General features: G+C 38.3%; 11 protein-coding genes and 1 long non-coding RNA gene across 22 annotated transcripts in view; 2 read left to right on the top strand and 10 right to left on the bottom strand.

Annotated features, from left to right (window-relative positions):
- Positions 1-3,623: 3,623 nt before the first annotated feature.
- On the bottom strand, positions 3,624-14,003 carry LOC116662769. The gene is made up of 3 exons (XR_004318814.1): positions 13,917-14,003; positions 12,366-12,381; positions 3,624-3,634 (listed from the first exon to the last, which is right to left on the bottom strand). It is a non-coding gene; the product is annotated as an uncharacterized LOC116662769 (long non-coding RNA).
- A 22,789-nt stretch (positions 14,004-36,792) lies between these two features.
- FBXO38 (F-box protein 38) lies at positions 36,793-87,570 on the bottom strand. Of its 5 annotated transcripts, none has more exons than XM_014560756.2 (22): positions 87,464-87,570; positions 79,041-79,231; positions 75,138-75,271; positions 72,243-72,406; positions 71,870-72,035; positions 68,976-69,113; positions 67,628-67,765; positions 65,929-66,022; positions 64,775-64,905; positions 61,149-61,319; positions 59,375-59,517; positions 58,267-58,477; positions 53,209-53,325; positions 51,634-51,813; positions 49,437-50,171; positions 44,225-44,325; positions 43,914-44,016; positions 40,863-41,029; positions 39,371-39,516; positions 38,784-38,887; positions 38,177-38,290; positions 36,793-37,380 (listed from the first exon to the last, which is right to left on the bottom strand). In XM_014560756.2, the coding sequence occupies exons 2-22, from the start codon at positions 79,166-79,168 to the stop codon at positions 37,202-37,204; spliced, it is 3,564 nt and encodes a 1,187-aa protein (XP_014416242.1). In that variant the 5' UTR covers positions 79,169-79,231; positions 87,464-87,570; the 3' UTR covers positions 36,793-37,201. The 5 variants fall into 5 exon arrangements, with proteins under 5 accessions (XP_014416242.1, XP_032332950.1, XP_006186595.1 ...); XM_032477059.1 differs by lacking the exon at positions 87,464-87,570 and adding an exon at positions 82,845-82,865; XM_006186533.2 differs by having other exon boundaries at positions 37,202-37,380; positions 49,662-50,171.
- A 155-nt stretch (positions 87,571-87,725) lies between these two features.
- Positions 87,726-357,167, top strand: LOC102512215 (sperm-associated acrosin inhibitor). Of its 4 annotated transcripts, XR_004318792.1 has the most exons (14): positions 87,726-88,219; positions 93,520-93,617; positions 162,506-162,618; positions 164,442-164,485; positions 165,740-165,866; positions 166,292-166,368; positions 167,318-167,355; positions 168,303-168,418; positions 169,300-169,466; positions 172,227-172,337; positions 198,014-198,129; positions 208,264-208,320; positions 267,270-267,376; positions 355,601-357,167. XR_004318792.1 is itself a non-coding variant. In XM_014560755.2 (9 exons), exons 3-9 carry the CDS (start codon positions 162,602-162,604, stop codon positions 169,343-169,345), a joined length of 465 nt encoding a protein of 154 aa, XP_014416241.2. In that variant the 5' UTR covers positions 87,726-88,219; positions 93,520-93,617; positions 162,506-162,601; the 3' UTR covers positions 169,346-169,644. The 4 variants fall into 4 exon arrangements, 1 of the variants encoding a protein (XP_014416241.2); XR_004318793.1 differs by lacking the exons at positions 208,264-208,320; positions 267,270-267,376; positions 355,601-357,167 and adding an exon at positions 199,542-200,010; XR_004318794.1 differs by lacking the exons at positions 198,014-198,129; positions 208,264-208,320; positions 267,270-267,376; positions 355,601-357,167 and having other exon boundaries at positions 172,227-172,520.
- On the bottom strand, positions 138,129-141,472 carry SPINK7 (serine peptidase inhibitor Kazal type 7). Its single transcript, XM_006186538.3, has 4 exons — positions 141,340-141,472; positions 140,490-140,515; positions 139,635-139,759; positions 138,129-138,419 (listed from the first exon to the last, which is right to left on the bottom strand). The coding sequence occupies exons 1-4, from the start codon at positions 141,398-141,400 to the stop codon at positions 138,374-138,376; spliced, it is 258 nt and encodes an 85-aa protein (XP_006186600.1). The 5' UTR covers positions 141,401-141,472; the 3' UTR covers positions 138,129-138,373.
- Positions 151,415-159,191, bottom strand: LOC102512455 (serine peptidase inhibitor Kazal type 13). The gene is made up of 6 exons (XM_006186537.2): positions 158,444-159,191; positions 158,096-158,240; positions 156,844-156,946; positions 154,289-154,326; positions 153,501-153,628; positions 151,415-152,457 (listed from the first exon to the last, which is right to left on the bottom strand). The coding sequence occupies exons 1-6, from the start codon at positions 158,491-158,493 to the stop codon at positions 152,409-152,411; spliced, it is 513 nt and encodes a 170-aa protein (XP_006186599.2). The 5' UTR covers positions 158,494-159,191; the 3' UTR covers positions 151,415-152,408.
- On the bottom strand, positions 204,174-208,331 carry LOC116662767 (acrosin inhibitor 1-like). Its single transcript, XM_032477080.1, has 5 exons — positions 208,279-208,331; positions 208,041-208,114; positions 206,975-207,012; positions 205,802-205,908; positions 204,174-204,468 (listed from the first exon to the last, which is right to left on the bottom strand). The coding sequence occupies exons 2-5, from the start codon at positions 208,102-208,104 to the stop codon at positions 204,423-204,425; spliced, it is 255 nt and encodes an 84-aa protein (XP_032332971.1). The 5' UTR covers positions 208,105-208,114; positions 208,279-208,331; the 3' UTR covers positions 204,174-204,422.
- Positions 208,447-231,145, bottom strand: MARCOL (MARCO like). Its single transcript, XM_032468709.1, has 4 exons — positions 231,011-231,145; positions 225,506-226,551; positions 223,462-223,583; positions 208,447-208,657 (listed from the first exon to the last, which is right to left on the bottom strand). Exons 1-4 carry the CDS (start codon positions 231,057-231,059, stop codon positions 208,447-208,449), a joined length of 1,428 nt encoding a protein of 475 aa, XP_032324600.1. The 5' UTR covers positions 231,060-231,145.
- Positions 253,267-267,188, bottom strand: SPINK6 (serine peptidase inhibitor Kazal type 6). 2 transcript variants are annotated; one of them, XM_014559912.2, is made up of 6 exons: positions 267,000-267,188; positions 266,794-266,925; positions 264,455-264,477; positions 258,727-258,801; positions 254,963-255,078; positions 253,267-253,493 (listed from the first exon to the last, which is right to left on the bottom strand). In XM_014559912.2, exons 2-6 carry the CDS (start codon positions 266,849-266,851, stop codon positions 253,448-253,450), a joined length of 318 nt encoding a protein of 105 aa, XP_014415398.1. In that variant the 5' UTR covers positions 266,852-266,925; positions 267,000-267,188; the 3' UTR covers positions 253,267-253,447. The 2 variants fall into 2 exon arrangements, with proteins under 2 accessions (XP_014415398.1, XP_032332968.1); XM_032477077.1 differs by having other exon boundaries at positions 267,116-267,171.
- Positions 289,485-296,205, bottom strand: SPINK14 (serine peptidase inhibitor Kazal type 14 (putative)). 2 transcript variants are annotated; one of them, XM_032477078.1, is made up of 5 exons: positions 295,801-296,205; positions 294,616-294,745; positions 293,646-293,683; positions 290,715-290,851; positions 289,485-289,749 (listed from the first exon to the last, which is right to left on the bottom strand). In XM_032477078.1, the coding sequence occupies exons 2-5, from the start codon at positions 294,698-294,700 to the stop codon at positions 289,704-289,706; spliced, it is 306 nt and encodes a 101-aa protein (XP_032332969.1). In that variant the 5' UTR covers positions 294,701-294,745; positions 295,801-296,205; the 3' UTR covers positions 289,485-289,703. The 2 variants fall into 2 exon arrangements, with proteins under 2 accessions (XP_032332969.1, XP_032332970.1); XM_032477079.1 differs by having other exon boundaries at positions 294,616-294,742.
- Positions 301,048-303,256, bottom strand: LOC106729712 (double-headed protease inhibitor, submandibular gland-like). Its single transcript, XM_014559913.2, has 4 exons — positions 303,110-303,256; positions 302,535-302,548; positions 301,678-301,796; positions 301,048-301,220 (listed from the first exon to the last, which is right to left on the bottom strand). Exons 1-4 carry the CDS (start codon positions 303,174-303,176, stop codon positions 301,124-301,126), a joined length of 297 nt encoding a protein of 98 aa, XP_014415399.1. The 5' UTR covers positions 303,177-303,256; the 3' UTR covers positions 301,048-301,123.
- SPINK5 (serine peptidase inhibitor Kazal type 5) lies at positions 313,021-434,165 on the bottom strand. Of its 2 annotated transcripts, XM_014559911.2 has the most exons (34): positions 434,020-434,164; positions 375,746-375,930; positions 374,440-374,465; positions 370,503-370,630; positions 368,830-368,902; positions 361,081-361,208; positions 359,271-359,334; positions 358,192-358,319; positions 356,643-356,739; positions 352,736-352,863; positions 351,276-351,363; positions 349,469-349,596; positions 348,166-348,247; positions 346,931-347,058; positions 346,424-346,505; positions 345,950-346,077; positions 343,443-343,491; positions 342,270-342,397; positions 340,489-340,576; positions 338,037-338,164; positions 337,324-337,387; positions 334,855-334,982; positions 333,227-333,326; positions 331,676-331,803; positions 331,180-331,252; positions 330,206-330,333; positions 329,961-330,039; positions 327,711-327,841; positions 326,856-326,928; positions 325,829-325,956; positions 324,874-324,973; positions 322,772-322,902; positions 320,286-320,376; positions 313,021-313,401 (listed from the first exon to the last, which is right to left on the bottom strand). In XM_014559911.2, exons 2-34 carry the CDS (start codon positions 375,798-375,800, stop codon positions 313,393-313,395), a joined length of 3,219 nt encoding a protein of 1,072 aa, XP_014415397.2. In that variant the 5' UTR covers positions 375,801-375,930; positions 434,020-434,164; the 3' UTR covers positions 313,021-313,392. The 2 variants fall into 2 exon arrangements, with proteins under 2 accessions (XP_014415397.2, XP_032332953.1); XM_032477062.1 differs by lacking the exons at positions 345,950-346,077; positions 346,424-346,505 and having other exon boundaries at positions 434,020-434,165.
- Positions 434,166-487,541: 53,376 nt separating this feature from the next.
- C3H5orf46 (chromosome 3 C5orf46 homolog) overlaps positions 487,542-487,648 on the top strand; it is an 8,367-nt gene continuing 8,260 nt past the window's right edge. The window contains exon 1 of the mRNA XM_032477052.1: positions 487,542-487,648. This exon is cut by the window's right edge and continues 124 nt beyond it. The gene's annotated coding sequence lies outside the window, so the exon portion shown is untranslated.

Raw genomic sequence — 487,648 nt, 5'->3', positions numbered from 1 at the left:
CTCTTCCTGGCATCTTGCCCTTGCTGCACGCTCTCTGTTCCCTCTGATAAGTCCCCTTACTGTGCCTGCTTTGTCTCGCTCGTGTTCCAAACATGATCAGTCACCGTGTCCTATCTCAGTCATAGATGTCTCCTGAATATTCCTTCTTTGCTGTGCCTGCTCACAGACACTGTCAGAACACATCCTCCCTGTGCCTGTCTTGGTCAAAAAGCACACATCTCTTGCTTGTTCACGTCTGTCACAGCCATGTTCAAACGACTCTCTGGCTCATCTCTGTCCTGCTCTGTGCCAGATACTAATGCACTTTCCTCCAGGAGTCTGGGTCCAAATGTGCGTCCTCCTGGTCAGCCCCTGTGTCAGTCACAGAGTTCCACTTGCTCTTGCTTGTGTCCATGTCAGTGCTTTCAGGACATGCTCCATTTATTCACCATGGAAGAAACCGGGCAAAGATCCTTCAGGAGAAAACAGCTTCTGCGGCAACCCTGGAGGGAAGCCAAAGACAGACAGCTCCCCTGCTAGTCCTGGGGCCTCAGGACCTTCTGCTCTGAGACACTCGTCTTCCTAGAACAGACCTTGTCCTAAAGAGCCTTGGGCAGGGCCAGTGGCATCATAGCATTTACTAAAAGACTTTGGAATCTTTCCCATGAGTTTGTGGCAAAGCCCATGGTACCAATTTATAACCTTGAATCTGGCCATGTTGGTCCCAGAGGAGAGGCCTGTTGGAGGCTCACACCACCAAGACTTGTCTCTCACTGCAGTTTCCCCAGTGGAGGAGGCAGGACCAAGCAGTGCTGTGGATCAGAAGACATTGCTTCACTTGAAGTCAGAGGACATGAATTCCAGCCCTGGCTCCGCTCCTAACACGCTATGAGATCGGGACCCATGCCCTTCCATTCCTTGACCTCACTTTCTGCATCTGTCAACTGCAGTTTGGACCAGGAGATCACTCAGATTCTCTCCGTTTCTATGACAACAGGATGCTGCTACAGCCGTCAGCTACCTCAAAAAGGCATGGCCTGCCTGCCTTTTGACTTTGTTCCAAAGGAACTAGCTGTCTCATTTGGGCCTTGTAGACCCTTGACCTTGCCAGCTTTGCCCTTCAGGTTTACCTGAAGGTCCTTCATTCAAAGCTGAGTTCATGGCTCTTGCCACCTGCCCCAGAGTGAAGGTCCTAGGGCGGTAAATGCTGCCACATCCCAGAGCTGTATGAGGTTTCAGCTTTGGTCTTGGTTGTGATTTGATAGAATCTCAGGACTTTATCATACTGTCCTTGTTCCTGCTGCTGAAGAAGTCTGTTTTCATTTCCACTGATGTTACCTTTAGTTCTGGAATTGCACCAGACTGGAAAGAGACTTTGGAATGAGGAAGAGAAGATTGCCTCAAAACCATCCAAATGCAATCAATCAATCAATCAATCAATAAAATAAAAATTCTGTGTTCTGCAAAGGCTTACAATTTTTCTGGGAAGAAAGTCCATGCCTTAGGGAAGGGAAAAAGCCTCTAACAAGAAAAGTGACTTGAAATTCCTGAATGCCATTTAGAAATACTGTGCCACGTTGAAATGCTCCTGGTGTAGGCTGGGGATCTCACCGATCAGTGGAGCAGATTCATCTGGGGACCTATTCTCATCATATGTGAAGAAAGTTTATTTAAGTCCTGACTTTCACAGTGACTCTGGCTGGACCAATCGTCTTTGCTTTTCCAAGTAATTATTCCTCTGCCAATTCTAGATTGGGACTTAGGAGGCAACCGCCTTTATGAGGATGGTTCTTCTCTAATACAAAAGAAAGAGCAGCAAGGTTTTGAGTCCCAAGGCCCTGAACCTGGCAGTGAGACCCACACTGTCTGTCTGGTTGCTACACACCGTCTACCGCCTCCATGAACACGTAGTAAGGACGGGTGCAGCAGAGAAGCAGCACAGGCACTGAATCAGCTGCTGACTTACTGTGTGATGCTGGACCTCTCTGGTCTCGGAAACAATCTCTCCTGACTTCTTTGGAATCTGTCGACAAAGTTATTACGGAGATAAATAAGATAATTTTTGTGACCCATTACGTAAATCATAAAATGCTATTCTATTTGTTTATTATGACTTTGAATGACTTTGGATGCTCCTGGGCTCTCAAGGACTAAAAATTTCTTAATGAAGGAGTGAACCGATTTAGTGAGTGAGCTTTCTATGTTAAAAAACCAGTACCAAGACAGCATCTTTTGGGGGTCAGTTCTTCCAAATTCACTCCCTCGACGTTTGGTCACTCTAGGTTACCCAATACACACCATCACTGCAATTTATACATCACAGAAACTCTCATTTGAAGAGATTTTGTTGTTCTCAAAGTAAAGGAATGGGTGGAGAGAGATGGGAACTAAAAACAAATTTTTCATGTAACTTCAGTGTCACATAGAATAAATTCAAATGCCTTTTTGCCATGAAAACATTTATTGGAGAAAAAAGACAGGTCGTTGAAATTATCCCCACTCCATAAATTCTCTCTCTCTTTCTTCATATTTATATATATGTAAATACTGTGAAAAGAACCCTCAAACATGGACCAGACTATAAATTACCAGCTGATAAGTACTGTTATATAGTCTACTAAGATGCTGAATGAGATAATTTTAAGATTGTTTTCTAATCAGTCTGTGTAAATGATTATTAATTATGGTTTAATGTTATTTAGCTAGCACCTTAATTTTGTTTACGTTTTTAGTAAAGCAGAATTACAAATGGGGCCACTCATACAGTTTCTAGGGCAAAGTTCCCTTAGGAAATCAATGTATAAAATACATGTGTGCCTGTTATAGAGAACGTGGAGCTTAATTATATAACTTCAATGGACTATAAATTTTAATGATGTAGTATTTTTGCTTTTATGAAATTGTTAGTTATGCCTATGATTTGTCTGGAGCTAAAGCTTTGAAGTACTAGGAACCCTGATTCTAACTCGTTTCTGTGGAGAACACCTTTGGCTTTATAATGATCCACTTTTTGATGCCATTCCCAAGAATGTGTTCTGGGAAAAACAGGAGCCTACATGGATTTGGTTTTTTTCATTGATAAATTCTCTCTATTTATTGATAAACGTTGATAAGTTACACATGTTTATATTTGTACAGTCTGTACATGTTTATATAAAACATATATGGAGGGAAATCTTAAGTCTTAAAACTATTGACAGAATTTTGAATACACAATAAAATGCCAAAGTCAATTACGTACCTCAGTTCTGAAGAGCTTCTTGGTAACCTCTGTAGCCCAACCCATTCATCCCGTGGAAGCGTTGGGCATTTGAAGCTGGAGAATTTTCTGTCTCTGTATCAAGTTCTCTCCTCAAGGTTAAGACAGAAGTCCAGGGCCCCTTGATAATGTGATTCTCCCTGTCTGTCTGTCTGTCTGTCTGCCTGCCTGCCATATTGCTCGGCCTCAAGTGCTAGGACTGACCTCTTTTACACGGTCATCCCACAAGCAGAGGATGGAGAAGGATCCAGCCCAGTCACACTCAGGGCACATACCATAGGAGCAATTCAAGGCAGCGTGACAGCTGTACTGTATGACCAGAGGTCTTGGATTGAGGTGATGAAGAATGAGCCTCCTTTTTTGATGTCATGAACCACTCAGGATTCTGGAGTACAGCTCTCTTCCCCTGGAGCTCCTGGGTTATTAGGCCTAGAGTATGTGTCAATGAAATCCAGGCCCCAGCTCTTCTGAGTATGGGGCAATGGAAAGACCCCCATCAGCAGTCAGGGGCACAGTACTCACCCCAAGTCTTCTGTTTAATCCTTGGAGCCACCATCATCTCACATATAAAATACAGGGGGTAGACAAGAATTAGGTTTTTAAATTAGAATCCTTTCTTCGTATACAAATTTACCTGGAACTCCATGGCAATAGGTCAGAGTAGGTCGGAGAACAGGTAGATCTGGGTCTTTCTGCTCATTATAATCCATCTCTGGAAAGAGCCTTCTTGAGAGTCAAAAACCCTAAGCAGCTGGACCAGGAACTCTCCACTAAAAGTCTGTGTTGGTGCTTGGTTTTCCCTCCTCCTCAATTTTTCTAAAGCATTCATAAGACCCCTGTGAGCTAGTTCTCGTGATGACTTTCCTCAGAATCACAGCTGTCCGCTTATTTACAAAACCTCTTCCTGCACACAGAAAACACCCCATCTCCTGAAGCTCCCACCTAGAATGACAACCTAAGCCTTCACACCCTATGACGTACCTGCTGTGTCAAGGCGGAGAGCTAGACGTCAGAAGTTAACTTAGGCAACTAACCTAGACTTGGACAACTGTCTCCTTTCTTGTTTCCTTCCAAATTGTGTTTATTCACTTTGGAGCAGCCATTCTCTGGACCAGTGCAAGGGGGAAGAGCTAACATAGATTCAGTACTCACTATGTACTAGGTGATTTCTATGTGTTACATAGTTTAATGCTGTCAGTAGCACTACCGTGTTTACAGAAACAGATTTTTTTAAACACCTACTATGTGCCAGGGTCTGTTGCCAGAGGTCCATTCATAAACAATACTGATAAAGTCCCTGCTCCTTTATTGGGAACCAGAAAACAAACAAGGAGACCTGCACACATGAATTAGACAAGTTTAGATACACACAAGTGCTATAAAGAACAACAACAACAACAAAAATAAGGGTGAGGCAGGGGTGTGTACATTACCTGGGGTAGTCAAACAAAGCTTCAAGGAGGTCAGTCCCCTGTGACCTGGGGCAAGATTGCTGAAGAGGAGTCAGTCATGTGTTGATCTAGGGGAAATATGATGTCAGACAAAGGGCACAGCAAATGCAAAGAATCTAAGGCAAAGGAGCTTGGCATGTGTGCCTGGTGTTCAGCAAAGTGGGAGGTGATGTGATGAGAGAAGTAAGTGAGGACCAACAATAATGCAGCAGCTTTAGAGACCATTCATCAGCCACTTACCTATGGGTCAGTCTTGGTGGAGAGCATTTTACACGAAACCTTACAAGGTAAGTCTCGTTCTCCCATCACATAGATGAAGAAACTGAGCAGCATATCAGAGAAGTTAACCTAGAATTTCCCCAAGAATAAAGAGATTACCTGGAGCTGGAAATGGGGAAATGGAACCCAGACCCTACCAAGTCAAGCCTTTCTCCCCTACATCACTTGCTGGGGTGACTGATCCATCTGAGGGCCTGTTCTCTTCAGCAGCAAGAACCATCCTTGATACAGATGAATTCTCTCCTTGTATGTCTCTTTCCTTTTGCTTCCCTTCTTTCTCCATGGAGTATTGGCCATCTGTAAACAAATGAAGATGCATTATACAGTGGTTCTTCATTGATTTTGCATAAGCTAATTCCAGATATCTAATTGGAAGTAAAAACCAATTTTTGACCAGCCAGAAAGTGGTTTCCTATAAAGCTATTCATTTCATGAGAAGTAAGAGGAAATTCAATCTGGTTATATAATTGGTAGATTTTTCTCATGCATTTCCTTATCTCCATCCTTCCTGACATCATCCCTCTACAAGTGATGCTATCTTTATCTGGACCAGGGTGTTAGGCTCTAGAACACAGCTTGGAGCATACCATTTCCCTGATCACAACCTCCAAAGGACTCCTATTGCCAACCAGATTCTGGGCTGTTCATAGTTTTTCTAAGTCTGCTATTTGCAGTTTGGCCTCCAATTATTCCTCTTTAACCCTGCAGAGCAAACGATCTGCTCTGTGTTCCCCTTGCTTTCTCTCTGCATTTTTACCCTCAGTTTATTGATCCTTCTATTCTTTCCATTGAGCACACATCTTCCAGCATCTCTTAAATGGTCTGTCTCAAATGCCACCTTCTACTTGAAGCCTTTTCCAGCTTCCAAGACAGCATGCAGTTTTTGATCTGTTCCAATCCCGAAGGCACTTTATTTGTTCTTCTCCTGTGGCATTTTCTTGTGCTTTTCAGTGTGGTTCATTAATGCCTATTCTGAACTTCCCTTCTGGATTTTGAGCTCCTTGAGGACAGGAGCCAATTCTTACTGAGCATCTTCCCCCCCCCCCCCTTGTGCCCAACACAGGTTTTCATGCACTGAAGCTGTCCGATAAATTCACTGAATTTATGTGGAATAATGTGGAGTTCTTCATTGCTTACATCTGCATCTGCTCTGCACCATCCTGCTTAGCTCTTTCAGCCCTCAAATCTCACTGCCGCTCTGCCATTTAACACTCCACCCACTGCAAAAGCTGCAGCCTTCTGATAAGAGGAAAATCCTTCTGTGACGGTTTTGAATAAAATCAAAATGTTTATCATATTTCTTGAAAGTAGCAAAGGATTAGAGTTTTAAAATACCATTATTTCCCTGATTTATGGCAAACCTCCCCCCCCCTTTTTTTTTTTTTTGGTTCATGACTGTCTGTTGAAAAAGAATTTAAGCTTAAAGTTTTATTTGTATAGAATGTGGTGATAAATCAGACTGAAGTGTGAGTTACTTGACATTGTCTAACCCTGGAAAACACTGGCTACCATTTCACCAGTAGTGGCATTTGTTGAGACGGCACAGAGCACGGAGTGAATGACGGATGGTCTGGGGCATGGATGTGGACTGGATACAGTGGGAGCTGCTCAGGCTAGAGTGTGATGAAACATGCTCACGAGATGTCAGGAAGTGTTGTTTCCCTCAGCATCCTAACTGACTTGCAGTAAGACCGCTCACGTCCCTGCCCATCTCTCGCTTAAGTTTTGCATCTATAAATCAAGAAACTTCCTGTCATTAAGAGCTTGGGCTTTGTCATTAGACAGACATGGGTTTAGAATCAGGTTTTTCCAGTTACTAATTGTGTGTGACTTTGGCCAAGTTCATGACTCTCTGAGCCTCAGTTTCTTCTTAGCACGGGGATGATGATTGCACATCCCCAAGAGTGTTGTGAGCCTTCAGCGGGTTAGAGCTCAAAAACGGTGGAGCATAGTTCCTGGTGTACAGTTAGCGCTCCCTGAAGTGTAGCTGTTACTATTATTACTCTGGATTCCATGACAATGAAAGTTTCGAAGCCGCATGTAGAGACACTTGGGAAGGTTGTTGAGAAACCAAGGGTGGGGAAGTGGTGTAGGTGGCAGGCCCTGGTTATTTCTACGTCAGTCGTCTGATCCATAGAAGGGCTGGCTATGAGCACTATTCCGGAGATGCTGGAGATGATGAGGGATTTGGTTACAGAGTCAGAGAAGATTTACATGCTGCATGAGGGTGGGAAATGGAGTTCAGTTGTCACTCGGGGTCTTGTTATGGAATGCATAAAATGTCTCTTTATTTTCTCCGGTTTGTGAGTTTACTAAGCAATAGTCTCACTTCTTCTGAAATGGTAAAGGGACACAAATTTTTTGAGCACCTAAGATATGTCAATACCCCTTTGACACTTTACATATCTTATAACATTTAATTCTCAAAATAAGCAGTGGCTGTGTTGAATCCTAGCCTCCCAACTTGCCAACTGTGTTTCCTTGGGCAAGTTAATTAACTTCACTGAGCCTCAGTTTCTTCATGAGTAAAACCGAGATGTTAATGCTACCTAACTTATGAGTTTGTATGATTTAAATACAATTGTGTATATGATAGCAGTTAGAACACCACCAGACAGAGCATTCATATTTTGTTATTATTTTATTGTTGTATTATATATAATAACCCCCATTTTATGGATAAGTAAAATGAGGCTTAAAGTTTCTAAGTTTCTGAACTAAGGTTATACAAATAATAATGAGCAAAGCCAGAACACAAGCCTAGATTTGCCTATCTGAGAGTTCATATTCAGTTTTTCTGCCCGTGCAGAAGGTAAGAGAATTAATACCATCAAATTTTGAAAAGACACTCCCTCCAGTGTTAGAAGACACTTTATATTATGTGTGAGTACCCTGGGAGCCTGGATGGACAGTCATTTAAATCAGTCTGGAGCCTTGGATGAAATGTCAGACATTATGTGTGTTCTTAAAAAACTTGGTTGAGATCAGATAATTTAATTTCAATTGAGTCTTTCTCAGTATTGAATGCCATTAAGGGGTTATGTCACTTCATTCCAGCCTTGGTCCCCCTAAATAAGCCTGGTAATCATTAGTGTATGGTCTTCTTGTCAACAGGGTCCAAATGGGGGCCCATATGCCACTGCTTAATGATGAAATTCTTGGCTAGAACATGGACCACCCCACCACCACCCCACATTCTTTCTCTAAAGCCTTATAGCAATCTCTCTATCATCCTCAGGAACTGGCCATGGAGGAGACTGTGAGTCATCCGTTACTAAGGCTTTGTGAAAGAGAAGTTGAGCCAGGGTTTCATAATTTCAAGTGAAAAGCCCCTGGCTGGCTGAGCCAAGGCACCATTGCTGGTGGACCTCTTGTCCCAGCCCACCAGAGAGTGGGCAGTTGGTCAAGGGGATGTGAGTCAATGGGAGGAACCAGGAAAGAGTGTTCTTATCAGGGTCACCCTTATTACTGCTGTCTCCTCTCCTCCACACAGAGCCTTCCGGAAACATTGAGCTTATAAAAGCAAAAGGCCAAAGTCATTTCAGAATTCTGTCTCATCTAATAGTAGCCTTCTCGGTGGAGAGCAGTCTCTCTTTATTTTCTAATTTCCTGGCATTTATTTGCTATTTAAACCTTCCTTTGCAACTGATGGTTTCATATGGATAGCCTGTATAATGGGGGGAAAAAAAAAAAAACATGGATTCTGATTCCACCTTCAGTCCTGGTCTCACCAGCTGGGGGACTTCTGGCGAGCCGCTTGCTCTCTGGGTCTTAAATTTCTCATAAAAGAAATGCCCTAGCTCACCTCACAGATACCACCTCTTATTTTATTCCCTTGACAAAGACTTTTGTGCTGAGAGAGGAGAGATAAATCAATTTTTTCATTGACCTTTTTTTTTAAACATTTTTTATTGATTTATAATCATTTTACAATGTTGTGTCAAATTCCAGTGTTCAGCACAATTTTTCAGTCATTCATGGACATATACACACTCATTGTCACATTTTTTTCTCTGTGAGTTATCATAACATTTTGTGTATATTTCCCTGTGCTATACAGTGTAATCTTGTTTTTCTATTCTACAGTTTTGAAATCCCAGGCTATCCCTTGATGGCTTCCACATGAATAGGTCAGGAAAAGACAGAGTCACAAAAACTAGAAAGTCAGGCAAGGAGTGGTAAGCCCTTGAGGTCAGTTAAGACACACTATTCTAAAATGTATAGGGGTGGGCAACATATGCACAGTATTATTATTATTATTATTATTATTATTATTATTATTATTATTATTATTATTATTATTATTATTATTATTCCAGTATTCCAGGTGGGAAGTCATCTCTGATTTTTTTTACCTTGTATGCCTGTTACATTTAGTCTCCAAATTCTCTTAACTTTGAAAAGACTTAAATCTACTCTTTTCTCTCCAGTTTCACTGCCACCTCTTAGAGCTTGTTCTCCGTCACCTTATGCTAGTTAACTACCTTTATCTTCCGATTCTTTTCCCTTGACATCTGTATCGCTTAATCTATTTTTAAAATCACACATACACACGAAACAACTAACAAAAAGAAGAACTAAGTAACAACCCCCAACATGTTCTATATGCTGAAAATTTTCCACGTTCAACAGCCCTACTCGAAAACAAAGTGGGTCCCAGTTGCTCATCGATGTGTTGTTCGTGCCCATGACACAACACCCAACTCAGAGAGAAACGGGTTAAAATGAGCCAAGTCCCGCTTCCTTTTCCAGCTGTCAGGTTCGTGTGTGATTTCTCCCTGCTCTGTATGCAGCAACCCCTCAGCTTTTTTCTACCACTTGCCAGTTAAAGCTTAGCCATAGTTCATGAACTGACTTGTCTGTGGAGCCTAAACCAGCCCACCCTGGTCTAGGCCCGCAGGACCTAATTCCCTGGGGTAACAACCATGCTCTCCAAGGAAGGATGCTCTCAGGCTCACACACAAAAGAGAAGCATCCAAACTTTTCCAGTGTAAAGCCATCACCAACAGCAAACAGTACAAGGTAAAAACACCCCCTAACTGACAAAGGCCATGGGCCTATATGGACAGTATACTTGAGATAGTATCTCAAGAGATAACAGAATGAGGCAATCTTATTAATCATCCCAGGAATGTAAGGGATAATTTTTATCAACGTCATCATTATCCTGATCTTCATTCAGACAGACTTTTATTAGACCCTCTAAGTGTACCAGGAGTTGTGCCAAGCGCTATTAAGGAGGGGGGAAAAAAACAGCCTCTGGCTTATTATAGCAGTCTCTCTGGGCCTGATCCTGGGCTGAAGATAAAAATGGAAGAGACTCTATTGCTGCATTTTGTGGCTGCTTTTACCCTGTTGGTTTCCCTGTGTGCGGGTCACTGCAGCCAGCCTAGAATAGTGATTAACCTTCTGGGTGGATTGCAGACCCAGACACCTGAGCTGCTCTAGGACCCTAAGTAGGTATCCTGAGAGTATAAGAAAGCATTATACTGACAGGGGCATCTGGAAAACCTAATACTGATCACGACACACCAGCAAGTTTTCCCTTTCCCTCATCAGGTGTAAACCATACTGCAGCAATTTTACTGTAGTTCTAACATTTAGGGTACAATAAAACTCTTTGTCTGATAAAATAGATAGCCTTTCCCCTAGAAATCTGGACAGAATTTTGAATACATTTCTAAGAAGTGTATTTATTCCTTGAAGTAAAAACCCAAGGTTAAAATAAAAATCCACGCATTATTGCAAGACTGTATTGGTGGATGTGACAGTATTAACTTGATGAAGTCGCAGAGCTGTCCGTATTGTCCTGCCTCTGGTTAGTGATGTATTTATTTCAAAGTCATAAATAGAGTCTCCAAGTGCCATTGCTATCAACAGAGCAATTCATTGTAAAGATCATATTTTTTTTTTCACATAACATCTTTCCTCCAAATAGCTCTGTGGAAATTATCTCACAAATTGTTACAGACTCCCTAAGCAGAGGTACCTGGAGTAGGAAAATGTGAGGTGAGGAGCCAGGAATTTTTTGACAGCAGGATTATTCATTTACAGACTCAAACACAACGTCTAGAGAGTTTGAGCAAGTGGCTGAGATCTTAGTGAATCATTGAATCTAATCAGAAATCAGAATTATTTCACTGAAGAGTGATCTATAGCATACCTACTATGTGTCAGGCACTGTACTAGGCATTAAGTCTGCTAAATATCAGACTATTATTTTGTCCCCAAGTCTGTTCCAATGGGAAAAATGCCTATTCTGTTTAGAAATTAACTAGGATGAGTACAGCGTACCTTCCTTGGCAGTAATATTTTACATTTTAACAGCATATGTGAAAGCAATAGAGTAAGGGTTGACACAGTTTCTGGAAGCAGAAAAAAAACAAAACTGGATTCAGATCTTGATTTCCATTACTAAAGTGCTTGAGCATTAACTTCCTTACATGTAAAACATGAAATCATCTCTAGAGCAAGGGTCATCAAACTACAGTGGGCCAAGACCAGCTGTCAGCCTATTTCTGTGTAACCTTTGAGCTAAGAATGATTTTTACATTTGTAAAGGGGTATAAAAGTAAGCAAAATCTACAACAACAAAAAACTAAACAGAGCCCCCCCCCAAGAAAAGAAGTAGAAGCAATAGAAATGGTATGTGCCCCTGCCAACCTGAAATCCTTACATCTAGCCTTTTATAGAAAAAGTTTATCAACTCCCATTGTAGAATCAGAATGCCTGTGTTTGAATCGTTGTGGCCTCTTATCACCAGCATGATCTTGAGCAAATTACTCAAGTGCTGTATCCAGTTTTTCTTGTATGTCGAGTATAGATGATAATAGTATCTATTTCAAATGATGCAAGGATTACTTATGTTAATATGCGTAAAATTCTGACACTGGAGGCTGGTATATGGTAAACACTTAAGAAACATTAGTATTGTTATTAATATCATTTTTACCATCATCACCAATTTTTCAAAAGATGTTTGTGAGTATTAAGTGAGCTGGTGTCTATTTAACACCTACTATGGTGCCCTTCTCACGGTAGGCACTCAATAAATGTCAGCTAACCTTGTTATCATCATCACCATCACTATCATCATTACAGTTTTCAAATCTCTTTCACATGCATTATCTCCTTAAAAAGCTCCCAACAGCCCAGTGTTTGGTGTTAACACTCTCCCTCTAATAAATGAGAAACAGAAGCTCAAAGAAGGGAAGGGCTAGACATTGAGTCAGGACGAGGCAGAATATGGACTAGCATTAGATTTTCCGTTCTGGACCAGTGCATCCTCTTTCCACACCATGTTGCCCTCTGCATCGAAACATCTGAGGACCTGTTGTTTGTTACTTTTCTCCAAACGATACACTTTGAGTCCTGGGAGCCTGACAGGGCAGGCAAACACGACTGTGTTCTTCCCTGGCAGGGCTCTGCAGACAGGAAGCTGGGATAATTGGATTCCAGCCATTAGATCTTTGGACTGAATTTGTAACCAGCCAACTCCTGATGACCAAGCCTAATGGAAAAAGCCCTGACCACACAAACACCACCCCCCGGTAGGATGTCATCATTAATAGTGCGGAGAGTGCGATTTATCAACAGCGGTCAGCAGCAGCCTTCTAATAGTTCCTCTCCCTGGCAGAGATGGCTTCAGAAATGTGCCAGACCTTACTTAACCTGCCGCCAAGGACAAGCTGAGGCACCTGGAGTAAGAAAGTGTGAGGCGAGGAGCCAGGACTTTTTTGACAGCAGAGCTGGTGTGGTCAGATTAGAAATGTGTTTTATTTGATTTTGGCCAAAGGCTAAATTTAGCACACTTGAACAAAGTGTGCATTCAGAGTGATGTTTAAAGCAAGTTGTTAAGATTGTAGTGGTACAGTATTAGATTGAGTTGATGACTATAAAAGTAGGTAACATTTGAAAGTTAGCTCACAAAAAGAGTCCTTATAGTTTCAGCCAGGTTTAGCTTAGTTCAACTTTAGCTCAGATTTTTTTTTTTTTTTGAAGGCAGTAGACTCAGATAAACGCTGTTGTTGGGCAGTATGTAAAGTTGTGTATCCTGATATTGTTGCAGCAAAGATAATGAAAATTACCCTTAAGAAGCTTCAGCATTGCCTCTGATGTATAGGGCAGAATTAACGGAAGTATACTTGGTAGGTAAGGATTTGCCGTGCTCGGGGAAGCTAATGATTTGCCTTTGGTTACGACATTAAGCTTTGCTTAGAAACAGCTCTGAGACTGGGCCAGCAACTGTTGTCCATTAGACATAGAGCCATCAGTCTGAGGAAGAGGATGATGTGACCTCCCTGCCCAGAAAGGACACCCCTGTGGGCCCCTGCACTGGGCCAGATATAGGCCTCTCTTCTGAGCCTATGGCAAATGATTTTAAGGTATTAATTCAATACTTGTAGATAAGACCCTTTTAGGTGGGAGTAATGAGGTAGAGTTAATGGGAAAGCCAGGGTTCTTATCCAAAGCAGGTTGCAGGAGCTGTCCAGGTATTGGAAACACTCCGAGCCATTATCTAGGATCCCAGCCCTCTGCCTGGCCTCTTTTCTCTATCTGCCACCAAGCCTTGTCTTCTTGGCTTTGAGTTTTCCTAACACCTGCTGCCAGGCAGTTGGCTAAACCAACCCCTGCTTGTCACATCCCCTTCCAAACAACAGCCAAGGCAGCCTGCACTGTGCTGTTTCCTGGGCTTGTGACATACCTCAGCTCTGTTCCAAGCTGCCAGGCCAAGGCTCTGCCTGGACTGAACATGTTTGAATTTAAGAAGGGTGCAACTAATCAATTAGCAGCCCTCTACATTATCTGGGCAGGGGAAGTGAAGTGTGCCTTCTTTTCCATTCAGACTTGCACAGTACTAACCTCATGGGTTTGTGGAGAGTAAAAAGTAAAATAATAGATATCAAAGGCTTTGTAAGATCATGGTCTGCAGTACAAATGTACGGAACAATCTCTGTACAAAAACATACATTCAGCTGGGTGAGGTTTTGCATGATCACTCCAGCCAGCAAAAATGCAAACAGCCAGAGGTCACAGGAAAACTATTCAGCAGGGTCGACATGGACAGGGGACAGGCAATAGGTCTTTAAAACAAATTACAAACATTCTGAAAATCTAAATTTTAATTTTATATTAATATTTAAAATTTTATCTTTACATTTCTTCAACGTGTAGCTTTAATCACTTCGCCCATTTTAAAGTGTAGTGCAGTGCAAAAAAAATGTTTGTAAGAATTATGTCCTCTTCTGAGATTTTCACAAGGAAAGGTTTTTTTTCCTTTTTGCCAGAATCGCTCCCTCCTTTCAGACATGTCTATGACTTACCTACACGTTGTACTCTCAAAAGTTCTCTCATTAAACTCGTTAAGGGTTATATCCAAAAAAAACAATATTGTTACTTGCATTTAAAAAAAAGCTATAAATATGTAAGGGTAGTTCCATTTTTAAATAATTACTAAGGTCTAATAAAACAATATATATACATATAGCAAGTGTTAGTTATTTGTAATAATGTATATTACCCTATGTGTAATCCCAGCCCCACACAAATACTGGAAACTACTGAACCGTGGAAAACCCGGAGGCAAGGAGTGTTCTCACCTGGTGCACTAGAATGCACCATGGTTCCTAGTGTTTAAGTGGCCTGGTCCTAATTGTCTGATTTCCAGGAAAGCATGCCATGAGAACAGATATCCAGATATTTAAATCTTCAACTGATTATTTATAGCCAACTAAAGATTTCTGAGTTTCTTGCTGAAAATTTCATGCCAGCAGATGAGTTATTGAAACTGGAACTTTCCATAAGAGTAGACACAGTGTTTGAGTGGTGCCCCTTACAGAGCCTTGTTTGTGAAGGGTTCTAAGACATATCATCAGGCTAATGAAGGACTAGAGAGAACCAGTTGAAAGAAGAAAGAATCGAGGGTCCAATCATTGTTTCATCACGTAATTAACTTAATGTTTGACTAGCATAGAACTGGCTGAGACTTCATGAGCACCATGCCAGGCAGGATGAGCACCCTGAACATGCCTCACCATAACTCGCGGAGGGAGGTACTGTCACAGATGAGGAAAACGAGGCACAGGGAGGTGCAAGGTTGTGAGACTAGTAAGTCACAGAGCTGAGATAAGAATTCTGGACGCTTGACTCTCAACCGCCATTGCTTAGCTAATAGTCAATAAAATAATAGCTGTTAGATGACTAGGTCATGGTTCCTCCCCTACAGGATGCTTGTAATTTGGCCTGGAAACATGCTATTTAAATGTACGTACAGTTGCATTTAACAAGCCACAGCAAGGGCTGTCATGAGGCAGTTTATAATGTCAAATAAATTATAGAAGCAGAAAGTGCTATGTTTGTTTAAAAAAGGGAAAAGGGATACATAGAGATGGCCAAAGATGATTGTTAAGAAGGAAGTGGCCATACCCAACTGCATTCTTAAAGATTCCTCAGCGTAGACGTATCATAGGAGATTAGCTGAAGAAGATGGAAGAAGCACAAAGAGGGTATGCTCTGTGCTTTTTAATATTTACGTTGAATGAGTTTAACCAAATTGCCCTTAAAAATTCCAGGATCCTGGCTAATTCCAGGATCCTGGCTTTCTGCCTGGCCTTTTGTCACCTGAAGTGGAACTTGATGTCTTGATACAGAAAGAAGTGGTCAGAGTTGCAAGAGCCTTTAAGAACCTGGGGCCCTGAAGGTGTGGAGGGGATATTTGAATAGGGTTTCCTAATACAGGGGGCGGGGTATCTCTGGGAAACACGAGGGAGACATGCCTGGCTCTTCCTTCTTGAAAGGGGACCCAGAGCTCAAGAAGAAAAGAGCTTCTTTGCTTTCCTGGTCCAGAGTCTAAGGGAAGGGTGGGGAATACGATGCTCCAGATTTTAGAAGCGAGCTCGGAGAACCACAATGCTCAGAGTTTAGAGGTGTGTGCTTCTGAGCCAGAGGGCTCTGGGGTTGAGTCAGTTTTCCCTCCTATTAACTAGATTATCTTGGTCACGTTGCATCTAAGCTTCAGGTTCCACATTAGAAAATGAGGGTTAATAGTACCTACCTCAAGGTTGACATGAGTATTATATGGAATATGATACAGGGGGACATTTTAGGTGGGATGACTCATGCCAGGGATACAGGATGGGGCCTGGCTAATGATGACGAAGAGGAAAGGGAAGGAAGGAGGGTGGCTTTCTGCACACATCTTGGTCACAATACCGCAGAAGGCAACTCAGGACACTTGGCTTCTGTTCTGTCTTAGCTGCTAATGACCAGGTGCCCTTGGACAGATAACTTTCCTCTCTGTGCCTATTTTCTTACTTAGTAAGTAAAGGTAGTAAACGGCACTGTGAACCTCCCAGGTGTTTGTGAAACTCAAATGAGATTCTAGCTGTGAGAGTGCTTTTTAGACATACAGTGTGGCATAACTGTTGTACAGTGATTATGCTTCCCTCCTGACCCTCCCCTAAAGGCACTTTGAGCCTGCTACAATGCTCACTTTGGCCGAGATCACCTGTCCACTAACCTCTGCGTTTTCTTTCTTTTTTTCTTTCCCAACTTCTGCTTGGCTCTCCCTCATCTGTGGCTGTTTTCTGTTTCAACTAAAAGTGGCTGTTCCTCTGTCTCCAGCTTCTTCCTGCTCTTCTGCAATAGACCAGTTCCTGTCTAACTCTGAGCGTGCTCTGTAAGTCTGTCACTGTTGGTGTTACGCGTCTGCCTGTGTCTGTCCACTCCCTTCTTCCTACAAAGTGCCCTTGGTTTCTGCTTATTCTTCCATCCTCACTGGACCAGGTTGAGTCCACTGGACACATCACATATCAGTTGTTGGCAGAGGCCTGCCACACCCAGAGTTTCTTCTGAACCTTGATTGCTATTGACCTGAAGGCCAAAGATTCATATGGTTTGAGAACTTTATTTTCTATTCCTTAACTTAAAATTTTGATTTGGGCTTCTTCCGTGTTCTGGGAGCACAGACTTCCCATGTCCTCTGGGAGATGAGCACTTGTTGGAGCTGAATTCAGCCAGTGTAACTGTGGTCCCCAGAGTTCCCTCATCTGGGTTATCCCAGGACTCAGTTCATCCTGTGTGTCTTTGGCTAGAAGTGATGAACTCCATCTTTCTCAAACAAATAATTGTGACTAAACTGATTTTTTTCAGTCTTTATTTTTTTAAAACCCCTTTTATTTGGAAAGACTTTCATATCTATAGAAGAATAGTGCAGGGATGGTACAGAATGTTCCTATATACGTTTCACACAGCTTCCCCTAATGCTGACATTTTATGTAACTGTGGAACATTTATCAAAAGACAGGAAATTAGCATTTAGCCAATATTATTAAGTGAACTATAGACTCGATTTGGATTATACCCTAGTAACAAATCAGATTTTGAGTAACTTTGTTCAAAGTCGTTATTTTGAATTTCTATTATTAAGTTATTTTACACTACAGTAATGGCCTTGGGGATGTTTGAAATATTTTCCTCTGCCTTACATGGCCCCAGCTGGTTTTGCTGTGTTGATTTTTGTTGCCTTTTTTACATTTCTATTCTCTTTGCACATGTCAGCTGTCATCAGTTTATCTAGCATTAGCGTTACCTATCTCCCTTCTCATCCTATTTTCTAGTCTCTGCTCTGCTGTATGTGGAAGAACCAAGCACTCTAGAGTTGTATGCAAACTACGTTTAAATATTCTCTGAGTGAAAAACCAGGGAAGACTGCAAGGAAAGTTTGTACCTTTGGAGCAACTACTCTGATTACTCAGAGGCCTTTAAAAAAAAAAAAAAGCAAAAAACACCTCTCTGCAGGTTTGTGGATAGTTAAGGTCACTGGATCTGGATACCTGACCTTTGGATAACTGAAGTGTTGCTAGTAAAAGAGTCACAGAGACATATACATACACATGCTCTCTGGTAGCTCATTTTCTCTTGATGCCTTAGGTTTCCTGAATTAATGGCCGAAGGCAGAAAGTCCTATGTCCACAGCCTGTACTGTTGTCTCCTTCTCTCTCCTTTCTTTGACTTTCTTTGACTCCTTGAGACCTCTTGTTCTAGTCGGCTCAGACTGCTGTAACACAATACCATAGACTGGGTGGCTTACACAAAGAGATTTATTTCTCACAGGTTTATAGGCTGGGAAATCCAAGATTGAGGTGGCAGCAAATTTGGTTCCCCGTGAGAACCTGCCTCCCATTTGCATACAGATGCCTTGTCACTGTCCTTACATGGCAGAGAAGAAGAGGGTGTGTGTGTTGGAGGACGAGGGGACTCAGTTCTTTCTTTCTCTTCTTATAAGGGCACTTACCCGTCATGGATGCTTCACCCTCATGACCGCATCTAAACCTAACTACCTCCCAAAGGCCCCATCTGCAAATACCATCATATTGGGGCTTTAGCATATGAATTTGGGGGAGGGATAAAAACATTCAGTTTATAACAACTTGCTATCCTATACCAGCTGAAGAATATTCCTTTTTCATCGTCAGACTTCCAGCTTCTTTGCCAGGGAGTTTCTGTGGGAGTGACCCCAGCCCATGATGTGACTTTTGTGCCATGATGGCTTTCTCAGTCTCCTTCCCATGAAGAGACTGAAAACCAGAAATACCTATAGCAGGGCTTTTTCCAAAAGAGGGAAGTGTAGGTGGGGGATGCACCTCTTCCCACCCCATCCCCCAGAAGATATGGCATTGAACATAAAGAATGGAAAGCGGCATCACAAATGCAGAAATAATCTGAGTAGTGCAACACTCGGGGCCACCGTGAAGATCAATGCCAACCTTCTTTGTAATCAACATAAATGCTAGGCAATGTGGGAGAGGATTGTCTCATTCTGTAATCCATTCAGTAAATATTTCTATAGATACTGTGACATTCTGCACTCTATGTGTGGTGTTGTGAGCTATATAGCAAGTACTAAAAAGAAAAAGTACTAACAGTAAAAAGGGCCTGGGATTCTAGCATGCCTGGGTTTGAATCCTGGCTTTGCCCTTGTTAGCTGAGTGACCTCTGGCAAATCTTAACCTCTCTGAGTTTCAGTTTCCTCACCTGTGAAATGGAGATATATAAAATAACAGCTCAGACATCACAGACTCATTGTTAGCATTAAATGCAATCATATTTTTAAAGTACTTAGTGCAGGGTCTGGTACAGAGGGCTAAAAAATGTTTACTTCTTATAATAATAAGATATAGACTCTGCCTTCCAGGGGTGTCAGGAGGCCAGACATATGTTCAGACATCTAACATTTGTGATAATTTGTGTTCCTATAGACAGTAAATGCTGATGGATGGTATTGAAGGCTTCTGGAAGGAGGTGGCATTGAACTGGGTCTTAAAGGGTGCATGGGATTTGGATGTGGCAGAATGCAGGAAGTCATTGTGAACATGGAAGTCAGGGATTGTGGGCATTATGTCATCTTTGAACACTTTGATCTATAAGCACTAGAATGCTAACTAAAATTAACTTTAAAAATAAGGTCATTTGTCCATTACAAGACAGGAAGCCCAGAGTTTAGTAGTTTGAGGATTGGTTAATTCAGTGATTCCACAACATTGTGAAGGACCCAGATGCTTTCCATCTGCTCTTTTCAGCCTGCTAGTTTTCATCCTGGATAATGCTCTTGTGGTCACAAACTAGCTGCAATAGCTCCAAGCTTTGCATCTCACTCACATAACCATAACCAAAGGCTGGAAGATAAGGCAGACTCTTCTCATACTTGTCTTTTGTTGAGGAGAAAAACATTTTCCAGCAGATGCCCCTAGCAGACCTTCAAGCTCTGTCAGTCAGAAGATCACAGGCCAAACCCTTAGTTGTAATACTTCTGGTGTTTCTGCCTCTACTAAGAGTCAGGCCCTGCTGCAAAGAAAGAAGAGAGTGCAGGCACATGCTTTGAAGTATATAATTCACAGTGTCTAACCATAGGCTATAAGTCCATTCATGCTTCCTAAAGAAAGGCAAAAGGAGATTTATTGGAAAGATACAAAAATAGCGCATGGATCCCCAGAGGAGGAAGTTACCAGCCTTCAAGGTGACAAATAAGGAAGAGGGGTGCTCCCAGGGATTAGCTTTCTCTTCTCTTGTCTGTTATTCATTGTGTGTCAACTTTATTTTTTCTCTTTCTGGACCATTGTCTCTGCTTCTATGAACACATGGGTCAAACCTGGCTCCCCCAGTCATGCATTAAGACCTTGGTAGTACCTCCAGCTCCCCAGACACATATTTCCTGGAGATAGAAGCAGAGTGCTCTGCCTTTGGACTTTGCCATGGCCAGGAGATAGAGCCCCCTGCAGGGGTGGGGACCATCCCTTAGATTATGGGAGACAGAGCTGGAGAGCGCTGCCACGGATATGTCCCACAGTGAAGAGGCACATTTAGGAGATTGTTGAGCCCATGATGGCATGGGGTGGGGTGACCAAGAAAGGAACACACTTAAAGGAAACATTCCCTATTTTGGAATAGTTATAAATACCTGTGTAAAAACAAATATCTAGGTCATAGGGGTGGATTTTGATCCTGTCTCAGCTGATAAAGAGAGGACCTGAGGCCAGGATCCCTTCACCCTTAACAGGGATCTGTTTTCCAGTGACAAAAATAAGCTAGCCCAGAGTGGAACAACCAAAGAACCGAGGGAGACTAGGAACCCTGCTCTATGAGGAATACTGAAGGACTGGAGGTGTTTTTCCTGGAGAAGAAAAGTCTCAGGAGGGCTGGGGACTCCCTCATTCATGGCATCAGCATCCACTTAGGTCTCCAGGCTAAACTCGGACTCACTTGGATGCCCTTCTCAGTTGGTCCCCACACGGAATCAGTGATGGTGTCCTGCCCATCACTGTCTGCAAGGTCCTTCTCTCTCCTCGTACCCACTGCTACCACTTTTACTTATGGGCTTTTCCTTCCAGAGGAACGAGCCTCCACGCTGGTCTCAGTGTCCCAGTCATCCCACTTATTCCCCACAGGACAGCCAATGTTCACTTCTCTCTCCACTACCTAAAGATTCAGCCCATCCTCTTTAGCCTGGCTTTTAAGACCTTCAGTAATGCTGCCTCTACCTCCTTGAAGCCTCATCTCCCAGCACCCTCAGCCCCACCATGTAGGATGTACCCACAGAGTATTCATCATTCCTTGAACAAAGTGTGTCACTCCGTGCTCTTTCCTGCCTCTGCACCTTTCCTCGCCCATGCTGTGCCTTGAATGCACTCGTTGCCCCCGTGCCCAGTGCATCAGCAGGTCCTGTCGGCTCTGCCTTCAAGGTATATCCTGAATCTGACTAGTTCTCAACACCTCCACTGCTACCACCCCTACATCTGAGTCACCAGCATCTCTGGACACCTTGAAAATTACCCGTGACAGGAAAAATAATGGCCAAAGAGGCCTACATCCTACTCCCCCAAATCTACAAATGTTTTACCTTAGACAGCAAAAGGGACTTTGTAGATGTGATTAAGCTACACATATTGACATGAGGAGATTATCCTGGATTATCTGGGTGGGCCCACTGCAATCACAGACACCCTTGTAATAAAGAGGTGGGAGGGTCAGAGTCAGAGAAGACCATGTGATGATGGAAGCAGAGGTCAGAGCCATGAGGACAGGAACCAGAGAATGTGGGTGGTCTCTAGAAGCTGGAAAAGGCAAGGAATGGACTCTCCCCTTGAGCCTCCAGAAAGAATGCAGCTCTGCCCAGCACCTTAGTTTTAGGCCATTAAGGCCCATTTTGGACTTCTGCCTTCCAGAACTGTGAGATAATAAATTTGCATTCTTTTAAGCTAAAAGTTTGTGGTAGTTTGTTACAGAAGCATTAGGAAGCTAAGATAGCTCCTGATCTGCCTCTGGGCTCCCACTGCATCCTCACCTCTGCCCATTTCTACACACCACGGAGAGAAGGTGATTCCAAAACGTGAAGTCCTCTGCTCACAACCTTGGCCAGCTTCCCGCTGCCCTTAGGATGAGCATTCGGCCCTTAGCGCGGTGAGCCTCTGCATCTTCACTGTCGTCTGAGGCTGTTGCTCGCCTGTTCTACCCTCGCAGGGCCCACCTGCCCCCAGGACAGTGGTCCTTCATGTTTGCTGGCCTTTTTGGCAACATCTTCCTCCTCTTTGCCTGTTTAACCCCTACCCATCTTTCAGTTCTCATCTCTGTCACTTCCTCCATCACACTACTCTGACACACTGACCTTGTCCACATCTCCTGTGGCACATTCTTATAGCACCACCAAATACCTCTCATTCCTGACACTTCTCTTGGCTGTGATTTTTGCATCTAACTGGGTCTCCTGCACTCCATTGTGAACTCCACAAGGAGAGGGACTGTAGATTCTCCTCACCACCCTGTTATCTCCAGGGCATGACACAGTGGTAGAAACTCAAAGTATGTTTTAAAATAAGTAAGTGTCTGAATGAATAAATGCCTAGGATCTGAAAATCTCATTTCTCCCTGAATATCAAAGAAACACCCCATGTGAGATCTTTGTTTCCTGGTGATGGGGCTCTGGCTTTCATAAAACTCTGCCTTAGGGGCTGAATCTCTAAACCTATGCACCTTGCATTTTAGTAATTAAAACATCTTCTTTCAAACACCCCCATGTGAGCACTGCCGTGCGGGGGAGGGCCAGGGTGATGTGTAATAAAGTCTAATCATTTCCTTATAATCCTAAACTGGGCAGGCAAAGGGGGCTATTATAACGCAACTAATTACCGCATCTAGGCTGCTCTAAGTGCGATGCTAATTGCTCAGTGAATGAATTGTTGACTCAGGTAATTACCAGACCAAATGGGGCTTCCATCATGTTTGAGTAACTTAATGCAAAGCAGAAAAGCAACCAATCTTGAAGGGGGTTGCCTCCTGCCTTGCTGTTGCTTGAAAAACAGCGGTTGGGTTTTTTCGACTGGACTTGGAACTGCCCAGGTACACCCACACATCCGGAGTCTGCTCTCCACCAGCGAAGCTGTAAGATTGCAAGTGAGATCTTACACCAAACAGAGCCAGGAGGGTTTTGCCACTCTGACCACCTCCCCCTCTTCCCCCCCGTCTCTGGGGCTGTTTCTTTATCTGTAAAGCCATCTTGAAGGTTTCTTTCAATCCTATGGTCAATGGCTAAGTGAACAAACATTTGATCAATTATTAAAGAACGGATTTGTGCACTGAGTCAGCAATCAAGTGCTGGGTTCACGTCTTACCTCTATTGTCAAATGGCAACAGTTCTAATAAACATTTATGGAGTGCTTACTAGCCGGCTGGCAGGATTCTAATAAGCATTTTATGTATGTTATCTCACTGAATGCCCACAACCACCCAGAACGTTTGGAATAATTCACAGAGCTAGTCAGTGCCAGAGGCAGGATTTAACCCAGGCATTCTGGCTCAAAAGCCGATGTTCTTAACCATTCCATACACAGCTACTTCTCTGACCCTGGGAAAGTCACATTTTTTGCACCTTGGTTTTCTTCTGGGTGAAAATTCCTGCACCCACTACATGTCTAGCCCTTTGCTAAGCTCTTTATAGATGTTAATTTTATCATCACATCACGACAAAGCTGTGAGGTAGGTGGCACTAATCTACTTGGTTAGGTCACGCAACTAGTAAATGGTGGCGTCAGGATCTGAATGCTGTTCTGTTTGCCTGCAGTATTGAGTGCTTTCATGCACCCTTGTTAGAGAAACCCTGCAAAAAGTCAGCCACTTTAACTGCAACATCAGGTAGGCCTGAATGCAATTCGAGCCCTGAATTCACAAGGCAGTTTGAGTTCATAAGGGGGCTGCTAAATCATCCCAAATCTGCTCAGATTGTTTACTATCAAAGTGAAATTACCAAATTAAAAGTGTATCTCATGAGATTTGGGGAAAACCTCTGTAGGCCAGACTCAATGTGAGACACGCTGTCCTCTACCAGAGCCCTGCCAAGGAAATCTCAGACTAGTTCCTACTTTCGGGTTGCACCACCTACCAAGGTGAGAGGGCCACCAAAGTTGTAGCTGAAAACATGCCCGTCTGCTTACCCCCATCTCTAATGAGAGCTGCTGCCTTTCCACTGCACTCTGGATAAAGGGAGCCTCCACTTTTTATTCCCAAACAGCTCACCCATTGGCACATGAGGAGTACTCAGGAGAGACGTGTTAAAGGCTGCTGGAGAGGTGTGCCTGACTTCATAGTAGTGTATCTTCTTATGTGATCAGAAATGTAAAAAATGTCCATCAGCCAGGACACCCTCTTCATGTGGACTTGGTATGAGAGAAGGTGCCACTGATTGCCCGTGAAAGTGGCCATGAGCAGGGCAAAGGTACAGGAGTCTGTCTGGAGGTTCAAAGTGTGGGCATCCTGGACACTGTGACCTTACATAAGTTGCTTGACTTCTCTGAGCTTCAGTTTTCTTGTCTGTAAGGTAATTCTCAGCATAGTAGCTCCCACTTTGGGTTGTGAAAGTAAATGATGTAAGTGAAATCATGTATGTCATTACTAAAAGGCGTGCCTGGCAAATATCCTCATTCCTCAATAAAATAAGCTGTGTATGATTTCTTACTATTAGTAGTAATAAAGTTTCTCCTGCACAAGCATCCACTTCAGAGATATCCCTGCACTTGAGATACTGGAGTACATCCCTATTTCACAGTTCTGAGTTCTGTTTTGAAGACTTGTATTTAAGTCATTAAGCAGTGTGGCTCCTCCCGTGGGTGGGAGTCGGGCTGTGGTCCTGCCAGGCTCTGCCACTCACTCACCGTGATGCTCAGTGCTCAGGCAGCTGCTCTGAGCCTCACTTTCCTCCTCCATTTGATATTGGTCTTATCACTTGCTTTTCCTGGCCTGCAGAGCTACTTATAAGTAACGTCAAGGATTGAGAAATCAATTAGTGCTGCTTTAGTATGCAAGCTTGCCGAAAGAGGGCTTGTGATTCTGATAAGGGAGAAGGCAAGCTCTGGGATCCCTCTCATCTTGGGTTCTTTCAGGTTTTACCTAGAAAGGAAATAAAGGAGGAAAATATTTTTAAACAGTAAACTACTGTGCATATATTATTACCGTCATTATCATGTACTCATAACTAAATGAGGTATTGAGGAAAAGAAGAAAACAGAATAATTTTAGTTGCAGTGTTTGGAGATTCTGGTCTGTGCAGACCCTGTGCTAGTGTTTTCCGTACGTGATGTTACTTGGTCCACACACCAATACTGTGAGGTCACTCTCAGTTACGCTGGAGGAAAGTGAGGCATAGAGAGATTAAATTACTTGTGAAATACCACAGAGCTGGTGAATGGTTTGGGGACTAGGTCTGTCTCACTCAGGTCGTGGTTTAGGTCACTGTTGTTGCATCACACAGCCTCAAGTTGGTGAGACAAAGGCAGGGGAAATGCAGAGAACAGCTGTGAAGTCTAAACCTGGTGGGACGAAGTGAAACAGCAAACTGCTCTTTCACCTGGATTGTGGCTGCAGCTTCCTAACCGTTCTCCCTGTGCACACCCCCACCTCCATTCCACCTGCTCTCAGTAGGGCAACCAGAGAGAGCCTGCTAAGAGGTCACTCAGATCACGGCAGGGCACTGCTCAGGTCCCTCCGTGGTCCCCTCACGTGTAGTCAAAGTCAGAGCCTTACAGGGATCTGCACACCTTGCCCCCTTCAACCCTCCACTCTGGCCCTGGCTACCTCACTCGACTCAGCTCTCAACTCCTTCCACCCCTCGCTCACTCTTTCTGCCTTGGCCCCCAGCATCCGTGCTTTCCTTCAGACATTCCAGACAGGATCTATCCTCAGGACCTTTGCACTTCTTCTCTCTACCTAGAACATTCTTCTCCCAGATACGCACATGGCTCCCTTCTTCGTTACATCTCATAGGACTCAGTCAGGAGGCAGAAACTACACCAGCTATTTCAATAATATTTTAATCTGAAAGATTTTTAAATAGGCACATCATTGTTAACTACTGAAAAGGAATAGAAGAACACTCTAAGGTATCATGGAGGTAGCAACCGCAGGGAGCACCTGCTGCCTCTAGGGCCGAGTGAAAACAGCTGGGACGCTGACCTCCCTGAAGCCTTTACTCACATGTCTCAGCAGGACCTTCCCCGGCCCCCTCATGAAGGCTGTGTGATCCGACCCTTCCTATACCACTTCCCACTTTCTTCTCCTCAGCACTCACCAGCAGGTGCTCGTGGTTCTTCAAGTCCTATCCCCTCTGCTCAGCTCCATCTCAGCAGCACGTTCGGTGGACAGTTCTGTGAGAAGGCAGACTCATGCCCTTTGCTTGGTCTGTGTTCCTCAGCTGACACCTGCTTCTAGCCAGCCAGGAGGACTTTTTGTCCTAGATCAGGGTTTCTCAGTCTTGGCACCGTAGACATTTTGGGCCAGATAATTCTTTGATGTGGGAGTCTGTGCTGTGCATTAAACGATGTTTAGCAGCATCCCTCATGTCTACCCACTAGATGCCAGCAGCATAGCCCTACTATGACAACCAAAATACCTCCGAATTGTCTGTTGAGACCCACTGTTCTAAATTTATATGTGGTCCAGAGGCTGTGTGCAAACCCCTTAAGCACATGGGTGTTGGCATCAGATAGATTGGGTTTGACTTACTGTATCTTCATGTATTACCTGTTCTCCTTTGAGCAAGTCACTGAAGCTATGTGTCATTTTACACAAATGAAAAATGAACATAAGACTACCTCATGGGGCTGTTGTGCAGACTAAATAAGGTAATGCGTGGAGAGGGTTTAGTCCAGTACCTGGTATACACCAACCAGTCAACATAGGTAAGCAATAAATTATTATGATTTGAAGAAAGCATTCTCATAATTCTTGAAAAACCACCAAGTTGGTTGTCAACATATGATACCAAGTAACTGGTATGTGTTTGTTTATTTGTTTTACTGAATGGGCTTGATGCTGGCCTCGGGATGAGAGGTAATAGTGCTCCTAAACTCTGCAGAAATGTCATGAGAATAACTGCCAGATGCTGGAAACTGAGATACTGCCAAGAGCCACTTGCAAGTGATATTGATTTAAATGCAATTAACGTATTGAGCGCAACTGTGGGATACTACAGAAAAATAATAAACACTTGTCAAGTAGTAAATTTCACTCTGATGCTTAAGGGTCGACTTGCTTTAGATTCATCTAATTGATTTACTGTTCCAAATGTCATCAAAGGGAATCCAACTAACAAATGTAGCTACGCTGTCTTTCAGGCTCTGAGTGGTTTACTGATCTCAGTTAGCACACTGATATTGCTGAACCCAGAACCATCCCTGGCAGGGAGCTTAGCATATTCAGATACAGCTTGAGGTGGTACATAGGGTCCGTTTTGATGAGTAGCACAAGAGCCCCAGGCTTTGTTGCAGGGAAAGAAGTGTGTGTTCCAGTCCTAGGTCTGCCCCTTACTATTTCTTTACCCCTGGTCCTGTCCTTTCCTTCAGGCTTTCAGTTCCTCACCTTTAAAATGAGCAGTTCAGGTGCCATTCTTTGGGCTGTCCTGTTAATGAAGTACCACCGCCACCTTGCCGTGCTCCCAGAAGCTTGCAGCCCAAAAGAAGTCGGGAGTGGTGGGAGTGGTCTCTTTGGTGCATTTGAAGGATGCCTGTCAAATTCTCAAGCTTTCTTTCTTTCCTCCCTAGATACACAGTTCTGCACAGTGGACATCACCAGGAACTCGAGAAACTGCCCATACAGAATGACCCAGAATCCCTGGAATCATGCTTCTGATTGAGGACGTGGCTGACAACTAAGCCATTCATTCCCATTCATGTCTGCATGAACAGGACACCCCGGCATGTCTCCTGACCCTCATCACCGCCAGAGAGGCACGAGGCAGTGGGGCCGAGAACCCAGGGAAGGTACCTGGACGACAGGGTTGGACAGGACCCAAGGCCAGAGCATGCAGAATCTCAGAGTTGAGAAGGGACTTCAGACACCATCAGATCCAGGCTACCACTCAATGCAGGAGCAGCTTCCTCCATCGCATCCCTGGAAGCTAGTCAGTCTCTGCGTGTACACCTCCAGAGACAGGGTGCACCATCTCCCAGTGCAGTTCCTTCTGATGTGGAGAAGCTTTAGTTGTAAGGAAGCTCTTTCCTTTGTTGGAACACAAACTTCTCTCTGCTCCATTTTCTATCTGGGGCCAAGCAGTTGGCCCATTCTTCCACTGAGAATTCTTAAATATTGGAAGACAGTGATCTGCCACTCACCTACCTACCCTTCTAAGTCTTCTCTCTGAGCTCAACAGCTCCAGTTTCCTCTCCATTCTGGCCATCTTTTCTGGACATGCATTGGTGGGTGAATTAATCAAGGCTCTTTCAATGAAGTTAGGTTGCTATCAGTGCCAAGATATCTGTCCAGAAACACTGAATTATAAGTGAAGCATCAACAGTTTTTGATTCATAGACATGAACATTTTTCTTTTCTTTTTCTCCTGGGGATGACCTTTAGAAAGTCTGGGTCTGCTTAGGTCTTGATTTTGGATCCATTGCCAAAAGGCATCTTTATAGCCGGTCTGGGGGGTGTGTGTCTGTGTGTGTGTGTGTGTGTGTGTGTGTGTGTGTGTGTGTGTGTGTGTCTGTGTCTGTGTCTCTGTGTGTGTCTGTGTGTGTGTGTGTGTGTGTGTGTGTGTGTTTAAAGATGGCATTTTCTCATTGGCATCCTGGCTGTGAGGTCATTTGAAATAAGTCTTGATTAACTCCCCTTCCATGACAGTGGGACAAGGACCTACACCTTTACTGAGAATGGTCCTACCACTCAGATTTTGGGAGGTAAACTCAGTTGCTCCTATAAGACACTTTTTAGAGGCTTTAAAGGCCCCGTGCTGAAGCAGTGCCTGGTCTTAAGCAGGGAAGTTTGCTCCTTTGGGCAAACACATACCCACAGACCAACTTACTTTACTGGGAAACTTCATTGGCCTCCTTCCTGTGAAGCTCCTGGGCTACCATTTTCCTATATTTTTTCCAATATCTCACTTCCTCCAAGCTCCTAAGGAGATGCTCCCCAGATGTCAAAGCTACCACCAAATGACTTTATGTTGGGGTGAGTTATCTCCTCCGGTTGAGACTCTGAGGCTTTTCAGTTGCCTTTCTTTTTGCTGCTGATAAAAACCCTAACTGAGAGAGCTGGTTGCTGGTCATTATAGGGAAGCTTAGAGAACAGGCACCCTGGGGAGTGGTTGGTGCGTATGTAACATGCACTACAAGATAAAGATGCCCCATGAGTGTCTAACCTCATGAGTTTTCCTTGTCCTTCTACTTGGTCTCTTGGCCCTGTCTTCACTCCTGTATGATCTCAGAAGCCACAGTTGCCTCCAAATCACCCGTTTCATCCATGAGGGCAGAACCCAATATCCTTCCCTCTTCTCTCTGTTCCCAAATGTGGTGAGAGGGATAGTCAGACTCCACATAGGACTAGGGGGCCAACACCCTGGTTTTAGCACCAAAAATCACACATCCCAGGAGACCCCTCAGTCCTAAGACAAACTAGGCTAGTGGGTCACCTCATTGAAGTGATCTGGGTACACAGTTCTGCACAGTGGACATCACCAGGAACTCGAGAAACTGCCCATACAGAATGACCCAGAATCCCTGGAATCAAGCTTCTGATTGAGGACGTGGCTGACATCTAAGCCATTCATTCCCATTCATGTCTGCGTGAACAGGACACCCTGGCATCTCTCCTGAACCTCATCATGATGAGAGAGGCGCGAGGCAGTGGGGCCTCGTGTTGAGGGTTAATACACCTCCTCAGAGTTGTATTTCCTTTTTTCCACTTTTTTACAGAAAAGGCAGAGTTGAATGAATTCGAGGGTACAGAGTTCTCCACCTGCTGTCTGAATGTGGTCTCTGTTCTCCTCAAAGCACAGAGAACTTCTTTGGGAAGGTCTAAGAGATCATAGAATGACCTCACAGTAAGAAGGGTATGTTCATTGCTTTGCAGCAACTAGTAAACTTTGTTAAATGCCCCCCCAAACCCAATAAGACCTACTGTTTAATACATATGTGCATCCACACATACATAAATACAGTAAGATTCTTCCCTGTCAAATGTTTCTCTTCCCAGGAGCTCACAAGCATATCTGCTTATACAAAATTTTATTTCTCAGTGGCAGTCTTCCTTATTAAATGACTATTTGAACTCAACAGGGATCCAGAGATTACAACATAGATGGGAAAATGAGATCTTACCATGTCACAGATCTATATCTTCTGGACTCTCTGGTCATGCTTCTGTGGGCCAGCCCGGGATCGGTATCTGTAGCAGTCACACACACCCTGGATTCAGGGAAAGCAGTTGCAGGAATAGGAGCCCTTTCCATTGTCAAGAAGGAGGTCCCCTTTGCAGAGAGGGCCTCACAAGCAAACTTTGCTGTCTCTTTGGACCAGGGCAGAGATAATGTGGGTGATGCCCACATTGGAGGTTCACAAGACAGAACCAGACTTGTTCTATCTGAACAGCTGATAGCCTGGTATTGCTTAAATCTCTGGCTTCCAGGAATCCAGGTAACGTAACCTATGCGTGGAAGACTCGCAAGGAGGAGACTTAGAGCTCGTCAGGGAAGGACAACCTGTATCTTGTCGTCTTCTCTGGGAAGGCCATCCTCTTCTGGGAAACCTGCAGTGTCAAGAAGGGATGCTTCTGGGGAGGAGGAGCACGTGGCCCCAGCCATGTCTGCCAGATTGGCCTTGACAATCTCTGGGGTGATGGATGCTGCAATAAGACTGCCCCATGCCTGGGATAATGGGGGTTCACCTGAGCTGCTTCACAACTTGACGCTCCAGCCCACAGGGCTGTCCAGGTAGAAGCCCTGAAACTTCCCGACCAGCTCACCATGAGCAGGTAGAAAGCAAAAGAGATAAAAACCAACTTCAGCTGACGCCCAAGTATGTGTTTGTAGAAAAACTCGTTCTTTCTGAGATTTCATCGTCTCGTCTGACCAACATTTCCACGTCATGCTGCTAATTTGCTCTGTCCCGAAGCAAATTGCTGTCTAGCTGGGTAATGCGGGGTGGGCATGGGAGTGGGGATGAGGGAGGGGACAGGGAGGGGCTATAACTAAATTGCCTTTGATATTGTCTTCAAGTAAGAACAAAAGTAACGTCTTCTTGGTGCTGTGCTGTCTCCCCGTTTTTCTCTTTGATGTTATATCTCTCTTTGGTGGGAGATCAATATTGCTTTTCTCTTTTTCTCTATTACTCTGTTTTGCTCTGGTCAAAGTCCTTACTGTAATAGCTAGCCTGGAGGGGGAAGAAAGACTAATGCATTTACCTCTTCTAGCCATAATTTGCAATCTCTTTTCCATCCAACCTAGAAAACTGAGGCTGAATATTTGGTTTGAATTTAAACAAATCAGGGACGGATTTGAAGGCCTGAGTTTGGGACAACGTGTCGCTTTGGGGCTTAACCAGGACTTGACTCCCTTTTCTCATCTACAAAATGAAGAAAATCTCTGAGCTGGTAGGATCGTTGAGTGTTCCAACATGCGTCACCCAAGGATTTATAACAAATATGTGTCCTGCCTGTACTGTAATTTACTTTTTTAATTTAAGTCAATTTAAGTTTTCATTTACATAAATTTATTTTAGAAAGAAATATTATGTCAGTACACCAAATGGAAAATCAGTATTACTCACCATAAGTAGGAAGCAGCCATAGAGAGAAATTAATGAAAACAGAACAAGGTTATTAAATTCTAACTGGGAGCCAGTGCACAGAGCCTGCCCTCTGCTTCTGCATTTAAAAGGTAGACGTGAGTGTTGGAGAGCTGTTAGGGCACCTGCCTCCCACGAGGGGCTCTTTAAGCTAGGGCGGGTTGAAAGAGAATTTACCAGAGATGAACTTCCAACCTTGACGAGTTGATGGGATTTAATGAAAAGCTGCATTCCACACATTTTGGCAACAGAGAGAGAAGAAAAGTGAAACTGCTTATATTTCTAACTACTATATTTATATTATATTCAGTTTAGACTAGGTCTCTCCTTTCTCTTTCCTTTTTTTTTCAGCTCACCCCAGAACATGTCTTAGTAATAAAATAATAATAATAATAATAATAATAATAATAATAATAATAATAATAATAATAAGTAGCAATAATAAGAAAAGCTAATATTTAATGAGCTCCTTTCTGCTAGGCACTGTGGTAAATACTTTACATGGATTATCTTGTTTAATCCGCATAAAGTCCTTAGGAGATAAGTACTAGAATTTCCCCTGCTTCCCAGATGAGCTGTCTCCGCTGAGGTATCTGGAGACTAGCCCAAGGAAACAGACCCGGCAAGTGTGGATTTGGAAGGGAAATGCTAGCAGTCTGACTCTAAAGCCCAAGGTCTTCAGTGCGTGCAACTCTCTTCCTTATTGGGATTAATTTACTCCACATTCCCGTGTTTGACCCAGTTCGAGAAGAGAGTAGTGAACAAGCCAAGGCTGGCCCCTGTCCTCATGCTGCCTGAGATATTCCCTTCCAGTCAGCCTGGGACCCGGGGAGGAACTTGGGACATGCCTACTCCAGACTGAAACTCTGCCACTCACGTGCTCTGCCTTCTTCTGCTCCCTTCCACTCTCTGAGCTTCAATTTCCATCTTTACACAATGCGGGGGTTCAGGTAGATGATTGATCAGGAAGAAAGGCCCTTCCACACTGATCTTTCATTGACTGCCCAAAATTCAGTGCCCTGAATAATCAGCAAAAGACCCTGAGAATCAGGTGTGTGAGCCAAAGAAAGGATTAGTCCTTTATGTCCCGTACTGTCCCTGGGGCTGCCCACACCAGGAGTGGCCTCAGTGGAAGGCAATTTGATTTCTCCACATTGTTAGTTGAAACTTGGAACAGTATGGGGATGTACGTACATCCCATCAGCTCAGCACTGCAGGCACTGCATAGTTTCTCTGCACTTGCACAGCAAGATCTCTGAGCCTCTCACAGCAGCTTGTAGGGAGAGCTTATTGACTTCATTTTATAGAAAAAGAAACAGACTTTGACAGGGAAGATGATTTGCCCAAGAACACAGAGCTTATATGGGGTGGGGCAGAAGTCAGGACTGAAAACACTTCAAGTCACTCCATCCTAACGGAGTGCTTTCTTCTTCTTGTTAACATATTTCTATTTTATTTTTTGAGTTTAATCTTTTTTTTTTATTGAGTTATAGTCAGTTTACAATGTTGTGTCAATTTCCAGTATAGGGCACAATTTTTCAGTTATACTTGAACATACATATATTCATTGTCACATTCTTTTTCACTGTGAGCTACCGCAAGATCTTGTATATATTTCCCTCAGCTATACAGTATAATCTTGTTTATCTATTCTACATATGCCTGTCAGTATCTACAAATTTCGAACTCCCAGTCTGCCCCTTCCCACCCCTCTCCCCTCTGGCAACCACAAGTTTGTATTCTATGTCTATGAGTCTGTTTCTGTTTTGTATTTATGTCCTTTTTTTTTTTTTTTTTGATTCTACATATGAGCGATTTCATATGGTATTTGTCTTTCTCTTTCTGGCTTACTTCACTTAGAATGATATTCTCCAGGGACATTCATGGTGCTGCAAATGGCGTTATGTTGTCATTTTTTATGGCTGAATAGTATTTCTAAACGTGCAGATTGTATTTTTAGATATAAATGATGGGTTACAGAAACAATATATTTATGCATGCCATCCCCATTATAAAAATTTCTAATAATACAGATAACAGTAAAATATCCCTTGACACCACCTTAACCCCACTCCCCTCCCAAAAAGTTACTTCCTTTTACCAGCTGGCTTATATAATTCAAGAATATGTTCTGTGTATTTACATGTGTCCAAATGTACATGTAAAAATACATGGTTTTGGTTTGTTCTTATATATAAATAAGATGATGCAGTATATAGTAACTGCAGCTTGCCTTTTCTGCGGTACGGCTTCAACATTTCACATCAACATGTGATTCCTCTGCATTCTTATTAGTTGCTGTGTGTGTATTTCATACCATAGACATTGTATAGTTAACAATGTTGGGTTTTTGTGTGTGTGTGTGTGTGTTGTAACTGCGTCCCACGTCTGAGTGGGACACTTGAGGCCTGCATCAGAAATCAACAGCCTCCGATTTTCTGGGATTGTACTAACATATGAAGATCAGCTGGAGTTGTTTCATGTTTCAGCGGCAGCAGCAACTCTGACAGGGCAGCTTCCTGAGGGGAAGGCCCACTCTTGAGATGGGCCTCACCTGGCTTCCACCCTACTTCTGAGGGACTGAGCCACTTTGCTCAGTTGCATGGGCTTTAGAGTCAGGCTGGTGGCACCCTGCTTCCACCACTCTCTGGATATGTGTTTGTAAGCCAGGTGTTTAACCTATTAAATTCTTATTTCCCTAACAGTAAAGTAGGGGGCATAATGATCACACATACTTTAAAAGTGTAGGTATGAGGATGTATACGGAAAGACTTGGTAAACGCTTTTAAAAATGCTGTCACGGTATCCTTATTTCCTCTTAATGGCCTCACCCATTCTCTCTCTGCTTCTCACCACCCTGGGATCTGGTCTAAGGAACTGAAGAAAGATTAGTTAAGAAAGAAAGAAAGGAAGAAAAGAAGGAAAGAAGGAAGGAAGAGAGAAAGAAAGGAAGGAAGGAAGAAAAGGAAGGAAGGAAGGAAAAAGAAAAGGAAGGAAAAAGAAAAGGAAAGAAAAGAAGGAAAGAGAAAGCAAGCCAGCCAGCCAGCCAGCCCTTTCATAATAAAGGGAATTACCGTGGAAGCAATCTACCTCCATTTGCATCAGTGTCCAGTTTACTGAGGGCTCTCACTGGATCTTCACAACTGCCCTGAGGGGTGGGTATGTTAGTCATTGTTGCCATTTACAAATGAGGAAACTGAGGCTCCAGAGTAGGTGTTATGACCGTCTCCTGGTCACCCAGCAGTCATCTGAGGGAGTCAGAATGAGAGTCCGGGACTTCCGATTCCAAATAGTAAGTTCCTGGAAGCACTGTGGTGCCAGCTATTACTCACACACCCAGCAGTGTTACAAGAGAGACAAGATTTTCTAAAATTGACATTAATTCAGTAAATCATCCATGAAAACATTTAAGGCCTTTTAATATGCCAGACACTGCACCACAAGCTGGTTACACAGAATTGAATGGACCAATAGGACAACTCAGTTCTCTCTGGCAAGTGTGGGCAAACAACAACCTAGGGCCAAATCCTCCAGTCTGTAAACTAAGAGTGGTTTTTACTTTTTTAAGTGGTTGGAAAACAAATCAAGATATTTTGTGATATGTGAAAACTATGTGAAATTCAAATTTGTGTCCAAAAATAAAAGCTTTATTGTAACACAGCCATGCCCCTTCCTTAATGTTTCCTCCGTGGCTGCTTTCACACTACAACAGCAGAACTGAGTGGCTGTCACAGCTGAGCCTAAATGTTTGCTATTTGGCCCTGTACAGAAAAAGTGTGCTGACAGCTGCTGTTGTGCGACTCAGCCATTCATTACACACACATTTACTATATGCCTACTCTAGGCATCTCCCAAGTTTTGTTTTTTTTTAAAGTTGTTCCAGTCTAGGTATCTTTAGAATGATCTTCGTGCTTCCCGCTGTACTTGTTCTAAGAGTGGGTTTTGAGACAGTGAGACAGATAAACCAACAAGTTAGAGAGCAGCAACCTCTAGTGGCCTTAAATCTAAGCATTATTTAGATAATTTGATTATGGTTACAGTGAACAACCAGGTTTAGATGACGTCTTAGCTGAGGGTTGGGGGTTCTGTATTACTTTGAAATATCTAGAATGTCCTATAATTTGTTTCCCACCTTTTATTGATCACAGTCCTAACCTGGAGAGCGGAACACACTCTTAGTTAAAAGAGAAGTGAGCTGAGTTAAAAACAATAGAGATGACTGAATGCAGCATGGAACATTCTTCCTAATGTAAATAGAATTTTTAAAGTCTTAGAAAAGAAAACTTCGAAGAAAAGGCATTATTATTCACACTGTTAGCGATGGGGAAACTTGCTGGCACCTTGCATCTCTGTGGACATTAATGATGGAGGTAAGAGGCAGCTGGTGGGAATCAGGCACCGGGATTCTTGTCCCTCCCAGCCTTAACAGTGTCGGTGAGTGAGCTGTTTCCCTCTGGGTTTCAATTAAGCCTCTGAAAATGAAGGGGTTGGACCCTTACACCTCAAACAGACCATAACTACATATTCTATTTGGAGAGAGTTTCTATAGACCTTCAGTTGTTTGTGCAGTTTGTTGAGGTCACTCAGCTAAGCAAGCGGCAAAGCAAGTCCTCAAACGCAGGTGGGCTGCTCTAAAGCTTTTTCAGCCTTGGCTCCTGACACTGTGATACTGCACATAAACTGCCATGTATCAGGTGAATTTCTCCCCTTGAGAAAGAAGAGAGGTCATCTCCCGATGACCAGATATTTGGGGAAATTCTGCTGTCCCAGTGTTCTGTTGTATAAAGTTCTGAGTTGAACATCTTGCAGCCACATAACTTTCACAAAGAGATCAGAAATGGGATTACACTGAAATCTTACCTAGACACACCCACACATTCCTTGTCTGTGTAGCATTTGGTACTCTTCTTTACAATGAGGGATCAGGTCCAAGGCAAGAAAACAGGTTTTAATAAACTTTTATTTTTAGACTCAAGATAAAGCATTATACACAATTGAATATGGAAATAAATAACTAAAAATGCTTTGGAAACTTTTCCATTTCCCCCTCAAACTCAAATTTTTTTTTAAACTCATGAGTCTGTTTTGCTTGATTTTAAGAAATGTGGCAACTATAATACCAAAAGAAAAGAAACCCCACAATTCTGTACAGAAACATATAGCTGCCTCTGACTACAGGGTTAGTTGGTGTTTTAATAGTAACACAAAAAAAAGCACAAGACACAAAGACTCTTCAACAGGTTTACTCAAAACAGCTTTGCTTGAGAAAAAGGCACAGATTTAAGGGGATGACAGTGATTATTAAGAATATAGTAAATATGGGCTCAGCCAAAAAGTGACACTGTATGAACTAAGTCTGGAAAAATGAACTCTTTCCAATTATCTGCCTTCATTAAAATGAGTTTTTAAATTAAATTGTATAAACATATGATATAAAGTTGGTACTTAGGAAGTGTCTTTGTATATTTCCTCTATGTACAAATCTTTGTATACAACTTTAACATTCCTTATACATTTCCTATATACCAAACTGAGCCCGGGTCTCCCAACTGCATGCCCCAAGTCTCTGTGGAGCTCTCTGCCAGCTGGTCAGCCCTGCAGCTTCTGCCAGAATAGCTGGAAAGGGAAGGGACCAGTTAAATGTAGTCATCTTCAACAGGCTCTCCATTGACATCACAATAGTGGATAAAAATTGCCACTACTCGCTGAAACACACCCTTCTTCATCTGACGCATCTCTGAAATTTCCTCTCCTATTGTTTCCATACAGATGTCTGCAGACAGCTGCCCTTTCCTTCGAGGAGCGTAGATGGTGCCTTGGAAAATAGAAAGAAAAGGGGAAACGTATGATTATCAGGATCATTTGGAAGGTCACTCTGATAAAGCTAGTCCATAGGACATGCCTGTATGGTCTAATGCAGTATAGTATGTACAGCTCATGGAATTGGTCCCCATCAGTCTGGTTAAGCACTATGTTTGATGCCTAAGAGAGCACATAGGATTAAAGGCCCAAGGTGAAAAATGCACCAGAGAGGTAAGTCATATACATGTACATGGAATTTATGAAATCCACTTCCTCCTAAAATATTTTTTTAATTTCCTACAAATGGATATTCAAGTGTGCTAATTTAAAAGAATTATATTTAAAAGTTCCTTCAAGTTTCCAGTTATCTGTCCCCCACCCCAAGTATCTATAGTTAAATCATAAATTCCTGTTTGCTACCCAATAAGAAGCAACTCATAAGTAGCAGAATTAATTAGTGTAACTGGAACAATTTTGAAACAACAGAGTTGACCAATTCTTCAATAGGGAGTAACAAAATTGCAAACATTTAGGTAATAAAAAATCTAGGTAGGAAAATTTGTCTGAAAGAATCCTTCCCACCAACCTTTATACGTCCCTAGTAAGTCAACTGATTACCTAGTGTATAAATTTAAAGCTGTTTTTTTGAAAGGGGAGAACCAAACAATAACAAAAAGCAAATAAAAACATTTACATGGGAAGTGATTTAAAAGCTGCACTGCTCCTAACTCTCAAGAAAAACACTAAGCATCTAACACAGCAGAGGATATACACAAACTAGAGAATAAAAATCATCAGGCCATAATTACTTTCTTCATCATCTTCAAAATCGTATCTGGCAAAGCTGTTGGGTTCTGCTGCCCGTAGAGATCTCAACCAGGGGAAGTCAGAAATCATGGAATACGGAGCTCCATCAACAACACCTAAAAGGAAAAGATTAGCAGTGCTATTGGTGTGGGAGGAGTAATGAAAGGGCGAGATGCAGTAGCATTTTGTAAACTGGACCAGAGATGCAGATTCCAACCCTAGCTTTGCTGCCATTTGGTCATGTGATCTTTGTCATCCTTTGCTTTCATTAAGTGTTAGTTTCTCTCTCAATATATGCATATATACACACATACAAAATACAGAGGTTGAGACAGATGCCCTCGTGTCACTGCCAACTCTAAAACTGCAGCAAGTTTCAATTTTCTTCTACTTTCTGTGTTTCAATACTGCTTCTGATTATTTTAGGGATGGTAAAGACCTCATACAGGGGAGCAATATTTATCTGGTCCCTGCTACCTGCAGATATTCAATATTCCCATTATTTTGAGAAATTGTAAGGCTCCCATTCCTATCTTCCCTAAGACATGTCTCTCCATCTAATTAGTTAATGGCTATTTAGCTTTCCACCATTTGTAAATAAATGCTCACCTTCTAAAGTATAAATTTCTCTACCCCAGGGGTATTTGGGGTATTTCTTTAAGTCATCTTCACTTCGTGTGGCTTCAGGGAAGAATTCATACTTGATGAGCTCTCTGGAGGCAACAAGAAAAATTAAATAAAAATTATAAAACTGAAAATAATGTTGGGATGTGAGGTAGAAAGGAACTATCAAAACTCTGTCAAGCCTAGATTCTAATGAAGATCTCAAACAAAATACTATAATAAAAAATGCATAAAAGTCCAATTTTCTGATGATGTAAAACATCAGTTTTAAGATCTTTAATTTGATCTCTTTTCCATGCCCCAAGGCTGAAGGAATGAAACCAAACATACATGTACAGTCTGTTCTTGCAGTTTTCTCTAAGTTTGAAAACAGTTTAGTTATGAATATACATGTACACTTTTTAGTTTTAAAATCCTCATTTCCCTCTGGTTTTCACATTATATTTCATATGTTTCAGAGCCTGAAAAGCCCAGATGGAGCCATTTAAGATAAAGATTAAACAGGTCTTTTTTCTGGTACCCTCGCTCTGGGAACTGACCAGAAAGGCAGGCAGGGGCTGCGTATCACTTACTGGTTGATGTTTGCTATCGTGTCCATCCAGCTGCGAATGCGCACCTTGTTCCGGACGTTGGGAGGGTTACTGAATTCGTGGATAATACAGATGTGATAGGGATAGGGACCACTGAACAGCTTCTGCTCCAGCGTTAGTGTGTCCACCTGTGGGAGACACCAGAGAGAGGGTTTTGGACCAGGGAAGAGAATGCCTCAGAAACCCATCACCTAGGGCTTGAACAATCTTTCCTTAAGACTATGGTTTTAAAATCTTGGGCTGATTCAAAAATCAAATAGTCACATTCCGCCCTGAATACTGCTTGCCAAATTAGGGATAAGACTTCGCAAATTCTTCTGTCTAGCAAGCAATTTACATCTCCCTGTTATATAAATGCCTACTGAACCAGAGAATCTGGATTCAATAACTGATCCCAGGAATCCACTTCTCAGTTTAAGTTTGGACTGCATTATAGAATTGTGAATGTGTAGTACTGTATACCTATTCAAACTGGACTACTGCCAGTTCCTAAAGATGGAACACATTTCCTTCCCCCTTGTAACCTTTGTTCATATAGCTTTCTTCTTATGGAAAGACTTCATTCCTATCTTTGCTTATAAAATCCTGCTTTGCCATCTTAAAGACATACATGTCTGCCTCCTTCGTAGAAAGGCAAACTTCTCAAGGGAAGGATAATGTCCTGTACATTTTTCAGCCCCAGCAAATTATAAACACAAGCAGCATTTGTGTGTTGAAATAACTCCTCTGGGGCCAGGCTCAAACACTGACTGCAAAGGTCATTTATTATTTCCTTTAAACCTTCTCCTGACATCAAGCACAGAGTCTTACAAACAGTGTTTACTCTCCCCACCCCACCCCGGTTTTATTGATAAATAACTGACATACATCACTGTATAAGTTTATGGTATACAGCATGATGGTTTGATTTACATATATTTATGAAGTGATTACCACAATAGGTCCAGCTGACAACCATCATCTCGTACAGATACAAAAAAAGAAAATGTTTACTCTTAATAAAAACAACAGCAACTATCACATGACTGCTCACTACATGCCAGCAACTGCTCTAGTGCTTCACAGGTACTAATTTAACCATCACGGTAACTGCAGATTTTTGTTCTTCTAATTTTAGAGACAAAGAAACTAAGGCACAGAAATTGAATAACCTGCTACAGGTCAGTGAACCAGAACTGGAGTCAGGCAGTCTGAAACCAGCATCTGTGCTCTTAACCACAGGCAACTTTGATAAGTATAGAAACTTGTTGAACAACAACTCCTTTCATCATATAACTTGCTAAAAACCCACATAAATCTATCAGAGGAGCACTGATGAAGAAGACTGGTAAGGTAGTCTAGCTTGGTTAAAAGAACCCTATAGATAATCTGCAGAATCATTTTATTACAGAATAAAAGCCACCTCCAAAAAGGTTGAAGACTAAAAAAAATCACTGCAACATATGTATCTCCCCAGAGAAGCAGAGCTCCTTACCTGCTGCATGGGGCGCAGGTATATGATGCGGTTTCTCTCAGGAGGCATCCTTAGTATCTGGTCTAGTACCTGATCCATGTTGAGTTTCTTGCATTGTGCATAGTCAAATCGGTTTACAATCGGTGCATTTTCTACTTTCAAATGTTTCAGTACCCTGCACCTGGTAGCTACAAAATGAAAACAATGGTAAGCTCTACAAATAACTTATACAAAATTACAGAGCAATGTATAACCTATCTGGATTCCTCTTTGGAGGACTGGCTCACCTTTTATTAGCATAAAATACTGCAGATATAAATATCTTTAACACAGGTCAAGCACTATCATAACGGACAACTGATAAGTTATCAAAATGACTTGAAAAATGTGATTCTGTCCTGTTGAAAAGACAGTCACCTTCATGCTAGGAGGGGTATTAAGGTACCTTTTCCTATCTAAGATGTTACTGGCAAGAAACTCAAGTCCCAGAGAGTGACTTGCCCTAATGTAGGAAATGTGTAGGAAATATTCATTAAAGAGAATGATGGCAACTATTGAATTATACAATTTTATTGGTAATGGTACCTGAAATAATTCACCTATATTATCTTACATTCATCAATAGGAAATGAGCAGTGTTGATTTTAATTTTTATCACAAGCATAAAACCAGAACCTTAAAAAAAAAACCCCAGAAATATTTGGATATTTGGTCTAAAGTTGTACAGTCCTGTGTGGTAGCCACTAGTCATCTGTAAGCTACTTAAATTTAACTAAAATGTAATAAAATTAACAGTTTAGTTCTTAAGACATTAGCCACAGTTCAAATGTTCAACATTCGCATGTGGTTAGTGGTTACCATATCAAAACAGTGCAGATACAGAACATTTCCATCACTGCAGAAAAGTTCTATTGAAGATGCTAGTCTGAAACATGATTAAATACTCTTCTTGTTTAATGTAAAAAAATACATGGTTACAGAGAAAAATAGCTGTGACATAACAAACACATTTAACTACAACTGCGTACCAATGTTAGAAAAGTATTCCCTTCCTTTTTTTTAAATCTCAATTTTCATTCTGATCCCATTTTTATCATAGATTTCAATCTGGTCCAACTCCAGCGAGAAGATCAGATGAAAGGTATTGTAAATACATAAGGCCAATATGCCTGATCTTTTTAACATTACATAAAAACATGTTCTGTGACATCCTTGACCCAAATGTCATCATCTTACTGAGCAATCTAGCTCTGTAACTTTGATGTCTGAACACTGAGCAAGTCTGCTGCCTTTCAGATTCATTTTTCACCTGTGACATGGCAGGAACATGGCAGGAGGAAGAGGAAGCAATGTTGGGAACAGGAAAAGAGAAAAGAGAGGACTAGATGGCGAAAAGGGTTCAATGGTTCTCTGCCATAAAACCAGCCATGGCTAAGGTCACTTCTAGTCTCATTTGGTCATCTCATCCACCATGAACAGTCCACCCATCCATCAGTGGGTGGCACTGAGCTTCTTATCTAAGATCCTGTCACATAATAAGCTGAACTAAACAACCAGATTTAAGGTGAAAAGGCTGGGCCCCAGGCCATGTGATCTATCACTAGGTTAGGGAAGATATGGGGAGAATGATCAGTCAAGTGGAGGGGTGAAAACCAGTCAGATTCTCAGAGAGCTCAGAAGAGAGATACGAATGAGAAGTTAACCAGCAGAGTCCAAATGCTGAGGATTAAAGTCTCAGACCTCAGAGGGTAGAGTGCTGACAGATTGAAAGCTCTTAGGCGGGGGCTCTCCTGCTGGTACCCTCTCTGAACTTTTGAAGGACCCCTGTTCTGTTATAGGGGGACACGCCAATAGAAGACAGTTATTTATTAGATGTTTGAAGACCTCACTGGTTGGAATGGAGTAAAGTACCACCTTGTGAGGGTGTATCTGGGGTCCACAAGTCTGGAGTTTTTGAGAATTTAAGAGAGATGTGCTTAAATCTCAATTTTATCTCTCCTTTCTGGGATTCTCCTAGTTTATGAAAAAATGTTTGGTAAGGATTTCCTTGTTTTATTCACTACCAGTATTAGAGAAGTGCAAAGAAAGCCTCTAATTTTTTTTTTTTTTTTGCCATACTAATATAATACAAGTTAGCATTTACTAGGTTTTTACTAGAGGTCAGACCCTCTACTATGTGTCTGTGGAGGTACACACATTCATACACACATGGATGCCTGTGTGTGTATCAATCACTATTTAACCTTCATAAGTGTACACTTTATAGAATTAAAAAAATGAACACAGAATGTATAACTTGCCTAAGGCAAGAAATCAGATCTTCATAATTGTACATGGATAGGCATCAAAAATATAATTACAAGTAATAATGGAAAAATAAACAGATCATGCATAGGACATACTATTTATATATCTAAAATTTTAAAAATTCACACAAAATAATACCTTATATTTGTTCAGAGTTAAATATGTATATAAATAAAGACATGGGAGATGGACTGGAAGGACATTCAATACATGACTATAGGTATTGGGAACGGATGGGACTGCAATGAGGGACAAATGGGACTAAAAAGAAAAGTGCGGTGTAGACGAAGGATAATGCGCCCTCAGTTGAGGTTATGATTGATTATATCAATCAAATTCAGAGCAATTAAGCACTGAGGGCGCAGTCACCACCTCCTCCAAAAGACACAGACAAAACATGTCCAGCATCACACAGCAAGGAAATGGTAAAGACAGGAACCAAGGTGAGCTCTATTTGACTCCAAAGTCCATACATGGATTAGTCTGGTTAATCTAATCTTTGTCAGATCAAGTAGCAGTGGTCATTTGGAGGGAACTGGAGGAGAGGCTACATTAAAAGATGAATCAAATCTCTGCACATGGTCCCTCACAAATACGACAGGGTAATTAGTTGAGAACTATAGATTGAGGACAGAATTAAAAATAAACTAACATAATGATTCTTTTGAAAAAGGAATATAGTAATGTTATTGTAGTATTTATGAATCCTTAATTTTTTAAACTAAATCATGATGCTCTTGTTATGACAGGGGCCTAAATACATACCATGGATGAACATCATCTTGGGACAGTCTTTAAGCACTAGATCTGTGATTCCACAGTTGGTCATAGTGACTCCAACAAGATTTTTGGATTTTAATACAAGGACCTAGGAGGAGAAAAATTTAAAAGATGCATCTTCCTGTACTTTTTTCTTTAAAGCTTAAATATTTTCACTGGCACAAGTGAGAAGCAGCTGCTCCCAATCTCTTCTCTTAAGGGCAAAGAAACTATATAAAGATGATGGGAACTTTAGTTCTTTTACATTATTCAAGAACACAGCTGGACTGAAAGGTAGACGAGGGTTTTTCCTTCACCTGCACATGGTCATCCTCAATCACAGGATCACTGGTACTGGTGGACTTATCTGCCGTCCGCTTCCGCTTCATGGCATGACGTGGCTTTGCTTTGGCAACCTCTAAAAGAAGCAAGAGGAAAATCCAGATTTTAGCCTTGCTGTCTTTCCTTCAAAGAGAGCACATTCCAACTCCAGCTAGGCAACTCGCAATTCTACAACTTGGTTCCCAAAGGAATAACAGTCAGACTACTATTTCCAACTGACTGTTTCAAAACAAGATCCCCCTCTACTGTCTGAAATGTAATACTGCTTTTCATACGTGGGCTATTCCAACAGCCTAATTAACATTCTCGTCACTAGTCACTCAACCCATCCTAAATACTACTGGTAGATTAAATTCACCACTTTCCTCCCGAAAACTTTAAAACACTGACTACTGCTTAGTAAATATGGTTCAACGCCTGACATTTGGAGCTGTGCTTTAGCCCGAGCTGTTCTGTTTTATTCCATATCATGTCCTAGTCATCTCCCATTGCCAATGCCTCTGAAGCTACTAATCATTCTAGTTTTTTCTGCCCAGGAAACCTTTCCTGACTTCACTTTTTGAAATACTACCCATCCCTGAAAGGTTCAGCTCAAATTCCACCTCCCCTAACAAATCACCTGGACCCCCAAACATCATATATAGTTCTGTAATTCCCTGAATACTTGTATTGTCTCTCCATTTAAACTAAAAGCTCCTTAAAGACAACACTGTCTTATTTCGTCTTTGTATCAATGTCAGCCACTAGCAGTGAGCTGTTTATTGAATAAATTGGCAGTATCACTCACTGACTGAATGAATACATCACAGAAATGTAAATGGAATAATAGCAAATATTTACTGAGCGCTTACTGTGTGTCAGGCACTTTTCTCAGGGTTTTACTTCTAGTAACTAATTTAATCCTAATAACAACCCTCTGAGAAAGATTATTGTCCTTACTTTAAAAATTTGGAAACAGAGGCATGGGAAGGGGAAATAGTTTGCCAAAGTGTAAGTGGTGGAACCAGGAGTCAGACTCAGGCTATCTGGTGCCAGTCACTAGGCCAGAAAACCTGCAATCTTTTATCTGCCAAACCCTGGCTAGTAATGCTCTAACTCATGTAGCCAGTATTGTTCCAAAACATTATAGTTTAATTATAAAAACAAATACTATGTTGATTTTATTTAAATACAAGTTCTCAATTCATCTCGAAAACTTAACAAGCACATATATATTCCAAAACAAGATACTAAAAGTCACGGTCCTCTTTTTTTTTTTTCTTTTAATACCACTTTAATTATCTGAGGGTCGTGGTGGTAGTAATTAGGTTTATTTATTTTATTTTATTATTTTTAATGGAGGTACTGGGGCTTGAACCCAGGACCTCACACACGCTAAGCATGCACCCTACCAATGAGCTACACCCTCCCTGATAACTGTTCTCATTTTTGATAATCATTCTGTAGCAGAGCACATGTAGAGTGAAATAAGACTGACCTTTATGACTTAAATCCCACCATACTGCACAATACTACTACTAGATTACAAACATTCCACTTGGTAATTCTTTAACTTTGAACATGAAAGATTACAAAGAAAGATAGGGAAACAAGGTGCAAATATTGCAAATTCCTAAATGCTTGGGGTTAGACAGTAACTCTATAGAGAGTAGGCCAAGTGTTTGCTTTTTTAAAAAATACAATAGAACTCTTTCTTCCACTCTTGGAAATCTTTGTGAAATCTTATTATGCAAAACAATTGAAAGCAGAGACTTTGGTGGAAGCCTAAAAGTGAGCCCAAGAGTTTTATCCATCAAACTTCCTTCAAGGGGCCCTGAACCCAAGCAAAATCCTGGGGTCTGGAAAAACATGCAAACTATTGATCTAGGTGATGCACTGAAGGCCACCTTCCACAGTATTTCTGAAGGACCTTCAGACAAAATCTAATTAGCTTCACTGACAAGCAATGTTCTAACAGCAGCACATTTGCTATGACAGTCAAAATTCACACATCTGTTACAACCAATAACAGGTCCTGGTTCCCTCTCTCAGTACTGCAAAAATGAAAACCAACAAAAACAGGTCTGTTTCCATTCCTTCATAACAATGTTCAAATAAGAAATTTTCTGTTAGCATTTTCCTTTTGTGCTCCGATTTTCAAACTTCTCATCTTCCTGGACTCCTTCCCTCCCATCACTTTTAACTGATAAGAATATGGGATTCAGTTAAATTTCCTGCTCTTCAGAGTACCCAAATTGGCAGTTTGTTTTCTAAGGAAAGTTATAAAGCTAAGTCACACTTTATACAGAGATAATCTTGATAAACAAATGCTTCCCAATGTAAAAGGAAAAGAGTTCATCCTATTATTTTCTTATGCCTCCCTCTTTGTTTAGGACAGTAAATTTTGTTTAGCGGTAACTCTTCGTGATTTCATATATCCACCAGCATCAACATACCTCATGTGATGGTTCCTACCACTTATTAAGTTCACAATTATTCACTGAGCCCCATACCACCATGCAAGACATTGTGCTAAAAGCTGGGAATATAATGGTTAACAAGCAGACTGGCCCTGCCCTCATGGAGCTCATAGTCTATTGGAAAGAGACAGTAAAACATGAAAATACAACACATTATAGTTAACATTAGCAGAGAAGATGCTACAGAAACACAGAAAACATCTAGTCATGGGGTGTCACGGAAAGGTTAGTATTTATGAGAACCATATCATACTCATCTTAAGTGCTATTCTTTGAAAATCAAATTAGTTAATTTTGTGATATTTATAAAGTATTATATAATGAGGAGAAAAAGAAAAAAGGTACAGGCATTTATTCCCAAAATAGGAATTCACAACATAAATAACTACTTCTACACACTACATAAGGCCATAAATTGAAAACCAAATAAAAAACTAAAATATTTTCTTTGAAGTGATTAAAAATATCCATAACACTAAATCGTTTTTTTCCTTTATTAACTTGGATTTTTCTCCCTAAAACATTTAAAACAGAATGGCCAATAGATATCAGAAACATACTAGATTAAAAATAACAAGTTGAAAGCTACCCAAATAACTTGTTTTTCTTTCCAAAGGAGATATGGATAATTTTAAAATCAGTAGTTTGATATTTCCCCAGAAAAGCTGTTACTGAAATGGGTACTTATATTGTGTTTAAAAACGTTAGGATATAATTTACCTACCATACACATATTAGGTACATACATTAGAAGTCTTCTCAAATTGGAAAAAAAAAATCACAAGACAACAGAGGTAATTTACCTAAAAAAGCAAAAAGAGCTACATAAAGAAAGTTTTTTTTTTAATTCTAGGAGATTATTTAACCTAAGAAAAAGTTCTAATCATGAAACAAGTCAGAAGAAAATGGCAAAGGGGAAGCAGAATACAAGGCAAAGAAAAAGTCAAAACCTCCTATGGCTAATGTGAAGGATCCATATTAAAAATGAAAACAAAACAAAAACCCCCTAAATAGTTAATAACTATAAAACTTTACCAAGACATATAAGACAAAATAGTCTCCAAATAGGAAGACTCAATGCTATAAAAATGACAGTTATCTTTTCAGTCAATCAATGTCATGAAATTCTAAACAAAACAACAAAATCTGATTTTTGAATGTGACAAAAATTAGAAAAACTATAAAAATAAGTGATAAATGTATGACTAGGAAATTTTGCAAAAGAGTAATGAAAGAGGACAGGACACTGGAACAGAATAGTGAATAGCACGCCCAGAGATAAACAGCAGTACAGACAAGGTACAGGCTAAAAGAGCATTTTCAAATAATGACTTAAGAATGGAGGTCAATACATAGTATTGAGACAACTTGGTGACAAGTTAGAATTAAAAAAATAAAGTTCCCACAACTTAAAGAACTACACTAAATAAATAAATGAATAAAAGAATGAAAAGATGTGAACAATTATCTGAGTGAGGTGTAGGGAACACCTTCCACAGCATAAAAATAAAGAAACCGTAAAGGCAAACATGACTATGACTATACAAATATGAAAAACTGTGTAACAAAAGGTGTCATAATGAGGAGTTGATGTTTAATAGGTAGAGTTTCAGTTTGGGATGATGAAAAAGTTGAAATGGATGATGATGATGGTTGCACAACAATGTAAATGTACTTAATGCCACTAAACCGTATACTTCAAAATGGTTAAAATGGCAAATGCTATATTATGTATAAAAAAAGATATAAAACATTTAATATTCAAGCTGTGAAAAGTATTTTCATCACAGCAGAACTAATGTTTGCAAAGCATAATGAAATCTTCAAATAAAACTCATATACTTCAATATGAGTTTATACTACTATGATAATTAGCACATAATTAAAGTCTCATACTTTTCTTATGAAAGCTCATTTTTGTTAGTTTACACCCACATGATTCAATCAGCTCTGTTTAGTATATAAAAAGGTACTCAATGTGCTGGGGCTGATTTTTAAGATTTTAAAATTAAGTGAGACTTAAGAGAAAACTGAAATATATTATTCACGAATTAATAAAGGCAGGAGAGATTACTTAACAATAAGATCAGAAACATTAACAGAATTATGATTAAGAAATGTGCTTATCCTCACCGAACCCAATGTCTTGGTGTACACATAAATATTATAAATGAAATTAGATACATCTATATGTTTTGAGTTTATCTTTGCCAAAATAATTCTCAGCTAAACTGCTTACTTACCTGCTTATCTCCTGACAAACCTAAATGGAAGCAAAACTAGACTTTGGAAAAAATCATTAAGCACTGCCGAGGCAGACGCAGGGTTATATACCCATATGATATGCTCCCCCAGCCCCAGCAACTTCCAGTTCTTACCTCTTGGCTAAGATTTTAAAACTTCACTAGGAGTTAAGACTTTTAAGTGTGGGTTGGGAGCAGAGTTTATATACTGAGACATCAGGATAAGCAATGGACTTAGTGTCAACATACACAGGTCTATTTTTCTAGAAGTGGAACTACTTGAGTTTTTCTTGGTTGGATGTTTTACATGCCAACCTCCCCACCCCGACCCCACTGCTGAAAATTAGTTCAAAGTCTGTATGATCACAAAACCCCAACACAGAATTCAATTTGCCAAACTGGCTTTATGTAAGAAAAACACAGAATGAACAATGCCCTTTTCAAGTCCTAACCTGCAGTGGCTAATCCTGGCAGCATTGTCATACCTGACTCAGATACCAGCGGTACATGGGAGAGTCTGCTCCTGGCCCTCGTTAGGGGCCTCCGAGGGTAGTCTTCATTAGACTGCACGTCACAGCTCTCAGGCTGGGAGCTCCCCCTCCTGTCCTCACCTGTAGCCCCAGAGCCACTCCCATTAGTCCTCTCATCATGTGCTGGGCCTGAAGACCCCCCTTGTGGCAGAGTCCTAAAGGAAAAGGCGGATCTCGTACCATCCGGGCCATTCACAACACAGGCTCGGCTGGTTGAAGGACGTTCCTCATCAGAACACCTGCTAGTTCTCCTTTGGGATTCCTGGGGCCTGTGACAGCAGCATCTGGGGCAGACAGAACTCTCTGCATCTCCCTCCTCCATGGCCTCAGAGTCCTCTGACCCACCGGGGGAGCAGACACACTGCCTGGACACATCCACTTCTGTAGGGCTAGGCTCGGAAGAGCCGCTGCTGTTCACCGTCCTTACAAAGTCGGGGCTTTGAGAAGCAGTGCTGTGTGAGCTGGAGTTTCCCACTGTGCTGGCGGTGGTGCTGCTGCAGCTGGGATAAACATCCTTGTTTTTTTTCTTTTCAGGAATATCCCTAGCTGCTTTCATATCGGCTTTGATCTGCTCACTGGTGACCTGACAGCCTTTCTCACAGCTGCTTTCCTCGAGGGGAAACTGCTTCGACTGGCCCATCTGATGGGAGTTGTACCTCTTTCGAAGTGGAGTCTTGCCTTTTCCACTTACTGCTTACAGAAAAAGAAGAATGGCCCGAGGAAAAGAAAAGATTTCAGTACAAATTCTGGACAAAAGGCAAGAGTAAATCTGGAACAGGAAACAATGTACACTAATTTTTCTAAAGTATAATGGTGACCACATCACTCAGCTGCTCAAAGTTCTCTGTGGCTCCCTAGTGCCTACCTGGTTTATATTCCTCAGCTCAGCCTTCAAGGCTTGCCATGACCTAACTGCAAACTAACTGTTCATTCTTGTCCCCGCTATATACATTCTACACCCCAACCCAAACTTTTCTTTGAACATACCCCTGCCTTATTACCTTGGAGCCTTTATTCTCACCAATCTTCAGCCTTGGACCTCTGTTCAATCTCTTCTGCACCCCCACCCCAAAGCCACTGTAGTGTATGTCCTGTAATATTATGATCTATGTTTCTGACCCAACTATTCAACCAAACTAGAGGTTCCCTAGAGAGAGAGATCATGACATTTATCTCCATATCCTTTACAGCACCTAACAGTACCTGGGGCACAGTAAGGCTCAATGAATATATACAGGAATACTTAAACAAATAAGGTTTTGTCTGGCTGACAGATCTGGTTTCTAAATTCAGAAACTAAACTTTTCAGGAAACATTAGGCTAGTCAGCTGGTCACATTACTTTTCCTAAATTACAGTGTCCATAAAAGCTCTTTTCAACCACAATATAAAGATACTTGAATTTCTTAAAAGGAATAAAGTAAGAATTGAGTCATCAATCAGTAGTTAGTTATTCCAAGTCTAAAGAACTGAACTTACCATACCCAGAGGTGTATAAATATTACAGGTTCAGTGTTAAATGTATACTAAACATTCAGATACATTAAGGAGTAGGGTCCCCAAGGAAAATGAGTGGACAATTTTTAAAAACCTCATTCTTTGCAGAACGTGGTTAGCATATGGATCTGAGAAACAGAAGGGAAGACAAGGAGGAAGCATAAACCTAAAAGTTAAGAGAATTATGTTTCTTGGTAAGGTAACTGGCAGAAGGCTGTTAACTAGATTTAAAGGGAGACAGGGGATTATAAGGACATACTTCAGGAAGTCCTCAAGCACCAAACTGGCCACCCACATTTGCTAAGCACAACTGGACAGATTACCAGTGGGGAATGGTTGTTTTTTCCTGCTCTGGATGACTCAGTTGTCACCTTTTACGTGAGGCACAGTAGAGTCTCCACTGTGGGACTGACAGTCCTCACATCTTCTCCTCCCTGAGCCCTGCCTCCACAATATTCTTGTGCTACACCTGCCCTTGAGCGCTCCACCCAGATTCTCCTCTCTCACTTGGACTGCTGCCTTTCTTGCCTCTTGTCATGTTTTGTAAAGATCTGTTACCTGCACCACAAGTTGTGGCAGGGACACATTACATAAAGGTCAGTGTGTCTGTTCTCATGGCGACTTTCACTAATAGGTCAGATAAGACAGTCTCTCACCTGACCACTCCCGGGGCTGCACAGACTCTCCAGTCTTCTCTTCGCGCTCAGAGTAACGACGGGCACCATTCTTAGGAATCCAGACTTCTTGGAGTTCTAGACTGTCTTCCTCATCATCACTCTCTGAGTCGTGAACAGTAATCGGGGTTGGTTTTACTACACGTTGAAGACCACTGGGTCCTGAAACAAAAACATAGGCGTAACAGTCACTTTTTGACCAAGAAAGGCTCTCTCAGCCGTAGTACCGTTTCCAGGGATCTGAGCTCACAGAGATGCTCTGGCTCTATGTAGCCTCCCTGATCACTCATTTTAATAAACATATACTTGGATGAGACACTGTGAAAGCACTTTAACTCTAAAGCATTATGTAAACATTAAGTATGATTAATATTACCATCCAACGTTACAAATTTCTAAAGAGAAATTAACGTGGAAGAGCATGTGGCAGCGCCCTTCAGGATCTTCACTATTTAGAATCACATGAATCATCACACATTAATAACAGTCATACTGAGCATTTAAAAATAGGCTAGATATTTTCCTAATTATGCAAATGTACGAATGAAAGTAGAGCAGATCAAGATGACCCTCTGACACCCATGGGACTGCTGAGAACTTTGCATTCTTTAACTAAGTATAGGTCTATCACATTGGGTGTTGCAGATACATTCTTGAAAGGCTAGATGCATGTTAGTTTGCTTATTTGAGTATTTATATTTATGAAAAAAAAAGTGTTATCTGCTTGGCATTACACATTGTAAACCTTCAGCTCTTAGACCCACTTTTCTCTGACAAGTGACTGATAGCTGCTCCATCAATAAAATGTAAGCTCCAAGGAACCTTCCCTCTTTCCTGTTACACTGTACAATGCTTGGCACAGAGCAGGCAGGCACTCAGTAAGTACTTGTTGAATAAGTGACTGCAGCTGTAAGACACTGAAAATAAGGGTAGTTAAACAAGACAAAGTAGCGTTTGAACAGACCAGGAGTGAGAAAACTCGAGTTCTAACCTTAATTCAGTCCCTTGATCATAGATTGAATGGTCTTGAGTAAACCTTCAAACTTTTGAAAGATTATGAGTTTCCCCATCTGTAAATTGAAGGGTTTTAATTGGTAATCTTTACAGGCAATATGACTCTATAGTCTGCCATAAGTGACCCAAGGGCAAACAGATACTAGATCTTAGTCTGTTTATCACACCAAGTCAACCTCTCCACTTCTCCTCCTCCCTACCAAAATGAAGGGAGAAAACAAGCAGAATATTTAATCAGGTCATTTATTTTCCCAACAATAATCTGAGTGCTTTCTTTCTCTACACACATACACACAAATATGCACATCAGTACAGAAAGAGGAGCTGCTGCCAGTTATCAAAAAATCAAAAACAAAATCTAATAAGACACACATACACGCACCAAGAACATCACAATGTAACACAGACTTTGTCAATAATAAACAGCATATAACACATAATTAGCTGCAGTGTCAAGAAAATAATCATTCTCAGGGTTTCACTTTTTTTCATCGTTCAGCCTCTCGTTCTCAGAACCATGACTGTGGGAAGTCACATGATTACCTGCTTGTTCCTCATCAACGTCCACAGGAATAACTGCCTGACTGTGAGCTGAAGTCTCATGTCCACTCTCAGCCACCTCTCCATCTTCTTGCACCATGTCTTCCATCTCATTCAGTGCTTAAACAAAAACAATCACAGACAAAGTAAAACCAGGAGAGGTCTAAGAAATCCAGAATGGCAGGCAAAACCATGGCACCCCTGAGAAGAGAACAGCCTCGTGATTATTTGGCCCATTCTAAAAGAATAGCACATAGTAGTGCTTCATTATATCGACACCAACGAGAAGTGTACAGTTCTATACAAGAGAAGATCACAGATGGGAAAGGATCACCTGGTGAGACAGTCTGCCACTGTAAGATGGAAGCAGGGAGAAGGCACACGGCTGAGAGAAGAAAGCACGTGCTCATTCCGGACGATGCTACCATGGACGGCTGTGTGAGGCAACTGTTTGTCTCCCTCTAAGCTATCTGTTTGAAGGCAGTGAAAGCCAGCTATGAGAGGACCTGATGATCATCTTACAGGTAATTAGTCCTGTGGTATCTGCTAGCTAAACCAGGAGCCCTGGGCAGGGGAGCTCAGACTATGTATTTCTTTTCCTGTTCTCTAGAGACTATGGATCATTTTTGGTTAATGTGTGGCAAGGATTATTAAACACACTAAGTACATTTTTAACATTTCAATATTGCTTAAATGCTTTATTTGCAACTAAGTCTTCACTAGGGTTATCAATGCCTATCAGTGGGTGGGAATGTGGTTTCATTTACATTTTTCCAAATGATAAGCACAGTAAACAATTTTAGACCAATAAGCTTCAATCAGTTTACTGTATCTTTTTAAGATAAAATAGTCAACTTTCTAAGAGGATCATAAACATAGTAATTCCTGGCTTTGTCAGCTTTTTACAATATTAAATCCAAATCCCTCAAGTCAGTATTCAAGGCAGTCAACCCACTACCCTTTTGCTACCTACAGCTAAGCCTGGGTGCCTGGTCTCAGTTTGAGTCAGAAGAATAATGATACTGCCGTTTACATTTATAGCTTGGCCACCACCCAGAGGGCAGCAGACTGTCTCTATCCTATGCACCACTGTATCCTCAACACCCAGGGGTGCTCAACATTACTGCTATGAAATCAACCAAACCACCGTTTGAATGAAATGAATAAATCAACCCAAGAGAAAAGAAGATCCTGTTCCTGAAAGAACTAAAGCATCTACTCAAGGCGACAAGACAAATTCATAGAGTCAACAAAGAAACAAGGTAAAATATGAGTAAGCCAGCAAGACACCATTCACACAAATGCCACTGGAATATAAAGAAGAGAGGTCTGTGATTTCAGAGGGACAGTGTGGTTTTGCTTTGGTCTTAAATATACATAACAGCACATTCCCACTTATGTTCAGTTTCTCATCCCAAATTCTTGCCCAATGCTAGCCCTCAATATCTACATTTCATTTAGGATCAAAACAAGAACTGACCTTGCTGAGAAACATTCCATCATTAAAGCCAGTTTTCTTCTTTCATTCAATTTTCATGAACAATTATGAACAGTGGTTAGTAATTAATGTGTACATAGTCTATGTTAGGCTCCATCCTAAATGCTTTTATATACATTGTCATATTCATCTCTCACAGCAGCCTTATGAGGGTATTATTAGTAGCGTTATTTTTGTAGTTGAGGAAACTGAGGCACAGAAGGGTTGGTAATCTGCTAGGATTTTAACTGAGGTCTGTTTCCACAGCCTGCTATAATACAAGGATAATAAATAGATGGAAAATTTATAGTCCCTGCTGTCAAAGAGAACGCACACATTCTAGCAGAAATGTCAGACATACAGAGTAAGATCAGAATATACATATTAAGGCTAGAACAGTACAAGGGGAACGTGGACTAAAAAGAAGCAGCTAATTCTCCTGTTGGACGGGGAAGATTTCACTGAGATGAGGTGACATTTCATATTTACCAGGAAGCACATTACATTTTCCAGAAGAGTAAGCAGTACAGTGATAAAAAGAACTAGTGTTTATGTTGAGATGAGTGTATGAAAGAGAAAAGAAGCCTAAAAAGGCAGCCTGGGCCCCAGATTGTGAAAAAGTTAGAAAGCCTTGCTAAAAAGCTTATAATTGCTTCTCACAGGCAGGGGTAACCACTGGAAAAGAGGTACATTTTTATGTCTATGTAATAAGGTTTTCCAAAGCCACCGAACAACTGCTTTTTAGGTTGCCACAATAACCTGTGGAAGTATTTAATATGATACCCCAAGGTTATTTTAAACTTAACTTCTTTAGTTGCATTCATTCATTCGAATATTTATTTAGTATCTACTACAATGTGTTACTGTCCCTAGGTGCTAAGAAACAGTGGTGATATTCATTCAATATCTTTATTCTCATGGAGTTTACTTTCAGTTGGAGAAGGAAAAAAAAATTTAATAAACAATAATAAAAACATCAGACAGTAATATCTAATGTAATAAAATTAAAAGAGTGATGTATTAGAGAATGAATTGGTGGCTACTTGAGTTAAAGTGGTAAGGTAGTCAAAAGGTGTAAGTTTTTGGTTGTAAAATAAATATACGTCATGGGAACGTAATGTACTGTATGGTGATGATAGTAATACTGTATTGCACATTTTAAAGTTGCTAAGAGAGTAGATCTTAAAATTTCTCATCATAAGAAAAAAATTTTGTAACTATATATGGTGATGAATTACACTTACACTTACTGTGATCATTTTGCAATGTATACAAACACCGTCAATTACACCTCAATTGAAAAAAGATTAAAACAGTAAGGAAAGACATCTCTAAGGTTAACATTTAAGCTAAGACCTAGATATCAAGAAGGAGCCAGCCATGCAAAAATGGAGGGAGGGACATGGAGGCAGCTACTGCAACAGCTGGTGCCAGCTTGCACATCCAACCGTGGGGTATGAGGTGGGGAGAACAAAATGTGAGAACAGGCCAGATCATATAGCACGTTATGGCCAAAATCAAGGAATTGCATTTTTTTTCTAAGGCAGTGGGAAGCTATTGGAAAGTTTTAAGGAAGGGAGCAACATTGCCTAGTATATTTTAATTTGAAAGCTATTAAAACATTTAGGTAAAAAAAGGTCTGGTACAAAGGTGGTACAATGGGGAAGGAGAATGTAGATGGACTGGGGAGATGTTTTAGAGACAGTTAACAAGACTTGCTAAAGAACTCGATGTTGGGGAGAGGAGGCAGGTGGTGCTATAAAGAAAAGAAAGGATGTCTCAAGTGATGTCTTTCATAATTAAATTAGATGGTGGTATCTTTGGACTAAGGAAGGTACAAGTGATTCTTGGTTTTGATTTTTCTTTGTTTCAAAACAGTTTATCATTGAGCAGCACATCTTTTTCAGAACAATTTTAATTAATGAAACTATGTAAGGTATCTTTCAGTCAAATACCAATGTTTACTAAGTGTTCTGTTCAGCTGAAATGTTATTTCAGTTGAAAAAAATCCTGTTACCAAATATAATCATAAACCTTAACAGATTTGAGCTATTTTTACAAATACTACAATGAAGTTCATAGGATTTGGGTAGTTCTGCATTGCAGCTGCTGTAACAGTTTCCTAAGGATAGTCTGCGTCCTCTTAAGTCCCGATCCTTATGACAACACCTGGGGGTCAAGGCAAAGAAACAATACCTGACCTCGCTCCCCCCCTTCACTACAGCACCTGCTGGTTCTGCACTTTTGTTTTTGTATCTGTTAGGGAGAGACTGAGCCATAAATTTGAAATGTCTAAGAATACTCATGTGGAAATTTAAAGTATGAAGTTGGATATAACTGCAATTATTTTAAAAAGCAGAAATATCAAAGCCAAAAATAAAGGTTGAGAATTCATTAGCATATAGTTGGTACTGAAGCCTCGAGGCTGAATGAGCTCATCTATAGAAAATGTGTAGAGAGAAAAAAGGAGATCAAGAACAAAAGTGGAAAACAGGAGGTGACAAAAGCAAAGGGAACTGAGGAGGCGTGTCCAATGAGACAGGAGGAAAATGGTTTCAGAGATGTCACAAGAAGCGAAAATCTCAGGAAGATAGAAGTGGACAACAAGCTGAGATATTAAAGAAGATGCAAGAGGAGAAATGACCACCAGCTTTTGTAAGAGAGTCACTGGTGATTTTGCCAAGAGCCAAAATGGAGAGTTCTGTAGAGAACATATGAGGTGAGCAAGTGAAGACAATACCCACGGATGATTCTTAGCTCAGGACCTGCATCCCGGAATGACCCTAAAGGAAATTAGGCTCTGTACTGAGAATATTTTCATTATGAAAGGAGTTCACCCTAATTACTCGGCCCAGATTGGGTGAAGGAATAACAACAAAAAAAAGTGGCTAGAAGAGATTCCTTTTTCCGTTTTTAAAGGTCAACTGGGAAATTGGAAAATTTGGTAAGGAAACAGTTTTACTCCATTCTTATGTATCAACGCAGGGGCAAATGAAGCCTAGTAACACATGGGTTGGCACAAAGTAGGTGTTCAGTCAATATCAAAGAACTGGATGGATAATTCCATAAATGAAATTCCACAGGTCTTTGTTAGCTCATGTATTTAATTTTCCAGGTGGCTGTCAAGACTTAAGGATAGAAGATATGTGAAAGGTTCCCAATACAATGTCTAGCACATGATGGTATTCATTTTTCCAGTTCTTGGAAAATGATCTCCACATTCAAGTTCACTGGTCAGAGAGATATTAAAAGATGCTCCTTTACCCAAATCCTGAAAGTTAAATCTCTGTTAAGCCAGGCTTCTAAGGCTCATTGTACCCTAATTCCCACCACATCTATGAGTCCTTCCCATTCTCTAAGTACCCTTATAGATTCTACAGACAAGAGGCAACACAAAGATAGCTTTGAAATAAGCAAGCAGATAGACAAATTTCAACCACCCCCTCATCTGTCTTGTCAGTGAGGCCCCCCAATATGTAAAGTGAAAAACTGAAATGGGGAAGAAGGAAAGAGAAGAGAGTCAAAGAAATATGACCCAAAGTAAAAATCATTTCTATCTGGAGCTCACAAAAGATCTGGGTTACCGTCGGCTGCAAACTGCTGCTCTCCTGGCTGCAGGTCTTGTCGGAAGTCATTCTCCTCATCTGAGTCATCTGGATGATGGTGATTGTTGTCGTGGATGTTGGCATTATTCTGGGCATTATTATCATTGTCATTGTTGGAGTTCTGGTTGCTAACGAGGGCCGAGGAAACCCCAATTCCTGTGCCTGCACTCAGACCAACTCGAGCACAGCCCTAAGGCAAAAGGAAACCACATGCTTATTAATTTGTGTTAGTATAGAACACTTTATTTTGAATATTCCTTTATTTCCTCCTTACATAGAACATTTATATAGCACTTTATGAACTACTTTCACAAATATGCATAAAGGACCTCACTTAACGCTCACAACACTTCAAGCAAGAGAAAGTAGTGTTAGTCTTTATTTGCAGATGATGATGACATGCACAGTGGGAAGGGATCTGCCCAACAGTGTACGAGCAGCCAGTGGTACAGCTGGGACCGGAACACCAGCATTCTGACCTCAAATCCTGAGCTTCTACCACTAGATCGCACCGCTTCAACAGTAGGAAGATAACCATTAAGAACTGACAAGAAAGAACATAATTAGTTGAAACATTAAGTTTTTATTATGATGAGAGTATAAAGTTTTATTTGGTAAGCAGTTTTAAAAATAACATTTTGTACAAGCGGGCAACCTCAGATTTCCCTAGATCTGCAAATGAATAGAAAAGTAGCAGCAAAGTAATACATTTCCAAAATAAAGTCCCAATCCTTGCTTCTATTTGGGGTTTCTAATTAAGAGATTTAATCTTCCAACTAATTATTCTGAGTAGTAATTTTTGCTTTAGCTCAAATTTCCACCTTCATTCTTACCTTTAGTTTATTAAACTGACAAAGACAGCTTTCCACTTACTCTTTCCTTTCCCTTCTCTGGAGACTCCTTAATACTCATTTACAAGAACAAGAGGCCATACATTATTATAACCTCTATGCCTTCGCTGAGGCTGGCAGTAAAAAGTCCAGTTACAATACTGTAAAGGCATCTAATTAGGGGGGAAAATTACTTAGGTTGTTGTTTTCTTCCTTGAGTATTAAAATAAACAAAAACTCTCTCAAACGTGACTTACTTTGGGTGGTTCACGAAACATCTGGTCCAGTGAAATAAACTCCAGGCTGGGCAACAATTCAATAAACTGGCCGAAGGAGTCCAGCTTCAAAGCATGACAGCGCACTAAGTTGATATCAACCAAGCGAGTCCATCTTGAGTGGTCTGTTGAAGAAATGACATGGCCAAAGAGAATGTAACTAAGACTTTCTCCATCACCCATGGATTTTGCTTGCTATGGGTCACAAAGATTTTCAAATCCTTTTTCTTTGAGTAAATTTTCTCTCATTTCATGATCTCTAAAACTTGATGACTCTAAATTATATGCTTCCTTACCTAATTTCATTGTGAAAACTAGATGGCTTGGAAATTTTTAACCTGAAACTAAGTCAGCCTTTATTTAAATGTGATCCACTTAAAAACCTACATGCTAGTTAAAGAAATGTCGGTGCATTCATTTAATACAACAGTAATGCAGCTATTAAGAAAATGAAGAACTAATATGGTTGCCAATGTGAAAAGCTCTCCAAAACATCCTTAGTGCGAAACACAAGCTATAGGAAAATGTATACATAGTAAGGTCCTTTGGATACATAAATCATTAAATGCTACATGTGTACAGGCTATAATATGCACAAAATAACCTGCCCAGAAGAATATACAAGAAACCGTTGACGGTGGTTACCTTTGAGAAGAGGAGACTTTTCATTTTGTACCTTTCTGTACTGTTTGATATTGTTTACCAAGTACATGTATTACTTTTAGTTTTTAAGTGTTAACAGGAGTTCTGAGTGATGGGATTATAGGCCAGTTTTTGTGTTCTTCTTTATACTCTTCTGTATTTAAGAAAACAAACAAACCAAAAACCCAATAAATGTTATTTTTTAAAAGCGATGTACGCCTGCTACAACCTCAAGTTTGTATTTCCCAGTAACTTTTTGGTGCAGCTGGGCCGGGGTAGAACTTCCCTCTCCTGGGTGACCCTTCTAATGAGTGATCTCAGCAGAGGCCCAAGAGCCCTACGACAGGCAGGCCTGGAGACGGGCTTCGTGAGGAGCTGTGGTGTCCCTGCGCAGTGGCGCAGAGAGCAGAGGAAGGCTAGTCTGCAGGTGTCAGTGACGGGGACTGGTTTGATATGGGGTTGTTACAACGAAAATTCTCTAGCTCTGAATTTATTTAAAGATTTGTGAATTTACGTATTTAAGAAAGGCCTTGAAAGAAACAAATCGCATTATTCTCTCAGGGAGGAAAATGTACTCCCCCCATGAGGAAAAACACCAAGCGCAAAGTGCACAGAAGTCACACTTCCATACACAAGGGATTAGGTAGGGAGAGGATATCTGAAACAGTCTAGGATTTTAGGGCAAGAGAAAATTTCACTACAAGTTAATATTTAATATGTCACCTAATTAAAGTTTTTTTTTTAATACATACGACTTTGTCTGTTCTGATGATACGCCATTTGAAAGTAACACAGAGAAAACTATAATATCCCAGGCAACAATTCCTAACCTTAATTTTACGTATCTGGACCAAAGAAATACATATAAAGATTAGGACAGTTAAATCTACAACCAGGACAGTGTAAATTTCTAAGCAGAGAATTTCAGGAGTTCAAAGAGGCACTGAATAAATTTCTAATTCAGTGATCAAAGGTTCCCAGAACTTGTATGAACAATCCATATAAAACATCTACAGTATTACATTAGGAATGCAATTCATGCCACACTCAGAAAACAAAGATAAATATTACTCTGACATCAATAAAATATAGCTTTATTTAAGCAGACAAGTACCTGAGATCCAATTGTATGGGTTATGTAGATGGGGGCAATTATAAATTGCCAGATATTTGATACAGGAAAAAACTTCATTGACTGCCTTCATCCCTATATCAGTGATAATACCAGGATTTTCCACCACATCAGCCAAACCATACTTCACCAGATCTGCATTAGCCATTCTGCCTGGAAAGAGAAATTGATTTAAAAAAAGATTCTTAAGTGTCATGGAGTGTTGCGAATTCTTTAGCTTAACATCCAGTATGATCACTGTCTATGATCGCTGTGTCATCTGCCCATCATCAGGTTCAGGTTCGGGTACAATTTTTGGTTAGGTTTTCTATATGAATGGTAGCATTTGTCTTGATAAATAAGAATTTTGTCAAGGGACAGCTAGTAGGAAAAAATTATCAACTGTTTAGAAAAGGGAAAATGTGCAAAAAGTCTTAAAAGCAAAACTAAAGGATATATTGTATCAGTTCATAACATTTATGGTGAAGTTTTAGTTTTAGCTTTTAAAAAGAAAAACAAAATCTTAAAAATGTAACTCTTTCACAGTATAAGGAAAAGGGTTTTGGAGTCGGGTGTGGCCATGTGTAGAGAAGGGTAAACTTGGGAATTCAGATTCATTTTTAGAACCCAGGTATTGGTTAGTAACTATGTACCTAACCCTAGAAATAGACTTCTGACTCAAACACACCCCCTCTCTCTGCCTTTGGGCTTTAGTGCCTACTGTCTCATCAGACTAGGGCGTGGGTTTAGTAAAAGAGGGTTCTCCATTCTAGATTATGCCATTGGAAATATACCCCTTCCCTTGCCTCCTATCATTATTCCTGCCATCTGCCTGCCCTTCACTCTACAGAATGGTCCACTTAACTATGAGAAATTTGAAGGAAAAAAGGGACTCTGTCTAGTTAGTTAAGAGTGACATTTTCAATGTCCAGCATAGTGCAGGAACCCAATAAATGTCTCTCACAGTCTTTGAAATCAACTGACACAAAGTACAAAGAAGATACGACTGCTCTGGTAAAGCTGCCCTGCACATTACAGGGATTTATACTTTTAGCTTGGACACATTTTCCACTCCCAATTTCACTTTCCATATAGTTCAGCCTCTCTCCTATAGTCCCTTTCTTTTTGTATTTACTGACATTTCTTGGAGATTTCACCTTAATCCATTCATTATAATTTAGCTGAGCAATTTTCTTTAGACTCCTGGGAAAAACTTCTTTCTTGTCCTTTGGACTCAAAACTTGCTTTCTCCCTTATGATCAAGTGGATCTTGAACTGACCCTGGGTGTTGCTGGCATAAATGCTGCAGCCTGACACGACAAATCCATGTCTTACATCCAATCCTTTGAGATCACCATTCTGTTCCTGCTCTTGGGGTCTCCTGATTGCTACACTCCCTCAAAAACCTGATGGCATCACCTAGGACTCATTTTTGTTTCCTTTTTTCTTTAGCCTGTAGGTCAGCTAAAAGTAAAAGCTACCATTCACTGAATGATTTCTAAGTGTCAGAAATTGTAATAATAAAAGTCCATGTTTTCCCATTTGTTAGATGGAGACAAGACCATTTCCTTCTTTTTTCTTGGGTGGTTTGAACCCAGGAAATAACTTACCTAAGGTCCATAATTAATAAAATTCCATCTCACTCCCTCTCTCCAAAGTCCCAGCACTAAAGACTACTCTATACAACTTGTGGTTTTCAATGGGTATTACAACCCTGTCACCTTCACATGAAGCTCTGAGGTCATAAATCTATGTACACAAAGAACCCCTCTCTAAGTATTCATCCTTTGGTCACTTTTCTTATATTCCTAATACATAGCACCTACTTTCCCGCACATCCAATTCCTCAGTCTAGCATGGTCACTTTTACCATAAATGTATGGAAGACAAAGGTGATTTTTTTTTTTTGCCAGACTCTTTGTAACAAAAAATTGGCACAAGTTTTACCAGGAGCCACCCCAACCTCCTGGAGAGATGCTTCAAAATGTAAATTACTGAGAAGAAAGAGATTAAGTGAAAGAGGGTAAGTAGTGACCCCTCATTCCTCTCTACATAGTCTGTCAGAAGCACCGGCACCTACTCTGGTACAGAATCCTAGACTGTCTTTGGAGTAACAAGAAGAGAACATATACAGAAGAAATGAATGAGCTGCAGCAAATATGAAAAAAGAATGGCTTATAAAAAGATCAAAACTAAGAGACTATTAAATAGGAAAGAGACTACGAAAACAAGTTATGTTGAAAATATAAGATAATGGAAGTCAAAAGGTAAAAGTGTTTTTCTATTGAAAATCTGTGTGGAGGGCAAAGAAAAACTATAGGGAAATAGCTGGTTATAAAGATAAGTCTCAAAGACAGTCTTTCAGTGGAACTAAATGTGGCCACCTTCAAAATGCAAAATTTGTCCAGTTTTGAGCTTTTGGGAAGAACAAAAAGAAAAAGATTGTAGGAAGAACACTAATTATCAATCTAATAATTTTAAGTTACTACAAAGATATTACAGAAAGAGAGAACGTTAACAACCTCATTTAAAATCAGAAAAGCCTGAAATGAAACAAATTAATTTTATATCAAATCACTACTCTAGTTTAGCATTTTAAAGTTACGTTGGTAAAAAGCTGATCATTTTCAAAGCTATATAAATTAAAAATGATTCCTGTGTTAAACTGGCTAGAAAGTAATGCTTAGATTTTTTAAAACCTTCACCTATATTAATGACAACTGCAACAAAGTAAAGACAAAACAAACTAAAAAACAAAAACAAAAAGAAAACTCAACTATTATTGTGACATATATCAGAAATGAAAAAGGACAACCAGTCATATTATTTAACCTGCACTGTCAAAGAAGAATTAAGCCTTCTTATGTTCTTCTACAATGCAAGTTAGAGCCAAAGGAAAAATGCCATCTCGTATGACAGTGAGAGTTTAACAAAGACTTGTTCCAAATCACATGGGTAAGAAACTAATTCTTGCAAAAATAAAAACATGCTGATGGTGGAAATGTTTTTGCATGTCTGACTAATGTTATGCTGTAAGAAAGTTTGAATAATGAATTGACATGCATTCAAACACAAAGGAATGAGTTCTCAATTGTAAATACATTCCAGAAAAGGCTGTCAACAAGCCTTCCAACAGCAATCATCATTAAATGAATACTGACCATTACGTGCTCACACTATCTGGAAAATCCAGAACCCAGCGGGCTTATTAAGGAAATGAAGAGCATGGGCAGGGAATGGGACCTCATCTGAGAGGACCATCAAAAGCTTCAAGAAGTGTGGCAGATGAAATTCAACAAATGGAACCAAGGATGACATTCTGTGAAAAAAATGAAGCAGAATGGGAAAGAAACTTGGGCAGCAAAGTGGAGACAATATCAAAAGTAGATAAGGATCTTTTTTGGGGCAGACTGTTAATCACCATTTTCTATAATATGCTAAAATCAGAGGCAATACAGGACCAAAATAATCACTGGCACTTCAAGTTCAAATTTTTCAAGAAGTGAGAACAAGAGTTTAGGTTGTTTTGTACTCAAGAAAATAGTGGCACCTCCCAATTCAGGTTTCAGCTTGTCAATTAAGTTCCCTACAGCAATTCTAAGGGAATTAAATGGATAATTTATTCTTACTCTGCAGCAAAAACTCATCTACATATCCCAGATGAAGGGTTTCAAACTGGGGAAACTCCAACTCTGCCATCTTTAGGGCAGAGAAGACGCCGTCTTTGGTTAGGGATGGCTGGATCCGAACTTCATGTAACCTATAAACACAGAGATACATATCAGAGTAAAATGAAAGCCATCAGAATCAAAGATTCTTCCGAATGTAAGGCTTTGAAATAAGTTTATTTTACTGAAGTGTCAAATGCAAACAATTTTTCTCCCCTCCATTAAAAAGTATCAGAGATTATTTCCTTTAAAAGAATACTATATAAAGTGTCAGTACATCTTAGGCATACAATAAAGTTACAATAAATAACAATGAATTATACAATAATGATTTATCCTTTAATAATAATACATCCTTTCCAGTATTTTCTTAAGCCTGATTAAGTCAAGGTGAGAATCTGCATCTGGTATTTCTTTACAACATTTTTAGGCTAACTACTAAGTCCCATTTTAACAAAGAGTATAGCTCTATAGTAGGTAACAATACCTATCTACTTAAACTTAGATATAGTTTTGTTTTATTTATATTCTTAATGTTCTATTGATGGAAAGCAAGACTTCTTAAAACAAATTTAAAAATGATTATTTAATTTAAATGTCATAAAAGTAAAGCAGAGATAGACGTTTGATATACATAGAAAATAGGAAATGTGGCATAAAGTGATATGAAAGATAGGTTGAAAACATAAAGATGTTGAAGGTCAGGACTCTAAAAAGCTGACTTAAAATACTGATTTCTGAATAGCAAATATTACCACCCACTAACCAAAACAATTCAAAAAATCTTTCAAAGGTTGAGACAATGGTTCCTGAGAGGACTACAGACTCAGGGCAGCAATACGGACTTCTTTTGGACTCTCAGGCACCCAGATAATTGACTGCTTTTCTCTAATGAGAACAAGCCCTTTCAGAGCTTGTTGGGTCCGGAGTGCAGCTCACCTGGTCATCGGTTATAAAGGAAGACAACCACTAAGTGAGTCTAAACAATTCCTTTGCATTTTAAATCTGAACAAGGCATGATTAAACATCATATACATATTTCCCCCAATTTTTGTTAAACAGGGAAAAACATATATATTCCAAGACATAAGACACAATGTGAAGAGGAAACATACCTACGGGCAGCAGTGATGATGAGGTAACCAAGATCTACTTCAAGTGCATTTTTGCAAGCTCCCAAAACAATAGTGTGCAAATTTCTAAAACCACCTAGTAAAAGGAGAAAGGGAAAAAACAAAATGATACAAACTTCATTTGACCAGAGCACTGTCAGTAAAGCATTTACACACAATTAGAAGGTAATGCTTTGTTTAGGCATCATCATTTTAGTGCTTGTGTATCCCACTGTGGTTTTAATTTGCATTTCCCTACTGATTAGTGAAATCTGTCATTTTTATGTTTATTGGCCATTTAATTATCCTCTTTTGTGAAGTCTTTTCTATTCAAAATGTTTTCCCATTTTTCCTACTTGGGTTTTCTGACCTTTTCTTAATAATTTTAGGAGTCCTTTATGTATTCTGGATACAAGCCCTTTGTCTGATATCGTATTACAAATAGCTTCTCCCATTCTATAGCCTGGCTTTTTAACTCTTAATAGTGCCTTTTGATGAACACAAAAATTTTAATTTAGCACAGTTTACCAACTTTTTTCTTTGTGGTAAGTGCTTTTTGGTACACTGTTTAAGAAATCTTTGCCTATCAAAGGTCAAGAAGACATGCTAACTTTTCTTTCAAAAACTTTTTTTTTACATTGGATCTATGATCCATCTGGAATTAACTTTTGTGTGAGGTACACTGGGTCCTTAAGTAAAATACAAGGGGAAGTCACTCTTAAATATTTATTAGGGAAGAAAAGTCTTGTTCCACTTTTAGGCCCCTTATACAAACTCTGCTTTTGGCAATTCTCTCCAGGTCTTCTCTCTAATGAATGATTCCACAGTAGTCATCTTTTCCCTTCTGACTTTATCCTATTAGCTACAGCCATGGAATAAAAATAATGCTGTTGATCTTGAGGGAACTTGCACCATCCCCTTAACACAATGTAATGAACACTTAGACCAGACTTGATTAACTGACAAAACGTCTAAAAATATACTGCATAGTCATATTTTAATGTATTAATGATAATGTCCATTTGTTACCAATGGTACTTGATGATTTTCCATTTGTATGCTGGATATCCAAAGTTATATTTTTAGTTCCCAGCTATGAATTATCTATATAGCTAAACTTGGTGTTTCTGTTGCAATGAGGAGATAACAGAATTCTATTACATATCACTTAAAATATAATTAACAAAGCTAAAGAGTAAAATGTTTTTTTCTTTTGAAAAGCCATTATCTGATGGATGGATCTAATATCCAACTTACAAACATGATAACATTTTATATACTATAAAGTATTAGACAAATGGTAAATTAACACTACCAATGCCTGAGTTCTTTTATAGACCTAAAGTGTCTAAGTCAAAAAACATCTCTCCTCAGCAAAAGGCACTAGGATATCTCCGTTCACATTTCTCAGAAAGATTCCAAATACAACATGAATTATTAACTAAGTACTAATATTTAAAAAGCCAGAAAACATGCCTTATCACTCTACTATTTATTTTGAGACTGCATAACATTGCATAAAAAGGAAATGAATATTAGCCCACACTCATGGTTACGTATTCTTCATCAAGTACATCAGATAGAAAGTGCAATTACTAACAAGTATTTTCTTTTAAAGACTCAGAGAAGAAGCTAAATAAAAGCTTAATGAATTTTCTACACTGATTTTTAAAATACTTTGTAACTAAAGAAAAATGAATACCTGATCTCCAACTGTCTTCAACTACATGTTGGATAAGGCCTCCAAGGAAAGGAACTCGAACCATTTCCAAATGTTCCAAGTTGCGGGCAGAGGCTAAGCCTGTTACTAAAGGGACATATTTCAAGGAGTTTGTGGGTCCTGGAGAAAAAAAATTTCAACGGAACAATGTAAACTGTCAAGATGAATTTTCAAATCAGTAACCGAAATGAATCTTATAAATAAATTCTACATCGGAAAATGACAGCCAAATGGTTGGCTCTCTGCAATTTATACTTCTCAATGGAAAAGAGAAAGTGTTAGTCTGTTAACCACATACTTATTCAGCTTCTGTTAACCATATATTTATTCAGCATAAGAATTTTTCAGTAATGTTGGAGAGATATTTAGTATTTTTGGTAGATTCCCTGAAGTCTCAATAATTTTGAGCTCAAAATAACTAAGGGGGAAAAGCCAAGCTGAAAATTTGATCTTTCACTCAAATAAATAGCTCAATGACTTAAACACCTCTCTACGTGACCAGTATTGTATTAGCTGTTACAGAAGATCACAAAAGATAGGATCCTATACATCAAACAGCTTGCAAATGACATGAACATAAAACTAACATGAATAATTATAAAGGGATAAAAAGGAAGAACATATCAAGTACAAAAATAAGATCTGATGTACTACATAAAAAAGAAAAAGGGGAAAGTAAATTGAAGAGGCAAAACTTGAAGAATGTATACAAGTAAAAAGAAGGAAGGAAGTGTCTACCTCCAGACATGGAAACAATAATAAAGAAAGACACTGAAGTGAAAACTGGTATGGTTGTTTGGGAACACCAAGTGGGCAGGCCTGACTGAAAGAAGGCATATCTTGAAAAGGAGTCAGAAATAATGATATCAAGAGGGGCTCTGGTCATCATGAACTCTGAAGCAGGACAGTTCTCACTTGACACACTAGGGGAACAGAAACACTGAAGGTTTCTGAACAGAAAACTAGTATCATAAAAGCAATGTTTTATGCTTTAAAGTCGATTAGGTCAGAGAACTATTTACATGCAGGATGATTAGGGGACCAGAGACAAAGAAAGTAAACAAAAATTTATTAAAACAATCCTATAAAAAGGTAAAAAGTTCCTATAAGGAATATGTAGATATTGTGACACTTTACTTTTTCTGCCAAGGGTCAAACACAAATCATATGTCTACTATCTTTAAAACAAAAGGTACATTTATCTTCATAAAGTAAGTTACAAAACATAAATAGTAACAGCACAATTTCATTTACAAATGTAGCTATGGAGTTTGCTTTAGGCATATATTTAGAATTCTGTATGTATAATTCCACAACTATGTACCATTACCTGCACAGTTCCTCATGACGAAAGTTCGTAAGCTGATGCAAAGAAAATCTTTGAACGGCTGTGGTTTAGTGAGTCTTACCCACTTCATATAAAGGTGCCTTAGCATTGGGATACAAGGAATTTCAGGAACATTCACCCCTAAAGTATATATACAAAAAAAGAACAAACAAGAAAATAACTAAAAGACTCTGTATTCCGTGTATAACAATCTATTTTTCAAGTTGATGATGTATATCCTTCATGGATAGCTTCGTGAGAACAAATTACCCAAGTAAAGTCTATCAAGATAACTTATTTAAAATAGGCTTCAACAATTTAAGCAAACCATGAACAGACTACTTTGTTATTTCTTTAGAAAAGGTATATGAGAAGATAGGATTTTTAAAGTATTTCTACATTTTATACATAAGTTTTTCTTGTAACTCTACAGTTTTCTAGGATACATTTTTCCCAGTAGATGTAAAAGGAAAAAAGGTTACTAAAAGCAGAATTAACAAGATGGGGGAGGAATACACAAAACTACTATTTGACTACCAATGTCCACTGCCCCATCAGTGGGAAACTAAATTTCTCAGAACAAAGGCAGGCTAGCTGGCTTTAAATATCATTGTTTCTGGATGGTATCCAGAGACAGAGATTAAAACTGTCTCTATAAATTTCTGAGTCTTAAGAATTTGTAAATGTGTGGCAGAAGCCAGTCAGCATGAATGAGAAAGTGAGAAACTTGTCAGCTGTTTTAATATTTCAAATTGATAAAGACATTTTATCCTTCTGATCACTAAATGGCTCACTACTACTAGGAATCATACCTGCAGAGAACCATGTCTGGAAGAAGGGGGATACAGAGTGGGAGGAAAAGTCCCGAGATATGGAAGAAGAAAGAAGATGGGTAACTTGAAAATTCTTATGGAAGGAAGCAGTTCAAGGAAGCTGCCCAAGAGTCTAAACATTGTAGACTAGGGAGAAGCCAAGGAAGTGACACAAGTCTCAGAGAAATCCAAGGATTCAGAGTGATGGCATTTAAAAAACAATAGCTGGCAAAACCAGTTTAATACAACTTTTAATCTTGAGTCAGCACACCCTGCTAGCAAAAGCAACTAGAAAAAGCAAAATCAAGAGTACTTGAATGGTTGGTTCTTTAAAAGCTAAATTCTGCAGAATGCTCCTACTATAAGGATTACTGCTTAACATAGTCCACCCAGAAAAGCATAGTTAGCTTTAGCTTTGAACTATGCATAAACACTGTATGGCAACAGATGGGAAGTAAAACTGGGGATTAGTCCAAAGGAAGAAAAGCAGAGGAAGTGAGGTACAAATTGAGACTCAAGACACAAAATTCACAAAGTTACATTTAACATCTACCATGATGGTGGTAGTTCTGATTAGGAAACCCAAAGTAGCAAGGGTGAGGCAGATCCAGACAAGACTGTTATACTCTATGCTCAATCCACATTTTACCCCAAATCCATTCTATAAACAAATGACACAATTACCTGTCTTCCCCAGCATGTTCATTAATTTACTATACACGTTTGTATCACCATCACAGTGTTAAACTGTTGAATTAATCAAATGAATTAATGCATTTCAACAAAATTTACCAAGGACTTATTATATTTGCAATGAACTATGGCAGGCATCATGGAAAATATAAAGATAAAAAAACACAGTCTCTGACATCACATACTATAAATTTTAGATATTATAGATTTTAGATATTACAGAATTCCTTTATTATCTGAAAATCCAAATTCAAACTAGATATCCAAGTCCTTAATCAGAACCACTTCTTGATCTTGTAAATGAAGGGTTGCTAGAGAACTTTACTCTTCTTCCATAATTGCGTACCTGAATCTTATTTAAGACCTACTTCTTATCATCCCTGTTGCTCTCCCTTCACCACTTGACCCAGTTTCAGAAATGCCCAGTTCTTTCAGGACCATCCCCAATACCTGAAATAATGCTTGGAACACAGCAGCTACTCAGTATGTATATTTTAAATAAAATGATGAAAAAATAGTAAAAGTCAGACTATAGTAAGAGGAGTATCTCCAAAGATGACAAATTAAATTTGAGAAAATATCCGTCTTTATCATTTTCTCAGGTTGAAATTATTGGGATACAATTTCAGAGGATATTTAGATGGAGAGTGCACACTGTGACCACTGCAAATAGGGTCTTTGAAATAAGATCACTTCTTCCTCATTTCTCAGGGAAAAAAAAGAAGTGGCAGTTTTCTATCGGCTCTGGGTTGAAGAACACAGGGGGATTTTCTGCTTGGAGAATATACATGTTACTAAGAGCTATCCGTGATGTTTTTATTCTGCGGTGTTCTAGAGCTCAGCTGTATAATAAAACAGCCACTTGCTACATGTGGCTATTTGATAAATTAACATAAAATAAAATCAAATATAAAAATTTAGTTCCTCTGTTTCACTACCCACAGTGGGTACCATATGGAATAGGTCAAATACAGGACGTTTCCATCATCACAGAAAGCTGTAGGGAAGAACGCTCCTCTGGAGGGTAGGACAAGTACCAAGTGGTGGATACTAGAGAGCAAGGGCAGGATTTTGCCTCATTCAAAAAACAAAGCAAAACAAAAAACCCAACAATTTTTAAAACTATTAAAACTGTCTTCCAAACAGAGAACATATTGGTTGTGAAATAGTAATTCTCTCACCTACTGTATTCTACCTGCTGTATTCCCTCTCCCCCACCACCCAGGACTCTTTAATGAGAAATCTGAATTTTTATGCGAGTCTCACAAGCATTTCTTTTGCCACCATCAATCAGCAAAGCCATTTCTAAAATCCTCATTATTCCCTTTTGGTGAATATTCAGTTGTATGGCATTTCAAGGAGTCACAAGCAGCCCAAGAAACATGTACTCACCAACTAAATGTAAAGTTTGAATTTTGGCTCCTATAGGAATTTTCAGTTTATTTTCAGGAGGAATTGGAAATGCTCCATTACGATTACGAAATTTCCCCAAAATATGAACATGCGGCATATATGTCCAAATGGATTCTACCAATTCCAAATGAGAAGTTTCCACACCCTACAAAATAATGCCGAAGCAAGCATAAGAAAGGCTTTTAATTTAGCATCCAAGGCTTCTATTTCTGTATCATAAGATGCTAACTATGCAATGGAATTTAAGTTTGTTGTGGATGAAATTTGCAAGTGAGTGAACATGTTCTATCATTCTTTGAATTTAGTATTTTATCAATCAGTTGATGTCAAATGTTCAACCAGGTGCACTTACCACTAGGTTTGGGCATGCCTGCAAAGCTTCCAGAACTCCTGGAATGCTAAAAGCCTCATGGCCCCGTACCCTTCGCCTCTCAAGGTATCTAGGGTGAAGGCCATATAGCTGTTCAACATCTGGCATCTTCTTCAATAGTGTCAGAAAACTGGAATCTGTGAAGCCTGAGAAGTTCAGAAGCATTTAGAGCCAAGCTCATCTTTCTACTGGTCAATATTGAGCAGGCACTTATAATTTTCATCAAAAGTTAAAAGAACAACAAAAAAAGAGATTTCCTTTTTAAATTTTCATAAGGCTAACACTACAGCTGAACAAATGGTTAAACAAAAGAATTCCTTTAGTAACAGAGGAAATGTGTCAAACTCCACTTATTCTGAATCGATACTTTACAGCTGACACTTTTAATTTATTATTCTCTTTTTTGTTGTAGCTGCTGCTTTTAAGGCACAGAAATCTTCAGCCAGGAACAATATGCTTTTAACCCAGATAGCTTGGACCTACTTGACTGGTAAGTGAGGAAGTACCACCCACCTAACCACCATCCTCCTCCCCTAAAGGTGCTCTGGTCCATAAAACCTCTAGGCTCTACACAGCACACAACTAAAAAAATGAGTAAGATATGAGCCCCATCTCCAGGAAGCTCACAACTTTAACCTAAATCCCATCTCAAACTAGATTCTCTTAGTTTATCCATTTCCCAATAATTACTTCTATCTTGTATTTAACTATCACTCTCATGACATTTTAGACAACTCATTCTCCTGAAAAAGACAGATGCAAGTTTGCTGAGAGAACTTAAGTGATCCAAAATGAGAGGATGCTGAGTGGACAGAAAACTATCGGGGTGTCCAGTTGTGTTTCACGGTGGGAATCAACTAGATGGGAAGAGAGAGACGGGTTACTTCCACCGCAGGAGCTGCCGGTGACGTAAGTGAGGAGAACAGGTCTCATACAGATGATACTTTATTACCTGGGGCTTTTTTGTTTTTAATGGAGGCTGTCAGAAAGCCAACTGTCTGCTCACTAATGACAAATGAAAATATTAATTTTCCAGAATAAAATTGAAGCCCCAAATCACATACTACAGTTTTCGAAAGTTGTTCTGCTTGTACAAGGCCTAACCTAGGTATGTTAACTTCAGAATCACAAAAATGAAGAGTAAGAAGGGACCTCAAAGACTACCTGGCCTAATTATAGTAACAGTTCTTACTGTTGTCTTGTACAGCAACTTTACTCACTGAGCCATTCAGTGTGTTAACCATTTTACATGTTTTCTTATCTATTCTCACAACCCAGTGAAAAAGGTTATCACAAATGTAAAAAATGAACTTGACCTCTGTCAATGTCCATCCTCTTTTGTTGTACATTACACATTACCTCTTACCAAAGAATGTGTAACGCTCCACCTTCTTTACAAAGATGGTGTGAGAGTACGGTTCAAACATATGTAAACCATAAAGTGCTATACAAAAACCTTAGTTAGCATTACTGTGTAGAGAATCAGAGTTTAAACTCCAGAGACTAGACCAAGGTGGCATTAGCAAAGCAGGGTTAGTGAGATCTTATTCTAGCCAAAGACTGTTTGCCTTGACTCTCTCACATTTGTTGCAGGGATGGGAAGCCTTGGGCTCACAGGTATTTATCACAGTCTAAAAGAAATCAGCAATGTGTAGACAAATTCTTTTCTAATTTGATAGGGGCAGAGATTTTAATTGAGATATTGTACCACACGGGAGCTCTGCTATCTTGTCTCTTTATGTAGTGCATTAACCCCATCTCCACAATTCCTACTGGCCTAACCTCTATTAAAAGTAAATCTAATAATGAGAAATGACAGTCATTTTCACAGTACCCTACTTTTTTTCTGTCTTGCTATAAATAATCACTCTCTGGAACATGATAAATCCTTCTCTCTTAGGATCGTTTCTTTTAAGTATCTGAATGCAAATATGGTCCGCCTCCCACCAAGCTAAGTTCTAGCCTCAAGACTTTGCAATGGTCTTCACAAAAAGATACAGTGATAAACTCTGGTCAACACAGTAGAACAGAACAAGACAATTATCTCCCTAGCCCTTCACTTCTATTAAGGCCCCATCCCTCCTTGGCTAGCCCCACAGCTTCATCACACTTTCATCAACAATATTCAGGATATGAATATTGTTGATAAAAGGCAGTAAAAAACAAAAGACATTCAAAATTGCTAAACGACAGTAACTAAAGGGCACCGATTAACAAATTGGTATTAACTGAAAAGAAGCCTGATTAGCCATTAAATATTAATGTTTCCCTTTCAAGTATGCTCTGCTTAACTAAAGTCATCAACTTTCTTTTCTGGTGGTCTTTTTAACTGAAGTCCATTTGTTGTGGTTAGACCACTACCTCGGAGTTCTTCACCTGCAAGGCCAATGCATTATTTGAGAAATCTCCAAGACCTAGTATAGGCCTTTTAAAAGTGCTAGAGAAATGAAAGTTCCAAAAGTACAATTTCTGTGGTCCACAACTAGAGCAGCTTTACAAAAATTAAAAAATATTTTTTAACCAAAAGGTGCCATTAAGGGGTACAGGAAAACTATGAAAACTTGCATCGTGTTAGAAAGGGCACTTTGTCTAACATGGCAGATATATATTTAATCAATCAAGGGTCAATAAGTAATCTCCAATCGTGTATTTGTGAAACAGACTAATGTAGCTTCTTATGGAGCAGGAAATGAAAAGAGACCACTAAAACAGGTAAAATGTATTTTATCAACCTAAATAATTTAGATAAAATCCAGCCTCCCTACCTACAAGATGCCTTAGACTGCCTATTCCAAGACAACAAGGAGCTTTTGATTGAAACATTATTATCAGTTTCCAGTAGGGCTCCCCTGTACATTACAGGCTAAATCCACTTACCACTTGGCATGTACTCCCACCACCGCCCTGCACAGAGATCCACAACCCTCACAACTCTCAGATATAGGGTTACTGCTTCCTTTAGCTTCCGGGAAAGACATTCCATACACATGATATCCTGCAGAGGGAGGTACCTTTGTGAGAAAAAGAAACTCATATTTATCAAATGGGTAAGTACTTCCTCTCACTGACAGGTTATTTTTTTCCTTCCTCCAATCTCCCACCCCTCGAATGAAATAAGACATTAGGAATATTCACATATTTTTAAGACTAATATGCATATATAGCTTTTTACTTAAAAAAATGAATCAGCAAATACTCAAGCATCTAAATAAAGTAGTGAGCTCGCTCCACAGAGCAGTTGATACATCCTGCTTTTCTCCTTTTAAGTTTTTACCAACAAAGAAAATAAAAAAAAAAAAAAAGGAAGGAAAAAATTTCAGTATATTTCAAGGCATGAGGCTAAGGAAACGTACAAAATATCAGAGAGAACTGATCAATCTGAACCTAACCAATATTATTTCATAGCTTTTATAGAATCCATTTCCTACCATGGCTAAAGAAGAATTCCTCTGCTCCTGTTCAACACCACCCAGAAACTCTATTATTTTCTTCATCAACAAATATGTACACTAAGTTTATATACTACACATTTTTTCCTAGATCTTTTACCTTTTAATCACATACTCTTATTAATAAAAGTATTGCATAAGCATTAAGTGAAAACACTCATCTGATTTACAATTTCCTCTTTTCCCACATCCCATTATCTCTTCCCTCCTGAAACTTTTCAACTACTTTTGTTCTGTTTTCAGTAATACCAATATATATTCTGAAAGATAGAAAATCTCATCTCTCTTTCTTAACACACCTCCAGGCATAACCTAGATTAAATTTTTTTTTTTTAAAGGCAAAAGCTACACTTTCTTGACTCGGTATTGTGTCACTGTTTCCGCAATTTTGCAAGCTAAGTTGTTTTCTTGTTTGCAACACAGCCCTCCCCCAGTCCTTTTTCTTCCCTTCTCTGTTCTGCTGTGTTCTCCACCCCTCTGGCGATCAGTTGACTTTGGCCAATGGAAGGCAGGGCAAAGGCTTTCAGCTAGTCCCCTAGCTGAACTAAATTCCTGAACATCCTTTATTGGTACCCTTAACCTTAACTACACCTCTCTAAATAATCCATTTATTAAATTATCTTCAGATTCCAGCCAAGTATAGCTTCTTTCCTGCTAGAACCCTCATTGATACAGTGGATGCTATTATTATTTCACTTTACAAGTGGTAAAATTGGCTCAGGAAAGTTAACCAGTAAAAAGTCAACAGCTAGGTAAGAGAGAAAGAGGAGGGATGTCAACAGGTGGGTCTGTCTAATTCCTAAAAATTAAGCTAATTCTAAAGGGAAGACCAAGTATGCCTGCTGAATATTTCTCTGCTCCATTCTCTTCTACTTCTGGCCCCCCTGCTTTTTCCTTTAAAACTATTTAAATAAAGAGAATAAAGTCACATCAAATTTTCTACCAAAAAAAAAAGCATTACTGCTAACTTAATTTATATTTTCCATAACTTAGACATAAGTAGGATAATTTTCAGAAACTACAGGACTACACATTTTATAAACAATGAAAAATATTGAATTTATTTTCTAAATAGTTTTGCCATTAAAACATTGCTTACCCAAATCATTGATTTTTATCCAAAGTATCTGCCTGAGTTAATATTATACCCCCTTGAAATATAAGTATCAGTAATCTTACGAAGATTATTTTATATCATATTTGCCCTTAGAAAACAAAATATATTTTTACTTCAAAGATAAGGCAAATGAAATATATTTTAGAAAAGATATGTTTAACGTATGGCAGGTACAGCAAAGATTAGGTTTCTTTTAAGGAAGCTGTAGTTTTTCTTGTTTCATGAAAACATGCTAAATAGTTACTACAAGACTACAAAATGATTCCTCAAATAAAAACTTCAGAAGCCTAAAAATAAATGTTTATTTTTAGAATAAGCATCTCATACCAAATTCAAGTAGGCAGCTTAGGTCACAGCTCTCCTTCCCTTCTGCCCATCTGCTGCATGCTTTTCCTTTATTACCAGGGTGACATCCTTCTACTTGACCCCACCCCTTCTATTTGAATATTCTATTTGAACTGCAAAATCTGATCTACTCTCAATTTAAAATATGGTCAAATTTGTTCAGGAATATGTCCTACCATTAGTTAGCAAACATCTACTCACATCCCTAGAAACAATTTTACCTATGCTTTCTTCTAGAAGAATTTTAATAGCTTCACTGTTTAATTCACTGATAAGTTTATAATTCAGTTTTCAGATATAAGAGATAAGAACATGCTTTTATTATTTTCTTCAAATGTTTTTAGGTTGTGAATTCATCACTGAATAATTCACTCAGTTTTTCCTCATTGATGTGACTACCAATTTTATCATAAACTAGGTCCCCATGTATATTTGAATCTACATAAGGAGCCTACACATGTTTATGTTTTACCCAAATGTCTGGCAAGATATCTTCTTCAGTACCAAATCTTTAATTATTGTATAATTTTAGAATACATTTGAACATCTGGTAGAGTTAGATTCTTTTTCTGAAAAATTTTGGCTACAGACTTTTTTTTTGCCAGATGAACTCTGGTATCCTGTTATGTTAAAAAAAATTCTGTTCTTTTAATTGGGCCTTCTATTTTCAGACGGAACTGAAACAAAACTACATTGTGTTACAGAATAACAAACTGCAGAAGATAGAAGCTAAAAATTTATACTAGAAAAGAAAAACAAAGTGCAGTGGTTCCCTAAAGTAAGTCTCTGTATCTATTCTAAAACATTAATCTGCAGATATTCAGTAATTTTTTAAAAATGCAAAATGTTTCTAGGTACTTCATGTATGGAAATATCCCCAAGGTAAATAATGTAAAACAACAGAAAATCCAGATGCTTAGAAAAGTTAATTGTATTATGTAAGAGAAAAATTAGAGGCAATTCAGATCAAAGAACATAAGAAAAAAGGTGAAAAGGTAATTACTGTGTCATAGTCAGTGGGATAGAAAGTGGTGACTAAAATGATACCTGTGATGTAGCAATGTGAAAAAGGGCACAACACAGTCATAACCATTAACTACTTACCAAGCATTTATGCCATGCAGTGTATTAAGTGCTTTAAAAGCATTGTCTCACTGAACCCTTATAATTACATCTGTATATCTACCACTGGTCCAGTGAGAGATTCAAACTCCAGTCTCTCCCTCTAGACACAAAGTATGTTAAGATTTGTTTATTCGAGTGGATAATGAAAGAAGAGAGTAGGGGAAATTGGAATGACAGCTTTTTTGGTTGTTTTTGTTTCTGTTTTTTTTTAATAGTAGTTGTACTACAGTTTAGATAAAAACAATTTAAAAAGATTTTGAAAGAAGTTTATCTCAAAACAACTTTAATATGTGCACTGCATGTAGTAATGATGGGTATGACTTCATAAAACTGGTTTTCAATTACTTACATATATGTGCATACTAAGCAAAATGTGTTTCTTACTATGGACTGTAGCCAAGAAGTCTGAAACCACTGCCTTACGTTATAAGCACATGCCACCGTAATAATGAAAGCCAGCAAATCTATCAGTCATTAAGAATTCCAAGAAGCCTGGAATGTTAACAGTTTAGACAACGGCTGTCCAATAGAACTTTACAAAGGAAATACTCTCTGTCTTCACTGTCTGTGCCATCCTATACAGTAGCCACTAGCCACATACAGCTAGTACACCTGAGGAACTGGACATTTTACTTCATTTAAACGTCACAGGTAGCTAGTAACTACCACACTGGACAGCACAGCTCTAGGTTTGCTCCTACTTACACAGTCCAGCTGGTGAAAGTCAACCACACAAAACCTTACCTAAAAATATGGCAAAGCACTTCATGTGAAAGTTGATTCATATAGTCCTTTGTTTCATCTGATATTGTTTCCTCAGGGATTTCATTATTCATGAGACACGTTTTAACACTTTTCTTTCGTGGACCCATAACTGTGTTATCTCCAGTGTCAAAGAGCAAATCTCTCCTCTTGGTTACTTGAGTTCAAAGCACCTGAAAGCAAGCAGAGAGAGTGTAGAAAACACACCAGACCCAGATGCAGAAATTATCCCAATAAAACCTAGGTAAAACAATGTCTGTTTTAGAATACAGGACACACAAAGGTAGTACTACTGACAATGGTGCAGACTACATTCAAATTAATAAAAATATTACACAAAAGGCACAGAACAGTTTTTTCTGAAGAGCAGTAGGGATTAAAATGTATTATTTAGAATGAGCAAAAAGCCAAGGAATGAGGAGTCTGGGATTCTCTGTACTCTGTTGCTTCCTAGCTAGTTCACTCTAGGTTTCACCAAGCATCAAATTCTTCAAATGTAAGGCAAGATCATTAAATCAGCTAGACAAAATCCCTTCCAACTCCAGGAGCTTGCGATTCTAGGACTGCCCCTAACATAGCAGAAGGAAGAAGACCCTTAGATTCTAGCCATGGATCTGCCACAAACTACTTCTACGAATTTAAGTCACCTTTTAAATTCTTCATTCTCCCACGTATAAAGCGAGGGGATCAGACTCCACCAGTGGGCCACATATCCTTTTATGGATCTGACAAAAACTATGGACAGCCTCCTCAAAAAACAAAAACAAAACACTCAATTTTATGTGTAACTTCAGAGGAAGAATAAAACCACTCTTCTCCCTCTCCCATAAATATTAAAGAGCAGAGGTTAATTCACTTTTGTATCAAATGCAAAACTGAATTAACCTCTGCTCCTGCTCCTTAGAGAGGTGAGGAAGAGGGGAAATAAGGGAGAAGGAAAGAGGAATGGAGTGGGGGAAAGAGATAAAGTCAGATGGTTTTTTTGTTTTATTTTGCTGATCAGGTTAAAAAGGAACTATGTGAAAATAGTCTCCTTTAAATAGCATTATCAATTATCTCTGGTAAGAATTCTGGAAAATTATCTGGACTCCAACGTAGAGAACTAGAGTTCAGAGCTTAAATTTAACCATGCTACAGTAATGTACATAATTGCTGTCCCAAATCAATCTCTAGCTTAAATAGTGTTTGCTCCTTTTTATGTACCAACTTTTTTGTTAGTTATAATCTGTACTATCAAAACTTTCTAAAGAGGACCACATGCTTCTATTTCCTTACAGTGCTGACTCAATAAAAGCATAAACTTTTCCTGATGACCTGAGGTTATCAATCTGAATATACAGTATATTCTGTGATATATTCTCAGGGACTACTGAACAATATGGAGTTCCTGGGGTTCCTCTGCTTCAGCAGTAAATGGGAGCAAACTACAAGGCCAAGTGAATTCTCATATTTCTTGTGCTTGTGTGTGTGTACTATGGTCTCTTCTTCCTTTACTGAAAGGTTATGTGCTGTTACTTGTGGCAGGTGTCAGCATGCTTGCTTCTCCCTGCACTTCATACGCGCACACACACACACCCCTCTAGTTTGTTGCTTCTAATTAGTTATGGCCTGGGAAACCAAAGAAATAAGCTTTTAGAATTGTGTGTGGATTAGTATCGACAGGCAACTAGTAGTATGAACCTAAGAAATTCTGTAAAGACTAGGCACATGAGCCACAGTTCAGTAAATTTGTGACATGACATCTATTTTGCCCTTTGAGAAGCTTATTTATATGTTATCCATCACATTTTGGCTAACAGATTCTTGGAGAAGTAAAGTTTACTCTCAGAACTCCCCACAAAAAAGTTATAAATGTGCTTATCCGTTTTCTGATCATCAGTGTCCACCTTTTCCTATTTACTGCTCTTCCCCCACTAAATGAATGACTTCCCATCTTATGATTATTCCTGAAACCACACTAAGTTTATTTTGACCTGGTCATCAAATCCCATAGCCTCTTTTCAGTGCTCCCCTATCTGAACCTTCTGTAGGATGGGTCACTGGTAACTACCCCTTCTTTGAAACCCACTCATTCTTTGGCTCCCAAAGTGATATTTTCTTGGACCTCTTCATTCTTCTATGACCACACTTCAGTCTCCTTTGCCAGTTCACCCCAGAACCCTCTTCCCTCTGGGGAATTGTATCCATTCTCAAGGCTTCAGCTACTATAAATACACTTAAAAAGATACCTACTTCTAAGTCCTGTCTCTCCTAAGCTGACCTTTATTTTATTTCCTCTCCCTATCAGAAACCTTTATCTCAATCCCTTGATCATCCTTCAAAAATATTAGGTCCAAAACTCTCTTCACAACCACAAACCACTCCCTGCTCTGTCCTAAAACACCCACACTCACCCCTACACCTGTGCTCCCTACTGCAGTTTACCAGATTAGAAACGTTGAAATCAGCATCAATATATCATGCTCTCTCTCACTTACCAGACACCTGATGGGCTATTTTTACCAATGTTACCACAATTCTGCTCTTGCATTCATCTGCACTGGCTTTCAGACCTCTGTCAACCCTCATTTGGGCTATTGCAATGGCTTCCTAAATGACGTTCACCAATGTATCCCCAAGGCCTGGAATAAAGCCTACACAGTAGGCCCATGATAAGTCATCGGCTGAATAAATGCTTACTATACCATAATCCACACTGAAACTAGAGTTGTATTTTTAAAATACAACTGATTGCTATATTAAATGAAAAAGCAAGATGTGGAATATGTCAGAAGTATTATCCATTTGCGTAAAAGAAAAAGTATAAATATGCTTCTGTTTGCATGAGACAATTTTAGAAGGACCCACAACAAAGTATTAACAGTGGTTACCTCTGGGGAGTAAGAACAGAGGTTTTAGAAAAGTAGTAAAGAAATTTTTACTTTTCATATTCTTCTCCACTGTCTGAAAATGTTAGATTGTTTTTAAAGAAATATAATATACAGAACCAAACAGAAACCAGTTAGCCTACAAGGAATCCCAGTTTCCAGAGGATAAAATCTTTCCAATCTGGTCTCAAGCCACCTTTCCAATCTCATCTTTCAGTTCTTACCACTTGTTCCTCAGGACACTCACTCCAGCCACATCAACATCCTCAGTCTACCCGTTTCTTTAACATTCATCTTTCCATTTCTAATAAGCTACTAATTTTGGCTAGAATGTCCTTCCCTTATTCCCCTCCTTTTTTTTTTTTTTTTTTTTTGGCATAGAAAGCCACTCTTCTGCCTTCAAAATCTAGTTGAAATGTTAAGTCCTCTGAAAAAAAATCTCCTTCTCAACTCCTCTTTTGAGCTCCCTGTGAGACTTAACATATGCTTCTCCCACAGCAACTTGTATAGTATTTTACTGGTCATGTTTCTGCCAGGAAAAGGAAAAGAATCTCCATGTCCTGCCACTGGGTGATGACAAGTCCTTATTCATAATAAATTGGCCAATGTCTGATGTGTGAATATCCATCAGTCTTTCCATTATTCCATATGGTCCCAGTAGCTTCAAGGCTGCTCAGAACCATTTCGTGCTCCTAGGGGCACTCTGTTTGCCACCACAGCACTCAGTGATCTCAGCAACAAGCCTGTGGCACTGGCAAAAATGCAAGCACATTTTACTCCAATAAGGACATGTAACAATAGCTACCCTGAGGCATGCAGATACATTGTTGAGACTATTAACCAGTACAGATCAATCCAACCATGGGTTAATTCTCCAGTTAAGATAGTTTAGCACAAATTTCATCTTTAACAAACTCACCTTTGACAACTCTAACTGTTCATGGATACCATGTTCTTGACTTTTCATCCTTTAATTAAAAATCTTTCTTATTCCTTCCCTCTTCTTTTTCTTGAGCAAATTCACACCGCTTAATCATCTTATGATTAAGAAGAACCATCTTGTGATTCCACCTTTTAGTGCTCTTTACTATTCTGCAATGCTGTGGTTTTGTAGGATTCAGATTTAGTAGCTCCAGCACACAACCTACACTTGAATTTTTGAACCAGACTGAACCTTAAATATCAATGAGTTTATATAAGTTTACTTATTTAGAGTTCAGAAAAAATATTTACTCACAGATACAACGTTATATAGAGGTTAGTTTAGGTCTCCACCAAGCCCACAAAAATCTAACCTACGGTATGCATTAACACTGCCTACCAAAGGGCCAAAACTGAATTGGTAGGAGTGTGACAAAAACTTAAATGAAACTGTATACGTATTTCCCATATCTCATCTAGACCTGAAGGCTTGGTCACGTAGCTACTTATTTGACAGCAGGTGTAGCAGTGACTCCCCTACTTGCCTTTGGTGGGGAAGGGACTTGTAGAGATGAACATTAGGATAATCAGGTCACCATCTTCCATTTAGGGACTTAACAGTTCAGGACCCATAGCTGGCAGAAATCCCTCAGTCCTCCCCAGTCCAAGTAGGTGCCCCTGGCAATGTTAAGGATGGACTCATTTATTTTCCCTTACCACCACTCAAACTCTTTTAAGCGCATGCACACACACACACACACAAACACAACTGTTTCAACTAAACTTACCTTCATTGTCATTTAAGTGAAATATGTGACTAGAGTATGCTGAGAGCATTTCATTCCAGGCACTCAGTACAGAGGCCTGGTATCCCTGGTTGAGAAGGAAACACCATGAAAGACACAGAGTTCCAAGTGACAATGCTATCTCTCTTGTATGCATGCTCTCTCTCTCAACTGCTTGTCTTTTCGTGGGATGAGGGATAACAGCAGGTGAGAACACAAGACTGCCATGACTGACTAGCCTTCTATGTCTTGGTTTCTTCCTACCCTATCTCCAAAATATCACCACGTGCCTCTTGAGAAACTCAACAAGGTAGCGAAGGTCCAAAGCAGCAGAAGGTTAAAAGGGAAAGAGGAAAGGATGGAAATTCCAGTTATCAGCAGTAGATAAAGGTATCTAACCTACTGGAGCAGGCCTAGCAAAGGAGTCAAGGAGGGTGAGAGGTGAGTACAAATATGGAGAGACTATATTTTGCAGCACTATATGTTATTTTCTAAGGTCAGCAAGTTCTAGAGGCTGGGATTCTAAATCTCAAAGAAACGTCATTCTGAATCCCAGAATGTTAAAAGCTGAAGGGGCCCTCAGAGACTAATCACACAGTTCTTCATTTTTGTGGGTCACAAACCTATCTGAGACTATGAAGAAAGCTGTACATCCATCCAAGAGAAAAACAAAACACACCCAGACTCATACACAATTTCAGGTGCTTCACAGAGACATGGAAGCTCATCCAAACGTCCCTATCCAAGACTGGTCCCTCAATTTTCAGATGGACAAACAGAACCCGAGAGTATAAATCACTTGCTAAGGGCATTTATTAAGTGTCAGAGCTCAGGCTGGGATTTAACCTTCCCAGCCTACACTATACAACCTGTCATCAAATCGGTAGTCTGCACCTCGGCTGGCTGCCTGCATTCCAGAGCTATGCCCCAGTGCTCTGAGATGCGCTTCTGGATGCCCTGACAGAACGGCTGCTGACCACACCCTCCTTCACAAATTAGAGTTTATGGCCCACCTAATTTAGGCTCCCACATGGTAGCCTACAACAGCCCTGGGTCTCCTATAGTCATACTGTGACTGGCTGTTTAGCAGACCTTAGCCACGGGAAGAATCGTTTTTGTCCTGGCAGCCCAAATACATTCTAAGGCATAAGCCTGAATTATTTGTGAGCATTCTTTAAACTTGAGAAACTCAACAAGGTAAGGAAGGTCCCTTACATAACACAATTTCTCTTAGGTGTGCTCCTCTCCTTCCAGCCTGCCAGTTCAAACCTCCTCCTATCCCAAACTGGACTACACTATCCTCTACTAATGTAATTCACCCTGGTTGCTCCTAAATTTATCTTCTAAACCTTAACCCTCAAGGCTATTTCTGCCTCTTGAAGGGGAACTCCAACATTTTCTTGCAAAGATCAAGTTGTTTTCCTTTTAATTCTCTATTTTCATTATACAAGTTTTAACACTTACTGTTCACAATTCTGACAATCGCTGATACCGATAAAAGTCCTACATAAATCCACTCCTTTACTCCCTAATAGTACGACTTATACCTGTTCCATCTTGTCAACATCTTCCTCCATGCTTGACTTATTCTACTAATTACTCTCTTCCACAGATCACACCGGATTCTCCAGGGTGTTTGTCTCTTACCAACATACTTTATAGAGTATAGAGATAAACCAGCTTCTCTTGACTTCCCTTACAACTAATCATAAAACTTAGGGACCTCTTCTTTTATAAAACTTTCACAATGCTGAATCAATTTCCCACACTGTATCTAATTAATAACAATTCTCTGGAAAAACTCCTTTTTTAAATTGCTATTATCTATCTATTCATTCATCCATCCAATCATTCCCTCTTTCAATTATTTATTACTGCCTACCAAGTGCTAGGGGGTGACAGTCTTTCTTCCCATGAAGCTTACAGTCTGAGTAGAGATAGATTCTACCACCAGTTTCTTACAACTCAGCCACTCCAATTAGTATAACTTACTTTTACTAACCTCACCAAAAATATCTCCCATGTAAAACTTTTCAGTGTCTTCAGTCATCCTATCTGGTCAACCCTTCACGTTTCTAATACCTTTCTTTAGTTTCTACTGCCTTCAGCTTGCTCATGCAAAGTAATATTGCATGTCACTTAATTTGACACCATTCTTCACCATAGATCTTCTATGTCTACTACTTATCACAGCCTCTCTCGTCTAAAGAAATGCCACACCACATCCACTGAGCCACTCAGGAAAAAAAAGAAAAGAAAAGAAAACAATTACAGTGCTGAAAAAGTCGAGGAATCATCCAGTCCAACCCTTCATTTTCCAGACAAGGAAAGTGAAAATCAGAGAGGTAAGCTGGCTTGACCAAAGTCACAAACCCAGCAAGTACCAGTGCTGAAAAACAGATCCAGGCCTTTAACTTCAGCTCAAGTTTAATTTTATTTCACTGTCACTTTACCTTACTAAAATCTGGTTTTTCCTTTTTCTCCTATTCTATGCCTTAGTATCCTTCTTACTAAAAGTAAAGTATGTACTTCCAGGCACAGTCATTTAAACAAACACAAAAGTCTATATTCTTTACCCAAAGAGGACATCAGAATCACAGCATTGCAAATTTTGAAGAGAGGAAAAGAAACTTAGTGATCACTTAAACCAGTAACTGTCAAAAATAAAACCTGTAAATTACAAGCACAGATGTTTCAATCTAGATGGCTACATAATACACACCTTTCACACCCCACCTTTCCCCTCCTCCAGAAAAATCATGGTTTTATAGAGCAATTATTTTATTCCTCAGTTGTGCTGAGAGTATGGGAAAGGGGATTAAGAACTATTGTCCCAATCTAACACCTTTATTTGCCAGATGAGAATTCTCCAGTCCAGAGAAAGCAAAGTATTTGCCCAAAGTAAACCAGCAAATGAGTAGCAGTTTCCAAACAAACAAACAAACAAACAAACAAAAAAAACAAGGTGTCCTATTTTTCACACTTGTGTATTTTTACTCTGCTGGAATCACTTTCTAAATCAAAGTCTTCAGAACAAAGCTGCTCACTGCACAGGAAACACAGGAACTTTCCTAAGTACCCAGTTGCCCTTGGTCGGCTTGGTGTCTGGAAAATACAGGGAAGACACCTCTGATAAACCACCTCCTGGCTAGGCAGGATGTAGAGAAGAGATGCTTTTCAGGTCTGTCTCTAAGGAAGGGCTCCTTGAAAGGGAGTTGAGAATCTGATTCTACAGCTAGGAGAGGCAATCAGAGAAATCCAACACCTTCATTTTACAGATCTGTAAACCGTGCAGCACAGAGGGTAACAGATCTGGGCAAGGTCAGAGAATGAGTCGGTGGACAAGGTAACACTAGAACTCAGGATTTCCGATCACTGGGCTGGCCGCCTCTCAAAGTTGTATTCACTGCGTCCTGCTCAGAGACATACCCTCAGTAAACTGACCAAATGCCTTAATTCATTAACTTAAACACTGACTTAACACTAAAATCGTGGTATTAGCGACGCCCGCAGTGGGATGGGGTCCCAGAAGTTGGCCAGGCCAAAACCCCCGTTTTGGTGAGGAAATCGAGGCTCTGCGAGGGTTATGTGTGCTGCTGGGATCTTGGGCCAGGTTCAGAGAGGGTGGCAAACCCCACCACCAGGACCTCGAACGCCAAGAACCACAAACTCAGTCCCTGCTTTTCGGGGAGCTCTAGGCCCAAAGCCGGAGACCGAGAGCTCAAGTGATCGGCGGCCCCGGAGCTCCATCCGGCCGCCTCCACCCGCAGCACGCAGTCCCGGCTCCGCAGCCAGGCGCCGGTCCCCCCGGCCCACCCGGCCGCCGCCTCACCTATGCCGGCCCTCCGTTTGTTATCGCGGTGGAGAGGGAGGGAGAAACGAGACAAACACTTCCCGCGGCCCCCACCACCCGGGCGCTTCCGCTTCCGCCAATCCTTGAGCACGTCCGGAGCGTAGGCATCCGGGGCGGGGCCAGCTCCCCGTGCCCATGTTGGGTGTGGAACGTGAGCGTCCAGGCCGGGCAGCCATGGTAAGCGTGGCATCTAGGGACGGGCTCGGAGAGCGTCCTTCGTTAACGTGACAGCGTCGCGACGCCGGAAGCGTGGAGTCAGACGCCGACAAGTAGTTAATAGATTGTGTGGTTTGCTAGTCTGTGCCTTTGAATGAACACCTGGGAGCTGCATTTGTTTGCGGAGTAGCCAGGTTTCAGTAGAGATTTTTCCAGAATTCTTTCGTCTGAAAAGAGAAAGTTTTTTTGCGAGGAAGAACACAGTAGGGGGCAGTTAAAGTTGATAACGTTAAATCAGCTTTCTTTACTTTTGGCACGTTGTCTCTGTACGTATTTAACAGTATTTTGTAAGTTTTTAAAGGGTTTTTCACACCAGTGTCTCAAAAACCCTATACCACTCCGACATGTGGGCAGGAACCAGCTTTACTCGTTTTTTTCCATATAAAAATGATCTTCAGAGAGGTTGTTGACTGAAAAAAGACGCAGAGCCGAAAAATGAGTTATGTTTTATTCGTCGGACTTACTGAAGACGTAAACCTGAGGAACAGACTCTCAGCTCCTAGGGAGTGTTCCGAAGAGGTAAGGAATGAGCCAGGATGTGTAGAAGTTTTTGCAAAAAGCAGTGATAACACATAGAAACCGCATAGTTGAATATCAAAGAATTACTGCTAATTAAAAAATTGACTTTTTAAGTTAATGAATTTACTGCTTTTATATGTATGGGAAGACGTGAGAGTCTAGGTTTATTGAAATCACTATTTTGTTGTGCACCCTGTCTAGCCAGTATGCTATTTTTCTCTATCCTGAATCTCTCAGCGTGCAGGGTAAGGGGCACCTGCGGTGGCTGAGGGCTTGGTGGCTACACTATCCTTTGGTTACTGAAATGACATGCGACATTCTGTGTCCAGAGATAATTTCTCATTGTCACACAGCTAGATTGAAACCCAAGATTTTTACCCTCCAAATCCCGCATTCTTGCCCTTAAATACAGTTTACTCTTGAACACCTCTGGAGTTGGGGGTTGAAAATTCGGGTATCACTTTACAGTAGACCCTCCATGTTGTGGGCCACGTCCAAGGATTCAGTCAATCACGGGGTACTCACTCTGTTACCTTGAGACTTCAACTATAAGCCTCGGGTTTGTCAAGCAAAAGTGGACATCGTTATGGTACCTACCTAAGAAACCACCGCCGAATTTAGTGGTTCAACCCAGTAATTTGTACTGCTTCTGAGAGGTGACTGGGCTCACCTGGGCAGCTCTAACCTCAGGCTCAAATGGAAGTTACATTGTTGGCAGTTTAGGCTGCAAGCCCTGCAGGGGCTCCGCCAGAGCTGTCCTTTAGAGTACCTAATGAGGTTTCTCCCTCTGCTTTGTTTGTCTGGGCAAAGCCCCAGGGGCTGATAGGCAGCACTTGGAAATAGAGCAAAAAGTGAGTTGTTCTAGGGAATATAGGAAGAAGCTCGAGGATGGGACTTCATGTGAGCTAGCCTTGGAAGTCCCAGGCGTTACTTCTGTCACACTCTGTGGGTCAGGGAAGCCACCTAGCCAGCCCAGATTCAAGGGGAGGAGGCTAAGTTGTCACCTCTTAATGGAAGGACTGGTAAAGAATGTGTGGCCATCTTTAATTTACCACACTACCTTATTTGTTGTTTTTAATTTTTTGGATATTTATAGATTTTATTACCATAGGTATCAAAAAGGAAGGCTGGTAGCCCCACTAATACAATCTTGAGTCTGTACGTAAATGATTCGTTATATGATTCTTTTTAATTGTGGTAAATATTTATAACATAAAATTTACCATTTTAACCATTTTTCAGTGTACAGTGGTACTAAGTATATTTATGCTGTTGTGCAACTACACTACTACCATCCACCTCCAGAACTTTACTTCCCAAATTGAAACAATGTACAGCCTAACCCCTGAATAACCACCCACATCTCCCCCGCCTTCACCCTAGCCCCTGGTAACCACCATTCTACTTTGTCTTTCATGTAAGTAGACACACACATTTGTCCTTTTGTGTTTGGCTTCCTTCATTTAGCATAATACCTTTAAGATTTCTCCATGTGTCAGACTTTTCTTCCTTTTTAAGGCTGAATAATATTCCATTGTGTGTTTATCATATTTCGTTCATCCATCAATGTACACCTAAATGCCTATTGTAATAGTGCTTCAGTGAACACAGGTGTGTAGATACCTCGTCTAGATCCAGCTTTTCATACTTCTGGATATATACCCAAAAGTAGAATTGCTGGATCTTATGGTATTTCTATTTTTAGTTTTTCTATAGCAGCAGCACTATTTTACATTCTCATCAACAGTGCTTAAGGGTTCCAGTTTTTCCACAACCTTTCTCTCGTTTTTTTGTTTTTTTTTTTTTTTGAAGTAATGTCTGTAATCCACTTAAAAGAGTGTCTGGCACGTAGCAAATACTCCACAAAGGTCAACATTTATCATTTGACTGTTCGGAGTCTTCTTTTTCTTCCTTTTCCTGAGCTATATTTGAAATTGCAAGGGCTGGATTCTTGGCGTATGATATTTCTGCAATTTACTTTCGCGGCATCTTAAATTTCCCCAAGTTACATAAGGAAATGCTCTGAAAGGATGTCATATGTAAGATACAGGCACAGAGAATTGCAGTTTCAAAACCAAACACAAGGTGGTAATTAGGCAAGAAAAGAAAAAGCTATGTGGGAGGCTTCTATAAACACGAGCTCTTCGTGAACATTAAGGAACAAGGCCCTTGTTTCTCATTTTTCATTTGGACCAAACTGCTGGTTTCTGCTTAAATTTTAAACCTTAAAAAGCATACATTTGTAACTTGTTAATCAGATTTCCAAGGCCCAATATGCATTGGTTGCAGGCTACTAATTTCAGTCTTAGTTTGCTTCACAAACAGCATGTCCCAGCTGCACCCAGTACTCAGTTTTCCCTCACAGACCCTATGACTCACTTGCCCTTGGCTAAATGAGCACCTTGCCCCCTTATAAGTGAATCAACCTTACTCAGCTGCTGCAAGGAAAGAAATGGAAGATGCTGGTGAATTGGGCCCATCTGGGCGAGCCCAGTTCTGGGATAGAAGCTGATGGTCCTTAAATTCCAAAGTAACAGGGAGAAAGCAGTCGTAATTTTCAAAATCTGGTTGCATTCTGAGCCTGACATGGTTCATTCATTCATCCCACAATATTTTCTGAGTGCTTGCTCTGGGGCCAGACATTGGACTAGGTGCAAGGAAATAATTGTGGTGAGAAGTGAATGAATTTCAACCTTCAGTTTGGTAAAGGGTGACAATCAAATAAATATCCAGGTGAATCAGTTTCTCAGACATCAACAGATGGGGTGGTGGGCCCACAGTTTTGTTGAGTGAAGGAATTAATGAACGATTGGATAAAGATACTCAATTTTTTTAAGCACTTCAATTGTTTAGCAAAAACCTTCCCACATAAATAAGTGTTACAACTGTATTCAATTAGATATAAATATGGCAAGTGACACCTCTTCAAAATGTCAATAATATTTAGTCTTAATAAAATTCTTATTCTCTCAACTTAAAATCTAAGTTTAAATCAATAATTAAAAATTTCAAATTGGAATCATGAGATTCATTCTTTAATATGCTATACTTTCTTAAAATATGACAAATATTTTAAATGATAATTATTTATGGACTATTTCTTAACCCAAATTGCAATATAGATGTGATTTAATTCTTATTTCTATGGTTAAATTTAATCTTTGGGGGGTTATAAGAGAACTACTTAAAAAAATTCTATTTCCCATATCAGGGGATTGCAGTTGCATATTGATGAAGGGGTGTTGTCTGAGCCCCATGATTTCCCTTCTTCCCACCCCAACCCTTTTCCTTTTGGCTCTCAAGCAAGGAGGACGCATGGTAGCACCCATTATCTCATTGTGTAGATGGAGTCTGTATGGGAGATGATGAAACCAGCATTTAGTGAAATTCATAGACTAGCAGAGGGGAGAGGTGGACAGTAAGACTCATGGTATTGCTTAAGTCTGTGGATACTGCTGTGCTTGAATTAAGGCCCACCCTAGATCCTCCTAATGGCATGAACACAATTCTTTGACCTAAAATAAGTTTCTATTGGATTTCATCACCTTTAACAAAAATACTCCTGATGTATTTCCTGTGCTGTGTTAGCCATTAACCTCCTCTGTTATCCCAGACCTTCAGGAAACATTTGTTACTCTGAATAGCCTTGACAGTGCTTGAGGAATGAAGGAAAATGGGGAGTCTAACATGCACCAAAGTGGTGGAGAGTGAGGCATTGGTATTAAAAGGTGAAATGAGGGGCTGATGGAGAACTCTGCAGAATTAGGGATACAGAGCAGGAAGTAACCATGAGAACATAAATGCTGCGGTGGGGGGGGGGGGTCCTCTGAAATTGGGAGGATACCAGACTGCCCATGGTTTGTGGACTAGGAAGTCAAAGCATTTTGTGTGGGTATGAAAGTGTATTTACCAGAAGGCTTAGCTCTCTGGGATGGGCACTTCCTTGCTTTCTACCAAGACAGCAAATTGTTTCAGCTCCTGGGAGTATCATAATTTATTATGATACAAATAGGTTAAATAGTTACATGTGGTAGAGGCAGGAAAACAGCAAGGGGTTGAGCTTCGGGCCGACTTGAGGACCACCTCAGATTTGGAGGAGGTATTCAGGCATCTGAGAGGGTAGTGCCAATGCATGTTTTTGTTTGCTTTCATTTCTCCTGGCAGTAGTGCCTCAGTATTCCTTTGGGAGATAATTCTTTATCCTCTTCTAGTCCATATAGTAGGGCTGGCTTATAACCTGGCTCCTGCAGTGCCTTGTAATTCAGTCCATTTCAGTAAGAGTTAAACATGCTTGTAGCCGTAAAGACTGATCCAGGAATCTTATCTCAACGAGCCTAATAAGCTTCAGATCTCATTATTAGAAATTTTAGGAAAGGAAAACTTTCTTCTGTTGAAATTTTAACTTCTAGAACTGAGGGTCTACCACTGGGTTGGGGGTGGGATGGGGTGGCCAAAAGCCTGAGAATGAAAACAACATCAAGGAAAGCATGGATAGATCCCCAAAAATGGACAGAAAAAAATTCTGGCAGCATTTTTTGAGACTGGATCTAGGCATGCCTGAAGTCAGAGATTCCTCTGGACTTTTCAGGTACAGGAGCCATGGAAATCTTCCCTGCCTCCCAACTTCCTCCTACCCCTCCTCCCCACTCTTTTTTTTTTTTTTTTTTTCCACTTTAGTCACTGAGTTGGATTTTCTTTTGGGTATTATTCTTCCAAAGAAGTTTAATATACTATATGTGGTTTCCCCACTGGAGGGTGCAGCTCACTCCCTGCACCAGGAGCAAGTGTTCAGAGAGGTAATGCTGGCAGGCAGGCATTTACTGTGAGAGACCTGTTGGGATGGGTCAGGGTCCCAGCCACAGAGCTCACGTTCCCCACAGGGCCCTTGTCTCAGAAGAACTGGGAGATTACTCATGTTGCTGAGTCCAAGCTCGTACTGCTTGCTGTATGACCGACCAGTAAGTCAAGAGACAAGGTGCTGGGGCACGGAATAGCTACTTTATTTGGAAAGCAAGCAAACCAAGAAGATAGTGAACTAGTGTCCCCAAGAACCATCTTACTGGAGTTAGAATTCAGGCTTTTATGCTAAAAGGGAAGGAAGTGTGGCTGGTTGTTGCAAACTTTTTGGTACCAGAATACTTTGTGCTTGCAGCTGTTCCTCCAACAAGACAGATGTTCTTCTCTGTTTTGTAACTTTTTATCTCTGTATGGAAAGTGTTGCATCTTTATTAAAGGTCAAGCCTGGGAGCCTTGAGAATGGGCTGTCATGTTTATCTCAGGTTTTTTCTTCTCTGTTACAGTCAGATGACCAAGGCAAGGAAGTGGAACAAGGCTCAGGTGCCAGGGGAAGACTTCATCTCAAGAAGAAAGAAGCTTCCTTAGTGTTAAAAAGAAAAAGGTAAGGGCAGGAATGACAAATAGGTTTTGTCTTCCATGCCAAATCTGACGGGCAGGGTATGCTTGGATTACTATGTTGATAAAGCTTTTTGAGGCCAAATCCAGCTCTGTAGAGTATACTACCGTTGATCACTGATGTCAGGTGTGGGCATGGGGAGAAGCAGGAGGACTGGGTGTGATAGTTTCCATCTGTGGGTGAGGTGTTTCTCGGTGGGAGTTACTGTTGGCATTTTGAGTGGGTCGGCTCTTGACTGTATGGGACTGTCTGTTGCATTGCAGAGCTTTCATCCACTGAATGCTGGCAGTGCCACTCCACTCACTGACACGCAAAAGTCAAATCCCCATGTATTATAACTGCCTCATGTGAGAACAGTACTGCTCTACTTGAAAATCATTAGGTTTGACTATGAGTGACTTGACTTGCATTTGCCTGAAGATTGAACTGGAGCTTCTTAAATTCTGTAAGACTAACAGGAAAAAAAAATGAGGATTTTTTTCTTTTAGAACCTGAGAACAGACTTGCCACCAGCAAGGGATAGGAACTGAGGATGAGGATGGGACTGAAGAGTCTTTAGTAAAGGGAAGAAGATGCTTATTAGAGATAGGAGGCAGGTAGAACCTGACAGCGGGTGATTAATATGTCATCCCTGGTTGAGGAGAGGGAAGAGGGAGCCTCAGCTGTTGGGGGAGGGGTATCCTGTTAAACATCAGTGTCGTTTGGGGTACCCTCATCCCATGTTAGGGTTCCATGGTCTTTAGGTGTTTCCTTAGGTCATAGTGTTGTCTTTTTATGACAGTTCTCAGGGAGCTGCCCTCTACTGTGACTCTGTACCTCTGAATCCACTGAATAATATCAGCCACCTAAAATTATTTTTGGAGCAAGGTAGCATATGAGTTAATGAGTGAATAAGTAAATGAATAGAATATTCCCTCCCTTTCATTTAAGGGTTCAAGTATCACTTATTTTCATAGTCTTCCTACCCCTGTCAATGCCCCTACAGAGAGAAGTGAGAAAAGAGAGTTTGAACAGGCATGATGTTGCCACTTTCAAGTTTTGCATTTGTCAAAGACCAGTAGGAATACTTCAGTTGAACAAGTTGGGTTTATTATTCATCACTGTGAGGGAGAACGCACATGGAAGCCATAGGGTATCTCAGTAAGAGATTAGTAGGAAGGAATTATTGTAGGATTTGAGATTATTGGGTTAATTGGGGGAAACTTTTTGAAAGACTTTGCTTTGGATTGGTTGCCCTCAGGAAGTGAGGGTAATTCTATGATGTGGTATCTTAAAAAGTCTTCTTTAGAAGGAGGGAAGATAGGCACAGGCTAAGGCTGTAATTGGTAAGGAAGCAGCAGTCACTCATACTAGCCTAGATGGAGGAATGTATGTTTGTGTTTTGCCAAATTAATCCATAATTATGGAGTAATATTGTCTTTGTCTTGATTTGTCATGGTTACAGAGCAGCTTTGTCTGCTGTTAATGTTCTGTGAAATTGTTTATGTTGACTAGAACACCAAGTCCTCGCTGTGAGTAGGAGGCCAAACTATAGCAATGCCAAAGTCAGCTCCTGGATGTCATGGGTTGTTTTTCTCTTTCTCACATTTTATCATGTTTTTAATAATCATTTGTTTTCTTGCTCCCTTGCTTGACTGCAAACTGCACAAGGACACAGACGTATTTTCATTACCATTGAGGACCCAGAATCTAGCCAAATCTCTTAGTTTCATGAGGACTGCATAAATGAATTGTCCAAATAACCTGTTAAACTGTGAGTTGCTCAAAGTCAAAGGTCACTTCCTATTCAGCCGTATATTTTTAGAAACAAACACAATTAAGGCGCATCTCATTAACTGTATCTTCAGTTAAAGAGGGGATTTCCATAGGATAAGATTTAGTGATTTTTTTAAAAATAAGGAAATATAATGAATTCATCTTTTTGAAGGAAGGATGGTGCACAATTCAAATAGGTTCACTCATGATGAACGAAGGAAAATCACTTCATGTTTCAGGTGTTTTGGTCTTTCTGCATTTTCCACTGTGTTGAACTTCTAGAGTGAGGTTCAAAGCTCTAAGGGAAATTAATACAAATATTTAGTGACTATCTGTATTAAATACAACCTTTCTTCCTCCTACTTAGTTGTACTATTACAGGGATTTTAAGTGAATACAGTTCTTGATTTGTAAACTCCTGACTTACAAATATCCCATACAAAGATTTGCCTCTCTCCTCACTACTTCCTTCACTCTGGAGACCCTTCTAACCTTGTAATCACGGTGAAAAATTATTAGAGCTTTTAGCAAAGGTGTAAACTTGTATGTTAAGAAGTAGGGGAGGGACCCTGAGGAAACCCTGGGAAAATCTTTTTACTTTTCTCCAGAATTATCTTACTTGTAAAACAACCATAATTAATGTGTGCCTACTGAGTTCAGCTCTTTGAGAGTCACTGTAAAAGTGCTCTATGAACTTCAAACAGGAAGAATTCTTAATGTGGGGGACAAAGAGCATAATGGTCAAGAACAGGATAAAGATAACTGGAAAACGTAAGTGAAAATATTTATCTTATTCAGCAGAAATATAATAACAGCAGCAAGCCAATTACTACATTTCGTGATAAATTATAGTCAGTGGACTTTTGCAGTTGCATTTTTCATGAAGAAGTGGTCCATTAAAAAAAATTAACAATTGCCACATAGGAGCTACTGTGAAATAATAAAAACATTGTTCATCTTCTGTAACTGTACTTCCTATTTGACTTGGGCAGAACAATTCTTTGGAGTCCTTTCTTGTTATGTATAAAAACGGAATATTCTCATCCTTGCCTACAATTCCATATTGGTATGGATTTCATAGGTGCCCTGTTTAGGAAAATACTTGCTAAAAGCTATAGCAGGCTTTTAATTATATACCTGTGTTATCTAAAGTAATAGCCTGAGAGTAATAGTATCTTATTTTTTCCCTGTTTTCCTGCACCTAGCACAGTGTTTGGAAATTACTAGGTGTTTATTAAACATTCGTGAAACAAAAGGGTAAACATGAAAGATTGTTTTGAAAAATTCGAAGACTCTGGTCAAATATAAGATTCTAATCAAGATAATGCAAAATTAAGCTTGAGGGCTCTGGATGTCAGATTCCTGGACTTGTTTTTTGGTTTCTCCCCTCATAAGCCATGATATCTCGTGTGTGTGTGTGTGTGTGTGTATGTGTATGTATATGTTTTTATTGACATATAGTCAGTTTACAATGTGTCAGTTTCTGATGTACAGCATAATGCTTCAGTCATTCATGAACATGCATATATTCATTTTCATATTCTTTTAAACTATAAGTTACTAAAAGAGATTGCATATAGTTCCCTGTGCTATACAGTATGCACTTGTTTATCTATTTTATATATGGTACTTAGTATTTGAAAAATCTCAGACTCCCAATTTGTCCCTTCCCACCCTCTTCTCCCTTGATAACCATAAGTTTGTTTTCTATGTCTGTGAGTCTGTTTCTGTTTTGTAAATAAATTTGTCTTTTTTTTTTTTTTTTAAGATTCCACATACAAGTGATATCATGTCGTATTTTTCTCTCTTTCTAGCTGACTTCACTTAGAATGACACTCTCCAGGTCCATCCATGTTGCTGCAAATAGCATTATTTTATTCTTTTTTATGGCTGAGTAGTATTCCATTATATAAATATACCACAACTTCTTTATACAGCCATCTGTCAATGGACATTTAGGTTGTTTCCATGTCTTGGCTATTATAAATAATGCTGCTGTGAACATTGGGGTGCATGTATCTTTTTGAATTAAGGTTCTCTTTGAATATATGCCCAGGAGTAGGATTGCTGGATCATGTGGTAAGTCTATTTTCAGTCTTTTGAGGATCTCCATACTGTTTTCCATAATGGCTATACCAAACTACATTCCCACCAGCAATGTAGGAGGATTCCCTGCTCTCCATAGCCTCTCCAGCATTTATCCCTTGTGGACTTCTGAATGATGGCCATTCTGACTGGTGTGAGGTGATACCCCATTGTAGTTGTGATTTGCATTTCTCTGATAATTAGCGATATTGAGCATTTTTTCATGTGTCTATTGGCCATTTGTATGTCTTCGCTGGAGAATTGCTTGTTTAGGTCTTCTGCCTATTTTTGGATTGCATTGTTTGTTTTTCTTATTATTAAGTTGTATGAGGTGTTAATATATTCTGGAAATTAAGCCCTTCTCAGTCTCATCTTTTGCAAATATTTTCTCCCATTCTGTAGGTTCTCTTTTTGTTTTACTTATGGTTTCCTTTGCTTGCAAAAGCTTATAAGTTTAATTAGGTCTGATTTGTTTATTGTTGCTTTTATTTGTATTGCCTGGGTAGACTGCCCTAGGAGAACATTACTGAGATTTATATCAGAGAATGTTTTGCCTATGTTTTCTTCTGAGAGGTTTATTGTGTCTTGTCTTATATTTGAGTCTGTAAGCCATTTTGAGTTTTTGTGTATGGTGTGAGGGAGTATTCTAACTTCACTGATTTATATGCAGCTGTCCAGTTTTCCCAACACCATTTGCTGAAGAGACATTCTTTACTCCACTGTATATTCTTGCCTTCTTTGTCAAAGATTAATTGACCAAATGTTTGTGAGTTTATTTCTGGGTGCTCTTTTCTGTTCCATTGATCCATATGTCTGTTTTTGTGCCAATAGCATGCTGTTTTGATTACTGTAACTCTAGTAATAACCCATGATATCTTGAATGAGTCCCTACATTCTCCAAACCTCAATTTCATCATCTATAAAATGGGAGTCAGTACCAATACCTACTTAATAGAAGTGTTTTGAATATTGAATGAGAGAATTCCTAAGTAGCACCAAGCACAGTGCCTGGCATATAATAAGCATTAAATTAAAACCAGAGATTGACACATTGTAATTGACTGTACTTAAATTAAAAAAAAAAACTAATAAAAATCAGGCATATTTAGAAGTTTTTAAGAGTCCCACCATGTATTCTTTCTAATATTTTATATTTTGGTATATATGTAATACATACATTTTCAAAAATTTGATCATACTGTGTACACATCATTTTATATCCTTACATTCCCCCCCTTTTTTTTTAAATTTAACATTGTGTCATGATTATTTGTAGAAAACTTAATATGTAAGGTCCAGTGGGACTTTTTTTTTAATCGTGTATGATTTAAAAAGGATGAGCCTTTAAGCAAAATGTCCAGCCAGAGGTTTTTGATGTTCTCAAGCAGATAAACCTTCTGGCTGCCCCAGAATGCAGAAACAAAGTACCAGGTAGAACCTGAACTGGAGCCTGAAGGATGCAGGGAGGCACATGTGCAGTTAGTGTACAAATGTAGATGTGTGCTTGGCCCTTAATCTTATCTTGTGCAAGCTCTGGCCCCACATTTACAATGTCTTGATAACCTGAAAAGAAAGCAACTGTAGGCTAAAGAAGATACATGTGAAAGTTGGTGACTCAGCTCATTCTTAGGTATGAAATCTCTGTGAAATTGCTAGGCATAAGAAGCAGAATGGATTTCGCAAGTGGCCTGGGACAAGAAGAAAGTTGGCAGTAGAACATAGGTGTACTAAACATCAGGGAGAGGCATGGACAAGGAAGTTTAAATAGCAGTACCGCCCTGGGAAAAGGAGCAGGTTTTATTTGAGGAAACTGTACTTCCCTTCAGTCCTACCATTGTCTTTTGAGATGCTAAGAACTACCTGGGGATGAAAACTTTGGAAAATACTAAACTTCTAGCCAGTAAATTCAGAGGGTGTTGGAGCATTTATATTTGTAGCATTACCATAAACAGTGACACAACTGCTTGCCCAAACTGCTTCCCAGGAAGTATTCATTACAGATATTCTATAAATTATTGAAGTCATCTATTATAACACTTATTTCCTGTTGCATGTTGCTCTTTAGAACTATTATGCTAAAGAGATCTATATATTATCCTTTGATAACACCTTTAAAACTTGCTGAAGGACCCAGAATAGTCAAAACAATTTGAAAAACAGCAAAGTAGAAGAATGTACCCTTCCTAATTGCAAAACTTGCTGCAAAACTACAGTAATCAAGACTGTGATACTGGCATAAGGATGGAAATATAGACCAATAGCATAAAACTTAAATAAACCCTTACTTATATTTATGGTCAATTGATTTTCAACAATACAGTGGAGAACAGTTTTCAACAAATGGTGCCAAGACAACTGGATGACCATGTACAAAAAGTGAAGTTGGACTTTTGTTGAAGTTCCCCAACCTTGTACGATATACAGAAATTAACTCAAAATGTATCAAAGACATAAGTATAAGAGCTAAAAATTGTAAAACTCTTGGAAGAAAACTCAGGAGTAAACCTTCACAACCCTGAGTTCATCAGTGGTTTCTTAGATATGACAACAAAAGCATAAGCAACAATAAATAAACTGGACTTCATCAAAATTAAAATCTTCTGTGCTTCATAGGACACCATTAATAAAGTGAAAAGACAGCCCCCAAAATGGGAAAAATATGTGCAAATCAATAACCGATTAAATACAATAAATTGTATCCAAAATATATAAAGAACACTATAACTGAACAATAAAAAGGTAAATAATCTGATTAAAAAGTGAGCAAAGACTTTGAATAGAGATTTTTCCAAAGAAGATACACAAATGGATAATCAGTCCATGAAAAGATATCAAACATAATTCCTCACTAGGGAAATTGAAATTATAACCATGAGATACCACCTCACACCCATTAGGATGGTTATTATATATATATAAAAAAAGATGGACACTAACTCATTTCTGGTAAGGCTGTGGGAAAATTGGAACCCTCACACGTTGCTGATGGGATTGTAAATTGTTGCAGCTGCTTTGGAAAACAGTTTGACAATCCCTTAAAATGTTCAGACATAAAGTTACTATATGACTCAGAGATCCCACTCCTAGAAATGTATACCCAAGAGAAATGAAAAGATATGTCCACACAAAACATTGTACATGAATGTTCACAGAAATGTTATTTCTAATAGCCAAAAAGTGTAAACTACCCAATGTCTGCTAATGGACAGATGGATTAAAAAAAGCGGTATAGCCATACAATAGAATATTAGCCATAAAAAGGCATGAAGAACTGATACATTCTACAATATGGATGAACCTTGATAATCTTATGATCAAGGAAAGAAGCCAGAAACAGAAAGTCACATATTGTATGATTCCATTTATATTGATTGTCTAGAAGAGACAGATCGATAAAGATAATATAAACTAGTGATTGCCAGGTACTGGGGGGGATGGTAGAATGGATACAGGTTTATTTTTGATGGAAATTATTCTGAAGTTAGATAGTGGTGATGGTTTCACAACTCTGAATGTACTAAAGACTGCTGGATTGATTATTTTAAAAGAGTAAATTTATTATTTACCCTGCTTTTAAGCTAAAAGCCTAAGGATAAATTCTTAGCACTGAGAAGTTATTTTTCATTTCCTTGAAACCTTGGGATCCTAAGAAAGTCTGAAGGAAGGATAGTAAGAGAGAGCTAGTAATAAATTTGGGAGAAGGAGTAGCAATCATCTGTACAGTTTCTCTTCCCTCTAAAGAACCTCAGTGTGTGCCATGGAATTAGGACCACCACCTTGGAGGCCTACGAGATGAGATTTTGAGAATGTCTGGAAAATACCATTGTACTCTTTGAGGATGACTATGGTATAGGTTATGTGGTCTGAGTGAAGGAAAGAGTTGGTAAAATATGGAAGGAGAACTAGGGGCTGGTCTGAAAGCACATTTGTGGTAAGGTGACCTACTATTTCAGTTTGAGACTGTCCCACCTTAGCACTCTAAGTTTCTCATCCCAGGAAAATGCTCAGTCTCAGGCAAACCAGGTTGGTCGATCTTCTAGTTGGAAGCAACATAGCAAGGATACTGATGGCCTGCTGTGTGACTGACATTATGCTGGACCTCCTTTATGCATTATCTTTTTCACTTCTCACAGCCAACCTCCAGGTAATTACTGAGGTTAAGTTACCTGTCCTAGGTCATATAGTCTTAATAGAAGAGCTGAAATTCCAATTCAGAGTCTATAGGATCAGTTTCCACTCTGAACCACACACCCAATTCTGACAGACTGAGCCAGTACAAGAAGTGATAAATGTTTTTTAAAAAATTACCTATAAAGAAAGAGTTAAGTTTAGAAATGCTTTTTAATGCCCATTACCACACCCATTCTCCCTAGAACTCACTCATACAATCATTTATTCATTCCTTCAGTAAGTGCTTAATGGTACTTAAGTTGTGCCAGACACTGTTAAGTGTTCGAAATAAACCAAAATCTTGCCTTCTGACTTCATGGAGCTTATGTTTAGTGAAAGGTCAAAAATAAAGACACAGAAAATAACATATTTTGAGTTATGATAAGAATTATGAGGGGAAACAGAAGCATATTAACTTGGAAAATATCAGAGGTAAATCTAGGTAGGATAGTCAGCGAACGCATCTGTAAGGAAGCAATATTCACGCTGAAAACTAGATAATGAAAAAGACCCAGCCTATGAAAATCATGGGGAAAACATTCTTACAGGATAGGACAGTTTGCCCAAAGGTTCTGAAGCAGGAAAGAGCTCTGTACATTTGAAAATATCTGGAAAGAGGAATCAGTGTGGTCAGAGCATATTTAGCAAGTGAAGCAGTAACTATAACCTCAGATTTGTAAAGGTTTGGAGGAGTTACTAGATTTGCCAATATCACTTAACCGCAGAGACAGGACTCGACCCAAGTCTTCAGGCTGAATGCTGTGATTTGTTGCTTTTAATTGTTGTCTTGAAAAGGATGATTTTCCTTACAGTTATGATTTTCAAACATTTTAGGAACAAAACCTTTTTATGTAAAATCTCATATTGAAACCTCATGTTCAGCACAGGCAAAGGGAGGCTTCTCTGCTGGAGTTGGAGGTGGGACTCAGAATCTCAGTTGTTTAGTCCGTGTTACCCCCATACCCCTTGGGTTCAGCCAGTAGAACTGAAACTCCAATGACATTGTTTTTAGTTTAGAGAATCACATCTTAAGGAGTTCACACATTTCCCCAAATATGTAGGAGTGTTATCAGTCAGCTACACATTAAGTTCTCAAAAGAGGATTCTGTTTTGGTTTTGATATTTTCACTTACATGTTAGCAAAGCAGTACACGCAGAAGTTAGGATAGGTAACATCATTAGAGGCACATAATAGGCTGACTCTTATGGAGCATACGCGTTTCCGCTGTACAGACTTCTTTTGATAATAACTGCATGAAAGTTCCTAAAACAAAATTCATAGGTCAGACTTTCTTAATGGCTTCTAATATAAGTACTTGGGTGTTTTATTTTGTACAGAGATGAGATAATGATAAAAATAAGTCTTTTTTTAAACTTTGAACCTGAAAATGTCTTTATCTTAAATTTAGCAGAGTCTTTGGGATTTCCACTCTGAAAGACAGCTGAGGCAATACAGCCCTGATTCTTGGCTGTGTAATAGATACCTGTGACTTGTTAGAAGGGGAGATTATTCTGGGAAATGGTAAAAATGACTACAACCACTGTCCAGGGGCCTTTGGAATCATTTTAGTTTCATCAAAACCCACCCTTTAACTCTTGTGCCTGGATCAGGACACCCTGTGTGGTCCTGCTCTGGTATTGGCCACAGTTCAGTCTCTTGAATATAAGGGAGCTGAAATAGTGAGGGAAGAAGCTACCAGGTTTGGATTTTACCACTATCTCTCCATTTTATTTTGATTCCTTCACTACTACGAGAGTTGGAGAATTCTGGCTGGTCTTAGAGGAACTTGAGTGATAGAATAATTTGTCTGCAGGCAAAAAAGAGACTTGGGAAGTTCATGAAAATTGTGTAATGAGCAGATTAGGAACGTGCTGCCACAATTCCCTGCTTTATAGGTTGAGATCACAGTTTGCGTGTGTATCCAGGTTATCAGGCCATTGCCCTGTCTACAAAACTTCAGTGGCTCCCATTACTTACAGGAGTGTTCCCACACTTCAGTCACTTGGTTCATGATTCCTTCCAAAGTCATGTGTCTTTTTTCTTTAAAACCATTTTTCTCGAATTGGGTCCCTTTTTAAACTTGACTACTCACATTAGATTCATTCTAAGCATGAATATCCATGATGTCTTGAATTTGAAGTTGTAATTATATTTTTCCTAACACACATTTAAAAAGCTATAATTGTTGCAATAAAAGATATCCATGGGCATATTCACTAAAATCATCACTAATACTATTAGAAGGTATTCAAGTCACTCTTGGGAAATACTGTTTATGTCTCTTATCTCCTAAATATTTTAATGATTAAGCCCACATAGTTTGCTCAGAAGGCTTTACCAAAGAATTGATTCTTTAGTGGGTTCCTAAAGGAAGAAATGACTTCTGAAATTGGATATAAGTATGGAAAGAAGGATAGTTTAATTAGGGGGAATTCTAATACGGAAACAAACTGGACTAGCAGGAAACCCAAAATAGTTAGCTAAAACCTAAAGTAAGAGAAGGAGAGTTCTCCTTTTAGAGAGAAAGAGGCTGGATCAAGGAGGATATGCAAAAAATTTATCCTAAGGATACTAAAAGTCAGTGCTTTCAGAAGGGAGCCTTCTCAATCAGATTTGCATTTTAAGAAAGCCCATTCTTCTGATTGTGGAGAAGATTAGTGCTGGGATTGACAAACTTTGCCCATTAAGAGCCAGGTAGTGAATATTTTCCTATTAAAAGCCATAGGTTCTCTGTTGCTCAGTTCTGTTACTGCAGCCTGAAAGCAGCCAGAGACACTGTGTAAACAAATGATTGTGCCTGTGTCGCAATAAAACTCTGTTTTCAAAAACAAGTGGCCATAGTTTGCCAACCTCTGGATTAGACTAAGTGCAAGGAGATGGCTCTTGTAATAATATGGGCAAGAATTGAGAAGGGCTTGAATGGAAACATCAGCAGTGAACTTGGAGGAAAAAGTATTAAAAAACAAAACTTAGCTTTAGTTGCTGGTAATAGATAAGGAGGAGAAAGAGCAGTAAGAGAGAGGGGTGTGTCCTGGTTTTCCTCAGAACCATATAAATTGCCATTTCTATAGATCAAAATGGTCAAATATTAGCAGTTACATGCGGTTTAATATGGGTCAACCTAAAAGAAATGCTATATGGTTAAGATTGGAAAAATCATTCTTAGGCAGGAAGTAGCAAACTTACCTCATAGTCAATGTTACCAGGATTGTTTGCAAAAAAAATATCTAGAAAAAAGGATCCAAAAAAATGTAGTGTTGAGACGTGAACAACTAATTCACCCATTAAGTAATCCCATGTAAATTAATTACCATGAAAATCATGGAAAAACTCGTGGCTCCATGCAAGCTTTATCTGGCCATGCCTGATTCCCACTGTTTCCCCCTTCTCCTCTTGCCTGAGACACTTAATGTGCCACCTGAGAATTGAACCTTAGCCCATTCCTGCTTTAATTCTGACCTTAGGCCGGAGAGATTTAAACCCAAGTTTCATCCTTTGGGACTCAGCATATCATCCACTACTGGGCATCTCACACATTGTGTGGACTCATTTTAGAGAAAAGTCTAGTTTTTGATAGTTGTCCTAGTCATCTGCTAACAGAACTCTTAGATACCTGCCTTCATTTTTTAAAATTATTATTTTCTGTCTTGAAATACTCTTTTTCCAAACTCTCTCTGCTTCTAAGGAAGCCTCTTCCTTTGTTCGGGCCTCTGTGTCAACAAGTGCTTACCCAGACTATTAACGATCCCTGTTACCTTCGTACCTTATACCCATTTCATAGCCTTGACTTCTTTCAGCTGCTGCAGCTGAGGCTTCTTGCCTCCCCTTCAGCCTGCACCATCCTGCCAGCAGATTCAGTTTGCCATCATAGACTCCCTTGTTGGTGGCATTTTGCTGGAGTTAATTAGGAAGAGATGAGCCCTCTCTTGAGCTTTGTTTTGGTAGCATCGGGTTGTACTGTAATGGTAAGCCATGTCCAAAACTGACACTTCTTTGTGTACGAGGCATTTGTGTACATTCACACACAAAATACAAGTGTGTGGCAATGTCTGGTGGACAAGGACTAGGAGGAAGCAGGAGAGAGGTTATTGATTACCAACTCAGAAACCAATTATTTGTCAAATGTTAGTTACACCCTTTATGGATCATCTCTTAAAATGTCTTGAGTCTAAACCTGTCTTTGGCAGAATTCTTGGGATGTTAGAAAATGAATTGAACCACTGATACTCATTTTAGTTGAGGCCTTGAATTCTGTATCTCTGAGAGAAACTTCAAAGTTTCACAAATCTCTACATCTAAAAACTAGTTACTGTCGGCTTGTTACTTCCCTTAGATTAATTGTTTACCCCGTCCTGAGATTCTTTGATAAATCCTTACGTGTGAAATAGCCAAAAGCCAGGACAGCCACAAAGAAAGTTTTCATCTTTTCCCTAGGGAACAGTGTGATTCAGCCACAGGAGTTCTTTCAGTTAAAAGTTTGATAGCAACTTCTAAGGCTCAGTTCTCTTGCTCCGAGGGCTGTGGTTCCATTATGAGAACCTCAGACCCCATTATGAAGTCACTTGGCGAACAATCTGTGACACTGAGGGTGAAGTCACCAGGTCTCTGAAGACCAAGAAGACTTACAGGGGGAACTGTTTAATTCTTGACAGGCTATGGAGCTATGGCATGATAGCATGCCTTAACATTGTTTTGTTTGATTGTCAAATTATTATTCAGTTTCATAGAAATATATATATACACACATTTTTTAACTAGCTAGAAGAAACAAATGTGAAAAAGATGAACTTCATGAGTAATTCTGGGAAACTATTTCAAAATTTACGTATCTGCCTTTAACACCTGCTCCCCTCGACCCAAAGATTCTGATTCAGTAGGTACAGAGTGTGACTCAAGCCATATAACACATGGGGGGAGGGAGGGTATAGCTCAGTGAAAGAGTACAGTGCTTAGTATGCACAGGGTCCTGGGTTCAATCCCCAGTACCTCCCTTAAAAATAAACAGATAAGCCTAATTGCCTCCTCCCCTCAAAACAAAACAAAACAAAACAACCCCCCTAACCAAAAACAAACGAAAAAAAAACCACAAGAAATAAAAGACCTAACACAAACACACACACTTAAGTACATGGTGATGTCTGATTTACCTCTTTAATTGAGAACCAATGGATTAGGAGACCACAATTTTCTACTAAAGAAAATCTGGGCCCTTTACTCCCTTACTTCTTGAAGGCAGTTGTTCTGTTCCGTTAGGTCAGTCTCTTTATTCTTTATTATTACCATACTCATTCCTACTTGCCTAGTCGTAGCATCTACTATCTCATATTTAGTATAAAACATATTAAAGAAATAATCAGGAGGCATGCATAGAAACTCAAGTCCGTTATGTGTGATTTCTGCCATAAAACCTGGCTTGCATAACAAGGCAGGGTCCTGAAGTTCGTGAAAAATCAGTAATTCTGTACTGAGGGTTGTGTTATGACCAAGTGCAGTGGGGCTTACTTCAGATTGTTACCAAAACAAAGACATGAGAAAATCAGGCCTAACTCTGAAGGAAGGAAGTCTTATTTTAAAAATACCATCAGTTCTGAGATTTTCCCAGAACTTCTTCCTGGGAAATTTGGCTCCAGAGCTCACCAACCTAACCACTGCGTTATTTAGCATTTTGGCCCGTCATAAAGAGCTCACTGAGGACAAGGATCATCTTACTCATCATTGCATCTCTGGCCGCTAAGAATTGGTTAAAAGACTGTGTGTATTAAAACAATATTCTAAACACTCAGGTTGCTTAACAGTGAAACAGGCTGCTTTATGGAGGCCTGAATTCTGCATCTTCAGGTTATCCAGGCAGGAACAAAAGTTGAATGACGATTTCTCAGAGATATGGAATAAGATTCCTCTCTGAATGAAAAAATTGAGGGAAAAGATCTTCGGTCTTTTTCAGGCTCCGTATTCTATGCTTCTATGGTTTTTTGATAGTCATAAAAGTGCATTTTCGCAGTGTCTTCAGGCAACTGTGAGGTGACAGTATCTGAGAATTCTCTGGGCAGAGGGTAATCGTGGGCCTGCTGTTGCCTGGGGCAGGAGTAGGTCAGCACTGAAAAGAGAGGCACTGAAGACCCATGCAAAGCAAAGGCGAAGGGACAAGAGGCAAGTGCTGTTCTCTCGTGGGCTTGAAGAGACCAGGGCACTGCGGTGAAGTCAAGACCCATGGCCTAGCAGTGTCTGCCCAGCCTCCTGCACTTGCATTATATTCAAGCAAGAGAATTCATCTTGATTGTTAAATTATCTCTTAGTGATTCTGGATGTTAAAGCATGCTAGAAGCTTTTGCTGTGCTGGGAGAAGGGAGACAGTTCATTTAGGAAAAGAAAGCTTAGAGCCAGAAAGTAAAAATAGGGGTACAAGACCTCATACCCCTCAGGGATACCACCTGTACTGCTGGTCTGTATTTTAAGATACTAAAGGTCAGAAGAGCTTGTTCAAACTCACAACCATGACAAATGTAGATTCTTCTGGATGGAGTAATTCATTAAAAGGGCTTGTAAGATCCAAAGGAGTCAGCATTACCAAAATGCTACCTGGGTTCCTATAGTACCTAGTAGTTTTCCAAGCATATTCTAATAACAACAGTTACAACATTTGTATAATTTAACATTGTTAACATTGTCGTATGTCCTAGGCACTTCCATATTTTGTCTGTTAACCCTTGTAATATTTTTGAAAAGTAAGTATCACTGGTACCATCTTTAAACCTTTGCAGAAGGGAGTCCTTTGCCCTGGACTCCAAGGTTCTCCAGCCCTCCCTTTCCCCATAGCGCTAGGAGCTTACAGGTCAAAGACATGCCTTGCCTACACTTGTAATCTCTTTCTGGACTATACTTTGGAACCATCAACTCCTGAATTCCCTTCCAAAGCAGACTTGATCCACCTTGCAGGGCCTATGTAAATTTCTTCCTCAGCTCCAATCTCCAAGGCAGTCCATGCTGCTCAGGTGCACACCCTACCCAAGGGTGTAGGGTGTGGTCAAGGGGATGCTGTTTACCGGGGTGTGGGTGAAGTTTGGACATGCAGGCTTTGGTGTGCAGGCCCATTTGCACAAGGATCTTCATGATGCAGAACAGAGCTATGCGTGGGAAGAGCAGGCCAGCAAAGGAACCAGTGACTCGGCAGCGCCACCTTCTGCCATGACACCATATTCCAGTGAGTAACTCTAAGGAGTCTGAGAATTTTAAATTTCAGTGTGGCAATGAAGCTATTATTTGCCAAGATAGGAGGATACAATTTTATTTAAATGTGAGTTAGCTATAAATTTTAAATAGTTCGGCTAAATAAATTATAGACAAATAGTACATGGGCTTAAATTTTAGTTTTTGCTCTGAGCCTCCAAATATTACACATGGGCTCAGAACCCATTTACAACATGTGTTAACCCCAAGATGACAATGACTGGCTTATTGTCATAATGAGACTAGATCTGAGACCAGCACTCTCTGACGTGAATGCCTTTGCCCTTTCCACCACACCATGTTCCCTCTCACATTAATTCTGACATGATCCTCATTTCAACTCTATGAAGCAGTTACTTCTATTTCCATTGTTGCCAGTTGATGAGGACTCTGACTCAGAGAGCTGAAATGTCTGGTCCATGGTCCCATGGCACAACCAGTCCTTGAGCCATCTTTGGCTCAGTTGGTCCCCTCAGACTGTTAAGTATTGTTACAGGGCATGCTCAGATGATGGGAATATTTTCCAAGAATGTTTAACTTGTAAAAGAGAAGACTGAGTATGATCCATGAAAGTCATTTGAAATCTTTGATAGTCAGTGAGAAGAAGAAACAGACTTGGTCTGTGGGCCCTGTGAGGCAGAACTAGAACCAAGGTTAGAAGCTAAAGGGAGAGATAGGGATTCAGCATACGGAAGAACTTTCCAACCATTAGAAGCTTTCAGTTGTGTCCATGTCACGTTGATGAATTCTCCATGGCTAGAGGTGTCCAAGCAGAAGCTGTAAGGGGTGTTATAAAGAGGATTTCTGCATTCATTATCTGGATGCCTTTGGTGTTCTGTGAAGTCCTAGAAATTCAGAATTCCAGTACTCTAATATTATAACCAAATGGCTTTAAAAAAGTTTATTTATTTTTATTGAAAGTATATTCAGTTTATAATATGTCAATTTCTGGTGTACAGCATGTTTCAGTCATACATATACATACACATATATATATTCCTTTTCATCCTTTTTCATTATATATTACTACAAGGTATAGAATATAGTTTGCTGTGCTATTCAGTATAAACTTGTTGTTTATCTATTTTAAACATAGTAGTTAGTATCTGCAAATCTCAAACTCTCAATTTATTGCTTCCCACCCTCCTTCCCCCCACATAACCATAAGTTTGTTTTCTATGTCTGTGAGTCTTTCTGTTTTGTAAATAAGTTCATTTATGTCTTTTTTGTAAGATTCAAAATATGAATGATATCATATGGTATTTTTCTTTCTCTTTCTGGCTTACTTCACTTAGAATGACAATCTCCAGGTCCATCCATTTTGCTACGATGGCATTATTGTTGTTTTTTTTTTTTTTTTTTTTTTGGTGGTGGGGAAGGTAATTAGTTTATTTCTTTATTTTGATGGCAGTGCTGGGGATTGAACCCAGGACCTCATGCATGCTAGGCAAGCACTCTACCACTGAGCTATAACCTCCCCCTCAGATGGCATTAGTTTATTCTTTTTTATGGCTGAGTAGTATTCCATTGTATAAATATACCACAACTTCTTTATCCAGTCATCTGTCAATGGATATTTAGGTTGCTTCCATGTCTTGGCTGTTGTGTATAGTGCTGCTGTGAACACTGGGGTGCATGTGTCTTTTTGAATTAGAGTTCCCTCCAGATATATGCTCAGGGGTGGGATTGCTGGATCACATGGTAATTCTATTTTCAGTTTTTTAAGGATTCTCCATACTGTTTTCCATAATGGCTGCACCAAACTACATTCCCACGAAGTGTAAGAGGGTTCCCCTTCCCCACACCCTCTCCAGCATTTATTCTTTGTGGACTTTTTAATGATGGCCATTGTAACTGGTGTGAGATGATGCAACTGACATGAGCTTAATTTCCAGAATATACAAACAACTTAATAACAAAAAAACAAATAACCCAATCCAAAAATGGGCAGAAGACCTAAACAAGAAATTCTCCAGTGAAGGCATACAAATGGCTAATATAGGCACATACAAAAATACTCAATATTGCTTATTATCAGAGAAATGCAAATCAAATGGCTTTTAACTGAAAACCGGTTCCAGGGTAAGTGGAAAAATCCAAGCAGCTGCAGGGGTTGTATGGGGTGTCTTCAGTTCACTCCCTGCTTCACCCTGCTCTGTGCCCTCGGACACTAATCGTTGTGGAATCTATCACAGGGCTCTTTGCCCTGGAGCTACTGGTTAATTCATCCAATGGGGAGTGCAGGCAGAAGATCAAGGAGGGAAGCTCCCTCCCTGTAGGGTCCGCACAAACTACTTTTCCCTCCATGTGTCAGGTTCTGTCAGGCCATCCTCTCTACATAAGCCTCCCTCTTTCTGGTCTCCTTCTGTTTCCCCTGCAGGCATAGGGATGGTAATGGTCTACTGCTGTCACTAGCTCCAGGTTACCTGTTACACTGTTACCTCCTCACTGTGCCCACATCATAGTAAACAGTCCCTTAATTCAACTCTTCTCAAAGAAGAGGTGGTTTGAAATAACGTATAATGCATTCTAAGCACAAGAGGTAAACCACTTTCTTTTCCCACTTGTAAAAATTCAAATTTATTTATTACTTGCTTCATGGAGAGATAATAAAGACAAATGATGGATACTAAGTGTTTGAACATTTGCTTAGCTCAGACTTCACTATTATGACTTAAATAACTTGCTCCTATTATCAACAATTTTAAAGGGAAGGACTACAACCCAAGAATATCTTAGTGACTAGTGTAATGCAGTAAAGAAAATTAGCTTTCAAAGTTTACCACACTCAATTAATATCCTGTAAGGCATGATTTTATTAATTTTTATTTTCAAGGGAATCAAAAGAATTTATAAACTTTCTTTTATCCTGGATTATTATTTTTTTAATTTTGGCAGGGGATGAGGAAACCTAAATAGTTGTCCAGTAAATACTTCATGCTTTTTTTCCTTCATAAGTAATACATTTTGGAAATAATTTAAATGAAGAATATGTGTGTCTTAAGGTCAATTGTAATTTTGTTCTGTTTCTTTCAACAGTACTAATGGGTTCTTTAGAATGATCACTTTGAAATTATTAGGCTAGTTTATATAATTATTCTTCAAATCCTCCTTTGTGGCTCCTAGAATAGCAAAATTGTTTTAGGTTTAGCAAAACACTTAAACCACTTGCAAATTTAAGCATATAAAACAAAAAAAAAAATGACCTCTTTCTAGCTGTCAGTACTGCTGAGGGATGTGTTGTGCAAACTAACAGGGAGTGAGTTTCCTGCCACTGGAAGTATTCAGCATGAGCAGCAACCCTCTGAGAACCCTGAAGAATGTGGCTTACCTTTTAATTGCTGCAATTCTTTGAGGTAGATACTATTAATATTTCTTTCAGAAAGGGAAACGCAAACAGAAAAATTAAGTATAATTTCTAAGACCATAGAGCTAGTATTTGATGAACCTATTACTTGAACCAAAGTGTGTGACTTCAAAGTATATATTCTTAACTTCTATGCTAATTTATTATTCTCTTTTACTTTTAAGGTATAACCTCAAGGAGAATTAAGAGTGTCACTTAGTTGAAAGCTTTTATTACCACATAAAAGAATTCTCTAAAATATGTTAATAATTTTCACAGTGAATCAAAATGAAAAGGTTAGATCATGTTCTTCATCCTCTGATGAGTAAGTAAAGAAACATGACATTTTATAATAATACTAAACATCCTAGAATTCTTACTATGTACAAAGGGCTATATTTAGCCCTTTACAGAAATTATAGCATTTAAATTCACAGGAATTCAAAGAGGTAGACTTTACAACTATCCTTACTGTATAAATCAGGAAGCTGAGGTCCAGAAAATGAAAGTAATCTGTCTTAGTCTTATAGTGGCAAAGCTAGGAACCAACAGAATTCTGTCTGATTCTAAAACCAGTGCACTTGACTACTCTGCTCCACTGACTCCATTAAATAATGATTTGAATCTAAAATTCTTTTTAATAAAACCAGCTTTGACACTTGATGGGGTAAATACTTGGCTACATATTAAAATTATGTAGCATATCAGATTTATCTCCAATAGTTCTAGATAAATTATTCTTAATCATCTTATACATTTTAAAAGATGTATGGAAGACCTTTTCGTTTTGAGATAGAAAAATTCATCCCAACTTTGAGATTAAATAAATTTAGTAATTCTGTACCACATATTGTGACGTGATCACTTTGTGTAATTAAAATCAGTTGTTTTTGGAAAAATCTGATTTTTACTTCAGCTAGTCAACGAATATGGAATGGACATATAAGTGGTAAATTTTGAAATTCTTAAAATCTTGTGTCAGTCATAGATGACAAGTTGAGTCTGTTGATTTCTACACATTACAGTAAAAATATTCAATTGACTCAGATCAAGAATGGTCTGTTGTTTTTTGTTTTTTGTTTTTTTTAAAGAAAATTCTGCATCAAAGTGGAAGCTAAATGATCGCTTCTCAAGGATCTCTGAAGAAGCTTCCTCATATAGTTAGGAAGTTGGTTTAGATGAGTTTCATGGTCTACTCCAACTGTGACATTATGTGATTCAGTGATTTCATCTTGGAGAGAGGAAAAAACAAAACAAAATGAAAGGAAAACAAAACAAAAATTTAAAAGGAAACAGACTTACTGATTTTTGAGATGCAGGAATCTCAGAATTTCCTAGACACGGGTTCTTAGTTGAGATACTAAACATAAATGAATGTTCAAGTACCTAGAGGGGTTGTTGCAACCACGATGCCGAAAGTGGCCAAAGGCAGTAAGGTGGAGTCAGTAGAAATGATCTCCTATTATCAACCTAGCCTATTTGACGTTTGCATTATATCCTGGTCAGATGTGTCATCTCTATTAAGAGATGGTTACTTCCTAGAACGGGACTTAGAACAGGTTTAAAAGACCTAATGGATCATGGGAAAGATTTTCTTGTAAAAGATGATTACATAATATGACCCAAATGAATGCTTAATATGACCCAGAATACAATACAAATTTACATTTGGATGGTGTATTAATAATTCTTAGTGCTTTCACATGTGTTATCTGATTCACATGTAAGTCTCAGTTGGGAATTACAATCATCTCCAATTTACTGAAGAGGAAACTGGGTCTTTAGAGAAGGTAACAACTTCCCTAAGATATCAGAACCAGTAGATGTCTGAAATAACAGACATTTCTGGTTCCTGGTTTCTGGGTTCAGTACTCATTTTCTGCAGTAGTGCCATTTTCATTCATCTGATGAAGTGATCAGTATGTCTGTCAACACCAGCTGTCTTGGCCTTTTACTCAGAGTCCTCATCAACTGGAAGCCTGTAGATCTGGTTCCAGACTAGAAACAAAGCAGAGGAGTCCATTCGTTGATCTTTGTTAACAAAGCTTAAGCAGTGATGCATGCTTTACGGTAGAGAATGGGTTTCTCGAGAGCCCCGAATTTTGTGGTATAAGTAAATCTAGTGAGAGAGCTAGCCAGATATCTACTGGGAATAGACTCATTCTTTTTTAGAAGATGTTTATTCAAGTTTCCTAAGATCACTGGCATCTTCAAGCCCAAGTATGTAGGGTCCATGTGGATATCTTAAGAACCCCATGATTCAGAAGCTGGGCTGTCCCTCATGCTTTGACCATGATTGCTTTGTCTCCAAATAGAATTAACCATAAGAAATCAAGTACAGGTTGATGGATCAAGAGCTACTTGCGCTCATTGTTAAAGGGCATACTAAGCTAGTGATACCATGCACTGACATTGTCCAAAGGAAGGGCAGCATGTGCACTTCTCACTACACCAAACATTAGGAAATTGCTTACTTATCTTGAATCAAGATTTCAATAAAACATTCTTGATATTTGCTAAATGCTGCAAGGACTCTTGACGATGCAAAATGACAACTTCAAAGAGCTGTTCCATTGCTCTGCGAGAGGACCACTGATGGCTACTCCTGCCTTTTAAGTTCCTGGGCTAGAAGGCATTCTCTGTAATACTTAATGGACATAGTGCATATGGCCTGGAAAGGCTGAACTCACATTTTTCTCCCCATAAATGAGTAAAGACAGCCAGAATCTGATCAAATGAGCTGCTCTGGGGATAGGGATTAGCTGTTAGATGTATCACAGTAAATATTAAAAATACTCATGTATCTATATATATAATATACTTAAATTTATTATTAAGATTGTTTTGTGAATTAAGTGATGTCACAATGTAAAGCATTTAGTATAGGACCTGTTCCAAGGTTTTCTTCAACTAATATTTGTAAACTCAGGAGGTACAAAAGAATTACCTTTACTGAAAGGGGTCCCAATTAGACTTTATTTGTGGCTCCGAGGGCTGTATTTAGGACAAATGAGAGGGTAAATAATACAGGATAAATCTAAGCTTGATAAAAATAAGATGTTTTGGTAGTAAGATTTCCCCATTAACGATTGCCTCAGGAAGGAGTGAGCTCCTTCTCACTCAAGAGGACTCAGAAAAAACTGCAAGAGTACCTGTTAGAATCCTTTAAGGACAATTCCTGCATTGAGTGTGAGGATTGTATTACATTTTTATATTTTTTGTATTTTAACAGTAATAATAGTACTTACTGAGTGCTTATTCTGCACCATACCATGACTATTCTAATCACTTTTCATTCATGCATGCATTTAATCCCTACAATGGTATGAAGAGGGTACAGACAGAATCCCAGCATAACTAATGATGAAGGAAATTGAGCCAGAGAAATTAAAAACTTGCCCAAGTTCAAACAGCTATCCAGTGGTGGAGCTGGGAAATCTTTCTATAACCCAATATAAAAATAAATTAAAGAGAAGTATCTCTAAACTGAAGAGGGAATAAAGGATTCTGACTTTCTGGGCTTGCTTTTTCTTTATGGTGCTGTTCAGGCAACCCCAGGGACTTCTAAGAGTTCCTTAGGATACTATTTGAGGACCACTGGTCTTCATGAATGATTCTTAAATGCTAGTACCTGGTTCAGATGAGACTTTTGGCCACTCCAAGGCACATTCTCTGTTCTTTGGGAGAAATAATAAGATATTTGAAACATTTAATAATATGGTTTTTAGAATATATAATGTAATAATGGGATAAGGTAAGTTTTAGGTCCTAGACCTGAGACCAAAGTTTATGGAAAGAAGAACATGGGAGACATCAGATAAATTATTCATGGGAACTTACACAACTTTCCTGGCACGTTTACCAGCCATGTTTTACAGTTGTTCTCTGGCAGAATATAGAGAGTGTTCTCAATTCAGGACAGCTTTCAGCATCTTAAATACAAGAGACATCTAGCAATAATATTTCCTGATTCTGGTGCTTGAAGTTTGAAGTGTCCCTCTATATCTGTTCATGTTTCAGGGATACACAAGAACTGAGTTGTGCACAGGGAATGGTTTCCTAGCCTGGGCAAGAGAAGGCATCAGCTTTACATCCTTTGATTTTCTGTTTCCCACTCCCAGTTTTAATTGTCCCTTTTTCTCCCAGTATGTGGTGCTAAGATTGTCTATTAGACATTACCCAAAAGTGAAACCAATCTAGAGGATTCAACTTTTCAACAAAAGAGACATATATTTATTTCACTTTCTATATTCTACAGAGAAATCAAGACATACTAGGGACAAGATTAGGCATTATGGCATAGGCTGTATGGGAGGAAAAAAATGTGTCTTTTGTGAAGTGTAATCACAAGATGGATTCAACATTCTCCAAACTGTACAAATGTAAGATTATTGTTAGTTTTCCTGTGGAGAGAAAATAGAAACAAATGAGAAATGCTGGAGCCATAGGGATTTCATTAACATGCAGAGTTCACCAGTGAACCCCCAGCAATGAACCCTACTCTCCACTTATTGATGTTTTTAAAAGAAGTGACTGCAATTTAGGAATATTTTAGCAATTGGTGCTCATTACCTAGGGATGAGGCTCGTAATACGTCACAATCAGTTTATGTCCCTAAAAGCATATTTTAATGGATCTTTTTAAATTAAAGAAGACACACATTTAGAAACCTTTTTTTTGTAAGAGTTTGCTTTTTCTTTTTTCTTCTTTTATTATTTTTTTAATTGAAGTAGTCAGTTACAATGAATCAATTTCTGGTTTACAGCACAATGTTCCAGTCATGCATATACATACATATACCTGTTTTCATATTGTTTTTCATTAATGGTTATTACAAGATATTGAATATAGTTCCCTGTGCTATGCAGAAGAAATTTAGTTTTTTAAAATCTATTTTTATATATACTGGCTAACATTTGTAGATCTCAAACTCCCAAATTTATCCCTTCCCACTCCCTTGCACCCCTGGTAACTGTAAGTTTGTTTTCCATGTCTGTGAGTCTGTTTCTGTTTTGTTTTGTAGATGCATTCATTACTGTCCACTTTTTCTCTTTTTTTTAGATTCCATACATGGTATTTTTCTTTCTCTTTCTGGCTGACTTCACTTAGAATGATGATCTCCAGGGCCATCCATGTTGCTGCCAATGGCATTATTTTATTTTTAATGGCTGAGTAGTATTCCGTTGTATAAATATACCACAGCTTTTTTATCCAGCCATCTGTCAGTGGACATTTAGGTTGTTTCCATGTCTTGGCTATTATAAATAGTGCTGCTGTGAACATTGGGATGCATGTATCTTTTTGAATTAAGGTTCCCTCTGAATATATTCCTAGGAGTGGGATTGCTGGATCATATAGTAAGTCTATTTTTAATTTTTTGAGGAATCTCCATACTGTTTTCCATAGTGGCTATACCAGTTTACATTCCCACCAACGGTGTAGGAGGACTCCCTTTTCTCCATACCCTCTCCAGCATTTATCATTTGTGGACTTTTGAATGATGAACATTCTGACCGGTGTGAGGTGATACCTCATTGTAGTTGTGATTTGCATTTCTCTGATAATTAGCGATATTGAGCATTTTTTCATGTGCCTATTGGCTATTTATATGTCGTCACTGGAAAATTGCTTGTTTAGGTCTTCTGTCTATTTTGGGATTGTGTTGTTTGTTTTTTTTTTGTTACTAAGTTGTAGGAAGTGTTTATATATTCTGGAAAGTACGTCCTTATCAGTCTCATCTTTTGCAAGTATTTTCTCCCATTCTGTAGGTTCTCTTTTTGTTTTGCCTATGGTTTCTTTTGCTGTGCAAAAAGCTTTTAAGTTTAATTAGGTCTGATTTGTATATTTTTGCTTTTATTTCTATTGCTTGGGTAGATTGCGCTAGGAGAACATTGCTGAGATTTATGTCAGAGAATGTTTTGCCTATGTTTTCTTTTGAGAGGTTTATAGTGTCTTTTCTTATGTTTAAGTCTTTAAGCCATTTTGAGTTTATTTTTGAGCATGGTGTGGGGGAGTGTTCTAATTTCATTGATTTACAGGCTGCTATCCAGTTTTCCCAACACTGCTTGCTGAAGAGACTGTCTTTTCTCCATTGTACATTCTTGCCTCCTTTGTTGAAGATTAATTGACTATAGGTCTGTGGGTTTATTTCGGGGCTGTCTATTCTGTTCCATTGATACATGGCTGCTTTTATGCCAATATCTTGCTGTTTTGATTACTGTAGCTCTGCAGTAGTGTCTGAAGTCTGGGAGGGTTATTCCTCCAGCTTAGTTCTTTTTCTTCAATATTGCTATGGTAATTCTGGGTCTTTTGTGATTCCGTATAAATTTTAGGATTATTTGTTGTAGCCCTGTGAGAAACAGGGATCTCATTAAAACTGTAGATTGCCTTGGGCAGTATGGCCATTTTAACAGTATTGATTCTCCCAATCCAAGACCATGGGATATCTTTCCATTACTTTAAGTCATCTTTAATTCCTTAGTCAATGTTTTGTAGTTCTCCATGTATAAGTCTTTCACCTCCTTGGTCAGGTTTATTCCTAAGTACTTTATTGTTTTGGATGTGATTTTAAAAGGGATTGCTTCTATGCTTTCTTTTCATGCTATTTCATTGTTAGCGTAAAGACATGCAACTGATTTCTTTATGTTAATCTTGTATCCTGCTACCTTGCCAAATTCTTTTATCAGCCCTAGTTGTTTTTGTGTTTAGCTTTTAGGGTTTTCTATATATATAGTATCATGTCATCTGTATATAGGGACAGTTTTACCTCTTCTCTTCAAATTTGGATCCCTTTTCTTTTTCTTGCCTGCTTGCTGTGGCTAGGACTCCCAAGACTGTTGAACAGAAGTGGGCAAATTGTTCCAGATTTTGGTGGGAAGGCTATGAGTTTTCACTGTTGAGTATTATGCTGGCTGTGGGTTTGTCACAAATAGCTTTTATTATGTTAAGATATGTTCCCTTTATATTCACTTTGGTAAGAGTTTTTATCATAAATGGGTGTTGAATTTTATCAAATGCTTTTCATGCATTTGTTTGTGTTTTTTCTTAATAAGAAAGGAATCAGGACAATATTATATATATTAGATACTTGTTTTCAGTTATGTTTGTTTTGAAAATACCTAAAAGGAACTGTATGTTTCTGTATACTCTAGTAGATTATTCATCATTTCATGCTTTTTGATCTGATAGTAATAAATTTTTTGGATGATTACTTTGTAATTTTCAAACTGCTTTTAGCTATTTGATTTTCTAAATTTGATTTTTATTATACCTCCAACATATATTTTGTTGAGAAATCATACTCTGAAACAAAACAAGTTCTTAGGTTTTTCAGTTAGTGCCCCCTTTTGTCCCAATCAATAAGGAGCTCTAATATTTCCAAACTTAGTTTTTGAAGCCCAGCAATAAACATGACTCATCCGAACAGATGTGGACTGGTACGTCTGGGAGGAGTGACATTCTTTGTCCCTGGAAATATACCAAGCATAGACTGCAAGATGACTTGGTAACTTTTTTGTAGAGTGAATTTAAGCAGTAGATTAGTAGGTGGAAGTTGTACTGGATGACCCTTAAGTTTCTTTCCAACTTAGAGATTCTCTGATTCACTCTTACCTTCAGAATCTGTAGTGATAACGGTGACACCAGGGACTCCAAAATCCTGTGAATAGTGAGAATTCATCATGGTCAACGTGAGATGGTTCACATATTCCTTACATGGTAAACAACTTCTACTTGAGGTACATTTCTCTTAACACATTATTATTACACCTTAAATATAGAAAAGAAATATACTTCAATACTTAATCAACTTCATAACACAAGTAGCAGTCATTGACATAAGTTTTGCCATCAGATACACAAATTGTTGCATATATGTCATAACAAAAACCTCTCTGCTACTGGTGATAACTTTTTGTAATTACTACAGTCAATCTGGAAATACATATAAAAAGCCTTGAGTGTCCATCAACAGATGACTGGATAAAGAAGTTATCCAGTCATATATATCCAGTGTGTGTATATATACACACACACATATACATATACACACACACATACACACACACAGTCTTTATTTCCAGCTCCTTCTGTCCCAGACTTCCAGACAGATTATTTTTCTAACTATTAGATATCTCCACTTGGAGAGCCTGAGATATGCTCAGACTTAAAGTTGAATTCATTTTCCCCTCCAGATATGTTCTATTCATTCATTCATTCGTTCATTTCTTTAGTTACTATTCTCCATGTACCTTCCAGGTTTTAGGGCTGAGCTGAGTGCTGGCATTGCAAAGATGAATAAGCATGACATGATGGTAGATGGACTTCAGAGGCTAGTGGAGCCTAGTGGAGAATGAAAGTATAGTGCCCATGATGAGTAAATGCTGGCATCATTCCACTTCTTGCTCGCTCAAATCTCAGTGCAAGATTTATGTCATATATACAGTGTGACCAGGAAGCTGCTAAAGCTTACTGTTCATTAACGATTTTTATTCTCACACAGCTGTTAAATCTTGATGGAAGGCTTAAACTCAGTCCTGACTCCAAAATTTATATTCTTCACACTCTTGTTTTCTTTAACAGAGAAGATAAAAGACTCAAAAAGGTGGAAGGAGCTGCCTGGGTCCACAGGGTCACGCAGCTAAAAAGTGGTAGAGCTTGTCCAGAGCCCAGATTACCTGACAGCTGGCTTAAGTTTTGACTACCACATCTAGATTTTCTCAACAGTAGTCATTACTTAATATGAATCATGAAAAATGATTCAATTAAAATCTTTATTCTTTAAGGTAGTTCTAGAACAAAGACGTGTGTCCCATTTAAACATTATAAGAATCATAACTTGTCATTGTTGAGCTTTTCTACGTGTCAGGTACTGTGCTAAGCCCTTTTCAAACATTTTGACTCTAAGTCTCACAATAATCTTATGAGGCGAATATTTTTTCCCTTGGCCACATGATCAAAGAGCTGGAATTTAAGCCCAGGACTTTATCACTCTGACGCCAGGTGTCTAAACAGTTTGTTCTACTACTTCCACTTTAGAAAGCTCTGTCTACAGGGTTTTAAATAAAACCAGTTTTGATACTTAAAACATAAATCTTGAAACATGTAGAAATTTAATTATGTATAGTATCAAACAGTTCCTTACTGATACTGACTTTAAAATTACATGAAAGTAGGACTTTCTGCATCCAGATGGGTATACTGACCTGTTGACAGTGTTTGACACATTCTACATCTGTAAGGTAAACAAAAATGAGAAAATTAAATGAAACTCTAGAAGAATGTAATCTTAGTAGAAAAAATATCTTTGATTTATTTCAGCTCTCAGCCTGTCATAAAAATATAAGATTTTCTTCAGAGCTGTGTATGAGCATAATGTCAAAGGTTAAAGCTCTTCATACGGAACTTTTTCTTTTTTGGAGTGGGATTAGAGTGTAGCCCAAAGAATGGAAAAGTTTCTGTAATATTGATAAGTTTCTCCTGTTCTTTTCAACTTCATAATCAGAACTTAGAAAATACTGAAAAATCAACAAATTTTATATCTTGGAAGTTATTTGCTATTATGTGGCAAGCATAGTTGGTAGAATTTGGACCAGCAGTTGAAAATTCTTGGGAGGCATATATCAACTCAGTAATGGAAGAATAGGTCATGTTGCCAAACGATGGGTTGGACTGTTTTATGATGAAATGAGGTCCGTATAAGTGGTGTTAAGTCAAAAACATAGTTTGGGTGAACACTTCCCAAAGAAGCTACACAAAGTGTTTATATGGATAAGAATTTGGCCTTAGTTGCATTTAGGTCCACTTGGCCCCGAGATGACACAACTTAGTGATTTATTGGTAGGGACCAAAGAATGCATTTCAAAAGCTTCCCTTGTTATCTATATGATGTGTTTATTCCAGAATTATATGGGCAGAAGATGACATGAGCTATTGGTATCAGGGCAGGGGCAGAGTTATGAGGGAGATACTCACTGACTATGGTTGTAAGTGCCAGAGCCAAGAGCAGGACAAAGGCTGTTGCTCTCCTACTGCTCCAGTGGCCAAGGACAGTCAGATGGAGGAAAAAGAAGTGACTTTCTGGTGTCTGCCCAGTGCATTTGGTTTCTGCCTTATATAGCGTCAAGAGTTCCTGCCTCAAATGTGAAATAGCTACTTCCATAAACAGCATCCTGGGAAGAGGTCAGAAACATCTGCTAGGTATAGAATTTTTTTTATTATGAAAAAGAGATGATTATACCTGTCATTTTAGTAGATAATAAGACCCAATAAAACTGGCATTATTTCATTACCTCTTTAGGTACTTAAACACTTGAATGCTTTCAACATCTGTTACACAGTTTGGTCCTTGTAACACATCTGACAGATAGTTACTACCATTTTCTTTGTTCTACTGATGAGGTTGTGAAGTCACAAAGAAGTTAAGTAATTTCACTGGGTTTACTGCATAGTCTTTGCTGCGCTACTTTTTTCGGGAGCAGTCATCAGCATGGCAGCTGCATAGGTTTTACCATTTTCTCAGGTTCCCCTCTTTCCTCTTCTCTTCTCCAGCACCACATGGAAAGTGTTGGCAGTTGAAACCCCAGACTGGGTACAGAGGAAAGGTGTCAACATATGAGGCTTGATTCAGCACAAACAAGCAATGATTCATGCTTTTTAGAAGGGGGATAATTTCCCCAAGTATCCCAAACTTGGGGAGATGGTACAATGGGTGGAGCTGGTAATAAGCAGTCATACCTCATTTACCTGCCAGATTTCTGGTGGAAGCTTCAGGGTCCTTGTGGGGAGGGCTTCCTCAAGGCCAAAATAAAGAGTTATATGACTGTCTTGACCAAGAATGGATCTAGTGGTTGCAGTGGCTGGACTATCTCTGAAGTTTTGGCCATGATTTTCTAGTCTCACCTCTAAATGCAGGCTGATGGTTCAAGAATGATATCTTAACTTTGCTCTGGGCCATAGTTACATACATGGCCACTGACATCTTCCCATTAATACAGTAAGTTTCAATAGACAAGCCACCAACCATTTAGCATGATTTAAATAAGCTTAATTGTGCTTTCATCAAACCATGTTTCACTCGAAGTCTTTGAAAAAGGATATAAGGATGCTTATTTTGGAATGTGCCAGTTTTCAAATAGAATGACTCTATGAAAAGACCTTGGAAGCAACTCTTGCAGTTTCGGCAGATAGAGTTGGAAGACATTGCCTATACCACTAATAGAAGTAGTGCCAGAGATTGAGAGACTAATCACATTTGTTTCCCTTCAAAAGGATAAAATACCTGGAACCTGTGCTGATATGGTCTGGAGGGCAAGCATCATACTATTACTGAGAGCTGAAACTTTAAGATTGTTGTGAACCTGAATTCATTGCCATGTCCACCATTCCCTCTGTGACCTTGTATAAATTATTGAACTGCTAGAAGCCTTAGTTTCTTCAGATAGTCATTTGATCATTCAGTAAATATTAATGAGCATTTACTCTTAGAGGCTATATTACATCTTGGGTATACCATAAATAATGAAAAACTTTGCCACTGTCTTTTGTTTAGCTTGACAGAGATTTTCTTCTTGAACAAACTTGAGTTAGGCTCCTCTAAGTTCTCTTCTCAACTAGGCCTTGACCTTGCTCCCACCCCGCTACCCTCTCCTCCCATCTACCTCATGTCTTTGGCCTGCCCAGCCCTGTCTTAACATAGAATCCTGCTAACTCATCCCTCTGCTGTTGATATCTGAGCATCCCTGATATCTGATCAAGTTCTTCATCCCCCGCTTTTAGTGTATAAGTCCTTGGCCTGCCTTTAGCAAGAATCATCTTTAATATCTTGCATTAGTAATTTTCCATCTACTGACCTCCTTACCCTGCTTCTTGGTTAAAATCCCTGCTTGTTGTATTCAGAGTTGAGCCCAATCTCTCTCCCTCATTGCAATAGGGATATTCAAGATTATACCTTGAATAATATCTTCCTTACTATTTTAACATTTCAAGTAACTTTTCTTTAACAAGTTTGCAGGATGAAGTTAATAATGGCACCATATCACCATGAAATGAATTTATTTTAACAATTTAACCTTTCCAAGTTTGACATTATTTCATTCTTTTTTTTATTTCTGAGTAATTCTCCATTGTGTGTATGTCTGTATACACACACACACACACACACACACACACACACCCCCCTTCTTTATGGACATTTAGGTTGCTTCCATGTCTTGACTATTGTAAACAGTTCTGCTGTGAACATTGGGGTGCACGTATCTCTTTGAATTAGAGTATTCTCCCAGATATATGCCTAGGAGTGGGATTGCTGGATCATAGGGCAACTCTATTTTTAGCTTTTTAAGGAAACCCCGTATTGTTTTCCATAGTGACTATCAATTTACATTCCCACCAACAGTGTTGGAGTGTTCCCTTTTCTCCACACCTTCTCCAGCATTTGTTATTTGTAAACTTTTTAATGATGGACATTCTGATGAATGTGAGGTGGTAACTCATTAGAGTTTAGATTAGCGTTCTTCTAGTAATTAGTGATATTGAACATCTTTTCAAGTGCCTCTTGGCCATCTGTGTGTCGTCTTTGGATAAATATCTGTTTAGGTCTTCTGCCCACTCTTTTTATTGGGTTGCTTGTGTTTTTGTTATTGAGTTGTATGAGCTGTTTATATATTTTGGAAATTAAACCCTTGTCAGTTGCAATGTTTGCACATATTTTCTCCCATTCCATAGACTGTCTTTTTGTTTTGTTTATACTTTCTTTTGCTGTGCAAAAGCTTGTAAGTTTAATTAGGTCCCATTTGTTTATTTTTGCTTTTGTTTCTGTTGCCTTGGTAGGCTGGATTAGAGAACATTGCTATGATTTATATCAGAGAATGTTTTGCCTATGTTCTCTTCTAGGAGTTTTATGGTGTCACATATTATATTTAGGTGTTTAAACCATTTTGAGTTTATTTTTGTATATGGTGTGATGGAGTGTTCTAATTTTACTGATTTACGTGTGGCTGTCCTGCTATCCCAACACCACTTGCCAAAAAGACTATCTTTTCTCCATTGTATATTCTTGTCTCCTTTGTCATAGATTAATTGACCGTACGGGTATGGATTTATTTCTGGGCTCTCTATTCTGTTCCATTGAACTATTTCTGTTTTTGTGCCACTACCATACTGTTTTGATTACTGTAGCTTTGTAGTATTGTCTGAAGTCTGAGTGGGTTATTTCTCCAGCTTTGTTCTTTTTCTTCGGTATTGCTTTGCCAATTCTGGGTCTTTTGTGATTTCGTATAAATTTTAGAATTGTTTGTTCTACTTCTGTGAAAAATATTCTGGGTAATTTGATAGGGATTGCATTAAATGTGTAGATTGCTTTGGATAGTAGGCCGTTTTAACGATATTAATTCTTCCAATTCAAGAGCATGGGGTATCTTTCCATTTCTTTAAATCATCTTTAATTTCTTTAATCAGTGTTCTATAGTTATCTACCTGTAAGTCTTTCACCTCCTTGGTCAGGTTTATTTCTAAGTGTTTTTTTTTTTTTTTAATGTGATTTTAAAAGGGATTGCTTTTTTACTTTCCCTTTCTATTTTATCATTAGTGTAAAAAATGCAGCAGATTTCTGTATGTTGATATTGTATCCTGCTACCTTGCTGAATTTGTTTACCAGCTCTAGTAGTTTTTGTCTGGAGTCTTGAGGGTTTTCTGTATATAGTATCATGTCATCTGCAGATAATGACAGTTTTACCTCTTCTCTTCCAATTTGGATCCCTTTAATTTCTTTTTCTTTTCTGACTGCTGTGGCTAGAACTTCCAGTATTAATGTTCAATAGAAATGGTGAGACTAGGCATCCTTGTTTTATTCCAGATTTTAGCAGGAAGGCTTTCCTGAAGATCAGGAATTTAGGCATAAGGTCAGAGGAGGACTGATACAAACGTGCTTCTCTGAGGATTGGGCTGAATGGGGCGATAGCTGGTTAAACTTCTTCTTCTGATGAAAATGGGCCCCAGAGTTTGGAGCCTATTAATGTTCACACATGGGTTACTTGTTTACTTCTTGAAAGGGAAATATTGCAGCATGTGGGAACCAGGAAATCCTTGATACAAAGTCATTTGAACTCCTCAAAAATGTCTTTCAATAGCACGGCAGTTCTTTATTCCGATGTAAACAAGACCTTTCAGGCAACCCCGGGTTAATACTGAAAAAAAAATTTTTTTTTTAAATACCACTATGAATAGAGGTTTCTTTTCCTAAGGAATTCTGAAATATTTTCTTTGTCTATTGGTTGGGGGGAGGTAGAGAGAGTCTTAAGGTTTGTTTGAGAATTTACTTAAAAACTTAGCCTGTGTAGCATATCCTTTCCATATTCTCGTGTTATTTTACATTCTGAAATCACTGCTGTCCTTTGACCTTGCTTTCTTGGAAGAACAGTTTTATCAGGTTACTGTACCTGTTTTGCAAGCAATTAGGAAGAACACATTTAAAATTTTTAATTTTTATTTTTAAAAAATTGTTGCAAGAACAGAACAAATAGCTTATCATGTACTCTTCAAGACTCCATTCAAATTTTGTTGTCTGTGCCAATAATGCCTTTATAACCAAATGACCCCATCCAACAGGATTTAATATTATTAGGATTGCAGTACTCCCTATCAAATAAGTCTTTTCCTGCCCTTTTTGGAAAATGAATAAGCTGATCCTAAAATTCTTATGGAGATACAAGGTACCCAGAATAGCCAAAACAGTCTTGAAAAAGAAGAAAAGTTGGAGGGCTCACACTTCCCAATTTAAAAAGTTACTACAAAGTTATGATAATCAAGAAAGTGTATAATAGAACTAAGAATCCAAAAATAAATTCTTTTATTTATTGTCAGTTGACTTTTGACATGAATGACAAAACAATTCACTGAAGAAAGAATAGCCTTTTCAGAAATTGGTATTGGGACAACTGGATGGCCACAGATAAAAACAATTAGATTGGACACCCCCTCTTCATTTTGTGTAAAAAATCATAATAGAAATTAACTCAAAATTGATCAGAGACTTAAATGTAATACCTAATTGTAGAATCCTTAGAAGAAAACATAGTGTAAATCTTTGTGACCTTTGAATAGGCATTGGTTTCTTAGATACGACACTAAGACTTCAAGAAACAGAAAATAGATAAATTGGACATCATCAAAATTAAAGACTTTTACACTTAAAACAAGAGTCCACAGAATAGGAGAAAATATTTGCAAATCATATCTCTGATAAGGGACTAGTGTTTAGAATACATAAAAAACATTTACAGTTCAACAATAATCAGACAAATAATTTAGTTAAAAACCAAACAAAGGACTTCAATAGGCATTTTTCAAAAGAAAATATAGAAAATGGCCAATAAGCACATGAAAATATGTGTATCATCATTAGTTATTAGGGAAATGCAAATGAAAACCAAAATGAGATACCATTTCACATCCATTAGGATGGCCAAAATGAAAATTTTTTTTTAAATAGACAAGGTATTGGCAAGGATGTGGAGAAATTGGAACCCTCATACACTGCTGATAGGAATATAAAATGGTGCGTCTGCTTTGGAAAATAGTTCGGTAGTTCCTGGAAAAGTTAAATGTTGAGTTACCATATGACTCAGCAATTTCATCCCTATGTATTTTCCCAAGAGGATTGAAAACATACATCCACACAAACACTTGTGTATGGATATTCATAGCCCCTTTATTCATAGTAGCCCCAAATTGGAAACAATCCAACTATTCATCAGTTGATGAATGATTGAATGTAGTACAGCCATAGAATGGAATATTATTCAATAAAAGGGAGTGAAATATTGATACATGTTACAGTACGGATTAACCTTGAAAATCTTATGCTCAGTGAAAAAAGCAAGACACAAATGGCCACATAATGGATGATTCTACTTACATATAGTGTCAAAAGTAGAAAATCCATAGGCAAAAATTAGAGTTGAGATTGCCAGGGGCTAGAAGGATGGGGAAATGGGAGTGACTGCTAATGGGTATGGAGTTTCTTTTAGGGGTGATGAAATGTGCTGGAATTAGATAGTGGTGAGAGTTGTGCAATTTTGTAAGTAGACAAGAAACCACTGAATTATATACTTTAAAAGCAAGAATTTTATGATATGTAAACTATTTCTTAATAATAATAATAATACCATTCAGGATCTTTCACTGTCATGTCCTTCAGTATCTTTCAATGCAGAACCCCTACCTTGGTCTTTAAGAATTAAAGACCATTTATTTTGTAAAATGTTTCTGAATTTAAGTTTGTCTGATGTTTCTTTCTTTCTTTTTTTTTTTTTTTAATTGAAGTATAGTCAGCTACAACGTGTCAATCTCTGGTGTACAGCACAATGTCCCAGTCATGCATATACATACATATATTCATTTTCATATTCTTTTTCTTTAAAGGTTATTACAAGATACTGAATATCATTCCCTGTGCTATACAGAAGAAATTTTCAAATCTATTTTTATATACAGTAGCTAACATTTGCAAATCTCAAACTCCCACATTTATCCCTTCCCACCCCCTTTCCTCTGTCTGATGTTTCTTAATGATTATATTCAGGCTGTGCATTTTTGGCAGGGAAGTCCCGCAGTTACACTATGTTCTTTGCATTGCATCCTTTCAGATAGTGTACGTGATGCGGATTTGCCCTATCACTAATGATGCTAACTTTAATCACTTAAGTTAGTGTCTGCCAGGCTTTCCACTATGAAGTTGCCTTTTCCTTTTAAAATTAATAAATATTTTGTAATAATATTTCTTGAAATGATGTAAATATCTCATTTTTATTGCAATTTTATTCATTCCATTGAGTTAAGTGAGGCCCTGTTTAAATGGGGCAAACTATGTAAGTAAATGTGTATAATCTTATATGTTTAAACTACGCATTCCACTTTTCACTTTGTAGTATCAATTTCTAATGAACAGAAACAGTCCCATTTCACAAACCAAGAAAAAGTACCTGAGAACTTACTGGCCAAGCATATTGCAGAGAATGTGGTATAGGTGTTGAGGCCCTGGTAAATGTTGAAGACTGGGCATACAGACCATAATCATCCCTTTTGTTTCTATAGGACTGCATAGTTCACAAATCATGTTCACATGCGTATCTTACCTGACTCTCACAAAATACAATTTCAATTAGGGATTATTATTCTTTTTATTAGCAGTAGGGAAAGAAATATAGCACACATAAAGTGGCCTACCCACAGCTACATGCCTGGTAAATGTTCAGGTTGTGGTAAGCACAACACAAGTCTTCTATTTCAAGATTTGTTGCATTTTCCTGAGTTGCTTGGTGGAGTTTTATAAAGAAGACGATGATGAGGATGATAAAGACCTCAGTGATGCAAATGTTGATGAATACACAGAGGAGCAAATAAAATTAAAGTCATTTCTTCTCCAAGGCCTAAACTTGGAAAGGTTAAATTTTTAAAATAAATTCACTTCATATTTACATTTATAGTTGGATGTCTGGCTTTCTAAATCCAGGCTTATTATGCAGAGCACCAAGTATGGGGGCAAGACTGATCCCTTCTTCTCCAAAGCTCCCAAAGGGCACAGAGGTCCCAGGTCATTGTCTTGAGGAAGCCACAAGTGCATCATTATTTTCACTGGTGCAGGCAGAATGATTGTGGAATGTGAGGAACCTGTTTGCTTGTTCCAGCTCTCAGGCAACTCTGAGATTGCTTACAGATTCAGTGGGAAACAGAGGAGATTATTAGAATTAAACACTTCCTGTTAGCTTTATAGCCACAAACTGATAACCAAAAGGAGACCCATACTGAGAGATACATGCAGTGAGTTAGTTTCAGCCTTTCAATACTCTGGGAAACCAACAGGGACTTACTTGTACCAGTGTAAATATTGAATAAGATATTAATGGAACAGTCTACATGTTCATTAACTGAAAATTAATAACTCATTATATTCTCATGTATATAATGGCTAGCTTTCCAACACAGTTCTTATGGCCAGGTCACTGGGACCACTAGCCCTGATCAGGTCAGCTATAAAGAGAGTCATATGTGAAGATGCACCTATGTATTTATTAACAAACAAAGTGAGATTGTAGCGTCCAGTGACACAGTGACACACAAACAGAACACGATATTTATATAAACACAGGCACTTTAAGTCAATGAGTAGAACTAAGACCTAGAGACAATGAAAAATTAGGTTGGCTCTTAAAAGTTCAGTCCTAGGTTCAATGTTGGTTCTCAGATTCGGCTGCATGAAATGAACTGTATGCAGCTAAGTGTTAAAGATTTTTATTTTGAGCTTTGAATTAAAAGAGAATTAAGAGTTAGCTTTCAAGGGGGAAGGTTAAGCATTAGGCTTTTGAAGGAGCTGTGAGAGGTAGCAGTTGAGATTTAGATGTAAGGTAAACATTGTTTGGGTTTATGTGAAATTAGAATTTATTCTACATGTTGAGATATAAGCTGTAAATTGGGCTTCAAGCCTAGGTAAGGATTTGGCTGTAAAGTAATATATGTGGTAAAAATTTTGGATGAGTTCTCCAACACTCTTCATTGTGAGACAAATGTCTAATAATATAAAGTTTTTACAAGGGTGTATATGGGCCTTTATACGCACTTGACCATCACTGCAAAGGGATTTATGGTCAGACTTGGGGTATGGAGGCTGGAAGAGTTTATATATATAAAAGATACTTAGGGAGCTAGAGAAAATGAGAAAAAGCTAATAAATTTAAGGAAAAGGTAGGAAGAGTTTGAAGAGCAATAAAAAGTTATGAAAGGAATATGTAGGGAGAGGAAAAGTAGGATAAAGAGAAAGAAAACTATTTGAGCTAGGGGGAAAAGGAAATGAAAAGAAAGGAGAAAAGTGAGCTTTTGTTTCTTCAACTACTCAGCATCACTGGACCAGTATTTCTTCTCTTTTGTGAATGTATGCACTGGTTCTTCGAATCTATGATTGGGTTGAGGAGGTGTGTCTGAAAGATCAAAGGCTGAGAAATGCTAGATTACTAGGTGTCTTACTGTGATTAACACATTGGAGTGAAAGATTGTGAGCTTACTGTTAAGCATAGATTTGAGTTAAATACTATGAACTGGTTAGGTTTGGATATATTGTGCACTTAACATTAGGATTAGGGGGTTGGTAGTCTAATATCATGGCTCAGTAGTTATTAGCATGGAATTGCTGATTCTGTGGCACATTGAGAATCAGAATTAAAATAATCAAGATGGTTTAGAACTGAATTAAAATTATTTTTTTCTGTGTCTGGAAGGTTTTAGTTCTTTAAAAGAAGTCTAAAGTAAATATGGAAACTGATCAGATTGGAATCAGCAGGGTGTGGGCTATATTATTCTTTCTGCCTTTTCCATGTGTTTAAAATATTTTGGCTTTAAAAAGAATTTTTTTAATTGAAGTATAGTCAGTTTGAAGTGTATTAATTTCTGGTGTACAGCATAATGTTTCAGTCATGCATGCAAATATTCATTCATATTCTTTTACATTGTAGATTACTATAACATATTGAATATAGTTCCCTGTGCTATACAGTATAAGCTTGTTGTTTATCTATTTTATATATAGTAGTTACTGTATGCAAATCTCAAAATCCTGATTTATCCCTTCCCACCATAAGTTTGTTTTCTATGTCTGTGGGTCTGTTTCTGGTTTGTAAATAAGTTTGTGTCCTTTTTTAAAATTCCACATATAGGTGATAACATATGGTATATGTTTTTCTCTTTCTGGCTTACATCACTTAGAATGACAATCTACGGGTCCATCTGTGTTGTTACCGATGACATTAGTTCATCTCTTTTTTAATGGCTGAGTAGTATTCCACTGTATAAATAAACCACAACTTCTTTATCCAGTCATTTGCCAGTGGACATTTAGGTTGCTTCTACATCTTGGCTATTGTAAATAGTGCTATTATGAACATTATGGTGTAGTTATCTTTTCAAATTAGAGCTTTCTCCAGATATATACTCAGGAGTGGGATTGTTGGATCATATGGTAAGTCTATTTTTAGTTGTTTAAGGAAAGTCCATACTCATTTCCATAGTAGCTGCACCAAATTACATCCCCACCAACAGTGTAGGAGGGTTCCCTTTTCTCCATACCCTCTCCAGCATTTATCCCTTGTGGACTTTTGAATGATGGCTATTCTCACTGGTATGAAGTGATACCTCATTGTAGTTTTGATTTGTATTTCTCTGATAATTAGCAATATTGAGCATTTTTTCATGTGCCTATTGGCCATTTATATGTCTTCATTGGAGAATTGCTTGTTTAGGTCTTCTGCCTATTTTTGGATTGGGTTGTTTGGTTTGTTGTTTTTATTGTTGTTGTTATTAAGTTCTGTGAGCTATTTGTATTCTTTGGAAATGAAGCCCTTGTCAGACGCATCATTTGCAAATATTTGCTCCCATACCGTAGGTTGTCTTTTTGTTTTGCATTTAGTTAAATTTGCTGTATAAAAGCTTATAAGTTAATTAGATCCAGTTTTTAAATTTTTGCTTTTGTTTCTATTGCCTAGGTAGACTGCCCTAGGAGAATATTGCTAATATTTATGTCAGAGAATGTTTTGCCTATGTTTTCTTCTGGAAGGTTTATTGTGTCTTGTCTTATGTTTAAGTCTTTAAACCATTTTGCATTTATTTTTCTGTATGGTGTGAGGGAGTGTTCTAACTTCATTGATTTACATACAGCTGTCCAGCTTTCACAACAGCACTTGGTGAAGAAACTATCTTTTCTCCATTGTATATTCTTGCCTCCTTTTTTTGTTTTGTTTTGTTTTTTTGTTTTGGTAGATTACTTGATCGTAAGTGTGTGGGTTTATTTCTAGGCTCTCTGTTGTGTTCCATTGATCCACATGTCTGTTTTTATGCCAATACCATGCTGTTTTGATTACTGTAGCTCTGTAGTATCGTCCAAAGTCTGGGGAGGGTTATTCCTCCAGCTTCGTTTTTCTTCAGTATTGCTTTGGCAGTTCTGGTCTTTTGTGATGCCTTATAAATTTTAGGATTATTTGTTCTAGTTCTGTGAAAAATGTCCTGTGTAATTTGATAGGGATCACATTAAATGTGTAGATTGCTTTGGGTAGTATGGCCATTTTAACAATATTCTTCCAATCCAAGAGCATGAGATATCTTTCCATTTCTTTAAATCATCTTTAGTTCCCTTAATCAGTGTTTTGTAGTTTTTCATTTGTTTTTCACCTCCTTGGTCAGGTTTATTCCTAAGTTTTGTTTTTGTTTTTGTTTTTGTTTTTGTTTTTGTTTTTTTTTCTGTTGTTACTGTAAAAGGATTTTTTTTTTTTACTCTCCTTTCCTGAGTTTTCATTATTAGTGTAAAGAAATGCAGCTGATTTCTTTATGTTAATCTTGTACCCTGCTACCTTCCCAAATTCTTTTATCAGCTCTAGTAGTTTTTGTGTGGAGCCTTTAGGGTTTTCTATATGTAGTATCATGTCATCCAAATGTAGTGATAATTTTACCTCTTCTCTTCCAATTTGGATCCCCTTTATTTCTTTTTCTTGTCTGATTGCTATGGCTAGGACTTCCAATACTATGTTAAAAAGAAGTCATAAGAGTGGGCATCCTTGTCTTGTTCTAGATTTTAGTGGAAACGCTTTCAGTTTTTCACCATTGAGTATTATGTTGGCTGTAGGTTTGTCATAAATAGCTTTTATTATGTTTAGATACGTTCCCTCTATACCCATTTTGCTAAGAGTTTTTATCATAAATGGATGTTGAAATTTATTGAATGCTTTTTTGTCATCTATTGAGGTGATCATGTGATTTCTGTCTTTTCTTCTGTTGCTGTGGTGTATCATACTGATTTGCATATGTTGAACCATCCTTGTGTCCCTGGCATGAATCAAACTATCATAGTGCACAATGTTTTTTGTGTGTTAATTGGAGTCTGTTTGCTAAAATTCTGTTGAGGATTTTTGCATCTATGTTCATCAACAATATTGGTCTGTACTTTCCTTTTTTGGTAGTGTCTTTGTCTGGTTTTGAAAAGAATGTATATTCTGTTTTGAGGAGATGTAATGTCCTAAAAATATCAACTAAGTCCAACTATTCTATTGTGCCATTTAGTATCTCCATTGCTTTATTGATTTTCTGTCCAACAGATCTGTCCAATGATGTTAGGTGTGTGTTAAAATCTCCTACTATTATTGTATTTCCATTAATTTCTCCCTTTATGTCTGTTCATATTTGTTTTATATATTTAGGTACTTCTATATTGGGTGCATATATGTTAATGAGCATAGTATACTCTTCTTGTATTGTTCCTTTTATCATATAGAGTGTCCTTCTTTTTCTTTCTTTGTCCTTTGTTTTAAGGTATATTTTGTCTAAATGAGTATTGCTACCTACCCCTGCTTTCTTGTTATTTCCATTTGCATGAAATACCTTTTTCCATCCTCTCACTTTCCATCTATGTGTGTCCTTCACCCTAAAGTGGGTCTCTTGTAGGCAGCATATTGTAGGCTCTTGTTTTATTATCCAGTCTGCCACGGTATGTCTTTTGATTGGAGCATTTAGTCCATTGACATTTATGGTAATTATTGATAGATGTGTATATTGCCATTTTAAACTTTGTTTTCCAGTTGATTTTGTGTTTCTTCTTTGTTCTTTTCATTTTGTTGTTGTTTTTCCTTTTGTGGTGTAATAGTGTTTTTTTGTTTTCACTTAATTTCTTTTCTCTTTGGCTTTTGTGACTCTATTGTATGCCTTTAATTTGTGGTTACCTAGTTTTTGAAGTATGTTAACCCATTACTATATCCTTTTGCTTTAGACCAGTAATCCTACAGGCCCAAACACATCCTAAAAAGAATGGGGGGGGATGTACATTTCCCTGCCCCCCCCTTGACATTTTATGATTTTGATGTCTTCTTTTACATCTTCATGTTTATTCTCTTGCTGTTCATTATAGATACTGCATTTCCAGTTGTGTTGTCCTCTTTTTATAGATTCCTGCTTCTTTTTAATTTAGAGAACATCTTTCAATATTTCTTTCAGGATAAATTTAGTTTTGTTGTATTCTTTTAGTTTTTGCTTGTCTGAGAAATTCTTTCTCTCTCCTATTCTGAAAGATAGTCTTGCTTGGTAGAGTATCCTACTGTGCAGGTTTTACTTTCAGGACTTTGTATCTTACCACTCCCTTCTGGCCAGCAGTGTTTCTGTAGAGCAATCAGGTGATAGCCTTATGTGGGTTCCCTTGTAACTAACTTTGTTTTTCTCTTCCTGCCTTTAGAATCTTTTCTTTAATTTTGGCCATATTAATTATAATGTGTCTTGGTGTAGGTCTGTTTGGGTTCATCTTGTTTGGGACTCTCTGTGCTTCCTGTACTTTGATATCTGTTTCCTTCTGTAGTTTTGGGAAGGTTTCAGTCATGATTTCTTCAAATTCCTTTCTGATCCCCTTTTCTCTTTCCTCTCCTTCTGGAACCCCTATTATGCATAAGTTGACACAATTTATATTATCTCGTAAGTCTCTTATGTTGCTTTCATTTGTTTTTATTTGTTTTTCTGTCTGTTCTTGTGATTGGGTGATTTCCATTATCCTACCTTCTAAATCACTTACTCATTCTTCTGCATTATTTAGTTAACTCCTGACTGCCTTTAGCTCAGATTTTATCTCAGCAATTGTGTTATCTAATTTTAATTGGCTCCTCTTAATAGTTTTTAATTCCTTTTTATAGTATTCTGCATTTCTATTGATAGCCTCTTATTTCCTTCAGTGCTTTTATTATCTTCTTTTTGAGCTCAGGATCTACTAAGCTGTCGAGGTCTGTTTCTTTGTTCTTTCAGGAGACTTTTCTTATTCTTTTGATTGGGAGTAGTTCCTCTGCTTTTACTTTATTTCTCTGACTCTATGAATTTAGGAGTAACAGTTATCTACTTTGGTCTTGAAGGTCTTTTTGTTTTAAAGTGGGAGTGTCCCTGTGTAGACTGTGTGTCTATTATTTTGTCATGAGGGCTGTTTTTAGTATGGATGATTGCCACGCATCTCCTCAACGTGTGCTGGCTGTTATCCCCTTGATTAGGGGTGTGGTTGGTATTGTGGTGACCGCAGCCTGCCCTGGTTCAAGCAAGGCCTCCTCTTTGCTTTGTGGTTGTCACAGCCCTGACAGGGGCCAGGACTGCTTTCCTGTTGTTGGAATAGAGGCTCCCAGACCCGTTTCTGAGCTGTCATGTGATAGGCAGGACTGGAACACTTCTGCTGGATGAGTAGTTGCTGAGTATACCTCCGCAACAGAGGTCCACCTGACAGTGCTCTCGTTGTCCAGGTTTAGAAAGTATACTTTGTTGACACTCCCCTTGTCCCTCTCTTAGCCACGGGAATGTTGGCAACTGCCCTGGCATCCCTGAGGTTCTGCACCCACAGTGCGTGTGCAGTCACGCACTCAATCCACCACGAGCCTGGGATCAGACCAGACCCCATCCCCATGTCTGTGTATGCAGGCCCACTGTTAACACAGACTTTCTCCCGCCACGCACCAGAACTCTGATTGTCTCAGAGGCACCGGTCCACAAAGGCACCAGCAGAACAAATCCACTACCATTGCTTGGGGGTTGACTGAAATCTCAGTCCTGCCTGCAGAGTCTTGGGACCCCTGGTAATGGATTCATGTTCTAGCCCTGCCTCAGTTTGGGAGCTGCACGCCAGCCATTGTGCCCCTCCAGAGCAAAATGAGAAGACAGCTGCATCTGGAGCCCTTCCTTCCACTTGTGAGAGCGTGGCGCCTACAGCGGTGCCCAGCAGCACCCTCTGGGCTAGTGGAGATGGCGGCTGTGGCCGGGCTGTGTTGTGCCCCTCTCTCTATGCTCACCAGCAGTGGTGCTCTCTATTGGGGGACCCAGGCTGTTCTTTTCTGCCCACCCAGCCTCAGCCCACACCACACTCAGCCCCAGTCCTCTCCCTGGGTTCATCCACATAAGGCTGAACTCCAGTACCCAGTCCCAGCTCAACCCCACAGGCTTGCGTCTCAGGCTGGGGATTGCCTGAGCCCTGTGCTGGTTTTTCTCTGTTATGTCTGCCAAGCGCTTGCTGCTTTCTCCTTCAAGCCTCTGGAGACCCCTTTCTTTCTCAGCTGAACTCCCTGCTGGAGAGGGGACTTCCTAGGGTGAGGATGCTTTTCTTCCTCTGCTTTTCCCTCCCAGGGGGACAGATCCTCCCTAATTTAATTTTTCTTTTTTCTTTTCTCCTACCCAGTTTTGTGAGGATTTTCCTTGTAGTTCCAATAGTAAGAAATACTCTGCCAAAGTTCAGCAGCTATTTTGTGCGAATTGTTCCATATGTAGATATAGTTTTCGTTGTATTCATGGGAGAAGGTGAGCACAGTGTCGTTCTACTCCGCCTTCTTGGCAATCTGCCACATTAAGTTTAGAGAAGCATTTTCCAAGCATGCCGGACTCCCTGTGTAGAATCACACAACATCCTTGATAAAATGGACTAAGTATGTCAAGTAAAGAAGAATTGACAAGTAATTGGAGTTTCATTCGAACAATTAGAAAATAAATTACCCAAATAGGGCCTCTACTGCAGATGAACTTTTTTTTTTTTTTCGGTCAATTTATTCCAAAAATACACTTTTAAAATCTTAGGATCAAGTTAGATTGTTCAGGATAGGTCAGAAATGTCACTGATTTATTTTGATAATGTTTGCTATAAAATTGTTACTATATAATTTATTTATGAAATAAATATCTAGTTATATAGGTATGTAATTCCTAAAAGAATTATGATGAATGCTGTTAGGTATTATATGTATTTTGCTTTTCGTGTTCCATTTTAAATGGGTTTATATCTTTTGAACTATTAAGGTTTCTAGGTAGATAACAGTTCTGCAAAGTTTCTTGTAAATGTAATTATTTCATTTGACACTTAGAACTCAGCAATGAATTGTTAGAATTTCATTATACTTTTTAGTTTATTTGATATGTTTTTATTTGTCAGTCAGTGAGTCAGGAGTCTGGAGGGAGAGCACAGCTTTCTCTGCTCAGCAAAGATGACCCTGAATCTTCTGTGCCCCATGCCCAGCACCAGCCCCCAGAACCTCTACCACCATGAAGGAAAAGGCAGGCAGGGCCCAGGGAAGATGGAGATGACAGTGGGGATATCATTGCTCTATAGCCATGTCTCTGGTGAAGTTAACATTTTCCCTCATGTAGAAGTTGAACTTTTCCGTTACTTTTCCTGTGGGAAGACAGTTAACAAGATTTATTAACACAAGAGGAAATTTTATATAATATTAGAACTGAAAGGAACTATAGAGATTGTGAGGCAGAACCTCATTTTATAGATGAGGAAAATTAGTTCCTGAGAAGGCATGTCCTTGCCACAGGCACTTTCTGACAGAGGCAGAAGCAGAATTTCCCTAGCCCAGTGATACTTCCACCCCACCTGCTGCCTCCACCGATCCCAGAGCCCAGGCTGATCAAGCAGTGTTTCACAACAACAAAGGAGGCCTTCTGACAAGGGAAGCTGAGGTGGCCTGCCCCTCAGCCTTCCCTGGTCAGCAGGGCCTGTGGTGAGGCTGGACCCTGCCTTGGTGAGGATCCAATTTCAACCACATGTCCCTTCAGTGTCCATGAAACAAGCTGGTTTCTAGGCCGAGGGCCCAATGTGTGGACACATTAGAGAATCTTCTCTTTTGTGAAATAAAAGTTCCTGAATTGGAATAAACATGTAAATATATTCTTCTCGGCTCAAGCCGTTAACGTATTTTAACTTGTAAAGATAATTACAGAGGTGAAAAAAACCACAAGATCTGAGATGAGTGGCCAGAATCCAGTAGTCTGTAAGAGAGTTAACAATGAGGAAAGGGAACTTGGTATAAGACAGTAAATGCTAAATTGCCCATTTTACACCGAGGAAGTGACATCTGCCTGGTTATATTGCCTCCAAAACCCCTGTGCAGGCCAAAAACAAAACTTAAACAAAACATGTCCATGGGATTCTGGTCCAAGTACTGACAGCTTGCATTCCCCAGTTTTAGAGCAAAGAAAAAAATCTTTTTGGTAGCTTTATCCTCCCTGTCCCCCTAAGGCTATAGAAATATCTATAGCCTTAAGAAATTGAGGAGTACAAAGGCCCTCTGGCCATATTTTATCTAAGAATCATCTGAATTATGGCCATTAATTACTCTGGGGACAGTAATTTGAAAGGGCATGATCTTGTTAGACTCAATTGATAGGCAGGAATTAGAGGTTCTGCCGTGGAATGACCAGTCCCAGCTGGCAGAGCAGGTGGCTCAACCCTAGTCTGACAGTGAGGCAGCAAGTTTTCTCTCTCCCAGCACAGTACAGCACAGTACAGGTTCTGGAGAGTTAAGCAGGCTCGTGGAAAGAGGAAAGGATTACAGTGGAGGACACTGCCCCAACTTCTTTCTCCTTCCCATGAGGTACTCACAAGTTCTCAATACACAAGTGGCATTCGTTCCCGTAGGTGATGTAGTCAGACCCACAAACAGGCAGGTATGTGATGGGGCAGGGGATGGCCACCAGTGGGTACTTCTTGTAAATGCTGCAGTCCACCTGCGACAGACACAAGAGAATGTCCTGCTTTTCTCCCAGCTCTCAAGCTAGGCTACCCTGCCTCTATTGCACAAGAAGTCAGATACCATCCTGGAGGTCCCACTCTGATATTCTGATGCTGCTGTGACTACTTCTATTGATGATATGACCACTGTGACAAATACTGGTACTGCCAGCACCACTTCTATTATTGCTAGCACACCCCATTAACAATTCCTGGGCATTTTTTTGCTAGGCATTAAACTTAAATCTTACATGAATTTTCTTTGTTTAATCTTCAGAGCAACTTAATAGGGAAGATTCTACTATTATACCTATTTACAGATGAGGGAAATTTGGGCTTATGAAGAGAGAACTTGTATTACATAAAAGCTAGTAAGTGGTAGGGTGGGAGTTTGAATCCAGAGCCTATGCAGTTAACCAGGGTAACTCTCTCCTGCCTCTCACATGTTGCCCCTTCCTTGAAGATTCTACCAACCTCCCAGCTGGAAGTCTTCTCTTTTTTAACTCTGGAATATTTTTTTAGGCTATGGTTATTTACATATATGTATGTCATATTTCTTCAACCGCCTTCTGAAAAGCAGAGGCAGTTTCTTTATCTGTGTCTGCCTTCCCTTTTAGCCCCCTCCCAAACATACGGAGTTAACCTTACATATGTATTTCATAAGTATTTGTCAGCTAAAGGACAGTCAGTAGGAACTGAAATGAAAGGGTAGTTCCGTGTACTTACCTTTGTTAAAGACTGACCAGCAGCTTCTGAAAGAGAGATGCAGATGGAAATGTTAAAAAATTAAGCAAAGTGGTGAGATCTCAGTATTTAATGTAAATTTGGTCCTATTGATGAAGACGTCGTTCTGGTGATGAGTTCCAGCACCTATCCCATCCTTTCACAAAATCCAGCTCTTTGCTGAGGAAGCAAATGGCTAACCAAGTCCTTGGTTCAAGTAACAGAATTATCCAAATTTCCTCCCTTTATTGACCACAGGATGTTTTCTGGAGCTCATTGTGTCTCTGATAATGTTCTAAGTCAGATGGCAATAGGAGCCACTTCTAAGAGCCTGAAGCACCATCTTTGATATTCTCCCCCTGCTAATTGATATAAAGGAGTGTAATGGAATATCATTAAGGTGTAGAATCTTATTTAAGTAAATTTTTTTACCATATAAAAGTTTAATTATTGATCCTGGGCTTTGGAGAACTGTGTTTTATTTCGATCTTCCTGGATTGATTTGGAGAGACATTCGAGTTTTCCTGCATCTTTGCACTGAGGAATAGTAGCTGATGTTACCAACAATTTCCAGTGTCCTTATGAAATGTAGGCTTTTAAAAAAAAATTAGTTTTTTTTGGTTCCATGAATGGAAATAAAAATCCTTGAGAGGGAATGCACTAGATCCAAATTCCCCCAACTCCAAGTGGGACCTAAGAGTTCCCCTTTCCAGGCCAGGGTTGTTTCTGTTACAAACCAGTACATTTTAAGTCCAGAGGACAAGATACTTCTCTCAAATGCTTATATCCTGTGAGGGGTTATTTGAGAAAACAAGCTTAATGGCTATTAGGGCACTATCTACCATTAACTCACCTGAGCAACTGCAGATATGGATCATTGTACAGAGCAGAAGGAGGACCCCAGTGATCTTCATGATGGAAATGGCTGTGATGCAGAGGCTGTCTGGGCTGTACAACTGCACCTGCCATGCCCTAGGAAAGGGTCATGTTTATAAGGTGATGCTTTGTTTCTCCGCCCCTCCTGTGAGGTCATCCAAAGTCAGTCTTGGCTTTAAGAGGCTCTCAAAGCACAATGTCACACCCTGGGTGGTGTTACAGTCCTTGTCACTTAATTGCCACTTCCTGTTTGACCAACAAATTGATTATTCAAGATGAGAAGTATTTTTCTGCATGCTCTAGAGGTAGGAATTGTTACTTAGAATTCTAAACCTCATATAGTAAAAGAGATTAAGTATAGGCAGGTTGGCCCATTTATGAAATAAGTGAAAATACCAAACTTTATTTCACCAAAACAGAGGATTTTAAACCCAGATGAGACAGATTATACTTATGTTTATATTTTAGTTCGTAGGAAAAAGTTTTATTTTTGAGACTGTAAACCTATGAAGCAAGTAGGGACATAGTCGAAGGAACAGTGACCTTAGCATTTATGAGGCTTGGAGAAAGCCATTATTTTCTACTGATGTGATCTTGAGTAAGTCAGTTATGTGTATCAGCCAGGAAGGCCTGGTTATGTTGTAACATAACCCCAAGATTTCAGTGACTTAAAACAATACAAGTTTATTTTTACTCAAGCTGTATACACAGGGTGGTCAGCTGATGGTGCTGCATTGCCTTCAGTGGATTCCAAGTAGACAGGGTAGTCACTGTTTGGAATATTGTTGATTGTCAAGGTGAAGTGAAGATGCTTTCTTACAGATTTCCATTTACAATTTGATATTCCAGCTCAAAAGTGACACGAGTGTCTCTTTCCCCTCACTGTCATGTGGCCTGGAGGTTCTGGAGTGCAATCTTACCTTGTCTCTTGAAGACCAGAAAGGGGAGAACCAGAAGTAGTTAGTAGATGACACATAGACCACCCTGGACCCTTACTTTCATCCCCTGTCCAGTGGGACCTATTGCTAACCACACCGGAGTTCACATGAAGTGCAGTGCATGTAATTGTTACTGTGATTATTATTATTGACAGGCCAGTAGTCTCTGCTATGAGTTACTGACTTGAGATTGTAAACTGTATTGTCCAAGCACAGTTACCCAAATGGCCATTGTTTGTCTGTTGGGCTGGAGGACATATGTATGAAAAGCTGGGAGAAGGCAGTAGACTCTGCTCCACCAGTGCTTTGCTTGGCAGGTTTATTGTGGTACATTCTGAAGCACAGCCATTGAGTCCCGTGGATCGGATCTTATTTGGAACCTTGTTTCTAATAAACATTGACCTGTGACTTTGAATATGTAGGCTAAGTTCTGGATATTTAGTTTCCTCATCTGTACATGGAAATAATATTTACCTCATAGAGTGGTTTTGAGTGTGCAATGCAAGTATATATATGTGTGTGTGTGTGTGCTTGTATATATGTATGTATGTATGTATGTATACACACACACACACACACCAGAGACTATATATATGCATAGTGTATGTAGAGTGTGTGTGTGTGTGTGTATAGTCTCTGGTGTCTGTGTGTGTGCATGTATGTATGTATTTATACACACACACACTCACACCAGAGACTATATGTGTGTGTGTGTGTGTGTATATACACACACATATAGTGTATATAGTGTGTGTGTGTGTGTATATAGTCTCTGGTGTCTGTGTGTGTGTTTGTGTATCAGTGCTAAGGTCATAATTAGAGCTCAGATAGGGTAACTAATAATATGGAATGTGATCTTTATGACAACTCATCGAGGGAGGAATTTTTATTACCTTAATTTTATCAATGAGTAAGATGAGACTCGGGATTTAAGTAATCTTACTAAGATTATGATACTAATTAATGTAGGAAACTGTTGAGTTAAGTCATGGAAAAAAAGGGCAGTGAATGTCCTAATAAAGAGTTAATTATAAGTTTTATTGTTTGCTATGAACATTTGGAGATAATGAATACTGAGAAAAAGCCATTATGTTTCAAGCAGAAATTTGCTGGAATTTGAAATGCAGTTGTAGCTAAAAGGATTGGAAATGGAATCAAAGGGTAATCAGGATGAAGTGAAAAGGTAGGTTTTGTTTGTTTGGGTTTTGGTTTTGTTTTGTTTGTTGTTATTGTTGTTGTTGTTGTTGTTTTAAGATGTTTGATAGTCCGAGTTGGGGAATGGAAGAAGCAAGCCTTCAGCAAGGTCTAGGATGGACTGAGCATATTTATTTTTTTATATAGGACTGTTATTAAGACAGGAGGGAAGGGGGGCAGGGCACAACCACTCAAGGAATGACAGCAATTTAACACCAAAATGGTGGAAGGTTCACCTCCTAATTGGCCTTAAGGATTAAGAGGTTTAACTTCTAGCGGACCCTGAGCTTCATTATGTGCTCATTGTAACAATGTGATCAAATAACTTGCACACAGGTGCCATGACAGCCCCAAGGTTAACCGCAAAAGGCCAAAGAATGGGTGGTGGCCCAATTCCTGGTAGTCCCAGCCCCTTCCCCAGGGCAGTTGGATTGATCCCACCTGTAGGCGTGTGAAGCTGCTGAAACCATAAAAAGTGACAACACCACACCTAGTGGCCCCTTTGCGCTCTCTCTCCTTTGAAGATGGCCCACACTGTCTATGGAGTGTGTACCTACTTTTACTTTTAACCTGAGCACCCAATTCCTGTATCTCTTCCCTTGCCTTTCTCTTGCCTTACACTCTATGCAGTATGTATCTCTCTAAATAAATCTACCTTTACTCAATGGTGGCTCACACTTGAATTCTTTACTGCGTGAAGCCAAGGACCCACACTTGGTGGGGCACGTCCCAGGGGCTCAACCAAGACCTGGGACTTGGCCCTCCTCACACCCCACATCCGTTTTCCTGCATCATTATTATATTTCATTTTTTTTTAACATTTTTTATTGTTATAGTCATTTTACAATGTTGTGTCAAATTCCAGTGTAGAGCATAATTTTTAAGTTATACATGAACATATATTCGTTGTCACATTGTTTTTCGCTGTGAGCTACCACAAGATCTGTATATATTTCCCTGTGCTATACAGTATAATCTTGTTTATCTATTCTTCTGGACTGAGCATATTTTAAAGCCGAAGGGAAGAAGAAGAAATTTAAGATACATGATGGTGGGTGGCTAATTAGAGTATAGGAAAGTTAGAAATAAGATGAAGAGCACAGGTGAATCACCATTCCCTCTTACATGGAAGACAGAGAAGAGTGGATGAGTGTAGAGTCAGATACTGTGAAAAGGAGAGAAAGAAAGATGAAGGGGAACCCATCATAAGGTTGGCTCTGACTGGTAAGTTCTGGGGTTGCCTTTTGCAGTGGAAGAATCAAATTGGTTTGGAAGTTGGAGAAGAATGAAGAAGGCCTGGCACTGACCTTGATGGGAGCAAGTCAGATAATCAACAAAAGATATAAAAATTAGTGGCCACTAGACAGACTTAGTACTAGTTTTCAGTGGGCCCAGTCAGTACCATGCTTAATATTTCTTTCCAAATATTCTGGGAGTGAGAAATGGGAAAAAAAAGATGTTTTTATGGATAGAGAGTATGTTCATCAGAGACTTGAGGGGGCCGTAAAGACTATTAGGTTTGCAAGGGAGTCAAGTGTCTCACAAGGTTCGGATAAACTATGCATGATGTGAGCAGTGTAGGTTTAGAGGTCAAAGTTCAGGTAAATTGTGGACCTAGTAGGGGTGGGGGATATGAACAGTTGTCAATGGAGGCTGTGGCTAATAGGCAAAGTGCCAGATTTAGTTTCTCAAGGGTGGGGCTGAGATAATGATCCTCAAGGTGTATCCAAAGATAGAATAGATAAAGAATGGGTGGAGGTCTTCAGATTCAAAAAAGGTATCCTGACCTCTTTGGTCAAGGTCAGAGGATCAGATGTCTGGTTGCTTTGAGTTTCGGTAGCTGTTTTTATGGAGACAAAATTTTCAGGCTGCACAGTGAGCCACAAATTTGTGGAGGGTCCTTTGAGGGTGAAAGATGAAGACTGAAGATAGAAAAGCAGTCCATTTCAGACTGAGGGCAGTGTGTATATTCCTCCTCCTATTCCTGCAAGGGGTCGGGGTGGGAACTTGAGGCCTTCTCACAGAGGATCCCTGGGCCCATGGTTCAATTCTAGGGAAGGCAGGATAGAATTAATGCAGACAAACATAAAAATTAGAGAAAAGTGTGCATGATCTCATTTAAGACAGTCTTATGAGACAGGTGCAGTTATTTGCCCTGTTACTTAGCTGAGGCTAGATGGGCTTAGAGAAGTGGTAGGTTTAAGGTTAAGAACCGATGCTTTTTTTCTTTAATGGAGATACTGGGGATTGAACCCAGAACCTTGTGCATGCTAAGCATGTGCTCTACCACTGAGCCATATGCACCCAAGAGCCCATTCTTTTTGATCACTCTTGTGTATTGCCTTTAAATCTAAATCTAAGAGGTAAACTTGGAGACGCATTGGAAATTGGAGTTACAGGAGTAAAGCCGTCAAATCAGAGCAGTCAGGAGGGATAGCTGATGTTTTGAGTAGGCAGAGGGGTGAGCACTAGGTCAGGGTGCACAGCATTTTCATGTGGAGAGGGGAGGCATCTGGAAAGGAGGTTCCCAGTGGGAAAGGGGAAGATTGAGAATCAAGAGGCAAGGGCTCCTTCCCTGTGCCCATAGCCTCATCTGTCAGAGGTGCAGTGCTGTGACCGTCCTTCTCCACCCGGTGCTTTCTTCTTTCGCCACAGCTAGTGAGGCTAACCTAGATTGGTGCTTCAGGTTTTCAAGTTGAAAAACCCCTCCTTGGAACCTTAATATGTAAAAGTGATAAGTAAGGTTGAGGATTGTGTGCAAATAAGTTGGAACCCTACTTCACTGTGTTTCTCTCCTAATTGCTGCAGCCGCTCACCCTCAACCCCCAGGCTCTTTCCTTCTTGGCATCCAGCACACATTCCATCCAACACCCTCAAGGCCTTCTTGTGACAGTTTCAGTGGCCTAGATTTGGCTGAACTGGCTCTAACCTTTTGTCTGTCCGTCTTCTCCCTTCCCTATGTGGCCCCTTCACACCCCAGCTCATTTCTTTTCTCGTTTCCTTTCCTTTCCTTCTTTTTCCTCTTCTCTTTTCTTTTCTTCTCTTTCTTTTCTCTCTTACTTTTCTTTCTTACTTTTCTTTCTTTCTTTCCTTCCTTCCCTCCCCAACAGTGATCATGCCTCTGTACACTGTACACTCTGTATAGTGACCTAAAGATCTGAATATTTGCATTCTGATCTTGGGTTTGGCAGGACCTTGTTCCCTGCCTCTCAAGGGACAGACAGTTAGCACATCCAGGGATCCTATGCTTTGGTTCTATTCAAATTTTCTTTGAATAAGTGGAGCTTCATAGTTTCAATCATGGGGCAAAATGATGTGAATGAACAACAGTAAGGACTATTTTTTTTTCCTGTTCACGTTGCTTATAGGTGACCTGACACTATGTGTATCTAGATTACACACACGCATGCACACACCTCTCAGCTCCTATTAGTAAAAATCCTGTCTCCTGTTCTTAGTGCTGAAGGGAACACCTGTAACCCCAGAGCCAACCAAATTGTAGAATATATTAGTCTCCTAGGGCTGCCATAATAAGATACCAAACACTGGGTGAGTTAAACAACAGAAATTTATTTTCTCACAGTTCTGAAGGGTGGAAGTTCAAGATAAAGGAGCCAGCAGGGCTGGTTTCTCCTGAGTCCTCTGTGTTTGGCTTGTGGGCGGCCATCTTTGCACTGTGTCCTCACACGGCCTTTGCTGTGTGTGTACGACCCCTAGTGACTCTTCCTCTTCTAATAAAGACACAAGTCCTATTAGATTAGAGTCTCCCCAACTTTATGACCTCATTCAACCTTAATTCCCTCTTTGAAAGCACTTTTCCAAACACATTCGGGGTTAGGACTTTAAGTTATAAGTAAGGTTGAGGATTGTGTGCAAAGAAGTTGGAACCCTTTTTGAGCCAGGGAATCAGATAGTGTAGAGGGAACAGCAGGTGTATTGGCCGCAGGCACGTCTGCCTGCTGAGGGAGTCCATTTTCTCCAGTTCCAGTGTTATATACAGTAGCTGGTTTTTCTTTAAAACATTCAACTTGTAAATCGGATAGGCTGTAGCATGTTTTCCATGGTTAGGCTAAATATTTTTATGGTGAATTCTATGTGAGATTGGACTGAAAAATTCTTTCATCTATTTTTTTATTTAAATTGCCTTTTTTCCCCATTTTTCTTCTTTTCTATTATAAGCTTTTATTATGCTGATTTCAGTTGGAGTCTGTGTCTAGGAGTTATGGTTGCCAGCATTCATTTAGCATCTAGCATCTATTTATTGAGCTCTGTTATATGCCTTGTTATTATATATATATTGTTTTAATTCATTTTCATTACAGCATTCCTTACAATCTGGCATTGCCTGTTCCTTTATTTGTATATTATTCATCTCTCACCACTAGAATGCAGGTTCCACCAGAACAGAATCTTGCCTGTCTTGTTTGACCTTAGCAGAGTGCACTGGGCAGAGTAGGAACTACTTATTAAATAATTACTAAATGAATGAATAGCCCTAAGACTCCACATTATTAGTCAAAAGGTAGAGTAACACAGAATTCACCCAGCATTTAGGAGAAGTAGTCTTTAACATCAGTGAATTTAAAAAGAAATGAAGGCTACTTCACTGGAACTTAAGATAATTCAACCTTTTTTTTTTTTAATAAACTGAAGTACAGTCAGTTACAATGTGTCAGTTTCTCATGTATAGCACAATGTCCCAGCCACACATATACATATTTTTTCATTAGAGGTTGTTACAAGATATTGAATATAGTTACCTGTGCTGTACAGAAGAAACTTGTTCTTTAAAATATTTAAAATGGCTAACATTTGAAAATCTCAAACTCCCAAAGTTATCCCTTCCCACACCCTTTCCCCCAGTAACCATAAGATTGTTTACTATGTCTGAGAGTCTGTTTCTGTTTTGTAAATTAATTCATTAGTGTCCTGTATTTTTTTTAGATTCAACATATGAGTGATACCATATGGTATTTTTCTTTCTCTTTCTGGCTTACTTCACTTAGAATGACAATTTCTAGGTTCATCCATGTTGCTGCAAATGGCATTATTTTATTCTTTTTTATGGCTGAGTAGTATTCTGTTGTATAAATATACCACAGCTTCTTTATCCAGTTATCTGCTGATGGACATTTAGGTTGTTTCCATGTTTCAGCTATTGTATATAGTGCTGCTATGAACGTTGAGTGTATGTAGCTTTTTGAATTAGAGTTCCCTCTGGATATATGCCCAGGACTGGGATTGCTGGATCATATAGTAAGTCTATTTTTAATTTTTTGAGGAATCTCAATACTGTTTTCCATAGTGGCTGCACCAGTTTACATTCCTACCAACAGTGTAGGAGGGTTCCCTTTTCTCTACACCATCTCCACTGTTTATTGTTTGTGGACTTTTGAATGATGACCATTCCGACTGGTGTGAGGTGATACCTCACTTGCAGTTTTGATTTGCATTTTTCTGATAATTAGTGATACTGAGCATTTTTTCATGTGCCTGTTGTTGGCCATTTGTCTTCATTGGAGAATTGCTTGTTTAGGTCTTCTGCCCATTTTTGGATTGGATTGTTCGTTTTCTTGTTATTGAGTTGTGTGAGATGTTTATATATTCTGGAAATTAAGCCACTGTCAGTCTCATCATTTGCAAATATTTTCTCCCATTTTGTAGGTTGTCTTTCTGTTTTACTTATGGTTTCCTTTGCTGTGTAAAAGCTTATACGTTTAATTAGGTCCTCTTTGCTTATTTTTGCTCTTATTTCTATTGCCTGGGTGGACTGCCCTAGGAGAACATTGCTAAGATTTATGTCAAAGAATGTTTTGCCTATTTTTCTTCCAGGAGGTTTATTATGTCTTGTCTTATATTTAAGTCTTTAAGCCATGTTGAATTTATTTTTGTGTATGGTATGAGGGAGTGTTCTAATAACTGCATTGATTTACATGTGGCTGTCCAGTTTTCCCAACACCACTTGCTGAAGAGACACTCTTTTCTCCACTATATATTCTTGCCTCCTTTGTCCAAGATTAATTGACTCTAGGTCTGTGGGTTTATTTCTGGGCTGTCTATTCTGTTCCATTGATCTATATGTCTGTTTTTATGCCAATGCCATGTTGTTTTGATAACTGTAACTCTGAAGCATTGTCTGAAGTCTGGGAGGGTTATTCCTCCAGCTTCATTCTTTTTGTTCAATATTGCTTTGGCAATTCTGGGTCTTTTGTGATTCCATATAAATTTCACGATTATTTGTTCTAGTTCTGTTAAAAATGACCTGGGTAATTAGATAGGGATCACATGAAATCTGTAGATTGCCTTGGGCAGTATGACCATTTTAACAATATTGATTCTTTCAATCCAAGAGCATGAGATATCTTTCCATTGCTTTAAGTCATCTTTAATTTCCTTAATCAGTAGTTGTCCATGTATAAGTCTTTCACCTCCTTGGTCAAATTTATTCCTAAGTATTTTACTGTTTTGGGTGTGATTTTAAAAGGGATTGCTTCTTCACTTTCTTTTCCTGCTATTTCATTGTTAGTGTAAAGAAATGCAACTGGTTTCTGTATGTTAATAGGAATATCCTTTTAATTGGTTTTCATCTCATTTAGAATAAGACTGAGACTTATATCCATGGCTTTAAAGCCTACCTACATAACATCATTGTATCTCCCAGATCTCTCTGATCTCAACAGCTGCTCTTGACTTCTAGTCCCCTCTGGCCATCTCTCTGCTTATAGCAGGCAGTTATTCCTCCTGACACTGTTATTCCATGTTTTGTTTATTTTGTTGTTGTTGTTCTTACCGTTTTCCCCTCAACACTAAGCTCTTGCAGAAGGCCATCTGAATGTGAACTCCTTGACAATAGAGGCCTTATCTACCCAGTGCCTACAACAATGTCTGGCACAGTATAGGGACCTAATGTTTGCTAAATGAATAGATTTTATTTGCCTGTGCTCCAAAATTTTTTCTTACAGTTTAATGGAGAATAAATAGATCTGGAGATCAGAAAACAGAGAAATGGCAGATCAGACCTAAAAAGCTGATGTTATATTAACTAATTTGTTTCAAGTATGTGAAAAGTAAGCAGGAAAACTGGCTCCCATTTGAGGATTGTTTTTATAATTCTGAAAGCAGAGTTTTATTTTGGTATGTTACTTGTCCATTACTGCATCTATAGGCTCTCTTTTTCTAGTCCCATTTGGGTCTGCAGACAACATAAGGTTGTGGTTAGGAACAGGATAATTGAATTTAAATTTCATTCCTTCTTTATAAACTACAAGATTGTATAGTTTACCTTGTCTAAATTTAACTTCCTCATCTGTCAAATGGCGATGATAACGGTATCAGGCTTACAGGACCGTGGAGAAGATTAACTGCGACAAAGAAAACACTTAACAGCACTTGGCATGGTGTGTGTGCTCACTCAGCATGGGCAAACTATTGTCAGAACTCTACCTCTGCCCATAAAGCTGGTAAAGATGTCAAACTGCCCCTTCCTTCACTGGAACACTTGTGTTCTCTTATGAAACTTTAGGTGGTTATTTCCATTCTCAGCTGACACTTCGTATGTGCTTAGTTACCACATGTGTGTTCACGTCTGTCTCCCAGGCAGCATTTTCGCACAATAGAGAAGACACTTAGGAATCAGGGATTTCTGACTATGCCCTTTTTATTTCCCTCGTAAAGTAGAATAATTGCAGGCTCTCTTTTGAAAAGGGAAAAATAAGTTAGGAGTTTCCTGATTCTCTTCTTTTTATTCTGTGGTGGGACGAGTTGTACCTCCTTCCCTCTTTGTGGGAGAAGATTTTGCTTTTGTTATTTTTAGTGAGGCAGAGATGGAAAGATGAAATAATGAAATAGTGTTGTAACTATACAAGATGATCAAACTTAAGAGAAGGTCTGTATTTTAAGAGACCCTTTAGTTTGAGGGACTTGAAATACCTGAAACTTCATTGCATCAGCTCCAAAGAGAGCCACTCAGATGGACCCTACTGACCAAGGGCACTAGGGACAGGGGTAAGGAAGACATAAGACGACAAGGGTCTCCATGCTGGCACAGGTGGACTGTGTATTAACTGGATAGGTGATGGAGAAAGTAGAATTGTGTGCTTTCTGGACCCTTCTGGTCAAACGATTAAGTTAGATGAGTGACGCTGACATCTAGTGGCCACACCAGGTAAAAACACAGAGCTTTTCACTTCATTTCCCCGGCCTCAAGTATAATAGTGACTTCACTTCCCTATATTAGTCAAGATCTTTCAGCTATAAGTGACAGATTATAGAGCATATTAAGCAAAGAAAATAAAAGGGAATTTATTGACTGATGTAATGGGAACGGTGGGATGGAGTGAGAATTAGGTATGCTGGAACTAGGGGATGAGATGATATCCACTCTCTCCCTTTCTCTCCAAAACTCTTAGCTCTCCTTCTGCCTCCTTCTATTAGCATGTGGACCTTTTCCTCTCCTAATGAAGGTGGGCTTCATCCATGAATATGAGGCAGAAAGCCTGAAACAACTGTGTGCACATGTGAGGGGGATAGTTTCTCTTTGGCTCCTGTCTTTAAGTGAGATTAGCGGGGCAGGGTCTGACCCTGCAGATGACCCTGCAGATAACCCTGTGCTCTAGGGTAAACTGAATTCAGGGAAGTGTTTGTGAGACCACTGGGTAACATAACCTCAGACCTAAGCAAAACAAAAGCTGACTTCAATCAGTGCCCAGAGATGAATATTTACCACCTCTTTTATTATTGTGTTTGTGATAAATGTAACATTCAGCTGTCCATTCGTTTTCTTTTGTTTGTTTATCATTTGTTCCAGATTTGGGTACAGCTTAGAGGTATGTTATTTATTACACCCTCAGATTCCAAAAGAAATAATTTTCAGAATTAGTAAAGAGAATAAAAAAGTATAGTACTCTGTTACCCATTAGTAACACTTTCCATGTTTATCAAATTTAATACGATGACCCAATTCCCTAAAGAAAAGAGAAAACAAGAGATTAGTATCATAAAGGAAAATGGGTCTTACTTCACCTTCCCTTCTCTTCCAAATGAAGTCCTGAGAAATGGAGCTGTTTCTCCAGTTCCCTTCCCCCCACCCCTTCCCGGCCTGTCCATCACCACCACAGATGGCACATTCCTCCTCTACGTCTTGATTATTCAGCAAGTGCTCTGTGAAGGTTTCCAAAAGAAAGTCTTTCAGTCCCTAACCCATTCCCATTTTAATACCTTTCCAGTCAATGTAGCAATGCCAGATTTTCTACCAAGCAGTAAAAGATAACCACAGTAATAATGTTATGCATAATTCACATTCTCTGCTCAAATCTTCACTAGGTTTACACTGCCCATAGACGAGTCTATTTTCCTTACTGTGGTGTTTACATTTCCCAGAAGACTGACCTCTGCCTAACTTTCCACCCTTACATATTACTATTCTTTAAATACATAACATTCTTTTCAACACAATTTTTATCTTCACTATTTCCCTAAAGACATTGTGCATTTCTGCAGTTCCACATGTTTTCCCAAGCAGTGAGCCCTGTGTAAATCGCCCATTCTATTTTCTTTTGAATTTTTCTTTAGGAATACTTTAACTGCCTCTTCCTTCCAGAGACTTCCCACACTGACTCCCATATCAGGTTCATATTTGATACATATCTAGTTTTCTCACATGGTTCAGGGGCTGTAAACATAACTCCTTGTAGGAGTCGAACTGGCATTATAAGTAAGTGAAGCGAGCCACCCTCCCGCAACAGAAAGAGGCGGGACTGCAGGTTTCCGGAACACCCGAACCCCATTTAGTTGGGTAGCGTTACTAGACAGCTGTGGCTTTATTTCTTGTCTGTGAAATCCAGCTTACTAATAGTATAATGTTTGATTTTTTAAAAGATGCTGGAAATCTATATTTTTAGTGAAAATCTGATTTTTTGGAAATACTATCAACCATTTCAAAACTTACTTTGAAATCTCTGTGAAGAACTAAAGAGAAAAAATAATGGTACTTTTTTTTTGAACTTACCACTGAGCAAGACAAAGAAAACACTCATTCTGGTAAGTCTGGCCATTTGTAGCACAAACATATGCTGTTACATCAGGACAGGTTGAGTCATAAGAAGGATCCACTGGGTAGTACATTTTACAATTGGGCTGCAGATGTCATAAAATATCATATGAATAACAGTTGATAGATTTTCCTTCATCTATTCCTGGCCTGTCACTTCTGCCCCACACAGAAATAATATCAGATATTACTAATCAGTTGATCTTTCTCAGGGATTTCCTCTCTGTGCTTTGGTCAGGCAAGTTTTTTTCTGACTATAATGTCCTCGCCCATCTATCATCTCTTAAAGTCATAAGCATTATAATAACTCAGTTTAAACTCCAAATGCAAAGTTTTCATTTAAACCTGGAGTCCCAATGTCCCAGTGCTAGTAACTCATTATAAAAAGTGTGTAAGTAGAGATAGTTATGTGTTCGTGAATTCCCAGGAGACAGGGGCTCAAATGTAGTTGTTAAAGTGAAGGTTCTGTTTTGAGACTGAGATCAAATTCTGTGTATACCACTGTTACACTTCGTGGTCTTGGACTAGTGGTAGGTATTATTTCTTTTAATGTTCAGAGATGTATTTTACTATTACATTGCTTGTGCTACATGGGGGTAAATCTAAGCCTGGAGAAGTTAAGATGCCTGCCCAAAGTTCCATAGAAAACTTCCATTCTACTTTACCACAATGAAGTTTTAGGTCTCTCATGTCAAGAGAGTGCTCAGATTAGAATCAGAATTCAGAACTGAGAAATTTAAATTTACCTTAGGCCATCTAGAGCGGTCACGCGGTTTGACTATACCTGCAAATAAAGTACAGACATAATAGGTTAAAAGAAATAGTTTTCCATAGGATATGATTTCACCCACTGAATATTCATTTGCACAAAGTATACAAAATAATTTATGGCAGCAAAATTTGTAGGTAGTATTTGGGGTTGTATGCATAATTTGCAAATCATGTGATTTTCATTCAGTTACTTTTGTTGGCTACCATTTTCTCTTCACTACAGTTGGAATAAATATATGCATTTCAAAGATTGTTGTAAAAATTAAATGTGATATAGTAAATAAAATATTAGGCCAGTTCCTACCAGGATGCTGAACTAAAGGGGATACTAAGAGTGATGATGTGAAAACTTAGGAGTTCTTGACTCCAGGGAGCCCGAGGGATATGGTGAGCTAGTTCCTGCGAGGGGTGCTGGTGTTGCCTTGGGATAGAGGATGACCAACTGGCTGTGGGAGAATAAAGTGAGAAAAGACCTATCAAAGTTCTGCTCTTCCCTATCTCTCACTGTCAGATATTTAAAATGTCCTAGGAAAGTCTAGCTTTCCAAAAGTTAGAATTTACAAAGTTAGAAGAGAAAACTTGAATATTTTAAAATCTTCTCACAAAGGAAACAACGAGCCTCCCAATCTCTCCAGGAGTAGAGTATGCTGATTATCTACATACTCTTTCAGAGACTAAAAAAGGTGGGATGCTCCTCTCTGATTCTAAAAAGCCAGAATATTTTAAAGACAAAAGCAGCTGGACATAGTTACGAGAAAAGAAAAATAAAAGCCTTCATCTAATAAAAGTAAAATAAAGTAACATATGTATGTATATAAATACTGCATACCATACATAGGAACAAACTTAGGATGGATCAGGATCTGAACATAAAAAAAAAAACCATACAAGGATCAAAATATAACACAACTGAATTGCTCTTTAATCTTAATGTAAGAAAGACTTTCTGATAATGACTCATTAATCTCCATGCGATAACAGAAAGGACTGATACCTTTTATTACACCCAAATAAAAATAATTTTTTCGTGACAAAATATAAACATAAAAAACTAAAAATGTATCTGACAAACTGGAAAAAAATTTGCAACACATATCACAGGTAAAAGGCTAATATACCTAATATATAAAGAATACTTTAAGAAGGAAGAAACCCCAGTTGCTAAATGGGATGCAGATACAATTCATATACACACACATATACACACACAGACCCCAACGATATGTCAGTGACCCTCAAATCTGTGAAAGATACTCAAATTCACTATGGTAAGAAAAATGCTAACTAAAACTATACTGAAATACCATTTCTCACCTGTCAGGTTAATTACTGAGAAAGAGACCCTTTAGTCTAAAATTGGTGGGAATGCAAATTGGCACAACCTTTATGGAGTGAAACTTGGCAGTGCTGAACAAAACTACTTTCCATTTACATTGAATAGCAATTCAAGGAATTTACTCTGAAGATAAACCTCCAACAGTACAGTATGCATAAGATTATTTATTGCAGCAGTGTTTGTTTTTTTTAATTTTTTTTTATTGAAGTACAGTCAATTACAGAGTGTCAATTTCTGGTCTACAGCATAATGTCCCAGTCACACATACACATATTCGTTTTCATATTTTTTTTCACTAAAGGTTATTACAAGATACTGAACTCAGTTCCCTGCATTATACAAAAGAAATATTTTTTTTTAAATGTTTTTATATATAGTGGCCAATATCTGCAAATCTCAAACTCCCAAATTTATCCCTTCCCACCCCCTTTCCCCGGCAACCATAAGGGTGTTTACTATGTCTGCAGGTCTGTTTTCTATTTTGTAGATGAATTAGTGTCTTCTTTTTTAGATTCCACGTATGAGTGATATCATATGGTATTTTTCTCCTTCTGGCTTACTTAAGACTGGTTGAATAGACTTAGGTACATCTGTCTGATGAGGTTTTGTGCAATTGTGTAAAAGAATGAGGAAATCCCTGTGAGCTGATAACATAATGATTTTCAGGACATCTGTAAATTCGGAAAAGCAAGATGCAAACAGGTGCCTGTAGTATGTTATCTTTTATGTAAGAGAGTAGGAAGAGTAACATAACAAAATGTTCATATGCATGTTTATTTGAACAAAAGAACAGAAAAGATACATCAGAGACCAGTAAGGTGGGTTACATACAGGGTGATGGTGGGCCTGCAGGGGAAGGAAACTGGTATGGAGGCAGTGACATGTCTTTGAATCTAAACTTCTGTTCATTTTGTTTCATTTTCGTCATATTCAAAATAATTTTAAATTGGCCTTTTGATTTCTCTTGACCCATGGGTTATGTAGTAGTATGTTATTAACTTTTGACATAGTGAGGGATTTTCCACAATAATTCCCTTTCTAACAGCGATAGCCAGTTGACATCCAGCTTGTTTTATCAAGCCCAAAGGCCTATGTTTCAACAAAACTTTTTCGATCCAGTGAAAATTGATTCGTTCTTTCCTACAAAGTAAAAGAAAACCAGATGTTTCTCTCCCAAGACCTGTGTTTCCTTACCTGCAAAAGCAATATGTGCCAAAGTGGAGGATACCAGGAAAAACGTGGTCATGCAGGGAAAGGCAGCCATTTGACCTCCTCTAATGTACTGCTTTGGTGAGGCCTGTGAAAATGCTCAGAATAGTTTATTCCTAATCTCTTGCACAACTGGCTTTCCAAAAGTAAGAGACCCACTACTCTGAGGTGGTGCCGTTCCCATGAATTTGGCCACGGTGGTCCCACAGTGGCCTGGTCTCCAGGGATTCAGACCTGAGAGGGCCCTTCTGCTCTAAAGGGGGGGGGGGGATTAAAATAACATTTTTGTTTTTGTTTTTTTCTTTCCAGAAGCCATTGTACAATCACAATTTTGGCTTTGAAGAAGAATTAGCATTAGGGCTCTCATCAGGGCCCCATGCATGTAATTTATGAATAAATAGGTTCCTCCTACAATATATAATCTAAACTGAGACATTCATGTTAGTGAATATGGACATTTTAAGAATTTATAGGAATTCTGGGAAAATAGGTATGCACTAAAGACTGTTCTGCACTGTCAGGAATTTGTCACTTTATAATGCAAGTTGTTTGATTCCATGGGATGGACCAGTTTCTCCCACATTGAAGTCCTCCATTTCCTAAGTTATTCTTCCAAGCCAGTTACATACACTCCAATACAAAGAATGGATTGAAAATGGAATTGTTAGTCTGAGGTCTTAAAAATTATGTACATCTTTCCTGATGCACGAATCAGGCTAATTGATTTTTATAATTTTTATGACTCATATGTAGGTACATAAGATTTTCATGACCTCTGTTAACTATTAGTGAAATCTAAGTTCAAATTCTAGCTTCAACATCTTTTAGAAGTGTGAACCTCAATAAAAGTATGAACATCGTAGGATATTGAGAGGATTAGCTGATAAGAATATAAGTAGAGTTTAACCATATTAAATTGCCAATTTGTTTAGCCAAACTTTTCTTTTCTAAGGATGGAAATATTTAGGGCCAGAGGGAAGATACATTCCAAGTCATTTACCCAGCTTCCTCGTGCCATATGCTATTCATTCTGTCTCTTCTCCAAATTGCAGCTTGTGGGCGTGTAGAGAAATGAGGGAGAACTACATTAGCAGTGAAATTTTCCCCATGTTCACGTGCAGAGGAAACAAAAGGATGGTGTTGGAGGAAAACAGACTTAAAGGAAATCTAGTGACAGAGAAGCAAGCCAAAGAGATCCTATCACTGACTTAGACTAAGGAGGTGACAAGATGTTTACCTGAATGAGCTCCCTGCAAAATGTGAGCCTCTCTGTAGTCATCCTGAGGTCACAGCTAGCCTTGAGCAAAGTTGTTGTTCCACGAGAGTCTGGCCAGGGGCATGTTGAGCAGAGGAGGCAGGCTTCTTGCTTAGTTGCATGACCACTAGATAGGCAAGAAATTGCTCTCAGGGCTGTTTGCTCTTTTGACCTCTCTCTTGAACCACCTCCTCTGATGTTTCATGCTCCAGGAGGCAGGGACAGACCTGGAGGTTCTGTTCTTGTGGTTTTTGATTGTGGATTATGAGAACAAGAAGGACAAGCATCCTAAATATCAAATGACATTTGCAAAGCACATTAATTACCTACCTCATTCCAGAGGATCTGGTGAACATTTCACCAAGGAAAGGCTGACTCATTTTCCTGGTCTGCTCTGCCTCCAGAAGTCAGTTAGTACATCTCACTTCTCAAAAGGTTTATCTGCTTTATTTTTCTGGCTTGATTTCTGACATCAGACAGGGACATTCCGGCACCACAAGCAATAATCTTTGCAGTGCCTAGGTTTCCAATTTCTTCATTTGTTTCCTTCCATCCACCTTAATATAGGCAAGCCTGAAAATCTGCCACTGTCTGGAAAATTTCTCTCACACACTTTAAACTCTCTAGAGTCGTTAGTACTCCTTTTGCTGCTTGTCTTCTCTTCCCAGCCTGAGTCCCATAGACTGGCATTTATTTTTAGCACCTTGGCATGACCATATTCTCTTGACATCCTGTTCTCTATTCTTCCCTCTTTCTTCCAACCTGGGATAAATCCAACATCCTGTTTTCCTGCTCTAGACCTTGGTTGTGGAGCTAGGCTAGAACAAATTCCTTCAGTGGACTCTATAATCCTACTATCACTACTACTTACCTAAGCCTTCTGTGACTCCTAAGGAGGCCTCTTATTTAATGTCATATTGCTACCCATGCCACCCATCCCCATATCATTTCCTTTCCTTTTTTTTTTTTAAATCCAGTTTCAACTATTTGATCACACCTCCACTACGTTACTTTAGAAAACTTCACCTTCTTTTTTTTTTATTTAAGTATAGTTGATTTACAATGTTTTGTTATTTTCTAGTGTAACAGCATAGTGATTCATTTATACACACACACACATTCTTTTTCATTATAGATTATTACAAGCTATTGAATATAGTTCCCTATGCACTACAGTAGGACCTTGCTGTTTGTTTTGTATATAGTAGTTTATATCTGCTAATCCCAAACTCCTAATTTATCCCTCCTCTCTCCCTTTGGTAACCATAAGTTTGTGGAAACGTCACCTCTTCTTTACTGAGTAGGGAAGCCTCAGGATGAACTAGCTCCACTTTTTTTTCCCTTTGCCTTGTAATTCTGGAAATTTTACCATATACCTTTCTGTCTATTTTTACCTTTCTCTCCGTATCAGTTTACCTAGGGAGCTACACATCCATCCATTCCTTCCTTATTGCCAGTACCTGGCTATGTGGTTTACATTCCTCATCATATTTATTCCTCACAATAATTCCATGAGGTTTAAACTACTTTGAAACTTGCACAAGGGAAAAAGAAACTGAGGCTTAGGGGAGTAAATTCATTTGTGGAAGCTAACTAGCTACTAACAAAGCTACAAATGGGCAGAGATAGGATTAAAACACAGGTACATTTAATCCTAAACCTATGTTCACTTACTTTCTCTGTTTTCTTTCATCTTAGAGAATGAATGTTCCCTTTAGTTTACTTTCCATAAACTTCTAAGCCCAGTACCATCATCATCTTGTATGATGCCCTGTGCCTTTCTTGGAAGTGTCTTTGATTTTTCTGTCTCCCTCTTTCCACAGTCAGCACTCAGTCTCTCCAAAAAATGCCTCCTAGGTAATTAGACTGCATGTTCTATGAAGGAAAAGACCCTATCTACCCAGTTCTGCAGTGCAAGTTTTTTTTTAATCACTTGATAGGTATTCAGTAATATATATGAAAGGAAGAAATCCATCCATTGTTTTGTTGTTGTTGGGTTTTGTTTTTGTTTTTGTTTTTTTACTATGTTCTTGCATATTTTTGAGAGTGTCTTCTCAGATGTACTGTAGAGACACTGTGTCTAGTCCACTAAGACATAACCCTACTGGAATTTTGATTAGAGCCACATAAATTTGGTAAAAGTAATGTCTTTTATTAATCTTTTCATACATTAATGTGATATACCGTCTTTCTGACTTGCAGGGAAATTTATCCATTCTCTTGATATACAGGAATTTCAAGAATGCTATTTCTAAAACACAAATCTGATCCTGTTGCCCTACTCAGAGCTTCCATTGGCTCCTCATTGCTTATATTACGGGGTTATTATTTATGGTAAAACTTGAATGTGAAGAAATGCAACATTATCTTGTGTAACTGAAATCAACTTATGAATATCCATGAACCATGTTCAGCTGATGATGGACACAAAGTTACATTGGGAACCTTCTGGTTTCTGGGGTAGGAGATGGAGGTTGAAATGAAGTATGGATCACAAGAAAAAAAGTGAAGAGAAGGGAGAGATAAGTTAGAAGGGCTTTAAATATGCTTAGTACTAGTGCCAACCTTTTTGGTGTCTTTAGAAGCAGTTTATAAATTAAACATATGAGGAAAGAAAAATGCCTGCACCCTCTAACTAAAGGGAGTTTTATCTGCTAAGATTCAGAGGCCTATGGCTGCTAATTACCTGTTGCTTCCTTGGGGTTCCTTTTCCCTTGTTTTCAAGAGCCTAAGTGATCCTTTGTGTACCAGCATAATTTTAGTTTTGCCAGGTAGAAAAAGGCACTAACGTTAAGATTTCCTGATCCCTCTTGGAAAATGACGCCTGGCTAAATCAGATCTCCTCACACATCTCCCTGCCCACCCTCTGCCAAAATACGGATTAATTTGAAGAGCACATAAAATTGCACGAGGGCAGGTCTCAAGTCTGGAGTGTAAACTGGAGAAACAGACAGTACAATCCACTTTGGATTCCTGAATTGTGTCCTGTAATCGTAAGAACCACAAAGGCCAGTCCAGCCCTGTATTGACTCACTGGGGAAATGGGGCTGCCTCAAGTTTTCAGGGCCTGAGGCATTCCCAGCCATTAGCATCTCCATCATTAGACTGAGACCATCTTAATAGATGTGATTAACATTCAAAGAAATGCAGCTCCTAGGCAAGTTCAGTTGAAGTTCACTGGATTTGTTGGGATACGGGCTAACTTAATATAACAGACATAAAAGAGTATAGCACCTTCATTTATAATTTTATTTATTTTCCCATAATGGTTCCAAGGTAGATGGATCAATCTGGGCTAGAGGAGATCCTGCCATCCACAACTTAAGTCGTCCACTTTAGGGCAGATGGTAGATAGTGGTCCATTCCTCTCCACCTCTGGGTCAATGAGAATTAGGTTTAACTGGAAGGCCAAATGCTCATTTAAAATGTGTTTTACTAAAGAAATGTAGAATTAATATTTGAAAACAACAGTGTACCATAATTACTGTCAGGTTCATGGTAATGACTTCATAAGCATTTGCTGGCATGAAAGAGTCCTATTTACTTAACATCTCAAGCATCTATTCTATATATTCATTAGAATGAAAATTTATTGGACAACACTAACTTGGCCTCCAATAGATTTGCTTTTGTAAGGAGGCAAAATTTGCCACCGCTAAATATATCTCTTTGGCATGAGGATTATTTTGGGTTGATACTTTTTAAGAAACAAAAGACTCAGGAGGAACCTTTGACCTTCCCCCTAACAACCTAAAAGAATTTAGACAGAGGACCTGTCCCAGGAAGGGCGTTATCACTAGAGGTACCTAGAGTATAATATAAACTAGGATTGGTAGACAGGGAGGAACCTAGCAAATCCTTCTCAGTGTCTGATTGTGTATGTGTGTATCTATTTCATTTTGCCTGTTTTTGGAATTTCTCATGCTCAGATTCCCCACAGTTACATAATTAGATCTGATTTTGTCCTGTCACTCTATCTTACGTCAATTTAATTCTTGGACCAGCCAGAAGAACCTAGAAGGGTGGAGAAAATTTTTCTCTCCAACACATTGAACCAAATTTCGTCCTTTCCTTTATAGGTTATTTGTATAGGAGATATTTTAGAAAACAGTGATATATTTTTTTAAAGTTCCAAGGGTTTAGGCCCTTGTTGAATTAACATTTCCAAACTCTTCTTTTTCTTGCTTGATTCTCTTGTTCCTTTCCAACTCTCATGCTTGGAAAGTTTTTACATATCTTCTCTATCTTAAAATCTGTAACTGCACGTATTTTCTTCTTTGCTCCTCATACTTCTGGGTTCATCAGATCAAACTGTTCCAAGCCTCCTGCTGAGGGAAAACGTATTGCGAAGTAGCTGTGACGCATCTCTCTTGACCTCTGTGTATCCCCCAGGGAGGACACGGAGCATCTCTGCCTCTTGGCTGCCCTGAGCTCTCTGTATCACCTCACTTGTAAATCAGCAAGAATGACTTACCTGGACAGAGGTGGATGACCGGGAAGGAAAGGTAAGACAGCCACTGTTGCTTCACTGCCTGTTAACCTCTACGTTAGGTAGGTCAAGTGAGGCACGTAGGGAGGGAGCCCTGGGGGTAGATTCGTCCTTCCAGAAACAGCTATTCCTGTTTTTCATAAGAAAACATGGAGATTCTGATGTGCATGTTTACTCTGAATACAGCCAGGTTCCTCGTAGGTTGACTCAAAGGTTTACGAGAGTAATCAGCTTCTTCTCATGTTCACAGAGCACTTCTCATGAGTTTTCTCTTACACTTTAGGGTGGTCTTCTGATGACAAGATACTTCTTGCTGAATTATAGGGTTGGGGGAGCAGCAGAGGGGACAGTCCATCTTAACTTGGGGTCTAGGGGTTGGAGTAATTCCTCTGCAAATAAGATACTTTCTGAGGCTGTAGGTTTTGTTTGCCTGTTCCTTGAAATGGGCATGTGTCTCTTTGCCATTGTTATAAACATTCTGAAGGGTTTCTTTGACCGACTCGAAAAAATGCCTCTCTTACCATGGATCAAAGCAATTTTCATCATCTTGACCTTTACTTTTTATTCTGGTGAGTAAATTTTCCAGTCCTGGGTAAAACAACTTCATATATCCTAGACACACAGGAAGCTGTTTGCTGTAACTGAGAAATCAGTGGTGGTTTTATTAAGTTTGTAATTCTGACATTGGTAAAATGACACAGGGCTTGTTATAAATTCCTTTTAAATACTTTATCATTAAATTGCTTTTTCTCATCTCCCGTATTAGAGAAGGTGAAATGTTATGGAAATGACAGGCCAGCCAAGAAACAAGCACCACTTGGAGGGTTGGAGTACTCAGATTTATTACGCTGGTGGGTTCAGAGGGGCTTCTGCTCCGAGGCTCTGAGCACCTCCAAGACGTGTGCATGGGGTTTTACAGGGTTAATTACAAGCATGGGGTTATTAGCCAATAAGGCGCAAACAGCAAAAGCAGGGAATCAGTACACTAGAACTTATCTAGTAGAAACAGATCATGTTACTGACACTTGCTGAGCTTGGATTTACGAGTTAGCTTGTTAGCCCAGTAAACCGACACTTACTAAACTTCAGATTTACGAGTTAGCCCAGCAGAACTGAGATCAGTAAACCGACGTTTATTAATTTAAATTTACGAGTTAGCTTGTTAGCCCAGTCTGGTTTTTCCTTCTCAAAAACAATGTGGTGGGTTAGAATAGGCAATAGACCTTTGCTCTTTGCTTAATTAAATTCTTTTTCCTTTTGGGGCCCAGATTCTATTGTAGTTAAATTCAAGTGTAGGGAAAGAATGATCTACTGTAGATCGGATATTCCTTGAAAATCTGATTTTTCAGTTAACAGCTCTGAGCCCTTGAAATTAAGGCCTTTCTGTAAGGCCTTCATACCTCAGTTGATCAGTTATCATAAAGTTCAAAGTGGCCCATAAAGTTATGAAAAAACTGACTGTTAGGTATTGAATACAACCCTCATATTTCTCCATTCTTAATGTAAATTTAATTTGTATCAAGTATGAATTTCTTCATAATTAAGTAACGTCACCCAGGACATCTACTTTCATCACAACTAAATATCTTTTACAAAGATTAATAAATTGGTATTTTTAAGGAGGGTATTAGGAGTTATTAAAAAAATAATATATACTATTTTTCACAGAGTTAATTTGGGGATTTTTTTTCCTAAGATTTGGATATATTTGAGAATTTGTATTTTTGTTACTACCACAAAATTCTTCCCTCATTAGTTGTAGTTCCTTGAATAGGTCACTGACATAGATTTATGCTACCCACATATGTACGGGCTTCTTATGTTTTTACTGTTCTTTAGTTACAGAAACTGCTTTTACAAATACATCAAGTTTCACGCATTGGGTAAGTTACTACGGGTTCATTTGGAAGTTGAAAAGTAAAATTTTAACAACTTTCAATTTTAAAAATCATAGCAAAATTACTTGCTTTCTATCTTTCTCTCCCTCCCTCCCTCTCTCTGTCCCCCTTCCTTCCTTCCTATCAACCGATCCATCCATCTACCAACGAATGCACCTACCTACGCATTTTTCTTTCTTTCTCCTTCTTTCTTTCTTTCTCTCCCCCTCTCCCTCCTTCTCTCTTCCTACCTATCCAGTTGTCTAGCCATGCACCTTTACCTACGTACCTATCCATGCATTCACTCACCCACCTTTCTTTGTATCTCTCCCTTCCTTCCTTCCTATCAACCCTTCATCCATCCACCAACCCACGAACCTACCTAACCAGGCACCCACCCATCAATCCATTCACCTATGAACCCACAAACCTACCTACCCGTCAACATTTCTTTTTTTCTTCTCTCCTTCTTTCTTTCTTTCTTCCTACCTTTCCTCTCTCTCTCCCTTTTATCCTGCCTATCAACCCTTCCATCCATCTACCAACCCACGTACCTACCTACCCATCCTACCACCCATTATGTATGTATGTATGTGTACCTGAGTCACTTTGCTGTGCACCTGAAACTAACAAGCGTTCTTTCTCATCTTAAGTTCTTAAGTTCCCAAAGCTGGCTGCCCTGACCTGACACTCATCTGGGAGCTTTTTTCTTTTTTAATTGAAGTATAGTCAGTTTAAAATGCTGTGTCAATTTCTAGTATACAGCACATCATCTCGGAGCTTTTTGAACATTCTTGGTGGTGAATTTGTACCGTAATTTTACAAGATGTTCCCACTGGAGGAAATGGATTCAAAGGAACATGAGAACTCTGTGGCAGTGCTTACAGCTTTATGAGTTCTCCATTTATCTCAAAATGAAAAGTTTAATAAAAAACAAATCTCCAGTTGAGGCTAATGTGCTTCCAGTGTTACACACCTACACCTTTACTACTTTGCATCTGATTATAGTTCTTCAAACTCTTCTCTTTCTTGTTTTGATTCTCCTTTCTTTTCAACTCAGGAGCTGGGAAAGTTTTCACATCTCTATCTTAGGGTTTCAAAACACATTGTGACCTTCTCCCTTCCTCGTATACCTGTGTTCATCTGATAAAACTGTCTCAAATTCCTGCTGAGAGATGATCTGTTGAGACATCTTTGTGACGCAGAACACAGAAAACCTCAGGGTCGTATCTGCTGTGGGCCATCTGGTTTACCCCGTAGGGCTCCTCACCGACAGTCCCATAAGGGAGCCTCCTCAGCTGGGGGAGGTCGCCGAGAAGGAGAGAGCAGCAAAGGAGGCAGAGCCACTGGAGCCGGAGACCTCACTCTCCAGTCTTCTCCGTCTCAGGTAGGTCAGCTGGGGACTATGGCGTTAGCCCAGGTGTGTCGCACTGCTGTGAGGACTGCTCCAGATCAGTCCTTCCTGAATTAACTTACTATTTTCTGAGGAAAATCTGGAATTCCAAAGTGTGTATTTCTTTAAATGCAGCCAGGTTCCTTGTGGGCTGAGCCAGGGGCTGGGAGAGTAAACAGCTCCTTAAATGGGCAGAGGACTTACCTGGTGTTTCCTTCAAGTCTCTGTGAGGCCTTCGGTTCACATGTATGTCATATTGATCCTGTGGGTTGGGAAAAAGGAAAAAGGGAGCAGTCCACTGTAATCAGGAACCTAGGGGAGTGGAGCAGTTCATTTATCTGTAAGGAACTTACACTTGGAAATCAGCAGTTTGTCCTTGTGCCGTGTGTTATAAACATTCCTATGTGTTTCTCCTACAGACTTGATAAAATGTCTCTATTTTCATCGTGGATCAAAGCTATTTTCATCATTGCCTTGGCATTTCCTCTTTATTCTGGTGAGTTAATTTTCCATTCCTGGATGAAGCAATTCACATTTTAGAAAATGCAGGAACAGCTGCTATTATCCAGGAATGGAGGAGCTTGATGTGCTGAATTTCTAATACTTAAACTGGCAAAATGAATGGGTCCTGTTACCAAGTACCTCTTAAAAAATTGCATCAGTAGATTGCTTTTTCTCATTTCCCACCTTAGAAAGGAGGAGACAGAGAAGGGGGTTACAATGAGCAGTAGAACTTAGCTGTTGGTTCATTTTTGACTAAAGACATTTACCTCATTTTTTCCCCCTTTTCAGATTCTTTGGTTGCTAAGTACAGAGTAAAGTCAGGAGTAATGCTGTCTTCTAGATCTGGTATTCCTCAACAATCTGATTTGTTGTTTGCCAGCTCTGAGTCCGCTAAAGTCAAGGGTTTGTGTAAGGAGAGAATTCACTGACTCCTCTGCTGACAGCTTATCTATCTGAAAGCACAAGGTGGCCCATGAATTGCAAACTAAAGTAGCTGTGAGGTATTGGATAGATCCGTGATTCTCGAGCTAAGTACTAATTAATTGAGTAGTAATTTTGTCATAGTAAGTGATTTCATACAACACATATTAAGTGGCATTAAGCAAGGCACTGTCTTCTCTGACTAGTATGTTTCATTTATAAAAAGAAAAAGAAAAACTATAGTATCTCCACAGGAGGTTTTCATGATCAGTGAACAATACATAAAGTTACTTTTCACAGAGTGAGATGAATTTCGAATTCTGTTTCCAAATTTGGAGTTATATATGGTGAACTTACTGTTTTGATACTGCCAAAAAGCTTCGCTTCCTTACTTACAGGATTTTCACTGGGCAATTTACATAGTACTTTGCTGCTGAAAGATATAGGTACTTCCCACCAAAGACTGATTGTTTTCCCCTCTTCTTCTTCTTTTAAATTTTCCTTTTGTGTCTTGGTTGCAGAAACTGGTTTTGCACCTTCAGCAGACACACGTGAAAAGGTAAGTTTATACTGATTAATTTGGGAATTGAAAAAGGTAAACTTTAAATTTTTTTTAAGTTTAAACAGCAAATTTTATCAAATATACAACAGAATAATCCTTCAAAAAGTAAGAAAAAAAGTATTATTATACTAAGTTCTAGAAATGGAATCTTGCAGCCATATACAACCATTTGTCATTTCAGACAAGGTAAAAATATCCCATTATTCAAAAGTTTATTATTGGGCATAAACTTTGTTTTAGACAAGCATCCGAAAAGATTTGTTAAAGGGGGTTTAAAGTAGAATTGCTTATCCTAGCAAAACAAGAGGGTTTAAAAAAGCTAATTTCTTCATACACGAATAAAATATAATAGTTTTCATATACTCACAGACTGAAATATGGAGGTGAAGAGTATCACCTTCAGTTATAAACATCTAAATAGATAGTGGTATCAAAAGACATTTAAAGAGCAGGCCACATAAGAATACACACAATTATGTGTGTAATTACTGCCATCACTAAACAAATTCCATATATATGTCCATGGTTATAAACACACATACTCACATATATGAATACATACATATATGGTGATAATCGGAAACTATCAGTTTATCTAGTAGTGGAACTAGTGAGACAGGGGAATTATAACCAATTCAGGGTTATGATTTCTTCTGAGATAACGGGGAAAATCTGACCCAGGTATGAGGAGAAGTAGGGGCAGAGAGGCTAAATTATAAAAGAGCATTCAGCCATTTCTATGTTTAAAAAAATAACACTGGAGTTGTAAAAATATATCAATAATTTTTTCCTAAGCATTATGTAAGTACCTTGATGTTTATTTTTAAACCTCAATGTAGGATACATTCCATTTTGATGCATAGCATACTGTATTAAGAACAAAGAACATTTTATTCCAAAAATTCATTATCTGAAAAATTTTGTTGTCTCTTTATGTTTAATAGCCAAACTGTGATGTGTATGTGGATCAATTACATTATTGCACCAGAGAAATGGATCCAGTCTGTGCAACCAATGGCCAAACTTACTCCAACAGATGCGTTTTCTGCAGTGAAAAGCTGTAAGAACACAAGACTAAATACTGACTCTTCCAAAATAATGAAGAAACCACCACAAAATGAGAGGAACACCCATGCTTCCGATAGTCTAGACACAGTGTAAATGGGAAATAACTGTGCTCTCTCTGTAAAAGCCACAGAAAACACACCTGTACCTTTCCCTGAAGTTCTCATTTCTAAAAGTACTTTTGATTTCACCTCTCACCATACCCCTCCAGGATATTCTGCAAAAGCAGGAATCAATTTAACTTAATTTAATTATTATGACTTACTAACGGCAGTCTGGTGACCAATAGAATGTAATTCTGAAGTCCAGACACTGAATGATAATCTCCACAATGTAGCTCCGAGCTACAGGGAGCAGGACTGAGCAAGAAACCAGCCTGACTACAGAAATTTAAATCCCTCAAATTGAGCACTTCCTGCCAGGAAGAAACTCCTCTGATGGTCCACTTGGTCTGCTGAACTCCATGGCATTCAGGACACATCACCCCACCTCCCTTCCTGTCCCCTACCCCAGAGGGAGCCTGCAGTCCCAGGCTCAGCCAGCCTGGCTACTTCCTACCTCATTTTCTCACATAGGTGTTTCCTCTCAGTTAATCCCCAAAGTGGCTTCTCTAACAGAGAGCAACTCAAACAATGGCAAATCCATCCTCTCTCTGGCCTGGGTGGGCTCCAAGGCTGAGTCAGGAGGAGTCGAGGAGCGCCTGGTCAGAAGGACCTGGGCAGGGTTGGGGGCTCCGAGGGGCCCCGCTGCTCCTGGAATGGAGCACAGCCTCTTCTCACTGCCTCACGTGCAGGTGCTCCTCCCCGAGAAGCACTCAGTGCAAGATCAGGTGATTTTCCTATTTTTACAATATAATTTGTTTTTCTTCCTTTACAGCGAAAATAGTGGAAAATTCGATTTTAGTCATTATGGTGAGTGCTGAGTGCCTCAGGCGCACACTTCTATGACTTTTATTGCAATCCTGTGCTGCCATGGATTCTACAAGCGATGAGTCCTCTCAGTCAGGCCTTGAATTCCTAGATGACCAGACAAAGCCCCCTAAGGTACACAAGATGGAGAACAGAATGTTGAAGAATTTTTCCAACTCTAAGAACCTGCAAATAAGCAATTCTTATTTTCTATGTTCAATTATTCCATGACAGTTGAAAAACCATTGATAACAGAAAATGTAATGCAATTTATAATCAGATATTTCAGTCAATAAAATGTTAAATAATATCATCTTTATTAAATACCCTTTCTTTCTTTGGTTGGTTAGTGGGCTGAAACACATGAATACTTCTGGTGACTATAATTAAATTCCCAAAGGTGAACAAACAATATATTACTTGGGTGTTTGCTCAAAGCATAGACACTTGGACTTCTCTTGTTTTATCCCTATTTATCGTAATTATATAAGATGGGTATATTTATGATAAGAAGACTGTGGATTCTGAAGGTTGAACCTGAGTCCAGGTTACTCAGTGACAGATGGGATTTGTACTCCATCCTTCACCTGCCAGTGATCTTTCCACTGAGTCTGACTGAGGAGATGATTTAATTAGGGAGAAGCTAACAATGAATGAATCTCTGCCTTTGAAAAAGAGCCTCAAATATCTCCAAAGTGTCCCTCAAGCATCTCTGATGTAAAGCACAAATTTTTACCATGTCCCATGTAATGTAGTTGGAACCATGTAACTTAAGGCAATGTCCCATTCACTGCCAGATTTACTCCCCAGCTTTCACTCTCTCCTGTTCCAAAAAAATCAGATCTGGAGAGCTAATGCACAGGGTAGTGATTATAGTCAACAATTCTGTATTATAAACTTCAGTGTTCTTACTAACGGAAAAAAAGAATTAAGTGACATGACCGAGGTTTTAGGTAAGTACAGCATGGATGGTCTTAGAGAGCATTATGCTAAGTGAAATAGGTCAGACAGAGAATGATAAATACTATAAGACATCACTTACCTGTGGAATCTAAAAAAATGCAACAAACTAGTGAATATAACAGAAAAGAAACAGACTCACAGATGTAGAAAAGGAACTGGTGGTTACCAGTGGGGAGAGGGAAGGGGGAGGGGCAAGATGGAGGTGGAGGATTAGGAGGTACAAAGGATCAGGGGTAAAATGAGCTACAAGGATGTATTGTACAACATGGGGAATACAGCCAGTATTTTATAATAACCATAAATAGAGTATAACCTTTAAAAATTGTGAATCACTATATTGTATACCCATAACATGTAGTATTGTATATCAACTATACTTCAACTTAAAAATGATATTATAAAATAAATACATAAATAAATAGCTTTAAAAAATAATAAAAAATACAATGGTATCACTGCAATATATAAATTATCAAATCATCATGTTGTACACGTTAAATTTACTCTATGTTGCATGTCAGTATGTCTCAATTAGAAATATATATACTCGCATCCCGTCCCCAAGACAAGCTTCTCCAAAACCTGGCTGCACAGGGGACTCCTCTGGGAGCTTTTACAAAGTCCCACTGCCCAGGCCTCCTCTAACTACCAGTTCACACTGTTGATTGCAGGATAGTGCGTTCATACTCTAGAAAATTTCCCACGGAATTCTAACATGCCTGTAGTTTTTTTTTAATCTTTAGGGTGCAGGCCCTGAATTATCTGATTATCATTAGACTCTTCTTTTTCCTGCTTGATTCTCTGTACCATTTTGAACTCACTTGCTTGGAAAGCTTTCACCTGCCTTTTCCATTTTAGGATCTCTGACCCTTCTCCATACTTCTGGGTACATCAGATCAAGTTGTCCCCCAGGCCTCCTGCTGAGGGAAGATTGACAATTACTTGTGAAGCATCTCTCATGACCTCCTTTACAGCTCCTAGGGAGGACACAGCATACCTCTGAGTCTTATCTGCCCTGCCCATCAAGCTCACCCCAGTCAAACTCCTCACCAGCCAACCAATGAAACAGACTGAGCAGGAAGGAGATGGCTGAGGAGGGAAGGTGAACAAGACAGCCACTGTCTCAGAGTCACCACCACCACTCCCCAGTTTCTCCCTGTGAGGCAGGTCAGGTCACTTGTTGGGGTTCTAGGGTGGCAGTCCTGGTGTGTACCGTGGCCAGGAGGTCTGCTTTCCAGTTTGTTGACAGTTATTTTCCTGGACCTTCTTAAACATCTCTGGGGAAGCCTTCCAATAATGACTTAGGTTCTATTGAATTGTAGGGTTGGGGGAAGGAAAAAAGGTATAGTCCTCTAGGAGGTTGGAGCAATTCCTTTAGAAGGGAGGAAATTTCGAGAACCTGGCTCTGGTTTCTTTCCATCTAATATGTGTACCATTGTTACAAACACTCCTACAGGTATCTTCCACAGCCTGGAAAAAATGTCCCTCTTCTCACCATGGATCAAAGCTATTTTCATCATTAGCTTAGCATTTCCTTTTTTACTCTGGCCAGTCAATTTCAATCTTGGGCAAAATACCACATATCCTAGAGAATGAAGGAAGTAACTCCTGTTATTTTGAAAAAAGAGAAGGCTGTTTTATGAAGTTTGTAATCCTTAAGCTAGTAAACTGAAACAGTTCCAAATGCCTTTTTTTAATAATTACATCAGTGGATTGCTTTTCCTCATTTCCCACATTCGAGAAGCTAAAACGGACTGGTGGGCAGAATGGGCAGTAGGTTTTAGGTCTTTGTTCATCTCTAACTGAAGAATTTTAACTAAATTCTTTTTCCCTTAGAGGCCCAGATTCCACAATTGTGAAATGCATAATGTAAGGAGGGGTGATGTGTTCTAATTTTGGCAATGCTTGACCATCTAATTTGTTGTTTGCCAGCCCTGAATCTACTAAAGTCAAGGCTTTACCTAAGAAGTGGACTCATGAATCCCTCTGCAGACAACTTATCTGCCTTTGAAGCTCAAAGCTGTCCCTCCATTTCAGAATAAGGTAAGCTGTGAGGTGTTAGCTAGAACCCCAAAAGTAGGACAGAATGCTAATATATTTTTCTTGTTTTAGTAAATACATGCAAGACATTCTCTTCCCCAGTAGCAGGACGGCTCATTTAAAAATTTACACACAAAAAATTATATTGTCAAGTAGAGTATGAGGTTATTAAAAATAGCATATTACAGTTTTTTTTTCAAATAAAACATTTTAAATAGTTGGCTCATTTTAGGTTGTTTTTTTTTTTTTACTAATGCCACAAAAATCCTCTTATTAATTGCAATAAATAGGCAATAAATAAGAATTTCTACTGCAAACAGATGTGAGTACTTTTTCCATAAACTGTGTTATTTTCTTATTTTTTAACTTTTTAATCTCTGCTTTGATTGTAGAAAATATCTTTATAAAATCATCGATTTACAAGTATCCAGTAAGTTAATACTAATTGATTGGGAAGTAGAAAATGGTAAAATTTTAAACTCATTATATTGAAAAATTTGACACAAAACTCACCAAAGAAAATGTACAACAGAATGAGTCTTCAGGTATGGTAGTATCAGAATTGTTAACCTGCACACTTTTGGGGAAAAAAAAATAACTTTATCACTAGCGTACAGTGCTTATGTGGAGTACTTTCTGCCTTTTTTCTTGGACTCCACTTATGACTAAAGTTACTTAGGTCAGCACCTCATTTCCCTACCCCCTTCCTTTAGGTTATTTCATACACATGTAACACAGTTAGATCATTTTAGATTAATTTGTTACCATCTGCATTCTACCTAGGTATCCTCCAACCTCCCAAATAATGTTTTAGTTTACATACATCAGGATTTACTTTTTGTGCTGTAAAATTTTTCGATTTAGACAAATGTAGATTTCATAAATGCACCATTACAATACATTGCATAAAATTGCTTCAGTTGGCAGATGACATGACCTTTTATGTATAAAATCCTAAATATTCCACCAAAAATCTTTTAGAACAAATTCAGTAAATTTGCAGAATACAAAATCAACATAGAAAAGTTAGTAGCATTTATATACAATATGAACTATTTGAAAGAGAAATTAAGAAAGCAACCCCATTTACAATAGCATCAAAGCAATAAAATATTTAAATATAAATTTAACCAAGAACGCAAAAGATATATACAATGAAGGCCATAAAAGTCTGATGAAAGAAACTGAAGAAGACACAAATAAATGGAAAGATATCCTGTGTTCATTGATCAGAAGAATTTATATTGTTAAAACACCCATACTACCCAAAGTCATCTATAGGTTCAATGCAATCCCTATTAAAATTCCAATGGCACTTTGCACAGAAATAGAAAAAAAATCCTAAATTTGTATGGAACCACAAAAGACCTCACAGAACCAAAGCAATTTCAGAAATATCAAAACTGAAGATCTCATACTTCCTGGTTTCAAACTATATTACAAAGCTATAGTGATCAAAATGGTATGGTACTACCATGAAACCAGAACCATACCCTAATGGAACAGAATAGAGAGCCTAGAAATAAACTCACATATACAATCATATATACAGTCAACTGATCTTCAACAAAAGGTAAAGGATAGTCTGTTCAATAAATGATGTTGGCAAAACAAATCACAATGCAAAAAAATGAAATTGGGCCCTTATCTTACACCATGCACACAATAACTCAAATAGGTTAAAGACATAAATGTAAGATCTGAAAGCATGAAACTCGTAGAAGAGAATATAGGGAATAAGCTCCTTAACACCACTCTTGGCAATGACTTCTTGTGTACGACACTAAATGCACAGGCAACAAAAGCAAAAACCAAAAGTTGAACTACGTCAAACTAAAAAGGCTCTGCACAGCAAAAGAAAAAAGATAACTTCAGAATGGAAGAAGATATTTGCAAACCACATATCTGATAAGGAGGTTATGTGTATCCGAAATGTATAAGGAACACATACAATTCAATAGCCAAAAAGTCAAACACCTCAATTTAAAAAAAAATAAGCAAAAGGACTGAATACTAGACGTTTTTCCAAGGAATACATACAAATGGCCAATAAGTATATGAAAAAGTGCTCAGCATCACTAATCATTAGGGAAATACAAATCAAAGTCATAATGAGGTATCACCTTTCTCCTGTTTAGTTGGCTATTTTCAAAAACACAAAAGTTATGAAGTGTTAGAGAGGATGTGAAGAAAAGGGAACCTTGCTCTCTGTTGGTGGGAATCTAAGTTGGCACAACCACTATGGAAAACAGTATTGAGGTTCTTCAAACAACTAAAAAAGAGAACCACCAAATGACCCAGCAATCCCATTTCTGAGTATATACCCAAAGGAAATAAAATCAGTACCTTCAAGAGATATCTGTGTTCCCACAGCCACTGCAGCATTCACAATAGCCAAGATATGGAAACAACCTAAATGTCAGTTGATGGGTGAATGGATAAATAAATTGTGAAAATACATACATTTATATATATTATATACGTACATAATTCAGCCTTAAATAGAAGGAGAGCCTGCCATTTGAAACAACATGGGTAAACTTGGAGTACATTATGCTAAGTGAAATAAGCCAGACACAGAAAGAAAAAACCCTGCATGATCTCACTAATATGTGGAATCTAAAAAAGTTGAATACATAGAAGCAGCGAGTAGAATGGTTGTTACTAGGGGTGGGGAAGTGAGGAAAATGGGGAGGGCACATGATCAAAGGGCACAAAGTTACAGCTATGTGGGATGAATAAGTTTAGAGAGTTAATGTATGGCATTATGATTATATTTAATAATACTGAATACTAGAAATTTTCTAAAAGTAGATTTCAGGTGTACTCATCACATACAAAAAATGATAACTAGGTGAGGAGATGATATATTAATTAGCCTGACTGTAATAATCATTTTACTATGTAAATATGTATAGAAATCATCATATTGTACACTTTAAATATACGCATTTTTATCATGAAAATTAAATTAATAAAAAAGAAATTTCCTGGAAGTTAGTGATTACTCAACTTTATAATCATGTTCTGTCTGCAAGTATGCTCATTCTCTATTCAACACGCACTTCCCTTCCTATGAGAAAGAATTCAAGCATCACACTCCAACCTCTAGAAACATGGTTTACAAAGAATTGTCCTTGTTTCTAGCCCAGTACTTTTATCTCCTGGTTTTGTTATCAAACCCCTTTGGTCTCTCCTGTGGTATGATACTTATTAGAAGAATCCAATCACTTTTGAACATTTAGGAAATTTGGACTTAAATAATTCAGTTTTTAAGCGTATGTGGCCTCTTAAAAAAAAAAAAAAACCGTACTAGTCACTCACCTAGGGGAGGGTCCAGTATTAATCTTAGCTGGTGTCTTTGCATGCTTAAGTTAAGTAGCTCATCTCTATTATTGCCCAGAGTGGTGAGTTTCTTTGCCCCCCACTTAATGGTAATAATGACTTAGGAAAGATCAAGACTGCTCTAAGTTCCTAGACTTTGTCTTTTAAAATGTCTATCTTCTCAAATTCATAGTGTGTTCCTTCTTACCACCATCTCTGACATAATTTGAATACGATATACATTTTTTTTCTTCGTGAAGTTGTATTAAAAAAATCCACACACCTAACATTTCCTTTTCTGGTAAATTTAGAAGCCAATTGTGAGTCAGAGATTATCTCTCCTGCTCTTAATCTCTGTCAATAAATATATATAAGTGTATGGAACATATAAAGAGCTTTCACATAACTTCACCTCTAGGCTTCAGTTTGTTTTTCCCTAAAATATCCTGCCCCAAAAGAAATGGTCTATTACAAGCATCTCTGATGGTGTCTAAATCAATAATTCAAAGAGACTAACAGTCACTTTACTACTTGTGGGTCCTTCGATTAAATTGGCCTGGAAAAGTATTCATCTTAAATTTTTTTTTTTTTAATGGAGTACTGGAGATTGAATCCAGGACCTCATGCATGCTAAGCATGTGCTCTACCACTGGGCTATACCTTAAATGTTTCTTTCTAAATACTGGGTTTCTTCACTGTGAAAAAGGAGTAGGTAGGATCAGAGTGACAAATGTTTGCCAACTACACAATTTAAACGAAGACAGTTTAAGGATTTTACCTGTAACATTTAAGACAAGCAAAGGAGTTAGGAATTATTACTCTCATATTTAAAATAAGAAAGTATATATTAGCAAGTCTAAATATTGAGTCAAAATTAGTAAAGGACAGATAGAGTTTGGACCCTATCTCAACTGCCAAAGCTCTTTCCAGTGACTCAGACTGTGAAGCAGATTAGTTAATAAGGAAGAAGGTAACTCTGATCAAATATCTCACTTACTTGAAAAGCCTCCAGTGTCTTCAATTACCTATGTTAAAGATAAAATTATTGAATATCAAATTTAGGGCATTGCTTCATCTGCTCTCAACTTAACTCCCCAGCTTCTATTTTTCTTCTACCCCAGAAAATTCGCAGCCTGAGCTCTGGCCCAGGCTTCAAAGCTGACTGGTCCTGACTGGTCTGGAAATTTCAAAACATACCACTGCCCAGGCCTCAACGACAAACACTTGTTCCACAGTCTTAGTGGTGAGACTCCTAAAAAGGTCTTAGCTAATATCAAGTACTGGTTGTCAAATTGTACAATAACAGTTTTTCACGATGTATGTAAACTATTAGGGGAAAGCGGTTAAAATGGACTGCTCTGTCTTACTTCTTACAATTGTAGATCTACAATTGTCTCAAAGTAAAAGAAAGAGAGAAAGAGAGAAAGGAAAGGAAAGAAAGAAAAAGAGAAAGAAAGAAAAGGAAAAAAAGAAAAAAATTGAAAAAGAAAAGAAAGTTTCAATTGAAGACCATTCATTTCTGGTATTGAAAGCTACCAAGGGTCTATCTAGTACATATCTAATGACAGTTCATCAAACTCTTCTTTTCTTGCTTTAATTCTCTTGTTCCTTTCCAACTCAATTGCTTGGAAAGCTTTCAACTATCTTCTCTATCTTAGAATCTCTAACTTCTCTATCTTAGAAAAATTTTTTTTACCAGCTCTCTTCCCTATAATTTTGGATTCATCAGATCAAGTTGTCCCCAAGCCTCCACCTGAGGGAAGATCTGTTGAGAAGTATTTGTGAAGCATCCCTCTGATCTACTTGACAGCCCCCTGCAACGACACAGAATATGGCTCTGTTTTGTCTGCCCTGGCCCTTCTCTTTCCCCACTACCAATAAGAGCAACTTAGCTAGAAGGAAGATTGAGGAAGAAGGTGAAGCACATAGTTCCAGTTTCCAGAGGCGGTGGCCTCACTCTCTATGGCCTCCCTGTGTCAGGGAGTTCAGGTGAGGACTAGGGAGTGAGCCCCAGTGAGGGTGCAGCAGTGCTGTGAGGGCTGCCCCAAATGCTCATTTTCCTTAAATGTACCAGGTTCCTTATGAGCTGATGGAAAGGGCTGGGGAAGTAGGCAGCCGCTTCTTGCCTGTACAAACAGGACTTGGTCCAAGGCTTTCTCTCACCTATCTTGGAACTTTCAGGTCACCTGTGAGGGTTTAGAGAAGAAAAAGAAAAGGTTCACCTAAATTAGGAATCCAGGGGGCTGGAACCGTCCCTTTACCAATAAGAAATTCATCATGTGTGGACTGTGGATTGTTTTTCTCTTCATAGAAAAATCAGGATTTTTCCCTGTTCATGAGTTATAAACCATTCTGAAGTTTTCATCCACAGATTTGATAAAATGCCTTTCTTCTCATCATGAATCGAAGCTATTTACATCATTTTCTTTGCATTTCTTTTTTGTTCTGGTGAGTAAAATTTCCAGTCCTGAGTTAAACCACTTCACAGATCCCAGAAAATGCAGGAAACAACTGCTATCAAGTAATTTTACTGGGTTTCTCATACTTAAACTGATAAAGTGAAAATGAGCATGTGACAGATGTCTGATTTGAAACTTGCATCAGTGGATTGCTTCTTTTCATTTCCCATTAGACAAGTGGAGACAGACTGGTGGATCAGAATGCGCAGTAGGTTTTATGTTTTTTCATCTGTAACTCAAGAATTTCATTTTTTTTCATGTTCATTTTTCATTAGAGTTTATTACAAGATATTGAATACAGTTCCCTGTGCTATACAGAAGAAACCTGTGGGGTTTTTTCAACCTATTTTTACATACAGTGGTTAACATTTGCAAATCTCAAATGTCTATTTTATAGATGAGTTCATAGCGTCCTTTTTTTTTTTTTTCTTTTTAGATCCCACATATGAGTGATATCATATGGTATTTCTCTTTCTGGCTTACTTCACTTAGAATGACGATCTCTAGGTCCATCCATGTTGCTGCAAATGGCATTATTTTCTTTTCATGACTGAGTAGTATTCCATTGTATAAATATACCACAACTTCTTTATCCAGTCATCTGTCAATGGATATTTAGGTTGTTTCCATGTTTTGGCTATTATACATAGTGCTACTATGAACACTGGGGTGCATGTATCTTTTTGAATTAAGAGTTCCTTCCAGATATATGCCCAGGAGTGGGATTGCTGGATCATATGGTGAGTCTATTTTTAGTCTTTTGAGGAATGTCCATACTGTTTTCCACAGTGGCTGCACCAAACTACATCCTACAAACAACAGTGTAGGAGGGTTCCCTTTTCTCCACACCCTCTCCAGCATTTATTGTTTGTGGACTTTTGAATGATGCCCATTCTGACTAGTGTGAGGCAATACCTCATTGTAGTTTTGATTTGCATTTCTCTGATAATTAGTGACTGACAAAGATTTAATTTCCAAAATATATAAACAGCTCATAAAGCTTAATAAAAAAACAAACAACCCAATCCAAAAATGGGCAGAAGACCTAAACAAGCAATTCTCCAATGAAGACATACAAATGGCCAATAGGCACATGAAAAAATGCTCAATATCACGAATTATTTCTTTTTATTTTCTGATTCCTATGGCTAGGACTTCCAATACTATGTTGAAGTGAAGTGGTGAGAGTGGGCATCCTTGTCTTGTTCCAGATTTTAGTGGGAAGGCTTTCAACTTTTCACTGTTATTATGTTGGCTGTGGGTTTGTCATAAATAGCTTTTATTATGTTGAGATACATTCCCTCTATACCCTCTCTGGTAAGAGTTTTTACCATAAATGGGTGTTGAATTTTATCAAATGCTTTTTCTGCATCTATTGAGATGATCAAGTGGTTTTTGTGTTTTCTTTTGTTGATGTGGTGTATCACATTGATTGATTTGCATATGTTGAACCATCCTTGTGTCCTGGGATGAATCCAACTTGATCACAGTGTATGATCTTTTTTATGTGTTACTGGAGTCTGCTAATACTTTGTTGAGAATTTTTGTGTCTGTGTTCATCAAAGATATTGGCCTGTAATTTTATTTTTTTGGTAGTGTCTTTGTCTGGTTTTGGTATCAGAGTATAATAGTGGCTTCATAGACTGAGTTTGGGAGTTTTTTCCTCCTGAGAGTTTTTATAAAGGCTTTCTAAATGTATTTTGCTTTACATGTTCCTATTGAGCTATTTGAACCAGACTAGTTCTCCTGTCTTGTTAATTATTTGAACTTTTTGCCAGAAGAACCTAAGGAATTTTCTTTATGGCACTTGATAATTTATCTTTCATCTGATAAGATGATTTGCTTTAAGGCAAGTACAGCCTTGTGACCACTTGAAGAGTAAGGCAAACTATTACCTAGAGTATAAATGAATCTGATTTTCCAATAAGCACAATATTCAACTTTGTAATTTAGATATTGGTATATATCTCCCCACATGAGATGATTTAAGCATGTCTGTCTTTGACTTCTTTATGGATAGGATCCATTTGGTGGCCATATTCTTCCACCTATATACAGCTAGAAGATATGATTACAAGGCTGCCTTCAGTTTTAAGGGTTATGGCTTCTTTGATTTTCCAGATCATTAACGTTACCTGCCTGCATGGAATTCCATGATCCATTTTTCTGCTTTTATTGTCCTCCATAAACTTGACTCTATCTTCTATTTCTAAAACACTCTCCTAAACATCATTGATTTCAGAGTATTAGATAGGAGAACTTAATGATTATTTAGTTCACCATTTTCAAGCCAGCTTTATTTTGAGGATTTCTAAATTGAAGTAACAGGCTTGGTGTGCAGGGCTCACCCATTACCACTTGAAACAAGCTCTTTCATCTTCTTCCTCCCTCCCTCTCTCTTTCCATCTCTATATTCCATATGATACTAAATTTCATAAGGTAGATTTTATGTTATGACATTTTGTAAATTACCTTTTACTCCAGAGTTATCATTTTGCAGAAGACAAAATACCTATGAATTAATTTAATCAGACAGTAATAACTTCTTCACACAGAAGACTTGGAAAAAAATAGGAAGATTTTTTTTAGGTGCAAATACTTGAAAGTATAAAAGACAGAAATTGTGCATCTATTAACTTGTTCTAACAATTTTATTTTGACTCTTAATGTATACACATTATAATTGAACAAAATAGCTCTAAGATGACATAAAAATAAAACAATTTCCTAGATAGTTTGGATAGTAGAAATAGCATGATTGTATGTAGGAATTATAATGTATTATTATAGAGGGTAAATTTATAAACATTTAAAACCTCATTTAAAACTATAATTATCTGATAATAAAAGGTTAAAATTTTTAAAAAATGAATAACTCATTTGAGCCGGATGTGCTTCTAGGAGAGAAAATTCCCAAGGGGTAATGTCTGTGTCTAATTACAGTTCCCCAGACTCTTCTTTTTCTTGCTTTGGTTCTCTCACCCCTTTCTAGGCCACTTCCTTGGAAAACTTCCTCATCTTAGAATCTGTAACCACTCTGATGACCTTTCTCCCTCCCCATATTTCTGGGTTTATTAGATCAAATTGTTCTCAAATCTTCTTCAACTTTTAGAGCCTTTAGGCAGAACACTGAATGGCCTGTGTCTAATTTGCCCTGGGCCATCTGCCTTACCCCCATCAAGCGCCTCACTCACAGATGAAAGAATTCCTCAGTTGAACCTATGTGAACCAGGAGAAAGATCAAACAAGATAATCAATCTCCAGAGCTGTTCACCTTTGTCTTCTCCACCTTCTCTGTGTGAGGTAGGTCATGTGGGGAATCTAGGGAGGTAGCCCTGGTGCATAGCATTCTTTCCAGAAATAATAGTTCCTTTTCTCCTGAAGAAAACACTGAGATTCAAAAGTGTCTATTTTCTATTAATGCAGTACACATTCTTGCAGGCTTATCAGAGGATTGGGAGAGCACGTAGCGCCTTTCTATGTGTGTAAAGAGGACTTCACACCTGCACTTTCTCTCACATGTTTAGGCCTTCTGTTCACGTGTTATGTCTTACTGATCTTTGGGTTGGGGTAACAAAAAGGGACTTGGTGACCTTAATTAGGATTCCAGGTGGTTGGAGCGGATCCTTTGAAAGTAGTAAACTTTAGAAAAGTGGACCCAGATTCTGTTTGTCTGTCCACTGGAGATAGTATGTGCACATATATTTCCCTGCTCTGTTAGCTGAGAGATCCTAGAAACAATGGTATTACCATAGCAGAGAGCCTACCTAACACTTAGATCCTGGTTTCTAATCCTATTCTCCAATTAAATGAAGTAGAAGTCCTAGAGAAATGGCCAATTTTAGGAGGCGGGCAAGGAATAAACAAGTTGAGACTGGGGCATGCTATACTGCCAGAAAACAAGGAAGTCCTCAAATAACAAAAGAATGGTGGCATGTCAAAGAGACACTGGCCAAATGAAAGAGATCCCAATGGCCCAAGCTGGAAAAAAGCATGCTTATGAGGATAAACATTTATTTTATGGTAGAGACAGTGTTCAAATAAACAATATGAGTTCAAATTGACTTTTTGGAATATTGTTAACTGATTGAGTGCAAGTTGCTTGAGGCAAATAACCTTATCTATTTTGCTTACCATTCTGTCCTTACTGTCTGTCACCAAGGCAGGTATATAGTAGGCATGTAATTATATATGGTGAATTTAAAAAAGAGATTTAATGCAGACATTGACAAACACTAGTTCTTGTGCATCTACTACCTAAAGCAAAAAAATACTGCATAGCTTGTTGATAGAATTTCTACAAGTGCTTGAAATAATTTGGTCACACTGTTTTTGAACTGCCTTTAGTAACTTAAGGATAGGATGGATGAATAGGAAGTTACTATATATGACTTTTCTTTCATTTATGTATACATTCATTGAGCAACTTTCTATTAGTCTTGCCTGGTAAATATCTCCCAAACACCAGCTTTCTCACAGGATTTCTATTTGGATACAGCATTTCATTCAATCATACACACATTCTACGTTCTGAAGTTCCCTGATCATAAGATATATGCAGTAGGTTTGTTAATCCATTGTGACCCAATAACTCTGTCCTGGAAATTCTAATCCATTTTAATGGTGTGACCTCAGGAAACTATTATGTAAAGGCATTCAGATTATTCTTATGATGGTGTATATTTGGAATACACTTCCATATATGAAATTCTATTATGTGTTAAACATCTTCCTGGTTTCCATTAAAGAATGGAAACTAATATAATAAATATACATCATATAACATTTTTATTCAAAAGAATGTTTAATGACAAATATTTTATATCTTAAACAAATAAGAATAAATTTCAGAAGTTCAATAGAAAACTTGGTACAATTAGTATTTTAGAACCTTGAAACCACTAAATCTTACAATTAGATGAAACATGAAAGGTGGTTGAGTCCCACTTTTCCCAGAGATAAGGAATTTTCTAACCATTAGGTATTTTTAAGATTTAGTTGAGAAGTTCATGTTTAACTATAAAATATGTCAGACACATGGGATGGCCGGATGAATCATGTGATTGCACATTCATAACAAAGCATCAGCAGTCAGCATAATGAGCAAATCTAAGTAGACCCTCCACTTTCTCTAGAGAAACCTTTGCCTTCAGCTGTAACACATCACCTTGTATCAAAACAATTCTTTGAAAATAACTAGAAAAACTTGATTAAAAATATAATTTATTATATAAATATTTATACTTTATATATTATATAAAATGATATATGTACAACACACACTATATATACATATATGTATATTATGTATATATATACATATGTAATTTCTGAAAGCACCAGAGAATTACCAGTGAAGCCAGGACTTGGGAGACCAAGATCTCAGATAAAGGAGGAATACACTGAAATAAGTCCAGTATCCTATGTGACTTTTCTCTTTAAGGTATTAGCCTGCATGTAATGGGCATGGGGTCAAGAAACCGAGATGAGCAGGCATTTGGTAATTGCATGAGAATAAGGACATAAACCACAACAAAAAGCATACAAATCTACCAAGGGACCCTAAAAGATATGACTCACTTTTACCAGTTTATAAGTGGAGACTACCGGCCATAATTTTTTATTTCAGAAGTAGTAAGAGCTGATGTTCTGAAACAGCCTACAGTCATCTGCATGATGTGACCCTCCCTGCCATTTAACTTCTATTACTATTCTCACCCCTATTCATTCCGCTTCACCCATGCTAGGGATGCCAGCTGCTTTGCTGTACCTCAGTTATGCCAAGCGACCCATCCCAGCCTAAGGGCTTGTACTCTAGCTCTTCCCTTTGCTTGGAATACTCTTCTAGCAGATAAACATTTGGCTAAATCTACCTCCATAAGGTCTTTGCTCAAATGCCAGTTCCTAATAAGGCTGTCCTGACTACTTTATTTTTTATTACATACCCACATGTCTATCCCAACACTCCCAATTCCCATTTAGCCAACCTATGTTTTTAAAAAATCAATCGTTATTTTCTAGTATCCTATAAAATTTACTTCTTTATTAGGTCTTTAGCTACTGTGTGTTTCTTCTACTAACAGGTTAGTTTTACGAAGACGGGGATCATTGTTTAAATATAGATTAAACGCACCTTGAATAGGGTTAAATGCATAGTAGTCTTTCAAAGTATTGTTAAATTAACTCATTTATTTCAATTCATATGCAGATTGGAGAAATTACTTATTCAAGACATAAACATTTTGAACATATGAAACAGGAAACAAATTCATAACTTCTCCCCTTCAAGTTGCTTTCCCTTTACGCTATCACACATTCAATTTCTTCTAACAACCACGGACAACTATGGTGTTTAGAACAGGTTGTTTGTCCCTAGGGTCACTAGAGTTATCGTGGAGGTTTTTTCTGACATAGAGCCCTTCTTGTACACACCAGAACTGAAGTTGGCTTGCCATAAGTCAGAGTCAAGGATGAACAGAACGGAGGAGCTCAAAGAGCTCAGCTTTACAACGTGAAACCATTTCTGGAAAGAAATAGAGGCACCTGCTGTTTGGATAAAATACATGGATCCTTTTCATGCATTTCACAGACATATTCCCTACAGAGAGAAGCCTGGATTTTATTTTATTTTTTGGCCAGCTTCTTTGAGAAGCCTTCAATGAAGCTGTCAATTTAGCTCCTTTATTCTTCTCTCACTCCACCCCCACAAATGCTCAAGAAAAATAAAGCACTGATTTAGAATTGATAGAAATTAAGATGTCAACAAAAGGTTCTCCCCTACTTTCTAGAAGACAAACTGGAACAAGGAATTTGTGTTCACTTTTTAAGGTGTGATCTTCCTAAGTACACAGAATCATTCCTGATGGACTGTGGATTGACTTACTGCCTCATAAACCACATGTCCTCTGCTCTGTCTTATCAGCAAAGCACAACTTTTGAAAGACTGGAAAGTGATAAATCATCAAGGACCACCTCAGAAGAAGGTGAACATAGAGAGATAATGCACCTCCAAGTGGAGGCACTAATTAAGTGCCTTTTGTGAGAAGGGTTGGCACAGTGTGATCCTGGAAGATGAAACACATTGAGTCCGTCAAAACAAATTCCACACCAGGAGGCAGCAGAGGAAAGGGAAAGCAAAGTCCCAGAGGGCAGAGATAAGGAGCATTTCATCCAAGAAAGAAGACAGTGGGCAGAACATTAAAAGTGGGAAGATCATACGAAGGACACACAGTGATCTGCCAGGGTGTTTCTGGGAGCCTTAGGATACTCAGTACTGTATGTGCCCATTTTTGCATAGTGTCCTGATAGGGCAACATAGCATTTAGAAGGTTTATGGTGTTCCTGAAGATATTTGGAGGGAGTACTAAAACTGCAAGGTACAATTACATATCTCGCACTATTTGAGCACTGATACCCTCTCACAGGTGGCATTTATTAGTATACCACTCGAGTAGAACTAACAGGAGAGGAAAAAGATTTTTAAAAAGGAATATGGAATGAGAATCCATCAGTGCATATTCAGAGAGCAAACCTCCCTTAGATTTTTTGGCACAAGAACCACTAGTAAAACAAAGAGGTTGAGATTCTTTAAGTTTATATTAGTCAAGTGCATTAGAGCACAGAAAAGTGTTTATTTTCTCTCACACAAATCCCTTTGTTAGGGAGAAGGGAGAAGTTGGCAGGCTTGAAGATGCTTTACAACTATATAAATACATAGATCTGTGAGCTTTCATCAGAAGAGTGATTTCATAATGAGTTAATATTTCAGTTGATAAATATTCTATTTTGCAACCAGAGTTCCTATAGAAAGTGGGACATACAAAATCAGAGATTACACAATAAAATCAGTGGATTTACTTATCTACTGATAGAAAAACTATGCAACAAATTAGGAGTTCTAAAGCTACTTCATTGAGTGCCCTGCTAATTGTCAACAGGGTAATATTATGTCCTATTTTTTAATTAAGGAGTGATTAACATATTGTTTTAGTTCCAGATGTACAGCACAACAATTCAATATATGTAAATACTGCAAAATGGTCACAATGAGTCTAGTTAACATCAGTCATCATACATAATCACAAATTTTATTTTCTCATGATGAGAAATTTTAAGATCTACTCTTTGAGTAGCTTTCAAATATGCCATTTGGCATTATTAACTACAGTTACCATGCTATACCTTACATCCCATTTATTTATTTTTAACTCAAAGTTTGTATCTTTTGACCCCCTTCAACCATTTTCTCCCCCAACCCCTGCCTCTGGCAACCACCAATCTGTTCTGTTTATTTATGAGCTCAGTTTTGTGTTTTTGCCCCTGTTTTTAGATTCCACATTTAAGTGAGCTCATAAGGTATTTGTCATTCTGTGTCTGATTTATTTTGCTTAGCATAATACCATCAAAGTCCATCCACATTGTATCATACCAGGGATTCCATTCTTTTTAAAGCTAAATAATATTCCACTTACATATATCACATCTTCTTTATCCATTCATCAATAGATGGACATTTCAGTTGTTTCCAAATCTTGCATATTGTAAATAATGCTGCAATGCACAAAGGAGTGCAGGTATCTCTTCAAGATATTGATATCATTTCCTTTGGATATAGATCCAGAAGTGGGATTACTGGATCATATGTTAGTTCTATTTTTAACTTTTTTAAGAACTTCTATACCGTTTTCCATGGTGGCTGTGCCTATTTACATTCCCACCAACTGTGCACAAGGGTTCCCTTTTCTCTACATCCTCACCAATACTTGTTATTTTTTGCCTTGTTATTGATAGCCATTCTAATAAGTCTGAGGTAATACCTCATTGTGGTTTTGATTTGCATTTCCCTGATGATTACTGATGTTGAATACCTTTTTAGGTACCCACTGGCCATTTTCATGTCTTCTTTGGAAAAATGTCTATTCAGATCCTCTGCCCATGTTTTAATTGGATTTTTTTTTTTGTTACTGAGTTGTATGAGTCCTTGTATTTATAAATATTAGATATTAACTGCTTATCAGATACATAATTTGCAAATATTCTCTCACATTCCATAGGCTGCCTTTGCATTTGTTGATGGTTTCCTTTGCTTGCAGAAACTGTTTAGTTTGATGTAATTCCACTTATTTATTTTTGCTTTTGTTGCCTTTGCTCTTGAGGTCAAATCCAAAAAATCACCACCAAGACTTACTGCCTATATTTACTTCTAGGAGTTTTATGGCTTCAGGTCTTATGTGCAAATCTTTAATCCATTTAGAGTTAATTGAATTATATCCTATGTTTTTATTTGTGCACTTCCAAACCCATACCATACTTTCTATCTAAAATTGTTTTAATAATTCGAAACTCCTATTGAGGTAGCTTGAACTATGATTAATTTTAAATCAGTATATGCCCCATTAGTTTTCTCAACTAAAGTTACAGCGTCTGATTCTTTCTTCTGCAAATACTTTAAATTTTATACAACAGGAATGTTTAAAACTCTGCATTATCTTACAGTTCCTGATATGAGTGAGTGATTGGGGAAATTTTGAATTATTTTACCACGTGTGATAAAAATAACCATGTTTTATAAAACATATCATGGTCCAAATAATGATCATTTTGTGCATAATTGATTTTTTTCTCTATACACTTTTGACTCTTTCAAACAAGTACATCCAAAAGAATCTTTGTGTCAGTATAATATTCTATTTGCAGGAGTTAAAAACAAACAAACAAACAAAAACAAACATTCTTGATACTGAATTTAGAGGGGATCCACTTGGGGAAACAAAAACCTGTAAATTGTTTTGTAACACTTAGAAAAATAAAAGAGTGTTTGACCCCTAGGACAAATCAATCCAGATGTATATTGCCTCTTCCAGTTAAAAACTAATTAAAAAATATTGACTACTTGGCTACACCAGTCATCAAAAAATACGGATTAGAGTTTCATTTCTGTGTAAGGATGCTTTCTGAAATATCTAAGGTCAGTTTGGTGGCAGGATTAGAAACAAAGGGGAAGACAGATCTTACAATTTTACTAATTTCCCTTAGATTCTGTATGAGTCAGTTCATACACATCACCACAGGGGTGGGTCCTGTAAATTACCTGAAGAAAGTATAAAAAACTTGACCTTGGTTTATAAATGGGTGGGTTGGTATGTCAGCGCAAGCTGGAAGTAAGAGACAGCTGCATTATAGCCACACAATGGACAGAGTCTACCATCAACCTTGTGTAGAAGCCTGTGGTGAGGGAAAAATAGATAAATAAAGTATATATATATATATATATATATATATATATATATATATATATATAAAAATAAATAAATATAAGTAAATAAATTTTATATATATGTAAATATATATATATTTACATATATATATATAGGAAAAGAAAGGAAAGGCTGTAGTAGAGACACGTGGATGGACATATTGGCACATGCATGAGTAAGAAGATCTTTATATCACATATTAACGCCAAACAGAAAGCATCTATCATGAAAAGGGCACTGAATAACCACGATGACAGAATGACTTATACATTTGATGTTTGCTTTGCCTTCAGACACAGCAGTACAAATACAATGGGATCATGAATAAAGTGGCCACTGTAGCAGAGATGGGGGCTACGCATGGGGCCAGCATATGAACCTTATTTATCTAGGACTATGTAGTGATTCCTATCTCTGAACATTCAATTGGCCAGCAACAAAGATCAATAATGTGTCCTGAATAGGTATATTCAGGTCCAATTATCAACCAATTATCAACGTGGTGACAACCTGACCACATTAAGTTCCTTCCATTCTCCCACTCTTGGGAGGCTAATAGTTCATTCTCATAGGAACACACACTTATTTCAGGTTTGGGTTTGTAATTCCAGCTTGCAAAGTCTCAACGAACACACTATCAAGGAGCTTACAGGGTACCAGATTCACAAGCATGGGACCCTACACAACATGTCATCCACCCACATTCACAGCAAATATGTCACAGGAATGGGCTCATGACTATGGGATACAATTGTTGTAACACACAGAACACCAACCAGAAGCTACTGGCCTTCTAGAGTATCGGAATGACCTGCTGAAGGCATAGCCTAGGCACCAGATCAGAGACAATTCTCTGCAAGGATCAGGTATGGATCCTTCAGAATACAGTATATACTGAATTAGAGACAACTATATATTATTGCATCCCCAATAAGATCACATCAATCTTCCGATAGGAGTGGTCCCACAAATCATCTCTCCTAATATGCCACTGGGAACTTTATACTTCCCATCTGTGTAACTTCGGGCACTGTGCTCGCTAGAGGTACTGGTCTCCAAATAAAGCACATTCTTGCAGGAGTCCCATTGAAAAACAAACTAAAACTACCACTTGAAACAACAGACTTCCAGGGATAGTAATTGATAAGAAGAGTCATTTATCTTGGTAGGAGTAATTGACCCTAATCAACAGGAAGAGATGTACATTTACAAGAAGAAATATGTGTATAACAATTAATTCATATGGATGTCACTTGCTACTACCTTTCCCAATTGTGACTATAAATGGTACATGCAGTAAACCCAGCCTAGAAAAGTTATGGTTACCAGGGGCTCAAATATCTCAGGAATGATGGCTTGACTTACACCAGCAAATAAGCCACTGAGACCAGCATAGCTGAGATAAGTGGAATTAATATGGACTGTACAAAAGGGTGATACTGATTACCAGTTGTGGTTCCAAGACTAACTGCAGTAACAGTGACCAGAGTTTATCTTACTAACTTCCCTCTTAGTTTACCCTCAGGAAAACAGGCCCACTGGACACTGGAGCAGTTGCTCCCCAAACATATATGAAGAAGTAGACAGAGTAGCAGAAACAGGGAATCATGGCAGCCCAAGTGGTACATCATTTGGATCTCCCTTCAAGGGAGATCAGCTATGAGCAGTGCACATATCGGTGGTCACCAGATTCAATGACTTCCAGATCTGCCACATAGCTTAAGTTGAAACAATGCTCTTCCATGGGTCACTGAGGCTTTCTCAGAGATTCACTAAAGTCTGAGGGTCTCTTTATCCTTTATTTCTGCCTTTGCTATCTCCTTTCACAAGTGTCAGATGTGCATCATAGAATAATTGCTTTCCCGAACTACTTACACTCCTTCTCCACTTATATTTTAAGGCTGTCTATCAATTAATCTCTTGGCACTTTTAATCTCTGTCTTGATGCCTGCTTTTCTAAGTACTCAACCGATGTATAAACTTATCAAGTTAGTGTATGTAAGGTCAATATATAGAGAAAATTCAGTTTATCTCTATAGAAAAAACTAATACATAAATATAAAAATCTAATATGAAACCATATTCAACAACACAATAAACAAAAATATTTAGGAATAAGTTCCTCAAAATATAGGAAATACTTCCCTAGCAAAAACCATAAAATGGTTTTAAACAAAACTAAAGGAAACCTAAACAAGGTGAGGGATATTCCAAATTCATCACTGGAAGACAATATTGTGAAGATATCAATTCTCTACAAATGGATATACAGACTGTATTCAATCCCAATCAAAAATCTCAGTAATTTCTTTTCTTGAGTGTTTATAATGGATTCTAAAATTTATACAGAAATTTAAAGGACTTAAGTATAAAGTGAGAACTTTAAATAGTGTATTTTTATTCCTCCTACCCTCGCCATTCTTTGTACTCTCATCATAAATTTTACTTGTAGATGTTATAAGAACTACAATACAGTATTAATTTTGATTTAAACAATTCTAAAACCAATGTATAAATACTGGGATTTAACAAATAAGGAAATGAATAACAGCTGATGGGAGCCAGGTTTCTGGCTCATGTCTCTTCCCAGATAAACTGGGAAGTTGTGTATATTGCAAGGGGAGAAAGTTAGAAAAATCCACCATCCTATGGTAGTGGATAAGAGATTGAGATATCAATAGACATTCAAGTTTATATATATATATATATATATTAATAGAGAGACAGAAAGATAGTGTTCTAGCCTCACAAAAACTTAAAACCCTATGTAATGGGAAAAACACCAGACAAATCCAAACTGAGGAGATGAAAAATTAGACAGCCATCTCAATAGACACAGAAAAAGCATATGACAAAATTCAACATCCGTTCCTGATTAAAACTCACAACAAACTGAGTACTGAAGTACTTTATTACTTATGTCAACATAACAAAGGCCATATATGACAAGCCCACAGCTAACATCATACTCAATATTGAAAGCCGTAAGTTTTTTCTCTAAGGTTCATAAGTAGACAAAGTAGCCCATTTTCACCACTTGAACTCAATATAATACTGGAAGTTCTAGGCAGAGCAATTAGGCAAGAAAAAGAAATAAAAATCATCCAAATTAGAAGTAAAACTATTTCTATTTGCAGATGGCATTTTTTATATATAGAAAAACTTAAAGACTCCACCAAAACTGTTATATCTAATAAATGAATTCAGTAAAGTTGCAGGATACACTATGAATATGCAAAAATCAGTTGCATTTCTATATACTAACAAACTATCAGAAAGAGAAATTAAGAAAACAATCCCATTTACAATTACATCAAAAGTAATATCTAGGAATAAATTTACCCAAGGAGGTGAAACATTTCTACATTAAAAACAATAAGACATTGGGGAAGGTTACAGCTCAGTGGTAGAGTGCATGCTTAGCATGCACAAGGTCCTGAGTTCAATCCCCAGTACCTCCATTAAGTAAACAAGCAAACAAACAAATTGCCTCCCCCACCAAAAAACAAACAAACAAAAGTCAGTAAGACATTGATGAAAAAGTTGAAGACACAAAGAAATGGAAAGATATTTTGTGTTTATGGACTGGAAAGATTAATATTGTTAAAATGTCCATACTCCCAAAGCAATAAATATTCCACATATTCAATCCAATTCCTATCAAAATCCCAATGGCATCTTTCACAGAAATAGAACAAATATCCTAAAATTAATATGCTACCACAAAAAAACCCCAAATAGCCAAAGCAATCTTGAGGAAGAACAAAACTGGAAGCATCACACTTCTGGATTTCAAAATGTATTGCAAAGCTATAGTAATCAAAACAGTATGATATGGGAATAAAACAGACACATAGACTAATGAAAAAGAATAGAGAGGCCAGAAATAAACCCATGCATATATGGTCAATTAATTTAGACAAAGGAGCTAAGAATATACAATGAGGAATGAACAGTCTCCCTTTAAAAAATAGGGTCAGGAAAACTGGACAGCTTTATATAAAAGAATGGAATTGAACACCTATCTTATACTTTACCCAAGAATGAACTCAAAATGGATTAACGAGTCACATAAAAGATCTGAAGCCATAAAAATCCTAGAAGAAAACACAGATTTAAGATCCTTGATGTTGGTCTTACATTTTTGGATCTGACCTCAAAAGCAAAGGCAACAAAAGCAGAAATAAGTGGGACTACATCAAACTACAAAGCTTCTGCACAGCAGAGGAAACCATCAAAAAATAAAAAGGCAGCCTATGGAATGGGAGAAAATATTTGCAAATCATATATCTGATAAGGGGTTAATATCCAATATATGTATAGGGACTCCTACAACTCAGTAGCAAAAAAAAAAAAAAAAAAAAAAAAAAAAAGAATTTACTCCTGATACTGTATGACACAGTTTGTAACCAACATCAAATCATCAGGGTTTAACTGAGCTGAGAAAGATCATTCAGTCTAGTTATTCTGATTTACAAACTAAGAAAATAAAGTCTGGAAATGCAAGATGAGTCAGGCAAATTGCTTCATTACAGAAATTGAAAGAGTAGCCTCATCTCTACCCTCTAAATGCAGTAGTCTTTTCAACTCAAAAAAAGCTAATGATCTAAGTAATGAGGAAGATAGAAACATCCTGGGATGAAAAAGGTCATTAGAGTCAGGAATTATAAAAAATTACAAATTCAGGGATCACAAAGTTGACAAAAAATACATTCCAGTGATTAATTTCACTATTTTCGACATCTTCTGGTAACTCAAAGGATTAACACATGGTCCAGTAAAACTGTTCACCAGAGAAATTGAAAAATAACAAAAAAGGAAAAAGTAAATTTGTTCATTAATGATAGAGATGCCATTTCATGTCCACTGACTGCTAATTAGAATGAGGCAATAAAATAGAAATACTTGAGGACAGCCAACTCTATCACTAATACTCGGTCATCCCCTAGTGGACAAATGACGGGAGATCCAAGAATTGTCTTTAAAGAGTCCCACCTTCAGCAGATTAACTTCCGCCCCCCACCTCCGATTCTGCATCCTTATCTGACACATTTGGAAGGCCTATTATTCTTGACCTCATTAATCCCTCAAGAACAGCAAGGAATCAACGCAGAAATGCTGGGAATAGAGAATTTAACTGACATTTTCCCAGTAACAGTGAGGCATAGCCCTGATAGAGGATTCGGCGCACAGTATTTCATCAAAACGACGGCGTAGAAACTTCTGCTTCCCTCCACCCACCCAACACCTCCAGCCAAGAAACATCAATTTGAATAACGAACTACGCACGAACAATACTTTCACAGGAGTTTAGCATTCCAGGTGAGGGATTGCCAACACCTGGGTGAAGCACAGTGCGAAGCAACGACGCACACTGAGCAGTGTAGGAAAGTTAGATTCATACTAGGCCCATTACTCCTCTCCCAATATAGGCAGTCCACGGGAGAAGCCGAGTCAAGTTTGTACCCGACTTCACTGCGGACCCCAGGGCTGGCCCGCCCCAGCACCTGGCCCGCCCCAGCACCTGGCCGACTCCTGCAGCCCTAGGTGTCCCCCTGCTCCACTCCTCACCCCAGCGCCGGTCTGCTCCAGGACCGCAGGCAGCTCCACCAGCCCCGAAGGCGCATCCTGGGTACCCATTTCCCAGTGGGATTCCGTTAATCAAGAAACCGGCTCACCCAACTGTCTCCCTACCCCAGCCCCCCCCCCCCCCCCCCGGCCCTTTACCCTCTTACCTGCCTTCTCCACAGGCCCTCGGCGCCAAGCGCCCGGCGGGCTGTGCTGAATACATAAACAGGCTCACCTGGACGCCAGCCTCCTCCAACCGCCCCAGGCCCCGCCCACGGCTGCAGGCGGCGTTTGCGGCTGCGCCTCCCAAAGGCTCCTGGGAACGCGGCCCGGTTGCTCCAGGCACCTGGCAACTCTAGCGCCCGGAGCTGGTCAGCGCCCATGAACCCAAGGCCCGTGACTCATCCCGGTGATCACTGGCTCCCGACCGCAGAGTGGCGTCCAGGCCTCTGGTAAGCTCCCCCTGGTTCAGGTCCCTGGTTCACCCCGCCGCCTGCAATGGCCCCAGGCAGCTCCCGCGGTCCAGGCAGCTTCATCGGCTCACAGAGGACCGGTGTGAACTGAGGCTCCTGGCCCGCTCTGGCGCCAGCGGCCACCAGTGGCCTCCGGGGCTCCGGGTAACTTCTGTGACTTCAGGCTCCTAGTGGGCTCCCGTGAACTCAGGCCCAAAGCCACAGGCAGCTCCAGTGACCCTTAGGTTTCGGGCCCACCCTGTGCATGTCCCATGGCACCAGACCGCTACAGGATTCCTGTGAACCACTTCCTGCCTCACCTCAGCACTATCCAGCTCCCCACTACACCGGGCAGCTCCCCGTGGGTTCCAGCAAACCGAAGCTCCTGGCACATCCAAGCCGTGGCCAGTCCCCGTGGTTCTGGGGGACCTCTGTGAACTCAGGCTCCCAAACACCACCAGAGAACCCAGGTTCTGGGGGGACCATGTGAACACAAAATGAAAATCCACAATATGAAAATGCAGCCTATGTAATGGGAGGAAATATTTGCAAACCATTTATTTGATGAGGGATTAATATCCAAAATATATATAAGAATCCATACAACTCAATAACAACAAAATCCCAAACAACCTAATTAACTGAATAGGCATCTTTCCAAAGACATACAAATGACCAACAGGTACATGAAAAGGTGCTCAACATAAATAATCATCAGAGAAATATAAATCAACACTACAATGAGATATCACAATATCCAAGATTTGGAAACAACCTAAGTGTTCATCAGTGGATGAATGGCTAGAGAAGATGTAGTTTATCTATCTACAAATATTATTCAGCTATAAAAAAGGAAATCCTGTTCTTTGCTATTTAATACAATGTGGATGAACCTTGAGGGCATTATGCTAAGTGAAATAAGTCAGACACAGAAAAATAAATACTGTTTGACATCAATCATGTGTAGATTCTAAAAAAAGTTGGACTCACAGAAACAAGAGAGTAGAATGGTGGTTACCAGGGGTTGGGAGGGTTAGCAAATTAAAGAGATGTCAAAGGATACACACTTCGAGTTATAAGGTGAATCAGTTCTGAAGATCTAATGTATAGCATGGTGACTGTAGTTAACAATACTGTATTATATACTTGAAAGTTGTTAAGAGACTAGATCTTAAATGTTCTTAGCACAAAAATGAGATGGTAATTATATGAAGTGATGAAGGTGTTGACTAACCCTATTGTGATAGTCAATTTTACAATATATAAATGTATCAAGTCATCAAACTGTACACCTTAAACTTAAAATGTCATATGTCAACTGTATTTCAATAAACTTGGTAAAGAAAAGGTAAAAAAATGAAAAAGAAATGCACAAATTTCTTGAACAACATGCAATACCAAAGGTCACTCACAAGAAATACACAAACTGAAGAGTCCTATACCTATTAAATAAATTGAAATTTCAGGTAAGGAACTTCTAAGGAAAATACTTAGAGTTACCTAGAAAATGTTATTAGAAAAATTTTCCTAACTGATAATAAAGAAATACTATCAATTCAAAACAAAATCCTGCAGAATACTGAAGTGGAAGAAACACTTTCCACATCTTTCTCTGAAGTCAGTTAAACTGACATCTAACCATACAGACATTATAAGAAAAGAAAACTACATACAAAATATTCTTCATGATCATTGATTACAGAAATTCAAACAAAATAAAAAAAATGAAACTAAAAATATATAAAACAACACTGTGAAATTTATTACCAAATGCAAATTGTATTTAACATTTTAAAATCAAAGTAATTTGACATAGTAACAAACATCAAACAAAAAAAAACAGTATGATCATCTCAGAAAATAAAGAAATTTGACAAAATCCAAAATCTATTCTTGATTTTTAAAAAAACCCCGGCAAACTAAAAATAAAAGAGAATTTTCTCAACCTGATAAACAGCATCTACAAAAAAATCTACAGCTTTATATTTAATAATAATAATAATAGAAATAGCAATAGAATAGTAATAAAAATAGAATATTTTTATTCTTCCTGAAGTGTTCATGGAGACTGAACCAAAGGGAGGGACTCTTCTAACTGAAAGTGTAGAGATGGTTAAATTAGCAGAGATACTCCTTTGAGGTAAGGATCCTTCATGGAAGTAGCCCTGGCGCCTCTCCTTCACTGTCCACTGATCAACCAGCACAAGGATTTGTGTCTTTTCAAACTACTCTCTACTCATTTCCTTTCCCAGAGCCTCATTGCCAGTTCACTAGAAGACAAAATGGCTTTCTTTCAAATGATAAGGTCTGTTTCTTTCTTCATTTTGTCATTTTCTGTTTTCCCTGGTGAGTAATTTTTCTTAGTCAGTGGAAAACTTTGACTCATTCAGCAGTTGTCAAATATTGGGCCAACTATGAATAGGGACCTTACTGATGATCCTGATGATAATTTTTCTTGCTGCTGCTCATGCTCATCAATGGATGATGCAGGGAGCGCTTTTAAAGTATATTGGGCTTATATATAAGGAATTTGATTACAGGTTCTACTCCTTGAATATACTGAATGCCTTCGTGTAAGTTCATGCTCTTACTATATTTCTATGTTCTCATCTACAAAGTGAGGAGATTACCTGCTTTTGACAGAGTTGTTGTTAGAGTTATATAAACTACTACTTAAGAGTGTGTGAAATGTAGTCAGATTCACAGCAGACATAAATGAATGTATATTGATTGAGATGTAATTTTTGAATTTTTCTTGCATATTAATATCTAGTTCAGGTGACAGAGAGACATTACCACAAATACATATATCATATTTTTTTTACAAAGAATAATATTCTTTATCCTATTTTAGATGATTACTTGTCAAAAAATGAATCATTATTAATCTATGCTCTGGTTGCACAGGTATTCTTTGGAATGTCAACAAGTTTGGAAATACATCCTGTAAACTGTCATTCAGATGATTAACAATGAAAACTTGGAATTTTTATAGCATCAGAATATATGATTGTATATGCTATTTTCTCCAACAGCACGATGCCATATTTTTGATCAGAGGCAGGAGATAGCAAGATTGGGCTAGAGCTGGGTTGTTGGAGGAAATGTGTAATGGGAAGTGATGTGTTACATACGTGCTGGGAAAATAAGGGGCAAGATGAGAGCCATGGATATTTAGTTTCATAGGAAGTCAAGGCTTTGCATGTTGATCCTAGGAAAAAATGGGCAGTGTTTTTAGCAAAGATGCAGGGATTCAATACAAACTTGTGGGAGCAATTAAAAGTGGCTGTATTCAGACCACTTAGATACTGTAATTGTCCTGCAAGAGGCGATAGTAGCTCAGAATAGATTAGTGGAAAAGAAAATAAAGAGATATGAATAGAACTTGTGGTCTAGCTACTTTCATTTATTCACTCAAAGTATTCACAGAGCCCTTTATATGTGCCAAGAGGTATTCTGATATTAAAATTACAATATTTAAATTAGAACTCAAATTGAAGAGTCAAATATTAAATCAAGAAAGGACTAAGTTTTGTACATCAGTATGTTCACCATGTGTGGCAGATGCTATTCATATTGTTATTATTATTATCTATCTTAAAATGTCTCTGACTTTACAGCCTGTCTGTGACAAGTTTGAAGATACAGCGATGACTTGCATGAATGAATACTTTCCTGTCTGTGGACCAGATGGCAACACATACAACAATGCATGTGCTTTTTGCAGTGAAGTTGGGTAAGAAACAGTTTGTATCTTTATCTTTATACTAATGCTTCTCTTCAATATTAATGCCTCATTTAACAATCCTAGGATAGTCAGTGCTGCCATTAACTCAAACCCACATAAAGAACTTGGCACAAAAGCTGTATCAGTGTAAAGGAATCACCATTTCTGAAGAATTTTGTTGTGGGGCTATCTTTATAATTATTCTCATTTATCAACACATCCAAATTAGTTAAATAAATGAAATTTAATTAAGCTGTTAACAACAGTAGTCATGGATGAATCATTTCACCTCAAGACAATGTTTGGCTTTTCTTTATTACGTTAAGATAATATATTCATTACAAAAATATTTTTTCATTTCTATCTGCATGGCATATGTCTTTTAGCTTTTCTCCACACTTTTTTTTTATTCATGCATAATCACAAACCACCCAGGAAAGACAAAGTGACTAGAGGTAGAATAAAAAAATATAAAGCAGGCCTGTGCTGTAAACATCGTACTTGGAACTAAATTTCAGAAATTCTGTTATTCTCTTAACTTTGAATTAGGCTGGATTTTCATGCCCTCTCTTGATCACAATAAAGTATTCAGTTATGTCTTATTTAAAGATAGAATCTCCTAGACACTCCAGTGTGAATCTAGCAATAGAAAAAAACACAGTTTTCCTTCCTGTGGAGATTGGTTCAAAATATCATGGCTTTCAGAGATTGGATCAATGAGCTCTGGGTGCTCAGGAACTGGGAGCGGGATAAGAAGGAAGACAATACTAGAGAAAGAAACCTCAGGGAAATGAAATTCAGCAGGAGGACTGTCACAGCTGGAGAAGCACCGGTAGAGACACTGTAGGCCCAGCAAGCAGGCCGCAGAGTGTCGGTCCTCCTGTTCCACAGGTGGGATAGGAGGCAAGAGGGACGCCGGCAGAGGGAACTGAGGGTCAGAAAAGACTCAAAGCCTGGTTAGAGGATCAGCCAGCCTGTGAGATAAGCTTCAAGAGCATCTGCCTCAGGGCGCAGTTCCCCAGTGCACATAGGGATGAGTAAAGCCATCGGAGTCTGCACGGAGAGCCAGGTCGGAATCAAGACAGTGGGCTCCAAGACAGAAAACTCCCGAACTCGACAGAGATTAGATAGGCAACAATGTCAATTTATTTTGAGGCAGAGAAGGCTGCTGCTTCTTCTTACAAACACTTTTCAGGTCAAAAGATGAGCTTTTATAGAGTAAGCAAGCATGGTTTCATTGGCTTAGGAAAGACAAAGGACAGCTGCTGAGCTTGGGCATGGGACCTGGGTGGGGCCTGGCCCTTCAGACAATAGATTCTGCCAAGCTGAGTACTTCAGTCAAAAATCGTTTTGTTTTTTTAAGTAAATTTGCTTTTGCAGAGGGGAGGTAATTAGGTTTATTTATTTATTTGGTTTTTCAGTGAAGGTACTGGGGATTGAACCGAGGACCTCATGGATGCTAAGCGTGTGCCCTACCACTTGAGCTATACCCTCCTCAACAAAAATTCTCATTTGGGGAAAACACGTGTGCCTCATACAGGATTTCTAATGTACCTGTTTTCTTTCTCTTTTTTCTTTTTAGAAAATGTGGTGGCCAAATTAAATTTAGTCATTTTTTCCCCTACTGATTCCTTGATATAGCTTTCTCTGTGAAATGATTCCTCTTACTCTTCCTGTTTCACTGAAGGGTATTTCCACGGTTTTTGCGTAGGGTAAGGAAACTCAGCACGCATGACATGTGACCTGTACACTCCTTTTGATATTAAAGTTCAGGATTCTTGAATTCAGTATTTCTGACTCTGTGTGATTTGAATGAATTTCCTGCTTTAGAAAACATAGGGCATAAATCATTTTCTATGAAAACAATGATCTCCTAAATAAAAAACATTAACCATGCAAAAATGTAATGTCTCCTGTGAGTTCTTGTTCTGTCACTGTCAGACCTATAAGCGGTTGAAAGAACACAATGAATACTTCAAAGATTTATTTATAGTTAAATGAGAAACAGTCCTGTACAAACTCTTGAGGGAAAACCGATGTTAGAAAATTACTTCTATTTCCAGGAATATAAAATTGTTGTTCCAAAAGTGATAGTATTGAGTCCTATAGTAAGTGTCTTCTCCTGTAGATTATTTGAGTTCCATCTTATTCCAAATCATCAAAGTAAATCCTATGACTCATCGTATCTCAGCCTATTAAAGCTTTGCCCTTGCTGTGGTATGTTGGGTGCTTTGCTTATAAGAAAGGTTGACGCCAAAAAAAAGGTGGTTTGAAATGTTCTTAAAGTGTGTGTGTGTGTGTGTGTGTGTGTGTGTGTGTGTGTGTGTGTGTGTGTGTGTGTGTTTGTGTTTTAACCAGGGAACGGAATTTCTTACTAATAAAGTATCTTTTATCATCAAAACTATGGTAACGGTTTACAGACCTGTTATTTTCTCCAGTCCTCATAGATATGTAGTTAGGTGTAATTAAGTAATACCTAAAATTGTAGATTATTGAAGTTCTATCTTAAATCATGAAAGCAAAACCCATGAACCATCTTATCTCAGTGTATTTGAACATTGCCTTTCTTGCTTTATGCTTTATTTTTTGCTTTTAAGTAGGGGTGGTACAAAAAAAGCTTGCTTGACATTTTATTAAAGGTTTTTTTTTAAGCAGTGAAGAGAAATAAGATGTTATTTTGTATTTCAAAAACTATGTTAAGGTTCTGTGCATTTGTTAGTCTTCATGGAAATGTGAGTGATGTGTAATTAAGTCCTTTTTTTTGATAATAAGGAACTAGGACTTAGGATTGTAAATATACTAAAATACACTATTATGGTAATAAAAGTAAATTTTACTAAACAATATTACTCTTTTATGAGGTTAAGGAGCTGACAGGCTGTCCCAAGTGGGTTTCTGTGGTGATGAGCTGAATGCCTTTGCCTAAACAGGGAACTGTGAACAGGTGTACATACTATTTCATCATCTGATTGGATAGAAGAATAAGAACTAGCCCTATAGAGCCTCATAAAGAAGTATTTCAATTGAAGTCATCTTGAATTTTAATTATATTTTAATTATTCAGATAAATGCACCAGTGATCTCTTCCTCTTTGTACCTGTACCATGGCATGGTTCATTTATTTCTGCCCTCTCTGAAAAGGGATTTATTCTTCAGAACTCTGACATCTCTGTACATACCAGAGGCATAATCACCAAACCTGCCTTTAGATGTCACACATACTGACTCTTACATCTCAGTAACTGTTCTGCATTTGGCTAGACCATCAATAGTCTAAATGGTCTAAAATATGAGACCTTTACTGGATGATGTAAATGTTCTAAAACTGAATTGTGATGGTTGTAGATCTCTGTATGTTTACAAAAATCATTGTATTACACTGAAAAATGGTTGTTTTGGGCATGTAAATACCAAAATAACGATGTTTAAAAAGCAGTAAAATAACAAGTTTCATATTAAAACTACTTTTTATTACCGAAATGTCAAGTTCTAAGTATTATTAAATTCCCAGTTTCTTATTTTCATTATTGGCTAAAAGTTAAACCCAACGTGTACCTAATAAGATTTTTATAAGAACTAAGATAACACGTGGGAAGCTGCTTTATAGAGCTTTTGTTGACAATAGATAATTTTAACCAGTACACTGGACGTTCCTAGAAAACAGAATTATATCTACTTTTGCTCAACAGCTTTTCCCTAGCATCTTACCTAAGACTTGATACATAACAGGTTTTTATATATATATATTTTTTTAACATCTGAGAACTTTATTAGGCCATTTGAGATTCCTTGGAATGACAATGATCATACAGGTTTTAAAAAGTGCTTCCATCAAATAGTTTGTTGTTGCTTTATCAGCTTTTACTTTTTAAATGTGGCATTTCTTCCATTGCTAATGCGCTTTTGGCAAAGATGTACAAATGATTTTCTTTTTTTCAGTTTTAATTGAAGTATATAGTGTATTTACAATGTTGTGTTAGTTTCTGGTGTACGGCAAAGTGATTCAGTTATACAGACATGTATTCTTTTTCATCATAGTTTATTCCAAGATTGAATATAGTTCCTTGTACTACACAGTAGGACCTTGTTATATACCTATTTTATGTGTAGTAGTTTGTAGTCTGTATAATCCCTAACTCCTACTTTGTCACCTTCCTTTCCCCTTTGGTAACCGTAAGTTTGCTTTCTGTGTCTGTGAGTCTGTTTGTTTTGTAAATAAGTTCATTTTTATCATATTTTAGATTCCACATATAAGTGATACCATATAGTATTTGTCCTTGTCTAACTTAATTCACTTAGTATGATAATCTCTAGGCCCATCCATATTGCCGCAAATGGCATTATTTTTATATAATATTTTTATATAATTTGTAATAAAAATAAAATAATACATGTATGAATGTACCAGTGTTCACTGCAGAGTTTTAAAATTTTTAATTGTGGTAAAATACATATAAAATTTACCATCTTAATTGTTTTTAAGTGCAGAGTTCATTGTGCACATTAGTGTTAACTACATTGAGACTGTTGAACAACCAATCTCCAGAACTCTTTTCATCTTGCAAAACTGAAATTCTGTACACATTAAACAACTACCCATCTCCCTCTCCCCAAGCCCCAAGAAACCACATCCTACTTTCTGTCTCTACGGCTTTGACTACAAGTGGAATCATACATTATTTGTCTTTTGATGACTGGCTTATTTCATTTAGTATAATGTCTTCAATTTTGTACATGTTGTGTTATGTGTCAGAATTTCCTTCCCTTTTAAGGCTGAATAATATCCCATTGTATATATATACTACATTTTATTTATCTGTTCATTTGTTGATGGACACTTGTGTTCTTTCCACCTTTTGGCTACTGTGCCATTATGAACACTGGTATACAAATGTCTTTTTAACGTCTTGGTTTCAGTTCTTTTAAGTGTATGTCCTGAGGTGGAATTACTGGGTCATATGGTAATTCTATTCTATTTCTATTTTTAAATTTTTAAGGAATTGCCATACTGTTTTCTATAGTGGCTACGCCGTTTTACATTTTACCAACAGTGCACAAGGGTTCCAGTTTCTCCACATCTTTGCCAACACTTGTTATTTTCTGCCTTTTTGATAGTAGTCGTTCCAATGGGTGGAAGGTGCTATCTCATTTTGATTTTGATTTGCTTTTTGGAGTATTTTTCCTACAAGACCTCCACAAGGAAATAGGTCATGAAACCAGCTGAATGCTTTATTTTACAACATGACTCCAAAAATGTACACTCCAATGGATATATGTTCATTAAGAATTAATATTGGAGAATTTAAACAAGAAGGCCCTACGTAAATCATACATTTCAATAAAAATATGAAATATTTTACCAAAAGAGATCATGCCCGATAATATATGGCAGACTGTACTTGTCTTCCAGGCATCAATCTACATTTCTGTCATTAAAATAGAGCTTAAATGAGCTCTAGGCCACTCAGCTAATGGCTGCTTCCTGTTAGTTGGGAGATGAAAAGAAACAGAAATCCTTCATCGCATCATCACGCTTACCCCACAAATGGACAGTCTCGGCTGAAGAAAGCAGTGCCATCTAGCATTTGAACATCACTCAACTACCTTTTGGCTTATTTATGAGAGAGAAGGGAAATGATATGATACATTCTCCCCAAGCCTCAGAAATCTTACAGTATCTTTGAATAGGTTCTCCAATGAATTGAATTACAAAATTTAAGTGCCAATTAGTTAACTAACGTTCTCATTGCCAAACATTTGTGATGGTAACATTAACCTTAGGTGCTTATTAGAATTCAATTTCCTAGACCCCCTTTCTTGGAGAATTTGATTCTTTAGGACAGGAAGAAGCCCAAAAATCTATTTCTGTTAAACACTGAGTAATGTATTACTTGTTTGCTTTTGAAAATATTTTTTTGATTATAGTTATCAAAAGTATGCACATGTCTTAACTCACTATCCAGTCAAAGAAAGGACATTTTAATAAAGATAACATCATTTCTAACATTTTAATGAGTGAAATATTTATTATCTTAAATTAGCTTTTATGTTATCAAACTTTCAATTAAGACATTCATTTTTTAAACTATCATTGAGTAACTGAACACAGAGAATCAAAATCCTGAAAATCACAGGAAGTTAGAAAAACTTTGAATGCTTTATAATCTATCTTCTGTTCCATAGGATTTACCTGATCAGTTATGAATTTAAGGCTCTGATTGAGAAGACTCTAATTGCCTGTAGAAGGCGCCACAAAACATGATTACAAAAAAAGCCATATTGGTGTGCAGCTTCGTCAATATTCAACATACACCAAAATGGTGAAAATCAATGTTGGCATTGTTTTCTCTATAAAGAAAGAAAGAGACAGAGAAAAAAATTAAAGAGTTTTAAGGAAGAAATAAAGTACATTACATTTAAAGAAATATTACAAAGGACATTCATGGAAAAACTGATCAACTCCAAACAATTCTGTTGGTTCATTAACAGTGACATACCAATGTTAATTTCTTAGTTTTGACAAGTGTGCCAGGGTTCTACATGGTGTTAACCTTAGAAGAAACTGGATAAAAGACACAAAAACTTGCTACTATCTTTGAAATTTTTCTGTAAATTTTAAATTATTCTGAAATAAAAATACTATTTTTAAAAAGGAGAATTTTAAACTCCCAGGATTCTATCACAGAGGAAACTACATTCATTGCTTTAAGTCTGACCATCCATTGCACAGACTGAACTCATTTCTATGATGCAAAAATGTAGATACCATGCATACAGAATATAGTTGGGGTGTTGCAGTGTCTAAACACAGAGACACTGGAAACCTTTTTAAAAAGGAGGATGTGAACGTGGAATAGCATGGAGAGGCTGTGCTCCACTTCCAGAAGCAGCTGGACTTGGCTTGTTCCTCGGGTCTGGCACATGTCCTGTCCCCTTGTGGGGTCACTTGACTCTTCCTACATGCTCAGTCCTGTCTCAGTCTTGGGACCCACCCAGATCTAAGAGTGGAGAGATTGGAGATGTTCTCAGCAGTTCTCCAGAAACAGATGTCAATTTAAGGGATTAAATGTGCAAAGATTTTGTGAGATGAAACACCTATGAGAGAGAATAAGGAGGGAGGTAGGAAGGCTGGGTGAACCTTTAAACTGCACACTCCTTCAGGATGAAGGAACAGGAAATGAGATTAGATGGAGGTACTCCACCACAGTGTCCTGCTCTCCAATGTAGATTTGGAGGCTGTCATGGATTTTGTGAGACAAAGCTGACCATCAGAGGAGTCCCTTTTTAGCATGAATGGCCTTGGTCCTAGTTTCCTTCAGCTAGAAGTCTGCAAGGGTCAATTACACGGCCACCATAGAGAGCTATCATTCTGCATCTGGGCTTCAGAATTACATTGTATTGGTTGCTAGCCTGCCATTAGTGACACATAATTAGGTTAAATTAATTGATTTACACATTTGTACAATATCAAACAAAGTTATAATGAGAGCTCAAATACAAAATTACTTTCAGAAACAAGAACTTCAGGGAAAGGAACAAGAGTGGCCTCTAATTTTTTACAGAGGTCTTAGTAATTTTCTATGTATGTTGAGCCTTGGTTATCAGCAACAAGGATTTTCCTATCACTTTGTGATGATTTCTTCATACCTTGGAAGACCAAATACTTATACTGTGCGCTTACATCTTTTCACGGCAGAACAGACAGTCATTGTCATAAGTTTTTGCGTTCGTTGCACAGAGTGGAACATATTCGCTGGTGCAAGCTCCTGTATATAGTTTACAGTCTGGCTGTTAAACATAGAGAGACAATATAAACTTTCTCAGGGAATGAAAGTCTCAGTAAAATTTTGCTTAATCTTAATATGAAGGGCCAGACATCAACTTTAGAAAATACAGTCTATAAGTAGTTTTAAGCACTGACACTAAAATTTATAAAACAGAAATCCCACTTAAAAAATAAAATTTTACCAATGTTTTTATAAACCTGGTATGATTTTTTAAAGAGATCACAGAACGTGTCATTGTAATTTAGTGACCACCATCTTCACTTCCCTTTAGATTTTTCTCCTTCCAAACTCAAGAAGAAATCATGAAGTGGAATTTTTCTATTTCTCATTCCCTGTCTTGATACTTTCACTAAGTCTGTGTGTGTGCATACATATATGCAGCTATAAGTGCAACTTGTTTAATGTTGACAGTACTGGTAATTGACATAAACAATACTTTGTGTACGTTTACCTCATCTGCTTTTGAAAATTCTTTGTGACTATGTTTATTCAGGAATTTAGAACTGTAGTTTAACTTTTCACCTTTATGTAATATTATACTATGTGGGTATATAGAAATTATCATTATATTATCCACCCTTAAATGTAGATTTAGATTGATTCTGTTTTCTCTTGTTTTGCTGAGATGAACACTTCTACTGTAAACACCCTCCGCTCTGTGTCAGATGTTTGTATGACACAACACTTATGCCCATTAATTAAATTTTTGTGTAATGGGATATGCACATTTTTATGTTGTCTAGATAATGACAAACGGCTTCACATGACTAAGTTTCTATGTTTTTTTTGAATTTAATGTAATACTAACACTTTCTTTTTGTTTTTTGAAAGACCTCTGTTGTACACTTTTTATGAATTTTGCTATTAAAATGTATACTATAGAGGGGAAGGGTATAGCTCAGTGGTAGAGCACATGCTTAGCATGCATGAGGTCCTGGGTTCAATCCCCTGTACCTCCATTAAAATAAATAAGTAAATAAATAAACCTAATTACCTCCCCCACAAAACAAAATGTATAATATAGAAAAGTGGTTTAGCTTTTTCAACCTCCATCAGGATTAACTTACCGGAAGTTTGAATTCTGATACAGATGCAAAAGAGGTTTCTGCAACCAACACATAGATGGAAAAGTTAAAAATGAAGGCAGAGAAGATAGGGGAGGGGCTGGGGGAGGAGAAGAAGAGGAAGAAGGAGAAAGAGAGGAGGAGGACACGGAAGGAGGAGGGGAAGGGGAGAAAGGAGGGAGAAGAGGAGGAAAGGGGGTAGAAGAATCGTCTTTAGTAAATACAGCTATTTCTTAGTAGCAGAAATCTATGCAAATTGCTTACTCAAGACCCTCCCAGTAATGAGGCAAGCCCTTCATGTCATTAGCAAAACAAAACATTCACAAAACAATATCAAATTTGGAAATATTTTTAAATTCCCAATTATTCTAACTCTGTGAAAATGAATTGTATGTGTTTTTAAAACCCCTAACATCCTTCTCTGAAGATGTCACTGTTTTTCTTCCCATTTTTATAGATGAGACGTCCTAGACAGATAAGACAATGCTTTAGAGCATATCACTTAAATATGAAGGAATCAATTAGTACTTGGTGAGTTAGAACTGTGATCTAAATGTGTGCGTCTGTCTTATAGCCCACAGATGCCTTATTCTCAAATTCATGGTCTACCTTGAGCTTCGAGAGAGATCACTTTGCCAGATGTGTCAATGTGTTCTCTCCTTAGACAAAAGCTTGTCTTAGGGGACTCAGAGTGGGTGATCAAAAAATCAGAATATGAAGCAATTCCAAACCTAGAAAAAAATCATTCCTCTTCGTAGTTTGCATTTAACAATCTGGCCATCAAAAAGAAAAAAAATAATTAGGTAATATTCTTTAGTCATTGATGAACAAAGAGCAAAGTTCTAACCCGCTACTCTATCTCCACTTGTCCAAAATGGGAAACGAGGAAAAGGCATCCTCTGATGCAATGTTAAAAAGGCATTTGTAACGTGCCCTTTTTTCACTTTATCAGTTTATGGTCTACAAACCCAATAAAAAACAAGCTCCTTCATTCCTAGATTACAGAAGTTGTTTCCTGCGTTTTCTAAGATATGGGAAACATTTCACGCAGACTGGAAAACTGACTTACCAGAATAAAGAGGAAATGCCAAGGCAATGATGAAAATAACTTTGATCCATGATAAGAGAGACATTTTATCAAGTCTGTAGGAGAAACACACAGGAATGTTTATAACACACGGCACAAGGACAAACTGCTGATTTCCAAGTGTAAGTTCCTTACAGATAAATGAACTGCTCCACTCCCCTAAGTTCCTAATTACAGTGGACTGTTCCCTTTTTCCGACCCACAGATCAACAAGACATACATGTGAACAGAAGGCCTCACAGAGACTTGAAGGAAACACCAGGTAAGTCCTCTGCCCATTTAAGGAGCTGTTTACTCTCCCAGCCCCTGGCTCAGCCCACAAGGAACCTGGCTGCATTTAAAGAAATACACACTTTGGAATTCCAGATTTTCCTCAGAAAATAGTAAGTTAATTCAGGAAGGACTGATCTGGAGCAGTCCTCACAGCAGTGCGACACACCTGGGCTAACGCCATAGTCCCCAGCTGACCTACCTGAGACGGAGAAGACTGGAGAGTGAGGTCTCCGGCTCCAGTGGCTCTGCCTCCTTTGCTGCTCTCTCCTTCTCGGCGACCTCCCCCAGCTGAGGAGGCTCCCTTATGGGACTGTCGGTGAGGAGCCCTACGGGGTAAACCAGATGGCCCACAGCAGATAACGCCCCAGAGGTTCTCTGTGTTCTGCATCACAAAGATCTCACATAGATCATCTCTCAGTGGGAGGTTTGGAACCGTTTTTCTGATGAACCCTAGAGCTTTGAGGAGGGGAGAAAGTAATGCAAAAAATTACAGATCTTAAGATAGAGAAGAGATGCGGAAAGTTTCCAAGCTATTGAGTTAGAAAGGAAAAGAGAATCAAAGCCCACAGAGTTTTGTGAACTCTAATTAAACACATGCCTAGCCTCTCAGTATTTCACATTAGAACACAGTAGACTCAATTAGAGATTTGTTGTAAATTTGGACTGTCCTTACAGTTTAAATATAAAATTTTTTTTATGTTGAGATAATTGTAGATTTACATACAGTTGTCAGAAATACTCGAGAGTTCACCTGTATATTTTAACCAGCTTCTCCCAATGGGAACATCTTATAAACCTATAGTACAAATCCCCCACCAGGTATTGACGTCAACTGAAGACCTTCTATCAATGTTGATTCTCAACACCAAGATTGTGAATCAATTGTTGATATATGATGTCTGGGCAACGGTATGTTTGACAAGCTCCGAGATGAGTATTGGGTCAGTTGGCTGTGGAACCCAGCCTGGAGGACACGACATAAATAGTAGGAAGAGGAGAGACCAACTTACAGTGGTGATCGTTTCTCAGTATGTATGAGTAGCCAATCATACATAAGTGCATACCTTAAACTTAAACAATGTGTCAGTTATATCTCAGTAAACCTGGGAAAAAATAAATATAAAGAAAAGAAGACTCATGGGAGTGAGGCTGAGACCACATGGGGCGATGCCTTAAATTCTACATTAAATAAGATAAGTGGGTGACATTGGAGGCTTTGAAGTGGGGTAAGATTTAACTAGTCATTGTCTCTCCAGTTAATTCGTATTCACAGTCTGACTTCTGGAAGGAGTTTTGGCAGTTGAAAAACCTGAGTTCAAATCTCATTTACCACTGAGTAACCTTGACTTTTTAATATAAAAATTCTTCATTTTAAACATGGGAATAGCAACTCCCACCTCTTAGATGTTAGGGATGAAATCTTAAGACAGTCTGCATTCACGTTCAGACTTACATTCAGTTTAGACTTACATTTGCCACCCTAATCTTACCTACTTTTTAGAGCAGTGGAAAGAGGTAGGATTCAGAAAGGAAGCTTTGAGCATAGATATGATTCCAGTTCAGTGGAGGAACACAGAGTCTGATGCGTGCAGAAAGTGCTCCATTATTACTGTTGAGTGAATATTACTCTTGCAGTAGCTCTTTAAATTATTTACACTGATGCCATCAGAAGTGCCTGTGGCAGATCAATCCTTCTGGAGCAGGACATGTGAGGAAAAAGTAAACTGAAGCTTAGAACTGAAACTATTGTGAAGCCCTTTGTGTCTCACACGTTAGCCGTCTCCTCTTATATATATTCATCAGCAGAGATTAAAAGCAGGAGAGACTGCCTATGAACACAGCAGGCTACAAGATTTTCATCTTTTTTTAACTAGCCAGTAAAAAGAATGTTAGATGCATGAATTAGAAGTTTCATAAAGAAAAAAATAATGCGATTCAACTTGTACCAGAGGTAAGAAAGCTGTGTATTTAACACAATAGAGATACTAAAAGAGAAAAAAAGAACAAATGGGAAATAAGAGCAGTCTCTAGTGTCCCCCATGTCACTGCCCCCTGAGTTGTGGGCAAAGTAACCCACCACTTGTAGGCAATAACAGGAAGGAGCTATTGAATTTAACCCACAAGTCAAATCTACTGCAAAATGGGGTCAAGATAAAAGGCATAATACTACGTAGCTCCATCAAGAATGGCCATCTTCATAACGAACAAAGCTCTCTATACTTTTCCTGTAGAGAAAGAATGAGTCAGAGAGAAAGAAATGAGCAAAAGAACACAAACTCCCTAGGACATGTGCAACATGCTTCTCAATAAGAAGGATTTGAACTTACACACGAGGAAGAGGTTGTGCTCCACCTGCGTGAGCCACTGGTCCCTGCCTGCTCGCTGTCCTTGCACAAGTCCTCTCCGTGCTGGGGGACCTCTTGCCACTTCCTATCTGCTGTATCCTGACTCAGTCTTCAGACCAGACCTACGAGAGAAAGACATTAAATATTGTGTTATTTTAAGTTCTCCAAGAAACAAAAGCGATTTATAGATGAAAACTGCAAAGATTTTGTAAGAAGAAATGCCTGTGGGGTGGAGTGGGTGGGTGGAATGGGGAGAGAGACAGGAAGGCTGTCAGAGTCTTAGGTCACAAACTCCTTCAGAGTGAAGGAGTGAAAGACAAGAGGTGAGATGGAAGAGCCTTAGACCACCCTGAAGTGTCAGGAAGATCTGAAAAGTTGTCTTGGAACTCATGAGACAAGTTGACCATCAGAGGAGTCCTTTTCTAGCATGAATGGGCCCACTGTGATGGATTTCAGAATTCGGCAGTCAGTAGGGTTCCTTGCCCAGGATTAGTAAGTAGTATGCCATGTAAATAAAGAAATGCCGAGGCCAAGAACAGAAAATAAAGGGAGGCATAGGGGGAAGGATATAGCTCAAGTGGTAGAGTGCATGCTCAGCATGCACAGGGTCCTGGGTTCAATCCGCAGTACCTCCTCAGAAAACAAACAAATCTAATCACCACCGCACCCCCCACCACACGCACAAAAGGGATGCATGAAGCAAGGTGCAGGAGGAGCAGTAAAGAAAGGCAAAGCATGCAGAATTTGAAGGCTATGATAAGGACTGAGGTCATTTGCCATGAGCCTTAGATGCATTAGAAGTATTTTAAGGAAAGATAGGATATGATAAGATCTGCCTTAAAAAATATTTCTCTGGTTATAGCACAGAACACATAGTGGGATAAAAAATGACTGGATGGATGTAGGTAAAATACTTAGGAGGTCATGGTAGTAGTCCAAGTAAGAGAGCATAGTATCTTACAGCATTTGGTTGATAGTAAATATCGAGAAAATGCATGAATTTGAAAGCTATGTAGAAGCACAGTGTTGCTGAGTTGGACAAGAGAGTGCATCAAGGAGATTCAGTTTCTGACTTGTATAATCAGCAGTGTAGATGCACCACCCACTGAATTATAGCCCTTGTCAGCGAAGCAAACTGCAGCGGGGCAGGAAGAGGAGATCTAAGCTTTGACTTTCTGAATTTAAAGATTCAAAATGACATTTTGAATTTGAGACAGCCAAGCGCAGACATCGTAGGTCAGTGAATACATGTTTAAAGACACTGAGTACAGATAACAATGTATGAGTGAAAAAAAAAAGTTAAAAAAAAGTATGAGTATTCTTGGTATAGGTGGTAATTGAAACATCTATCATGGATGAGATCTTTAGAGTACAGAGTGACAGAAAAAGCATGTAAGACAGATGTATGGACATTCAGAATGATTGACTGGTAGAGGAAACTGAGGCTAAAAAAAGGTTAAAAACAGTTTAAGTAGAAGGAAAAAATATACATGTCAATAGCAGAGAGATAACCCCAAATAAAAATAAATTTCTTGATTTTATTTAAAAAGAAGGAAATAGCCACTGGACTGAAAAAGTTCAGAAAAGTTGTATTTTGTTTTGGGCCAGGGTAGGAGTGATTGAAAAAAAAAACGCACTTTGGGGCTGAAAACATGTTTCTCATTCTTTTTATTTGAAGGACCACAAAACCACAACAGTTCTAAAAAGCACTTATGAAACATTCCTCTGTCTCCTCATTTTGCCTAAGTTGCTGTTTGTATTTTTATGTATCTGGTAGCTTTCCCAACTTTGGAAAAGTGGCCATCTGTAGGAGAGATGTCCTGTGTCTCCCAGCAGTGCACTCCCCTCTCCTCACCTATGTTATATGCTCTAGGGGTTTCTCCATGAAGGCTGCCAGGGTCCTTGTGTGGCGGAGGACTCTGTGGGCGGTCTGTCTGGTAGGCTGGGTTGGCCCTACATTCCGCCTTGCTCGGAGGCTGCCAGGTGCTGCTCCTTCAGGCTGGGTCACGAGGTAATTGAGGTAATTGGCTGCAGAACCTGAGGAGGCCCGGGGGCTAGTGCTGGCTCACTGGTGGGCAGAGTCAGGGTCCTGAGGACTCTGGGGGCTGTTGCCCACCCACTGGTGCGTGAAGGTGTTGCAGAAAAACGTGTTATAGCTTAGTGTTACAGCTCAGTTGTGACAGCAACCTGGATCTGGGCGAGAGACCAAGCAGCACTCTGAGAGTTTGAGAACTCAGGTTTATTACCTACAGCAGGCCCAGAAGAGTTAACACTCCAAGCTCTGGACCCCGTCTGTAGGTTTACACAGCCTTTTATAGGCTGCCAGTTTACACTTTGTAGCATCATATACAAATAGGGTATAACAAAAGTTGACTAATTAAAAACAAGATTTGTAGAAATGGACCAATCAGGAGGAAGACAAATAACCAATCAGGATAAGGCTCAGGGAACCAACTTAATTTTAAGGGTAAGTTCCACTTTCCTAGAAGTAAGCCATTTCAGAGGCAAAAAGTGAGATAGAGCCTCTGGGCCAAGGAACCGAAGAGTACTGGCAGGAGAGTAATGGCCCTGCCGAGGGGTCCTGCCAGTCTTTTTATGGGGCTTTCCACCTCAAAGCCAAGTCCTCGGATTAGCGCTGGGCTACTGGCAGGCAGAGCCGAGTCCTGGAATCTGGTCACAGGGCCAGGATCTGAGAGCTGGCATCAGACTACTGGTTTTAGAGCCCTGGGCATCCAGAAGTTTGTATGGACCTGCTAACGGGCAGGGCTGGGGCCCAGCTGGTCCCAGGGCAGGGACTGACCTGCTCTGAGCAGGCTGTGGGACTGCAGCTGGTGAGATTGTGCTTTCCTTTCATCTGGTGTCTGCCTCCGCACCCCCGCCCATCCCCGCCCATCCCCGCCCATCTCTTAAAGCTGGTCCAGAGGCTCCACCCGGCTTCCGGCCCAGAGGGATTCTGGGGCTGCTGCCTGCCCACGGGTGGGTGGAGCTGGGTCTTGGCTCTTCCGGTGGGGCAGACTCAGGAGGTCTTTAGGCTGCCTGTCTGCTGATGGGTGGGGACGTAGCCTCATCCAGATAGTTGCTTGGCTTGTGGCGTCCCAGTACTGGTGCCTCCAGGCTGTTGGGTGGGCCAGGTTCTGGCGCTAATGAGCTAATGGAGAGTTCCACAGTGGCGCCTGCCAGCACTGGACCTCCCAGGAATGGCTGCTGCCGGGGTCGACGTCCCCAGGGTGAGCCCCAGCTGCCCCTTGCCTCTCCTGGAGCCGCTCCAAGACCAGCAGGTAGGTCTGGCCCAGGCTCCTATCAAATTACTGCTTTTGCGCTAGGTCCAGGAGCATGGGAGGTTTTATGTGCTTCCTTTAAGTGTGAAGTGTCTGTTTCCCCCAGTTCTGTTTATATATATAATGGAATGTTATTCAGCCATAAAAAGAATAAAATTTTGCCATTTACAGCAACATGGACGGACTTAGAGGGCATTATGCTAAGTGCAATAAGTCAGAGAAAGACAAATAGTGTATGATATCACTGATATGTGGAATCTTAAAAAATGCAACAAACTAGTGAATATAACAGAACAGAAACAGACTCAGAGTGATAGAGAACAAACTTGTGGTTACCAGTAGGGAGTAGGAAAGGGGAAGGTGCAATTTCAGGGTAGGGGAGGAAGGGTTTACCAACTATTATGTATAAAATAAGCTACAAAGATATACTGTACAACACAGAATATAGCCAATGTTTCATAACTATAAATGGAGTATAACCTTTAAAAATTGTGAATCAGGAAATAGACACCTGTAACTTATATAGTATTGTGTATCAACTGTACTTCAATTAAATAAAAGAAGCATTTGTGAGACAGCTGTTTTTTGTTTCATAGGTAAGGAAATTAAGGCCCAGGGTAGTGAATTATCTGGTCAGCATTGCAAAGCTAGCTGAAATTTTTACATGCTTTTGCAAATAATCCATAATCCCAATATAATCATGAGAAAAATATCACACAAATCTCAACTGAGGGACATGCTACAAAATACCTGACCAGCGCTACACAAAACTGTCAAAGCCTTCAAAGCAAGGAAAGTCTGGAACCCTGGTAGTTTAAGCAATTGATAGAAATGACAATCACCTGGGAAGCTTTATAATCAATTGTACCTGCACCTGGGCGCCCTCCCTGAGATTGTGATTCAGTTGTTCTACATTAGACCCAGGGTATTGGTATTTTAGAAAGTATCCAAGGTGGGGGGAGGGTATAACTCAGTGGTAGAGCACATACTTAAGCATGCATGAGGTCCTGGGTTCAATCCCCAGAACCTCCATTAAAAATAAATAAAAAATAAATAAATAAATAAACCTAATTACCGCCCCCACCCCGCCAAAAAAAAAAAAAAGGACAAATAAAAAATTAAAAAGCATCCAAGATAAATAAGCAACTACAGTTGGGGGTAACAGAACAAGAGACATAACAGTTATCTCTGGAACCCCATTCCAGCTGTTTTCTACTGCTCTAAACCAGAAGTTTGTATTTATGAGAAACAAACTTTTCTGTTGCTAGCTTTATTTGTTTGACATAAGCTGGGCTTTTTCAGTGTCATGTGAAAGAACTTACTCTTTTGAAATATACATCATGCCTATAGTGTTATGTAAGTGTTCATTAATTTAAACATGCTTATTAATGAAAATTTATTCAATTCATTCATGCTCAGAAAGACCTCATTTTTTCCATTGTCTCTAGAAAGAACAAATTTTTTGAATATCATCAAAACTGTACAACCAGCCCTGGCCTAAATTTTGTGACACTTCTGTAAGCTCTGTCAGATCAGAGGAAATATTTACTGTCTCAGATAATTCATGCCCCTTAATGGTTCAAAGCCTTAGCTCGTGGTCTTTGCTTGTCCGGGGATCTTTGTTCCCTTCCTTTTGTCTATGACAAGAAAGTGCTTTTCCTATTCTTTCTTTCCCCACCCCTGTGACTTCCTGTTCTTGTCATCTTTACTGGGATGGGTTCATTCACTTCTCATTAGCTGTGCCACGACTCTAGGTCTTGTACAAAGGCTGCCTCTTTACTCTATCCCTCCTGGACTGTCAGTCACTCCCAAATAGCTCTTATTAAGCAGCTCTGAAAAATATAAGGTTCCTGCTAGTTGGAAGTGACAAGGTTGATACTGCACAAGGCAATCTCCACATGGGGGGTCTAGGGACTGAGACTCCTCAGGACAGTGGTGATAGAGATGATGTAGAACAAAGGATCACATTGAGATCTCTTCCAATCTTTTGAATTTTTCTAGCACGTCTGTAATTTTAGCTCTCCTGAGGAGAATTAATCAGTAAGTAGTGGTGTCGGTAGAGAAGACAACACCATTTAGGAGTAACTCAGGGGAGCCTGTGATCTAGGCAGCTAAATGTCTATATCTATTCCTGGACTACTTCTTATCTCAGGGGACCTTGGCTAAAACCTCTATTTCTGTGACTTGAAAATCAATGCAATTATTTTTTTCTAAAATGTTTATAGCCACTGAGCTGAACTTCTTTAAAAAAAATTTTTTTTTCACCTATCTCACTCACCTCCCACCCCTCTCCTCAGACAGCCACCAATATGTTCTCTTCATATCCATGAGCTCGTTTTTTGTTTTTGTTTTGTTTTATACTTTACGTATAAGTGAGATCATGCAGTACTTATTTTTTCTGTCTTATTTCCCTTGGCATAATGCCCTCAAGGTCCATTCATGTTGTTGCAAATGGCAAGATTTCATTCTTTTTTTATGGATGAATAATATTTCATTATATTATATGTGTGTGTGTGTGTATCTACACACATCACATTTTCTTTATCCATTCATTGAGGGATATTTAGGTTGTTTCCACATTTTGGCTATTGTAAATAATGTTGCAGAAACATGGTGGTGTATATATCTTTTTAGAGTAGCATTTTCATTTTCTTCAGATAAATACCCAAAAGTGGAATAATTAGGTGATATGCTAGTCCTATTTTTAATTTTTTGAGGAACGTCCACACTGTTTTCCATAATGGCTATTCCAATTTACATTCCTACCAACAGTGTGCAAGTGTTCCCTTATCTACACATCCTTGCCAACAACTATTATTTGTTGTCTTTTTGATAATAACCATTTGACAGATGTGAGGTGATATCTCATTGTGCTTTTGATTTGCATTTCCCTGATGATTAGTGATGTTGAACACCTTTTCGTGTACCTGTTGACCATCTGTTATATGTCTTGTTTGGAAAAATGTATATTCAGATCCTCTGCTTATTTTTTAATTGGATTGGTTGGGGGCTTTTTGCTATTGAGTGGTATGAGTTCTTTGTATAGTTTGGATAATCTCTTCTCAGATATATGATTTGTGAATATTTTCTCCCATTCAGTAAGTCGTTTTTTTATTTGTTGATGGTTTTCTTTGCTGTGCAGAAGCTTTGTAGTTTGATGTACTCCTACTTGTTTATTTTTTCTTTTGTTGCCTTTGCTTGTGATGTCAAATCCAAAAAAACCATCTCCAAGACTGGCTGTCCAGTTTTCCCAACACCATTTATTGAAGAGACTATCCTTCTCCATTGTATACCTTGACTTATTTGTTGTAAATTAATTAACCATATAAGTGTGGGTTTATTTTGGACTCTGTATGCATTGATCTGTGTGTCTGTTTTTATGCTAGTACCTCATTATTTTGATCACTGTAACTTTGTAATATAGTTAGAATCAGGGTGTGTGGTACCTCCAGCTTTGTCCTTCTTGAGCTGAAACTTCTCACTGAGAGTGTAGGGGTGGATAGGTAGAAGGGTACAAATGCTCCTTTGAGATAAATGTCACCATGAGAGAAGCCTCTGGATTTGTTTTTTTCACTGCTTGTTGAATCTCAAAACTGGGCTTTGTTCTGGCTAGATCCATTTATTTTCTCAGAACCTTATGACAATTTCACTGAAGGGATTGAAAAGCATTCTTCCAAATGACTGAGACTATTTCATTCTTTATATGAATTTTACATTTTGTCTCCTGAGTAGTTTTTCTCATAGCCAATGGGACATTTTTGATCATTCACTAGTTGCCAAAAATATCTCATGATCAGGATGATCATTTTTCTTGAAGCCCCTGGTCACCAATAGATGATGTTAAGAGGTGCTGCTAAAAAGCACTAGACAAATCTGATGCTGAATTTGATTCCATATTCTAATGGCTTCGTGTAAGCCATTGTTCTTACCACACTCAAGTGTTCCTAGCTACAAAGTGGAGAAATTACCTATTTTTTGACAGAGTTGTTGCTAGTTTTAGAAGCTACCATAGCAAGTGTTTCAAATGTAGCCATATTCACAGTGGACATAGATAAATACTCATTGATTTAGATTAAAATTTGGGGTTTTTCTTGGTCATTGAGATCTAGTTTGGGTACACAGATAAATGATCATACATTTATTTACAGAGAACAAGTGTCTTTATTTTATCAGATTTATCTAATCAAAGAAATAACCATTCAATTTTTTAAAACTTATCTGCTTTGTTTGCAGATATTGTCTGTGGAGTTTGTGAAAGAAAGGCAGTAGTTTGGGTAAACTGTCTTTTGACTCTTAAAGAATCAAAACTTTGTATTTGTCATGGCATCAAATACCTGGTTATATAAGTGATTGTCTCCTGCAGCACAGTGCCCGATTTATGAGTGGTGGCAGGAGTTGGTGAGATCTGGGTGTTTGGAGAAGGGAGAGGAGGCTCTTAGACAAGTAAGGGACAAGGGACAAAGTATCATAGTGAAAAAGGGAGTACAAATGTTGACCAGACTAGCCCTTGCAAAGCTGTAAAAGAAGACAGGTCAGGAAAAAAAAAAGTGTGATAAAGGTTGGAAGAGGCAGGAATTCTCTGTAAAATTAAATTGCCAGGTATATGAATATGAATAAATGTGAGGATTGAGATATTAGGCAATGAGTATCAGGGTGTGTTACAGAGTAATCTTTTTGTTTTCTATAAAACAATTTCAAGTAACGACAAAGGCTGTATATGATGGGAGGATAGATTTCAAGGGGGAAGTTCATATCTACAGAGGTGCAGAAAGAAAATTCACAGGTCCTGATTTGTGAGAGGGCTTAGTGGATTCCAGTAATGAAAAGATCTCTCTGCCTAGAGCATAGAGAGTTGGAGAGATTCAGGCTGGTGATAACTCTGAAGAGACAGGAAGGAGCCAGGGACATGCTAGTCTCCTGGGCTGTTAAGGATTAAGGGTGTGGATCTTAAGGAAAAAATGGGCAGTGTTTTTAGCAAAGGTGCAGGTTTTCAACACAAACTCTTCGGGGTTTTCAAAAGTGGCTATTGCCAGACTACCTACTGGGATACTGAACATCTTGTAGGTCAGATAAAGAATGTGAAGGTTGTCCCAAATATTAGGGGTCCGAGTGTCATAAGGTGGGATAGCAGTAGTACATTATAAAATTTGTATTTCAAACAGATCACTCTTGCTGCTCTATGAGGAATGAATTAGAAAGATTGAAAGTAAAGATACCCAGACCATTTAGGGAGATCTTGCAGTGTTTCAGGAAGAGACAGTAAGTAGTAGCTTGCACTAAGGTACAGGTGCTTAAGGAGAGAGGTGAACACCTGTTTCACTGGTCCTCTCCTGCACTGATCAGTCATTGATTTATTCAGTAAAACAATTTTCCTAAGTCCCTTTTATGTACAAAAATAATCTAAAGTTTTCCCCTTCAAGGTGCTCACTGTATATTTGAAAGACTCCATTAATGTCTTTTCAAGTAATTATCAAATGCTTTTTTGATATTACAGCCTAATTGTTTTGAACAAACTCAATTGTGGCTTCCATCACAGAACACTTTCCTGAGATAATTCTGATAGTAAAACATACAGAAATAGCTATTTTTGGTGTGTGTGTGTGTGTGTGTGTGTGTGTGCAAAAAAAATCTGGGTAAATATGGAACGTCATTACATCTTTTATCCTTAAGTATTTAAGAGGAAGTTACAAATTCTGTCTATGCTGTGGAATCTGTCTGAAGGCTGAGGTCTGTGTTCAGTCTAAATTGTTTGCTAGGCACATGCAATTAAATTGAACAAAACTAAACTAACTTATTAAACATCAGTAGTAATTGATTAAGTCCTGAGGTATTTTCCAGCATTAAGTTCTATTCTTTCTATAAGTATATATTAATTTCAAAATATTTATTTGTTTCTATGTGAGGCATTTTGCTGAGAGCTCAGTCATTCTACTCTGTTTAATCATCCATTAAATTGAATCATAAGGTAGAAGCCTTGGATACTAGGAAAAGACCAATGTAGAGCAAACTTTACTTAGATTCTATCCATTTGAATTTGAGATTGAGTTTCCAGCTGAATTCTTACATTCCATGAGCCAAATATATGAAGGGCTTCCACAGTTGATCTCTGAGTTTTGTTTGTTGCCGATTAGATGTAGGATTGAATGCTTTTAATAATGTGTCCATTAATGACCTGCATATCCCACAACTGTAGCTTCTGCATCTTTCCTTTCTCATTTTTCCAAAACATAACACATTATGTTTCCCTCTCCTTGAATTTAACCACTTACCCTGTCTGATACCACAACCTCTTTCTACATTTGGATCTGGACCTTGTGCCCTATTCCATTGTCTGCTCTCCTGCTATGTTTGTTGGGGCGGATCTCTATATTCCAAGTATAAACTGCTGTCTGAATTCCCTACTGCTCAATAAAGATCCTTTGAATATAAAAGGACTTGTATTCATGACTGGCCTATAGCTTTTGTGCAACCACTCTGATGTCATTTTCATAAAACTATTTTTTGGGGGGTTCTGTATATTTTTTTTTATCGAAGTGTAGTCAGTTTACAATGTTGTCAATTTCTGGTGTACAGCATAATGCTTCAGTCATACATGAACATACACATACTTGTTTTCATATTCTTTTTCACCATAAGTTACTGTAAGATACTGAATAGAGTTCCCTGGGCTATACAGTATGAACTTGTTGTTCATCTATTTTATATATGTTAGTATCTGCAAATCTCGAACTCCCAATTTATCCCTTCCCACCCACTTCTCTCCCCTGGTAACCATAAGTTAGTTTCTATGTCTGTGAGTCTGTTTCTGTTTTGTAAATAAGTTCGTTTGTCTCTTTTTTTTAGATTCTACATGTAAGTGATATCGTATGGTATTTTTCTTTCTCTTTCTGGCTTGCTTCATTTAGAATGACAATCTCCAGATTCATCCATGTTGCTGCAAATGGCATTATTCTTTTTTATGGCTGAGTAGTATTCCATTGTATAAATATATCACATCTTTATCCAGTCATCTGTCGATGGCCATTTAGGTTGTTTCCATGTCTTAGCCATTGTAAATAGTGTTGCTATGAACATTGGGGTGCATATATCTTTTTGAATTAAGGTTCTCTCTGGAATATGCCTAGGATTGGGATTGCTGGATTATATGGTTAAGTCTATTTTTTATTCTTTTGAGGAATCTCCATACTGTTTTCCATAATGGCTGCACCCAATTACATTCCCACCAACAGTGTAAAAGGATTCCCTTTTCTCCACACCCTCTCCAGCATTTATCATTTGTGGACTTTTCAATGATGACCATTCTGACTGGTCTGGGGTATACCTTATTGTAGTTTTGATTTGCGTTTCTCTGATAGTTAACAATATTGAGCATTTTTAAAATGTGCCTATTGGCCATTTGTATGTCTTCATTGGAGAATTGCTTGTTTAGGTATTCTGCCCATTTTTGGATTAGGTTGTTTTTTTTTTCTTATTAAGTTGTGTGAGCTGTTTATATATTCTGGAAATGAAGCCCTTGTCAGTTGCATCATTTGCAAGTATTTTCTTCCACTCTGTAAGTTGTCTTTCTGTTTTGCTTATGATTCCCTTTGCTGTGTAAAAGCTTATAATTTTAATTAAGTCCTATTTTTTATTTTGTTTTCATTTCTATTTACTGCCCTAGGAACATAAAAACCATTCTTTTTACCAGCTCTGATCCCAACATTATCTTGGATCTTGTTCATATTCTTGAGCCCTGTGTTGCTTATCAATGATTCCTCTCCTGGTGAGATTCCTTCTAATCATTTTGGCTTTCGACTCTGCCAGACTTAAAATACCACTTCAGATAAATAAAATAAATTTCTACATTTCAGTACCTATGGATCAATAGTTTTAAATTCTATCTCTGTTCATATATCCCTTTAAGAATCTAATGAAAGCTTTGAACATTCTTTTAAGGAAAAAATACACAGAGGATTTATTTTGCATGTGTTTCCATAGATCTTCTAAAGCCAATAAATGCATCCTTAAAAAATCTTAAATCAGTTTTATATCAAGTAGCCAGAGACCACCTTCATTAGAAACACCTGGAATGTGGTTTAAACTTGCAGTTTCTTTAGCTCTGTTAGAGGCCTACATCATCAATATTTGTAGAGTCAGGAATCTTTATTTTTTACATGCAATCCTGAGATTTTTATACTTCTTAGGATTTACAAATTGCTGCTGTAGTTGTTGGTCTGAAGTATTAGCCATTTTGGGGCTTGGGGAACAGATGGATCATAGACACAAGGTTTGAGAAAGTGTAGAAAATAAACAGTCTCAGAAATTGGAAGCAACTCTGGAACTGACTTTACTTGCAGTGAGAAAAACTAGAAAATAATGTAGGATCCGTCCATGATATCTGTCAGACTCATGCTGGCCTCACTCAGTAGAACTCCCAGGGAAAACCACCGTTTAAAGAGAACTGAAAGTGGATTCTGAGGCTCCAGGTGATTTGGTTGCTGTAAAATGCTTAGCATTTCCCCTCATGGTTCAGACTCAGTTTTCCCTTACTCATCCTGAAAACAAGATAATGAGAGAAATCAAGGACCTAAGAATTGTGGCACCACTCAGAGAGAAAATGTGATTATTTAAAAATCACAAGGGAAAGAGCAGGCCTGTGCCCTGGCTGGCCTGTTTCACATCGACCGCTCTGGGCAAGTGAGCACTTTGCGGCAGTCCTTTCCTGTCCCTGGGCAGGGTGCCTTATCTATAAAATGAGAGAATGGGTGTCCGATGTGCCTTCTGACTTTAACTTTTATGGCCACAGAGGACACTTACCTTTAACATTTACTTAAGTCTACAATAATGATTTACCAAACACTTAATAAATTCTGAAACTATGAAAAACAAGAGGGGTATAGTTTTTACCTTATTCCTTCTTTCATAGGTAAACATTTATTCATTTTGAAAGCTGAGCTATCCAGCTCTTTCTCAGCCACATGTCTAATTTTGAATGGCCTTATCATCATGTTATTTCTTCTAGACAGGGTGTAACCCTTGATGGTTTGCATGGCTTAACAAATCCAACATTTAATGTTGTTATTTAAGTTTAAAATATCATTGAGTAGTCTACACTTGGTAATCCTTGGGATTCATAATCCTCTCATCCTCTGATTTTTTTTTTTTTTTTGCTGCCTTCCACTGCAAAGATGTAAGCTGCATGGGAGCAGGAAGCAGGGAAGTCTGAGTTTGGCTCACCACCTTAGTGCTTAGAGGAATGCCTGTGCAAAGTAGATGTTTAATGAATATTTGGTAAGTGAATGACTCAGCAATAAATTTACCGCTCCTTATGAAGCTGAATATATCACAGTCTCTCAGGAAGTGACTGACTTCACTGTTCAAGGGTTAAATATGCTTTTATGTTTCCTTTGGACAGACACCCAAGGCACTATTGAGAGAAAACTACGGAGACTTAGAGAAAAATGTTCTTTCATTCCCTTTGCATCAGAATAGTACTTCCTAATACAAAGAAACATAAAGTCCTCTTACCTTTTTGCTTCGTTAAATATGCAGTGGTTACCATAGGTTTTTCCATCAGAACCACAGACCGGTTCGTAGCCAGGTTGACATTTTGTGTTTCCAGTCGGGTTCTTATCGCTGGTACTGCCAGTCTGCAGTGACGGGAAGGACCATTAGGTAAATACAGGGGACTAAATTTAATTCTGATATTGTAATAAAACAAATACTTATTGCTCATTAACTACTGATAAAGCATTGTACTGCATCATTTTGTTGACTCTTTAGATTTTAATCTGTGCAGCGATATGAAAGAAGAGTATATTTTGTCCTCCCGCATTGTCTCAGGCATACAGTGCATTTAAGTGACAAACCCAAAAACCGTATGTGGATTAACTCCCCAAGCTGGGATTCAAACCATGAGTTATCTGACTCCAAAGCCCCTGTTCTTGCATGTCAGACTGCCTCCACTTTAATTCTTTGTAGACAAGCATTCCCCTACCCGAGGAAACAACAATTAGGGACAAGTCATACTGGAAAAGAAAAAACACATATGGTCATAATTAATTGGCCCTTTCTCTTTTCTGGTCCCATGAAAGAAAATGAGGCTGAAGGTAGGATTATGCAGAGTTCAATTAAATAGTACCTGAAGTGTTTCCCCAGAATCAAGTTATCAAGAATATCAAGCATGGCAGAAGCCTGTGGACATAAAGAAGCTTTGACTAGCAGATGAGAACAGACACAATGAATGGAATGTGAGTGTCTTCAGTAGGGACATAGTCTTCGTAGAGCCAAGGAAGATGAACAAATACCTCTGTCGTTTCAGTGGTTTAGAGTTTACTGCCCTTTTCATATCAATCCATTACTCCCATTCACACATACTCTCTGAAATGGACAGGGTTCTCTCTCCCGTTTTAGAAAAGAGTATAAAACTGAGAAAGTTTAAGCAACAATCTAAACACTCAGAAACCTGTTGGTGGTGGCATTCAGGTCTGGATGGCAGGAATGTCCCTGGGAGATAACTACTTCATGCCAGCTAAGACACAAGGACGAGGAGGGAGGCATAGGCAGCTTTTATTTGGAAGGGTGTTGAGGAGTGACAAGTTATGAGGTAAAAAGCAAAGTCTCCAGTAAGATGGTGACATGGAGGAAGTGTTCTCCAAAACTATTTTGGGTCAACTAAATGGAGTGTCCAGAATTGCTGATCGGAATTAGGAAGCTGGCACTTGAGAGAGAGCCTGGCAAAGAAAGGCCAAGCACAGCAGGACTCAGAAGGGAATACAGGAGTCATGGATGTGCACCTGTGTGCAAGGATGACTCTCAAATGTCAGGCATTCATTCACTCATCCAACAAACGGATCAAGAGAACCTACCATATGCCCGTCTTGTTCTAGGATCTGGGGTTACAGGTTTGAAAAGAAATGGCACTTTAAGGAGTTCATCCTCTAATTGAATAGACAGTAACAAAGCAGTAAGGTACATTCTATGATAGAGGATATCATTAATATTAGGAATACATTCATGGTAAACCAAAAGATTATGTTGTGGATGGCATGTGAGCAAGAGTGACATGAAATGGATACAGTCATGTCCAGTCATGGATATGAGGTCCAATCATGAAAATCTTAAATGCCATGCTCAGGAGTTTGGGTTTTATCCCCTGGGTAGTATGGCAATGCTGAAAAATTTTCAGCAGGGGGGTGATAAAGCAGATTAGATTTGTGACATAGAACTACCACCTGAGTGGTTTGTACATTATGGAGGGGATGAAAATGGGCATGAAAGGTAAGCCTGGTGGGAATGGGGGCCCAATTACTGAGGGACTGAGCTAGGCCAGTATAGATAGAAAGGTCTGAGTGGAAAACAGAGAAGGGAATGAGATGGAATAGAAGAGCATGATACTCATTAATGATTATAAATGTGTACAAAAATAACCACCTGCAATTTCTTCTTTGTTATATCAGTGTTATCACAATGTGTTTGTCGTTAGTACAGTGTAGTCTACTATTTCAGATCTTGGGATATAGAATGGCTGAGGGTAAGCATCCTGAGGAAAAAAACAGAAATTAACACTAACCTGAATCTCCATTATATTGCCATTCAAAGGGTTCCCTCCATTTTTTCTTTCTTCTTGATTGTAGAAAGACCTTGATTTCCCTTGTTGGCTAGATAATCCTGGCTTTCCTTTTTGGCTATGTGACCCTGGCTTCCCTTGCTGGCCGGCTGACCCTGGGCCCCCTTGCTGGCCGGCTGACCCTGGCTTCCCTTGCTGGCCAGAAGATCCTGGCTTCCCTTGCTGGCTGGTTGACCCTGGGCCCCCTTGCTGGTTGGCTGACCCTGGGCCCCCTTGCTGGCCGGCTGACCCTGGGCCCCCTTGCTGGCCGGCTGACCCTGGGCCCCCTTGCTGGCCGGCTGACCCTGGCTTCCCTTGCTGGCCAGAAGATCCTGGCTTCCCTTGCTGGCTGGCTGACCCTGGGCCCCCTTGCTGGCCGGCTGACCCTGGGCCCCCTTGCTGGCCGGCTGACCCTGGGCCCCCTTGCTGGCCGGCTGACCCTGGCTTCCCTTGCTGGCCAGAAGATCCTGGCTTCCCTTGCTGGCTGGTTGACCCTGGGCCCCCTTGCTGGTTGGCTGACCCTGGGCCCCCTTGCTGGCCGGCTGACCCTGGGCCCCCTTGCTGGCCGGCTGACCCTGGGCCCCCTTGCTGGCCGGCTGACCCTGGGCCCCCTTGCTGGCCGGTTGACCCTGGGCCCCCTTGCTGGTTGGAAGATCCTGTCTTCCCTTGCTGGTTGGAAGATCCTGGTTTTCCTTTCTCGTTAGTAACTTCTGGATTCTCTTTTTGGTTATATTGTCCTGAATTCCCTTGCAGACTCTCAGGCTGATTGAAAACTCCTGTCCTCCCTTGCTGATTAAAATTCCCTGGTTTCTTTGGCTGGTTAGAATGCCCTGGCTGTCCTTGTAGACTAAATGTCCCTGGTTTTCCATGTGTGTTGCTACCTCTTTGCTTATTAGATTCTATTTGTCCTCCTTGATGGGCAGCTTCATTTTTTCTCTCTAGAATAAGTGCAGGTTCTCCACTCTCTTCTAGTTTATAAACACTTGTTTTCAATGGCTGGGCTGAAGATACTGCAGTGATACCATAAGCACAAAGATAAAGTTATTTAACTTCAAGAATTTTAAATCAATAGCATTTATCCCAAGACATAGTATGTGTTTAATGCCTCTTTGATTTTTTTAACCAAACCTCAGGATGGAGTCTTCCCATTACCTCTCATAACCTGATTATTTTGAGTCCTCTTTTTTTTCTTGACTGTACTACATGGCTTCTACGAATAATGGGGTTAAGCCACCTTGCCCTATTTCTAAATCACAGCCTGAATTATTTGAACTGGGCTTTCATATTATCCCAGATAATTAATGATTTACTGATTAATCAAGCTGACTCTGCTTAATTCCTACTATAAACTTTCACCACATCACAGAACCTTGTCCCACATTGTCAGCCTCACCTTACAGAAGATGCCATCATCAACTTTCCACACACGAAAGCTGTCTGGCATGAGCCCTCCTTCCACATTCTTTCTGTATCTCCATACACACTTTCTGTAGCTGTCTTCTTTCTGCCTTCCCCCTGTCCCAAAGGCAGTGGTTTCCCTTCTTCTTCAGAACCTACCTTTTTTTTTCCAATCAATTTTATGTCCACCGTTTCTCATAAAGGCCCTAGCATCAATCCGTCAATCATACTCTCCAGTTTTTGTTTCTCTCTTTTGTGATAAAACTACTCAAGGACATAATAGATATTATGTGACTGTTTCTTAAAACATACGTTCCATAACTTGTCTACTCTATCTACTTCTTATGTTTATTTTGGAAGCCCATCCTTTTATAATGGATGGGCTTCCAAAATAAATCAGTCAGTCAGATTCTATTCTAAATGAGCCAGGTCTAGAAAACAATGAACAAGCAAAGAGAATTGCTTTAGATCTGTTAGGTACACTAGTGTCCCATTGGGTCTTAGACTTCTTGTCCTTGGTTTTGTGCAAGTGTTTCATTTTGGCCTCTTTACCTTTTCCATTTGGTGATTCCTCTTTCTTCCCTTACCTTCTTAATTTGGAGTTTCCTCAAAACTTTTATCTAGACTTACTTTTTTTTTTTTATCATAGGCATCCTTGGTAATTTTTTTTCAATGTACACATCTTAAAGTTTTTCAGTTTGGATGGTTTCAAATCTCCACTGAGGGTTTCACTGGCATTTGCAATTGTCCTGCTTTATATTTCCATGAGTATACACACTTCATAAGTGTGTCTTCAAATAATCGGACTAAAATCAAATGTCATTAATTGTTACCCACTGAGCATGCGTGGTATCCTACACTGCCAGTGGTTAAGGTCCTAGCCCAGAAACAGGAGTTCAGCAGTCAGTAACCTGGTTAACTAAACTGATACAGTGTGATGTAGGGTCTATGATTGTCATTCAATTTATCAAAAAAAAACCACTGAAAGAATCCATTACTATGCCAGAACAATAATAAGATCTAGAGATACAATTATGAACACAGCATTTATGATTCTGTCCTCAAGAAGCTGGGCGATCTAATAGTGTGTGCAAATAAATAGAAATGTATATTAGAATGATCAATGCTATAATGTGAGAAGTAAAGTAGCTAATAGATCGGAGTAAAGATAGCATAGAGTAGGACATCGTATCTCCTTCCTGGAGGAGGTGGCACAAAAAAAGTATAGGCTACAGCCAGAAAAATGGATAAGAAAATAATAATCTTCAGCAGAGAGTAGATTCACAAGTTCTTAGAAGCAAACATTGTTCTTTGACAGGCACTCACTTTAAGTAGAAATCGATTAGAGTGGAGATGTGGATTAAATGGAAAAAGATAGATTGCTTGATCTATTTTTTGTTATGTTTAGTTTTTTAATAGGTCATACAAGCAAATTGCATCAAATTCTACAGATAGAAGAGAGTAAACAGTTTAAAGTAACTTTCCCTTCCTCTACTGTCCCAATCCCCTCATTTCCTTACCTAGAACACAATTACATTTACCAGGGTTTTCTGTATTACTCAGAGATATCTTAAGTATTTACAAACGTATTTGAATATATTTCCCACACATTTGGTAGCACATCATATAGGCGGTTCTGCTGCTTATTTCCTCTCCTCTCTTGACAATGCAGTGAGGCTATCTCTATATCAGTGCATATCAAGCACCTTCATATTTTTCCCTAGAGCCTGAATACTATCTCATTTGTTAAATCTTCCATAATTTATTCAACCAGTCTTCTCACAATGAGTAGCTAGGTTATTTCCCTCTTTTACTATTACAGATAATGATTTAATGAAAATCCTAAAAATTCATCATTTCTGACATTGACAAATTTGTAGAATAAAAACCAGAAATGGAATTTTTTAGCTTAAAAAAAAGAGAACTAAGATATCAAAATGTTTTTCAACTGTCTATTTTTCAAATTTTTAATTGAAATATAGTTGATACATAATATTATGTAAGTTACAGGCATACAACAGTGATTCATAATTTTAAAGATTATACTCTATTTATAGTTTTTATAAAATATTGGCTATACTCCCTGTGTTGTACAGTATATCCTTATATCTTATTTTATACCTAGTAGTTTGTACCTCTTAATTCCCCACACCTATATTGCCCCTCCCCCTTCCCTTCCCCACTAGTAACAACTAATATTTTCTCTATATCTATGTCTGTTTCTTTTTTGTTATATTTGCTAGTTTGTTGTATTTTTTAGATTCCACATATAAGTGATCTCATACAGTATTTGTCTTTCTCTGACTTGTTTCACTTAGCATAATACCCTCCAAGTCCATCCATGTTGTTGCAAATGGCAAAATTTCATTCTTTATGGCTGAATAGTATTCCTGTGTGTGTGTGTGTGTGTGTGTGTGTACACATTGTATCTTTATACATTCATCTGTTGATGGACATTTAGACTGCTTCCATATCTTGGCTATTATAAGTAATGCTGCTGTGAACATTTAACCATCTATTTTTTTTCAGCTACAATTTTGTAAAATAGTTATCTTCAGTTTTTGCTTTATATTTCACTTTTCTGATTTTACCAATTCCAAATACATGCTTGTCCCTGCTTTATATTGTAATAGGCATTCCAGATGCCTCTCTTCTTCACCCTTCAAATCCATATAAACACTACATCTGATATTAACATAAGTTTTTCCATCAACAAATGACTGCTAAATACATACTAAACGTTAGCTGGCAAGGTGCTAAAGTACGCAAGAGCTGTGGACCCTGTCATCATGAAACACACATGTTCTACTGAGGGATTTTTATCTGTATGCTTTTCTTTCTTCTGGAATATATATTCTTTTCTCCTTCCTTCTCTTACCCCATTGCTTAGCTCTATATTCTTACTTCTTTACATAATTTTTTTTTCTTTTTTGGGGGGAGGTAATTTGGTTTATTTATTTATTTTTAATGGAAGCACAGGGGATTAAACCCAGGACATCATGCATGCTAGGCATTCGCTTTACCCTGAGCTCTACCCACCCTACTTATTCTTATTTCTTAATGCTACTGCTTCAACAGCTCCCTAAGTGGCATTTCTGTGTGACTTTTCTTACATCTAATTCATTTTCAGTATCACTGCAGACTAATATTCCTTAAGAGAGTGGGTCTGATCACCTCTGTACTCAACAATCTGAAACAACTGCAATGATTTCAATGAGAGGAGAATCACTATTTCTTGTGTTCCAACTATGAGCAGCTGAAGGTCGTGGGCACTTTACTTTCATTATTTCCTTTCAGGACATGTAAGAAAAAAGCTGTTCAAGTAGGAGGTCATAAAAATTGGAATTAGTTTCATGTATCATACTTTATCATCTTGAGAAATCTATTATCTGTATCATTTATTATCTTGAGAAATTTATATCATTAGCTGGAAATTCACATCTCTGAAAATAGAAAACCTAACTGCGTTGAGGTAAGAAATAGAACTAAGTTGAATCAGAGGCACCTACAAAGAACTCAGGTAATGGTCACAGAGTTAGCATACACACGGTTCCTATAATAACCTGTGGAAATGTATAGTTATTTTCATTTTGCAAATGAGAAAACTAAGGTTAAAATAAGTAAGCTTCCCAAAAGCACATAAATAGAAAATTGAAAAGCCAGGATTTGAACCTATTTCTGTTTGACCACACAACCCTGGATCATCACACAAAACCACAGCCTTTATGGAACACAAACTCGGGTATGGCACAAATCTCATACTATCTTTATTCCGGGTCTGTTCTCATCATCCTTTTAGACTGCATTTTCTTTCCTGTCTAATGTCCTGCTTTCCCCATTCCTTTGTCTCTGCTGCTCTTCAGCCACACCAAACTACTCCCCGTTGTACCACCTGATCACGATCATTATACCTCCGTCTATATTTACATTGTCTCAAATGACGTTCTTTCATTTCTTTGATAGAGACTTCCTGTTTTAAAGTTTCTGACAGAATATTACTAAACCACTCAACATTTCTAATTCTTTACTTTGAGAGTTGGAAGGAAAGTCATTGAATGTAAATTTTCTTACCTGAGAATATGGCTAAGAATAGGAAGGGAAGGAAAATGAAAGCCTCCATGTTGGAGCCTGTTGTTTCAGAGCTGGCCGTTGAATGGAGTTAAGGGTAACTCTTCAGCGGATGCTTTCTGAATAAACCATGCTGATCGCCACCATGTTATATATTTGAAAAATCCTCCACCCTTATTGCTAAACATTGTCATTGTGTTCAAAAAAATTACAGAGTAACTTTTGCAAACTGGAAGGTGTTGCTTCTTGAGTAGATTGTCATTTAAAAAATAAGCTTCACGCCCCAACTCCCATAAACATCCAACTTTAAAACGCTTCTATCAGATATCTTCCTCATAGAAAAAAATAAGAAAGGCGAAACCCGTCTGAGAAAGTGGTAAATTCGGTGTCCACTTTTTTATTGGGAAAAGATGACTTATCTTCAGTAAGTGCCGTTAGTGACTTTCCAAGTTTATGCGTCTCCAATAGAGATTCCCAGGGTTATGTGCCAATTATTTACCTCAAAATATATTTTAAAAGCAAGTAGAAATGCATGGAGTATTGGTCACTAGTAAGTGACGAGTGCATCCAGTGGGGAATAATAATGGACAATGTACTTTTATGAGGTAACAAGGGACAATGGATCTCATGTTCAAGAAAACATTACGCTGTTGGCCTTCTCACCTCAAGGGATTATGCTAAACAGAAGCTGATGTGAATATCACCTTGGAATTTTTAGTCAGTCATAGACCCAACATTATGAAACACTGCGGTATTGTATTCAAGATTGGTTGCCCTATACAAGAGAAACTTGAATTAATTGAAGCATGTCCAAAAGAAGATGACTCTCATAATCTGAGGTCTAGAGATGGTACAGCATAAGGTTGGTTGATGGCTGTAGGAAACAGCCTTGAGTAAAGACGGACTTTGGAGTGACATTACCATTGGAGTCATCTTCTGAAAGACATTTGTATGGAGAAAAATGATATTATTTGATCTGCATTGTTCCAGATGGCAGAACTAGTTCTCATATGAGGAAGTACAGGGTAAATTGGAATTCTGAAGAAAATTTCAGCTTCCGGAATGGCGGTGAACTAAATGATTCTTACAATCCCTCCCACTTAATTCTAAGAGCCTCAGATTGAGTGGTTCTGGATTGTATTTGACTTTTAGTTTATTTAGAAGGGCAGTTTTGAAACTAGTAAGTTATTTCTTTGAATGAAGCCAACAATTTTAAGGCGTCAGAAAGGGTAAGTTTAGGGGGGAGGGGATAGCTCAGTGGTAGAGCAGGTGCTTAGTGTGCATGAGGTCCTGCGTTCAGTCCCCAGTACTTAACATTAAAAATAAAAAAGGAAAGGATAAGTTTAAAATTTTTCAACAGTAAGAAGGCAACTTTTCCTCAAAACATAATTTTTCTCTGTCCTGACTGGAATTCATATGAATGTCAGAAAAGGCTAATTGAACCAAAATGCCTTGGATTTTATACACACACATATATAATATACTCCATATAATATGTGAATTTTTTGTCCTTTTAAAGATCAGACAATTTTTACCAAAATTCTATTGTGATAAGTTTTAGAATACAGACAAGTTGAAAGAATGTGCAGTGAAAATGCAAGAAAATACATCAAGATTCTTCAATCATATTTTGTTAGATTTGTGCTACCATATATATTGCTCAAAATGGGCAGATTTGATACAAGTTATTTTCACATCCACACACTCACGTATAGAACTCAATGCAGTCAATTCTCAAACAGCAACAAATGGACCACAGTAGTTGCATCTGCAGTTTGCCTCAACAATTGCTTCTTATGTACTTAGGGCCCTCAGCTGTCCCACCAACCCTTTTTATCTAACTTCCGTGCTATTATACTTCAAAATAGCACATATAAATAACACACATGATGAGTGCCTTGTATGTGAGGATAATGCGGTCAGAAGACAGTCGATGCGGTGAAGGTGTAGAGACTGCCTGGGTGGATTGGCTGAAGGTACTGTTGGTTGTGATGAGTAAGACAGTGCGCTCTATGGACCTCTCCTCTGAACCATTCCAAAGGGCTTTTTGAATAATTGTTTTTAGTCCTCCAATTTTCTGAAATGGGGTGGTTAATTTCTCCTTTGTGGTGGGAATTCTCCCATCTTTAGAATTGTCTTCCATTACTATCTTCCTTTACACTTGAGAGTAAGGTCAAAATTCTATCTTGGAGCAGGCTCAGAAAATGCTCACCACAGCCACTTGTTAGGGAAGGGGAGAGGATGTCTAGCATGTTTCAGAGTGAGATTCTCCATCAAGGCTGTTCTTTCAGCAGTCATCACATTTCTATGGAAATAGGAACAATTTTGACTTCAACAGCAGTGGAGTCAGATGACCTGAGGTGCTGGTCTCTCCTCTTTTTCAGCTCTATGATCTTACGCAACTTAAACTCACTTTCTCCATATTCCTGTGTTCTTTCTTATTTCTAAAATCATGATAGTAATTCCCAACTGAAGGAGTCAAATTCTGCTAAGTGTTGTGTGTGTGTGTGTGTGTGTGTGGTTTGGTGGAACGAGTGCATACTTGCACTTTAGTGATCCTGGTTTCTGGCTGTGGGCTGTCTTACAGCATTGTGTCCAGTTACCTGATTTAATCTCAACAAGCCATTTGTCATGCAGCTACGGGGAAAGGGACTTTGAACTCTCTGTTTGCTTTCTTCTAAATATTTTAAACACTGTTTCCTGCTAATTCTCTCTCAGTGGGGAAACATACCAAGTTTTGTTCTCTGAACCCCAGGAGGTGTATAAAGTTTAAGCACAAAAAATAGAAGGCATCACCCACATAGCAACCTACATAGCAAGTAGGTTGAACTGAATCCAGCAGACAAATTGAATATTTGGTCTGGTCTTTGAAATATAATTCATGTTGCATGGAAGACATAGTGTGTCTTAAATTCTGTGTCACATTGCCAAAATTGTCAGAGGGAGCCTTGCCAATTGGTTAGCAAGTCTCATTAAATACTTAACAATATTAAGAAAGAGACCAAATGTCAAGTCCTTAAGTAATCATGACCTAATTTAAGGCCTTTTGCCATTTCTCAGTTTCATCTTTTAACCTAGTCTTCACCCCTGTGGAGGCATTAGTTTCAGAACACTTAGTCCTAGAGGGTGACTGATACTTGAGATAGAATCTTGAATGTCTTCTTCTCTGCTTTGGGTATCAATTTCTTTATTCAGCACACAATGGCTTCATGCAAACTGAAACTTAGACATATTCAGTTTCATCATTATTTATCAAGTTGATGCATATATAAGACACACACACTAAAATGTTCCATTGCTGTTAGCTGTTGTTAGTGTGCTCATGTGAACATTTGAGATTAGAAACATGACCTCTGCCACCTTCACTTTAGTTGAAGACACTTGATGTGACTAGAGAACAAAAAAATACAAAATAGTGCCTAATGGTAATAGTCATGAACTAACTTTGTTATAACAGGTATTTATTGACTTACTCCTGAGACTTTCATTATGTAGAAATCTTTTGATATGCAGGAGTACAAATTCTAGGGCTAGAATCTGAAATAGTCTCTTTCTCACCCCCAAATTAACTTCTTCATCACCATGATAAGTAATTACAATGGCTTTTTAAAAACCTTCTCTCCATACTTAAGAGTAAACATGTTACATAATGTGGTCCCATGTTGATCATCAGGTTGATTACCTTTAGCCATTTGGGTCCAGATTTTCTGTTACTCGTTTCTTAAACCTTACTTCTAGTCACCCTCCATATAATGTCCACCTATAAATGGTCTTAAAATTAACATTTTAAAGTAAGGAGCATGTTTTTAGAATGTTGTTTATGAAGTTCGCCACCAACAAATCCTTGCATCTCTATTTATGTAAGTTACTCCTCTCCTACAGAAGAGTTCATTTACCCTCTCTTTGAATCTGAGCTGGGCAGGTGGCTTTCTTTGACAATGAGAATGCAGTGGATGTGACAATGTGTCCTTTTTAGGTCTGAGCCTTAAGATCCTGGCAGGGTGGACTGAGAGACTATGGAGAGAAACAGAGACGGAAAGAGAGAAAAGGAGAAACCTTTGTAGCAACTTCCGCTGAAACGTCAGAAATGTGACTAAGTTGATGTGGGCTATTGTTAATTTAGCTGAGTGGCTCTCTTGGGATCAGGGAGCAGAGACAGACCATTTCTGCTGAGCCTGCACAAATTGCAGAATTGTAGGCAAATAAATGACCGTTTTTGTTTTAAGCCATTAAGTTGGGGGTGATCTGTCACGCAGCAATAGATAAGTTGTTACAATATTGTTGAGAAGACAGTGATTACTTTTTCACATTGACTCAGATCCTATGATAAATATAATAGCTACCATTTTTTGAGGCACTGAGTACATGTTCTCATTTGATACTTAAAATAATATTTTGGTAATACCGTAAATATTTGATGAGGAAACCCAAGTACAGTGTCATTGTTTTCATGAAGGTAACCCTAGTAAAGCCGTATTAGCACATCTGTGTAAGGAACCCCAATGCTTTAATTTGGCTCCCAAGGCTCTGTATGAATTGGCTTCTCACACCCTTCATCATCCCAACCTTATTTCCATTTCAGGATTTTGTTTTTGGTATTTTGTCATTTTTATGTTTGTTCTCTCCCCTCAGTACACCGTGTACTTCCCCTAAATTTGCCTCTACTCAAATGCTTTTCAGCTTTCAGGATTCAATTCAAAGTAACCAGTTTCAAATAATCCCTCCATCCAAACTCATAGTTGCTGCAAAAAGGCTGCAATTAAAGAGAAATTCTTTTGTGGCAATGGCATTGACATCATTAGTTCTCTCAAATAATGAAAAAGCGTGCTAAACTTTTACTTTGCTCATGTAGAGGGTAAGTAAGAATGACTCGGTTTTCAGTAAAATGAAAACATCTCAGGAACATTCTGGCGGTTGAAACTCTTTAGATAAGAATTTCTTGAAGGTGACTTTAAATGAGAATTTCTAATTTCAATGTAAATTGTTTACTTGAAGAGTGAAGTTTATTTGTAACTTTATGCTCTTAATTGTGGTTTGCTGAGGACAACACAAGTGGCCTGGTACTCCTAGATTACGTATTTGGGACCCATTTGACCTAAAACAGGCCATCTCATCCTATGAGATGTTTTTGCTATTGGGTAAACCTATCTCTTGAATAGTATTATAGTAACAATTAAAGTTGCTAATTTTGTAAGTAAACATTTCCTCTAAATTAATCGTGTGATGGGCAGTCACCATCATTAACCATCATCATTATTATTATTATTATTATTATTATTATTATTATTATTATTATAATTATCATCATCATCATCATCATCATCATCATCATCATCATCATCTTCATCAACAATAGCATCACATGACAGCTGACATTGACAGTCTGGTCCAGAATTCCAGTTTGTGTATATGACTTCAGTAGTGTCCTTTTTTATTTTAAGATTCCACATATGAGTGATATCATATTATGTTTTTCTTTCTCTTCCTGGCTTACTTCACGAAGTTGACTATCTCCAGGATCATCCATGTTGCTGCAAATGGCATTGCTTTATTCTTTTTTATGGCTGAGTAGTATTCCATTGTATAAATATACCACATCTTCTTATCCAGCCATCTGTCAATGGACATTTAGGTTGTTTCCATGTCTTGGCTATTGTAAATAGTGCTGCTATGAACATTGAGGTGCTTGTATCTTTTCAAATTAGAGTTCCCTCTGGATATACGCCCAGGAGTAGGATTGCTGGATCATATGGTAAGTCTATTTTTAGTCTTTTGAGGAATTCCCATACTATTTTCCATAACGGCTCCACCAAACTACATTCCTGCCAACAATGCAGGAGAGTTCCCTTTTCTCCAAAGCCTCTCCAGCATTTATGCCTTGTGGGTTTCTGAATGATGAGCATTCTGACTGGTGTGAGGTGATACCTCATTGTAGTTTTGATTTGCATTTCTCTGATAATTAGCGATTTTGAGCATTTTTTCATGTGCCTATCGGCCATTTGTATGTCTTCATTGGAGAATTTCATGTTTAGGTCCTCTACCTATTTTTGGATTGCATTGTATGTTTTTTTGTTACTGAGTTGTATGAACTGTTTATACATTCTGGAAGTTAAACCTTTGTCAGTCAAATTATTTGCAAATATTTTCTCCCATTCCATAGGTTGTCATTTTGTTTTGCTTATGGTTTCCTTTGCTGTGCAAAAGCTTGTAAGTTTAATTAGGTCCCATTTGTTTATTTTTGCTTTTATTTCTATTACCTGGGTAGAATGCCCTAGGAGAACATTGCTAAGATTTATGTCAGAGAATGTTTTGCCTATGTTTACTCCTAGGAGGTTTATTGTGTCTCGTCTTATATTTAGGTGTTTAAGCTATTTTAAGTTTATTTTTGTGTATGGTGTGAGGGAGTGTTCTTACTTCATTGATTTACATGGGGCTGTGCAGTTTTCCCAACACCACTTGCTGAAGAGACTGTCTTTATTCCATTGTATATTCTTCCTTCCATTTTTGAAGATTAATTGACCATAGGTGTGTAGGTTTATTTCTGGGCTCTCTATTCTGTTCGATTGATGCATGTCTGTTGTTATGCCAGTACCATGCTGTTTTTTTTTATTTTATTGAGTTATAGTCAGTTTATAATGTGTCAATTTCCAGTGTAGAGCACAATTTTTCAGTTATACATGAAAATACGTATATTCATTGTCACATTCTTTTCCACTGTGAGCTACCACAAGATCTTGTATATATTTCCCTGTGCTATACAGTATAATCTTGTTTACCTATTCTGCATATGCCTGTCAGTATCTACAAATTTTGAACTCCCAGCTTGTGCCTTCCCACCCCCCTACCCCCGACAACCACAAGTTTGTATTCTATGTCTATGAGTCTATTTCTGTTTTGTATTTATGTTCATTTGTCTTTTTCTTTCTTCTTCTTCTTTTTTTTTTTATATTCCACATATGAGTGATCTCATATGGTATTTTTCTTTCTTTTTCTGGCTTACTTCACTTAGAATGACATTCTCCGGGGACATCTGTGTTGCTCCAAATGGCTTTATGTTGTCATTTTTTAAGGCTTAATAGTATTCCTTTGTATAAATATACCACATCTTCTTTATCCAGTCATCTGTCGATGGACATTTAGGCTGTTTCCATGTCTTGGCTATTGTAAATAGTGCTGCTATGAACATTGAGGTGCATGTATCTTTTCAAATTAGAGTTCCCTCTGGATATATGCCCAGGAGTAGGATTGCTGGATCATATGGTAAGTCTATTTTTAGTTTTTTGAGGAATCTCCATACTGTTTTCCACAATGGCTGCACCAAACTGCATTCCCACCAGCAGTGTAGGAGGGTTCCCTTTTCTCCACAGCCTCTCCAGCATTTGTCATTTGTGAACTTTTGAATGATGGCCATTCTGACTGGTATGAGATGATGCCTCATTGTAGTTTTGATTTGCATTTCTCTGATAATTAGTGATACTGAGCATTTTTTCTCATGCCTGTTGATCATTTATATTTCTTCCTTGAAGAATTGCTTGTTTAGGTCCTGTGCCCATTTTTGGATGGGGTTGTTTGCTTTTTTCTTATTAAGTTGTATGAGCTGCTTATATATTCTGGAGATCAAGCCTTTGTCAGTCACATTACTTGCAAAAATTTTCTCCCATTCCATAGGTTGTTGTTTTGTTTTGCTTATGGTTTCCTTTGCTGTGCAAAAGCTTGTAAATTTAATTAGGTCCCATTTATTTATTCTTGCTTTTATTTCTATTGCTTGGGTAGACTGCCCTAGGAGAACGTTTTTGAGTTGCATGTGAGATAATGTTTTGCCTATGTTTCTTCTAGGAGGTTTATTGTATCTTGTCTTATGTTCAAGTCTTTGATCCATTTTGAATTAATTTTTGTGTATGGTGTAAGGAGTGTTCTAGCTTCACTGATTTACATGCTGCTGTCCAGTTTTCCCAACACCATTTGCTGAAGAGACTGTCTTTATTCCATTGTGTGTTCTTGCCTCCTTTGTCGAAGATTAGTTGACCAAAAGTTTGTGGGTTCATTTCTGGATCCTCTGTTCTGTTCCATTGGTTCATATGTCTGTTTTTGTACCAATATCATGCTGTTTTGATTACTGTAGCTCTATAGTATTGTCTGAAGTCTGAGAGAGTTATTCCTCCAGCCTCTTTCTTTTTCTTCAGTAATGCTTTGGCAATTCTAAGTCCTTTGTGACTCCATATAAATTTTATTATGATTTATTCTAGTTCTGTGAAATATGTCCTGGGTAATTTGATAGGGATTGCATTAAATCCATAGATTGCCTTGGGCAGTGTGACCATTTTAACAATATTGATTCTTCCAATCGAGGAGCAATACCATGCTGTTTTGATTACTGTAGATCTGTAGCATTGTGTGAAATCTGGGAGGGTTATTCCTCCAGCTTTGTTCTTTTTCTTCAGTATTGCCTGGCAATTCTGGGTCTTTAGTGATTTCATATAAATTTTAGGATTATTTTTTCTAGTTCTGTGAAAAATGTCCTGGGTAATTTGATAGGATCACATTAAATCTGTAGATTGCCTTGGGTACTATGGCCATTTTAACAATGTTGATTCTTCCAAACCAAGGGCATGGAATATCTTTCCATTTCTTTAAGTCATCTTTAATTTCTTTAATCAGTGTTTTGTAGTTGTTCATGTATGTCTTTTACTTCCTTGGTCAGATTTATTCCTAAGTATTTTACTGTTTTGGGTGTGATTTTAAAAGGGATTGTTTCTTTCCTTTCCTTTTTTGCTATTTCATTTTTAGTGTAAAGAAATGCCACTAATTTCTGTGTGCTAATCTTGTATCCTGCTACCTTGCTGAATTCTTTTATCAGCTCTAACAGTTTTTGTGTGGAGCTTTTAGGATTTTCTATATGAAGTATCATGTCATCTGCATATAGTGACAGTTTTACCTAGTCTCTTCCAATTTGGATCCCTTTTATTTCTTTTTGTTGCCTGATTGCTATGGCTCGGACTTCCAAGACTATGTTGAATAGAAGAGGTGAGAGTGGGCATTTTTGTCTTGTTCCAGATTTTAGTGGGAGGGCTTTCAGGTTTTCACCATTGAGTATGATGCTGGCTATGTATTTGTCATAAATAGCTTTTATTATGTTGATATATGTTCTCTCTATACCCACTTTGGTTAGAGTTTTTATCATAAATGGGTGTTGAATTTTATCAAATGCTTTTTCTGCATCTAATGAGATGATCATGTGATTTTTGTTCTTTCTTTTGTTGATGTGGTGTATCACATTGATTTTGTGTATGTTGAATCATCCTTGTGTTCCTGGCATAAATCCAACTTTATCATGGTGTGTGATCTTTTTTATGTGTTGTTGGATTCTGTTTGCTAATATTTTGTTGAAGATTTTTGCATCTATGTTCATTAGTGATACTGGTCTGTAATTTTCTTTTTTGGTAGTGTGTTTGGTATCAGGATTATGGTGGCTTCATAGAATGAGTTTGGGAGTACTCCCTCCTTTTCAGTCAATACCACAGAAATACCAGAAAACCATAAGAGAATACTATGAACAACTATATGGAAACAAATTAGACAACCTAGAAGAAATGGACAAGTTTCTGGAAACATACAGTCCACCAAGACTGAATCAAGAAGAAACAGACCACTTGAACAGACTGATCACTAGAAATGACATAGAATCAGCAATAAAATTCTCTCTACACACAAAAGTCCAGGACCAGATGGCTTCACTGGGGAATTTTACCAAATATACAAAGAAGAACTCATACCAATCCTTCTCAACCTTGTACAGGCTGTATTTATAAATAAATCTATATGCATGCAGCTAAGTACATATACATTTGGCAGCCATCACGTTCTGTATCCTGATTGTGTAGTCTATTTTCCTAGCGATGAGAAACACCAGAAACCGAGAAAGCTTATTTTATACCTTTTTCAAACAGCTAGGAACATGGGTCAAAAATGATGCTACATATAATTAATTTCATTCTAAATTTTCTCTGATTAGCATTCAGTAATAATTGCAATCAAGTCACTTTCTAACAATTTGCAGATTTTGAATGTCCTCCTAGCAGAGCCTTTGGGCTAGAAAGCTTCCATCAGGCAGTAACCTGTAGGACTGTCTGTACAATTTGTGCACAAAATGAATAATATTTGGTATCACGACTAGTAGGAAAATAAAAATGCTAATATGAGGGATTTTGAAGTCAAGGGATTTATTAAACTATTAGAGGGCATACCGCTAATGGTCATTTAGGTAAATACCCTTGATATTCCAGGTGAATGTGACTTAGTGGGCTGTTTTCTTCAGCCCTTTGCTTTTAGACAACACATGCATGATGGTTCCTATTTAACATTTTTATTTTAACAAGGATTTCACAGATGGGTTTTAGTCATTGGGCATAAATGCCACCCATGCTTCCCATCTTTCTCTTTCTCAAACACACCATGTACTCTTCACCTTAGAGATTGTGCTCTTACTGCTTCCTCTGCCTGGAACAGTCCTGGCCAAGAAACTTGAATGAATAGTTTCTTTTTTAGACATATCCATTTGAATATTACCTGCTCAGTGAAGATTTCCCTGTCAACCCAAGAATACCTCCGTCCCAACTCAGATCAATGTGCTTTATTGCTTTCGTAATGCTTTTAAACATTTAAATTATCTTTGCTACTTATTTTCTTCTACATTTTCCCACTGTGAAATAAATAAGTATGCATATTTGCACATAATCTTAACACGCAAATGCACTCACACCCTAGGATATAAGCTTGGGTCTTTCTTTTTCAGTGTTGTGTGAACACAGACGTAGATATCATTCTGATTTTATAAATGCTAACCAATAAAAATTCCTTCCTTCCTTCAAAAGTAATAATCTTGCACCAGTTATTCCAAGTATTACCAAATACTGAAAATGTAATGACAACAAAGATAGATTCATAGAGCTTACCTTCTTCATTCTTTTCTCAAACACTTGCTGGGTGCAACCTACTGATTCCACGAACTTTATTAGATTCCAGGAATTTAAAGATGAGTAAGAGAAGTTCACAGGCTAAAGGAAAATAAAGCTATCTGATTAAAGTTATACACAAATAAGTGGGGTCACACTGAAGAGAGCACATTCATTTGAGTAAGTTGGAGAAGTGGGAGAGGTTGTCATAACCAGAGGACTTGGCCCTCAGAGTTATTAGAAAGTTGGAGACATATAAGTGATGACCAGTATTTCAAGAATAAGGAATAATATGGAAAAAAGAAAACAAATAATAAGTAAAGTATATGTTTAGAAATGAAAGTAATGGTTAGACTCAAATGCAGGCCTTAAGATAACAGGTTTTATAGGCTATGCTAAGGATGGTTGTATTTCTTACACTTGGGGTCTGTTAACATCCTTGGATCTGTGGCTTTATTGTGGTCATCAAGTTTAGAATTTGTATAACAATTATTTCTTCAAATAAGTATATTTATATTCCATCACCCTTTTCCCAGGCTGCATGAAGCCATCCCACAATTTAACGATTTCTTCAATAATTTTTTTATTTTTTTTTCTCTTAGTTTTATTTTTGTTCATCCCCAATGCTACGTCTTCAAGTTTACTAATCTTTTCTTCTGCACTGGCTAATCTGCCGTTAATACCACATAGTGTATTTTTCTTCTCAATTTGCTTTTTTTAATCTATAGAAGTATACTCTGCATATATATATATATATATATATATATATATGTATATATATCTTGCATCTATTTACCTAGCATCCTCTATCTTTCCTCTACCTTCTTGAACATAAGGGATAAGTGATTTAATAACCTCATCTATCAATTATATGATTTGTGTCATTTTTTATATTATTGATGTTTTTCCAGATTTAGGGTCATGTTTTCCTGTTTCTTTGCATACCAGACACTGTGAGTTTTACTTTACTGGACACTGGATACTTTTATTTCTATAAATATTTTTTATCTCTGTCTATGGATTGCAGTTAAATTACTTGGAAACAGAAAACAGTTTGATATATATACACATATAATGTATATACAAAATTATATATATATATTTGGAGATTGGCTTTAAAATTTTATTAGCTGAGACGAAAGTAGCCTTTAGTCTAGGGCCCATTTTACCCCATTTCGGAGGCAGTGACCCTCTGAACACTCTACTAGATGCCCATGTATTGTGAAGTTTTCCAATCTGGCTAATGGGGCCATAAAATATATTTAGCCCTTTGTGACACCAGGGATTGTTCTCTGTCTGTTCCACTGGTGTGTTTATTTTCTTGTCCTTATGTATTTTCCTAACACACAAATGCTGGTCAGTATTCAGAAGACTACAGAGCTCTCTTACTCTGCCCTGTGAACACTAGCTGCTCGTCTTCCCCCATGTCCTCAAACCATGGACACTATGGGCTCTGCTTGGTTTCCTTTCCCTGTGTTTTCACTTGGAAACTGCCCAGGAAGTACACTGGTGTGATCTTGGGGATCACCTCATTTCTTTCTTCCCTCAGGGATCAGTGTCTTGTGCTTGTCTCTGATGTATTAAAACCACTGTTTCACATATTGTGCCTAGATTACTAGTCATCTCGGGTGAAAGGGTAAATCCAATCTCTCTTACTTCATTTTGGCACATACTGGAATTCTGTGCTAAAGATTTTACTTTATATTATTCTTACTCTGAGTGATAGACTTCTATACAGGAGTTACATAATTTAATTATGAAAATCACTGATTCTATTTTATGACAAATGGGTTAAGGAGGAGTAGTGTTGTGAGGCATTGGAGCCTATTTAGGAAATTATTTTCTGAGTATGCAATAGTAAGTGAAGTCTTCTGTTCTCAAATGAGACATAAATATTCATTCGCACAACTCATTCTCTCTAACTTATTGCATCTTATGTTATTAGAGCATTGAAAGTTTCAGTTCTACCCCACTGACCTCAGGGGAGAGGGGCTGCAGACTGAATCAGCCTTCAATGGCTAATGATTTTATCAATCATGCCTATGAAATGAAGCCTCCATAAAAACCCAAAGAGAGCTCCTGGGTTGGTGATTTGGGGAGAGTGGCACACTTGGAAGGGCATGGAAGTTCTCTCCCTTCCCACATATCTTGCCCTATGTATTTCTTCAATCTAGCTGGTTTTGAGTTATATCCTTTTATAATAAACCAGTAATCTAGCAATTAGAATATTTCTGAATTCTGTAAAGCTATTTTAACAAATTAATTGAACCCAAAGAAGGGGTCATGGGAACCTCTGCTGTATACCTGGTGGTTAGTAGTACAGGCAACAACCTGGACTTGCCCTTGGCATCCTGAGTTGGATGGGGTTGTTGATCTGATCTGTTGCTGGTAAATGTAAAGCGAAGAACATTGCCCACCATCCAGCTCTACAAGGGTTAAGTCAGTAGCCACAGCAGTTGCTGACCTACGGTACATTCTGAAAGGAATTGAGGACAAAGAACAGGATGAGGCACTTTGTACTTTGGGAAAACAGGCAAAACAGGCCCTTAGATAATTAGATGTACTCAGGAAAAGTTTTTATGAACCTAGATTTTTGCATCTTCCCATGCTTAGAAAAGCACTAAAATCGTTAACTGAGATTACCTGTTCCTTACAACTAGCAGTAACCTTCTGAAAGCTACAGCTTGACTGCATGTACTCCTTAGCCAAAACCACACACACACACACACACACACACACAGCCTCTTCAGAGCAGTTCCTCAGAGCTATTGGAGAGGCTGTTCCTGGGCTATAGTCCTCAGTAATGTCCCTGAATAAAACTGAAACTCACAGCTCTCACATTGCACATTAAAAAATTTCAGGCAACCAGTCAGAAGCCCAGGTAACCACCTGGGCTTGTGACTGGGCTCTGAAATTGGGGACAGGAATCAGTCTTGTAGGACTAAACCCTTAACCTGTAGAATCTGATGCTGTCTCTGAGTAGGTAATGTCAGAATTGAGTTGAATTTAAGGACACCCAGCCAGTGTCCGATAATTTTTCGGTGGTGTGGGCAAAATTTCCCCTTCTACGTTGAAATTAAGACCCAAAACCAGAAAAAGTTGCATACTATATGATTCTAACTAAGTGACATTCTGGAAAAGGCAAACATATAGGGATAATACAATACAAAGATCAATTGTCAAAGCTTCAAGGGAAGAAAGGGATAAATATTTGAGCCAAGGGAATTTTTAGGACTGTGAAACTGTTCTGTATGATACTATAATGTTGGATACATGTCGACAGCCCATTTGTCAAAACCCAGAGAATCTACAACACAAAGAATGAACCCTATTTTAAACTATAGACTTTGATTAATAGTGATGTGTCAATGTTGATTCATTGATTTTAACAAATGTACCTGGTTAGTGGGGAGGTTGATGGTGGGAAGTCTGTTTCTCACTCAATTTTGCTGTGAACTTATTCTTATTGTATAGGTGACACTGTTGAGGCTTAGCAAATTATCGTTTAACCCATAATTGGTAGTAGGACTCACACAAAAGACATCTTTCTAGCTCCAAATCCAATTCCTCCAAGGGCTCTGCCTCCTGGAGGAAACTGACAGACCGTTGACAGTACAGGTGTACCAGCGCACAGAGTGGTTGCTGGCAAGGAGAGGGTTGCTGGCAAGGAGGAAGGTTGCCCAGTCCCCTGCTGAAGGGATGACCTTTGAGCTGGAGGAGCAAAGAAGGAAATTCATGGAAAAGAATGATTATTCCCTTTTGCCATCTTTTTGTTTTGCTTAGTCGGCTAGCCTACACATTTCCATCAGACAGGGCTTCCCTCTCAGTGTGTTTCCGCAGTACTGTACTGCTCACCTAGGCACCACGGTGCAACAGTTTCCTTCAAACCAGGCATATAAAGAGCTTATTAGCAAGCGGAAGCAAATCTCTTTCCTGATTCTAGGATTTCAGGAACAAAAAGCTTAGTGTCCTGAGAATGGTCAAAATGAAATGGTACATGGTGATGTGTTCATGAGATTTCTGCTGGTTTCACCTACGTAAAAGAGTATGAAGGTTTTCAGTAAGTCCCAGAAATTAACCTATAGTTATGACACCTGTAGGAGGGACTCAACGCCTTTTAAAATACTCAGAAAGTATTTAATGATGTCTGCTTTAGCCTATAAAACAGTTTTCAAAAGCATTGCACATCTAACAAGATTATTACTACAGAATGAGTGAGATTTTATTGGGTGAGCAATAGTTTTCTGTGTAATGGGAACTTGAGAATAGAGTTTATTGTCAGATTACTCATATGAAAACTAAAATAACTCAGGTAACTGTCATTGTGGCTCTGACCTGAGAATTGTGTGGTTACCTTCTCCCACTACTGTTTCTTTTCCTCAGCAGATGCCTTTACATCCTTTTCTTACATACTTTTTCAATACTGTGTTATTAGCTGTAGTCACTGGGCTGTACAATAGAGCTCCACAACTTATTATTCATCTTATACTTGTAAGTTTGGACCCTTTCCCCACCCACCCAGCCCTAGGCAACCGCCAGTCTTTCCTCTGGTTCTGTGTCTTTTTAGATTTTACATGTAAGTGAGATCATGCAATATTTATCTTTCCGTGTCTGGCTGTTACATTTAACATAATGAAGTCTGGGTTCCTTCTTACTGTTACAAATGGCAGGATTTTCTTATCATTTTTTTGGATGAATAATATTCAATTGTATATATTGTTAAAGTAATTAAATAAGGAGGCGATTATGCTGACGTGGCTCTAATGCCTTGGTAGCCTTTGTAGTAAGCAAACCCGAAGCTAAGGCAGAGTTAGTGCAATTGAATCCAAAAAAACCGCACGAAACTTAACACTAATCACTAACTGCCAACTAGAATTCTCCAAACAAGATAACCACTTAAGCTGTAGCTGTTCAGATAAGTTCTTTGCTTTGCTTGCACATATTCTTTTTCTAAAAAAAATTTGAACAACTTTATTGTAGTATAATTTCTGTGCAGTAAGCTACACATACTTCAGATGTACAATTTGATGGATTTTGATAGATGTGTACACCTATGAAACTACCGCCACAATCAAGATACGGAACATTTCCACCACATCTTGTCTTTAAAAGCCTTTCCCTTAGTGTCTGTCAGCAAAGCACTCCTAACTACTTTTAGTTTGGCCCTGGCTGATTTGAATGGATTTTTGCCCAGATGAAGTCTTGTAAATTTTAATGTGCCTCAGTTTATCTTTTAACGATATATACATAATTTCTCTATTCATCTGTCGATGGCCACTTATGTTATTTTCATGTCTTGGCCATTGTGAATAATTCTGCAGTGAACATGGGAGCAGAGATATCTCTTTGAGATTTGAATTTATCTCCTTAGGATGTATACCCTGAAGTGGGATTGCTGAGCCATAGGGTAGTTCTATTTTTAATTTTTTGAGGAATTTCCGTGTTGTTTTCCATAATGTACCAATTTACAATCCCAACAGTGTACAAGAGTTCCCTTTTTTCTACATCTTTGTCAACACTTGTTCTCTTCTGGCTGTTTGATAATGGCCACCCTAAAGTTCTGTGGTGATAGTTCATGGTGGTTTTGATTTGCATTTTTAAGATGGTTAATGATATTGAACACCTTTTCATGTACCTTTTGGCCATTTGTATGCCTTGGATGTCTGTTCAGTTCCTCTACCCATTATTTAATCAGATCTTTTTAGTTACATGAGTTCCTTATATATTTTAGATATTTACCTCCTAATAGGTATGTAGTTTACAAATATTTTCTCCCATTCTGTAGGCTGCTTTTTCATTTTGTTAATCCTTTTTTTTCTCCTGTGCAGAGGGTTTTTAATGTGATGTAGTCCCACTTGTTTACTTTTGCTTTTTGTTGCTTTTGGTGTCATATCCAAAATATCATTGTCAAAGCCAGTGTCAAGGAGATATCCTTATTTTTTTTCCTAGGAGTTTATGGGGTTTTTTTTCTTGGAGTTTTAAGGTCCTGTGTTTAAGTCTTTAATCCATGTCAAGTTGGTTTTGTGTGTTTTGTAAGAAGTGTCCAATTTCATTCTTTTGCACATGGATATCCAGTTTCCTCAGTGCCATTTATTGCAGAGGTTACTTTATCATTGTGTATTCTTGGTGCATTTGTTAAAGACTAGTTAACCACATATGTGTGTTTATTTCTGGATCCTCTATTCTGTTCCATTGGTCTATGTGTCCTTTTTTATGCCAGTACCATACTGCTTTGATTACTATAGATTTATAATAAAATTTGAAATCATGTAGGGTGGTGTTTCTAGCTTTGTTCTTTGTTAAGAGTGCTTCAACTATTCAGAGTCTTCTGGCTCCATATGAATTTTAGAATTGTTTTTTCTGTTTCTGTGAAAAAATGCCATTGGAATTTTTATAGGGATTGCATAGACATTTAGACAATATTAATTCTTCCTATCCTTTAACACAGGATATCTTTCGACTTATTTGTGTCTTCTTCAATTTCTTTCATCAAAGTTTTAACAGGAGATAAAGGAGTTCATTATATAATGATAAAGGGGGCAATTCATCAAGAGGATATAACAATTATAAATATAAATGCTCCCAACATTGAAGAATCTAAATATATAAAGTAAATATGAGCAGCACTGTAAGGAGAAATAGAGAGCAGTATGGTAATAGTAGAGGACTTCAGCATCATACTTTCAACAAAATATCATCCAGACAGGAACATTTGATTTGCGTTACACTTTAAACCAGATGGACCAAAGATATGAATGAGATGAAACAGAACATTCCATCCAACAGCAGCAGAATACACATTCTTCTCAAGTGCACAGAGAACATTCTCTGGGATAGATCACATGTTAGGCACAAAACACGTCTTACCAAACTTACAAAAATTTAAGTCATATTGAGTATTTTTTCCAATCATAGTAGTATTGAACTGGAAATCCATAGGAGGAAAACTGGAAAATTCATAATTATGTAGAAATTAAAGAACAAACACATTCTCCCGAAACTAAGGGGTCAAAGGAAAAGTCAAAAGGGGGAAAAAAACTTGAGGCAAATGAAAATGGAAGCACAACATACGAAAACTCATGGAATTGGGCTTTATATATACATGCTTTTAGTAAACGAATCTTACCAAATCTAAAGGGTAGCTGTAGTGAGTCTACAAGCTACCTTTTTCTTATTAGGCTAGGTCTAAATTTTTTTCCAACCAAAGAAGGAAAAATCTGTTCTACTTCCTCTTAAGTCAAGCCACAGAAATGTAATTAACCAAAATTTTGTGAAGTCATGGATACCAGCGCTGGGAAAGAAAAAAAGGAAAGTCAGAGAAAGAAAGAGCATTTCACTAAATGCCTGGTTTAGAGTTAGTAGCCCCTTGGAACCACGCCTTCTCAGAACTGTAGCCTCATCACAAAAAACTAACATAATTGTTCACATATTAGGTATTATGGCACATGCATGTCACCCTCTCCACATACTTGTTTAAGCCTTTGTTGAATATGAGTACTTCTATTTATGATGTCTACAGGTATATATGACTAATCCCTCTAACACAGCCCCTTACATCCAAGTCGCTCAAATTACTATGATTACATGAAAGGCAGTTTAGGAACATGGATTGATGTAACCATCTTGAGTAAATACAGATCCTGAAATTCCCTGACTATAAGATCATGGCCAAGTCATTTGTATCTCTCCACCTTAGGCTTCCTTTTTATAAAAGGGGCTACAGTTTCACAGCTCTTGCTGAATTTAAATATGTTAATGCTTGTGCACTTACCACATAGACCAGGGGAAAAAGTAAATGGATTGGTTCCCTTATTAGTGGTGAATGATTTCAGTCTTTATCATAGTTATTATTTTCTCTAGCCTTTTCCCCTTCTTGTTCCCCTTTTCATTTTAGAGTGTGCATGTGAGTTTGTATGTCCACTTCAAGAAACCTTTACATTGGCACAGAAAAGCCCCCAGCTAAGGCCCCTTCACTTAAGCCCAATTATTGACACACTGCGTCGTATTTGCAAGGAACTTAGCTTCAAAAAGCCAGTGAAAAGGAGAAGAACTGACCAAGATGACTTGGCAGCAGTTGGCGTGGAAAAAAAAATACTTGAGGATAGTTAGAGGTTATAAGTTTAGTGTGACCCAGTTTTGACAATGTTCCCATCTTATCTGAAGGTGTAATGATAGATACACGTATTCAGATCAAAGAAATTGTTTTTTACGCTTTGAAGAGAAGAGTACAAACTATACTTGAAACATTGTGTTCTGTCCTTAATGTCACAACAATGAGGAACACAAACAGGATTACGAATATTTGCTCCTGTTGGCAGAGTTTCTGGGTTAAAAAAAAATCATTAAAAAAGCATTTTTAAGGAAAAGTTTTAAGCACACAGCAGTGTTAAAGTACTTTTATAGTGAAGCCCTGGAAACCCATCATCTAGACTGAACCATGACATTTTACTTGTTTCATCCCATATCTTTCCGTTTATCTGTTTATTAATCCATCTTTGATGCAATACAAAGTAAATTGCAGATATTAAACTTCACTCTGTATATTATAGCTTAGACTACATGTTTACATCCTTTTTTTTTGATATAAAACATGCAGACTATGACAGGCATAAATCTTAACTGCGTATTCACTGAGATTTGACAGACGGTATACATTGCTGAACCCAAACGCTTGTAGTTTGAGTGCTGATTCTTATTTATGACTTGACTCTTCTTTCTAAGAAGCATATGATTCCTGGTCTTCCGCCTTTTGCTTTTTATGTGCTTCCCTTTCATACCCAAAGAATAGCTCAGAACTAGATATGAGGTGTTGTTTTGCTCACGTACTTATGGCACCTGACACAAGCCTTGAAATAAATGGAAGTCTTAAGATTTAGATAAGAGATTTGTATGAGGGAGGAAGGACAGATAGAGTGGCAGAAGGTGGCAGGAAAGGGCAAAGTGGTGGAAAGGAAGCTTTTGTGTGGACAGCCAGCAGGAACCCGGCCCGGCTGGAGGGGACCGTGTGAGTAGGACAGGAAGAGTGTGCTGTGTGGAGAGGTAGTTCTTTCAAAAATGCACAATGATTCAGTCATCAAACCATACATAGTGCTGTACATGTTGACATCAGAGTAGCTAAGGAACTTCAGGGAGTAGAAACTAAACTGCAGAAAAGGGCTTCATTTTCCTCAGGAGCAGGGAATTTAGTACACAGATAAAAATGACAGGAGGAAAAAGCATTTCAACAGAATTTTCAAAAATGTTAAATGAACAGAAGATAGACATTTTAAAAACTATGTAAATACTGAGAAAAAGAGCAAAAATATCCTGACCAGTGCTTTATAAAGACAGTATAATGCTGAAATTGATGGCAGAACATAATAATAAAAGCTACTGATTTTTGAGCTCTTGTTACGTATCAGAGACTAAGTGCTTATGTGCATCATTCTCTTACTCTTCACAATAAATTTAGGACGTAAATACTAGTATCCACATTTTACAGATGAATAAATCCCAATACAAAGAAGTCAGATGACTTGTTCAAAAACACACAGCTTACGTCAGAGCCATGACTCACGTTCTGGTCAGTGTGACTCAAGGATCCACCCTCTTACTGTCGCCTTGCCCTAATTATATACTATGTGGTTACTTTTTTTCAGCAAGGGGAATAATCTTTAAGCATGGAAGAGTACACAGCCCACACTCGAAAGAGCAGGAGGTGTTTATTTTCCCTAGCATAACCCAATCCACTCTCGGGCTCTTTATCTAAATATCAGACACATCCCCCAGTTGGGTTAGGCCATCTTCAATTAAATACATAAAGGCTAACACCTATGTGCGTAAAATATAACTGAGATTTTGTAAGCAGAAATATGATCTTAATATTTATAGTTAGCATATTTTATACAGCAGAATAAAAGAGAAAATCTTAACAGTGACTACAAAATCTTTCATGGTTTGAGCTCATTGCTCTCTGACCTTATCGCCTATAATCTGCCCGCTCACTCGTTTCTCTTCAGTCACCATTGCTTCCTGGCTGAACCCTGAACAAGTCAGATATGTTCCAGCCTTAAGGACTGTGTTCTAGCTGCTGCTTTTGCTCTTCCACAAGATATTTTCTTGGCCAACTCCCTCATCTCCTTGTCTTCCCAATTAGAACCCTTCTAACCATCTGGCTTAGTGCTGCCATTGGCCACTGTCTCTCCCCAAGTATTACTATGTTATTCACTTATTATGTTAATTGTTTTTGTCTATTTCCCCCTCCTGAAGTGTAAACTTCATTAAGATAGGATTTTGTTTTTGTTTTTGTTTTTGTTTGCCTTTTTCACCCCCACCCATAACTGTATCCCAAGTACTGAGAAAAGAGCCTGCCTTGGAGTAGGCACTCAGTAAACGCTTGCTGACACAGGGCTGATTACCTAGTAAATGCATCTAGAGAAGTCTTCTGTGTGAGTTCACCCAGGAAGATGCTATTTGTAAACAAAGCTCTACTGAATGTGACTACTCAAAGGGAGACTTCTCAGTACTTCCAACTCGATTGCTTAGAATGAGATATTTTTATATCCAACTTGTCTTCATAGGATTGAGCCAACAACACGGAGACTGAGTTGATTATCAAAAGGGCTATGTTTTAACCTTGACTTTTCTACAGACTGGAACTTTTTTTCTTTGGCAGTATAATTAAACTTCCTCTGGGCCATAAGATTCCTTTTTTTTTTTTTTTTTAACATTTTTTATTGATTTATAATCATTTTACAATGTTATGTCAAATTCCAGTGATAAGATTCCTCATGTTTCATCCAGTTCTATTATTCCATGATGAAGGTCAATTAACTACATTCTTTAAGGTGCACACTTTCAGGGACTTTACATCTCTTCATTAGTTATTGAATATTCATTCACTTCTTTCCGTCTGTTAAATCCTTCAATTTTGCTGGGAAACCAAATAAAGTATGTCTTTATGTAGGATAGTCCAAATCCATCATTCTATAGAGACTAGAAAACTATGGTCTAGAAAGGATAAATGTTTTGTTTTTATATAAAATACTCTTCCTGGAATTGGGAAGAACCTATAATTCTTAAGCGTTAATAATAATAAATATTATACAGTATTAGTAAACATATGATTATGTTGTTAAAAATCCTTCATTATTCACATTGAAATTCCAAGAAGAAGAGAAGGGGAAGGAATTTCCCCAGGATCCCACAGTGACTACATGATTGATTTCAATCAGAAAAACAGGTCTTTTCATCCAAGTTTATGCTAGGTTAATAATCCATATTGTATCTGTATTTTTTTGATCATGAAGTAAAAACACAAACAATGCTTCTACAGAATTTACTTTATTGACAAGTAAATCAAGGGAAGTGCATTGAACTCCCCAAAATCCAGGCAGAGTAGGAGTGTATTTATATTTATAAATTGAGGGGAGTCACTAGAGAAAAGTCAGCAGAAGCAAGAGAGAAGGACAAGCGAGCTGGTGAGTCAGCAGAGAACACTGGTTCTGATTCAGCATTTTCCAGGGTGCTTTAAGTTGATCTTCCCACCGCTTTTCCTATAAAAAAGAAGCACAAATGATGCTCAGTGCAGTATCATTCGTATTCATTACAGAGGCTGGAAGAAGGTTTAACTCTGTCGCAGTCCATGCAGTCATTTGATTTACACACATCTGTGTCTGTGATTTGGCAGGGGTTAATTAAACACACTCAGAGTAACATCTGGCCTAACTGCAGAAAGCATGACTCTTAAACAAACTTCAGAGTTTTACTAAGGTTTAGACCTTTTGGTTTTAACTGTTCATTATCTGAGAGTAAAAATGTGCACAACTGGAAAAGGTAGAAAGTGACGGGAGAAATAATGGCAAAGAGACTATAATGTCTCAGTTCTTAACTGATGGAGGTTGAACCATATTTGAGCATTTGGAATTTCACAGCAGATATTAAATCAAGCCTCCCCTGACCCTACTGCCCTTCTCTTGGGAAAATTTTGGTGTTGATGTATTAGTCATGTTACATATAAATGTAGGCATGTATGTATTATGTATTGATTCAATATTTATTAATATCATTCTATCTGCTTAGTCCTGTTATTATTGATAGGGAGTTATATAGTCCTTTTGCTTAGAAACTTTATGGCTAACTTGAGGGAAATTAAGGCACTCATGGAAGAAACTCTAATACAAGAAAATGATGAGAATGGTATTGGAAGTGAGGTACTTTTTATCTGGGTTAAATCCCCCTGCTTTTAGAGCAATCAGACCAAAAGAGTGATTGATTAAATAAATTTTTATTAATAATAAATTGCAATTCATCAGGAATCTCACAGTTAGCTAAAATCTACAGTACCTGTTGTTTCTTATGAACATGCAAATTCAATAAATATTGGCCCTTGATAGAATCTTCCTAATATATCTACTATCTGTAAAGTTTGAATAGTCTGAATAATAAGGGATAATCTCCTCTATTCTTTATTGGAAGGCTCTTTTTATCAGACTAAAAGAGAATGATGCCTTAGCAACATTTAAGCTGTTATAAAATAAAATGTCTGAAAATAACTTGTGAGAAAATTTATCATCAGTAAAAATATTTTACTCAAGTCTTCCATGTTTCTGACTTTGATGAATTTTCAAACTTGACTACACCTCTAAGAATTTCTGTCATCTTTTACAAAATTATTAACAGCAACAACAAACATCACTGGATGAAAATTACTGAAATTTTAATCAGAGATAAATGAAAAAATAAGACAGTGTATTAAAATTCTTAAAGATCTGTAAAAATTTCCCTGAGTCAAATTGAATAATAACAAAGTAAAATAACTAAAATTGTTTTCAGGTAATTTATTATGTAATTTTTTAAGTTTGTTTTTGACCCATTTGTTTTCAACCTATTTGCCTGAAGCTTACTTCTTCAGTTTCTGTTGGTGGGTATGTGTAGAACTTTCTAGAATATCTCAAGGAAAGTGTCATAGTCTTATTCTAGAAGTTTGTGTTTGCGAGGGAGGTTTGGTGAGTGTGATACTTACACCACCGCCTTACAGAAGGCACATTTATTGCCATATGTCTGGCCATCAGAACCACAGTGGGGATTAGATTCTCGAGTGCAGTAGACCTTGGGATCCTGGAACTCACCACAGTCAACCTAACAAAGTAAGCACAGTGACATTGATGTTAATGCATTCCGTCTACGGGACTGCCCCTCAGAACGGAAGCTTGGGCAGCAAACTTAAACTTATATACAGTGTTGTATATAGCTGTGATGTAAAGTTCCCTGAAACAGAAAATCACTTTCCTTATCTGCCTAACTAGAATATATTAAACATATTTAAGACTTTTTCTTTAAGAACTAGGAAACACATTTCTACAGTTACTGTATTGAGCAGTAAGTTAACGATGTAAGGCAGATGCTTCTTAAGTACGGAGAAAAGCAAAAGCTATAGGTATGACTTTTTGCTTCAACACTAAAATTGTTCCAATTGAGAGTAGTTTTTGGTCTTTAAATGGCTTTTTTTTTTTAAACTGTATTAATGTAACCCCATAGCACTCCTCTGCATTGCTTTAAATATACGGATAATCACTGCAAGGAGCTTCCAGTTGTTATCTGATAGCTTGTTAGTTTGACTTGCTGCGTCCCTTCACTGTCTCTTGAAAACAAAATTCTAGTGTCTTTGTGTTAACTTAATCTGTCCCAGAGTTTGTGGAATTTGAACTTCTGTGACCACTGTGATAACTGAGTAATGGTTGCCTAAGCTGCTCTATTTTGAAGGATTCTGAGATTGTGTCCAACCTCGGTGAGAACACATGCTGTGACCAATTAATAATTCTCATCGTGGGCTTTGCAGAAGGAATGATAGCGCCTGCGCTACCAACGTGTCCCCTCAGTTATAGTGGTCTCTCAGAAAAAGTCTGGACTTTTAAGATTCCTTTCAATCCAATGTCAATTGAGTCAATATTTGGTGTGCAAATGACATTTGAGCCATCTTATTCCAGGGTACAGGCAACAGGTAGAACTGGCGTCCTTCAAATGGCAGCTGTGTGGAATGAAGTGACATTTAAACATGAGTAGAGGGACCACACTTTACCCCATCCAAGCTCCGTTAAAATAATACCATCTTACATTTATCAATTGCTACATAATATCCAAACTCCTCTCATATGGATTAACTCGGCTGAGTCTCATAATAACCCTGAGATGCACACTGAACAATATTATATTAACCAATTTACAGACGTGAATGCTGATTCTCAGGAAAATTACGTGGCTCACCAATGCCACACAACCAGAAGCATTGAGACCAGTGCTTGAACCTACTCCTTATTGCTGACCCTGAGTTTCCAAACAATGTACTCTGGTTGATTTCCAACACATCCTCGTTGAGAGAAATAAAGACCAACCGTCACTCTATACCCTTGACCACACTTACAGTCGTGCCATGTAGGCTTTATTAAAATTCCTTATTGGGGGACTGTATGGGCACAGGTGAGAGGAATCGCTTGTTTATGGTATTAACAAACCATGTAAACTGACAAAGCCCTCTGCAGGTTTGCATGAGGAAATGCCCAGCAAGTCACACGATTGAGTTTAAAAATATTATCACATATATCAGATTTAAGGCATCTGAGAATCTTAAATATACCTTTTGATATATTTGGTTGAAATCTGGTGTCTTCTACTATAGAGAGAGTACCAGAGATTTTCTTAGGGCTTAGTCAAGTAGAAGATACCTAGGCTCCTTGTAATCTTACCTACAGCCCCACTTTCTCCACTGCTCGTAAGGATAACACATCCTCCCGTACTACTTTCAGGAGAGTCATCTTTAGTTTAAGTCTCAAAAAAAAAAAAGCTGGAGAATCTTTAAGGCATTATAAACTATAGGATTTTTTTTCCCCAAAGCTAATGCATTCTGTATTTGTCACTCATGTACACTTTTATTTTTTTCCACCTTAAGCTTAAATGCTTTGTTGTCACCTTAGTGTTCTCAGGCAGGTAGGGCTGCCGCATGGCATGGTCGGGCAAGTACACTGAGTTGATGGCACAGCTGGGACCGGCCCTGAATGCTCCCTCTGCCCTCCCTACCCTCTCCCCCTGCCGTGGCTGGATAGGGTGCAAGCAGGTCACCCTAGGCTGCTGTTGGGATCTTCTCAGCTAGAAAGGAAAGCACCCCCTTCACATTCCCCCATATCCCTTCCTAAGTGCCTCCTCCCTGGGCCGGCCCTTTCTATGGTTAACATTCACCCTTGGGTTGTCAGCACCACACCCAGCGAGGTCCTACTAACCCTCTCCCTCTCGTGCCAGCTTCCAGTCCTTTTCCTACCCAGCTCCCTCTGTAGGCTGAGCCAGTCAGTCGGTGCACTCTGCCTTCAGGCCCAGGCCCTCCCTGCACAGCCTCCCACACCTGCAGCAGCCTTGCTTAGCTTCTCCTAGCTGCCTCCAGCCCCCAACCCCCACTGCCCCCAACCCATCCCCCAGTTCAGACCAGGGCTCAAGCCGTCTGGTGCATTCTGCTTTCAGGATCGCGTGCTCCCTGTGGGCACGCCACCTTACAAACCTCTTCTAAGTCTTGGCAGGGCCCTTCAGCCTTCTGGTTAGCAGACCAGGGCCTAAACCCAAAGCCAGAGTTTCTGGCTGTACACTTTTATAATTGTGTGCTTGAGTCAAGAAAATTCTTTAAACCACAGAGTCATTATAGATATTTTCATTTATTTCACAAAGAGCTAACAGGTAACTAGTATTTGGAAAACAGTGCTGGGTGCTGGTGATAGAAAAAGGAATTGGTTATAAACACTACGTCAGTAAGGTCACTATCTTATCTGCATCAGGGAGGCAGAGGACAGGTAATTATGGCCCAGTGCCCCAGTGGGACAAGCCGCAAGCCATGTGGAAACTGAGGGAAGGGTGTCTTTAAAGGTTCTAGGTAATTTCGCCGTAAACATCTTTGCTGTGAATATCTCTGCCACAAGCATTTCCCCCACATTTTCATCAATAGCTAACCAACCATAAGGCAATTTTGATTTATAAGATAAAATTACTAGAAGTAAAGAGGGACATTAGAGAGAGTATAATGAAATTCATTTCTCACCACAAAATTAAAAAGACTTTATTGCAAAATACAGACTATTTAAATTCATTTTAAATGTGTGCAGATTTATGGCAATATTGCACAAATCTCCAGTTTTATTTTGTGGGTTATACCTACGCACTTGCCTCTGAAATCTTTAGTTCACAATATTATAGCTTTTTTTGCTTGATTTATCTCCTTGTTGGACATTGCACTCTTTTTTTCTTTTTTTGCCAGAATTTCTGCCTTCATTAAGAGAGGCATTTTTTTTTTCCCCAAATACTAGGATGCACATTTGTTACTCGGCTTTGTATTGTGTTGTGAAAGCTTCCATGTTGCTGTTTGTCCCTGGTATATTGTCAAGTAAGTTTTATCACCGCATTTTCTATCAAGCAAGTATACATTGTTGTTATCATCCGCTATTTTAAGACCACCACGTCTACTCCTCACATCTAGACCATTAAGAGGGCTAAGATTTATGTAATACAAAAATGGGGAAATGAAAGCATTAATGGAGTAATGAAAGCAAACTGTCTACCAGCTGACTCCAAATCGTCAACTGGAACCATCAGCCAGTTAGTGTGTCTTTTACATCCCTTACGGCTTAATTAGTCAGGGCGGAAAAACACCTGTGGCAAAGATGTTTCTGGCAAATAAGCTAATGATTATTAAAAAATACTGGACCTGGTCTCCATGATAGGGTAAGGAAAAGAAAAAAGAAATTCTCTTACGTGAAAGAGATGCCGCCTTAAGCCACCTTTCCCTGGCCACCGGCCCTCTGATCTTGTGATCCAGCCTCTCTTGTCCTTCAGAAAGCAGATATGGAAGTGGCTCTTGGGGAGGGTCTTCGTTTTGAGAATTTCTAGATCTCACCTCCCTCCCCAAACCCACTTCCCCCTTCCACCGCCCTGGGAGTGAGACCAGGAAGAACACAGGATTTCAGTCAATAAAACCAAATCAACCAAATGGCATATGAACAAACCTCCCTAACGTAGATGCATTTCATACTTTTAAATTGCCCTGGCCTTCCACGATCCCTGAAGGAAGCTCCGGAATCATGTCAGAATTTGTTCTGCCATTTGCCTTTGGCCCGTTGTGTTACCTTCAACAAAGTACTCAGTATCTGTGCCTCAATTTTCCTAAGCAAAAATTTAAAACAAAACAAAACAACCAAACAAAAAACAATTACTGTGCCTTTCCCCAGGGTTTTTATAAGGATGAAACGTGGCCACCTGAGAGTTGTAGAAAGTCAGTGTACAATTTTTGAAATAGTCCTGGATGAGGAGTGTAGAAAATAAGCTTCTCATTGTAGGCCTGCCCCAGCTGTAGCTCTCATCACATTCTGAAAGGCTCTGTGGCTCAAAAAATGCCAAGTACCATCGGACTAGGTGGTTTCTAAGGATGCATCAGCTTTGATGATCCAGGATTTAGCAGTGCTTTTTTCTAGTAGAGCAACTTAACTTAGTTCTTTAGTTCTTCAGTTGGGTGGGAGAAATAACATCTGTTGCCCAAATGCTTCCTCCTTTATGTTTAAAAGATCCTCTTCACTCATTGTGTGAAAAATGTTCACATGGTGACTGAGGACAGAAAAGGGCCACTGTGAGAGCCCTGGAGGTTGGGGAAGGTGAAGAATGCCTTTGCAAAGCCAGCCCTTCTGTGAAGCAAAGAGTGAAGCAGAGGAATATCAGCGTTGAGACTAGAAAAGAGCCCACAGCTCCCATCCCTGAAAGAGGTAGACTGATTCCTGAATGCAATACCATTTGACTGCCTAAATTTCCTCTCCTTTTTTATCTTTTTATTTTAGACTCCTTTAATTGAAATCCAAACAGTTGGCTTCTCAGTGGAAGTCAAGCAGGTCTAGACAAAGGGTAATGATAGGATTATCTTTTCTCTTAGTATCCTCTGTGAAGCATTTGGGCGATCTAGGAGAGCTGAAATATTCCCTCCCTCCCTGCCCCCAGGTCTAGTTGAAATGCCCCCAGGTCTAGTTGAAATGCCCCAGGGTTCTGTGGTTCTGGGGTATTGTCTTGTAGATGGGATTAGACTAGCCTAGGTTTGAATTTTGCTTCTCCTACTTATTGGCTGCATTACTTTGTGCAAACACTCACTGCTCTGAGTTTACATTCCTGACTTCTTTATCTGGGGGCTGACAATGCCTATGTTCTAGGGTTGTTGACATGATAAATGCTACAAAAACACTTAGTGAAGTATCAAGTATCCATTAGAAGATTGCTATAATAAACACTAACCATGTAAGTCATATCACATACTAGAATTTTTGCGCCCATTATTTCCTACCCTATTTTAGTTAGCTTAAAAAAAGTTTTTAAGGTTTTTGGTTTTTTTTTTTTTTTAGATTGGTGTTGGATTTAACAAGCGCCTCCGTTTATTTCCTTAGATAGTCCAGCTTCCAGAGACGACGTCTAGGCATTTGGGTGCCAATGTTTAGTATCAGCCTGCCCCCTTGTGGTTTTTCAAAGAACTATGCTTTCTAAAATGGAATAAGAGTGACGCTTTGGGTACTCAAATTAGTCGTCGTTGCTAATGGTGACTACAAAACCATTTAACTTGGCTGTAAAGTAAGCTTATGTGGTCATTAAATCAATTAAGGAGTCAGCATCATTGGTACTTTAGTATCTTAGTTCTACAGATAAAGCCAATGAAAATTTGCAAATACACACAGACACACATACCTAAGATGAAGGACTTCATTTCTTCTTCCCTTTCCTGAAAAATACTGCCTATGGGGTTAAATCAGTTCCCTTCTTTATTTTGTCAGTTTTCCTTACCCCCTTCCTGACTTGGTTTCTGCTTCCCCTGTCTTCACATTCCCTCCACACTACCAGAACTGCTCTAAAAATGACACCTCACAGGATACTTCCCCTGGCTGTTTATAAAATGTCCATGATCTCTTTATGTTATGTGCTGCTCTTGAGCACTCCCACCTTTCAAAACTCTTTGCCGAGTTGTGTGTATGTCAGTGCTCTGGCTCTCCAGCTGTTTCTTCTCTATCCTTTTTATTGTCTTTTCTAGTTTTCTCCTGAGTATTCATTATGTTCATTTTCAAGAAAATTTTAAATGCTTGATTTTCTCTAAGAACATATATTGTCCCAGGTGATATGAATGAGTCCTAGAATTTTTTTTTCTTGTCTTTATCAAAATCTCAAGCTCCAGCTTCTATTTGCCAGAAATATGCAAGATTATCTTTAGTTAAAGCTTGATTCATACTACTTAATATTCATTTATGCCCAGTATGTAACTTTATTTTTCCCTCCATACTGATTTTACATTCTAATTTTTCCATTTTTCCATCACAGCACCCATCTTCAGGTTTATTAACCTGCCCTCAGACTAAAATGTCACCAGTTCTATCCCCTTGCAAGTGTCACCTTTCATCTGTTTCTTCAGCTCAAGTCCTCTTCCCCAATTCCACATTGACAGTCCACACCCACCCTCAACTTGTCTGACCTGATCCCACGCAGTCAGGACTGCTCTCTCTGTCCATTTCCTTCAAGGTTCAATGTCCCTTCCACATGTGGAGAGAAGTTATCTTATTTTGAATTACTGTTTTCATTACTTCTTTGCTTAAGACGTGAAGCTAGTGAACACTATTGTGTATTTATTAGAAGATTACACGGCTCAAAGCACTTTGACGTGAACTGGTGCTGGTTAGAGGTAGCGTGGAGCCCTGGACGCTCGCTCTCTATGGAGTCAGAGCTCCTGAGATGCTGCCTTTACTGCTGTTGGTAAACTTGAGTCAGCGAGGTCCTCTTTCTAAGCCCTCAGCTTTCCTCTGAAGGTAAATTGCAGAAGCTAGTTAACATCTCCAACTTGTATTTAGGTAGCCTGTCAGATTGAAAATTATAAGTGAATTCAAGCTATTTAGGAAAAATGAACAGTCTCATACATATTCTTATCATGGAGCATTGTTTCACTAACTGTATTAAAACTTACCATATATTTATCTTAAAATACAAACAAAACTAAACTTAGCCCCCAAATTACTGTAAAAGCAAATGGTTGCCAATCATTGTTTTTGAGAGGTCTGTTATATTAATTCCAATCTGGAATATTCATTTAAAAATCTCTTTAAGTATATGGTTCTCAAATATACAGCCTGACAAAGGAAATTAGAAAAATAAAGACAAGGTGTTAAGTGATTGTAAAAGCAAAATTTATCCAGGCTAAATGATTATCCTTATTCTGAGATTATGACTTTTAAGCATTTAGTATTACACTGCAATTTCTTTCATGAAGGCGGGTGACAGTAAATAGTTTCATTCTTAAATTATTATATTATTATTTTTATGTTATTTAATATTCCTACATGGCAAATTAAAGAGTTGGTAGCATATTAGTCGTTTATATTTCCAGGGAGGATTTTATAGGACCATGACTTGCAGAAGTCCTGGAATGTGCTTTTTGTGTCACTTAAATAATATTTCTGAAAGAATGGGGAACTTGTACAACCCTGTACTTGAGACTGCTAACTATAATGTCTCATCAGATGCTTCATAATGAAGAGACTTCTTGGCATGAAAAGAATGACTTGAGTGTTAGAGAAAATCTTCCTTCCGTTTGTCTTGGCTAGATCAGACTCGGGCAGACATGCTCCTAAGGTTAGTTTCAACTTCTTCTGCCTGCCATTGGTACTGTTACTCTCTCCTGGCATGTGGAAGAGAAAGGATAGCCTTGATGTCCTCCGAAAGGTGCCACCCTCTTTGCCTTTTATATTTGAATGGCAAAGAAACAGCAGTCTTGGCAAGGCATGCGGTTCATACTGATTCAGATGCCTAAAGCCAGAAGGGGTTTTAGAGACCATTGAATCCAACTGTTTATTTTAGAGATACGGAAACAAAGGCAATGAGAAGGGAAAGAGACATTCTTCCAATCACACAGGCAGCAAGTATTCATGTTGGGACTCATCTGTATTGTCGCCAATATATTTGAGCCCTCCAGAGTCAGTGCAGCCAGCACTAGATTCTTAGAATGGAGATTTAAAACCTCCCCACTGTGATTATTACCCAGTAAGTCTGGCATGGTCCCTAAGGATCTACTTAGTTAGTAAGCATCTGCAGGAGATCCTAAAGCAAGCAGAATATAAGACTTGGGCCCATCTAAAGAAATAGAATCAGTAAACAGATTATTGTAAATTTGGGTAACTAACAGTCTGGGAAATCAAAGCCCAAAGAAGGGAATTTGTGTTAATGAGAAAACTAGGATTATGTTCCATATTTTAAAAACTTATGAGTAGTGGTCCTATCATATTTTACCACCTAATGGGATATAAAATATATTGGCCAGATCTTACGTCCTTTTCTTGTTTGTTTGTTTTGATATTTAACATAGACCGGGCTACCATGTGTATTTAAACATAAGGAGAAATCAATTTTAAGATGTACAATTATATATGCCGGTATGAACACAAGCATGTGCATGCATCGCGTGCGTGCACGTGCACACACACGCAGGCATTTAATGTAAGGCTTCATTCATTGTAAGAGACATCCCAATTTCTGAGATGCTAAAATTTGGGGGGAGAAAGAGCCTTAAGCAATGTAGTAGGTATATTAGAGTTGGAAAATATCTTTCAACTTCTTTGCCAACTCTTATTAGTTGGCAGCAGTGTCTGGAAAATTTTGATGCCAAGGGTTCTTGGGCACATCAAGGCAAACAAGGACCAGAGCCAAGGTCAGGTATTAATGTTCAATATGGAAGCAAGGGCGAGTTTGGCAGAGCAAATACCACTTGTTTGTGTTGTCTTTTGATAACTAGGAGAAGAAAACTGGAAAATAAAGTTGGTGGATTAATTTGGAAAAAATCAGCTAACAGTAAAGATAATTTGTGCCCATTCCAATTTTTAACCCAAATTGTATTTACGTTTAATTGAGCCAGTTTATATATATTCAGTCCAAATCCAAACTGAACAAGTTTTCTGTCTACTCTTGGTTGTCTGTCTTCTAAAAAAAAAAAAAAAAGATAACCTCTGTCCTAACTCCTTCAGAAGCTGTTAATTATTAATCAATAACTAATTTTTTTATAGTTTTCCAAATGCTTCCACATAGTTTATGTGATTTGAATCCAGTTCTATGAGGTAAATAGTATTATTCCTTTTCTATTGTTGTGGAAATTACAGCTCAGACAAGCTGAGTAACTTGCCCGAGATCACACAGTGAAATCAGTGAAAGAACATGAATGTGACCACACAGTCAACCTACTTTGATTTGTATTCATTTTACTTTAACAAAATCTGAGAATGGGTGTTTCGCCTCTTTTAAACTGAGAACAGTATTCTTGTAGAGAGACTGTAGTTAAAAAACAAAGAAATATCTCCTGATTTTTGCATCTGGCCTGCTTGTTCATTTTTTTGCTCTTTTACCCGTAGACAAACCTCTTTGGTCAGAAAATACCAGCCAAGCACCACCCAGGTCCTAAGAATAAATAAAAATACGTACTGACCTGAACTCCTTGACTGAAGATACCTGGAAAAAAAAGAAAAAAGCATGAAATCCAAACACTAATTTCTGAAGGTGCCAAAAGGGGGATTTGCAAAATTAGGAAATACCAAAGCCTGGGATGATACTTGTCCTGGTTTGTGGGCATCTCGATAAGTCATGGTATGGTTGTTTTATTTTTTACGCTGACTGTCCTCTTAGGGAATGGTAGAAACTTGGAAAGTGCTGTGTGGACATGGACGGTGATGGGTTAATATTTATTGGAGGTTGGGTTGGGCTGAGAGAAATAGTTTAAGGCTCTGGAGAGTCATGTTAAGTCTTGGCCCATCACTAATCTACTGTGGGAATTACTTTATCATCTCTGGCCTCTTTTTGGAGAAGTTGTGTTGGAAATTTCCCTCTAACTCTGATGTTCCAAAGTTCAGTGCATTTAGTCCCTCCCCAAAGCCTTTGTTACAGGCAGTTGAGGGAAGGGATTGGATTTGTTGTTTGTTCTTTGAGCTCAAAATTGTTCTTCTGCCCTTTATACTCAGCTTTAAAGACTTTGGTGCAAATTTAGACTGGCAAGGACAAACTCATTTTCTTTTCCTGTGACTCATTTTTCCTGCTACATCTCTCTAAACTCCTGAAAGGGAAAAAAGTTCATAAATAACAGTTGCCCCTCCTTCCATCTTTGTGATCATCTGTGTGGTTTTAGGTTGTGGCTTATTAGCACAGTGGTTTAAAATACTGAAATAATAAAAGTGTTAGGTTCATTCCTGATACACGCTGCTGAATTCTGATCTCTGGCCATTTCTGTGGACCTCCTAACACCAGCAGTACCTCTCACACGCAAGCCCAAGGTCACCTCAGTGACAGAAAGTACACGGATAAATGCAGTCTTCTCCAGTGTGGCTAGCACTTATGGGAAGACAGCTGGAAATACCTCAAGGTACATTCTCTGTTAATGTGGATAAGGAGAAAACGGGGCTTTGCAAAATTTGCAAAAAAAAAAAAAAAAAAAAGTGATCTTCTACTGTTGTGGCTACCAACCTTATTCCAACAGTGTGGGTCGTTATTAAAAATACAAATTCTTAGGACAGCCCCTTGAAAAGTTCCATTAAATAAGAGAAAATAGAGTCTGGAAATGTACCTTTTTAGAACCACTTCAACCAATTTTTACGACTAGGGAGGACTCATGATTACAGTTTTCAGCCATTCTCCACTATACAAATCTCAGAATCTCTCAGAAGAGGAGAGATTTTGTCCAAAGTTTCATATGCATGAAATGTCAATGTGGAAGCAAGGTTAATATCAGTGCCTGAGTCCAGCTAGTACTCTCATTATTAAAATTTAGTGATGGCAAAATTAATAGACATTTGTTAAACACTTACTATGTTCCATCCCCTATGCTAAGCATTTTACATGTACTTTTTCATTTAATTCCTCATTTAGGGCTATTCATGTTACATCCCCATTTTACAGATGAGGAAAATGAGACCAGAAACAGCACGCCGCTATAAAATAGAAGTGCCAGGACTGAAATTCATTTCTCTTGATCTCAGCATTAAGGTTAGGCACTTATGCTTTCCCAAATGCCAACATGTCTATAAGGAACCTTGTTTTAGTATTAGTATTTGTTGATATTAGTCAACCAGATTGAATTAAAAGATCAATTTGTCTCTGTAAAGAAAAGCAATTAAGAGGATATCGGTTAATTTCTAAGACTGTCTTTGCAAGTACATTTTAATATAGTCTGATCTATTTTTATGTCATCTCACCAGTTGACTAAGCCATTTACTCAAATTACTTGGCTTTAGTAATCAAAATTAATCTATTATATCACAGAAATCCTGTAACCACTTTTGCGTGTTTCTAAACATATTTGTTTATGAAAATATGACCAGTTTTGTGGGAACAGTGACTTACCCATCTTCTCAGTCTCATTAAAAAATTGTTGTTTTTACACATTTGGGCATTTAAAATCTCTGATAGCAGGAAAATTCAATTTCTTTTATCACAGAAAATGATATACCACACATGGAAGGTCCCAGGACTCAGTTTTCTTGTATGTGGAATGTGGGTATGAATACCTTGCTATGTACATTGGAGATAAGGCATAAGAACTCTTAGTACATGCCTAAAATATAGTATATGCTCAACAAATAAAAGTTATTTTTAACATTACAATGACCATTTTCATCATCACAATCATAATTAATGATTGAGATAATGATGTCCCAGAGTTAGTCTTTTAGATCAGAATTGTTAGGATTTTGAAATATGGTGGACAAATTCACTTGTCACTTCCAATTCAGTATAAATATTGGATTTTAATTTTAAGGGAAAAAAAAAAAAACTCACCTGAGAAAAAGCAGAAAAAAGCCAGAGAGAGAAGCAGAAAGACACCTGATATTTTCATGGTGCCAGTTGGCTCACTCAGATCCAGTCTGCTTTGTCCAGCTCTGATTCTCTGTCAAGACACTTCCTGGAGCACTAAAAGACACACAGACATATATATATAGACGTGATAGATGGAGTTGGGATCTCCACCTTCTTTATAAACTCACATTCTAAAACCATATGTGGTCCTCTACACGGCAGGCATTTGTTGGGACCTGTCATGTAAAGAAATGCTTCATGCTCCCATCAATCTTAAAAATTAGGACATTTATATGAGTCGCACCTCAGAGCTTATTAATGGAGGATGTTATTTTCCACCAGTAATCTACATTTTCCTAACAACCAATATACCCTCCCTGTCCTTCCCTCTACGGTTTCGTTACATGAAAGGGATGATTCACTGGTGGAGCCCCACTTGATGCCTGTGTCTCTTTCAGACAGGTCCTACATGTCTGGGATCCAAATGAGTAACCGTGGGAGAATGGAATCTCGGGTGTAACTTGGATTTTCAGAGCTCATGTCAACCAGCGTGTACCTCAAAGAGGTAGGTACTACATTGTCATCAGCACTGCATCAGAAAAATCATTTTCTGCACAGAAATCAGATCGTTACTTTAAAATAATCTTCATTGTAGTCAAATGCCAGTGATTTTCAACCTTTAAGTCAAAATGAACAAAGAAGTCAATGTACTTTTTTTAATTTGTAAAAAATATTTTTTAACAGTTACTGGATTGAGGAATATTTGAAATAAGGACTATTTACTATTTCCCCCTTTTCTGTAAAGTAAAAAGTAGTCATAATGAAGCTCTTCATGTTTTGACTCCTTGAAAATATACTTTTGGTACAAGTAAGATGAATCATACTATCATGGCCGATTTAATTGCTAGAAAGGTCAAAGTGTACGATGCCAAAGCTTTCATTAGGTGAATGACAACAAAGACTCACAATGGTTATGGTAATAAACAGTGAGGAAGTCAACCTCAAATCATAAACAACTACTTAAAATATCATGAAGAAAAATGTAACAATTTCAATTATGGGAAGATTATGCAAAACGTGCCCAGTTTAATTAAACACAAGGGATTAATGCAATGCATATATGAGTAATTCAGAAATTGTACAACTAAATAATTGGTTTCCTTTTAAAGCAATCACTTTTGGAAAATATATACAAAGTTCAGATATTCTCTTTATTTCAGGATGTTTGTTTTCTGTTTGGAAATTACATATTTTGAGGAATTTTATTTTGGTTCATCTCAATAATTAGGATGAATTTTCTGTGTGAAAATGGTGACTATATTTTATTGAATTTGGTAATCAAATAAGGTTTTACTGTGTAATCAAAACTGAAGTGTGACTGTGATAAAAACAAGAATAGTTTTTTTTTTAATTACTTCCTTGACAATTTTAAAAGACTTGAACTTGAAGGATAGAGGAAAGAGGAGAGAGAGGAGTACAGACAGGAGAGGAGAGGAATAAGAGGAAAGGGAAGGTATGTGCTTGGCAGATGTTACCAAACCAGCAAGCCAAACGCTGGGATGCTGAGGTTTGCAACATAGAAAGGGTTTATTCATGAGGCATCCAACTAGAAGATGGGAGAACAAATCTCAGATCCACCTCCCCAAAGGCGAGGGACCTGGGATGTTTGTGGGATAAAGCTGAGGCATGGGGAGTGTGGGGAAAGGTGACTGGAGATAAGAAAAAGGTGCAGCTAAACTACAGGCTCTTCATGGGACTGGTGTTCAGAAAATGGTGGCATTAGTATGTTCTGAGGGTGGAGTTTTATGCCTCTGACGTCAAAAGGTCACTGATCCGACACTCCCGCAGGCCCAGTTGGAGGGTTCATGGTCTTAACTCGTCTTAACCAGCTCAAACTCAAACTGGATAAAACAATTGGGGCAAATATCTTATTAAGCTTTGTGACCCTTGGAGGACATTCAAGTGTTTTGTAGCAAAAATTAAAGTGAGCTTGTTGGTTGAAGGCAGGTTCCAAGTTTAGTGGATCAGATTGATGATTACCTTCAGTTTCACAGGTATTAAAAGTCTTCTTATTCTAAGGTGGTGTGATGTCACGCACATAACGTACACACATTCACAAATGCATGATCTTAAAGTCCTATACAGAAAGTTATAGGTCAGGCCTAAGACTCAAAAAGCTTCAAAGATAATAATGAACAACCTTAAAAACCTGTGCTTAAATTTTTCTTGAACACTTCATCAGGGGAGGAGTCTGAGAATATTTAGAAAAACAGAATAATGGGGAAATTGCTTAAGGATAGCTATGAAATTTTCAAACAACAATTTTCTCTACACGTCATGATCTTTCATTATTTTGGCCTCATTAAAAGAGGTAATATAAAGAGCAGCGCTTAGGGACTTTGAAACGTTACAAAGGCTTGGTTCTCCATGTGCTGCTTCTTGCCTCCCTTTCCCGGGTTCCACTCTCAGTGCTTCAAGCCCCAGCACTTCTGCCTTCTCCTTTCCCTTCTTCTCCTTTGTGATCAGAACATATAGGGGCAGTCTCCGTAGACCCTCAGGTTTCAAAATGAACACAGTTCAAAAGCATTAACAAATAACGAAAAACAACGTAACAGTGGTAGTCAGTGATATTCCACCATAAAATCCATGGTGGCCTTTCTAAGATACCTGTTTCAACGTCTCCCCCAAATTTCATTTACGGTAGTTGCTTCCATATCTTGCTCAAAACTCTCAACATCTCTGTTTACCTAAATAGTACTCTCTCTTCACTTTCCACTTTCTCCTTCCCTACCTCCCCCATCCTTCAAGAGCTTTTCTTAAATGGCTGGTTTTGGTAGAATGATTTTTAGGTAGAGTGAATGTACCCTCTTTTTCTGAATGTTTTCAATTCTGTATCTTCAACGTAATCCAGCTCATCACAACAGAGCTTGGGAGTATGAAAGTACAAAATAAGTTGTGGCTCTGGGCAGGTGTTAGGAAGTGAATGTTGTAAATGTGTGCATGTAGGTATATATAGATATAGATATATAGACATATCCAGCACCCCGAACAATAATTTTTGTTAGGTTTTGAGCCCATGTAAAATAATTATTTTCTTTTTATATAACTTAAAGAAAAAGGTAAGAAACATTCTCTGGGAATCACTTCATTAGCTCCTTAAATGAGAAGCTGAGGAAATAGAAGGTTACAGAGAAGTTACAGCCAATTATTCACAAACACTAAAGATGCTGTGTCTAATTCTAGTTTTTTGGCTACAGAGTAAGTAGATGAGAGAAGTTTGATTTTTGTTCTCTGTAGTATTCTGAAAGGAAAATAGGGAATAATTTAAGGATAAGTTTCAATGAGCTGAGTCACGCACAAAAAAATAAAAGGAGATACAGGAGAAGGCAGTAAAAGTCATGGCTTTTATACAGACATAGAATGCAGTCCCAGTATATATACAGTTGACTTCCAAAAATTAACTGCGTGTTTTCTTTTATGTAATTAAAAACAAAAACACTAAAATTATATTTTCACATGGAAAGTTTATTATATAAAGATGATACATTAACCCACAAATATTACCATTCAGGGTAATACACACAAAATCATAGGCACATATTTAAAGAATTTTAAGGGTGATTTTGATTCTATAATTTCTGCTGCTGATTTTATAATATCACTACACCTGTTCAGGTGTAGCTTTCCTGCTTTTAGAATGCTTAGATCTGTGTCCAGAGATACATACATATTTGTGTTTTATTTTTTAAGGTTTTATTTGTTAATATAAATTTTCCTTGCCACAGTATTTCTCAATATCAGATGGATAATAAGGGGGTTGGAGGGAGTGAAGACACATGCACAGAATACAGTGTCCATGGGAGCCATGTAACATTGCAACAGTTCATGGGGGGATAGAAGTCAATATCCAAGAACCAACTGATAAGAATCTCTTCACCAGAAGCTAGTGCAGATGAAACACTGTTCTGCAGATGTTATGAAACTTCCTTCTGTATTCAGATGCCATCTTTGGGGAAAGGAAGGAGTGAGGAGAACCAGTGAGAAGGTTGAACCAGAGACACGCCCACTGGGTAAAATGTGAGTCCTTAATGGGAGAAATTGTGTGGTCTCCACAGGACTTTCAGACATTCTTAGCAATTAATAAGCACTCAGAAAATGTTTGTTAAATGACTGAGATTGAAATATCCTTGTGGAGACAAGTATTTTCTGCTATTACTATGAAATGAAGAAAAGAGCAATTAAGAAATTCCCTTTTTGTCACATATAAAGCTTAGCTTATATAAAAATTGGACCCACTCTACTCAGGAGATTAGGTCCAACCTTTATTAACGTTTTGCCAGAAAATAACAGAACATAGACTTTTAAATTAATTGTGACCTTAAAGAACATTTACTTTAGTCTTTCACTTAATATAAAATATAATCTAAAGTTCATAGACATAGTACTTTTATACTTGGTGGTTCTTTGATGGATAAGAAAGACCATAGACTTTGACTCTAGGTAGACCTGGAATGTGCATTCCACAAACTCTATGACTTAAGTGATGTTAATTAAACTTTCTGAGTCTCCCTATTCCCAGTGAGATGGCTTTCTGGGTTATTTTCATGCATCACATATTTCTCTTACTTTCTTGGCTCAGAAACATTTTTTGGTGTTTTGTTGAAATCTTGCATTTAGTCCCTCAAAATTGTTCAGGCTTGAGTGTGTCATCACATTAGTGATCCCTCCCAACTTTGTGCCAACTGTAAATCTAGTAACTGTTTTCCTGATCATCATCAGTATCATTGAAAAAGTATTAAACAGAACAGGTTTGAAGAGATTTCACCAACTTATTACCAAAGTTGCTCTACAGAAATAAGTGTTCACATTTTTTCTGGCGTGCTGCCAAGCTCTCAGCCTTATGAAATGCGATAAGGTATATTTGGCATAACTTGCTTTTAAAGAATCTATGTAGGCTGCTGATCATCCTCACCTTTTCCCCGTAATGCTCATATTATCATATGTCCTGCTCCTCCTCATCATAGACTGTACCACCTCTTCCAAAATTAGCTCCCCGTAGTTTCTCATTTACTTCCATTACGTTGCTGTTTTCCTGTCTTAACTCATGGTGTTTCGTTTGCCTGGAATGTTCTTTTCTTGAATCACTACATGTCTAAATTCTACATACCATACAGTGAGAAGTCAAAATTACTGTACTCTTCACAGAACATTTCTCAATACTCTAAGGAGTTTATCCTGAATTGGTAGCATGAAGATCAATTGTGGCTTGTTGATAAATGTTTTTTTTTTTGACTCACACAATGTTTTTAAATTAAAAAAAAATAGTCCATGACTTTTATAGTTTGAATATTTAACAAGAAATAAAAATAAAACACAAGTGTGAAAAAAAATATTTGGACCCTTCGTTGCTGTGGCAAAAAGTCAGCTAAAGTTTAATGCTAACTGTCTCATTTGAATGTGTCCTTAATTTGTTGCTGACCTGAGAAGGCATTTGAGTTTGAGAATCTTGCCCTTTGACACTAGAAATACTTACTCTTCATGATTCTCATGACATGTATCTTACGCTTTTCTTATGTTCTACTTTGTAAAATTATGGCCATCTGACATCTCATCTATTTGTCTAGATGAACAGAATGTGTATCTAATTAATCTTTTATCTTCCAAACTGGAGGATTTTATTTCATACTTATTCAAAAACAAATATGATTTGATAAAATAATTTGCATTATATATTCACCAGAGGTCATTGGTTATTATTCTAGCCAACTGTTTACAAAATTTATCTTCTTCCTTGTTTTAAAAATGTAGATATTTTCTCATGTCTAATTTTCTACCATTCCTTTCATTTCTTTGATTTCCTATAGATACATTTCAACAGGACTGTAATCTCACTTATAAACCCCTATGTCCCTGCTTCCTAATGAGACAGAAGGAATAGCACATTGCTAATTGTATTATTGGGAGTCAGATTTTGCTATTTGCACATGGTTGAATGGCAGTTCTCTCTTTAATTCATTTCTTATGGTTGAATTTTGTATATGTGTTTTTATATTAAGCCTCCTCAAATCTCTTATTTTGAAATTTAAAGTGTTATACCTTGGCATTAATTTGGGTAAGAGTCAAGAAGAGATTATTACAGTGTAGGTTTAGGAACACTATGAAAGGATGCCATTATCCTTAGGTGTCAAAAAAAAAATGGGTCAGAGTAATTTTGTTCTCTTCTTTGACATGGTAACTAGACTGGTAGAGCTAAGGTATATGGTAGGCATAATGGACTGAACATCAGCAAGGCATTTGATAAATCTCTCATACTGTAATGTGAAAGGTTAAAGACGTATAAGTAGAGTTCTGTAATTGGTTGAACAACTGAGCAAAAAGGTGATGATGGATGAATTAACATAACTAGAAGAATAGAATATTGTCCCAGTTGGTAATTTTATAACTGACTTAAAGGAACATATAGAAAGCACGCTTTAAATATGAAGTCCTATCTCTGTCATCTTCTCCTTTTGGGATTCATTTTCTTGACTTGTATAGAGAGCATTTCATCTTGTTCATTTTGGCCAGTCATCACTCCCATTATGTAGAGATCTTTTTGACTCCTGACACAGAATCCCACCTTCAGTGATTTCATCAAATTTATCAATAAAAGTGTTCAAGGTAATAGGGCCGAAGTCTGCTCCTGGGGTCATTTATCTTTCTCTTCTTAGAACTTCTATAAATCTCTTCTAAAGAGGTTGGTACTGAATTGCTGTGCTGCATTACGTACTGATTAATTTTTGTTTGGTAGCTTTATCTACAATGTGAGATTATAACCATCTTGAACACAAGACAGGGGTTTATCTTATTATTCTAAGTTCTACTGATACTTTTCAAGTGAAAAATGTGAAAATACTGTTTTCACTTGTCTTTACATTTTTTAACTTATTAATCTTTTGGTTATCTTATCCAAACTGCCTCCTAATTTTCTGTACCACTCTTTGAGCAGTGAGGCTTTTATGTGGTTTCTATAGGTTTTTTCGGCTTTGCCTCCTCTATCTTCTCATAGCAATTTGCACATGTGTTGAACATGGCACTTATGACATTGTGTTATCCTTATAGTCAAGGAGCTCACAGTTTAACAATCAGATATAGACAATAAAATTCAAATATAATGTAGTAACATTCTAGAAAACAGATTTTTTCAAAGTGCTGTGAATGCGTAAAGGCCCAAGTAATTTTTTTAAGATAGTATCATCTCATGCCATACATCTTTTCTAATGATCATATCATCAGAGACAGTCTTATTAAAAAAAATTTGCACAAATGTGAGTCTTGAAGGATAAATAAGAGTTCTGTAGCAAAATAAGACTGGTTGGAAGTGGAGGTGGGGTGCTGAAGAAGAGGAGGAGGGCACACAGGAAAAAATAAAACTGAGCTGAAATCTATGAGAATAGACATGAGTCCGTGAGAACTACTGACTCTCTGAACACCAAGTAGTTCAGTAAGGCGAAGCATAGGATACCTGGTAAGGATGTTGAAAAGGAGACTGAATATAGGCCAGGACCCAAAAGTTCCTGTTTACAGCATGCACAGTGGCCCAAGGTGATTCAGCCAGCTCTGAATCACACAGCAATAAAATTTCTTGCTGGCATACTGATTTTCCCTACCGTCCTAAATCGAAACATTTATTCACCCTTGGGAAAATGTGATGAAAAACAAGCTAGGGTGAATTGCACATTGGTAACAATAGGAAAAAGGAAATAGTTTCAGCCCATCTCAACATCTGGCTTTGCCTGTTCCCTTTGAAGTTTAATTATAACCCTCAGGGGAAGCCTCTTAAATGCTTGCTAACATACTCTACAAGATGGGGAGAAAGTTTGCCAAAGCCTTTTAAATCACAAGGAAGCAGTATTTCCCAGGTCAAGTAATTTAGTTCAAACAAGTTATTATTAGGTTTGCCCGAAACCCTAGAGAAAAGCCTCTGCAAGAACTTTTATTCTAAGTTCAACAATGTTGTTATTTCTGCTGAACAAATTCTCTCCCAGGTCTGTCAACTCTGGTCCAGACAAGTTACCCCAGGGAAACAGGAACTAGCTAGGAGTGCCTCCCCATTGCTTAAAACACTTAGCCAGTAAAGTTAAAGAGCTTTAGCTTGAAATTCAGGGTTCCTCTGTGATCTGGCATACCTTCTGTCTCAATTTCATCTCCTGATTTCCTTTCTAAACATCAGAGGATCAAACCACTGAAATCCTGAGTAATCTACGTTTTTCTCTTCCTTTTGCCCATTAATATTTTCTCTGAAACAATTGTTGATACTGCTGCCTATCAGAATCTGATTTAGTTTGCCTGAACAAGCTAAAATAAAGCCTATTCTAAAGTGTTTTCCACAGTTGTCCAAGAAGAAATCAATCCCTCTTCTGATTTATAATTAAACATAGATTTTACCGTTTATGTCTTACAGCATGTTATATTATGAGTATATATATCTATCTGATAGATGTTACTTATTATGACTTAAAATACTCTATAGCCTTTGACAGTAAAGATTTATTTGATATATGCTAGTATCCTTCATAACAACTAGAAAAAAGTAGTAGGAACTAAAAATGTTGGGTGGAATCAATGCATACATCAGTGCTTGTGTGATTCTATTTACAGAAACTACATTTATTTTATTCAATTATGTTGCATATAGAAGTCAGTATGTGTGACTTGGTCTTGTTGCCTGAGTATATGAGAAACAATCTTGTATCTGTCAGATAGTATGACCCAATAACTCCCTTATTACCATACCCTTGATGCAGGTAAATTTTGCATCATACTTTTTATTACAGATTGTTTTATGTAGCATAATCCCAACTGATAAAACAATTTACCTCTATGCATAATAACTTACACAAGAGGAAGTCTTTCTCAATTCTGTGAAGTCCAGGTGACTATCTGATTTACAGGCAGCTTTTTTCCAAGCTGTGATGAAAACACTCAGTTTCCTTTCATTTCTGGCTTCAACACATTGCTCCAATTTGCCATGCTTATATGTGTCAAGGTGATGGGAAGAAGAAAAATATTGTAAAGGGGTCATGCATGATTATTATTATTTTTTTTTACCAACTTAGTTTAAAAGTGAAACACAGCACACTTATCATTGCTGAGAACTAGTCACATGATCACACTTACATACAATGAGAGGTAGAAAAATCAGTTCCTTTGTTGGACTTCTATTTCCCAGCAGTGGTTCTGTATTCCCACAGAAGTGTATGAATTTTGTAGACAGTTAGCCCCTGTGACTACCAGCTAACTATGCATATCCTTTTCCCCACACTTAGGACATACTCCACTCCTCCAAGAAGACAATCGTTTGTGCTATCCAGTCATTTCAACTAGCAAAAAGTTTAGGATTACTGAAAGTAGCTCTGTATGGAGACCTACACACTATAAGGCATGCCATCAGCCCTCATCACCTTCCCCACACTCAGTGTATAATGGAGGAGCTTCTTGGTGTGTACCTTTTTGGAAGGTAGCTACCATGCTGTGAGAAGCCCAGGTTACATGAGACTGTCCTACATAAGTGTTCCCATCAAGAGTCCCAACTGAACTCAGCCTTTAAGTCTTCCTGGCCAGATACCAGAACCTTCAGATGATTTTACTTCCCAGCCATTCAAGTCATCTCAACCAACTGAGTCTTCTGGAATGGAGGTTTCACATTATGGACGAGAGACACACTGTATTGCCTGTTTCTTGCCCCAGTAGAATCCATGAATACAATAAAATGGTTGCTTTTCTTTTCTTTTTTTCTTTATTGAGTTATAGTCAGTTTACAATGTTCTGTCAATTTCCAGTGTAGAGCACAATTTTTCAGTTATACATGAACATACATATATTCATTGTCTCATTCTTTTTCACTGTGAGCTACCACAAGATCTTGTATATATTTCTGTGTGCTATACAGTATGAACTTGTTTATCTATTCTATACATACCTATCAGTATCTACAAATTTTGAACTCCCAGTCTATCCCTTCCTACCCACCTTCCCCCTTGGCAACCACAAGTTTGTATTCTATGTCTATGAATCTGTTTGTTTTGTATTTATGTTTGTCTTTTTCTTTTCCTTTCTTTTTTTTTTTTTTTTGATACCACATATGAATGATCTCATACGGTATTTTTCTTTCTCTTTCTGGCTTACTTCACTTAGAATGACATTCTCAGGGACATTCATGTTGCTGCAAATGGCATTATGTTGTCATTTTATGGCTGAACAGTATTCCATTGTATACATATACCACCTCTTCTTTATCCTATCATCTGTTGATGGACATTTAGGCTGTTTCCATGTCTTGGCTATTGTAAATAGTGCTGCTGTGTACATTGAGGTGCATGTATCTTTTCGAATTAGAGTTCCTTCTGGATATATGCCCAAGAGCGGGATTCCTGGGTCATATGGTAAGTCTATTCCTAGTCTTTTGAGGAATCTCCATACTGTTTTCCACAGTGGCTGCACCAAACTGCATTCCCACCAGCAGTGTAGGAGGGTTCCCTTTTCTCCATAGCCTCTCCAGCATTTGTCATTTGTGAACTTTTGAATGATGGCCATTCTGACTGGTGTGAGGTGATACCTCATTATAGTTTTGATTTGCTGATAGTTTTAATTTCTCTGATAATTAGTGATATTGAGCATTTTTCATGTGCCTATTGATCATTTGTATGTCTTCCTTGGAGAATTGCTTGTTTAGGTCTTGTGTGCATTTTTGGATTGGGTTGTTTGGTTGTTTCTTATTAAGTCGTATGAGCTGCTTATAGATTCTGGAGATTAAGCCTTTGTCAGTTTCATCTTTTGCAAAAATTTTCTCCCAGTCTGTAGGTGATTGTTTTGTTTTGCTTATGGTTTCCTTTGCTGTGCAGAAGCTTGTAAATTTAATTAGGTCCCATTTGTTTATTCTTGCTTTTATTTCTATTGCTTGAGTAGACTGCCCTAGGAGAACATTTTTGAGATGTATGTGAGATAATGTTTTGCCTGTGTTTTCTTCTAGGAGATTTATTGTATCTTGTCTTATGTTTAAGTCTTTGATCCATTTTGACCTTTATTTTTGTGTATGGTGTAAGGAGTATTCTAGCTTCATTGCTTTACATGCAGCTGTCTAATTTTCCCAACAAAAATGGTTATATTATATCATTCATTTAATGCTGGTTTATAATACAGCACTAATAAGTATAACCAAATTTGGTATCTGGAGGCTGTGTTTGGAAATAACAAACTTCTAAACATATGGTGCTGGCTTTGGGACTAGGTGGCAGGCAGAAGCTAGAAGGGCCTAGAAGAAACTATTAGCAGAAGGCTGATGAGCCTCAGAGAGGCTATTAGAGAGGACTTAAATAAAAATGATAAAAATGGTACAAGAAGTTGTCGGAAAGGAGGCTTTTTAAAAAATTTAGTGCTGAAAAGTTTAGCAAAACTGAGGGCTGGAATAACATGGGAAATAGGGAAAAGATCATCTAATGGACTGACAGATCTTGCTCAGGAAGTTTCCAGGTTAAATGCTGAAAATATCAACCAATTTCATCATAAGGTATAGGAAAGAGAGAGCTGAGCTAAAGATGGAATTGTTCAGTTTTCAAGTAGAATCTAGAGGGAATACAAAAGACCTAGGACTTTCTGGATTTGAAACCATAATTGTTTCTCATCCTCAGTCTCTCTCAGAAAAGAGACTCAAGGTAAAAATTAAAGCCTGGTTGCTGCCAATAAAATGTCTCAAGATATATCCAAATCTGACACTGACAAACCCTCTTAAACCTCAGATAGTTTTCAGATGATCCCTCAAAATCCCCTTGTACTAGTCAGTAGGCCTTGTAAGAATCTTAAGGATATACCTCATCAACTCTCCTTGAAACAACAGGGCTCCTACATGGCATTGTCTGACAGTAACCACACAGGGACCAAAGGTTGAGAAGGGCTTCTCTTACATAAATTTGAAGTGTGCCTTTTGTCCAGTAAAGTGTGATACTGAATGATGCATAAAGAACCCAAAACATTTTTGAAGAAAGCAAACAAGCCTAGACTGAAAGAGACACATTAAAAAAAATGAAGAGGCCATGTTTTGTGAAATTTGATATAAAACATCTATAGACAGGAAGCAGGCTAAGAAAAGTACCCAGCTGTAAGCATGGGCCATTTCTTGTTGGGAGTGTCTAGGGGATGGGGGGGTGGGGGGGGTAAGTGACTAAGAGGGAATGACCAACAGACCAGAGGACAGAATCAAGAACAGCACAGAGTTATTCCCAGGTAGCAGTATGGGGCCTTTATCAAAGAACTGGCAACTGGTGCCTGGTTATTAGAGATTTATGGTGAAGGAAATGGCATAAAAATTATATTTAGACAGAATTATTCTGGCTGAATGTGTAGTGTTGGTGTATAATGTTGAATGTTGAATGCAGACGGAAAGAGTGGAAACAAGGATGGTCATTAAAAGATTACAGTAATAATTGATGTGAAACAAGACAGTGGCTGCACTGAGGCTTAAGAATGGAGGTGATGAAAAGTCGTTAGCTTTAGGGTATATTCGAAGATAGAGCCAGAAGAATTTGCTAATGGATCACATGTTGGGTGTGAGAAGAAGAATGGAGTCAAGGATGATTATAAGGTTTTTGGCTTAGCAACTGGAAAAACTGGAGTTGCCATTTAATGAGTTGGGGAGCAATGAGAAAGAAACAGTGCGAGTGAGGGAAAGAATGGCAGGAGCTTAGTTTGGGACAGAGTAAGTTAGACATTCAGATCAGATGTTCAAATAAAAACGAGGAGTTGGCTGTTGTGTACAAGAATCTAGATCTCAGGAAAGAAGTATAGATTGGAGAGAGAAATCTGGATAGAGGATAGAGATCACTAAGAAAACAAATAGAGGTAAAATCCAGAGTTCAGAGGCTGAAACATTGCAGCACTCCAGTGTTTTGTGGTCAACTGATGAAGAGGAATTTGCAAAGAGACTGAGATGGAGAGTCCAAGAGGATGTTGTCTTGGAAGCCTAATGGGGGATAAAACATATTTTATAGAGGAAGGAATACTTAATTGTATGAAATGCTGTTGGTATGTGACATGAAATGAGGATTAAGGATTGACCATTGGTTTTTGCAACATAGAGGCATCTCTGGCCTTGATAATAACAGTTTTGCTATAGTCATGGATGGAACTTGATTAGAGTAGACTTTAGGGAAAATAGAAGGGAATAAACTGGGGTCAATGTATGTAGCCCACTCTTGAAGAGAATTTTGGTCTAATGGGAAGAAGTTACTGAAGAAAAGTCAAGGAAGATGTGGAATCCAGGAGTTATTTATTTTCTTTTTTGTATACATTTTTTAATTGGAGAAATAACAGGAAGTATATAGACTATTGGGAAAGGTCCAGAAGAAAGAGTAAATTGAGAATTCAGTATATTGATATAATTGCTGAAACAACGTTCTTTTTTTTAAACATTTTTATTGATTTATAATAATTTTATGATGTTGTGTCAAATTCCAGTGTAGAGCACAATTTTTCAGTTATACATGAACATATATATAGTCATTGTCACATTTTTTTCTCTGTGAGCTACCATAAGATCTCATATATATTTCCCTGTGCTATACAGTATAATCTTATTTATCTATTCTACATTTTGAAATCCCATTCTGTCCCTTCCCACCTCCTGCCCCCTTGGCAGCCACAAGTTTGTATTCTATGAGTCTGTTTCTGTTTTGTATTTATGTTTTGTTTATTTGTTTGTTTTTTATTTTAGATTCCACATATGAGTGATCTCATAAGGTATTTTGCTTTCTCTTTCTGGCTTACTTCACTTAGAATGATATTCTCCAGGAGCATCCATGTTGCTGCAAATGGCATTATGTTGTCGGTTTTTATGGCTGAATAGTATTCCATTGTATAAATATACCACATCTTCTTTATCCAATCATCTTTTGATGGACATTTGGGCTGTGAAACAACATCCTTGAAAAGACAGTGGAGAGATAGTATGCACAGATGGAGGTGTTGGTCTTTTATAACTAAAATTGTATTTAATGCATACAACATGATTTGATATACATATATAGCAAAATGATTACTATAGTCAAGCTGATTAACATAGTTAATTAGCGCACAGTTAGCATTTTTTAATGAGAGCACCTGAAATCTATTCTTTTAGCAAGTTTCCAGTATTCAGTACTGTATTATTAATTATAGTCACCATGCTGTGCTTAGGTCTCTAGTCTTACTCATCCTGCATAACTGCAATGCTGTACCCTTTGACCAACATCTTTCCATCTCCCCCACCTCTCCACCCCTGGTAACCACCTTTCTACTCTGTGCTTCTGTGTATTTGCTTTTTTTAGATTCCACATATAAGTGGGATCATACAGTATCTGTCTCTCTGTGTCCGGCTTATTTCATTTATCATAATGTCTTCCAGGTTCATTCATGTAGTTGCAAATGACAGGGTTTCCTTCTTTTTAAGGCTGAATAATATTCCATTGTATATTTGTGTGTGTGCGTGTGTGTGTGTAGTTACAATTTCTTTATCCATTCATCTGTCAGTGGACACTGAGTTTACATGTCTTGACCATTGTGAATAATGTTGCGATGAATATGGCAGGTGCTGATTTTTCTTCAAGGTATTGATTTCATTTCCTTTGATACACTCAGAAGAGGGATTGATGGACCATATGGTAGTTCTATTTTTAGTTTTTTGAGGAACTTCAATATATTTTTGGATAATGGCTCTACCAGTTTACATTCCCACCAATGCTGTACAAGTGTCCCCATTCCTCCATATTTTTACCAACACTTGTTATCATTTACTTTTTAGATAATAGCCATCATCACAAGATGAACAGGTGTAAGGTAATATCTCATTATGGTTTTGATTTGATGAGAAGGGTGGGTCTTTTAATTTTTTTCTTAAAAGTTTTATTGAGGTAAAATTGACCTGCAATAAACCACACACATTGATAGTGTGCAGTTTGACAATTTGATATTTGTGTCTGCCCATAAAAACCAAACATCAAGATAATAAACATATCCTCCACCATCCCCAAAGCTTCTACCACTGATACGGCTTCTGTGGCTATAAGTTAGTTTGTAATTTTTTGATTGATATAAATGGAATCATATGGGATGCCCTTTTCTTTTCACAGGCTTCTTTCACATACAATAATTTTTAGATCCATCCCTTTGATTTGCAAATATTCATTTTTGTATGACTTATTTACCATCCATATATATATGCTTTGATGTGTCTATTCAAATATTTTGCACATTTATATTTGGTTGTTAGTTTTCTTCTTATTAAGTTTTGGGAGTGTTATCTGTGCTAAATTCCATTCTTTCATTCAATATGGTCTTTGTAAATACTTTCTCTAATTTGTCTTCTCTTTCTCACGAGTGTTTTTGGAAAAAAAAATTTTAATTTGATGAAGTCCATGTTAGAAATAGTTATTTTATGGATAATGCTTTTGGTGTCATATCTAAGACTTTTGGCTAATCTAAGGTCACAAAATATCTTCTAAAATTTTCTAGTTTTAGATCTTAGTTCTAGGATCCATTTTGAATTAACATTTGAATATGGTGTAAGCTACAGATTGAAATTCATTGTTTTTGCTTATCTACATTGAATCATTTATTGTTGATCCATCTGGACCTGGTAATCTATATTTATTGAAAAAAATTTTAACTGGATAGGACTGTTCACATCATTTGTTTCTTCTTGAGTGGTTTGATAATTTGTGACTTTCAGAACATGATCTATTTCATCTAAACCCTTAAATTCATGTGCATGGATTCCATTCATCATATTCTCTTATTATACAACTAGTATCTGTGAATTTCCTCTACTATTTCTGATATTGGTTATTTTTACTCTACATCCCCACTTTTTGGGCAACCATTTTAAAAGAAATGACTTTTGGTTTCATTGATTTTAGCTATTGTTTTTATCCTTTCAGTTTCACTGATTTTTGGTATTACCTTCATTCTTCTTGCTTTAGATTGTATTTACTTTTTGTTTCCTTTTTATTTAAATGGGAAACTTAGACTACTGATTGATATATTTCTTTACTTACACCATTAAATGCTATGCATGTCCCTCTAAGCAGTACTTTGGTGCAGCCCATAAGTTTTGATAGAATGTTTTCATATTTCATTCCACTAAAAATTGCTTGAGTCTTCCTCAGTAACTCATGAGTTATTTAGAAACCATGTGTTGTTTAACTTTCAAATAATTGTGGATTTTTTGAGATATTTTTCAATTGTAGACGTCTAATTTAATTTTTTCTTGGTCAGAGAACATACATTGTGTGATTTCTTTTAAATTTTTTAAGATTAGTTTTATGTCCCATGGTATGGTCTATCTTGGTGTATATGTGTAATTGAAAAAAAAATTATGTAATCTGCTATTGTTGGGTGAAGTGCTCTATAAATGTCAACTAGGATGATTTATCTGGTGGTGATGTTCAGATCTTCTGCCCACTTGTTCTATCAATTACTCAGGGAAGTGTTAACATCTCCAGTTATATTTGTTAATTTAAAAAATTCTTAGAGTTCTGTTGATTTTTGCTTAACATATTTTGATGATCTGTTATTAGATTAATATACATCTAGGATTGTTATTAGGTAAAAACGCATCTGTAATTGCCCCCTTTATCATTATGTAATGTTCCTGTTTATCCCTGGTAATACTTCTTGTTCTGAAGTCTGCTTTGTCTGCCATGTGGTTCTTTTAACTGTCAATAAGATTAGGGAAGGGAGAAGTAAACCAAAAGAATTATCCACTTTTCAAGAATGTAGATGAAAAGCTCAGGGCACAGGACAGCCTTTCCAGCTAGCTAGAAATTATGTTGAAATTGAGTTAATATTATTTATGGCAGAGAGGCTGAATAGAAAAGAACAGATACTCCCAGGTGACAGTACCACTGAGCTTCATGTTACCAGGAGGTACCAACTGCAGCTCTGTGAGTAAGGCTGTTTTGAAACTTCCACCCTCATCAGCACTCCAGCTGACCCCATGTGAAGCAGAATTAGTCAACCCCCCATATTGTGAAAATAACAAATTGTTATAATTGCTTTAAGCCACTCAGTTTTGGAGTATTTGCTGTTTAGCAGTAGATCACCAAAGAACGATGGCAGAGTGAAATCAGACCATAGAATTGCCTTCTTCTAAATTTAAACAAAATGAAAAGAGTGTCAAAATTTTTTGTCAGTATCAAAAAAATACATGGGGTCCAGTTTGTAAAGTACACTGCAAAATTTGAAAATGGGGGGAAAAATCTGATATGTCAAAACTTAACTTCTAACCTGAAATGTACCCTCAGATGGAAAAATAATGAGATTACAAAACTATGAAAGTTTTTCACAAGTAAGACTATTTGAAACTAGGAAGAGGGCATTTTTATTGTTTTCCTCTTCTGATAGCTTGGAGACTTAAAGAATGAAAAGAGACACCATGAAATGAAGGTTGAAAGAAGTGAATTCAAAAGTTAGATTTAGTCCTCTCTGATGGAAGTTCCAAACCAAAATGGGGGAATAAATGAATCACTAAGCTATTCTTTCCATGTGCTTAAGATATATTACTGTTCATGACAATTTAAAAGGAGAGAAAGCAGAGACAGCCAGATTCTTCTGACAAAGGATATATTCTGTCTAGCTGAGCTCTCCTTATTTAATCTCAAACTTCACAGCATCTATTTCTGGTATGAGCCACATGTTGGATATGTGTTGGAAACATTTTCTCCTAGTTGGTGGCTTACTTTTTACTCTACTAATGGTGTATTTTTATGAACTGATGTTCTTAATTTTAATATTTCACGGTTCACCATAGTTTTACTTATGCTTGGTGGGATTTTTTGCCAATTTGAACAATATTTTCATACACTAAGTTAATGAAGATATATTTCCTTTCAAAAGATTTTTGAATTATTTTTAGTATCAATTTAAATTAAAGAAGAGTCAATATTCATATTCTCCCATGTGCATATCCCATGTGTACATGAAAGGATATTCTCTTTCATGATTTTTCAGTGTCTTTTGTCATTAATCACATAGATTGTATATGTGTGGGTCTGTTTCTGGACTCTAAATTTCATCTCAGTGGTCTCTTTGTCTATGTTTGCATCAGTGTATTTTTTAAAATTGTTATTAGTTGACAATAAGTCTTGTTACCTGGTAGTGTAAGCCCTCCATCTTCATTTTTCCTCAAGATTATGTTGTCTACTCTTTATTCCTATTACATTTCATGCAGATTTGAAAATCACATTGTTATTCTCTCAAAAAAAGGTTACCTGTTTGAGTAATATTATATTGAATCTATAAAACAGAGGTGAATGTACCTCATCAAACAGTATTGAATTGTTTGATGAATGAGTATATACTTCCATTTTATTTAGAGTTTTTTTTTTAAAAAAAATCTTTGATTAATGTCTTGTAATATTCAGGATAGAGATCATACACGCCTTTTTTAGAGTTGTTTTTCCTTATACATTTGCTATTTTTGATATTCTGGGAAATACCTTTTAAATGTTTTATTTTCTATTATCCACACATCTAGAATATAATCTCTTCTTTTGCATATTGACCTTGTTTTCAGCAAAGTGTCATTTCAAAAGTAGCACGTATAGTGTGATCCTGTTTTTATGATATTATTTCCATTGCACTCGATCTATACACTTAGTCACTAGGAGACAGAGAAAGAGGAAGAGTTCAGGAAAGGTGTTCACCTAAGATTAACTACAGTAAGTCCTAGTTGTAATAGTTTGCCTAATATTATTCTTTTAATTAAAATTTGCTTATCCGTAATTTTTAAGTTCTTCTTGAAGAGTATATATATACTCTATTCTAGAGGAAAATAATATTAAAAATTTTAAATTTAAATTGAAGAAAATTATCTACAGCGTAGGTTGTTTTATTTTTTGCAAGATAGTTTAGATAACAGTGAGCCTGCTGCTAATGCTGGCTGCCTACACAGATCCACACTCCAAGTAATTCCTAATTTTTGTTTGGAAAATGTATGGTTAACAGTTTGGGTCTTGGAGTTGATTAACTTTCTTTGGGTAAAAAGGATCTAATCAGGAGAAAAAGAAAGGACTTCATAGAATTATAAGAGTAACGTTTAGTTCATTAGAAAGAAACATTTCTCAAGTCTCTTGTCCAATGTGAAACCTAAATAAGAGCTCAGCATGGACTGGGTTAGGAGATCTCACCTTCCTGGGAAGAAGGAAAATAGAAAAATAACATCAGAAATTGCTGCCAGCTCTCTTCATCTCAAGCTCTCCCCCTTACTTGGGTTTAGACATGGGCATTTGTAAGCAGACAAAGGATGGCCCTCTTGCTTCTGCCTAGGATTTTGCCCCCATTTGTTACTCATCTGAGCATCCCTATTTAAACTTTTTGGAGTTTTACCTCTCCTCAAAATCAAGTATATGCTATTATTATCACCTCTTTAAGTGTTGAGAAATATGTAGCTCACAGAGCATTAGCAACTTGCCCCAAATCACATCATCGGCATGCAGTGAGTTGACCATAGTGCTAGTCAAAGTTACTGGTTTAAACAGCAGCACTTTACTGCCACCTTGTGGGGAAATAGGGTTTGTTGAAAGTCCTTCAAGAGCTATTATGGTTGAAGTTGGGCTTGAGAGTGCCTGTAGCAGATGACACACTAAAATGTTTGTATCATAACACACAAAAGAGAATTCTTTTTAAAACAGCTCATATTTAAATCATTATAGAATGGAGGCAGAATGATGGCTGGGAGGAGAGAATGGAGGCTGAAGTAATAGTTAATAAGACTATAAAAATAACCCACTGAAACGCAATGAAGACTTGGATTAAGCACATGCTTATGGGTTTAATTTATACTTGAAATAAGAAATATATAGAAATGATATATTGAAATTGAGTTTGAGTGAGAAAGGGCTCAAGAGTAGTGACTAACTTTCATTAACTCAAAACACATAGAGGAGCACATTCAGAAAGAAAGAAAATAGAACTCATTATTATTTTTTTTTTGGTAGGGAGAGGTAATTAGATTTATTTATTTTTAGAGAAGGCACTGGGGAGTGAACCCAGGACCTTGTGCATGCTAAGCATGTGCTCTTCTGCTTGTGCTATACCCTCCCCCATAAAATAGAACTCATATTGGACAGATTGATTTTTAAAATTCCGTGAGCCAATTAAATTAATATGTTTGGTATCTGATACTAAAAAGATGGGTACAGTCCCATGATGTGAATTTGTGAGTTGTAGGTAGAGAGGTAATAGAGTAGTTACAGTTGTGAGTAGGATGATCAAGCAGAGGAAGTGGGATGGGTAGAGAGAAGGTGGCTGTGACAAAGCCCTGGGACTGAGCAATAATTAGGGGGTAAAAAACAGAGGGAAATACATACATGGATTTCAAAATTCAAAACATCTACCAGAGAGGGAGAGCAAGAGAGAGAAAGCAGAGGCAGTGGTTGTCAGAGCTAGGAATGCTAAGGGGGCAGCTCCTTTCTTGGCAGTGGGAGGATATGTGTGCAAATGAGCAGCTTTTAGGGGTTGCACTGAAGAAGGAAGTCTTGCACATGACCTCCCTTCCTTTTTTGAAAATGTCTACTATCAAATGACAGGAAAAAATATTATTATGAAAGTTCCTTTCACTATTGTGTATAGCAAATTTAAGTAAATGTGTTATTACCCCCTAGAAAAAAATTGTTACAGAGCACAATCTTATCCTTTGCAATTCTTAGAAAAAGTAAGATAATGGCATTGTACTCTAGTCTAGACTTCAGAAGGTATCAGAGGTAAGCATAGGTACGATGACATGATAAAGATAAAGCTGACTTCTACTTTCAGATAATATGGAGTAAGAGAAACTAGATATACTTCCTAGCTGAAAAGACAAAAAATCAGACAAAATAAAGAATGACATGACATCAGGCAATGAAGGGTGCTGATTCCTGAGAGATGAGAAACAAATACGGTGAGCTCTGTGATTGGCTTTGGTTTCTGCCTTGGAAGAGATTCTAGGAATAGGAAAGAGGAATCCAGATGGAGCAAGTGGATGCCCTGAATTGACTTAGAGCTGAGAGGAAAGGGACCAAGGTGACTATAGTTTGCAGGACCACAGCATTGCAGAGCATTGGAGAGCTCAGCAGATTACTGATTAGTGCTTGTGTGTGAGGAAACTGCCCAAGGTAAGAAAGAACCGCAGAGAGGATTAGAGATAACAGAGCCCAGCTCTTGTGTAGAGCTGGTCATGGTGCTTGTTCCTATTAGCCAGACTAGAAAACGTTATCACCCCTGGTGCGCTGAGTAGAGTATTCAAAAGACTCTTGCTTCAGGGAATGAGGAGTAATTGGCCCACTTAGTGAATGCTGTACTGATCCCACCTGACTCTTAGAAGCGAAGTTCCAGAGGATCCCATTGTTTCCAAGTAATTGTGCTGTAACTCAGAAGAAAGCTGAAGAGTAATTCTAGAAATAAAAAATATTTAGAACCAAACAAGGTAAAATTCATAAAAATATAATCTATAATGAGAAGAGAAGCATCCAACCTAAAATGGACACAGATACTTTAATTAGCAGATAAAGTCATAAAGTTAGTTATCATAACTATATTCTAGATGTTTAAAAAGTTAGAAATATGGACGATATAAATCACACTTGTAGAGATGAAAATTAAAATGTTTGATATGAAAAATCTACTGAATGGCATTAATGGCAGAGTGATTACTGCAGAAAAAAAGATTTGTGAACATGAAGTCAAAGCAGCATTGTTGGAAAACAAACTTCCTTGGAGTTTTGCCTGCTCCTGTGTGGCCCATCACTCAGAGTGATGGAACCGGGCCTGCTGTAGAGTAGAGAGTATCTCATTGTCCCCAGAGCTATTTGCTTTTCATATTCTAACAATGACAGACCAAAAGTGACTGTTTCCTTTCTATTGGAGCCACGTGTCTTCTCTCTAATGATCATGGTAGTTAAGCTCAGAGAGCCAACAGAACGTATAAACAATCTGACCATAGTCTTACAGTCTATTCAGAGGCAAAAGAGATACTCTTTGCCAATTGGGAGCAAACTGCTGAGGGAGAGAGAGCATGTTAGTGTATATTAGTCTTCTTTCCATATAAAATGAGTGTGTGAATATATATTTCATATATATATATGTGTGTGTGTGTGTGTATATATATATATATATATGAAAGAGAATATGACCCAAAGAAAAACATGTCCCTATATGTTTCAGAGGTTAAAATGTGTCAAAAGAACTTAAGAGAAAGACTAGTGACCAATGGGACATTCATGGATACCGCTGATATAGACCTCCTTCTATAGAGAAAAGTGGGGCTGGTGAAAATATGGGGCCCTTCTCATCTAAGCCAGACATGCATAAATGCCTCTGCTTCAAGGCTGAGTATAAAAGTGAAGTTGTTTAATGAGGAATTGTGGAAAGTGAGCAATAGGAATGGCCAGGAAGAGCACAAAGCTCCATAATTCCTATTAATTGATGTTTTAAAAAAATTCCAGAGGAATAAGGCAGAAATTTCTGTTGTGTTCCTTGGAAGACAACCTGGAGCCTTTACATAGATTGCTCCACAGTTTACTGTCCCAGTGACCTGATTAAGCCCCATGTTTGTCTTTGAGCTTTCGCTCAAATGTTCGTTTTGTTCTACTTCCAAGACTTGAGACACAGATCTGAGACCCACGTTAAGTGAGACTTGCAGAAAAGTTTATTTATTAGGGAGAATATGGAAGGCAGTGAATCAGCGAGGGGAGAGGTAAAGAAGGACTCTTGGGCTGTCTGATACAAGCTCAGCAGGGCAGCTCTCTGTCACTGAGAACAATGCAAGGAGGGCTGAGTTGCAGAGAAGGATTTTCTTGGTGGAAAGAAGCGAAGGCTCTTCTTTTACATCTGAGTCCACTCAGCTAACATTTTCCATCATGTAGAAACCTAATTTTCCCCTGAGATTTCCTAAAGGAAGAATCGGAGTAAATATTTCATTAATAAAATGTCAGAGCTCCAGAAATACTTTTAAAATTATCTTATCACCCTTATTTTATATTTGAGGAAATAAGAGCACGAAGGGAACTGACTGCAGACAGAAGCCAGGGTACTGGCTTTTCTACCCTGTCCTCCTTCTGTGATTCTAAGATGCCACTGAGGATCCTATGACCCCTACTACAGTCTCTTTGAAAATAAGTTATTTAATGAGATCTGAGCTTGTGATAGGTGAGGCTTATCAATCTTCATCATGTTATGTCAGCACTCTGACACTTTGGCTGAATTCCTCACTAGTGGGGACAGCTCGGGGTTTACACATTCCTGTCATTGCTCTTTGTAAAAAATTACAAAGTGCTCATCGGGTAGAGGGGCTCCTGTCTGATGCCATAGGGAGAGATTTTTCTCCTTGGGAACTGCAGGGATCTCGAGTCAACCCTGCAGCCACAGTTTTGTGAAAGCTGAGGGTCTAATCACTGATAATCATGTCATGTCAATCCCAAAACTAAACACTGACTCTTAGCTAAAGGACCCACACTTTGTAGTCACTTTATCCTAGCTCAGAGTTTCAGACACATAAGAGGTTAAAGATGCCTGAGAGAAGGCAAAACTGCAGTTTGTCTTAAAATCAAAGAATTTCAAGGACTCAAGGGGTATTTGAAGCCTCAAGTAAAACATCCTCAGTTGGCACATGGGAATGTGAGGACTGAGAGAGAAGAAAGGGCCCGACAGACACCACTGAGTACAGCCAGCCTGCTTTCTCCTCCAGTGGCCTTTGTGTTATTACGTGTTCTCCTGAGTGCGGACTGATTGTTATCTGAGTGAGCTGGAGCCAATTCCTGGCTTCAAGGCTGATGTACTTGGTAGAAAAGATAGATGGTAATTGCCATGGACTAAGCTTTTTCGTATTTCTCTTCTTTTCCCCCAACAGTACTCACAAGCTCTCAACACACAGGATGCAAGGGTTTTCATAGGTTACAAAATTGGTGCCACAGATGGGTTGATACACGCCGGGGCAGGGGTTCGCTGTTCCTCTGAACCAACTCAAGTCTACTTTCTTATATGGACATTTCACCTGAAATTGAGTTGCGAAGAGTGATCCGATTAGAATCACACTCACAGACGCCTCCGGACTGTATTAGGAAAATCTAAATATGGGATCATATCCCAGTCTGACAAAAGCTCTCTAGCTCCCCCTCCACAAAGCAAGGGAACCAGAACCTGTGTGAGTGTGAGTCCCATCTGCTCACAGCGTGATGCCCTCGGTGTCAGGACCTCCTGACGAGAGTAGAGAAAGGAGGCCTGCTGTGCTGTCGTGGGAAAAGGAAGAGTGCGTAAACAGGATGGATTCGGGGAATGTGGCTTCCTTCTCTCTCAATTTCCTTCATTCCCAGACTATTAGACTTGGAGTTAGTCTTAGAGATTTTCTGTAGCAACTCAGGTAAGGAGACTGAAACCCCAGAATTGGAAAAGAAGCTTCACTGAAATCTGTGTGCCTTAACTTAAAATATTTGTCACATCTTATCTACTCATAGAGCCTCCAGGCTCTTACCTTGAAGTTGTGAAATGTAAGAGCATTTAGAATGACTCCCTGATTTTGTAGAGAAAACTGAAAACAAAGAAAAGGGGCTGTCTCAGCAGGGGCTAGAACCCACGTCTAGAACCCACAGCTTGCTGTGCTGGGACCAGGGATGGCTCAGAAGCAGTGACTCTGGGATGACTGAGCTTGAGGACGGCCGTCTCCGGGGCTCTATGAGTAGTACCATAAGGTGGATAAAGTACCTCTGACAGAAGGTTGGAAAGAGTTTGGGCTGAGTATTTAGAGAAAGAGAGATCATATCTGAACTGAGAAACTCTTCTTTCTTCTTCCCTTATCCGACACCACCACCATTTATTTGCCTCCTGTCCATCTGTCACCCAATGAATCCCTCCTTCGTCTGTTCCTTTATGGCTGCTGTTTTCTATAATCATCAATTCAATCATTTTATTCATGTAATTAAGCTCCTTTAAATGCATTTTACTGCACATTAAAAAAATTTGCTCTTAGTATGGGCAAAAAGGCCCTATGTGGTCTGTACCCTACCAATTTTTACAACCTTGCCTTTACCACCTTGCTCTTTGCATTTTATAGTTTTTTTTCCCCCTTCAGATGCTCCATGCCTCCTCCATCTCAGGGTCTTCTGGTTTGTCATGACTACTCCCATCAAATGTTTTCTCTTTTTCCTGAACTTAGACTCAATACTGCCTTCAGATTATAACCCACTTTCTCAGAGGTACTTCTCAAAATACAGCCCCAACTTTCCATTCTTTCTTTTTATACTTCTAATCAGTAGGTCATAAAGCATTTGTATAATTATTTGACTAATTCTATACCCTGAAGGATTATAAGTCCACAAGGATAAAGTCTGTGTCTGATCAGACCAGCCAACACATGTAACGGCACTTAGTCATTGCCCTGTGAGTATCAGCAAAGTGAGTAAGATATAAATAGTTCAAAGTAGATGAATATTGAGTAATCAAATAATAATAATGTTAGGTAGTATCGTCTATAAATACAGCCTTTTTTCCCTCTTTAGAGTGGGATGTATATTCACCAGGCGGCTAGGATACACATTCATGTGCTGTGTCGCTGTAACGTCAGCTGCACCCCTCTCTCCCCCCATCTCGGTGTTCCAGTCACACAGGCCTTCAGTCAGTGATGCAAGTAGGTGAATGTTCCTCCCTGTTCGCCACCCGGATGGCTCCTTTTCACCCTTCACGTCTCACTTAGATGTCCCCGTGCCCAAGAAGCCTTCACTGATCACACTGCCGACAGTAGTGTCTCTACTTTCAGTCGATGCTCTCTGCTGTACCAGCCTGCTTTTCTTTATAGAGTTTACCATAAATAAGGGGCTCTCTTCCTTTATTCTGGCTATTAAGCTTCGTGAGAGAAGGGACTATGTTTTCCTCAACATTGTATCCTAGGGCACAGTACAGGTGATAAGTATTTCTTGGAGAAAATAACTAAGAATGAGTCTGAAGAGGAAAACTCCAGAGTATAAATCCTGGACAGATTCTACAGGTTCTTTTGCTGGAGCTGTAGCCTCTGACTAGACTCTACGCTCTGATCTGTGGGTGCCTTCAAGGCCCTCAAAACACCTTTCTCACCAGTCAACTCATGAATATATTTTTTTAAGAAATAAAATTTACTAATGAGACAAAAGCTTAAAATGCAAATACTCCTAAAGTGAAGTACAGTGATGCAGATCCATATCAAAAAACCAAAACAGTCTTTCATTCACCTTTTCCCTCATTTATCAAACATATAATTGACCTCACAGTATATTCCGTGATCAGAGGGGTAGGTGAAAAGGAAAAAAGTGTCTTTTTCACTTTGCCCTCACACAAGTTACGAATAGAATTTGAGGCTCTCTTCAGAGATACCCTATTCCTTGACATCCTCAAACGGTATCTCATAGGATGTGTCTGCCATTAACAACTCACGTAGGCATTCTCTTCATGTCTCAGGGTAGTTAGGAGCATTCTTTCCACCAAACTGTCAGCCCCTTGAGAGCAGGAACCATGTCATTATACCCAAGTCTGTGGGCCCTTAAAAACCTGCCCTGCCCCCTGGCAACTGTCAGTGTCCATAAACATTTTCTAGGCACTACGGAGGGTTCCCTGGTTTACCAGTGACCAAATCTCAGCCTGGGTCCCAGTTAGGATTACGCTACTCTGGGCTTCTGTACCTGCAGGGTACCTGCCACATTCTTGTGAGTGCACCTTGATGAATATCACATATGACCTTTTCCCAGTAAGATTCTAAAATAGCAATTCCAAAGACAGCTGGGGTTGGAATCTCATTTCTGGGAAGTCTAGAGAAAGATTACCTTAATAATTCCATTTGGTGGCCACCAGTGTCGAGGGCCTGAAACCATAACAAATGAAAATAGTTACAGAATCTGTTATCTGGGAAATCATAGCTTAATCTGTTGGCAAAAGAAAAGAGTTCCAATGTGCTAATGAGAAAGCTTGTAATAATTGAAAACATGGTTTCATTATATATATATATATATATATATATATATATATATATATATATATATATATATATATATATATATTCATTCATTTTTTCCAAATGTGGAATAACTCTTTTACTCCTGGTAGATAATCAGCAGAGAACTATCTAGATGCATCATTGTTTTCATAAATGTTGCCTGTCCTGTGTACCAAAAATTTTTTGACTAACAGTAATTAGCCTGGGCTCGAGAGGATTCAGAACCAGCAGCCAGTGTATGAAAGAAATTAAGAAATGCTGGAACTTGCAAGAGATCTTTTAACCCAGTCTCCATATTTTATGAAATGCCCAAGAATTCATGGCAGATATGGAAAAAAACCAAGTTCTTCAGTTCTTGAAGCTTGGTCTCCTTATAACTCCCCTACATGACTTCTCTAAAACAAGGATGCAAAAGATAGTAACCCACTCATATATGGCAAAGCATTTTTTTAAGTTCTGAATTTTTAAGATACACTAGAGTGGAGGCATATTGCCAGTCACTTTCACAAGTTACTCACTAAATCACCAAAGCCCACTCGTCCCCATGAGTTAGGTCTTATTATCTGCATTGACAGATGGGAAACTAAGGCCCCTGCCCATTGGCCCAGAACCCTCCCCCTTTTTTTTGATCACACTGCATTGTCTCTCTGTATAAATGCAGATAAATAAATATACTAAAGTGTTACACTTAAATAAATTAGAAAGTATATAGATAAGAATTTCAAAGCATTCTCTTTCAGATTATAATGTCAGAGCTCACTGATCAACCTTCCATGCCTACCAACAGCCACATTACTCACCAGATGATAACACCGAATGTGTCAGGATAAAGAAAAAAAGTGAGCAGAGTGCTGGGAAGGATTTGGCCATTTTTCCTCCTGGCATGTCCTTAGAATGATGCTCTGAGCTATTGCTTCAGGGTGTTGCCTTCTGATCCAGTCACCAAAGAGGAGGTAATCAGGAGATTAGACCACTTTTGAAGTGAATACCCATCTCTAGCCTGCCCCTTGTATCCTCCTTCCCTAAGAACAAATGCTCAGGAAAAGTTAAACCTTGGCTAGTCGTAAATAAAAGTGTAGATCTCAATGACAGATCTGTGACTACTTAGAAGATAGAAGAAAATCAGAGATTGCTCTTTGGGAATAATTGTATTATTTTAATATGGAGTTATTTTATTTTTTTCTCAAAAATTTTTTGTTTGAGGGGTTACAAGGGAAATGATGAGGCTGCTGGGGGCTTCTAGACCAGAGCTTCTCAATAGAGGAAGCAGGGCTGCATTTGGTCATGAAGCAGAGATTGCCTTTTGAGATTAAGACAAAGGTTTCTGTTACTCCAGGCATACTTGGCTGTGCTGAGAATCTTCTGACTTGGAAAGCTAGACTCTCTTGGAGCATTCAGAGAGAATGCAAGGGAGAGAAAAAAAAAGTCCATGCCATCTCACAGGAGTTCCAAAGCTCTTTTCATCCAGATGCAGAAAGGGCAATGTCGGTCAGTGAATCCTTCCCTGTGGTTGCCTTTCCTTGTAGCAGCCTTTCTGACCCTAGAGAATGGTACATGGCAGTTCCAGGGCCTGACCAAGGACTACATCAAACCCTCCGTATCTTCCTAACCCTGCAGAAGTGACCTGGTCCTCCCTACGTCCGATAGGCGCTTACCTCTGCTCTGTAGCGTATGTTGATAGGTAATTTACATAACCTTTGCCAACATGTCATGGTGATAGGTGTTAATCGGAGACACTGAAATGTCTCCAGAGTACTCCGCTCTCTAGAGGGGCTGGGGGCTTTTGGCACAATGTCCAGAGCCGTCTACTCTGATTGCTCCTGAGACAATCCTGGACTCCATGTTTTTGCTAAACACCCCCCCATCTCTTCCTGGCATCTCTGAATTCCTTCAGGAATGGAGCATCACTCATGGAAGATCCAGCTGCACTAGAGCGTAGTGCCAAATGCCCACTCTCCCTACAACATGTACCCGCATTGACCCACCTCAGAAAGGAGGAGAGATGTAATGTCCTCCTTTGTGGCTGGTGCCTCTCCTTTAAGGAGCACGTGGAAGGGCCTCAAGAGGGGATCGAGTAGCTGCGTAGGAGAGAGAAGGCACTGATGCATTGTGTGCTGGGCTGAGCAGGCCCTGGGAGGCCAAATGTGCCGAACGTTTAGGGTGAGTCAGAGTCAGACTCAGCAGGAGGTGCTGGGGAAGAGGGCATAGAGATGCGTGCAAGACCTAGGGGGTGGGAACGGGTCGCTGCCAGGGCAGCTGTGGACGGCAGTCCAAAGAGGCAGTAGCAGAAGAAACATACCACAGTAGGAAAGAGCAATGATTAGTGCCTTCGGCCAGATTGCACAATGTGAAAACAGCTGAGGAAGGGAGGAGGCTGCAATGACAGATGAGGTCCGGGGATGCCATTTACAGTGGGCTCAGCCTTGTCTTTGCAGCTTTGTAACAGGGAAAATATGTTATCATAGCTGGGTTTCCTCCTGACAGCTGAACTTCCTGCCTCTATCTTATGTTCTGTAAAAGACAATTCTTCTTCTATCAAGGAAATGCATGTTTACTCTAGAAAATTCGAAAAGCAGAAATGTTGTGAGAGAATAGGTTCTTGCTTCGTGCAGGAAAGAATTCAAGAGCAAGGCACGGGGAAGTGAAACCAAGTAGAGGGATGCACATTTCAGAGAGTGGGGGTCTAGCTCACTCAGAAAGGAAAATGGCTTAGGAGATACACACTCCATAGGCAGGAGGTGGGCCACCTCAGAAAGGTGAGAGGGAGAGAAGTTGAGAGGTGTGGGGTGTTTAGTTTAAAGTAAAAGTAGATACACACTCCATAGACAGAGTGCAGACCATCTCAGAAGGCAAGAGAGAGAGAGCAACCACAGGGTATGGAGTCGTTAGGTTTTATGGGCTCGGTAATTTCATATGCTAATAGGTAGGAGGATTATTCCAACTACTCTGGGGAAGAGGTAAGGATTTCCATGAATCGGGCCCCTGCCCACTTTTCGACTTTTTATGGTCAGCCTAGAAACTGTCATGTTGCCTGCAGGTGTGCCATGAGGCTCAAGGTCTACTAGAAGTCAAATCTTCTGCCATCTTGGTTCTAAACAGTTTGCTGTTATTCCTTCAATGGTTGTGCCCTGCCCCCTTTCCTCCCACTTCAGAAATATTAGGGAAAAAAAGACATGAAATCTCAAAACCCAGCGATAACTGTTGAACATATGAATTATATTGTTCCAGTTTTTAAAAATATGTGTGTGTATATATATATGCACACAGATGAACACATACATGTTCTTATTGTCATATTCAATCAAGTTTTTGTAGTATATGTTGTATTCTGTATTTTTCACTTAGAAATGTACTGTGAAATTTTCTTGATCTTTAAATAGTCATAGAACATGAATTTAGATGCCTAGGTCATATTTTGTCACATATATGGATTTTTATTATATTAATATTTTTTCCATAATTGCTCACTTAGGTTGATTTGGATTTTCATTATAATTAACAATGCTGGACTGAACACATTTTTATTTACCTCAGTTAATTTATCTCATTATTTCATTTCAAAAAATGCCTAAAAACAATCCTACTGGAAACTTCCAGAAAGGACTTAGGTCACATAGAATATGAAAGAATGGTTTTTATCCATATGGCTCTGTACTTGGAATACAACATGGAACAGTTTGAAAATACCCTGTCATCTTCTTGAGTAAATCATTCGTCCCCCAGTTCAGAGAGGTAGAGGCACTCCTTTTTTTATAAAGGATTTTGGACATAAAAGCAGAAGACCTAATTATAATATTTTGTCAACTTGAAAGGTAATTTATTCTCTGTGTACAGAATTTTCCTGTTTGCACAGTGGAGTAATCAAACCTTCCTTAGGGGGTTTAAGGTTTAAGCTTGGAAAACTGCTTGATCCAGGTTAGCCACTAGTGAAAAGCTATTTATTTTGGCCCTTTCTTTGCCTCAACACTGATATGGGCTTTATAGGCTCAGAGTCACAGAGTCATTGCATTGTGTGAATATTCAAAGACAATGATGAGAGTGAAATTACTTCCCACCTGATAATAAATAATTTACATTTTTTTCAACTTTGCTTTGTCACAGATTTTATTAGTAAGGCGTCGCTGGTTAAGTGAGTTCCCGTAGGCCTTCTACTGTCTGGGAGTCTGGTTTGTCAGGATTTGTCTGAGGCACTGGAAATACAGCAGTGAAGAAGACTGGCATTTTCCTTACCCTAATGGAGATCATGTTAGGAGAATACCAGTCAACAAATAATTAATCATAGCAGGAAGACCTGAGGAAGCAATTTTTAATATTTGAGTTTTCTGAATCTTGTGACATTTTGCTATTTATCTTAGCCCCTGTGTTTCTCATCCATATCAATATGGAGAAATCAAATAATTAATTATACAAATCCAATATATCAACTAGGTAAAAGTGAAGCACAATATCCTAAGATAAAAGGAAGTGTGTATTATCACCATGAGGCTCTGTTTAATAGATACAAAGGTATTTAATCCTAAGCACACAGAGAAAAAAGTAAAACACAGGAAAGAAGACAGGCTAAAACTTTTTTAGCTTTCTCAAACGCCCCCAAATTCCAGTTGAACTAATATTGGGAGAGCAGAGTGGGTAAGACTAAGAGATCACATATTTCTCAAAGAACCCTTAGTCTGTGACTTCCCCACCATCTCCCGTGCCCATGGTTTAATTCCAAAAGCTGCAACTTGGGGCTTTGTCCCTGGGTGTCAGGTGCCTATTCCTAGCTATGAAATAATTTAATTTGTATGTTCCAGTGTCACCTCAAACTAATGTTTTCAAAACCATTTCCTCACTTTAGTCCAAAGCAGATTCTTTTCACCTTTCAGAGATGTCAGAATCCTTCACAGGATTTAATCTAAGGCTCCATGTTCTCTAGCAGAAAGGAAAGCCTCAACTCCACTGCCCAAACCACACAGCTTTCACAGTCAGCCTGTTCTGTACCCAGTTACTTCTCCAGCACACACTGAGCTGCCCTTCTTAAGGGTCCAAAAGCTGTTTCTCCATCACAGAAACGCCTCCACACAAATGATCAGTCCCACCCTGGGCTGTAGGGTGAAGTCTTGCCCTTCTCAGGGGTTTTGTGGCAGCCACAGGACAGCATTACCCAGACTTGCATATTCTCCTGGGGAAATTTGGTTAGACAAAAATGGAGTTTATGTAAATAAACTCACCTTTTCAATTTGTAGGTTCAAAAGGCAAAATTATGTACTTATTGCATAATTACATATATTTTTTAAACATTATATATAATATACTCTACAACATATAGACTGTTGTGTTTGTTTGTAGTTAAGCAAATCATTTGATATAGGTTCAACAACCATCCTTCCAGTCATGAGCTGGGATGGTCATCATCCTAGAAGTCTCCTATGAGTTACTGTCTGAATATTTGTATCCCCCACAAAGTCATATGTTGAAACCTAATCCCCGATGTGATGGTATTAGGAGGTGAGATTTTTAGGAGCTGAGTAGGTCAAGAAGGCACAGCCCTCAGGATTGGAGTTCATGCCCTTAGAAAACAGATTCTGGAGAGCAGCCTCTTGCCCCTTCTTTCATAGGAGGTCACAGCAAGAAGACAGTCTGTGAGCCTGGAAGTGGGCTCTTACCAGGCGCCAAACCTTCTGGTGCCTTGACCTTGGGCATCCCAGCCTGCAGAACTGTGAGAACATAAACTGTTGTTTAAGACACCTGGTCTGTGGTACAGACAGTTCCCTACTTATGATGGGTTCAACTAACAGATTTTCAGCTGTATAGTGATAGACATTTTGTAGAAACTGAATTTTGAATTTTGATCTTTTCCTGGGCTAGCGATATGCATCCGATAGTCTTGTGGTGCTGGGCAGTGAGCCACAGCTCCCGGTCAGCCACACAATCAGGAGGGTAAGCAGCTGATACGCTGACACCATTCTGTACCCATACAGCCATTCCGTTGGTCACTTTTACAGTATTCAATAAATTGCATGATATGTGCAACACTTTATTATAAAACAGGCTTTGTGTTAGATGATTTTGTCCACCGTAGGCTAATATAAGTGTTCTGGGTACATTTAAGGTAGATGAGGCTGAGCTGTGATGTTCAGTAGGTTAGGTGCAATTTTAGTGTATGATATTTTTAATTTATGATGAGTGTATCGAAATATAACCCCATCCTAAGTGGAGGAAGGTCTGTATTTTGTTATGGTAGCCTGAGGAGATTAATACACTAGCTTATCATGTAACTAACACCTCAAGTCTTCCTTTCAATTCTTACTGAACTTTTAATAATTCTGGAGTGTAATCTTTTTTGCATTGTTTAGTAATCAGTTCTTTCAGTCTGTCTGACTGGTCTACAAATGCCTTAATGGCTGGGACTCTTTTTGCCCATTTGTAGTGCCTCTCCCCACACAACACATTGCTTGACCTCTAGTGATCTTTCTATATATGCTGTTAGGGAAAAACACACAAATCTCTACAGCACAACTGGCAAACATTTAACCAGTCTTTGCTAAAAAATGAAAACCATCGCGCTTTGAACACGTGAACTAGTAGGGCATCACTATGCCCCTAGTTGCCAACTCACTATTAGAAAATTATTTTCCAAGGTAAATATCTTTGCACATTATATTTAGGACCTCAGTACTCTCTGGAGTCCCAGAAAGTTGTCACATCTCTATCTCATGACAGTCCTACGTATACCCTCATTTGTTCCCAACTAACTTGACTTTGCCTCAGGCCTTATTAGTGATTTCAACATTTAATTAGAGTCTGTTTTTTTTTAAACTCTCCCCCAAAATGAAAACCAAGATGCCTTCCTTTGCAGATGCCTGCATGTGACTGAGTTCTCTTCAAGGGGGTGATTAGCCTAAAGCATTATGTTATTCCTGGCCTGTTCCAATTCGTTTGTAGTATTAGGGATTCTCACTGTGTCTTTCTCCAACTCTGGATTTTCTGCTTTTCATTAGTGAAGCTAAAGGTAACATAATACTAATGGTTAGAGCCGCCCTTTGATCCATGTTTATTTTTTTTTAAATGAGTCTTTTTTAAATCGGGGCTATGAGCAGACTCTTCTCTCACCAAGGTGTGTATAATCTCTCCAGCTCCCAAAGTGAGTAGAAATAGAGGAAATATTTCTGTATGATTTATACATTTAGGAAAATGAGCATCGATGATTTCTTGAAAAGAAGAATTGTATCCACAAAGACAACCCTGACAACTTTCTGCTGAGAATCTTTTATTGAAGAATCAGATCTCTGGATTTGTCCCCACAACCGTCCTAGGGAAACCAGTTCTCTATGTGGACTCTGCCAAAACATATGTAGGGCCCTTGGGCACCGGGGAGACTCTGCATGGTCCATATTTTACGAAAAAAAGCGTGCCGCGGCTCCTCCTGCAAGAGAAATCATGTTTTTAAAAGGAAAGCTTTAGAGACCTTAAATTAAAAGTTGCATATTCTTAGTTCCAGCCAGCCAAATGCGTATGCACCATGAAAGGTGAGCAGTTAATCACTGAGCTTCAGCACTGTGGAAAAAAGGAACTCAGTCAACTGGTAAAAGCCAGTGCCAGGAGCCAACAAGTCTGTAAATTTCTCTTGTAGCTGCCACTTAATCATATGATGATGTTGATCAAGCCTCTCTTTCCCTAGCTTCAGTTTCTCCTTGTTACCCATTTCCTTTTTCTCTCCTTTTCTCTCTTTCTTTTTACCTCTTTTTGTAAAATGTCATTATCAGTCAGCCATCTCCTTCTTACGCTTTATGGCAGCATCTAGCTTATTGGGTAGCTAAGATGGCTTCTGGTTCTGGAGGAGAGGCTCTTCCTACACACAAAATGTTAAACTAAGCACTTACGCAACGGCGCTGCAGAACAAACATTTGTTGCCGTATACTCTTCCATCAGATCCACAATGAGGATTGTACTCCAAGGTGCATACAGTATAATCAGAATATTTGGGGCACAGAACTATCCTCTGTCCAAAGAAAGGAAAAGAGAAAAAACAATTGCAAAACGTTAAATCCTAGAAAGCCTTGAGGGATCATTTAATCCGAAATCCCACATGCCAGGGTACACATCCTCTGCAATTTACTTCATCTGTGATGGTGAGAATACCGTCACAGCGAGGGAGTGCTCAGCCCAAGTTCACGGCCGTCTCACTCACTCTCCACATTTAATTGATGAATAGGATACATCTGGGGATTCTATTTGGTACCTAATTTTGAATTAGCCATCTCCTGCTCATACTGTCATCCTCTTTATTCAGACCCTCACTATGTGTTGCCTACATGGTTGCAGTATCTGCCGGTTTATCGCCCAGCCTCCGTGCTTATTGGAGATTGAAATCACCTTCCACACTGATGCCAGAGTGATTTTTTTAGAAGCCAAATCAGATCTTGTTCAAATATTCAACTTTTTAGGGCTATAATGAGAGTCCAGTAGAATAATGAATGTGAAAACTACTGAGAAAAATTTAAAATGCTACCCAAAGGTAAAAGTTAACTTAGCCTCACTGCCCTTTTGCAAGGAGATTCCTTTTGCACCCTTTGAAAAAAACACCAGGACAGCACCAGGACAGGGAGAGTAGGAGCAGCTTCACCTCCTGCTGAATGATTTCAGCCCCTGCGCCCCAGTTTAGGTGCTTTCACAGCTCATTTACCCACAAGCTCTAATTTCATTTTTACGAAGACCACACAGAAAAGGTTGTACTCACTTTTGGCCGTATTGCTTGATCACCCGAAGAGTGTGGAATAAGATGCATTTGGAGAGACGGAATTGGAAAAGAGTAAATTCCACAGTTAGAAATGCAAAGCTAAATTCCTTGTTCACAGTAACTAAAACCCATTTCCCAACGTCCCTTGTCCAGGCCAGACCTAAGAGAGGTCACTTCTTTACTCAGGGCCATCTCAGGGTGAAGTCAGAGTGTATGTGGTCCTGATTTTAAAAATGGGGGAAAGGGCTTTTACAGGTACCCAGGAGATCCCGTGGGCATGCCCAGAGTAGGGTTGGGGTTATAGCCTCAAACTAGCACAGGTAGTTTCCAAAGGGCCAGTCAGAAACCTAAGAGATCGTGATCAGGAAATGAGCAGAAAGCTCACAATCCTTTTATTCTTCTCAGTCTCTCTTCCTCTTCCTGAAGGTCTCACTCACCCCCACTTCGTTAATCTGATCAATCCAAACAGATGCCTTCTACATTTTCTTTTGGCTTTAACATTCTGTAATTGCTGAGTACTGGGTATGTCACAGTTAACAAAAAACCATGAGTACTGAAAAGAATTCCTAACTCACCAGGTAGAGAGGCAGCCCACGTAGTGGCTGCCAGAGCAAGGATGACACAAGCGGTGATGCTCTTCATAGTGATGATGAAGGAGGGCCGTAGGGATACACTGCTCTGAGCAGGAATTTCAGAGAGAGCGAGAAAAAGCAGTCTGCCAAATACACACATATATACACAAGGCAGGGTCCTGTCCTCGTTAAAAATTGACCTTCTCGATGATTGGCCATTAACCCAAGCTAGGGCAGTTTATTGTATTTGTCAAGGAAAACTTCCTTATTATCTTGAGTTACTGACAGTTGGAACAATTACCTCTTAAAACTCACCTACCAAAAGATGTTTTGCATAATAATCCTTTGATGGTTGAGCAATATAATGGCATGACTATATTTGAGAAACAAATAAAATCATAGGGTAGTAAAGAGCAAGCAGACATTCAAATGACACGTATCACGGGTGTTAAGGGTTATAGTAAATGCATAGAACATAGAAGCCACGAGGACATGTCTTTACAACGTACCGTGGGAGAAAAAATTAACAATCAGCCCTGTGAACCCCGCTTTTCTAGAGTGTGGGCGCACTTTTCAGCATTCTCCGAAGACCTGTCACATGATTACCTTTATGAAGGATGAAGAGCAGTAATGTTGCTGTTTTGCAGGTAGAACAACAAAATCAGAAAGCTTCAAGTGTATTGTCTTTAGTCTCACTTAACAGTTGGGAGAGCCAGTTTCCCAGCATCCTAGGCCTACACTTTTTTTTTTAAACTGGGGTATACTACTTCATTAACTAAAATGGATATTTATGATAAAAATCCAGATTTTGGCCTCCTGTCTCATGCCTCTTAAGACTGTAACCATGGTATTCTGTTTAACACATTCCCTGCTTCTGTATCTGATTTCTGTTTATCCACATAACCGATATTTTTTCAATAACGCAGGCCCAGTAATTTCCAATTACTTAGCATATTCCCCTCTCTTATCTCATGTGGTCTTCACATCAGCTCTCCAGAAGACAGAGTTAACATAAAAATAGAATTAATTCACAAAGAACAAACTCACAGATTGGAAGACTTAAAATTCCCCACAGCAGACATGTATTGAGATCTTGACCAAAACCACATCTTCCAGTTTCAAATCTTACGGTCTCCCAGTAGCTGATTGCATTTGTTTCTGTTTTTTTTTAAGGTATGTCTCGCTCATTCATACTTTGCATTTTCCAATACCACCTCTTCTTCTCAGATAGATGTCTACAATTTTAGTTTATGCCGTTGTAAAAATTCAAATGCTTATACCTGACATGTATTTCAAGGCTTCATCAGCATTTGAAACATGTGCACCGCAATGAGATGCAATCCAGAAGCTTTTCTGAATGGGATAAGTGCTCTTCTCTCCAAGTTACGGTGAAACGTCTGATTAGACTGACCACGTTCTAAGTAGAGGGCAGAGATGAGAACAATGGCTCATTGGGTGTTAGACCCGGGGAGTCCCTGAACAAGCATCTGGGTCGGTGGTTTTCAAACTCTCTGCTGTGGTTGTTTAATTAAAAAATGGAACCTTTTCCACACAGAAATGTAATTTTATGAGGCAAATGATAAATGAACAGATTTTTTTTTAAAAGTAACTTAAATAGAAGCAGTACAGGGTTTAAAAGTACCTGCATTTCCACCACACACCTCACGGTTCCATGGAAATCTCTTTGAAAACGTCTGATCTAGACTGCAAACAATAGAGGAAGTGTGAGGCCCTGAGAGGAAGGGTATCTGGTCCAAGGCCACTCCATGAGGCGGATCCCCTGATTCTAGTACAAGACTCTTTCCCCTGTGCCATGTCTTCTCGGCAACCACACAGCTCCAAGTCAGCATTTCTGCCCCTCCTTACTTTCCCAAAGAATGTGAGGGAGGACCTGCCATCAGGGTCCTACACTCAGTTCTCTACTCCTCCCTGGATACCACCTTTCTGGGCACCCCCAGGATCTTCCATGTTAACTTTGCTGCTTAATCTCATTTTTAGGCTTCTCTCCAGTTTCATTCTGCTAATAGCTGTCAGTAGGAACCCAATCCAGGAAAATGTAGGCGTCTTCATTTCCTGTCTGGTTTTCACACTCAAACCTAATCTCTCACCAGTTAGGTTTTAATTTGTGTGTGTGTGTGCCTTCCTCTCCAGGAAGATTTTTTAAAAATTTTGTTTCATTTGTTCACGCATTTGTGTAAATTCAGAGTTTAAGAATCATGCCCTATAAAATCTACCTTCCATGGTCCTCCCTTTCTGGAAATCCTCATAGGAAAAATTAATCCTGTTAATAAACTCATAGCAGGACTGCATTTTCCTTTCTTCTTTTGCCATCTACTCAGTAAACTAAGGATTTAGAAACAGTATGTAGAATTATGTTAAACTCAACATCATTGCAATTCATTGCCCAAATCAAAAGTCACCAACGAATCCACACCCATTTTTATTACCAGTTCCTTATCAGGCTCAAGATTTTTTCAAAACTCATTGATGGGTTTTGATTCTAGCGCTTGATGTGAATACGCACTGCACGTGAATTCCTAGCAAATCCCCAGCATGGTCCTACACAGAATAGGTGTGAGTTTTGATCAGTAACTGTAGATGTACAACATAATCTATTTCTTCTCTTTTTCTGAATAAACTTATGTGTGATTCTCAGCGCTCCACTCTGCCTGGATTTGGGGAGATTTGGTCTCATTCATTTTTGGAGTTTATGAGGATCTGAGATGCTTACGCAGTGCACAGAACATGAGAGCAGGTCCTCTCTCGTCTCTGGACGGTCGTGACTGCTGCGTGCATCTCGGTGGGCAAAGCCTGCCTTAAATGGTTCACCTCACTGAGGCTGCTCCCTGATTCTGTGCCACACGTGAGACAGGGTGATTTCTGACTGAGATTGAGAAACCCCTGAATCTGCAGACACTTTGTCACAGTCAGCAGTCGCTGCCTGTTCAGGAAGCTGCCCAGCAGCAGTCTTGTTAGAACTCAGTCTCTCTGATTTCTCTTGAAAATGTTATTTCTTCTGTCTTGGTAAGTTTCTAAAGTATTCATGCCACTAAGGGTCATTTTTTTTTTTTTTGGCCTATTTTCTATGTTTTTGTCCAGTTGATTTCAAACCTCCTCTAAGGCAAAAAATATATCCCTTTTTCTTCTAGCTTTGTGATAACAGGAGGAAGGACAACTACAAAGAAAGCGAGTTAATAGCTTTTAACCACTGCCGTAGTTGCTGATGCTGTGTTGTGATTTCTTGTTTGACATACTGGCATTAAGATGACTGTATCAAAATCCCATTCTTCTTTAGAATCTTATCTTATGCTTCCAGATAAGTGCGTATCTGGGGGTTGAGCACCTTCTGAAATTCTTCTGTGGGCCCTTGCAAGTGGAGGTCATCTAACTGCCTACAGCTCTTCTCAGTGCCTAGGAGCAGCCTCTAGAGAAGAGTGTGACATTTCCTGCTTAATTCAACAATGTCTGTCCTGTGACCAGAAGCTGGGACTTATGCAAATATCCTTTGTGAACGCAATTTGTCAAAAGCTCTTTTTTAGAGACCTTGGCAATTGGCGCTCTGGCTGCCTTCTCACATGAATTCTAGGAGCAAAGTGGACCCAGAGATGAGACTATAATAGCTGGCAAATTTTCATTTTATTCCTGCTCCCAGGACTTCTTTCTTGTAAGTCAAGCCATTAGAATTCACTTCTCATTGCTAATCCCATGACTCTGTACTAAAACACTTCCATATGTACTGTCTCCTGCCACACAATCCATAGATTTGGAATTGAAGTGTGCCAGAAATAAACAGAAGTGACCATTTCTGTAGATAATGAACAGTTTTCTAGGATCATGGGACTAAAAAAAAAAAATCTAGTCTTTTGCCTGAAAATATGATCAGATAGATAATATCATTTGCATGAAAAGCATGGAACTGTGGTTCACGAGACCAGAGGGAGTGGTGTAAGAGACATAAGATTAAAAACCGTTTACTTGAATGTATATTTCTCATTTACACCCATGTGGGTAAGCTCAGAAAATCACTTCCCCTCTCTTGGCTTCAGGATTCCCATACATTAAACACGTGAGATAAGTCATCTCTGATTTTCTTCTAGCTCTGTCAATCTAGGATTTTATCCTGAAATAAAATAACCTTTCCCTGATTGAGATTTTCTTTTGTAGTGGTAAATATATTTAGCTGATAAAGAGCAATTAATTAGTTGAAAGTTATTGTAAGATTAATTATAACAATACACCTCACAGCATTTTTTTTTCTGGGCTCACACTGCTTTTGCCTTTCTCTTTAGCTACAGCTTTTGCTAATATTTCTAAGAAATACCTCGTGAATCTAGCCTTCATGTGGGGAGGAGGTATGTTTTATAAGTTCATATTTTCATGTAACTAGCTTGTTTCTAACCATCAGTGCCAGCAGTTTTAAATTTGTACCAGGGAGGTAATGTGGAATCTCTAAATTCTTTGAAAATCAGTCTTTGTGGGCTTTATGTCATTGACTGTAACTGAGAGTGCCTGTCCTAAATTTCCTTTTAAAACTTTTATCTTAAGGGTCTAGCTTTACTCAACAACTTTTAATAAGCAATTGCTCCATGCTAGGTGTTGTCCTAACCACTAGGAAGATAAATAAGAACATTAAACTAACTCTTCTCTTAAAAAGTCACAGTCTAATGAGAGACATGGACTTGTAAACAGGCAGCTGTGAAGCAGTGACAGCTGGTAATACAGGTGTAAGGACAGGGTGTCAGGGGAGCATAAGGAAGGAATAACTAATTCACATTCAGACAGGAAAGAAGTCGTGGAAGACTTTCTCGAAAAAAAAAAAAAGCTGCATTTTTAATGTGTTGAGAACAAATTAGTGTAGAGTTTAAAGGAATGGATCTTGTGAGATAGAAGGAAAAAAGTGGGAGAAGGACCAGGGGTTGATAAAGGGGATATGTTAGGAGGAGAGGACAAGTAGGAACAAGTTCAAGAAAATTATTCAAGGGTAGAAGGGAAAGAGGACAATGTAGGAGTTGAGACTGAAGAGGTGGACAGAAGGCTTGCATGTCAGGAGGAGTTCGGCATTCATCTTGGGGGCTGGAGAAGCCACTTAAAGGTTTTATGCATAATACCATCAGATTTGGACTAGATCATTACTCTGCCTGCAGTGGAGAATGCAGTGGAAGGGAGGAGACTGAAGCAGGGAAGTCATGTATAAGGCCGTTGTGGTCGATCATGAAAGGATGATGATGGCTTAAACCAAAGAGTTATTAGATTTGGTGATCAGCTCTGTAGAGGATAAAAGGGAGAAGGGAAGACAGTGCCTAGATTTCAGGTTTATCTCATTTTGCTTCTTTTTTTTTTTTTTTACTGCAGTGTGTCTGCTTAGTAGGAGTTTTCAAAAAAAAAAATCAAACTGGGAAATTAAACAGATCTCTGTTTTGAAGAGATCATTTGGAGATTAAAAAAAAAGTGTAAAGAATGGAGACAAGCAAGTCTGTGAGGCCATTGAAAAAAGTCCACTGAAAGGAAAGAGGGTCTAAGTTTATAAAATAAGGTAAAAAGTGAGAGATGTCTTTCGGCGTGAAAGACATTTACAAGGTCTGTAACAGATTAGGAGAGAGAGCATAGAATAGCCTGGAGGAGGATTATTTTCATCCCTGACAGTAATCCAGAAGGAAGTACAGTCAAAAATGAAAAGTCCATCAAGGATAACAAAGACTTTATTGCATTTTTTTTTCCTGGGACTTATTTTCAAATGACAAAGCCTCTCTGTTCCCTCTTCATGCTTGAAGAATGATTTATAGCCATATATGATTTAGATAGAACTTAAACTTCAGTACTGGGGAGAAAAAGGCATTTGTGTGCCAGGATGGTTTCAAGGAAAGAACAAGATACCATGTTATGCTTTTTTTTTTTTTTTAAGGAGGGAATCAGATACTGCCCATCATTGGTAGAGGCCACAGGGAGTGTTATTTGAGGACACATTCACTCCATTTACCGTAATCTAACTGTGAAATATATGAGATTGGCCTTGGTCAAAGTCAACCAACAAGGCCACAAATTGGGATACAAATGTCAGTCTTGCCATGTGCTTTTCTCAGTTTCAGGCACATATTAAGTGTTTAGAAATGTCAACACTTATTATTTTCTACTATCATTATCATAGAATAAGAAGCATGGTTAGTATTTAAGTGTACGGAAGGTAACAAAGACAAGTGAGTTACAAAGGAGGAGGACAAGAGACAGAGTCTTCTTTGTTTTTGAAATATAGTTCATTTACACTATTGTGTTAGTTTCAGATATACAGCAAAATGACTCAGTTATATATATATTTTTTTCAGATTATTTTCTGTTATGGGTTATTCTAGAATATTGAATATAGTTCCCTGTGCCGTAGAGTAAATCCTTGTTGCTTATCTATTTTATGTATAGTAGTTTGTATCTGTCAATCCCCTATTCCTTATTTATCCTCTCCCTTCCTTTTTCCCCTTTGGTAACCATAAGTTTATTTTCTGTGCAAGTCTGTTTCTGTTTTATAAATGAGTTCATTTGTATTATTTGTTAGATTTCACATGTAAGTGATATCATGTAATATTTGTCTGACTTACTTAGTTTGATGTTCTTTGGGCCCATCCATGTTGCTTTAAGTGACAATATTTATCCTTTTTATGGCTGAGTAGTATTCCATTGGCTATATATACCACATCTTTAGCCACACATCTTTCAATGGACATTTAGGTTGCTTCCATGTCTTGGCTATTGTAAATAGTGCTGCTATGAACATTGGGGTGCATGTATCTCTTCTAACTAGAGTTTTTGCCTTTTCTGGATATATGCCCAGGATTGGGGCTGCTGGATCATATATGGTAACTCCATTTTTAGTTTTTGAAGGAACCTATATATTTACTGTCCTCCATAGTGTCTGCACCAATTTACATTCTCACCAACAGAATAGGAGGGTTCCCTTTTCTCCACACCCTCTTGAGCATTTATTATTTATAAACTTTTTGATGATAGCCATTCTGACCCTTGTGAACTGATACTCCCAATGTGGCTTTGATTTGTATTTCTTTAATAATTATTGATGTTGAGCATCTTTTCATATGCCTATTAGCTATTTGTATGTCTTCTTTGGAGAAATGTCTATTTAGGGCTTCTGCCCATCTTTTGATTGTGTTGTTTTTTTTGTTGTTATTGAGTTGTATGAGCTGTTTGTACATTTTGGATCTTAAACCTTTATCAGTTGCATTGTTTGCAAATATTTTCTCTTATTCTGTAGGATGTCTTTTCATTTTGTTGATGGTTTCCTTTGCTGTGCAAAAGCTTTTAAATCTGATTAGGTCCCATTTATTTTGCATTTATTTATTTTGCCTTGGAAGACTAATCTAAGAAAATATTGCTATGATTTGTGTCAGAGAATGCTTCACCTATGTTCTCTTCTAGGAGTTTTATGATGTCATGTCTTATACTTAGGTATGTAAACCATTTTGAGTTTATTTGTGTATATGGTGTGAGGCCATGTCCTAATTTCATTGATTTACATGTAACTGAAGAGACAGATTTTTAACCATTACTGAGTTCTAGCCCAGGGGTCACACCTGGCCCACCACCTATGTTTGTAAGTCTTTGTTTTATCGGCACACGGCCATGCATATTTAGTAACATAAGGCAAATTCGTATGTTAACACAACAGCAGCGTTGAGTGGTTATGACAGAGACTGTATGTCCCACAAAGTCTGGCTCTTTATAGAAAGTTTGCTGACAGAGTCTACATAAGTGCTCTCTGCACTTGTTTCTGAAGCCTTGACAGAGGGAGACTTCAGGTGAGTTCCTTACATGAGAAAATAAGAAAGTTGACAGTGGTGGATCAATGAAAACCCATTTTCTGACAATAGAATCTGAAATATCAGTCACAGAGAAATGCATAAGTTGGTGGTAGTGACCAGGAAGCAGGGACAGAAATAGTCTGGCTTTCTTTAGTTCTGTTTCAGGATCGCTTGTCACTTCCTGGTTTAGAATTTTAGGGCTGCTTTGTGAAACATCAGTGAGATGGGTCTGGTTTTCATTTGCCTCCAGTCCATCAAGATACGACTCAAGAAGCAACTCAAAAGTTAGCTTACTTGCTAGTTAACTGTAGCTGTTTTGTTGTGACCATTTTGACACAGATGACATTTTATATTCACGTCTAGGTTGTGTCTCCAAAATAAACAACTTTCAGCTTTTTTTTAATCTCCCAGGTAATGTTTTCAACACATTCGCACTCTTACCCCTGATCCCTGAGCCTTAGTCCATTCTGTACTTTATTATCCTTGATCCTGATCCCATTCTTGACCCCTGCACCCCTACTTCACCCTTGACCTTCACTGGGTCCCTGAGCATTTGTTCATCCTGTGTCTCATCCCACTCTGGGCCACCCTATCCTTCACCTCACCCTATCCCTAAGACACACTCTCCCTGCTGCTCTGAATGATTATCAAGGGTTGGTTAAGTCTTTAGTGTGAGATAACCAAGTCTTTTGTGCACATTACCTAATAATCATAATCAAATTAATACTGAAAGCAGTATAAGGGGTTGGTTCTTTATATCTTAATGAAATATTCAAAATGACATAACAAAGCAGCTACTTCTCAAAAAAAAAGTAAAATATTTTCCTGGCCAGGAAAATAGAATTTCTGGATTTCCTAGAAATAACCAGGAAGGAGATACAATCTCATATGTTATAGAATCTCTAAACCCATCTTGGATATCCTGAAATTGCCAAAGGAAATAGCAACATTGTTTCCTCTTTTTTGTCTGAGATGAATCTGTATTTTCATGCTTAAACAATGATTAACAAGCCTTTTTTCTTTATTTTTTTTAATAATGATAACATAGGAAAAACAGAGGGATTGACTTATTTTCACTCAGTTACAAAGGACAGAGATCACAGAATTCTACTACAGTTGGCCTAGTGGCAACTTACCTAGAAGAAAAAGGGCAGAGGAATTATTACAAAATGAACTTCCCCAATCCAAGTAGGCCTGCCATTCAGACACAGTTCTTCCATAGCTGAGAATGGCTTGAAGCATAGTGGATTCCCCTCAGGCTTCCTCCATCTACCGTGCGTTCAACGTCAGCCCACAATCTGCAACTGAACAGAGTAACTCGGTACTGGGTACTGTCACAGGGTACCAGGAGCATGACAGGTTTTCAGCATCGAGACGGGAGCTTACAAGCTGTTCCATCCCACCCCTCTCTAACGCTTGTATTCCTGGTAGATTTCTCAGGTGTGTTAGGTCACTGTCTAGTTTAGTAGCCTCTGGCTCCATGTAGCTACTGAGCACTTGAAACTTGACTGGTCCAAACTGAGACATGCTGTAAGTATAAAATACTTACCAATATTAAAGACTTAGTAACATAAAATTTTTTACCAATTATATTTTGAAATAATAGTTTTGATATATTGGGCCAAATATATTGCTAAAATTAATTTTACACATTTCTCTCATAGCTACCAGAAAATCTGAAATTACATATTTTCATATGTAATTTGAAATCTGTGGCTCCTATTTCTGTTGGACAGTGCTGTGGAGACTTGCACACGTTGGCAACTCTCTTTGCCGTAGTCTTCCCCCAGACTGTGTGTCTAAGACCCTGATACAGGAAATCAGAAGGCAGTGTGATTGAATGTGAGAAATTACTGCTCTGTGTCATTGGATGAGGTCCACATAATTGGGATAGTTAGGCTATTCATGGAAATACAGAAGCTAGATAGAGGAGGTGGTAAGGTAACAAGATAGTGAAGGTGAGGTTGATTCATAGCTGACTGAGCTTTATATAGCTGTTGGCTGCTGGGGAACCCTGTCTCCCCACCTCTCTTCTAGACATTCCTTCTCAACTATGACAGTAACTTGAATCTGAAAAAAAAGTGAGCATTCTCTCTCCACCCACAGGCGTGACAAGACACAAGGGTAGAGTTTATTCAGCTTCTGCAAAAACACGTTTCTATTATCCACAAAGAAGTCCCAGAAATCGTGTTCTGCTGGGTGTACTTTTATTGAACAGGCAGTTGAACAGACAGCATTGTGATCAGGTTTCCAGAGCACAGACTGGGTGAAGATGTCTCTGTGCCCTCAGATCACAGAATCTAGGAGGAAAGAGATGGAAAAGACTGAAAATTAGTGAATCCATTCCCCCAACAGCTCTGTATTGCTTTCTATAGTAAATAAGACAAGCTCTGAAGAATTCTTCATATATACAGATGGTGAAGGTAGGCGATTCATAATTGGAGTACACATTTTCTCTCATGGTGTTCACCAACTCTTGCATCATTTGAACTAGAAGAGAAGATGAGTAGGTTAGATGCTAGCAACTCAAAGACACTGTAGAAACTCAGGCTGTACATATAATAACTGTACCATAATCAAAGAAATCCAGATCCCTGCATTCTGCCAAGAACACACAATTTCAAATCACTTTCACATATCATTCACTTGATTCAATGAGTATTTATTGAACACCTTGTACATATTACCTGTTGAGGTAGATATAAAAATGAACTCTGCTTTTGATTATGTGTAACCTTCATGGTAATGAAAAGAGGAAGCTCTCATTCACATCATTTCACAAAGGAGGAAATTGAGCTTCAGAGAAGTTGAGTGACTTGCCAAAGGCCTCACATTTGGTCAGGACTTAAATCCAATTCCTACTATAGCAATTAATGATCTACTATTATAGTTTGTTTGAGGCCATGAGAATTTAATCAGCTAGTTTCCTTGCCTGACTCATCCATGTAGTCATATATATATATTTTTAATTGAAGTACAGTCAGTTACAGTGTGGCAGTTTCTGGTGTATAGCCCAATGTCCTAGTCATGCATATACATACAGATATTTGTTTTCAATTCTTTTTCATTAAAGGTTATTATAAGATACTGAACATAGTTCCCTGTGCTATACAGAAGAAACTTTTTAAAATCTATCTTTATATATAGTGGCTAACATTTGTAAATCTCAAACTCCCAAATTTAATCCCTTCTCACCCCCTTTCCCTGTAGCCATAAGATTGTTTACTATGTCTGCGAGTCTGTTTTTGTTTTGTAGATGAGTTCATAGTTCATAGGGTCCTTTGTTTTCTTTCTTTCTTTCTTTCTTTTTTTTTTTTTTTAGATTCCACATATGAGTGATATCACATGGTATTTTTCTTTCTCTTCCTGGCTTGCTTCACTTAGAATGACAATCTCTAGGTCCACCCATGTTGCTGCAAATGGCATTAGTTTATTCTTTTCTATGGCTGAGTAGTATTCCATTGTATAAATATATCACAATTTCTTTATCCAGTCATCTGTCGATGGACATTTAGGTTGTTTCCATGTCTTGGCTATTATAAATAGTGCTGCTGTGAACATTGGGATGCATGTATCTTTTTGAATTAAGATTCCCTCTGAATATATGCCCAGGAGTGGGATCGCTGGGTCATATGGTAAGTCTATTTTCAGTCTTTTGAGGAATCTCCATACTGTTTTCCACAATGGCTGCACCAAACTGCATTCCCACCAGCAGTGTAGGAGGGTTCCCTTTTCTCCACAGCCTCTCCAGCATTTGTCATTTGTGGACTTTTGAACGATGGCCATTCTGACTGGTGCGAGGTGATACCTCATTATAGTTTTGATTTGCATTTCTCTGATAATTAGTGATATGGAGCATTTTTTCATGTTCCTATTGGCCATTTGTATGTCTTCATTGGACAATTGCTTGCTTAGGTCATCTGCACATTTTTGGATTGGGTTGTTTGTTTGTTTTTCTTGTTATTAAGTTGTATGAGCTGTTTATATGTTCTGGAAATTAAGCCTTTGTCAGTTACATCATTTGAAAATTTTTTCTCCCATTCCATAGGTTGTTGTTTTGTTTTGCTTATGGTTTCCTTTTTTGTGCAAAAGCTTGTAAGTTTAATTAGGTCCCATTTGTTTATTTTTGCTCTTATTTCTATTGCCTGGGTAGACTGCCCTAGGAGAACATTGCTAAGATTTATGTCAGAGAATGTTTTGCCTATCTTTTCTTCTAGGACATTTATCGTGTCTTGTCTTGTATTTAAGTCTTTAAGCCATTTTGAATTTATTTTTGGGTATGGAGTGAGGGAGTGTTCTAACTTCATTGATTTACATAGGGCTGTCCAGTTTTCCCAGCACCACTTGCTGAAGAGACTGTCTTTTCTCCATCGTATATTCTTGTTTCCCTTTGTCAAAGATTAATTGACCATAGGTCAGTGGGTTTATTTCTGGGCTCTCTGTTCTGTTCCATTGATCCATATGTCTGTTTTTATGCCAATACCATGTTGTTTTGATTACTGTTAGTCATATGTTCTTAAAATCAACATTTAAAACATAATATCGGTGTTTAAAAGATGTTTAAATGGGTAACTGCATCTTGTCTGCTGGTCTCACCTGTAACAGTAGCAATATTATTATTCCAAACTCAAACCTCTGTATTCGTTCTCACATTTACCCCATAAGGCTTCCTTTCATTTGTTGGTAGCTGTAATCTTGTTGAATCCTTGAAGATCTTTGTCATGAAATTGATAATAGTCATTTACTCATCTCTCAAAATAGTATTGATATTTTTCTTGACATAGGAATTTCCTTCCAATGTAGCTAATCTTTAATTACTTGAGATAATGCCTTCTCTAGAGCCCCTGGTTTTCAGAATCTCCTGACAACTAAAGGATGGTGGCAGAGGATAAAAAATGAAGGCAGAAAATCTACACTGGACCTCAAATATAATATTCAATAACTTTGGTAAATTGCAGGATTTCTCCCAGGGTTGATTTTCTGTAAAATAGGAAAGATAATGATCCCTGCCCTGAATACAGGTTTATTGTGAGGATGCAAAAGGAAAGATCACACAAAACTCGAAAAAGTTACATAAATCTTGGTAGTTATGTTTACTGTATAATGTAAAGTACTTCTTGGAATAGGAAGTAAAAGTATGGGTTCCAGGATTTTCAATCTAATTTTCCAGGAAAGTTGTAAGTGCCTGGCCTTTTCTTTATTCTTGAGGTTCCAGATTCTCATAGAGAATCCTCTACCCAGGAAAAAAATGTTTAGGCAGTAGGTTCCAACTTCTGGGATATGTACCCATAATAGTTACTAGAACAATGCAGGGTGACACCGTATCACCTTGGTGTATCCAAGATCACATAATTGAATCATACAGCAAGCAGGAACTGAACCCTATGCCCAGGATACCTCTTGTTCTAATGATTTGTTCCATCAGATAACACTAAGTAATTCCTGTCCTTAACAATGCCTGTTATATAACTCTAGTGGGAAGGAAACACCCAAAAATGAAAGGAGGGAACTTACAGAAACCTTTTGGCTCTGGCGAGATTCTTCATTATTTGAATAAATACATCTTATTAGTATTATTCTATGGCAAGTTCCTCATAAAGTAGTTTTCATCAACTTGTCTATATGAAATGACAGCAAGGCGTGATCTAAGGTGTGGTCTGTAGGACTTGTGTAAAGATTATTTTTACCTCCCTGTTCTGAGATGTGTGTGACCGAGTGTGTTTGAAATGCGGGGGGACGATTATATTCTGGCAATAAAATGAGGAGCAAACCGCCGAGAGTTTCTATATGTAGTAAGATGGCAAAGATAGTATAGGGACTAGGACAAAAGTTTAAACCCTCTCTTTATGGGTGTGTAAAGACCCAGAGTAGACAAACGACTTTTTTAACCCACATGAGAAAACAATGATTTCATTCCAGTACCCCACCTACTCTCCTCTGCCTCCCAGCTGCCAGTGCAAAACCAGAAACACCTAGCTGACAACTCTTGTTTTTCCAGTTTCCCATATCAGGGCTCACTGAGTAGTTCTTTTGAATATGGTCTCATCTAGTGTTGCTTAAGATCCCCAAATCTGGTGGAATTATTTTTAATTCCATATTGCCAGAGCTTTTGGTGGCAGGGAAAAGGAGCAAAAAAGTTGTGAATCATAATAAGTAACTATCTTAAAGAAATATATTTTCAATGTCAAATATAAATTTATTAAAACATTATTTATTAAAATTATTAAAAATAAATAAGCACTGCACCAGGGTCTGTTTCTTTATATTCATACTTTAGACTCTTAGGCATAATAATAATAATAAATGCTATTAATTTTTAAACACTGTGCCAAATCCTTGAAAGTCAGTATTTATTACATATTTTCAATAACTCAGTGAGATCTTTGGTTACATATTTATATGATTTGCCAAAGGTCTTATATATGAAAAACATATCAAACTCTGAACCTGTATTTTCTTGGTAACAAAAAATTCTCTCTTATTTGAAAATTTCTAGATTTTTCCTCAGGTCATATATATCATCTTGCCTGAGAAAGAGATTCCTCAAACGGAATATCAGGCGGAATGTTAAACTTATTCCAAGATCCCTACTGGATGCCTGGGTAATACCAAACCCTATATATACTGTTTCTTCCTATACATACGTACATACCTATGATAAAGTTTAATTTAAAAGTTAGGCATGATAAGAGATAAATAACAATAAATAATAATAAAATAGAACAATTACAATATTATGTAATAAAAGTTACATGAATGCAATCTCTCTACGTGATGGGATGATGTGCGGTGAATGACGCTGGAATTGTGACACGGTTTCAGGCCACCACTGACCTGACAGTAGGTCAGGAGGAGGATCTTTGCTTCAGGTGATCCTGTATACTCAAGCTATGACAGCGTTGGTGGCTAGATACCAAAAAATGATGTCAATGGTTGGGAATCCTTGATAGTTGAAGGGTTTTTTGCCCAAAACGTTTAGAAGAACATTCTAATCAGAAATTGTTGCTCTTTCTAATGCTTCAAAGTGTTGCTGTAGAGGTTGTAATCCTTCGGGGATCATATGGGTGATGTTAATGCTGTGTTCCATCTAAAGATTGTCTTCCATAATTTTGTCCTTTAATGTCTGCAGTTAGAAATGGTTTGGCAAGTTTTGGTAATGTAAATTGCTGGTTCTGCTTTAGTTTCTTCTTTATCTTCCTCTTCCTCTGTAGATGACTCAACAAGTTCTTCCAGCTTCTCATTCATTAACACTTCTCAGTGGCCTTCAATATGTTATTCGACTTCTTCATCAAGGATGTCAGAAAATCCTTCTCCATCAACTTGTCTCGCCCCATGAATGATTTTCCTAACTTCTCCATTGATCCTTGGGAAACCTTTAAAATCATTACAACTTCACTCCATAAATGTTTCCAGCAGTTATTTACAGTCACTGGTTTTAATTGATCCATTGCAGCTTTGATGAATGTTATCATGTCAGCAGTAGTAAATGATTCCCAGCACTGCATTATGTCCAGAGTAGGGTCTTCATCCGTTGCTGATAAAAAGTGACCAGATACCAGGCAGGGGTATGTGGTCTTGACAGACTCAGTGATGCCCTGGTCAAGGGGCTGAAGCAGTAAAGTTCTATTTGTAGGTAAAAAATACAACCTCAGCATTTTCATTTTCATAGCAAATAGATTCAGGATGGCCAGGTGCATTGTCTATTATTAAAAGGACTTTAAATTCTAACCCTACCTCTTCCAAGTATTTTTTCACTTCTGGGATGCAGCACTGGTGAAACCATTTCATGAACAAGATGGCTGTCACCCTCCCTTTCAGAGTCTTACCAGTACGTGGGTGATAATTTTGTTTCTGTTTTTGAGAGCAGGTGGGTCCTTCACTCTTTACACCATGTCTGGCTCAGTCATGTGCTCTGCAGCGTTCCCTTGTCATGGTACCAGGGTGAACGTGTCACTTCATGTTTTATGCCCTGGTGCTTAATGAGAGCGTTAAGACCTTGCACTTTTATAAACGTAGGTTCTATTGGGCATCTTTTTCCAGAGGAGCTTGGTCTCACTGTAACTGAAGACTTGATTTAGATGGTATCTTTTCTCCTTAATCAACTTGTTCCATTCTGCTGGAAATGTGGCCAAAGCTGCTTTGCTGGCAGATGCAGTCTTTCTAAGTGCTACACTTTTCAGTCCAAATCTGTCCCTGAATCTGTGTAACCATTCTTTACTTGCAGCGAATGGCTTGGTGTCACTAATTTCCGGGGATCCCTTGCCAAAGTCCTCGTTTAGGCTCAATGCTTTTTGGTGCAACACGCGCAAATCAAAACACATTTTCCGTTTGTGTCTTCCAGACACGATTTAATGCCTTTTCCATCTTAACTAACCACTTATCACCCATTGTGGCTGTAACTTTTGCAGTTTGAGGTGTGGCAGTAAAACTAGCGTGAATTTCTTTTTTGTTCTTCACAATTTCATGGATAGAAGATTCATTCTTACTGAAGACCTGAGCAACCGGAGCATATGGGTTTTTTTCCTTATTGAACCTAGAACTTTCACCTTGCACTTAAAGGAAGAACGTTTTGGCTTCTTTGGCATACATTAATTTCCATTACCAATACTCCTCACTTTGGGGGCATTAGTCAGTAAAATGAGGGTTATTTGAACAAAAGACTCCACTACCACAGCGGTCAATCTGATAACCTAGATGACAGCTAAGTGACTGACAGGCGGGATGTACTGGACAAAGGTATGACCTACTTCCCAGGAGAAACGGAGTGGGGCGCTGCAGGATTTCGTCACGCTGCTCAGAACAGCATGCAGTTTAAGACTTAGGAATTGTCTATTTCTGGAATTTTCCACTTAATATTTTCAGACCTTAGGTAACTGAAACCATGGAAAGTAAAACCTCAGATAAGGTAGGGTTACTGTAATGTGCATGGAAACATCCTTGTAGGGAGTTAAATGAAAAGGTCAACTTTTCATGCTGGGTAACAATGCAAAGCACAAGGATGCGTGGGGGCTACACAGAAATGGTTTCAGTCCAGTTCCGTCACCGTCTGACCTCTCTTGGTCTCTGTCTCATCTTTTTATTGGAGGTCACAGAAAATAAAACTTATTCTGCAACAGCGTTACATTATGGACACTGCACTTAAACAATCTGTTAATGATCCCAGTAAATATTTTTAAATGTTAAAGACTGTATTTCTGTTCCTACATATTTTAGTAATTACTTAGTCATCTTCACAATGAAGATGTGCCCAATTCTAGGGTTACCTGACCTGGTATGATTTTCCTGGCCAGAGAAATGTCCATCACTCGGGACAAGAGTACAAAAGCAGAACCAGCTGGTCCTAAGGCGGTAGTCACGGACGCCGGCGTACTTACAGATGTGGGCAGGCTGGCAGGTGTTGTTTCTGGGATGCCATTCTCCTCGCACCTCCCTTCACTGCGTATGTGTGTATTAGTTTGGTATATTCTAAAACAAAGATGGGAAAGCTTTGTTATAATGAGAAAAAAAAAAAAAGGATTAATATGAGTGACATTTGGGCATCAAAAACCAGAACTGAAATTAGGGGTAGGGGCTGGGATCTGTATTCAGCTACTTTCTGGTAGGCATCATTCAGGTTTATTCTCCCTCTTCTGACTTAACTCCTCATTTGTGCCCCAAGCCTGGACCTAGTTCATCTCATTTCATTCAACTGTACACTCATGGAATTGTTGAATGTTGGAAATAAACTTGGAGCTCGTCTAGTCCAAAAGCCATTATTTTATAGACGGGAAAATTGGATCCCAGAGAGAAGTTTGACTTTGCTGGATATCTGTAATGTGACTTGGGGATTATAAAATACAATATATTTTATATAAGTATATATAAATTCGCTGTATATAATAAATATAGCAATACATTATCATAAAGTTGAATTTGATAGAAAGAATCTTAAAAGGTATGACTTTTAATGCCATTCTCTTAAAAAATATTATATATCAAATATCTACTTGTTTGCCTTGGTGGTGGGAAACTCACTGTCTATCAAGGCAGTTGATTTTGTTCTTGATCATTGCTCAAGGTGAAACTGCTTCCCTATCGCTTCCTCTGAGACCACAGAAACCAGTCATGTTCCCTCTTCCGTGAGACAGCCTGAATCTTCTCTGTATACTCCCAGTTCCTTTAGCCAAACAATCCATCCTGAGGCATGCTTCATCAGTATTTTTTCATGTGCATTTCTGAAGTTTGTAAAATTTCTAAAGTTCCCTTGAGTAGAGTATGACCCATTGTGGGTCATATGGTTAGCAGAATGTGTAAAGAATGTTGGGTGGAAAATTTAGGCCCTGACATTTACAATGAAGAGAAGTTGGAGGATTTCTAGGCTGAAATTAAGGTATATGTAGTAACAAATTCATGAGTGGGTGTACTCATTCCTTAAACATTTAAGATATTTAAGAATTAACAATTCCTTAAATCTTAAAATTCTATAATCCACATATGGATTTCCAGAGATTTATGTACCCACAGTCCTTGTGTATACAAATTGTTAATGTTTCATCATTTTCTTGTCTGTGAAGAGATAACTTTCTCCATATTATCAAAGTAATCTTTGACGCCCAAATGTTTAAGGAACTACTGCCTTGGATATAACAATAGTGTAGTAGAGAGAAAAGAAAACTGAATTTACACCCAAGTCAACAAGGTTAAAATCCTGTCTGATCTACTTCCTAGTTTTGCCATTTTAAACAAATTACCTGGAGTCTCTGAGCCTCAGTTTCACTTTCTGTACAATGAAGATAATGCCACTGCATAGTGAGGAGTGAGGATTCAGTGAAACTGTGAATATGAAAGTGCCTTACTTACGATATAAAGCACGCATATTCAGATTTTAGTCTACGTATATGAACTACGTATATCAATGGCTTTTTCTTTTGTGAGTACTTTGATTTAAAAGAAAATAAATGTAAACTCAAGTATTTTTCTGGGATTGAAAAGCAGGATATCAGGCCCATCCTCAATTTCTGGGCCTTGCTTATCGTATCCTGAGAGAGAGAGAACAAACACACATGGACTGCGCTGCAAGTCTGGGTTGGGTGGGGCAGGAAAGTCAAGATGTGCCGCCGTGCTCTCATTTAAAGCTGGGGAGATGGAGGCTGGGGAAAGGTGAGGAACGTGAATGGGTAAAATAGCGTCTGAGAAGAAAAGCACCAACAAATCTGCAACCAGTAATGAAAGTATTCAAACAAATCCCTTGTATTTAACTAAAAGAATAACAGTAATTTTTCTCAATAATCTTGTGATGTCAGCTGGCTAAGAGAACCGTCTCCAGTTTTCCAGTGAAGGAACTGAATCTCAGAATGATGAGGTGATATGCCCGCAGACACACAGATTAGAATGAAGCTGAGAACAGACACCAGGCCTGCCACCGGCTCCATTGTGCTTTTTTTTTGCTTGTTAGCACTTCCTGCTCTAAGAAGACTTGGGAGCATGGGGCGTCTGTGACTATCGGGTAGTCATAAGGCCCATTAGAGATTAGAGGCTGGGCTGACTACAGCAATGATTCTCAACTGTTTTCTCCTTACACAAAGGACAGATGACGTTCACACTCCCATGGGTGCACATGGGCTTAGCGAGATTTTCTCTAATGATTGTCACCCCACCACTTTTTCCTTTCTCTTCCATTCAGTAAAGTATATGAACAGTCTTATTAAAGGGATAACCTTAGATCCTCTGCTTTATGCATGAACAAGATCATTCATAACTGCTGTGATTAGTTAATTGGTTGCAACACACCTCCAATTCATATGAATACGCTACTGTGGGGCAGTAGTGTCATCAAGAACCTCTACACTGGAGGACAGAATCATTCGACTTGTATACTTACAGGTTTTTGTGACACAGCATGCAGGGATTGTTGTATGTCTGGCCATCATCACCACAGACAGGGTCTAAGTTCTTTGGGCAAAGGTAACCCATCCTGGGCAGTACTCTGTAGTGTTCGCACATGGCAGCATCCTGAATAAGCAACACATAAAGCAGATTCACTCAATGGCACTCAGGAGATACAGGCTTGGGAAACACTTCCGGATTTCCTTAATCATGTTTGAATAAATAGTGAAGACAGCTCTTTCCTGTACAAGCATTTACTGTATCATTTTTCTATTTTATTTCCCCCTTGCTATTATATTTTATTTATTCACATCATCTATTACCTTTGTTCTTCCAACAGAAACTCTGTAAGTGTAGAGAGTTCTGCTTTGTTTGTGGCTATTGTTCTTATATACATAGTAATGCTTGAAAAGTAGTAGGTGCTCAAGAAATATTTGTAGAATCCATAAATGATGGATAAATAAATAACAAAGTGAATACTGAGTGTAGTTCTCTTCTCCAAGAGAAAGCTCGGCTGAAAACCAGATCATACAGGAGGAAGCATGATGAGGTTTCTGGTGTGCTGGTGCTCTCTCATTTCTTCACCATAGGTGTTAATATCACAGATGTGATCACTTTGTAATATTTCATTTAGCAGTGCACTTATGGTATGTGCATTTTTTCTATATGGCTATTTTACTTCAGTAAAATGCTTTTAAAAAATAACAAATTTTATTATTAACAGTAGCCAAGATACACACACATATATATACAAAGGAATATTATTCAGCCATGAAAAAGGAAATCCTTCCATTAGTGACAACTTGGATGAGCCTAGAGAGTACTATGCTAAGTTAAAGAAATCAGACAAAGACAAATACTGTGTGATATCACTTACATGTGGAATCTAAAAAAGCCAAACTCACAGAACAGAGTGGAATGGTGGTAGGGATGGGATTGGAGAAAATGAGGAGACATTGGTCATAGGGTGTAAGCTTTTAATTAAAAGATGAGTAAGTTCTGGGACTCTAATATATGGTCTTGTGATTATAGTAATAATACTGTGTGATATACTCAAAAGTTGGTATACTCCAGTAGTCTCACCACAGAGAAGAAATGGTAATTATGTGAGGTGCTGGAGGTGTTAGCTAACACTATAGTGGTAATCATTTTGCAGTCTTTAAAGGGAGCAAATCAGTGTGTGTACACAAATTTACACAGTGTTGTATGTCAACTATAGCTCAGTAAAGCCAGGGGTAGGGTAACATTGTGTGAACAGCTCTCCTCCATGTTGAGGGATCCCTAGTGTAGTGCCTCATTGACTAGAAATATGTAATTAGTATACATTTTGCTAGTGTAACTCATCTATTATTCTATTTGATTTGGAAAAATAATTAGAAAAAAATTTTTTTTTATACCTGTCTTTCTCCCTTGTCGGGTCATCAGACTAGGTGCCAGAGGCTCCCTTCTGGGGCCCAATCTGAGATTGTACTTCGTGAGTGAATATCCTTATGCTCTCGTATCCTCTTTCCTTCTCTCTACTCTTGACTTTGGCAAAGCTCTAAAGAAGCAATCCCACTAGGTTCAGTGACACCAAGGTACACGTTACTGATGGCCATCAGCCTACATTTTAAATAAAAAGTTTGAACTACTGTGAATTGCTAATTGGTGGAATTTTCCAAGTATAAATATGTTTAGCACAGTGTCCCAGGCTGTTGGAAAAAGGACTTGGTTTAGAGGGGGAGTGAGAGGCAGCTGGATGAGGAGCCTTTCTGGTCTGCTGAAATTACAGAATTGAGGCTCCTAACTGCTTATGTGACCACATCTGCCATAAGTCACATTCATTATGTACCCACTTTTTAAAATTTCAAAAGTGTATTAAATTCGCTTGGAGCAGGCCAGTAATCTCAAAGAGCATAGAGTAATGCGCCAGTGAATAATCCCAGAACTCTCTCAGTTACTAGGCATGTTCTCCATTTAAGCCTCAAAGGACTTGAGGCTGCACTGAATCAGTCTTTCCCTGACCTTCACATGGAATGAGGTTTATGGAGAGCAAGTGGCAAACAGGCCCCCTAAAATAAGTGAATTAAGTAACTTTTTAGAAGTCGCCGTTCTTACCAGAGACCTAACGGAGGAATCTGGATTGCCTTCCCCTTCAGAAGATCTAACGTGGGATGGCCTTTCTTGAATGCTTGTCATTTCCAAAGCTTCTTTTTGACTAGAGAAGAAGACAAAAGTATTTTAAATTTACAGCTAAAAAGGCTAGCTCCTATAACTTCCAGGGGAAAGCTAAGCAGTTCTAATGAAATACGATGGAACCACAGAACATTCAGTGAGAGCATGATTAGGATGACATGTTAAGAAAAGTACATAGCTTAGCACTCCTGTCGCTTAATAGATGTGCGACCTTGAACAAGTGGTTTAAATTCCTTGAACTTAGATTTCCTGGAACATAAAAAGAGGGTAGTATTGGTAATTCCTACCTCAAGGAACATACTATGAGGAGCTAAAAAAAAAAATACTGATTATTATTATTGTGTTTCATAGTGTTTTTCCACAACCATCATCATCACCATCTGCCATACCCACTGGTCCCCAAATATGGTTGTTCATCAGAATAAGCTAGAAACTCTTTCTAAAATAACAAATTCCTTAGTCTTGGAGGCCCTGACTCCAGACGTATAAAAATTTGAGATAGAAAATCTGTGTGTGTGTGTGTGTGTGTGTGTGTGTGTGTGTGTGTGTATGTTTGACTTCTCTGTTGAGTCTGATCTAGTTGTGGAATGAAGATCTGGAACAACTTCCTGTAACTATGAACCTGAGAGTTAAAAAAATACAAAACATTTTTTAAGTGACACAGCTAGTAAATATCATGGTGGGAACTCATGTCTGGATTTTTGGTCTTCAGTCCAAGCTTGCTTTCTCTTATAGCAGGTATTTTTAACTTAAGAGCCTTGCATCTAAAGACTTGGTTCAAGGCCCCCATGGATGCATGAGCACATGTCTATTTAATCAACAGTCTCTAAAAATGCAGTTCCCCCTCTAGCTGGGGGCGCAGGATCCTCGTACTCACAAGATAGTTCTGCACATGTAGCACTTGTTTTTATACAACTGTCCATCGGCACCACGCACGGGGTCGTTCTCTCGAGTGCACACAAGCTCGCCGTTCCTCGCGTACTCGCGGAAGTTACTGCACTCATCCTAGAAAATGAGAAAGGGGCAGTGGGCATGGCTTTTCCCTTCTTGGCTTGGTGGTTTTCTCAAAGTTGGTTTCAGGAAGCCCTCTCTTGGCTCTGGACTCAGACTCACTGCACTCATCCTGGCAGTGGAGGCCAAGGAACACCCAGACTGTCTAAACTCCCATCCTCCGCTTCATTCCGAACCTCTCTGCTCTGGTGCTGGAAATGTAGGGAAACACAAAACAACACTTGATAGACCTCCTCGTCTCTCTCGTCCTTTCTGTCATTCCTTCATTTCCCCCATTTTCTACATGAGGTGTATGTACTCTTGACCAAAGGACAATCTCACAGGAATCTAACTCTGCAAATGTGATCATCACTCTTAGAGGACTGGTTGAAGATGTCTTCCTTGAGGTCTTGATAAGCAAATAGAAAAGGCAGCTTCATGCATGCTGCTACTGATTCGTTGTTTCTCAGAGAGCCATCTGGAGAAAATGGAAAGGACATCAAGGAGAGACACCAAAGGGGAGGCTTTGAGACTTGTTTATTTTACCTGAATTATTAAAGTCAGTGTCAACAAGCTACCCGAAGCCTCGTTTCACATTTAAAGTGTCAGACGCAAGCATGCAGTTGAGGTGGTAAAAAATTTTACTATTTTTCAATCCACATTTCTCCCAAAGAGGAGAGACTAAAGCAATATTCGACACACACTGCAGGAGAAGTCTCTATAAAATTGAGAAAAACGATAAACTTCGAAACCAGAAAATAAATCTCATTATAACCCAAAGTGAATAAGATTGGCAAAATCAATTTTCTTTGAAACAGAAGATTAGCAATTTTATTATCCAAAAAGTGGAGGAGAATGCAGGAATCTGAGGATGAACAGTAAAATAGTTATCTTCGTATCTTTTAGGAAATAACCTTTGCATCATTTGACGGCCTTGCATTTGATCTTCCGTCTTCATTCTTTTTTCTTTCATTAGCTTCTCGCTCACTGCAGAATTTAAAAAAAGATAGGGTAGTTCTTCCATAGTTTCCGTCCAATTTTTTTTAACCAAGTATTTCTCCAATTTTAAACATTACAGTATCTAACAATGTTTTCTTGTATCTGAAAAGAAATCTAAGATACTTTACCAAATGAATTTTGATTGTTGGCGTTTTCATTATATGTCTGTGGTAATGCTATCACCTTTCATAAATCCAGTTACTATCCTGTCATCCAGAATTATATAAATTTAAAAGGCCATTACTTTTTTCCTATTTATGGTTTTCATATAGAGAAGTTGCTTCATTTCTCCTTTTTCAATTTTTTAATTAAATTAAAATGGAGCTCTCCAGGATGGAGTGTTTACATAGTTACGCTTTAAAGTTTATAAACATTAAAAAAATTTCTCTCTTCGCATCCCTACAAAAACAGTATTGCATAGTTATTAGTCTCTTATATACAAGAGGGACTGAGGCTCTGCACAGTGACCCGGCCTGCCCCATGTTAATTTTCTGATAAGCTTCCTTTTGGAAAGTTGATGATCTTGGCATGACCCAGCAGCTGTCTTCCTGTCCCAGATGCTCCAGGTATTATTATGCTTCTCATCATCAAAATATAAATTCCTTAGGAAAGTACTTGGGAAACTTACTGTTCTCTTCTCAAGTAGGGCGCCATTATTATATTTTTTAATGTGTGAAGCCAAGTGCCTTAAGTTTTAGATTAAGAGGAACTATTTTCTGGCAAACAGACACAACATATTAAATTGATTGATGGACCTCTTCTTCACTTACAAGATGCTCTGACACATAGCACACTTGTTGACGTGCATCTTGCCGTCTGGACCACGAACAGGGTTGTTTTCTCTGGTGCAGGCAAGACCTCTTCCCTCTATCACCTTGTCCCGGAATTCATGACACTGATCCTGCCAACAGGAACAAAGCAAGATGTTACTATCATAGTCTGATCTTTAAAACTGAAAACATGATTGGTTGATTAGATATAAGCTCACAACACTTGAGGAGGAAAATAAAACCTAGAGAAAATAAAATTTTAGAGATAGAATGTGTTTTAAAGGCCCTGTACTCAATGTCTGTTTAAGAAGCTTGACTCCTCTCCGTAGCATCCTTCTCAAATAACTATCTTGCCACAATGGAATTGCACTGCCACCTCAGGCAGCTTGTACCATTTTCATACAATATTCATTAGGCTGAACCCCAAACCAGTCTCCCTGCACCTCTACTCTCCTCCACACATAAAAAAGCCATGGAAAGAACTGAAAGACACTCTTTTGGCAAGACATATAGACATGTAAAGTTTTAGCTTTATTCCTCGAGAACAAATTTTTTTAAAAAAATTTAAACCAAATCTGTATAATAGTCCAGGCACTTTGTTGTGTGCGCTAATGCATTTCATTTGGTTGTCATTAAAAAACCTGTAAGGAAAACACTCGTTATCCCCATTTTACAGATGAGAAAAATTAGGCTCAGAGAGAGTAAGTAATTAGAGTCAATGTTGGGGTTGTGATCAGAAACCTGCTAACAACCAGGCTCTACGTCTCTCCTTCTTTGCCTTAACATGGCAGTGAAGACTCTTATACATCAGGGAGGACACGGAGCTGCCCTTTTCATTTATTGAAAAGTAAGAACCTTAAAAAAGAAGGCAATGGAACAGGGTCCACAGGCGTTGACCTCTACTGGAATTTTTGGACATCCAAAGAAGTTTGTCTTAAACTTCCTTCCTAACCTCAAAGAGCCAAAGCAGAGTTACAGAGGAGCACCTTAAAAAGCACTGTAACCGAGACTGTAGTTTCCCTTTCTTTAAACTGTGATACCCGTGAATGACTCCAGACCTACTTTTGTCTGCAGCATTTCTACAGTTCTCTGGAATTGAATACCTGATCACCATACTAAATATCTCAAAGCTGTCATTTTTAGAAGTTTCTAGAATTCTTTTTCCAGGCACCCCAAATACCGCATACACATATGTTCATGACAGCACTCACCTGCCTGCATTGCAGCCTTCGCTGTGGGTACAAATCTCTGGCTCTTCTATTTGTTATCTATGTGTAGTTAACATCTCTGAGTTTCTCACCTGTAGAATTGGAACAGTACCACCTACTGCATAGATGTTGGGTGGGTTTCAATATGACGGTGCACGTGCTTTGGAAAGCTCACTTTACTTTGCATATTAGATCAGACTAGCTTTCTTTTTGCCACATGCACAAAAAAACTAGGTATTTTCTATACATACATACATAGTTTTATCTTCTTGTTTGAAATTCCTAAAAATCTTTAATTTTTAAATATTTATTTAAAAAATTGAAAAAAAAATCAACCAAGATTATAAATCGAATAGATGGCCAGTAGAGATCACTGGAAGTCGTACAACAGTCTTTTCTCAAAGCCCTTCATCTACCCAAATGCACGTCAGATATTCCCAACATATTTTTTTAAAAACGATAATTACTCTTAGTGTTTCAGTTTGTTTAGTCACTATAGAACTGATGAAAAGTTGCCTCATTCATGGGAAAACTTTCCTGGGGTAATTCTCACTATTTTACTTTTTTATCTGAAGTCCATAAATGGATTAGAAGAGACCGTGCTGTGTCGCAGTCTGTGTGTCGGTGTTGTAAAGCCCTGAACATTATGTTTAAAACCCCAAGTTGAGCACAAGATGGCACTAGAATGCCAAGTCAAGACTTTATCATCTGGACCTCCAAGTTTTTGATATTTGCTTTCTTGTTTGTAATTTTGGAATCTGTTTGCTTAATTGTTTTAAAACTTCAGGAAAAAAATGTATCTGACACCAGCAATAATTTGACAGCTGCCACTGTTCCTACAAATGTGTGGTACTTGCATCAGAGTTGCTCTTAGGGCACTGAATTCCGTGCTATTTCTTTGAAGATCTGGCATGTCTTGCTTGTTTCTCACTAAGTCCACAATGATGCGGACAGAGTAGGCATTCCATAAATACTTGTTGAATGAATCAATCTTACAACCAACCACCCAAATTTAAGTATAAGGATGTCTAACCGACATTACCTGTTTTTCATCCTCATTTTCGGCTGTATTTCTCAAGTTGTCCTCCTCTTTCTTTTTTTTTTCAGCTGCTTCCCTTTCCCTTAGGGGGGAAAAATGGGAAGAAACATTTCAAACAAAGTGAACAAACACCTCATTAATTACTAGATACGCTTTAAAAAACAAAAACTCATTTTCTCAAATTGATGAGAAATGATTATTTACCTTAAGGTTCACAATTAGAGGCCCATTTTTGAAAAAATACTCACAGTTTTTCCTTACACATAGCACACTTATTGCCATGTGTCTTGCCATCTGGACCCTGGACAGGGTCACTTTCTCGGGTGCAAATAAGTTTTCCATCTTTCATTTGACTTCTAAACATATCACATACATCCTGAAAAGAAAGATTATATTGGAAATGGTTGTTTTCACATAGTATTTGAGTGAGCTTGAGAATTGAAGATTTGACTTAACTTTGCTGTGGGAGGTTGTTTAATGGACCACAAAGGTGTTCATGTTCTAATTCCTAGAAACTGCATATGTAGTCTTACATGGCAAAGAGAAATTAAGTTTGCTAATCAGCTGACCTTAGAATGGAGAGGTTATCCTGGATTATCTGGGTGGGTTCAGTGTAATCACAAAGGTTCTTATGAGTGAAACAGGAAGGCAGGAAAATCAGTGTCAGAATGATGCAGCATAAAAAAATTCAACTGGCCTCTGCTCATTTTAAAGGTGGCCACAAGGCAAGGAATGCAGGCATTTCTAAAAGTTAAAAAAGCAAAGAAATGGGTCCTCCCCAGAGCCTCCACAAAGAGAAGTAGCCCTACTGATACCTTGGTTTTAACACAGTGAGACCCAGTCAGGACTTCTGAACTCCAGGAATGTATGATAATGAATTTGGGTGGTTTTAAGCCACTATTGGCAAGTTAGTTACTGAGGCTGAACCTCATTTTCCCTATTTATAAAATAAGGTTAAAAAAAACTTATTTGACCAGGCTGTTGAGATAATTAAATAGACTACTATTCATAAAAGTAATTTGTAAAGTGTTAGACTGAAAGATTTCCATTTGGTGTTAAATCTCTAAGCTGAACAAGTTACCAGTGATATTCACATTAATGATGACTTCAGACCTTCTCAGGGCAAGATCTTGACTGGCAACACTGACACCCTCTTTGACATTTTTGATAGTCAAGTGTTGACTTACAGAAAGACCATTCTTGCCAAAACCTAAAGATTCACCTTTCCTGATGCTGATTCAGTCTCATTTGATCTGTAGCCAGAATGCTTATTTTTTTCCTCTGCTTCTCTTTGCCTGGAAGAGAAAAGAGTCAGTGGTCATCCTGCTAACACACATGCAGGATTGGAAGGGGCCTTAGAGTTTATGTATCCTAGACCACCTCCCAGGGACAGACGGCCACCTCGGTTATTAGCAAGCTCCCTCATTACAAGGTAGATATTCTAGGCAGACCAACTCAAGTCATCTCAGAGTCTCCTTTATTTGTACCCAAATTTATCTCCCTGTAACTTTCATCCATTAGTCTTACTTCACATTCTCAGGACAACACAGAATAAGCCTACATTCCTTAGGGGATGCAAGAGAAAGAGGTAATATTCGAGAATTAACAAAAAGGATAGTTTTCATGAAAGGAGCTATAAACCAATGAGAAACAGCCCCTAACGCAGGAGGGATATGTAGCTATCTTTCAGACATGGGCAGGTTGAGGAAAGTACTTACAGGATCTCCTGACACATGGTACACTTGTTGTTGTACGATTTGCCGTCTGCGTCCCGTACAGGGTCCCTCTCCCGAGTACAGCTGAGTTTTCCATCTTTAATTTTTGCCCGAAACTCAGCACATTGGTCCTGAAAGGGGAGAAGAGAGCAGACCTCCTGGATGATATGATCTTTTGTGCTGGTATTAGTTTGTTAAACAATATGAGGAAGAAGTTTATGTCTCTTTCCTCTTACAAGGGATTGCTGTGTACGGAGAAAGAGGGCCTGGAATCATCCATGTTCTAAGAGGTCAGTTGTCATGGGTTATAATGCTGCTTTGAAGGGTCTACAACAGGGAAATTACAGAGCTGGCTGGGATTTAATCGCGTAGATCAAGGGTCAGCAAACTGTAGCCTACAGGACTAATCTGTCCTGCTTTAGTGTTACATACGAAGTTTTATACATAAAACTGGAAACACGCCCTCACTCACTCATTTACATATTATTTATGGCTGCTTTCCCACAGCAGTTGCAGAGCTGAATAGTTGTAACAGAGACCATGTGACCCACAGTGTCTAAAATATCTGCTATCCGGCCTTTTACAGGAAAAAAAGAAAACCTGCTGACTTCCGGTATAGGTAGAAGGGAAGGAAGAAATGCTGGGAGAGGGCATAAATCACGCAAAATGCCAAGGAAGACTAGGCTCGAGCAAATTATGGAGAAGATAGATAAAAGGGTCTTAACGAGTCCGTCACTTGAGAGTGAGAACTCAGCCTCCTGAAGGAGAAAAGAGGGGAAGACAGAAAGGCCACAATGTAGCAAAGGCCAATATTGGGCCTGTGTCAGATCTGGAGGCAAAGCCATGGTCTTGGTCTCCCCAGGTCCTAACAATAGAAATAAGGTGGCTGTGATCTTAGGCAGCTGTGTTCACGTGCCCGAGGAACGGGGCCTACACGCAACACTGTCATACTGACACTTGAAAATGCCTCAGGAAATGTGAACACGTTCTAAGTGATTTTATTGTATCCCTGTAGGAGGACCGCTAAATAAGAGAAACTAGAATTTAGTGAGATGAGGTGACTGGTTCACTGCTTCACTTGTCCACGTGGCAAGGGCAGAATCACACCCAAAACTGTCTAACCCCCAAAGCTGTGCCCTTTCGCCATATTATCCTGCCTCGGAACAATCAGGGAAAGAAAATAATAAAAGGAAACGAGCAGCACGTGAGGCTGATGTGGAACTTGTCCACACAGGTGCACCACTTGCTCTGCTAGGATCAATTATTGGCCTGAAAGGTAGGTGGAAAAAAAAACACAGAGGAGTCAGGAGACTGGGATAAGGTCGTCATGTTAATTATTTCATAAGTCATAAGTTAATAAGTCAGAATGAGCCCTGGAGAGACTAAAACTTGCCCAGATGTGACCCGATAGTCTTAAAGGGAAACCCCCTGTTCTTCCAAGGATGCTTTCCAGCTCAGCACTAAATACACGCGGAGGCTTTTACTGTGGGCTCTGCTGCGGCCCTGCTGTCAGTGAGCGGCGCCCTCTGGTTATGGAAATCCGAGGCTGCTCACCTGAGCTTTCCCTCCACCGCCCCTGGCGTTGGAGCCGTGCCCTGCGGCGTTTCTCTGCTCCTCCTCTTCTTTTCTCTTTCTTTCTTCATCTTCTTTCTGGCTGGAAATTAGAAAGTGGGAGGTAGGGAATGACATTACAGAGAGGGGAGCACATTTCTCTTGAGTTTCTGATCCTATGACAAAATTAACTTGTATGGAATTCACCGGCATTCGGTGAACATCTATTACGTTGCATGCCCTCTTTGAAAACAGAAAAGTGAATTATGCGGAGTCCTTTTGCCTGGAAGATCTCTTAGGGCAGTAAAAGAAAACCAGTGTTTACACAACCGCAAGCAAGACTAGGTGAGCAATTAGCTAGCATTTCATAAATGCTCATGGGAAATCTCCAGCCGGATTTCTCTCAAATACCTCATATTCAGGAGGTCCCCATATAATTATCTTCTCTGCCAAATGTGTTCTCCCTCCTGGATCCTCTGTCTTTCACAAAGAACACAGCGTTGGAGCCATCCCGACCCGCTCCCTCTCCTTCAGCTCACGTAGCTGTTGGCACAACCCTGCTTTCACCTTCGCCGTGTCTCCCATGTCGATGCACTGACCCTCTGTGCTGGCTCCCTCGTCCTGATTACTGTGCCCCCGGAACCACCAGCAGCATTCTCAGTTTTAGTCCCTGCCTTCTCTTTTTCTCCTTTCTACTGCTGACATATGGATCTTCCAAAAGGAACCATCTTTATGCTACTCTCCAAGCTGAAAAATTTCAGCACCTCCCCATTATATATAAAATTATCCTCAAAATTCTTGATCTGGCATTCAGAGTTGGCAAAATGAGTGCATTCTAAGTAAACCAAAGTGGTTTGCTCTTTTATGCACATTCTCCAGTTTTCTTAATTTTACATTTTACCTCTCCTTTGTCCCTCTTCTCAGTCCTTCCTGTGCTGTTCACATATTATCCAAAGTGCAAGGTACAGTTTTATCCCTTCATAAAACTCTGTTACCTCTCCCCTTCCTGAAGCACCATGACACCCTATGTCCCTCACTTTCCATTTAGCAGTTCTTCCTTTGTATTGTATTCCTTTATGCCCATGTTTAATCCCTAGTGAATTCTGATTTCTAGGAAGGCTGTTTGATTCATCTTTGTATAATCATACACTGTAGATGTTCAGCAGGTAACTGTTGAATGACAAATATTCTGGGCACACTCACAAACTGCGTGTAAAGAGCTATTTTCCATTTCCTAAAATGTGACATTTTCAAAATTGAGGTAGAGGAGTTAGATTGATAGTAAAATCCGTGTGTGCTCTTCCCAGTGGGAATCACAGGGTAACCCAGAGAAGGAATCCACCTTACAGTCAAGGGCTTGGAATTTTATCAAGAAAAATATCGTGATCTCTTGGTAGGCACCACCCCAAAACTAACGCAGAACACAGTGTGATAACTTAGCCATCGGTTACCCATTTCTAGAATTGTGATAGACTTTATAAAGAAAGATTCACCTAAAAGTGCTTTACCGGTCATCATCTGTTGCTTCTATATGTGAGAAAAGGACAAACACAACATAGCCTTTCTTTCTTCCCAGCTCTTTGCCTCCCCAGCCCAGCCGCCCACAGCACGGGCGTCATCTGTGCACTCACAAGACTGCTTTGCACATGGCGCACTTGTTGCCATGGGTCTTGCCATCCGGGCCACGCACGGGATCATTTTCTCGAGTGCAGAAAAGATTTCCATCCTTCAGAAGGCTCCGAAATTCATTGCACATATCCTAAGAGGAGGAGAAAAGGCAAGAGCTTGGCTATTTTCTTGTAAGTTACTTTGTTGGTTTCCTACTAAGTGCTTTCTGAGGAAAAAAAGAAGGAAAATGACCTAAGGATTTTTTTTTCCTGGTAGTTGTTTTGCTCAATTCCTCCTGAGCACACAGCACTTAAAAACAGGTTTCTTTTTCTTTTTCCTTGAGATTTGTGCCCCAAATCCAGACTGAACAAGCAGTTACACACAAAAGCAGGATCTCTTAATAAACTGGGCTCTCTGAGGACTGGTCACAGCCCTTAGTCAAGATTTTGTCGTCTAGCTGTATTATAATGCAATAAAAACACTGTACATGACATAGAATCAAAAACGTTAAGATTTGGGCAAAACTTCTAAGTTCATCTGGTGCTACCATGCATACAACGTCTCAACCCCCTTTATGTCATTCGTACCTGCCAAGAAGTCATCTAATGTGCATTGGAACATCTGCAATGATAAGGAGTCCATTACCCTCCGGATAGTTCATCCCCAAATTTTCATTAGATCATTCCCACAAATTAGCCACAGTGCTGCTTCGGAGGGATCTTGGAAAATACCTCTAATCGATCCTGTAGGTTCCTGCCCTTAGGGTTTTGTTGTTCTAAGATGTCATTGCAAGTAGAATGAGTGTGTTCCTTCAAACCAGTAACCAAAGTCAAGGCATTTTACTTCCCTTAGAGAAACAGAGGATTATTTTTTTTTTTTCATACAGACAGTTCTTCAGATATTTAGAGAAAGCTTTCTTTGCCTTCTCCCAGGCTTCCCTATGTTCTTTTCCAAGAGCTAATAAGCATCCCCAAATACTTCAGTCATTCTGTTTCAATCATTGGCACCATTTCTTGTTCTGAATTCTTCCCTTTTCCTAAAGAATGTGACATAATATCTCCAGTATGTCCGGACAAGCACGGATAAGTTGACGGCTACATCATTACTGTTACTTAGAATTCCAGTTTGCCACCAAGAGACATTGGTTGAGAAGTGTTGCCTCTCCGTGCCTCAGCTACCTCTTCTATAAAATGGAAGTGACAGTAGCTGTTTCACATGGTTAAAGCAATAATGGCCAATATGTATTAAGTGTTCAGTATGTGTGCTGGATTATTGTGAGAATAATGTGAGAGAACATAGATCTCTGTGTACCTATGACTGATGCCTAGGAAGTACGCAGTAAATTTTAGCTCTAGAGCTAAACTGAGATAAAACATGCAAATCACCTAAGATCATGGAATTAATTACTGATGGCTATTAAGATTGAATCTGTGAGGGTTTTTTTTTTCCCCCGCCCTGTATCTTTTAGTTCAGTTTGAAACTCAGTGAGGACAAGAGAGAGTTTTTCTCCTAGCTCTGCTTCCTGGTTCACGGCCAATTCCCTAACTGATCATATTTAGCAAAAGAAATATGGTATGAGAGGACAGTTTACTTGTAGTAGCTAAGGTGAAATCAGAAGTTGTCTCATACTAAAGAATATTCTCTTGTTGATGTTGAAAGGGAATCATACGATTTGCTCGTATTTTTAGATTCAGACTCAATTGTGGGAAATACGATTGTAAATAGACCAATCATATAGAATTCCAAGTGTGATATATTTTCAGAGATTATTTTTAATATCAGTAGTTTTTGTTGGGGACAAAGAAATGACCACAAGCCTGGAAATAGCTACTTGGAATCAGTCTTTTTGAAACTTGAAAACCAAGAAAATATTTGGGGGGGAAATTGCTCTTCTGTTTTTTCCCCAAAATGCTGGCACCAGAATGATTAAAGGAGAACAAGGAACACACTTGATCTGACCAGATGTGCTCATCCAAAGCTGCACAGCACGTTAGGAACTAAGCTTGAATTCTGTTGTTTTTGTTTTTCAACTGTGAGAACTTTGAAGTATAAAGATTCTGATGCCAACAGTCTTACTACGTTTGTAAGCAAGTATTTTCTCTCTGGGTTTTAAATCTTCATTTAAAAATATGGCAATGGAGTAAATCAGATGTTTGCAAACTACACTACGACCTGTGAGCAAAATGTGGCCCACCACTTTTTCTGTGTGTGGAGTTCAGGTTTTGCTGGAACACAGCCATGCCTGTTTGTTTGCATATTATCTCTGGCTGCTTTAGAGCTACAATCGCAGCGTCGAGTGGTTGTGACAGACTGAATAGCCACAAGCTACAATAACTACTGTCTGGCCCTTCAAGGAAATTTTGTCACCCCCTAGACTCAATGAACTTTTGAGTTGTCTCACATAGGCCTTCAGTGGTTCCTCGAGTTAGTTTTAAAGGAACAATTGCAAACATCATCCTTCCGCTGTGGTGTGAACCTTTCAGGACAGCTACCTTTTCAGCTTCTCTCTTCGCTCTTGTTCTAGATTCAGCTTCTTTTTCTCTTGCTTCTTGCTGGCTGTAAGAAAAGGGGGGGGGGGGGATCATTCCCAGCACCCAATACGTACGATCCCAAAGGGAAATCTCTCTAGATGGAAATGTTCCGTTACTTCCGCACCTCTGCCAAGCCAGCTTGGGAGCAGAAAGGCAAGTGCACGCCTCTCTATATATTGTTCTTGTTTTTAATGTTGCTTAGAGGATGAGACACACACGCCAGGGCAAATCAGTAAATAAATTCCCACTACTGTATTCTTTCAGAAAACAAAGATACTGTCCTTCTCCCCAGAAAACACCTAGGGTACTTAAAAATGACTAGATGTTAGCAAATTATCGATTTGTTGGCACCTAGCGACAGTATCTGTGGACTATTCACGGCAGCATGGATGCAGAGAGCAGAAACCCCAGTCCTTGTGTGCCACTCACTCTGGGGGGACTTGCCCGTAGCACATGGTCCTCCCCGATGGCAATTCACATACCTTTCAGAAACTGAGAACACTACAAAGAAAAGCACTAAGTGTATGGCTTTATAATAGTAAGTCCCCGAACTCAGTGCAAAGCTAGCCTTCACTACATCCCTCCTGGAGGAAACTTTCAGCATCATCTCTTGTGCCCACCACAGGCCCATCTCCTCCTGCATCAGCAGGGGCAGTGACTGCAGCTCTACTCACAAGAAGGCCTCACACATGGAGCAGGTGTTGCCGTGCATCTTCCCGTCTAGGCCCTCGATGGGGTCGTTCTCTCTGGTGCAGGGAAGGCGTCCGTTCCTCACATAGTTACGGTAGTCACGGCACAGCTCCTGCCAAGAGAGGGACGCCTTAAGAATCACATAGCTAAGTACTGGAAAGCTTCCTCCACGTTGCTCCCTTTGAAAACTATGATCTAGTGCCCCACACATAATGGATGCATCAGAAAGGTGATGCAGAAGGTCGACATTAGCTGAGATGCTTTTCAGAGACCTAGGTCATACATTAGTTGGAATATACAATTGCTGTCACTTAGTTTATTAGAAAACCTTCAGTTGAATTCAAATATGATTCTGGGCTAGGCACTGTGAGAGATACAAAGAAGAAGAATTTACTGTCCTTTTTGTGGAGGAATTTGTGGTTGGCCGAGTAATAGCTCCCTCCGCGTGAATTTGTCCAACTGTAATACCCAAGACCTGTGAATATGTTATCCTGTAGGGTAAAAGGGACATTGCAGATGTGATTGAGTAGAGGACCTTGAGATGAGGATATTATCCTGGATGATTCTGTGGTGCCCAATGTAATCACAAGGGTCAGTCTTAGAAACTAGAAGAATAAGACGGAAGAGTGGGAGAGGGAGAGGCGACTACAGAACAATTAGAGATGCAGTGTGGTTCGCTTTGGTGGAAGGGGTCCAAGAGCCAAAAAGCAAAGAGACAGATTCTCCCCTAGAGATTCCAGAAAGGAATGCAGTCTTACCAACTCTTTGATTTAGTCCATTGAGATCTATGTCAGAGTTTTAACCTAAAGAACCATAAAACCATATTTGTCTTGTCTTTTAAGCCACCAAGTTTGCAGTAATTTGTTACAGCAACAATAAAAAGCTAACAAGGAGTTTTTAGTTTCTTTGGAGAAAATACATAGAAGTGTCTATAAGTTACGCTAAAAAATGGTGTAATTGAGAAATAAAGAAAAATTGCCGACAGATGATAGAGCTATTCAATATAAATGGGGAAAATCTTTAGGGAACGGGAAATATTTATGCTGAGCCATGAAAGGTGGCCAGAATTTTGATTGATAGAGAATGAACATTCATGACTTAGTAGGAGAAAATCCATATAGAAAATAGAGTTCATTGTATGTATACTATTGAGGACTTAAATATGTGGGGGACTGTGCTGTTATACATGTTAAGTTCCTTGGAACCTCCATAAAAATAATAACCATAATAATAATTCTATTATTATTTTATAAACTAAGGAAACTAAGACATCAAGACGCTAACTGTTTGACTTTACTGGTTGGAAGATAGATAGAGTGAGTACTGAACCCTGACAATGTGAGTCCAGGATCTAGGTTTTTAATGACAGTCCTACTGAGTTCACGAGATGCGAAGCCATGAATCAATGATTAGCATGTTCAAGAAGCAATCAGGTGACCAGTGTGGCTGGCACAAGGGGAGCATTGGGTAGGAAATGCCACCTGAGAGGCGGCCGAGGTCAGATCACATACGGCATTGTAAGTCACCAGAAGGACCTTGATTCTTGTTCTGAGTGAGATGAGAAACCACTGGGCAGTAAATAATTCCTTTGGCTTCCGAGTTGAGAGTAGACTGTAGGGATCAAAGGTGAGAGCAGAAAGAAATGAGAGCTTCCAAATTAGATAAGGATAAAGGAAAGGAGTCATGAAGACCTGAGGTATAGCCCACAGGAATTACACAAATGCAAGTAGGGTGCAACATCTAAAGGGCATCATGGGCTTCAAAGCCAGAACTTGTGGTTCCATTGTTAGCTCTCCAATTACTGTCTGTGTGTGTAAATATACATATGTATACATCCTGTGTGCATCCTAACTTCTTATCTGAGCCTCCAGTTCCTCTTCCATAAAATACAGATATGTACCTTGAATAGTTACTACAAAGATCAGTTATAAAATTGTAATATCACATGTCATACAGTAGCAAATAATTAATACCATGACCACCGTCATTGTCATCACCATCATCCTGTGAGATGTTACAGAAAACAAACCCAAGGCTCAAAGATGCTTTTAAGTTATTTTCCCAAAATCTTACAGTCAACTGGGATGAAAAACCTAGGTTTGTGTTTTGTTTTGTTTTTTAACTAAACACCCTTATACAAAAAGATATGGAGAAAATTCTAAAATCTGCCTGTAATGGTTTGCATTCAGACAAGACAGCAGTGTGTATACACTTCTTTCGTGGGGCACTATAATTCACATGGTCAGTGGAGAAAAGGGTGATCGGCTTCTTCTCAAATGCGCAAGCAGCTAGATAAGATTTGAGGTGAATAAACTGAATAAGGAAGAAGGGATCTTCTTATATATGAGAATCTAAATACATTTTGGAGGAGATGGCGGGAGCCTTGCCTGGAGGGAACGGGCTATTTTTGTGGTTCTGATCGTCTGGAACAACTACCTGTATTGCTTCTCTCTTAACCTTCTCAGCCTCAGCTTTCTCCTTTTTTTCCTTGCCATTTTTTTTCTTCTCTTCTTCTTCAAGTTTGCTGCAATAAAAAAAGATACAAGCTAACTACAATTTCCCATTCTCTTTGGTAACATATATATATTTTTAATCTTATGGACTTAAACATCTGTAGATCATGAACTATATAATATCCCAATAACTATCACTAGTAGTTAATCAAGATATTTGTCGATTTGCTTATGTTGTATAAAGGAGATTCTGAGAAACAATTCCTCCTCTCTAAAACAATCAAAATCTGGCTGCTAATATTTGTAATATATATGAAATAATTTCCTTAGTAATCACCATTCATCTGTTTTATTTGGTAATATATTTTAAGAAGGAAGGAGGATCTTCCAGACCAAAGGTCATATTAAGTCTTTAGTACAAATTTATCCAGTCAAGAGGTGCTCATACTTTGCCCAGTAATGCAGATTAATTCAGTAGTTTCCAATCCCTCTTAGAAATATAAAACTAACATGCTTTTTCATCAGTATGTGAACTTCGAGGAGTCTTTTACGTATCAGTCAGTGATTTCAATCAATGATCTGAAAAAAGCCACAGTTGCCTTGACTTTTTTTAATTGTGCAGCTTTTTCTATCTAAATAGCCACTGCATGAATGATGAGAGCAAGGGGTGATACCAGGTCAGATGACAGGCCCCTAATCAAAATAAACCATGTTTCACTATAAAATTAAATTTTAAATATTATTTTAATTGCACTGAAATTCAAGTTTTAGAGTGCAATTATGATTCAAGTCCAAAAAGATTCAACCAGTAATTTTTGGAGGTCGATCATGAGCCTAAGATGTTGGCATTCTTGTTATGTTTTTAGTGGCACGTAGCCTGTCAGCACTAGAAAGATCTTAGCGTTTATTACCTCTGATATAGTCATTACCACAGCCCCAGCAGATGCGGCAGGTGAGAGGAGAGCCCTGATTTCTTGAATCTCAGGGCCCGTTTAATCTACTGGCTGCCTCTGTCAAGCTGTGTGCATATACTTAAGATGAGACCAAGACATGTGAAAGTTAAAGGGAAACAACTTTGAAACTCTTTAAACAGATATTATTTGAATATTTTTCTGAGCATGTATTTTAGTGTGAGGCTTGGGAGGGAATTGGGAGTCTTACAAGGAAAAGAAGCAGAGGTGGTGACAATCAGCATCTCTATCGTCCCACACAGTGGGGCTCTACTCAAGAGGACATTTTAGTAAATGTCTGTTACGTGGCCGAACTCTTGGGGATTTCACTCTTTAAGCCACTTAGCAAAGTATTTATTTCACTTGCCTGTAGTAATGCTCCTGAAAAGGTAAGTACAACCCACTCTGTTCCATTTCTTGTTCAGGCTATTTTAGACGTGTTTACACACTGGCCCCATAGACCTCTGCCCAACCGGTTTTCCCTTAACCAGTATCTGAATATACTCACAGAATCAAAATTTCAGGAGTGAGAGACCAGAGAGACAATCCCACCCAGATCATCCATCTTCTGCTCTCTTTGTTATGAGTGATGATTATCAAGTGTTAAAAACCTGCTCCCATATATTAAGACTCTTCCCTGACTTAGCTAGAAGAAAGATGACCGAATGGAGAAAAGTGATTAAATATTACATAATTCCTTGTCCATGGGCTTTTAAAATGATCTCTCATACAAACCATGGTACATATTCTATACATTTACAAAGAGACTGAGACTCAGGGATGGTCAGTGGTGAGGAGGTGCAGAGACACTCACAACATGCTGGCACACATTGCACACTTGTTTCCGTGCATCTTGCCATCTGGGCCACGGACAGGGTCATTCTCCCTGGTGCATATGAGCATTCCGTTCCTCAGTTGGCTCCTAAATTCACTGCAGAGTTCCTGCAAAATGAAGAAAACGTTTTCTCAGCTTGGTTTTCTACCCTTCCTATGCTTTTGTCTGTTTATGACGAGTAAGTAATGCAGAGTAAGAGGAAAGAAGAAAAATGATTGCATGTAGCAGTGAATCAGTTAGCATTTAAAAGGCTTCTGGCATGGCCTCAGCATTGTGCTGACACTGGTGGGTGTGTAAATATTTATCATAGACATTCTCCTGAGGGTGCTTGTAATCTAGGTACAGAAGAAAGCTGACGAAATTGATGGAGACGGATATGAAATATATGTGTGTATGTTGTGTTGCACATCACGGTCTATAAAAGCTATGAAAGATCAAAGGTGAGGAGATTCAACAGGCCTCAAGGAGGGGCTTTCTGGAAAAACCGAGACTACTAATGAGCCTTCATGAGAAAGAAGGAAATCCTGCCGTTTACAACAATTTGGGTAAAACCTGAGGGTGTTGTGCTAAATAAGTCAGATACAGAAAGAGAAATACTGTGTGGCATCACTTATCTGTGGAATGTAAAAGCCACATTCACAGAAATAGAAAGCGGTGCTGCCAGGGGCGGGGGAGTGGGGGCTGGGTGAAAGCGGTCAGGGGTACAAACTTGCAGCTGTAGGATGCGTAAGTTCTGGGGACCTAACGTACAACATGGTGACTGCAGTTAACCATACTGTGTTATATACCTGAAAGGTGCTACGAAGGTACATCTTAAATGTTCTCACCACAAAATACAAATGTAATTATGTGACATGATGGAAATGTTATCCAGCGCTACGGGGGCAATGATTTTGCATTATAGAAATGTACCAAATCAACAAGCTACACAAACTTACACAGTGTTAAATGCCAGTCATATCTCAATAAAGCTAGACATTTTAAAAATAATATGCAGGCAAAAAAAGAACACTGTGAGCCTTCATTTATCTTTAAAAGGCTGAGAAAAAAAGAGGAAAAAACACATGAAAGCTAAGGAGGATATATCTAAAATAAAAGTATGGAGGAGAGAAAAAAATGTTGGTATAACATGAACATTCCTGAGATAATTACCCCCGCAGCTTCTCTTTTAGCCTTTTTTCTTGCTTTTTCTTCTTGTTGACTATAAGAAACAGGAAAAAAAGAGAGAGAGAGAAAACAGAAATGAATCTTAATATGGTAGGGAGGTAGATACTTAACATTCACAAGTTGATCATTCATTGCTTTGACTATCGTCAAGCAACTCCAAAGATCCACTCATAGTAATTTGTATATTTTTGGATAACAGATTGATTTATCACATCTCAAGAGAATGATATGCAAGAGAATATCCCTTAATTAATGAGTAAACATATTTAGCTTCCCAGCAAATAGACTGCAATTTAAGACTTTATTACTTGCTGACTCTTTCGCATGTGCAAAAGATGCAAACTGTTTATAAAGTGGTGGTATTTGGTTTCTGGGAGGCAGTACAGCATGGTGATTAAGAAGAAACTCTGCAGCCAGACTGAATAAGGAACACAAAACGTGTCTTAACGTCTCTCTGCCTTCCTCATCTATAAATGGGGAAAGGGAGCAGGGGGATAGGAGAGGTATTAAGAATACTTTTCTCATGGGACTGTTGTGAGCATTAACTGAGTTGATATACATGTAAAGCAATTAGAATAAGTATCTGGGACATAATAAAGTGACCGATGTAAATGATCGGTATTATCAGCACTGTAATTATTTTTTAAAGTGAGCCCTCCAAAAATAGGCATATGATGGAAATGAAATGAGAAACTCAGCTTGCAACACTGTTAGTTAATATACTCAGTCTATAGAGTAACTGCATGTGTAATGCAAATAATTCAGTCATGTTGTAGAGACAAAAAATATTAAATAACTTGTTAAAATATTTTATGTTCCAGTCAACATAAAAATTGCTCATTGAGCAAATTGAAACTTTTAAAACACTATTTGTGTATGCTTTGAAAGTGTGCATGAAATGATTATGGAGGGGAGTATGATTCTTAAGCCAATAGCCTTTACTAACATATCCATTAAATATGAGGTAATAAAACCTTAGTTTGATGAGGAATTTTTATATTGATGGAATAAAATAACTAAAATAGCTGCAAAATTGTGGGGTTTCTTATACTTCTTTATATGGAAACTGATCTAAACTGATCTAAACTTTACCATGAGTCTAAGTTGACTAAAATTTAAGAAGCATTTTCTTTTCATAATGGAAAATTATCAGAGGAAACAGCAGAGCTGACCACTAGGTGGCAGAATTACTTCCTTATCTCTGAATGATTAATGGTAAAGAAAAACAGATGGAGAGAAAAAAATGTGACAATGAGTGTGTATATGTCCATGAATAACTGAAAAATTGTGCTGAACACTGGAATTTGACACAACATTGTAAAATGATTATAAATCAATAAAAAATGTTAAAAAAAAAAAAAAGAGAAAAACAGATGGAAAAAAGAAACCTAAATACAAGCAAATGAATCTACCTGAAGTTGATGATAGCTTTGCTAAATAATTATACCCTGTCTACACCCTACAATGAGAAATATTTTCTTTATTTTTCCTTTGCCGAAATTTTCCTCATTCTCATCTTCTCCGGGCCTTAATTTTTTCATCTATAACTTGTGATAATACAGAACCCATTTCATTTTGTTGTGAAGATTAAATGAGATTAGGCAGCAAAGCCCTTAGCTAGTATATGCCAATTATATGCCTTCAGTAAATGTTGGTTATGATAACACTATGGTCATCGTTTTGACTTCAGCCCAACAGATTTTTCATGCTTCTCTGGCTCACCTACACTGCGGGACACGTCTGTTGGGTTATATTGCTCTCCACCAGGGAAGACTGAGTGACTGAATCCTTTCAGAGATTCTGGGCTTATAGAAAATTAGAGTATCCCTTGGGACAAAGGTTAAAAGACTTAAGGAGTATCATAGACTCTCGTTTGAGAGAATACACCATTTTACCTATTCTAAAGGCAGACTTTAGTCCCCTATAAATGGGTATCCAACTCCTGCACAATAAAATCATTCCTGAAGCAGCCTTCCTCTACTGTGTTGCAACATTCATCTTCATATTGTGCTCAGATCTGTCTCCCTATACATCTCATCAATTTTAATTCTATTCTTGAGGTCACACACAATGAGTAGAAAGGAAAATAGTGAACCGAACCAAAACAAAAACTCCCCAAATTTGCCCTGCACCATAATGATATATTACAAGTAATCGCGTGTACTTCCTATTTCAGCTGATAATCCTTCAGAAAACTAAAAGCAATTAGTATGGTTATCACAGGGTATTCTCCTCTCTGAAAAACGGATTCTGAGTTCCTTCTGAAGTGTCCTGAAGCTATTTTGCGTCTCTTTATATCTCGATAGTTATCATCTGAAAGCTCTCCACCTGCTTTTAGATTTTGTGATTTGTTTGTTTGTTTTTCAGTACATTTAAATGTGACACCCCAAACTGAATGCTACATTGAAGAGGAAAATGTATTATGCACCGTTATGTGAACACTTCCCTTAGCAGGTGTCCCCACCCCCTCAGAAGCCCTGAGCTCTACTCACAAGAAGGCCTCACACATGGAGCAGGTGTTGCCATGCATCTTCCCATCTGGGCCCTTGATGGGGTCATTCTCTCTGGTGCACAGCAGCTGTCCATTCTTCCTAGATTTGCGGTATTCTCTGCACAGCTCCTGTGACATCAAGGAGGCAAGTCTGAAGTACTGAACACAGGTTGGATCAGACTGCAGAAAGAGCTGAAGTGTAGACTTTTTTTTCTTAAATGGGGGTCAGCAATTGGCTAATTTTAGAATAGTTCATAACTTTGAAGACATGAATATTTTTAAATGATAAAAGTTACAGATCCTCAACCTAGAAATAGTCACATATGCACATGTGTACATGCACACCTGTAAACAAATACTGACACAAACTGTGTAAATGTTTCATACAGTTTCAGGGAATTTTGGGGTTCTCTGAATGCCATCTATGATTCCCCAGGTTCATATGCCTCTGACTTGTTAGAGAAGGTCCCCTCACCTCAAAGGAAGCTGTATTCTCAGATTGCCTTTTGTTTCTTGATTCTGCTTCCTTCTGTTTCTTTTCTTTTTTCTCTGCTTGGCTAAAAGAAAGTGATTTTAAAAAGAGATGAGTAAGAATCATACAGTCTCCAGACTGAATGTGATCTGAAATATGCAAATGTCATTTAATTATTACAGTTTATATAAGTACATATATATTCCATATTATATGCTGGGTATGAACTGATTTGGCATATTGAAATGCTTCTGCTTTGTCATGTGATTTCATATCCTGCTCTGCAAGAGTTGGATCCTTGTTTTATATTGTTTCCACTTCCACAGGAACTCAGTGATTATACGTAGGAATCATTCTTTGCTAATTATGACACTGTGCAAAAACGTGTCACAAAATGCCATTGACAAAAACAGACACAATTTAAGAAACAAAATATAATAAAGCTCAAAAAAAAATGTGAAGCAGAAGGACAAACCCCTCCCTCATTTTTCCAGCTGCAAAACTACTCACAAGAAGGCCTCACACATGGAGCAGGTGTTGCCATGCATCTTCCCGTCTGGGCCCCGGATGGGGTCATTCTCTCTGGTGCAAGGCAGTTTTCCATTTCTCAGCAACTTGCGATATTCACTGCACAGCTCCTGCCAAGATAAAGTAATTTGGACATTCATTTTATTCCCATTCAAAGCAGAAGTTTGCAACATCTACACTGGTAGAAACTCATCTTTGAGCCCAAGATTTTATCTCTGTTTATTTCGAATATAAAATTCAGTTCAGCAAACAGAACTCGTGATTGGCTAAGGGATGGAAATAAATAAGACATAATAGGATGGCACAGGATAAAGTAAGAGGTAGACAAATGAATGCCACCATAATCTAAACAGTAAAATAAGTGCAAACTTACAGGTACAAGAGAACCTGGGAACTCAGAGGTTGGGACCATGAAATCTGATTGTGGAAATCAGGGAAGGTGTCGAGGAACTGGAATAATTTGTGTGAGACCATGACGAGTAAATTGGATTTTCCTGGTTGAGAAATACGCATTTTAGATGGCTCAAATAAGCTGAGAAGCGCAGGTTGGAAACTTTACGGTGTATAGCAGAACATAAATTTCTGAATGAGGGTAAGGCGCTAAATAAGGAAAGAGATAAGGAGACGGAAATGCATCCTTTAGTGAATAATGAGCTATTTGTGCGTTTTAAGGAAAGCGAAGAGCAGTGTTGTGATCTGGTTAATATTTTCAAACTTTACTCCAGCTTCATTAGGGAGGGTGTTTGGATAAGAAAAGGAATAGAACCTAGAGGGAAGAGTAGGAGACTTTTATCATCTAAATAAAAGGTTAGGCTAACTTATATAAGGCTATGGAAATGAATATTGTAACATTTCAAAGGCCAAAACCATGTTTTGTGTGCGTGTGTGTGCAAGCTATTTTTAACTCAGCTCAGATGTGATTTTAAAAATTCACACGTAGAAAATGTACACGAAGTGTCTCTGGAAAGTGGTTAGCAGAAGTGAGCACAGTCCACAAGTGATGAAACTAGAACTAGTCCTGAGTTTTTCAAACTTCAGATAAGTTCTTTTTATTGTACAGAGTTGGTCTCTGAAGCAGCAAGAATTGATCAGTCTCCCAGAGCATTCATCTCAGTGTCATCCCCAGATTGAAGGGTTAGGATTTTCTGAGAATTTTCGCAGGGCAATATTCCAGCCTTTAGGCTCTTTGAAGTGTGTTCAAATTATAGTCTACTCACTGCGTATGAGGGTGCTTTTCCAGGTTGTCTTTTATTTCTTGCTTTTGCTTCAGCCTTTTTCTTTTCTTCAGCTTCTGCTTGGCTGAATGAGAGAGAAAACAAAAGGGAGCCTAGGACCAAACCCAGGCAGTGGTTTCTCCACATTCCTGCATCGCTAGTCTGTGCCCCCTCCTGAGGAAGCAGCAACATTGCCCTTTCATCACTGCGTATCAGTGACAGGCGACAGAGCAGCCCAAGTCTGATGAGATACTGTAACTTCTTTAGAGTTTCTGCTTATCCCTGAAAGATAGGAATAGCTATGGGTCTGGAAAATTTGCTTTCTGGAAGTTACCTTTCTTGGCTGTGGTCAGAAAAGAAACACCATCAGTGCCCACCAAGGAGATATCAAAACGAGTACCATCATGGCGTTGCACCTGGAGGCTGAAAGTGGCCTTCACACAGCACACGGACTAGTCCCCTTGTTCCACAGGGAGAAGGTGAGGCGGTGAGGGCTTTGGCTACACTGTCAGGAAACGACAGCTAAGCTCTCTCCCCTCAAGTCTATGCTCTTCCTACAACATTGTGCACACACTAACTCGATTAATTCGATTTATGTGTATTGCTTACTCACGGCTGTGTTATATAAAAGGCAATGTAAGGCAGGCTGAAAAAGGCCAATCATTTCCATACTTTGATAAACTAAGTGAGCCTTAGGTTTGCTTTGTACAGTGGAATTGGAGGATACGTACAGTTAACTGATGGCATTTCAACCAAACATGGTTGTCAGGCAAAACAAAAGGCCATAGATTTTAAATGTAAGTCAACTACTTAATCCCAGCTCAACCAGATAAACTGAGAGGAATCTCAAATTTTGAAACCAAACTCAGTTATAACTTATTGAGAAATGTCACATTATATAAAGTAACATTCACTGTAATTTTTTTTCATGGTGGTTTCATAGGCAGCTTTAATAATCATTTTCTGCAGTAAGGGTTAACTTTGGGTCCTAACCCCTCTGGAAGATGAGATGCCTACAGACTTGTACAACAGGTTCACATGTGAGCTTCAGCAGTAGGGGAGAATTTGATATTTGCACCAGTCAGGATATCCCAGCACTAAGAGAATGAGTGCTTGGGGAAAACAGACATCCTGGAATAAATAGCTGTAGGCACTTAACCCCAGCTCTGTTACTAACATTCTCAGTGTAGCTTCTTCAACTCCCTTCCCAATTCCGAGCCACAGTTTCCCCATCTGTGAAACAAGCTAGTTCTATTAGATTACTGTAGAGTCCCTTCCCTCCTGGGCATTCTAAAACTGTACTCACTAGAAGGCTTGACACATGGAACACAAATTGCCATGTATTTTCCCGTCTGGACCACGAACAGGGTCATTTTCTCTGGTACAGAAAAGTATTCCGTCCTTTGCATGATCCTGAAATTGACTGCAGAGTTTCTGAATAATGAAAATGAGACAGTTTAGGTATGGTTCTCTGCTTATAAGTTATAGATGCTCTTTATCAAAGATAACTGGAAAAGAGGAATTAAGGATAAAAAATAAAACTTTTAGGATTTAGGATTACCCCGAAATTTTGTGATATTTCTCTTGTAATATTCATTCATTTAACTATTCAACAAATCTATTACATTTAAGGGGTTAAGTATGAATGTGATCTAGCTCTTATATCAAGTGAAAAGAATAAGGAATTGCAATATAAAAACCTATCAGAATTGACCGAGGTCTAAATTAAGTGTGTAGCAGCTCAAAGGAAAGAATGTTCAAGGAAGTTCACAGAAGAGCTTATATCTGAGTTGTCTCTTTAGGATATGTGTAGGAAAACAACATGTCAAAAAGGTCTTCCAAGAGGAATTCTGAAATGCAGAGACATAGAGGCAGAAGAGAACACATTATTTTGATGTAATTTATTACAGCCATGGGTATAGTGACTAAATAATTAGCTGGTCAAAGAGGGGACCTTGAAGATAAATCAAAATCACACCACTAAACTTTGAAAGGAATTTGGACTTTATTCTTAGGACATGGGAAAATGATATTTATAGCAGAGAAGGACATAATCAAATCTTTGTTTTATAAAGGCTATCCAGTCAGATGTGTGAAGGATTAAAGTCACTAAAGTCTCAAGTTAGGGAAACCATAGAAGAAAAGAAAGGAAGGGAGGGAGGGGGGAAGGATGAGAGGAAGGGTGGGAGAAGGAAAAGATCAAAGAAAGAAAGAAAAAGAACAGAAGGGAGAGAGAGAGAAAGGGAAAAATTGGAAATGAAAGATAAAAGGATAGTCAAGGGATATGTGACAACTAAAATTAAAAGGACTTTGTAACCTAGGATTGAAGAGATGAAAGCAGTTGGAAGAGGCCTCCTCAATAAGGTAGAGTTACGTGAGGGCAAAAGGTGAACGAATGAAACAGACTATTTTATGAAACTATGAACTGTACGTCATAGTGGGTGGGATAACGCTCTGTAAGAAACAAGTTAAATAGGGTTTCTTCATGGAGTGGAATGATCCACATACACTCTAGAACACCTTTAAGTGTTAGATTTTCATAATGCCATTGGTTCATGGAAATATTTCCTACTCTTTGAGAACAGCATGGGAGATGAATCTTGATTGAAAATGTTGGCTAGAAGTACAGAGAACCGGAAGGATGCTAATGCATCCATACAAAGGAGACAGTAGGTATCTGAGCTAAAATGGTAGCACTAGAAAAAAGGCAGAGGACTATCTAAAAGATGTTTGAAAAATAGAATGTAGTATGATTTTAAAGGGAGCATATTAAAATTTTACACTGGTATTGCTTTTGAAATGAAAACCTCCAAAACAACTGTCACACATCTGGAGAAGAACATTTATCCAACTTTGAATTTAGATAAAGCTTTGATATATCACCTTCATTAGGAGTGTGAAATTATTTTACTAATATGATTTAATTTCCTCCAAATAGAGCTAAAAATTATAAATGCCATAATTATTCTAAATCTTACAAAATAACTACAGATTAATTTCTAGAAAACCCATTAGTCATAAAAGAAAAATAAATATTGAAAATGCTTTTTAGAGTAAAATACACACATACCCACCACAAAAGTCATAACTGAATTGATCAAACTTATCCTCACCTCAGTTTCTCTTTTAACTTTAACTTTTTCTTCAGCCTTTCTCAGGTTTTCATCTGTTTTATTTTTTTCTTCTAAAAAGCGCTGTTTGCTGGAGAAAGAAACAAGAATAAGTCAATGAATATAGATGTTTTGAATCTTCATGCTACAAAATGGCCATTTAGGTGCAAGCAGCAAAACAGCTAAGTGTTCCTGAGTTTTAGAACAAACATTTTCAAATCACCTTGAAGCCCCTTATTAAACTGAGATCTTCACTGTTTCCCCAAAGAACTCCTTTCATTTTGCTGTCATGTTTGCCATTTCCTTCCACTGTAACAATCTTTTTTTTTTTTTTTCATCTTCCCTTTTAAATCTCACCAGCTTAAATTCTACCTTCTTTAAGAAGACATCCCACATGTCAAAGTGGAAATGAGTTCCACATCTTTCAGTGTGTTTTCATACCTGAATTTTCTTCTCTTACAGGATAATTTTCATGTTTTGCAAGGGGTGTGTTTGTGTGTGTGTCTACGGATTATTTTTGCTATTAGCCTTAAGCTTTTTGAGAGCAGGGATCTTCATTCATACATTCATTCATTCACTCATTTATTCAACATTTAGTTAGTAATTATTTTTTGGCAAGCAGTGGCCAGCGCCCTGGGCATATAGTACAGTAGTTCACAATATAAGCACATACCCTGTCTTCTCAGCCCTTATAGACCAGTGGAGAAGACTGAGAGTCGACAAATAATCCTACAAATGATTATACAAATACCAAATGTGATGATTGTTACGAAATAAAATTACTAAGTGTTATAAGGATTGAATTTCAATCAGGGATTTTAGGAGATCTTATCCAAGGAAAGGTAATCTTGAAATGCAGTCCATAGAGGAGATATTAGCTGGCCAAGACAGAAGAACTGTAGGCAGCAGGAAAGTGTACAGGAAAGAGCTTATAGAGTTCAAGGGTCTGAAAGAAGGTGGATGAGCCCTTGTCTGAGACGTCTTCACGAATGCCGTAATTTATATGTTGCTCTTCCCCCAAGGTCAGATGTCCAAGATGGAAAGATAAAGTTAATCCAATTTGCATATGAACATGAATTTTTTTGTGGGCATCACATCTATTCTGTCACAATGGGGTGATTATTGAAGGAAAAAAAAATCAAAGCCTTGGTAATTGCTTTTACCCTCATTCAGTAGGATGACTAGCTCATAAAAATACTTACAAAGGTCACAAAAGGAACGTTAAGAAGTATTTCGTAATCCAGTCATTGTACTGGAAATTAGAATCCACCTGTATTCAAAAATAAATATACAGCATTCGGGCCCACATCTTAGGTGTTATAAATTATGATTGGTAGAGGACATAAAACTTGCTCAAAAATTCTCAAAACAAATCTTGCCATCAGCTTTGTTCTTACTCATCCTTTTAGTCAGTCTCTCTGCTTCACCTTTTGAATCGCTCCAGAGATCACATCTATACTCACAAGATTTCAGCACACAGGGCACACTTGTTGCCATGCATCTTGCCATCAGGGCCGCGGATGGGGTCGCTCTCCCGTGTACAGAAAAGTCTTCCATCCCTCACTTGGCTTTCATATTCCTTACAGAGATTCTTTAAAAAGACAAATAATTACCTTTAGCACTTTTCTACTCCTTTATCTAGAAAATGACATCATATATTTAAAGTCAAAGGATGTCATAGCTCGAAGGGATTGGTAAATACTTTCATATTGATGAGGAATGGTGAACACGACATATTGAGAATTAATGAGAAATAGTAATTGCATTGTCAAATTATTCGGTACCTGTATCTACTATGAAGTATATTTATTAAAAGATAAAAGAGCCTAGAAAAGAATAAGGCTGAGCAAACAGTTCCTAAAACAAGATAGTTCTTGTTAACTTTCAAATCCATGAAAAGATAGTAAATAATAGATCTGTCATGGGGTTCCAACAAAGACACAACAAAATGTTGCAGACAAAACAAAACAAAACAAAAAAAAAAATGGTGCCAATGAAAAGAATATAGAATCTGTGAGATAAGATGTTCAAAACGTTCAAAACCTACTTAATATGGAACAAGTCAAGAACAGTCTACTTGGTTTGCAAGGAAAAAGGAGTCAGAAGGCATCCTGCAGCATCATGCTTAGTCTGGTTTGTTTTCTCCATGGATCTGTGGGTCATTTTATGTACTCTGCCTCCTCTATCAATGTTCATTTCTAACACTGCAGGCAAAAACTTCAGAGTGATCTAATTTTCCTTCACTCCCCATGTAGAAATGTAGACCATTAAGGATAATCTTTACTTCAAAAACCTTAAAAAGGTTGTGCTTCCTCCCAAATGCAGGATATGTTTATACACAGTTTTCCTGATTGATGCTTAGATTCATTATTTTCAGGTTTCTCTGTATTTTGAAAATTCTATTTGATGAGGGCTAAAATACATATAAACAAATGCATGCATACCAAAACACTTATATTTAATTTTACATATATATAGAAATATATTATAAAAAATATATATTTTTTTCTTATCAAAATACTACTTAATTATACTTTAAAATATATTTATAAATATATATATATGTATGTATATATCTAATTATTCTAGATTTGAGAATCTATTTCAATAAACATTTTGTGATAGCACATATATATCATATAACCGATAAAAAAATGCTTGTCTGTTGACTTCTTCAGCTGTATGACTCATCTTCCTATTTCAGCCAAAAAAAAAACTATGAGCATAAAGAGTATGGTTTATTCATTGGAGCATTATTTACAATAGTCAACATATGGAAGCAACCTACATGTCCATCAATAAATGAAAGGATAAAGAAACAATAACTATATACACTGTATACACATGTGTGTGTGTGTACATGTATATGCTTTTGAATATTAGCCATGAAAAAATGAAATCTTGCCATTTGTGATGACATTCAGGGGTATTAGAGGGTATCATGCTAAGTGAAATAAGACACACAGTGAAGGCGATTACTATGTAACTTCACTCACATGTGGAATCTACAGCAAAACAAAGGAACAAACAAAACAGAAACAGACTCATAGATACAGAGAACAAACTAGTGGTTGCCAGAGGGGAGTGGGGGGTGGGAGGGCAGGTAAAATAGGTGAAGGGGATTAAGAGGTGCACATTTCTAGGTATAAAGTAAATGTCACGGAGATGTTACGTACAGCATAGGGAATATAGTCAATAGTATTGTAAGAACTTTGGTGACAGATCATAACCAGACTTTTTGTGGTGACCATTTTGAATGTATACATATATATCAAGTCACTCTGATGTATACCTGAAACTAATATGGTATTGTATGTCAATTATACTTCAATTAAAACTAAGTACTATATGTAAAATAAACAAGTTTGTACTGTATAGCATAGGAAATTATATTGAATATCTTATAGGAACCTATAATGAATAAGAATATATGTATATGTATGGCTGAACTATTATGCTGTGCACCAGAAATTGACACAACGTTGTAAACTGACTATACTTCAATAAAAAAAAAAAAAAGAAAAAAACTTTTTTTTTTTTTAAGAGTGTGGTTCTAGAGTCAGAACTGCAACTAGGCTGGTGGCTCTAACTCACTGGAAGACCACAGCCAAACACCCCATCACCTCTGAGACTTCAATCTCACCACCAAGGAGGTTTTTGTGAATAGATCCTCTTTAGGACCTTTCCTAGATCCTGTATCCTCTGATTAAAAAATGATAATAATAACTCATATTTCATTAGGACACTTTAAAAGAGAATCCTAGTTGCCTCCTAATGAGAAGATACTTATTTTTGGAGGAGCAATGGGTGTGCTGCGAACCTCCTGGCTGTAACGATCTAGGAATACAGACACAGAAGACAGTCACCTGATAATCCTAGCATGGTAATAAAATTAACCCTCAATGATTCCCATGAAAGAAACAATGGCAATTTCAGTTTATAAGTTGTGATTCATCCAAGGAGATTCTAAAGAAATACTCAGTGATCACCTCACTGACAGGTTAATTACAGGGCAAATGTTGAGCCATCATTATAAAGGAGGCCTATTCAACATAATCATATCCAGTGACCCCACCAAAACAATTACCCCAGCCACAGAGAAAGACGGGAAGGTCGCTGAGATGTGCTGAAAGACAAGGGAAAAGAACACTCCTCTCATGGTGAAGTAATGAAATGGTGAATATCACAAGGTGACCCTAAGTTTTAGACTTAAATTTAGCAACCACCACAAAAAGAATTATTTTTCTAATCTCAGTGAATGTTGAACAGATTACTGGTAATTTGAATGTTCTGTGTTTCTTAATTTAAACTCTGATCGCCCTGTTTAGGGTGGGACATTTGCTTCACTGGACTGCATGATGACGTGGAAGTCAGCTCTCAGCTCCCAAAAACTGGACCTGTATCTCCCATGAGGAAGATGTGCCCTACAATCCACAAACACAGAATTCTTATAGCAGCACAAAAGGGTGCAGAACACAGAATCAGAATCCCGCAGGAGGTCAAAACTGAGATCATTTATCCCACTGCTTTATTTTACTGACAAGAAAATTGAGGCCTAGAGAGGAGACGACTTGCTCAGCTTCACACACCCAGAGTTTGACAGAACTAAGGCTAAAACTCAGGTGTCTTAACAAAGGTGCTCATTTACCAAAGTAACTGCTGTCATTCTCACTGAAAGTAGGGTTTAATAACCTTGGTGATTTAAGAAATCCAGGCTGTTACCTGCAATGCTTAGTCAATTAATAAAAGGAATAATTTTTTTATACTAGATTGAAAAAGTAAATCATTGAATAATTTGAAAACTCTTAATTTTAAGGGTATTTTTAAAAACCACAGTATCAATATTTGAGATTTTTGTTTAATCAGAAGCATGACCTTTATAAATGCATAAGAACCATAATGGAAAAATGAGTAACTCCAATTTGTGTTGAAGGGATTATACCTAAAATACAGCAATGGATATACTATTTAAAAGACTGGAATTTTAAAGTTATTCCTATCTAATTTATATTATGTTGCTTTTTAATTTATTCAAAGCAAAATTAATTTACACTAAGTCAAAGAGAAGTCTGGTGGAAATTAAGCAGAATTTAATTTGCATAAATTTTGTCTTGTATTCTTGTTTGTTTTTTTTTTAAGCAGAGAGAGAAATTGTATATTTTGAGCTTTAGGTGGGAAATTCTGTTTTAACTTTGAATCTAATGATTTATACGCCAAAAATAATACACTAGGAATTCAGTTTGGGGACCTTAAAAATTAAGGGGAAAAGTTCAATGTAGTAATGAAGGACAATGAATTACCTTAAAGATTCAAGTATAGGTTTGTTAATATTTATGTCCACGAGAACCAAACTGTTGATGAGGAATTTACCTGTTCAGCGCTTCGTGGCATTTTGGTTCGTGGCATTTTGGTTCGTGGCATTTTGGTTTCACCTGTTTGCTTGGCCTTTTCTTTAGCTTCTTTTAAGCTGTTAAGAAAAGAAAATAGTTGGTCAGTTTATGGCTTTATCATATCTTCAGTGTCCAGTTCTGCACTAAGCACTTTCACATCCTTTGCTCTGATTTGCTAAACCCATCCACTTAGGAGAGACAAGCTTTTCCCTGTCTTGCATGTTTGAGCCAGAAAATTGCCAAAGATAAGGATGGATGTGAAAGTGACTCACAGCCAGTCAATTAGAGGCTTTGTTCTGTAAAACTGGATGAGTGTGACTCCCTGATTGACAAACAGAAGACTGTCGGGAAAATTCACTTTAAGAGGCACAACCAACAGCTTTAAAACAATGCTGTGACAAGGGTGAAACCAAACTAAGCATTTGAAATACATAATGTCATCCACACCTGTACGTATAGATTCTTATACCTTGTAAAGTGTCTGCCTTCATGTAAAAGCACTCTTGTTAATAAAGGCTATGATAAACTGAGTCTCTAAGTCCTTTTGGATCTGTTATCTATTTGCAGTCTCAACTTGGACATAGGTGTTACTATCTTAGTTCTAACAATGGGAAGAAACCAGCCAAGGGTTAGGGAGGTCAGATTCTCCTTTTTAGCTACTGCATGAAAACAAAGAGAAAATCACAGAATCAGGGCAGCTTAAGCAGTAGAAGTACATGCCTCCTGGATAAAAAGGTGGAAATTAGGATGATTCCCTGTCTGGAAACCAGTTAAAGTCACAGATTTGTAAACCTGATAGGACATGCCCTTGAATTCTACAACAGCGAACTGTTTAAAGACAAGTGTGAAGTCTTTTTAATCTGTTAAATCTTTCTTTGTCCTGATTTTAAAGATCTAGTGATGTAAACAGAGCACTTTAAGGCTTGTTAGCAGATTGATTAGAGAATCTATGCTTTGTTTAGCAGCCAGAATATTAAAGATTGAATCTTATTCATATTTGAGTCTCAGTGCTCAAAGCAGTGTCTGGCACTCAGAGAAGGATTAACACAACAGTTTTAGAAAGTCTCACTTTTTAAACTAATAATGAATTCAGTCACATGACATTATTATCATTGTTGTTCTTATTTTAAATTAGACTCATTTTCAGAAGGAGTATCTATACATGCCTGAATGAAACAACGCATGTTAAGTCACTGACCTCGATTACTTCACAAGAAAGTCCTTTTTAATTTTAACATATTGTGCCTTAAAAAACACTGTATCCAAGTCATTATAATTAAACAAATTAAGAATCTTGAATTAAATAACTAGCCTAACCACCTCATCCACTCCTTTTGAGAAACTTTATCAGATAATACGAATTAGAAGAAACCACTCTGGGAGCAGGGACTTTTTCATCTTATAAAGACAAAGGATTACATGCTTCAGGAATAGAACTTCCTCTCTCTGTGGGCCGGTTCTCAGCACAGAAACCAAGTGCATCCTCACCAGGTCCACCAGCTGGCCTGCTTGGGGATGATGATACTTACAACAGCTCAGCACACATCGCACACTTGTTGCCATGCGTCCTCCCATCAGGACCGAGAACTGGGTCATTTTCCCTTGTGCATCCAAGTCTTCCATCCTTCACATAAGGCCGAAAAGCACTACATACATCCTGAAGGACAGGGACAAGAACTTGACATTTACCATCCTGATGGGAATGCTCACAACACTATTTGCAGAAATTTTATAGAACCCAGTGCCTGTCTGCCCAGTGCACACTAGCTACCCAGAGCGGTGCCAGCCATGCAGAAGTAGACCGGAAAGTACTGTATAATTCACATGGGTAAGTACAGAACTCATTTACTTGTTTACTGATTTATTAGTAGACCTGGATGACCTGTGATGCGCTAGAACAAAGGGAGATCAGTCCTTGCCCTCAACTTGCTCGCAATCTACTAGGCGATACAGACCAAGAGACATTTAAAATGCAATGTGCTGAATGTCTTGGTGGAGGGAACCTCGGGTGCTGTAGCTGCGTGTAGGAAGGGCAGCAAACTGTGACTTACGAAAATCATTCAGCTGGAAAAAAATCAAGTGTGACATGTATGAGACACTTCTTCCCTCCACCCCCCCGCAGCTGTCACAGGCTCACAGAATTTTAGCACAGAAAGAAGCTCTTTAATCCAAATCTCATTTTTAGATATGGAGACACTGGTATAGTGTAGTTAAGTAACTTGCCCAAGATCCTGACAGCAGTCGACAGTGCTGGGGTTTCAACTCAGGTGAAGTAACCGAAGTAGTTCCCTTTGCTCTACGTGATGTTTCCCCTCCCCACCTCCTGCCCTTGCTTTTTTTTTTTTTTTTTTTTTTTTTTTTCCCCCATAGAAAGCAGAAATAGAACTGAAAAGCCTAACTACCAAAGTAACCTGCTCCAGATTCAGGAACTATCATGCTTTTCATCTCAATAAGCAGTATCTCATTTCAGGTACAGCAAGAATTACTTCTTTCCAAACGCCCCCATCAGAGAACAAAGAGGACAGCCTCTTCTTTCTCTTTGAAGTCGGCCCCTTCTGATGTGTGGTCCCCCCCCGCCCCCCCCCCCCGCTTTGGCATTCGTCCTCACCTGCTCTGGTTTACTGCTCTCACATTCTCCTTCTCTTTCTATGCCAACTTGGGATCTGGTTTTACTGGAATTGAAAGTTAGTAGACACAGTAGTTTAATATCACAGAACTTCTCAAACTTCTCACCAAATACAACTTTCCCCCATTGTATTGTGATTCTCCTTTGCTTCTGAAAACGGGTCGCACACTGCATTCTCTTCTTTACTTACTCTTTCTAATCAAAGTCCGTATTTATAAATTACAGTCAAAGAAATGGAATCGTGTTGGAGAGCTAATAAGATTCAGACCTGTAAATGTTATTTCCAGGTTTTTTTCCCCTGATTCCAGAGGGAACCCATAATCAGAAGAGCAGGAAAAGGTTAATCTTGTAACTAGATATTAGTTACCTCCAAGGGACTTTGTTGCTGTCGGTGATGATTTTGTTTTAAATAATCCAACTCAAACCACAGTATCTAGCATAATATTACACCATTCTTCATTTGGGTTATGCTAACTAATATTTTGTTTTTCATGGAAAGTCCCTAAAGCCCTATTTAATAATCGTCCAGTCTAATAGAGCTTTAAAGCACATGTGAAAACATTGAAGCATAAATATAAGATACACTTACTACTCTCTAAAAAGCTGAGGCCACTTACAACTATAGCATCTGTATAACAATAAAAACACAATAAAAAATGTAATAAAAAACACTAGTTCAATGTGAGAAAAAAGTGATATCAAAAGATAGCAGCTGCTATCACACAGTCTCCTGGCAGACTGAGCTAGGAAAGCAGCACAGCGAGCAGGGTGGCTGTCACTGTCTAACAAAAGGCATGGGCCAGAAATTAGGGGGGACAAACTTTCACCCGAATCAGAGGTTTGAATAACCTATCCCAGCATCCCCCACATAAAACGTGCTGAGAACTAAACATCCGGTGGACTCACCGTGGTGTTACAAATACATGTCTCATAAAACCCTGTGTGTTCTTTCTGTGTCTATTTTTGTTTTCTGTTTATGTTGACCCTTGGTGAAAGCTGAAGACATAATTTTAGAGTGTATTTCTGAAAACGCAGTCATGTGAGGATCCGAGTGACTTAATTCAGTTGTGCTTATGATAAGGAGGGATCAAGGCTGTAGAACCTTAAGAGCAAATATTTATCATTATGTCTTATTAGCCTTCTCTAACAGTACTGGTTATATTTGCATAAACTGAAGATCAGCCAATTCAAGACTGAGGTCATAAGCCAAACCTGCAAAGCAGGCATGCCATCTTGTTGGTTGAAGACAATTGATAACTAAGCCTGGCATTGAGGGTGAAGAAAGAACCAAATGATGACAAAATGTAGGGCAGTGAGATGCTTTGGCAAAGTTGGAATAGACAGGAAGAATTTCAATAGTAATTCCCAATTACCTACTCTAATATTATAAATTACTGAGCATTTAATAAATAAGCATCATTTGATGATTAAATAATTCTCTGTGGAAAAGGATCTAATCCCAAATAGGCAGAGAGAAGATAGATACGTACATGTATATATGTATGAATATGTGTGTGTGTTATGTGCTCGTGTATAGATACAGATTTATCAGATGTCTGTCTACTTCATGCAGTGATAACCATCTGATAAAGTGCACGTAAATGTGCTTTGTAAGATATACAGTGTTACACCACATACATATATTTTCCTTTAGTAAAAAAAAAAGTCATCCTAATGATTTATGGATGGCTAACTCCCACAAAACAGATTGTTATCCTAAAGATGTAAATGTGTCACGTAATTTCACAGAGAACGTGCGTTAGGGAGAAAGGCTGCTTCAGAGAATACTCACGTGTTCTCAGCGCATAGCACACATCTGTTACTGTATGTTTTCCCATCTGTGCCACAAACAGGTGCATTATCAAGGGTACAGACAAAATGCCCATTTCTTTCTTCTTTCTTGAAATCATCGCAATTCAACTGCAAGAGACATGATCAAGGAAGATCCACGTGTAAGAGATAAAATATTCCCTAGATACACATAAATGAGTTAGTATTTTAAGCCCACGACAATATGTCACTAGAGGAGGAAAATAATAATAAGACCATAGCGAGCTAATAAAATCATGGATAATATAGTGTGGTCCAAGAACAGAGACAGAAATAGATGTCGGAAGAAAGGATTTCAGTGTGATTTCAGCCGCTTGCTCTCCGGGTGAGGTAGGCCAAGTCACCTCCCTGGAACTTAGGATACTTTCTGTCGATCAAATCCTGCCTGCCTTCTCTACAGAGTAGTCATGAGTTCCCGTAGACAATGGATATGAAGGCTCTCTGTAAACTGTAAACTATAACGAAGTTTCTATCACCATAGATTAGAGTAGCAATCAAGAGCCAGATTGCTAGGTTCATAATTCTAAATCTGCCACTTGCTAGCTGTGTGATTTGGGAAGCTACTTAACCACTCTGTGCTATCGTGTCCTCATTTGTACAATGTATACACAGGTTTATACAGGGACTTAATGTATTCTCAGGATTATAAAGGGATTTAAATGTATTAATACACGTCTAGCTCTTAGAACAGTGCCCAGCACATCCTTCCCATTTCTTCTTGTTGCTATTGCCGTTGTTGTTTTAAAGGTTTTCTCTACTGACCATCAGCCAATAAAATGAAACACCTTTTAGGCAGGATGGGAGAAATCCCCAAATCTCTGCTCTAATAACATGATGTACACATAGGGACAAACGTGTTTGGCGAGAAAAACAAGTGCGCTCGGTAATAACTGAAGACTAGTGTTCGGATCTCAGATGTGCCACCCACTCACTTCACCTCTTTGAACCTCACTTTCCTCATGTGAAAAATGGGAATTCACACCCAGTCCACATTCCAGATTTGTGGTGAGGATGAACTGGCTAGTTATGAAACATTACTGGGCAACTCATTACTGACATAAGCTAGCTATGGAAGATATAGAGTTAAGTTGAATTTCATTTCTATCTAAAAGCAAAGAATATCATATCACATTGCAAAACAAATGTTTTCATGTCATGATTGTCATGACAAAAATATTTTAATTATAGATATGGAAGACTTAGAATATGGACCTGAGACCTAGAATGGCACACAACAGAGAACAGGAGTAGGGCAGAAATAAATGTATAATGAGTTTGTGAACCAGAGGATTACACTGAGGAACTCTCCTGGAAGACAATTAAACATTTTAGGAAAAATAAATTAAACTCGAGAAGAAAATCTATAGAACATACCCCACTATTCATGTCATGTATTTAGGAAGAAGTTAAAAACCGAGTGAAAACAGGAAAGTAAAGGCCACGTGTGCCACCTCATCCAGTTGGGTGTTCATTTGCTCCTCGAATCCATCACACACTGACTAGACTCCAGGCATTCTACCAGAGACCCTGACACAGCAAAGAAGAGAAATGGGATTCACATTCTGATGGGAAGAGATAGACAATAATTACAAAAACTTTAAGTAATAAGTGCTATGAAAAATAAACTGAACAACACGATAGCACCTACAAGGGTGGCTATTTTGAGTATCATGTCAAGAAAGATCTTTCTGCAAATGTAACATTTGAGGTGAGATGAGATCAGTGAGGAGGAGCCGGGCATTAAATAGATCTGAGGGGAGAACGCTTCAGGCTTGGAGAACTGCAATTGCAAAGGATTTGTGGTGGGAACGAGATCGTCCTGTTCAAGGGGCAGAAATAAGGAAAAGCTGCTGATTTTCTCTCAAAAGTGATTTCTGGAGAAACTGCAGAAACATGGGGTTAGGGATGAAAGCAACTGGGACAAGCATTCCTTTCCCCCTTCATCACTGAAGTCAACAGCAGCATACAAGGTCACAGGTGTTGGCAGGGTGATGACAGGGCAGATCAGGAGCCCAGCTGGGAGGTGATGGGAACAGGTGCAAGCATTTACTCCTCCACCTCCTCCACCTCCTCCTCCAAACCCCAAGGGCTGGTGGGTCACAACCTACTGAGAACACCTCGTCCTGATGCTGACAGTTTCTGAGAGCTTACAGATTAATTCCTGACCCGGTGAAGTGGCAGCAAACTGGAGTTGGCAACACTGGTTCTGGAACCTTCAGCTCTGGGCTTTGTCCCTTGTCCTCTCCTGACACTCACAGGAGAGGCAGAGGCTGAAGCTTGGCCTTGAATATTATCTAACTCACGTTAGCAGAAAAAAGTCATTAAAATTAAAAAGCATACAAATATTAGGATAAGAAAAGATACAAGGCAAAAATGAATAAGAAGAAAGGAGAGGCAACAAAATAATGCTCAATACATAGAATTCAATCCACAAGGCATCATAAGTAACAAAGAAGGACGTTACATAAAGTAAAAGGAAGAACAAAGTATAATAATCATGAGCATACATTCAATAACACAGGCTCTAAACACGTCAAACAGTAAGCAACAGAATGTAGTAGAATTACATAAATCAGGAACTGAGATCAGAGGCACATGCTTCTCAGAAACTGACATATCACAGGGAATAAATTAAGATGCTTAATAAGCCATCAGATTTTTATAGAGAACCATATCCAAGAAACAGAAAATAAGCTTTTTTTTTTTTTAAGTAGAGTATTTATCAGGCCACAAAGAAAAATCTTAGGAAATTCCAAAGGATCCGTGTCATGTGGCCTATGTTCTCTGGCCACAATTTAATAAAATTAAAAATTAAAATAGAAAAAAGTACCGCATATTTGAAAACTAAATAATATATCACAACTAAATAACTTTTGAGGGGGGAAAATTAAGAAATGTTTGGCAAAGAATGACAAATAAAAATACTCAAGTATCAGTCTTGAGATATATGGTCATTGATAACTTCAAATACCCTTTCATGAAATTTAAAATGCTAAAATTTAAAGAACTAAAGTATTGCCCAATCCATTTATGAATGGCAGAGCAAACAGAAATAAATGACATAAAGAACAAAAACAATAAAGGAGATTAATTTAAGAAAGCTAATGTTATAGTGTTTAGTATAACTGATAAAAGGGAAAGAGAAGATGAAACTTTTAAAATATATGCAGTGATACTGAAAATAACTGGATGAACACTGAGAAGTAAATACAATGAAAGCATATTACGAGTATCCATATGCTAATACATCTGAAAACCACAATGGAGATGTGGTTACAAAAAAAGTATAAAATATCTGCTTTGGTGTAATGTGCAAGAGGAAAGTTAAAGAGATCAGTGAGTATTAATCAATTGATGTATTGGCCTGAGATATTCTCTCCTCAAAAATGCCCCAGTTCTAATAGCTTTAAAATCCATTTTTCTAAATTTTTAAGGAAAAAGAAAAAGTTGTATTGAATAATAATAATTTACAAGTTATTCTAAAAGTTGAAGAATGTAAAAAAAATTATCAACAGCTTTATTGAAGTTTTATTTACATAGCATAAAATTTACTAATTTTAAGTGTACAGATCAATGTTTTTTAGTAAGTTTATGGAGTTGTACAACCATCACTAAAACTCAATTTTAGAATATTTCCATTGCCCTAAGAATTTTCACTGTGTCCATTCACAGTTAATCCCAGCTCCCAGCTCCAGCCTTAGGCAACCGCTGAACTTTCTCACTGTATAAATTTACCTATTCATATAAATAGGATCATAAATATGTAATTGTTTGATTCTGGCTTCTTTCATTTTACATAATATTTTTGAGGTTCATCCATACGTGTACTGCATTCCTTTTTACTGCTGAATAATACTTCATTGTACAAATGTAGGTCATTTTGTCTTTCCATTCACCAGTGGACATTTGAACATTTGGACTATTTCCAGTTTTGTATTAAAAATAATGCTGCTATGAATATTTGCATGCTTGATTTTGTGTGGGCATAGGTTTCACTTCACTGGGGCATATTCCTAGGACTGAGCAACTTTTAGGGAAGGGGATTTGCTGACTTGCTTACTCAGCAACCAGCCTTAAGTGCCACCCCTCAGGGTTATTTTATTTTGATTCCCTAACCACATAAGAATAATTAGAAAGGGAAAAGTATTGACTCATTTTACTTATGAAAATAGTTTCATATTTTCTAAATAAAATATTAACTATTCAAATTCAACAGTATATTAAAAAATACATTATGATTAAGTGTGATTTAACCTAAGAGAATAATTATGGTTTAACATTGGCAAGTTTATCAAGAAATGTATTAAATAGACTGAAAGAGAGGAATCAGAACAGTATTTCAAGAGTTGAAGAGAAGGTCCTTGATAATTAAGAACACATATTCAGAAGAATGCGAACGAAAGGAATCTCCTAAACTTGCTAAAATTTATAGAAAAAACACCTATATAAACATTCTATTTAATGGAGATACTTTAAATATATTCCCTTTAATATAGAGGGAGAAAGGGCAGTTTGAATTTCATCATCATCACTACTGTTAAACTACTGAACTCTTCAAGCTTGCCAAAAATATAAGGAAAGAAAAAGAAAAAAAAGAAGTGATAAGATTGAAAGGGAAGTTCTAAAACTCATTATATGCAAATGATGTGATCGACTTTCAACAAAAAGACAAAAGAATTAATGGACAAACTATCAGAAGTAACACTATATCAAAAAAGTGTTTAATATAAGATCAACCTATAGAAGTCAATAGAATTTGTCTATGCCAACAATAACCAGATAGAAATATCATAAACAACAAATGCCATACTCGAAGTAGCAGTAAAATTATAAATTTTCTAGATATTAGCAAAACATAAAAATCCCTATGAAGAATATTCACAGATTTCATAAAATACACAAAAATTATATGAATTAATGATAAGATATTCTTTGACTTGTACAAGTTACTATTATGAAAAGTCAGTTTTACCCTAATTTATAATTTCTTTGTAGCCCTAACCACAATAGGTTCCCAAAATCAAGTTGGATTTTTCATAAACTCAGTAAACTTTTTATTTCAAGTACATATGTGGAAAAATATTTATCTATGCATAGGTAAGTCAACTTTGAAAAACTGAACTAAGAAAGGGGATTTATCTTATTGGTTATTAAAGAAATAAACTAATATGAACAGACTAGGGAACTTAGAAACACATACATACACATCTATGAACTTAATATTCTGTAAAGTTGGCAACCTAAATCAATGAGAATGTATCGATCAATTAAAAAACAAAAGTTCTCCATAGACCAGAGGTGTTAGAGATTAGAAATTATGGAGGATTTCAGAAGACTAGGGTAGAAATGGAAACCGTGAAAAGGAGTCAAATTGGAATATACACTTATATGTGGAATCTTAAAAAAAAAAAAAAGAACTTATTTACAAAGCAGAAACAGACACACAGACATAGAAAACAAACATGGTTATCGGGGGGAAAGGGAGTAGGAAAGAATAAATTGAGAGTTCAAGATTTGCAGATACTAAGTCCTATATATAAAATAGATAAACAACAAGTTCATACTGTATAGCATAGGGAACTATATTCAATATCTTGTAGTGTAGAATGAAAAAGAATATGAAAACGAATATGCGTATGTATACGCATGACTGAAATATTATGCTCTACACGAGAAATTAACACATTGTAAACTGACTACTCTTCCAATAAAAAATTTAAAAAAAATTTTTTAAAGACTCGTAGGTGGATTGGATATCAGAGTTGTAAGGTTAAAGAATGACATACATACTAATGAAGAATAAATTAATGATGCAAGAGAGAAGATGTCTGTAGGAGGAAAATTCTTGAACACATAGAGCATCTTATTCTGAGAGTAAGAGGCAAGGTTATGTTTTGATGGGAGAAATCTAAGCAGAGAAAGCAGGTAGATTGTTCTTTTTTATAGTAAAAAGAAAAATAACAACAACAAAAACAAAGTGTAATTGCATTAATCCATTCAAACATAGACGATGAAAAACCTAGACAGAGATTTCTTGAAGGTACACAGCCAAATGTTAACTGCCTTAATTTGTAAGGAAGTAGTTTCCTAGGTTTCCTAGGTAGCAAGACATGTAACCATAAGAACTTGATCTAGAGGCCAAAGTGATAACTCAGGCATAAAATAGTAACAGAGGAGTATACTGTTCAAATTCTGTAACTATTTCATAAAAAATCCTATTTGATTAAAATTCAATAAATGTGTGTCTACATATGAAAACTTACCACTAGTAATACTTCAAAATAGTAGGTTTGTTAAGACTGGGGGGTGTGTGTGTGTATTTTAGGGGGGTTTTGTTTGTCTTCTCTTGTATTTTATATTTTAAACACCATTGATAAATCAGTTTTTCATGAAGAAAAAAAGAGGAAGAGGAAGAAGAGGACAAGAAGGAAGAGGAGGAGGAGGAGAGGAAGGAGAATGGATTTTACAGAATAAGCCTCTCTCTAAATGTGACAAAGAAAGGTAGATTTTAAAGATTCCTAGTAACCTTTCTGACCCCCACAGATCTGGGGAGCATAGAAGCAGCTTCATCTTGCTCAAAGGATTTGTGGTTATTGACCAGTTGAGTGGGGATTGTGTCACTGTTTTAACAGTGAGACTGGTTGAGCCCAGGCAAAAACTTGGGTTGACCAGGTCAACTGCTGAAGCTGAGGTTCTCAGACATTCCTGAGTAACACCAAGGAAGATGGTAGCTTGGTTAGATCAGAAATATTAAAGTAACTTGGGTGTGCCTGCCCTGACTGATCATTTTAATTATGTGTCAGAGGCAGGAGAGGAGGAAGAGAAAGAAGATACTGGAGAAGCAGCCACACAGGCGATGAGGAGTAATATGAGCAGTTGTCAGGGTACCTGGTGACAGCCCCAGCTCTGTCAGAACTTACTGTGAGATGTTGTAGGCTAGAGATTTCTCCCAATCTTGGCCTAGAATTTTTTATTTTTGTATAAATACAAAATAACTTATAAAGGGAAATGGTTGTGTGGTGGTTACATCTGGGCAGTTTCTTTCATTTTATTTAATTTTTAAGTAAAAATTTTTTTAACCATAGAACAGTATTTCTCAAATATTAGCCTTAATCCCAGTTTGCAAAATGGATATAAACAAGCAAGGCTCCTTGAACTAGGGGAAATCTCCGAGTCTTAGAAAATATGTTCAGAAGGAAGAAACAGAGGAAAACAGGAAGTAAAATGAGTCAAATGCCTGCTAACACTTGTTAAATACTGGAGCTAAACTTTGTGTCTCATTTGATCCACATCCATTTCACAGGTGAAAAAACTGAGACCCAGAGATACATAAATTGTCCAGGTGAAGTAGACACTAAATAAAAGTTCTGAGATTGGAACTTAGTTTCAGTCCCATGAAGGCTCTTGTTGGAGCTAAGGCAGGACAGAAGGAATGAGAAAAGGCCGAGGAGGGCAGACATCACCCTGGCTCGCTCCACCTCTCAGCACCTGTCAGTGCCCAGAATGTTTTCAGAGAGTTGGGTCATGGGTTGGGCCGTGGACAAGCTGTATGAGATATTTAGCCCACCCCTGGACTAAGCCATGTTCCCTCCCTTCTAAGTAGCCGGCTGCACAACAAGTGTGACCTAGTAATTAGGAAATAAACAGATCTAAGTAGAGTTGAACATAACCTCCAAAGTAAATATGACAGGCTGACTCCAAACAGCCTCACCTTTGCTGGGGCAGGAGCAGTGGTGGCTCTTGCTAAACGCCTGGCCCTCCTCTGCAATTTTGCTTCTTTTTCCCTGGAAGACAGCAAGGAATAAAATAGCTTAGACATTCTTGCCCAGCTTTTAGGGATAACAGTATACATTGTAAACTTAATTTTGACTCTTCTCCTCAGCCCAGTCTAGCTTGTCAGAGGTGGAAGTATGTCCAGAAATGACCGCAGGTACCACAAATCTCTCCTCGGCACCAAAACGTCTCAAGTGTGGTTCTACTGAAGGCACGAGTCTCTACAGTTAACCACACAACAGGCTGCCCACCTTAAATACTTGCAACATCCAGGGAGTCACCAATTCTAAAAGCCATTTGTGCCATTTGTGGAATGCTCACTTTGCAAGACCATATTTATATTGAGACAAAATCTACCTGCCTGCCTTGATCTTGGCTCCAACCTCTAAGGACCCACAGAGCAAAATCAGCAATTTAAGGACAACTTTAATGCCTCACACAGTCTCCTTCTTTCAAGGTTAAGAAGCCAAGTTTATCCCAATATAACTTAACTAAGTAATCAAAATAATAATTGAGTGAGTGACTTCAATGTGATAAATAACCTGCCTTGTATGTCTTAAGGTACTTTATTTTTGTTTCCAATTATTTTTCAGTAAATTTATTATATTCATAGTTTTGGTCTCCTATCAAAACATCCTGTGTTACGAGGAAACTTTTCAGTAAAGAATACACCTGCTGGTTTACATTCAGCCCTCAAGAGACTAAGAAAGGACTGTTCACCCGCCCTGGGAGTTCCCCCTCCCTAAAACTTGCCCTGTTTTCCTTCATCTTCTTTCAGTCTCTTCACCAGAAGCAGCACATGTGATCAGGGCTTCATTATCCCAACATTATTGACTAGGTCATATTAAATCCCTTGACACATTACCAACTTGGCATTTTAAAAGCTAATTACAAAATAATTATCTTAAATGGGTAAGCTTCCTATTGGCTTGGTACCAGTGTGGAAGATTTGATAGTGGTCAGAAACCAAGAATGAACTCCCTGTTCAAAAACAAATGAGGTCACTTTGATTTGAGGATTTGTAATTGATAATTCAGGCTTCTTCTATCTTTGCGGTGTCACTGGAGAGAAGAAAATCAAATTAAGCAGCATTGCAAAGACGTCAGTAAACTTCCAGGATACTAATTCTTTCTGAGTTGCGGGGAGTATTCAGCCACAATTCATTCTTTGGTCCATCTCATGCTAGCATAATCCTAGATGTCTGAGGACACTGGCAGTTTACGGAGTCAGGCTGGGGTGTATCCTGGTTAGCTGCCACAGCAGAGTTTGGCATCATTCTCGAGGGGCATTTTTTTCAGGGCCTAGGGTACAACAGAGTCAGGTCTTAACAGGCCCAAGAATTCTTTTTTCCAATCTGAGAAAAACTCAAGTTGGAACTGCATCCTCGAAAGACTGTTAAGTGCTACATAGGGCACTGATACTGGGCCCTCTGGGATGTTTTGGAATACCATGAGGGATTATTAAGATCTTTCCAGTGGGTCACACTTGATTTTTATTTACTCATTTAAATTTAGAAATATATGTTTGACAGAAAATGAAAACAATACATTTATTAGTTTGGAGAATAGCTGGTAACTCAAAACACTTGATAGAAAGATAAATTTTACTCACAATCTCATTTTGCACATGGCACATTTGTTGATAAACATTTTTCCATCAGGGCTTTGAAAAAGTTTTTTATCTTGGAAACAGAACAATTTTCCATTTTTCATCAATGCTCGATATTCATTGCAAATGTCCTAAGGAAAAGATGAAAAAAGTGTTTACTGAAACCTCATCAAAGCAAGACTTCACCTTCTGAGAACAATAGTATTTCATGACCACTATCCCCTTTGTATGGAAGGCATTCACTCATTTATACAAATAATACAAGCAGAAATAATGACTCAGGATTGTCTGTTGGAGATTGAAGATTTACCTAAAAGCATTTATCTAAAACCATTAGTGAAATGGAAAGAACAAGGGACTTGGAGGCAAAAGACCCGAGCATGTTTCCCAGAGTTCTCATTTATAAGACCAAAAGCCATAGCAGAGTGACTTCTCAAAGGCTCACTTACCCTATCTGTAAAAATAGAGGATGTAAGTATACATGTTTCCTAAGTTTTGTGAGAATTAAATGTCATAAGCATGTGAAACCCTCAAAGGCTGTCTGATACATGGTAGATATTCAGTAATTAGATTCTCCACCTCTCCTCTTCCTCCTGTTTTATTGTTGTTGCCATTATTATTATTGGAATATGCTAAGATGACTTATATAAAATACTTAGCACACAGCAGTTCAATAATAATTGCCATAAAACGGTATATGAAAAGATTGCTGAAAAGGTTAATGGAATATATTTAATGAAGGCCTGCTATATGTCACTCACTCACTTTTTTCTAGGAGCTTAATATCAGTGATGCATTTGCACTACCTAGTAAAGTACTGATTTAAAATCTTACAGTACCTATTATTTAGGAAATCCATTGGTCCTTTAAAGCCTTTGGAATCTGTGTTTTTTGATTTTTTGGTATATTTTGACTTTGGGGGGGGGGAAGCTTCATGATACTTATACCAAAAAAGATAATGAAGTCTTTGCTCCAACTCTGACAAATGCAACCCCTTTCAAAGGACTGATTATAGAATTGTATTCAGCCTCCTATATGATAGTCACTCAATTGGTCAACAAATGCTTATTATTTTAAGGCTACTACACTTTGCTACGTGCCATGGATATAGCAGTAAACAAGGCAGAAGGACCCCGTCCTCAATGGTGTTTACCATCTAATGGATAACAATGAACCGAACCTAGCACTGCATACAGGGGAGGCAGTTGGTAGCAGTTGCAGAATGAATGGTAAAGCAAAATAAATGATTTCAGAGATCAGCCCTGAGAAACTTTGCTAAGGGTGACCTACTAAAATACCTCTAAAATTATTATCACCACCCAGTGATCTTATCTGAGTAACACAGCAACAATTTCTGGCACCAGACTGACAACTGGGCTTCTTGAGATCTGTGTCTGATCTCTGATTCTGTAGTATCAATATTTCAAGCTACTGCTTAGCTTGCCAGATGTAACTAATTCTATAAAGTCTAGGTAAAACTTCGTTATAGAAACAGAGAAAAGCCTAGCGTCTTTGTAATAGAAATACATCCCTTGTAAGGTAGGTCTTAAATAAAGTACTGAAAACAAAGATTCATAGAAGGAAGTTGTAAATAGTAGTCAACTTAAAAAGAACATTATCAGTCAAGATAATTCCTGAATTGGATTTCTCCAATGTCACAATCAGATAAGCACCTAAATCCTAGAAAGACCCACTTTTTTTTTTCTAACAGAAAACCGAGTCCCAGAGAGTAGGTTAAAAAACTTGTTGACAGTTTTGCAATTAGTGAAGATGGAACTCAATGCTATTTTCCTGAGTTGTGAAGTTAGCCAGTGTATCCTCTGGGGACACAGGAAAAGGCCATAGAAACTGAAAGCAGCACTTGGGTTTTTCTCTGGGAAAAAAGAAAGATCCCCCCAGTGACCATAACAGAGGGGGCTGAGACAGGAGTGGGTCTAGACCATAACAGAATCCTGAGGTGGGGAGGTGACTTTTCAGCAACTGTTTATTTTCAATCTAACGCCCAGACTTCAGCACATTTTGGTTTTGAGATAGTTGCTCTTTGTGTTTTCTCCACAAGTCTCAGAAAAACGGGAGCCCTCTAGAGCTAAGCTCTTTCTGTTTTCCTTCACTGGCTGTGACACAGCTCGTTGTCTTCCCCGGGCATCATAATAAAACCCCCCAGGAGCTGGCATCACCCCTGCTCTGTGTTAGAGCACTAACAAGGTTGTTTTAGCTTCATAACAACTCTTCTCTAATGACTAATTTAAGCCTATGGTAAAGATCCTTGCAGATTACTGCAGTGCTCTTCTGCACTGTCCTGGCTCATGTTTATAAGGTAGCAGGAAGAACTCAAGCTCCTGCACTTGGAAAATAAAAATCTTAGCACCATAAGAAAGACTAAATCAATAGTTTTCATTTCTGACAAAATATCCAAGGACTATCATCAATATATTTCAGATAATTAATCACTTTTTGTATTCTTCTTGCTTATGCCATTGTAAGAGTTGGCTAAATTTATGTTTTGAAAATGTTTTTCAGTGAAAAATGTTTTAGGGTTTAATAGGATGAAAAGTATCAATGCAAAATTTGAAATATCCGCTGGAAACTACCACCCATTATTAGAGACTCTGTCAAAGAAAATTACGACTTCATGCACAGTGAGATGTACACTGTTTTCTTTTTCCAGTATAAAACATCCAAATGAGAATGCTCTAAGACTCCCCCAAATCCAGTCTTTTTTCCTACTCTACTATAGCACTCCACTTATGCCACAGAGGTTTCTGAACCTCTCTTTAATCAACAAACTTAGATAAAATAATAGAGACTATAATGAAATTCTCTAAATATTCCTAAAAAGAAGTTTTTTTTTAAAAAAAGAAAAGTTACAATAAAATACAGCAAGAGCATTTTAACCATCATGCTAAGAGTTTCAATGTAGAAAAGAATATTTTTACTGTTCTATTATTTTAACGTTTCTAGTCTTTGAGAGACATAGCAAACACTTGCTACATACTTAGCAATATTTAAATGTTAAAATAATGGCACAGTTGTGTGCGTGTATATGTGTGTGTGTATTTCACCCTTTCAATCTGCCTTTCAAATAGATTAAAATTTTTTAAATTACTATTTAAAAAAAGATTGCTTCATTTCTCAATCAAAAGACCTCTAAGAGTTCGTGAAGACCCTTCCTGAGTCAGCCCTACCACCATCACAGGTGCTTCTGACTGGCCTGCTGTGATTTGCAAGTACCTTCACGATTCACTCCGTCCTCAACTTCAGATCCGTACCCTAACGCTGTCTTTTCAGAGAGAACTTCCCCGACTGTCTCAAGAAGAACTGACACCACCTCCAACCCCAGAAATCCCTGCTTATCTTTCTTCTAACACTAATCGTTACTTAATGTACTATATATTTTACTAATTTACTTATTAGCTTGTTTGTTTTCCTCCCCTGAGATGTAAGCTCCATGAGGGCAGGGTTCTTTTTTCTTTTCTTTCCTTTGGAATAGCCCCAGCATCTCAAAAAGGATCTGACACGTAATAGATGCTCAGTAAATATGTATTGAATGAAATACGTACACTGATCATATACAAGATACAGCAACCCTTTCTGCACAATGATCACAAGACAGCTTACTTCAGCTTCCTATGTGTGTCATGATGCTTTTAGCTTTTAAACTGAACAATAGTAATTCACTAGTTTGTTTATGGAATTTTAAAGCGCTCCTTTAGCATGGCAGATTGCCTCTTGCAGACATCCATTATCATTAACCATTGATTTATGTGTGGTGTGATTCATGTCTTGATTCGTAAAAGCCTGGCCCTGTGTTTTTAACGAAAGCTTACTAGTGCCTATCAATGTACTATGTCTGTATTATTAACACGAAGGTGTTGGCCACAGAACATTTTCCTTTAGGGATCTTGGAATGAATTCAGTGAATAGAACAAGCAGGACTAACCTGATTTTCATCTTCACTGGCAGCATCTGGGACAAAAATACAGAAACCAAAGTTAAGGGAATCACAAACACTTAATAAGCAGAACAAACAATTCACTCAGGACAGTGTCTTGCTTATTTTAATGGCAACATATTGTAAAGCCACAAATTGACGTGAACACACTAAAATTTACCACTGCAAATAAAGAGAGGGTACTGCACCAGGCCAGAGGTCTATCCCTCATAAAGGTCCAATTACTTTGAAAAGTAATACTCATATGCTTTCTGACCCCGTAAAAATAGCTAATTTCTAAAACATCCTTTCAGAGCAAAGGATAGCAGACCTCTTTTAAAATTATAACAGTAACACACATATCAAGTATCTCACATCAAAGATAATTTTAAGGTATAATATATCATAAAGTTTATATATATATATATATATATATACACACACACACATACACACATAAAATCAAGATTCTGAATTCTAGTAATTTTGCCTCCTCATTACAGCTATAAAAATTAGAGATCTGGTAAATATTAAGATTAATTAACATCGCAGACTAATACACTCTCTCATTAACAGACATCTTCTGTACCTATGCATGTATTTTAGCAAAGTGGGCATCATTTACGTATAATGATATCCTGACTCTCTGTCTCTTGAGGTTTCCTTTTTAAAAATATAAATGCTTCAGAGCAAAGTAAGTCTATGCAATCTTGTGTTCCCTTCAAATTCAAAGAGCAAAAGCAAAAACCTACCTCCTAGCTCCCATTTAGAAGAAATACTTTCAATCTATTTAGGATTTGAAAACACAAAAATTAAATATGCTAGAAAGCATTACTACGTTGAAATAAAAACAGATGATTGAATTTGATTTTGAATGTTTCATTTATAAATGCAATATTAAAATATACAAATTAAGTAATCTAAGTTTCAGATATTGATGATCTACATAATTCATATCAGTATGAATTCATATGCTTAATGTATAATATATATAATTCATATCATTATGAGCTGATGTATTTGGTGAAGGGAAGATGGAGAAAAACCTGTTAGCTTTTCAGAACTAATATTGAATTAATGGAAGAATTTCTGATGGTTAAAAACTCAGATTATCTCAAACCATGGGTCATTTCTAAAGATAATATTGTTACAAATCCACAAACATAATTATTCAAAGCTCTGTGTCTAGCTAGATATTTCAGGATTATACCTACATATAAACATATATCTTTGGGGAGGGAAGAAAGGAGACAAATCCCTGCCCAGAGTTTTGTGATGTGTAGCAAGAGGCTTAGCCTACATGCAAATTGCTCACCTTGTACGAGGCAAAGAGCCAGGGTCAGAAGCATTGGCACTGTGGCTATCTTCATGTTGAAGATGATGTAAGTTGGTTACAAGTCTGCTTCTTGCATTGCTCACCAGCTGGTGCTCTAAGACTGAACCCGTGGAGATGCAGCTCACTTTTATATATACTGTGGGCAACACCCACAGCAGCCAACACTGTAAAACCAGTTGTTCAAGGTCAAGCTAAACTTCATATACTGCGTCAATTTAGTTTCCATCTTTTAGAAGAAATCAAGAAGGCAGATTTGTCAAGGCGGCAGATTTGAACACATCTTATTTCTAAAGTAGTTGTAATGTGTTTTCATGATACCTCCCCTAGAAGGGGATAGATTATGTCCAAGGACCCTACTCAAAATTTAATACTCCATAGTCCTAGAGAAGAACTGAATTCCTCAGCAATACCAGACACACATTCTCACAGACGAACATGTTTCTAACTAGGCTCCCTTCATAAGTGGGAGGGAAGGGAAAAAGAAGACAGATGGGATTTCCTACCAGGGAGGTAAAGATTGAAAGAGTTCCACATCCAGAGAAAGCTTCTTATAGCAAGAGAAACTAGGATTTCCATTGCTTCCATCTGCATCTGTTTGAAGTGTCTCAATTCAGTGTCACAGACTCACATATAAGTTAGAGTCAAATGACCCTAAGGGATAACCTACCAAAATTCTAACACTGAATGTATGTGGGAACAGAAACTCAGAGAAGGAGCAGTGACTTTCCCAGGAGTACCCCATTTAGATGGAAGAGGCAGAGAGGCAGCTTTTGAAGAAGACCACAGTTTCAACATTTTTTCACCTCCATAATCTGCTTCACCCTTGCACATTAGTAAAGGCAGAAACTATGTGAAATCAAAGCTTGCATGCAACTACTTTAAAAAAATTCAATTGGGAGGCTATTATATATTCTAAAGCATTATCTTATAGTCTAACCAAACATCACGATCATAAACATTAGAGACATAAGGTTAAATGTCCACAGCCCATCACTCTCAAATTGCTGTTTGGAAAATTTGGCTCAATGAATTTCCCCTTAAACTAAGTTTACTTCTCATGATTTAGTCTCCCAAGAAGTAAAGAAGAAATAAAATATTTAAAAATATATAGAAATGTAACTTTTCTAGAGAAAGTTATCTCCTCCTTGGTTCCTTCTTCCATTCTACAAGAAATGCCTTTTGCCTAGCAGCTTTCTTTACTCCACTAGCTCCATAAAGCACCTGAAGAAGTCTGCAGAGATGACAGAAACCAAAGCCAAATGGTTTGATTTCAGTATTCCACAGGGTCTCTATATCTACAGAAGGAAAGTATGGGTCCTAATGAGATCAAAGCCCTCTTAAAGACTGTTCCAGAAAACTGATTTAAGGCTAGCCAATTCTGAGATCATGTCAACATTCTGAATACCATCAAAGCCAGAGCATTTCCCTTTTCTTTTTTCATGAGATAATATTTTTTTCCTCTAAAAATACAATCATTGGTTTCAAGGTCTGTGTTATTAGCTTTATTTCTTTCCAATGGTTTAGTGAAATCAGTGACCATGGAAAGCAGGTTCAAACTGCATTACTGTTACTGGTTAGAAAATTGACATCCATCATAGCTTAATAGAAAGAGAATGGGACAGACAGTCAGAAAATTTGTTTCTATTCCTGTTTTTGCAACTACCTAGAGCAATGGAAATGAACCTGGCTTTGGTACATAATGGATCTGGGTCCAAATCTTGACTCACTCATTACTAGCTACGTTGCCTTGAGCGAGTCACCTATTTTCTCTCAGCCTCAGTTTTCTAATGTGTAAAACAGGGATAACAAAACTATACTGGAGAATTGTTGTAAGAGTTAGAGATAAATCTTGTGTACGTACATATGTGTGTTTGTGCTGTTTGGAACAACTCCAACTGTATGTGATAAGCTTTATAGTTACTGATAGCTGATCTTGTATTTTTATCTCATTATAATGATGTGGTTGTACTAGGTAATTTCTAAGACTCAAAATATAGTCAACATTGCTTAAATGTGGACCACAATGACAGATTTAAGTTTACTCAACATAGAAATAACCCCAATACATTCTGAAGTAAAATGAAAGAGTCAAGGTACAAGATCTTTTCTTCATCCTACCATTGTGTTCTAAACCATGATACCTAAAACAAATCAAAGCATTAGCAATCAAAATTTGCCAAAGTCACTGCTAGGTATCTATCATCATCGATTCCTTATCTCTACCTGTAAAATCCTCTTCTACATAACGACATACTGATACTAATTTTTTTTTATCTTCCATCTACTCTGTTAGACCATATCAAATGTGCCCCAACCATACACTCTATTATTGATGGTGGGAAAGTTTAATGCCTTACAGCAGAATTGGTGACTGTGTAATATGCTCTGCTGAACACCAAATCTAGCCCAAATGGATAGTATTCCCAGGAGTGGAAGGATAGGGTGGAACAAAAGAACCAGAAGATGATTGCATCTCTGAAGTATCCCTGCTATGAGGAAAGGTCGAAGGAGTTGGTTTCCTTCTTATTGGAAAAGAGTTCCTCAGTGACACCCAGAACCTTCTGAAATGATGAATAAGAAGGGCTGAAACTGATAACCTCTTCTAAAAGGAGGAGGCAGCCAGGGGAAGGCTCAGTGAGCACCCCCAGTACTGGAAGCACACGTCAGCTGGCTCTTGGCGTCAGAGCCACTTCTCCCTTTCATTTCAGACATGTTGTAAATCCAGAGGTGATTGATCATGTACTCTGCTAATCACTCCTTATTTTTGAAAACCATGGAATTTCAATGCTAATGAATGGGACTGAGGTTTTAGAGAACTGGGGTTTGAGTTAATCGGGTACTTTTATCTTAGTTCGTCAGAGTACTTTTTTAAATTCTAAATTCCTTTTTTGCAAGCTCTTTCAATTACCCATCAAACACGTAAGACCCTTTTTCTTATTAAAAAAGAATGAAATTAGGTTGTAAAAAGTATAAACTTTACAATTCAACACATGTATCGAGTGGCCCAGTACCTGAATTCACACCCAGGATACTGACACAGTGGGAAGGAATGAGAAAACAAGGTTTTGTAGACCAGTAACATTACTGAAGACAAAGGTTATTTCCAAAATCCAAAATTAGCAAATTATTATTCAGGTCTTTTCTTTCTCTGTGCTGAAATATCCTTGATGATCACAATAGTTTAATAAATAACTACAGTCTCTTACAATTAAATCACCCTCCACATCTTTCCAAACAATCCATCATCCAGTAGCTCTCTTGATTTGTTTAATGCAATGCTGTGAGGCAGCAAAGTAGGTGTTATTATTCTTTCCTTACCTGCAGAAAATGGAGCCATTAATAAACCCGAGAGTAGGAACTAGTCTGGATGGTAATCCCAGTACTGCCACTTTCTCACCGTCTACACCCTGGGTGGCCATTGCTCAGCCTTTCAGATGGTTGAGAGAGAACCCAGACATTATCATGCTTTCAACTACTAAGGTACAGCATTCTACTGCTCGCATAGTTCTTTCTACTTGTCCCCTGCTCTCACACGTACATACACACACACCCAAAAACCCTCTCACACGCACACACACACACACACACACACACACACCCCAAAAACCCACAATGACCTGGGCAAAAAGAAGTATGCTGTGACCACGACCAAAAAAGTATATGTCCTAATGGCTCTTAGAAGATGAATTAATTTCTTTTCTCTTTTCTTAATTTTTAATGTCCTTTTCTATAATTCTCATGTTTTTACCCATTAATTTAACACATCTGTATTCTCCTTTTTGAACAACGCTAACTGGAAAACAGCCTTTACCCCTCTTCTTATCTTGAAATGTTCCATTAATAGGTACCTTCACTCACTCTCTGAGAATTCCTTTCTGTTTGTCTAGAATGGTTGCTTCCATGTCTTAACTATAGTAAATAGTGCTGCTATGAACACTGGGGTGCATGTAGTAAGCCAGAAAGAGAAAGTCAAATACCATATGACACAACTTGTATGTGGAAGCTAAAAAATGATACGAATGAACTTATTTACAAAACAGAAACAGACTCACTGACATAGAAGACAAACTTATGGTTTCCAAAGGGGGAAAGGAGGAGGTGGCAATTAGGAGTTTGAGATTAGCAGATACAAACTACTATATACAAAACAGATAAACAAGGTCCTACTGTACAGCATAGGGTACTGTATTCAGTATCTTGTAACATATAATGAAAAGAATATGAAAAATAATATGTATGTGTGTGTGTATACGTGTGTGTGTATCACTGTGCTGCATACCAGAGATTAACATAACATTGTGTTTTTTAAAAAAAACTGTCTAGAAAGGCTGAGAAACTATAGAGATAAGCATCTCATTTTATCTATGAACAGGATGGGATGGGCACTGTTTGATCACTAAGCACACAGACCCTGCTATTTATAGATACAATTGTTGCATTTATTAGATTAGGATTAAGAAGACAGGAATGTTTCATTACAATACCTAATTGATAACTGTGTTAAAATTTACATATCGGGTTATATTTGGTTCTTAAATACAATCCAGTTGCTCCCTACAGTCAATGCTAGTGGAACCCCGGTTCCACAACCCCACACTATGCATCAGCTGAAAATTCAGTACATTCTCAAGTCTCCTAGGAGTCATTCTGACTGTAGAAAACAGATGTTTGTGGAGCTACAGTCCTTTGGAGAAAAAAATCACAATAAATTACTTCTGAAGTAGCACTGAGTTTTGGCAAAAGAGTAGTGCATATTTTATAGTGAAATATTTTATGTGTGTGTATACAATAAGAAAGAACAAACTTGTTAGGTTCATAAGCAAATTTAGGAAAAGATATGTATGTATATATATCTTTATTAAATTATTTGCAAATAAATATAAAAGTTGCTGTCATTTACAGTGCATTTACTAAGTGAGAGGTACAACAATAAAGGGTATCATTTTGGTCATTGTTTCTAGGTTAAAAATATTGAGGTTTGGTGAAATTCTATAACTTTTCCAAGGTCATACAGCCTGTAAGCAATCGTCTTTGCAAATGATAAGAGTCAATGCAAATAAAGGCAGTCAAATTCAGAGCCCAAGCTCTTAAATACCACATACTGTACTGACCACACTACCTACACTTGTAACTAATTTATCTCGGACGCTCACTGGACTGAACTGTGTCACTCCAAAATTCATATTTTTATGTCTTAACCCCAGTATCTCAGAATGTGACTGTATTTGAGGAAAGGGACTTTAACAAGGTGCTTGTGTTAAAATGAGGCCGTTAGGGTTGAACCCTAACCCAAAGTGACTGGTGCTCTTATAAGGAGAGGAAATTTGGGCACAGAGAGACACTGGGGAAGGCTGTGCACAACCATTGACACTAGGCCACATGGTTTGTAAGTGGTCAAGCTGTGACTCATATCTAGGTCTGAAGTCTTAAAAATTTCATTCAATCAAGTAACAAGTTAAATAGCACTAACCATGGTGTCGTACCACAATCTTGATTCAATAGACAGAAAAAAGGAATGAGAGTGAATAATAAATATTAAAGCAGAGAATTCTCAGGTATGGGACAAAATTACTCAAATTTGGTTTAAAAAGTTAAAAATATAAGTCCAAAGTTAGGCATTATGGTACTCTAACAGATTCCATAATACTGCCTACATGAATACAACAGATATTTACTAAATGCCTACATTTGTCTGGCACCATGTGAGAGCCCACTGTTAAACTTGTGAATTGAACACACGCAGGCTCTAATCTCTAAGAAATTATAGTCTTGTGGAAGACGTGATCATTTTTCACTTGAATCTGTGAAAATCTTTTCAGAAAGATGTCCATAGAGTAAGGCTAGTACATTATACAGATATTGGCCTCTGGAAGGAGATTCTCTGATGATATTATACTCAATTCTTAAAAAATGAGCTGGGATCTATAGCCTTCATCCATCCAAAACATTCAGTTAATCAGAGTGATCCATTCCTTAAATAATTAGGAGAAAAGATGTTTTGCTTTGATAATTTCTTTTCTCTGAATTTTTTATTTCCTCTATGTCATTAGTTATTTAACACTATTTGGGGGGCAGGAGTTGAATTTAAAATTGAATATGAAAATTATTTTGCATTTAGTGTGGTTTTTGTTTATTTTGAGTGATATTCCATGTGATATTAATGCATTTCATCACCAATCCCCTATTGCAAACTACATTTATTTAAGAAACTATTTTTCCAGAAAGTAATTTTAATATTTCTGGGCAAGAAGCTGTAAGTAATGTACATTTATTTGTTACCTACATAAATGGCCTTGGAAAATGCAATAACTAGCTTTAGTCTGCAGTGTTAAAATAGGGACTATTTCTTTCTCTCACTTCTAGATAGAAAAATACTACTTATGCTTCAGAGAAGTGTTGTAAAGTGTGTAAAAATTATTTAAGAACTCTATGTAGCTGCGAGCATTAATAAATGGATTTACCTTATTGTACTTAGAGAGCAATTATACATAAAATTTATTTTAGAATAGAATAAAATTTATAGAATAACTTATAGTACAAGATCAATTTGTACACAGTATATGTATAGAAATATTTATATACTGTTTATATTTTATATATTTGATCCTTACATTTATTCCTTTTTTTAATTGAATTACAGTCAATTACAATGTGTCAATTTCTGGTATACAGCGCAATGTCCCAGTCATGCATATACATCCATATATTCATTTTCATATTCTTTTTCATTAAAAGTTATTACAAGATATTGAACATAGCTCCCTGTGCTATGCAGAAGAAACTTCTTTAAAAATCTATTTTTATATATATTGGCTAACATTTGTAAATCTCAAACTCCCAAATTTACTCCTTCCCACCCCCTTTCCCTGGTAACCATAAGATTGTTTACTATGTCTGCGAGTCTGTTTCTGTTTCATATTCAAGTTCATTTGTCTTGTTTTCTTTTTTTTTTTTTAGATTCCACATATGAGTGATATCCTACGGTATTTTCTTTCTCTTTCTGGCTTACTTCACTTAGAAGGACAGTAAGGTAAGCAGATAATACCCTATTTCCATTTCGCGGTCAGCAAAACTGAAAACCAGCATGGCAGAATGATTTTCCTATTGTCTATTAGCCATAAGTGAAAGAGCTGTGACAGGAATTCAAATCTCCTGACTCTCATTTTGGTATTTTTTACTGCTCTCTCATATTTAACAGAGACCTAAATACTAATTCAGTGAGATTAGGATAGAAAAGAAGAAAACATGGGAAGGGTACGAAAGAGAGGGAAGCATTCAGAAATAAAGTAAAGAGAACAGAAAGGCACCAAATACACTGAAAGAGAAAAACAATCAAGTTTGAACCAATCTTGGTGATGAAGGGAAATACTGACATGTGTAAAACGCTTTGCAAATTACAATTTTTAAAATATATTTTCTCATTTGGGCCTCACGATCAACCTGTTGAGCAGGTTGGACATACATTATTGTTAGAATCCCCATTTTACTGACATTTAGAGAGAGTAAGAACTTTCCCAAAGATACAAACAGTAAGTGGTGAAAACTGGAATCAGACAAAGTACACTCAATCAAGAGTCTACTATCTTTTCCCTGTGCCCTTAGGCTTTCCTAACACTGTGAAAGATGCTTGAAGGTATAGCTTTCATAATTTTATTAGGAACCAAATGATGAGAAGACTGTCAGAAGGCAAACTGAGATACTAGCTTTATTTTCTGAAAAGAGAAACAAGAAATTAACATGTATACTAAGGGATACAATAGGTTTTTGCTTGTTTTTTAATGATAAGATTTCTACTTCTGGTCAAGATGCAAAAGGAAAGGATGTTTCCTCCCACATGAAATAATAATTTTTTCAATTAAAAAAAAAACTGCACGTAACAATAGTTTTCTGATGCTGGACATTAGATAATGCAGGTCGTGATCTCTGGGAGTGAGAACAAAACCCATGTTAGCTCTACATTGCCATAGCTTCCTGTCTATAGAGAGGTTCCAGGCTATTGTATATAGAGAGAAAACAAGGTTCAGCACAGCAGCCTCCCTGAGATGAGGATACAAAAGTGGGAGCTGGGGAGACCAAGGGAGCTAAATTTCATATGGCATGGTACCAAGAGGAGAGCACTTCAAAGAGAGGCCCCCAGAGATCTGCAGCAAGTTGTCCACGTAGAGGTCTTCAACTGCATGATGATAAGTAAATGCATGTAAGGAAACTACTCAAGGCTGGGGAAAAAAGTCACCCTAAGGAACAGAGGGAACAATATCAAGAGATCAAACAGGAGGTGAGATGGCTTGTGTTCCCACCAATCAAAAGGAAAAACCTGTCATTCAATTAGAGATCTGAGAAGGGTATTTCCCTAGCAATGGGACAAAATTAACTGCAAAAGGCTGTTTTGTTTTCACCTAACAGAGTTCAGAAGCAAATCTTGAAAGGATCAAGGTATTTTCAAGTAACTTTACTGTGTCCCAGAACAAACCTCAAGGACATTTAGAGGAATAAAAAAATATTCACCAATGAAGTTAACATTTAGTGACTAGCATTCCATCCAAAATTACCAGACAAATCAAGAAACAGGAAATGGAGTCCATATTAAGAAGAAAAATCAATTAAAACAAATTGACTGGACTCATGATTCCAGCCAAAATGAAGTAACAGGAACTGGAGTTACACTCCTGCCTGTAACAAATAAATAACAACAGACAAAATATATGAAGCAATGGTTTTCAAGATACTGGACATCAGTCTGTTGAAATGAAGACAAGTGATCCATATGAGGCAGAAAACAAGCTGGGCCTTTAATTGCTCCAGCTCACTGTCTTGAGAAAATTTCCAGCCACAGAGCATGAAGGAGAAACTCAGGCACAGGCATGCAGACTCTGTGTTGAGGAGACAGCTGAGATTCCAGGGAGACCAAGGCAGCTGGAATTTACAGGACAGAGTACTGGAGATGAGAGGGCCAAACAGATTGGGAACCCCAGAAATATGAATGTGCCTTAAGGACTCAGCAGAGTACTGATCACCAAAGGCATATAAGGTGACTATTCAAGCTCAAAGAACGATCCACATGAAATGATTAGAGAGCATAGCACCTGTGTTCATACAGGGTCAGGACTGGTGCCTGTTTCTATCACCCCCAGTGGAAAAATCTCAAAATCATAAGTCATTGATTAGGTTGAGTACTCAAAAAGGCTGTGTCTCAGTAGTAAGGGACAATTAGCTCTAGACTAAATATTTCTCTGGTCCTACCTAACAAATGTTAATAGCAAGATCCAAAACAATTCACACAGTTTTCCTAACATAACTGTGTACCAGGTCAAAATTAAAAATTATTTATAGAAATACTAAATTATTCACTACTCAATAATACAAAACTAACAATGTCTGGTAGTCGATAAAAAGACTGCTAAGTATGCTAAAGAAGCAAAATATGAAGGGTAAGAAAACGGTGAGGAGAAAAATCAATCAATTAAAACTAATTCAAAACTGTTACAGATGTTAGAATTATCAGACAAGGACATTAAAGCAGTTTTAACTGTTTTCCATATGTTTGAAAATGTAAAATAGAGACATGGAAAATATGAAAGCAAAACATAAACTGAACTTTTGAGAATGAGATGAAAAATACACTAAATATGATTAATGGTAAGTCAGATGTCACAGAGAAAAAGATTAATGAATTGAAGACATGTAATATACATTATCCAAAATAAAACACAGACAGAAAAATTTAAAGATGAGAGTACCAGTGAGCTGTCGGACAACTAATATAAGAAGACTAGTAGAAGTACAATTGGAGTCCCCAAAGGTAGGCCTGGGGAAGCAGAAAAAATATTTGAAGTAGTAATAGCCCCAAATTTTCGACACTATAAACCAACAGTTCAAGAACCTCAATGAACTGTAAGAACAAGAAATGTGAAGAACTTATACCAAGGCACTTCGTTATCAAATTGCTCAAAAACAGTGAGAAAGAGAAAATCCTCAGAGCAGTTGGAGGTATAAAAGCTCCTTTATACAGAAAATAAGTTAGGAGAACGGCAGATTTCTCTCTGGAAATAACACAAGTAAAAGCACAGTGAAGTAACATCTTTAAAGTTTTGAAAGAAAGCTGTCAATTTAGAGTTCTACACCCAATAAAAACATCTTTTAAACATGAAGGTGAAATAAAGACTTTTTGACATATAAAAGTTAAAAGAATTCATCCTTCACTCCATATCTTTAGTAGAAGAAATGTTAAAGGAAGATTTTCAGGCAAGAGAATGAAACATACCACATGAAAATACGGATCTACATAAAGTAAATCACTAGAAAGGGTAACTACATGAGTAAATAAATGAGAATTTTTCTTACTAGTTAAATCTCTTTTAAAAATAACCATTTAAATAATAACAAAAATGATAACCAAAGGTTTATATATAGTAAACTAACAAAGGAGATGCAATGAAGTCATAAAATACTTGATTCATACAAGAGCAAAAAAAAAAAAAAAAAGGGAACACAAAAAAAAACCAGACAGGACAAACAGAAAACAAAAATATGGTAGACTCAAATCTGACCATGTCAATAATCTATAGTATATTTAAACCTACATATTTCATGTAAAAATACATATATTAAATGTAAACATATTCTATATAAATATGTGTTATATGTAAATTAAATTAAAAGACAGAGATTGTTAAATTAGATAAAAAAGGAAAACCCAATTATTATGCTGCTTTCAAGAAACACCCTTTAAATATAAATATATAAATAGGCTAAAAGAAAAAGGATGGGAAAAGATACACAATGCTAACATTAGTCAAAAGACAGTGTGATTGGCTATATTAATATTAGACAATGTAGATTTCAGAGCAAAGAATATTACCAACGATAAAGAAGATCATTTCATGGTGACAAAGAGATCAATTCACCAAGAGGACATTTTTACCATTCTAAATGTTTTGTACCTAATAACTGAGAGGTAGCCAAGAGTTATAAAAATTACATGAGAGAATATTTTTCATTGTTTCATTAGACAAAAACAAAGCATTCAGATATTTATAAATCATAGTATCTGTTTACAACTCATTTTAAGCCAGAACTATTACTCATTGGTATTTTGAATACTTCAGGAAAGTCTTGAAATTCTTTATGATCAAGCAAAAAAAAAAAAAAAAAAAGTTCATGAGTGAAGTCAAAATAGTATTTGAGTGGAATTAGAAAGTCTGCGTTTTAATTCCAGTCCTCACTTTTAGCTGAAGTGAGACTGTGAGAACAGATTAAATTCCTAAATTAGCTAATGAGGTGACGCACACTGGGAAATGAGTAAAGGGAATGAAAAGACAGTAGACCAATTAAACTGTACTAATGAATATATCAACCAATGTAATAAAAATATTGCCTTCACAGAGGATTTTTAAGACAGGGAAACTACTCCGTACAGTACTAAAATGGTAGACACATGTCATTATACATCATACATATACTCTTGGTATTGTACATACAGCATGTGTAACATCAAAAGGGAACCCTCATGTAAGCTGTGGACTCTGGGGGATAATAATGGGTCAGTGTAGGTTCATCAGCTGTAACAAATGTACCCCTCTGGTGGGGGGTGTTGCTAATGGGGGCAGCCATGCATGAGTGCGGGTGAGGATTATGGAAAATCTCTGTACCTTCTGCTCAGTTTTTCTCTGAATCTGAAACTGCTCTAAAAAATAAGGTCTATTAAATATATTTTTTAAATAAAAATATATTGCCTTCAAAGGCAGCAGTCCCTGGAAGATAACAGCATTCAATATATAGTGAATTAACTGATGACCCTTGTGACCAGAAATTCTACTGTTAGGTCACTTAGAGAACAGCTGTGTCAAAGAGTGAAGAAAGCGTGAGATTTGGAGTCCAAAAAGTAGGTTCCGCAACTTAGCTCTGTGACGTTAGACATTTTATTTACATCTCTGAGCCCATTTTCTCATTTATAAAATACAAGGAATAGTGCCAACTACATATGAGGCACATCAGTTTTGCCATGAAGATAGAATTAAACAATATAAGTGGAAGAACCCCACGAGCTACAAGGTGCTAAGCAAAAGCTAGCCGCTGTTCCTGGTGTAGACTGGTGTTGCATGCCTCGCGCTGCCTCAGCTCCCATCTTCACATCTCACCTCAAAAGGGCTGTGGGGAAGAAGGGAGGGAAGCGCTGACACCTTTTTTTTTGGCCCCTAGATTAATGACTAGATGCAATTTAAACATTAAAGTTAGTCCTTAAAAAAATACAATTCGTTGTCATCTGGGCGTGGTTGCATTTTAAGATGCCACTGCTCTGAAGATGGCTGGCAACAGCACCCAGACAAATCCACTGTGGGTGTGGAGACATGCAGAATAATAAAGTATCACTCCACCCTGTTGTCTTGTCACCTAATTAACTGGGGTGCTCTGAAAACAACTGCTGGGAGTCAGAATAATCTCTCATCTTAAGAGTTGTGATGCAATGGCAAAATGGCAGCCTACTTCGGGCGGAAATGCAGAACATCCTCCGACGTTCGTTTTCTGGGGAGAGAGGCAAGTGGAGAGAAGTGGGCTCTGCAGTGCCCATGCAAGTTCACTCGATTCTTTGCCCACTTTGCTTACGTTTCTAAGCTCAGCCAAAGGTGCTTGCATAACCCCAACTGCCTAGCCCCAGGCCTCCTCTCGAGAGGTGGGAAAACTGAGTGTCCTCTTAGGGCAAAATAAATGCCTTTGTCAGAGCACAGTTTTTCCTTCCATTTTTTATGAGAGTAAGCAGTAAAAGTATTTATGGGGTGAGTCCTGTTACAAAAGGGAAAAGAGAAATAGTGAAAACCTGTCGGGTTAGGCCCTCACAAGACAACACACTCAGCCCTCCTGAGTGTCCAGTCTTTGAGAGGGTTCAGTCCCCAAAGAACCAGGTGTACACTTATGAATAGTCACAAAATGATCATAGTATTTGAACAGGAATGGGCCTTGGTATATTCTAGTATATTCAAATATCTTCAATTTATCAATAAGGCCTGACAAGGGGGAGGCCATGGATTCAAGGACAAATAGCTGGAGACTGGCAGAGCTGGAACTCACTTCAATTCTTCTCACTCCCAGCTTCATGGGCTTTTTCCAAACTACAACTTTTTCACTCACTCATTCACACCTGGTTTCAGGATTGACTCTTTTTTCAGCACCCTGTATTCTGGGGAGCACACTCAGACTCATATACAGCGTTTTACGTAGCGGGGTTTGACCTCTAGTTTACATTTTTCTTAGCTTTAATTTATTTTAAGTAGAGGCAATTTTGCCCTCCAGAGGGACAGTTGGCAATGCCTGGAGACACTTTTTGTTGTCACAATTAGGGATCTTCTACAGTATCTGGTGGATGGTGGCCAAGGATGCTGTTAAACATCCTACACTACACAGGACAACACTCCCCACCCCGGCAAAGAATTATCCCGTCTAAAATGCCAGTAGAGATGTGCAGAGATTCTACTCTAGGCATTTTAGCCAAAATTCGCTTCAAAGCTTTATTAATTATCTTGACGATTATAAGCTGATTCTGGAGCAAGGGACTCTGCTGTGACCCACAGAGGGTATAATGTACTGATAGAAAAGCCAACTGATTCTTATTTTTGAATGATTTACTAGGTTGACCAGCTTCTTATTTCTGATTTTAAAAATCAAATCCTCTCCTGAGTGCAGAATACAGGAAAAGATCTTGAATCCATCAAAAACCCATTTTGGCCAGCAATAGGACCACTTTCAAAAAATGATGTAGAATACGAGACATTTTACTTAGGCCTTCTTTCTGTTTCCTCCGTGTTTTCCAATCATTATTTTGTTATTACCATCTCCAAAGCTGAACTCGTCTGAGATCTAACTTTGAGACCCTTTCTTTCCAAGGCTCTTCTTTGAGTGGCTTCTCACCTTTGGTGAAATTTCACCAAGCTCCCTAGGGATCCACAGCTGGTCACATTCTAAAGGTTTATTTGTATTTCTGACTCTTCACTGTTATACCCATGGTCCACCTTAAATTTGCATTCTAAAGACTGCTTTCCTAACTTGCATTCTTCTTGCTTCTTTAAACATTCCTAAGTGTCTTCTGTTCTTTCTTTGGAGATTGCAGTGTTTCTCCTCTGCTATATCTAAGTCAATGTTTAAAAAATAAAATGTCTTCAAATAAGATCTGGAATATAATGATAACTTACATGATAAATAAAAGTGTTTTTTTTCAAGCAGAGATGGGAGGACCAGTATGCCTCACCCAGCCTTCTTCATTACATGTGCAGACACCGTAACTTTTTACACCGTCCAGGAATATCTAGCATCTAGGACAGAGGAATGTGCAAAGAAGTATATACTTACTTACTGATCAAAATGAAAGAAGAAAAAGGTATGAAGAGTTTGAAAATCACAACGATGCCAAGTGTGGACTTTTCTCCCTATTTCCCCTGTATCTCAGTTGTTCTGAGGTATGCTGAATCTTGTATCAGCTGAATATTCCTCACGTTACGTAGAACTGTATCTTTCCTAACTGAACACATTATTCAGATTTGCTGCCCCTTCTCTTCATTGTTAAAGGCCACTTCTCATTTTCCATTATCTCTATCAAAACTGTAAATTCATTGCGCTTGTTTCGGCAGCACACATACAAAAACTATTCATTACTTGATGCACTGAGTCATTACTGAGCATCAATTTCTAAATCTGTGGAAGTTACTGAAGATGAATCAGATACAAGTCTTGCCTCAAGGATCATGTAATATAATAGAGTAGTTAAAGCTTGGGCCCAGTATAGCTCTACACTGAAATAAAAAGTGGTAACTGCCAAAAGATAAAGTGGCATGGGAGTTTAGAGTGAAAAAAGTTACTATCGGCTGAAATACTAAGAAAGGTTTATCGGAGGCATGAAATTTGACAAAAGCCTTGAGAGATGAATGGTCTGAATGCACAGATATATGGGTGAGGCTAAGGAGAAGTATATTTGGAGGAAAAGTGATATTGCAGAGTTTAATTCGACTGTAACAAAAGGCAAATGAAAATAATAATAGATAAAATTAGAAAAGGATATTGGGAGCAACGTGGAAAGGGCACAATACCTGGATCTTGGGTCTCATTATGCTTTATCTCTCATGGCTTTTCCTACCTGATATTTTTAAATATCAAATATTTAATAGGAAGTCTGTATACTGGGTTAACGTTCTATTGAAATAAACACCCTGGTTACCTATTCTGCTTTAAGTATTTGCTGAGTATGGACAAATCTTTCGCATGCCAAATTGAAGAGTAATCTGATATACCTTCATAAATTAGAGTATATTAGAAGTGGAAACAGCTCTCACCTACATATACTCAATAAGGAGGTATTATTAAAAACATGACCAGAGTTAATACAAATAACATTTTAAAATGGAATTGAATAAGCAGTTTTACTGGAAATGAGCCAAGCTTTATAAACAATATTTTGAAAAAAGGAAAACGAAATTTATCAAAGTTGTTTAAAAAGAATACTGCAAGCTTGTGGTTTTTCAATACACCTGTATGTCTGTATATCTGTATCTATCTTTATCTACCCCTCTCTCCATCTACCAGACATTCAATTGTGGTAACAGTTGCTATGACAAATGCAGTAACAGATCAGTGCTGCTGAGAAAAGGTGTTGCCACATGTTAATGTTCCTAAACAATGCTGATTACCATGCTGGAAGTTTCTGGTATAGGAGAAACATTGGAAATGGAAATCCAGAGACACAGATGACAAGCTTGGCTCCTAATTACAAGCCATCTGACCTTGAACAAGCTACCCTGGCCTCTTAGAACAAAGATTATTTTATTTTTTTAACATTTTTTTATTGAGTTATAGTCAGTTTACAAGATTATTTATTTATATCATATAGAGAATGGACCAAATGTCTTCTAATTTCAAATAATAACAATAATAGTAATTTTGTCTTCCATGATGTCTGATATTTTAATGAGAAATTGCCCCACCTGATTTTTTTGAGGAAAAAGAAGCTCTAGGCTATTCTTTGAGCATGGGAAGGCATGGCCACTAACTGGCCAAAAGTGGACATATAGTCCAAGGGCAGTCAATACATAGGCTGAGAAAACTTTGCACAAAGACTTCTGCATAATAGGAGCAATGGATATTAAATAATCCCCTATTTTAGCTAAATTCACCTGATGGAATTTGAGTGGTATAATATGGGGAGAACCAAAATATTGACAAATATAAAAAGAAACAAGACACAAAAAAGTAGCTGAGGCTAAGAGAATAGTGGAGTCAGAGGAACTAGTGAAAGGGATGGCAAGAAAATCTATTCTCTGAGATGAAGTTAGGGGTTGTAAGTATTGTGATTTTATTGACACAGCTCTCTACAAAATATGGAATTCAAAGCTGTAAAATTACTTAAACATCAAAACATGCCTACAGCAGTCCAGCACGCTTAAGTTTTCCCTTTTTGACTATGCATTGATGGTAATGTAATATCAAAACCTTAAAAAAATCAAACCCTGGTACCTTAGCTTTGTAGGTCCCTTAGGTACATCCTCAGCCTTCCATTGGATCATTTATTTGAACTGCTTTTGGTCGTCAAACCAAAGCCTTTGGAGGGTTCCCCTAGGGTTCCTGCTTTCTTCTTACTTTTTATTTAAATTGTGGTAGAAACTACAAAACTTGAGATTTACCCTCTTAAAAAAAACTCTCAAGTGTACAGTACAGTACTGTTAGCTATAAGCCCAATGTTGTATAGCAGATCTTGCATGACTAAAACTATAAACTGATTGAACAACTCATTTCCCCTCCCGCTAGCACCCATCAGTCGACTTTGTTTCTATGAGCCCCACTACTTCAGATACCTCATGTAAGTGGAGTCACTGTATTTGTCCTTCTGTGTCTGTCTTGTTTCACTTAGTGTAATGCCCTCAGGGTCCGTCTCTGTTGTATGTAGCATATGACAGGACTTCCTTCTGTTCTACGGCTGAATGACATTCCATTGACTGTATACACCACATTTTCCATCCAGGATCCTTCTTTCTTATTGCCACATGTTATCCTCACAATACATTCCCGTTTCTACGGGTAGCTTAGGTAAAACCTCTCCTCCTCTGAGCCTAGAGAACTAACTAATATAATGTTTTTCACCTCTCATCTGATTTAATGTTCCCAGTATTTCCTTTTCAGAGGAAGTATTTTCTCTCCATTTTAAAATTAGAAACCAAGGCTCAGAATCTTAACCCAAATCACAAAACTAGACAGTAGCAGAGACTGGCTTCAAACCTAGAAATGTGTGACCACAGAGGCCATGCTGTTGTGCTGCCTTCTAGATTTAAAATGCCAACAGGCTGTGATCCCATCCTTCTAACAGAAAATAATAGTGTTAATATTTTAAAAAAATACTTTCGTACTTTGGCCCATTGGTTAATAAGACTGTTTTACTTGTTCCTATGAGGAAGGTAAATGAGAAAGGACCAAATGTTCTCATTTTGCAAATGAGAAAGCCTAAGATTCTACCCAATCTGGAGACCGTATAAAGCCAACCACTGCAGAGGAAAAGACACATGCTTTAGAGCCTACCTCCTCCACGTACCAGGTATATGAACTTCTGCACATTGATCTCGCAGGATACTGTGAGGATTAAAGTCAAATGAATCTAGCCCAATAATTGGCAAATAAAAGGTGTTCAATAAATGTCTGTTCTCTTCCTCTTCCATTCCAGATCCCACCCACCAATTCTTTTTAAGAATTAAATCACACTGTCTTTAACAGCCACCAAACCCTCTAAGGTCAAATTATAATGTGAAATGCATGAAGTATGATTCATCGTATAGGATTTCCTTAGATTTAAAGAATGTCATTTTATCCAGAACTACTCATGTCTTTATGCTCACTTGCTAATTTATTTCCACCCCACCTTCTTCTAAAAATTATTTGAAACAGACAACTCAACTCCTAAATCCAATTTCCTGGATATAAATACTGACATAAACATGAGAAAGCCGATTCTTTCTGAGGTCTCCCAAGGAAACAACTGCCTACACAAAGGAAAGAAGTGACAAGGTACAAAGATCTGAAATTCAGATACATTTAGAATTGAGTACTGATTTCATGATCAGAAACACTACACTCTAAGAAAATTGCCCTGAGCCCCAGTTTCCACATTGGTGAAGTGGGAAAGTGGGATTAGCTGATCCTTCATTTTCTTCTCAACTTCATGATGCCATGTTATTATGGGAGAAGAGCATCAATCAGGGAATCTGCCCACTAGCTTAAAATTGAAGAGGAGGAGAGTTCCAGCTGCTACTAAGAGCCTTCTCTGTCCACCTGGCTTCAGGGACCACTCCTCCCTCTGACCTCCTCTAGCATGTACATATTGACCTGATCACCCATCTAACACATTATTTTAATGATTAAATTATTGGTTGCCTTTTGTTTTCATAACTGTGTATCTAAAAGAACAGAGTTACACATTTTTATAACCACAATACTTAAAGTATCAAAAGACAGTGGGTACCTGCTGATAAGGGATACTTTTCTGTTTTTGTTCTCCTAAGATTTAAAAATTTCAATTCCTTGAATCTATTTACAATTATAAAGTTTCCCTGGTCCACACAGGACATTTTCTGTCATTAATATTGGTCTCAGACATTATAAAACACTTTCACCTTAATTATTACATTTGATGCCTCCGATAATCTCAAATCTTACAGTTTTGTCTGATGTATATTTCTATTATGTTTTACATGCAGGGAAACATGGTGAGTGGAGAACATTAGGCAGATTAGGTTATGGGGTCCAAATCCACCACTACCAGTCATGAAAGCATCAGAAAATTACTTAAAACTTCTGAGCCTTGGTTGAAATTGAACTATTTCATAGAATTATCATAAGGATTAATTAGAGAATTTCTGAAAATTTCTAGGATTTAGTAGGTACTTAATAAACTAACTATTAGTTTCATAAAAAGTTAAGGTGTTGGGAAGGAAAACATAAAACTGTCTTTGTTCACAGATGACATGATTGTCTATGTAGAAAATCCAAAAGAACCATAAAAAGACTTCTGGAACTAATAAATAGCTATGGCAAGGTTGCCAAATACAAGGTCAGTATACAAAAGTGAAACACTTTTCTATATTCCAGCAATGACCACGTAGAATTTAAAATTAAAAACATAATACCATTTATATCAGCACCCACAAAAATTAAATACTTAGGTATAAATATAACAAAATATGTACAAGATCTATATGAGGAAAACTATAAAATTATGATGAATTAAATTTTTTAAAAAGACTAAATAAGAGATATTCCAAAGTTACGGATGGATAGGACTCAAACTTGATCTACAGATTCAATGCAATCCCCATCAAAATTGCAGCAAGTTATCTTGTGGATATTGACAAACCGATTCTAAAGTTTATATAAAGAGACAAAGACCAAGAATAGTCAATATGATGGTGAAGAAGTAAAACAAAGTTGGAGGAGTGATGCTACCTGACTTCAAGATTTACTATAAAGCAACAGTAAACCAATTATACTTCAATTAAAAAAAAAAAGCTACAGTAATCACAACAATGTGGTTTTAGCAAAAGAAGACAAACAGATCAACGGAACAGAACAGAGATAGAAAGAGATTCATATAAATATAGTCAGCTGATTTTTGACAAAGGAGCAAATGAAACAATTTTCAATAAATTATACTGGAACAAATGAATATCCACAAGCAAAAAAAAAAAAAAATTGCAGACATAGGCTTTACACCCTTCACAAAGATTAACTCAATATAAAGATGATCTTCACATGTAAAATGCAAAACTAAAAAACTTCTAGAAGATAAAATACAAGAAAACCTAGATGACTCTGGATACAGTGATAACTTTTAGATACAACACCAAAGATATGATCCATGAAAGAAATAACTGATAAGCTGTAGATAGCCAAAATTAAAAACTTCTGCTCTGCAAACCAATGTCAAGACAGAGGGAAGACAATCCACAAACGGGGTGAAATATTTGCAAAATATGTGTTAAAGGACTGCTAACCAAACCATACAAAGAACTCTTAAAATAATGATAAGAAAATAGCGATTTTTTTCAGACAGACCTTTCTTTACAACCAAGTCTGAAGCAGTTCCTCCATCTACTGCATCCCCCATCCCAGTCATTCTCATGACACCGTTTATTTTACTTGTAGAACAATCACTATCTGAAATCCTCTTGTTATCAATCTGTTTACTTCTTTACTGTTTGTCTTTCACACTAGAATGTATGTTCCATAAAGCAAGGACCTTTTCTGAGAAAGAACTCTGCGTTATTTCTCAGATTTGACTCCATGAAAGTGTACTTCCTGATTATCGTTATTGTTATTATGATCTCTACCATTATTATTATTATTTATTGTCTGATGCGAACTTTCACAAGGTTTTCCCTATTTCAGAGCACAAATAAGAGCATTCCCTTGCATAGATCTCAAACCATAAATATAACTTCTTCCACTCATTTTTTTCTTACATTCCCATTTAAAAATAGGAAATCGATTAACTTGGTGCTGATGATTTTTATTTTTCTTCAAATCTTACCACTTTACCCACCCTCTTTTTATAAATTAGAGTGTTTATGTATAGCAGTATGACTTGAAGTATCATTAAAATCTGTGTCAGTCATCTAACCTACCTTATTTAATTATCCGCAACAATCTGAAGAGATAGGTATTATTATATCCACTTTGTGAAAAAGAGCTAATATTTGTTGACTGACTATTCTGCGCCAGGCACTGTTAAATGTGTTCTTATGTTAATCTACCTTCATAACAACTAACAATCCAGTTTACAGATCAGGAAGCCAAGGAGCAGAGAAATTAATTAACTTACTGATATTTTACAGATATTGTTAATGGCAACATCAGGACTCAAACCCAATTCATCTGACTCCATGTTTTCTTTTCTTAACTTTTCTTAACTTCTATATGATACTGCTTTCGCATATGAAGAAATTTCCTCAGAGAGAATTTGAGAAATTTGAGAGTAAGTGACAGAACAGGATTTGGCTGAAAAACACGTACTCTCAACCATTAAATTATTTTATCCATTCCAAATAGATTTGGTGCCTCAGTCAAGACACTGAAATGTCTGGTGACTAAAGAGGCTGTTAGAATCCGTTTTCTATTCCACAAATCACTGCTTGTTCTTCTCATATAACTACGCCACTTCATTCTCTATTCAAAGTTTTCCTCTTCAGGGGATTGATTAAAAATCCTGTGGTTGTTTCCTACCCACTGCTTACATCGACTTGTGCCCCCACCAGATGGCAACAAATGGAACTGGCATAGACAGGGAATCGCAGGGGGAAACTGTAGTCACAGGAGCACAGGTTGGCAGACTTTGCTGAGACGCAACAGCCCTGGATGGAGCACTGCCCATATTCCAGACACTCTGAGCACTTTGCAGGCATTATCTCCTTTGGATCTTCACAAGAGCCCTGTGAGGTAGCTATCACTATCTCCATTTCCAGGTGAGAAAACCGACTTGGAGAGTTTAAGACTTGCCTGACGTCACACGCGAGGGTAGAAGTGAAACAGGATTTAAAAATGCGTTTCCCTAACTCCGTGGACTCCCCTTAAACCCTACCCATATGGACTCCTAAACAAAATTAGGAGGGAGCTTTTCACCAGAGTCTTGTTTTAAGCCAGTTTACCAATGACTTTTTCAATTGTAATATTGGCAATTCAATTTAGTAATTCACACCAGAAGAATGCTGGATAAGGGAGGGCTCAGACGTCAGTGAGGGCATCCTGAGATAGAACAAAGTTTCTGTCTTTACAAAACACAGGTGCATAAAATGTTTCCAGCCCAGACACGGACGTCAGTGCTCTCCCTGGATTACACATTCAGAGCTGTCATTCCCAGTATTATTATGGTATCATGGCAACTGGTTCAGGTCAGAATTCCTGCATTTTAATTCTTGCCAAGCAGTGGAAAGAGTGTCTCACTTATCGTCAGAACTCAGTAAGTCCTTAGAGTTCATCGAGCCCAGCCCTCTTCATTACACAGATTAAGAAATGCAATTCCTACTGACATTAACTTGGATGAATCTTAAAGACACAAAAGACTACAAGGGCCACCAAGCAAAGTTTCAATACAAGAAAAAGAAAATGAATTATGTCTGTTTTTTTTAAAAAAAAAAAAAACTATATGGTATATAATTCCTTTTATATAAAGTTCCAAATAGATAAAAACAAATCTGTGGTGATTGAAATTCAAATAATGGTCACCTCTGTGGCTGAGGGTAAAAGATGTTTACTATAAAGAGGCACAAAGAAATCTTTAAGGCAATAAAAAAATTTTCTCTACTTTGATCTGAATGGCAATTACACAGATAGATAAATAAAGTGCATCAAACTATACACTTAAGATTTGCAAATTTTATTGCATGCAGATTATATCCAAAAAGAAAATGAAAGAAGGAAATAAATGCCAGCATACTAAGATGCTTGTCTGCATCTCGTCTTCTATTAAATTACAACTATATAAATTACATTTAGGAATGCATACGTAAAAAATTGCTCTGTCGAACAGGGAAGAAATTTACTCAAGATCATGCAATAAGGAAAAGACTAGGTTTGAATTTTACATTTCATGACATAATGGCTTAGAAATACCTGGAATTATAAATAAGTTTTAATGAAGTCCCCTCCAATACTGTGGGAAAAGTATAATACAAAGAGTATTGAGTTTGAAACTAGATAATTTGTGTTCACAGATCAAGTTTAAAATGATTTGTATAAATTACAAAGTCTGTCACATGGTAGGCATCCAACTTACTTGAGGGTGAGGGTAGTGTGAAAGGATGATTGAACGAAATACAATAAATCATTTCACTTATATGCATTTAGGAATAATAAAAATGAAAAAAAATTATATATTCTAAAACAGTAACCTTCACAGTATGTTCTATAGAAGACTAAGTATTTATAATTGTATCATTTGAAAAAAAGTATTTTAAAGTCAAATGTGGTTTGCCAATCTTGGTTTAAACAAATTAAGTAACTTTGCTTGGCTCCAGGACTTCTTTAAACTGCTAATATCCATGTGAAATTCCTAAAGAAAAATAAAATATACAGCATTTTCTAAAATCATTTAACCACTGAATTCTCACTAGATTGAAATATTTATTAAAATCTCACAAAACAAAGATGTATCATAGAAGGAAAGAGTCATATCTTTTTTTGGTGGGGGCAGGGTCCAAAGTATATGTGTGTATGTATGTATGTATAAATACACACACACACACATATATATATACAGATTTTTTAATTATATTGATACACATTGTCCAGATATGTTGCCCTTTTCATTATTTCATGACAAAATTTACTATTATAATCCTTGAAAATATTTGCTAATTTGATAATAAACAACTGATAGCTTAAGCTTAAATTTGTTCTCTTCTGAGCTTTGTTAATAGCATTTCTAAATATTATTTTATGTATTTATTAGGGGATTTTTGGTACTATTAGTCTATCTGCATTTTAAAATTTTTAATATATATTTTTATTGACGTATAGTCAGTTTACAATGTTGTGTCAATTTCTGCTGTACAGCATAAAGCTTCAGTCACAGATGGACATACATATATTCATTTTCATTCATATTCTTTTTCACCATAAGTTACTTAAAGATACCGAATATAGTTCCCTGTGCTATACAGTATGAACTTGTTTTTTTTAATCAATTTTATATATTAGTTAGTATCTGCAAATCTTGAACTCCCAGTTTATCCCTTCCCATTCTCTTCCCCTCTGATAACCGTAAGTTTGTTTTCTATGTCTGTGAGTCTGTTTCTGTTTTGTAAATAAGTTCATTTGTCTTTTTTTTTTTTTTTTCACAATTCCACATATGTCTTAGCAATGTTCTCCTAGGGCAGTCTACCCAGGCAAAAGAAATAAAAGCAAAAATAAACAAATCAGACCTAATTAAACTTATAAGCTTTTGCACAGCAAAGGAAACCATAGCAAAACAAAAGACAACCTATGGAATGGGAGAAAATATTTGCAAAAGATGAGACTGACAAGGGCTTAATTTCCAGAATATTTAAATCAGTCATACAACTTAAAAATAAAGAAACAAACAACCCAATCCAAAAATGGGTAGAAGACCTAAACAAGCAGTTCTCCAATGAAGACATACAAATGGCCAAGAGTCATATCTTTTTTAAAGAATGAGGGAAAATGTCAAACTTAGTCAATAATATCCGAATAAAAATGAATGAAATGAGGTGAGATTTCACTTTTAGTAACTTTCAAATCCAAATTTAAACATTATTTTTTATTAATTACTTTTAAAGATGTGATGTCCTAAAGCAGAAATAGTTAAATACATTTGGGGATTTATTACATATGAGGAAATGAAACATAGGACCACAGGGGTATAAATGACTGAAGGGAGGAACAGTAAATATACTATTGTAAGGTTGTTAAATAATAAATGGTTGGCATAATATTTAATCATAGGCTGTAAAAAAGTTAAAATGTATATTGAAAACACTACAGTAAAACTGAAAAAAAAATTTAACGAGACATAACCAATAAGCAGTGTGGAGATACAGTGAAATCCCAGAAAAATACTCAATTAACCCAAAGGTAGAGGGGAAGGAGAAATAGAGAACAAAAATACAGAAGAGAAAAAAAAACATGTAACAAAATGGTAGATCCCAATTCTATATTATCAATATTTACATTAAATATAAATACCCCAATTAAAAGGCAGAAATACTTAGACTAGATAAAAAGCCAAGACCCAACTATGCAGTATCTCTAGCAAAACCATTTTAAATATAAAAAACATAAATCAAGTGTTAAAAGGTTAAAAAAAATCATCAAAAGAAAGCTGCAGTGGCCATACCAATATTAGACAAAGTAGATTTCAGAATCAGAAATATTTCCAAGAAAAAAAAGATATATTACATTAAGAAAAAGGGACTGAGTTATCAAGTAGACATAGAGTTAAATTTGCATGCATCTAACAACAGAGTGTCAAATACATGAAGTAAAAACTGATAGAACCTAATAGAAAAATAGACAAATCCTAATTAAATGTGGAGATGTCAACAGTCTTCTCTTAACAGTCTTAAGTGACCAATAGAACAAGCAAAGGAAAATCAGGAAGGATATAAAGATATTAACATTATCACTTACCAGCCTACTTAACAGTGAGAGAACACTCTGCCCAACAAGAAAAGAGTTCACATTTTCTTTCCAATGCACATAGAACATTCACCAAGATAGACCATATAATGGGCTATAAAACTAATCTTAACAAATTCAAAAGGATTTGAATTATGCAAGGGATTCTTCTCTGACTGCAAAAAAAATTTAATTAGTAATCTTTGAAGGGCAGAACTTAATTTCCTAGTCTTTCAAGGCACACACCCCGAAGTCTCTCAATCAGAAGTCCAGAAGGGCTATAACAGAATCCAGATATATACTAATTTTACTAAAACTGCTTAATCCCAAACAATTTAACCCCTGATTGGATTTATGTGACCAGGCTCTTGCCCTATCTGTCTAAAAGAAAAAATAAAATGTAGGGATTGGACAGCTCTGGTAGAAAATACAGTCGTCTTGATGAAGACTTTATGATTGCATTATACACTATGTCCAAAATACTAGATAAGAAATGTGGCAAGAATATACACCTAATGGTCAACAGAAAAATCATGCAGAAGGAGAAGAAACGTGTCATTAGCAGACAAAGAAATTTTGTTAACTATGATTAATACATTTATTACATTAATATGTTGCACTTGTCCCCTAAAGTCAGAAATAAGAAAAGGATGTCGACTACCACTACTTCTATTCATCATTATGAAGTTAGTTCTAGCCAAAATTAAGAGGTTATGATGTTTATAAAGAAGTATGTAAAACTGTCTTTCTTTCACAGATGGCATGACTGTCAACCTAAAACATCAAATACAAGATATAATAAAGTATAAAAATCAAGTTAATTTAGCAAGGTCACTAGATCCAAGGTCAATTCACAAAAGCCAGTTGTATTTCTACATACTAGCAACAAATAATTTAAAAATAAGATAACATGAAACCATTTACAATACAATTTTTTAGAAAACCAAACACTTAGGAATAAGTCTTCAGAAAGTTATGCAAGATCTCTGTACTAAAAACTATAAACCATTGCTGAGAGAAATTAAAGACTCAAATAAATGAAAAGATATTCTGTGCTCATGGGTCAAAAATACCAATATTCAAGATGTTAATTCTCCCAAAAATTCGTCTACAGATACAATGCAATCCCAATCAAAAAGGCCAATTTTTTTTACTGGACTTTCTTCTTTTGCAATTTTTTGAAAATTGACATGCTGATTCCAAAGTTTATACATAAATTCAGACATAGAATAGTCAGGACTATATTCAAGAAGGAGAATAAATTTGAGATTACAAGATTCCAAGATGTTCTGGAAAGCAACAACTTAAGACAATTATGAATTCGGTGTCAAGACAGAAAAATAGACCAACGGAAAAGAACACTGAAACCAGAAATATTCTTATGATCTAATAAGAAAAAGGAAAACAGCCTAACAAATAAATGGGCAAAGGACTCGAATGACACTTCAAAAAATAGAATATCCAAGAAGCCAATGTGCATATCAAAAGGCACAAAGCAATATAAGTAATCAGAGAAACACAAATTAAAATCACAAAGATATAGCACTATACACCAAACAAGAGGGCTAAAATTAAGAGGACTGACAATGTCAAGTATTGGGGAGTATATTGAGCAACTTGAACTCTCATGCATTCCTGGTGGGAGTATAAATTGGTTCAACCACTTTGGAAAACTATTGAGCAACATCTCCTGAAGCCAAATATTTGCCTACCCTATGACACATCCATCAAACTCCTAGCTATAAACTCAAGAGAAGTGAGTGTGTATTTTCACTAAAAGACATGTACAAGAATCTACATCAGCATCCTCATATCAGAAAAATTCAAATGTCCATCAACAGTAGGGTAGATAAATAAATTGAAGCATATTCATACAATGTAATACTGCTCAAAGTAAACAGTAACATACATACATGAAATAAATTTCAAAACATTACATTGAGTGAAAGGAGCCAGACACCAAAGCATGAATATACTATGTGATTGCATTTATATTATGTTCAAGAATGAGTAAAACTAATACATTCAGCAAGATTTTAATTTATGATATGTATACCTACTACATGTAAGTTATACTTCAAAACTATTTACGTACAACTAAGAAAGTAAGTATAATTAGACAAAACTCAACTTAGAAATAAAAAAAATTCCTAAATAGTACATTGGTCAAATAAGAAAATTCACACAAAAAGTATAAATATTTTAAATGAAAGATAAGAAAAAGATGCCTGCTTAGGAATTCGGGTAAGAAGGGTGAGGGAGGAAATTTATAGCTTTATACGTATAATTACTTTCAAAAGAGGAGTCAAAAAATTAATAATCTCAGCTTCAATCCCAAGAAGGCTTAAAATAAATAGAAAGTATTCCTAAGAATACTAAAAAGAAAGGAATAATAAACCAAAGAGCAGAAATCAGTGAAACAGAAAATAAATGGATAGGATGGAAAACCAACAACAGGAAACACTAGTTCTTTTAAAAGTTTAATAAATAGATAAACCCTAGCGAAACTGATAAAGAAAAAAAGGATAAAAGCCCACAAATGATCAGTATCAGAAATTAAAAAGAGGATATCATAAAATACTCTATGGACAGCAAAAATATATAATAAACAAGTACATACTACCTAATTTACAGTTTGATGAAATGGAAACATTCCTATGAAAACACAATTTGTGAAATCTGACAGAAGAATAAGTAAAAAAATCTAACTTGTGTGAAACACATTAAGAAAATCAAAACTGTTACTTAGAAAGTTTCACAGAGAAAGAGGAAACAACCCCTAATTCTGCTTACGAAGCTGGCATAGCATTAATTCCAAAACTGACGAAGACATACAAGAAGGGAAAATTAGAAACCAATCTCTTACATGAATATAGACACAAAATCCTTAACATGTTAAATGTGTGTGTGTTGGGGAGAGGGGAAGAGACAGCGGGAGATGATATATAAAACTTAATAACAAAAAAACAAACAACCTAATCCAAAAATGGGCAGAAGTCCTAAACAAGCAATTCTCCAATGAAGACATACAAATGGCCAATAGGCACATGAAAAAATGCTCAATATCACTAGTTATCAGAGAAATGCAAATCAAAACTACAATGAGGTATCACCTCACACCAGTCAGAATGGCCATCATTCAAAAGTCCACAAATGATAAATGCTGGAGAGGGTGTGGAGAAAAGGGAACCTTCCTACACTGCTGGTGGGAATGTAGTCTGGTGCAACCATTATGGAGAATAGTATGGAGATTCCTCAAAAAAACTAAAAACAGACTTACCGTATGATCCAGCAATCCCACTCCTGGGCATATATCTGGAGGGAACTCTAATTCAAAAAGATACACACACCCCAGTGTTCACAGCAGCACTATATACATTCAATAGCCAAGACATGCAAGCAACCTAAATGTCTATCAGCAGATGACTGGATAAAGAAGCTGTGGTATATTTATATAATGGAATATTACTCAGCCATAAAAAAGAATAAAATAATGCCATTTGCAGCAACACGGATGGATCTAGAGATCGTCATTACATGTGAAGTAAGTCAGAAAGAGAAAAATACCATATGGTATCACTTGTATGCGGAATCTAAAAAAAAAGAAGAAGAAGAAAACAAAGGACACTATGAACTCATCTACAAAACAAAAACAGACTTGCAGACATAGTAAACAATCTTATGGTTACCCAGGGAAAAGTAGTGAGAAGATATAAATTTGGGAGTTTGAGATATGCAAATTTTAATCCCTATATGTAAAAATAGATTTTAAAAAGTTTCTTCTCTATAGCACAGGGAACTATATTCAGTATCTTGTAATAATTTCTAATGAAAAAGAATATGAAAATGAATATATGTATGTATATGCATGGCTGGAACATTGTGCTGTATACACCAGAAGTTGACACATTGTAACTGACTTCAGTTTTTTAAAAAAGGTGAATTTTCCCCAATTATGCAAAGATTTATTCAAAGTTATGTCAATGTTATTGTCATATTAGTGAAGAAAAGAAATAAAGCCACATGATCATATAACAGCAGAAATAGCCTGAATAACAATTCAATACATGTTAAAAACACCTAGAAAACTAGAATCTCACAAAGAATACAGGGAGAAAATTAAAGCAATCATTATTCTCAATGGTGAAATATTAAAATTTTCACTTGGAATAGGAAATAAAGATTTCTGCTAATACTATTTGTATCCATCACAGTACTGGTGGTGGTCCTAGTCAATGCAATAAGGTAAGAAAAGAAACTAAGGCATAAGAATTAGAAAGGAAGAAATAAAACTGTCATTGTTTCTAGAAAACCTAATTGTGGGCACAGAAAATCCAAAAGAATCTATAAATAAATTATTAAAATAAATATGTGGAGTTAGCAAGACTGCTATAAACAAGGTCCTTTAAAAAAATCAATTGTAGCTCTATAAACCAGCAATAAACAATGAAATTCAAAATGAAACATCAAAATTTTAGGAACAAATATAGTGAAAAATGCACAAAACCTCTACACCGAAAATCATGAAACAGTATTTGAGAGAAATTTTTAAATATTGAAATAAATGGAGAAATACATGTCCATGAATAAACAGACTCGAAATTGTAAAACATTTCAAATTTCCCCAAATTTAATGTATAAATTCCACTCAGTAACAAGATACTTATTTCCAGAAAAGAGTCTGGAAAATTTGTTCTGTAAAATAATAGAAAAAAAAATTGTACCCAGAGAAAAGGACCTGAAAAGAATGAAAGGTTATCTAGGGAAAGTGGGTACTGATTCCTTTAGTCTCTGTAGCTACAAAAGATGAACTGGGATCCATGGGTAGAGATTATGAGGAGACCAATTCAGCTTCTTATAAGGAAAAGCAAATAATCTAAGATAGACTACCTTGCTTCAAGAGGTAATGTACTGCCTATCTCTGTAAGAATATTGAGGATGGGATATTAGCCATAAATGGAAAGTCACAATTAATGATTCCTAAAATCTTTCTTCCAGTTCTAATACTACATTATTTTTTTTTTTTAAAGAGGATGAAGCTCTTGGGAGTGAGATTTAATTTCAAAAGACTGGTCACCTTTACTGACTAGGAGAAACAACCTTGGACAAGTAATTTGACTTCTCTTAATGGTCAGTAAATTGAAAATAATTTCAGCCTTCTCACATTACTGAAGTGAGGACAAAAATGTGCAGACAGAAGCATTTTGAAAACTATGCCATACATATATTTGCTACTGCTCTTATTACTTGAAGATTTTTACTTGTATCAGGAAGAAGACCGAAAAACTAGATGACTGGAGATATTTTTGGAGCTATCAAAAGTATGAGTCGGCAGGAAGCAGCTGGGACTCTCAGGTGCAATGTGGGTGGGAACTCCCTGAGATGCTATCTGAAGGAGGCAAGAGCTTACTAAACACAGTGGAGGGAAGCTCAGTTGAGATATCACCAAAGAATAAGGTTCTTGGGAATCAGAGGGCCTGTGTACCTGCTGGCACTAGACTTGACAAACACACAGCCAACTTGGCCATGTGTAACAGAAGGATCAAACAGCTGGGGCCAGCAATTAAGTGAGCATAAAAGTAGGGGAAATACTTTTAAATAAAGTCAAATTGGTAAGCCAATATTGTAGACAATGAGTTATTCAATATGGCCAAAATTTCTGAATAATTGAGAATTTACCCTTTACATACTATATGGCTTACCCACATCCAGGGGGGAAATAATTCTGAAAATCTATACACACATATTTTTGCCTCCTTGAATGAAAAATAATTCACATAATTTAAACTATCATTCACAACTGTATATAGTAGTTAAACCTTTAGATTGTACTAAGGCATGTGAATTGTTTGCCCCACAGTTTTCTTCCCTGATTGGTGTGTTCTCTGAGTTCTCCTATAAGCCTTCTGTGGAATTTTCCATCTTAGCCACCTGTACAACATAGCAGCACCCTAGGCCTCATCATGACATGGAAATCCTCCCTCCCCAAGATGCAAAACAAGTCCCCTTTCTGATCAGATCACCTTCTTTCTATCTTGCCCACTCTCTAAGTCCACTCAACTTGCTTCTCACGTTAATCACACCCACAGTCTCATCTCCCCTTCCTAGTATCTCTTGATGAATATCCCCTTTTAGCTTCTGCTTTTTATCCCAACCTAAATTCAATGCTGAATATATCAAGGTCTCTCTCACCTTCAGCACCACAGGCTCTTGAACTTACCTCCATGGCTTCTCTCTGCAAATTCCACACCCAAGCAGTAAAGACCAGCTATTTTCTTGTGCGGGCAGAGCTCCTATTTAAGAAACTAGGCTCTGCAACATTGTAAACTGACTATACTTCAATCGAAGAAGACAATGACAACAACTAGGCTGTGGATTCAGGGACATCTAACTTTGAATTCCAGTTCTACTACTTACTGTTTCTATGACCTGAGCCCCTTTATTTAAGTTCTCTGTGTCTCAACTCCATGCGTGTAGTAGAGTCACCGCTGTGTCCCCACCACAGCCCCTTGACAAAAATCAGATACAAAATATAGTGCTTGTTGAGTGGCAATGACCATTACCTTCCTTAATGTATGGAGAAGACCATAAATTTCACTTCGTGTTCCTTCTTTTCACTTCAAAATATATCTACAATTTTATCCAACTTTTTCTTTGTCCATTTTCCATTTTATCTGAGAAGGAGGATGACTGCAGTTCTGCAAGGCTAATCCCCTGCCTCTCTTCTGTATCCCAGTACTCCCACGTCTTCAACGCATCACCCTATCAAATTTCCTGATTGTGTTCTCACCACAACAGGATGTTTTTCCTTTAACCCACAAACATGCTTTATCTCTCTCTTCCTTACTCCCTCCATTCTCCCTTCCTCTCACTTTGCCAAGGTCCTCTGAAGGGCAGTGTCTACTGATGGCTTCTACTTCCCTGCCTCTCAGTCATTCACTTATTCACTTAACCATTCACCAAATCTAATTTATCTTCTCTCTCACAACTTTACTGAAAATCATTGAGCATGAGCTATTGAAAGATAAATTTGTTTTTCGTTTCTCATCAAAACGTTTCACAATTACTACACTTTCCTATGAACTCTCTCTGCCTTTCATTTCAGGAGCACTACTCTCTTCAACTGTGCTTTTACCACACAGAACACTCTTTCCCATATTTACTTGTTTTCCTTTCCTTCACTGACTACTTCTTAAATTGGGCGTGTTTCACAAATTAATTCTTGGCCCATTAGGGTTCAGCTATATGAGGTTAACCCTAAATCATTATCTCCCATCTCAATCTCCCCCTTGATCCAAACTTCTAACTCTCTATCAGTCATTATTACTTACATATCCAAAACCAACCTTACCATTTCTTCTTGACACCAAAGTCTCCTCCTGTTCATTTCCCTAAAGAGGGAATTTTAGTTAGGGCTTCCCCAGCCCTACCTAGAAACCTAAAAGTCACCTTTAACACCTTTTTTATTCAGGCACATCTAATTAGTCACAACATCTTATCTGTTCTATCCACAAAATTCCAAATCTACCCTCATATTCTTATCTTCATCATCAACGCTTGCATGCTTACTTGATTTTATTCATGTAAGATAGAACTCTTGACTTCCCCTACCCAAACTTGACCCCCACCTGCAATCTGTCCTATTAGTAAATGACACCATAATGCCAACTGATAATACCAAAAACCTAGGAATTGTTCTTGATTTTTCCACTTCGCTCCACCATCAGATGCAATCCATCATCTATTCTTGAAGATCCACCTTGTAATGATCACGAAGCAATATGACATTCTTTCCACCTCTACTATCATCCTTAGGTCAGGCCATCAAGGGCTCTCACCTAACTTTTGAAATTTTAAGTAGCTATCTTTCATTCTTAACCCATAACCCTCTTTCAGTGTATTCAGATTGCCTTTTTTGAAAGATAATAATCATCATCATCATCATCAGACACATCAAATACATGTTAGGCACTGTTTAAGTGCTTTACACATATTAATTAATTTTATCTTCACAGCATAACTATGAGGTCCAAGGCTCAGAGTGGTAAAGTAGGTTGCTTAAGACCAAAGACCCAAATGAAATCAGGTCTTAGGTCTCCTTTCTTAGCAATCATCCAACAGATGTCCATTATATTTATAATTAACCAAATATTTTACTGTGGCCAACAATGCCCTGCATAACCTCACTTTTGCCTCGCACTTTATCTCCATCATGTGTGTCCCTTCCCTCTGTTCACCTGGCTTTCACTGCACTACCCTTCTTTCTGTTTCTAAGATATCACAAACTCTCTCCTAACTCAGAGATCTTACTTCTTTTATATCCTTTATCTGGAAAGCTGTTCTTCTACCTGATCCTTCCCATAACTTACTTCTTATCTCAACCTTCATGTCCCAAATTAAATGTCACTGTTTTCCCTGAGAAACATATCTAAAATGAAGGCCTTCATTATTTTCTATCAAAGCACTATTTGAACCTCCTTCATGGCACTTGTATCTGTAACGATTGTATTAATTTACTGTTTATGGGTCCATTGCTTCTCTTCTGATGCATTATAAATTCTATGAGGTCAGGGACCATGCCTTTGGGATGGCTTCCTTTTGCTTGGAGAAAAAAAATCCAGACACCTTGGCATGTCAACTTACAGCACAGTCTGATTCTAACCTTCCTTTCCAGCTTTATTTCCCAATAATATTCCTAAACATGAAAGTTTAATTACAACTAATTATCAGTTACTAATTATAAATTACTAATTTCCCATAGGGAACTATATTCAATATTTTAAAGTAACCTATAATGAAAAAGAATATGAAAACAAAATAAATAAATAAATAAATAAATAAATAAATAAATAAATAAATAAATGAATGAATGAATGAATGAATGAATAAAATCACTAATTTCCAAAAACACTGTGGAAAACAACTTGACACTATCCAGCAAAGTTGAAGTCATACATATACCACGTCAACAAGCAGTGCAATTCCTGGGCCCTAACCTAGAGCTACTGAGTCAGAATATCTTGAGGAAGGGTTATAAAAACTGTATTCATCAACTTTCCCAGGTAGTTCTCACTAATATGAAATTTGAGAAGCACAGTCCTAAGGGAATGGACAGGAAAAAGCAAGGATTTAGGCGTTCAGTTGAATTTGGGAAGGCAAACAGCTAATACAAGTCAACATAGACCTGAAAGTAGGAAAGAGACTGATCCTCTAGTCTACATTTATGATATGTTAGTCTTACCAAGATGAACCATTTACCTGCAAAGTATGCTTCACTTACTATATGCATTTTCACATAGAATATCTCATTTGATCAAAACAAAAACAGTAAAATATATTGGCACAATTCTCTCTCCTTTTTCCTACCAGGAGAATTTAGTGCAGGAAGTTTAAGTGGCTTGTAAGAGATCACAGAGCTAAGAAGCAAGGGCAAAATGTTTTCCCACTGCACCATAATTTCCTCCCCTGTCACATAAAGGAATTGTACTTGGTGACATTTAAAATTCTCTTTATGATTTATAAAAAATGGAACATGAACTTGTCATTGCCTATCTATCTATGCCTATTAGTTCACTGCAGACTCAAAATCGATGTTTCCTTTAAGGAGGCAGAGGAAAAATGAAGGCCAAACATCTCTCATCAGATTGAGACATAGAAACTGCCTTAGAGCAGAATACCATTTGATAATCTGATATTTGATGCGTCAGGAACATACTCCCATGACTTCTATCTGCCTATGTAAATCCTTTTCCCATTAGATGTTTCCTTGCAGGTGTCTGCATGATGTCACAGGTCTACTTTAAACATTGTCAGCTGTCCTCTTTCTCCTGGGAAGAAGCTGAATCCACATTCCTTCTGGTAACACTAACACCATCTTACATAAGTTTAGGTCTTCAGAGACTTTTAAAAGGTCTCCAAAGAATTTTTTTTTAATTGAGGTATAGTAGGTTCACAATGTTGTGTTAGTTTCTGGTGTACAGCATGATGGTCCAGTTACATATCTATAACCAAATATATCCCTTTTCATATTCTTTTTAATTATATGCCATTACAAGGCATTGAATATGGTTCCCTGTGCTATAAGTGGGACCTTATTATTTACCTACTTTATATATAGTAGTGAGTACATGCAAATCTCAAACTCCCAATTTATCCTTCCACCCACTCCTTTCCCCGCTGGTAACCATAAGTTTGTTTTCTATATCTGTGCGTCTGTTTCTGTTTTGTAAATAAGTTCATTTGTATCATTTTTTTTTAGACTCCACATATAAGTGATATCATGTGGTATTTTTCTTTCTCTTTCTAACTTACTTCACTTAGTATGACAATCTCTAGATCCATCCATGTTGCTGCAAATGGCATTATTTTATTCTTTTTTATGGCTGAGTAGTATTCCATTATATAAATATACCACAGCTTCTTTATCCAGTCATCTGTTGATGGACATTTAGGTTGCTTGCATGTCTTGGCTACTGTATGTATATAGTGCTGCTGTGAACACTGGGGTGTGTGTATCTTTTTGAATTAGAGTTCCCTCCAGATATATGCCCAGGAGTGGGATTGCTGGATCATACGGTAAGTCTGTTTTTAGTTTTTTTGAGGAATCTCCATACTATTCTCCATAATGGTTGCACCAGACTACATTCCCACCAGCAGTGTAGGAAGGTTCCCTTTTCTCCACACCCTCTCCAGCATTTATCATTTGTGGACTTTTGAATGATGGCCATTCTGACTGGTGTGAGGTGATACCTCATTGTAGTTTTAATTTGCATTTCTCTAATAATTAGTGATGTTGAGCATACTTTCATATGCCTTTTCGTATGCCTGTTGGCCATCTATATACCTTCTTTGGAGAAGTGTTTGTTTAGGTCCTCTGCCCATTTTTGGATTGAGTTGTTTGGCTTTTTCATTATTGAGTTTTATGTGCTATTTATATATTCTGGAAATTAAGCCTTTGTCACATCATTTGCAAATATTTTCTCCCATCCAGTAGGATGCCTTTTTGTTTTGCTTATAGTTTCCTTTGCTGTGCAAAAGCTTATAAGTTTAATTAGGTCCTATTTATTTGTTTTTGCTTTTATTTCTATTGCCTGGGTAAACTGCCCTAAAAGAACATTGAGATTTATGTCAGAAAATGTTTTGTCTATGTTTTCTTCAAGGAGGTTTATAGTGTCTTGTCTCATGTTTAAGTCTTTAAGCTATTTTGAATGTATTTTTGTGTAGGTTATGAGGGAGTGCAACTGATTTACATGTGGCTGTCCAGCTTTCCCAACACCACTTGCTAAATAGGCTGTCTTTTCTCCATTGTATATTCTTGCCTCCTTTGTCGAAGATTAATTAACTGTAGGTGTGTGGGTATATTTCTGGGCTCTCTATTCTAATGCATTGATCCGTATGTCTGGTTTTTTTTGCCAATATCATGCTGTTTTGATTACTATAACTCTGTAGGATTGTCTGAAGACTGGGAGGGTTATGCTTCTAGCTTCATTCTTTTTCTTCAGTATTGCTTTATCAATTCCAGATTCTTCAGAGACTTTTCATCAGACATCAGCTACTTCTTGGTTGCTGTGTTCTTCAACTAGCTGTCAAGGCTTCAGAACTCCTGGTTTAGAGTCATTCCAGCTTTGTGCCTTAGGACTCCCATAAGGTACTCTTCTTAGTATTCTCCTTTACTCCTTGGGACCAACAGAGCTAACATGACTTCTGTTTGACCCTTGGTCTTATTTACCCAAATAAATTCCCAGCCTCTTCTAAGCTTGGGGATTTGCACTGCTTCCCCTCTACCTCCCTTCAGCCTCAGAATATCTGGTGGAGCCCAGCTACTTACTAATAGAGTTCTTTGATTCTGTCACTTGACTGGATGCCCAAGTAATGTCCTCTCAACTTCCTGCCATAATGCTTTGCCTTCTCCATAAGAAACCATTCCCCCTAAATTTAATACCAATCTCCCCTACCACTAACAACTTAGTGGCAATAGCAATACAATTTACTGTGTCCAGGAGATTGCTAAGTGCTTTATATGTGTTGTCTCACAACAATACTGTAGGGAAAATATTAATACTTTCATTTTACAGATAAGTGAACTGAGGTTTGGGGAGATAAAATATTGACTCAGGTTACACAGTTAATAAGTAGATCTGAAATCAGGTCTGTTAAACTTTAAGAGCCATGGTCTTAACTCTTCAGCCAGGCAGTCTATCTTAAGCACCACCTGCCTTTGACTATACTCTTCTTACAAATATTTAACTGTATTGGCTGCTCTAAAATTCCTAACTGTACCAACTGCAGCTGAGTCCCTGCCTGCCACTGTCCCATCCAAGTGGGTGAATGCAGTTCCAGGTTCCAGCCTCTCCCAGTTATTAAATCCCACTAAAGTTAACCAGGCTATGCTTGGAATTATATTGACACATCATCTATTTAATCCTTTCAAAAACTCTGTGAAATTGACACCACATAGGTCATAAGTCCTTTCTCTACATGAGGGTGGCAGAGGCACAGCCAATTACTTTGACCTGTCTGTGTTAATATAGCAAGCAGATGGCAAAACCACGGCCAGACCCAGGTTTCCTGACTCCAACACCAAAGCACTGTACGTTAAATTCTCCTTGAATGCACTTAAGTTAGGTAAGAAATATGGAAAACAAAATGCGGAGTCGAAACCATCACCATGTTGAAATACACAGAAGTCCAGTTCTGTATAATTGCCTGAGGCTAAAATGTTATCAGCCTCCTCACTCTTACTAACCACCTCTTTGTACTACATTAGCCCATAAACTAGAGTAACAATCCATTCAGTGTATGAAGCAGCCACATTCAATGATCCAGAACCTACAACCCAGTAGGTTTAAATGGAATTATATAATTGATGGAAAGAGAAACAAAGAATGAAGTAACAGTAGAGTGAGTTAAGATCCCTGGGTGGACCTGGACAGGAATCAGGAAAGGAAAGATTTTGTTAATGGGATTGGAAAACTGCGGTAAAATAAATGTTCCGCCAAGGGCAGTCTAGGGTTCCCCAACTGGTTTTGGCTCAGTCATGCCAACATTTGACATTTCCCCAGAGAAGCAGAAGCAATCAACTCCACTGAAGAGGACAATACATATGGACGCTTCTGTCCAACCCTTGCCATTTTTTACTGAAAAGTCATAAGGGGACAAGAAACCTCCAGAAGCCACTCATTCTGTGCCCTTACTTGGAGACATATTCACCTTCAGTTCCTCAGAGTGGTAGGGAACCTTTGAGTAGGAAGGGCCTTAAAGGTCATTTCATGTAACTCCCTCAGGTTACAGATGATGCAATTGATACACAGAAAGAAGAATGACTTGCCCAAGGTCACAGAGTGAGTCACTGTCAAAGTTGGGGCCTAAGCACCCAATGTGCTCTTCCTTCCCTTAGGAGTTAGGTAACTGAAGTTTTTCTTGGTTTTGTTTGTTTGTTTGTTTGGTTTAATTAGCGTGGTATAAAACCCAATCATTTATGAACTAGACAAAAATGAAAGTAAGACACTAGGATGATAATTGTGTTCTTAGTATTGTGAAGAATTTGTTGGTGGGAGGGGATGGTGAAAATTTTACATACCCCACTGGCTATAGTAACTGTATTCCTGTCTTCCTTTTATTTTATTTAGAGTATAAAATAATGAGCTTGGTCAACTAATTAATGAAACGTAGGATTAGGGTTAGTCCTTAAATTAAAGGTAGGTTAGACTAAATCACTTTAAGATTCCTAGAAACCGACAGGACTCTATGATCCCAGACAGAATGGAACAAGTCTTGAACTCTGAGTCCAAAATATCAGTGAAAATTCCAACTCAGCCTGACCAGTTCTGCAGCCTTAGATCAGTCAGTTAATCTTTCTGAGCTTCAGTTCCTTCATTCATATGAAAATACTAGCAATCTCTAAGCCTCAGATTTATAAGGAAAATAAGAGATCGTGTATTTTGCCATAGTTTATATTCTGTATTAATATCACTCTGTAATTACAGAATTCCAGGTGCTATATATGTGTGGATATGCTTGTATGTGTACATGTGTATACGTGTAGGGATGCACGCATGTATTACATGCACGGATGGATGGACGGATGGATGGGTAGGTGGGTGTGTGCAGGTACATATGCGTGCATTCACATACATTTCTACTTTAGCTCTTTGTGCCCAGTTTGATTCAGCTGTTCCTGTCCTCCTCTAGGGTGTACTATACCTGCCCTAATTTTACCTCCTGTGAAAAGTCGTCTTCTTCCCTTTCCTCTTGCGTGCATCTGCCAAGGTGCACACACCTGACATTCATGCCACTGCACCTCCCAGGCCAACGAGTGTAAACACTTAGTAGTCTATTTCAGCGTTCTGTGTTGTGATTGAAGTTTCAAGTTACCTTTTAACAAGAATGAAAGAATTTTCCTTTTGTTTTTGTTTATTTTTCCTAGACCTCTGAGAATTTTCTGGAAAAAAAATATGTGTACATCTTTCCCTTCTGGGATTCAGGGACCAATCCTAGATAGAAAGCCTGTGAATTAAAAGTCTTTGAACAGAGGATGTGGTCACTTTACTGAGTGTTTAATTTATAGATGGGCAGGAATAATCGGCTATAATCTTCTGAGTGTAGACAACGTCTGGTAGAAGCTAGGAGTTCAAGATTTGATGAAGTGACATTTTGATGCTGAAGTGTTGTCACTTCATGTAAATGAAAACACTGGCAAACTTTGAAAAGGGGAAAATTTCTCAAATTACCACGTGGAAAGCTGTGGCAAAGAACCAATCTGGAGATGGGTTGGTGGGGGACATCTTCATGAATAAATTATTAGCTTTAGCAATCATATCACAACAAAAATCACCTAGTCCATGTGGGATGTGCTTTTTTATTTACAGTGCCCTTTTATTTGCTGTATCTCATTTCATCCTCACAACAGCACTGCTTGGGAGACAAGTCAGTGATGTATTTTACTCAATTTACAAACAGGTATCTAATGTTTGGAGGGGTTAAGTATATTGCCTGAAGTCCTTTGTATGGGGACTAAAAGCCTGACTACTAGTTAAGGACATTTTCTGAAACATAAATTTTACTTCTCACAACTGTCAGTTTCATCACTCTCTGATATTCTCAGAGCACCCTGTTTTTAAAATTATCAAATAATTTTTAGGATTCCACAAGTCAGAAATTGTCTCTTCCACAGCACCCAAAATGCCAAACATGCAGACGGACTCCTTAGCAATTTGCTAAACCTCAGAAACCCCTCGTCCCCCCAGAAACTCCATCCCCTTCCCTGGGAACCACTATGTTAACACAGTCTGCAAAGTGGCCGGTTTGAAAGGAGCCTGCCTCAATGACAAGATCTTAATCAGAGAGGAGTCATTATTCCACGTAACAGGAAGTTCCGAGGTGGAGCAGGCTTCAAGACGGGTGACTCAACAGCACAGTTTGCATGATCCTCAGGCAGGGGGCCAACCAGCTACAGCCGCTCCAGGCATGGAGCCAGAGGAGCAAAAGACCCTCTCTTTCTCAAGCAACCTTATCAGAGAGAGGAGCTTTTCCCAGAAGCGCATCACAGGCGCTGCGTTGGCCTGTGCTGAGTTCAGGCTACCCCTGAGCCAATCACTGGCTGGGGGAATGGTATTTCCCTCATGTCAGTAAGGCCCAGCCTAGAACCGTGGGCAAGGCCAGCTTCTCCAGAGACATAGGGCTCCTTGCAGAGATGAACAGAAAACAGCTCAGCCTTCTGCTAGGAGGAACGTGGAATACAGGCTAAGGAGGAAACAACACTGGTCACAAGAGGCCAGTACATGGGCTTGTCCCCGGCATGGGGACCGGACCCACACAAAGGAATGTTTCAGTGGAAGTCCTAAGATTAGATAATAGCATTTGCTTACAAATTCCTTTAAAATTGAAGCCCATACCTGACATTTTAGAGTGACGATACAGTAAGTACATTTCCACGGCTTGTTAACTCCAATGACAGAAAATAACCATGAGTAAAGGATGTAAGCATTATAATAACAGCCTATTTTTTGTCATTCATTCACAAAGTTCATTTATCAGTTTAATAAGCAGTGACTGAGCAAGTGCTCCATGCTGAGTAGCGTTCTAGACAGTGAGTGTACCGACAGATTCATGAGTGTGACTGTGCTGGGGGTGGAGGGCTGGAGACAGACATGGAAGTTATCACAGTGCAAATTCTTCTTCCCATCCTTTATAATGTAGAATGGGAGGATCGTCCAGTACCCTGGGTCAAATATATACATACATGATGAGAAATAATAAATATAATAAATAAACTTATGCATACTTTCATCTTAATAGCAGTAGCATGGAGAATCTTTATTCTTAACCCTGTAACACAGACCCTAAGTATTATAGGCATTATATTCCACTTGAAAAATAAAATTGTGCAAAGATATAGGTGAGAAGCATGGCTAAATTTCCCAAGTGCAGCTCTGACAAGGCCAGAAGGCTAACAGCTAACTAATTACAAAATGTATTTGCTGAAGATATGACAGACAATTCTCTGTAAAGGAAAATCTAATCATTTAAAAGTGGGACTCAAAGCTTAGTTAAAAATTAATAACAGCAAATATGATCCCATGTTTTAAGTACTCAGACACAATACAAATACAATCTTATTTAATCATCAGAAAGCCCCTAACGTAGGTATTATTATTATCATCATTGTCATCATCATCATCACCACTACCATTTTACTGATGTGGAAACTGAAACTCAAAGGAGGTTAAGCAATTTGTTCCAGGTATATAAGTAATGACAGATGAAAGGGCTGATCCCAGACTCCTTTGTCTCCAAAGCCTGCACTTTTAATGACTCAACCAGTGTTTTTCAAAATGTGGTCCATGGTCTACCTGCATCAAAATCACCTGGGATGCTGGTAAAAATCAAACTCCTTAGCTCCACCCAGTACTGAGTCAGTACCGCTGAGATGGAGCCAACAATTGTGCATTTCCTAGTGTTTTTTTGCCTACTGCCTGTTAACACACGACTGAGCTACTCTGCCTTCTGACATTTATGGCATCATTATGGCGAAAGGATGAAAATGTTACTGATAAGTGCACATGACTGAAGATCTTCCGAAGGTTATGCCTTTTAGCAGCTTTCATTGAATAGATAGGAACACCCAACATCTAGAAAGTATAGGGTTTAAGCTTTATGCAACAATTCCAAAATTATACCACAAGTAGGAGCACCTGCTGATACCTGAGAATTCTGGAGCTCTTCCCTCCTTTCCGACTCCAGTTTGCTCTATGACGTTGAAGAGGTCAGTGTTTATGCCTGGGTGTGGGTTTCCTTACTGTTAATTCTGGTGAGCTGGCCTCCCCTTCACAAGGATGATTCCAAGCTCCACTTAGGGAAGGAACTTTCCCAGAGTGTACAGCTCACCCAAGTGCTCCAGGATTTCCAGCTCAGGGCAAAGATATGTTCCTCAAAGCCAGGTAATGAGACTTTTCACTTCTGTTTGCACGTCTTTGAGAACATTTTCCTATTATTTCCAATCGTTATTTTATCGGCAAACGTTACCTTGGCTGAGGAAAGTGATGTATTTTATCTTCTAGGACCACAGATTATAAAATCTAGAGAATATGTAAACAAACAAAACTCTAAAGTTTATCTAATCTAATCTTCCCCAGACCCCACCACCCAACTCTAAAGCAGGTCTTAACCTTTATGGTTTATGACTTTCAGTAATTTGCTTTAAACATTTTTTAATGGTCTTATTAATCTCAAACTAAAATTTAGCATACATTTTAATTATTCTATAGACAGGAGTATAAACAGTACTCTGATTCTGTCACGAATAGAAATCACGGCAATCTTCACACTATATTGCTTGAAATATTTATATTCTTTGCCACTTAGAGATTATGGTAGTTATTAGAGCATCTGATTATTTGCTAGCATATTAAAAAGAAGCAAATTAGTAGATCACAAATTTGTCATATATTGAAAACCACATTTCAATACAATTGGTTTCCTTATAATCCTATGTATTTTATGTTATGCGTTTAAAAGCATTCCGAGAAGACCACAGCCATTTCCATATCGGCCCAGCTGTCTACAGCACACACAAAAAGTTTAAAGACTCCTGCTCTCTTGTCTTGGCAAGAAATGTCCCTGCAGTCCACTTGCACACCTTGAGAGATTTCCCATCTCCAAAGACAATCAGTCCATGTCTGTCCTGGTGAGTCTTTAAAACCTGAGACAACAATTCCACTTCATGATGGCGGAAACAGAAACCACTGTGTTAAATCAAATTTCTAAAAACATAAACCAATTCTGATAGATACCTTGCAAAAGTATTTGATTTACCAGCCAAGGAAAATATTAACGTAGGCAGCAGGATTTCCAAGATTTAAATTACCTAGTAAATAAATGGAGCAGGATTTCATTCTGTTTCATAGTGTACTCTGTCTACAGGCTACTTTCTTATCTACTAAGTCAGAATTAATACTGCTTCACTGTTGCTCACACATCACTTGCTTTGCTAAAAAAAGAATAGTGGGGCAGGGGAGCACCAGTTTTCAATCATCTCAACTAAACAATCCTCTCTGCAAAAGACATAGAGGTGATCAGTCAATCATTTTCATTTGTTTTATTTTTCAGCAAATGTTTTTGTGCCTTCAAAATTAGGAGGTAGTTATCTAATTCATGACATAACAAAGGACCAGCGACTTAGGTTCATGGTCAAGCGTGTGCAGATCCAAGGTGTTCTTGCTTCCAATGTAATGCTCTCTCTAGCATTCAGGGCAATGGGGCGATAGACAGAGGAAGAGATAGAAAAGGAAGAATAAACTAATAATTCCACATTTAACAAAGTGTTTCCCTAGAATCATTTTCCATGCTCACCCCAAAAACCTGTGTAATATTAGCAATACTTTTTGGTTAAAGAAACACAAAAGACCAGAGAGGTTAAGTGTTTTGTTCAAATTCGTACAGCCAAAAGGAGCAGAGTCAAGGTTTGAGCTCAGGAAGGCTAGTTAAGGGGCTGCCTCTGGCCTTATCCTTGCCCTGCCTCAATCCATTCCCCCCCAGAGCTGGTGGCACGATCTTTCTCAAGGAAAGATTGACCATGCCACTTTCAGATTTGTTATCTTTCAGAATCTTTGGGAAAAAGTCCAGAGCTTGGGGATCCATCTTGATCTGGCTACAGCTTCCTTCTGCTGTGCTAGAGCTACTCCACTGGCCCTTGAGAAACAGTTGTTAATACTCAGGAATGTCTGAGCAAGCTGAGAAACTGTTGACAGCTGGAATTTGGCCTTGGCGGGAATATTGACACCACAGAAATCGGCAAAAGTTATAAACGAAGAGTTTTGTGTTTTTTTTTTTTTTTTTTTTTTTGAGAAGAGATTTACCAACAGGACTCTGCTCCATGGCACACATCCTCAAACCATACCTTGTCTCTCCTTTCTGTTCCCCAATTAGCCGTGCTGTTTCTTTGCCTGGAACACTACTTTCCTTCTCCTCTTTCCCTGACTCTACTCCTATGAACCTTTCAAGTTTTAATTTTTGTCTTACTTTCTTCCTGACCTTCACCGCCTTATCACTTGCATCCCCACAAGGCTGGATGAGATAACCCACCAAGCCCCCGAGTAGCACACTGTGCTTCCCACTCCCCAGGCAGTGCTGTGACTGCCCTGGCAATTACTGGCCAGGCTCTCACCTGACTACAAACGACTTAGGTGCAGAAATTCCATCTTTTTTTTTTTTTTTTTTTACTCTCATTATGTACCACATGTCTGGCATCTAGAGCAGCATCAATATTTGGTCAATGAGTGTGGTGAATGAGAGAGTTAAAAAGGCCCCAGGGGCAAAACTCCTGAAAATGAGACTTTGAACATATGTGTAGTCAGAGGTGAGACACCAGGAATTGGGAAAACCATTCTCAAATCATAAAAGAACTGAAGGGGCAGAGGGAAAGATAAAACTGAGGTCTTCAGAGACCAGGATGCCAGCTTATTTCTGGTTCTGGCCCAAGAATGACAAATACTTACCCAGATGGCACCACTACCTGTCACCAAGGGCATGAGAAGTCTCCCAGTTTGATCTCTGCCCCCTTTTCTGCTGAGCCCAGGAGACTCCTTCATGCCAGCGGCACCGTCATCAATCAAAGCCAGGATGTACATTGCAACTCATCTGCCATCCCGGAGGAGGTCATTAGACTCAGTGACTACTGCCTTCCTCCCAGAAGCCTTCCTGCCCTACTTTCAAGTATCTCACCCGCCGGCTGCCTTTTGGTGTCAAGTGTGAAAATTGACAGAAGCGAAGAGGAGAAGGAAGAGGAAGTGACGAAGCTGTGTGGGAGGGGAAACTTCAAAAAAAGGAGGTTAGGGAGGGCCACCTGTAATCTGTTTTCACATTCCGCCTCCTCCCCTCTTCTTTCCTTCCTTGAGTTTCTTCTTTCTCCTTCTCACTAACTGGCCCTGTGCTTGCTCTCCCGTCCACCCGTCTCCTTCCGGCCTCGAGTCCTTGTTCATCCCACTCTCTTCCCTCTGCCACAGCTTTCCATCCATTTCTTCTCTGTTCCCTTTTCTGCCCTCTCATCCCCTTTCTCCTCTGCCTTCCTCTTTCTTTCTCAGCTTCTCTTCTCTTTTTCTTACATTGCCCTCTGACTTTTAACAGATTCCATGCGCTCTGTCTGAATTTTTTTTCTCTTGTCTTATTTTCCATCTCTCTCTCCTTCTCAACTAGATTCTAGAATTGTCTTTATCTTGAACACAATTTACCTCCTCTTTCCCTGGCCCTACTTCTCCTTATCCTTCAAGTTTCACCTTCCATATCACTTATTTCCTGACATCCATCCCCTTCTATAATATTCACTTTTTAAAGGAAGAAATTTCTTTAGAGAATTTTTTTCCCTAATAGACCTCTCAACTAAATATCAAAATATTTAAAGGCAATAGATCAAAACCCATTCTATCACAAACATAGCAATACAATCTTGCAAATTATTTTCTAGCTGGCTTTATAAATTTTGCATCTCTTCTAAATGGATAATTTCATCAAATGTAGTTCTCTTTAAACTAACAGCAATGGCACAAAAAGATAACTAATGTCATTTCTTGAACATCTACTACATACACATTGCTCCATATGTTACTTAGGTTCTAAAGCTTTGGATTTCCCTGCCTATCCCTACACATAATCTGATTTTTAAAGCTATTTCATGGGGAATATTGTTTTTAAATGAGCAGAGGCTAATTACTGTATTTACATTTTTACTGCCCTGTTAATGAATATTGACAACCTGTAGGTCTTGAATAGAAAAATTATGTGTGGCCCCCTAGAGGCCTTTGAGTGGTTTTCTTAATGAATGTCTGTGCTTTATCTCTTACTAGTTTAGAAATATAAAGATATAATGCTGGGGAAAAAAGGAATACTGTTTCTTAAAAAGTGGAACACACTAATTCTGAGTTAAAGTTCAAGTGTCATTACTAGCAAGAGGCAGCCTGTCATAGGCGAGGCGTTCTGCAGAGGGTGGAGAAGCTTGGTTAACCTTGTTTTTAGCAGAGAGGCACCAGTGTTTCCTTAAAGTCTGGCATTCCAGTAGTTGACCAAGTGCAAAAACAAGCTTAGAGCTTACAAACAAAACAAAAGAAATTCAGCAAGTCTCTTAAGAAGAGCCCCAATTACCAGACCAGAAAAAAAAAAAGGAAATATCCTACCCAGAACTCTCTCATTTCCACCAAAAACTACAGAAGAGCAGTTAGGGAACATTAAGTTCAAATCCACCGCTTTACCAGGAGACACTCTGATTATGATTAAGAATGTGAGCTTTAGAGATAAACACACCTGGATGTGAAGTGTCACTCTGAGACACACTAGCTGTGCTCTACACTAACAATGGCACCTGTGTGTCAGGCTGCTGTAAGCATTAAACAGAGGAGGCTCATAATGGCATAGCAACAAAGGAAATGTTCAATCAATACTAACTCTAAGTTCCAGAGAAGGAAAGGAGATTTCTTGAAGTCACATACTTGGCCACGAGCAGGATGAAGACCAGACCACCATCAAATTGGTTTTTATGCCAATGTTCTTTCAGTTCCTTGAGGTCATTAAACTATGGCCCACAGGCCAAATCTGGCCTGCTGCCTGTCTTGTAAATAAAGTTTCACTGTAAGACTGTCACACTTATTCAGTGAAGTATTGCCTATAGTTGCTTTAGTGCTAAGACAGTAGAGTTGAGCAGTTGCAATGCACAGAGCCAGAACTATTGACTAAAAACCTTTTATAAAAAAAAGTTTGCTGAACCCTGTGACTAGAACTGGACTTAAAGTCTTGATCACTTAGGGAGACTGAGTAAGCTTTGCTATAATCCTTCCTATACCCTTAGGGGTCTTACTCAAAAAGGGTAAAGATTTGTTGGTGAAACCTGACCTCCCCAAGTCTTAGTTTTGGTAGTTTAAAACAAAAACAAAACAACCACCATAGTAGGAAAGTAATCTGTTTTCTGTAAAGAACAGACTTCAGATTCAAAATAGTGTTCAGAGTCAAAATCTTTATTTTTTCCAGCCTTCTAGTTCCACTCAAACCTCTAATCTCTACCCTACTTTGCTTTCCACCCATTTGAGAATTTCTAAATACATTTAAAATTGCTAGGCACCCTGCTTCCCCACACAGCTATGTTTTCTTTATCGGGGTCAAGGAATACCAGTGCTAATCTGTCCTTAGCCCCCTCTTTGCACAGGTGAAGGACAGAGAAAGTATCTTGTCATCAGTCCCAAGCACGGTGATTTCTTTTTTCATTAAATTAAAGCTTCCCCATGATTTATTTTGTGTTGCTCAACTGTTTAGAGCTTCTGTGGTAGCAAGTACTATCACAGATTCAGAGCTTTAAAATAATAATCATATCCTCTATTAAATTATTTTTCAACTGCTTTGCTGGGAGGAAGAAAATCAATGCTCATGAGACAGGGATGAGAACCAACCACCTCATCTCAGTTGCTTAAAATTACAGTTATAGACTTGCTTTCAGACACAGTTATAAATACTCCTCTAAGATTGCATTTTTGCCAAGAGATGAGAAGAGGACTTACTGCACTCAAAGGAAAAGGAGACCTCATGACCATGGGAAAAGGGAGAGGAAAGTGGATCATGCAGCCGAGAGCAGCAAAATCCAAAGAAGTACCTGGAAATGTTGTTACAAATACACATTTAGAAGAAATTGTAAATTTACCTGGTAAAAATGTGTGATCTATAAAAGGATTACATTACAGTTGACCCTAGAACAACAGGGTTTGAACTGCATGGATCCACTTATATATGGATTTTTTTCACCACAGTACTGTGAACTATAGTACTACATAAGACAGAAGGCACTGTCACAATCTACAGGGCTGATTGTTGATTTCTTTATCTTTGATTACCAGTTTGTGGATATACAATCAACATATTCACAACTATATGTCCACTAGGCTATACATTTTATAGTAATAGTGTAATTGTTCACCATCCCAGTCAGTTCATGCTCTGACTTCTGAGTTCTCTAAGGGAGTCAATCACCAAAGCATGAGCTCTTGTGAGTTTGTCCTATCTCTGGTATCCAGGTTCAATCAGTGACCAAGTCTTTTTAAGGTTTCCTTTTGAGTTATTTCTTAAACCTATCCTTTGCTTTGTATTTCTATGACATCAATCCAGTTCAGACAACCAATAGTTCTCACCAAATTACTTCTCATCTGTGTATGGTCTTGACATCAAGAGGGACCCTATAGTCCCACACCCTCCCCCTGCCTCTCGTGTATAGAAAAGCTGAAGTCTCCCAAAGCGCCCTAAATCACCTGCAGGCTCAAGCAGTTGATTAGGGCAAGCCTGCAGGCACTGGGGGATGGTGACAACTCTGACTGCCTATCTCAGTGATTAACTGAGATGACTTTCCTATTTCCCTTTAAAATTTTCATGGCTGAAAAGAATCTTCAGAGAATTTGTGTGTGTGTGTGTGTGTGTGTGTTGGGGGCAGCACTGGGTCCACCAGATTATAGGCATTCTGATTAAAAGCAAATTTTCTTTTCATTACTTAGGCTGTTGCCCCCAGGTCCATACTCCTGCCCCTCCCTTAAATAGAAACCAATACTTTTATCTAAGTCTCAGGAGCAGCTGCAAAGAGAAAAGAATTTGTTAGAACCAACTAAGCCCAAGATGGCAGAGGATTTGATTTCCAGTGGACCTTCAGCCTTGTTATACACTCATTGTAATGTATTAGCATGCTAAGTAACACAACACCAGTTGATGATTGCCATGACAACAACCAGAAAAGCTGGTTCAGGGACTGATTGGCTCCATCACACCCTGAAGGAGGACATGACGGCACAAGCCTCCCATAAAAGTCCACATGGCCAGACTCAGAGCTGAGGCCATCTCTACCAGCCACCTTGGCTGATGGCTCCTCACTAGTGCCTTTTCCTCATTTGAGCACCTTTTTTTCCTTTTCCTCTTCTGAGCAATAAAGCAGCTTTTCACTTTGTCCCTCTGCCTCTGCTGTGAATGCTTTCACAGCTGGCGGCAAGGATCCACACTTTGGTAGGCTCCTAGTTTAGGGGTCTCACTATTTGTTAACAGTCCTTCCTAATTCTAATCCTGTCAAGCAACAATCAAAACAATATTCCTTAGAACAACGTTGATCAAGTATCCTTCTGCTTAAATACCTTCAAAATACCCTCTTTAATGAAAGTCCAAACTTCTTACAAGACATTCAAGCAATATCCTTTCCAATCTGGTTTCTAGGATTTTGCTTTCCTCCTTGAAAACAGGAATTAATGTATGTGTTTCATGTATATGCATGTGTCATGGAGGAAGACATTTTCCTCTCCCTTCTAGGTTCTTCTGACTGTTCTAAGAATTAATTGACATGAGACAGATTAACATGAGAAAAATCAAACAAAAGCTGAATATCACGAATACAAGGAAGAGACCCAGTAAAAATGAGTAACTTGCCCAAATGGCCCTAGTCCTCAGCTTAAATACCACCTTCAGCTAAAGACAATAGAGGATGTTGGGGGTAGTGGTTTGGAACTTCAAAGGGGAGAAAGGCAATTTACTTGGTGATGGAAAAGCAAATGTTTGGTAAACAAATCTTTGCTGGGCCACGCAAAGACATTAGGACACAGAATAGACTCTGATCTCTAGGCCCTGCCTGAGTTTCCCCCACCACACCTAGCTCATACTCTTTGCAGATATCTCTTGTGATAACTCTATTCCTGAACAGGCTCTTTATCTAAATTCTTTAGGCAGCTAAGGGAGAGGTAAAAAGAAAGACTTCTGTTTCTTAAAAATAATCATCCTAAATTAATCCTCATGCCAAAGAGACAAAATTTGGGGTGACAAAATTTGCTTACCTACAGGGACAATTGGAGGAAATGGACATAGTGTGAAGTGAGGAGAAAAAAAAAATCTGCCTTTGTGCTATTAAATTTGTGGTTTTCCGGGTCAGTACTAAAAGCCGTGAGGTTATTTGTTCTATCATCAAACCTTTATTTTCTGCACCTTGAGGTCTGCTGTAGAGGCCACAGAATAATAACTTTTCTCTAGATTAAAATTACCTCAGGCAGTAAAATCTTGGAGGTTACCTTTTAAGCAATTAAGTTAAATTAATCAATTTAATTGTTCCATTTATAAAACATTTTATATTAACCAAATTTAAAATTTGGTTAATTCAGTCACTTTGTTGATTGAAAAAATGCACGCACACACACAAAAAGCACAATATAAGGGTTGTGGGCTTCACAAAAGCAAAAATAAACAAATGGGACCTAATTAAACTTAAAAGTTTTGCACAGGAAAGAAACCATAAAGAAAGCAAACAGACAACCTACAGAATGGGAGAAAATATTTGCAAATGATGCAATCAACAAGGGGTTAATTTCTAAAACATAAACAGTTTATATAGCTCAGTATCAAAAAAACAAATAAACAAAACAAAAACAAAAACAAAAAACAACCCAATCAAAAAATGGTCAGAAGACCTAAACAGACACTTCTCCAAAGAAGGCATATAGATGGCCAACAGGCACATGAAAAGATGCTCAACATCACTAATTATTAGAGAAATGCAAATCAAAACTACAATGAGGCATCACCTCACACCAGTCAAAATGGCCATCATCAAAAAGTCTACAAATAATAAATGCTGGAAAGGGTGTGGAGAAAAGGGAACCCTCCTACAGTGTTGGTGGGAATGTAAATTGGTGCAGCCACTAGGGAGAACAGTATAGAGGTTCTTTAAAAAACTAAAAGTAGACTTACCATACAATCCAGCAAGGTATATATCCAGAAAAGACAAAACATCTTAATTTGAAAAGATACATGCACCCCAATGTTCAAAGTAACACTATTTACAATAGCCAAGATACAGAAGCAACATAAATGTCCATCAGCAGATGATTATATAAAGCTGATATGGTGTATGTGTGTGTGTATATATACACACACAAACAAAAAATACTACTCAGCCATAAAAAAGAATAAAATAATGCCATTTGCAGCAACATGGATGGACCTACAGATTATCACACTAATTAAAGTAAGTCAAGAAGAGAAAGACAAGTATCATATGATATCACTTATATGTGGAGTCTAAAAAAATGATACAGAGGAACTTATCTACAAAACAGAAATAGACTCACAGATAGAAATAAAAATAAAAATAGAAAACAAACTTACTGTTATCAAAGGAGAAAAGTGGGGGTGTGATAAATTAGGGATTTGGGATTAACAGATACGAACTACCATATATAAAATAGATAAACAACAAGGATCTACTATATAGCACAGGGAACTGTATTCAGTATCTTGTAATAACTTATAATGGAAAAGAATCTGAAAAAGAATATACTGATGCATGTACATGTATAACTAAATCACTTTGCTGTACACCTGAAACTAACACAATATTTTAAATCAACTATACTTCCACTTAAAAAAAATTTAATAAAAGAGTTGTGAGTTTCAGTTTTATTCAGGGACCTTACAGAGGCCAACAGCCTCTCAGTAGCTCTGAGGGAACTGCTTCAAAGGAGTAGAGGGAGAAGCCAATATATATATATATATATACAAAATTTTGGCTAGGGAATATGTGCAGTCCAGCACACATCTCAGTAGAAGATTACTGCTAGTCACAAGGAACAGATATCTCAGTTAATGATTTTAGCACTTTTCTATGTATGGAAAGATGTATGAATCTGGGTTTATTAAAATTCTTCCTGAGACATACATCTAACTATCTAAGGGGCCTGTTTTTCCAAAGCACAGAGTGCCTCATCCTGTTTCTTGTCCGAATTTCTTTCAGGGTACACTGTTGGTCAGCGACTGCAGTTGCTAATGACTTAATCCTTGTAGAACTGGATGGTGGGTAACGTTCTTTGTTTTATAACATTGAAATAGCTTTTTAAAAAATATTTGCTATCTTTTTAAAACTTAGTCAATTAAATATCCTAAATTTTTTTTTCTGTTATTATACGTTAGTTTAGGTTGTTTTTGAATTTTTGTGTGTGTGTGTGTATATGTATATGTATATACATATATATATTTGTATATATATACAATATATATATATACACACAATGTTGTGTAAATATCCTAAAATTTTAAAAAGTCCATCTACCAACTTAATTTCCCTTTCAAGTATTTTAACTATTTGATTTAACAAATAAGCGCTTCTTCAGTACTACTGAGTTTTTATATAGTATAATTGAGAAACTCAACAATCTTAGATATTTCAATGCTGAGAATAATACAGCAAAATCTCAACCTGAAGGGATAAATGTGAATCAATTACTCAATTAACCACTTCATATTCATTTACAAGGTTGTAATTTCAATTAACTAAGTTTACTTGTTCATTATAAATATATGGTATTACAAATATGCACATATTCTTTCTTTTGAGATACAAATGACATACCCTAAATATTTAAAATGTACAATTTCATAATTTTGGATATATGTATACACATGTGAAACCATTACCACAATCAATGTAATAAACACGTCCATCACCCCCCCCTCCCAAATTTTCTCATGCCTCTTCGCAAAAAATTCTCAAAACTCAACAATAAGAACTGGATTCCAAGTCAAATTTTAAAATGGGCAAAAGATGTGAACAGATATTCGACCAAGAAGAAAATCAGCACGTAAACACATGAAAAGATGCTTGACATCATTAGTAATTAGGAAAATGAGAAGTATAACCACAGTTAGATACTCTTATACACCTAATAGGATGACTATAACTAAAGACTAGCCATGCTGAGTATTGGAGAAGATGTGAAGGAACTGGAACTCTCACACACAGCTGCACTGATACACAGTAGAATGGAACACCACTTTAAACAAATAATTAGTCAGTTTCTGTATATAGTTAAGCATATACCTACTATTTAATCCAGCCCTTCTGCTGGAGAAATGAAAGCATATTTTTCTGTAAAGATTTGTACTGGAATGCTCAAAGCAATTTTATTGTAATAGCCAAATATTGGAATCAACACAAATGTCCAACAGGTAATGGATAAACACATAGTGTTACATCCATACAACAGAATACTGCTCAGTAAGGAAAAGGAAAGAATTATTCACACCTGCAACAATATGGTGAATCTCAAAATAATCATGCAGAGGGAGAGAAACTAGACAAAAATTACATACTGCATAATCTTATATAAAATGCAAGAAAATGCAAACCACTATATAGTGCTAGAAAATATTAGTAGTCTTGGGAAGGAGACAGGAGTGGGAGACATGAGTTAAAAGGGCCTTAAAGAAAAGTCTGAGGGTTATGGAAACGTTCACTGTTTGACTAGGGTGAAGATTTCAAGGATGTATGCGTGTGTCAAAATGTATCGAGTTATATAATCCAACTATGTGCAGTTTATTGTATGTCAATTATATCTTAATCAAGTTTTTAAAAATCAAAACAATTGACCCAGTACCAGTTAAAAAGCCTTTAATTTTTATTGCAGAGAATCAAGAAGATCCTTATTTTTTGACTGTCAAAGAATACCTGTAAATACAGATAAAACTTAAAAAGATTTTTTGACTTGTATCAAAATTAGATCTTGTTTCATATATTTGTTACTACCTTTCTCACCTTATAGATCATATAAGACCCAAATGTATCAATGAGAATATGGTAGGTTATGCTACATTGCAAACAACACTAAAATCTCAGTACCTTTGAACTACAAAAGTTATTTCTTAAAACATCACATGCCCACTGTAGATCAGGGGCCCTGCTTATTTTTATGACTCAAGGCCCCAGGCTAAAGAGCACTCATCAGATTAAATGCTGCCGGGTAACACCTGGGCAGGGTGCTCTGCAGGGTCTTGCAGAGAAGTGCTCAGCCCAGAAATAACAAAGCTTATCTCCATTCACAACTCTGTAGACAAAGGAGCTAATGCATATGGTCCTACTCAGTCACAGGGGCGGATTCACATCCAGGGCAGGACGGAGCGGGACTGTGCAGAGATTTCATCATGCAACTCAGAGGAGCATGCAATTTAAAACTTATGAATGGTTTATGTAGGGGACTTTCCATTTAATATTTTTGGACTGTGCTTGAAATAGTTCACAGTAATCCTCATTTATCTGTCATTATAAAAATGAGTATGACAATGAGAAGAGGGATTTCTGTTTTTGTTTTGCTGTGTTTTGTTTTTCATTATGTTTTGTTTCATTGGTCAAAACCTAAACCTCTCATTTGTTGAAATGAATGTCAAGGACCTTCAGGGTTAGCGTATCCTGATGAAGAATCATGCCTCCCTTTTATGATGTTCACCAGTTGCATGCACCTACCTTACCATATTCTTTCCTTTCTTTCACTTTGAGCATACCTAAATTTAACAAAGTCCTATTTACTTAAACTGAGGATCTCTTTAGAACCCAGCATCAGCTCTCCATGGCCATCAATACCACCTTACTGCACATTCTCATTCATCTCAAACCAAGGTCATTTTGATTATCTGTATACTGATTTCTGTGCTTAGAGTCTCTGTCTTCCTTCTCATCACACACAGAGCACCAGAGTCATCTATTTGACATGCAAATATTACTGTTTCACTCGTCTCTGAGTGAATAATAAAGAACTGTAGAGGTCTTTAAGGGAAAGTTCATAATCATTACTGTTGCATAAATATTCCTTCAGATCCAGCCTAGCAGACCTTGCCAGTCCCCTCCCCGGTAACTGCCCCACACAACAACCACCTACCCCCTCACACACTAGACTTTGTCTTTCCCTAATTATGGTATGCTCTTACGGGCCTTCTTACCTTTGTGCTGTCACCTGGCACTGGAATGATTCTCTCCTCTCCGCCCATTTGACAGATTCCTGCTTGACTACTCACATGTCTTCTCTGATGTCTTCTTTGGCCTTCTAAAGTAAAGACATCTCTCCCCTCATGCCCATAAAATTGTGTGTTTTCTCCAATGTGGTATTAGTCATATGATACCTAGTCTTATGGGTGATTTTATATAGGGGGTCTTCTCTACTAGTATTAGCTTTCAAAGCCTTCACTATGTCATTTTAATCACCTTGCCCAATATATATGATACCCAGATATATGATATTCAATATACATGATCTTATTATACATCCAATATATATTGCACATTGTGCCTTGGCCAGTGGCTAGCAGAGACTAGATACAAGATAAGGAGCCAATGAATGTTTGTGAAATGAAAAAAAAAAAATGGGATTTGTGGCATTAATCAGCCCAAAAAAGTACCTGAACCAGAAAGATCTTTATTTGCCATGCTAGGATGTATTGGGTATATCATATAGGTAATGGGTTTTGGAATTTTTAAGAAATTTAGGGAAAAAAATCTGATTTTATTTATTTTCTTTAGAATTTAACTGACTACTTTGCTAAATATGGATTAAAAAGGAAGGGTTAGGCTGGAGATGTAGTTGAAAAGCAACTGACCAGACCACTTTCGATTATGTCAAGTAGCCACGGAAATGGCAAGAACAGAGACAGTGGTTATTCAGAAGGTAAATTTTAGAGAATTTAGTGACTAGCTGGGTGCAGAGAGTGGATGGTGAAAGCTGGAAAGGATTAAATTCCAGAGTTCTGGCTGTGAGAATGAGTAGAGGAAGCTCCACCGACAACACGAGGGATATAAAAGGAAGGGCATATTTTAGGGGTAAAATCATTATCAGTTTTGGAAAAGTTGAATGAGAGAGATTTTTGAAGTAGGTCTAGTTACTAAGTTCAGAACACCAAAAGACTACCAGTGCTGTACTGGGACTATGAATAAGGTAGGTTTTGTTCAAAATGAATTCAATATATGGCAAAAAGCATGACACATCCAATTACAGACACATCTATAATACCGTGTAATAGGCACTACTCGCACAGAACAAAGTGCAGCAGAAACAAAGGGAGGTAACAATTAAATCAAATAAAATCTGATGGGAACTTCACGGTGTAGGTTAAGGTAGGGCTGGATTTTGAAGAGTAAATTCATTTTTGTAGGAGACAGAAGGGACCTGGTTCTGCCCCCACCGGACCTGTAGTTGCTTAGAGCTGGAGATGGTAATTAAACAGAATCATCGTCAGAATTAAAATACAGTGTAATGACAATATCAGTGCTGGTTGGGACTGGAGATATTTTAAAGAAAAAGATCAACAAGAGCAAAAATATTATAAGGCATACTTCTCTGTGACCATTAGTATAGACATTCAGAAAGTAGAAGTTGAAACCCTGTACCTGGTATCCACTATTGAAACTAAATATTAAGAAATGTTACCCCATCTATGGAGACACTTGGGGGTCCAACAGGAAACCCACAATGTTAGCAACAGAAATTAATCATTAGACTTTTGCTGAGCTTCCTTCTTTCTGGTTCAACCCAACAAAATAACACAGGCAGCTGGTGAGTTACTGCTCTTGACCACGTGATATACCATAATTCTTTCACTGTAACTAATAATTATTCTGTGAAAATGATTTTAATGGACATCCATATTCTCAAAAAGATTCTAGTTGAGCATTTCTTAAACATGAAGTTGAGAAAAAAAGTTTTCACCTTATTTATCATGCCTTATGAAGCTTTTAATTTTTTTCTGATAGATGATTTCTCATATAAGTTTATTTCATATTTTAAATCAGTATCTTTCCCCCATATCTGATGGGGATCCACCTGCAAAGGGCATTCAAATTTCTTTCCAACTGGGAAATGATGGCACATTTAAAGTTTGTAATGCTCCCATTTCTCGTAAAATAAGGATTGATTGATCATTCGTCAGGCAATCTGCTCAAGTAAGGAAAAAGAATGAAAGGACCACAGGGGCAAGTGCCATGTCTGCCCCTCATCTCACTTTTTCTGTTGTGCTGGCCATCACAGAGGAGCAAGCTGCCGAGCTTCCTGCATTTGCAGTCCATCAATCTGTATGTCCTGGTCACACAGGTGCTCCTTCAGGCTTATCCTGCCCAGGCTCTGGGCCAACCATGGTCCAGTCAAGAGAAATACAAAGCTAAGTGGTCAGGTGAGTCCTCCTGCTCCTCTGATGCAGGCCTCCTCTCTAGGAGAGCATCATATAAAGGAGGTCTAAGCCTTCCGCTCCAGTTCTGCCATTGCTTGGTTCCTCAAGGAACTTAGCGCAGAAATCCCTGCCTTCGAGCTTTAGCTTTTCTATAGCATTAGAAAGTTGCACCACATGTCTTTCAGTCTCTTCTTCTGAACGCCAATAATTCTAGTAGTTAAGAGCAGAGGTGCTGCAACTAAAAAAAGTAAAAATAAAAATAGGAACAACCTGGATTCAAATCTTATCTCTGCTACTTGCTGTCTACGTGATGAAGGGCAAATTTTAAAAATCTGCAACTTGCTTCAGGCATCTTTAAAAAGAGGATAACAACAGCACCTATTTCACAGAGTTACTATGCAGGTTAAATGACATAATGCATACCTGGCTTAGTGGCTGGTATATAGTAATTGCTTAATAAATGTTAGCCATTATTAGTATCATGATTACCTGTTCTCCCTCAAGTGTCAATTCATATGGATTAGCCCTATTTTCCGGGGCCCCCCACAAACCCAACTATATAGTTCCACACACTGTATGTATACATATGATAGAGCACGTATACATATGATAGCCCTCGTATAACCTACCTTTGAAGCCTCCTAGCTTGTCTGCCCTCTTCCTCACAGGTGTATCAGATCTCAAAATCTCATCTCTTCCTGCTCTACTGTTTCGCTGAGAGCATTAGCCTTGGTTCTGACTTAAGTTTGGGATGGATCCATCAGCTGAGTAATGACTCTGACTACAAACTGACATCGTTTGTCGGACAAACTGGGCTTTGTACAGAAACAGATTCTGGCAGCCAACTGGAACTGTTGACTTCAAACTGGAAGACTGGGGTTTCATTTCATGTTCCCTGAACCATGCATTCCCATTCAGTCTTTTGCATTTGAACTCCATGCTCACTTTCCACCCACTGCAATCTGATGTTGTGCCATCTGCTTTAGCTCACAGCATTCTCTCCGCACCGTGGGAACCTTCCAATCAGCTCCTATGAGCACTCTCAGTCGGGCTTACCTCATTATCCACTAAATCCCCAAATTTCTATTGCAAAATCTTTCCCAAATCTGCTTCCCTCTGCAGAGTTAGCATTGGCACATATCATTTCTGTATTGGTTCTACACTCAGTAGCTTTAAATTCCTGACCCTTCCCTTGTTAGTCTTCACAAGTGAATCTCTCACTCATCATCACCAAGCAAAGTATAAAACAAATTGATCTCGCCTGCCTGTTTTAGAGAAAACTGACAGTAATGATAGCGATTATGCTTAAAATTAGAAAGTAATACATATGGAGCACTTACTATTTTTCCTATCTGTCAAACTCTATATCAAGTACTTTGCCTTCATTTTTATTGACTCTTCGAACAGTACTAGGAGATAGCTACTACTTTATCTTCATTTTTAAGGGTGAAGAAATAAAACTGAGGGCTAGTAAGTTAAATTAACTCACCCAAGGTAACATGGCTAGTATGTGAGTACCAGGATTCAAACACTGGTCTGTTTCACTTTAAAACCTATGAAGCAAAAGGGAAAAAAAATACATGCACATACCTAATTCTGAAACAGATAGGTATGGCTAAAGGGCATAAGAGTAGTGTTGATAGAAGCCCATAGGTATCTAAAGAAGGACAGAACCCCTCCCTGCTTGAGGGGCAATGTGAGAATGTACACCTTCCGTATTTAAGCTTAGCTTTGAAGGATGGAGAGAAATCAAAGGACTATGAAACAAACAAAACCAAGAACACCATGGAGACAGAAAGCCATAGAACATATAGAGTGAATATCTTTTTTTTTTTTTTTTTGACTAAGGCCAAGCTTACACATAAATAACTGATTTTTAAAAAACCACTTTTGAAATACTTTTTGAAATACTGAGACCAGAATGTGCAATACCTTTAACATTTAGGCTAAGGATGTGTTTCTGAGTAAGGTTTTATTCATTATCATATCGGTGTTTTAGGAAGACTCTTCAGTTAGGGAATGAATGACACAGTTTGAAGAGGGGAGAATATAGGCTGGGAGACCAGCTACGTTATTTCAACAGTCTAGGTAAGCAAGAATTATGAGGTTCTAAATTAGGGAGTCAAGGGGACAGGGGATGACATTAGGAATGAAGACGAAACAAAGGTGAAAGCTGCTTGTTTCCAACATTGTATTAAATGTAAACAACTTTGTCTTCAAAAGCTTTAAATGCTTCTAGGGAAGACAAGATGTATAGAAAACAAAATCAGAAACATTATTTAAAATTTGGCAATAAGTGGCACAAGAATACAGAGGGAGAATACATCAACTACGGTTGAAACTTTTGGGGAAGATTTGTAACAGAAGAGATTATATGAACTCAACCAGGGAAACTTTGGCAATGCCTGGAGACCTATTTGGTTGACACAGCTGGAGGGTGAGTTCTACTGACACCAAAGGTGGAGGCCAGGGATACTGCTAAACATCTTGCAACATGCAGGACATCTTCCTCCAACCCTTCCCCAACAAAATAATTACCCAGCCAAAAATCTCTCTAGTGCTGAGATTGAGAGACTCTGCATTAGATTCCAGGAATTTATTAGACATTGGGAAAGTTATTCAACATCTCTGATCCTGTTTCCTGTTTGTAAAATGGAGCAATGAGTGTAATAGTATCTCCTTCATAGGGTTCATGACAAGATTAAATGAGAGGCTGGTTAAGTATTTATTATATGGTATGTGCTCAGTAAAGCTCTATGAATGTCATTGATTTTTTTTTCAAAAATGGGAAAATGAAGGGATAGTAACTAAACTTATAATGAACAATTTCAGCTCATCCAAAGTCACCGTCTCTGTGCCACTGAGTCTAAAATATGTAATCCCACCAGATTCCCTTCCCACCACATGCCTGCCATTTTTATTTGACTGTCTCATCATTTTCCCAAACCCAAACTATGTAAAACAGAATTCAGAACCCCCTTGGTAATTCACTTCCAGCGTTGGTAGCAAAGACATGTCCCAGTAATTATAGAGTTAAAAAAGACAGTAAGTGTGGTTCAGGACAACTGTCTTTGTAATTCCCATCTCATACGATGTGTGCTGTGCAGCACTAGCAGTTCTGTTCTTGTTCTTGGCCTCAACTTCCCAAATGTACCTGAAATGGTCTATAGGCTACTTCCTTCCAGAACTAACATTTTATCACCTGTAGTGATACTTACCTTCTCTCTCTCTCTCCCTCTCTATCTGTGTGTCATATAATAGTAATGCCAATAGTAATGTCAGTTCTTTCTTGGAAACATCACTCACATGTGCCCACTTTTCCCCAGTTCTAGTGGAACCAGACTGAAACAGGTACTTAATGACTTTTAAAAGGAAATATTGTGACAAATTCCTAATTGGGTTTTCCACTTTCAGCCTTTCTTTTTCAATCCACTCTATATGCTACATGCATCCTCCTTACACACATCTTGTACATGCCACACCTGTTCAGAATTCTTCAGTAGCTGCCCACTGCATGTCTCAGTCACGAAAACTCTTCCACCTGGTACCCCAGGCTCTCTGCGATCAAACCCAATCCCCCTTTCCAGTCCCCTCTCCCATGGTTCTGAGACAACAGGGAAGGGGGCAGGGCACAGCCACTCAAGGAATGACAGCAATTTAACACCAAAATGGTGGAAGATTCAGCTCCCAGTTAGCCTTGAGTATCAAGTTGGGAAGTTTGACTTCTAGTAGACCTTGAGCTTCATTATATGCTCATTGTAACACTGTGATAAATAACATGCCTACAGGCGCCATGACAGTCCCAAGGCTAACCTGCAAAAGGCCAAAGAATGGATGGTGGCCCAATTCCTGGGAATCCCAGCCCCTTCCCCAGGGTAGTTGGAATGGTCCCACCTATAGGCGTGTGAAGCTACTGAGCCCACAAAAATTCGCAGCACCATGACTAGCCACCCTTTCTCATTCCCTCCTCTTTGGAGATGGCCCACACTCTGTCTATGGAGTGTGTACCTACTTTTACTTTAACTTGAGCAACCAATCCCCACACCCCTTTTCCTTGCCTTTCTCTTGCCTTACACTCTATGCAGTGTGTATCTATAAATAAATCTACCTTTACTCAACTGTGGCTCGCACTTGAATTCTTTCCTGCGCAAAGCCAAGGACCCACACTTGGCAGGGCACACCCCAGGGACTCAACCAAGACCTGGGAGATAGCCCTCCTCATGCCCCACATCCGTCTTCCTGCATCAGTTCTCCGTTTACTGCTCTCTCACCCAGATGTGCTTGTCTCCTCATCAGCACACTAGCACGACATGTTCATTCCTTTCATGTTCTTTACATCACTGTCCTTCTGAAATGCTTTCACGCATATTCAATCATCCCACGAGTCATTAGAGAAACATCAATCAAGGGCCTCTACAGACATAGAAAACATGTTAGAACACTAGAGTGAGCAAAAAAAAAGCATGGCTTCTGCCCTTACGGAGCTGGCCAGTCTAGAGGGGAAAATGGACATTTCTCAAGTGGTCTCATAAGTAAATGTGAAATTGTAACTGTGCTGAGTGCTACAGCTAAGAGGTACGTTGTGCTACTGAGACAGGAAGACAGGAGTACAGCCATTTCAGAAAAGGACCAAGGAATGGCCTTGGGCAAATCAGTCTTTGGATGCTAAAAAGCCAAGGCCCTGGGGGCCTGAGCCCCAGAGACTAAAAAAACAAGGAATAAAAGATTAACTTTATCTCTGTTACACTAAGGAGTACACCCGGTTGCCATAAGACAAGAAGCTCAACTATAAATTTTAATCCTACCTGCTCCTGAGCTTTCTCACAGAAAATTCTCAAGCGTTTCTTTCCTGTCACAGACACCCCCCTATTCCTGATGGCCACCACGGAGCCACCTGCTACTAATCAAAGAAATTTGATGATTTCTGGAAATTATCAGTAATCATGAGACAAACTGTCCCTTTTGTTGTTGGAGCACCTTGCCTCTTCTACTCAGGGAGCTGGAACATTTTTTTTCCACCTTCTCCCCTATGCACAGCTGTGTCTTCTAATAAAGTTTTGCTTGCCTAAGAGTCTTCTGTAAGCAATATTCATTTCTACGGTATTGCTGTCCAAGAATCTGGAGAGCCCAGTAACACTGTAAGACAATGTGAGATTTGACCTAATCAAGGAAGTGTGCGCGCACGTGCGTGTGTGTGTCTGGAAGGGAGTCCTGGGTAGTCCCAGCAGATTAACTGAGCTGATAACTGCATAATGAGCCAATCAGGCCAGGACGAATGGGAAGCCAATAGTAACCAAGCAGAGAGGCTTTAGATGCAGAGGTGATTTCCTATATTTGTAGATACCAAAATTTTTTTTAAATAGCAGTAAGCTCAGTTACTTTAGGTTGTTTAGTTTATGCAGAAACTTAATATATGCTAACTCATCTGAGCTTGATGGGTAATCTGCCGTCATTAATAAGAGCCATTTTATAGATGGGTATATCAGAGCTCAGACTTACTAAGTGGCTTGTCCATGGGACCAAATCAGCTTGTCCATGGTCTCTGGTCCCTAGTGCAGGACTTTTTCAGCTCATCTACTGTCACTGCCCTTGCAGTTTGCCAAGTCCATTCACCTTTGTTCAAAAGGCAGCCCAAGTGTGACTTTTTCCCCTGAAGCCTTCTCAGTCCTCTCTGACCCCGAATCAAGAACAACAAAGCCAAAGCAAATGCTATGTTACAAACCAGAAAAACATCTGTAACGTACATGACAGGAAAGGGTCACCATCAAAAGAGCGCATAAAACTGGTAAGAAAAACAATGAGAATCTAGTTGAATGAATTAAATCCATGAAGAAGAACTGCAAAGAGCTGAACAAGTACAAAATAAAATGCCAAACTTCACTAGTAATCAAAGTGCAAATAAAAGGAGGGTAACTGTCATCCATTAAGCTAGTATTAACTAACACATTATAAAAAGACCTGTCAAACTTGCCACAAAAAAAATGGCACTAACATAAACTGTTGTTGGGAGCACAATGAAAATAGCAGTTACACAGAATATGCAGTACTTTCCATATGTCAGCTCAGCTCTGTGAAGTAGGCACTATTTTTATTCCTATGTTACAGATGAGGGAGCTGAGGCACAGAAAGTTTGCCATCTTCTCAACCACTAATTAAAGCAATACAGCCATTCTGAAGATTACTAAGATTCCCATATAACAAGAAAATGTAATGCATCAACATTTGACCTGGTATACAATAACCTACTGAAAAGATTTATGGACAAATGTGTTCAAAACAGAGCTAGCATTCAGATTGTTCCTGATTTCTCACTGTTATAATCATGAAGAATAAAATGAAAGAGGGGAAAATTGGAATAATGAGAGAAGCTATTAAATAATCAGTCTACCTGTATGACAGTATCATTCAACCCTCCAAAGTAACATCAGTAATAAATTGCTGACTGACATAAGAAAATGTTCTGAAATATTATTGAAAATGTTAAGGGATAAAAGTAATACAAAACCATATACAGTGTAATGATTCTAACTTTGTTTTATTTAAAGTATTCAGTGAATATCTGAATGCAGCTGCAAAGCTAGGAATGCCATCCCTGGCTTGGAGAAGAGAAATCTATAATCTATACATAAGAATATGATAAATCTCCTTTCAGGGAGCAGCTGAAAGGTTCATAATTTAAGAATATTAAGGAAAATCTTGTTTTAAATGAGAATTGTGATTTACATTGTAAGATATTATTATCCTCATAAAATAGTTCAGAGTTAACAAATTGGAGGAACCTCAACTCTGTCACATTACACCCAAATCTTTTAAAAATGAATCGCATCCATGAAGCTTTTTCAGTATCACATGAACAAAACTCAATTAAATCTGAGCTACTTGGCCAGGGCTCTGCTCTTCCGGTTTGGCCGGTCTCCTTGACCCTCTGGGGTCAGGTCCAGCTAACCCTCTGAACCCAGAAAATGAGACAGAGATGTCCTGTTGACTCAAAGTATAAGAGTTGAGTAGAAAGAGCCTCACCCTCTGGTCCACCCAAAGGAAAACCTGCCTTTGTCTTCAATTTCTGAGAATTTTCCTTCTTCTCCTGAGCCTATTTGGTCCCCTAAGATTTCAAAGCTAGCTACTGTCATCCCCGCTTCTCTTCCTTTACTCAAGGCCTGAATATAAGCCTCATTCCTCAGCATGATCTTCACTGGTGTTGGAGATTGGATGGTACTAATGCAATAGTTAACGGAGCCTGGCCTGGTTCAGACCCTAACCACAGAGATCAAGAGCAAGCAAGACCCAAGCTCATAGGATTTGATGAAGGAATCCTAAATCTTTGCTTTCTCATGCCCATCCTCATGACGAATGGAGGCTGTAAACTTGGTCCAGTTAACTTATGTATGTGGCTCTGTTTTCTCAGCTGAAAAATGGGTACAATGATACTTATCTTATTAGAAATACACCATTAGAAGGTTTTTAGCACGAGTGCCAAGCCCATCAATGTTAGCTACTCTTATGCTCATGACAAGGCGGTGACGAACACCAAGAGGAACTAGCCAATTCCCAATCAGTCAGGACAAGTACAGGCACTTGGCAAGACCGTAAACTCTTGGCTGACTGTTTTTACTTATTATTTTATCTTCAGTACCTATAATGTAGTGAGTGGCACATAGCTGACACTTGAAAAATACAGACAAGTAAATGGATAAATGCATTTGGCAAACCCCTTCCAGCTGCCCAGATTTTAGGCATCCCTGAGAAGCAATGAGTCTCCATATCTGGATTAAAAAGCGTGGGACATCTGGGAGGGGCATCCAGGCTTCCTAGCCACTTCCAGAGCCAATATGTAGGTGTACTTTTCCACAAATGGCTGCCTTTTTCCTAGATCTCTGTATAACACCAGGCAGAAGAGTACTGGTTAAAACTGCAGTTTGTGGGAAGCACTGTCTGCGGTCACTCCCTTGCTCTGGGCAAAACCAGCTGGCACTGTTAGAAGTGGAAGTCTGGTGGTACAGACATATCCTGCCAGACCCTTGTCAGTGGAGGAGAGATTATATGAATTGCTCTGATCCAAGAAGCCACTCCCTGTAACAATCACCCAAGAAGTCCTCTGTGTGGGATGAATCTCATTAAATTCCATGAAGCAATAGCTACAGATTCAAGCAATCAAGATCTTAGTATGCCCAGCAGAGTGCAAGGAAGGGATTGTACATGGGTGGAGAAGGCTGCTTCCAAAACTGCCTTCCCAGGCCACCTCCTCCTTCCCTAGTTCCCACCTGCCCATCTGTCTCTTAGAATGAAACGTTCAGTACCACAGGCAGGTCCCATTGTGCCTGGAATGGAAATTTCAGAAACTAGGTTTCTGTTTTCTGATTTCCAGGAGACAAGCAATGCCACCTCTTCAGCATTCCTAGTTATCTGATCTGCCATATTATTTGTCTGTATCATGGAAAGAGATTTTAATGGGTATCCTTCAAAAGCAATATGGCCCACTGGTTTTCATTGTTTAGTCTCTTGAACTGTATAGGTAAGAATCACCTAGGAAGCTTATTAAAAATTCAGATTCCTTGGCCCCAAACCTAAATCCTCCAAATTATTCTAATTTCTGGTCTAACTCTTGAATTTTCTCCGTAATAGTCACAACAAATGATGACCAAATATACGTTTGAGAACTACTAGTGATGGGACACTTGACTTCTAGAGTAAAACCATCTTTTTACCTAGTTATGTCACTCACTATAATTTTATACTTTCGGTCTAGTTTTAAACCACTTGAGATCTTGAAGAATAAATATAATCCCTCTCTCACATCCCAAGTTTCTTTATTTCACATGGCTCCTTGTACAAAAACTACAGGGTTATTTGTAATTCAGTCTTTCCCAAATTATGTTCCAGAGAACAGGTCTGTTAGGATGTGTTCCATGAAAAGGCTAGTATGTTGTCAAAGACATTTCCTTTTTATCAAAAACATAGGCTACGTTCAGGGATAGTAAGTACATATTATACAGGCAGAAGGAAGACGGTGCGCTCTCCCACACATGTGCTGGAAGGGATTTCCACAATGGATGAAAGAACTGACTTTAAACTATCTCTGGTCCCTTCAGTACCGATATTTTTATTAAAAGGATCTAGGAATTCCTTCTTGCTCACAATGTCTCACTCCCATTTGAAACTTTATAGAAAAGCAGGGAAAAGTGAGCATTCTGTGTTTAATTCACCCCTAGTCACCAAGGGTCAGCCCTAGGTCACACCCTGTCAGGAGGGATTGTCAATTAGTCATCATCTTGAGGGAAGGGCCAGGTCTGTCTACTCCCAATATAATTCACTTCGTTCTCATCAATGGCAACATATTTCACCCTTCAATTAGTAAAGGCTCAGCAGATTTCAGATGAAAGAGAATCAGAAGTCCAGGAGGTTCACACCTACCCTTTCCCAGACACTTGGGAAACTGACCTAATTTTGTTTTATACCTCGTATAAGCCTTTTGGTAGCATTAAAGAAATTGCTTTAAAATGTGAGTGTTATGTCAGCCTGTTTCATCAACTGCTTCTGTTTTCTCATAGATTATTTTAGTCCTACAGCAACCACAGACATATTTTTACATCCTTGTAATCACAGTGCACATATAATTTTGTGCTCTGTGTTTCATACATGTTGTCCACATCTTTCATATTCTTATGGTACTCATACTCATCCAATATATATAAAGGGAGTCCACAACAAGTTCCTTCATTTGCCCGACTTTGTCATTTCATGTTACTTCAAATATTTACTATGATAGAGTATTAAACATTTTGGACATAAGGATTTTTCCTTGTCTTTCTTCTTTTTCTTAGTGTGGATTTTTATGAGTAGGATTATCAACTCCAAAAAAGCATAAATAACTTAAGGTAAGTTAACCTTTTATTATGTTACACCAATTTATAATGATGCCAGTAGGTATTAGAATTAGGGTTTTAGAAAATGCATTTCATTACAAATTTAGCAGTATTGTATATTTTTCTTCTACATTCATCTATATACAAAAAGCACTTTTATAACACTTTTAGAAATAATATATCACAAGGAATATTTTTTCAAACATCACAGAACATACTCATACGGAAAGAAATCCTCAAATAAGTCTTAGACGTATTAGAGACCATGCAAAATTTGCATGATTTAAATTAGACTTTGTAGTGGGCAGAATTCTAAGAAGTCTCCAAAGATTTCTGCCCTCTGTTGCACATATCCTGAGAGTACCCTTGAGTGGGGCAGGTCCTATAAATATGAGGGTAAACCACCACCAAGATTAGGCTATGTTATATGAAGAAGTAAAGGAATGTTGTAGGTGTCTTAAGGTCCCTGATCTATTAACTCTTAGTTAAAAGGAAGATAACCCTCAGTAGGCCTGACTTAATCATGTGAGCCCTTGAGAGAATTTAGCTAGCGGTCAGAGACATGAAGTCAGAAAGTTTCAAAATAGTAACATAAACATCCCTGCAGATCTTGAAGAATAATACTGCCATATTTTGAAGAGGGCCATGGCTCAGGTAATAAAAGGTGACCTCTAAGAGCTGAGGGCCTTAGCTCAACAGCTGTGAGTAACTAAATTCTGTCAACAACCAGTGACTTGGCAATAAAACCCAGAGCCTCAGATGAAATTCAAACATCAAGTGACATCTTGATTTCTTCCTGGTGAGGCCCTGAACACAGGCCCTACCTCATCCATGCCTGGATTCCTGACCAAGACAAGCTGTGAGATAATAAATCTGTGTCATTTTAAGGCAATAAGTTGGTGATAATTTGTTACTCAGTGGTAGAAAACCAACACATTAAATATTAATGGTAAAAATGTCTTATAATGATCAAAGAAATCAACCAACATTAATGAGAGAAATAAAATAAAGCATTAACTGCAAATGTGAAGAGTTGGAGCAATAATCATCTCAAATTAATGTAATGTTTTGAAGAATTTCTTCCCTGAATTCTGTCAGGGCAAGAATTATGTCTGTTTCATCTCTTAATGGGTCCCCAACGTCCAGACAGGTGCATCCCATGTAACTGGTGTTTAACAAATCTTTTCTGATAAAATAATTATGAAAAGATTGTTTAAACTGATGAGATAATATACAGTTAAGAAGTAGCCTTCTTATTTAATGGAAAACACAAACTTGAAACTATATGAAGAAATCACTCTAATATAAAGTTGGCCTGCCCAACATTTTACAAATTGCTGTTTTTTTTTTCTTGACTCTTTACATCTCTTATTCATGGGTCATTACATTCCCACCATTACTAAATATTACAAATTCTTTCATTGTCATTATAAAGAACATTTCAGAACACTACTCAGCAATAAACACATCATTTAACCTGTAAGGTACTAAAGCCTTCCCTTAACAAATCTAATGACTAAGAAAGTCATTTCCCCATGTGTACTTTCACATTATTCTGCAAGGGGAAAAATGATAATAGACAGTGCTTATATCGTTACGTGTGGTGTCATCAGAAGAAAGCCACATTCAAGGTGACGTATCTTGGAGTCAACCTGCCCAAGGATTCTCAGTCGTCAGGAATGTGAGGATGACAACACATTCCTACCTAAATTTCCATGGCCAAAGCAGCACAAGAGCCGCGCAGCTATTCTCAGGCTTAAGCTTTAAACCCTAGTTTTCACATATGTTCGCAAAACAGCAAAGAACACCATTTGACTAAATGAAGGAACATCGCAATTTAAATAAAAATTAAATGTATCATTTAATTATATAAAACCAATATTACGTTATTTAATTTTATGGCAAAACCTCTCAGCCTAGAAGCACACTCTGTTTCTGTTTTGAAAAAATGTATATATATGTTTTTTACAGTTCCACAGTTTCCTCATTTGTAAAGTAGGTATAGTTCATCAAGTTCAGAGAAGCACCCTAAGGTTTAAGGGAGATAGTGATCATAACCCACAACCCCAATAATTATAGCTCCCATTTATGGTTTACTGTGTGCCAAATATTGTATTAAATATTTTACCTATATAACCTAAGTAAACTGTACAAAAACCCTATATTGATAGATTTCCAAAAATAAATAAATAAGGAGCCAAGACGCAGGGATTAAATAGCTTGCCAGTAAGAACTGTCATAGTGTAAAACTCTAGTTGCCATCTTTGATGTTGCACATGTTGTGTTCCATATGGTAATCCCTGGAGCTACCCAGAAAAGTAGTTCTGGGTGCCAGAGCCAGGATTAAGTATTGATAGATCATGGTGATCGTTTTGTAATGTATCTAAATGTCAAATTACTATGTTGTACTCCTGAAACTGACATGATGTCGTATGTCAACTATATTTCAACAAACAACAAAGCTCTTTAACAAAATGCTCTACCACTTGGTTAGAAATAAAGCAAAACACTGATGCAAAAATATCAGCTAGGATCTCTGTAAACAATTACACTTATTGAAATAATTTCATTTTGAATGTCTTGCTTAGGAGACAGTGTATTGATTAAATGTATTGCAAAGAGAAAAAAAAAGTTTATAACATTTACCGGACACTAATTCAAGAGAAAGTACATTTAATCAGGCTTGAAAGAATCACCAGGTTGACCCAAAGAGAGCAGAAGAGAGTAGACCCCTGGCTGAGCTTAAGTTAGTATAATGGTACCACTCCCTCTCTTGTTAACATCGCATAATGAAGTATAATTATGTTTTGTGGGTTCAGAACACAACAGATGTAGGAGCAGCAATATTACATGTGCTTTATGCGAAGACAAACAGAGACTCAAGTCATAACTTATACAGATTTGGATTCTAAAAGGATCCCTTCAGTGTCGTGTCTTCTGAGCAAAGTTTTTAGTCCAAGTTTCAAGAAATGGGTGTGTATCTTGAAACAAATCCTAATACGAACTTAAAATCTTCTCCTTTTCTTTTTCCGTAAGAATAATTCAGAATGATTTTAATAATATTAACTCCTTATACTTAGTGAGGGTTTACAATGTGCCAGGCTCTGTGCTAGTAACATGACATTGATGATCTAATCTAATCCTTTCAACCACTCTGTTATTAATATTATTATCATTTCATTCTACAAGTGCGGAAATTAAGGTACAAAAACATTATGTTGCTTTCCACAGGTCACTCAAGCTGGTTAAGAAATAAAGCTTGAATTCAAACAAGGTAGTCATAGACTCCAGTGCCAATGCTCTTAAATGTGCTAGTATCTTGACAAGGGATTATCAAGATGCACCCATTCCTGAGAACTCCGGACCAGACTGCTTTTACTAGTCATTGAAAATTCACTACACTTTAGCCTTTGAATCTCTTTCCTGATCATTGTCTCCATCTGAAATTTGATTTTTATGAACTATTAAATAGTTCTATAATTCAGATTCTAGCTTGAGGACACCCTTCCTCATGAAACTCTTTTCTGTTAGTTTCTTATCACTGGCTGCCTTGTGTTGTAGTTACTTGTAGTTATGACAGAAAGCATAGTTCTCTCCTCTGTTTCTTCCAATGTCGAGGACTGTCATTATTCCAAAGTCTTCCAGTGTCAAGAACAAGCAGTCATTTAATAATTATTTGTGGGACAGATAAAATGAAGAACAGAAAGAGAAAGGGCATTCACCAGACACCAATTTATTTAGTTAAATCAGACTATAAATATTAACAAGATTTTAAAAGTGAGGTGTGCTAGGACCATAAACACCAAAAGCCAAACAACTGTTCTAGCCATTTTGACTCAATGATCCAGAAATCTCCCTTCTCCATGGGTCTCTCTCTTTGATATCTGCCACCATTTCTATGCCCATGATCAGGTAGACCCTGATCATTCCCCCATTAATGATTGTGTTTCCACTTGGACCAAAAAATTTTCTTTGATCACCTTGGTATGAAAAACACGGAGTAGCATATTTGACATGAACAGCTTTATCAGCCCATGCCAAATAGAATAATAAGAATAATTTTAGGGCACAGGGAAGTATATACAAGATCTTGTGGTACCTCACAGCGAAAAAAAAAATGTGACAATGAATATATCTATGTTTATGTATAACTGAAAAATTGTGCTCTACACTGGAATTTGACACAACATTGTAAAATGACTATTACTCAATAAAAAATGTTAAAAAAAAATTTTAGGGAATAACAGGTTTCAAAAGGAGAAGATTCTGCTTAAAAGTAGCCAAAAAATTTATCACTTTGCTAAACACTTTATGTAAATTACTTTATCTCAGTGAGAAGTATGTTATTTTTATTTCCAGTCTATACTTTACAAAGATCTTAAGTAATCTGCCCAACCACATATGGTTAGTGATAGAACTGGAATTTGAACCCAACTTTGCCTGGTGTTGAAGTCACATCTGTTAACCACTGTGTGTTACTATGTATCCCAACTCCTTAATTCTAAGGACAGTCCCACCAACTATCCCAGCTATGCGTGTGTGTCATGTCTTCTCTTCCCTCTTCAGTGGGGCCAGAACCACTGCCTTCCTTGCTTTTCTCCCTATTCATCTTGCTTAATTTCCTGAAAGATTTTGGAAGAGCCTAGAGACAAAATTTTATTCCTTTGTTTTTCTCATTTGTAATTCCCAGAACCCATAAACTTCTCCCATTTCTGTAAGAAGCTACAGAGAAAAGGAATAGAGAGTCAAATATTGACCCTGATTCTGGAAACTTCCTCCTTAAACCAGGAATGATGTTCCTTCCTCACACAAATGATCATCTCTGCTCACCTGTCCCATTCCAGGGACTGTCACTCAGGCAAGAGTCTCCATCCATCCATCCATCCATATGCATGGAGTGGGCTTCATTATTAATAACAACAGAATGACAATTAGCATTTATTAGAGTCTTCTGTTTTTCTCAGCACGTGCTAATTGTTTCATATTCTTTACCCTGTTTAATTCTAACAACCCTCCTACACTGCTGGTGGGAATGTAGTTTGGTGCAGCCACTGTGGAAAACAGTATAGAGATTCCTCAAAAGACTAGGAATAGACTTACCATATGACCCAGGAATCCCGCTCCTGGGCATATATCCAGAAGGAACCCTACTCCAAAATGATACCTGCCCCACAATGTTCATAGCAGCACTATTTACAATAGCCAAGACATGGAAACAGCCTGAATGTCCATTAACAGATGACTGGATAAAGAAGAAGTGGTATATTTATACAATGGAATACTATTCAGCCATAAAAACTGACAACATAATGCCATTTGCAGCAACATGGATGCTCCTGTAGAATGTCATTCTAAGTGAAGTAAGCCAGAAAGAGAAAGAAAAATACCATACGAGATCGCTTATATGTGGAATCTAAAAACAAACAAACAAACAAAGCATGCATAAATACAAAACAGAAACAGACTCATAGACATAGAATACAAACTTGTGGTTGCCAAGGGGGCGGGAGGTGGGAAGGGACAGACTGGGATTTCAAAATGTAAAACAGATAAACAAGATTATACTGAATAGCACAGGGAAATATATACACGATCTTAAGGTAGCTCACAGAGAAAAAAATGTGACAATGAATATATATATGTTCATGTCTAACTGAAAAATTGTGCTCTACACTGGAATTTGACACAACATTGTAAAATTATTATAAATCAATTAAAAAAGTTAAAAAAAAAATCTCACATTCACACTCTGAAGTAGATATTACTACCACCATTTTGCAAATGATAAAACTAAGGCTCAGAAAAACTGAGTAATTTTGTTACCAAGCCTGTAAGCTGGGGTTTGAACACTGGTCTTTCTGACTCCAAAGCCCTTGCTCTGAACCCTTGTCCCATATTACATCTGATCCCATCCCATCAAAATATAGTTTATGATTGAGCATAAATATAGCACTGATATAGTTGAAACAAGTACAAACATGCACACACATAAAATCATCACATTATGCAATTCCACACCTACAGTATTTTCTCACAGTGTCTTTCAAGTTTCACTTAGCTGTGTTGTGACCAAGCAAGTCATATGAATTCCACAAATACTACTGATAGTCTGATGCAATTCAGTGGAAGTCTTACTATTATAACCAAACCGTCTGTAGCTGTTTATAGTTTACAAACACTGTATCTAGTTCTCACTTGATGTTCAGATCAATCACACTATGTGCAATCATCTCATTTTGTAGAAGGGGGTACAGCCTCCGATAATTAGACAACAACCTAAAATCAGAAACTAGCAGAGGGAAGAGTGGGGACTTGAACCTCAGCTGAAATTCCAAAGCCTAGGCTCTTTGCATCACTTCCCACTGCCTTTCTTCATGTGCTTCATGGATTATTTCCTCATCCTAAACTATTCTCTTCACTCTGTAGTGACTGATATTGATCAGCTTCTGGAGTCAAAGATTTCCCCAAATGGAAATCTCCAACCAACTGTATTACCCAAGAGTTCTTTCACCTGGGTGGTGTCCTTATTTCTTCCTCTAAATCTTCTACTTCCCAGTGAAATGCCTGGATACAGTCCAAAGTGAAATGGGCCAAATGGCTCCATGCCCTCTAACGCTGAGTCAGCTAACGTGGGGTCTGCGTGACTGAAGACAGTCAGTCCTTAGGGCCAGGCCTCCTTCTCCTCTCGGTAGCCCCAGGGCTGAGAACCCAGCAAGCCAGCACTTTGTCTGGGATGGCTTTCGACTTCTATACTGCAGCACTTCTATCTGTGACCTCCATCTTCCAAGTGGATGAGATGGAAAGATAAAAGGCCTTTCCCAACTGAAACCCTAGTTATTCGATGCTTGTACGTTTTCTGTGACACTCTGTAAAATTCCAAGATAGGACTGCTTGTGAATTAATGTTAACTCCTACAAACTACTATCTATAACCCACAGAAAAACCTATGATCCCAAATCAGCTAAGAAAATTCACTTGTAGGATACATAAACAATTCCACAGCACGGCACTGCCAAGCCTGGTAAGTAAGCTGGATAGCATGACCTAGTCTGTACGCCCCACAGGTGAAGCCACTGTTCCGGCCAGCCAGTGCTGCTGCAACAGCCTCCGTGCTAGGCTCTGTGGACCGTCTCGTACGCTTACAGTCTAACTGCCAAAGATCAGCCACGGTGATATTCGAGAACATAAATCATAGCATGTCACTCCCCTTCTTAGCACCATCCTACGGCTTCTCCTAAGTCTCAGAATAAAATCCAACGTCCTTATAATGCTGGTTTCTTAGATTTTATTCAGAGAACATTCTCAGAGGGACTCAGCAAATTCAAGAAAATCTTCAGTCTATGACAACCCAGCAAAGGAATATTTTCCCTATAAAAATGTTTAATTCACAAGGAAAACCTGAGAGCAGCAAGAAAGATATTTACAATTAAAAAAATGACACACTGGGAGATAACCACCTAAAGAAAAAAATATGCTTCTTACGGGATATGAAGAAAAGCATTCAGAGTCTATGCTGTAGTTAGGTTTTTCCCAAAAAGCAGGAGTATTTGGCTTGAAATCAAGCAATGGAGCTTTACTCAGTTTTTATTTAAAAAAAAAAAAAACTTTTAAAGATTCTTGGGATTATGGCATGTGCAACTGAAGTAGCAACTAAAAATAAGCAGTTCTAAGCTCTTTGATCCATGGATGAGGAAAGTAATTTCCAAAGAGGAATGAGTTGCCTAGGGTCTCAAGTAAGTTGTTACTGGAGCCAGGACCACAACTCATGACTCCATGCTCTGCCTCAGTGCTTTCAAATGATGGGTTATAAAAAATCAATTTCATTTTCTTTCTTTTTTCTTGTTTGTTTTCTATTCATCACAAACCAATGGTTTAAATTAAGTAAAACATATACAGCTGGCCCTCCATTCCTGTGGGGAATTGGTTCCAGGACACCCCGTGAGTTCCAAAATCCACAGATAGTCAAGTCCCTTACCACACATATGCCAAATTGAGTCTACATTTCTCTACTGTCATATTTAACACACATAGAGGTACTCTGTAAGACTGATATACAGCTGTTTAAATGCTTGTTCTGCATCCTGCAATTATCACATGCAGACCAGTACCAATTTGAGGACCAGCACCCATCTGCAGACTGCACTTTGAATAGCAATGCTCTACGTGTCGTGCCTATCCAATCACGCTTCCAGGTTCACAAGACCTCTCTGTTGCAAGTTGGCACTTGACTTGCAGAAACCCTTACAAAGCAGGCTGTCACCACCCCCAAATGCAATCTCTTATTCCTTAGAAATTAACCTCATCGTGAGCTCACTTCCTCTGAGGAGTCCAGAGAAATGGATCCTGGACCCCAAAGTGTGCATATCCAAAGGTCCCTCAGGTTGAGAATTCTGATCAACTTGAAAAACAGTCAGAATGACCAATGTTAAAGGATATACCGAGAATGTCTTCAGATATTTATTTCCCACAAGAAGAACACGGAAGAACATAGAGCCATTTTTCCAAAACTGCCCTGTAGCATCCTCCCATTCCTACCAACCTTTCTCAACCTGTTTTGCTTCATTTTCTTCCCCACCTATCCATTCAGTATTCAACATATATTTGTTTTCCTATATCCTCCAATAATAGCAATATACAAAGTAAATTCATCAGTTACTATCCTAAGTGATTTATGCACATTCATCATTTAATCCTTGTAATATCCCTGTGAAGTAAAACTATTACTAGCCTCATTGCAGAGATGGGGCACTAGAGAAAAAGCGGTTGTGTTGAATTTTGAACTTGGTGAGATTGAAACACTTGAGAGATACTCGTGCACGGATATCCAGGAAGCTGCTGTACATGATCCTGGAACTCAGGAGAGAAATGATATTTGAATTAGATATTAGAATCCTCAGTCTGTGGATGCAAGCTGGGGAAGCAGAAGTAGAGATGTCCTAGGATCATTTGCAGAGTTAAAAAAAAAAAAAAAAAAGGAGGGGTGCAGAGTTCTAAATAACACCAAACACACCATGATCTGTCACTAACAGCTTCATGTAAGCACAGTTACTGGATCCTCTGTCACTGAACTGTTACTGAGAGCATCTTCCTTTAAGAAGAAAAAGGGGCCCAGATTCCACAATCTCTTGCCTTCAAAAAGGGCAGACACAAACTATATTAGAACATGATGCCAATGACTAGGAAGGGGAGGGTACTGGAAACTGTGCTTGACAGGGAGAGTTATCTGTGGGAACAATGAAGAATGGCATAGAAATCAACCCCCACGGGGCAAACACTCCATCCGTCTGCAACCTTCTGACAGGTTCCCATGGGAGGCAATGAGGAGACTTGTTCTTTGTGGTTGAAAGAGATGAAACTAGGACATGTGGGTGAAAGCTACAGAGAAACAGATTCAGCTTGTTTAAAGAATGGTTTCTCATAGGCAGAGCTCTCAAGGTGGAACTGATTGCCTGTCATCAGGCACCGCTGGGAAAAGGCCAGGTTCCAGTTGAGAGTTAGACAGGATGGTTCCTCTATGTACCCATGAGAAACCCTCACAGCCTTTCCCACGGCTGAGGAAGGATGTGAGAACAGAATGGACATTTTTCTGGTTGGGCAAGAACGCTGGGACAATAGCTGTGTGATTCTCAGATAGCTCTCCTTCCTGACAGTGACGTGGGTGCTGAAAAGGCCAACAGAGGTGCTCACAGAGCAATGGCTCTTTGAGTCCTGATGAGCAATAACTTAAGTGTCCTTGTAAGATGTAGGAGGAAAACTCTAGCTCCAAGTCTCTCTTGCATCCTGGAATTCCCCAAAAGAGCAGAATCACAAAGCTTCCCGCTGGAATGACCTCAGAGTTCTAGCTGAGCTCCCATCCACATAGGAATCTCTTTTGCAACATCCCTAACAGATGCCCGCCTTGCCGACGCACCTTCCATGCTGAGGAGCTTGGTGCGTCACAAGGCACCTTTCTGTGGTTCAAGAGTTCCCACTGTTATTGATAAAGATAAAAACAATAGCTAACACTGAGTTCTCACTATGGGCCAAACTATGCTGAATACTTTCCATGCACTGAACCATTAATCCTTGCCACGACCTTATTAAGCAGATGAGGAAATTAATCATCATCATGTTAAGAATATGTCCAAGGTCATACAAAGTGACAGAGCTAGCTTCAAAGGGTATGATTTTCACAAACTTCACTCATCTATTGCTGCATTTGTAACGTATCTGAGAATCACCTTTACTGTTATGCACTGAAAATTTCTCTTTAAATGATTTTGTTTCGTTAAAAAAAACCTTAAATATCTACTTTAATTGCTTCTCATATATCTGAAATCAAAACATTCGTCTACTAGTTATATATTTTTCCATAGTATATATTAAAATAAATTCGTAACTAATAAAATTTTTCAAAATGCTCAACCATGTCCTAAATTTAAAAATCTTTCTTAGCATCATTTTGTATGCACCATATTTTGGTAAGCATTGCTCTAGGATATGCTACTTCTCATTTTTTAAATGTGTATTTTTGAATAAAAAACTTGATTTTTGCCAAGTATTTTTTTTACTGTTGGTTTGACTATGCCCTATGAGCTTGCAGAGAAAAAGTCTTAGCAATCTTGTCTTTAAGACTGGATTTTAAGTGTCTCGGATGATTATGTCTTCCTGAAGGCTTCTCCAGGTTGGTCCCTTCCTGTCCCTCCAACACTTGGACGGGGTTCCTCGGGACCCTCATAAGCTGGTCACTCTCGCTTGGAACTCCCAGTTTCGTAAACCAGACACAGTTGTTTATATAAGGGCACATACAACCCTAGTTGTAGAGCCCAGAGTCCTTATACCTTTATTCAGAAGCTGTTTCTATGCTCAGGATCAGATCCACCTACTGCCAGGGATGGAATACATAGCTTGACGGAGAGAACACAGTCCCAGCCCAGAAGACATGAACTGTTTCACAGCTCTGCCCACCCCTTAGCTATCACTTGACCTACAGGAGCCTGAGTTTACTCAACTGAAAGATGAATAATATACTAATTCTTGTCTTGCCAGCCTCTCAGGATAAAATGAGACAACTGATCTGTAGATTTTGAAAACTATGAGGAGTTACAGACACCAGTTATCATTAAAGCTGACCTCATGGCCTAAATACACCATTACTTACACCAGGGCACCTTATGGCTCTTCTAGAAAACATCAAGTTAGAGAAAGTGGTGTGTGGACAAGACTGGATACTCAAGTAATTCACCACACGAGGGGCTGCTGCGTTCCTGTCATTGTTCTAGGCCTGGGATATAGTACTGAATATAAGGGACAAGTAGGGTTGCTATTCAACCAGTACAAATTAATGGTCATACTGATGGCTAAAATATTGAAATATTTTCATAGTAATGGGTACATAGCATTTTCCTGAGGTCCCCTAGTTCACATGCACTGCCTGTCTACTCCAACCCTCCCACTGGACTCCTAGAGCTCCCCACACGACAGCAACTTAAAGGTTTGAGGGTATGTGGTGGGGTCTCCTGGACTCTTTCCAGGACATTGGCCAGTGTCATTTTGATTGATTAGTGCCATGTGATACTGGAATGTCACTAAATATTTGGAATATTTGGGAGAACAGGTTCCATTCTATGGAGAAGATACAAAGTAAACAAGTGAAGGAAACAATGCAGAATGCAGTTGCAGATTAGAGCTATAAAGGATCTGGATGGTAATGAGGGTGGAGCAGGGGTTGGCTCTTAGATAGTAGGCAAGGCCTCCTTGAGGAAGTGAGATTTGAGTTGCAACAGGAATAGGGGGAAAGGGATGAGATCCAGGGGAAGAGCACTGCAGGCAGAGGGAAGAGTAGGAGCGAAAGCCCCAGGGCAGGAATGGCTTTGGCGTGTAGGGAGAGCACAGAGGCGGTCCAGAAGACCAGGTCGTGATGCAGGCTGCCCGAGGCAGGCCAGGGCCAGAGCATGGGAGTGCTGGCAGCCTTCCCCAGCGAGACTGGGTTTTATCCCGGCTGCGAGGAATTGTCATCAGAATGAAGTACACTGAAATTCGGTTATCGTATTTACAAAATGCCTTCTTCTGAGAAATTCAAGTCACACTCCCTGTCCTACTGTCTCTCTACTACAACTAGAAAACCTGAGGCTAATAAACATTCTGCTAGATGTCCATGTGGTGGATGATACCAACCCCTTCACCAGCCTCCAGTGACCCATTTAGGAGGGAATTTGGAGCCCTGGAATCCCTGTTTTGTGAGGCTGGAATCACAGGAAATGACCAACCTGGAGGAACCCTAATGGGAATATAGTCAGTCTTCTCAGACACTTAAAAACCAGCCTCGGAGACAAAGTTGTCAAAACGCTTTCCCTTACATGGTCTGATCTTCACAACAATCAGGTCAAGTGGTCCAAGCTGAAGCTATCATTTCTTACATTTTATAAGTAAGAAGTAGCAGATTCTGCAGAGAAAATTACCTTTGTGCTCTACAGAGCCATTGGCAAGGGTCATTTCACCCATCTCGCTTACTGAGAAAGCAATTTAAACAACTTGCCTGATTTTACATACAATTGTCACCACAACAATAGAGATGCCCTGATTCATTATGATACTCCACTACCTCCTTGTGACATTTGGGCAACAGGAGAATTTCGTAACTTTTGTGCTCATCAGCTGCGGAATGACCCAGCCAGTACTCTACGTATGACTCCGCTCACACATGTGATGACTATCTGGTCAGGCATTCAGACAATCTGCACGCTTTATCTAGTGTGGAGTGGGAATACATGCATTCAGCTTGCCATACACACGCTTCATTTAATTTTCACTCCATATTTTAGAGATGGCTAAAACTCGCCCAGAAAATTATCTGTGACTGAACATCATCTAGCCCCCCAAAATCTAAGCTTTCTATTTATGAACCAGATGATCACGGTGATGTAAGAGAAAGACAAGTGGACCGTGAAGAAAGAAATGTTTCTTTCTTTCTTTTCCTAGAGACCCCTATCTAACTGTAGCTCTTAATCCATGGGTATCTCCAACATACAGAATGATTGAGGCAACCATTTTCATGGTCATGATGCCGCACTCCCGAGGCGTCTCACACTGGAACATGAGGGAAAGCTTTCGCCCACAGGATGGGACACAACAGCAAGGAGGCCCTTCTCACACGTTTGCAATGAGGGTTCTCCCTGGTTCCTCCTCCAGGCTTTGTAGTTCCAACTGCATCTCTACTCAGTTCTTTCCCTCTAACTTTACCCCATCCCCTGCCCCCTTCATCCATTCCCTCTACTTACTTTGAGATTTTCTCTCGCTCCCATTAGTCTACAGTGTTCTTTGAGGACAGGGACCATGTCTCCTTCTTCTTTACCTACTTCCATAGTACCAAATATGGTATTTTTCATAATAAGGACTCAGCACATCTTTATTAAATAAAACACCATGTAACAATGACTACCATTTATGGAGCCACACGTGCCAGGCATTACACTACATGCTTCACCTATTTTATATTATTTAATCCTTAAAGCAATCCAGTGATGTAGGCGTCTCCAGTCCTGTTTTACAGAGGAGCAGATAGAAGCCCCGGGAAGTTACAGAACTTGCCCAAGGTCACATGATTAGTAAGCAGCAGGATTGGGACTCAATCCGTATTTTTTCTGATGCAAACGCAGAGTAACTTGCATACTAATCTAGGCTGCCTCTCTGCACTGACTATCTTACTATAAAATTGGAAGAGCAGAGCTGGAATGATGAGACAGAGTTAGACAAGCAGCCACTTGCATTAAGGAAGCTGGACCAGTTGAACTGCCAACAGAGTCCACATTCTTGCTATGTGCCTGGGTATTAGAGGGTGGGCAGGTATCTGTGGGAAGAAACTCATTTCAGACCTTAAGCTAGTTCCCAGCCCCTTTTAATACTAGACAAACAGACTGAAAAGGAGCTGCCCTGTGCTCAGGTGTCCGGCATGCTAATGCTATTCTCCTTGGGAGAAAAGCAGCTGTACGAGAGGTTTCCTCCAAGTCTTGGCCTGGTTTTGCAGACAGAGAGCTGAGTCACAAAAAGTTGGCTGAAATCATAGAGAGGCAGGCCAGCAGCTTAAGAGAGGGTGGTGTAGAGCTCTGGTTATTCAGCCATTCCCAGGAGCTGGAGGGCAGGATGCTCTCAGTGAGAAAGGAAATTTAGGAAGAGTGGGAGGTGTTGGGGAAGGGGAAATATGTTGCTGCCAACCTGGGAATCCAAAGTCTTGATGTTATTGAAGATCTATTGAAATGAATACGCTAAAGACAGCACAAATGGGTGTGGTTTAATAGAAAAAACACTAGCCTTGGACTTAGGAAACTGTATCTTTGAATTTCAGTGCTGGAACAAATCTTAAAAATCATGAAGATAAATAATATTTTGAAATGTTAATTAACATGCATTTGTTTCCAGAATTTGCTTCAACCCTTGTTCCTCCCCACATTCAATCAGCTAAGCATTCTTCACCATTGCCTTAGAGAGGGACTGACAGAATAAAGCGAAGAAAAGAGAGTCTGTTGTTGGTTTTGAGTTTAGCAACACACATATTATGACTCAGCTACAGACATACGAGATTTTGAGAGAATTTATGATATGATGATGATGTAAATGATAAGAGAAAATTACCTTTAAGATGAAGAATGGATTCTCAAAGCTGGGAAGAAAAAGTTAAGAGACTTAAAGGACGGTTGGACAAAGAATAAGGAGATGTAGCCAGAGGGACCATGAGGACGGTACTGAGTCAACATCCAGGGAATGACCAATGTCCATCTGAGCCTGATCTTATGCAGTCAGGGCCCAGGGACAGAAGATACTGCCTTCAGACGTGAAGTATTAGATATTGCCGGTCTGAGGAGCTGTGATGAATCCCTCCCTTTGACAGAAGTCAGCATCTAGCACACTGATCATCAAGCAGGAGTGATAGCCATTTATATCCTCACCCTTCAGCTTGTTCTGTTCCCATCCAGCGTATCCTAGAATTGTCAAGTCTCCATCAGCTTCCTGGGATGTGCATATACCAAATAAATGGACACTTAGAGGGATGGTGATGTGGAAGAAAAATCACCCAAAACCTGGCCTTCGGAGGGAATGAATGAAGTCATCTAGGGATTTCTCTGTGTGTCTGACAGTCCAAAAAGATAGGCTACCTTCTATGATTTTCAGAATAATTGCCCTCAAAGATATGTACATCGTAATCCCTGGAACCTGTGAATACGTTGCTGTAGTTGGCGAAGGAGACTTTGCCGGTGCGATTAAGTTAAGAATCTTGAGACGGAGTGATAACCCAGGAATACCCTGGGGGGTCCAACGTAATTATAAGGATCCTATAACAAGGAGGTAAAGTGTCAGAGTCAGAAAGGGAGACGTGTCGACAGAAGCAGAAGTTGCAGTGGCGCAGGGCCGTGAACCGAGGAATGCAGGCAGCCTCCAGAAACTGAAGAGGGCAAGTGAATGGATTCGCTCCTAGAGCCTCCAGAAGGAAGCAGCTTATTATTAACACACAATCTTGAACCCTTCTATAGACCTACTAAATCAGATTATCTGGATTTGGGCCCAGACTTAAGCACTTTTAAAAGCTATCCTGGTCTATTCTATACAGCCAGCCTATACTAGCCCACGCTCAGTTGAAAAACAGTGGATTTAAACTGACAAATCAGTCTCTAAGACCGCTATCATATACAGAAATGTTAATGTCCTTTACCACATAAACAGTAAGTGTTCATAACTGTTCAAGTTTCACAAGAACAATTAAAAAGGGATTATGATCTCATCATCTCTTGAATGATAACATCTTTCATTCACTGAACATAACCTAAGACAATGTTCTAATATTTTTATGTATTGTCTCAATTAACCTCACAGCAACCTTCTAAAATAATTATTAATTGTATAATTTACAATAACCGTAACAATAAAAAGTTCTAAAAAAGTTAACGATAACCAGATGGAAAGGGTAAAAGTATGGTTAACATGTAACTAGAATTGCTGTTTTCAAGGCAGCTGGGGTGAAGCAGATGAGACCTCAAACCAGTTCTGTTCATTCCTGCCAAGGTGCTGAGGTGAGACGTCCCTTCCATATAATCACTCCTCCAAAAGGTGTGCAGGAGACCTCCTGTCATCTCAGCAAGGCCTTGGTATATACCTGGTGAACAAAAGTTGCTTCCACACAGGCAAAGTTGGATGGAGCTGAGCAAAATCTGGATCCCAAACAGCTGTTACTCTCATAGGACAATGGCCAGCACTCTGCTCGTATTTCAGTAGGAGGTCTTTACTGGATGTCATGAGGACTGCTGGATGGCACGGGTGGTTTACAACACTGGTTCAAGCGCCTAATGTGATCCTGTGATGTGCATAAATGACCTGACTCCCATCTTGTGACAGATATAGTGTTTCTCTGCTGGTAGTTGATGGGTCTTAGTGCTGATTCCTCAGCTCTTCCCCTGGTTCCCTTAGATATGTTGGGCCCCACTAGGGCCCAGCTAGGCTAGGCTCCACCAGCTTCCTCCCTCAATTTTGTCTTTCCTCCACGTCTTAACTTCTAGCCCATGAAATTTTTATTTGGTCTTAGGGGGCACTGCTGGATGACTCCTCTGTATTTCCAAAACTACTATTTCAACATGCACTTTATATTCTACTTTATTTCAGACATCTAGCCTTTGATTCTAAAAGCCAGACTGTGGGTACTCAAAATCCTTTTTCTCAAACTGTTCTCTCGGCCTTGAGTTTCAACATCCTGACAGTAAAAGCTGGCAGTGAATGCATGAGGTACAAGGGTATGTAGGAGAGGGGGAAAAAAACAGAGCTATATGAACAATATTGCAAACTATTATTCCTCTTCCTAACCACAATTTCCAGGGTCATGTGGGCAATAAGAGATGAAACCAGGAATCATATATCTCTTTGATGTCAAAGTCTGTGTCACACCCAGTGCATCATCAGACATCTCTAACTAGTCAGCTCAAGTCTAGATCCCAGCACACTCAGACCATAGGTCCCAGATCAGGGCTTACAGAACGGCTAAGTTCCTCCTTTCCCAGGACAGTCATTAAGATACTTGAAAGAAATCATCTGGGCACCTGAGTCATCTCTGAGCTAAGTACCACCCAGTTCCTTCTACTCTTCTTCATAGATATGCTGGTTCTTACTGTTCATCATCCTGGAGCTCATTTGAATATGCACAATTTTTTTGTGCCCTTCTTGACATGTGACTTTCCTAAATAATCTGTGTCATTCCAACTAGGAAAGTTGAAAGTCAACTACAGAAACTTTTCTCATCTTGTTCCTGACACGACATTCCGAAAGCAAAGGATATCCTGTACCAGACAGTGTGTGCAGATTTCGGCTTAATCTGTCTGTGAGATATCTGTTAGCTCAGCAAAGACATTGGGATGAATTTAGGGTGTGCCTCAACTTCTCTCTGGGGCCCAAAAAGCACTCACATGGCCAGAACATACCAAGACCCATAAAAAGACTAGGAAAAGGATTTTTGAATACATTACGTGGTGGGTCTAGTGATAGAATCTGAAGTCATCACCGGTGAGCCTTACTTCAGAAACCCAAGGATGGAAGATAGCGAAAAATGGGACGGGCATGTTTCTAAAATGATACAGTGAAAAGAGCAGGATCCTGCAGCTGACTCTGCCAACTACTTGCTTTGGGACCTTGAACAATCATTTCACCATTCAGGATTTTATTTTTTTCACTTGCAAAACAATATGGTTAGACAGAATGGTTCCCAAAAGTGTATGATTAAACACTTTGATCAGAAAAGCATTTCTGCACATGGATGTGAAATTAAGTATATTTTATTTATAGAGAATATTTATTCAACTCTAACAAATTACATATAATATAAAACATACCACAAAAAAAAAGTTTTTAAATAATTAGATTTTTTTAATGTAATAAAAAATCTAGACCAGGAATTAGCAAACTTTTTCTGTCAAGGGTCAGAAACTACATATTTTATGCTTTGCAGTCCATACATACTCTGTTCTCAAGACTATTCTGTCTGACATTAGTCTAGCCACTCCAGTGTTATTATGATTTCTGTTTGCATAATGCATCTTTTTTCATCCTTTTACTTGAAGTTGAGGCACACCCTAATTGTATTTTGCTTATATTTTCCAAACTGAAAAGATTGCAGTTAACAAAGTGTCCCAGGAAGGAAAAAGGTCAGGAGTAGAAAGGGAGAAGAGAAAAGATAATCTCAGGTGTTCTTCCTAGTTATGAAATTCTGCTACATTCATCTAAAATGGCATAAAATCTTTAGCAACACTGGGAGTATACTTCAGGTCATCTTGAAATCTAAACATTTGTACATTAGGCTATATTTTCATTATCTCTATTAAGATTTTCCTCAGTTTTGTGATTGAAGTTCTTTTCTGAAAATGGAAATGGCATTAATGGAAAGAGAACATAGATGTTCTATACCTGGGTCTAAGGAGCAAGAACAGAGATCTTTTAGCATCCTCTTGTGTCCACAATTAGTGATAACAGCTGCCAAGCCCGCTAGGTATTAGGGACATCTAAGGTAGGGTGCCAGGGTGAAACACATGGAACAAAGAAGCTGAGGTGGCAACTGGGCTTGTGGTTCCCTTTTTATACTGATCTGCTCTAACTGAATATGTCTTCTACAAACAAGAATCCCCTACAAGGAAAAGTTCTTCTTTTCTCCTCTTTATCTAAACGCTACCCACTCTTTGAGAGACAGTGGATCATCTTGAATTTGCCATAATGATTCCTTCTCTGCATAATTAGAGAGGTGAAGATTACTGGTTTTAACATTAGGTGTGAGTTGCATTCTCAACTGTGCTCCTCATTAGCTGTATAACGCTGGGTCAATCAATCAACCTTCTCTGTACTTCTGTAGCCACTTGTCAGTGAGTGGGATCCCACACACCAAAGCATAGTGGCTTCGCCCATGACTGAGCTAAACGAAGTAAACGTCAAAAGTTAGGAGCCACAAAACAAAGATTAAACAACTTGGACTTCATCAAAGGTGTAAAAACTTAATTAACAAAAACCTCAATTAAATAGACTTGGGAGACCAGAAGGGGGAGCTCTCGTGCCCTGCAACAACAGCAGAGCCCAATACGAAGAAAATTCTTAGGCAACAACTCAGTCAATGAAAAGCCATGGACTCTGTTTACTACAGTCCCCTAGGCTTCCTTTTCTTCTCTATAAAAGAGTTCTCCTGTCCTTGTTGTTCGGGGACTTGGGCACGGCTTGCCAACCGTGGCTACAGATCCCAAATTGCAATTCTAATCCCACATAAACCGATTTTTGCTGGAGAAATACCTGGCAGCCTGTTTATTTTAGTTTAACATTTTGGTGGCATATACAGGGATTCAGAGAAGACCCCTGATGATTCCAGGGCTGGTGATAAACAGGTACAGTACCCACAATAAGCCGATTGTTACTCATCGCTATTCTCTCCCACCTTTGAGTTTAAAGGTACGCCTTTCTCCTGGATGTAAGCTTCCACACTCTGCATTCTGAAGCTCTCCAGGTTTTACCTGACATCAACTTCAAGGTCTCATCTTCTCTAGTTAAAGTCTTGTTCTACATGCGAGTGCTCATTTGGCCCTTCAATCTGATTTGAAATTAGATTGTCCATTTGGAACCGGTTCAGCCTTTGGACCATTCCTTTGGCATGAGGGCTGTTCTATGGGGACTGAGCTGAGAGGTCTTCAGCTTGTCTCCTCCAGGACCACTCTGTTTCTCTTGAAACAGCTGGTAGTAGGCCTACAGGCTATTTGAGATATCTGAACTATTTGAGCTATAAGCTGTTTGAGCTGTAAGCTGTTTAGGTGGTTTGAAAATTATGCTATTTCTCTAGAGGAAAACCTCTGAGAAATGGAATCCCAGTTATCCAAATATTTTGATGGCACTCCTCCTACAGGGACGGAAGCTGAACTTACATTTAAAAACCACAGTCCTTCCTCATATGTGTTCCTAACTAAACGAACCAACTAACCAAAGGCAATTTAGAATACCAGTGGCTAATATGTGGAAATTTTGAGAATCCCAAACTTACTCTTCTCAAGACTAAATTAAACAACTATATAAAACTAAATAGAATGTGTGTTTCCATTGGTATTTTGAGGATTCCAAGGCCTACTGACTGAAACAAAATTGAGACTTGCACACAAAAACCTGATGAATCTTGTCATGTCCATTACAATTGACTTCAGATTATTATTTTTTTTAATTCTGGTATTCCTTTATGTGTTGATTCCACCCAGGTAGCTTTTAATGCTATGTTTATTAATGGGCTGAACTGGGACCCTTCCCTTCTAGTAAAAAGGACCTGGATGGAATGGGAAACCATGCGCACTCCAGGCTTAATCTGGCAAAGCAGCTTTCACTGTGAATGAGTCACCTCAAAGGAAGATAGCTAAAATTCTTAATCTTCAATTCCAGCAAATGAAGTCCCCGAAGCAAAACCAAAACCTCCTAGTTTCTGCTGCTATTGTAAAGAGCCAGAACAACAGGGAAAAAAAAATTATTGCATATGTAAGCCCTTTAGTTGCCTCCAGCCTTTCCAACATCCTCCCAATTCTCAATGACAGGGCTCTTCCCAAACCTTCCCCTTAATCAGCTGGGAGAAGCATTTTTCCAGATTAAGGAGGAATCTCTTCCAGTCCTAACTGACACCAAACCCACACTCTTGGTGCTCAACCTCGCTACAGTGAAACAGCCCCTGCCTTGGAGGTCTAAAATAATTCAAACAGAGGGGATCACTAATGAACCTCAAAAGCTTCCTGTCTCTGAACCTGTTTCCTTTTATTTAGGCTCTTTGAGAGAGATACACCATTTTCTCCTTAGTTCCTCTGCCCCTATCCATTTATTAGGCCAAGACTTTTTACAGAAGTATCATGCTGAAAAGGGGGAAATAATTCTAGAATTTGACAGTAGAAATCAAAGCAGCCAACCAGATTAATCAAATGATGCTTTCACATCTTTTATTTACTCCATTTATGACTACACTAGAGCTGATTCTGAAAACATTGATTGTGAGTGTCTATTGAATCAGCTGCTGTCTTTCTTTTGGGCAAAGTCTCTGAGTGATATTGGCAAAATTCACAGCACATCTCCCATCAAGATTCAAACAGATCCATCAAAACCTCTCCCCATAATTAATCAATCCCCGTTAAGTAAAGAAGCCCTTCAAAACATAAAGCCCATAATAGAAGCCTGCAAGTTCAAGACCTCATTATCCCTGGTACTCCCTCTAATACTCTCACAACAGTGAGAAAACCTAAAGGCCAAGGATAGAGGTTTGTCCAGGACCTCCGAGCTATAAACAACATTGTTATCCCTTGACACCCTGTCGTCCGTAATCTTCATATGCTATTAACACTCATTCCCATTGGAAGAAAATTCTTTACTGTAATTGATGTATGCAGTGCATCCTTTAGTATTCCAGTTGATGAAGCTAGTTTAATATCTTTTTGCCTTCACTTGGGAAGAACATCAGTTCACCTGGACAGTGATCCCTTGAGGTTTTATGACAGTCCCTCTTATTTCTCACAGATCCTGAACCCTGATCTGGGTGATGTTAAAGTTCCCTGGAGGTTCTATTTTTTGCAATATGTGGTAATGTAACATATCATATAGATAAATGTATATCCTTTCTTTATATGTATTCCTTCCATAAATATATCACAAGGATTAAAATCTTAAATTCTAAAAATAACTCATCCTGGCAGATTCTATTTTCTTTATTTCAAAAAGGAGGAAATAGTTCAGGAGAGTTTAGTGACTTGCCTAGGGCCACTTTTGTAACAGGTGCAGAGTTGGGATTCAAACTCTGACCACCTGACCCCAAGCTGGGGCTTCTTTTATTTTTTTAGACTTTTTTTTTTTTTTTAATTTTGCAGCAGGGAGGTAGTTAGATTTATTTATTTATTTGGTTTTTCAATGGAGGCACCAGGATTGAACCCAGGACCTCATGCATGCTAAGCATGCACTCTACCACTTGAGCTATACCATCCCCCACCCCAAGCTGGGGCTTCTTGCACTTCACTGCATTGCCCACCCACCCCCATCTATATCCTCTGGCCATCTCTGTACGATTGCTGAAACAAGAAGGCAGAGTGACACCTTATTCAAACTCACCTGGAGATGTGTGCCTCTGGCCACTAAATTTTCACTATTCTACATGGATTCAAATGACCATGAAAGCATATTGATTTCGGGGTTATAAAAATGTTTTTACAAGTAGGCAAATCTGTAAATATAGAATCCGTAAATAATGAGAATTGACTGTATCTAATAAGAGAATATTATCCAAAATATATTAAGAACTGTTATAACTCAACAAGAAAAAGAAACACACATTAAAAAAAAATGACCCATGGACTAAAAAGACATTTCCCCGAAGAAGATATATTGGCCAACAAGAACAAGGTGCTCCATATCATTAGTTATAGGGAAATATGAATCAAAACCTCAATGATATACCATTTTGCACTTACTAGGATGGCTATAATATTTTTAAAAGAAGAAAGAAAATAAGTTTTGGCAAGGATGTAGAAAATTGGAAACTTCATGCATTGCTAATGAAAGTGTAAAATGGTGCAACCATTGTGGAAAACAGTTTGGCAGTATCTCAAAAAGTTAAACATAAAGTTACCACATGGTCCAGTAATTCTGCTCTTAGGATGTGCTCAAAGAGTTAAAAAATGGGTATTCTGACAAAAACTGCAGCACTATTCACAACAGCCAAAAGGCGGCAACAACACAAATATCCACCAACAGATGAACTGAGAAAACAAAACGGTGTATCTATACAATGGAAATTATTCATCCATAAAAAGGAGTGGTATACTGATGCTTGCTACAACATGAATGAACCTTGAAAACATTTGCTAAGTGAAAGAAGCTAGATACAAAAAGTCACATAGTGTATTATTCCATTCATATTAAATACTCAGAATGGGTAAATCCATAGAGACAGACAGCAGACTAGTGACTGAGGGAGACTGGAGGCAGGGGAATGAGGAGTGACTGCTGAATGGGTAAAGAATACTTTGATGAAAGTATTCTGGAACTGAAATAGAGGTGATGGTTTCACAACATTCTGTAAGTACTAAACGCCATTGAATTGCAGTTTAAAGTTGTTTCCTTCATGTTATGTGAACTTTACCTCAATTTTTTAAAAATGTATCGCCAAAAAAAAGTTGGAATTGAAACCAAAAGGAAGATTTCTCTTTTTCTCAATATTGCAGCATCTGTGACATGTCAGCTCAGAAATAGCCAAATGTGTATCCACCGCCTGCCAAGTGGACAGAGGCACCAAGAGAAGGCTGTTCTACTGAGAAGTTAAGAAATACAGTCTACAGGCAGGAACATAAATTCAGGATGGAGAGGGAGGAGAGATGATATTCCAGGCCCTAGTTTCAGCTCTTTCTTCTGCCTATGGGCTTCCCGAGACACCTCCTGATTCTCATAATTAACTTTTTTTCTTCAGTTTTTATTCTCCTACTTGTCATCAAAAGTGTCCTATCTAATGCAGAAACCCAGTTAAAGGATCACTTCTGCCATGAAGTCTACTGCAGTCCAGAGAAATGATTGCATTTTGAAATTTACTATAGAAAGGTGGACTCTTAAGATTTGAAAACACCTTAATGGTGCTTCTCAGTGAGACACAATCCCCACACTACCTCTACCAAGTATCAGCAGACTCTGCTTGAGTAACTCTACTAATGAAAAGTAATTATTTCCAGGGGCAGATCACTCCCTATTTGGGCAACTTTGGCTACTAGAAAATTACTCTGTGTAAAAGGGCAGAAATTTATTCACTCAAAATATTATAACATCTGGAGTCATTTAGGAAAAAAAAAAAAAAGCAGTGTTTCTTTCCCTATGATGACTATTGAGCAATCTGAAGACAATGACCTACCTCTACCACAGTCCTTCCTATCGCTCCCCTTGTGTGTAATATACACGTGCACACACACACATGAACACACACACACACACACACACACACACTGTCTTCTCCCTGTATTATTTCCTTGCCCATCCCTCTCACAGCATCTTAGAACAGTTAAGATGACATGTTGTAACATGAGACTCGGATTTGATTTCAACTCTGCCCTTCCTTAGATGTGTAACTCTGGACACGTCAGTCCGTCTCAGTTTCCACATCTGTGAATTGACCTAATTGAGCATAATAAGAGTATTCAATACAAAGGACTGTTGTGAAGAGTAAATAAAATAGTTCATGTAAAGAATGCAGCATAGTATCAGCGTAGGTAGGCATTCAAAAAATGCTGGCCATTACTATCTTATTAATAATTGTATTCATACTTGCTATTTGGATTGTTCTTATCCAGTAATCTAGATTTATTTGGTAAAGCCTTCAAACTGCGATATACAAAGACATCATTTTAGTAGCTCTTTGTAATGCTTATAATACCAGGCACCATGGGGTTGGTAGAATATCCCCTTTGACAAAGGAAACTAAGACACAGAGTAAGTGGCCCATATCACCCAGCTAGTATGTGGCAGAGCAAAAATTCTAATCCAAGAATTTTGGCCCAAATGCTGTTGTAACATACCAATTACACCAGCCTAGCTCATTATTTATCCACAATGTGACACTCAGCAATACAGCATGGCTTGTTCAGCTAAGCCCTCTTTAAGCAATGCAACTCAAAATGAGGCCCCATGGTGGGGAGTCACTATTTTAAGCAACGGCATTTTTCCTCCAAGAACAACTTTAAGTTAGTTTTTTAAGAAGAGTAAGTTAAGTCATGGGGATACATACGCAAGTGCACGGCATAAATTAGTACATGGAGTAAATAAGTACATGGTGACTATAAGTAATGATACTGTATCACATATTTGAAAGTTACTAAGAGAGTGCATCTTAAAAGTAAAATAAAAAATGTAAAGATTAGATAGGTCGTTTGGTCAGTAGCACTAATTCAGAGCCCAAGAGGGGCACTTAAATACCTAAAGAAAATATGCAGGGAAAATTTTTATGGGTGTTCACCAAAAAAATAAGCAACTTCCTACAGCTAACTACCCTATGTCTGGTGCCATAGCACAAATTTCAAATCCCTGTATCTTCACAGTTAACTCAGTTATTACCTCAAAGAGGTGGAAACAAACTATAATAAATTTAAACTATGTATATATGGATTTCTCTGTTTATTATCTTTTACCCTTTCCCCATCGTATTAAGGAAAATCTGCATTGTTCTGGGCTTTTCACAACACCTCAACCCGTCCCCAGCTTCAAAAGACAGATTCAGCGTGGTCCTGTTCTGCTTCTCACCCATTCTGGATATAAAATTGACAAATGAGAAGAGGGACATGTGGAGAAATGAAGAGAGAGAAAGGCAACTATTTAGTCAATTAAGAGCATAAATTACAGAGGCTAAAGGATAAGAGAGGAAAAGAAAAATGAAGTCACTAAGGCTCAGTTTTGGTTTGTTTTGTCTTTTTATCAAGAAGAGCTTCATGGAGGATTAGTAGTGAAGATTTAAAGGCTTGAGGTGGCTGCAGAGTGTGAGCAATGTGAAGGTTGGGAGGGACCAGGGGAAGCAGGACTGTAGATGGATTGAGTATGAATTAAATCCCTACTGATGTCTGCCGAGAGATTCAAGTCAAGACTGAATCCCTTTAACGACTTTTGGACGTCACACTTGGTTTCTTTGGAGATGAATGCACAGAGAACTTCAGCCAGCTGGAGTCCCCAGGTTTATTCTGGTTAGAGCAACATTTGTCACAGGCACCCATATACGCAACTACCTTGCTGGGATGAGCAAGTCTTATCCTATTTGCTACTCCCTTCTCCTCAAAAAACTGGTCATATACATCACTTTCAGAATACTGATAAACCAGTATGAAGCAAATTATGCTCCCTTGCCATTTTTAAATACGTAGTACAAATACAAAGCCCTTACACACCTGCTGCTCTTTACAATTTTCAAACTTCTTTTTCATCTCATTTGAGCTTCAGAACCTTCCTAGAAAGCAGGCAAGGGTCATTACCACTATTTTACAAGCTGAGGGAAAGGAGGTTCATAGATGGTGCACAGCTTTCACAAGTTCACACAGTCTGTATGTGGCAGAATCGGATTTTAACTTTGATCTCTGACTGTAAGTCTACTGGGTTCCATGGGACTTGTCACCATGCTTCCCACTGTTCAAATGTGCTTCAAACCCTATGTCATGGAGACTGCTGAGTACATAGAGGCAAAAACATTTGGCTTAGAGTTTGGAGAACTTGGATCCAGTCCCTACATTTCTATAACTTTGGATAAGTCATTTTTCTACTCTGGGTTTATGTTTATCGACTTCTTCATCTATTTGTAGTTTAGAACTCCAACATTTTGCATTAGCAATGATAATAGCTATTATTACTGAAGGCTTATATAAGGTGGACCCTAATAATAATATAATTGCTCACATTGCTCACACTCTACAGCCACCTAATGCTAAACCATCCATTTAATCTTGATAAACTTGTAGGGTTTCAGAGATCTTAAAATAACTTTCTCCAAAATGGCAATTAGCAGAATCAGGATTTGAACAGAGGTCAGATAGACTCTTTTTTGCATGGTACCATATAGCTTCAAAATCTCTTGCTGAATTATCAAAATATATGAGTGACTATGAAAGAGGCAGACCACTCTAGATTGGTAGATGGCAGGCTCACTAAGCAAGGGAACTTACATTCAAGGCTTGTTTTGGGGGCCACAAAATGAGTAGATCTCTGCACCTGCCTACCAGAATCTTAAATTTTTATATAGAAGCCTTGAAGAAGGTTTAGTCATGGCATATCCAGTCCAGAAGTTCTCAACAACACATGACTCTTTCAAGGCTGTGGCTTGAAAATGGCTCCAGCAATGGGAATGGGGTGGGGGGTGGGTGGAACATACGTTCCAAGGACGGGTCCAGGTCAACTGGCAGTCATGTCCTCTCAATAACCTCCTCCCCCAGGTCTGGATCTGGGTTTGCCTTCCTCAGAATCCATGTTCCTGAGAACTGCATTGTACTGCCCAGAGAAGCAGGACTTTGTGTGGTTCCTGTACCTGAGCCTCTGTCTCGAATCTAGGTGAGTAAAAGAACTTCTTAGAATGTGACCAGTAGCCTCTCCTCCATTACCTCGGACCCCTTCCACCATGCCTACTGTCCTCGTCAGTGGAGTCCCCTGTGTGAAACTGCCGATGCATAGGTGGCTGCACCCGCCTTCCTCTCCCACTGCACTAAACCAGGCTATGCTCACTCACACAGTCTCCATTTATCAGTATACAGGAAAGTAAACTTTAGTAACTAGAACGTGGTAAGAAATGTTCCTCTGGTTCACACTAAAGGCTTGGGAACTCTTGAGAGAAGAGACAACCTCAAAATACCTGTTGAGACTAGCTTTGGGCTTTGTTCCAGATTCTGGTCACATTTTTGAAACCCACACTCTAAGCAAGTGGGACAAGTTTGGGTACTTAATCTATGTCAGTAGGCCCTCTTCAAGCCAAATGTAGGACTTTCCAAATCCTTACACTGGGAGAGGAAGCCCAGCTTTCATGGGGGAAAGCACCGTCTCCAAGTCAAACAAGAAGAGCACTGGAGTTCACCTCTGAACTTCATGGGCACCAGCACAGGGTCAGGGATTTCCGACACTAGGTTCCTACACAGCTCAGACATAACCCAGCACTCCAGTCAGAGTCACCAGGCTGATCCCATGCCCTCTGACAGATGCAGAAACTGAGGGCCAGGACTTGCTCAATGTCTGATGACTCCCACAGACTGCTCCTAATCCCTTGCTCTTTTACTAAATTGTGCTGCCTCCTCTGGGGAAACCTGATGACCACTGGGAATTGTCCTGAACAGCAATATGGAGGACTACACTTGGCAAAATCCTCCTTCCTTCCTGACTTTTCTAAGATACACACACAAACTTTAATATTCATAAATGGCCTCAGAGAGCCAGTCTAACAACTCCCCAAGTTATTGTAACAGAAACAGAGAAAGGAAGGAAGGAAGGAAAAAAGAAAGGAGGGAAGAAGGAAGGAAGGAAAGAAATCTTTGTCAATAAGTACCAGAAATGCTGGATTATACTAAATTAAAGAGGTGTTTTACTTAGAACTTCTTAAAGCCTTTAATATGGTAAAAGTGTACTGCGATCTCCAGATAGAGAAGTAAGTTCCCCAATTTATTTGGCTACACATATCTTTTTTTATTTCCTCCATGGGAAAGCACGTAAGATTGGTGTTCTGTGAAGCACGCTTTGGGATATGCTAATGTAGTATATTCTTAAGATCCCATTTGCAATGTTCAAAAAGCTTAAACAACTTAAGGCCTTGCAGTGTGCATGTTAAAGAAGGAGGCAAGACAATCCATGAAATACTAAAAATTCAGAAAAGTCATGACTTTATCTATGAGATCATAATCCTAAAAGTTGAAAAAGTATTTTTTAAGTGCTGCAGCAAAACATACTTAGAGCGAGTTGGTAAGAAAGAGAATGAACATCAACTCTGAAGAGGAAGAGAATGAAGATGAAAATAAAGATAATGAAGATAATGTGGAAAATGGAGCTGCTCCACCCAAAGAATATAAGGAAGAGGAGGAGGAGGAAGTGAAGGAGGAGAATGAAGCCAAGATGAAGCAAGCTCAGAGTTGGGAAAGTGAAGGAGAGGAAACAGACTTCTCATATTCAAAGACAGAATAATTTCAGGATGCATTTTATGATGACTGTGTTGACAAGGAGAGGATAAAAGACAAAGAAGGTCTTCAAGGGAAAAAGAAAAAAAAACAAAATTCAAAAGACGAAAGAGAGAAAAAGATGACTATATCATTCTAAAACCATACCCCCTAATGCGCAAAGGTCATTACAGTTATTTCTATAGAATGTAACACGTTACTTTTTATAGGAAATGTGTTTTACTATTTCCACATTGTCTTCATTCAAAATAAGCTCTATTAATGTCATATATTATATGTGGAGAAAATTTTTCATTGATCTCACTGGCAAATTCCCTAGGAATTTATTCAGAATCTTAGTTTTTCTCATAACCCTATTCTTGCTAGTCATTATTAGCCTTCAATTAAAGCATGACTTATTCTACAGGTTTACTCTGGTGTACACTTTAAACATTTTCATATTGTTTTCAACTTACTTTTAAATGACGAATAAAAGTTGCTACAATATGAAAAGGCAACAGATTTTCCTTTTGAATGGAAAGTTGATTACTTTCAAAATTGACACAGAGATCTCTAGTTTGAAAACTCTGTTTTATGTTTGCTTTTTTTGGTAAGAGTTTTTAATTTTTTAAATTTGTTTATGGGTTTGTTTTGTCACATGAATAAATTTCAAGAATAGAAAATAAAGATTCTATTCAGCCACACAGTTCATGGATTTTCACACCTTGTATGACTATATACATATATATATTGTGTATATAATATATACTGCATATGTGTTAATGAATCTTATATATGATTCCTCATGAATCTCTTCTTAAAACTTTGAAGTTTTTATTTTTTGTGCAACCATGGTCTTTCCAGTTTCATTGAGGTACAATTGACAATCCAAGATCATGTATATGTAAGGCACACAACTTAATGATTTTAATATACAGACACACTGTAAAATAATCACCACAATCAGGCTAATAACATAGCCGTCATCTCATACAATTACCATCATTTCTGTGGGGGGAGAACACATGATACCTACCCTCTCAGCAAATTTCAACTCTACAATACAGTATTGTTAACTATCGGCACAATGTTGCACACTAGCTCTCCATAACTTCTTCACCTTGCATAGCTGAAACTTTGTATGTCTCGACTAGCATCTCCCCATCTCCCCTTACCAACAGCCCTTGGCAACCACCATTTTATTCCCTGTAATGTTCATTAGGGATATTAGCCTGTAGTTTTGTTTTCTTTTAGTATCTTTGGCTGGCGGTGGTATAAGGGTGATAATGGTCTCATAAAATTAGTTTGGAAGTGCTCCCTCTTTTTCAATTTCTTGGAAGAATTTAAGAAGGATTGGTATTAATGATCTTCAAATGTTTGGTAGAATTCACCCATGAAGCCATTTGGTCCTGGTTTTTTTTATTGCTGGAAAGTTTTTGATTACTGATCCAATCCCTTTATTTGTTATTGGTCTGTTCAGGCTTTCTATTCCTTCTGGGTTGAGTTTTGATATATTATATGTTTCTAGGAATTTATCCATTTCTTCTAGGTTATCCAGTTTGTTGGCTTATGTTTGTTCTTAATAATCTCTTATGATCCTTTCTATTTCTGAGGTATCTATTATAATGTTCTTTCATTCTTGACTTATTTGAGACTTCTCTTTTTTTCTTATCTCTAGCTAAGGATTTGTCCATTTTGTTTCTTTAAAAAAAAAAGAACTCAGTTTTGTTGAATTATTTTTTTATTTTTTTATTCTACATTTAATTTATTTCTGCTCTATTTTTTCCTTTTGCTAACTTTGGTCTTAGTGTGTTCTTTTTCCCTTGAAGTTAAATTTAGGTTGTTTATTTGAGATCTTTCTCTTCTTGTAATATATAAGCTTCCCTTTTCAGTACTACCTGTGATTCATCTCATACCACTTCCAGAATAATAGGCCAAAATGACTATCTGACCATGGCTTACACGCAGTCCAGGAACACCGAGGGATCTCTGTTGTCAAATGAATAGAATTAATTCCTCAGAAAGGCATTTAAGCCTCTCCTTGACCTGACCCCCTAACCTATATTCTCAAGCTTAATTTCAAGTACTTCCCATCCCACAGCCTCACTGCAACTTAAGTCTTCACCATCTCTGAATGTATCCCATAAAGTTCCACCTCATACCTTTGCTTGCTGTTTCCTCAGCCAGCAACACACCTTCCCTGCTTACTCCCCTACTTCCAAGCCCACATCTAAATTATGCCTTTTGAAATGAAAAATCCATCAACTATCAGATCAAATGCCACCATCTTCACTGTGAAGGAAGAGGGACACCTTGGAGTGAATTCAAAAAAAATGGCAACAATGACGGCGAGGGGATTTAAAAACATGACCTTTGAGGAAAGTGTGAAAAAACTGGAATGTTTACCACAGAGGAGGCAATATCTGATGACAGAAGGGCTGCTACGGGAAAGCAGACTTGCTGCTCTGGCCCAAGAGTAAAATCTAGGGCCAAGGTTTGGAGAGTAGAGGGAAACATTTTAAACCAAAACAATTAAGAAGTATTCCACCTGTCAAAGTTGTCAATAAAAAACCAACAAAAAAAAAATCAATCACTTTTTAACATATCCTCTGTGCCATAGGCTGTACTGTTTGCATCTCATGTCTAATCACACTTGAGTCTCTTGACAAGTCTAAGAGTTAGGTATTATCGTCTCCATTTTGCAGGTAAGAAAACCGAGGCTTAGAGAGCTTACATAATTCGCCCAAGGTATCGTTAGTAGAGCAGCAACCAAACCTAACTGTCTGACTTCAGAGACTGGAAACAAGCAGAACCCTGTGGGCTCCCTTCACCCCAAGTAAAAAGGCCCCACCATGTCCTGACTCTTATTTGTAGAAAAGCTGAAATCTCCCAGGCCTCCCTGAGTCACAAAAGAGCAGGCTCAAGCAGTTAATGATTAAGACAATAGAGTCTCAGGTTCAATATCTGATGCACATTGCTGAGTCATTTTACAGATACCATAGCTGCCACCGGAGGGAAAAAGCTAACTGCAGGGGGACCAGACTGCAGCCATGACATACGCTGCTTCACCTTGAACAGTATGTTTATGGCTGGCACAGTTCCAAAGACTGGCCTACAGAGAAAGGGATTAACACTATTGCTCATAATAATCTATATATTTGTGACATCAAAATAATTGCAGCTTGTTCTGCCCATGTATGTAAACAGGCAACTAAAACTGTCAGCAAAGAGATGCTACAGACCCACGTCGACATCTTCTACTCTAAGAATATAGCACCCTATGTCAGCATTAAGTTATACAAGTTATAGATAGACCTTCCCCCCTAATTCCATAGAATTGCAATGATGTTCTGACAAGTGGGGATTTGTAAGCAGCTTTTGGCATGGAAGAGCTCTTTGCAGGGAAGAGCTCTCTGCAGGAGATCCCTTTTCTCTTGTCACTTAAGGAGAACTACAATGTAACTAACCTTAAACCAGGAGCCCTCAGGCTCTACTTATCTCTGGCCAAGCCCACCTTTCAAATCTTTTGATCACACAATACCTTGCCTAACCTGTTGGTTCTTTCTGTAGATCAAAGAAGTAGAAGTGAAGAGTAAGTAACTAACAGATGACCAGACCTCTGCCCTAGTTTCCCCTTCAGTAATCTCACAAACAAATGCTGTGAACAAACTGTGTGAACAAGATAGCATCTCAAGGAAGATCACAAGACACCAACAAGCCTGCAGGCGTGGGGGATGGCTGTGTCTCTGACCCTCTATCTCAATGATTAGCTGAAGTTACCTCCCTTTTTCTCTTTAAAAACTTTCATGGCTGAGCAGAATTTTGCCAGTTGGTTTGGGGGACAATGAGTCCGCCTTCTCCCCAGATTGCCAACTTTCTGATTAAAAACAGCGTTTTCCATTTCTACCAGCACTTGCGTCTCAGGTATTAATTTTTGAGCAGTGAGCTGACGCACCTGAGTTCAGTAACAAGTCTGTGCCATGGAGCAACCACTACGTTGTCTGAAAAGGCAGTGAAATGCCCATCTTTAGAAGTGTAAGAGCAGAGTCTGGATGTACCCTTGGCGGAAACAAAAGGATAAGGCTCTGAGCAGCTGATGAGCTGAATGTGACCTCTGAGAACAACCACAACCCAGATTTTAGCCTTCCCAAACACACAAAACTTTAAATTTGAAATAGTTTTATAACACACAGTGATGAATTCAACAGGGCATTTAAGATGGAAGCAGAATTAGCAAGAGCAGAACATGATTTCTCTCTGTCTCCTCTCTATGCCAAGATTATAGCTTCATTATACTCTGCTTTATATTAAAGCCCTCTACATTTCATGTCCTTCTGAAATGGAGTGAGGCTGTCAACACCTATGTTTCACAAATAAGGAAACCGGCTCTGAGAGATGCTTGTCTTCATGAATCTACTTCCTTGATTCTTTCACATCACATAATTAGACTTACCACCAGCACGCCACTGAAACTCCTCCTAAAAGTGGCCAAAGACCTCCTTGCTGCTAGATTTACAAAATATCACAATCCCTATCTTCCTTGATCTCTGAGCAGCATCCAACACAGCAGAACAGTTCCCTTTTCCATTAAACCTCTCTCCCCTTGGTTTCTGTCGCATCTAAATATCCACTTTTTTGATTCTTTCTTTCTGACAGCTTTTTCTAAACTTTTCCTCCACAGCCTTCTTGCTTTGTGCAGTCCTTACATGTTTATATTTCTCAAGTTTCTGTGTAAATGCTCTTCTAATTCTACCCACTATCCTTGAAGACTCATCTATCCCCACAGCTTTATTTTTCAATGATGACTCCCAAATCTGTATCTTAAGTGAAATCTTCTCTTCTGAGTATAGATCAGAAAGTATTTGTTGATAAATGAGTAAATGCAGGAATGAATAGATAAGTTTATAAGAAGAAATCCAGGTTCCCATATTTCAGACTAGAAACAAATAAAATGCATTTTTATCACTGGTTTTGCATCAGATAGAACCGAGTTCCAAGCTCACCCTTACTAGTAGCATGGCACTAGATTAGTAATTTAAAATACCTACATCTTTGTTTTACTTTGTCATTGTTGCGTTTAGTTTGTTTTTTTTTTTTTTTCTTGTTAATAATTTACAAGGATTATTACAAATGAGGATAATTATACCCAACCTGACCTACATTTCAGGTAGGGTAATTGTAAGGAATGCATGACTTTTCACATGGGAGAGGGCCTTAAAAATAGGAATTGGTCTTACTAAACTGTGTTGAATGATTCTATCAATAGAGGAGAACAGGATGCCTACCAGGATGCAATATAGATGTTCTGCTTTGTTTTGTTCATCCCAAGGCTCTGCATAACTACTGACGTTAGCTGTTCACAGCTCAGCCATAGACAGCTTGGTAAAGGAAGCATATTAAGGATAAAGGGTGGTGGCCAGATTAACTTCAGCCCTGGTCATCCACAACACACACCTACCTGCAACGTATGGCAATCCTCAGAACATGGGTCCAGCCCAGAGCTCAACCTAAGTGCTTGGTCTCAAAGACAGGGAATATAAAAGTAACCAGGGAAATCGCCTCTCCAGTCATCACAGAATGCCAAGGCTAGAAGGCATTTTATCCTAGTCATTATCCCATTCTACATTCTCATTAGAAAAATGGAGAAATTTGGGCCCAGAAAGAGGAAAAACAAGTTAGCTGCATAGCTGGAATACAAACAGAAGTCACCACTCCACTATACATCCTAACCACTCTGACGATAAGGCTATTACAATAATTTTTTCTTTTCCTTTACTTGGATAAAATTCACCTTTTTAACTTAAATTTACCCTTTTTTTAAAAAAACAAAGTTCTGTGAGTTGTACCAAACAAAAAAATTTGTGACTACAACCATACTTATAAAATATCCATCACCCTGAAAATTCCCTCATGCCCATTTAAAGTAAGCCCTTCCCTCCCAGATCAATTCTTGGCAACCAGAGATCTGTTCGCTGTCACTATAGTTTTGCCATTTTCAGAAGGTCATATAAGTGAAATCAGAATTACATAGTATACTGTGTCATGTATCAGTAGGTCATTCCTGTTACTGCTGTGTAGTCTTCCTTTCTGTGGATGCACTACAGTTGGTTTATCCATTCACCAGCCGAGGGACACTAGATTATTTCCAGCTTGGGGCTATTACCAATAAAAGCACAATAAATACTCATATATGTTTTTTGTGTGAACATAAGTATTTATTTCACTTGAGTAGACCTAAGAGTGGTATTGCTGGGTCACATGGTTATGTATGTATGTTACTTTATAAGAAACCCTGAAACTGTTTTCCCATTCGGCATTCCTACCAGCAAGCTTGTTTTGTTTTTTTCTTAATAGTGTCTTTTTGTGTCAGTGGATTAGGTTTCAGGTATTTTATCTCAGGAATCTGCCTAATGCAAGGACAAAAAGATTTTCCCCTATTTTTTTCCTAGAAATTTTAGAGTTTAAGTTTTTACATGTATATCTGTGGCACATTTTGAATTAATTTTTATATATTGTTCTTGCTTTTTGTTCTTGCTTTTTTCTTTCTTCTTCCTTTTTTTTTTTTTTTGCATATGGATGTTCAATTGTTTCAGCATCAAATACTGAAAAGGCTGTTGTTTCTTCACTGGATGACTTTTGCATCTTTGTTAAAAATCAGTAGACCATATAAACGTGAGTATATTTCTCAACTCTATTCTGTTCCATTGACATGCCCACCCTTTCTCCAATAAAACGCTATCTTAATTACTGAGCTTTATAGAAGTCTTAAAATCAGCTAGAGTGACTGCTCAAATTTTGTTCTTTTTTCCCGAAATTGTTTTGGTTATTTTAGTTCTTTGCCTTTCCATATAAATTTTAAAATCACTTTGTCAGTTTCCAAACCAAATCACTTTGGGAAGAACTGACATCTTAGCAATATTCAGTATTCTGATACAAGAACATAGTAAGTCTCTTAATTTATTCTGATCATTTTTTAAAATCTGAAGTATAGCTGATTTACAATGTTTTAGTTTCTGGTGTATAGCATAGGGGTTCAGTTATACATATATATATTCCTTTTTCATATTATTTTTCATTATAGATTATTACAAGCTATTAAATATAGTTCCCTGTGCTATACAGTAGGACCTTGTTGTTTCTCTTGGTCGTTTTTTTATTTCTTGCAACAAAAGTGTATAGTTATCAGCATGTAAAATATGCACATATTTTGTTAGATTTATACCTAAGTATTTTATGGTTTTTGGAACTACTGGAAATGATATATTTTAATTTCAATTTCTATTTGTTTTTTGCAAGCACAAAAACATGCAATTGATTTTTGTATCTTAGTCTTGTGTCCAGTAACTTTGTCAATTCTCGTAGCATTTTTGTAGATTATTTAGGATTTCCTACATAGACAGCCATGCATTCTATAAATAGAAACCATTTTCTTTCTTCCTTTCCAATCAGTATGCCTTTTAACTTTCTTTCTGTACTGCAATGGTAAGTGCAATATCAAAAAGAAGTAATGGCAGAGGCTATCTGTGTTTTGCTCCTGATCTTAGGGGGAAATTATTCATCTTTCAACATTACACATGAAGTTAGCTGTGGATGTTTCATAGACATTCTTTATCGAGCTGAGGAATTTCCTTTTCATTCCTGGTTTGTTGAGAGGTATATGTATATAATGAATATGAAATTTTGTTAAATTATTTTTGTATCTATTGAGATGATTGTATGGTTTTTCTTTTTTAATCTAGCCATATGATAAATTGCATTTATTGATTTTCAAAGTGCACTCCAGTTACAAGCCTCACTTACTTGATTTGCTAGGACTTTCTTTGGGGTTTTTATGTTTATGTTTCTGAGGGATATTGATTTGCAGTTTTCTTGCCCTGTAGTTTCTTTTTCTGAGTTTGGTAGCAGGGCAATGTTGATCCCATAAAATGAGAGGGTCAATAAGCAGTGAGAGATGCTCAGTAGCATGAGCTATTAAGGAAATACAAACCAAAACCAAAATTAGATACTCCTCCACACCTACTAGAATAGCTAGAATCAAAAAGACATAATAACAAGGGTTGGTTATGATATGGAGAAACTGGAACCCTCATACAGTGCTAGTAAGAATGTAAAATAGTGTAGCTGTTTTGGAAGAGTCTGGCAGTTCTTCAAAAGATTAAACATAGAGTTATATGACCCAGAAATTCTACTACTACCTATATATCTATAAATGAGAAATAAAAACATCATCCATTTAAGCACTTGTACAAGAATATTCATAGCAGCATTATCCATCATAGCCAAACAGTGGAAACAACCCATATTTCCATCAACTAATGAATGGATAAATAAAACTCAGTATATCCATACATTAGAATACGATTTGGTAGTAAAAATGAATGAAGTGTGATACATGCTGTAACATCAATGAACCTTGAAAACATTATGCTAAGTGAAAGCAGGTGGGGACCAAAGGCCACATCTTGTATGATTACATTTAGATGACATGTCCATTACAGGCAAATCTATGGAGATCAAAAGCAGATTATTGACTGCCTAGGGCTAGAGAGGGAAGGATTATCTAGAGGTGAGGATTGGCTACTAATAGGTGTAGTTTTACCTGGGGGGCAATGAAAAAGCGATAAAACTGATTATGACAACTCCATGAATACACTAAAAAAGATTGAACTGTGCACTTCAAATGGTTGAATTGGATGGTATATGAATTACATCTCAACAAAGCTCTTAAAACAATTATTTGGGAACTGTTCTCTCCTCTTCTACATTCTGAATAAGTCTTCTGGAGATCCATGATTATTTGTTCCCTGAATTTTTGATATAATTTACTAGTGAAATTATCTCATCCTGGAGTTTCTGCTATTGAAAAGTTTTAAAGTATGGATTTCATTCTTTAATAGATATGGAACTACTCAAATTGGCTATTTCTTCTCAAATGACCTTCTGCAGTTTGTGTCCAGGAATGTGTCCATCTCATCTGTGTTATCATACCTATGGGCATAGAGTTGTTCATGTTATTTCTTACTATTTTTTAATAACTGTAGGGTCTTTAATGACACCCCTCTCCAATCCTGATATTGATAATTGTGTCTAATTTCTCTCCCTCTCTGATGGGCAAATGTGTCTAGGTGTTTATCAATTTTATTTTTCAAAGGGCTAGGTTCTGTTTTTATTGATTTTTCTCTGTTCTCAACTTAATTGATTCATGTTCTTGTTATTATTGTTATTCCTTCTGATTTATTTCAACTTGCTCTTTTTCTAGTTTTTTAAAGAAGCTGAAGTCATTTGATTTTCTTCTCTTTTAATACAAGTATTTAATGCTGTAAGTTCACTGCTAAGCACTGCTTTAGCTGCTCCCACAAATTTTCATATATTTATTTCTATACAATTCAAAATGTTTTAGTATCTCCTGGGACACCCTCTTTGACCCACAGATTACTTAAAACTTTTAAAATTTAATTTCTAAATATTTAGGGACTTTTGCCATATGTGATTATTTGATTTCTAGTTTGATTCCGTTACAGTAAAAATATGTACTTTATTTTAATTATTTTAAATGTGTTAAGGCTTATTTAATGACCCAGTAAAGTCTATCTTGAATAATGTTTCCCTTGCAAACAAAAAAAATGTGTATTCCACTGTTTGGGTGGCATATTTTATAATGTAATTTAGTTCAATTTGATTATAGTGGTATTCATTTTCTGCATCTTTCTTGTTTCTATCTCCTTGTTCTATTCACCACTGAAAGACTAGTTTTGAAGCCTTCATCTATAGTTGTGTATTTCTCTTTTTTTTTCTGTCAGTTTTTGCTATATAGATTTTGAGGCTTAATTGTTAGTTGCTTACACATCCAGGATTGTTACATCTTCTTAATGAATTGAGTCCTTTATGCAATGACTGTTTCTGGTAATATTCCTTGTTGTTAATACTACATTTTCTGATATAATATAACCATTCCAGGTTTCTTTTGATTAGTGTTTGATGATATATATTTTTACATTCACTTATTCTCATCAGTCTTTACATTTAAAGTAAGTTTCTATATACACTATAGTCTGACAATCTATTATTTTTGATGGGTTTATATTGTTTACATTTAATATAATTAATAGGGTTGTGTTAAAATCTACAGTATTGTTAGATGTTTTCTTTTTATTCCAGTTATTCTTTCTTTTCCCTTCCTTTTTGCCTACTTTTGGATTAAATTAATATTTTTTATGGATTTATTTTATCTTCATTGTTGACACAATAGATGAACTTCCTTTAATTACAGTTTTTCTTCAATTTATAGTCTGACAATGTATAGTTTTCAAGTCAATTCTGTATCCACTACCTCACTTGATATCAGAAAAACCTTCTGATTTAAGTATTATTATACCCTTATATGGTATAGATAAATTATATGTGACTGGCATAGAGACTTTTACATTGTGAATTTAGTGCTAGGGTCTTCATAGTTTAGAGGATAGTCACTATTTTCGTGTGATTCATTTATGATAATTTTTTAAGTCCTCCTCATTCTGCCCCATGTGCCAAAGGCATGACCAAGTACCTCTTCTGGAATATTGCCTCCACCCTCAGCCATAGCTCCAGCTGCGAAAAACAAAAGCCACTAGACTCTTAAATAACCTTCCTTGTTTATACCTGGTCTCTTGATCTGAGCTTTGGCTCTCATTCCAGTGGGTATCCTACATCACGTCTGCCACTGGCCCCAATTATCCATTCACACATTTAATAAGCATCCACTGAACACTCTTTGCATTTATTTATCACTGTGCTAGTTATGGTTGTAGGCAAAGAGTATTTGAGGATAAATAAGGCATGGCCTATGCTTGAGGAACCTGTAGCTTAATGAAGGTGTCAGAAATAAAATAATAATAACTTATGAGTCAGTGCAATACATACTTTAAACATACAGTGTGAGCCCTCAGCAGAAGTAATTATTTCTGCAGTGGATTAGGTCAGGGATGTGATTAAAATGTTTTTCTGAAGGACATAATATTTGAAGTTGAGTTGGTGGGGGTTGGATAGTCCATGCAAAACTAACAGGGTGATGGAATAAAGTAACAGTTCGGAGGTGTGCCTAGTAAGGTAGAAGGAGAAGTTGTGTGCTTAGAGAGTAGTGTGAAGTTATAATGCAAATAATAACATGTATTAGACCCACACTGTGCTAGCTCTTTGTAGCATAACCACATTCATGCTATAAAAATTTTTATGAGGCTAACACTCTCATCTTCAGGTTGAAGGTGGAGAACTGAAGTTTGGAGAGTATTACCCACTTGCCAAATCACACTATAAGGAACTGGGAGGGTAGTATATATGTAATAATAAGAGTCCAAATACTAACCCTCTTCAGAGTGGACTGGAAATAAACAAGCAGTGTGAGCATTTCAGTACATGACAGGTAAACACTAGCCTTGATGAAATCAGGAATGGAATCCAGGCCATCTGACTGCTGACCTTATGTTCTAAGACTTCTTATTCTATATCACGACTAAGATAAAGCTGGAACTGTCGGTTGAGAATAAAATATGAAGACCTTTATGTACACCCAGTTAAAGAGGCATGGAAATTATTAGAGACAGGAAATGACAGAGGATGTAAACATAATTATGTTTTAGAAAGACAAAAATGACCACAACATTGAGGAGATGGGGGAGGCATACATCAGGAAGACTAGATTGCTATTGCAATAGTTAAGACAGTAGCCCAAATATGACATTTATTGTGGAAATAAAAAAAATTTGATAACTCTGAAGGATATTTGAGTGGAGAACTGATAAGACTTTGTGAGCAAATAGGTTCTGTGGTGAAAAAAAGTTGAAGAAAATTTGCCTTGCGGGGGAATTGGATGGACGGCAATGTGCTTATCTGAGACTGTACTAGGGAAACAAGAGCAGAGGAAAAACTATGAGCTCTAACCCTTAGTGATCTGTGACTTCTTACTCCCCAGTGTTCTGTTCCCTCTTCTCCTGCCCTCCCCCTCCCCCTCTTTATTATCTCTTCCTAGCATGGTCATTAATTAAAACATATTTCAAGTTTCAGCCAGCTTGCTTTAATTTTTCACTTCTAATAGCAACACTCAAGAGTTTGAGGAGTCATTCTTAGAAACCTGCTCTGTTCTTCCATGCCTCTGTGCCTTTGCAGATGCCATTCCTCCCACTTAATGTGTCTCCTCCATCCCCTGCTTGCATGGCGAACACCTACAAACCCACTTTTTGAGGCCACAAATGATAGCTCCGTGACTGCCTCCCCAGGCACTGTTACCACTCCCCAATCATCTTCCCTAGGAACCTGTTCATACCTCCACTGGCATTTCTCATATTTAAATTTTAATTGTTTGGTTACACGCTTGCCTCCTCAACAAAGGCGAGGTCCAGGACTGGTATTTCACATTTTCCTGTCCACGGTGCCTAGCAGAGCACCTGGCAAACAGCGCAAGCTCAAGAAATGTCCATTGAATAAGAAATCAATAAGTTAATGGGTGGCTTGAGGATTGACTAAATTATAAGGTATGTGTAGAAAGGTGATTAGGGTGACAAAGACTACAGCCACTCCTTGGCATACGGATACAATGGGAGTAGGACCCCTTCCTGCAGCCACATGCATCCCTTCCAGGGCTGGTCTGAAACTTTAGGTAGAGTGATCCAAGAACAAGAGAGGAGCCAATGATCTTCTTATGAGGAATATAGGGGTGAAATATGCCCCAATGTGCTATTAAAGAGGAACTGGGGCTTTTCAGTAACTTCCACTTTCCATATATGATTTTAACTTCTTACATACTACTTTTTAATCATTTCCTTGATGCCCCTCAGTCCTGTCCTTTACTGGCTAATCTGAGGTTTAATTAAGAAAACACTGATGAGGGCCTTTCCATGTACGGTGGTCAGATTCAGCAAATGAAAGTAAAGATGTCCAGTTAAATTTAAATTTCAGCAAAACAGCAAAATTCCTTTTGGTAAAATATGTCCTATGAAATATTTGGGACATACTTACACTAAAAAAAATTACTCACTGTTTATCTGAAATTCAAATTTAATGAGGCATCTTGTGTTTAATTCTGTAGCCCTATTTTCCAGTTCACTTCCTGCCAAGGATTAAGAGGGCCCTCTGTACCCAGTACCTTTGATACATCAAACTGAGCTAAAACAGAGGTGAATGATGTGGGTCAATGGGAAATCAGAGCAGACACAGATGAATCTGTGCACAAACAGGCTGGTGACTGTAGGGCTCCTTGCTTGACCTGGCTTTCTTACCAGTAGTAGCACTGAGCACCGGCAAGTGCAACATATGGTAGTTAACAGCATAAACTTTGAAGTCACGTATCCTTGAGCTCAGCGCCTTGCTGTGGCTCATACATGATTTGTGAGGCCAGGCAAATTACTTCTCCGAACTTGAATTACCTTATATAAAATTAGAATAATAATGGTAGCCTCCCAAAAGCTTTGTTGGTATGTTTCATCTAGGTTGACACTTGGCCAGAGTTAACATTAGCCTGATACTACTATTACTATTATTAGCATCCCTAATGCTGCTTGCACGGCCATCACTCCCTCCTCTGGGACAATCCAAGGCAGAACGGGATAGAATAGAGTAGAATAGAATAACAAGTCCACCATTTATTTTTCGCTTAGTATATTCAAGATACTGTGCTGTTTGCATGTTTTTTTTTTTATCCAATCCTCATAACAACCCTGAGAGATATTATTTTTCTTATTTTGTAGACACTGGATCCAAAGCATAAAGAAATTAGGAACTATTTCTAAGACACATAGACACACAACTTGCAAGTGGTGATCTGAAACTCAAACCCAGTTCTGTCTAATCCCAAAGCTCATGCTTTTAACCACTAACACACATCAAAATCTCTCTGAGATTTCCAACCCAGACTGCAATTATTTCCTACCCTACAAAAGAACTCTGATGACTTTGTTATGCACGGAAATGTTCATAGAAATGAAAGCATGCCATATTTCTTTTATTCCCATATCTTCTTGCCGTATTAGAACAGCATCCTGGAAGAAGGTCCTCATTTCCTCCTCCCAGCTTGGGTAAAACTGTCTCTCACAATCTCAGTTCCTCCTCTACCTAAAGTCAAATTCATTTGCTTATGCCAATGAAAGGTAAGTCACAACTTCTTAACTTCTTTTAATATGGCACACATTCAAGGTTCTTTACAGTTCATCAGGCATTTAATCTATCTCCTATACCCTTAAGATAGTACAGATAAATAGGCATGAAATTATGTCTCAATTTTACAGAGGAGGAATCTGAGACTTAGTGTGGTATCAGTCGTTTGTCAGAGTCACACAGATAATTACTGATAGGACTATTGCATGAGTCCACACTTCTCTTCTCAGAATTATTAATTCATTAATTGACAGGTATCTTCTATGTGTCAGGCATTATCCTAGAACCCAGAGCTGTCTCAGCGAACAACATAGACCAGATTTTAATATTTCTTGGGGAGAGAGACACTAAATAATCAAACAAAAAATAATATTTAAGTGCTAAGAAGGAAGAGTGAAGAGTGTATCAAAGATTCTAATAAAGGGATCTGAATCAGATTCAAAGGTCACAGAAGTTTGCAAAAAAAAAAAAAAAAAAAAAAAGAGAGACAGATATGATAGCTGAAATCTGAAGCTAAAAGGAATCAACCCAGGGAAGAGAAGTGACGAGCACACAGCAGAGAACTCTTGAGTATTTCATCGGTCACACAATGAGTCAGCGGGACACAGAAGCCAGCTCTCCTGACTCTCGGGATGGGGCGAGTTTCCCCTACTGCAGACCACTGAAATCAGCTGATTCAGGAGTTGTCTGCATGCCCCTTTAGCTGATGTCCTTGAGAAGCCAGCAGGCCTCTCTCCTCGGTTGTAATATCCAGCCTCTGCTTGCCAGAACAGCGTTCTTGTGGTAAGTTAGAAAAACATGCCCCCGTCTGGGCTGATTAAGCCGTGAGGGCTCAAAGCTTATGCAAAGGAAAAGGTATCGTTACCCTTTCCCAGGCAAATACAGCCCCCGTCAGGGTCCATGGGATGTCTAATAGAGGCCACCTGAATGTTATTTCCCCCCTAGCCCCTGGGACAACACAGCACTCAGTCCTAAGCAGTGACCCTGATGGCGTAAATCTAACTTGCTGAAATCTCCCTCCTGTGAACACTGTCTTCAGACCACAATTCTTTGTATAGGGGAGACGGGACCAGTCTTCTTGAGAAGATAGGTTGGGAGGCCTGGAAGTGTCCATGCAGAGCTGCCTGATGGCTTTCAAGAACAGTTTGGTGCCTTGTAAAGAGTACTAAACCAGGAGTAAGACGGCCATGTCCCAGCCTTGGTCTGTGACACCAGATAAGCCTCCTTTTTCTGTACCTCAGTGACTCTCATCATGTATTAAAAGGGCCCTCTGACACTCACAATGTGTAAGTTTTAGTCCGTCTGTAAGTTCAAAGAGCACTCCCAAGTCCTCACCGCAGGTGAGGTTTTATTGCAGCATTCCTCAGGGTAGCCAGTATCATCTAGACTTGAACCAAATTTTATCCCCCTGAATGTTTACATCCAAAAGGAAGGGTATTTTTTACCTGAGATACATAACAGCGTCTCAAACCCAATATTCCTTTTTACTGAGTGCAATCATTTAATGATTCTTCTTTTCTCTTTAAGTTTGCTATATGCCTTGAGTAATAGATACTCAACTCTGAAAAAGATACTCTTGCCCTCCAGGAGCCTACAGCCGATGGGAGGAGATATTTAAACAGGTC

The sequence above is a fragment of the Camelus ferus genome, chromosome 3 (assembly GCF_009834535.1).
Source record: "Camelus ferus isolate YT-003-E chromosome 3, BCGSAC_Cfer_1.0, whole genome shotgun sequence".
Taxonomy (NCBI): domain Eukaryota; kingdom Metazoa; phylum Chordata; class Mammalia; order Artiodactyla; family Camelidae; genus Camelus; species Camelus ferus.
This window is presented reverse-complemented; position numbering and strand designations above follow the sequence as displayed.

Bases quoted from the DNA above. Each gene is read 5' to 3' on its own strand.
- SPINK6 (XM_014559912.2), bottom strand. From the start codon at position 266,851: ATGAAAATATCAGGTGTCTTTCTGCTTCTCTCTCTGGCTTTTTTCTGC. The intron at 258,802-264,454 runs GTCAGTACGTAT...TGCTTTCTGAAG, and splicing joins TCTTCAGTCAAGGAGTTCAG to GACAAGAGAGGCTGGATCAC. The intron at 255,079-258,726 runs GTAAGAGAATTT...TTACTTTGTTAG, and splicing joins TAAGGCGGCATCTCTTTCAC to GTTGACTGTGGTGAGTTCCA.
- SPINK7 (XM_006186538.3), bottom strand. From the start codon at position 141,400: ATGAAGATCACTGGGGTCCTCCTTCTGCTCTGTACAATGATCCATATC. The intron at 140,516-141,339 runs GTGAGTTAATGG...TCTCTCTTTCAG, and splicing joins CCATATCTGCAGTTGCTCAG to AAGCTGCTGGTCAGTCTTTA. The intron at 139,760-140,489 runs GTAAGTACACGG...TGTCTGTCGCAG, and splicing joins CTGGTCAGTCTTTAACAAAG to GTGGACTGCAGCATTTACAA.
- MARCOL (XM_032468709.1), bottom strand. From the start codon at position 231,059: ATGGAGGCTTTCATTTTCCTTCCCTTCCTATTCTTAGCCATATTCTCA. The intron at 226,552-231,010 runs GTAAGAAAATTT...GTATCACTGCAG, and splicing joins ATTCTTAGCCATATTCTCAG to TATCTTCAGCCCAGCCATTG. The intron at 208,658-223,461 runs GTAAGAGGACTT...TTTACCCCGTAG, and splicing joins ATATTTAACGAAGCAAAAAG to GGCTCCTCACCGACAGTCCC.
- LOC102512455 (XM_006186537.2), bottom strand. From the start codon at position 158,493: ATGAGTCAGCCTTTCCTTGGTGAAATGTTCACCAGATCCTCTGGAATG. The intron at 154,327-156,843 runs GTAAGGAAACAC...CTTTATTTGCAG, and splicing joins GGCACATATTGCTTTTGCAG to GTATAGTCAAACCGCGTGAC. The intron at 152,458-153,500 runs GTAAGTTCAAAA...TCTTTTCTTTAG, and splicing joins TTTCTTTGTCTTGCTCAGTG to GGAATTGGGTCATCGTATTA.
- LOC106729712 (XM_014559913.2), bottom strand. From the start codon at position 303,176: ATGAAGAGCATCACCGCTTGTGTCATCCTTGCTCTGGCAGCCACTACG. The intron at 301,221-301,677 runs GTAAGTGCTTAG...TTTCTCTTGCAG, and splicing joins TTGTTCTGCAGCGCCGTTGC to GAGGAGCCGCGGCACGCTTT.
- LOC116662767 (XM_032477080.1), bottom strand. From the start codon at position 208,104: ATGTCTCTCTTATCATGGATCAAAGTTATTTTCATCATTGCCTTGGCA. The intron at 205,909-206,974 runs GTAAGTTAATCC...TATGTTTAACAG, and splicing joins TATCAGAATTCAAACTTCCG to CCAGACTGTAAACTATATAC. The intron at 204,469-205,801 runs GTAAGCGCACAG...CTTTCTTTATAG, and splicing joins CTGTTCTGCCGTGAAAAGAT to AGAAAACAATGCCAACATTG.
- FBXO38 (XM_014560756.2), bottom strand. From the start codon at position 79,168: ATGGGTCCACGAAAGAAAAGTGTTAAAACGTGTCTCATGAATAATGAA. The intron at 69,114-71,869 runs GTGAGTACATGT...TATATACTTTAG, and splicing joins TCAAACTTTACATTTAGTTG to GGGTGAATGTTCCTGAAATT. The intron at 58,478-59,374 runs GTAAGTCACGTT...CTTTTGCCTTAG, and splicing joins TGTTTCGTGAACCACCCAAA to GGCTGTGCTCGAGTTGGTCT.
- SPINK5 (XM_014559911.2), bottom strand. From the start codon at position 375,800: ATGAAGATAGCCACAGTGCCAATGCTTCTGACCCTGGCTCTTTGCCTC. The intron at 359,335-361,080 runs GTGAGTATTCTC...TTTCAATTCCAG, and splicing joins GTGCTATGCGCTGAGAACAC to TAAAACCAGATCCCAAGTTG. The intron at 326,929-327,710 runs GTAAGTGAAGAA...TAAATTCTGCAG, and splicing joins GCTATGTGTCAGAGCATCTT to TGAGCGAGAAGCTAATGAAA.
- SPINK14 (XM_032477078.1), bottom strand. From the start codon at position 294,700: ATGCCAGGAGGAAAAATGGCCAAATCCTTCCCAGCACTCTGCTCACTT. The intron at 290,852-293,645 runs GTAATCTTTCTC...ACTCAATTTCAG, and splicing joins CACCAAATGGAATTATTAAG to GTGAAATGTCCATATAAGAA. The intron at 289,750-290,714 runs GTGAGTACTGTT...TTCTTCCTTTAG, and splicing joins ATCCTGTGTGTTGAGAGCTT to GAAATCTCAGGGGAAAATTA.
- LOC102512215 (XM_014560755.2), top strand. The intron at 165,867-166,291 runs GTAGGTCAGCTG...TTTCTCCTACAG, and splicing joins TCCAGTCTTCTCCGTCTCAG to ACTTGATAAAATGTCTCTAT. The intron at 168,419-169,299 runs GTAAGAACACAA...CTTCCTTTACAG, and splicing joins GTTTTCTGCAGTGAAAAGCT to CGAAAATAGTGGAAAATTCG.